The following is a 539208-nucleotide window of genomic DNA, read 5'->3' on the forward strand; positions in this document are numbered from 1 at the left end:
TGGAACCTTTAGATCCATCACACGACCTCTGATACTTGAACTAATGGAATAAATAATACACTAGTAAGTTGTCATTTTCTATGTGGTCCAGTATTATAGAAGAGTGTGACACTTTTCCAGAGGGTTTCACAGATATTAGGTGACAGCGGAGGAATGGTGAGAGTCAGGATTTTGGGTTTCCATTCCAGGCTGTACAGAACCATATTATCTAGTGGGCACAATCTCTTCTGCCCTATTCTGCCAACCTTGACTTTTTCTTTTCCTTTACTTCCAACCCTGTTGCTGTCTCAGACCTGCCTCTTCCCAACTCCTATCTCCTTCTCCCAGTCCGAGTCTCATTGTCTAACCAGTTCCAATTTCCACTCCTGAGGTTTCTCATCCCCATCCCAGTCTCTAACATAGTCCTAGTCTCACCAACCAGTCCTAGTCTCCACATCACCACTCCACATGTACTTCCCCCCACTCCCTGTCCTTGTCTCTTTGCCCAGCCATTCTCCCACATCACTGGCTCCTACTCTGAAATCTTCTTGCCCAGGCACTTCCAGTTCCCACCTGTTGGCTCCTTGTTCAATCTGTGTCCCTCTCCTTCTAAGCCTCCACTCATCCACATTCTCTGTCTTAGTCTCCCTCCCTGGGCTACTCCTCCAGTCTGTGTCTCTCTCCATGACCTGGCTATTTGTCCCAGTCTCTTAGTATAGACAGTCTGAGTTCTCACTCCACACCGTGGCTCCTCATCCGATTTGTCTTCCCTCCTTTCACCTCACTCCACCCCACTTGTTCCCAATTGCAGTCTCCTTGCCAAGCCAGTTCCAATATCCCCCCAACTCTCTGTCAGGTCTGAGTCTCCTCCCCCACCAACTTGGTCTAGCCTTCTTGTTTCCAGTCTCAGTCTCCTTGTTCAGCCAGTCCAGTCTCCTCCCACCTGCAAACTCCCAGTTCCAGTTTCCCTCTGCCCCTGTCTGGGGCAGATTGGGCTCCTTATCCCAATCTACTCCTCCTGCCTCCACTCAGTTCCACTTCTTGTCCCATCTGCATTCGGTTTAAATGTCTTCCACATTTAAACTGCATGTGCAGGAGAGCATTGAGAGTAGAGGAGAGAGTTATAAGCCTTTAAAAATCACAGGTCACACATGTTCAGCATGGACTGACTCTACAAGGGATTAGGCTGTAATGTTCTAGCAAGTCTCTACTGATCATGTGCAAACTGAAATTTTGTTAAAGGTTTATAAGTTGGCAAAATTTGGATGGATTTACACAGGATTGACAAAAGCACATGAAATGTGGAACGTCCCTGCTTCAAAGCATTAGATGCACTAAAGGTTCTCAAAAAAAAGGACATTTACAAAGTTTTTAACATGTGCTAAACAAAGTATGTTTCCACAGCCTCGTTCCCAGAAATTTCGAGTCAATTTATAAATAAATAAAATAAAATAAAATAATCAGACTGAGTAGACGCATGACGTAGAACAGTGGTTCTCAAACTTTTTTTTTTCACGGACCACTTGAAAATTGCTGAGGGTCTCAAGGGACCACTTAATGACCTTTCCAAATGACCACAGTTTGAGAACTTCTGGCATAGAAAATTTCAGCCCAAATGGTTAAAGTTTGGCAACGTTTTAAGCAACTGAAAAGAGGTAAGCAAGCTTAATAATAGGCACACTACCAGCCCTGCCCATAATATAAAGCAGAATCCTACGAAATACTGAGTAACTATAACTCCTGTTTATTTCAGTGGGAGTTACGGCTGCTTATCGTCTCTTAAGATTGGACCCATCGTTTTGCAGAAAAGTAATAGACCATCCCTTGTAATTTTTGCTTTCTTATGAATGGTATTCCTTTTGTTTAAACATAAACTGTCTAATAAAAATTTGGCTCAAACCTAGCAGTGTTTTCTGCAGAACAATTGAGAAGAATCATAGTCATAGAAAAGAAATGAGGTAATGGTAGGAGGTTGAGTTCACATCATTTTACTTCTAGTATCTTTGCTAGCAGTATGTATTTTAGTGTAATAATTTCTTCTGGATCACCTACCTTTAAAGAGCTGTTTTTAAACAAACTACACTCCAAGATGTTATATGGTTGTTCAAGAAACAGGTGACAGTTATGCAGTGATGTAATGTGGTGCTATTGGAGAGCTTCTTCTTGAAAAAAGCAAATAGAGTCCAAGTCAAAGGGTTCTGCTGATATGAAAAATGTACTGCACAACAGCAGAGCTGAAGGACTAGTTCACCAGACTCAACCTATGTCTCAGAGCCAGGATAAACTTCCTGTTTTCTACAATGCTAAGGACAGAATAAGTGGCAAATTCTGTCTACTGCATCTTTCCTATGCATAGTTTTGGCTGTATAAATGCATGCTGAGCATTTGTTTCATCTGGAATTTATTGTCCCAAGTTTATTCAGGAGGGGTGAAAGTCTGACTCTACTGAAGTCAATGACAACACTTTTATTGACTTAAACGGGGCCAGAATTTCACCCTAGATATTTGCACTTACAATTTCTAAGCCTCGTCCTTTGCTGTTTTGTATCTTGTGTCATCAATTGCACTTGTGCAAAATGATTATACAGTGCTACCCTTTGCATTCACTTTGCACTGGTGTAAATGACTACACAAGATGCAAGGCAAGGGGGAATCAGACCCTGTATTCTTTTGGCTATTTGTATTCATGTTCACACCTGCATATATTTCCTCTACTCCCAAACACTCAATCATTTCTTTGTTTTCTTGGGAAAGGTGAGGTATTTTATTTTAGTAATAAATATATTTATACCCGAGGTTCCCCTCTCAACCCAAGAATTACATGGCATTTACGTGGTACACAGGGATTGTGTGAGCTCTGCACAGAGGTGGAATTTCACCCTAAGGAATACAAATCAAAGTGATGTCACTTTTAAGTTTTGATATAGTTGCATAAGCCAATGTCAAGTAGGTTAGGTTGAAAAATATTGTAATCTGTTGGAGAATTTTAAAATCTTGGCAGCAGACATGGAAAAAAGTAACAAACACAAAACAATAGTTGATATTTATGTCAGGACCCATCAGTGATTTTTTTCTGCTCTTGTCCACAAAAGGAGTCCAATTTGGCCATCCATAGATGTCTTTTGATGATTGTCCAAACAGAAGTTAAAGGGACCCTATCAACTTAAAAATCACACCTGTATTGAATTATTTTTACTTACAGTAATTACAAGTAATACTTAAATTTACTGTCACACAGATTACAGGAAAAATATGTTTCTCTATTATTTCAGTTTGTATACTTTGTGTATTTTGACTACACTTTAGGTACCTCAGTGTCACTGTCTCCCTTATATAATTAGTCTGTTTCATCTATTGTTTGACTAAGTTTTTTTTATAGAGCAACAGAGAAAAAAGAAGGATGTTTTAAAATTTGGAATATGATTGTAAACCACACAAATTGGCAGAGGGACTTAAGTATTATACCTGAAAGTACTTGGAATGCATTTGTTTTTAATGACCAGATTTCAAGTTGATGGTGTCCCTTTAAGCTTCCTAAAGTACTTTTTAAAGGACAGGTGTGTCTTAGCAAATGTTCCCAGAATAAAAAAGTTGTCTAAGGCTATGCAGGAAAGATTTCTGCCTCATAATGAGAGCTTCATTGTCCTCGCTAACTCATTGCTTTCTAAAAAGGTTTTTGGGGATACCTTGTGTTTGAAATAATATGGATTGTGCTATAGAGGAATTGGAGAAAGAGGTTTCAGTACTTCAGACAGGAAAAGGACAAAACTGATCCTGTATTGAAAATGTTCTCCGTAATGTATCTAGGTTAAGATTACAAATGAAGTGCTAGATATACGTTGATGGGGTGAATAAGTGTCAGACATCATGAATATTCTCAATATTCAGCCATCTTAATTCAACTAAATAACGTTTTGATACTTTTTGGATGACAGAATATTTTTTCATCTGCCTGGCCTGCTGAGCGTGACAGCCCTGAGCTAAAAGAGATGCATTGCTAGCCCTGGTGCAGGCCAGGCATTCCCTCTCCTGCTGACCATGGAGGGAGATGGGAAGAAAAGAATAAATCTTTTCACTTAAACTGTCATCACTTTGCTTCATGGGATTGATGCTGCCCAGTGATCTGGTACCCTGACCCTGTCCTCATTAAAAGAGAAAGGGGTGTTCCTTTTACAGGTCTTGCAACCCTCCTCCAATGCCTAAGACCACAAGGTTGCCCTCTCCCTCTTCACCATCCCTCCCTGTCAAAGAGAATGTATTCAGTGAAAAGAAAAGAAAGAAAAGAAAAGAAAAGAAAAGAAAAGTGTGGTGTTAACTACCAGGTTAGAATAACAATAAAGACTTTTTAACTCAGGGTAGCAGTTTAAATTAAATCTCAGTCTTCCCTGTAGACTTTAACTCAAGTTGCTAATCAAAGTTAAAGCTGAGTTGCTGAGTCATCAGTGATATTGTAACCTGAGTCAGTTAATCCAAGTTAAGAACCTATCCCCCACCTTTTTTTTTTTTTGATAATGAAAACATTCTCAAAGACAGCTAAAGATATTTGGAGGAATGAAATGTTTACTATAGCTCTCAGGAGTAAGATTTGTCCAGTGGGAAGGCACAAGTCTTCTGCTAACTTTAAACATGTGACATTTTGTAAACAGTTTGAGAAGAACCATGGCTTCCTTGACAAGAGGATGTTAAATAAAGAGGTGAAGAGCACTCAGCTTAGACTAAGTCTGTTCATGCTTCTGGAAATAACTACAGGTAGTTCACTCTGAGCATGCTTGAGGTTTAATACAGTGACTTCCGAGCTACTATTACATCATCTTATCTTCATATGTAACATTCCTGCTGAATATAATTCAGATCACCTTTTTTATATATTCAGAAATCTTTTCATGTAGAAGGCAAGGTCAAAGAAATAAGACAAATTTTCTCAGCTGCAGCTGTCTCATAGCCATGTGTAAGCACCACCTCATATAAGCATTGAAGCAAAGCAAGCACCATGTATTTCAGAGTTGTTATTTTAGAATTTAATTGTGTTCAGTTTGGGGATGGGGAGTGTACTTCAGAGCATCAGTGAGCATAGGAACTCACATGTGCCATTGCAACATTAAAAACATACATTTACAATGAACAGACCAACATGCCGTAGTAATCAAGTTCCATTATTGACAGTTTGTCAAGCTCTGCAATTATTTTAACACTTAGTCCCTTATAATGTCTCCAGAAGAACTTCTGATCACAAGTAATCTAAGAACATAGCACTTTTTGATAATCTGGTACTTATTTAGGTGCCTAAATGGGAGCTGAGCTGTTTTGAACATCTAGTGCCACTTCTGTGTGCTGACCACTTCAAAATCTAACACCACAATTGTAACTCAGATCAATTTAATTTTGATCAGTAATACACATAGTAGTAACTTTATTTCTGCAGCATCCTTAAGGGTGGAGAGGTGACCTACCCTATGTTTTTGGGGAAAGGATGTGTGTACTATTAGAACTGCCATGTCAGTGTCAGGTAGTGGGAGCAGCATTGTTCAGATACAAGTGATATTAATATTCTGGGATTCAAATATTATCCAAAATTAAAACTCCTTTCTCTCTGAATATCATCCCAATCTCAAAAATGAGGGACTATTCATCTACTACTATAATGCATAGTAAAACAATAATAATCATAGTAATTAATAAATCAGTGTAAAAGTGCTTTGCTTTGTTTTGATAAGCTGATAATGTACAATAGCTGTTTAATACAATCTGTTCAACATGACTTCCTAGATCACTTGCCAGTGTCTTTAAGCTTTCATAAAATATACTACTATTTTCTTCCTTACCTCGGTTGGTTTTTTCAAATACATATATTCTTTCCATAATAAATATCTTATTTTTCATCCTTGCTTGAGGAAGAGAGTTGGTTGCTCTCCAAGCCTACTTCACTGGACAGTAAATTACATTGAATATGCACTTATCCTTCATATAGTGAACATTGGTATTGCAGGTACTATACAATTTTTGAGGAGATTTTCAAGGTTTTTCTTTACCACTGTATGATTTCCTCAAGTCCTCATTGACAGGTAAATTCTCCCTCACCCTCTTCTGTAGCCTCATAGGTTTTGTTATGTACTCTTATGGACCTCATGACCATAGTATCTCACAATCATTGATGGGGTTTTATGAGGGAGGGGAGTATTATGCCCATTTTACTGACTGGGAACCGAAATACAGGCAAATTAAGCACTGTGTGTGGCTGAAATCAAATCAAGTCTCCTGCATCCTAACCTGGTGCCTTATCCACTAAACCATCCTTCTTCCCTCTCCGGAAAGAGAGGCTGTTTTGTGGATTCCAGTCAAATAATCTGCATACCCCTTTATTCCTCAGTACACAGGAGGTTTGAGTGACAAAGAGATCAAACAGGTAGAATGAGAGGTCTGGATATGGAGGATTTGTGACTATAGAGATCCCCCATCTATTCTTCTTCACAAAGGAGGAACACCTGAGCCACAAGGGCTACATCATCCTGAGGCTGCCAAGGAGATATTCTTACTCCTTAGTCCCCCACATAGATCACAAGTGCACAGCCTGGGAAATGTGGAGATCGCATAGTGGTTCAGAAATGTCATCAGATCCACACACAACACTGCTCATTGGAGCTGCATGAGAACATTTTTTTGGTCTGTGGGGACATTTTCTATTAAGCCCGTAAGGACTACTACTTAACTCCTGAAAATACAGTTGAACTCACTCTTAGTTAATTCAGATATAATGAAACACTTACATTGCTTCACTCCATCTTAATATATACAATTGACTGTTTATTGGCTCTCTTAGTTATAATGAACATCCACTTATAGCAAAATTTTCAGAAAAAGAAACGATATCATTATAAGAAGCTCCACTTTGGGGTGTGTATGAAATGTGGGCTATGTCAAAATGGTATGATATATACTGTTCCTATTTATAGCTTGAAGATGCAATATATTTTTATTCCTGTAGTTTTAATTCGTTTTTATATGATTTTACCACTGTCCTTTAATTTCTAACGCTTTAGGCCCCAATCCTGCAAACACGTACAGACATGCTTAATCTTAAGAATGTAACTAGTCAACTTAACTTCCTTTCAGAGTACAACATGAGTAAAGTTAAGCATGTTCATTGATTATTGCAAGATCGTGGCCTTAGTTGTAAGAGTGTGATTATATATTTTGTGTATGTATGAAGTGTATATAAACACACATGATTGTCAAATCAGTGAGGCAATATTAGGCAAATCAGAATTGCAATCGAAGTAACTTGTTTTATGATCTATACACGATCCAACTTTTAACATGAAACAAAATTAATTGTTTGATTTAGCACAGAGAACATTGATTATAATATTTCTCCTTACTCAGATCTTCTCTTATATTCCTTAAAAACAGCAAAGTTAGATTGTCAAGTGTAGGCTGATGATCCAATTGATTGCTTCAGGTGATGTGGAGTAGATGGCAGAGATACCATCAGGTGTGATTGTTTGGGACATTTAATAATTACTCAGATAATAGACATTGATATAACAGGCCAAATTCAGACTAGGCATAAGTGGAATCAGCTCAGTTGAAACAAATGACTTTTGCCCAATGACTCTCACAGCTGTTCTTAAATATTCAGAATAAATTACACCAGCTAATGTGTGCATGAAATGAGGCTGTAGGTAGAAACTAAGCTGTGCTCATTCATGTTCACTTTGAGATGTTCAAAATGTGATCATATTAGAACTCTGGTTGTTGGCCAGTATTAAATATACTGGGTTTCTGAATGGCCTCTAGGCAGGGCAGAAAATTAATGGAAGCTCCTACACTATTTAAGATAGAATGTTTGCATAAGTTTTTGGTACAGTTACACCTTTGATGTTTCATTTATCTCCTCTGATCTTCACTAGTGTTTAAGGAACAAATCAAAGGAAAAGAAAATTATTGGGCCATATTCTGCCCTTGCTTACACCAGTATAAATGTGGAGAGACACTTACTGATTCAAATGAGATTACATCAGATTGACACTGATGTAATGGAGAACAGAAATATATATGGTACCTGAAAATTAGATGAATATCCCAAAGCTTTTTTCCAGAAGAATTAAATCAAAATTTAATATAAGATTCAGATTAATTGATATGAACAGAGGTTACATTTATGTGCATGTGAACTGTATGCATGTTACAAGTAACTGCTTCTAGGCTTTCTTTGTGGAAAACTTAATCTCAGTTTAGAGGAGGCTGTTTCAGTGGGTGTCTCAGTTAGAGATGAGGAATGAACAATTTAGTTAGTGATGAGCTATTAGAGGCAATGCTGGTCTAAATCTGAATTTCTCGTGTTTTCAAAGTGAGGTTTCAGATCAAGTGTTGATAAAGTATTTCATGGGTTATCTAGCACTTCCTGCTATTAACCAAGCCAGAAATATTGAAGGAACAGGATTTATTGGAATATTTAGGCACCTCTGCTTCATATCCTGGTCAGAACCCAGAAATGCAAGGCCCAAGAAAATATAAAATAGAAGGAAAGTTAACTCAATTTACATGAACCTCAAGAAAGCTTTATTTGAATTTTGTCCAAATGTTGTGTTTTTTGTGGAGGTGGTATTTTGGTGATAGTGTGACATGTTGGGAGGTTAAACTAATCAACCCATCCTCATCAAAGATCAGGACAGTTCTTGTTCCACTTTTGAAATCCACACTATCTTCCTTATCACCGGATGCAATCTCAAAGGTGACAGTTTGGGTTACCTTTCATTTTTAGGAGAGACCCCAGTATCCAGTAAGTCCTTGCACATAGTTTCTCTATCTTAGTTAGGGATGTTTGATCTCAATTTTGCACTGAAAGCACACCTCTGCACTGTGGTCATTAGCCTTGTTGCTGTGTGAGCACAATGGGCCAGATTCTTCTTTCACATCTGTTTTACCTGGTCTATGACAGTGTAAGTGAGCAGTGAATCAGGCCCCAGAGCTGCAGTTGTGCCTGGTTCATCTGCAGAATGCAACGGCTTCCCCGCTTTGTCTTGTACAGCTAAACAAGGGTCAGATACAACCCGGTTCATATTCGGTCAGACATGTTCAAACAGTCCACAGCTTAGATGTGCAGAAGGCTATAGAAAATTAAATGATATATGTGTATTTATTCACACACAACTAGAGCAGGTCAGAAAATTTCCATCACAAAACTTTCCTGACAGAAAATGCAGTTTCTGAAAAATCCAAATTTTCCATGATAAAATTTTGATTTTGCCTCCCCGCCCCCAAATTGATTTTCCATCAAGATAATCCAAACAAGTATTTCATTTTGGAGCACTTTGACCCAACAGAATATTTCATTTTGTTGAAATGACCCAAAATATTCAGTTTTAAATCAGTTCAATAAAATATTAAATTGCATTTCACTATCAGCATATTGCCACATGGAAGTTGTAGTTTGGGCCCCTGTTCTCTCCATTGGGCTTAGCCCCCCTGAAGAACTATATCTCCCATAATGTAATGCGGATTTCTCTCTGACCAAGCTGCATGGTGCATCATGGGAGTCACATGGCTCTGGGTGCATCATGAGAGATACAATTGAATCAGGGAGCCTAGCCCTTAAAGGAGAATGGGGATCCAACCACAACTCTCATGAGTCATCATGCCCCTATAGGAATATGCATTTTAAAATCTTGAATGGACTCGAAACAAAGTGAGGAACTCGTTTTCTGAGTTCCTGAGCATCTCCAACTCCCAGTTTTGTTTGAAGTGGTCTGAAGGCTGTTTTGACTATGACATATGTCAGAGACGGAAACAGTTTTTTATGGCAGCCAAGTGGAGTGCAGGGAATCCTGGCCTCACCCTCTTCATTCCAGTGATACCCACAGTTTCACCTAGGATCAGGGCCTAAGTCTTCAATTCTGGTGTATTTTATAAAAGAATTGGTAAAATCTATTGAGTGCACAGAAACACAATAACCCATTGTGCAAAATACATGGTTATGTCTGACTAATAGTGTTATTTTGTTTAATGTATTCATTTATTTATATTTAAATAACATCTAGGAGCCTTAGCCATGGACCAGGACCACATTGTGCGAGATACAGTAGAAACAGAGAACAAAGAGACAGTCTTTATCCCAAAGAACTTACAATCTAGATAATATAACATATATTATAGATAACATAAGTGTTACATTTCTTTGAATTTCAGTAGTTTTATAGAGACTTCAGATGTGTTTCCGGTTTATCTCAAGTGTTTCTTGCAAAGCATGAACTTGCCTAGGTCTATGGAATTAAAGAAATTCCTGGGTCTAAACAATTTAAAGTTGAGACTCAATCTAGGTAAACTGTACTAGAATGTTTGTTCAGCCCCTGTGGGTAAAGGAAAAATTATAACTGGCTTTTTACTAAGTAATATTCAGTATATGTTGCTCTTGTAGATTCTCAAGATTAAGAAACACTTTTAAAAAAAATGTTCTTATAAGAGTCACTACTGACATTCAGAGTTCTAAATCCACAAAAGTGTTATCTCCTGATGCTGAGTGAGTTCCTAATTCCAAAGATTTTTATTTATTTATTTATTTACTTACTTATTTTTAAATCCAGTTATTGGATTTTTTTAGTCTTATTCAGTAATAATTATAGGTGGTCAGATCTTTTTAACTGAAAAACATTTTGGATAAAAAACTGAAAGGTTTTTTCATGTGTTTGAACCATCTCTATTACAGATATATTGCTGTTATATGAAGACTTTTAATTAATACAAGGAATTCAAAGCATATTTGCAAACAGAATAAATAAGTTCCTTAAATAAGATTCTCTAGGAGGAAGGGCACTTCATAAGAATAAAAACTACTCTAAAGAATTGGTGTTTTCTGATATTTAGTCTATTTAGTTTAAGGCATATGCAGACAGTGCTTCAGAGAAAGTATTCCTTAAAGGTGAAATAGACTCCCAAAGAGGGGGCCAGCACAAGTCCTATGAAAATTAAATCTAATTTTCAGGGCTTTCGTGGATCTTAACTGAGGCACAGACTTTGTGCTGGCCCTCTGCAGAGAGATGAATTTTACCCTGAATCGGTATTATGACATATGCATGTCAGTTTGAAATTCATATTTTATATTGTGCATTTGATATTTTTTAAACAATAGATGAGTGGATTGTCTGTCATTTGTACTACTGTTTGTATGGCATTTCTTTAGCCTTAATTCAGTTCTTGCAAGAACGGTGGAAGCAATTAATGAAGCATGGTACTTTTAGTACCCTTAACTGTTTGCAAAGCAATCTCACATATCTACCATTTTCTGTGTAATTTTAACATGGACTTGGAGCTGAAAAAAAATAAAGTAATAAGTGATAAAAAAAATGATGAGCACTGGCACCAGTTATGCATTGAACCAGAAAACAGATTTTATGCTTGAGTTCAGATCTACGTTGGGAGTCCATATGCTGATGAACTTCAGGCTGAACCAAATCCAACCTCAAGCAAACAACCCAACAGCATTTCTAGGTTTCCATCTGCTAGTTCCCGTATATGTTTTGTGGTGCAATTGTCAGATTCAGTAGTAAGACAGAGAATGTAAGGTGGTGTGTGCATCCATTCTTTGTTTTTTAATGGATGTATTTCATAAGCAAAACTGTTTCACTCCAGGGGTTTTGTTGTTGTGTGTGGGGTTTAGTTTTGTTTTGGGGTTTTTTTGGATGAGGATCAGAGAGAAACATTGTAACTAGCCCACTCTTATCCCCAAACTTCATTCTTTCTGTTCCCTGATTTTTGTTGTATTCTTGAAAAGCACCTCAAGGGTTGATAAGAATTTATGTGTAGTGTTAAGTGATAGTTTTCATTTCACTCTGATTCTGAGCCTCTACAGTTCCACTTCTTGTGCATCCCTCAGCCTTTATTGGTGAGAAAGTGATTCATTTTTCCAAAAAGTGGCACCCCTGCTATGCTGCCCCAGACTCACACACATCCACACACCCACCTTTAGATGTCCTGCTGATACTTCTCCCCATGCACATATTCCTAGAGTTTTATTGGGGCCACTGGTTAAAGCAACTTCTGCCTCCTTTAATTTACACAGTTGTTGGGTATTGGGAGTTTAAAATTGTTTCTAGATATCATGGTGTTTAGTGCTATAGAGGTACCATAGACAGATAGATGGAAAATTACCACCTAGTTTGTGCAATGTGGTGGAATCTGTGTAGATTCCATGTCTTTTCACATAACAGTTGGATTTCTTTGAGGCAGGAGCAAACAACACTTGAGAGTATATAGCCAGATAAAACATAATGCACAATCTTGTGACTTAAAAGATTTAGAATAAAGAAGAGAAAACACTATCATTAGGGAGGACAATTAGGCCCCAGCAAATTAGTAGGCACCCTCTTTGTATGCTGTTGGTTAGTGCTTCCACTTGCTTTTCCTGCAGATTATATAGAATGAAAGGGAACTTCTTGAATAGAAAGACCGGCAGAAAGGGACTGCACAGGAATATGATCAGTTGTGAGTTCTCAGGTTAGGTAACGAAAATTGCTGCAGCAAATTCAATTGGGTAGGAACCAGGATTAGAACAGTGATTATGTGTGCGTCATGAAACTTTGGTTATAAGTAAGGCTATGATTTAGTCACAGGTATTTTTAGTAAAAGTCATGGACAGGTCACGGGCAGTATATTTACCCCTGACTAAAACTTGGGGGACTCAGGGGATGGCCTGGGGTGCACGGCCCAGGGTGGGGGTGCTGCGGGTGCTTGGGGGGAGGGTTGGTGGGGCTGACGCAGGCTCTCTACCCGGCTCCTGAGCTCCACATGCTGCCTCCGCTCTGCCCCAGCCCCATTTCCACAGCTCCTATTGGCTGGGAACCACGGCGAATGGGAGCTGTGGGGGTGGTGCATGCCAGCAGAGGCAGCATGTGGAGCTAGGAGCTGAGAGGGGGGAGCCTCCCCCTCCAGGTAAGCACCGCCCCACACCCCAATCCCCAGCCCTGAGCCACCCCCCAACACCCAAACTCCTGCTGCTGAAGGGCGGGGGGCCGGAGACTGCCTCAGCAGCAGCCAGTGCACCTGGCCCGGAGGCTGCCCGAGCTGTTCAGGCGGCCCGATGGCTAGGCACACCAGCCACTGCACAAGTCACAGAGGTCATGGAAAATCAAGGAATCCATGACTTCCGCGACCTATATGGCAAACACATAGCCTTAGTTATAAGCAGTCTTACATCAGGTATCCTACAAGCCCCTCTTTGCTACTCTAGGGTTTTGTTTACAAAACAATTAGTATATTATCTCATATTGACTGTTTTGACAAAGCATCAGCCCTTTACAATGAGTGTATTTCCTTTCAGCTTCTTTCATTCAACTTCTTCAGATATGGGGCCTTAACCTGTTTTTCTAAATGCACCAGTGAATGTTAAGAATAACTCCAAATTCATTGATTTGACTGGAGTTATTCCTAATTTGCACAAGTGCAAATGAATAGAATTAAGCCAGATGTGAAGTGCCAGTGGATTCTTGCATTTATCTCAGAAGTCTAACAATACTGTTCACATTACTTTGAATGACGTGGATCAAAATCATACCCTGTTGCATTTGAACTCACAGACAATATGTTATTGATTTTAGATATAAGCCAGTGTTTTCTTCAAGTCTTTCACATTTCATTTGCTGGTAAATCTCAACTAATACATGCCATCTACTCATCCCAGGTTTTTCCATTACAGGGTTTTTCACCTTCTGACAGTGTTAGTAGATCACTGGTGTTACCCATTTCTGCCTTTGATATTGGTGAAAAAGAAAGGTAGAGCTTGCCTCTGGAATTTTTATATTGTGCATACACTTCATGCTAAAACAAAACAGTCCGACTGTTATATTGTCTGCTTTAACATCTTGGCTTAGACATCTTGCAACCCTTTGAAAATGTGCCCCTAACTATTATGTGAAAGCAATTTCACTTCCTATAAAACCCATCCATCATGCTTGCGTGTTGTGTGGTCTTTGTATTTATGTATTTAAGCTATTTGTAAGTAACTTTCCACTGGCATTTATTATTGTAGGGATTTTTATAAGATATTTTCAATAAGGCTGGCATTTTGTTTAAACCGTATGAGAGAAGAAACATGATGTTTAGTGCAGAGCAGATCAATTTTCTTTGTGTGTTACAAGTGTATGAAGGGTGTGCAAAATCAATGTCTCTGACCAAACTAGCAAAAAGGATTTTTATGAATGAAAAATGACTTTCTCCAGCAAAGAAAATCGTTGAAGCATTTTGGCCATAACAATAATGTTCAAAAATTCACAAGCAGAGATGGATTTGAAAGAGTGTCTTGCACATTTCAATTTTCTATATACATTGAAAGTCTCTGTATAGGAAGTAGGTATTATTATTCTGAAGAAGTCAACCAGTAATATAATATCTCTTTACCAATTTTTTGTTTTGTTTTGTTTTTTTGGTTCTTTCCCCCTAACATGGGATATCTAGGCCAAAGGTTTTTTTTTCTGTGAAAACTCAGATGCAGGAAGTGTCACATTCTCAGCAAATTCTTTAAGGAAGAAAATATTTTGTTATGCATGAGTCACTATCACAATTGTCTGTTTCCAGAGAGTATATTTTGCACATACGGAGCACAATGGAGACTTTACCTTGAGATCAAGCATGTTTCCTTCTTACTTTCTAAATTTAGCTCTGCAGTACTTAGAAACAACTGTATTAGAGACAGTTAGAGGTATCATCAGTGACTAGTTTGTTTTCCAAATTGCATTCATTTTAAACTCAAAAGACCCTTTCTATTGTCTGCTGCACTTAGTAATACTCTACCAAATGTCACGTCATTCACAACAGAAAGCTAAAGTGTATGAAATCTGCATTAATTTAGGAACCCAACTACTAGTTTTCTTCAATGTTAACTGGCTTTAATGTTACAATTGCTCGGTATCGCACTGAGTCATACGCATACAGAGTTTCAGTCTCTCTCTCCAATTATTTTCACTAGTTACAATTATCCTTGTTAATTGAATTTCTTTTTAAACTGAATTTCCAAAGGTTATTTGAATAATTGCATCCTCCAACATGGAGACCAAGAAGTAATACTTAAATTTGTATCATGGGCTAAATCTTTGTCCCATCAAATCAGTGGGAGTTTTGCCATTGGAAAAAAGATTTGTCCATATGAGACTGCCCAAACCTGATCCCTTCCCTAGAGTGACATCATAGACTCTACCTGCCCTAGCTGGGACTCGTGTGAACGATGTCCTAATATAGGGGACAAATTTCTTATCTGGCTCAAAGATAGTCTCTCTGAATGAGCTCCATTATAAGCTTCCATCTGGCCAAGCTCATACTAGACTGAAGATTTCATCCCTTGAGGCTTTATGAGAAAGTCCTCCTCTTGACAGTCAAGGGGAACTCCTCTCATAACAGCAGTGGCATGATGAGACAACCTGTACTCTCCGTCTTCACCAGCCTCACTTTGTTGCTGCAGGGCATAGGTTGCCCTCTCAAGCTTCATGCCCTGACAGAAGTGGAGCGAGCAGTGAGCTAAAGCCTTTACACCTCAACCCCCACCACATAAATGAGCTATGGGAGAGACAGCCTTTCAATAACCCTGCCTCTGCTACCAGACAGATAACTTTCTGGCTATCTGAGATTTATCCTTCTTTCCTCCCTTGGAGTTCAGTACATGGTCTACTCCAACAGTATGCCTAAATGACAGGTTTCAGAGTAGCAGCCGTGTTAGTCTGTATTCGCAAAAAGAAAAGGAGTACTTGTGGCACCTTAGAGACTAACAAATTTATTAGAGCATAAGCTTTCGTGAGCTACAGCTCACTTCATCGGATGCATTTGGTGGCTAAGTAATTCCTATTTGCTGCACAGCCCCAGTTGAGGGGAAAGGATAGGACCAGTGTAAAAAATAGTGGTGAGCAGGAGATCAGGAGTTCATTCACCACAGGTCTTCACTCCGTCAGTAACTCCCAAACAAAAATCCAAGTATTGGGGTGTTTTAATTATCATCATCATCATTGCTTTGTTTCCACTTGTGCAGCCAGCGTCTATAGTCTTCTCGGCAGCAAGATATTTTAGATGGATAGAACCCGTAAGCTGTAAGTCATCATTGGTGGGGAACAATCATGCATTACTGTTATTTGTGAGTGTTACATGAATGAAGACAAATCAGCATAAACTGTGAAAAATAGAAAAGTATCTTGTTTTTCAACTGAGCTGAAAACAGACAACATCCTAGAAATACAAATAAGGCTCAAAAACGGGATTTATATGTGAAAAAATGTGGTAAACCTTTTCATTTTTACCAAAGTAATAAGCCTTCAAAAGATAACTCTAAAACCTTTAATCCCATTTTTATTGTGCATCAGGTGCCAGTGTTGCAAAGTGAAGCTTTTTTCCTCCCACTTGTATCTGATGCACATAACACTTGAAATGGAAAAAATTAAAGCATTCTAATGATCTGTAATAATACAGTACAACAGCTTCTGCATTTAGCTAGTGCTGAATTCTAACTGTCATGCTAAAAATTAGCTGCCAAATACATTTCTTTCTAGGATTAGATCTGAAATCATTATATTTTCATAGGCTCATAAACATTAGAGATGGATAAAACATGTTGGATCTTAGTCCATCTCCCTGCTAATAAAGGATTATTCTTTATAGTATCTTTTCTAGTATTATGTCCTGTTAATCTTCAAAGTTTCAAGAACTTTTAGCACTTTGCCAGCTTCCTCCACATCCCACATGTTCATAGATCTCACTGTCAAGACTTTTCCCCAGATATTTAGTTTAAATTTTTCATTTCCTCCTATGCCCTCCTCTACTGCTATAAGTAATCCTCCCCTTTTGGGGGGATAGACTGTGAACTAAAATTTCTGAAGGATATAAACATGTAGGGTCACACTGTGAAACTCTTATTCACATCAGTGAGCAGTTATGAGTAGTGCTTACAGTTCCAAAGGAATTATTCATCTTAGTAATATAAGTAAGAGCTTTACAACCTGATTCTACATGTTTATACCTTTCAAATATTTTAGAAGTATTTATTTCCTCCTTAACTGTTCCTTAGCTAAACTCTACACATTTAGCTCCTTCACTCTCACCTCTTCAGTCAAGGCCTCCTGCTTCCCAATCTTTTCTGTTCCTGTTCTCTGATCGCCACTGTTTATTAGTGTCTTTCTGGGATGGGTGTGTTTGGAACAGATCTCTTCATGGGCAATGGTTCCATTGTATACTTTGAGCCCTCATCTCCAACCTTTTTTTATATGAATAAATAGCAGTATCAAAGTGCATATCATGCTGGGTGTCATGATAATATGGGTTTATAAAATAAAGTAAATGCATTTTTAGACAAGAAATACTAACCACAAGATGTGAGTTCACAGGATTGAAAGTTCTGTTTACCCATGCTTCAGTAGATGCCCAAATAACATAAGGAACGCAGCTCCCTGCCCTGATTTAGGTGTTTGTGATGTCACTCTGTTGCAGAATCAGTTCCAAAATTCTGAGGACTGGAATCTATATCCTGGCTGGTGAAAAGTTTTCAGTTCACCTGTTAACAAAGAAAGATTGATTAAAATTTAAAGGATGAGCACCAAAGATGAAGAACTCTCATAGAAATAATTTATTTTCTTTGTGTTTAAACATTGGAAGCAGTTAAATGAATGGCCAGGTTAATATGGGTGGTTAATATTTAAAATGAAAATGCCCCTGGAGTACAGCCACACCACCAAGATAATTTATGTAGTGGGATTATATTTATAATTGCATTTTCAAATTTCATTCAATTTTTCCTCCTTTGAAATGCAGTTTGAAATTGCAGACATAGGGTCAAATTCAGCCCTGATGTGCCTCTATTGTAGTCAATATAAACTTGGTCTTGTAAGAGATGGATCTGTCCCATTATCTTTAACTGTTTCCCTGCAGTAGTTATGCATATATATCTTCCCATTTAAGTGAGTAAGGATTTTGTGTGGCACCGAATGCAACATGTGGTTCCTTGTGAGTGAGTTATATCTACCTGAATTGGAGTGTTCTGGGAACACTTTACGTATTTACTCATGGGTGCAGCTATCTCAGTAGTATAAATAACTTAAAACTTTGTAAGATACTTCTATCGGGGTTCACAAAGGGGCTCAGGCATTGTGAAAATGTGCATTGCAAAGCCTAACTTTTAGCTCCTTGATAGTCATGGAATCGACAAACTCTGAGTTAGGCGCCTAACTCCTGAATTGGGAGAGATTGCTGCCTGAAAATGGGATCCACAGAAGCCAACATGCTAGGGGAGGAGCCACCTATATTAGCCAATGTGAGGTATTGATGAGAGGAGTGTGCACTAATCCCCACCCCTCTCCTGGATTTAGGTGCTTAAATCTGGGTTGCAAGGAGGTGCCTATCTCTGCTTGTGATCTGCTCTGCCTGTCTCCTGGAGGGTGGGACATGTTAGGTGCCCAAGACGTTTCTTGTGAGAATGGCTCAGGCATCTGCCTAACTCCATGCAAAACAGCGGTGGGGTGAGGAGGACTCCCTTATAACCTTTACTTCAGTGGTTAGAGTTGTTATCAGGGATGTGGGAGACCAGTTCAATTCCCCTCTTTGCCTGATGAGGAGAAGGGATTTGAACAGGGGTTTCCCATGCCTCAGGAGAGTGTTTTAATCACTGGACCATAGGATATTCTGATGCAGCAATTCCCTCAATACCTCCTGTTGAGGCAATTCCATTTTATAATAAATAATTAAATATTAATTGGACCAGAGACAGTGAGACTGACTCTGTAGTCCAGTACTCTAACCGGTGGGCTGAAGGTTATAAGGTAACGCTCTTTTGCCTCTTCTCCCTCCCTCCCCGCAAGCAAGCCTAACAGATCAGGCTCCACAGGTGAGATTGGCAGGAAAATGCCTATCTTCACTTTGAGGATTGCAGTTGGGGGTTAGGCATGAGATAGATGCCCAGATGCTTGCTGGTGGCAGAATTGTGCATGCTCAGAGGCAGAAAATTAGGCACCTGGGGAACAGCGAGCTCAGGTGCTTACAGGGTTTTGTGGATCGCAACAGCAACTAAATCTGGAGTTTAGGTACCTAAGCCCCTTTGTGGATCTTGGCCTTCATGCATTTGCAGCCAGAGTGTGTCATTGAGACAGAGACCTAAGTAGGGGGCAGTGTGGAGCTGCACAGCCCTCTTGTATAAAAGAGTTCACCCATGGTACTGCTCCTTATGAGGATGTAGTAAGTGCTGCCTTCCTCTGCCAGCTCACCTGACCAACTCAGAGATGGAACAAGACCTTTTTAGGACTGCTTGTGCTCAGGAGGCTGTTGGCAGGAAGCAGACTTCCAGCTCGGAAAAATATTGGGACTGCAAGGGTACCGAGCCCCTGCATGCACATCACAGAGGACAAGTCATGCCATTTCCTAAGGGTCTGATCCAAAATCCATTGAATCCCCCTTGGGTTGGGGCAGATGGAAGGATTGCTCCTGTCAGAATCCATATTAGGGTTCAGGTTAACTCGGGTAAGCTTATTAGCACATGTGTAGGTTCTTTTAGTGTTTTTAATATTTTTCCTTTCTAATGCTTTTTACTTTAAGAATGAAGTGGACTTGCATAGAAAGTGCTGGGTGGTAACTTATTACACCTGTTAACCATCTCTGAGGAGAAAGCAAGCAAGTGTGCTTGGGCAACCTGTCTGTGCTGGGAGTAACACACTGAAGGCAGGGACCTGAGCTGGAAATACCCCAGTCAAAAGGGAGACAAATGCAGATCTCTACCCAGAGAGGCAAAGGCAGGGGAGCTGGAAGCCTGAGGATGGGGGCCCTTGGTGGACCACTGTGGGGAAATACAGGTGCTGTTTCCTTGAATTGTGACAATGCACAATTACATTTTTGAATATCTGCACAAAGTGCATGCAAGTGTTTTCTAACTCACAGTAATTATTATCTGATGTTGTTTTCCTTTCCAAAAATAAGGCACCCTGTTTATTACAAAAGATGAATAAATTTTCATGTGGAATTTCTGTGCAAAGCTGAGCCTCATATGCAACTCTGGTAGAAATGTAAATTACATGCTAAGCAAAATTTAACCAGTATTTATAGCATGCAAGTAAACACTTACTCAAAAGCAATAGCCACATTAGCCTAAGGAATATAATTTCATTGCTATCACTGGAGAAGGAAATTACGGGTAAGAAAAGAGAAAACGTAACATCTGTTATAAACTCTTTCTTGTGTCTGGCTAGGAGATCCTGTCAGCAAGCTTGCAGTATTAAATGAGATTTTAGAAGCTCTAGGGATTCTGTTAGAGAGGCCTTAGGGATGTGAATCACAGCAGTGGAGATACTGGGATGAGTGAAAGATAAGTTGGCAAAGAACCAAGAAGCATCTTCAAGCAAATGGAGCTAACCAACTCTTCTCCTTATTTCTCTTAAAGAGAATTATGTCATGGATTCTTAGAGTATGGCACTCAGGGAGGAGAACAGTCTTTCTTTAACAGGAGTGAAAAGCTTTTAGCTTTTGCATATGAGAACACCACTGCTCCACACATCAGGAAAGTCAATATCTATAAAATAAAACACAGTGGAAAATGTCAGTACACCTATCATCAAGTAACCTTTGATTTTACACGAAACAGTGAGTTACAGAGAAGATCAGGACATGCAGGCTTTGGCTAATAAATACAGTTTATGAAAATAAAGTCATTTTCCTCATGGAGCTAGAAGCACATATTTGATGTAATGTAGTACTTCCACAGTGTTGCCAAAACAATCTCCAGATCTAGATTTGTAATAACCCTGCACAGGCACATAAGGGTGAGAAGGAAGCGGATGCAAACATCTTCTGCCTCTGCCTCCTACCTTGTGTCCCTAGGCAGGGCCAGTCACAGTTTTAGTCCTTATGCTCTGCGAGTGTAGGTCTACTTGAGGTTAGCACTGACAGTAGCACACATCCGCTCAGATGCAGCAAGAAGGGGAGAGGATGGGATTGGTCAAACTCCCCTCATCAGCAGCCAATACAGATGTGCTGGAGTCAGGGCTGCCTCTACCGGTTTTGCTGCCCCAAGCAGTGAAATAACCTGTCGCCGTCGCAGAAACTCTGCCGCCCCTTTCTGATTGCCACCCCAAGCACTTGCTTGGAACGCTGGTGCCTGGAACCGGCCCTGGCTGGAGTAGATTGGAAAGCACCAAAGGATGATTATGTAAGGGTTTAGTAGCAGTTGATCTGACCTGCATTCCCCCAGAGCTGCTGGAGGCATTGTGTCTTTCTGGATACCCCCCTCTCAAGATGGCTAGAGAACTATCCTTTAGACTGCATCTTACCCTTTGAGAGAGCACATTTAACAGATTTTTTTTCTAATTAAAAAACTTGGTGGTAAAAACTCATTGATACTTATTGAAATTTAAACACTTAGGATTGGATGACTATATGTAGCAATTCTCTGGGGTATGTTATTCACTTGGATCACTCTTCCTATTTCTTTTTCCGGTGATTTGCTATGTAGAAAATTTGAGTCTATATAAAAATGAAACTGATGAGAACAAACAATAGAAGGTAACAATAGCAGCCATAAAGAAGTGGTAACCATTCTGCTATAGTCAACAACGGCATGGGGGAGGAAGTATTTTTTAACCCCTAATTGACATTGCCAACCTTGACAAATCTGTTCCTAAATACAACTCTAAGCAAAAAGTAAAGATGCAGTCTAATGGAGTACAGGCAGTCTTGTTCTTGCCAAAAATTCTAACAGAAGCACATTCCCTATTAAAACAAAAACTATTACAGTGGGAGCATTACTGACCACTGTAGAAATATAAAATCATACAATCATAGGACTGAAAGGAACCTCAAGAGTGAACCTAGTCCAGCCCCTGCACTTATGGTAGGATTAAATATTATCTAGATGATCCCTGGCTGGTGTTTGTCTAGCCTGTTCTTAAAAATCTCCAATGATGGAGATTCCACAACCCCCCTCGGCAATTTATTCCAGTGCTTAACCACCCTGACCAATAGGAATTTTTTCCTAATGTCCAACCTAGACCACCCTTGCTGAAATTTAAGCCCATTGTTTCTTGTCCTATCCTCAGAGGTTTATGAGAAAAATATTTCTCCCTCCTTCTTGTAACATGTAACAACCTTTTATGTACTTGAAAACTTTTCACATATCCCCACTCAGTTTTCTCTTCTCCAGACTAAACAAACCCATTTTTTCCATAATTTTCCCTCATAAGTCATGTTTTCTAGACCTTTGATAATTTTTGTTGCTCTTCTCTGGACTTTCTCCAATTTCTCCTCATCTTTCCTGAAATGTGGCATCCAGAACTGGACACAGTATTCCAGCTGAGGCCTAACCAGCATGGAGTAGAGTGAAATAATTACTTCTCATTTCTTGCTTACAACACTCCTGCTAATATATCCCAGAATTATGTTTACTATTTTTTATGACAGTGGTACACTGTTGACTCATATTTAGTTTGTGATTCAGTATAACTGCCAGATCCCTTTCTGCAATATGCCTTCCTAGGCAGTCTTTTCCTATTTTGTATGTGTGCAACTGATTGTTCCTTCCTCAGTTGAATTTCATCCTATTTACTTCAGAACATTTCTCCAGTTTGTCCAGATCATTTTGAATTTTAATCCTATCCTCCAAAGCACTCACAACCCCTCCCAGCTTGGTATCATCTGCAAACTTTATAACTGTACTCTCTATGCCATTATTTAAATCATTGATGAAGATATTGAACAGAACTGAACCCAGAATTGATCCTTGCGGGACTCCATTCGATATGCCCTTCCAGATTGACTCTGAACCACTGATATCTACTCTCTGGGAATGGTTTTCCAACCAGTTATGTACCCATCTTGTAGCTCCATCTATATTGCATTTGCCTAGGTTGTTTATGAGAAGGTCAAAAGAAAAGGAGTACTTGTGGCACCTTAGAGACTAACAAATTTATTAGAGCATAAGCTTTCGTGAGCTACAGCTCACTTCATCGGATGCATTTGGAGAAGGTCAGTATCAAAAGCCTTACTAAAGTCAAGATACACCACGTCTACTGCTTCCCCTTATCCATAAGACTTGTTACCCTATCAAAGAAAGCTATTAGATTGGTTTGACACTATTTGTTCTTGACAAATCCATGCTGACTCTTACTTATCACCTTATTTTCTTCTAGATGTTTGCAAATTGATTGCTTAGTTATTAACTCCATTATCTTTCCGGTTACTGAAGTTAAGCTGACTGGTCTGTAATTTCACAGGTTATTCTTATTTCTCTTTTTAGAGATTGGCACTATATTTGCCCTCTTCCAGTCCTCTGGAATCTCTCCTGTCTTCCATTACTTTTTGAAGATAATTGCTAATGGCTCAGATATTTCCTCAGTCAACTCCTTGAGTATTCTAGGAGACCTTGGTGACTTGAATACTTCTAACTTGTCAAAGTATTTTTTCATCAGGCCTTGGTGACTTGAATACTTCTAACTTGTCAAAGTATTTTTTTAACTTGTTCTTTTCCTATTTTACCTCTGATCCTACCTCATTTTTACTGGCATTAACTATGTTACATGTCCAATCTCTACTAATCTTTTTGGGAAAAACCAGAACAAAAACATAATTTAGCACTTCTGCCATTTCCACATTTTCTACTATTGTTTCACCACCTCACCTCCCATGAGTAATGGGCCTTCCCTGTCCTTGGTCTTCCTCTTGTTTTTAAGGTTTTTGTTGAATGTTTTCTTGTTACCCTTTATGTCTCTAGCTTGTTTGATCTTTTTTTGTGCCTTGGCCTTCCTAATTTTGTCCCTACATACTTGTGTTATTTGTTTATATTCATCCATTGAAATTTGACCTAGTTTTCACTTTTTGTAGGACTCTTCTTTGAGTTTCAGATCGTTGAAGATCTCCTGGTTAAGCCAGGGTGGTCTCTTTTCGTACTTCCGGTCTTTCTTATGCAGTGGGATAGTTTGCTCTTGTGTCCCTAATAGACAAGGAGTACTTGTGGCACCTTAGAGACTAACAAATTTATTAGAGCATAAGCTTTCGTGAGCTACAGCTCACTTCTCTTTAAAAACTTCCAACTCTCTTGAACTGCTTTCCCACTTAATGGGAAAATGAGTCTATCTACCAACTCCCTGAGTTTGTTAAAGTCTGCCTTCTGGAAATCCATTGTCTTTATTGTGCTGTTTTCCCTTTCTACCATTCCTTAGAATCATGAACTCTACCTAAACTTCCTTCCACTTTCAAATTCTCGTCTAGTTCCTCCATATTTGTCAAAATCAAATCTAGAACAGCCTACCCTTAGTAGTTTTCTCCACCTTCTGAATTAAAAAATGGTCCCCAATACATTCCAAGAACTTGTTGGATAATCTGTGCCCTGCTGTTTTATTTTCCCAACAGATGTCTGGGTAATTGAAATCTCCCATCACCACCAAGTGATTTTGTTAGTTGTTTAAAAAAAGCCTCATCCACCTCTTCTTCCTGGTTAGGGGGTCTTTCGTAGACCCCTAGCATGACATCACCCTTGTTTTTTACCCCTTTTATCCTTACCCAGAGACTTTCAACAAGTCTGTCTCCTATTTCCATCTGAACCTCAGTCCAACTGTACATATTTTTAATATATAATGCAACACCTCCTCCCTTTTTTTCCTCTGTCTGTCCTTCCTGAACTAGCTGTACCCTCCTATACAAATATTCCAGTCATGCATATTTTCCCACTAAGTCTCTCTGATGCCATCTATGTCATAGTTGTGTTTATTTACTAGCATTTCAGGTTCTTCCTGCTTATTCCCCATATTCTCACATTAGAATACAAACATCTAAGATACTGATTTGATTTTCCCCATGTACTATAGAATGCTTAATGACTTCTGTTTTCACCCCCTGTTTTCACTTGCTTATAACTTTTTTGAAACTTTCACCTATTGGGCTGATACTTGGTCGGTCTGGTTTTTGTTTGTTTTCTTTTTAATTCTTTTTTTAAAGGAAAATGGCAATGGAATAAACAGCAAACACATTTTCCCCATTATTAAAACAAACCCATGTATCCTGTTTTGCATAGCTTTACTGCCAAAATATCTTGAAATGAAATTTGGCAGAGAAATAGCCCTCGCTGAGGAGTGGTGTCTCCATATTGGGGGGGGGGGGTGCCTGCCTGCCTGCCTTCCTTCATATTGTGTGTGTGTGTGTTCGTGTTCTGGAATAAACTGGTTTGGACTTGACCAAGTTACAAGGCTTTAAAGTCATATATTAATAATATGCCATAATTTATTTCATTAACTTAATAAACAGAGCACCTAGAGGGAGGTGCTGTGGCTCACCTGCAGTTCCTGGAGCACTCTGGCCAATATTGTGAAGCTTCGGTACCTAAAGTTAACTATGAAATCCATAATAAGGCACCCGAATAAAGGGTTGAGATCCCACAACTCACCAACTTGAAACTGAGAAAGTCAACTTAAAAGAAATAGAAATCTCATAAAGCATTCCTCTGCGTGTGTGTACTATAGCTGTCATCCTGTAGTCTTTCATTCTGTATTTGCTCGGATAAAATTCTAAGTGATTTCAATTGGACTTTTATTTGAATTAGGACTCAGTACAAACTGCAGGAATAGCCCAAAGGGCATCATATTCTATTGTCTCCTTTCTCCCCCCTCAACCTCCAACTAAACTGCTCTTTGTCAGTTTGAAGCCCACAAACAAGATAGTGTAACTGCTGGCTGTTGTGCAGGTGCATAGCAGGAGGAGGGAAAGTGTACAGAGGCTATGTCCACCAGATTAGGTCTTAGTGGCATTTAAGTGCTGAATAAGCCTTGTGCTACTTTCTGCAAAGGGAGAAATTTCACCCATAGGTTGTAAACTTGTGTGCATTTCCCTTTCAGGGCTTCATGGGGTCCACTTGCTGTGACTTTTCAGCAGCCAAATGGGAAAAAGCTTTTACCAGAACACGGCTTCAGTTGGATCAAATTGGCTGGCTAGGCAGGAGTTTACAGTTGTTTTGCAATTTTGAGTTAATAGAATTATGTCAGTCTGGGGAGAAGATTCCTCCCACACTACAAAGCAGAGTCCCAGCATAAATAAGTTGGCATGATTGCCAAGGATGGTTGAGCAGAGATTTCAAAAATCTGAAGTAATTGACCACAGTAAGAAATGTACTGTTTAAATACAGAAATAGCACAATATCATGGTTTTCACCTGCTTGATTCCCTTGTACTCACAGCCTTCATCACAAAGGGATGATTTGGGATAGTTGTGATGGATTTTCCAGATTTTTAAATATTTTCAATTCAGACAAATGCATTGCAGAGAGAACTCTATCAGGAATTGCAAGTATGACAGTTAATTTTAGATTTTGCAAAGCTCTGCTGTACACAAATAATATTGAAAGACGTTGGGATTTACAGAGCTAAAACATTTTGTATTGAATGATTAAAATTTTAATATAACATTCAGGGGAAATTGAGACCCAATGCAAAGAGGTGGAATCCACTGATTTCAATGGACCTACTCCAGATTTACACCACGGTGTGAGAGAGCAGAAGTTGGCCAAATGTGTTCATTAGTTCTAATTGAAAATTATTTGTCAAATACATTAAGTAAATTTTGCCATTATTTGCCAGATAAATTACTTGACTAATTGTATTTTGCAGTATTCAATCAGTGCTTTACCTGGCTCAGTATGATTTGTGTAACAGTTTATTCAGGGCTAGCTAATGGCTAGTCATTCTGTGGTCACACAGTGGGGGACAGGGAGTTAGTTAGCAGCCTCCCCCGAAACTGGTGTAGTCCACATAAGAGTGAGTCACATTTGGAGCCCTAGATTGCTTCTTAGGTGCCTCACAGTTGGGGACATACCATCCTAAAAGGGATCAACAAGGGTTGAGGAGTAGTTGGAGTCGTGGCTTCACACCATCCATGTGCTGGCCAACAGAGCCACATGTAGAGGAGTAGCCGGCACCCTGTTAAAGGGTTATGACAGTTTGCCCTCAATCTAGTGCACTGGGGAACTCTGGGAGGCGTTCAAAACTCCAGTACTCTCTGTGGCATGGTATGACTCTGTTGCATCCCTAATAAAGGGCTATACCACATGGTCACAGTCTAGCCCTCAATAGAAAATGGCAACATTTTCAAATAATTTGTTCGGCAAATACTTTATTCCAGTATTCAGCTGTCTCTGGTGTTTATCTTATTCTTTCTCCAATTCATTAAACTGTATAATCTGCAGAATCAGAGGATTGTTTTCAATGGACTAGTTGTGCAGTTAGGTACTACTCAGTTTGAATAGCGATGATAGAATTTGGCTCTCTGTGAATGATATACACAATAATTTTATCATTAATTTAACAGTTTTAGAGTGTGTGGTGCAGTGGTTCTGTTGTTTGTGAAAACTCCAAAGAATACCAGCTAATATAAATATATGACATTTTGACATCTGCAGTCATAAGAGACTGTTGCAATATATTTTTTTAAAACAAAGTTGTTGTTTTTAAAATATATACGCTGTGATGGATGTCAACAGTGAACCTGAAAAATCAGCATGAATTATTTCACTGGGACCATAAAAGCACCTGTATATAAACAATAATTCAATCAAAAAAAACTTTTGTTTAGTTTAAAAGTTTTGCAACATTAAACTCATGTTAGTTTACTTTTCAGTCTCCATGACTCTTGACTATGTTTGTGGTATATGTGAGAAACATACTTTTCTAAATACAATATATAGAGTCCAATTCAGGAAGACAACGGGATTTAAGCATGTACTTAAAATTTAACCACTTTCCTGAATTGGGGCTGTAATGGGTCAGAGGCCTGGAGGTAGCCAGTCCTGTCCAGTTAGCTCTGTCCACCATACCTGAGATGAGGTGTGGGGTTTAATTAGTAGCACCAATTAAGTGTAGAGCGCTAATCCCCCTACAAAGGGTAGAAGGGGATGATCAGGGAGAGAGACAACCAGAGTAAAGCTGGAATGAGAGACTTCAACAGAGGCCTGCTAATGCAAGGAGTGGCTGCTGGAAGCAGGCTTCAGGTATCAAGTTTGGAAGGGATCTCGGGAGGTCATCTAGTCCAACCTCCTGCTCAAAGCAGGACCAATCCCCAATATTTGCCCCAGATCCCTAAATGGCCACCTCAAGGGTCACAACCCTGGGTTTAGCAGGCCAATGCTCAAACCACTGAGCTATCCTTCCCCAAAGGTAGAGAAGACCTGGGAATGTAGACTTGCTGAAGATTTGAGAACTTTATTTGGGAATTATATTATTTTAATAAATCCAGCCCCAACAATGGGGGATGGCAGAACCAGAGAAGAGCTGTTTCACAGGCTGTGGCTACACTAGAGGGCTTCCAGCAGTGCAGCTGCATGAATGTGCCACTGTAAGCTCTGAAGTGAAGCTGCTCTAAGTCGACAGGAGAGAGGTCTCCCATCAGCTTAATTACTCCAGCCTCCGTGAGCGGCAGTAGCTATGTTGGAGGGAGAAGCTCTCCTGTTGGCATAGCACTGTCCACTCCGGCACTTAAATCAGCATAAATTATGTTGCCCAGGAGGGTGGCTAATTCACACCCGAGTGACATAATTTATGTCAATTTAAGCTGTAGTCTGACCATAGCCATAGTTTAAAGGGCCCAGAAGAGGGAAACTTATGTAGCATGACTGCAGAGTGACCTCAGTTCATGAGGGGGCACTTAGGAGGCAGCCAGCCAGCCCATTGATAGGGGGCCATAATTTTTATTGCAACAACAACAAAAAGAGTTGGTAGACTTGATAACACTGACCAACTGGTAGCAATAGATGTAAAACTATAGATAAAGTAATATGTGTCAAAGTCTTGTAGCAGGACTCTCACATGTGATCTCATACTTTAGAGACTGTAGAAGTTCCATGTGTATGACTAAACTTGTGGAAAGTAAAAGAAGAAAAAAAAAGAAAAGAAAAGTTCCTTGCTAATACTTAGTGAAAATTATGTTCTAATGGAGAGACCATGCAAAGCACTCCAGGTGGGGTGGGCATGGGCTGAACAAAGGTGGGGAGAATGGTGCCTGTAGTATCTCCATGCTGCACAGTGTGGCTCTGAATATGGCCAAGTGAAAGGACAAGTGTGGGCAGGCCAAGGAAGAGGCCCCTGCTTTTGCACCTACACACATCCACTGGTCCCAAACTCCTGCATAGGTGGGAGATGGATGGTAATGAGGCTGCAGATGTTATAGGGCAAATTCTATTTCAGCCCCAGGTCCAGAATAAAGACTGTGGAGGAGTTATGCTGCAGGACCCTGAGGATGATGGAATGCCATTTCTCACAATGCCCCACAAAGTTCTCTGCACACAACCTGTTCGTAGAGTAGTCATCCGTCTATTCCATGATTGCTGAACTCAGCTCAGGACTTAAACATGCCCCATGTAGTGACACAGTGCCACACAGGCTGCATTCTTCTGTGAACTCAAGAGCCAGGGAGCACTATTGTCTGAGTATGACCAGCAGTTTCAAAAAAAATAAAAGAACACCCATGGGTTTAGTACATTTACACCTGTCTCTTTATCATGAGGGATGTTACACCTGTTTTTTTTTATTTTGCAGGAAAGTGTTAATTGTACCCTAGCTCTTAGATAACTAGCATTATTAGAAAACTCCAGTCAGGTAACAGGGAGAAGCGTATCTCAGAAACCTACCCTGGAACAACACGTTTGTTACCCTTGGGCTTTTTGCTACTTAGTGCTGACATTCTCTGCACATAATCCTGAGTCACCAACCCTTGGCCATAACTAGGGACTCTTAGAAAAAATTGTTTCAGCTAAAGTTTGACCACCTGGCATCATACCACCAGCTGCAATTTCTGAATTTCTTTTTGGCTGAACAGCAGCTCTTGAACTTTGCCCTGCAGTTTCAGTGAAGGGAGAAAAAAAGCCAGTGGATATCATTGATTATATCTAGCTAACGCCGAGCTGTCCTGTTTCAGAAGCTGAGTTTTAGAGATGAGAAGTTGCCCAGTGATACTTATCAAATAGGGTCCCAATCCAGCAAAGTACCTAAAGTCAGATATTTAAAGATATTTAAGCACCTGGTGGGATTGTCAAAAGCATGTAGCGGCCTAACACCCAGTGAAATAAATGAATTTTAGGCACCTAAATACCTTTTTAAAATCTAGCACATAAGCAAATACTTAACTTGAAGCACCTGTGTAGCCATACTGAAGTCATTACTCAGTTATTTGAAGTTAAGCACACGCACACTTAAATGCTTTGGTGGATAAGGGCTTGTAGCATTTGTGTTGTCTGCATTTTTGTTTTGTTTTTCTGTAGATTTAAAATGGATTTAGTGTATTAATGAAATGCGAAAATTCAGTAGCAACTAATGTCTACTGTGTCTCACACTTCATTGCTTCTGTAGGCTGAGCTTATTGCATGTACCCGAGGCTCCCTTCTTTCCTCCATAACTGGCCACACTCCCATGCCCCTCTATTGCAGGGAATCTCTGCAACTGCCTACCTCCTCCCTCATACCAGAAGCTTTGTGTCCTCCCCATCCCCTCTTACCTCCATACAAGGATCCCTCATTGCCCCCAGTGCCAGGGGCTTTTATACTTGTGAAATAACTTCAGCAGTACCTTAGAATATTAATCTGGCCGTATAGCATTGGCTTTTTTGGTTTGCATTTTGTAGATGTGTAGCCATTTTGGAATTAGACACTGTTCCAAGAGGAGGGGTGACCAGGTTTGTAGGTTAAGGACCAATTAGTTAAGTATTGAATGGAAGATACAGGTTTCTTGACCTGGAGAAAAGAAGAGCCAGAGGCTACAATAAAATTTTATTTGGATAGTTGTCAATATTATTTTTAATTTTGGTAATTTGATGGTTTGTTTTGATCTGAAATTTTTGTATTTCCCATATCAAACCAAGAGACGGGAAGTATTTTGTACATTGGCATGGGTGGGGTGTCAATTGCCAAACTGGAAAAAAAGCAGCTAGGTTTACAAATGATGTGTGTTGAAAGTAAACACTGGGCCTGAACTTGCACGCATTAGAGTAAATGGCAGCATTTCCAGTGACTTCAGTCAGAGCAAGATAGGATTTTGCATCATTTCACAGCACTTGCTCCCTTAATAAGTATGGCATATTGTATTTCTAGTCCATAGAATATCTCACAGAAGAGCTTTTACATTCTTCAAGTAAAAACCAAACTCTGTGTTAGGGAGAAGAGAGGGCTCAAGGACAAATTTATTCACCCAATTCACATAATGCAGAGATTACTCCTACTAAGGAATAACTGTACCATTTAATATTCCTTTCCTAGCTACTCTGTTCTCATAAGGTCACTGGAACTGAATCTGTTGCTTTCTGCTGACACTTTATATTGGGGAAGACGTTTCCTCTGTTTCATTAATTATGCTTTTTTTCCTCCTTGTCTGAAGCAATTTACCTCCACCTTGTCACTGAAAGACACCACCTCCTGTGTGTGTACATGCATAGTAAAGAACAGGCATTTATAAGACTCATCAAAACACTCATCTTGAGCTTTAATATTCTACAGCTGCAGAGTTAGAGTGTTTCCCTTAGAGCTCAAGGCACAGATAGCATGATAATGTAGATGGGTTTATTTGAATGCTTAAATATTGCAGTTAATGTACATTCACTCAGAATACAGATGATGGGTACTACTGATTGTATTGGTATATTTTGAGGAAGAGATGTTCCAGAGAATAAAAACAGGAATGAAGATAAGCAAGCAAGCTGATTAGGAAAGCACAGACTATTAGAAATGCAAGCCCAAATCAGAATGACAGTCTCTGCTGGGTTTGAGCACCCTTTCTGCTCCTGAAAGCCAGGCAAATGTTGATACATAGCAGAGTGATTATGGTTCAGAAGAGCTATCCATAGGTAATTTTAGCTCTGAAAGTATCCTCAACTCCCTTACCTCGCTCCTTCCCTTTTATGAATCTTGGCCAAAATATTCAAATTTGGATGCTTAAAGTCAGACTCCTAAATCCATATTTAGGCATTTAATTAAAGTGGCCTGATTTTCAGAAGTGCTGATTACCCACAATTCACAAGGACTTCAGCACCTCTGAAAATCAAGTCTCCTCTGGTGGTAAAGGATAGAATTTTCAAGAGTACAGTAGAAAGCTGAGTGTTCAACTCCCATTGAAAGTTGATCCTAAAATTCTCCCCTAAATATGGATTTAAAACCCTATCTTTTGCACTTTTAAGGATTTTACCATTTGAGAGTAAAATCATCTCAGTTTTCATGCTAAAGCAATGATGCATTATAAAAAGCATCCAAGAAACTTCTTGTGCATTTTATTGAATATAAATTATGATACAATCAAGTCCTTAGTATTCAGTACCATGGATACAATATGAATAATGAAATAAAGCTTAGGTGACATTAGGGCTTGTCTATATGGAAAGTTTGTGTGTAGCAAGCTGCAATGTAAATATACAATGCTTTAGTCTGCTGTGCATTAACTGACCATATGCGTCCTGTTCTAGAAGTTTCATAGTGCAACTATTGATGTTTTGGTGTGCGGTAATAGGGTCCACAGGACCATTTAGACTCAGACTTTAAGACCAGAAGGGATCATCGTAATCATCTAGTCTGACCTCCTGCACATCGCAGGCCACAGAACCTCACTCCCTCCTCTAATAGATCCATAACCTCTGGCTGAGTTACTGAAGTCCGCAAATTATCATTTAAAGACTTAAAGTTACTAAGAATCCACCATTTACTCTAGTTCAAACCTGCAAGTGACTCATGCCCCATAGGAAGTGAAACCCCCCCAGGGGCTCTGCCAATCTGACTCAGTGGAAAATTCCTTACAAATATGGTGATCAGTTAGACCTGAGCATGTCACAAAACGCTCCAGCCAGACACCAGGGAGATAATTCACTGTAGTAACTCAGAGTTTTCCCCATCTAGTGTCCCATCTCCAGCCATTAGTGATATGTGCTATTAGCAGTTGCAGATGGGCCACATACCACTGTAAGTAATCTCATCATACCATCCTCTCCATAAACTTATCAAGCTCAGACTTCAAACCAGTTAGGGGTTGTTTTTTTTTGCCCTTAGTGCTTCCCTTAGGAGGTTGTTCCAGAACTTCACTCCTTTGATGGTTAGAAACCTTCATCTAATTTACAGCCTAAACTTGTTGATGGCCAGTTGATATCCATGTGTTCTTGTGCCAACATTGGCCCTGAACTTAAATAACTCCTCTCGCTCCCTTCTGTTTATCCCCCTGATATATTTATAGAAAGCAATCATGTCTCTCCTCAGCCTTCATTTGGTTAGGCTAAACAAGCCAAGCTCCTTACATTCTCTATTCCTCTGATCATCCTAGTAGCTATCCTCTGCATCTGTTCCAGTTTGAATTCATCTTTCTTAAACATGGGACACCAGAATTGCATACAGTATTCCAGATGAGGTCTCACTAGTTCCTTATATAATGGTAATAACACTTCTCTATCTCTGCTGAAAATACCTCACCTGATGTATCCTAGGGTAGCATTGGCTTTTTCCCTGGACACATCACATTAGTGGCTCACTGTCATCCTGTGATTGACCACTACACCCAGGTCTTTCTCCTCTCAGTCCCTTCCAACTGATATGTCCCCAGTTTTTAACAAAAATTCTTCTTGTTAGTCCCTAAGTGCATGACCTTCCTCCTTGCACCATTACATTTCATCCCATTTTTATTACTCCAGTTTTCATGATCATCCAAATCTTCTTGTATGATATTCTGGTCCTCCTCCGTATTAATAATATCTCCCACCTTTGTGTCATACACAAATTTTATTAGCACACTCCCATTTTTTTTGTCCCAAGGTCATTAATGAATGTTAAATAAGATTAGTCCCAAGACTTATCCCTGAGAAACTCCACTAGTAACTTCCCTCCAGCTTGACAGTTCACCTTTTAGTTGTAGTCTCCCCTTTAACCAGTTCCTTACCCACCTTTAAGTTCTCATATTAATCCCCAGCTTCTCCAGTTTAACTAAATAATTTCCCATATATCAAATGCCTTATTGATTAGATCTACTGCATTTCCTTTCTCTAAAAAATTAGAGATCTCAAAGAAAGAGATCAGTTTAACCTGCCTCGATTTACCTTTTTTAAAATAGTGTTGTATTTTATCCAAATTACCATTTACTTCTATGTCTTTAACTATGGTCTCTTTCAAAATTTGTTTCAATACAAATGAGGTCAAACCAACAGGCCTATAGTTTCCTAGATCACTTTTTCCCCCTTTCTTAAAGATAGGTACTATATTAGCAATTCTCCACTCATACAGTACGACCCCAGAGTTTATAGTTTCATTAAAAATCTTTGCTATTGGACTTGCAATTCATGTGCCAGTTTTTTTAATATTCTTGGATGGAGATTATCTGGGCCCCCTGATTTGGTTCTATTAAGATGTTTGAGTTTGACTTCTACCTTGGGTGTCGTAATTTCTACTTCCATATACTTTTTCATTAGTCACATGGTCACTACCCATAATTTCCTCATTACTCTGATTAAAAATGGAGGCAAAGTAATTGTTTATGTGTGAGGTTGTGACAGGTTCCCCACGGGGTGCTACCTGGGGTATCACTGAGCCCTCTTACTCTCCAGTCTGGGCTCCCTCTCAGCACTGTGATGCTTTGACATGCTGTGGACCGCTCCTGGTCCTACACTTCCACCAGCATTTGCACAGGCAGGGACACGCCAATCAGCAGTTACATACAGACTTTGGCCAGCCACTGCATGAACAACAATAGAGAAGCTACAGCCAAGATAACTCCCAGCTCCTCAGGCACACACACCGCTCACTGGAATATAAACCCAAAATTATACTGTCTTGCACTGCACAGGGATCTGTGCAATGTAAACTCATAAAAAGTTCGTCCCTCCCTCAATATGTAGAAGAATATGGAAAAAAAGTTGTGTTAATCAAGCTGAGATTTTTTCCAGACACTACACTTAAAGGCACAATGATTTAGATAAAGCATAAAACAAGTTTATTAACTACAAAAGATAGATTTTAAGGGATAGCAAACAGATCAAAGCAGATTACATAGTAAATAAACAAAACTGCAAACTAAGCCTAAAATACTAGAAAGATTGGATATGAATTAGCAATATCATATCCTGGCTGATGATACAAACAGTACACCAGGTTTCCATATACAGGCTGGAAATCCTTTTTGCCTGGCCCAGCACTAACCCAAGTTCAGTCTTCGTTCCTCAGGTGTTTCCACATGTTCTCTTGTACAGGGAGTGAGGCCACTACATGATGTCATACCTCACCTTATATAGCTTTAACATTTAGCAGGAACCCTTTGTTCCAAAAATAGTTCCCAGCCAGTTTTTTGGAAAAATACAGGTGTTCGAATGGGGCTCATGTCATATGATCTGGTCACATGCCCTTGCTGAGTCATAGCAGCCATTACTTACAGGCTGTCTCGAGTATTCTCAGGAAGGCTCATCAGGTGGCAGATAAGCTTTTCCTAAGACCTTTTGTTTTTCCTAATGGTCCATTACCCTGAATGGGCCCTTCAGAAACAGCTGTCTAGACTGGAAGCCTTTTGCCCAGTGGATTTTATCGAGGTGTAACCACATTTGAAATACAGATACATAGTTAATATTCATAACTACAAAAATGGTACATGCACACAAATAAGATAAACATATTTAGCAATCATGCTTTTTCCATAGACACCTGACAAGACATATTTTCAACAAAATGGATCATAATTATGTCATAATAATATCATAATCATGCAATTATGAAGAATAGGCATGGCCCTTGTGACACTGGATGCCATAGAGTATCTTTAATCTCCACCCCATCATCAGTGTTTACTGGTCCCACTTTTTCTTTCCTTGTTTTCTTATTATTTATCTGGCTAAAATACCTTTTACCAGTCATTTTCATTTCTTTTTCAACTTTTTGACTGTTCTCACTTTTTTCCTATGATTTTTTGACCTCCAAGAGGTAGCTTTCCTTGCTGTTTCATCCCATCTTCCATTCCTTGTAAGCTTTCCGTTTTCTCTTAATAACCTGTTTGAGATGCCTGTTCATCTAGTTTTATCAGCAGCCCTTCCCTACAATTGTTCCCCCTTGCTTGGGATTTAGGCGTCAGATAGTTTGAGACTTTGACTTTCAGAAATTCCAAGCCTCCTCCACATTCAGATCCTTTAGTTCTTCAATCCAGTCCACTTCCCTAACTATTTCCCTTATTTTTTAAAAAAAGTTTGCCTTTTTGAAATCAAGGACCCAAATTACAGACTTTTCTTTATCTTTCCACTTATTTTAAGCTGAAATAGCTCATGATCACTCAAAACAACTTGTCCTCTACAACCAGTTCTTCAATGAGGTCTTCACTACTTACCAACACTATATCAAAATGGCATCACCTTTTGTTGGTGTGGTGTCTATTTGATAAAGAAATTTGTCAGCTATCACATCCAGGAATATCTGGTCCCTACCATTATTAGTAGCACTTGTCTTCCAGTCTGTATCTGGGAAATTAAAATCTCCCATATGCACGCAATCCCAATATTATTTATTTCATTAAAAATATTAAATAGGTCTCTATCCATATCCAGATTGGATTCTGGGGGTCTGTAGCATACCCCAAGCACTATCCAGTGGAACCTCTGTTATCATTCTTCCCCAAAAGTGATTGACACGAACAGATTCCATTTTATCCATTCCCTCACTTCCAGTTTCTTTAGTCTACCTATCATTAATATACAATGCTACTCCACAACCTTTATCTTTATTTCTGTTATTCCTGAACAGAACAATATCTGTACTCCAATCATAACTACTATTCCATCATGTTTCTGTTATCCCTGAAATATTTGGTTTTACTTCCTGCACCAGTAATTCTAGTTCCACCATTTTGTTACCAGGCTCCTTGAATTGGTGTACAGACATCTTAGTTTTTTCTGCTTGGCTTTGCCCAGATTCCTTGTCCTATTAACTACACTCATTCTACTGCCAGTATCACCTACCTGACAGTGTCATTGGTATTGGCAGTGTCTTTCTTCTTCATGTCCATTCTTCTACCCTTTGTTGTTCATTTCTCCATTGCTATATCCTCTCTTACAAGACTTTCCTCCCACTCAGTATTGGAATCAGGCATGGAGTTTACATGAACATCTCCCAGCTGTCTGTCCCGAATTCCTAGTTTTAAAGCTCTTTTAATCAGTTATGTCAACCTCCATCCCAGAAGTCTTATTTCCCTCCCTATTCACGTGAAGTCCATCCAATGAGAACAGGCCTCTGTCCATGAATGCCTTTAGGTGGTCAAACGTCCCAAAGCCTATAGCACATTGCCTGATGCATCTTTCTGATCATCATAATCTTGTCTCACTTTTCTTCTCCTCCTCTATAACAGGTAAAATCCCACTGAAGATCACCTGAGCCTCCATTTCTTTAAGCATCTTCCCCAGCCTGGCATAATCCCCTTGATGCATTCCAGTGAGAATCTAGCAGTGTCATTTGTACCTGTATAAAGGACAATCAGATATCTCTGGTTATCTCCATTGACTCTTCCCTCTTACTATAGGGCTAGCCTCTCTTCTCTTCTTCATTGTGTTCACACCTTCTGTTACTGCCAGCTACACCCCTTCATTGTCCAACTCGGCAAACCTGATACTGAGCTATATTTCTCCTTCACTAACTGGTCTTTTCCTCTGCCTAGTTCTTGTAATCACATGTGGCAACTGGCCACTTTCCTCATCTAGCAGTCTACCCTCATAGTTCTCCAATCCAGCTTGCATCTGCAAGAGTTTTCCCTTCAGCCTTCTCTCTCCTTCCCTCCATCATCCATTCAAATCACCTTTCAAACTTAGCCAAAGTTGCTGCCTCTTCAAACCTTCAATCTTCTTTTCCTATCAGATCTGTCAGGTGACACTTCATACAAACAAAGCATCTTTCAGGTATCCATTTCACTATAATGTACATCCTGCAGCTACATCAAGTCATAGAACCAAAGGATGAGAAGGAACCTCGAGAGGTCTTCTAGTCCAGTACCCTGCACTCCAGGCAGGACTAAGTATTAACTAGACCATCCCGACAGGTGTTTGTCTAACCTGCTCTTAAAAACCTCCAATGACGGAGATTTCACAGCCTCTCTAGGCAATTTATTACACTGTTTAACCACCTTGATAGTTAAGAAGTGTTTTCTTAATGTGCAACTTAAAAACCACCCTTGCTTCAATTTAAGTCCACTGCTTCTTGTCCTATCCTCAGAGGTTAATGAGAATAATATTTCTCCCTCCTCCTTGTACCAAGCTTTTATATACTGTTACATTTTAAAACAGTTACATCCCCCCTCAGTCTTCTCTAAACAATCTCAATTTTTTTTCAATCCTTCCTTTTAGGTTGTGTTTTCTAGACCTCTGTATTGTCTCCAATTTGTGAACATCTTTCCTGAAATGTGGTACCTAGAACTGGACCCAGTACTCCAGTTGAGGCCTTATCAGTACAGAGTAAAGTGGAAGAATTGCTTCTTGTGTCTTGCTTACAACACTCCTGCTAATATACCCCAGAATGATGTTTGCTTTTTTTGCAACAGTGTGACGCTGTTGATTCATATTTAGCTTGTGATCCAGTATGACCTCCAGATCCCTTTTCTCAGTACTCCTTCTTAGACAGTCGTTTCCCCATTTTGTATGTGTGCAGCTGATTGTTCCTTTCTAAGTGGAGTACTTTGCATTTATCCTTACTGAATTTCATTCTATTTACTTCAGGCTATTTCTCCAGTTTGTCCAGATCATTTTGAATTTTAATCCTATCCTCCAAAGCACTTGCAACCCCTCCCAGCTTGGTATCATCCACAAATTTTATAACTGTACTCTCAGTGCCATTATCTAAATCACTGAACAGAACCAGACTAGGACCGATCCCCGTGGGACCCCACTTGCTATGTGTTTCCAGCTTGACTGTGAACCACTGATAACTACTTTCAGGGAATGAGTTTCCATCCAGTTATGCACCCACCTTATATTAGCTTGATCTAGGTTGTATTTGCCTAATCTTCATTGTCTCATCCATTCCTTGGGTTACTTCCACTGCTGCCTCTGCAGTTGTCATAGCCTTCCCTCTTAAGCTTCTGCCCAGAAAAACACCCACACCTACAGAAAGAGCAACACAGGCTGCCTCTCCCAAACTTCCCTTTACATATTCCACTATAAACTCCCCTATTTTCTGCTCTGTTTTCTGGCTCCTGTGCCCCTGGCCTGCCACTTGGCTGCCTTTATGGGCCCTCTAATCAGAGAAGCCCCATCCTCTAATCAGGGAAGGGCATGGCAGGCTAGTGGCCTGTATATTTATACTCCATCTTGTTGTGCACTTGTGTAACTTGTCATGTAGACATGCCCTAAATCAGAGGTTCTCAAACTGGGAGTCATGACCCCGCAGGGGGTCACAAGGTTATTATAGGGGGATCGAGAGCTGTCCATCCCAAGCCCCACTTCACCTCCAGCCTTTATAATAGTGTTAAATATATAAAAAAGTGTTTTTAATTTATAAGGGGGTTGCACTTAGAGGCTTGCTGTGTGAAAGAGATCACCAGTACAAAAGTTTGAGAACCACTGCCCTAAATCAACAAGTAATTGATGGAATGGACAGTTCTGATGTTTGTCCCACCGTGTTATATTTCTTGCACCTGTTCTCATGCAGTGTACAGCAATTCACAGTTTGTAGTGAATTAATATGGGTGTTAAGGGGATTTAGTTGCATGTTATTTTGGTATAACAAATGTGCAGTACCCAGAGCATTACTGTTCAGTGTCTCTTTCTTTCAGTTCACAATTACTAATGTTTCTTTAGATACTGAAACCCACAGTGCTCACTTTCTGTACTTCCTGGTATACTGATGTTCACCCGCTAAACGTTATATCTACAGTGTCCTTGTCCTCTGACCATTGTGCCATTGTTCTGTAGCTTTTTAACTCTCCACTGTATCCTCATAACATTTGATGGGAATGCAGAACGACAAGGTAGACACTAGTTTTTAGTTGTTGTTTGTTTGTTTTTTAAAAGTTAGAGTTACATTTATTGTTACAAATCCAAATGGTTATTATTCTGATCTGGGGGAAAGAGGATTACCAGCTGGTACCAGTAGAAAACTTCCTGGTATGAATGAATTTACCCCATTATACGTCAATACCATTGAGATCACTTTGAGTAGGATGCAACCATAGTCTAATTCATGTTAAAAATGGAGACTAGGGAGCATTGGCTTTCAATGGGAATTGGACAACTAATTCTATTTTGTGTCTTTGAAAGTCTTCCCAATATTTCTAAAAAGATAATAGCAATACCATCAACCACTAGTCTCAAAGCTATAAATGCGCTGAATTGTGTAAATTAAAATCTCACTCTTAAAGAATTGTTTTCTTCCCAAAGCAATTTCACTTGTTATTTTAATTGACCAGAGGTATGGTATTTGCATTATGTATCTTTCGCTTATATAATCTTTTTTCTGCCCCAGCGATGGGGGATTCATCAGAAGGAAAAGCTTTCGTGTATAAATAAAGACTTTCTGTTGACTCAGAAACCAAGCCAGTTGCTTAATTGTTCTTTCTTTGACATCCCAGCAGTTTTCTCAGCTTGTCTGTGACTAAAAGGTGAGCAACTTTGAGTTTGTAATGCAGTATAAAAGGAAACAAACTACACACCAGTTAAAATATTTTTTTAAAATTGAAGTTGTTATTCTTTAAGTGTGGGGAAGGATTGAGGATGTGCATTAGGGAGAGAAATGGAAAAGTCCATCACTCTTTATCCTATCTCCAGCTCACTCAGAAGGGCTGAGAGACTCCTGTGAGAGAGAGAGACAAAAAGAAAAGCAATTGGCTAGTAATTTGGGTGCCTCACTTTTGGGTGACCAACTCTGAGATACCTTAAAGGGACCTGAATTTTAGGAAAGATTAAATAGTAGTAATTGATTTGTGAAAACCTAGGAAATCTTGTCCATATCCCCTCCCGCTGGCCTGTTGGGTAGAGTTTACCACACACTCAGGACCGAGACACTTGTGCATTAATTCAAACCATCATGTGAAACAAAAGCATTGCCTTGAGTTCATACTTACTATACAAGCAATGAATGACAGATTTACGTTTACCTTCTCCTGAATTTCTCCTACAAGTCTCCAACTATCCCCCTACACTTTTAGCATACTTATATATCATTGCCTGGCATTTTTGCAAAAGGGTTTTGTTGTCTTGGTTCCTTTGTGTCTAGGCTTATTATCTTATCAGTTAATTCCAAGGTGGCAATAGTATTATTGGTTATATTTGCAATAATTTGCAGCTGTTACCCATTTTTACACTGGCTCGGTTTTAACTATAGTTTCTTATAATACTTGGGGCCATTTTACCAGATATCTTTTTTGGGAGTTGGTTTCTTGATAATGCCACGTATGATCATTATAATCAAAATACAAGGGTGGAGGGTGTACAAATCAGGGTTAACATCTTCCTGAGGGCATGGGGGGTGGGGGTGGGGAGTGTGAGGCAACAGTGCCTTTACCTCTCCTTAATCATTTCCTTAAATTCTGTGCACTCCCAGCATATTATTCTACATTCTGTCTTCCCGCAGCTGCATATTCTGCCTACGTGTGCTTTTAGTTGCTCTAACGCTGTGGCTGGCACTTGGTTGTGGGCTACAGCCCTCTTTTAATTTTTTCTTCTAACTTTTTGCCTGTGTTTTTAAGTGCCTGAAGGTTTTCTTAACCACCTTTAACTTGCCCTGACACACAAGACTGTTAAATATAATTATTCCATACAACATCCCTTTTTATGGGAGTTTTTATACTTCTTGTTATTTATAGCATTACTCTCAAAGGTTTTTTGAGCCATGTTCTTCCTTGACTAAGACCTGTATATCCAAACATCCCCCATGGGAGACTACAGATTGCTTAATATACACCTTTGAGCTTTGTGACCATCTCTTTAAGAGCAGTTACAGTTAAAACCAAACCCTCCATGCAGACACCCTTTGTACTTGAGTTTCTTATTATACATTACTAATGACTCAGAATCCCTCTGGATTCTTCCCCATAGGTTACTTTCTCTTATGATTGCTGCGGAGTCAAGGAAACCACTGCCCTAGGCTGATATGTCTCCATAGTGACCTTCAGTTTACACAACTTTTGCTGTCCATGCTATTTTCATATCATCATGACTCTTTTCCAGTTGGTTTATTTTCATTGCACTCTGACCACCTTACTCAATGTAGGCACTTTCCTGTTTTTCCCAATACAAGGTCTTTTTGGCAGTACATTATTGTACTAATTAATTTCCTCTTCTGTCCTTCAACACAGTACATTCCATCAACAAAACATCACCTTTGTCCCACACAGCAGCTATAACCATTATTAAACAAGTCCACATAAGGACAAATCTGTAAGGCAACACTCATGTCAAGCAAAGAGTAGGCTGAAGCCAGCTAGTTCACCATGATTATTACCCTGGCGTGTCCAAACTCATGCACTACACATAACTCATGCTTATGATATTCCCAACAGGCCCCATGTACACTACAGTATCTGTCATGTCTAAAAACTGTGTAAAAATATGGTAGTATCCCAAACATGTTACCACATAGTTTGGTCTTCCCTGCATGGCACGTGGACAGAAGCAAACCATGTTGTAATAATTGTATTAAGGAACTGTGTTCACACTCTGCAATGATCTGGGCTAAAGAGTGGGTCTTTTATATGTTTATAACTCAGTTTAATCTCAGACACAGCACAATGGCTGGATTGAACCATATGGCTGGGTGGCTCCCAGCTTTAAGCATGGTAATTAAACACAATAGATATAGTTAGGACCTTCATTGACAGAGCAAGGGTTTCTGACCCCTACCCTATATTACCACTGTACTAGCTGCTGAGCAGTCAATATAGATTTTATTCCATTGTGTACCACAGGCTTTGTAACTGTCATGAATGATAGAGGAACGTCAATTTTTTCTGGTATATTAATCTCTGACTACTGCACAGTTTTATGAAAGGAAATATTCTCTTAAGGAGCCAACTTGTTCATACAGGCCCAACATTATAGACCTGACATGTAAAGAGTCCATCTATGTTGTCTGTTGCATATCAGGCAACCTATACCGTGCCAGCTATACTGTGCCAAACTCCAGAGCAAGCTTCATCAAGGAAACAAAACAATGAACCTTGTGTGGACAGTGCTGAGCAACTCACTTGATTAAGAATAAATCAGAAATACTTGCCTTATTATATACCAGTCCCTCTGAATTGCATCTCAGAGTGTGAGACCAAGAAAGGACCAATGGTGAAATTCACCAGTGATGCAGAGGGCTAGTGAAACATTCTCTGCACCACTTAAAACATGGACAGAGACTCTGCTGGTGGAAGAGTCGCACACACTCCCTATGAACATAAAAAGGATCCCTATACTGGCCTCTTGTAGGCTGACTGTAAAAAGCCTCAGTGAGCATGGGCTGGGGATTGGAAGCAGATCCAGATTCATATGGATCCAGTAGCCCCAGCACCCAGTATATGGAGGGGTTGCAGCCACTATTCCAAGGCCGGAACAGCAGCTGGATGGGGCTTCATAGAAGCCCTATCTCTTGGTCTAAGGTCAGAGATGTATTTCATGTGTTCATTGCCATTACATTCCTCCTGTGTATAGCCTGCATCCTCAAGCTCCACCTCAAGCAGATGGAGTGAATTTTGTCTTGAGTTAATAAGTTCAATAAGCTACTAAACACTCTCTCTCCCTTCCCCACCTCCTCCCATTGTCCACACAGGAACTGACAATCACCTCCAGACCTGCCCTTAAAAAAAAAGGGCATCTGTTAGTTGACAGATCAGATCAGCGGAAATGTCAGGGTGTCAGATATGTGTAGCAATCCATGTGCCACTACTGAACTATGTGCAATTCTCAGCACATGGCAATTGACTCATTTAGGGCAGGCTTGGAAACAGATGTTTTGGAGAGAGAGTTCAGTGAATAATGTTTTCTTTTCTTGCAGCTCTCATTTTTTGCTATATTCCTCCTCATTTTTTGCCCTTTGTCCTCAGATAATGATGCTGAATGAATCTGAGAAAGGAATATGGAGGTCACCCTGTGATCATTGTGTTTGTGTGCTAATATTTGGTTAATTAGTGAATTTTGTTCAGGGTCTTATTTCATTAGCAGTAAGTGATGCAGCAGGCAGAGTTGTAGGCAAAGGAAATGTGTAACATACAGAGGCTCTATTGTTTGGTCAAGCCACCTAGTCTCAACTTGCATTCCTGAGCCCTAGCTCCTTCCACAATCTAGGTTCCTCTGGAAACCTGACTTTTTCCTCCATTCCAGTCGAAGTACTGATCACCTGGAGCCAGTTACACAGGTCTTAATACAGAGTCCTGAAGTACTTTCATTTTTTTTCAAATACGATTGGGCTGGGTTTCATGAAAGCTGTCAGTAGTGTCTCTTATCTATGCGCTCCTTATTCAGCTCCTTCCTTAAGATCCACTTTGATTGTCAGACATACAAGGAATGAGACTTTAATTTATTTTATTTATAGTATACACAAAAATAATTCTGCTCATTTTGTGCACTAGTCTGTGCTGTGTAAACACATGATACAATTAATGTTGACCTATTCTTCTCTGTGTCTTGTCAAACTAAAGCATATGTTCTTTGAAAAAGGGACAAATGTGAGGTGCCTAGCATATTTTAGGAACTGCAGAATATTATAATATTCATAACCTCACCTCTGTACAGCCACATATGTATGTACAGACACACAGACATTTGCAATATTTGGCTCAAAATTATGATGGGTACATGGAAATTATGAAGGACATTTGTGTGAGCATTACATAAACTAATAAATGTATTATAGAAGGCCTGATGCCAAAATTAGACTTCATAAACATGATATTAAATATAGAATCTTTACTAACTATATTCAGTTCTCTGTTTATTATTTGGTAAAGGGGCATATGCTTATTAGCAGATTGATAGTTCTGAAATTTAATCTTGGTAAAATAGTTCTTTTGGTGACTAAACCTTCTGTAGTATAATTTCACTTGTTTAACATACTTAGATATGTTAGGGCAGTGGCACTCAAACTTTCCTGAATACTACACCCTTTTCAGGAGTCTGATTTGGCTTGCATACCCCAAGTTTCACCTCACTTAAAAACTACTTGCATAGTAAAATACTCAAAAATCAGACATAAAAACTACAGAGGAAACACAGCACATTCTTACTGAAAAATTGCTTACTCTCTCATTTTTACCATATAATTATAAAATAAATCAATTGGATTATAAATATTGTACTTACATTTCAGTGTATAGTATATAGAGCAGTATAAACAAGACAAAGTATGAAATTTTAGTTTATACTGACTTCACTAGTGCTTTTTATGTAGCCTGTTGTAAAACTAGACAAATATCTAAATGAGTTAATGTACCCCCCTGGAAGACTTCCGGGTACCTTAAGGTATGTGTACCCCTGGTTGAGAACCACAATGTTAGGGGAAGGAAAGCTCTGTTAGTACGTCAGCTTCTTCCCCTTTTTTTGAATAGGTGTAGTATCTCTTGAACATTCTCAAATGACTCTTTTTCTATCCTAATTTTGAATTCACAGTGATTTAACCCTACTAATTCAATCTATTTCCCCTCTTAGCTACCCCTGTTAGTAATGACCTTGCTTTCTGTAGCTGGCGTGGGGGGGGGGGGCGGGAAATGGGAGAAGATAAGAGCTACTACTACTTTCAGTTAATGGAACTGATCTTTTAACTCAAGTGGTATTGCTGCTGCTGCTGCTTTTAGATCCAGGAGTCCTTGTTTTAATCCCAGTAGGAATAGATACCTCACATTTTCTTCCTCCTTTCAATGCTGACTGTTCACATACTTGTAAACAGTTACCAGATAACCTTAGTTGTCTTTTTACCAAGCTATACCTCTCTCTTTGTTTTAACCTCTTGCAGGTCATTCCTTTCAAATTTATCATATTTGTTTCCTTTATCTGGAGTCTCTCCAAATTGTGGTTTTCCCTATAGAGACAGACAGACACACAAACGAAACACCATTCCCCCTTTCACCCACCATGCTAGCAACAGGGAGGGGGTGTACCATATATGCCTCTGCATTAGTTCTACACCACTGCAGGATCATTCCATGGCCAATAAGACAAGTTTTACAATCAAAGTGCACTGACAGTACAGCAGAAGGGTCCTTCCTGCACACAGTGACTAGACATTCAATATCTTAAGAGGATCGCAGCAAGAACACTGAATCGAAGTTCCTCTGGAAGTTTGCTTCCTAACTCACCTTTTAAAGCTCCTTCCATTTTATTTTAATTTGTGTGTTGTTTCTCATAGATTTTAATGGGTTTGCAAAATGAAGGGTTTTCAGGCTTGAAAGAGCTAATACAGATAATCATTAATCCAATTTATTCTCTTGTTTTAGATGCAAAACTCCATTAATTAGATAGCAACCTTTATGCTTAAATATTGCTAATGTAATTATATCTCCATGCATCTTATTTTTATGTCATATCGAGTTAAAACCCTATGAAAGACTCAGCAACAAGGAAAACTGTACAATACCATCAGAATGTTTGGTGATGAGTCGAGTATAAATGTCTAGATAGATGGATGGCTGCTGAGGAATTATTTTTTTTTATTAAACAGAATGATTTTGACATTCTGCAAATGTGTGTTTGGATTACACACACACAATGCATCCTCAGAACAGGTCAATCTTGTGTACTGAATGAACCCGGGTTTCTAAGGAAATGAGTGTGTATATGTAATTCTTTCATATATAATCAAATAGGATTAAATTTTACTGATTTTATAATACTGTATTATAAACTTTCAGTTCACAGGGTACATTTCAAGAAGATAGGTAAAAGACAGACTTGGGTAAACAAATATGTAGCTACCATGATATAATCCTCATAGGAAAGAAGCCCTCGCATAAGGTTTACCAACAGACATTATGTTGAAAAATTTAAAATAAATTCAGAACTCAGTCATTAGCATCCCCCAACAGGGTTGTTCTGACAGGGTTGTTTCCACAAGGAGATATTTTCATTTGTGCTGCTCTGCAGTTAAGAAGAAAAGACCTAAAGACATATAGTATAGATAGTATTATTTGGGATTTTTTTAAAGAACAATTGCTTATTATTTAACAAATGCCCAGTCCCATTGATTTGTGAGTTACTTCAGGATTTCCTCTCAGTCTGTGCACAAGGAGTAGGGATTTGGATCGGATCATTTTGATCAAGTTCCAGAATTTACAGCACTTTCTGTCCACCTGCCAGCTGATATTTAGAGAAAACACTTCCAGGCAAAACCAGTCCTCAGCACTTGGCCAGATTTTTTGTGATTCAGCCCTTACTCTGATTCTAATACTTTTTTTTTAACTGAAGATTTTTATTTTTATATTTGTATTATACATATTTATCCTCAGGGGTACTCTTCAGGAATAGATATCACTTAGTAAGCCCACATCACCCCACACAAGCTTTATGAGAGACGACTAACACTTTCGTTGCAGATTCCATCCTTTTGCTGCTGCATGCTTCCTGTGCCATCTAGTGGATATTGTATTGCAGCTTTTTAAAAAAGATTTGTATTAGGTTATATTATTCACTGGTTGCCCTGTTTTTAGAGCTGGCTGAAAAAAATTTCAACTGAATAGTTTTCTGTTGGAAAATCCAGATTTATCATAATCAAAACATTTTGCAGGAATGTGTCAATTTCAACTATATTTTCAATGGAAAAAAGCTAAAAAATAACGTTGACTCTCGTTTCATTTTGATAATGTTGAAATGTTTCATTTCAAATTAATTTCAAGGTTAATTTCATTTAGTTTATACTTGTATATGATAATTTTATTATATTCATATGCGTGGTATTTTATATATGTAACATTTTATATTTTATTACAGTGCTTCAACATTATCAAAATTAAATGATTCAGCATCACTGAAACAAAACAGTCTGATGTTTCTAAATACAAATTTCAGAATTTCTGTTCTAAAAAAATGAATTTCTTACTTTTCATTCTGATTTGGAAATTCCATTTTCTGACCAGCTCTAGATATTTTCACTTCAATATATTACAGACACAAATTATTAGGTCACATGATTCATATGAATTGCATTTTATCTCCAATGTGAGCCTCTCTTTTGAAATAGTTTCTTTAAATATCCAGTGGCAGAATTAGAAGTGGCGCAACTGGATGGTCTTGCAGTTGAGGGTCAGTGTAATATTTGTGCAGCATCTTGAACCTAATCTGATCCATGACTAGGGCTCCCACTAGCTATCGCAATACAAATAATAATAATAAAGAAAACAAAATCAACACTTTAACACAGATGGATTTTGTGGAGTGAAAGAAAAAAAAAAGACAGCCATATGCTCTCAGGTTTTCCTGTGAAACACATTATTATATGACAGTTTTGTTTCTTCAACTCACTCTAGAGTTTCAGATTAAAAAGGGAAAAAACACACCCATAATGGTCAAATCCTACTGCTTTCCTCTTCCCCCTCCTCCTTCCCCCATTATTCCATTCAGGTCAATGGTATTACTCAAATAAGTACAGTTGGCAGGATTTGTCTGTAATTCTCTCAGTGTAATTTGTCTCAATGTGTGAGCGGTTTCCATGGTGAGAGTCAGTTTCGGGGCAGAAATGTAGGAAAAACTCTGAAGAGTAAATTGTATGAGAAGCTGCTATATAGTTCTCTGCTTTCACAAGAATACACACCTTGCTCTCAAAAACTATCTATCTAACTAACTATGGATTAGATTAGGTAATATTGAATGTGATCTTGATTTAGGAAAGCCTAAATTTTTGTTAACAATTGTGACAAAGGAGGAAACTTCCTCTGATCAGGATTTTGATGCCTTCACTCAGTTGCTGTGCTGTGGCTAAGAGTGACATGCAGTATTCAATATAGCATTACACTGCTATTCATGATATTCAACAAAAAGAAAAGGAGTATTTGTGGCACCTTAGAGACTAACAAATTTATTTAAGCATAAGCTTTTGTGAGCTACAGCTCACTTCATCTGATGTATTCAGTGGAATTCCACTGATGCATTTGATGAAGTGAGCTGTAGCTCACGAAAGCTTATGCTCAAATAAATTTGTTAGTCTCTAAGGTGCCACAAGTACTCCTTTTCTTTTTTGCGAATACAGACTAACACGGCTGTTACTCTGAAACCTGTCATGGTATTCAAGTCATTCCCTGGTTTACTTCAGGGCCACTAGAGTGGTAAAGCCACGCTGAGAGATCACTCAACTCATTTCTGAAAGTTCTCACTGGGGTTATTTTCAATCATTTCAGGATTGTATTTTTCTGAAGCTCTAAAAAATTATGAGGTGAATGAGTCACTGAGCATCTGGAATAAAAAAAATGTACACTATACTTCTATACAGGAAGTATGAATATCTTTTAAATCCATATGCTTAAATGGATTGTGGTTTATGACTTGGATGTATTATTTATACCAAATATTTCAGAAAGATATGCAGCAGAATTATACAACTCATATAACTGATTAAGTCTTACATGGTAGTGCCAAAACATTAGGGCAAACATATAATTTGTCTGCCTACATTTCATCCGGTAAATTGTAGGTGGCCAGTTTTTGAATAGGCCCTAAAGGGAAATATAACACATTGTTATCATTTGTAGAGCAATGTAGATGAACAAATGTTGCCATTAAAAATCAGAATTGGTCAACAGTTAACACAATGCTATATGAGGTTCTGTAGCATGGTCATTTTTATCAGATATTGACTTTGTAATGATGCTCACCATACATGGTGCTTCACCATAGTGTAACAATAATTCATGAAAAGCATCCATATTTCAAAGAATGTACAAATCCAAAATCATGTACAAGCACAAGCAAGTGGTAGACATTGCAGCTATATTTTGATTTGAGTGCATGCAGGCCTCATGGTGCAACTGAGGTTTCAAGGAGGAGATATATGATGTTTGGCAAAAATGGACTGGAAGGCTGTTCTAAGCAGAAAGGGTGGTAAGGAAGAAGGCACCATATATTTTAAATCAAAAGTATTTAAATGCAATCATTCCTTTGCTCCCTGCTATAGAAGACTTAATAAATAATAATAATAATAATACTTAGCACTTCGCATTCATGGATCTAAGTGTTTTGAAAGCATTAATGAAGCATCACAATATCCCTGTGAAGTAGGCAAGATTAAGAGTCCCATTTTTAGAAATGGAAAACCTGAAAAAACTGAGGTCAAAAAGTTCGAAAGTGACCAATGATGTCAGTAGGAGCTGACGGTGTTCAACGTATCTCAAATTGGGTACCTCAATTTAGGTATCTGACACAATCATTGTCCACTTTTGAAGAGTTAGCAAAAGGAATTTGCCCCAAAACACACAGTAGTCTGTGGTTGTGTTGGAAATATGTAATAGAAATTGACCAACATACTTGGTTATGGAAACAATTTCCCTGACTCTTAGTCCCTTGTGCCCAGATTCTGCAAAGATGTATGCACGTGCTCAAGGTCATGTATTATGTGTAGTATGATTAGTTCTATTGAAATAACTGGGACTACTCTCAGTGCATAAAGTTAAGCATGTGCATAAATCTTTGCTGGATTGAGGCCTTCATGTGTGTGAACTAGACCATGGTTCCTGATATCACTCTGAAGTAGTGTAAGAAATGTGTTTTACTTCCCTGCTTTAGTTGCAAGTGATGTCAATATTTGCAGGAGAAATGCAAAAACCTAGGGGCTGGATTGCAGTTCGTGGAAGTTTCTCCCTTTTACTGTCTCATTCAAATATATTTTATTTGTAATTTTAAAATCTACGGTTAGATTTTTAAACTCATTCTGTTAATGATTTGGGATTGTGAACATTTTACAAATATATCTTTTTAAAAATTTTAAAGCATTTCACTTCACAGTTTAACTGTGATGCAAAGTTTACCCGCTCATGTAGAGAAGTATATTAAACATTTTAAAGCCTTTCATTTGTTTGTATTAGAAAACATTTTTATAGTTCACTCTGAAAAGTTTTGTATTATTTAAACTAAGAAAATATTGCCAAATAAAGCAGAAAAATAAGCTAACCAATTATCTTAACTGTACAAACAGATTACATTTTGGATTCTCAAGGCTGCATTTACAAGTCTTGCCCTGTGTTTGGGCCTATGTCCAATCAAGCATGCACAATGGACTCTAATTTCAAAAGAAATGTATCTTACAGCCTTTTAAAGAAAGCAGAAAAAAGCTTCTAGGGAAAAATAAAGGCTATGCCTTTGTAAAGGAGTGGGTGTAGAGGAAAAGAGAGTCTATGGGGAAAGAGAGAAACATCATATAATGGGAAAGAAATAAAGAAGTGATTAAAATATAATTATTAAATGGATAAAAGAGCCAGTGAAATCCGAAAGTCTCCCTCCCTGCCCCACACAGAAAAACACACATCCTGCTTAAACCTCTTTTTACCCCACCCAACCCCCAAAGAATACATGTACGAGGCAAAAGCAGATACAACAGCGCTTATCCTACCATGCTGCCATGGTTTTCATCAGACGGCCATTTCCTTCTCCTTCTGAGAATCAGCAATATACAATGAATAGGGAAGCTGATCATATAATTATCTTAGGCCAGTGATTCTCAATCTTTCCAGATTACTGTACCCCTTTCAGGAGTCTCATTTGCCTTGAGTACCCCAAGTTTCACCTCACTAAAAAAATTACTTGCTACAAAATCAGACATAAAATACACAACTGTCACAGCACACTATTACTGAAAAATTGCTTACTTTCTCATTTTTACCATATAATTATAAAATAAATCAATTAGAATATAAATATTGTACTTACATTTCAGTGTATAGTATATAAAGTAGTATACACAAGTCATTGTCCGTATGAAATTTTAATTTGTACTGACTTAGCTTGTGCTTTTTATGTAGCCTGTTTAAAACTAGGCAAATTGCTAGATGAGGTGATGTACCTTCTGGAAGACCGCTGTGTACTCGCAGGGGTACATGCACCCCGGTTGAGAACCACTGCCTTAAGCCACTGAAAATTCAAGCCCTAAAACCCATATTATAACTATCTAGTAAACTGAGTGGTCCTGTCTACAATTGCACTCTTCTCCCCTAACAGTGTGGTTCAATGAGAATGTGAAGTCATAATCCCTCCACAACAGTATATGATTGAAGCACAATGGCAAGGAGGTGTGAGGCAGCTTGCACTGCCAATGCCTGCCCTGCACCTGTTCCTCGATGATGCTGGGAAGAGCATTTCATTCTGCGGTACTCTGTCCAGCACATTCCACAAGCTCTATATTCACTTAAAAACCCTAACCACTGAAAAGAATGTAGTAGTAACATTAGTGAAGTCACTATGTATGGTTGGGCCACAAATGCACTTTCTTTCCTTCACTGTAGCATGTAAGATGATCAGAGTAATATATTTTACAAATTTTAGACAATCTATTTTCAAACTTTAATTCTGATAATGATTACGATCATCTCATATTTTGTTTTGTTGAGCTGCAGTTCTTCTGTCGCGAGACATCTCCACTGGCTGAATTTGGGCTATAGTTTTACCATAAGTTCCTGGGGACCTACCACATTTGGATATTCATCTCCCCTCACTGAAACTACATTGCTGTACTGGAGAAGAGTATTTGTCTGCTTCACATTTAAAAGTGCTATCCTCTATTTGAGACTTTAAACCATGATCCATCCTGCTTCTCTGCTGGTCACATGGAAGTTAAAGTTCCCATGTTACTTCTTGAAACAACAGAAGTAATTCATGTATTCTGGCCAACATCTCCCTCTCTCTACCCCCAACCTTCCATGAAACCAATCTGAATGTTTAAGACTGAACATGAGCTCTTCATTAATGCACAACAGCAACTCCATTTTCCTGGACAGTCACTGCAACTGACTCTATATTGTAAAGTACTTGCAGATACTTTGTAATATGGAAGATGCTACAGAATGTAATTTTTATACGGCTGTCTGTAAGTATAGAAATAGGAGATGAGGTGAAAATCTCATCACAGATACCATACTTGCAATACGTACAGTAACAAGATGAATGATTGTTAACTGGTTTACCTTAAGATGATACTTCATAGGCATATTGAGATGCACAAGATTTGTTCATTCTCTCTCATTCTATAGCTTGTTATGAATTTCCACAGCAATTGACACTTCAGTTATTTGCTGTTTGTGCAAATGCAACTGTTTGAAAATGCAACCAAATGTCACATATTTTTCTTATTAGTCCTTTGGGAAGGTCATACTATTTTTAACTTCTGTCTATGCTCTAAGAGTTCCATTTCCTTCAATGGTTGTTTTCTCTCTCCTTCCAGTCCTTTGGAGGGGGATGGGGAGCGAGATTAATTTGACTTTTGTGTTCAAAAAGATTTTCTAATAATATAATCAAAATTTTGGACTCATGCTTCCAGCTTCCAACCAACAACCTGCACTAAGTGTTAGATGTCACCTTTGTACAATGCCCCTCTCTCCTGCTTTCTGTCCTCTAATGTCTATAAAGGAAGCTCTGCTCTCCCTTATACTGATCATATCAGACATGCAGTTGGCAAGTGTATTCATTTAAAATCTCTCTTGTGCTGTTCTTGGTTAACCTCATTCCATGGGAGAACTATGGACAAGACATGTCTCGCGCCTAAATTTAACATTGTAGCAAGTATGTTTCCACTGATCCAACAATGTGTTTTATGTGAAGGGTTTTTTTCATGGTGGCTAATGCACCCTGACATGTAAATACACAGTTGTAATACTGTCATATCAAGTTTCAGAGTAGCAGGCATGTTAGTCTGTATTTGCAAAAAAGAAAAGGAGTACTTGTGGCACCTTAGAGACTTTGTTAGTCTCTAAGGTGCCACAAGTACTCCTTTTCTTTTTTGTCGTATCAAGATGGCTCATACACACGTTTGTTTCACCCAAACTTATAAAATGATGTAGCTGAACCTGAGGCCAGCCACATCACCTCCTCTGTGACTTTCTTCAAAGTTCTAAATATGTTATTGTAAATGAGTTTTTCATAAACCTCCATTCAGTAGGTTTCAGGTACATCAGGTCTCCTTTTACATACATTAGTGTAAATCAGGACCTTCTTCAGTCAAGGCAATGGAACTTTTTTGGTGTGAAAGTGGTATAAATGAGAAGAGAATAAAACTACCAGAATTCTCCCCCCCCCCTTCTGCATCTCTGCAAAGTTGTTCCTGGGGAAAAAAATCAAATATATAGTGGGTGGGATAAGTCCAGTTGATACAGGACTGATTGCTTGACTTCTGCATGTGTTACAGCATGAGAGTCTAACATTGTGGCAGCAGAAGTTACATAAAAGAATGAGACAAAAAACAATTGAACTACATCTGCCCCATAATCAGAAGTAATAAATCTAAAGAAGTCAGTGAAAGATGTAAACAGTGTGGTAGTCTTGTCTTGCAGCTTCTCCTGGGATTGTTTCAGAAATGTCTGTTGATTTGCTTGATAGATCCAGTTTAGTTGGTGACAAATGTGTCTGTTTCTCACTGAGGATGAAGAAAAGTCCTCCCAGAACCACTTTACAGATAAAAGATACACTCCAAAGCTGAACACAATACATGTACTTCCTTTCACGCTACAGAAACCTTTTCAGACACTAGTCTTGAGAGAAGAAAAGGAGTACTTGTGGCACCTAAAGACTAACAAATTTATTTGAGCATAAGCTTTCATGAGCTACAGCTCACTTCATCGGATGCACTCAGTGGAAAATACAGTGGGGAGATTTATATACACACACAGAGAACATGAAACAATGGGTTTTATCATACACACTGTAAGGAGAGTGATCACTTAACATGAGCTATTACCAGCAGGAAGTGGGGGGAGGGAAGAAAACCTTTTGTGGTGATAATCAAGGTGGGCCATTTCCAGCAGTTAACAAGAATGTCTGAGGAACAGTGGAGGGTGGGAGGGGGAGACAAATAACATGGGGAAATAGATTTACTTTGTGTAATGACCCATCCACTCCCAGACTCTATTCAAGCATAAGTTAATTGTATCCAGTTTGCAAATTAATTCCAATTCAGCAGTCTCTCATTGGAGTCTGTTTTTGAAGCTTTTTTGTTGAAGGATAGGTCTGTGATCTTAGGTCTGTGATCAAGTTTTTTTTGTTGAAGAATAGATACTCTCAGAGAGATTGAAGTGTTCTCTGACTGGTTTTTGAATGTTATAATTCTTGACGTCTGATTTGTGTCCATTTATTCTTTTATGTAGAGACTGTCCAGTTTAACCAATGTACATGGCAGAGGGGCATTGCTGGCACATGATGGCATATATCACATTGGTAGATGCGCAGGTGAACGAGCCTCTGATAGTGTGGCTGATGTGATTAGGCCCTATGATGGTATCCCCTGAATAGATATGTGGACAGAGTTGGCAACGGGCTTTGTTGCAAGGATAGGTTCCTGGGTTAGTGGTTCTGTTGTGTGGTGTGTGGTTGCTGGTGAGTATTTGCTTCAGGTTGGGGGGCTGTCTGTAAGCAAGGACTGGCCTGTCTCCCAAGATCTGTGAGAGTGATGGGTCGTCCTTCAAGATAGGTTGTAGATCCTTGATGATGCATTGGAGAGGTTTTAGTTGGGGCTGAAGGTGATGGCTAGTGGCGTTCTGTTATTTTCTTTGTTGGGCCTGTCCTGTAGTAGGTGACTTCTGGGTACTCTTCTGGCTCTGTCAATCTGTTTCTTCACTTCAGCAGGTGGGTCTTGTAGTTGTAAGAATGCATGATAGAGATCTTGTAGGTGTTTGTCTCTGTCTGAGGGGTTGGAGCAAATGTGGTTGTATCATAGAGCTTGGCTGTAGACAATGGATCGTGTGGTGTGATCTGGGTGAAAGCTGGAGGCATGTAGGTAGGAATAGCGGTCAGTAGGTTTCCGATATAGGGTGGTGTTTATGTGACCATCGCTTATTAGCACCGTAGTGTTCAGGAAGTGGATCTCTTGTGTGAGGCTGAGGTTGATGGTGGGATGGAAATTGTTGAAATCCTGGTGGAATTCCTCAAGGGCTTCTTTTCCATGAGTCCAGATGATGAAGATGTCATCAATGTAGCGCAAGTAGAGCAGGGGCGTTAGGGGACGAGAGCTGAGGAAGCTTTAGAGAGGCAAGGTGAGTGAGTCCAATAAAAAAATATTACCTCACCCACTTTGTCTCTCTAATATCCCGGAACTGGCATAGCTACGACTAACTACGTTCAGTAGGAGTTGTCAGTGTTAAGGATCTGTAAGCATCTGTTGCATGGTTTCTGAAGTGCTTTAGAATAAAAGACACTAGATGACTATAAACTAGCATTGCTTATTATGCAATTAGCAGTTGTGCATTCCTACTGCCATACTTTGATTGAGAGAGAAAAATTCCCCACCAATTACAATTATTTTCTTTCTAGCCTGCTTGGCAAGACCCTGGTTCATTACTCACAGAGCTTGCAGGCATTTTGCCTGAGCCATTCTTTCTCATTCATCATTTCACCTCATGCCTGTAACTCCTTTAGTATAGGCAGGCAGGCATCATGTATGTCATAGCATACAATTTTAGGTCCCAATCTGCAAGGTGTTAAGCATCCTCTGCTCCTACTGAAGCCAATAAGTGATCAGGGCACTCTCCATCAAATGGGATGTGCTCAGCATCCTGCCAGATCAGACTTTAATGAGAAACTTGATGAAAAACAAATTAACACATTAATCATCATTAATATTACAGTACTGCCCAGAGACCATTGTGCTAGGCAATGTACAGACACATAATAGACACACCCTGCCCTGAAGCGCTTACTATCTAAGTAGAAGAATATAGACAACGGGTGGATAAAACAAACATTGGTGAGGGAAGTACCAGAACACAATGAGACAGAAGATCTTATTATAGCACCTGCTAAGTACAGGTAGTACTTAATGCATCTTGTACAGTGTGCTATACGAGACACCATAATATTTGTACTTACAGTAGGAATAACTGTACCTGGCAACTGTGGTGAGCATTTACTTTCAATAGCACCCACTATCACTACTGGCTGGACAAGAGTGTATTTCAGAAGTTACATTTAGAATATGAGTTATAGGTCAAGGATAAAGTCAAGTTTAACATCCGATATGTCCTCTACGATGACTGTGTGCTGTCTTAGTATTTGGATTGAATGATTCTAATGACACTTTGTTCCTGTTTTATTTATTGGATGCAAATGTATAGATCGGATAAGCTGTTCGAATTCTAATTTCACCAAAGATTTATTTTTATTTCTCATAAAAGTGCTGAAAGTTATTATGCTGCTTGTTTTATGGGCACTATTGAAATTGCTGGTAAGCTCTGACTAAACAGCCAGAACTAGGCATTGTGATATCCACAAAAGCACACAAAAATAGATATATAGATAGCCATACATAGACCAATATTTGTCATAAGTCCAAAAAGAGGGACTGCTTTTTTAAATAGCCTTGTGTTAGCCTGGAATCATTTTTCCTAAAATCATTGTCTTTTATGACATGACATGACATGACATGTCATGTTTTCCAGTATTACTACTAACATATTGTGAAATAATATAACAGAAAATGAAAAAAATGAAAATTTTGATCTTTCAATTTTTTTCTGAAATAAAATTTTCGCCGTGAATTTTTTTTCTGAATTTCTCTTTCATGGGTTTTATGTTTCTTTTAAGTTACAACCATGTAGTTTTATAGATCTTTAAAAGAATGCTAACATTTCCCCCCAAAAAATTAATAGACCTACACAAAAATGTTCAATTTTTCCACAGTAAATTAATAGAAATAGCAAAGAAAGCATTCTGGTTTAGCCCCAAAGAGGAAAATCCCTTTCTCTAGATAAGTGGTTCCCAAACTTGTTCCGCTGCTTGTGCAGGGAAAGCCCCTGGCGGGCTGAGCCGGTTTGTTTACCTGCCATGTCTGCAGGTTCGGCCAATCGCGGCTCCCAGTGGCCGCAGTTCGCTGCTGGAAGTGGCAGCCAGTACGTCCCTTGGCCCGCGCCACTTCCAGCAGCTCCCATTGGCCTGGAGCAGTGAACTGTGGCCACTGGGAGCTGCAATCAGCCATACCTGCGGAGAAACCAGCCCGGCCCACCAGGGGCTTTCCCTGCACAAGTGGCGGAATGAGTTTGGGAACCACTGCTCTAGATATTGTTTCCAAAAAATGACCTAAATTTAAGACCAAACCATTGCTTCAGTCCTTAAGTGTGATCTGCTAGTGTGGATTCTGTACCAATCTGTAGCCTCATTTACATCACTGTGGATCAGCATTTGTGGATATTGTTCATGATTAGAGTCCTGTAGAAATATGCCAAAAATTTAATTTCCCATATTTCCTCCTGAATTGCTGTATTCACCACCTAGATGCTCTAATGATGAGTGGACTAGAAATATATTGGATTAGATGAGATTCAGACATGGTATCAAAACTGTTATCCTCTTCTTTTTATTAAATAAATTAGAGTGGTTAACCTAATATTTTCACTTACTTTGGCTCCCAAACTGTGTTTTCATTATTACCTATGGTGTGTAGTGTAAAGTGAGCTACAGGTCAGTTCATTTACACTAGGTCAAAGTAATGAGATTACTTTAAATGACATATTCCCCACATGCTTTGCTAACACAACACAAAACAGTTTTCTTTTCGGGTTTCTTTTAACACCATACTGTTTTGATACCTGCTTAAGTCTATCATATTAATCCATAATTATCAATTCTAATTGATACTAATTAGAATACTAATACTGGCCTACAGTAAAAGACCTCTTCTTTGATGAGGTATTTTGTTTCAGAGTTACTATTAGAGAAAGGTTACTTTGTGATAAAATTGATTTATAACAATTTATCTAGTAAAATCCCAGGTTAGGAGTCCAAGGAACTTGATAAAATGTTGAGAATGCAGACTGACGTTTTGAGAGAGATGTTGAGTTTATCTCAGTTCCTACAATACTTGGGAAGAGGATAAAGGTCTAATTATCATGAATCAGTCTCCCCTTCCTCCCCATTTTCATAAAATATTTAATGATCCCTTTGAAAATCAAGCATACTTGCTGAACCCACTAGACCTACATAATCCTCAGTCCAACTGTGCAAATGAGCTTTTTTGCAAATTGAGTACCTGCACATGTAAAAGGGCACTTACAGTATTTTCACAACTGGCAAAGTTGCATATGAAAATGCAGGTGTGTGTAATTGATTGTGCCTTTTTTTGAGAGAGAGAGAGAGAGAATTTGGCCCTGTGTATCTATAGTTTATAGATAATGAAAAGTAAATTTTATTATTTCTGTCACTAGCATCTGGATGCCCTTGCTGTTGCATGGATCTAATTTATAAAGTCATGTGTGTGAAAAAGCCAAAAATGGCTGAGAACTAAAAATTGAACGATAACAAATCAGAAATCCCAGAGATTATTGAAACTTGTGATATGTTAAACAAAAGGAGCTGTCAACCAGGGGACAGGGAGCAGAGGGTGGTTGGATGGGGCAGACGTTCTGGAGGGGGGCAGTCAGGGGACGGGAACAGAGGGGGTTGGATAGGCATGGGAGCCCCAGGGGGCCTGACGGGGCGGGGTGTGGATAGGATTCGGGGCAGTCAGGGGACAGGAAGCGGTGGTGGGGTTTGATGGGGGTGGGGTCCGGGGGGCAGTGGGGGTGGGGCATCCCGGAGGGGGCGGTCAGGGGACAAGGAGCAAAGGGGGTTGGATGGGTTGGCGGTTCTGAGGGGGGCAGTCAGGGGGCAGGAAGTGGGAGGGGCAGATAGGGGGCGGGAGCCAAGCTGTTTGGGGAGGCACAGCCTTCCCTACCCATCCCGCCATATAGTTTTGCAACCCCGATGTGGCACTCGGGCCACAAAGTTTGCCCACCCCTGCTCTACAGACATACTAGGCTTCAGAGTAAGAATCCTAGAATCTTATTTTATAGGTAGTAGAACCAACAGAGATTGGGACTCCATTGTACATGGCACAAACAGAGATATACATCCATATTGACAGAAATGGGCTCAAGTTGCAAGATTCCAGTGTGGATCTGAATTTTGAATATCCCAAAGAAATGATGATGAGGGGTCCAGGGTTTTGGCTTAATCCATTATAAAAATAGACCTCTGGATTCTCTTGTGGATTCAGACTCACGTACAGGAGGGCTCACCTGGCTTTTAGTTTGGCATCTTGTGAATAATTAACAATAACTTATTTTTAAGGAAAGCCCATAAAAATATTAAAAAGAATCCAGATTAATGCCTGGTGCAATATGAGTGACACCACAAATGTATTTGGCCTATTAAAAAAAACTTTTGATTTACTGTCTCCCTTCTTATTTCTTTCCCTCTGCAGACTATGTCAAAAAGTCACAATGATCCTGCACAATAACACTACAGTCTCCCCCTTGTTTTCAAATGTGAGCTTCTTCTGGAATAGAGATTCCCAGGGAACAGGGCTTCTTGAGGATGCAACATCAGTCATTGGCAGTTATGACTTCCCTCAGACAACTGAGAGTTTTCCCTTCGCTACTGTGGAAACAGCCAATAGGTCAGTAGATGGCATGAACAAAGATCCTCTGGGTGGACACACACTCTGGCAAGTAGTTCTCATTGCCTTCCTCACGGGCATCCTCGCACTGGTGACCATCATAGGAAACATCCTGGTGATTGTGGCATTTAAAGTTAACAAACAACTTAAAACAGTCAACAACTACTTCCTGCTGAGTCTTGCATGTGCAGATTTGATCATCGGTGTTATTTCAATGAACCTTTTCACCACATATATCATCATGGACCGCTGGGCTTTGGGAAGTTTGGCCTGTGATATGTGGCTCTCCATCGACTATGTAGCCAGCAACGCCTCTGTCATGAATCTCCTTGTCATAAGTTTTGACAGGTATTTTTCCATCACCAGGCCCCTTACATACAGAGCTAAACGAACAACCAAAAGGGCCGGAATGATGATAGGCTTAGCTTGGGTCATCTCGTTCATTCTTTGGGCCCCTGCCATCTTGTTTTGGCAGTATTTTGTTGGGAAAAGAACTGTGCCTCCTGATGAATGTTATATCCAGTTTCTAAGTGAACCTGTCATCACTTTCGGCACTGCCATAGCTGCCTTTTATTTGCCAGTCACCATTATGACTATTTTATACTGGAGGATCTACAAGGAGACGGAGAAACGCACCAAAGAGTTAGCAGGGCTACAGGCCTCGGGCAGCAAAGCTGAGGCAGCTCGCTTCATTTGCCAAACTGGCAGCTCCAGAAGCTGCAGCAGCTATGAGCTGCAACAGCAGAGTGTGAAGCGCTCCGCCAGAAGGCAATACGGCCGATGCCACTTCTGGCTTACAACAAAGAGCTGGAAACCCAGCCGGGATCAGGGGGACCAGGAGCACAGCAGCAGCGATAGCTGGAACAACAACGATGCCGCTGCTTCTCTCGAAAACTCTGCCTCCTCTGATGAAGAAGACATTGCCACGGAGACGAGGGCCATTTATTCCATTGTGCTGAAGCTTCCTGGTCACAGCACCATCCTCAACTCCACTAAACTACCCTCAGCTGACGACTTGAATGGGTCAGGGGACGACTTGCAGAAATCCGACATGGGGTCAAAGGAGAGGAACCCTAAAAGGTTGCACTCTCAGAAAAGTGTGGAGGACGGAGGGAACTTTCACAAGAGCTTTTCTAAGCTTCCAGTTCAGCCAGGGTCAGCAGTCGAAGCAGCCAAGGTTTCTGATGGCATTCCGTCAATGACTAAGACATCCGCAGCCCTGCCTTTATCCTTCAAGGAAGCAACCCTGGCCAAAAAGTTTGCCTTGAAGACCAGAAGTCAGATCACCAAGAGAAAACGAATGTCGCTTATCAAAGAAAAGAAAGCAGCACAGACGCTCAGTGCTATTTTGTTTGCCTTCATCATCACCTGGACACCATACAACATCATGGTGCTGGTGAACACCTTTTGTGATAGCTGTATCCCCAAAACATTTTGGAACCTGGGGTACTGGCTTTGTTACATCAATAGCACAGTGAACCCTATGTGCTACGCATTGTGTAACAAAACATTCAGAACCACTTTCAAGATGTTACTGCTGTGCCAGTGTGACAAACGGAAGCGACGCAAACAGCAGTATCAGCAGAGGCAGTCAGTCATTTTTCATAAGCGGATCCCCCAGGAGACTTCATAGAATAGTATTTTTAACAAAAAAAAAAACAAACTATCAAAGGGCATGTGGGAGGGGGAGTGGTTCCAGGGTGCTGATACAAACCTTTCATCATCAAGATGTGAGAGCAGCTGCCAGGCTTATATATCCTTTTAATAAATCCAGTTTAATATTAAAATCAAATCTGCATTAAGCAAAAACAAACAGACTTCAAGGTTTTTTATTAAGGAAATGAAAGACTTTAATAAAGTTTTCCTACAAAATTACAAGAAGCTGTAGAGCAATTATGAACCCGTTACTGATCAGCCCAGTTTTTTTGGTTGTAATCACCTCTGGGATCTCAGGTAAGCACATCTAGCTAGTCCAGTTCCAGCTGTTTCCAAGGAATCAACAGGTTTCAATTCAACTCACATGTGGATACAGCAAGCTAGTTAAACATTGTTATGAAATTATTTAAAACACTGTATAGGTTGCAAAACTGTTTCTTGTTGTCCCAGTAAACCTTCTTGTCTCCTCTTTTGGTGTGATTCTCCTTGTAGCCCTGATTCTTGAACCTTACAGAGTATCTATTTGTGCAGCTCATGTTATGTGTGTGTGTGTGTGTGTGTGTGAATGCACAAGTTACACTCACACTCCACCATTTATATATATAAATATGCCAGGAAAGAAGTGATCTATCAATCTAAATTCTTACATGGGTCCCTATCATTGTGGTATGTGAGTGAAATATATGATTTGACAAATTAGTCTGTAAATGTAAATTTATTTTGTTATTTTCAAATTGAAATTATAGTGTATATTTGAAAACATAAAATGCACACCATTTAGAAAGAGATAAATAAGTGCTACTTGTGATCCAAATGCTGTCCACAGATTATTGCTATGGGACATATGCCAACCTAATACAGAGATGCAGCCAGATAAAATTTAATACAGAGATGCAGCCAGATAAAATTCTGTATGTATGCAGTACCGTATTTCAGTCCAAGTGATAATGCCTCCTCAGAAGCATTGGCTACTGAGCTCAAAGTTGAGCATAGAATTCTGGAATCTGTAGTCTCTGCAAGCTGCATGTCTGTAGTAAAAGTTGAAAAAGTCTGCATTTTATGGAAAAGGAATTTTTACAGACTGCCACTGTGGCCTTCAGTTGCAAAAGTCTTGTGTAGAAGAAATCCTTGATTGTTTTGAACCTGAAGGACACTTATTCGAAAACATTTCTTTTTCACAATCTGTTTGAAAAGTATAGTAGATATCACCAACTTGCAAGCTGGCACTTTCTGATAAAGAAAACAAAAAAGGGGCTTTAATATTTATAATTTAGACATGGCCAGTATTTCCTGGTATTTATGATATGGTCTACACCAAACATAGTGTGCTTTATAAAAGTCAGAGATCCCCTGAGGAAAGTACTGTACTTTTAAGTATTGTTCTAAATCTTATTTAGTTATGTGTTAAAAGATAATTTCATATTAGCCTTTGAACTGACCAAAACAATTTTTTCCTGATACTCATATTTTGCTGAAAATAATAATAAAGCAAAAAACAAAACAAACAAACAAAAACCCCCAACAAACTTCCTTTATAAAGAGGCATCAGTGTTGTGAACACAGAACTGGTATAAAAGCTGCTTTTGTATTCTGTGTGAGATGGTGTTTACAGATGATTTTGACAGCAGTGGAAGTATATTAAATGGTGTCTGTGTATCTGAACTATTTAATTTTGTGTTATGTTTATATGAAGAAATATTTATACAGACTTCACCAAATGTTTTATTTAATGTTGATAAATATTGCTCTTCAGTCTTCAACTGTAGTGTCCTTTTAAAGTGATTCATAAAGGTCCGCTTGAGCAATGAATACAGTATACCTAGCTTTCATGTCACTAAAGCAAATATTCATACTCATAACATTCATAATTTTTATTGTTTTTCTGGTATGAGTTATATTAAATGTCTATCTAAAACAAAGTTTGTAGCCTATGCTCTAGGTCTAGTGATGAGAAAAAAAAGTAGGCCTTGAGCTGTAGATCAGTCACATTTCAAGGTGGAGAAACCCATAATTTACTGATCAGTTTTGTTTGCCACATCCAACCAAAGATTTACAGGGAGCCACCAAACTGTTTCCTAAGCTGCATAGAAAATTACAGAGCTTTATTTTACAGAACTGTGTAGTAACAAAGTGCATATCTGCAGTACATTTCATTACTCAAGTTGACCTTCTAACCAATGTTTGAACAGCTATAGATATATATAGATATATTGCCTTCTTATTATATTCTGATAATTAGAGTAGTGCAGTGCCCTCTAATTCACAAAGTATGAGAGCAAGTAAGGAAGCCAGAGTTCAGTAAGAGACTCTATTATATAATGCTATTGATTTTACTATGGAAAATTATTTTTCTACCGAAGTTAAGCTTCTTCTGAAAAGGAACTGTCACTATTGTTTACATGATAGGAAGAGTTAAAACTCTTGGATTGTTTTCGGAGAAAAAAAATAAACAATTTGATGTGTGAACAGGCTTGAAAATGTTATTTTACAGACATAATACATTATGGATTTATACACATACTAGAAAAGATTAATTTAGTTATATATTTACTTAAAGGAATATGCACTATAAAATATTCAAAATTTGGCTGTGTTGCAAATACAATTCTAAACAAAGAGAAATCAGATTAATATTTCATGTGTGTATGTGTGTTTGCATGATATATATATATATATTTACACATATATATATAGATGTATGTCCATTTGTATATATGCAAACAGATTTTATATACATGCACAAAGAAATATATATGTGTAAGAAAGGTGCAATACAAATGGACACAATCTGCCACGGCATTTCTTTGCACAAATAAAAAGGAAGTAAGGGCTCACATCTGATGGAGGAAAGTGGAGTCACAAACATTATAAAACTGTCAGTAGGAGTGCAGTCGTGTAAAACTTTCTTACATCAACAGGTGGCCTCATAAATCCAGTCCTGCTCCTGTTAATTTCAAAGGTCCAGGATTGGACCCCATTAGAGTAGATTAATGAAGTTTAAGACTACTGGGGCATCAAGAGTAAATTTTGCAGGGTGGGACCCAAAGGCTATCAAAATGGCAGACACTGTAAACCCCTGTCTGAGACACCAGCACATACAGCATCATGTGGCTTTTATATGTGCTAGAGTTGCATGATTCTGACATATTAGATTATGACTCTAAGCTCAGAGGCTGTGAAAAATAAATGAATATCTGACTGAATGGGCTAGTGGCAAGTATAACTGCAGCAAACAATTACATTTTTAATGGCATGATGTACCTTCTTGTCGCAGCTATAGGGCAAAATGTAATTGGAGCTCTACTCATCTCTGGCCTAAATCTAAAGGAATACCTTAATGGTCTGATTCTCAAAGGTGCTGAGCATCTGAAGTGTCCTTTGACTTCAGTGGGATTTGTGGGATCTGAGTATTCTGAAGAATCAGATCTTATCAGGGAACCAGCCATGTTGTGGAAAACTAGCATAGCCACGCAGATGTGCTGAAGAAGTTGCTTCCCTTCATCTATTAGCTTGCTAAAATCGTCAACTTTATTTTTTCTTTATAAGTAACTATTTTCCTGCTCTACTGTAAGAAGGGCCTGTGAATACATTTGAGCCATTCTCAACCTCGTGCCTATAATAATTGAACATATGAATCCAAGCACCCTTGGCTCTCCTGTACATATTGCAAACATCAAAACAAAAAAGAAATCTATTTGTATCTTTCCCCTGGTTGGTAAGGTCAGTAAGTTTAAATAGGCACACACAATCACACCACATACACTTATGGAGGGCATAGCTGTGCGATATAATGCTGAGTAATGTGATAAATTGCATTTAACATGCACCCTTGGCACCTTACCATACATGGACAAATAATCTCATGAAGAGAGATTGAAAAGACCAGAAGTCAGGGACTGCTTTCCTTAGAGAGGAGACAATAAGAGGAGACATGATAGAAACATACAAAATAATTTAACAGTATAAATCTGGTAAATCAGACACTTCTGTTCTCTGTATCTCAGAACAAGGGACACTCAATAAAAGTGAAAGGAGACAAATGCAAAATTAATAACAGGAAATACATTTTCAGGAAACACATAATTAGACTGTGGAACGCATTGCCACAGGACACCGTTGAGGCTGAAAGCTTAGCAAGATTTATATTAACATTTACGTCTTCCCCATGTGACACATTCCACTTGCTTCTAGCCCTGGAAGGTCCTAAGATTTTCAACTTGGAAGTTATGGCTGTGTGTGTGTGTGCGCGCGCGCGTGTGTGTGTGTGTGTAGAAGAGCTATTGTAGTAATTTGTGGAGGTGTTTCAAATTTTGTGTTTTTTTTTTTTAAATGGTGAATATTTGAAGTTGCTCAGTGGCTGGAATTGTTAGAATTCGTCTTGGTAGAGATGGATTAGAATAGAGTACAGCAGGTGGACCTGTGATTACAGGATCGGACTCCTGAGTCATCTCGGGACCCAGGTGTAAATCTGTGGTAGATATCATCTTTGAATCAAGGAATCACCGGTGACAGATGCCACAGTTAAAGATGAAAGATATATGCTCTTTATTACATGGCTATCACCACCAGCATGTATACACACATCTATACAGTGCATTAATATATGTGCTGTGGCTTTATATATAAAATTATACTGAAAAGTCAGCCAAAAAAGGAAGATTATTTTGATACCTCATGAACTGTAACCTGACAGCAGAACTATGTTTACTTTTATTCTTTCACTTAGCTTGATAGAGAAGTTTCCTAGTCTTTCTGCAGAACACAGCTCTCAAAGTGGATTCTCTTTTTCTCTGAAAATGGGGTTTCCTGTGTGTGATATAGGCCCTTTGGGCTTTTCAGAAATCTAAAGATGGAAACCATTTCCCAGATTTCACCCATTCAGGTCTTGCACCTGTTTTACAATAGGTTTAACTTCATTGACTCTACCAGAGGTAATCCAGATTTCCACCAATGTGAGATCAGAATCCAGCCATGTATGTCTATGAGCAGATTCTGTCTGGGATGAGATAGGCGAAATAGGATTTGACTACATATGGGCTGGGCACCCGTTACAGCCCTGATCCTACAAGCTGCTCTTTATAACCAAATTCCTGCACGCATATCGTCTCCTGACAGCTTTAATAGGACTCAGCCATGAGTGCAAGGGTCCATCCATGTGAACCAGCTTGCAGATTCAGGGTCTATTGGGGAGCTGTACATCATTGCAATATTATTTGTTTTGGATAACCAGTGTAGAGGTCATCTCAGCTTTACTGGGTTTATCCATAGTCTCAACATAAGAAAAAAAGTGTGTGTGTGGGGGGGGGAATCTCCTGATCTTCACACTCTGCTGTATGAAATTGCACTGTAATTTCCTGGCCTCATGGACAGAGTTATGCACACTTTGAAAACCTTGCTTGCTTGCCTGTTTGAAGAAACATAGGGTATGAGTTCAGATCATTCATTTTTTTCTTTAACACAATAAAACCTAGTTTAACAGGGATGTATGATTCAGGCTTCAGAGAAAGCTTATGAAAGTGGTGATAAAAACTATCAGCTCATTTGCAGTAAGGAGGCCTAACATGCTTCTAAATGGGTGAAGCTATACAGTTTATTTAACTTGGCAGAAATCTTGGAAAATAAACAAATGGTAAAAGTTTTTATAGAAGCTCAAATCCTTCTCATGCATAAGGGTGAATAAATACATGTAAAGCAGCGCCTAAATAAGTTCACTATATGATTGGCTTTGTAAGCCAAGCTCCTCCATCATTAGCTATGCCACACATGTAAGAGGTGGATGTCCGGGTCAAGCCTTTTTGATCTGGTCCTTGTTTTCAGCACAGCACTTAATGACTGTACAATAATTCATAAGATTTTTTTCCCCAGGAATTTCAAATTAAGTTTTTGCTATTTGTTCCCTCCACTAAACAGTATTGCCTGGTGTGGGTGAAATGAAGCTATGTCTGTAAATCTGTGGTAAACATTAGTCACTTGGCTATGTTTAACAAAAAAAAAATACCCCAACACAACACTGCTAAACACAGAGATTTCAATTCAGTTTGCAAATTATTCAAAATGGCACATCTAACATTTATTTTACATGTGGATAAAATATCCTAAGGATCTTCGTGCTATCTCAGTGTAATGGAAATAAAATCCAAGGGCCACATCCTGACTCCTGGTCTGGCTGCAAACATGTAGATCCAGCCATCTGAGATATTGCTCTGCATGCGGGAATAATTGGGTGGTGTTGAGCCATTGTGGTAATTCCTCACACAACCTCTAAATCTTCAGCATAGGGATGTCTCAGAGAAAGGGGGTGTGGCTGGTGCCACACTGGTGCAAAATGAGACAGCCATACGGCTGTTTTTCTTTGTGCAGAGATCAGCCAGGGCTGTGGAGTGTAGGGTGCCCTAAATCCTTTGTGTTTTTCCTCCTCCAATCTCATCCACTCTGCATTGGTTGGACACATCCCAGAATAGATGTCTATGCAATAATACCTAATGCTTTCTGCACTGCACTTTCTTAATTTATTACTGTATCTTTTCATTATGATTCCATCCACTCCCCAAACACACACCACACACACTCTCACACATACACACTCACATTCGGATTTACACACTATATTTCAAAGTGCAAGTTTCCCAGGTTACAACATCCCAAGACTTAGTGTGCCAAAATTAAATCAGGACATGACTGGAAATCCACACATTTGTTTACATTAATAGCATTACAATAGAAAGTTATGCCCTCCAATTTTTAAAATACATTAAAAAACTCCACTCTGCTGATAAATTTTTTACTGGACCTCTAAGCTACCATATAAAAGATCATGAAGTTCTGCTTGTTGCTTTGCAACTACAGTTAAATCCTGCAGTTTCACATCAATGATGCTGGTGCAGCCAGACAGAAAAATAAAAGAACGGGTGGTCATTTTAGCTTTTACTGCACTGGACTCCATTCTGAAGTCCTCACTCAGGCAGAGTGCTCATTGAATAGAACTGACGTTTTGCCCAAATGTAGGATTTCAGGATCAGGCCCAGTTTTTGCAAACTGTACAAGGACAAACTAATGTATAAGGACAAACTTTAGGGGGGAAGTTATTTTATTTCAGCATTTCAGAGGAAAGAGTAAAAAATGCAAATTGATATGTAGTTGTAAATGGCTTTGTCTCTTAAATTTTTTCTATGTGTCACCCTCGTCTTGAAGGAAACTGACATAGAAGTGCTAGGAATAGTGCATCAGAAATGTAGCCCTCTTGAGCAGGTAATATAATCATTTATCATCATGTCTGATAAATAACCCTAAGTGGGGCTAAAGCTTCCAGTCTTGAAGACAATGGGATTTTGGATAGTCCAAAATCACTTCTGATTCCCTATAGATGGTATAAACAACTGCCACTTACTGTAGAATTTGTTAGCCTAACCTGCTCTGAAAATGCTGTGCCTGTGTGCAGCATAGTCCCTCTGTCGTTCTGCCTGTATGTGCAAGTATAGAGCCACTAATGTCAATGAGGTTCCTTTTACACACACGATCAAAGCAGTACAGCTACATAGGGTATTTGCCCACAGGTACTGTCAACATCTCATAAGGTTGGTGCACACATATGTTGGACACCACCTTGAAAACTGAAATTGTATCATTAGAAAAGCACATTGAATACTCCATAGAACTTTCAATTTTTACATGTTGCTATCACACCATTTGCAAGAGAATTGAGATTATTAGATAACTAGTCTTTTTTGTGCACCATTTACGCAATATGTGAGTTGATCTTTACAGTATCATAGAGAAGTTAAATTGAAAGTTAGATTTGCCTATTCACACCTGTTCTCCGAAACTATGTTTTACCATAGATATTGGGACAGACCACAGAAAACATCAAACATAGGAAGAAATAAAATATCTATGCAAAATTTAAAGATTTAAAAAGCAAAAATGTATTTTTTTTGTATTGGATAGTTTGTTTGTTTTAAACCCAAATATACCACCAATTAAATTTAATAAAAATCAAGCCGATTTTTAACTCAGAAAATGTTACTGTTCTAGAAAGCTTTGGGGCTATAGTCAATAAAAGTTATTATAAGTCGTTAAGGGAAGAATGTCACAAAAAGTGTCCTAGACTTTAGAAATGTTTACTTTGCATGTTTTATTCTTAACTGAATTTCACCTACTCAGATGTTGGCTGTAGCCCAACTGCCTCTCTTTATTGGCCAGTCATAAAGCTAGGAGGCAAAATAGGTTTTCCCTCCCCCCCCCCCAACACTTACCTGAACCTAAAATTGCCAACTTTTGTCTAAATCTGAATTAGAAACATTCTTCCATTGCTTTTGAAGTGCTATGACAGTTGTATGCATTTTGGAATTCAGGAGGCACTTTGGTCTCAGGACTGTGGTTGTGACATGGAATCTTAAACCCTTTTGCTCCCAGATAGATATGCGGGATATTCTGTTAATAGCAATGGAGCTAGAATGGTGACATTACAGGAATTTGATGACATATTCAATGTCCCTTGAAATGTTTTTAAATTCTTAAAATCTGAGACCCTTCCCTATTATACCTATGACTGGTGGATCAAAGGAGGCTCTACAGACAATAATCTAAACCTACATTTGTCTGTGTAAATAAAACTTATTGTAAGATTTGAATATTTAAAATAAGTTTACATCCTTCAGATACTTTCTCTATGGCATGTCTGAGAAAGATTTTGAATTAAATGGACACAGAATGATAAGGGTTAGTGCCTGTGAGAGTCTCTCAAGTAGAATCCACAACCAAGTTTTAAAACTCAGTCTAAGACATTAGAGATATAAGAAATTAATTTAAATCTGCAGAATTAAGTCCACTATTGAATAAGAGGAGATGCTTCCATAAGCAAGAATGTCCTTTTAAAAATGGCATGAAGTATTTTAATACCTTAAGCACATGCTTACCTTTGGGCATGTGCATAGTTCCCTTGCCTTCCGTAGAACTACACATGTGCTCACAGTCAAACACATATTTAAACAGTTTGCTGAATCATGATCAGAGTGATTAGCACCATTCAGAATCAAGCCCAAAGGCTAGATCCAATTCCCATTGAAGTCAGCAGGAGAGGGATCAGGCCATATGTTGTTTTTGTCTGGAGTAATTAAGCATCCTGATAGCTTCATTTCATAAATGTGGGTCTGTATTTTAACTGCTCGATGAATCCACTTGTTTGGAGATTTCTTTATCCAGCAGCTGTGGGTCTGAAATAAACGGCACTAGTGGCAGATGAAAAATAATTCAGGAGGCTATGAAACTGATACAGCCCTGTATCTATTGCCTATTAGCAGTAGTATTTGCCTATTAACAAGCACCTTCCCTGCTCGTACATAAAGTGTGTTGTGTATGTACACATACGTAGGTGTACACACACAACATTTTAAATATTCGACCTGTTTGGTTTTGCTATGATGCTTAACTCTGCCGAAGAATTGATCTTGCAGTTAAATAAAGCACTGCCTTACTGTATGTCTAAGGTAAATGTTATAAGAAAAAAAAATCCAGTTCACATTGAACACATTTTAAAAACAATAACACATATCAGTGGAAGACTAGAGATTATCAAAGATTATTTACTGTTATGTGCCTCAGTGGTAATGTTTCAGAGGAACTATGCTTCTTCTAACTAGTAAAAACAGCAACATGGAAAGGTTGACTATACAGGACCTGGATATTTTCTGAGATACCATTATACAAAAGGTTCCCCTTGAAGTCAGTGATAGTTCACTAATCTGTGGAGAGAGGTTGGGTGCTGAATTAATTGTAAAATGATGATGTAGCCTCCAAAGATCAAGTGCATTGCCAGCAATCCACAATTGTCCAGGGTTTTAAATACCTCTGCTAGCATGAATTGTCATTGAATGTGCCCCAAACTGAGGATCGGTCCCCCTGACGTGTGCTGTAAAGACTTGGCTTGCTCCTAATTATCACAGAAGAACATTGCTTTCACAAGAGATTTTTCTCCTGCCAAGTTATTTTAACTTATTACTATTTTTTTAACCCCACACTGAAATCTGATTAGGTGGCACCTTCCCTGGTGGAACTTTTCTAGAGGAAACATTGTAATCTACAAACTGCATTTACCCTGAATAGCCTGATAACACAGCGTAATAAAATATGATAATTTCATTTCTTTAGTCGCTGCTCACAGCACTGCTTGCTTGTTAAGATAAAAAATGAATGATTTGATATTAAACTCATATCTGATTGTACTATACATTGTGTGCCATGCAGTTGGTGATGTAAGGTTAACATAACTGCTAGGTGTTGTTTCAGCATTTGAAATATATTTCCGCTTTCTCCTTTCCTCTCTAAAGCTGAGAGCAAACATAGAATACAGACTGAGCAATTAGGAAATATGAAACTGTTTTGTATCAAGCAATTTTAGATTAGAGGCTGCAAGAGGTGAAAACAATCTTGAAAAGTCCATTAGAGTTAAGAGTCAAAGATTAAAATCTTCACCATGTAGATCCCTCTTTCATACATTTTTGGGGGAATCTCTTTCTCCTCCCCTCCCCTTCTAGTATCAGTATGTAAAAGTAGCTCTGTACTGGTGTCCATTTGCATGCTACAACACAACTTTATCTGCTAGAAGTTCACTTCATGAAACTCTCGTTTCCCCAATGAATTCCACAGGTTGTACAGCTACTCTACCCTGGTTGAGAATGCCAGCCAGTTCTGAAGCTGAATCTAAACTCCCACTAACTGCAATAGACCTCTGGAGTGCAAATTTTTACCACTGACCCACTGAGCGAATGCTGCCAGAAATTTCCTTCACCACAGCTTGCAATTGAGTATATGGCAGTCAATTGTTCAGTCAGTGTTTTCCAGATTGCAATCATTAATCTGAAATCCTGTTTATTTTAAGTATTGCCCTCTCCCCCTTGCTTCTCCCCCAGTCTACATACAGCAGAGCCGTACACCTGTCAGCAGAGCAGTCTGGTGAGAATAAAGCTAAAAATAAACACCCTGAGTTGTATATCATATTACAATCATTATCATCCTCACTCACTCCAGAGGACAATGTATACATATTGCAAAACCTACATTGAAAATCATACTCAGTTGAATTATAAATTCTCACATCGTCCATTATTCCCATTAAAGTTGGAAAATAATGGATATAAGAGACTGCTCAACCCTGTTCCCTTGACAAATTGCCACTCACTTAGCTGAAGCATGTATGCCTGTATATGTCAAAGGAGATATTTTTGGGTGCCTCTCTACTATTCTGAGAGAGGCTAAAGTTAATTCACACAGAAATATTATTGTCCTTTTTTTTTTCCCCACAGCCAACTTCCAATGACAAGTTTAATGCTGTCACTTCTGACTATACTAGAGTCTTCCTGTATTTTGGACTATTGATTCATCTTCCCTCACATGTGCCAATTTGTTCAAATGTCTTCCTTTCTCTCTGTTTCCTCCACAATGGCTGGTAAATCTATAAGCTTCAGCCCTTTACCACAGCATATTGAGATTTAGACAGGATTTGCTGTGTACAGTCTCTCTTCGAGTCAAATTGGATCCTTAACTTGTTGAGCTACCACACAGCTCTGTACTGTGCTCTTTAATTTTAATAAAATTTAATAAAAGTAAGCACGTGACTAAAATACTGAGGCATTAAAAATTGCCCATTCATATTATTTCCCGTCATTTAAAAGCAGTTTTAGCAAATATTTTTTTCTATTAGGAGCAAATGCTTCAAATGGATGGTCATGACTAGCTATGTAGCTTATAATGAGATCTAATACAAAACAGATACTCTTCAAATATTTATTAATAATGTTATCTAATTCATCTTGGCTGAATAGACTTAAATTAACTGTTAATACACACTCAAAACTCTCATTAACATCAATAGGTGTTCAGGCAGGACCAGCTGAATTAGTCTATCCTTAGAGGAAGGGTAAATAATACTTGGATTTTGTATTTCCAGTTAAAAAAAAAATGAGTCAAGTTCCCTCAAGTGTTAACCATCAAAACCTGTTCTGTGCCCTCAGGGAATCTCCTTTCATTACTCCACTGCAGTAAAACAACATACAGCAGCACAAATTTCACTCATACAGTATATGGATGTATAAGACTAAACAGTGAAAACACATATTGTAAATGATGTGATGGAGTGAAATTGTATATATATATTTCAAGTCTTCAGAATAGTTGAAGTTTTAACTTATTTCAAGTTTTTAAGTTGAAATCAATTCATATTTGGAAATTTTGTACAAGCTTGTAAAGTTAAATACTATGTCACCTGTAATTTATTTTGTTGCCATATATTGACACATGCTCATTTATATATGAAGTGTATTGTTTATCAATTGCTTCTAAGGCAGCAATAAAAACATGAAAATTGTTCTCATTTTCTGTCACAGATGTGTCACCTAATATCATTGGGCCAGGATGTTGCTGACAGTGGGAAGAAATCTTTGTTATTTTCTGTTTTGTTTCTTTTTAAGAAACAAAGTGAATTGGTGTTTTTAAAGTCATGTTCTCTTAGTCAAATCAGTGTCCCAGTCTTGCTTCCATTATAGATCCTGGGACCTACGCCAACAATTCCAAAGGAAGCATAATTGTACCCAAGCTCGCTTATACATCACCCTGTTTTCCTGACTCTTAAAAAAAAAATCTCGGTGAATTTGGGGCTAGAGAGTAACTTTGCCAACTGTCCCTGAGCGGAGGGGTGGGGGGGAGGGGGGACACTTAGCTGCATGGCCCCTAGAGAAGTGCAAATGACTCCTTTTTTCAGGGTTCATCCAAGACAAATTTTAAAAAAACAGTGAACCAAAAATTGACAAAAAAAATTGTTTCAAATGGAACAAAATGTTTCATTTTTGATCATTTTAACCTGCTAAATTTTTGTTGTAGAACTGATGTACATTTCAAAATGATGAATTGTTTTGACTCAAAAATCAAAGCATTTCATTTTCAAAAATAGCAGAAAAAAGCTTTTTTTTTTTTGCGGGGGAGTATGTGGGGGTGGGATTTTGGAAGGGTTTCTTAGCTGACCAAATAATTGGAACAATTTGTAAATGTTTTGGTTGACCTGCATCTGCATTTTTTTGTGAAAATTTTTTTCACACCCAATCATTTGGCCAAGCCCTCCCAGAAGCAGCCAGAGAATGAAGTGACACTCTTACACCACTTCTACACTTGGAGCTGGGGAGTGAGAGTCCCAGCTTGTCTATGGCAATCCAGGCTAGTTCTGTTGAGGCTCATGTGCTGAAAAAAGGTAATCTAGCTGGAATAGGCTCAGACTAGCCACCCAAATACATACCCAGGAGGTTGGGCATGTATATACTTGGAGTAGCTAGCCCAAGCCACTGCACATTGTACACTGCTGTATCAGTGGAGCTAGTGCAAGTACGTGTACGCAAGCTGTGAATCTCTTAATTCGCAGCTCTAAGTGCTGACATTGCCATAGATACTATGGGGATGTCTACACTACCCGCCCGACTGGCGAGCAGCGATCGATCCAGCGGGGGTCGATTTATCGCGTCTAGTCTAGACATGATAAAATCGACCCCCGAGCGCTCTCCCATCGACTCCTGTACTTCAGCACCGCAAGAGGCGCAGGCAGAGTCGACTGGGGAGCCGGAGCCGTCAACTCACCGTAGTGAAGAGACCACGGTGAGTAGGTCTAGGTACGTCGACGTCAGCTATGTTATTCGTGTAGCTGAAGTTGCGTAACTTAGATCAATTCCCCCCCCCCCACAGTGTAGACCAGGGCTCAGTTCCTCCCCTCCCTCCCACTTACTTTGGGGCAGGAGTAACTTATTTCAACCCTTTTTGGCGAGCAGCTTACTATCCCTCCCCTGTTTTACACAGCAACTCTTACTGGTGATCAGGGGTGCAGCTGGGACCCTTCCCACTCCCCACCTACTTGCTTGCAGTGGGGAAACTCAGGTGGGTGGTTCCTGCTGTCCCCTCCAAGCAGTGGGAGTCATAGTCAGAGCAGGGCCAATTCATGGAGTAAATGCTGAGTAAGGGTGTCATGATCTAGTCCTAAATAGAGCTGGACACATTTTTTTCAGTGAATAGTAAATTTACCAATAATGCAGTTTTGAGGCAACATTCCTAAATTTGGGTCAAATGCAGCCAATAGCTTTGACTAAATAAAAATAAGGATTTTTTTTATGTCAAAATGGTTTCTTTGGACATTTTTTAAATGAACCATTTTGACATTTTGTTTAGAAACAAGTTCTTTTTCTAAAGGTCATTTTGTTCAACCCAAATGAAATGTCGATTTTAGTTTCAGCAGGAAAAAAAAATGATACAATCAGTTTGGGTTTGAAAGCAAACATTTTTTTTCATTGTGGCCACCAAACCAAATTAAAAAAAAATCAATTGTTTGCTCAGCTTTAGTACTAAATATTTATTAAGCTATTTAAAGATAATAGGCCAAATCCTGCTATCCTTACTTCCTCATTGACTTCAGTTGGAAGATTGGTGTAAGCAGCATTTGGTGCTATATACGTATACTACATGTGCAAAAATTATGTTAAAAGACCATTATTAAGGTTGCAAGATCAAACAGGAGTGGAAAAAACAGTATGTGATCAAATAATTAAAGTCTGTCCCCTAATGCCTATGCACAAGATGGGTGAGGGACGGTTGCACTGGCAACAGTAATTCTGGTATTTCCTAACATTTGAGTGCATGACTTTGAAACCTTAATAGTGTTATTTTAATGTAGGGTGAGGAGAATATGTGTAATTTTCTAGGTTTATTAAACAAAACACTGAAATTCCACCATGTGGCATCATGTTGAGACCCACATGGTTCATCAGCAGTGTTAAAACCTCTAGATCCACTGCACAGAGCTATGCCACTTGAGCTGATGGAGTGACTGATAGTAATAGGTTGTCAAACCCTATATGGGACATCACTAGACAGGGAATGAGATACTTTGCCAAGGAATAGTCACTCTGGAGTTGTGGATTCTGTTCCAGGCTCTGGAGGGAAGTGAGATCTAATGGACACAGTCTCTTCTTTCTGTTTCCCCCAATCTTGATCCCTTCCAGTTCTTTCCCTCCAGCCTGTCCCCATCCTAATCTCTTCCCCACTCCTGGCTCCCAGTCTCCACTTTTCAGACTTCTGAGCTCAGTCCCATTCTCCTTGCCCTGCCAATCTGTGTCTCCCCTTCAGTACTCCCCATCCCAGTCCCAGTCTTCCCAGGACTCTGAGTTCCAGTCTTCCCTTCCGCTCTCAGTCCATTTCCAGTTGGACTCCAGTTGACACTCCTTGTCCATCAGTCCACCTTGCTCAGCCAGTCCCAGTTCCCTCCTCCCAGCCTCTCACCTGTTTCTTTTTTCTCTCCACCATCATCACCAGTGCCCAGCCTGTCCCTAATATACATCCAACTCCCAATCTCAGTTTCCCATCCCCACTCTTTCTCTCTCTGCCAGTTGCTAGTCCCAGTCTCCTACCCACATCCACGATACATTGTCCCAATCTACTCTCCTTCCTCTCCCTCCCCACAAAAGAGGTCCTGCGGTTGTGCTACCTTTATCTGAATCAAGCAATTTCTTCCTTCATGCAATCTGGGTGTGATTAAGGGAGTTACTGAGAGCAAAGGCCAGAACAGATGGTTCTTAAATTCCTATGCCCAGACCTAATAACTGACCTAATCCAAAGTGGTGAGGACCTGAATTGTAGGAAAAATCCTGCTCAACCCTGGGCTGGAGCATGCTCAGTGAGGACAGAATCTCTGAGATTTTATCTGTGAAACTCTAGCAAGTCTCTTCTGAGCAGGTGTGATCTGTGAGTTTTCAAAGGTTTATAACATGACCATATTTTTGGTGGATCTGCACAGGGCTGGCAAAAGGCACATCTCTAACACAAAAGCCACTCCCGTCCCTACGAAGTTTAAAGTACACTTCCAAACCATGACAATTCTTGAGCTTCTTGAAGAAGAGGCCACCAGAATTTTTTTTAAAACATGGGCAATTGAAAATAGGCTCTTATAATGGGAAATCTCAGGCAACTTTTAATGATGGGTGGTTCTACCAGCCCTGCTATAATCAAACATCAAAGCACAGCCTCAAATGCCTCTCTATGTAAAAATAATGCCATTTGTTCAATAGCAGGTTGCAGGCAAACATTAATTTCATGAGGTGGTTTGCTGCTTGAGCCAGTCTGCAGTTTGAGTTAAAGCTGAAGGTTTGTTCTATACGTAGGCATTTCAATACGCTGAAACCAAAGGCGATTCTATCTAATCCCTAACTATGGGCCAGACTGTGCTATTCTTACTAATGCCTTACTCCACAAGGTATCCTTTTGCAGTCTATATACCAGGTTGTGGACTAAAGTATTACGTAATTTGAGTAAGGGTACCACAATAGGCATGCTACATTCATCATTGTGGTACCTAAGTGCAGAGCCCATCTGAATTATATGCAACTCAAAGGCGTGGCTCTAGTGCTCTTTTCTGTCATTTTTATATTGTGGTGCTTTGAGCATGAAACCAGAAAAGTAATTTAGCGATTGACTCAGTGTGTTTAAAAGCCTTCAACTACAACCACTAGGCACTTGTATTCTCTTTGCTATTTTTACAGTAGCATTAAATATTACACCAAAAGGTCTGTTGATGACTGCAATGAAAGGAGAGGTGTGGGTGTGGCATGGGTGTGTGTAGAGAGAGAGACTAGCGCCTCTGGGTGAATGTGGGTTGGTATTTAGCACTTGAGTTTGCAATGGAAAATGTATCAGCCATGTGTGACATTTCTAGCTCTTGCTGCAGGTGCTTTGCTAGGGATGGGAGGATGGGGAGGTATTTGGTTACTGAATTTCATTCCTCATGTTGGAGCAGCTCTGCCACAATTGTGGAGCTGCTTTTGTGAGGCACTGAGCACCCTCAACTCCTATTGAATTTCATAGGATCTCTAGGTGTATAGCCCTCACAGCATCCTCACTGGCTTTGCAAACTTTGCAGCTCAGGCCCATATCTAGAAGGAACTGAAAGTGCTGCAGAAAATAAAGCATTCCGGGGCAATTCCTTGAACATCATAATCTCCAATCATCCTTAAAGGTGAAGTGGTGTCAGATACTTCAGTGAGACTGTCAGACAAATTTAGTAAACAGCCCAGTAAACTATAGCATGTATAACCAAAATTACAGCTACCTTTTTAGCAGCTGTGTGTTTGTACAGATGCAAAACACAGCTGTGTAACACAGGCATAAACTGTGCAACCTTAAACATCTTCTTTCAGCTAGCAGGCTTTGTATCATCCAGACCAAGGGCACCTTTCCCCATACAAGGACCCCCATTTTTGCACAACCAGTACGAGTCTGGCCCAATGTCCAGAGCCTTCCCACTCATTTGTAGCATTTTAATCTACGTGGTGCCACCATTTAAATTCTAACTCATTTCAGCTTCACTGTACAGATGTTGCCATGTGTTGTTCTTGCAGCATTTATTGGCTGCAGTTAGCTGACATAAAACAGACTGTAGTTTGCTTGGATTGCTGCTGATTTTAGTTAGGCTTTTGAATGATTTCAGCACTTACTATACATATCTTCATTGAAGAGGGTTTGTTTTGTTTTTCTTCAATATCCTCTCTGTAGTACTATAAAGCAAGTACTTGCACCACATTTGGCAGAAAGAAGCAGAAAAATCCATTCCTTTCAATACAATGGGGCAATAGATTATACAGGCTGCTGCTGGCTTTTCAGACAAACCTGCCCAACATCATGTACTTTTGTCTCTCATCTGCTCAGCTTTATGTTGTAAGCTAGAATCCAAGTAGGAAATGCCTGAAGTTTCTAACAATAACCAGCCAAATCCAGTTTATATATTGTTACTCAAGCAAAACTCCTACTCGTTTCAATGTGTGTTTTGCCTTAGCAAGGCCTTCAAGGTTTGTCCTGTCATATCATAATCTGGTAGGTGGTTTTAGGCCTATGAAATGGATATCTTAACTGATAGGCACATCTTTAGGAGACTTAAATAGAAGACATTTATCTATGTGAAGAAAAGGATGTTATTTTTCCAAAATGCCCATAGGGGATGTCAATCAGGAGCAGCATTATAGTTCCTGGTATGACACCAGCAAACAGGTCCCGCTTAGTTTCAACTGTTTTTTAGTGTTGCAAGGGATTATCCTCTCAATGGTATCCAATTTGAACAAAAATTACCTTAAAGCATGGTCTGGCTGTACCATGTCACACAAATCAGAAGAGATTTTACAGAGAAGGAAAGCCAGTTTTAATCTTTGGATTATTTCAACACCAGACTACGGGAACACTCACTAAAGCCCTTTGGGGTTTATTAATGAATGATATCTACTTATAGTAGGTGACAGGTTTTCGAAAAGAAAGGAGAAATCTGGGCCAAATCTGGACCCACCCTCTGTGACAAGGAAAGGCTCAAAACAGAGTGGAAATGTCATGTATTCATTGTAGCCAAGCCACACAGCCTGCCAGGTTCTTTTGCATCCACATGCACCTCCTTGCACGCAGGGAACAAAACTCTGACCACAGCAACTCTCTGTGCAAGAATCCACAAGAAAAAGGGATGGGATGGGATGGGATGGGATGGGATGGATCATGTGTGTGACTATGGGTCCTTGAAATGTACAACTCCACTGGCCACAAATGACTGTATGGAAAGAACAGTGACCAAGGGCAACTATGTCTGCCCATAACCTGCAGTAGTGGCTGTGCAGTGAATATTCACCAGGGAACACAGACTGAGATGGAGGATCCTACTTCTAAGGGTCCCCTCATAAGCACATCTATGGCTCTGCCCACTGCCAGTTTACTCAGGCTGTGAGCTGCTTACCAGGCTTTCTCGCTACCAGTAAAAAGATCAATATTTTTGTGGCACTATTCAAACCAAAAAGTGTTGATGTGTTGCATTTTCCAGGCACTTCTGATATTTTCCAATATTGTATTTTAAGAACGTGAACGAGATTCCTAAAAGTAATGCAAGAAAGATAGTTGCTATTCCCCCAAATGAATGTTCAACATGGCTCATCCTCCTGATGCAGTTAAGGCTGCATTCTGGTCCACTCTGAAACTCTTATTGACTTCAGTGGCTCCTAGGGCTATATCCTGCCTCGTCTGCTGTGGTTCCAGGAGATGCTCTGGCACTGGGTAGTTGCCTTACGCTCGCTAGGAGGCAGGTTTTTTTGTAAGGTGTGCCACCTTCACGTGATACGAAGAACTTAGCAGAAGCACCCTGTGTGCTATTGGGCAGCTTGGGAGCACAGTACGATGTGAAGGAAAACGCCTTTGGGGCACAAATAGGTATAAAATCAAGAGAGTACTAGAGAAATCGAATATGGTTCCATAGAAATTGCTCTAAAATTCAACAATAGTCACATCGACAGTCATTGATCCAATAAAAGCTATTACTTCACCCATCTTGTCTCTCTAATTTCAACATCACTCCAAACAGTATTGACTCTGACAGTTTCAAAAGAAAAAAAGCAGGTGTGTGTGTATATATATAGATATATATATATATAGATATATATAGATATATGTAGAAAGAGCTGCAGTTTGCTGTATACAAGATGTTATTTCTTTATGAGTACTGAAAAACTTTCCTAAAACATTGGCACAGGCCACTTTTAATCATATAAAATGGCTGACTGATTGTCCTCAAGATAAAAATGTTATTCTAGAGAGCTGTAAATGTAACCACCGAACCTTCTGAGTACAGATACACATCATTGTTACACTGGCAATGTTTGTGCTCTCTCCAGAAGAATGATCTTACTTCATTAATTGATGTTCTCATTTTTACAGCAAGGAGATTGCAAAAAAAAAAAAAATGCAGGTAATACCTCACCCAGTTTGTGGGTACTCACCCATTCTTCCCTATGATACCTTAAATCTGGATTAAGTATCAGTTTCACTGAGGAGATAAAGTTCATTTGAATTGGTAAGAATGGGTTCTCTAATGAGTCACTTTCTAACTTCATAGGTGGATCACACACATTTGCAGGAAAGGAAAACATTTAGGTTAAACATGTGCTATACATCATCCCAGCTCTATAGTCCATGGCCTTAATGTTTGTAGGCCCAGATTTTTAAAGCTATTTAGTAAGGCTGTCAAATGATTAAAAAAATATTTTCAATTAATCGCAAGATTAAAGAAAATTGTCATGATTAATTGACAATTTAATCACAGTTAAACAATAATAGAATACCAATTTAAATGTAGTATAAATATTTTGGGTGTTTTTCTACATTTTCAAATATATTGATTTCAATTCCAACACAGAATAGAAAGTGTACAGTGCTCACTTTATATTATTTTTTATTACTGTAGTAAGGGGGCATGGCCTCCCTTTGAGACTAATAGAGAGGAGCTGCTCTCCACTCCCTGGTGGGCAGAGCCAGGTATGCCACACCCACCCCACCAGAAGCAGAGGGGTGGGACATGAAGTTTAAAAGGTGGGCCCTGCAGCTCAGTTGTCTGAGAGCCAGAGAAGGAAGTAGACGTCTTCTAAGCCCTGCACGCAAGTTGGAGCTATGCTCCGCCGAGGTCCGAGAGGAGATGCCAGGACTGCTTATGGCCCAGTACCTGGAGGAGATACTGGGACTGCTGCTGGCCATGTACATCGGGGAGATGGAGGAATCCAAGGATTCAGAGATTCACTCCAAAGGGGTAGTAGGAAGTGGACCAAGAATACCAGACAATAGTTTGGGTGTGTCGGCAGAATTCAGGTCAGCATGTTTCAATGGGATCCCCGCTGACACAATGGTGGAACCATCTGCCACTGTTAGGGCCTGGGCTGGGACCCGGTGGAGTGGGGTGGGCCTGAGTCCCCGATCCCCCTGTGGCTAACCCACTCGCACAACGTCATATGAATGCCTGCTCTCACTTTCAGGTGACATTATAAATAAGAAGAGGGCAGCAGTATCTTCCATAAATGTAAACAAACTTGTTTGTCTTAGTGATTGGCTGAACAAGAAGTAGGACTGAATGGACTTGTATAACGTGAATTGAATGAGGCATCTTATGTAAGTGCCCTACTACACTGACATAATAACGCCATTTCCATGAAAGGCAGCCACATAGCGCTTACGTTCATGTCATTAGGGTGACACAGTATCCATGTAGACTCTGTGTTACTTATATCAGGGGTTGTCTGTCATTCTTGTCAATTTCACAGCTCCATGCTGTAGCCAAGAAATGACAAGAAAGTCCTCCCCACTCCCAGCCAGGCTGCTGCCCGGGCTCCCTGCTTCCCACTCAGAGCCAAGCTGTGTGAGCAAACAAATAAGTTGTCCTTGGACACCTGTCTTTCAAATTCCTGTTTTATTTTCTTTTTCCATAGTAGCAAGCCACAGAAAGCTAAAAAGCAGGAGGCGGGATCTCACAGTGATCACAGCAATGCCTAATTCTGAACCATTTACTAGCTTGTCTGCTGCTTTTTCATTTTTCTGTACCAAAATGGAGTACCTTTCTTGCACAAGTTGTGAGAAGTTTGTTTTTACCAGCCTGCCTTGCAAATACTCCCAAGTGTTCTAAGTTACTTAGGATAAAATATTCAAAACCATCTAAGTGCATTAGGAAGCTAAGTTCCATTTTTAAAAGTGACTTAAGGCACTTAGGAGTCTAGATCCCATAGACTTGCAATAGGATTTAGGCTCCAAAGTCACTTAGGCATATTTGAAAATTTTACCCTTAGTGCCTAACCCAAATTCCAGTGAAGTCTCAGATTTTCCATTGACTTCATTGGAAATTGGAGTAGGCCCCTAGGGGGGAAAAACACAGATAGGAGCATCTTCAATTTGGGAAAGTTTGGTGTAAATCTAGAGTAACACCACTGGAGTTACTCCACATTTACACAGGTGTAACTGAAAGCAGAATCTGCTCTCTGGCATATATAATGATCTTGGCATTTTTGACTGTGAGTAGACAATTTCATGTTCATTGTCTTTCAAATTATTATAGACAGATGCCTTAATTACCCTCTTAGGGATAAAAATGTATTGGGTTACTTACAGTCATTGTTTTGTTAGGATTAATGTTCTTATATTTAGCTTCAGCAGCAAAATCATTTTAATGGAGCTGCCAGGAATTTAAATATGCTCCTAAAATCTGTACTAAACCAATATAAAAGTAGTGTCTTTGGTCTTTTAAATTCATAATTTAACATTGAGTATTCAGTGCCCACAAACATAGCATTTGTATGGATCCCATAATCTTACAGTGACTTAGCCAAATCCCAAAATTTGAGATATCACCTCACAGATCAGTTGACTGTAGACTGCCCACCCTAAATAATACCTCTCTTACATAGAGATCTTTCATGTGTACCTCTCCAAGCATTTCACAAAGGGGGTGAGTTGCATCATCCCTATTTTACAAAAGTGGAATCTGAGGAACAAAGGAGTGAAATAGCTCGCCCAACATCATACAACAAGAAAGTAGATGAACCCATGTCTCCTGTGTCCCAGCCCAGTGCCCTAGCCACTGGAAAATGCTGCTCCTCCTAAAGGTCTATTTAACAGGCCTGCTGTGAAGGTGGAAGCAGGAAATAAAAGGCAGATCCTGCCCCTCAGTGAGGACAACAACAAATTTGTAGGGGAAGGGCTTCTCCCAAGAATATGGGTATGATCTAAAAGCAGCAGAGGTTCCCTGCTGCAGGAGCTAGGGAAGGAACCCAGAAGTGGAGCATCTGAAGGTACCTGGGACACTACTATGGAAACTGCCTAAGAGGAGGCAGGAAGTCATAGTGAGTGGGCCTAGAGAAAAGTGAAGCAGGATGGGTTTGTGTTTTGGATTGGCAGATGTTTCATAGCCGAGGGTCCTAGGAACTCAGCTGTAATAGAGGGAAGACAGCGACTTCCTTATAGCACCATGCAGAGGTAGCATTGTGATTCTCCTGCAACTGAGGGGCAAAAGACTGTTGCAAATCCCTGATAAAGGTTGGTAAGGGAAAAGTTGTGCAGGCCCTGGCAAGAGGTCTGGGGTCCAAGGAGAACGAAAAACTATTTTTGGAAAACCTTTTGGGATTTGTGCTTTTATTTAGCTTCGATGGGCACGGCTTTTCGTTTGTCTTGTAGGGCTGAAGGGACAAACCATCCAATTTGCTAGTGGAAGAGCATCTTCAATTTGGCAACTGAGGTAAAGAGGTTCTTAGAGGGCGAACAAGGTAAGCCTGACCTTCAAACTAATGAGATCATGGAAATGAGGATTTTTTCCATTAAGGCTAAGAGTTTTCTCCCTCTTTCTGAAAACGTATTTCTATGTATTTCTTTTGAGATTGATGACTGTGGCACGGCGCTGCTAGAGAGGCCTTAATCAGCTCTTGCCACTCCAGGCCCAATCAGGGGGATTGAACTGGGGCTGGGTAGATAGTCTGATGCTTGCCTGGTAACTGATCACACCAGCCAGCCTCATTAGCAGGAGCTATAAGGCTGGGAGGAAGTGAGAGCAAAGGCAGGAGCAGAGACCAGGAGGCCCAGGCCCCGGCCCCAAGTCTAGGTCTTAAGTCTGGGTCTACGTCTACACTGGCAAGTTACTGTGCAGTAAAGCAGCTGTCTGCAGGGTAACTCCCGAGGTGTACACACTGCTTAGCCACTTAGTGCACAGAAACTCTTCAGTTGCAGCATTGCAAAATAACCACCTCGACGCGAGTCGTAAACCTTTCAGCGCAGAGGGTCCAATGCTGTATTGGCAGTGTAAACACATTACAGCGCAGAAAGTAATCAGTTGGCCTCCGGAGCTGTCCCATAATCCCTCAAGTGGCCGCTCTGCTCACTGTTTTGAACTCGGCTGCCCTGGAGACATGCGCCCTTCCCCTTTCAAAGCTCTGTTTCTGATAGCCCTTGTGTGATCTGCTCCGGGACACAAAGCAAACCATTAATGTGAAATGCTCATGCTGTTGAACACATAGGCAGGTGTGTGTGTGTGTCAGAGAGAGAGAGAGAGAGAGAGAGATTGATGTACAGAAAGCTGGGGAGGGAGGCGGGGGCTGATGTTGGGGTTCCTCCCTCCCCCTGCCTCAGGACTGGTTGCTTCCTGATGCTGACTGAACTTACAAGACAGCATGCTGACACACTCTCTGTCCCCCAAAACACACTGTGTCGCCTCCCCCTCCATACACACACACACTGCCTGTCACACACTCTGCCCCACTTCCCCCCACACACTTCAGGTGAAAAGCAGCTGGCAATGTAGTAGGATGCCCATGGAACAATGGGATTGGGAAACCTGCGTCGTGTGACGCTGTGCCTGCCCGTGAGGTGTTGCAAACCCTTCCCAAAGCACCCTGTGGCCAGTTGCACAGTGGAATAGCTACCACAATGCACTGCTGTCTTTGCCATTGCAAGAGCTGCTAATATGGATGCACTCCACCATCACAAGGAGCACAGTGTGGACATGCATCGGTGGTTTAATTCCAGTGCTTTAATAAAATTGGTATAACTTGTTGCGCAGAAACTTTCCAGTGTAGACATACCCTCAGATTCAGAGGAAGGTGGGATTCTCCTAGACTGTTGCTTACCAGGCCTGTGGTAGGCCAAGCTGTTGTAAAAAGCCTGTATATAGTTGGAAACTGGTGGTGGGGACTTGTGCTCTTTATTTGTGATCGGGTATTGCACCAGCCTGCAGTGTCTCTGAGAAGAGGGTGTAAAGGACTGAACCGGAGGGACACAGTGTGTGCCCCATTACAGTGCCATTCACTCATCACACAATCTTTGAATTAATGCATCGTATTAAATAAATAGGAGATTCTTGAAGTGTTAACATTTCCCCCATGCACTGCAACAGTGCTAGAGTTAGGGTAATATTTTCCACTCATTTGAGAGCTTCCATTTTTGAGAGCCCAAACTGAAATGTGTAGGACTCTGATTTTCAGATGTACTGAGCCCCAACATCCCCCCCTTATTTGGAATTTGTGGTGCTCAGCAGGACCATGAGTTTCACACTTTGGGCTCTCTGTGGTGGGGTATAGAAACCCCACACCAGGCAGGAAGGGGTTAACAAGTTGCTCTGGACTGGGGTGGCCCTGCCCCACCACACCTGCAAGTCATGACAAGAATGGATGAGGAGAGCAGAGTGCTGAGCTTCCCAGCTTCTAGAGAGAGGCCTTGAAGAGAGCAGAGTCTGCTCCCCTGTCTAAAAGCAGGAAGCCCTCTGAGGCAAAGGGGGCTCTACCATATTCTTCTGTGAGTGAATCCGTGATGTTGAGCCAGACTGCAGCTTGCCCTAGGCTGCTCTGAACAAAGAGAAGCCAGTGGCCTGGCTGGAATTGACTGTATATATTCTTTTTTATTCACTCCTATTTTCCCACTGTTTGTATTTTCTCCCATCACATCCAGAAGGACTTCGAAGTGGACAGAATCTCAGCCCATCAGCTGAGTGCTGCTGAATACCCCCACTTGAGAGACTGGACCTGGAGTGAGTATACAACCCCATCAATACCCCAAGGGGGTTCTGTTGAAAGACCAGAACAATGACAATCCCACAGTTTTTGAAAATTGAAAACTTTTGAATTTGTTGGTCTCTATTTTGGAATGCAAGTGCTTTTGCACTGACTGTTATGAGGAGTTAAATGCAAGAAGCCTTTTTCAAAATGGATTGAAAAACACAAATAAAAAATGGAAGAGTTACAATTAAAATAAATTAAAATAAAGAATTTAATGAACATTCCTTCTGGAAAAAAAATAATGCCTTTTCCTTGCTATTTGCACGCACAAAGTCTCTCAGACAAGGTTTTCACTTGCAGTCCTCTGCTAACAACAAATGCCATTGTAAGGTGGGGAAAAAAGAACTTGTTCTATATTGAATGTTGACTCAGTAGTTTTGCTGGATCAGATTACTCCTGCTTTTAGGACACAAGAAGAAGGAGAGCGAATCAGAAAGAACAGAAACTTTTTTATGCAGCTTGTTTCATTCTCTGGGTGCTGCTGGCCTAACACACCAACAGGTTTAGCAGTCTCTGCTTCTCTAGCTGTGGACAACATCTGGATGGCTTGCTTTGGGTGTCTTCCATACAGTGCTAGGCTTAGAATATTTTCATGGGGGCTCCCACGCAAATTTTCCCCATTAGCCTTTAATAAATACAATATACCAGTGGGGGGGATATTCTTCTGAAAGGGATGTTCGAGGGATCAGGGAATCTGGTATTTTTTTCCTATTAATTTAAAAACAAAATGAAAAACTTCCTCATAACTATACCCTAGGAAGCAATCAACAAAAGCATGCTATGTGCCACTTGCTGGAAATGGATTCATTTAAAAAAAGATGGAGTATGCTGTTAGTATAGAACAGTGTTCATTCAACCTGTGTGATTTGAAATGGGGTGGGGGGCGGTTGTTGGGTAGGACCGCATGGGAAATAGGGTGTTATCCTTTTCTAAGACTTTTTTTTAAAAAAGATATCTGCCACTGGGTGCAATATGGCCTGTTCCAAAGGAAAAATATATGATCTGCTGAAGCATTTATAAGTGCTATGTAGTAGGGTTAATTTAACAGTATCAAAAGGACATTCCAAGTGAGATGTAGAGAAATCATCTCAACACTCCTTTCAGTTTAGTAGCAGAATTTTAACATGGGTCTCCTGGGAGCATCCTCCAGTGTATCACTGATTCACATCAGGACAGGGCTGTTCATATTATGTCAGTCTGTTACACTGATTACAGCAAAGGGACAATAGAGATGACTCATTCTGAGTCAGCCAGATTTGGAACTGATTAGACAGAAGGGACAGAAGAGAATAGAAGAGAAAATCATACATGGTGAAATGACAGCAGGAGTCTCAAACCTACTTCGAGAAGCTATTTAGGACTTGGCGATCTGGAGCATGCAACTGGTATCACCCTGGGTCCCTGATTTGGTCTCTATGTAACCTGGATGTTTCTGGAGTTCAAAGTAGAAAAACACAAAGGCCAAAGGAGCATACCTCACAAATTCAAAGCCAAGCCATGTCTAAATTACCTGTGGAGCTTGCTCCCCAAAATAAACATCTAAGGGGGCTGTGTCTAGCACAGCATGTCTCATCAAGGTCATCAACTGAGTAGGACACCTATTGTACATTACAGAAATATGTTTTGTAGTTGGGTCCATCAGTCCCCATAGCACACCAATGAAATAGATCCCTTGCCCAACCAGATCAAAGGTCAATCCTGACCCCAAACTGAAAGAGGTCAGATAGTCACAAAGGTGTATCTCATTCACCCCCAATTTCTAGCCCCTGTCTGATAACAAGATCCAGACTATGACCAGCTATATGAGCAGAGGCAGAAACCACCTGGGCTATCCTATTGTTCTCATGACAGCCAGGAGACCTCAATGTCACCCACAACTGTTGTTATGTTTGTGGACATTGAATTCACCCAGAACAATAGCCTTCCAATGTTAACAGTCCATGTGGAAGAGTTAAAGGAACAATCTTAAAAGAGTTTGCTCCAGAGCATAGAAACTTGTCATTTGTATTTGAAAAGTTATGTTCTTAGTGTGTGCAAGAAAACAACTTCCTCCTGTGCTGGATGATGCAAAGGACATTGATATCATCTTGTTCCTATCTGCATATTTATGTCTGTTAAAGACTACACACCAATATCCAGAAGGCATTGTCCACCTCATTACACATGCATTAACAGAACAGGTTTTAATATGATGGCAAAATTACATGCTGTCTTTAATAAATGGCATGTGCCTAGGGAAAAGTCATATCGATGTGGGAAATCCATTACAGATGCTTAAGAGTTGCTCTGTAAGCAGCCTGGTGGCAATGATTAAAACTCCACTAACCAGTGTGAGCAGGTAAGGGTGTTTGTAACAAAAAGGGATGAAATCTGTTTTGGAGAGAAGACTTTTGCACCATTTTCCAACCACAAGGGTGAGCTGTGTTTATGTGTGAGGACCTGGCCAGAGAAGCTATTTTTTTTTCAGTCTGAAGGGGTTATTTTTAAAGGGAAAATCAATATATGTGTTTGTTTAATGAACAAGCCATGCACTTTAATTCATTGATCTTTACAGAAAGAATTGGCCAGGCATTAATAATAATAATAAAAAATATGTCTTTGCAATACACTGTAATGCACAGTGGCAGAGCATACTAGGTAGAAGAACACTTAGTAAATTGAACATTCTGCACCCATTTACTCTCCTGCTCCCTTGTGAAGTCATTTGGGTTTCAGCAATGTAACTGAGAACAGAATTTGGCCCTATGGGCTCAGTTAAGACTCCTGGAGCTAGTCACATTAAGGGGAGGAGGAAGTGCACCAATCAAGTGACACAGGCTAAAGTCACTTCACCACAAAGAGGGCAAGCAAAGTCACAATGCCACCAGGTGTGGTGGGTTGTGCACATTCTCAGGGCCTTCTGCTACACTGTTAGACAAATTTCAACTTCTACCTTAAGAAAGGTTGTAGTTGTTACTGCTCACTTTATAGTGCAATGCCTTCTACCTGTCAAGAGGTGCCCCATGTGTTCAGCCTTTGTGGCCATTATAGTGACTTCCCTTGTGCTTTGCTAGCATTGGTTCTGCTGCAGTATTATGTCAACCTCCTGTGTAGTAGCTCTAGGAATGGCTGAGAAAGGGGCTCCTTTCACCTTTCTCTTCCAGTGGGACTCTCAGTGGAATCCCTCTCTAGTTTATCCCTCTCTCTTGCAACTCTCACTGTTGTGTTATATGGTCCACAGCTAAACTGGATTTTTCACTGCTGATAATTAATGGGAAAATTCAACTACATCTTTGATTTTTAAAAAGGGTGTGACCACTTCATGGTGATATAAATGAGGAAGTGGTCTGTCTTGGGTAAAAGAGAGGACTTGAGAGTCTAGATTCCTCAATCCAATTATTGGCTCTTCCTCTTACATTGTATGACCTTAAGCAACATCACAAACTACAGCTCATTCTCCCAGAGCTGTATTGGCTCTGTGATGCTAAGTGTTAACAAGTAAAAATCAATAAACATTTATTTTTGACACTGAAGTCATCAGATCTGAGTCTCTACATACAGGGAGCAGAGCTCTGGGTAAAATGTGCCTTTTTTATATGGCACTTTATAAAATCTGAGAAAAGGCCATACAAAGTATGCCAACATACACTAATGTGTGTCTTGCTTCCCTTCTTAAATCTATATGCTCTCAGAAGTCTTAACAAATCAAAATGTAATCCTCTCAGCACATAGTAGCCAAATTGTATCTGACACATACAAAATCTTCAAAGGAAAGAGATGCCCTGGAGAATTTAGTTAGGGAGACGAATTTAAGAATTGGAGCTGGATTGAAAAATGGAAAAACCATTTTGAAAAAAATATTAAAGTTGTTTCTGTTTCACAGAAATCCATGTTATATCCATAATAAACTTTCCATAATATTATTTTTGTCCACCAAAATCTCAGTTTTCAGTAGGAAAATGTGGCTTTTGAATAATCAAATGTTTCCAAAAAATTTCAAAAATTATCTTGATCACAATTTGTATTGACATTTTGGTTAAAATACAGTGGTAAAAATGGAAAATGTCAATAATTTTTCAGTAATGCTTGCCAGTGCTGCCTGAGACAGCACCAGCCTGTATTACTGCTGCTGGCATTTTGGGAGGCATAAGAGCTACCTTGTCATAGGCGCTGAGGATTTCACATAGTTTGGGGGGCACTTTCTTTTGGTTTTCTTTTCCCCCCCCGCCCCCCCCCACTCTGCACTGCAGATAACGATTCGAATGAGTGAGGGACTTTCTCTCCATCTTTCTGCATTCAACACTGTAATATCATTTGTAATGAAGAAATTATTTACCAGTATGGCACACTATTCATATTCATTTGTACACAAAAACACTCTGCCGGGTAAACATATCTAACAAAACCTAAGCAGCAAGAAACTGGAAAATTAAGGCCACCAACTGTTTTGTACATTAGCACAAGGACAGTTTATGTTAAATATGCAAATTTTAAATTTTATATTATTTAAACAAATAAATATAAATATTCACAACTTTACATCTACCTAACAGCAGAGACCAATGCCTCCTAAGAAATGCAGCAAGCAGCTCCCTGTTCAGAACAACATTCAGAGCCTGCATTGCTATTTGAAGGGTGACTTTTTGACCTCTGCAGGCACACCCAACAACCTTAGCTAACAATAGCAGCTGGTCCACCTGGTACATACCCTCTATCCTCAGACACATCTCACCATACTGTCGCTGTACATCATAGAGTATACACATAGCCTTAACTTTGTCTAAGTCAGAATACCAGCCTTCCCACACCTCCTCCTCCAAATTCCAACACCTTCCACCATCAGAAATAAACCAGACCTTTACCCACCCACAAACATCCTTCTGCCCAGCTGTGTGAATCTGCACATAACCCTACACATACTCTGGTTTGGGGAAGGAGTTTTGATGCAGACTGAAGTGTGGTGATAATATAACAGCAATTGAAGTACTGTTTGCTCAAAGCATTGAAAACTCATGTATTAGAACCCCCAGAATTATGAGACTGACATAAAAATCAATTGTGATCACTACATTAAAGAGGCCAACCAACAATTCCCTGTCACCACTACTATCAAGAACTCAAAGAAGACCCAATAGCACAATTTACCCAAATCCTTCCTCAAACATCACCAAGACAAACTCTATAAACTCATTCTCCATGAACGCAACCCAGGATATATATATATGCTTCCCAAGATACACTAACAAGGGAACCCAGGCAGACCCATTATATCTGGCCACGGTAATCCAGCTGAAGGAATATCTGGCCTCATAGAAACCATCTGCAAAGCACTGACCACACAAAGGGCCAGCTTCCTCCAGAACACAACTGACTTCCTCCACAAACTCCACAACATTAACAACCTCCTTCAGAAACCATCCTTGCCACCATGATTGTCACCTCCCAATACGCCAACATCCCTCACAATGAAGGTATAGATGCCTCCCTCAAATATTTACAAGTCAATGGACAACCTTCAGATAGCCACCCCAAACCCATCACCAAACTCATCCATTTCAGCCTTACCCATAATAATTTTACATTCAACAACAAACACTTTGTCCAAACCATGGGAACAGCCCTGGGTACTAGGATGGCTCCCTAATATACCAACCTCTTGAAGAAAAATGTATGGAGAAATGTACCATGAAACCGATGATATGCCTAAGATGATATATCCATCCTCTGGGCAGATGTCTTAAACTCCCTCATAGATTTCCACAACAACGTCAACAACCACCATCCATCCATTATACGCTCTCTGGAACACTCCCACACTAGCATCAACTTCCTGGACACCATAATATGCTTCAATAATGGAACTCTACAGACAACTATACACAAAAAACCTTGGTTCACCACACCTACTTTCATAGATCCAATAAATACCCCCAAGAAATCGGTTATCTACAACCAGGCACTGAGTTACAACAGAATATCCTCTGAGGAGAAAGTCCGGGATCAGGACAGGCTCTAGGCACCAGCAAAGGAAGCACATGCTTGGAGCAGCACAATGCCAATGCCACCCCCGCCCTTTTTTTTTTTGCTTGGTCAGTTGTGCTCTCGGATCTTGGGGTGGCAAATTTTTTGCTTGGGGTGGCAAAAATCCTAGAGCCGGCCCTGTCCGGGATATACACCTTAATGCACTCAAAACCACCTTCACCAAACAAGAACACTCCACCAGAGAAATATATCACATCATAGAATGGGTCACCCAAATACCCCAAGAGAACCTGTTTCAATACAGAAATAAATCTTCCTCTGACTGCACACCCCTACTTGTCAACTACTATCCCACAACTGGAATCCATATGGGGTATCATCAAACAGTTACAACCCATACTCGCTGGGGACTCCGTCCTGAAAGAAATATTTCCTGAACCCCCTCTTCTGTCCTTCAAAAAACCCCCAAAACCTCTTCAATCTAATCATCAGAAGCAACCTCCCCACAGACCAGGATACACCTAGTCAAAATGGTACCAGACCCTGCCAGAACAACAGACACAAAACCTGCAAACATATCTCCACTCCTACAATGATCAACACCCCCACACAACACTTTCAAGATCCATGGGTCCTACATTTGCTTATCACAACATCTGGAGTTCCTCATCCAGTGCACTAAATGCCCAATAAAAACTATGTGGGTGAAAGCCAATAATCAATATGCTCTCAAATGAATTCACACAGAAAAATGATAAAAAGACAAAACTACCCTACAACCTGTGAGTGAAGACTTTTCACAAAGCAATCACTCTATATCTAACCTATCAGTTTTTGTCCTCAAAGGAAACTTGCACAAACCTTCAAAAGACAAGCCTGGGAGCTTAAATTCATAACTTTACTAAATAATACAAATCGCAATCTCTATGAAGATGCTGGATTTATGGCTTATTACAACAATCTGTAATCCATTAACCCTCCTTTTTTGTCCTTTGACTACAGGGATGTTAACAGGCCACTTCACCTTGATCTGTCCCTTAATATGTGCTAACTACTTAGGCAAAACTATCTCTTCAATCCTGTATTTCACTGTGACACTCTGTGCAGTTTTCAGAGTAGCAGCCCTGTTAGTCTGTATTCGCAAAAAGAAAAGGAGTACTCGTGGCACCTTAGAGACTAACAAATTTATTAGAGCATAAGCTTTCGTGAGCTACAGCTCACTTCATCGGATGCATTTGGTGGAAAATACAGAGGGGAGATTGATATAAACACACAGAGAACATGAAACAATGGGCTTATCATACACACTGTAAGGAGAGTGATCACTTAAGATAAGCCATCACCAGCAGCGGGGGGGGAAAGGAGGAAAACCTTTCATGGTGACAAGCAAGGTAGGCTATTTCCAGCAGTTAACAAGAATATCTGAGGAACAGTGGGGGGTGGGGTAGGGGGGAGACATACCATGGGGAAATAGTTTAACCTATCCTTGCAACAAAGCCCGTTGCCAACTCTGTCCACATATCTATTCAGGGGACACCATCGTAGGGCCTAATCACATCAGCCACACTATCAGAGGCTTGTTCACCTGCGCATCTACCAATGTGATATATGCCATCATGTGCCAGCAATGCCCCTCTGCCATGTACATTGGTCAAACTGGATAGTCTCTACGTAAAAGAATGAATGGACACAAATCAGACGTCAAGAATTATAACATTCAAAAACCAGTTGGAGAACACTTCAATCTCTCTGGTCACTCGATTACAGACCTAACAGTGGCTATCCTTCAACAAAAAAGCTTCAAAAACAGACTCCAAGGAGAGACTGCTGCATTGGAATTAATTTGCAAACTTGATACAATTAATTTAGGCTTGAATAGAGACTGGGAATGGATGAATCATTACACAAAGTAAAACTATTTCCCCATGTTATTTCTCCCCCCCACCCCACCCCCCACTGTTCCGCCCCCCCCCCCTGCTGGTGATGGCTTATCTTAAGTGATCACTCTCCTTACAGTGTGTATGATAAGCCCATTGTTTCATGTTCTCTGTGTGTGTATATCAATCTCCCATCTGTATTTTCCACCAAATGCATCCGATGAAGTGAGCTGTAGCTCACGAAAGCTTATGCTCTAATAAATTTGTTAGTCTCTAACGTGCCACAAGTACTCCTTTTCGTTCTGTGAAGTTTGAAAGTTTGTTTCTCTCACCAATAGAAGTTGGTTCAATAAAAGATATTACCTCACCCACCTTGTCTCTCTAATATCCGGGGACCAACACAGCTATGATAGCTCTGCATATAAAAATCACAACCTTGTTAAAATAATATGTTTTGGGTCTTACTATCTGCACTGATTTTTGAGCCTTTAGGGCTTGTGGTTTCAAGCTTCCCTCTGCAACCAGAAGGGTTAAAATGTATTATTTTTTTAAACACATGAAAGGTGAGATTCCCATATAACTACATGATAGTGGGGACTTAAAGAAAAACAATAAATATCACAAGACTTGTGATAATATGGTGAGAGTTGCCAACCCTGCAAAGGTAAACACACAAAAACAGAGGTGAAGAAAAACACTATTGCTACTTACATATTTACATTAAAACTGGACATGCTACTCCAGTCCAGCTAACCACTTCACAGAGTGATTAATCTTGTCCCATTTATTTCTCTGACACACACGCTTAAAGTTAGGTATGTGCTTAGGTTCTTTGTTGAACTGGGGCTTTTATGCATGTTACTTATCACACTTTGTTTCTTACTTGAGACATTCATTATGCCATTGTTGTGTTCGAAGGACATTCACAGATATTGTTGAAATATAGCTCAGTTTTATGTCTTTAATTTAATTTTCTCTGACCATCATTTTTAAAAATTCACCACTTGAAAATATTGATCACTTTATACCCTGCTTAAATAGCATATGTTCCAGGTACCACATTAATTAATTTAAACACCATTCAGAAATATCTGGGCTGTTTAAATCTAAAGCAAAATTGGCTATAATTTTAAAATATAGGGTAACAGATCAGTAAGAGAGAGACTATGAACTTTACCTCTGCAGTAAGAACTAGTGAAGAATGTTGTTGAGTATTAGGTTAGAGATACGCTGGATCCCAATTCAATATGATCATGTTTCTGCAGTGCTATGTAGTAGGTACTAGATGGCAGTATATGATCATTTTTTAGAGACTTTTACAGTGTAAACTATACATGTGTGCTCCCATATTATGTGAACTTATTCACATGCCTTCACCTGGCATAAATACTGTCTTCTCAGGGTAATGACAGAGGTATTCATTGTTAAGAGTTAGAAATATGCTGAAATGGTGATATTTGGAGTTTGAATCAGGTTTAGACCAATAAGGATAGTGGTTGAAAATACTAGTCTATTTCAACTTATTTCTAGAAAAACAAAAAGGTAAATCCTCCTTTACACTGAGCTTCCTTTAAAACTACACTCATATAGAGAAAAAAAAAAGTTTCAGGTACATGGTTTTGAAATGTATTTGTTGTTAAATGATGTTTTAAAGAAAAATCTCTCTCCCTTTGTAAAACAGTTCTGATTCAGATAACTGAAAATTACATTTGTCATACAGAAAAAAATTGTTTAATGTTAGTTAAGATCACTGTCTTGTACATGAATAATATTTTCTTCAAATACTGATAATCTATGCAATAAACAATTATGGTCAGCAACCAAACTTCTTTTTTCTCTGTCTTACCAATATATAACTGATTTCTTACCTATTGCCATTCTGCCACAACATATTGTTCACACTCAAGACTTCATGAACTACCATTCATCCTTAACTCACACATACATACAAGAAGGACACAAATGTTAAAAGTATATGTCCTTCTTTTAAGATATGCATTCACTTTTTTCTAAAGAAAAAAGAACAATGTTTGACATGTTTCCAGCATATACAAACTACTACATAGCCTTAACGCCAGCATACATAAAAGGAGAATTATGTTAAAAGTTGTTCCTTTTTTCCTAAGAAATACAAAAAGTAAATCATATCTTAAAAGAAGTTATATGTTGCTATATCTCTATTTTCCCTGGTCATTGGGTTAGAGGTAAGGTTGAATGGATAGTTTATAGAAGGAGCTATATGTTAAAATGACAGGTTTCAGAGTAGCAGCCGTGTTAGTCTGTATTCGCAAAAAGAAAAGGAGTACTTGTGGCACCTTAGAGACTAACAAATTTAAAAAAAAAAAACCCGCAGTTTCTTTGAGAGTGTGTGGCACAAGCTGTCAGCATAGTCTGTGTGGTATGTAGATTGTAATGGATTTTTTATCTTTTTACCTTTAAATTTGTTAGTCTCTAAGGTGCCACAAGTACTCCTTTTCTTTATACTAAGCTTGTATTGAGTTTTTGAATAATTTGCTCAATATCATCTTAACAGTGTCAGGCAGCCCTTTTACAATTAGGGGTCACTAGCCAAAGAGTGGGAAAGTCATATGACTGAGGGTTGGGGTCAGGTGACCAGCCAAGACTGTATAAAGAAAGCCTGGGGCTCAATAAGATGCAGTCTTGTGGGATATTCAGGGTGAGGAAAGGCTAGAAAGATCTATAGGAAGCAAGTAGCTGAATCAGATGTGATCAGGGTGCAGTGAGTAGGGCTTAAAAGCTAAGCTAGGAAGGTCTGGGCCAAGCTACTTATAGTGGCTCAAGAGAGAGGCCAGACACAGAGTCCAGGAAGGGGCTGTGGAAACAGTCACAGGCTGAGATATGAGGTGGTCCAGGGAGGTACAGTAGTACCAACCAGTGTGATTTTTTAAAAAAATCTGTCTTGTGGTATTTAATATTTGACTGAAAACCCAGCTCCTAGAGATAGTTATGTGATCTTTAAAACAAACAAACAACCCACCCAGAACTCATATCTTTTATGGCTGTCGGGAGAAAAACTTGAAAATGTGACCCAAGTGCACCATAAGGGCTCAAAGAACAGAAAGCACGTAAATAAAAAGACCCAATCTTTATTTTTTAAAAAATCACAGACTGTTGGGTCTAACACATGTTTTTTTAACGTGTATGGCTGGTAATATTAGAGAGGAAGCAAGGGGTCTGAGTGAGTGGATTTTCTCTGCTTGCTACATAGTCATTGGACTTGAACCCAGTGCTTGGATTCACCTACAGTGCTGCCTGGAGGAAGTGGTGTAGAAATTCCCTTACAACTTAGCCATACAGGAGAAGGGCAAGCTGATACCCCTGTGAGAAGGGACTGCTGTGCCCTAGAAATGTGAGGACTAGTGAGCCACAGGAAAGGGTGAATCTCGTTTAGCCTTAGGAAAGCAAGTATGAGGTAATGGTGTGAAGAACTGTTTGTTGGGATTGTCCTGGGAATTCTGGAAAGGGTAGACTCTCGTGATTTTAGCTGGAGCGTTGAATCACTTCAGGGATGTGTCAGTACAGGGAGAAGGAAGACCAGCAGGGGTGACAATGAACTGATCATCAAAATTGAGGCAGATGCACAACTGGGAGCAAGGAGAGGTAAGACAATCTATCAAACTGTTCTCTCCAATAGCCCTGTAACCCAAAAAAAAAAAACCCAAACCCCTTTTGTTTTTGTTTTTTTTTTTTGGACCATGGAATACAACTTAAATATACTGCAATACAACTCTATAGGATGGCTTTAAAACCCCATAGAGATGATATTGTTTTCTATCAAATGCTACAGAAATCACTCATACAGTATAGAAATGTACTAACTTACTATAAAAGCTTAGTTTCATTCTTTTATATTTATTTTGATGGAATAAATGGGCCCAAAAATGTTAACATGACCCTGTCACTGTAAAACATGAAGTTTTAAACTGTTTGGGTTTTGGAGTACATAGACCTTGGCATGTTTAATACCATAGAGAACATTATTAAAAATCCTCTTAACCTTCTAATGATACAGAAAAAGAAGGAAAAATAGTTAAAGCATTTGATATGTAAAATATTGTCCATCCTTTCCCCTTGATTTGTAGAGCATTTTAGAAGGAAAAACCCCTGTCTTACAGTCTTTTAGCTAGTATTAAAGATGGTAACAATTGTTCTTTTGGAGGGAAGGGAAAACAATAGTTAGCTGAGATGGGCTGAAGCTGTTGTTGTTAAAGTCCAATCCCATTTCCTACAAGACAAACAAAAGGGAAGAGAAAAGAACTGCAAAGATAGTTTCTGTCTTTGGTGTTAACTTTCACTTGCAGTCTCACTGCTCGAAAAACACAAAAACAGAATGCAATCTTATCAGCCACTCCAAGACTGCCAAAACTTGTACCACCATTGGATATTTTAGGGCATTGCTTTTAGCAGCCTCTTTCTGGTCAGAGGTTTATGGAAATATTGCAAAATATACAGTCTTGGCTGGCTAAGCCAGACTTCTTAAACAGCAGGCAAAAGGAGAGGGATAGGAAAGAAAAGAAATAAAGTGGGGAGGGAAAGGACACAAGGGGAGGGGAAGAGGTGAAATGGTGGCAGGAACCAAAGTCTCATATATCATGTTGTTTTGGGGATTCAGCCAAAGCTGGTGGAAGTGGCAATGTTATCTTTCTGGCCCAGTCTGGTCAGGTCAGTTCTCAGGATCAGGATGGTGCAGGCTCAACGGTGTCATGGTAGATTCCTGCCTCGCTGGAGATGGTGAGGATGGCAGCTATACTGAGGAAGCTCACTCCTTCCTGTTCTCATGTCTTTCAGTCAGCCAGCATCTGCTAATGCCCCCACCCCATCAAGCATGTATTTTAATTTTGAGGACCCAGATCAGGAGTGATTGGTGGAATAGCTCATCTCTTTATTATTTTGTCCCCCAATTAGCCCTAATTTCTGACCCTCCAATTTTGATCCATTGATTTCCTGTCCTGAACTTCTTGTTTATTGGATATTATCTCAATATAGTCTTTGAGTCATATGAGTTAAGTCTTTTTGTTTGAATGAATTCAGTCTTTGTTTTTCACTTGTATAGGTTTTTAAGAACAATTTTATGTAACTACTGAGTAGGACTTCTCCTTTCCCCATCAACACTTGTCTTTATGGGTCACAGGACCATTTCATAAACTTCTATCCACTCTCCTTCCAAAGTTAGGGTCACAACTAGTGTAGGCCTAGTAGGCCCCAGGTATCACTACAGTTCCCCTTAAATTCTGTAGGAGTTTCTCATAAGGGCTCAAAGATATCAAAATGAAAATCAGACATGCAGATCTTTAAATCAATTGATACTGACAGAAAACCACAAGTTTTTGACACTTATCGAAAATATATGCAGATTGTTTTGCAAAGATCCATGTACAGAGGAGGACCCCTGGAAGTGGCTCTCACCTAACCTCCACAGAATACAAGCTGGCCACCACTATGAGCCACTTCCACAAAACCAGCCTAATATCTTGCTTTCAGATATGTTCTCCCACTCCCGGTCCATCGCTGTTGATTCGCTAGATTTTAGCCAGGTAAGAGGCTGAGTAAGGCCAGTTGCTGTGACTCCACCTTTCTTTCCTGGATCAGTCAATCAGGCTTCAGCTTCTTCCTCCTTCCTCCACGAAGGGGTCAGAGGAAGCAGTGGAAGGACTACTGAGCAGCCACTGAAAGTGCCACATTGCAGCAGCAGCCTGAGCAGCTGCTGAGGAGGAGAAGAATAACAACCAGGGGAGGAATATGAGACTTGGAGTGAAGAGGATGACTGGGGTCAGTGGAAGAGCTTGCAGATTTCAGGGATCAGGACCTGAATGACTTATAAGAGTGGAGCAGGCTGACGGGGCTGGGGGGGGATTGTGGAGGGTGCAAATTTCAAGCACACTATATGCAAATTTCAGACAATGTATTTTTTCATCTCATGCTCTTTGCTTCACTGGTGTCATCAAGGCTGTGTCTGTGTATGCAATATCCCATAATGGCTTGCAAATGCACATGCACCTAACTTTCTTTCCAATTCAGTGCACCACGTGGTGCACTGAATCAGGGAGTGATGGCCCACTCTAAACCCAACACTAGCAGCAAGGGGAACCAGCACAGAGAGCAGTGTAGGAGGAGGTCAGGAGGCAAGTGCTGAACCGGGGGATCTTCAGAGCACTGGTTTTAAGACAGACTGAAGAAAGGGGAGACCAGCTCAAAAAAAAAAGTTGTCAAATGCTGAATAAACTCGGATTTATTTAATTTTCTAAAATACATGTACCAGTGCCAATTCAGTGCTCTGGGCACCTTTCCCATAAACTAAAAATTACAACACATAGACTAAGGACCACCTACAAACTTATCCTCTTCAGCCAAAGCCTTGTGTGATCCTAAGCATCTTGATGTCAATTGCTGCTTTAACAGAGACAGCCCTCTATATTTTACCCTGTGCAAAGACTTAATGTAACTGGTGACTTTTGTTACTTATTTCCTCAAAATGTTAAACTTCAGGAACTGGGGACATGTTGACACCCCAACAAGATTAACTCAGGATAAAGACATTGAGCATGAAAAGGGGACAACCCTGAAATTCAGGACAATTGGGAACCCTATTAATATGATAGCTACATTCTAAATATATTACATACTGCAAATACTGTGGTGAAATCAAGCACTGTGGTGCAAGAAATGTGGTTTGTTTCTGTTTTGTTTGTTTAAAATGGTGTCTGTTTGCATGCACAGTCCAAAAAGAGTGATTTGCGGGTTGGTAACCATTTCCCTTTCACAGGCTAACTTAATATCGCAAAACACCACAGTAAATTGTGCATTACTGGAAAAAATATCCAGATTTTTGTATAAAGGCCAAGCTTTACTAAAATGTAGCTGCCTTTCTACAGCACCCATAATCAAAGTATTGAAGTGCTCATTATTGTAGCATTGGTTGCAAAATAATGTAGAAACACTTCAGCGGGCATATTTTGGTTTTTGTTTGTTTGTTATACTATGGGTTGGAAGGGAGGGAAGACAAAGGAGAAATGGAGCAACAAACCATGTAGGGCCAGACTGTGATATCCTTAATCACATGAGTGAGCACCGAGAAGTCAGTGAAGTTACTCATGGGAGTAATTGCTCACCAGTGTTTAGGAACGGGCTTATAAATGGGCTTCTACAATTTTATTATTATTGTGCTTTACCAATATATACAAATAAAATATGTTGGGAATCACTTTTCTTGCTGAGGTGCATCTAGGGTTACTATTCATCCTGAACACAAAACGAAAGTAAACACTTGTCATGTTCAAAAGCACCACAAATTTTCATAGCTTTTCAAAGTTAATTAAAATTATATTTACATCTGAAAGAGCAGTTGGTCACAGAGAGCAATGCCCTATAGTCCCAAACTCAGTGCCCCTTTATTTCCCATACAGTCCCTTTTTCAGCCCCCCACCTCTGAGTTAATATGTCCATTATACCTTGTCAGCATAAACTGTAAAGCTAGGAGCAGTTATAAGCTCGTAAATGTTGGTACTGATGGCAAAGAACAAGAGTTAATCCATTTTAAAATCCTGCTGCCATTTTGTGTTAAGTAAACACGTCACTGAGGTACCATTCCAGCATTAGCTGATGGTCGGGGGAGCATGCAGGAATAAAATGGGTGGGAAAAATAACAAGCGATGGTGAGGCAGTTATCATAAGGCTGGGTACACTAAATACTATGTTGCAATACTGGTCTGCACATCAAAAGTTCTGACAAAGATATAAGCCAAAGTGAGAAAAACAAGTGTGTGTGTCAGGGATTACCAGTGAGACTAGGTGTAGAGAGAGATCCAGAAGGTTTGAATAAGAGTGAGAAAGCGGGTATGAGGGAAAGCAGAACGCAGGAGAGAAGAGTGAGGTGAGAAGCTCAGGGAGAGAAGAGAGCTTTGTAAGTGAGAAAAAGACAAGAGACTCTGTGAGATAGGAGAGATGCTGAGAGACCAGAGAAAAAGATGATGTGAGAGACTTAATTACTGAGAGCTGTTGTCAATGACCTGTGGAAGACTGGCCATCGGAAGTGGGACGCTGCTGATCAGCATCACTTCAAATTGAATGTAATCACGATTTGGGGTGCTCTAAGCCTATTGTGACAGATATTGTTGTGGTGTTTGTCTTGATATATTGCTTGTGGCAATCACTTATTGGGTAGAAGTGCCGTGTCCACTGGGCATTCCTGAGATCTCCCTCACATAGTGAAACCCTTATCAAAAATATATGCAGATTGTTTTGCAAAGATCCATGTACAGAGGAGGACCCCTGGAAGTGGCTCTCACCTAACCTCCACAAGCTGGCCACCACTATGAGCCACTTCCACAAAACCAGCCTAATATCTTGCTTTCAGATATGTTCGCCCACTCCCGGTCCATCCCTGTTGATTCTCGAGGTTCACTCCCCTCCTCTTCATTCATGCATTCACTCTACTTCAGTATATGGGCTACTGGGGTTTGAACTAAAGTGAGACACTGACTGCATATTCCTCCTGGATGCCAGGAAAAGTCACCGTTATGGATGAGCCAAATGTTTCCTATTGCTCTCAGAGCTGATCTAAAAATGGAATTTCTGTTTGACACAATTTGGGATGAAAAGTTGAAATAGGAAAACTTCTTGCAGGATAGAAAAGTTCCAAAAAATAAATTTGGGAATGTCAAAACATTTAATTTGGACATTTGTAAGTGAAATGGATCATTTCCAAATAGAAATGTTTGTGTGGGATCAACTCTAATTTCTGCTTCTGCCTGAGCTGCTCTGGTGCCTCATAGGAATTGTAGTTTGAGATCCCTTTTGAATGTGTTAGCCCTGATAAATCCTGCTCCCTGGAAGGATTACATCTGTCCAGTGAGCCCTACTATCTGTAGATCTATCACTGGAATTTGAGGGATATGCTGAAAAAATTATTCTGTCCAAGACCAAACTTATATTTGCCTGATTGATGTCAGATTCAATGCAAAGAGAAGCTCCATCTTGGTGGCCTAAAGACTCCTCATACTGAAGAAAGAATTAGATCAAGTGAACGGTCTGCTGAACTGTATCTATACTATACATGTATGAGGCTGCTTTGCTATCACGAACAGGCTTTTTATTTTGACTGGAGATAAGTGGTGACTGCAGGAGAAGACTGGCATTGGCATCTTCACATTTGTCAACCTCCAGAACATTTGCATGGATTAGGGATACTGATGTGGTGAGAGCTCAGAGTGTCTCTGCTCTGCCATAATCTGATGCAGAAAAGTTTTCTGGCCATCCTCTCCAGCACCCAGTGGACTTTAGATGTACCATAGATTGAGGCACATCATAGTGGTATTAGCAAAGCACAGCAAGCAAGGAAATCCCTCTTTTCTGCATCCTGTTCTGCTATGTTCTTCTCTACAAGTATTGCTTCAACCTCTTCCGCCATCTCCTATGACATTGTCCATCACTTCTTTTGTTTCCTTGTGTTCTGCTTACCTGGCCATTTCCTCATTTGACACTTCCTCCTCTTCTGACAACTGCACATCTGCTGCCTCTTTCAACTCTACTCTGCTACTTCCTTCTCAAATCAGTTCTTTTCGTTTTGCCACCTCTTTGCCCATCATCTTTACCTGTGCTACTTCCATCTCACTTTTTCTCCTCCATTATTTCCACCCCATTTTCTGCCATATCCTCTTCCTTCACCATCATATCCATTTCCTATTGCCTTGTAACTCAACAGATGTGTGTGTTCAGTCACATCTACTTATTTTAAGGCAGAATTCATTCCTGTACAGAAAACTAGTGCAAACCCATTGTGTATCATACAAGTTCCACTTAAACCCTGTTTCTGAGGTTGTAAGTAGTGCATAGGCCTTGTGCTGAGTTCTGCAGAGGAGTGACTTTCACTCTTCAGTGATGTAAATACATGTTACTGTTCCTTGTTTTTTCTCTCTCTGATTAGACCTCCAAAACCAATATAGCACAGGGAAAGAAAGCTGTGTTCTTGTCCTTGTTGTGCATCATCAACAGAATGCTGATATTCAGATCAGTTATGCCTATGTCAAGCCACTGAATAGAATAGGGTTTTACAAGTGTCACTGAGGACCAAATTAGCCCTACGGAAGTCTGATTACTGTTGATGATACACAAAAAGAGAAGAATCCAGTTTGACTTTCAGTCATCAAGTTGGGGCTGCAGGGATGGTGGTGTTTTTTTGTTTTTTTTTTAAAGCAGACAAAACTATTTTTTTATAATCTGAGCATTTTTGATACAGAAATTGCTGGGAGATGGTAAACATGGAATCCCATTTTCAGAGTCACTCTGAATTGCAATATTTAAAGGAAATATAGGCAAGAACAAAACCTTTGCTCTGATATTGGGGAGATATTGGGGAGTTACCTCTGGTTTGCTTGACACTATAGTGTAATAAAGATAGAGTTACAGATAGAGTGAAAGAAAATCTTCCTTTTCCTTTTTGTAAAGCAGTATTATCCAAATGCTTCTTGGCAGTTGGTGGTAAAAGCATAGCCTGCAATATTTCTCCAATTAATTTCAGGCAGGGAGCCAAGCAGTGGTGCCATTCAATTCACCGAGCCCATAGGAGTGTTGAGGTTTTTGATTTTTCCTTTTGACTACTGCAAGGATGAAAGAAGACAGGATTACACAAAGTCTTAACTTCAACATCTAAAATATTCAATCACAGGCCCTAAGTGAATGGCAGATGGAAAGGACTCTACATCAGTTATTGTGAAGATAAGTCTTTTGTCAGTTCTGTAAGTACTGAGACTCTAATGGAAATAAGACACAATCTTGAGAAATGTATTCTGTTGTATTTATATGTGTATATTTACATCAGATTTGTCCTTATTCTTTTGCATCAGAGCTATATAATAATTATAAACAATATAACAAGTTATGGTGCTATTTATCCCAGTCTTCTGTAACAAGGTGTGCATGTTCTGTGAACCATACCCTGTATACAGTACTTCAGGCAAATATTTTGACTATGAAGTTTAGGAATGCTTTGACTGGAAAGAAAATGTAGCTTGACTATTTTTGTGCCTTTTGCTTTACTCCTAAATATGAATTATCATCTAGAATATGTATACATTGCTGAAGTGAGGATCGGAGTCTTTATGGGCTGAAACTTGTTAGTTCTATGTATGGAGGGAGGATAAGATTTTTTTCAGAAAGAGCTTAGTTATTGGTAGTTCAAAGTACAAGCAAAGGAGCACTTTTGAATACTAATTGAATTGAGAAAGTTAAATGAAATGTATGGACAGGGATTGATGAGTAGATATATAAACCATCCATTGAAACACTGTGCATATGTCAATAGGAAACTTCCATGTTATATTTTCTATTTGTAAGGTGACAGATTAACGGGGCAGGGCGGGGGGGAGGAAGGAAGGAGGGGGAGGAGAGGAAGAGAAGATGTAGGTCAAACTACCTGCTGCTTTTGTTTTAGGCAAGGTGTGGTTTGGAAAACAAGTTGAAAAGTAAAAAATATATATATAAACAAGATATAAATAAATTGTATTGCAATTGTTCTTAGAGCTTCCATTTTGTATCTTCTATAAAGGATAACTAAGACTAGAAATAAAAAAAAGGGGGGGAAAATCAAGCAGTTTTACTCGTGTCTTACAGCCCTTTTCCTGGCCCAAATCCCATTCAAGTTACTATCCCATTCAGTTGAGTGAGGCTTATAGGCTGATAGCTCTAAAGAGACCACAGTTTAGTTCAAAAATATATATACCACTAGTTTAACAGCAACTGCTAGTTATAAACATTGGGGAATTGTTTGGGGGACTAATTAGCTCAGGGGATTGATAATGAAGAATAGCACTCCGGGGCAATACTTCTGTTGGGACACCAAAGGCATTGCTCCAGTCAAAGGAGCTGCAACACTGCATCAAAGAAAATAAACAAATCTGCACCCTAGGTCTGTACAGAATTCACAGCTGTTGATTTAACAACATGGCTCTTTCATATGAAGGCTCCATGTAAGGGAAGCTGCCCCTTTGGATGATTCCATTTAGTGTGTGTTTAGATAAAACAGTCCTATACAACACTGATAGAAGTCTTTAGAAATACAAGAGTCTGCCATCCTGCAAACCCTTATTCATCTGAGTAAGGATGTTCAGGTTTGGGTAGACCTATAATCTGTTTTCCAGGAGGGAGCCTCCATTTTACATAAACTCAATGTTGTTCAGTGGAATTCACCTGCCTTGCAGGTGAAATTGTAAGGCTTCCAGAAGACGGATAGATGGTGTTCAGCTGAGGGCCCCAAAACAGCAGTAGGACTTCCAGGAAAAAGCACAAATCATTGAAGGACTTTGTGGCCTAATGGGTAGAACACTGGAGTGGGACTCAAGAGACCTAGGTTCATTATTTTACTGGTTCTGCCACTCGATAGCTGGGTAGCCTTGGGCCAATCACTGTTCCTCCCTGTGTCTCAGTTTCCACATCTGTAAAATGGGGTAATGATACTAACCGCCATTGTAAAGTGCTTACTGGTCTATTGATGAAAAGCACCACATAACAGGTAGATCTTGTTCTTGCTGGGCCAAACAGCTGTAGCAGAAGACTGAGATTTCAGGAATATATAAAGTCTTGATTAGAAACACAGCTAGTTATACACTTCTCTCCCCCCCCCCAACTCCTCCCAAAAATCCATATTTATTAAGGCAGAAATTGCACACGTTTGACCTAATTTTTAATTGATTTATAAAACAGAATGTGTTTTACTGTTTCTTAATGACTATAATATTGTTTGAAAACAACTCTCACAATTCTGCACCTTATAAACAAGATATAAATAATCAACACTAACATCTTAATTACTAAATAAAGCCAATGAAGATAGCACAAATATATTTAAGTATTTTGTTTCTCTCAGAGGCAATGTTGTCTAATTTATCGAGCTTTGGACTAGGAGTCAGGACTCTTGGGTTCTGTTCTTAGCTCTTGAAATAATCTACTGCGTGTCCTTTGGCACGTCACTTGGCATGACTGTCATTGGCCAGTAAGAGTGTAAAGGGTACAGGTAATGAGTGTGCAAAGCAGCAAAGGGTACATGGAATTCTATTGATCTTGTGCCTTGTGATGGGGTGTACCAAGTTCACACTAGGCCTGAAGAGGTTAATAAGAGCCTGTGGGCACAATCAGCCGTATGGCCGCTACAGCTGCAGAAAGTGTCAGTCCTGGAGGGAAGAGCTACAAGGGTGAACCTAGTCAGTTAGGGCCTGACCAGTAAGGAGAGGAGATCTCTGATGCTCCATCAGTGAGAGGAATCGGGTTGGAGTCAGGGAGCTGAGGGAGACTGCTGGTAGACAGAGCTTCCCAGAAGGAAGGTAGCCCTGCAACAGGGAACCCAACACAGCTGGGAAGGTGTGGCAAAAAGTTAATCCACCCAAGCCTCTGTAGTGCTGGTGGAGAGGTCTCCAGGAAGCAGGACAGCCCTGCCATGGTAGTGGGGAAAAACCTCTCCTGCAGCAGAACCAGCTGGGTGGCAGGAAGTGGCAAGAAGCCTCCATGAAGGACAGTGCTAAGTGAGCTGGTGGAAGAGGCTTAGAGAGAGTGGGGCTGATACACTGGGAGCCCAGGAAGAGGCTGAGATAAAGGTAGGGTTGCCAACTTTCTACTCTATAAAACCTAACACCCTTACCCGCCCCTTCTCCAAGGCCCCACCCCCCACTCACTCAATCCCCCCCATCTTCTGTGGCTCCCTCTCTCCACCCCCACTTGCATGCTCATTTTCACCAGGCTGGCTCAGGGGTTTGGGGTACGGGAGGGGGTGAAGCTTCGTGGTGGGGCCAGAAATGAAGAGTTCAGGGTGCAGGAGGGGGCTCCAGGCGGGTGCAGGGGGTTGGAGTACAGGTGGAGAGGGAGGGCTCCAACTGGTGGTGTGGGCTCTGGTGTGGGGCCAGGGATGAGGGATTTTGGGTGCAGGAGGGTACTCCATGCTGTGCTCCATGAGGGGTTCAGAGTGCGGAAGGGGGCTCTGGCTGGAGCGGGGTGTGGGTGGGTGGGGTGGGGTGAGGTCTCCAGCTGGGGGGGTGCAGGCTCTGGGGTGGATCTGGGGATGAGGAGTTTGGGGTGCAGGAGGTGGCTCTGGGTTGGGGGGGGCTTAGGGCTGGGAAAGGGATTTGGGGCACGGGCTTACCTCAGGTGGCTCCCGGTCAGCGGTGCAGCAGGGCTAAGGCAGGTTCCAGCAGGTCCGGCTCCTAGGCAGGGCAGCCAGCAAGCTCCGTGTGCTGCTATCGCCCACAGGCACCCCCCCCAGCTCTCATTGGCCGTGGTTCCTGGCCAATGGGAGTGCAGAGCCATTGCTTGGGGGCGGGGACCACACATGGAGCTCTATGGCCCCCCTGCCTAGGAGCCAGACTTGCTGGCTGCTTCCCGGCACAGCGCGGAGCCAGGACAGGTAGGGACTAGCCTGCCTTAGACCCACAGCACCGCCAACCAGACTTAACAACCCAGTCAGCAGTGCTGACCGGAACCGCCGGGCAACCTTAGGCAAAGACACTGACAAGGAATATGAGCTACCAAAACACCGTGATCTCATGGAGGAAGGACCAGTGAGTCCATACTCACACTGATGGTCCAATGTGAAGTTTAAGAGCTACGGGTTGTTGGGCTATAGGTTTACGCTGGAGAGGATGGGAGTATATGTGACCATGATGAAGAGTCAAGTCACCAGAAGAAGCAGGCCACTGCGGGGCCACAACAGCAGTTTGCAGTAGATGCTCCTGCGATGCCTTAGCCAGCCAACGGGGTGGGGAAGATTAGCCAGCTGGTGAATCACATGATTACATGCCCCTGCACAGGAGCTAGCTGCTAGCCGGCCAGAGTGGGAGGTGGAGGCACTTTTCCAGGCTAGCACTCCAGAAGCACAAGCCCCTCCCCAGGGGTAGGGTTAAGGTGGGTGGTGCACCCCCCCCCCCCCGGCCAGCACAGATGAGCAGAAACAGTGGAAAAGTTACTGCACCCATTCAACAAGTGGCAGAACTGCCTTTTTTACAGGGTTGTGCCCTTCTTACAGGGTCCTAGGAAGAGTTCCTATAATTTATCCAGAATTCCTCCAGGAGATGAGCATTGCTCTTCCCTTTCCAACGTGCGCCATAATTTAGAACCCCAATCTGGCCTTTAAACTGTGCCTCAGTTTACCTACCTGTAGAAGGGGATAATTCTAGCTATTTCATAGGGATGTCATAAGTTTAATTCTTTTAATAATGGCTATAGGTTGCTCTGAGATCCTCAGCTGACAAATACTAGAAATGCAAAACGTAATATTTATATAATCAGTGCAGTTTGCCAAAGGACTTGCAACTGGAAGGATGAAGTTGCATACTAAACAGTACTCCAGCTCCATAATCTGGTTTAGAGCTGTGATCGAAAGGTAAAGAAGAATAATGGTAAAATAAATAAAGAAAATTCTATTGAGATGTTTCATTTCATTCCCCAAGTGTTCCTGTGCCAGATAGATGACTCATCCAATAAAATCAAATATCTTCCAAAAACATGGAAGATGGGCCATCTCTTTAATATTGTATATTTTATCATTTCCAGACAGTGATAGCGGAGCCTGAGATTTTCTTGTTCCTACTATTCTTCAGGGTCACCAGGCATTTCTTGGACTCCAAGAAAGCTAGCACCCCAGCTACACCTTTTTGGAATGAGCTCCCTCCAAGTGTTGTGTCCATCAGAGAGCAGATGTCCATTTTTATTGTCCCTGAGAACAGTCTCCAGTGGCTAACCCAATAATAACCTAATTCTACAAGTATCTTTAAAGAAGGCAGTATTTATAAATGAAAGGTAAGTGGTATAAAATAATATCTAGTTTAAGTAACAGCCTCACTGGATAGACTATAATTATCTGTAGATACTGCAGCCTGTAAGACCCTTTGGTCTAGTTCCTGTAAATGTATCTACTTGGGCATACCTCTTCTTTTATTTGCAAGATCTAGCTCTAGGAATCTGTGAGCCAAATGCAGAGGTGATGTGTATGTTAACCCCCAGGAAACTATCTTAGATCATTTTACATGCTGTTTGTCTCCCTTTTAGCTACTTGCACCCACTTTTTACTGATTAAAGGAGTCTAAGTTTGTGTAACCTACATGTTGGGGGTTTCTCTCTTGCACAGGGCCCTCACTGAATACTGCAATCTATGAGGACCACCACTTATAAACATGCTGTGCTATTTTCAGTTTTGCTCATGTAGCCTTTGAGACTTTCTGACACTGTTTACATGCAACGTAAATATTAGAAGCCTTTTGCATGCAACTTGGTTGTAATAAGGTCCGTTTACAAATTAATGCCCTGCCCCAAGGGGTTGGACTCAGTCCTGGCTTGACTATAAGGTGGATAGAAAGCTGGCTAGATTGTCGGGCTCTACGGGTAGTGATCAAAAGCTCCATGTCTAGTTGGCAGCCAGCATCAAGAGGGTAGGGATAGGATACAGAGGGACCTAGACAAATTAGAGGATTGGGCCAAAAGAAATCTGATGAGGTTCAACAAGGAAAAGTGTGGAGTCCTGCACTTAGGACTGAAGAATCCCATGCACCGCTACAGACTAGGGACCGAATGGCTAGGCAGCAGTTCTTCAGAGAAAGACCTAGGGGTTACAGTGGACGAGAAGCTGGATATGAGTCAATAGTGTGCCCTTGTTGCCAAGGCCAATGGCATTTTGGGATGTATAAATAGGGGCATTGCCAGCAGATCGAGGGACGTGATCATTCCCCTCTATTCGACATTGGTGAGGCCTCATCTGGAGTACTGTGTCCAGTTTTGGGCCCCATACTATAAGAAGGATGTGAAAAAGATGGAAAATGTCCAGCAGAGGGCAAAAAAATGATTAGGTGACTGGAACATGACTTGTGAGGAGAGGCTGAGGGAACTGGGATTGTTTAGTCTGTGGAAGAGAAGATGACTGGGGATTTGATAGCTGCTTTCAACTACCTGAAAGGGGGTTCCAAAGAGGATGGATCTAGACTGTTCTCAGTGGTAGCAGATGACAGAACGAGCAGTAATGGTCTCAAGTTGCAGTGGGAGAGGTTTAAGTTGGATATTAGGAAAAACTTTTTCACTAGGAGGGTGGTGAAGCACTGGAATGAGTTACCTAGGGAGGTGGTGGAATCTCCTTCCTTAGAAGTTTTTAAGGTCAGGCTTGACAAAGCCCTGGTTGGGATGATTTAGTTGGGGATTGGTCCTGCTTTGAGCAGGGGGTTGGACTAGATGACCTCCTGAGGTCCCTTCCAACCCTGATATTCTATGATTCTATGACTGCCTGTCAGGGCACGGCTCTCTCTGAAGGGATGGAGGAGCAGCTGGAACATCTGACAAGTCCAAATCTGAAACTGCTTCCCTTCCAATGGTGGGGCTGTTGGTACCAGGGCACTCCTGCCGATGGTCGGTGATGAGATACACTGAAACCTAGATACCTAAAACACTAAAATAATATCATCCTCCAGCAAAGTAACATCCCTCACGAGGGCCAGGCTGGAGAGGATGAGATACTGTGGATAATGGAGAAAAATATCCTCCAGTGTTTTATATGTCTCCAGACATCCCAGTATCTGGTGCTTCCAATGGTCAGAAGTGATGGTTCTGCAATCCTTGGACAAGTGAGCTGGTACCAACAACAGCTGGTACCAAGTCCAGAACCACACTCCTAGGCCAACATTTTTCATTTGCGGATCACTAAAAAATTGCAAATGGAGGTGTGGACCCTAGCAAGGGACATAAAAGGGAATAAGAAGTGGTTCTTTAAATACATTAGGAGAAAGAAGGAACATGTAGGCCCTCTACTTAGTGGGAAAGAGAGTTAATAACTGATGAGATCAAAAAGGCTGAGGTGCTTAATGCCTATTTTGCTTCAGTCTTCACCAGATACTCAACACAATTAACACTGACACCCAAGCTGAAGTAGTGCAAGCCAACATGGTGGACCAAATTAATCCTTAGTGAATGTCATTTGCTTTGATATTAGAGAGACAAGGTGGGTGAGATAATATCTTTTATTGGACCAACAACTATTGGTGAGAGAGACAAGCTTTCAAGTTACACAGAGCTCTTCCTCAGGTCACCTGTGTAGTTTGAAAGCTTGTCTCTTTCACCAACAGACATTGGTCCAATAAAAGATATTAGCTTCCCTACCTTGTGTCCCTAATACCCTGGGACAAACACTACAACAACACCACATTTGCTTTGATAGTTATACCAAGGAAGAATTTATCCCTGTTACTGTTTAGGCTTAAATTATTACTGTGAGTACTGGTTAGCTGGTTGCCAATTTTATGACACCTTAATGGAATTGCTTTTGTATCCCTATGTCCTCTGGTCCTATTGTGAGACTTGTCATTGCATTTTGAGACATCATGCCTAGGTATCATGGTGATTGCATTCTACCACATCATGCACACAACACTAAAGTTTTATAAAATCAATGGAATAATTCATCTTAAATTATGTTTAAAAAATTAAAGTTAATCAACTTCTGTATCTTGTTGTAATGCGGCAGGAAGAGAGAAACATATCTTTAATAAAATAGTTTCAGACGGGTGGCTTCCTTGAGGTGGATGCCAGTTTTGCCCACAAAATTTGTGCTCACATCTCATGTCTTAAAAATGATCAATAAATACTAATCTGAGTAGTTGCTTTTCTAACGTTCTGATTGTGCATGCCAATCAGCTAGGCAGACATACAACTATTCCAATTTGCAGCCATAGTTCACATTGCTAATGAAGGAATCTGTTAGTATCGTAAGAGGCCAATATGACTCCATTAGGAGCTCTTTAATGACCTGAAAATCAAAAAGGAGAATCCTTACAAAAATGGAAATATGGACAAAAGGAGGACAAGAGAACAGCACAAGTATATAGAGACAAAATCAGACAGGCGAAGGCACAAAATGAGTTACACCTAGCAAGGGACATAAAAGGGAATAAGAGGAGGTTCTTTAAATACGTTAGGAGAAAGAGAAAGAAGGAACATGTAGGCCCTCTACTTAGTGGGAAAGAGAGTTAATAACTGATGAGATCAAAAAGGCTGAGGTGCTTAATGCCTATTTTGCTTCAGTCTTCACCAGATACTCAACAGAATTAACATTGACACCCAGAATGTAGTAGTGCAAGCCAACATAGGGAAAGAACAGGTTAAAGAATATTTAGATAAGTTAGATGTATTCAAGTCAGCGGGGCCTGATGAAATTCATCCTAGGGTACCGAAGGAACTAGCTGAAGCAATCTCAGAGCCATTAACAATTATCTTTGAGCACTCTTGGAGGGCAGGAACTCCACTAGTAACCTCCTTCCAGCCTGACAGTTCACCTTTCAGTATGACCCATTGTAGTCTCCCCTTTAACCAGTTCCTTATCCACCTTTCAGTTTTCATATTGATCCCCATCTTTTCTAGTTTAGCTAATAATTCCCCATGTGGAACCGTATCAAATGCCATACTGAAATCGAGGTAAATTAGATCCACTGCATTTCTTTTATCTAAAATATCTGTTACTTTCTCAAAAAAGGAGATCAGGTCGGTTTGGCACGATCTACCTTTTGTAAAACCATGTTGTATTTTGTCCCAGTTACCATTGACCTCAATGTCCTTAACTACTTTCTCCTTCAAAATTGTTTCCAAGACCTTGCATACTACAGATGTCAAACTAACAGGCCAGTAGTTACCCAGATGACTTTTTTTCCCCTTTCTTAAAAATAGAAATTATGTTAGCAATTCTCCAGTCATACGGTACAACCCCTGAGTTTACAGATTCATTAAAAAAATTTTGTTAATGGGCTTGCAATTTCAAGTGCCAGTTCCTTTAATATTCTTGGATGAAGATTATCTGGGCCTCTCTATTTAGTCCCATTCAGCTGTTCAAGTTTGGCTTCTACCTCGGATGTGGTAATATCTACCTCCATATCCTCCTTCCCATTTGTCGTCCTACCATTATCCCTAAACTTGTCATTAGCCTCATTAAAGACTGAGGCAAAGTATTTGTTTAGATATTGGGCCATGCCTAGATTATCCTTAACCTCCACTCCATCCTCAGTGTTTAGCGGTCCCACTTCTTTCTTTGTTTTGTTTTTTTTTATTTATATGACTATAGAACCTTACTATTGGTTTTAATTCCCTTTGCAGGGTCCAACTCTACATGGCTTTTGGCCCGTCTCACTTTATCCCTACATTTTCTGACCTCAATAAGGTAGCTTTTCTTGCTAATCCCTCATCTTCCACTCCTTGTAGGCTTTCTACTTTTGCTTAATTACCTCTCTGAGGTGCTTGCTCATCCAGCTTGGTCTATAGCTCCTGTCTATGAATTTTTTTCCCTTTCTTGGGATGCAGGCTTCTGATAGTTTCTGCAACTTTGACTTGAAGTAATTCCAGGCCTCCTCTGTCTTTAGATCCACAAGTTCTTCAGTCCAATCCACTTCCTGAACTAATTTCCTTAATTTATTAAAATTAGCTCTTTTGAAATAAAAAAACCCTAGTCAGATCTATTTTTGTTTATCCTTCCTTTAGTTTGAACTGAATTAGCTCATGATCGCTTGAACCAAGGTTGTCCCCTACAACCATTTCTTCTGTGAGCTCCTCACTACTCACCAAAACCAAATCTAAAGTGGCATCCCCGCTTGTTGGTTCAGCAACTACTTGGTGAAGGAATCCATCAGCTATCGCATCCAGGAAAATCTGAGCCCTATTATTACTAGCACTTGTCCTCCAGTCTATATCCGGGAAGTTAAGGTCTCCCATGATCACACAATTCCCATTTGTATTTACTTCATTAAAAACATTAAAGAGTTTTCTATCCATATCCAGATCGGATCCCGGTGGTCTATAGCACACCCCAAGTACTATCCCAGAGGAGGCTCTAGTAGCTTTCTTCCCCAATATGATTTTTGCCCAGACAGACTCTGTCTTATCCATTCCATCACTTCTTATTTCTTTACAGTCTACCTCATCATTGATATACAATGCTACTCCACCACCTTTGCCTTTGTTTCCATCTTTCCTAAATAGCACGTACCCTTCAATACCTGTAGTCCAGTCATGACTACTATTCCACCATGTTTCTGTTATCCCTATAATATCTGGTTTCACTTCCTGCACCAGTAGCTCTAGTTCCTCCATTTTGTTACCTAGGCTCCTCACATTAGTGTACAAACATCTTAATTTTTACTGTTTTGCCTTGCTCACATTCTTTACCCAATTAGGCACAGACATTCTACCACCAGTATCACCTATTAGACTGGTATGTACACTACCCTTCCTCCTTATGTCCATTCTCCTACCCACGGCTGTATCCTTTCTTACTTCATTTTCTTCCCTCTCAATGTTAATATCTGGTGTGGAGATTACCTGGACATCTCCCAACCATCTCCCCCAGATTCCTAGTTTAAAGCTCTTGATCAGTTGTGCCATCCTCCATCCTAGAATTCTATTTCCCTCCTTACCCAGGTGAAGTCCATCCTGAGAGAACAGTCCTCTGTCCATGAATGCTTCCCAGTGGCCATACATCCCAAAGCCCTCCTTATTGCATCAGTGCCTGAGCCATCTGTTGAGCATCATAATCTTGTCACACCTTTGTTGCCCTTCTCTAGGAAGAGGGAGAATCCCACTGAAGGTCACCTGAGCCTTGATTTCCTGAAGCATCTTCCCCAGTCTGGCATAGTCTCCCTTGATATGTTCCGTGAGAATCTAGCCGTATCATTTGTTTCCACATGAAGGACAATCAGTGGATTCTTTCCTGCTCCCATTAGGATCCTCTTCAGCCTCAGGTCCACATCTTGTATCTTAGCACCCGGCAGACTTCTTTTCTCTGGATCAGCTCTTGTTACAGGCCTGTCTTTTCTTCTCAGTAAGGAGTCTCCCATCACATAGACCTGCCTTTTCCTGGTGATGGTGCGATTCTCCAGTCTATCCCCTGTTCCCTCTGGCTGCAAGTCCTCTTGATTCCTGTTGTCCCTTGCAATCCTCTGCAACCCATCCCGTATCCTCCTGGGGCTCATATTTGGTGTTATCTCCATTGACTCTTGCTCTCTTTCTATAGGACTTGCTGCTCTCTTCTTCCTTACCCTCTCACCTTTAGCAACTGCCTGCTGTGCCCCTTCTCCATTTTCCAACTCCGCAAACCTGTTCCTGAGCTCTGTTTCTCCTTTACTAGCCTGTCTTTTCCTCTGCCTGGTTCTCTTAGTCACATGCTTCCACTGTCCACCTTCCTCACCCAGCAGTATACCCTCGGAATTCTTTGGTCCTGCTTCCATCTGCAAGCCTGAGCTTTTCTCTTCAGCCTCCTCATATCTTTGCTCCATCATCCGCTCGAACTCCCTTATAAACTCAACCAGAGTTTCCATCTGCATCTCCAGTCCTCGGATCTTTTCTTCCACCAGCTCTATCAGGCAGCACTTCATGCAGACTAAACTCTTTTCAGGTACCCCTTCTAGGATCACGTACATGCCGGAGCTTCTACATCCAGTCATCTTCATTGTGTCTTGCACTGCTTGGGTCACTCCCACAGCTGCCTCTGTATCTGCCATCGCCTTCCCACCTAAATCCTGTTAGTCTGGGAAACACAAACGAAAACAAAACACCACCATCCACAGCAAAACCACCCCCAATGAGCACCAAAACACTGCCAGAACACCACACACTCCCTTCACTAGCCTGTCTGTTCCTCTACCTGGCTCTCTTAGTCTTCCCCCCAAAACTCTCCTTGCAAGCTCCCCTGTTTACAGCTCTGTTTGCTGGCTCCTGTGCTGCTGCAGCTGTCTGTGGACCACAACTGAATATAAGTAATCAGTGTGATGCAGCTGAAAAAAAGCTAATATGGTTTTGGAGTGTATTATGTTGGAGTGTTGAATATAAGACACAGGAGGCAATTGACCTGCTCTATGCAGCACTGGTGAGGGCCCAGATGGAGTATTGTGTCCAGTTCTGGGCACCACAATTTCAGAAAGGATGTGGACAAATTGGAAAGAGTCCAGAGGAGAGCAACAAAGAGATTGAAAAACCTGACCTATGAGGGATGATTAAACATGCCCAGTTTTTTCCAATCTTGAGAAAAGAAAACTGAGGGGCAACCTGACAAGTCTTCCAATATGTTAAGGACTGTTAGAGAGAGGAAGGTGATCAATTGTTCTCCACGTCCACTGAAAGTAGGACAAGAAATAATGGGCTTAATCTGCAGCAAGGGAGGTTTAGGTTAGATATTAGGAAAAAACTTTCCAAGTATAAAGGTAGTTGAGCTCTGGAATAGGCTTCCAAGGGATGTTGTGGAGTCCCCATCACTGGAAGCTTTTAAAAAACAAGTTGGACAAACTCTTGTCAGGGATAGTCTAGGTTTACTTGGTCCTGCCACAGCACATGGGGCTGCACTTGATGTCTTCTCAAGGTCCCTTTCATCCCTACATTTCTAGGATTCTATTATACCCACCCAGGAGCAGGTCTCTACTCAGTAAATGATCAGTGGAAACTCGATTTGGCATCACCATTTCCAGAGATCACTTGAGGACTTCTCATAGCTAAAGTGGAGTAGGGAGTTCTACAGAGTGAATATGGCTTGTCAGTTGCTTCAGCTTACTCATTTCTAATTATTTTTATTATTTGTATTACTACAGAGCATAACAACCCTCTTTGTTGACCAGGAGACCACTGTGCTAGGCGCTGTTCAAACACAAAGCTCCCAAAGGATTTACAGTTTGACTACTGTGAGTTTTCTGCAATGAATGCAATATAATTTCAGTGTAAGAAAGGGGGAGCTTTCTGAAATCAATTCATGTTTAGGGGGAATAGAGACAACATATTCTTTGAACCAAAGGGTAAGAGAATAGCCTTAAAAAAACAACAACTTGTCTAGCTCTACCTCATAGTTGCTTCTGACCTCCTTTACAGGTTCCCTTTCATCCAAATGACTCCTTGATAACCTATCAGGCCATTTTGCACTTCAATCCTCCTAATATCAGACGATCTCTCCACTTCTGCCAAATGAGGCAGCCCAGCCTACTCCAGACCTACTGAGCCTTGATTGGCGTTAGGTCCCAATGACTGCATCAAATTAATCGAATATCTAGCTTCTCTCCCACTCAGAACCTTAGCTGGTGTGTTTGGTTCCTCCCTGTTGGGACAAGGATTAGACCCACTGCTCTGCTGTGGCCTCTGGTGCCTTCAGACATTTCATAACATGTTTGTTCTGTCCAATCCATCATGGTAATGTTAACCGACTCCCATGTTTTGAAGCAAAAGGAAACAGCTTATCTGCTTCACTTTGAGCCCTGCTGGTTTGCCTCTTTAAAATGTGACATGAAGGAGGAGAAATGTTCTGGCCTGTAGTGCTGGTTTAAGGTAGTGGTGCTATGGGCTTGTGCACAGAGCACAGACTCCTGGAGTTATGTCATTACATAAGAATCTCCATGTGTGTTTGTTAAAAAAAAGTCAGTTTCTGGTCCTTGTGGTTGTGAAGAAAAGATTGAAAATGTAACCTGAGTGCTGTGCTGGCTGCCTGAGTCCACAGCCAGCCAAAAGCAAAACTTTGAGAGGTATGAATTTCCCCATTCATCTCTCCAGGGTTTTAACGCCAAGCCCAATTCCTTTGGGAGATGCTACTAATATCACCCCAGCAGAAGTCTCTCTGGGTATTTATATACTTCAAGTTTGCTGCACATTGTTGCATGTGGGGTTGCCCCAATCTCAGCCATCCACACACAACCCTTAAACATGTGCTTATGTAGATGTTGAACCTGTGCTTCTTTGGGCCTATGTGCTGTGATATTTTGATCTGTGTGGGTGTTGCACTTTAAGCAGTGCTCCTACCCACCCAGAAGAGCGCAGCAGGCCTGGCTCACCCTCCCAAATAGGCACCCCCAGCTGCTAGTGTACATAGTCTGGGTACCCCTGCTACAGCCACTGCCTCTCCAATGAGGTAGAGGGGACCCCTGCTTTGTGCCACTGCTCCTGCAAGTGTGGGCCTAGTGTCACCACCACTTGAAAGAGGGGAGCACAGCACAGTGGGATGGGCAACATGAGGCCTAGAATTGTGGTGTGTCTAGGACCCTGTATTGCTTTAATCCAGCCTTCCTGGAGCACGTATCCCAGAATGTAAAGCAGGGTTTGTATAACAGCCAATTGTCTGAGCTTTCTCCTTCCTTTCAGTCTCTCAAAGCTAAAGCTAAAGTTATCCAGTTACCGCAGAAAATTACTGCAACACTGGACTGCATGGGGTAAAACAGCCAAGTGGTTGAAAATTTTACAACTTGGTGTACATGTTATGCATCTGCCTACATAGAAGGAACAGGAGATTCTGTCTGATGATTGGATCCAGATGTGTCTTACCTTGAATAGACCAAGGACATAGCCAAAGGTCACCTGAGAATAAGAGATCCTTTGAAATTTCAGGAGTGTGGAACAAACTTTACTTTGGTGTCACTGACGGCAGAACTGATGTCCCACTTAACTTTCCAAATCCTCATTTCCACTAAAATCAAAGAGCCAAACTCTGCCCTGATTTACAATCCTATCCTACCTTACTGAAGTCAATGAAGTTGCAAGGACATGTAAATCAGAATTTAGCTCAGTCAGGGTTGCTCTTTAATATGGAACAGTGTTTTCCCAAGACAACTATGGATAGTTATATTATGCCACTATTCATCAGAAATAACATTTATAACATACTTAAGAACTTTTAGAATATTTTAATAAATATTTTAAACATTGAATTTTCTCAAGGAACCTATGTAGGTTTTTTTAAAGTTATCCATTAATGGAAGACAATAGCACAAGCTCTTTACAGTGTATTTTGTTAGTCTCATAATGTCAGGGGCTGTTACCATCTAAATCAAGTTATTCCATGTTCACGTGATTGAAAATGGTGCCTAAAGCAAACAACCCAGACATCCATCGTTTTGAAAAAAATAGTCTGTGTGTGGAAATGTCACTATTGTTCAAATGCAGGTGCAGCACAATCCACCTTGGGTGGGAGGAAAAACTTGGCAAAAATTAATATAAGAATTTTCTGTTAAATGGTTTTTGGTAGTTGCATTACCAGTTTAAAAAGGTATTGTTTTGGGGATGGTCTGCTGGCTTGTTGGAAGAGATAATATGCTACTAAATGGAAAGCATGGATACAAGGTTAACCAACTCACATTTCGCTGGCAGTAGCTGAGATCCTCACACGATGGTCCTGTGAGCTGCATTGAAAGAAAGGGTTGCACTGGGGGTTTTGTGTCCAGCCATCCCCAGGCAGCAGTTTTCAATGGACTTACATTCTTCTGGAGGCTTTCCATTATCTTGGTAGAAGGAATGCCATTCAGCAACCAACTGTGCATGAAGGGGCAGGGAAGTCATAACAGAACGGAGAGTGAAAGGGGTAAATTAAACCATACATGCTCTTGAATGAGCCCTGTTTTATATGACCCAGAGAGGCAGAATACCACTTGGGCTATTCCCTTGATAGCATCAAAAGGAGATTCCACATGCAAAAGTATAGGAACAGCAAAAGCAGCAGTACACACAAAAGGATCCCTTGCATTTTCAAACTTGTTAAAGTGTAACTAAATGGTGGAGACTCTCTCAATAAATAGAGTAGACCCCAATTAAAGAAACAAAGCAGCTATTTCAAAATACATGTATATTTACATGCAAGGAGTATTTTTACAGTCATCTTGCTCTAAAGGCTCCCTGAAATGTTCTACTGTGCTAAATTAAAATCCAAGATATGTAGAAGACTTAATGAATGATTTGGAATGGTAATGGTATTAACCCAAACATTATAAAAAATGGTCTAGTCTAGGAAAGACTTAGACTGGAAGAAATCAGATAGTCCAAAAACCCCACAATTTTCCACACATACAAAAATCTATCTTAATAAAAAACTTGATGGTTTTGCACTTATTATTCCGAAAAAAACTTAGATCCTTTCTACCCTTTAAAAAAGAAAAACATGTCTACTCAAAGCTGTGTCCAAACCATAATATAATCAAGGTTTATTCTTGTCTGTATGGACGGATGCAACTAGTTAGAGAACTATGGGTTAGGTTAGAGACCAACAACTTCCTCCCAGGGGATAACTCTGTAGGCCCCTTCTCTTCACAGAGAGAAACTGGCACCTGGAGTAGTAGTGGGGCAAGGGAAGGATGATTTAAAACCCTGTGATATCAGCAGAGCTCTTAATTTAATTGCAAAATCTGAGCATGGGAGAGGAGAGACAGCTGAGTAGGCATTGAAATGAACTTGGAAAGGAGACAGACATTGTAAATAAAACCCAAAACCTGATTATAAGCTACTACAGGAAAGGTTAGCAACCACATTAAGCAAAAATTTTCTGAGATTGACAGGGTGAAAGCTAGACATGTCAGGCAGTGGAATAAAGTGGAAGAGATAGAGGATAGTTAAATCTGAGCAATGAAAATTTTGATAATACATTTATATGCTTGTTTATTACTGTTTGTCTAAACTATAAACTCTTCAAAAATGTCTAATATATATTTGTACAGTGCCTGATATAATGGGCACTAATCTTGATAGGGTATGTTTATGCTACAGCTCAGGTAGAGAGATTCACACTAGCAGGGCTTGAGTTAGCATGCTAAAAATAGCTCTGTGGACAGTGCTGTACTGGTAGAGACTTGAGGTAGGCACTTGAGCTCAAGCCTAGGGGATTGGGTGGACTTGAGCTCAGGTGGCTAGCCCGAGTCTTCACTAGAGTAGCCACATCCACACAACTATGTTGAGCACACTAGCTTGACCCCTGATAGCATGGGTCTGCCTACCCAGGCTGAGAGGCTCATTCTCAGATGCAGGGTAGATATCATACCCACTGGGGCCTAAGGGGCTATGGGTAAAATGTTCTAAAGCTCTTGAGTAATTTAGTCCCATTTGGTTTCTTTGGGACTTAACTCCCTTAGGAATCTAGGTACTCTGAAAATGTTACCCTAGCACAACAGTAATATTCACTATAATTGCTCTTCAAAAATACTAATTTTGATATTTATCATTTTTAATGTCCACAGCATAGCTCTTTATTGCCTTGTACCTTGTGTAATCATTTATGCAAACATTTGTGTGAAGTAGATATAAAACATTACCATGAGTGGAGAATTCTGATCTGATGGGGATTTACACATATTTTGCATAGTTATTATTCAAGATATAAATCAGTGGCAAATTGGGTCCCCTCTTTCTACATATGTCTTCTAGCCTATGTGGAAACTTTTTGAACCTATACACTTACTGTTGATTTAGTTCAACATGCACAAGCCAAAAATAAATAAATAAAATAAAAAAGGTGTTCTTTGCCTCCAGGACACAGACAAGATGAGACTCACAGGGAGATTCAGAGAAGGATATAAGCTTGCTGGTTTTGCTTTGTTTCCTTTTGCTCCGCACTCACAACCTCCCTCCTTCTTCTATAAAGTTGGGGTGGAAAAAAGTGTTAGCTGTATCTTATGTTTTACAAGTGTTTTTTTCATGATTACAGCTGTCACTGTAGTGCAGCATTAATGGAAAAGCTTTTTGTACTTTCAAAGTTGAAACTCATGCAGGAACAAAAAGAGAACCACATCTTGAAGTGTAATTTATAAATCTCTAAATGGTTTGCCACAAAATTTCATAAAGGACAAATTATCCTTTCCCTCAATCAGTCATACATCCCTAGAACAATAACTATTTAGGCCAAATAACTGTAATAAATATGGAAGGTCTACTTTTGCCTTTACAGCATGTTATCTTTGGAACAACCTATTTAATATCAGGACAATCCTATCCATTATCTGTTTGGTGGAAATTTTTTTTAATAAAAAGGTTCTAATTTTTGTACCAGAAAAAATAACTTAGTGTTATGAGCCATAATAAAACTAAATTGATTTAGCATTTGCTTTATTCAGCTTTGCTTTATTGTTCTATTTGCATTTCTGTGTACATCTCTGGTTGAGCCTGCACTTATTGAAGTCCCATTGACTTCAGTGGGAGAAGAATTGGGCCCCATGTCTTCTTCTCATTCAGTTTAAAGTAGCTGCCATCTATAGATTGAGCTGCAAGCGTGTCAAGATATTATTAAATAAATGAAAAATATAGAAAAGTTCCAAGCAAGTTGCAGTGTGAATTGAAATATGCCAGAGTACTAAACTGCAACACATTCAATAATATAAACAATCCTACCATGGATGTGAAGCATAGGAAGTATGAATAATTATTTTAATATAAGGTAGTGCGTAATCCATGAGAATTCAAAAATCTGAGTCACGGGATGGCAGAAGGATATTAAAATCTCCTAGGGCCAATCCTGCAAGGTGATGACTGCCCTCCACTACACTAATGGGAATAGCATTCAGCACATTGCAGGACTGAGCCTATAGTACCTAGAGCCGTGCTGATTTGCATATCCGATAAGATAATTTTAGGTTCAATCAAAATAACTTTTTACGAAGACACTAGGCTTTGTGGTGATCCCTTCTTCTAAAGCTTGCTTTGGAAAATATACATACTGCCAGAAGGGCTGTCAAAAGAAGCAGAGAATTTTCTTCCGATCAAGTACATTAGTTCCATTTTGAACAATTGACCAAATTCTGCACTCCGATACCCCACTTTAAAACTGGAGTAACTCCATCAACCACAAAGGAGTTCCTGGGGGTTTATATCAGTATAACAGAGAGCATAATCTGACTTATCTTCTGTCTACCTCTTTAAACCCTCTTTTTATTCTGTTGAATTGGAACTTTTCAAAAATAGCTTTTACACCTCACCCTCTTATTTAAGAACAAGTGGGCAGAAGGTTTGCTAGGACTATTTTTTTAATCCTGATTTTTATTGTCTTTCTATATTTAGCTAAATTGTTTTGAAAATATGCTCAAAACATACTTATAACTGCATCTTCCAGGGTTTATTTCCCTTTTTTGCAAGTAGCTGATATTGACCAGACTGAGAGACAGGATACTGGACTAAATGGACAACTGCTGTGATCTGGTAAGGCAATTTCTATGTGCCTATATTTCATTTATCTAAGTATATATTGACAAAAGAAAGTTATTCATTCTCCATTTCTGCCTAGTGAAACCTAGGAACAAATGGTTGGTTGGATGTAAGCTACTGCAACAGAAATGCATAAATAGTAAAAGGATATATAGTCAGTCATATAAAAATATTTGTGCAGACAGGATGTATGTCTAAAGTAAAATCCTATGCATTAATTAGTCCAGCTGCCAGCAACAACTTTGTATACCAAGGGCTTTGATGTGCCAATTGCAGTTGTGCATTCATTCTCTTCTGTCCAAATTGAGATCACTAGTAGAATGGGAGCATTTTATAGCTACTTGGAGCTGTGCAAATGACTGCATTAGGTGTAAGGGCAGTGCAGAGTCAGTCCCGTTGTTTGTGAAGGACCCCAAAGAACTTTGGGATGCTAGGAGGTACACACATGTAAACTACAATTGCTTTCTTTTGGGAATAGACATAGTTAACAGCAGGAGCACAAACAACAGAAGAGTCTTAGCTTCTATGTTAATCCATAAGAACATGACATAAGAACGGCCATACTGGGTCAAACCAAAGGTCCTTCTAGCCCAGTATCCTGTCTTCTGACAGTGGCTAATGCCAGGTGCCCCAGAGGGAATGAACAGAACAGGTAATCATCAAGTGATCCATCCTGTCGCCCATTCCCAGCTTCTGGCAAACAGAGGCAAGGGACACCATGTCTGTCCATCCTGGCTAATAGCCATTGATGGACCTATCCTCCATGAATTTATCTAGTTCTTTTTTGAATCATCATGTGGAAGTGGAGCAGTGCAACTGATTAGCAAGGAGAACAGCCTGTGGGCCGTCCCTGTAAGGCACAGTTACCAGGGCAGCCACCTCAGTCATCTGCATGTGTCAGCCATCTTGACACCAGGATACACAACATAAGGGCACCTGTTCCCAGGGCTCTCTGGGAAGGGGGAGTTGGTGTACCAGGGTGGTGGAGTCCGATGGGATGTAGAAGAGGGGCACTCCGTTCTTAGTGCTCTCAGGGATGGTGAAGTGCTCTGGAACGGTGTCAAAAGACTGCAGGTGAACCAACATCTGATCTGCCTGGTTGAAGATCTGCTGCTCCTCAAATCATTGTCCTATAGGAGCTGTACTAGCAAAGGCTAGAGTGGGTATCAGGGACAAGGAACTACTGCAGAAGATTGAGGCTTCCACACAGATAACCTATACTTCCTTGGATCTCCCAAGATCTATGGATCTCTTAGCTGGGGGGGGGGGAACCACATGACCTGTTTCTTCTATTGAGGGAAGTGAGAATTCTGTTCCCCGACAGAAGATTGTGTTAGAAACTGTGTCAGGGGAACCAAAACCAGGCTTCTTCTTATCCATCTCAAACTCTTTCTGCCTCTGCATTTCTTCATTACTGTGGGAAACAGTACCATCATCCCCAGCACTTAGGTTCACAACCTCAGAGTCTCCTTTTCCCCTTCCCCTCACCCCACATCCAGACTATGTTTTGTCACTCTCCTCTACAATGTTTCAAGACTAACCTGTTTTTTCTCTCCTCGCAGTCACGACACATGTCTATGCTCTGCACACTTGGTCTACTGCAGCCCCCTTTGTGGTCTCAGTGATGCCCACAATGTTCCCATTCAGTCTGTCTGAAATACTGCTCGAAAGATCTTTGTCCATCGCTCACCTCTTTAAATCCATCCACTCTCTCCTGTTTGCCTACATAGCCTTTTCAACGGTCAAACTTTTCATCCTCACATTTTAAATCACAGCCAAACATCTGCCCCATCCTACATGTTGGACATTTTTTTAAATCACATCCCCTTTTACCTTGCCTCTGCTTCCATCCTCCACACAGTTTGTAATTTGTTACCTCTTGTATTTTGCCTTAAACTTTGGTGCTCCAGACATGAAATTACCTTCTAATTCTAGTGGGCCACGCTTCCTTTCTCATCCAAATCCCTCATTAAGGCTCACCTCTTCTGTGAGACCAACAAACACTAACCCTTGTTAGCCAAATGCCTTCTACACTCCACCATGATATAAAAAAAATTAGTGAGTAGAGAAGGAAGAAGTTAACAAAAAACAAAAAAACCCTGCACAATGAAATTGTGGCAACAAGTGATCATGCACATAATTAATCCACTTAGATTGTAAACTCTCTGGGACAGGGACTGTCTTTGTTCTGTGGTTGAATGTCCCAGTCCATGAAATATAACATATGAAGGCAAGCAACTGAACATTTGACAAAATCCTCAAGTGCTTATCTAAATGCTAGAAGTCTAAATACTGCTGGAAATGGCCCACCTTGATTATCACTACAAAAGGTTCTCCCCCACCACCCCACTCTCCTGCTGGTAATAGCTCACTTTATCTGATCACTCTCCTTACAGTGTGTATGATAACACCCATTGTTTCATGTTCTCTGTGTATATAAAATCTCCCCACTGTATTTTCCACTGCATGCAACCGATGAAGCGAGCTGTAGCTCACAAAAGCTTATGCTCAAATAAATTTGTTAGTCTCTAAGGTGCCACAAGTACTCTTTTTTTTATATATAATAGGCATCACTGAAACTTGGTGGGATGAAGAAAATCAATAGGACACAGTAATATGAGGGTACAAAATATATAGGAATGACAAAATAGGTCACACCAGTGGGTGAGTGACAGTATATGTGAAAGAAAGCACAGAGTGAAATAAAGTAAAAATCTTAAATGAATAAAATGTACCATAGAATCTCTATGGATAGAAATTCAATGCTTGAACAATAAGAGTATGGCAATAGGAATACATTACTGACCACCTAACCAAGATAGTGATAATGATTGTGAAATACTGAGGGAAATTAGAGAAACTACAAAGGAATAAAATGCAATAATAATGGGGGATTACTGACTAGGTATACTTCACCTCAGTAGAGGATGCAGACATAAAATTTCTAGATACCAGAAATGACTGCTTCTGGGAGCAGCTTGTCCTGGAACCCATAAGGGGAAAGACAATTTTTGATTTAGTCCTAAGTGGAGCGCAGGATCTAGATCAAGAGGAAAATATAGTTGAACCACTTGGTAACTGTGACCATAATGTAATTAAATTTAACATCTAGTAAGGGGGGAAAATGTCAGAGAAACCCACCACAGTAGCATTTAACCTCCAAAAGGGGAAAAACACAAAAAGCAGGAAACTAGTTAAATAGAAATTAAAAGGAACAGTCACAAAGCTGAAATGCCTGCAACCTGCATGGAGACTATTTAAAAACACCATAATAGAAGCTCAAACTGAATGCATACCCCTCCCCAAAATGCCACATGGCTTAACAGCGGAGTAAAAGAGGTGGTTAGAGGTAAAAAAGGCATTCTTTAAAAATTAGAAGTCAAGTCCTAGTGAGAAAAATAGAAACTCTGGCAAGTCAAAAGTACAAGTATAATAAGGCAGGCCAAGAATGAATCTGAAGAACTAGCTAAAAATACAAAAACTAATAGCAAACATGTTTTGAAGTACATTAGAAGCAGTCAGTGGGGCCACTAGACAATAGAGGTGCTAAAGGAGAACTGAAGGAAGACAAGGTCATTGCAGAGAAGCTAAGTGAATTCTTGACATTGGTCTTCACTGCAGATGATATGGGGGAAAGTCCATACCTGAGCCACTCTTTTTAGTGACATATTTGAAGAACTGTCCCAGACTGAGGGGTCAGTAGGAGAGGTTTTGGAACAAACTGATAAATTAAACAGTAATAAGTCACCAGGACCAGATGGTATTCACCTAAGAGTTCTCAAGCAACTGAAATACAAAATTGCAGAACTACTAACTCTGATATGTAACCTATCACTTAAATCAGCCTCTGTACCAGATGACCGGCAGGCAGCTAATGTAATGCCATTTTTTAAAAAAGGCTCCAGAGGTGATCCTCTGATAATAGGATCTGGTATAGGCTGATAAACCTAACTTCAATACCAAATTGGTTGAAACTATAGTAAAGAACAAATTATCAGATATATAGATAAACACAATATGTTGGGGAAGAGACAACACAAACTTTGTAAGAGAAATCATGCCTCACCAATCTATTAGAATTCTTTGAGGGTGTCAACAAGCATGTGCTGATTCAGTTGATACAGTGTACTTGGGCTTTCAGAAGGCCTTTGACAAGGCCCCTCTGCAAAGGCTCTTAAACGAAGTAAGGCCTTTTCATGGATCAATAACTGGGTAACTGATAAACAAAGGGATGAATAAATGGTCAGTTTTTTCAATGGAGAAAGATAAATAGCAGGGGTCTCAAGGATCTATAGTGGGACCAGTGCTGTTCAACATATTCATAAATGATCTGGAAAAAGGGGTGAAGTGAGCTGCCAAAATTTGCAGACAATACAAAATTACTCAAGATAGTAAGTCCAAAGCTTACTGTGAAGAGTTAAAAGGAATCTTACGAATCTGGATGACTGGACAAAAAAAATGGCTAATGAAATTCAGTGTTGATAAGGGCAAAGAAATACATATTGGAAAAAATAATCCCTATCATACATAGAAAATGATGGGGTACACATTAGCTGTTACCACTCAAGAAAGATATTGGAGTCATTGTGGAAAGTTCTCTGAAAAGAACTTTCAATGTGCAGTAGCAGTCAAAAAAGCTAACTATGTTAAGAACTGTTAGGATAGATAAGGAATGGATAGAATGGATAGATAAGACAGAAAATATCATAATGCCGCTATATACATTCATGGTATGCCTACACCATGCATACAGAGTGCAGTTGTTGTCACCCCCTCCGAAAAAAAATATATTAGAATTGGAAAGGGTGCAGAGAAGGGCAATGAAAATGATTAGGGGTAGGGAACAGCTTCCCTATGAGGAGAGCTTAAAAAGATGGACTGTTCATCTTAGCAAAGAGGTGACTAACGGGGTAGAGACCTATTAAAATGATGAATGGTATGGAGAAAGTGAAAAGGGAAGTGTTATTTACCCCTTCACATAACACAAGAACTAGGGGTCACCCAATGACATGAATAAATAAATTTAAAAACAAACACAATCAACCTGTGGGACCTGTTGTGAAGGCCAAATGTATAACGGGGTTCAAAAAAGAATTAGATAAGTTCATGTCTATCATCTAAGATGGTCAGGGACACAACCCCATACCGTAGGTGTCCCTACAGCTCCAACTCCCAGAAGCTGGGACTAGACAACAGGGGATGGGTCACTTGAAATTGCCCTGTTCCATTCATCCGTACTGGCCATTGTCAGAGATTGGGGTAGATGGACCATTGGTCTGACCCAGTATGGCCATATTTATAATTGGTATTCCTAGGTTCTATAGCAATGTAAATAATAACAACATCATATTGTCCAGAGTTACAATAGGAACTTTTGTACAATAGGAAAGATAGTTTTAAAATAATTTTAGAAGGGATATAAACCCTCATGCTTCAGGGCATAAACCTCTGATTAGGAAGACACTTTCCCTGTGGGCAGGGAATCCAGGAATTGGTCCAATGGCCCATCTTGTCCAGTAAGTGTCATTGTTAGGGATGGGATACTGAACTAGATGGGCCATTGTGCCAATTCCTGTATTTCTAAGTAAGCATGTAATGTTATTATTAGAGTCCTTATAGTCATTTTCCTGTTTCCTTCTATCCTACTGTGTTTTTTCTTCTCACTGATTATATCATGTCAAAAATCTGAATGTACGCTCCTTAATGCAGGGACCACATCTTTAGTTTGTTTTGTATAATGCCAGCTAGTCATTAACTGCTGTATAAATTATCAATAATAGTGCATTAATATTAGGCTGAATTTCATCCGCATACAAGATACTTGTCTGCCACAGATCATATGCATCTTATTCACTTGCATAAGCCCTTCTAATTTCAATGAAAAGTAAGTGAAGTATATAAATGAGTGACGCTGATCAACCTACGCTTTTAAAAAGTGATTTATTGTCCCAATGATGACTAACTTTTTGCAAGCTCTTAGTCTGATGGAGTTGGCAAGGGTGGGTGTTAGAGCAAAATAAAAGCATTTTTTAAAAGTCTGCTTGCCAACTGTTGCATAAATCAATACCTTGCCATGACTTCAGGGATCCACAACTAATTTCCTAAAGTGCTCTAAACTGTGACTTCTTGAAAATAAGTGTTTTAAGACACAATTAAGACCTTGAGACATGATGCAAGCACTGTGTGAATTATGCTAACAGTTCAAAGATCTACTTTCTCAAACAGTGGTGGCATTGTAGTTATAGTTATTTTCTTTTTTCCCCTCTGAAATTCACTCTAGTTTTTCCTATACATTTTTTCAATGGCGGTTTTGTCTGAAAAACTTTGGATAAAAATTGCTAATTCTTTCTGTATTGTTCTTTGCTAGCTTTCCATTCCTAGAAGCTAATTCAGGGTCTCAACAAGGGCAGCAAAATGCTGAATAAACTTGAAGGGTGCAATGTGAGAATAAGAGAGATCAGAAAGGCAGAATTTGGAGTACTTAAGGCAAGAATAACCAGACTAAGATTTTGGAGAAGGTATGAGTATTTAGATATTTCCAATATGTGGGAGAGAGAAATGAAAAGGACACCCAGGTTGCAAACCTTGATGATAACAGGTGCAGTAGAACTACCAGCAGTGATAGATGAAGAAAGACTGGGGGAAAGAAGAATATTTTGGTATTTACAATGTTGATTGTATTAGTGAATGACTATGCAGCAAGAGACATAAAGGAGTCAGCCACAAATGCTAGCCTGGGCAGCATGGGGAAGATCAAAGGTTGGCAGATACATTTGGAAGTCCTAAGTTCAGAGAGCAATTGAAGCTCTGAGGCCATGTCTACACTACAATATTTGGTTGACACAAGTTATGTCAGCATACAGCCACTGAAGTTAGTATATTGCTTGTGTGCATGCATGCTTAACTGCTTGCGTCGATGCTTCACATACTCACCAGGAGTGGTTTTGTTGATGCAAAGTGTGGTGTACTTGGATAGGTGTGCTACAGTCAGTCTAGTGTCTGGCAGAATGACTTTTGGGAAATTTTTAATCACTGTTGCGTGGAATGAAACATTGTGGGACAGCTGGAAGATTAAGATTGATATAGGTCACGTAGTGCCTACACTAGCACTGCGTCAACCTTAGTAGGTTGCCCATGGCTCAATGCCATTTTAGGAGTTGGTTTTACTAAGTCACCATAAGGGTTGCTTAAGACTACTGGAGACAAATTTCAGCATAGACAGGTGCACAAATAGGTTGAGGAAAGATAACCTATGTTGATCTAACTTTGTAGTGTAGATCAGGCCTGAGTGACCTACTTTGGGTCACCCAGCATTTGAGTATAAAGGCAGAAAAGGAGAGGACCAAGGATAGAGATAACAGGGATAAAGAGGGGGAGTGGGAGAGAGGAGCAAGTCTGAGAGGAAATTTAAGTAGTGGTTGGAGAAGTAGGAAGGGCTATAAAAAGCTGAGGAGAGTGAATTGAAGAGGAGACTGAGTGATAGATTACATCAAAAGGAAACAGACAGATCAAGAAGAAAAGGAGTACTTGTGGCACCTTAGAGACTAACAAATTTATTAGAGCATAAGCTTTCGTGAGCTACAGCTCACTTCATCGGATGCATTTGGTGGAAAAAGCAGAGGAGAGATTTATATACACACACACAGAGAACATGAAACAATGGGTTTATCATACACACTGTAAGGAGAGTGATCACTTAAGATGAGCCATCACCAGCAGCAGGGGGGGGAAAGGAGGAAAACCTTTCATGGTGACAAGCAGGTAGGCTAATTCCAGCAGTTAACAAGAATATCAGAGGAACAGTGGGGGGTGGGGTGGGAGGGAGAAATACCATGGGGAAATAGTTTTACTTTGTGTAATGACTCATCCATTCCCAGTCTCTATTCAAGCCTAAGTTAATTGTATCCAGTTTGCAAATTAATTCCAATTCAGCAGTCTCTCGTTGGAGTCTGTTTTTGAAGCTTTTTTGTTGAAGTATAGCCACTCTTAGGTCTGTGATCGAGTGACCAGAGAGATTGAAGTGTTCTCCAACTGGTTTTTGAATGTTATAATTCTTGACGTCTGATTTGTGTCCATTCATTCTTTTACGTAGAGACTGTCCAGTTTGGCCAATGTACATGGCAGAGGGGCATTGCTGGCACATGATGGCATATATCACATTGGTAGATGCACAGGTGAACGAGCCTCTGATGGTGTGGCTGATGTGATTAGGCCCTATGATGGTATCCCCTGAATAGATATGTGGACAGAGTTGGCAACGGGCTTTGTTGCAAGGATAGGTTCCTGGGTTAGTGGTTCTGTTGTGTGGTGTGTGGTTGCTGGTGAGTATTTGCTTCAGATTGGGGGGCTGTCTGTAAGCAAGGACTGGTCTGTCTCCCAAGATCTGAGAGAGCGATGGCTCGTCCTTCAGGATAGGTTGTAGATCCTTGATGATGCGTTGGAGGGGTTTTAGTTGGGGGCTGAAGGTGATGGCTAGTGGCGTTCTGTTGTTTTCTTTGTTGGGCCTGTCCTGTAGTAGGTGACTTCTGGGTACTCTTCTGGCTCTGTCAATCTGTTTCTTCACTTCAGCAGGTGGGTACTGTAGTTGTAGGAATGCATGATAGAGATCTTGTAGGTGTTTGTCTCTGTCTGAGGGGTTGGAGCAAATGCGGTTATATCGTAGCGCTTGGCTGTAGACAATGGATCGAGTGGTATGATCTGGATGAAAGCTAGAGGCATGTAGGTAGGAATAGCGGTCAGTAGGTTTCCGATATAGGGTGGTGTTTATGTGACCATCGCTTATTAGCACCGTAGTGTCCAGGAAGTGGATCTCTTGTGTGGACTGGTCCAGGCTGAGGTTGATGGTGGGATGGAAATTGTTGAAATCATGGTGGAATTCCTCAAGAGCTTCTTTTCCATGGGTCCAGATGATGAAGATGTCATCAATGTAGCGCAAGTAGAGTAGGGGCATTAGGGAACGAGAGCTGAGGAAGCGTTGTTCTAAGTCAGCCATAAAAATGTTGGCATACTGTGGGGCCATGCGGGTACCCATCGCAGTGCCGCTGATTTGAAGGTATACATTGTCACCAAATGTGAAATAGTTATGGGTCAGGACAAAGTCACAAAGTTCTGCCACCAGGTTAGCCGTGACAGTATCGGGGATACTGTTCCTGACGGCTTGTAGTCCATCTTTGTGTGGAATGTTGGTGTAGAGGGCTTCTACATCCATAGTGGCTAGGATGGTGTTTTTAGGAAGATCACCAATGGACTGTAGTTTCCTCAGGAAATCGGTGGTGTCTCGAAGATAGCTGGGAGTGCTGGTAACGAAGGGCCTGAGGAGGGAGTCTACATAGCCAGACAATCCTGCTGTCAGGGTGCCAATGCCTGAGATGATGGGGCGTCCAGGATTTCCAGGTTTATGGATCTTGGGTAGCAGATAGAATACCCCAGGTCCTGGCTCCAGGGGTGTGTCTGTGCGGATTTGTTCTTGTGCTTTTTCAGGGAGTTTCTTGAGCAAATGCTGTAGTTTCTTTTGGTAACTCTCAGTGGGATCAGAGGGTAATGGCTTGTAGAAAGTGGTGTTGGAGAGCTGCCTAGTAGCCTCTTGTTCATACTCTGACCTATTCATGATGACGACAGCACCTCCTTTGTCAGCCTTTTTGATTATGATGTCAGAGTTGTTTCTGAGGCTGTGGATGGCACTGTGTTCTGCATGGCTGAGGTTATGGGGTAAGCGATGCTGCTTTTCCACAATTTCAGCTCGTGCACGTCGGCGGAAGCAGTCTATGTAGAAATCCAGGCTGCTGTTTCGACCTTCAGGAGGAGTCCACCTAGAATCCTTCTTTTTGTAGTGTTGGCAGGAAGGTCTCTGTGGGTTAATATGTTGGTCAGAGGTGTGTTGGAAATATTCCTTGAGTCTGAGACGTCGAAAATAGGATTCTAGGTCACCACAGAACTGTATCATGTTCGTGGGGGTGGAGGGGCAAAAGGAGAGGCCCCGAGATAGGACAGATTCTTCCGCTGGGCTAAGAGTATAGTTGGATAGATTAACAATATTGCTGGGTGGGTTACGGGAACCATTGTTGTGGCCCCTTGTGGCATATAGTAGTTTAGATAGCTTAGTGTCCTTTTTCTTTTGTAGAGAATCAAAGTGTGTTTTGTAAATGGCTTGTCTAGTTTTTGTAAAGTCCAGCCACGAGGAAGTTTGTGTGGAAGGTTGGTTCTTTATGAGAGTATCCAGTTTTGAGAGCTCATTCTTAATCTTTCCCTGTTTGCTGTAGAGGATGTTGATCAGGTGGTTCCGCAGTTTCCTTGAGAGTGTGTGGCACAAGCTGTCAGCATAGTCTGTGTGGTATGTAGATTGTAATGGATTTTTTACCTTCAGTCCTTTCGGTATGATGTCCATCTGTTTGCATTTGGAGAGGAAGATGATGTCTGTCTGTATCTGTGCGAGTTTTTTCATGAAGTTGACAGATTTCCACTCTATACGGCTAAATTCAGTGCCTTGCATAATCACAGGTTTCAGAGTAGCAGCCGTGTTAGTCTGTATTCGCAAAAAGAAAAGGAGTACTTGTGGCACCTTAGAGACTAACAAATTTATTAGAGCATAAGCTTTCGTGAGCTACAGCTCACTTCATCGGATGCATTTGGTGGAAAAAGCAGAGGAGAGATTTATATACACACACACAGAGAACATGAAACAATGGGTTTATCATACACACTGTAAGGAGAGTGATCACTTAAGATGAGCCATCACCAGCAGCAGGGGGGGAAGGAGGAAAACCTTTCATGGTGACAAGCAGGTAGGCTAATTCCAGCAGTTAACAAGAATATCAGAGGAACAGTGGGGGGTGGGGTGGTAGGGAGAAATACCATGGGGAAATAGTTTTACTTTGTGTAATGACTCATCCATTCCCAGTCTCTATTCAAGCCTAAGTTAATTGTATCCAGTTTGCAAATTAATTCCAATTCAGCAGTCTCTCGTTGGAGTCTGTTTTTGAAGCTTTTAGTTGAAGTATAGCCACTCTTAGGTCTGTGATCGAGTGACCAGAGAGATTGAAGTGTTCTCCAACTGGTTTTTGAATGTTATAATTCTTGACGTCTGATTTGTGTCCATTCATTCTTTTACGTAGAGACTGTCCAGTTTGGCCAATGTACATGGCAGAGGGGCATTGCTGGCACATGATGGCATATATCACATTGGTAGATGCACAGGTGAACGAGCCTCTGATGGTGTGGCTGATGTGATTAGGCCCTATGATGGTATCCCCTGAATAGATATGTGGACAGAGTTGGCAACGGGCTTTGTTGCAAGGATAGGTTCCTGGGTTAGTGGTTCTGTTGTGTGGTGTGTGGTTGCTGGTGAGTATTTGCTTCAGATTGGGGGGCTGTCTGTAAGCAAGGACTGGTCTGTCTCCCAAGATCTGAGAGAGCGATGGCTCGTCCTTCAGGATAGGTTGTAGATCCTTGATGATGCGTTGGAGGGGTTTTAGTTGGGGGCTGAAGGTGATGGCTAGTGGCGTTCTGTTGTTTTCTTTGTTGGGCCTGTCCTGTAGTAGGTGACTTCTGGGTACTCTTCTGGCTCTGTCAATCTGTTTCTTCACTTCAGCAGGTGGGTACTGTAGTTGTAGGAATGCATGATAGAGATCTTGTAGGTGTTTGTCTCTGTCTGAGGGGTTGGAGCAAATGCGGTTATATCGTAGCGCTTGGCTGTAGACAATGGATCGAGTGGTATGATCTGGATGAAAGCTAGAGGCATGTAGGTAGGAATAGCGGTCAGTAGGTTTCCGATATAGGGTGGTGTTTATGTGACCATCGCTTATTAGCACCGTAGTGTCCAGGAAGTGGATCTCTTGTGTGGACTGGTCCAGGCTGAGGTTGATGGTGGGATGGAAATTGTTGAAATCATGGTGGAATTCCTCAAGAGCTTCTTTTCCATGGGTCCAGATGATGAAGATGTCATCAATGTAGCGCAAGTAGAGTAGGGGCATTAGGGAACGAGAGCTGAGGAAGCGTTGTTCTAAGTCAGCCATAAAAATGTTGGCATACTGTGGGGCCATGCGGGTACCCATCGCAGTGCCGCTGATTTGAAGGTATACATTGTCACCAAATGTGAAATAGTTATGGGTCAGACTCCCAGCTATCTTCGAGACACCACCGATTTCCTGAGGAAACTACAGTCCATTGGTGATCTTCCTAAAAACACCATCCTAGCCACTATGGATGTAGAAGCCCTCTACACCAACATTCCACACAAAGATGGACTACAAGCCGTCAGGAACAGTATCCCCGATACTGTCACGGCTAACCTGGTGGCAGAACTTTGTGACTTTGTCCTGACCCATAACTATTTCACATTTGGTGACAATGTATACCTTCAAATCAGCGGCACTGCGATGGGTACCCGCATGGCCCCACAGTATGCCAACATTTTTATGGCTGACTTAGAACAACGCTTCCTCAGCTCTCGTTCCCTAATGCCCCTACTCTACTTGCGCTACATTGATGACATCTTCATCATCTGGACCCATGGAAAAGAAGCTCTTGAGGAATTCCACCATGATTTCAACAATTTCCATCCCACCATCAACCTCAGCCTGGACCAGTCCACACAAGAGATCCACTTCCTGGACACTACGGTGCTAATAAGCGATGGTCACATAAACACCACCCTATATCGGAAACCTACTGACCGCTATTCCTACCTACATGCCTCTAGCTTTCATCCAGATCATACCACTCGATCCATTGTCTACAGCCAAGCGCTACGATATAACCGCATTTGCTCCAACCCCTCAGACAGAGACAAACACCTACAAGATCTCTATCATGCATTCCTACAACTACAGTACCCACCTGCTGAAGTGAAGAAACAGATTGACAGAGCCAGAAGAGTACCCAGAAGTCACCTACTACAGGACAGGCCCAACAAAGAAAACAACAGAACGCCACTAGCCATCACCTTCAGCCCCCAACTAAAACCCCTCCAACGCATCATCAAGGATCTACAACCTATCCTGAAGGACGAGCCATCGCTCTCTCAGATCTTGGGAGACAGACCAGTCCTTGCTTACAGACAGCCCCCCAATCTGAAGCAAATACTCACCAGCAACCACACACCACACAACAGAACCACTAACCCAGGAACCTATCCTTGCAACAAAGCCCGTTGCCAACTCTGTCCACATATCTATTCAGGGGATACCATCATAGGGCCTAATCACATCAGCCACACCATCAGAGGCTCGTTCACCTGTGCATCTACCAATGTGATATATGCCATCATGTGCCAGCAATGCCCCTCTGCCATGTACATTGGCCAAACTGGACAGTCTCTACGTAAAAGAATGAATGGACACAAATCAGACGTCAAGAATTATAACATTCAAAAACCAGTTGGAGAACACTTCAATCTCTCTGGTCACTCGATCACAGACCTAAGAGTGGCTATACTTCAACAAAAAAAGCTTCAAAAACAGACTCCAACGAGAGACTGCTGAATTGGAATTAATTTGCAAACTGGATACAATTAACTTAGGCTTGAATAGAGACTGGGAATGGATGAGTCATTACACAAAGTAAAACTATTTCCCCATGGTATTTCTCCCTCCCACCCCACCCCCCACTGTTCCTCTGATATTCTTGTTAACTGCTGGAATTAGCCTACCTGCTTGTCACCATGAAAGGTTTTCCTCCTTCCCCCCCTGCTGCTGGTGATGGCTCATCTTAAGTGATCACTCTCCTTACAGTGTGTATGATAAACCCATTGTTTCATGTTCTCTGTGTGTGTGTATATAAATCTCTCCTCTGCTTTTTCCACCAAATGCATCCGATGAAGTGAGCTGTAGCTCACGAAAGCTTATGCTCTAATAAATTTGTTAGTCTCTAAGGTGCCACAAGTACTCCTTTTCTTTTTGCGAATACAGACTAACACGGCTGCTACTCTGAAACCTGTGATTATGCAAGGCACTGAATTTAGCCGTATAGAGTGGAAATCTGTCAACTTCATGAAAAAACTCGCACAGATACAGACAGACATCATCTTCCTCTCCAAATGCAAACAGATGGACATCATACCGAAAGGACTGAAGGTAAAAAATCCATTACAATCTACATACCACACAGACTATGCTGACAGCTTGTGCCACACACTCTCAAGGAAACTGCGGAACCACCTGATCAACATCCTCTACAGCAAACAGGGAAAGATTAAGAATGAGCTCTCAAAACTGGATACTCTCATAAAGAACCAACCTTCCACACAAACTTCCTCGTGGCTGGACTTTACAAAAACTAGACAAGCCATTTACAAAACACACTTTGATTCTCTACAAAAGAAAAAGGACACTAAGCTATCTAAACTACTATATGCCACAAGGGGCCACAACAATGGTTCCCGTAACCCACCCAGCAATATTGTTAATCTATCCAACTATACTCTTAGCCCAGCGGAAGAATCTGTCCTATCTCGGGGCCTCTCCTTTTGCCCCTCCACCCCCACGAACATGATACAGTTCTGTGGTGACCTAGAATCCTATTTTCGACGTCTCAGACTCAAGGAATATTTCCAACACACCTCTGACCAACATATTAACCCACAGAGACCTTCCTGCCAACACTACAAAAAGAAGGATTCTAGGTGGACTCCTCCTGAAGGTCGAAACAGCAGCCTGGATTTCTACATAGACTGCTTCCGCCGACGTGCACGAGCTGAAATTGTGGAAAAGCAGCATCGCTTACCCCATAACCTCAGCCATGCAGAACACAGTGCCATCCACAGCCTCAGAAACAACTCTGACATCATAATCAAAAAGGCTGACAAAGGAGGTGCTGTCGTCATCATGAATAGGTCAGAGTATGAACAAGAGGCTACTAGGCAGCTCTCCAACACCACTTTCTACAAGCCATTACCCTCTGATCCCACTGAGAGTTACCAAAAGAAACTACAGCATTTGCTCAAGAAACTCCCTGAAAAAGCACAAGAACAAATCCGCACAGACACACCCCTGGAGCCAGGACCTGGGGTATTCTATCTGCTACCCAAGATCCATAAACCTGGAAATCCTGGACGCCCCATCATCTCAGGCATTGGCACCCTGACAGCAGGATTGTCTGGCTATGTAGACTCCCTCCTCAGGCCCTTCGTTACCAGCACTCCCAGCTATCTTCGAGACACCACCGATTTCCTGAGGAAACTACAGTCCATTGGTGATCTTCCTAAAAACACCATCCTAGCCACTATGGATGTAGAAGCCCTCTACACCAACATTCCACACAAAGATGGACTACAAGCCGTCAGGAACAGTATCCCCGATACTGTCACGGCTAACCTGGTGGCAGAACTTTGTGACTTTGTCCTGACCCATAACTATTTCACATTTGGTGACAATGTATACCTTCAAATCAGCGGCACTGCGATGGGTACCCGCATGGCCCCACAGTATGCCAACATTTTTATGGCTGACTTAGAACAACGCTTCCTCAGCTCTCGTTCCCTAATGCCCCTACTCTACTTGCGCTACATTGATGACATCTTCATCATCTGGACCCATGGAAAAGAAGCTCTTGAGGAATTCCACCATGATTTCAACAATTTCCATCCCACCATCAACCTCAGCCTGGACCAGTCCACACAAGAGATCCACTTCCTGGACACTACGGTGCTAATAAGCGATGGTCACATAAACACCACCCTATATCGGAAACCTACTGACCGCTATTCCTACCTACATGCCTCTAGCTTTCATCCAGATCATACCACTCGATCCATTGTCTACAGCCAAGCGCTACGATATAACCGCATTTGCTCCAACCCCTCAGACAGAGACAAACACCTACAAGATCTCTATCATGCATTCCTACAACTACAGTACCCACCTGCTGAAGTGAAGAAACAGATTGACAGAGCCAGAAGAGTACCCAGAAGTCACCTACTACAGGACAGGCCCAACAAAGAAAACAACAGAACGCCACTAGCCATCACCTTCAGCCCCCAACTAAAACCCCTCCAACGCATCATCAAGGATCTACAACCTATCCTGAAGGACGAGCCATCGCTCTCTCAGATCTTGGGAGACAGACCAGTCCTTGCTTACAGACAGCCCCCCAATCTGAAGCAAATACTCACCAGCAACCACACACCACACAACAGAACCACTAACCCAGGAACCTATCCTTGCAACAAAGCCCGTTGCCAACTCTGTCCACATATCTATTCAGGGGATACCATCATAGGGCCTAATCACATCAGCCACACCATCAGAGGCTCGTTCACCTGTGCATCTACCAATGTGATATATGCCATCATGTGCCAGCAATGCCCCTCTGCCATGTACATTGGCCAAACTGGACAGTCTCTACGTAAAAGAATGAATGGACACAAATCAGACGTCAAGAATTATAACATTCAAAAACCAGTTGGAGAACACTTCAATCTCTCTGGTCACTCGATCACAGACCTAAGAGTGGCTATACTTCAACAAAAAAGCTTCAAAAACAGACTCCAACGAGAGACTGCTGAATTGGAATTAATTTGCAAACTGGATACAATTAACTTAGGCTTGAATAGAGACTGGGAATGGATGAGTCATTACACAAAGTAAAACTATTTCCCCATGGTATTTCTCCCTCCCACCCCACCCCCCACTGTTCCTCTGATATTCTTGTTAACTGCTGGAATTAGCCTACCTGCTTGTCACCATGAAAGGTTTTCCTCCTTCCCCCCCCTGCTGCTGGTGATGGCTCATCTTAAGTGATCACTCTCCTTACAGTGTGTATGATAAACCCATTGTTTCATGTTCTCTGTGTGTGTGTATATAAATCTCTCCTCTGCTTTTTCCACCAAATGCATCCGATGAAGTGAGCTGTAGCTCACGAAAGCTTATGCTCTAATAAATTTGTTAGTCTCTAAGGTGCCACAAGTACTCCTTTTCTTTTTGCGAATACAGACTAACACGGCTGCTACTCTGAGACAGATCAAGGAAGACAAAGAGTGTTGAGATTCTGGTACTTGGCCAGAAAAAGGCCATTAATGACCACAGTGACAATGTTCTGAGAGTGCAGGTGATCCAGGAAAAAGAGAAGAAGTTAGGCAGTGAGAATGAACAACTTACTGAAGGAGCTTGGATATACTAAGAAGATGGAACAGTAGTTGGAGATGCAGCAGGAGTTGAAGTAGAATTATTTTACAACAGACGAAAAAGTAGGATGGTTGATAGTAAAGGAAAAATAAATGAATTAGGTGGAGAGGTTGAAAATGAGACGGGGAAGGAATAACAGCAGCTGCAAGAGAAATCAGGAGTTAAGCAATAGGACACATTAATGGCTACCTGCCCAAATTCCAGCTTGTAATTACATTCTGCCTAGTTTTACAGTTCCCGTTTTGCAGTTCCATTTGGAAAAGATTCTTCACCGTCTGACTTAAACCTTTGTAGTATCTGGTTATATGTTATAATCCAGGTTGCTTCTTCTGTACAGATTGTACATCAGTCTAAGTTTGAAAAGCACTTTCGGATCATTTGAGCTGTAAAACTATTATCCTCCTTCTTTTATATCCTGGACATTACTACTGGGGTCTGGATTATTCCACTATACAACTATTCTACCGTCTCATTCAAAATTAAATTGATTGTTATGTTTTTCATTCATGTGCATTTATTTTATTGCAATAAACAGCATACAGTCTTATTTTGCAAAGACAATTGTTTGGTAGACAGACAAGTTTTATTTTGTATAATGGTAGCATTGAGGTGCCCCAATCATGATGAGGGCCCTATTATGTGAGGCATTGTACAAACTCACATGAAGACACAGACCCTACCCCAAAAAGTTTGCAATCTAAGAAGCTTTATTCATATTTAATTTAATTACATAGAAAAGAGGAATAAAACTATCCGATATTTTTCTTGTTTAGAATGTACTATGAGACAGCTGTGAGAAAAATGTGTCTGGCCAACCAACACTTTGAAACATTGCAAGGTAAATGGAAATAAATCCCACTGAAGCAGTACAGTCATTTAAGCATTATGACTGAGAAAGTAGTTTCTCTCACATGTTTGCATCGCTTGGTGTGCAAAATGCATACTTTTGATTCTAGGCTCCCTTCAATTAGCACCCTATGCTCTACTGCAATAATATTTGTACAAAATGTGACTTGAAGTATCATTTGAAAACTAATAACATCATTGTGAAATACATGGGATCATGCTATATGTGGAATTGTGGATGCTCACCGATATGCTTTCAAGTCTGTGACTAAAAGGGTTTTAAAGCAGGCATGTCAGGAGGAATTGATAAACAGGATTTCTCCAGACCAAAGAAAGAGGACAACACTTCACAGCAGGTGTGGCCAAATTCAATGGGTGATTTGTTTGTATCAGAGGTTGCAAAAGAAAGAAATCATGTGCAATGTAAAAATCACTAGAAGGGGTGAAGACCACATGGAATTTATACCAGACAGCATAGCAGCCACACCCAGCAGGGAAAAGGAATTTCAGCTGGGGATACATTTCAGGAAAACATATTTAAAGGGTTTATAAAGAGACTATAAAGAGAGGAGCAGCAAAGCCTTAAATTACCATTCAGAGAAAACCAGAGCCTTGGACTCTGTGGGGATCCTGGCTAAGAGCTAGTCAGCTATTTCTGGAAATGGAAAATTGTGAAGAAACAACCTAGAACAAAGACTGCAGCTCATTAAGTTATGTCTTAACCATTAGAAAGCATATTTTTACTTTTGTTTATAACTATCTTTATTCCTTCTACTTGGTATCAGATAACCTATGTCTGTTAATAAACTTGTTTTATTTTTACTATAAACCAACTCAATGCTGTGTTGGAAGGGAATGGTGTGTTTACCCCAGTTAATAAGCTGTAATGTACTGACTCTTTAAAAGAGCAGCAAAGTTAATATCTTCTGTAAATACACACTAGTGGGGGCTGGGCACTCCAGAGAAACATCTCTGAGGAGCTCAGGGACTGGAGTTCATTGCTTGTTCTCTCGTAAACAAGTTTTGGGCTGGGAAAGCATTGAGGAGTTTGGTGGTGAGAAAGATGGACTGGCGTGGCAGGGAACTAACACACAGTCTAATCTTCAATAAAGCTCACTCTTGCTGAGGCAAAGAAGTAACAAAGTGGCTCACACTTCTGGGTACCCCCAGCAGAATGTTACAATACAAGGTAACAAATTCATCCAAATTCCTTCCTGGTGTAATGCTACAGAAGTTTACATACTTATACCTGGGAGGAATTTGGCCCACTATTCTAGTGGGGTTTTTGCATAATTTTCCCCTTACTAGCTGTCATATGGCTATAACTAGGGTTAGAAGTCCACAGTTGTTATTGACACCCATATGGAGAATCAAAGTATTTTCAGTCCTGGGTTCCACTTGACAATAGGAAAGGATCACATTAAGAGTGAACAACTAATGCTGAATGAGGAATTTTATTAGAATAAGTAATAGGTGTATTCTTTACATAACTCTGGCTATCCTTCTGCTTCACTGGAGTTTCTGTTTATACTCTTTTCCTTCCCACCTGTATTAAAAAATACAGTGTAATCCTCACACTGGTTATCAAGGCCACAGTCCTGAAAAAAATTCATGTGCCTGCTTATTTTTACATATTTGAGTAGTCCAATTGACTTCAGTGTATTTGCCCTAGGCAGTATTACTACTATAGATGAATGCATTACAATCTTTTTGCTCTAGAGACAGACTGAAGCAGTGTAACACTAGAATAGATATAAACTTTCCTGATTCGTCTTAGCAGAGTGGATGTTTTTGTTATGTTCATAGTGTATACACAGAAAAGTTAGATTAAAACAAGTAGTCTAGTGGGAAGGTTGCAATTTAGCGCAACTTTATTTCTTAGAAACCAGAACCCTAACATGCAAGAACCAAAAACAGAGAGAGAAATAAGGCTCCTCCCTAAAGCACCGAGGCACAACTCAACCCCCCATACTCCAGGCTGGTTCTTTGCAGATTGCCTGTTGAGGATGCAGATTGCAAGATTCCCTCAGAGTCCCTTATCCTGCAAGCAGGACCAGTAAACCCCTTAGGATTTTAAGGACTAGTTTACGTAATTTTAAACACAGTTTTCAGTACACCACAACTTTAAATCCCAAATCTGATCATACAACTAGCGTTTAATAGTGCTTATGCCCTAGGTTCTGTCCATCTAGGAAGACCTTGTAGATGAGTAGACTACTGATAGAATTAATATTTAAACACTATAATAATTGAACACGTTTGAGAGACATTGTCAAGAAACTTTAAGCTAAAAAACTAGCCTGCCTTCAAAACAGTCCACTTTTTGTAGGTCTGTAACGGTGACTTACAAAGGACAAAATGGGCTTATGCCCTAGGTTCTGTCCATCTGCGAAGATCTTGTAGATGAGTACGCAACTGATAGAATTATGACTTAGAAATATAAAAGAAATGCAGCTGTAACATGCTTAACTGAAAGGGAAAGAACTTCCCCTCCTTGGAGATTTTTTGGACTGGTAAACATTTGCAAGTTCCCACCTGCCATATTTTGACCAGCTGTATAATTGGCTGACTTTTTCAAAATTTGACTTAAAGATGGGGAAAATACTTCACCAAAAAAAATTAAGAAATGCTTTTTCTGTTTTTCTGCCAAATCCTGTAACATCTATTGAACTCAAATACTTTAAAATCCTATTTAAAAATCCCATGTAAATAAAACTTTTGAAAAAAAAACAGGTTAATTCAAACTTTTAGGCCTTAATTTAAAAAAAAAAAAAAAAGCACAATCCCAATCCCACATCCCCATGCAGGAACTTTGAAAGATAAAGTAAATAAAAAATATAGTTGGCTGCATCATGAAATTAGTGGGGGGTGGCACAGGGGGAATTGCTAATTCACCCAAACTGCTGCAGACATGGTAAAATGGACTTCATCCTGCCAAAGCACAGAGGATTTTTGGAAGGAATAAAATGCAGGCTGTGGCAGGAGGATCCCATTCCTTAACACAAGGGAAATCAGAAGGCTGAATTGCACCACTGCTGCTTCACCCTGTATGCTGGTTCCTGGCTACCGGGCAAGCATAAACCTGGAGCCAGATGCTGCTCCTGTAGCCTGACCCCAGCACTCCCTGTACTTGCATTTTGGTAGTTATCCTGGAGTTCACCACCCTGGTATGCAGGCTTCTCTGCAGTAATTCAGCCAGTGCCTTCTCCTGCATGCAGTGACTGTGGAGGGGTCTGAGGTGCTCCTCTTCTGATGGGTAAATTTTACCATAATACATTAGTAGGGATATGTAAAATGTGGGAAAATAAACTTCTCTCCAAAACCCGAGCGTTTGCATTTTATCTTCTAATTACAGCTGTAAATAAACATCAGTGTTTAAAATCCAGGTGTCTCATAGTCCATAAATGACTCAGTAGCAAGCACTTTCAACTTTGAGTGAGAAGATCTTGAGGTCAAGTACTTCACAAAGACTTTGGCTCACGGCCTGTGAGGACACTGCAGTATATTATTAGGCAAGTACTGCATTGCTAGAGCCACTGAGATGTTAATTTGAAATTTCAGCATCTTATAGCCGGCGATTACAGAGGCAGACACCATGGCACGTTTTGAACAGTGAAAGAGTTTATCTAAGAGTTTTGGTTACCCTTCCAAGGTGAAAATTTCCCCTTTCAAGAAAACCAGTTCTGATGTCCATGGTTTCATGCAAGCTATGCTGAGCTCATAATAGGGACGGTGCTTGTTTACACAGTCACTGCTTACTGGAGTCTAACTCAGAGGTTTTCAAACCATGGGGCATGCCATCCACCCCAGGGTGCATGGCAGAATATTCAGGGGAGGGGAGGATGGTGATGCCAGGCAGCTCCAGCCAGTCCCCACAGGGCTCAGGGTGGGAGCACCGCCTCTACCCCCTGACTCACCTCAGCAGGCCACTCAGCCTGTAGGGCTGTGTCAATATCCCCTGTAGCCATGTGGATTTCTGCTCCCAGCAGCCAGTGCTGGCTCTGCCTCCAGAGACTGTCACATGTGCCTTCCCCCAGCCCGAAGACCTGAGGGGGCAGTGGGAGAGTGGCAGGTATTGGCCCTGCCCTCGAGGTGCAGCTTGGCTGCACAGTAGAAGCAGCTCACTGCTGAGGAAGCCTTGGTTGTGCCATTGGTAAGTATTTGTGTATTTGAAACTTACAGGTGTAGGTAATTTAATTAATTAAGGTTGTATTAAAGTCTGTGTTAGGTTTACGAGTAGGCTATCAAGCATACTTTTCTGTGTATTTACATTTGTCTGGGTGCAACCAAAAATTTTAACTCGCCTCAGAAAGTTAGAAAACCACTGATCTAGCTCTTTGTATGATAACACATTTAGGAACAGCTAGACCAGTGTTTCTCAACCTGTGGGGCATGACCCATCAGAGGAGAAGAAAATTCAGCCAAATCCCCCAGGTAGTAGTAACCGAGGAGGATATGGCAAGCTCAACTTTTCCCTTTTGTGTGACTTCCACTGCCCTGACCCACTTTCTCCTCCCCTCACCCCTTAAACCCAATCAGTGTGGAGTTCTCACACTCTCCTCCTCCTTCCACCCATCAGTGCCCTTACCTCTGGTAGGGAAGTGGTGCTGCTAGTGCAGCTGTGGAGCCACAAAAGCAGCCCTATCTCAAAGCACGAAAAACCCCAGACACTGTTCTAGTAGCATAAAGGAGCCTTCAGTGGGGCAAAAAGAAAAGGAGTACTTGTGGCACCTGAGAGACTAACAAATTTATTAGAGCATAAGCTTTCGTGAGCTACAGCTCACTTCATCGTAGTTCCCTGATAATATTGTCTCTGGAGAGCGTTTCCCCCTACCAATTTAGAACTGACATAGGGGCTCAATACTGGTCCTGTTCCCAGTTGCTGGGACAGTCAGGGATGGAGTACCCTGCCCTACAATGAATGTGTCCAGACATGACAGAAGTGCATTGCAATACAGCTATTCTCTGCTACTTAGGACCCACTGGGGGCATGGAAAGTAGAAAGGGAGTTAGAGCAGCCCTGAGCATGCTCTAAATTATGCCCGGGGGCCGGGGCTCCAGATTACTGTCACCTTTGCTCCCATCTTCTTCCTTCTGAGGCTCTCTGAAGCACAGTAATGGAGTAACTGACACTTTGACCCATTGTATGCTGTCATAAAAGAAAGGTGTGTTTAAAAATATTTGTAAATTCAATTGTCTTTATGGATGGGAACTACCTGGTTTTCTGTAACTCCAGAGTGTACCTGAGTTTTGTACAGTATGGAGTTATACAGATGTTCAATTCCCCCTTGACTCCAACAGGTGCCAGGGCTAGAGGGTCTCAGTTACTCCCCCTAAGACATATTGGGCAGAAACAGCAAAGGAGAAGCAGAACCCGTAATGAATTGATTTTTATTATGTCCGTTTTGTTCAGTATACAAATTCCTCAATGTCTTCTGGAGGATGGATTAGGTGACATTTTCCTAGAGGCAGTTAATGGCTATTATGATCATTCTCTATTTATATTCTGTCAAGGCAATTGTACGCTCCTCAGTTGTGGCATCTAATTGCCTTTACATTATAAAAATAAGTATAAGCTTCTTTCCACGACTCACCCGATTAACTGTATATTTTATTGGGAGGCTAAGTCAAAGATCCCCACTGCACTCTCTACCCTACAGCTCCAGGAAAGGAGTCGATCCTTTAAAATAGAGACTGAGTCTTATTCCTTCCAAATCAGAACCCATCCTGCCTGAAGACAAGGAGCAGCTGACTAAGGATTGAGGCCCCCAGCCAGCCAGAACCTGAGCAACCGTGAGCTCCTTGTCTGCTGCTCCTCAGCAGGCTCTTGTATGTAAAGGACGAAGCCCATTGACACCACCCCACTCATTCTAATGACATAGATCTTTGTGTGGAGGGAGGGTCCTGCCTGCCACCCTTCTGCCTTCCCAGCAGAGCACCTTGTGTGTAGGGTCTTCACCCCTGTGATCTCCTTTCTACCCTAACAGAGTCCTCAGCTGTGGTGGAGGTGGTAAGAATCTCTATGGAGAGCATCCCCTGCTAGTGTGTCAGGAGGAGTCCTTTCCTAGAGGGCCCACTGCTTCAGGGAATAAGGACCCTCAACCAGCCAACTGGCAGTGGTGGCCAGGCCCTGCCACAACCACATTTCTAAGTGTCAGTGGTATAGTACTTTCTTCACAGATATCTGAAAAGAGGGATCAGCCAGGGTCCCCCTACACAGCTGCTAAAAGAAGAGTAGGGGACACCTCACTTGCCCACAGCTGGAGTGGGCAAGTCTCTCTTGGCATGAACTGGCTATTTTCAGTTCCTGGAGTAGATGCCCATCTGCTACTCAGTCTCCTAGCAGTGTGAGATGATGTTGCTACCTATTGTACATAATATATATCCATGCTGAGGGTACTATTGGGACTATTAGTTGCTCTGGCCCTGAGGGTTCAATAACTAAACCAACCAGGAAGTGTAGTTTCCTCTTACATTCTATTTTTGTGCAGGTTGTATTGTTAGGTGCTAAGGATATCACCATAGTATTAACCACACTGTCACTGCTGGTTAGCTATCTCCTTCCACCTGTTTGTTCTAGAGATTCTTGTGGTTTCCCTGCATTGGGCATTTTACTAGTAAAGGCCCCAGTCCTGCCATGAGTAACTCCTGGGTACAGAGGTCTGCCTGTCTAGAGTTCATTGAAGAATTAGGGCCTAAAGCACTGATTGCTTAAAAATCCACATTTAAATTAAAAATTTTCAGTATGTATTTTTACTGTGAAATGATGCCTTATTGTCGCTACTTTATATGGTCTTAACCAGTGCTGCTAAAGTAAATCATCATAAAACAACCTCAGCTCCCTACCCAGTTCATTAGAGATCACCACAAAGCTCTATAACCCTGCACTGACTATAATCTCCCCTAGCTGTAGCTCTCTCTTCCTCCAGTTCATGTCTCTGCCAGCTGTGAGCCATCATGTGGTTAGAAGGCAGTCAGCATGTTCAAAGTGAAGTATGGTGGGGATCTTGCTGCTTTTGTTTTCCTCCCTAGTGATTTCCCCACCTCTGGGTAAAGAGCTGCTCTGCTTTAGCTTTGTTCAGGAAACTCAAGATCTGCCTCAGGTGAGTGAAATCAAAGCTGCCTGTGGCTCTTCCTGTTCCCAGTTGGGAGCTGAGTAAGCAGCAGGGCTGTGCTGAGTGGTAGCTGAGAGGACAATTCAGTGCAAGTTGGAGTAACAGCAGTGATGCTGCTGTTGCTAATAATAATAATGATTTACTTTTCCAAAATAAATATATCTTGATTCAAGATGTATCTGAGAGTGCAGAGAAAATGCATCTAGAGTTGTAAGTTTTAAACGTCCATTTTTTATTCTGTTCTGTGCACTGTTGCAAGCTTCTCTTGAGCTTTTTAGTAGGGGTGAACAGATCAGAAGGTTATTGTTGCTGTATCAGGATATCTGTTATCTACACCCATGCTATATTATATCAGTATATATCACTAGTATGGCTGATTACAAATGTTCAGTGAGGCAGGCAGCATTGGGGACTGACCTTGGGCTTTTGTTGAAATGTTTTTGACCTTTTTTGGCACTTGTAAATTGCCACATTTTTAAGAATAGTTCTAATTTGATTTCAGTCTTCCTGTAAGGCTAAAGATGCTTTTTGACTTCCTGAGAGAGTTTTTTTTTTCTCTCTGTTATAGAGTACATGTGTGTCTTTTCTTTCTCTCTCTATTTTAATAGAGTTTACACCCTGATCCTAGAAATTTATTTTGGGCCATGCTGCCTTTTAGCTATTATTGATTTTAGTTTTATGTTTTTGCTCAGTTTTATGTTGTGCCTGATAAATGAAAAACGTGATTGAAATTTGTTTTGTAAAGTATTTTATACTTTACATTGTGTCAACAAATGTATGCAAATCTTACCAAATATTCAGTGAGAGCATTTCACCCAATCACTTTCATGGTAACTTATCCTAAAATGCCATTTTTACACCTTGCTGTGTCTTGAAGGAAATAAACAGAGCTAGTAGTTTGGTGCACATACCATAGTGAACTTGACTATCCACGTGTACTGATGAATGCAGAGCAGTGAATAAAGCTCTGATCCTGCAAAAACTTATACATATGCTTAACTCTACTTATGTAGGTAGTCTCACTTTGCCTAAGGTCCCTGTCCCGCAAAGAGAATTATGCTGGTGCATACCTGAACCTCTGGGCAACCCCACTGAAATCAGCATGGTTCTGCATGGGTGCAGGGATTTTCCTGCACAATTCTTGTGGCTGGATTAGGGCTAAAGTATGGATAACTGAGGACACTTTCAATGTAACTAACACATGGGGATATTGCCCTGTTTTAAATAGGCAGGCACTTTGGAGAATTGGCTAATGATTCTGTACTAAATTGACAGACAATCTTTATAGTTGTAAATTCTTAACTAAAAATATAAAAGTTATAGATTTTTTTTAATCAGTACGTTACTAGTATTTCCAAAAAACTTCAGGTCCCAAGACCAACTTTAATTTTTGGCAAGTTGCTCTCGTGAGGGAGCAAAATCAAACAAAACTGCCTGAAATTACATTTCTGGTGGTGAAACTCCACTAGCTGTGATCTGAATTAAACTTAACTTTCCTGTTGTGGATATGAATTAGGATGCTGTCATATAATAATGCAAACTGACCCCACCCATCCTGTTCATTGCCCCAGTCCTGCAATCAGATCTGAGTGAGCATAAATGGAACTGATTGTAGGATCAGCATTTATGTCAGATACAGGGAGAACTCAAGCACATTTTGCAAGAGTATGTAGGCCGGCTAGCTAACTAGCTATTTATTTATTTATTTGATTTTGAAGAGGGTGAGAGGGACATTGGTCCATGTATTCATATGAGCATAAAAGGTTTATCTGGCTTGTATCTGGGTCAGATTATAGCTCTAGGTGGTATGCATCATGGCATACTAATAAAAGGGCAATGTGACCACATTTAATGAATTAGCATTTGATCTCTTGACACCTGGATCCATTAAGCAGCCATTTTCATGCGTAAATAGCCAGAATGCTAGTGGTGGTGGTTTTTCAAATACAAGATACATAGAATATTTGAACAAATAGAAAAGAGCTCTTTGATGTCCTATAGTATACAGTAACCCCTACTATAGACCCTAGTCTAGAAGCTGATCTGCAGAGTTGGATCCTTGTGCATGTGGGTAGCTCCTGTGAAGTCTGGAGTGAGCATTGATTGGAAATTTGGGAAGCTGGGTCACAGCAGCTGAAATAACATCTTTCTCTACCTTATCCTTCACCACTCACCCCCCACAATTTACACCACATATCAAACCTTAATGCTGACCCAAAACAATTACAAAAAAATGTACACCAAGATCCAAACAACGACTGTACTAACAAGCTATCAAAGTCTATTTCTTATTAAAGGAATTAATTTCCAGTGCACTAGTCTGGTATAGCACTGCAGTATCTTAAGTGTTCACTATATTAAAAAAAAATATATCTTAGTTGTTGCAACTTGGCAGTTTTAAAGGTATTTTGCAAAATCTACTTTTGATTGAAATAGCCTACGCCTCCAGGCAACTAACACAATTTAAAACACCACACAAATCAACCATCTCCATTTTATTCAGAATAATATTCTTCTAGTCCACTTACATGTGACCCTATCAGAACATTTGAATTCTTAATTTAAGGACTTAATTCTGAAGTTTACAATACGCAGGCAGATTGCTGCACCCACACAGAGGCCTGCTGAAATCACTGAGGCTCTGTACGGGTGCTATGGTTCAGCCTCATATTACAAATTGCAGGATCAGGGCCTTAAGGTAACTTGGAATTATGTTCCTGTTTAAATCTTTACTACATAAAGTTCATTAAATCTATAATTCAGCAATATATTTCCATTAAGTATGTAAATTGAGGGTGTGACAAATTGGGAAAACATGTATTATTTCTTACTAATATTATGTATGAACCTGTTTCCCTGTTGAATGTAAATAGTCAAATCAAAGGAAGCTGTAAAAAGTGAGGTGGTTAAGGAACCCAGAAAGAGTACTGCAGTGATGCAAATAAGGAAGCCTCAGGTACCCTGCTTCAAAGCCCTTAAAACAACAATGGCTGGGCCATCAATTGGGGGAAGAAACTACTGGGCTGGGCACAATCCAGACTAAGATGTTTTTTCTTTCATAAGGCTAAACTTGAGATCATGAGACCCTAATGGGTTAAAAGGTGGCCCTGGCAGAACTGGAAGGGAGAAAGTGTGAGCAGGCTGTGAGGCTGACCCAGGAAGAGGTTGATTGAGAGTCAGGATCTGCAGCAAGCCATCTGTGACTTGATATCCAGAGAGAGGAGGTAACATTGAGGTTATGTCATGTCTGACAGGTGCGTGAGGGGAATACCAAGCATAGGTTGGACAATATGTTTTATAGGTTTCTTTGCTAATTTAAAATCAACTTTTCTAATCTCTGTGTGCTGATTTGAGCAAAATAAATAATACGTTGTTTTGGTGAAAACTGCTCCTGTTCAGTGTGTCTGCATGCTATTACTGACCACAGGCTCCTGCTGGGGGAACTCTGGCAGGGTCCACGCCCAGTTGGACCTGCTAGGTAACATGGCCAACTGTTTCACCTCTAGGCATCCAGAGAGGTGTAACCTAGAGACCCCATTGCAGAGTGGTTGGATTGTGGGATCCCACCACAGGGTGAAGGGTGGGGGGGGACGCACGCACAGGCCTACCTGTTGTAAGGGGTGCACTTGAGGGACTTGAAAAGGGTTCCAAAGAGGGCAGCCTACCCAGGAGCCATGACTGGGAATACTTAAGGTTGGGTGGGTTGGGTCAGTTGAATAAAATGAATGTGTGTGATAGAGGATTATATGGCAGTGGAGAACTGACTGTTTCCCTAATATGTCATTTCCAGACATATTAATTTTTTTCTAAGATTTTTTTTTTTTATAAATGTGTCTTAACTCTGTTTGTGAACATTTCTGGTATGCATTTTATTACATAAGGCAGAGTATATTAAGGTACATATTTAACTCAAAACAACATGAGTAGACAATATGGCACATACAGTATGTATTGTGACAGAACTGATGATGTTGGAGCCTGAAATTTTAAATTTCCTGACTTGTGATTTTTAACAATGTGACCTTAGGACCATGTATTGGGAACTGCTAAAATGGAATCCCGTGCTAATATGGAGTCATACTGAGACATGAAGAAGAATGTTTAGCAAATAGAGAAGGACAAAATTAGTAAGGAAAAAGTTCTGTTCAAACAAACCTGACTGTTTAGTTGATTGATGCACAATGAACTAATGTAAGTGCAGTTCTGAGAGTGTTTTTTGTGCTTGCATGTATTTGAGCATATGTATGTGTATATACCTAAATAGTTTGTCAGTCATGCTAATACTATATTTTCAAAAATGATTTTATGAACCAAGTGTCATTTTTTAGTCCTACAAGAGTCTGGCAGACTTCAGTGGGTCAGCTTGCAGTATTAATGTTAATCACGTGTATAAGTGTTTGCAGGATCAGGCTTATGAATGCTTGTTATAATTACTAGGAGTCGCATTCTGTCACTTTTAGTCATGCTGAGTAGTCCTGTTCCATGCCGAGTCATTTTAATTGGGAGGGTCAAACAGGGTGACCCCCTTTCTCTGGTTTTATTTAATATTGCTATAGATCCCCTTTTAACTAGGCTAGAATTAGAAGGAAGTAGATTTTATGTTCAGGGTAGTACGTCACGTTGTTGGCATTTGCCGACGACGTGGCAATTTTTAAGTAATTCATATCAAGGGATGGCTAAAAATTTGGATATTTAGAGTGTTTTTGTAGTAATCTTTGTATCGATGTGAAGAAGACTAAAGGTTTCCACATTTTATCGAAATATAAAACTTATGTAGTGAATCCAAAAGAAAATTGGAACATAGGGACTGAGAAAATTGAGTATGTTCAACCGGGAGAATTTGAGAAATATTTAGGTGCAAAAATAGATCCCTGGATAGGTATTAGAGGGTTGTCACTCAGGGAGAAATTGAATGAATGGAGTGAGAGTTTGATTAGGGCCCCCTTAAAACCGGCTCAGAAATTATTGATTTTACAAACTTTCATTTTACCAAAGCTATTTTATAATCTACTTTTAATAGAACCTCTTTTTATCTTTTAAATGATTTGGATGTTTTAGTTAGAAAAATAGCCAAACAAAATTTACATTTACCGCAATGTACCACTGATGGATTATTTTATTCAAGAGGAAGGGACGGAGGTCTTGCGCTCACAAAATTTAGTATACAAATTTCGAAATATGCTAGTTCAAAAATGGAGGAGACATATTGTCTCCAAAAATAGTTGGATAGATCTCTCATAGTTATATGCTGGAGAAAATTTAATCGATAAGATATTGATATTTAGTGCAGCAACACCCCCATCCTAGAAAATGGAGAGAAGAATTTTTAAGATGATGTGAGTTGCGATCCAGGGAATAGGAATTAAGTATTTTAAAAATGAATTAGTAATTCATTTATGAAAAATTCTAGTAAGATTAAGTCTTCTTCATTTATTGCAGCACTTCAACTTAAAGCAAATATATACCCTACAAGGGAAACGTTAGTGTGAGGAAGAGGGAAATAAATGCCTTTTGTAGATGGTGCGGCAAGGTGCGAGAAACGATGCCCCGCATTTCCGGACAATGTTATAAAACCAAGGATGCTAGAATTAAAAGACACAATAGGGTAGTTTTGGCTGTTATAGATAAGGTTGTTAAATTAGGATGGAAAGCTTTAGTAGAACCCCACTTAAGAAATATTAGGGGAGAGTTGAGAAAAACAGATATTATATTTACAAAAGGTGATGCGGTGGTGGTGGATGTTACAGTGCGGTGGGAGAATAATGCCAAGAGTTTGGAGCAAGCCCACAGAGAGAAAGTGACTCATTACCTCGAATTCGAGGTAGAGATCAAGAACTTAATGGAGGTTAAAATATCCACTTCTTTGGCCTTATGTTTGGGGTGCTTACAAGTGGAGTGATGGAAATATTAGGTATTGAGAGAGAGAAATTTTAAAGAGAACATTTGTAGACTCGTTTTATATCCCACAGTCGACATGATGGCTATGTGACATATAAAGATCCTGGAGCTTCCATTCTGTATATTTTATCAAAACTAAATTTTAGCTAATTTGTTTCCATATTTTAACTTTGGATTATTGGTTTGCAATACCTATATATCCATTGCTATTTACTATCTATCCCTTCATATATAATGGTTTTAAAAATTATTAATAAATAATTAATGGATAATATCCTATTTTAAATTATTATTTTTTATTTTTACTGGATTGGATGCAGACTGGCCAGGAAAGGGCCAGGTAGTCATGCCTATACATAAGTAGCCAAAATCAGTGGCAGAATTGAGCCCTATATTAGGATAGAAACTCTTAAACTATGCTTTAAGTTTCTGTAAGGTTTATTGAGTAGATGAAGGAGAACTGGTTCACATAATTTAATTGAACTTTTCAAAAAAGCCTTTTGGAAAAAAATCCCCTCACAAGAGGCTTTTAAGGAATGTATGTAATAATAGCGTGGGCAGTAAAGTACTACCATAGATTAGAAATTGCCTAAGAGGCAGAAAACAAACAGTGGGAATAAAGGGTCAATGAACTGAGGAAAAAGTGCCATAAGACGTTCTGTACTAATGATTGGGAAAAGGGGGTGGACAATACAATGGGAAAATTTGGCATAAGATACTGTTATGTATGTTAGTTAAGATTATATAAATCAGTGGTACATGCTTACCTGGAATATCATTATTGGTTTTGATCACCTTAATTCCAAAAGAGTATGGTAGAAATAGAGGCGGTTCAGATATGAGCAATGAAAATATTAGGGACATGGAAAGACTTCCACATGAAAAAACAGGACAGAGTTGGGCTGTTTAGTTTAGAGAAGGTAAATTGTGAACTCCTATTTATCCATTCTCATAATACAAGAACAAAGACATCCATTGAAACTGAAAGGCAACTAGTTTGAAACTGATCAAAGGAAATTCCTTTTTATACAACATAATTATCTTGTAGAACTCATTGATACAAGGTACATCACTGAGGCCAAAAGCTTAGTATGATTTATAGAATCATAGAAGATTAAGATTGGAAGAGACCTCAGGAGGTCATCTAGTCCAATCCCCTGCTCAAAGCAGGACCAACTCCAACCAAATCATCCCAACCAGGACTTTGTCAAGCCGGGCCTTAAAAACTTCAAAGGATGGAGATTCCACCACCTCCCTAGGCAACCCATTCCAGTGCTTCACCACCCTCTTAGTGAAACAGTTTTTCCTAATAGCCAACCTAGACCTCCCCCACTGCAACTTGAGACCATTGCTTCTTGTTCTGTCATCTGCCACCCCGAGTACAGCCTAGCTCCATCCTTTTTGGAACCCCCCCTTTGGGTAGTTGAAGGCTGCTATCAAATCCTCCCTCACTCTTCTCTTCTGCAGACTTAATAAGCCCAGTTCCCTCAGCCTCTCCTCATAAGTCATGTGCCCCAGCCCCCTGATCATTTTCGTTGCCCTCCCCTGGACTCTCTCCAATTTGTCTACATCCTTTCTGAAGTGGGGGGCTCAAAATTGGATGCAATACACCAGATGATTAGATATTTGTGTGGCTGAGAACATCTACCTTCAAGACATAAACCAATTACTAACTGATAGGTGTTAGGAAGAAGCTTCCCCTATGAGCAGCTAATTACATAATTGCCCACTATAGGGTTTTTTGTACTTTCATCTGAAGCATCAATTACTGCTGCTGTCAGAAACAGGATGCTGGATTAGAGAGTCCACTGAGCCAATCCAGCCTGGCAATTTCTGTGTTCTTATACCCCTTTGTTTCCATTTTAGTTAAACTACTTCATGGAATTTTAATCCCATGATTACAAAGGACCCCCTTCCCCCAAAAAAACCCCACAAACAAAACAAGCAAAATTGCACTATATTTGTTTTGAAAGTAGGATTTTTTTAAAAAATGAAATGCATGTATTCGTGCATGTGAACCAGAAATAGAAAAATAAAATATCTGTTTTATATAAAATATTGTTTGTAGTTTCAAATAGCTAACCAGCAGCAGTGTTTAAGCCAATTGTTATAAAATATATATATATATATATATATATATATATACACAGGGGAACACTTTACCTGTATCCTTTACTTCAGAGTTGCATTTGGCTGGTGCTGTTTGATTTAATTAGTTTCATATCAAATGTTTTTATAAGAGGAAACAATGGTATTGTGTTTTTAATATTGATGAGCTTACTGTCCTGAGAATAATTATATATGTACCTTCTCAGAATACAAACTGTTTGTTTTATATGGTAATTATATGAATACAATATCCCACTCAAAATTCAATGTACATCTTTGAAAGTGTGTTCAACGGATCAGTTTGCAAACACACCATTTTTTATTTTTAGAGAGGTTTGTTTTTCGTTTTTTTAAAGGAGAACCTATTTTACTCTGTCTTTATGGTACATATGAGCTAAATGTGTAAACTACACATGGTATTGTGTAGTCTATTGAAGTAACATGTTTAAGAACTTTATAAATTATTAAACGAGCATATTTGTATTTTTGGGGCTTATTAGTTTTTCTCTAGGTAATGACAGAGTAATTATGGTACCTCTCATTTAATTTTCTTCTTTTTTCCAGGAATTTTGAACTTTGAAGTCCTGAAATTGTAGCTATTTGATAACAAACTGAGCTGTGATCTCCCCTGAGCTTACAATGCAAGCAATTCAAACAGTGGAAAAAGAAGTAACTCTTATAAAGGAAACACTTTTCACAGAATCTTTTATAAAGAAAGAGGAACGTAGCAGATCCACAGTGAAAAAGCAACTGTGTCAGAAGCAGCCATTGGAAGGAGCTGTCTGCAGCTTTCAGTGCTGTACTGAGCATGTCCCAGTAGAGCACAGTGCAAGCAGCATATTATGCAAAAAGGCAGCTCTAGCAGATGGGGGAGAGGCACAGCAAGCGTTTGCGTCGCTTGCATCACCGCCGTCTGAAAACAAACCTGGATTGCTAGAGAGGAGCTCGCTGACGGGCCAAGTGAATGAAATCCAGCAGCATGGCTTGATTTCTGAAGGGGTTGGATTGCTAAAAATCATGGGGAACCAAGATGGGAAGCTAAAGAAAAATACAGGTGATGTATGTGAAGGAGGAGAGGATGTTTCTGGGCCCAAGGATACAGAAGGCACAAAGAAGGGAGCAGGAAGCAAAAAAGGACTGGGGAAGCATGGTAAAGGAAGTGAATCTGGCAAAAAGAAGGGTAAGTCAGACTCTAAGGCATCAGTGTTTTCAAATCTGAGGATCAGAAAAAATCTGTCCAAGGCTAAAGATGGGACCAGTAGTTCAAGGGAGGATGTTTTAGAAAGCCAGGCCTTGCATACAGAGGAGCTGGACAGTGCTCGTTCAATTATTAACAAAACTCCGGATATAAGCATTTCCGCAGATGAAGCGGGTCTCTCGGACACAGATGTTGAGCATTTTGAAATTACTAATGAAACTCGCCCAGCTGCTGCAGAGGCACAGGATGGACAAAGGACCAGCTCTGGCTCCGATACGGATATATACAGTTTCCATTCAGCCACAGAACAAGAGGATTTGCTTTCTGATATCCAGCAAGCTATTAGACAGCAGCAGCAGCAGGGAGCAATTAACATCGGAACTGAGGAGCAGGTCACCAAAACAATGGATCCACACATGGCTAATTCTCAAGCAGCCCCCTTAGATCTTGAACGATTTCTTTCAGTGACTAGCAGTGACAAAGAGAGTAGCCCAGAAACTGAGCTGGCTGTCTCAGCAATAGCTGAAATTACAGAAAACATTCCCCTCAGTGAAATTGAAAGTGAACTGAAAGATACAGCAAATGTAACAGCGTATCCTGGTAACCATTTATTTGAAACACAAGAACACAAGCTATGGACTGCTGAACAGGAACATCTTGAGGCTGAAGTGAATGCTGTAGCTAGTGAACTCAAGGATTATCCACATTTAAATGTAGCAGTGTCAGAAAATGGGTCTCACATAGACAGTTCTGCGTTCCAGTTTCTGTTCCCAGCAGCAGATTCGGAGACTAAAATTAGTGAAGTACAAGCTGTTGATTTCCCAGGTTCTGGAAGAGATGATGATTTTTCAGAGGCAGGCCATGATCATGCTGCTGAGACTCAGGAAGGCAAATGCAGTTTATCAGCCAGCCAAGAGGCACTGGAGAGTGGTTTTTCTACTGAAATGAAAAATGGCACTTTGTCAGCTGGGGAGATAGTGGGAAGTCCTCAGCTCAGTTCCCGATGCTTTAAGCCATACCTAATTAACCCATGTTACATCAAAACTACAACTAGGCAGCTGAGTTCTCCCAGTCAGTCACCTTCTCTTTCCCCATCCCAGAGCCCCCTTTTTAAGAGACGACGCGAGTCCTTCCACAGAAAAGAGAAGGAATCAATCAAGAAGCAAAGGTCCGTCAGTTTGGCTGGTTATTTCAGTCGATCAGCAGACTGGACAGAAGAGTTATCTGATCACAAAGGTGAAATATCTAAAAAGATTGGCTCTGCAGACTTATTGGAGTACAGGAGGTCCAGGGAGAGATTGCAAGAAGAAAGAGAGCCTTTGACTCGCTCAAGAAAGTCCTCAGGGGTCCAGGCTTCTACTGATAACTTTCCCAATGTCTTTACAGGTGAGCAACTTTTATTAAATTTAGTAAAGTGACTTTCTGGGTGAAAATCTTACAAGTATACATTTCAGACCTCCAAAATAGCATGTGCTAAGTTCAGATTCAAACCTTGTCTGTGCAAATTAAGGCTTCAACCTTGCAAACACATATGCTCTTTATGCATGTGAGTGATGCTGCTGGGGTCAATGGGACTACATGCAGTCATAACATTAAGCACATGCATAAGTGTTTGCAGGGTTGGGGGCTTAATTTGCTGGATCAGCATTTAATGCATTACAATTTCCCCACAGGTAAGGGTATTAAATATATTGAGAATTTGTAGTTGAAAACTGTTCTAAAATGTTCTGTCACAGGTAAGTTAGCTCTCTGAATGTGTAGAACATTCAGAAAAGAAACTTTTGTGTGTGTATGTGTCTATTGTATTGCAGTGGTGCCTACCCAGTTGTGATTGGAACTCAGTTGTGCTGGGCACTGCACAGATATGGAGTAAACTGTGGGAGATGAACATCGAGTCTCACAATATAGATTGATTGGTCAGCATCTACTTATTCCAAGATTTAAACCCCTTCAAAATAGTGGATCTGTTGGACCTACTTGATGTTAGACACATTTACATATCTAACAGTAGCACTATTATTTCCTCTTACAAGAAGAGGCATGTGGTACAAAATGGAATCAGGAGTTCAAGCACAGAGGGGCCACACTGCAGAAAATAGGCTTTAAAAGCTTGTGATGGAAAACTTGGTGATTATGGCCTGTTTGCAATGCAGGCTACATTGTGTAACTCATTCAGGTGTAACGTATTTAGGAAAGCATTCACTGATCTTGCCTGTTAGGTATCTTATAGCATTATGTCAGAAAGCTTAGAAATACCTATTTTAAAATAGCATGCAGTTTGATTGTAATGTTCTGTATTTACTGCCCCTTATTTTCATCTTTTGTTTTTGGAGATTGTGTGTGGTTTTTTGGTCTTTGTTTAAGTTGAGCCTTCAACAAATAGAGCAGGCCTGTTTCACATCTCTGTCACATATGTTCCCTAATTTTCAATACATCTCTGATGTTTTGGAAAACTATGTTAATTATAAGATACTGCAGTGTATAAAGTTTACACAAATATTCCTAGGTTCAATTGGCTTAATCTTACACACAAGCTAACACCAGGCTAGATTTGGAAGGAGATGGTCATACTGAATACATAATTTTGACTTGCCCATCTTTCAATGCTGTTTGAAAAAATGCTGTGAGTACTATTTTTAGCACCTTTATAAAGTGGTGGGTCTAATTTTGCTTTCTTAAAGAAACATTGTCATGATTTAAAAAATCATATATAAGGCAATCATTTTTTCTATCCACAATTCTGTTTCTTTAATAAAAAGGTAACTAAAATATCTCCTTGTTTATAGCCAAGATTTTAACCTTATTTTTAATCATGTATTACCATTTGTGCTCCTCCTTTACCCTTCCTACTTCACTCAGTTTGCACAGTGCAATGTGACAGTTGAACTTTTTGTTTCTAGTCCTTTTCACTAGCTGTTCTTGTAGAACAGCACAGTACTCCTGGATTTGTGTTGTTCAGATTGAAATATTACATATTAGTCATGATTTTTGTAATTCAATGAGTACATTTGTACTTTTTTTTTTTTTTAAAGGAGTAGACTTGAGCAAAAATCCTCCATCTGAACTTTGGAATCAGAACCCAAACCTTGATCTGAATTCCACGTCCCATATGCATTAGATTGAATCTGTGCCCATTTTCAAATCCCCCCCATCTTCACCACAAACTTTGGATCTAATTTTAAATCTCCCCACATCAGAATTTTGCATTTGGCGCCATCTCTATTTTATACTGGAGTTTCTAAATCCTTTTCTAACAAATAATACATAAATATTTGCTGAAACCAGTGTCTTAATAAAGCTTTATCATTTTAAAAAAATCCCACAAACTTGTTCACTCATTTTCTCTCTCTTTCCCCTTTATAGCTGTGCTTTTAGAATAGATTTTAGTTATGATAAAAACTCAAGTATTCTGGTTTATTTTAAGGTCCTCTTTTCCATGGATAGCTTCTCATTTCTTACAGTTTTTTTTTCTCATCCTGTAAGAACTTCTTGGTTTTTATTCCCTATATCTCCAACAATTTAAAGAGTGTAATTGTGAAAGGAGTCATGTCCAATGCAGCAGTAGCTTTGTCATAGAAATTACTGTGACCCTCATTTGCATGCATATGCCAGCTGTCTATGCAAGCAGAGGGTGATTATGCCTTTCATGTTGTGCAGGATGGTTACGTTTAAAATAAAAGAACTAGAACTATAATTTATGCATAAAAAGAACAGGCTATTGTCCTTTTTATTGCCTGCAAATTGACAGAACAGTGTAAATAATAACAACTGGTGGGAAAGAAAATGGGAAATAAAGGTAACATTAACTTTCCCAGAAACTGTCCCTATTGTCTCATATAGTATCAGAAAAGCTTCTCTTGCTTTGTTCTAAAACATATTCCCACTGAGCATTCTTTACAGCAACATTTATAGAAATAAAATATGGTATCTTCCTGACTCCTGAACAGTGTGCTTTTTTTGAAAAAAATGTATTATTTATTTCCAGCAAGTTTATGTGCAGTTGAAGGATTGGGATTACTAAATAGATTTTAAGCAAGCAATCTTTATGGTTTCTTAGATTTCAAAGAGACATAAAGTATCTTGTCTAGAGCACTACATCTTGCTATGCAGCAGTTGCAGTCAGTACATAATATGTGCATTCTATATAGAATCAAGTCAAGTGTTCCACATCACTTCTGTTACTGATTTTAATGACAGCAGGTTGTGAGCACATGACTGGCCTAGTTTACAGTATATTGTATTTAGGCTGTGTGCCCTGTGATTTTTATAATGATCCACGTGTTCTGTTTTAAGGCTGTTCTAACACATGACATAAATAGTACTGAGCAGTTGAAATTGTAATGCTAATATATTTCATATTCTGTTGCGGTATTTTTTTCTTCTAATTTTTGATAGAATTGATTTAAGGAAATTTTCTTAGTATAGTTTAAAAATAAATAGCTAGTGGTCAGGTGTCAAGCTGTTTTAAGAAAACATATGCAATACAGGTTGCCAAGAAAGCAAGTTTGCTTATTTTTATCATTTAAATCCTGATAAACCATAATACCAGGAGTTTGATGCACTGACTAAGCATGCTGTGGGGACAAGTTTATAGTTCATTCTGAAATTAAGACAGTGGATCCATTTTTTAAATAGAAAGCAGTTTGAAATTGCAGCAACAGTAATTACAAGAGTTTAGATTTCAACATGATGTGCATTGGGAGCATTATTTTTCACTTGTGGTCCCAACGGGACTAGAGCAGGACATGAATGGAAAGAATCAGATCCTGTAGTTTCTGCGTATGTTTTTGAATTGTTGTCCTGACATTAATAGAGATTTTTGTGGTAGAAAAGTGGAATTGCTGCTCCCCAACATTAGAATAATGGACATAAAGCTGCTAATTTTGATGAAGGCCTTTTTTATTAACTGAATGTATCATAGTATTAACCATAGCAACTTTGATAGGATTTTTAGTAGAAAGCTTTACCAGCTCTTTTCCTATCTTTACGGATTCACTCAGTCATTTCAAATGGTAACTAATTAATTTTGTTTAACCCCCCCACCAAAAAAAACCCCAAACAAACAAAACCCAGCTTTTGGCCTGGCTGCAAGGTACTTGTTAAATTGTTTGGATCCGTTTGAATTAGACACATGCATTTTTAAATGTTTGGTCTCTCTCTCTCTCTCAGAATAATTAACAATAATTAAAAACCCCTGAAGGCAATCACTTTTGTAGGCTTAAAGTCTGATTCACTTTTACACTAATGCTCCTTTACAGCACTCTGGCAGTAAATGTAATGTCACTTATGCACACTTTAAGGCCTCTCTACACTGCCAGACACAGGTAAAGGGACCTTAGTGTAAATGAAAAGGAGTACTTGTCTCTAAGGTGCCACAAGTACTCCTTTTCTTTTTGCGAATACAGACTAACACGGCTGCTACTCTGAAAATAGTGTAAATGAGAATTTGGAGCAGAGTCTCTTGATTCTTTGAAATGTTTATAAAGTTTAGTTGCTCCAGAAGGCTACTGAGTGCGCTCACTGAATTTTGTTGTAGTTTTGCTAGGTATTTTCTATTTCGTATAACATCCTTGATGTGGACTTAAAAATATCATCCATCAGGAAAAAATGTGTTTATAACACTAATGATATTTTGGGCTCTAAAAGCTATTGGAAAATTGTAAATGGTGTTTGTCAGCAGTAACATAAAATGTGTCTTTTATCAAGAAAAATAAATGCAAAACCAACAACGATAGCTAAACTATCATGTGGGTTTGAAAATGGACAGTGATGAAGCTCATGAAATAAATACTAATGCAGCACGAATGTGTTGCCCTAACATTTTTGTTTCAAAACTGCCCGTTTGGGGGATTCTGAGATGTAAAGTTACCTAACTTCAGTAAGGTAATGCTACCCAAATAGTTCTAGGTTTCCTGATCACTATTTGTCTGAATCTTCATTAGGACTGTAAGATTGAAATGACTCTGCAACTATATTTCTCACATGACTCTCTTTTGAGGAGCTTTTGCTCCTGGGCAAGCTAGAAATTAATTGTTCTGGTGGAGTAGTGAGCTGTTCGTTGGGAGGATTTAAAAAAAAGCGGTGGTGGGGAAATGAGATCAGAGTTACAATAGGGTGTGTTAAAACTAGACCATTCTACTTGGATCTATGTATGTATGAGACAACACCATCAACACCTTGGTGTCTAGTAACTGGCTAGAACTAGTCATTAAAGAAGATCACATGCTTGACTGCTTTAGCTCTTGTTTAAAGAGAGAAACTGAATATTCAAATGTGAATAATTACATGAAATGACATTAACTGGATCTACCTTACTTTTTAATGAAATATGGATACAAAAATTGACTATTTTATTTAGGGATATATTTTTTCTATAGGTTTCAGAGTAGCAGCCGTGTTAGTCTGTATTCGCAAAAAGAAAAGGAGTACCCGTGGCACCTTAGAGACTAACAAATTTATTAGAGCATAAGCTTTCGTGAGCTACAGCTCACTTCATCGGATGTCCGATGAAGTGAGCTGTAGCTCACGAAAGCTTATGCTCTAATAAATTTGTTAATTTTCCTAGGGCTTTTTTGTGGGTAGGGTAAAGCCTACTTTCTGAAGTAAAGCACTCATGCATACACAAACATTCCTTTGTTTTATCAATATTGGTGTGTATCTGGCATTGGAAAGGGCTTCTGAGAATATTTCACACTGCTTGTGTGTTGTGGGCCAGATTCTGATCTTAACTGCAATGGTGTAAACTTGCCTAAAATATTAAATTGTACAGTGCAGCTCCGCTCACAGTTTGGCTCTGTGTTCTGCACCAGCCCCCACCACGCTAACTTGAGCTCTGCCACCTCAAAAATAGGGCTGGTGCTGATGAGGGCAATAAATGTGCATAGGTATTTCTCAGCGTGATTACCCAGGTGATTTTGCGTGATTTTGTTTTTAGCTGGCAAATTTGGGAATCTAAATCCCTGGCATTTGGGTGGATTTTTTTTAATTATTATGAGAAACTTATCCAAGATAACTCCTTACAGTTTTTGGCTTTTACTTCATTAACAAATACTTAGGTCACAGGTCCCGTTGAAACAGCTAGCAAGTCTGCAGCCACAAGGGATGTTGGCAGGGGGAGTGTGAATGCGTGTGGATGAGATGTGCTTGCCATTGGGTCTAATTATGATTAAACCTGTGTGCATCAGGGCAATGCTGAGAGTTTTAAGGGTGTTGAGAAACCAATTGTATTAATGGTTCACTGTAACTGAGAGAACTTTGGAGCACTACTTGGGGGCATACCTTCCCCCCCACCCTACTTGCCCTCATTTAAAAAAAAAATGTTCACAGGGCCCCGGAAACAAAAGATTTGACAAACTGTCTCATTTACCATTGGAGTGACATGAGACTGTTACAGCATCAGGCACCTATTCAAAATTAAGTAAGGGCAGATACTCCTGGACTGGAGTTGAAATAATTGCTTAGCCCTCTTTTTGGAATGTATTGTGTGAGGTTTCGGCCTTAGGTCTTTGTACACCTGTTTTCAGCTCCAACACACCCCTTTTTTGTTTTGCTACACACAGTGCATCATGTAGGGAATGAATCATCCTACATAATACTGCACGGCATGTGGGGTATCCATTATTCGACTGAGATAGAAGTAGTGAGCAAGTGGACTGCACTTAGGGATAATTAAGGATTTGCTTTGCATGTTCCAGTGTGAAAAGATTGGGCCCTCAGAGGGAACTGAAATGACTATTTCCCTTTTTTGTGTGTGCAAACTTTAAAAAAAATGAAATCCCAAATAATTAAACCAAACATTGTTGCCTTTAAGGTGTGCACGCGCACACAGATCCTAAACACCGCACACACAGCGAAACACTGAGAGCACAAAAATTTGCACAGAAGCATAACAATTTGCACAGAAGAATTTTTTGCGCACACGGCCTGTCAAAAATTAGAGGGAATACTGCAGAACATGTAGGCTTACAAAAATACTCTACTGATTTAACTAAGCACGCATTTTTCTGCCAAGACCTGAGTTCACGCTGTTGTATTTCTGAATCCGTCCTGCAACTCGCAATGACTTTGAGCTGAAGTGCCGTCAAGGTTCCTTCCCCACTCTGAACTCTAGGGTACGGAGGTGGGGACCTGCATGGAAGACCCCCTAAGCTTATTCTTACCAGCTTAGGTTAAAAACTTCTTCAAGATACAAACTTTGCCTTGTCCTTGAACCCTATGCTGCCATCACCACACGTGTTAAACAAAGAACAGGAAAAGAGCCCACTTGGAGATATCTTCCCCCCCCAAGTCCTACACCCCCTTTTCTGGGGAAGGCTTGATAAAAATCCTCACCAATTTGCATAGGTGAACACAGACCCCAAACCCTTGAATCTTAAGAACAATGAAAAAGCAATCAGGTTCTTAAAAGAATAATTTTAATTGAAGAAAAAGTAAAAGAATCACCTCTGTAAAATCAGGATGGTAAATACCTTACAGGGTAATCAGATTCAAAACATAGAGAATCCCTCTAGGCAAAACCTTAAATTACAAAAAAACACAAAAACAGGAATATACATTCCATTCAGCACAGCTTATTTACCAGCCATTTAAACAAACGAAAATCTAATGCATTTCTAGCTAGATTGCTTGCTAACTTTTTACAGGAGTTCTGAAGAGCATCCCTGATCTGTTCCCAGCAAAAGCCTCACACAGACAGACAGACAGTCTTTGTTTCCCCTCCCCCACTCCCCTCCATCTTTGAAAGTTACTTGTCTCCTCATTGGTCATTTTGGTCAGGTGCCAGTGAGGTTATTTTAGCTTCTTAACCCTTTACAGGTGAAAAGGTTTTGCCTCTGGCCAGGAGGGATTTTATAGTTCTGTATACAGAAAGGTGGTTACCCTTCCCTTTATATTTATGACGAGCCTTTGCTCAGATTGATGTATTTTTATCTTCTTAGTTCTGTAGTAGTCCCATAAGGTCCCAGGTAGTTTTGGGCCCCAGTTGTGCTAGGTCTTGTACAATAATTCAAGGAGATACAATCCCTTCTCAAAAAAAAAAACATTTTATTTTTATTACCCTAGCCTGTCAAGTGCTAGTTTTAACAGGAGTTGGACTTAATGATTTTATCCTGATCCTTTAGTGAACCAATCATTAAATTAAAGAAAAATGTTGCCATACTGAAATTTTTTAGTCACACAGTGAAAATCAATGTTATATCTACAAAAGTCATATGGCTATATATGTGATAAGTTGTAATAGATTTTTCTCAACTAACGAACTGTTCCATCTTAATAGCCCATGTTTTTGTAAGCACAGCATTTAGCAACTCTCTCAATCTCTTCCCCTTCCATTTATATTGAGAGTTATTGTTCTGAAAGAGCCATGAATAAATCTTTAAAGTCAGTTTGTCATTTGTGATGAATATCCTCCATTTTGGGGTAGAAGCAAAGCACAGAAATTAACAAGAAAATATTTGCAAGCCAGCTATTGAGATGTATATCCCAGTGTAATGAGGCTGTGCAATTTGAACTAGTCTTCTTGCAGCTCAGAACCTTCTTCAAGCAAATTGTTCTCTTTCCACCCTGAACAATTTCTATGCTGTTGCGTGATCCCAGAAGATGCAGCTTTTGCTGTCATAAAGCACTCCATAGCTTAGCAGTGAAAATAAGGAGGCTTCAATTCCCAGGTTTGAAGTAATTTTCCTGAACTGCCAGCTCTCTGCATCTGGTCTGGACGAAGTATATCATTCTGTAGGAATTAATTATAGGAGGAAGCTTTGATTCTGTGGCATATTTGATGCTGAGGTCTGGATATGTTAACTGCCTCTGAGCTTGTCCCCAAAAGAAGCATAATGGATAGAATGCATTTCTGGGGGAAGAGTTAGGTGAAAGTGCAGTAGAGAGAGAGAGTTAACACATCCTCTCCTAAACTTGCACTCATAAGAAAAGATATCTATGCAAAAGATAACTCAGTGCCACAGTAAAATGGATATATTCCTATATGCTAGTTACCATCCAGGAAAATTGTATTTCTCACTAATTCACATTAAAAATACGGAATCAACTCATTAATAGTCTTCTCTGGCATACAACTAGCATATTCATAACAGATAATTTGCTAGTCTTACGTCATTCTGCAAAAAGTTAAAAAAAAAGAAAATAATATGCCTACAGATAATTGAAGAAAATACTTTGGTTATGTCAGTGTATAAACTTTAAGGCTCCAATTCAGCAAGTTAGGCAAGTGGTTTTTAAGTAATATAGGAGCTCACTAATTTGTGATACAGTTATTGGAGTGGAAGAAGTCAGGGATTTGTATGAATAAATGGTAAAATAAAGGGTGGACAAAGCAACACAGCTGAAAGTTGTGAAAATCATGTTTCCTTCCCGAATGCAACAGTAACTTTGGTAACTGAAAGCCTGTTGCTATTTGCTAGAAGGACCATATTCTCCATTCACTCTTTATATAAATACCTATTGGCTATGTTAAGAAATATGTAGTTGATCCGGGGTAATTCGGGCCCCAGTGATATAGCCCACAGACAATAACTAAAAATTTATTTTGGCACACTTTACAGTGCGAGGTTGAAAACGCTGGCTAGCCCAGGTATATAAGCAATTAGGAAGTAGAGGGCATAGTAGGTGCATTAATAAAATATTAATATTTTAAAGTTTTTTTTATTGAAATTGAAAAGAATAGATTGCATCAGAAATATTGTGTATAAAGGCTACTAGCAAAATCCAGTACTATGCCCTGTAAAAGACTGGCTTAGTGTGTGTGTGAACAAGATGGCATCATTTGAAACTGGGGTATCTAAAGTGAATAATGATTTTTTTCAAGTGTATGGGTGTTGCAGCAGGGCAACTTGGGCAAGTTTTCAAACAATAATAAATATGGCTGACTATGTAAACGTAAAATTGTACATAGAAAGGAGGCATTGGACATTCTTGAAGGGCAAGAAGTGCAAATCATGCAACTGCACAATTTGCATATTTATGTATTGTTACGTTGGCATATTTTTCTTTTTCAATTGAAAAGTCATTTTAATTTTCTCCTTCTGTTTCCTCATCACAGTGTCTGTTTCTCTTCTAGTGATGGGCACGTGTAAAGGTCAATAAAAATAAAGACTTTTACTAGATGTTTTAGGTGCCTTGGAATCCAAGGCATTTTAGGTGCATTGGAAACTCGAATATAAATATAGCCTGGGAGAAACTCGAACACTGAGGTGAAGGGTGGGGAGAGGGGAATGTGCTGTCTTAGCCAAACCTTGGAGAATGCCAGGTTAACTCCATTAACAATATCTCAGACCCTGCAGGGGAAGCCCTGAGGCTCCTGCTTGGTTTGTGGGGAGACTCTCTCCCACTCCTGGAGGGTCTATTTCAAACCCACCAACCCCTCCCCGAGAACTGCAGTCCTAAAGGCTACATCCAGCCCCTTCTCTGCCACTGCTGCTGGTCCTGTCCCTATTCCTTCAGTCCTGCTCCTCCTGTGAAAGTGTAACACACTCACTTCTCTGGTCAGACTGGAAGTTGGGATGAGATGCTCTGAGTCTACCTATGTACTTTTAATCTCTGGTCTCTGGTAGGCCTCACCAGCCACAGACTGGAACCACTCAGCAGTGACCATGTGCACTAGGAATGTTTGTGGGTACAGCATCCACCCCACATCCTGTTTTAGTCCCTTGTTTCACCAGGTGATTCAGACTCCTGGGCTTCCAATTGGGGGAGAGCTGGGAATCAGGAGCAAAGGAAAACTCAACAGGCTTCCTCCATATCATCCCCTTGCTTTTCAACGTAGAAAGGAAGGGGTTTTTTCTTTCCTCAGTTTTTCTTTCTTGGATTCCAACATCACAGATATCACTGAATGGAGAATAAAGCTTCAATGGAGCATAAAACAACCAACTACTTGAGGTGGGGACAAAATTTCCCCCATTGGTTCCATAATTGTCCATTATCGGGATTCTTGCCCCTTTCTCAGAAGCATCATATATTGGTCACTGTCAGAGACACATCACTAGAGTAGATGGTTTCATACATTACGACCATTTCTATTTTCCTATGATGTTATTGTACCTTCATAAGTGAAATAGCCCAGAAACTTAGGAATCCACTATGTGAATATCATTTTGTATGATCTGTTTTGTTTGATTCGAGGTTATGTTTTCTTATTGTACTAATCATTATAGATATTAGAAATACCTAAGAAAGAACAAATTATTTCCCACTCCCCAGTAAGTTTTTTGAAAAGAAATTTCAGAGCCAGGAATCACGGAGCAGTTTAAAGGGAAGGAAGATGCCAGTGTTTGAAATACTTGTTTTACTCTGTGTATGAAGTGGGGACTCAGTGACTCCTTTTCAGCTATACTGAATGTTATGGATCTGAGGCCACAGCTCATTGCTTTACAGATATTTCTTTGTCTGTGCATCCATCAAGGAAAGTTACATGTGAATGAAAATGATTCACTGATGTTTTAGGTGACGAGAAGAAAAGCAGTATTTTTGCCTCTACCAGAGAGGAAAATAGAGGTAATGAGAGTTGTGAAAAGTGGTTTAACAATACAATTGAAACCTCAGGAAGCCATGATTATAAAAATGTTTTGAAATTAAATTGGAGATACTCCAAGTAAATAGCAGATCTAATGAAAGTTGTGTTAGGGTCCTGTAGCACTTCCCTAGAATGAAACCATATATAACTGGTGGATTTGTGACTGTACAAAAACCTCAGGTTGGGGCTGCTGGTATAAACAAGAATCAGTGACTTGAAAATGTATTTTCCAGTAGAGATGGACCCAGACCTCCTTTTGGGGGAGGTGTAAAATGGCAAATGAAATGTGCAACCGTTTGAAATGGAGCAGTTTTACTATATTGGATTATAAAGACCAGTATTACAGTTTTACAGTTTGCACCGACAAAGGAAACCCTCAGTAACACCTTCCTAAGAGGCATCAGAATAACTTTATGAGACTAGACAGACACAACCGTGGGTTGCTGACATGTTGTGAGAACTTGGCAAGGAATGCAGGTTTCCCACCAGAAATTACCACAGAAATAATAGTAACCCATTGAGCAGAATAAAATAGCTTGCTGAGAGCAATGGAGGACCTGGACAATCCAACATAGGAGTTGCCAGAGATGTGAGTTGTGAGTTGCCTAGACTTTTAAAACCAGAGAAAATATTTTTTCTTGCATAAAAGTACTTATTAATGATCAGATGGATAAAATGGGAACTGATCCTGGGACTCTCTTCTCTAATTTTGGAGTGGCTGTGGTACAGAATCTTTTATAACATACCCTTGGAGTCTGCACTAGAATAATACAGGAACAGTACTGGTGACGAATCAAGGTCCCAGGGAAAATAATGTAACCTGGTTTGTGCTGTAAAAGAGAGATCTAGCATACTGTCATTATGCTATGCCATGTTACAACATGTACAACTGAATTAGTTCCTTGTTAATAAATCATCCAAGGTCTTGATGAGCCGATGGGGACCAGTAGAGATAGGGATTTATAAATAAGACCTAGAACCTGAGTTTTATGATAAGTAGTTGCAGGTGCTGTGCCCAAATATTGTATAGCCATGTCATGGATAGTATTGGTTGAAAAACAGTGTCTCTGGTTATTTAACCCATTCTGTGGAGGTTTTTTTGGGGGGGGGGTATACAGCAGCATGCATTGTATTCATTTTGAAACCATATGCATTTGCAGAGACTGGCTTCACCTCTGTCATAAATATAAAGCGAAGGGTAACCACCTTTCTGTATACAGTGCTATAAAATCCCTCCTGGCCAGAGGCAAAACGCTTTCACCTGTAAAGGGTTAAGAAGCTAAGGTAACTTCGCTGGCACCTGACCCAAAATGACCAATGAGGGGACAAGATACTTTCAAAGCTGGGCGGGGTGGGGGGAGAACAAATGGTTCTCTCTATCTGTGTGATGCTTTTGCCGGGAACAGATTAGGAATGCATTCTTATAACTCCTGTAAAATTAGTAAGTAATCTAGCTAGAAATGCATTAGATTTCTTTTGTTTAATGACTGGTAAAATAAGCTGTCTTTTTGTAACTTAAGGTTTTGTCTAGAGGGATTCTCTGTTTTGAATCTAATTACCCTGTAAGGTATTTACCATCCTGATTTTACAGAGGTGATTCTTTTACTTTTTCTTCAATTAAAATTCTTCTTTTAAGATCCTGGTTGCTTTTTCATTGTTCTTAAGATCCAAGGGTTTGGCTCTGTGTTCACCTGTACCAATTGGTAAGGATTCTTATCAAGCCTTCCCCAGGAAAGGGGGTGTAGAGCTTGGGGGGAATATTTTGGGGGAAGACATCTCCAAGTGGGCTCTTTCCCTGTTTTTTGTTTAAAATGCTCTGTGGTGGTGGCAGCATACTGCTCAAGGACAAGGAAAAGTTTGTACCTTGAGGAAATTTTTAACCTAAGCTAGTAAGAATAAGCTTAGGGGGTCTTTCATGCGGGTCCCCACATCTGTACCATAGAGCTGAGAATGGGGAAGGAACCTTGACAATCTCCATCGGGTTGGGAATCATGTTAGCAGTATCCATCTTAAACGCAGTTTACAACTACTGTTAAAAGATGGTTTGGTCTTCTACTGTGTTTAGAAAACCCATGCTGAAGCACTTTTGAGTCCTGTTGAAAACTAGCTCTGCTAACGTGGTTCTTGGGCCTGAGCAGATGAACTCCAGGTTGGATGTGGGTTGATATCAGTCATGGAATCCATTATTTCACTCGACAACCATTAGGCTGCTGGTGTAAAGAGACAGCTGCCTATCATGACCAATATTGTCTCACTGTTAGCTTGTACTCTCCTGTCTCTATAGCCAGCTGTTGTCTTATAATTAGAGTGGAAACACTTTGAGGCAGGGACTGCCTTTTTGTTTTGTATTGGTAAATGCCTATCACAATGGGCTCCTGGTTCATGACTGGGGCTCTTAGGTGCTACAGGAATATATTACTACTATTAATGTAGGTAATTGGGTAGCAAAAAATTACTAGACAAATTCCTCTTAAGTTTACCTGTAAGTGGAGGTCAAAGCTTGAGTGTCAAAAATACTTTACCTTAATACCAAACAGACTGTTCTTGTGTAATATGCTTCTGTCACTTAAAAAAAAAAAAAGGGAAGGGTAACCACCTTTCTGTATACAGGGCTATAAAATCCCTCTGGCCAGAGGCAACATCCTGTTACCTGCAGAGGGTTAAGAAGCTCAGCTAACCTGGCTGGCACCTGAACCAAAGGACCAATAAGGGAACAATATACTTTCAAATCTTGGGCGGGGGGGAGGCTTTTGTTTACCTCGTGGTTCTCTCTTGGGACTGAGAGGGGCCAGACAGAATTCCATCTTTTCCAACCCATCCTAATCCAAGTCTCCAATATTGCAACCAGTATAGGTAAGCCAGGCAAGGCGGATTAGTTTCTTTTACTTTATGTGAATTTTACTTGTGTTATGAGGGAGGTTTATTCCTATTTTCTCTAACTGTAAGGTTTTGCCCAGAGGGGAATCATAGATACTAAGGTCAGAAGGGACTATTCTGATCATCTAGTCTGACCATCTGTGTTTTGAATCTGAATACCCTGTGAAGTATTTTCCCTCCTGATTTTACAGAGGTGATTCTTTTACCTTTTCTTTAATTAAAATTCTTCTTTTAAGATCCTGATTGATTTTTTTCATTGTTCTTAAGATCCAAGGGTTTGGGTCCATGTTCAACTGTACAAATTGGTGAGGATTATTATCAAGCCTTCCCCAGGCAAGGGGATGTAGGGTTTATTTTGCGGAAAGACGTCTCCAAGTGGGCTCTTTCCCTCTTCTTTGTTTAAAACGCTTGGTGGTGGCAGCATACTGTTCAAGGCCAAGGCAAAGTTTGTACCTAGAGGAAGTTTTTAACCTAAGTTGGTAAGAATAAGCTTCGGGGGTCTTTCATGCGGGTCCACACATCAGTACCCTAGATTTTAGAGTGGGGAAGGAACCCTGACAGCTTCTCTCTATTTTAGTGTGCAGTGGACTAAATATTGTATGGTTTAAGTGCAGTGAACTGTTATCTTAATTATATGCTTACTATAAGATCAGTTGAAAAACCTAGAATATGTTGAAATGGCTAAATGTTGGGGTAACTCTAAAGAATGGGTGTGGGGTTTTTTCTGTGTTGTAGATTTCAGCTCCTTTTTGGTTCTGTTTGATTACTCATTAAAGTGCCTACCTAATTTGTCTGTAGTAACCGTATTACAGTGGTATTAAAAAGTATTTGGGTTTGGACTGAAGAGCTGTTACAACATATTTTATTTTGAGCAGACCAAGGAGCTGCTGGCACCTGAAAAGAGATGAATATATCTAGATTCCAATTAGAACTACTCTCCTCTTTTATATATGCTTCAGATTTTCCATGGGTGAGTAGGAAAGATTCAGATTGTCAGTTGCATAGCAGATTCTGAATAAACACCCAATAGGGCACCAGGAGAAAGGGAATAGCAGAGGGAAGCCTGGAAGATTGCCGTAAATTCTTTGTCTGGGTCAATGGTGTTGTCAAGTTATGTTAGAAGGTGTTGACTGATGGAGTTGGGTACAAGAGTGGGAGATGATAGTTCAGTAGCCCTATCCAATTGTTTTATGGGACTGGCTATGGAAGTGATTGATCCAAATAAGAGTAGATAGTGTAACTAAAGATACTAGTGAACACAGAAACATTTTGATTGCATTTAATAAATGGCTATTGAACCCGTGGTCATGAACTGGTATTGAATTACTTTCTGGACTGGTATTGAAGATCATTAGAAAAATGGTAATTTTTATCTGTTTTTGTTCAAAGTTTTGTTTTATAAGGATCTTGACTTCCCATGCTTGGCTCCTACGTGGGCTAAATATATATTTAAGAGTTTCAAACTCAAGTCTTATTACTCAGCCTCAAATGGAAGGGTTTGAGCCAAAGAGCCTGGAGACAGGTTGGAGATGAGATTAGAACATCCACCTACCCCCATCTTTACCTGTTTGTAGAGTAGAGCCAACCTATTTGGAATGTTATGGTAAGACCTGGGTAAAACAGAGGGGAGAATTGCCTTTTCCATTTGAAGCTGAGCATTTCCTTTTGGGTAGGCAAAGGATGCAGATGTTGGCTCTTGTAGCCTGCAGTACAAAAACTGAGAGAGCTTTTGTAACTGGATGACCAGGATCTAGCAGGTAGCACATTAGAGTGAGGAAACACTATCTCTAGGGGGTTCAGATCCCTCTGAATTTTGGCTTTTGATACAATTCACCGTGCATTTGGTGGTGAGAAGAGGATTAGTCATCCATTTGTTATGTAACAAGATTGTGTGTACAAACTTCTTCACATTATGGGGGCAGGGCATATGCAAAATGTTGTTTAGCGTTAAGAATGAATTTTCACTGACCGATACGATCTCTTAATCTCTTTATACAAAAATAACTTTGAGACGAGCAAGACCTGAACCAATACACTCTAAGTCAGCAGAGGATTATTAGAAACTCTCTAGTGGGAAAGTGCAATAAATCAGTCTCTAATCTTTGAATAATGTGTATAATCTCTCAATTCAGTCCACAAGCAAACCGGAAACTAAAATGCATGCTTATAACCATGGGCGGCAGGTATCGTAGGCAGGGTTAGGCTGTGCCTCACCAAACAACCGAGTGTGGCCCCGCCCACACTCTGTCCCCAGACTAGGCCCCCTCCTGCAGTTCCCCTCCCTCTGCCCTGGCTGGCCCATGCTGCCTGGGGCTGGTCAGCCTGCCTCCTGCAGATACTTGGGGCGGCTGGTGCTGCGGCTGCCGCCCTGTGTGCCAGGGGCGGGAGCACTGGGGCCATGCCACCTGGCGCAGAAGCTGGGGGATGCAGTGGCAATGTTGGGCCTCGGGCACAAGGGGAGGGGCTAAGGGCCAGCCTCCCTCAACGGCTGGGTCACTGGCCTCCCGTGCTCACAAGTATGTGCATTTGTGCAGGAATGGACACATACACGTGAGTATCTCATAGCCATTTTACACTTTGAAACCCCCCCCCCAGCTCCCATAAAAAGTGAATGGAGTTGGGCACCTAACTCCCCATTTGTGCCTTTGAAAATTGCTGCCTGAAATCTGTAATACTAACAGATATTGTATTTGGGCTGACTAGTACAGATTAATTACAAAACTAGCAGGTTTCTTATCTTCTTGCTTTGCCCCCAAAGTGTTAACTAAACATTAAGGCCCTCATCTTGCAAACAGATAAGCAAGTGAGTATTACGTGCCTGTAAATTTAGGATTTACGTTAATCCTAATGGGACTGTTCACACACCCAAAATTAAGTACGTGTCAGAGGTGTAAGAGTGTGCAATTAAGTACTAAAAAAAAACCTGTCAAAACGATTAAAAGAATTAATAGTGATTGATCGCAAGATTAAAAAAAAATTGATCCCGATTAAGCACACTGTCAAACAATAATAGCATATCAATTTAAATTTATTATAAATATTTTTGGATGTTTTTCTAAATTTTCAAATATATTTATTTCAATTACAAGGCAGAATGCAAAGTGTAGAGTGGTCACTTTATATTATTATTTTTATTACAAATATTTGCAAGTAAAAAATAGAAACAAAAGATAGTGCAAGTCAAAGCATGAAGGGGCATACGAATGTTTTTAGCATATCTGGCACCTAAATACCTTGCAAAACTGGCTACAACAGTGCCATGCGAACTCCTGTTCTCACAGCCAATGGGAGCTGTGGAGCTGGCACTCGGGATGGGGCGGGGGCAGCGCACATACCCACATGCTGCACCTCAGCCTAGGAGTAGCCGGGATAGGTTGCTGCTTGTGGGGAGCTGCCCGAGGTGAGCACCTTCCGGATTTGGCACCCTCCTGCACCCCAACCCGCTGCCCCATGCCACCTCCTAACACCCACACCTCGCACCCCCTCCTGCACCCCGCCACCTTGCCGGCCCCACGCCGATCAGACTATAAACTGGAATTTCAATGAAGATCAGCAATGCCGATTTATAGAGTTTTCTGGTTGGTGATGTGCCAGATAAAACTGTTTTTACTGTATTTGAAAATGTAGAAAAAACATACAAAATATATATAATTTAAATTTGGTATTGTATTATTGTTTAACAGTGTGATTAAAAGTGTGGTTAATCATGGTTTATTTTTTAATTGAGTTAATTTGTTTTGAGTTAACTGCAATCAATTTACAGCCCTACTAAAAAATCAAGAAAAAAGTGAAAGGTGATTGTGCACTATTAATTTTGTCCCCCAGAATTTCAATGGACTACTACATTTGATATGTGTTAATTATTATGCATGCATCTAATTCTGAGCAAAAATTATCTGATGAGATATTTGATCAATAGCATTTGATCATATTAGATTTCTGTAATTGAATATTCAATTAATGACACAAAAACATCCTGTGTTCCTTTTATTACTTTACCCACATGTGTAAAATTACTGTGCTTATAAGTTTATGCAGTATTTGTGTTTTGTGAATAGAAACACTCCTTCTTCCGTTTCTTGATGGGGAACCTGCTGTAGTATCTTCAGAGTGCCACATAATTCAAGTATTTTGCCAGGGAATTTAGGTCAAGCATGCACAGACCCTTGACTGAAATGAATATAAAAAGGGGGCAGAGTGTAAACTGTGTGTGTGCGTGTGTGTGTGTGTGAAATAAAGTTACAGATCTATGAAATAACTTTGTTTCAAGGTGTTTGGTGAATTGATTTAATCCTACTGACTTTTTCAAATATTTTGACAGACATCTTGTAATATCTTGTAAAATGTCATGCAGGCTTCTTGCAGTCTTACTCCATAGTGTATTATTGCTTATAATTGTCCTAGGACAGATGTAGTGTTGACTTCTATAAGATTACTCATGAGAATAAGTTACTCAATGGCATGATTAACAATTGCACAATCAAGTGCTATACTTTCTGATGCACTGTAGCTTTCTCCAAAGGAATTTGTAAAACAGTGGTTATTGACAGAAGTAGGAATTGGAGGGGAAAAAAGTGATTTAAAAACCCCACTCTGCTTTGTTCATAAATTCTTTGAGAAAGAGTATTTCTTTTGTACAGCACCTAACGCAATAGGGCTCCAATCTCCAGGCATTACTGTAATGCAAATAATAAATTACAAAATAAAAAAACAAACTTAGCTATGCTGATATGTCCATGTTCTTTGACTATGGTAAAATTGGACCATTTATTCCTCTATAATGATCATCCTTGAAAAATAAAATGTCAGGGTATGGAGTCAAGAAAATCCTTAAGGCTGGCTTTACTATTTTTGCACTGATTTTTCCTTCCCTCCCCACCTTCATTTATAATTCTTCAATAACAGCAATTGTGGTTTAGGGCATTCTGCTAGTGGGAATAGATTATCATTCCTGGATGCCCTGGATTGGAACCCATTAAGTACCACAGTAATAGTTTATAAATTGGAGTTCAAATAAATTCTAATGCAGAACCCAATGAACCAACTAAATTAGGAAATGAAAAAAGGATAAACTGATGGCAGACTTGATATAAACTGCAAGCCCTAAAAATAATGGCATAAAAGAATTCACCTAGAATTTATCTTTTTTAGGAGGTCTCACTATATACGGAGCTGGTTCACAGCCAGGGCCGGATTAACTCTCCTGTGGGCCCGAGGTTATTAGATTTTGTGGGACCCCTGTATACAAGTCTGTCTTCTAATTTAAAACAAAATGATCACAATTATGGCATCTAGGCTATTAACACTGTCAAGGTTCCTTCCCTACTCTGAATTCTAGGGTACAGAGGTGGGAACCTGCATGGAAGACCCCCTAAGCTTATTCTTATGAATTTAGGTTAAAAACTTCCTCAAGGTACAAACTTTGCCTTGTCCTTGAACCCTATGCTGCCACCACCAAACGTGTTAAACAAAGAACAGGGAAAGAGCCCACTTGGAGACATCTTCCCCCCCCCCCCCCCAGCCCTACACCCTTTCCTGGGGAAGGCTTGATAAAAATCCTCACCAATTTGCATAGGTGAACAGAGACCCAAACCCTTGGACCTTAAGAACAATGAAAAAGCAACCAGGATCTTAAAAGAAGAATTTTAATTGATGAAAAAGTAAAAGAATCACCTCTGTAAAATCAGGATGGTAAATACCTTACAGGGTAATCAGATTCAAAACATAGAGAATCCCTCTAGGCAAACCTTAAATTACAAAAAGACACAAAAACAGAAATATACATTCAATTCAGCACAGCTTATTTACCAGCCATTTAAACAAAAGAAAATCTAACGCATTTCTAGCTAGATTGCTTGCTAATTTTTTACAGGAGTTCTGAAGAGCATTCCTTATCTGTTCCTGGCAAAAGGATCACACAGACAGACAGACCCTTTGTTCCCCCTGACCTTCAGCTTTGAAAGTATCTTGTCTCCTCATTGGTCATTTTGGTCAGCTGCCAGTGAGGTTTTCTTAGCTTCTTAACCCTTTACAGGTGAAAGGGTTTTGACTCTGGGCAGGAGGGATTTTATATCTCTGTATACAGAGATGTGGTTACCCTCGCCTTTATATTTATGACACGCCCCCCAAATCACAGATAGGGTGAAACACTGTCTGTGATTTCTTCCTGGAGGACTAGGAGAAAACAGAGTTAATAAGACACATGCACCTCTAAATATACTACCAAGTGTATAAAGACTAACAATATTTTCCACATCTCAAGGACAATTTTAACCAGTTGATTCTGGGAAACTTTCACGAGAGAGTGCATCAGTCACTTTTTTAGAAGCGTTTGAGATGTGTTGGATGTCGAACTCAAAATCTTGGAGAGCTAAACTTCACAAATACGTTTTTTGTTATTTCCCATGGTGGTATGAAGCCACGGTAACGCAGCATGGTCGGTTTTTTCCATCAGCAGGTGGAAACGCCATCCCCAAACATATGGGCATAGCTTTTCCAGAGCGTAGACACTGGTGTAACATTCTTTTTCACTGACTGACCAGTTGCTTTCCCTCTCAGACAGCTTCTTGCTGAGAAACACTACAGGATGGAATTTTTGATCCGGTCCTTCCTGCATTAAAACTGCTCCAACACCATGCTTGGACGCATCTGTGGTTACTAGGAAGGGTTTGTCAAAGTCTGGGGCCCTTAGCACAGGGTCAGACATGAGTGTCACTTTAAGCTGGTTAAAGGCCTTCTGACGCTCTTTGGTCCACTGAACAGCATTGGGCTGTTTCTCTTTGGTTAGGTCTGTCAGTGGGGCGGTCATTTGTCTGTATTGTAGTACAAATTGCCTGTAATATCCGGCCAACCCTAAGAAGGATTGGACCTGTTTCTTTGACTTTGGGACAGGCTACTTTTGGATAGCATCCACTTTGGCCTGTAGGGGGTTGATAGTTCCTTGACCCACTTGGTGTCCAAGGTAAGTCACTCTATTTAGGCCTATTTGACACTTCTTAGCCTTAACAGTTAGTCCTGCCTCCCTTATGCGCTCGAAGACTTTTTGTAGATGTTCCAGATGTTCTGCCCAGGAATCCGAAAATATGGCCACATCATCAAGATAGGCGACTGCATATTCTCCTAATCCCACTAGGAGACCATCTACAAGTCTTTGGAAGGTGGCGGGTACATTCCGCAGCCTGAAAGGGAGTACATTAAATTCATACAGCCCGACGTGTGGTGAAGGCTGACCTTTCCTTGGCGGATTCATCTAGCAGTACCTGCTGGTACCCTTTGGTTAAGTCCAAGGTAGAGATGAACTGGGCCTATCCCAGTTTCTCCAATAGTTCATCTGTGTGTGGCATTTGGATAGTTGTCTGGGAGAGCTACAGCATTTAGCTTACGGTAATCCATGCAAAAACGTATCTCCCCATCTGGTTTGGGAACTAGAACCACTGGAGATGCCCATGCACTGCCAGAGGGGTGGATTACCCCCTATCTGTAGCAGTTCTATTTTTAACTTGAGGAAACACCCAGTAAGGTTGGAATTTAGTTGGGTGAGCATTACCTGTGTCCATGGAGTGGTGTGCCCGTTCAGTCAGTTCTGGGGTGGCTGAGAACGTTGGCACGTAGCTAGTGCACAGCTCCTTGATCTGCTGTCACTGCATAAGCCCAAGGGTCATGGAGAGGTTCACCTCTTCCACGCTACCAGCACTTTTCCCTTTATAGTAGACACCTTCAGGCCACTCAGCGTCATCTCCTCCCTGGGCTGTAATCTGACAAACCTTTAATTCCCCAAAAACATCATCCTGTAAAGCCCCTGTGTTAATCCAGCCCTGTTCACAGCGATAGTTTTAAACCCTGATTCTGAAGCATGTAGTAAGCTGGTTTCCAGCACACGATGTAGCATTCCATTTCAGTAGGGCTCTGTGCAGACACAGCAGCCCACAAACACACTATATGTTGTAGGATTGAGGCCATAGTACATAAAATGGGTGTCTTTTGCATATTGTTCAGGAGAACCAAGCTGAAGCAGCGTGTGTGTGTGGGCGGGGGGGGGGGAATTTTTGTGGCTACCACTTTCCATTTAAGGCAGCTATTGTCTAAATGACCATAGTGTCATTTTTATTTTATTGACTATGCTATAGGCAAGGAAGACTTAATTAGCTTTCAGTGAATGCAGGGGGCAGGGTTTAAGCCAAAACTTTTTTGCTAAAAAATGCAGGTTCAGGTTGATCAAAGCATTTCACTTATTTGTGTCAATTTACCAAATTGGTCTTTGGTTTAAAAAAAAATCTGAAAAATTGAAACGTTTCAGTACTTTTAAAAATGTATTTCAATTTTTTTTATTTGAAAACTTTTTGAAACTTCAGTCTTACTAAAAATATTAAGTTCAAACAAAACCATGTTTTGTTCAACCCAGAATAAACACTTTTTTTAGCTTCTCACAACTGCCCATGAACCAGAAAAATCCATTATTCACTCAGCTTTAATAGTGAATGATTTTTTTACCCTCTTTATAGCTTCTTCAGAGTTGTTATGGGTATTTTGAAAATATCCTTCATCATCATTATCCTCCTTCTCCTTCCCCACCCCTTCATTGGCATGCAGCACTGGAATGCGTGTGAAATCTTTCCAATATCCAGTAATTCACTCTGACATTTCTCCTCTCTTTTTCTTTCAACTTCAGCTGCTAAGGCAGCAGGATTTAAATGCACTGTAGCTTCGGTCTCATTTGATTGATTAATATGCTTGCATAATATTTGTGATGAGGGGGAGCATGAAGAGGGGCTGGAATGGTGGGGGAGAGACTAATCTTCCTGTTCCCTTATGAAAAAGACACACACATGAATTAAACTAATGTGGCTCTATGGAAAGTTAAAAGTATAACCTTTTGCTTGAAAAGTTTTAGCATCTTCATGCTTTGGAGCAAGGACTTGAAGGGAGTTGCCCTAGTAATCAAGGATGTACCTCTCGCTGACCACTTGAAAATATGCCCAAATTTGTCTAAATTTGCATGTTCTCAGTAGAGACTTGTTAACTTGGCAGCTAAATTCTCTGAAGCTTCTCATTACCCTAAGTATGCTCCACCCATCCTTGCTCCTAACTACTGGCTGGACTGCACATGCCCCATCCCCAGAGAGTGACTGAACATGTTCCAGTCCAAGGTTGCATGACCAGATTAGAGCTTTCCAGACGCTGTTTCCCCCTATCTGCCAGGGGCTACTGCAACACCAGAACTGAAAGCACAAGACTCTTCTGTTGGCATCGAGGCAGTGAGCAGGAGGAGGAGGAGGAACTCAAGTGGCACGTGCTGAGGACTGAGGAATATGGAAGGAGATATGCAGGAGCAAGAACCAGGAGAATGAGATAGGGAGAAAAGGTAGAGTACAGGAACTGAGGATGGGGCGAATATAGGACAGGGACAAGCATTGGGTGGGAGGCAGATGGGCAAGAGCTGCAGTATTGCAACAGGGTAGGGGATAGGGTGGGCACTGGGGAAGTGGGAATAGAAGAAAAGGAAAGGGAGTGGCTTGAGGGATGGGGACAGGCAGAAAGATCTGTAACCACGAAGGCACACTATGATACCGGAACCTCACAAGTCCTTTGCTGTCTAACTAATTAGGTGGGTCCTGAAAGGAAAAAATAGTTTTGATCATGTAATTAAAGACTATATTCCTGCACAGAAAACCTGAATGCTGGCATGTCCTGATTATTGAATGCTTGACTTTGCAACCTTAATCAGCTTTTTAACATGTGTAGGTTTTTTTGGGGTACATACAGATATATCTTCGCTATACTATAATACGGTTATTTCCTATTCCATACGGGCTTCTATAAGAAAATGTTTGTTTCCTCAGTCCGAGCTAAACATGGTGGGCTCTTGGTTTCAAAACTTATAGAATGATTGCTGTGTGGACATTTCTAGCCTTACTAACATGAGTAAAAATAGACTGGGAACAAAGTTGGAGCAATTATAGTTAAAGAAGATGCTGTATAAATAAGCCATTGTATCACTTGGTGTGATCCAGTGAACCGCTACAGGCTTCAGGAATCGCAATATACTGAAATAACTCCTCACTCTGTTGCTATAAAAAGTCTGTTCAATGTACTGAAGGCTGCTATAGTTGCAGTGGAAATTAGCACTGAAGTTGGATCAGAGGCTCAAGGCTATCTTTGGAATTTGATCTGCTTAAGTTAGATATTCTAAAGGCCTGATTTCCCCTCCCTGCTCCCTCCCCCGCCCCACCCTGCTCGGAAACACTGAGCACAACTTGTACCTATTGACTGCTCAGTCCCTCTTGCAAATACAATTCCAAGTGTTTAGGAGAAATTTAGTTACAAATACATCCAATAATATCATTTACAGCCACATTCACCATTGTTACAAACTATTTTATAACCGGTTTCAGAGTAGCAGCCGTGTTAGTCTGTATTCACAAAAAAGAAAAAGAGTACTTGTGGCACCTTAGAGACTAACAAATTTATTTGAGCATAAGCTATCCGATGAAGTGAGCTGTAGCTCATGAAAGCTTATGCTCAAATAAATTTGTTATTCTCTAAGGTGCCACAAGTACTCCTTTTCTATTTTATAACCATAACTGGAAACAGTGAAGCAAAATTTCTGGAAGGGATTGGTATTCTATAGCATGCTTTGGGCTAAAATAGTTGCTCTTCCTCCCCTTAGTCCCCCTGCCCCCTTTACAATGGTGCCAGCTCTCATTTTATTGCAAATCTCATGAATTTTGAATGCTTGGAGTTGGCAATACTCAACTAACCAGACTGGACAGGGAAATTGAGCCAGACTATATGATCCTTGTGGCAGGGACTACCTATTTGTGGCATGAGTGGTGGTGACTGGTGAGCATGTTGCCGGGTTTTAATCTATTAATAAAAGTAGACCCCTTACAGTAAAACTCTTGCCAACCATAATTCTGGCAGTGCTGTTTTTCACAACCCTTTTGGAACACTATTGTTGCTCAAATCTCACTAGGGTGGTACAGAAGGAAGAGAAATAGGAGAGTGGAAGAAGATAAAGGTGACAGGGAGCAACAGATGATGGAGTGGAGAGCAGCATGATATTTAGCAGGCTAAAGCAAAGACCTGAGCTGAATGACAGTAGCAACAGCTTGCACACTGAGAGACGGCAGCAGTATCAGATTCTTGTTTCTTGAGCCAAAAATAAATTGTCTTTTTATAAAGTGGAGTACTAAAAACCTTTTTTTTCCCTATTATTGCTGATTTGGGGATTTATAAGACCTGTCTTAGATTTTCTAAAATATACCTCTCTTGCTTGAGTTACTTCTTTTTGCTGGAGGTTTTTGGCAAGACCTGAAGACCTGAATGGTGATGAAACCTGTAGCTGTAACCTGAACTGTCATTGAGTTAGTATCCCTTCTCATCTCAATTTAGTATTTGGGAGAAAGGGAGTATATTGGATTATAGCCTCAAGTGATGATATGAGAACCAGAAGATCTTCAACAACCTGAAACTCAAAAAAAAAAGTCATACAAAAAGTGGAAACTTGGTTAAATTACAAAGGACAAATATATTTTTCAAAAACTAAACAAATAGAAGCATGCAGAGGCAAATTTAGAATGAATTATTTAGGGACATGATGGGTAACAAGAAAACATCTTACATATACATTAGAAGGAAGAGGAAGATGAAGGACAGGGTAGGCCCATTACTGCATTTTCTCTTATTGTCTTTCTGTCCTCAGTGAGTAATAGCTGGAGTGTTAAATGCCTTTTTAGTTTGTTTTCACCAAAAAGGTTAACAATGATCCGAGAACTAGCATAGTGAACATCAATGTAAATGAGGTAGCATCAAAAGGCAAAATAAGGAAAGAACAGGTTAGGATTAATTAGACAAGTTACATGTCTTCAAGTTGGCAGGGCCTGGTGAAATACACCCTAGAATATTTAAGGAAATAGCAGAAGAGATGTCTGAGCCATTATTGATTATCTTTGAGATTCCAGAGGACTCGAAAAGGGTAGAGACAGTACCTATCTATAAAAGGTGGAATAAGGACAACCCAGGGAATTGTAGATCAGTCAGTTTAACTTATCCCAGAAAGATAATACCGCAAATAATTGAGATCAATTTGTAAGCACCTAGAAGATATGTTGATAAGCAACAATCAACATGGATTTGAACAGAACAAATCATGAACAAATCATGTCAAACTAACCTAATATCCATCTCTTACAGGGTAACAAGCCTGGTGGATAGGGGGAAGCAGCAGACATGATATATCTTGACTTTAGCAAGGCTTTTGATACTGTCTCACATGACCTCATAAACTAGGAAAATTAGCCTAGATGAACTTTTGTAAGGTGGGTGCATAATTGGTTGGAAAAGTGAACTCAGAATAGTTACAATGGTTCACAGTCAAGCTGGAAGGACATATTGAATGGAGTCGTATAGGAATCTGTCCTGTGTCTGGTTCTATTCAGTATCTCCATAAATAATTTGGCTAATGACATAGATAGTACACTCATAAAGTTTGCAAATGGTACCAAGCTGGGAGGGGTTGCAAGTGCATTGGAGGACAGGGTTAGAATTCAAAATGATCTTGACAAACTGGAGAAATGGTCTGAAATTCAATAAGGACTAAGAAGAAATAATCAATTGCACAAATACAAAATGGGAAATGACTGTCTAGAAAGGGGTGCTGCAGAAATGGATCTGGAGTTTATAGTGGATCACAAAGTAAATATGACTCAACAACGTACTACTATTGCCTGTGTGCGGCCCCCCCCCCAAGGAACTTAGTCCTGTCTCAGTGCAGGGAACTGGGCTAGAAGACCTATCCAGGTCCCTTCCAATCATACATTTTTATGACTCAGGTCTTCCAAAGAGCTGCTTGTAGTTCTCCAGAAAGAAAAGTGAAGGGAATAGCTGAAGTTTTAAAAGTAACAAATAAGCAATTTTTTTTCCTTGAGGGGCGGGAATAGGAAGAGATATGAGGCCATTCAGATTTCACCCTGAGTATTTAAGAAATGAGTGCATTTTTATGTTACAAAGTCTGTTTTTAATTTCTTCTTAAATGTATGGTTCTGTGGTGTGTGTTTTTTGCTTTTCTTAATATCAGTGTGAATCAAAGAGTTCAAAGAGCTGAAAAACAATAAAGGACACCATTGGGTTCTGAATAGCGTCAGTATCCCCAAACCACTACTGATGGCTGTCAGTGGAAATGGAAAGCTTCAGTTCTAGTGACAGCATCTGTTTATACTTGAAAGTAGCTGGAAATGAGGCTGAAGCTGCCCTGAATAAGGGTAAACAGGTCTTTCTTTCCCCTCCCCCAACCTTCTGTTCTACCCAAAGACTGTTATGTTGCCTTTTTTGGGTCTGGCTTTGAGGGGAATCAGTGTGGCTAACCTTTTCTGACCATTCACGTGGGTAATAATCTTAGCCCCTCAGATTGTTCCTTCTGAACTCGCTATTTCATATACAGAAAATTTAAATAGCTTAACACTTCATTTTAAATATGACACAGTAAGTGTGTTAAAATGTTTAACCCATTTAGTGTTAATAGAGAGAATTGTTCACAGCAGTTCAGCATGAAGCAGAAAATTGAGCTCATTTAAGCTTGCATTCAGTAAAACATGTATAATCTAAACTGACAGAACGTATTTTTACTTCAAATTTTCATGTGTGTGTTTGTGCAGTAATTTCAAGGGACACATGCAGTATTAGAACACAGATTTGTTTAAACATAATTCCTTCTTCGCGGTGGTAATCCTTATTAGCATCTTGAGTCAAGACAACAATAGATGCAATGCAAAGGGGGGGGGGTGGTTTAGTACTACTTAAGTTTGCTGAAGAGCTGAGTTGAAGGGTTTTTTTCCCCCCTAATAACATTTTTGTTTCGTTGACAGATGTTAACCTAAAACTATTCTGCTCTTTTGATAACTGGTGTTGAAAAACATGTCTTTGTTACCTAATGTGCGCAAATAATCATCATAAATTGGAGAGAAAACATCCGATACAGATAGAGAGCATGATGAGAAATGTACAATGTTGTTTTTGAATCCAGAAACCCATTTAATGAATCAAAACGTTTAAAAATATGTATATTGTCTGAAGCCTATAATATGGTTTAATGTTTAAATGAGATTTTTTTTAAAGTAGTGAGTAATTTACCAATGAATACTATATTTTTTTTAAATTGAATAAATGGGAATGAAATCTTTGGCTAAGTGTGCTGTTTCATTGAACAAATATTTAAAGTTAAAGTCCTTTGCTAAGACTGCCAACAAGGGTGCTGTTTCAAAGACCAGAGAATCATGAGGCAGGGGTGTCACACTTACTTACTTTCTTATCACTAGAGGGAGTTCCTCTGTTTGGTTTAAGCCATAGTTGCCCAAATCTTCCAAAACTACTAGTGATTTTTGGGTTTCCAAGTTCACACTTTAAAGAGGCCTGACTTTCAGAATCAGGCCCCTCAAAAATCACCGGTTGCTTTTAGCAGTTTGGCCCACTATGGGGAAGCATGCATTGCTGTTGGCTATTCTTTCACAAACTCAATTAAAATCATCTTAGAAATCTCTTTTCTCACACTTACTGTGCATTAATGTGAAAACTGATCATTTGCTGCTTATCGTGCCATTTAATTGTACTGTGTGGTCTTTTTTTCATTTTACAAGTGTCCAGAAAATAGCAGGATTTGGTGGTGGCTGATTTTTCTTCTTATAAGAATGTTTATCTGCTTTAAAGGAACACTATTTTTTTTTTTGTTGTTACAGCATAATTGGAAGCAGTGGTTGCTGCTCTGAAGAGAGAGGCAAAGACCTATCAAAAACTTGGCTGTCATAACTCCTTTGTTGTGGGCTCATGGATTTGCTTTGTTTTAAGGCAGTTTCTGTTGTATACTAATCACACTGTACAAAAGGGAAAGATTTATTTCAAACCAATATTCTAGGTGTACTAAACCCAAAGAATATATTGCCTATTTAGAAGGCCAGTTACCTATATTTATTAAATATAAACAGAGGTGTTGTCAGTACAAGCTACATTTTTACATAAACACTAAAACGGAAGGTGTTAAAGGGGTGCTAAGCAAGATACATTATCACCATTATACAGATGGTGAAAAGAGTGGACAGAGAAATTGGACAACTTGTTTGAGGTCAGAAAGCAAGTCAGTTGTATAGCACATAACAGAACTGAAGTTTCTTGCCAGCCAAGTAGCTGGATCCATTAGACCCTATAGTATTGTAGTGAAAGATAGGGACTCAAAGAGCGTATTAATTGACACAGTGAAAAGAAATGGCCTTCAAATCTATCAAATCTTTTAGATTTGAAAAGTGAGCATCAAATCTTAAATTTATTTTTGTTTTTTTCTTTCATGACATTAAACCACCTGATGTTCGTGTACAATCCTAGAATCAGATATTACCCTAACTGTAAAATCTCAGTGAAATTGGAAAGCCTCAATATTTCAATATGTCGGATGCCTGCATTTTGTTCAGAAAACTGGATACCTTTTGCGAAACAGCCTGTGAAAATTTCATTTAATTTAAAATAATTTTTCACATAGAAATGTTTGAAATTTCTTGCATTCTAATGAGAACCACATTTCATGAAAAGCAAATGCCCCATAATTCCAATTATTTGTTTTAGTAAACCTCTGGAAAATGCTTTGATGGCTTTGGCAGGTGTTGGCTTGTGATGATTGTTACCATTTTGGCCACAAATTGTATATGCAGCTAGTCCGTGCTAACACATTCTACTAATTTTATTGCTCCTGTGTTTCCTCTTCTCCTGCACTTGTTCCATCCATTTATTATGTCTTGTAAACAGGAACAACCTTAACTTTGGCATTTCCTGATTCATCTGTTTTTAAATGCTTAACCAGGCAACTTTTGATAGTCTTTTTAGTATATATTTCTGCATTACATGTGACTGTGTAACTAATCTGTTGGTTTTGTTGTTTTCTTTGATTCTCCATTTGGCTAGACTTGTACAGTACTAGGTTCTTGGGACCTGACAGTATTGTCATCTGTAAAGCACTTTGCAAGAACAACCTGCACAAGTTCAGGACCTTTCATATTTTATTGGTGAAGAGAATATTTGGGGCACAAAATCCAGGGTTTAGTCTTATAGGAGGCAACTTCCGTTGAACCTGTGCCTCTGTGTACAGAGGTCTGTGTTAAGATGATTCTCTTCTGGCCTGGAGCACTCTGCAACCTTTGGAGCTCCATAAATATCACTCTCAAATGGCCAGCAATTATGATTTCTTCAAATGACCTGGGAAACTCTCCTGAGAAGTACAGCACCAACTCTAGTATTCTCTTCTGTGTAGTTCAAGAGCTAGGAGTTGGGAAACTTTGGTTCTATTCTTGACTTTGTGACAGCTTGCTATGTGACCTTGAACAAGTTACTTAACCCTGTTTTACCTCATGTTCCCCATATGGAAAATGGTGTAATATATACTAGACTTTTGAGGGCCTGTGATGACAAATAACTGAATAAGTGTAAAGTATAATTTAATTATGTTTCTCATAGCAGGAGACTGATTCTAGACTGGGAATTCAAGACTCTTGTTTGTATAGTACAACTGCTAGGCCACTAGAGCCAACTTGATGTATATTTACTCTTTGAAGCCCTATGAACAATAAGTAGTATTGAAACTTTAATTTGTATAATTCTTAAACTAGTGCATAGAGATTTATTTTTACTTGAAGGTTGATCTGCTGACTTCTCCAAACTTGATGTTTTTGGTGTCTATACTTGTCAAGCTCTTTATTTCAGGAGTGAGGTAAAATATTCTACATTTTTTTTATTCTACAAAGATTATTACAAATTATCATTGGTCTATTATATAATCTTTGCAGGACGAACTCTCCTTGAAAAACTGTTCAGCCAGCAGAAGAATGCCCCACAGGAAGAAGCAGAAAAGCTATGTTCTAGGATAATTGCGATGGGGCTCCTACTTCCTTTCAGCGATTGTTTCAGAGAACCATGTAATCAGAGTGTGCATCAGAGCACGCCCACGTTTGATGTAAGTTGCAGAATTTATATTGTAGATACTTCTTATGAACAATCTTAATTATCAGTGGTTATCAATCACTATCAAACCTATCAATCTAGGAAAATTCTCCTCTTGGAGAACTCTGCGCGCCCGCCCTCTCCCCACCCCCCGTGATCAAGTGACTAAAATTGTCCTATTAAATGTGGGCAACTAAATTTAGTGTTTGGGCTCATACATGTTCGAGACTGGATATACAAAATATACTGGAAACAATTATTTTCCTTTCCCATAACATGTTCTCCTTCAAAATTTGAGAGCATAATGGTAGTGTTTGCCATGTTGCTGTACTATAGCTGTTATTTTCACCAATTTACACCAACCCTCTTCTCTTTTTTTGTAGGAAGGTATACATAGCTTTCTGCATTTCAACCATGAGATCATACCTGGTCTCCTGCAAGTCCGGTGGTAGCTTCACTGGAAAACCAACAGTATACCATTCTGTCAGTGCCAGATTGTCATTTTGGGGGCCCGATGTACAATGGCAATTGTGGGGATATCTTCCCTGCTTCTGGGGAGAGGGATTGGGTCCTACCCTCAGACTTAGAGGCCCTAGAGTGTGTGTGCTGCAGAACAAACCCACGCTGGCCTCGCCCTGTAAAGGAACCTGCACCGCAGAGCTAGCCCAGCTCCTTGCTCTGATGTTGCCACAGTGTGCAGACAGGACTCTTACTGGCTGTCATAAATAAAAAGGGAAGGGTAACCACCTTTCTGTATACAGTGCTATAAAATCCCTCCTGGCCAGAGGCAAAATGCTCTTACCTCTAAAGGGTTAAGAAGCTTGAGTAACCTGGCTGGCACCTGACCAAAATGGCCAATAAGGGGACAAGATACTTTGAAATCTGGGGTGGGTGGGAGGGAGAGAAAAGTTTTCTCTGTCTGTGTGATGCCTCTGCCAGGGACAGATCAAGAAAGCAAGCAATCCAACACCTACACAGTTAGTAAGTAATCCAGCTAGAAAATGCGTTAGATTTTCTTTTGGTTTTGGCTTGTGAAATTTGCTGCTCTGGAGGGAATGTGTATCCCTGTTTTTGTGTCCTTTTGTAACTTCAGGTTTTGCCTAGAGGGATTCTCTGTTTTGAATCTGACTGCCTGTGAGATTATCTTCCATTCTAATCTTATGGAGTGGTTCTTTTATCCTTTTTTTGTTCTTCTAATGAAGTTCTGTTTTTTGAGACTCTGATTGGGGTTTTAGTGTCCTAAGAACCCAAGGCTGGTCTGTGCTCATCTTGTTTATTCTCAAGCCTCACCAGGAAAGGGGGTGTAAGGCTTGGGGGGATATTTTGGGGAAAGTCATCTGCAAGTGGTCTTTTCCCTGATTCTTTGTTAAATCGCTTGGTGGTGGTAGCATACTGAATCCCAGATATGGGGAATTTTGTGTCTCGGGAAAGTTTTAACCTAAGCTGGTAGAAATAAATTTAGGGGGTCTTTCATGCAGGTCCCCACATCTGTAACCCAGAGTTCAGAGTGGGGAAGGAACCCTGACACTGGCTCTAAGTTCTTGTGTATGTTTCTGCCTCCCTTCCCCCAGCACTCCAAGATGGGGGCCCTGTGCAAGTGTACTAAGTGCATAGTTTGATAATCTGGGCCTGCATGTTACCATGAAACTCCACAGAACTCCGGTGCAATGTCTACCCTAAGGGTTTTTTGTTTTGTTTTGTTTTGTTTTTTTACAGTGGGAGTCATAGAATTGACCTTGAGAGTTCATCTGCACTCGTGGCAGGACTGAGTATTATCTAGGCCATCTACGAGAGGGTTTTTCTAACCTGCTCTTAAAAATCTCCAATGACTGAGATTCCACAATCTCCCTAGGCAGTTTATTCCATGTTTAACTACCCTGTTAGGAAGCTTTTCCCTAATTCTTAAGAAGATAAGAATGGCCTTACTGGATCAGACCAAAAGTCCATCTAGCCCAGTTTCCTGTCTTTCGACAGTGGCCAATGCCAAGTGCCCCAGAGGGAATGAACAGAACACGTAATCAAGTGATTCATCTCCTGTCGCCCAGTCCCAGAACCTAAACTGCCCTTGCTGCAATTTAAGCTCATTGCTTCTTGTCCTATCCTCGTAGGTTAAAAAGAACCATTTTTCCCTCCTCCTTGTAACAACTTTTTATGTACTTGAAAACTATTATCATGTCCCCTCTCCATCTTCTTTTCTTTAGACTAAACACGCCCATTTTTTTTCAATCTTCCCTCATAGGTCATGTTTTCTAGACTTCTAATCATTTTTGTTTCTCTTCTCTGGACTTTCTCCAGTTTGTCCACATCTTTCGTGAAATGTGGCACCCATAACTGGATACAACAGTCCAGTTGAGGCCTAATCAGCATGGAGTAAAGCAGAAGAATGACTACTTTTGTCTTGCTTATGATATACCTGCTAATACATCCCATAATGATGTTTGCTCCCCCCCCCCCAACAGTGTTACACTGTTGACTCGTATTTAGCTTTTGATTGACTATGACCCCCAGATCCCTTTCTGCAGTCCTCTTTCCTTGGCAGTCTTTCCCATTTTGTCTATGTGCAACTGATTGTTCCTTCGTAAGTGGAGTATTTTGCATTTGTCCTTATTGCATTTCATTCTGTTTATGTCAGACCATTTCTCCAGTTTGTCCAGATCATTTTGAATTTTAATCCTATCCTCCAAAGCACTTGCAACCCCTCCCAGCTTGGTATCGTCCACATATTTATAAGTGTACCCTTTATGCCATTATTTAAACCGTTAATGAAGATTTAGAACAGAACTGGATCCAGAATTGATCCCTGCAGGAGCTCACTTGACATGCCCTTCCAGTTTGACAGTGAACCACTGATAACTAGTCTCTGGGAATGGTTTTCTAACCAGTTCTGCACCCTCCTTATAGGCAGTAGCATAGCGGGGGGAGCGGCCGCTCCCCCTCTGAGCACAATTTTTTAATTTTTACTCACCTGGCGGTGCTCCGGGTCTTCAGGGCGGGGGCCTTCACGCGCTCCGGCTCCTTGGTGATGAGTACCGCCCGGTGTGTACAAGCGGGTGGCACCTTTTTTTATGTCCGCTGCCCCTATTCGCTCCATCTAGCTACGCCACTGCTTATACGAGTTCCATCTAGGTAGTATTTCCCTAATTTGTTTATAACAAGGTCATGTAAGACAGTATCAAAAGCCTTACTAAAGTCAAGATATACTACATCTACTGTTTTTCCACTTATCCGCAGGCTTGTTACCATTTCAACGAAAGCTGTTAGGTTGGTTTGACATGATTTCTTCCTGACAAATCCATGCTGACTGTTACTTACCAATTTATTATCTTCCAGGTGTCTGCAAATTGATTGCTTAATTATTTGCTCCATTATCTTTCTGGATACTATTCCCCTTTTTATAGATTGATACTATATCTGCCCTTTTCAAATTCTCTGGAATTTCACCCTGTTTTCCATGATTTTTTGAAGATAATCACTAATGACTCATATATGTCCTCAGTCAGCTCCTTGAGTGTACTAGGATATATTTCATCAGGCCCTGGTGACTTGAAAACATCTTACTTGTCTAAGTAATTTTTAACTTGTTTTTTCCCTATTTAAGCCTCTGATCCTACTTCATTTTCACTGGTATTCATTGTTAGATGTCCAGTTTCTATTACACTTTTTTGGTGAAACTGGAACAAAAAGTCATTTAGCACTTCTGCCATTTCCACATTTTCTGTTTGTTTTTTCCCCTCAGTGAGTAATGGGCCTGCCCCGTCCTTGGTCTTCCTCTTGCTTCTAATATATTTGTAGAATTTTTTCTTGTTACCCTTTTGTCTCTAGCTAGTTTAATCTCATTTTGTGCCTTGGCCTTTCTAATTTTGTCCCTATATATTTGAGTTATTTATTTTATATTCATCCTTTATAATTTGACCTAGTTTCCATTTTTTGACTCTTATCTGAAACTCAAAAAAAAAAAAAATCTGAACAAAGCATAATGGTGGGTGAGTTAGGTTTAGGAGTGGAGCACTGCCTGCTGCCGGAAGTAACCAGCAGTCAGTGACAGAACCGTACCATCCTCCCCCGGGGGCGTGACAGCAGTCCTCTCTACCGCATAGTGTCCTCAACCTTGGACATCTCCATAGGAATACTCTCAATGAATTACTCACGTATATGAATGCTCCTCAGCCTGGCCACCTCCTCTTGTAGTTCTCCCACCTCCTCCCGAAGAGATTCCACCAGCAGGCACCTTTCACACTGGATGGTCCTCGCAGTCTGGCTTTCTGTGAGTGGAAAATGCAGGCCACAGTCTCTGCAAATCCACACCAGGATCTGGGTAGAGGCATCCATGGTTAAGTTCTTTGTCTGGATGCAGGTGGAGGAGACAAGAACAGCATAGGCTGCATTGCCAGTGCCATTCTTCCATAGCAATTATATTATGAAATATAATGCTAGTGTAGGCCAGCTGCTGGTATTTTAACTATTGTGTCATTTATGTCCATGTTCTGTCTGCAGTTAGCTGGCTCTAGTGCTATCACTTGTGGAGCTGCACTATTATTACCAATGGTATAAAATATTGAGGTTGGATCGGTGGGGGCGGGGGGGAAGTCTAGTGTAGACTGAGATGCAGTTGCCCTTTCCTTGTCCAGAATAAAAAACTCAGGGACTAGTAGGTCATTTTAGTTATTACATAGATTTTTTTTATTGTGTAACACTATCTTATTCTTCATATGATCTTGGTGACGTGGCCTTTTTATGTTTACTTTGATCAAGATAGTTAATAAATTTCTCTGCACTTTACATGTTCAAAGTGCTGTATGCGTATTAGCTAATTCTCACAATACCTTTGTGGGATAGTATCTCCATTTTCTACTTGAGGAAACTGAGGCATAGAGAAGCTATGTGATGTACCCAAGGTGACCCAGTGAGTTAGTGGTATAACTGAGATGCAACTCCAGGCTTCCTGACTTTCAGAGTATAATGCTTTTCTAAACAGAAGCTAATATTGTAATTTAACCATTGGTAAAATACAAAACTGAAATGACCGTAGTTGGAATACGTCTGTCTAGACCTTCTTTTTTTTTTTTTTCATCCTAGTCATCTATCCCAGATAATTCAGTTTGTGTGGAGCATAACTCCTGGATTCATCTGAGAATACTTGACAGTCTCTATGAAGAAGTTTTCTTACCTGATTTTGGGACTGAATTAAAGATGTTGTTAAATGGGCACTTAAAACTATTTCAGGCAATTGTAAAACACTGTGGAGGTTATAAAATTGAAAGTCAGGAAGCCTGGTTATTGCCTAAGGTTACTAAAGAGCTTAGGAGAAAAATGACCCATAGTGTTTTAGTGTCACTGTTTCAGGATTAACTGTGCCCTTGACTCTCCCTGTGGCCTTCCTTGAGGGCATCTATTTAAGGTTTCAGGCTCCCGGCCATCACTTCTCTGGTAGAAACCTGTTTCACTTCACTCTGTACAGGGGTTTAGGCTTGCAGTTCCTCTGCACCTCTCTGTGACTTCCCCAGCAGATCTGGGGGGTCCAGTGCTTGAGGTTAAATCATTCACCGGGGCTACAACAGTGTACACCAATCTTCATTTAAAAAAAACTAGGGCTGTCAAGCAATTAAAATCATTAATCATGATTGTGTGATTTAAAAAAAATGAATCGCATGATTAATCTCACTGTTAAACAATACCTATTTAAATATTTTTGAATGTTTTCTACATTTTCATATATATTCAATTACAACACAGAATACAAAGTGTACAGTGCTCACTTTATATTTATTTTTGATTACAAGTGTTTGCAATGTAAAAAGACAAAAGAAAATTGAACCTATAAATCTAGAATTATGTACAAAAATACTGCATTCAAAAATAAAACAATGTAAAATTTTAGACCTTGCAAGTCCACTCAGTCCTATTCTTGTTCAGTCAATCCCTCATACAAACAAGTTTGTTTACATTTGCAGGAGATAATGCTGCCCGCTTCTTGTTTACAATGTCTCCTGAAAGTGAGAACAAGTGTTCTCGTGGCATGTCGCAAGGTATTTATGTACCGGGTGCGCATGCATTGCAGGGGCCATTCATCCATGTTGATGACGGGTTCTGCTCGAAAACCATCCAAAGCATTGTGGACAGAAGCATGTTCATTTTCATTATGTGAGTCAGATGCTGCCAGCAGAAGGTTGATTTTCTTGTTTCGTGGTTTCGGTTCTGTAGTTTCCGCATCGGAGCGTTGCTCTTTTAAGACTTCTAAAAGCATACTCCACACCTCGTCCCTCTCAGATTTTGGAAGGCACTTCAGATTCTTAAATCTTAGGTTGAGTGCTGTAGCTATTTTTAGAAATCTCACTTTGGTACCTTCTTTGCGATTTGTCAATTCTGCAGTGAAAGTGTTGTTAAAATGAACTACATGTGCTGGGTCATCATCTGATACTGCTGTAACATGAAATATACGGCAGAATGTGGGTAAAACAGAGCAGGGGATGTACATTTTCCCCCAAGGAGTTCAGTCACAAATTTAATTAACGCATTACTTTTTTAATGAAGGTCATCAGCATGGAAACATGTCCTCTGGAATGGTGGCCGAAGCATGAAGGGGCATACAAATGTTTAGCATATCTGGCATGTAAATACCTTGCAATGCTGTCTACAAAAGTGCCATGCCAATGCCTTTTCTCACTTTCTGGTGACATTATAAATAAGAGAGCAGCATTATCTCCTGTAAATGTAAACAAACTTGTTTGTCCTAGCGATTAGCAGAACAAGAATTAGGACTGACTGGATTTGTAGGCTCTGAAGTTTCACATTGTTTTGTTTTTGAGTGCAGTTATGTAACACAAAAAAATCTACATTTGTAAGTTGCACTTTCATGACAGAGATTGCTCTACAGTACTTGTATTAGGTGAATTAAAAAAAACTTTCTTCTGTTTATCATTTTTACAGTGCAAATATTTGTAATCAAAATATACACTTTGATTTCAGTTACAATACATAATACAAGATGTATGAAAATGTAGAAAAACCTCCAAAATATTTAATAAATTTCAATTGGTAGTCTCTTGTTTTAACAGTGTGAGTTAATTGTGATTAATCGACAGCCCTAAAAATACATTTACTCATAAGATAAAAGAGAAAACTTTAAAAAAAATAAAAGTTCCTACATGCTTCTCAGAGGTCACCCTCAACTTCAGCATAGGGCTGTAGTCAGTATTAGTCTTTCCAAACCTTCAGCAAGGTTTGGAGTCCCCCTAGAATCAAAGGTCCTGTCATAGAATCATAGAATCATAGAATATCAGGGTTGGAAGGGACCCCAGAAGGTCATCTAGTCCAACCCCCTGCTCAAAGCAGGACCAAGTCCCAGTTAAATCATCCCAGCCAGGGCTTTGTCAAGCCTGACCTTAAAAACCTCTAAGGAAGGAGATTCTACCACCTCCCTAGGTAACGCATTCCAGTGTTTCACCACCCTCTTAGTGAAAAAGTTTTTCCTAATATCCAATCTAAACCTCCCCCATTGCAACTTGAGACCTGTCTATTTATTGCATTTACAAGAAGACTGTGTGTCAGTTTAAACTCAGCCTTTTTATGGCAAAAGCCCTTTCTTTGTCTGGTGGTTTCTGGAAAACCGAGTCTGAACCAGTATATGTAGACTTCCTTGGGGGGGTGGTACCACTCTGGAGGTGTTTACAACCTGAGTGATTCGCCTTAGTCACTCCCAACAGTGTTTGTTCCTGGAAGAGCTGTGGTAACTCCCTCCCTTGGAGTTGCAACAATCCATGGCCCATAGTGATGTGCTCCGCTCCCCAAAGATATTGCATGTGGTTGTAATATCTGTCACATGTTCAGTTTCAGCATCTGGGCAGCATTTTATATATGATCAGTTTTACTATTTCTGCCATATAGTCAGATAATCAGTTTTTCCCTTTTGTTTGTGGGTTTTGGATATATGAGAGAGATGTGAGAGGGAAACTTTTTTTTTAATAGAAAAATGGAACTGTAAAACTAGAAGGTCTGGTAGGGAGCACCAAGAGCAAATGTTGTAGCTGAAACTACTTTTTTAATTTATTGTTTCTTTAATTGATTAATTGTTGAGTTGACTATGTCCCTTTAACATTTTTTTTTTGTTTAAATGTTTTGGTATTTTTTTAACTCTGTGTGACATATGATCTATATGTTTGGTGCACTGGTGGTTGTTGCGATTCACCTTGAGTGACAAGGAGCAGCAAGAAATTGTACGATATACATTTTTGACAGCTCACCGCTTCAGTCCTTCTTACTTTTAAAATTTGTGTAGTGAACTTCCTCAGATTTCCTGATAACGTTCTTTTCTACATGCATTTAAGAAAAAGGAAGCAGTTAAGTGCCCCACATGAAAATATTATAACTGATCATTGCTTGTTTTATTTTGTTCAAATTGGGCCAAGAAATAAGAAAAATACCATTGCTTATTGTAAGTAAGATGATTATTCTGGAAGTCCTTTACCAATCATGCTGGTTAGAAGACAGAATAGCATAAGAAGTGGGATCTGTGGCCAGCTATGGAGTTTTATGAGCATTTGCTTCAGCCTCATCCATTTAAGATTTTATTGGCCTACCAAGATTGACAGTATTATTTTTTTAAACTAGTCATGAGACAATAAATACTCAGATACCATGTGAATGACTCGGTATAAGAACCTGAGCAGAATAGATCATTCTTCCTGTAGTGTGATAATGGCAAAATGTTTTCCTGTTGCAACTTCAATGATCACTTTTTTTGTTAGAGCTTCTGTGGAAGAAGAGGCTAACTACTATTTGGTCATGCAGGAAAATCTAATAAACAGGTTACTGTCTAGAAGATGTAGTATAAATTGTTTTCTCTCGGGAAGGAAGAGTTCTTCAGAATCCAGACATTTCTAGATGCTTTAATTTCATATATATATTCCATAAAATATCAAGACCAAGTCAAACTCAGGAAGTCCTTGGTCCCTTTTCTCTTCCTCTAAATCTCATCCATAAACACAAATTCAACTACCACCTCTAAGATGATTCACAGTTTACCTCTACTCCAGTCCTGTCTCATGCTATCCGAACTATCTCTCTGACATCTCCTTATTGATGTCTAGCTGTCAGCTCAAAATCAATGTGATTTAAACACAAACTTTCCTAAACTTTCCTCCATCCGTAGAGTGGATTTTTAAAAGCCCTCATCATTGCTTAGTCCATTGATTTCAAGGGGAACAGAATTAGATTAATGTTAAGCATTTTTGAAAAGAGCTGTAGCTCACGAAAGCTTATGCTCAAATAAATTTGTTAGTCTCTAAGGTGCCACAAGTACTCCTTTTCTTTTTGCGAATACAGACTAACACGGCTGCTACTCTGAAACCAAGCATTTTTGAGAATCTCTTCTTTACTGCTTAAAAAAAAGAGTAAAACACTATAGAACTGTAGCACCTGCTCTACCTTTACTTCCAAAGCTAGAGAACCAAGCTAATCCCCATATACTCGCTTCTGTCCATTTCTAAATTAATCAAATGTGCCTCTTAAAACTGTTGCCTCAAGTTCCTCTCATCCAATCCATCCTGGATATTGTCTAGTTTAGCTTCTGCCTTTCCACTATATTGAAATCAAGTGACTTTCTTGCTCAAAAAGCAGTTCTGTACTCCTCCCTAAACTCTCTGTTACTTTTGACACTGGCAATCACCATACATTTTATGATATTGTTGGCTTTTGCGACTCTCCTATACTAATTTTTTTCCTGTCTCTCTGTGCTTTCAGCATGTCTTTTCCTGGGTCGTCATCGTTCTCTCTCCTGTAGGGCTTCTTTGTTCTCTGTGGGAGAGTTTTCATGCATTCACACAGTTTCAGTTCTGTCTTTATACAATTGAATCAGATCTTTCTCCCCTTTGACCTCAGTTCACTTCTGTTTTTGAGTTTTGTTTATATGTTTGTAGTTGCCAGGTTGTGGTATATAATGAGAGCAATTGAAGGAGTCAGTTTACACTATTGTCTAATGATTGTCATCAATGCCCAGAACATGGAATGAACATTTTTTTTAAAACGTAAATGTGTATAATCTGAAAGATATATAAATCTCATCCTCTTCATCTGATATCCCTTTCTTGATGTCTTCCAGTCAACTGTAGCGTAGTATAGCATAGCTAAAGCTGAACTCCTGCTTCCCTCCAGGCCCCACATTTTCCATCACTTCTGATAACGCTGTTATCTCTCGTCTCACTTATACCTTTAACCTTTTTGGTCACCTTCAACTCCTCTGTGTTTTGCTAGTTTGTATCAAAATCTTGCCCCTGCTTCCTCAGTAGCATTTCAAAGGTCTATCATTTTCTTTCTGTCCAAACACCCCAAACTTTCATTCAGGCCTCGTTTCCCATCTTAATGTCTGTAACCTCCCTCCTCTGCATTAGGCAAGCTGTTTTATCCTCCTCCTCCTCCATGCTCCTTAGGTGCCATTGAGAGAACAGGAGTCTCTGATGTCACAGTGGCCCTCGGATATCAGGGGAGGCAGGAAAAGTTCTGCTCTGCTCTTTTAGCCCTGTGGTGGTGCATGCTCAGTTGATGTGTGGGGATGGTACGTACTATCTCGGGTCTGCACATAGATGTGTGGGGTGAACCATGCTTGGTGCAGACAGAATGTTCAGAGAATTTAGCTGCCAGCATCAAACAAGCTTCTACTGGGTATATGATCTGCAGTTTTCAGAGACTTATACCGTGGCCACAGGGATGATGTCACCTGAGTGTCACACGGATGACACTCTTGTCAAATTTCAGCTACAAAGGATAGAGGGTCTTGAGCTTCTCAGTGAAATTGGTGTAAGATGTAACATGGGGAAAACCAACATGTTTAGCTAATCTGATTCTTGGAAAAAAACAGATTATTTTAGTTGATACTTCCTCTCCCCAAGCCCCCGACACTGAAGCAAACATCTGGTATGGAAAATTTCAAGCCCAAAGGTTTTAAATTGGAAAAAGTTATGAGCAACTGAAAACAGATGGCATCAGATAACTTTAACTACGGGTCTCGCTACCAGATCTGCCAAAAATAATAAAAAGGGTAAGTTAATGTATTAAAACACAAGCTGCAAAATGATGCAATAAGTTGAAATTTCCAAAACTACTGGTTCTCCCTTAGAGATTAAGTTAATTGACTCTTAGTGGCCATATATTCTTGTTGGCCATGACATAATTTTGTTGTCTTTAGTTCTCAGCCTGATTTTATATCTTCTTAAAAATTGTATTTGAAAGCAATACAACAATATACAAATTAACATACAATGTATAGCAAAAACTGGTTGGAGAAGTCCATAGAAACAATATTCACTCAGTAACCAATTATTGTGAAACTTTTTAAAAAGGAAATATTTAAAAGAACTCTTTGGTCCAAAGTGTTCTAATTATTTAGATATGCTGATACTTTGTTCTTTTTTTATTGGCATGTAGGATAAGTATTTTGAACACTTTTTTTATAGAGATCTATATGCCAGCCCTTAATTACTAAGGTATATTTTCTTGTACTATAGTAATAAGATTATTCAGCAGTGTTTCTAAGCTTTTTAGCACATTACCCCATTACATTATCCTATTATAGTAGTAAGGTTCAGCTGGCTAAGCAGTTCATCTTTGGCAGGTTGATACCTGTTGAAACCTGTTTAGCAGTAACCTGTTAGCTATGGCTGCATATCCTAATGATTAGTAAAATCTCAACTCCTGTGAGTTCTTCTATATTAATTAGAATGTATCAACTACTTGTTACAAGAGCCATAAAAATAGCAGTCTCAGTGGGGCCATCAGCAGGTTCCAACAGTGTATTTATTAAATTTGTTGTACTTTAAACCTAAGGCGTTTCAGATGCTTATAAAAAGATCTGCCAATTTGCTATCCACACCAGACCACTGTATTTAACTTTATCATGCTATTTGAAGTATTCCCTGTATTTAGAATGGGAAATAGTATAAATGCAATGTGGTGAATTTAACTATTGTGAATTGTAAATATCCAGTCCTTAATGATGCGTGCTTGGCTAATTCATAGAATACGGTATTGAGTTCGGGACTCTTCCCCTTGTCCCCCCCTCCTCCCCAAGAGTTGCTTTTCTCCTTTCTTGGAAGCCACACCAAGCAGTCATCTGTTTCTTTGGACATGGTATTTAAAGATTTGAATTCTTTCTACTTCAAAATTGCTCAGGCTGTTTTTTAATTTTTGCTTTTTAACACTCTTTGTATACGTGTTTTTAGACTGAACTGAGGCTGGAGGGTCTCTGCAGGTAATTGCAGATGATTAAACTGTTTTTTGTTTTAGTTAGGTTAGTTTCTGTTACACAGCAGCACTTTATGGCTCTGCAACTATTTTGGTTTCCAATTAACATCATCATTTAAAATCTTCTTGGTGATAAGCTGTGATCTTATTTCAAGATCTTGCTGCCTCTGCATGGTGAGCTGTCGGCTCTTTTTAATTCTGTGGCATTTTTGAAGTATTAGCTTGGTTCACATCTGTCAGTGCTTTCTTCAAGTTCTGCTGAGACTGTTTTCTAACTATGGCTTCCTTGGTAGGACTTCAGCATATTTTAAAATGGGAAGAAGTACAGTTACTTTTTCTAGGATCTACTTTTCCTACCCCAGGTGGTAGACTGCTAACTTTCTACACTGAGTCTCTATATGTAGACAGATGTGTTTGAGATGTTGGGACAGGAAATGCCCCTTTTCTGTGTTTGATGTCTTGGCGCTCTAGAAGGCTGACTTGAGAGAGAGCTTCCTGAAAACATAGGCATCCAGGCTCACAGAGCAATATATTTGGTTAACCACAATAATAGAAAACTGCATAAGAATAGCATTTCTTCTGTTATCTGCATAGCCATAGCTGGACTGGAGTTTTATTTTTAAAAAAATTCTGTTTGTCTGCTGAGAGGTAGCAGATGTTGGGGATTTACAGGTCAGTCTCCTGTTGAAGAGGAAATCACTGACTGTGTCTCTGGGTGTTTTCTCCATGCAACTTGTTTTATTTATGCTGTATATACCAGTCATTTTCTGAAGAGTCTTAGCCAAAACACCAATGCTCAGTTCTCAGGAAGCAACTCTGCCCCAAGAACTGACTTTCATTTGTACAGAGCTTGCAACAGCTCTCCCAAAAGTAACTGTATAACACAGCTAACATTTCTTCAAGGACTGTATACTGCTCACCTGCTAAGACATAGAAAATGTAAGAATGTGTAACCTCGCCATCTGGTGACTCCTGCTATAACAATATTTGTCACTAGTGAATAATAAAGATAGTTTTAAAACAATATCTGAACCTTAAAGGTTTGGGCTAGGATTTTGCCCTGTAACATATAAAACCAGTTTGTCCTCAATCAGTGTTTACAATATTTTAACCCTGGAACTTCAATTTAAAGCTTTAGTAGCTCCTCTTCCTTCTCAGCTGCCTGGTTATTGATCTCCTAAGTCTTTCCTGTGAAAAGCAACACTATACCTTAACCCTCATAGTCATAAATTGGGACCAGCTACATGATCAAAGGGCGGCAGTATTCCCACTGTGCTCCACCCCTTTTTTTGTATTCACAAACCTGACCTACCTCCACTGGCCTGCAGCCCAATTTTGATTTGTTTTGTTTTTGTTTTGTTTTGTTTATCCTTATACCCTTGATAATTAGAACAGCAGCAATTTCTGTAAAAGGAGTAATTGAAAAGATCAGCAAGATTTTTATCAATAACTGAGCTACTGTATGTGGTCACATTTATCATATAGGAAAGGACTATGTTGGTGGTTTGTTTGTTTGTTTTTTAAAGCTCCATTATTGGCAAAAGGGCTACAGTACAAGAAAAGAAAATGGTTTCCTATAACTTTGCTTTTCTGAAGATATTTTACAGGATTTATATGTTGGATTTTAGTTTCCAACTGCTAGACAGGCAGAATTTCCAAGGCAGTGGTTGGGGTAGGCCAGTCCTCTTCTCCACTCCTTTATAGTGATTGATCATACCTATGGCTGCATTCAATGCAGTGCCTCTCAGTCGAGCACTTTTCCAGGAGCCCAGCATAGATTGGTGATAATCATAGCGTGGTGCAATATCTTCTATCCAGCTGATGGCTGGAGTTGGATGTAGGGCCTTCCTTAGGGTTTTCGAAAGCAGTGGTTTTAAGGCAGGTCACATAATTACCTGGGTGGATGTGTTGATTTGGGGAATCTGTCTGTGCAGTTCGTGAACTGTGAGTGACATTGCAGTTTGGTGAAGACAGAAACTTCATAAACTCCATTTGGACTGTGCAGCACTTTGCCTTCTCTATTGTCTGTTTGCCTCCTTGTGGAATTTCAAAGGTGGGTGGCAAAGAGATAAGAACAGGGGGTTGTTGCATAAATGGTTTGTTAGGGGAGCGGTTGCCTGGCAATGAAGTTACCTGGTAGAACTCTGTAGTCAACTGTTGAGGCTGATCAGAGAGTCACATGACAGAGCACACTGGAAGGTTAAAGAAGACAGGAGCTGTTCTATTTGTTCTCTTTTTCACCAGCTGAAGATGAGACGCTACTGCATGATCCATCTGAGTGGGGGGTGGTTCTTGAACCAGATGGTCCCCCAGGAGAAGTGTGAGCTAAAATGAGGGAGGGAAAGTATGTAGGGTTTATTATTTTTGTATGTATCTCTGTAATTCTTGTAAAAAGAAAAGGAGTACTTGTGGCACCTTAGAGACTAACAAATTTATTAGAGCATAAGCTTTCGTGAGCTACAGCTCACTTCATCGGATGCATTTGGTGGAAAAAACAGAGGAGAGATTTATATACACACACACAGAGAGAGAACATGAAACAATGGGTTTATCATACACACTGTAAGGAGAGTGATCGCTTAAGATAAGCCATCACCCACAGCAGGGGGGGGAAAGGAGGAAAACCTTCCATGGTGACAAGCAGGTAGGCTAATTCCAGCAGTTAACAAGAATATCAGAGGAACAGTGGGGGGTGGGGTGGGGGGAGAAATACCATGGGGAAATAGTTTTACTTTGTGTAATGACTCATCCATTCCCAGTCTCTATTCAAGCCTAAGTTAATTGTATCCAGTTTGCAAATTAATTCCAATTCAGCAGTCTCTCGTTGGAGTCTGTTTTTGAAGCTTTTTTGTTGAAGGATAGCCACTCTTAGGTCTGTGATCGAGTGACCAGAGAGATTGAAGTGTTCTCCGACTGGTTTTTGAATGTTATAATTCTTGACGTCTGATTTGTGCCCATTCATTCTTTTACGTAGAGACTATCCAGTTTGGCCAATGTACATGGCAGAGGGGCATTGCTGGCACATGATGGCATATATCACATTGGTAGATGCGCAGGTGAACGAGCCTCTGATAGTGTGGCTGATGTGATTAGGCCCTATTTCAACAATTTCCATGCCACCATCAACCTCAGCCTGGACCAGTCCAACACAAGAGATCCACTTCCTGGACACTACAGTGCTAATAAGCGATGGTCACATAAACACCACCCTATATCGGAAACCTACTGACCGCTATTCCTACCTACATGCCTCTAGCTTTCATCCAGATCATACCACTCGATCCATTGTCTACAGCCAAGCGCTACGATATAACCGCATTTGCTCCAACCCCTCAGACAAACACCTACAAGATCTCTATCATGCATTCCTACAACTACAATTCCCACCTGCTGAAGTGAAGAAACAGATTGACAGAGCCAGAAGAGTACCCAGAAGTCACCTACTACAGGACAGGCCCAACAAAGAAAATAACAGAACGCCACTAGCCATCACCTTCAACCCCCAACTAAAACCTCTCCAATGCATCATAAAGGATCTACAACCTATCCTGAAGGACGACCCATCACTCTCACAGATCTTGGGAGACAGGCCAGTCCTTGCTTACAGACAGCCCCCCAATCTGAAGCAAATACTCTCCAGCAACCACACAACAGAACCACTAAACCAGGAACCTATCCTTGCAACAAAGCCCGTTGCCAACTCTGTCCACATATCTATTCAGGGGATACCATCATAGGGCCTAATCACATCAGCCACCCTATCAGAATTATAACATTCAAAAACCAGTTGGAGAACACTTCAATCTCTCTGGTCACTCGATCACAGACCTAAGAGTGGCTATCCTTCAACAAAAAAGCTTCAAAAACAGACTCCAACAAGAGACTGCTGAATTGGAATTAATTTGCAAACTGGATACAATTAACTTAGGCTTGAATAGAGACTGGGAATGGATGAGTCATTACACAAAGTAAAACTATTTCCCCATGGTATTTCTCCCCCCCCACCCCACCTCTGATATTCTTGTTAACTGCTGGAATTAGCCTACCTTGCTTGTCACCATGAAAGGTTTTCCTCCTTTCCCCCCCCTGCTGTTGGTGATGGCTTATCTTAAGTGATCACTCTCCTTACAGTGTGTATGATAAACCCATTGTTTCATGTTCTCTGTGTGTGTGTGTGTGTGTGTGTGTGTATATAAATCTCTCCTCCGTTTTTTCCACCAAATGCATCCGATGAAGTGAGCTGTAGCTCACGAAAGCTTATGCTCTAATAAATTTGTTAGTCTCTAAGGTGCCACAAGTACTCCTTTTCTTTTTGCGAATACAGACTAACACGGCTGCTACTTTGAAACCTGTAATTCTTGTGTGATTCATGCAGAGGGCATTAATATGTTAGTGTTGTATGCAATGCCTACTATGTTAGAGGGGAAACCAGAAGGCTCACACCTTTGGGTGGAGTTTTGGGAGAAGGTCTGTTGAAGCTACTGGAGTATCTTGGGAATCACTGCTGCTGGCCTGGGCCAAGTGTGCTGAGGGACTCCATTTCTGTGAAGGGATAGCAGACTGAGAGTTGGTGTCCAGGAAATGTGCCAGAGCGGGCAAGGGAGGAAACAGTGCTAATGCTTGCTGAGACCCAAGAAAGCTTAGTGTCCTGGTTTCAGAGTAGCAGCCGTGTTAGTCTCTAAGGTGCCACAAGTACTTCTTTTCTTTTTAAAATATCCTGGAACTCAGAGGCTGGGATTCCCTTTACAGCAATCTGGTGGTTGGCCAGCAGGGGAGCCTGACCAGATTTGTGGCAGAGGGTGAAGACATTTCTGAGTTACCACAATGCAAAAACATCTGTACAATTTTCTTAGTGATTTCTTTTCTCCCCATGCTCAGGCTTTCCAAAAGCTGACTAACTTTTTTCAGCTTTCTAAAGAAAAGGGAATCCCTTCTGTTCCTGAGTCCAACTTGGAAAACTGAAATGCCATCTCATCCATAAGTATAGTATCATTACTGATATGCTGTTCCTAAATATGTGTCCACTACTGGGACTGAAGGTTGGCACAGATAAGATAGCCATGTTTAATTGCTGCTCTGGTTTTAGCACATGGATAAAAGGAATTCATAGTTTTGTTGGTAACTTATTTTTAGGGAGAAGTTTATTTTCTGATTTACTTGGTGATGCTGATTTCTTCATGTTAAGCACCTATCAAAATAAAGATGGCTCTCTTCAACTGATTAGAGCATTCTAATGTATTCTGGCTCTTATTTCTGGAACTAAAACCTTACCTGCCTCATAACAGTCTATGTGCAAGGAGTCCATAAGATTCATTTCACAAAGAGCATTTGCACCCACCTTCAGCCCCTTTGCTCCTTCTCTGTTCTGGGAACTTTGCACACAATCTTAGTTATTGTGCAATGATCCTTGGGGATTCAGAGGTAGCCTTGGACTCCCTATGTGAATTTTGGGAAAGTTCTATGCCCTAGCCATGACTGAACATACCTATGGCTAAACAGGTTAAACAGGAGGTCAGACTAGATGATCACAGTGGTCCCTTCTGGCCTTGGAATCTCTGGAGGAATTGGGCCTGCTTCCAGTCTTAAAACTGGCAGAAGTCCCTTGCCTTCAGTGGAGTTCGTCCTGATTCACAGTGGTATAGATGTGGTCAAAATTACTGTCATTGTGCTTCCTTCTTGGAGGTCGCGGTGGGGTTTGAAGAACAGTGGCAACTCCCTCCCTCCCTTCTCATCCCACCACACAAAATGCAGTCCTTAATGTTTTGTTTTTCCTCAGTGATATCCAAATGCAGCCACTTGTCATATCTGTTCAGATTTGTCTTTTTTTTTTGTTTGTTTTGTTTTGGTAGGTTCCTAATGCTGACTTAGGCTTTTTGTGACCAGTTCACACAGGCCTGTATAAATTGATTTCAGTTACACATCCACACCATGTACGTCTTTAACCATTCAGACAGTGGCTCCCGGTCCTGGACACTTTGTGTATCAGTGTATTTGATCATCTACAGAAAATGCAATAAGTGACTGGTTACTGTGCAGATTAATGTGTTTCCCTGCAATAATACCTTCAATAGCTACTTATTAATTCATAAGATGAATCCCTATCTGCGTCAGAAAAAGAAACGTACAAAAATCACCAGTATATTCAGTGTTCTGCTTGGAGGTCACTTTTGTTCAGGCAGTTAAGGGAAAACATGAAGATTTTACAGTTGTAACATAATCAGTTATAATGGAGGTGAAGGACTGCTGAAAAAACGGCAGAAATAACTATTGTAAGACTAGAGAGAGATTTACAAATCTGAAAGTACTTGGATAAATTCTGAACAACAGCATCTAGAAATAGTAATAGATACTCAAAAGTCTATTGATTGGACACTGAAAAGATATCTTCAGATTCTGCAGAGAGAGTTTGCCTCACCCCTTATGCAATTCTAAAGAAGCAGTCAAAGTGATGTGGAAGGATATGTCAGAGCAGGGATCCTATTCTTGCCATTAAATGGAGCAAACCAGGCTGTGACAGTGGTTACCTTACAATGTGTCCCACAGAAATGAGGTTGGGGAGTAAATGAAGGCTAACATGCTTTAAAAAGTGGGTTATGGTCGTTCCCCTTTTCCCCCATGGAAGGTTTGTGCATGTAGCTGCTTCTGAGCAGCAAGAAGTGGAGAGTCTGCATAAATTCAAAGTTTCGTCATGGTAAGAGTGCTTATCAGTTGTACTTTTAAAAGACATCTAGTGCAGACTAGACAAGGTAGAGCAGGAATTATCTTTGAATGTAAGTACCCAGAGAGAGAGAAAAAACCCTATGAAAGTTCACAGGTTAGCGTATACTTGCAAGGATGCTATTTGTAATAATGGTAATCATAAGGAATACTCTTTTTTGTTTCCATTATTACTTTTGTAGTATGAAATTTACCCTATTAAGTGCAAAGTCTGTTTGCCCACCTTCTTCTATACTCCTGGGCTGCAATCTTAAGCTTTGTCCACCTAACTTCCCCAGTTAGAGCCAATGCAAGCCTACTGCTGGTTTGTATAGCTGGGAAAAACTTGTCAGAAGGGCTAAGCCTCTGCCCTAACTTTGCTTAAACTATAAGTCTTGTGCTACCTAGAGTAGCAGTGTTTGGCCTGGCTAACTGAGCCAGTTGTTCTCTGTAACAGGATGGCTTGTTTCTTTGGTGGATTATTCCCCCCCCCCCTTTGGGATGTGGTTCTGTTTCCCCTTCTGGGTTTCCTTGTTTTGTGTGGTGAGAGAGAATACCTTATGAATGAAAGGTGTACAGTGCTAAATTCTTCTTTTTCTTTTTCTTGGTCACTGCAGCATTTATTCCCACCTAGAATATTAGGACAAGGACAATAAGCTAACAAACAAAAAAAACAAATGTACACTCCTGTGCAAAAGATAATATTGGTGGTTGCTGGGGAACTAATTATTGAAAGAGACAGATTAGCCAAGCCCTGCTGGATCCACAGGTGCAATAAATTAGCAATTGAGACCCTGAGACACAGGAAGCAGGATCAGGAAATAGAGGAAGCCTAGAACTCACAGATGGCTTGTGTGTCTGTTATGACTTTGGGCTAAGATGCTTATATGTTTATTTAGAAGTTTGGTGTGTGTTTGTTTTCTTTCCCTTTTGGGGGAGGACTAATACATTTATCTTTCTTTCCTTCTCCCTGACTAGTCTGGAGCACCCTTACTCTTTATGTGATCCACTTGTTTTCTGATGCTGTCACAGTGTAATAAGATCCCATCTCTGTGCTTTTGCCCGCTTGTTGGGGTTTTTTTAGGCACATGAATACTGAATGATCCCGTAAACAATATGTAGGAGTTTGATCATTTTTTCTGCCTTCATTTTTTTAAATTGGTGGTTATGATGAACTGTAGAGAAAACCCTAAATGTTATGCTGCATGTTTATCACCCTGGACATATAACTAGATTTATCAGAGCAACTTGGTAGAACAAACCATTAAAAATTTAGTAGTGCAGTACACAACAAAAACATGAGTTCTGTCACAGTGTAATAAGTGAAGACTGGTAAGAAAACATTCACAAATGGTGTACAGCAGTGGCTCTCAACCTTTCCAGACTACTGTACCCCTTTCAGGAATCTGATTTGTCTTGGATACTCCCAAGTTTCACCTCAGTTAAAAAATTACTTGCTTACAAAAACAGACATAAAAATACAGAATTGTCACACCACACTATTACTGAAAAATGTGCTTACTTTCTAATTTTAACATATAATTATAAAATAAAAAAATGGAATATCAATATTGTGCTTGCATTTCAGTGTACAGTGTATATAGGGCAGAATAAACAAGTCATTCTCTCTGAAATTTTAGTTTGTAATGACTTTGGTAGTGCTTTTTCTGTAACCAGTTGTAAAACTAGGTAAATATCTAAATGAGTTGATGTACCCCCCTTGGAAGACTTCTGCCTACCCCCAGGGGTATGCATACCCCTGATTAAGATCCATTGGTAAACAGTGATGACTTTATCCTGTAGATTAAGGTGCGGGTTTCCAGTTTTGTGCTTCAGTATATTGGACTTTTCCAGATCAATTCCTTGGCCAGAACAGTGACATTGTCAGATATACCATTACTATTCAGTGATGATCCATTTAGATACTGATTTCCTCCCCTGCCTCACTGCACAGTCTGAGCAGTTGATAACCACTAATGAGTTTATCCTCTCTGAGAGATAGGTATGTACTACCTATGAGTCTCCCTAGAAAGGAGAATATCTGTTTTCATTCTAAAAACAAAAGTAATTTTTAATCCCTTTTCCTGTAAAGACAGCCTTGGAAATGTCAATGAGGAAACAGGTCACTGGGATTGAAAGGGACACATAGAAGGGTCTCCATTTTTGCTGAAATAAGGCAGGGCAAATTATAGATTCTCCCATTCTCCTCCCCTCAACAAAAATGTGTTTTGGCATGCTCAGTGCATGGAAGAAGGCTAGGACATGTGGTATGGATTTTAACCAGGCTGCAACTTTCTTAGTCAAATTTTATTTAACATTCCTGTTGGGGGACAGCCAAGTGCAGTCATGCACACCAAATTGATCCTTTGCCAATTCTTATAGGATACTACTTCCGGGGGAGCAAATCGTCACACTGGGGTGGGAGGTTCTCTGGGTGCCTCCACTTACCCACTAGCATCCATCCCCGTTTCAGGAGTTGAGGTGAGAGGGGACCTCAGCCCCCAGCCAGCACTGCCATCAAGTGCATTGGTGGGGCAGTCCCTCTGGTGTAGTGCCCCGGCCCCCAGTTCACGCTTCTTTCCAGGGGTTTAGCCACTATGCCCCAGTCTCATAAGAAGATGCCCTCGGGATGCCCATTATGTTATCTTTTTGGATCTGGAGTGTAAATCAATGAGTTTCTGCACGGGGCACTGCCAAAAGTTGCGACAACTAAATGACTCTTATGTAGGTCCAAATTGTGACTTCTGGGAGGGGGAGAATTCTAGCCCTCCAGTTGCCCAATCTCCAACCTCTAGGTTGTGCTGTGAGGAATGCAGAAAAACCCACCCAGGTTTGAGCAAGCTGGTGGCATGGCGAAAAATGCCTTCCCAGCCCCAAAATGGCAACTAGACCAGCTGATAGTGACTGAGATGAGGGTGAGTTGACTTCTGGAAACCAGAAAACAAGAAGTGGCTCTGAGCTCATGGCTCCAAATCTTGGGCCAAATCCCATGAGATATTATGGCTTCAAATCATGGGTCAAATCTCAAGAGACCTCAAGCCTACCAAGAAGTCCTGTGGGGACTGGAAATCTTGTGGGAACCTGCCCGTCCTGTCCTTTTGCCACCAAATACACCCCTTACTATCCTTGAGGTGCTCTTCTGCAAAATGATTAATTTAAATATAAGTAGTATGGCAAAAATTCTTCTTCCTCTCCAAAATCCTGAGGCTGACCCTGCATATAGAGGGGCGATCATGAGTTGATTATGTCCCTGGGAACGGGGAGCAGCAAAAATTTTTTTCTTATGTACACTGAAAAATGCTAACCCCAACTCTGGCTGCTGCTGCCTGTGATGTTACTTATTCTGTGGATAAACAGAAGACGACATTTTCCATGGCTGTCAGTACAGCTTCTTTAACAGCTACTAAATTCACCTTTTATTAAAAAAAATGGAGGTCAAGGTTTCATCATGAGGTGAAGAGTGTAAAAAACAAGTTGCCTATATTGATGTAGGATTGGATAATGAACTATTTATGTTGGAAATGAAAGCTTTGATGTTTCTGAACTTGTTTCAATTGTCTTTTTCATACAATGAACTGCTCAACTTTCTTTTTAATAACCACAGCAAGACCAGCTTTATACTTGGGCTGCAGTTAGCCAACCCACACATTCATCGGATTACATCGAAGGGAGGCTTCCAAGGAGAATTCCATCTGTGTGGCCACCACCCAAGCCTCCCGACGAGGAGAAAAAACTCAAACGTGTGGAAGCAGGTATGGATGGCTTGGAGACACAAACAGGATCCAACACTTCCCATTGATTTCAGAGGGAACTGTTTTGTGTTGTTTTCAGCATTATTGAAAATCTGAGCCCTTATTTAAGTGCCTAAGTAAGGACTTTGGAGCCTAATGTTTGCACCTGTTTCTAAAGATCCTGTATGCAAGATAGAAGTGTTGTTAACTTGCATGAATTTGACTGAAATATTATGTGAAAGTATGTATTGATTTGTTAAAAACTAAGATGTACACTGACTATGCTGTACATACAGCAAACAATAATGCACTTTGCCATGCTTCGTCCTTTGTTCTTCTGCAGTTTACAGCTTCTCATAGCGATGATGTGGAGCAATCTTCCTTTCTGCTGGATATGGACTCCCTTTGAAACCTATCAGTGCTATTTTTTAGATTATTAGAGTGGCATAAGGCACATGCTGTCCCTCATATGTGCTCAGCACAACCCCTGTGTTGGCAAAGGGAACAGGCAAATGGATACAAGAAACAAATGTGGGGGACTTGTTTTAGTTTGGTGCATTTCAGAAGTTGTTGAGTTACTTCAACAGTCTGTTTACTTTTTTGTTATCTTGTCTGAGTGAATTCATTATTCTTTCTAATTGTCCAACAGCATTTGTTTCAATGAATAATGAACAATCTCTAGAAAAAAACTAGATTACCACTGAAAAGAACTTCAATTCTGCTTTTGGTTAGTAGTCTTGATGACAGGCAAATATCAGAGGTTCAGGGAGGCTTAGTTTTGAATTGGCATTCAAGAGCTCTCTACATTTTGAGGCTACATTCATTCCTATGGCCTATATGGCAAGCCACTGACTATTTTCAACTCTTCCTTTTCCCACCACTCCTTCGGCATTTCCTCAGCAAATAAGGAATTTGTCATTTATTTCAGCAGATTTCCTAGCACTGCTGCTAGGCTCTGGGTGTGGTTGATATCAAACTTGCCTCACTCTGGGCCTTCCTAAGAATGGTCTGAGAATTAGGCTATGTCTACACTAGGACTATTTTGCCGATACACGAATATCTGTATACTTTACTGGCAAAGCACTTCTAGTGTGGATTTAACTTATACTGGAAAAACTACATTTTTGCTGACCTAATTTATTCCAGACCCGCTCCGCCCTGAGTAAAATAAGCTACACCAGCAAAAATTCAGTTTTGCCAGTATAACTGTGTCTACACCAGGGGCTTTTGCAAGTACTAGTTTGTTAGTCAAGAATCACACCTCATCACATCCCTGACTGACATAGTTGTGGTACGAGGAGTGTGTAGTGTAGATATGGCCTGAAGTTTTGTGTGTTGTAGTGTTGGAGACTAGAAAATAGTGGTGCCAGGGACTGTTCTAATTATAGGCAAACTAGGCATCTGCCTAAGGTGACAGGGCCAAACCTGAGTGGTGCTGAGACCCCACTGGGTCAGGTTGCAATGCCATTCACTCAAATGTGGCTTAGCGACCCCTCATCTTGACAGAGGTATGGCTGGGCTAAACCTGAGTGAGTGACCTGGCACTTGCACTCCCCCACCCCCTTCTATCATGACCACCAAACCATCAGAAAGCTCACCACGCCTTCCCAGAAAGTCCCCCTCGGGGAGTGCAGCCCCTGGTTGAGCACCTTTGCTCTATGTTATAGGAAGGGGGAGGCACTGAAGATGTGCCGATGGTGGCAAATTGTTTTGAGGGACCACTGGGTGGTGCCGAGGCCTCAGCAAAGGTGTTGCTAGGCCTGGTAGTTGAACTCAGTTCCTGTAAGGGTCAGAACCTTGTGCCTGTTGACACAAATGGAGATTTGGCCGAGTGTGTGTGTGTGTGACTATATCCAAAGCCTCTTTGGAGTTAAAAAGCAAAAGAACTGAAATTACAATATGAACACTGCATTGTCCCTTAATTTACTTCCAAAATGTCCACTGCAGTATAAGCAATCTAGTGATATAGTTTACAAGTAAACAAAACCTGCCTTTCTGACATAGCCAAAACTTTGAAGTCTTGAGTATCAGATTTTTTGCTTTACTAATCCAAATTATGTACATTTTCACAAAAATAAATCAGCATTAATTCTCTTAATTTCAGTTGCTTAAAAAAAGTCCCCTGTTCTACCCCCCCTCCCCATAGCATTCTGTTTGTTGCTCTTTAAATCTTTCTTCATTTAAATTGCTTTAACAAGAACAAATTCACAACTCTGGTGGACACGGTAACTGAGATTATCAGAGAATTATCACAACTAAGTATTATACTGGTTATCCTAGGAAAAAACAGTGCCTTTGGTTAAATCAGAATACTTAGAAGTATAATAATTGTGAAGATCTATTAATTTGGAAAACCAGCAAAACAGAACAAAATGCAGTTTAGTTTAATTTAAGAATACTGCTTGCTTAGATTCTCTATTTTTCCTCTTCCTTTTTGAAAATTGTTTTATTTGCCTAAAAAAGATTAGATTAATTAATTTTGCTTCTGCTATTGCTGCTACCCATAGACTCTCAAACCCTTTTATTTGGAAAGTTTATTCAAACTGTTAGTGTCTTTTAAAAAGAGTTTAAACATTTCTGTCTTAATGGCTTTAATTTGTTTGCCAATCAGAAAAAAAATGAAGGAGTTTGGTTATTGTTGTAATTAATGTCCAATGGAAGTAATTTCTGCACATAAAATGTAACATTTTTTTACATGCCTACTTGTAGAGGACAGTGAAGGTGAGTAATGTTAAGTGAATAATGAAGTCTTAAAAATGAGTCTACCTGAGATTTGTGCCAAAATTGCATATATAAGAGGTGCATGTGACTTCTGAAGCCAGTGAGGGAACACATTCTTAAATGCTGATCTTAAAATCTAAGAGAAGAGGCCTGCAGCTTGCTTTGAAAGTCAAATGACTTGGACTTTCTCAGACCAATGGGAGAAGCTATTGAGAATGTCTGGACTCCAGCAAACCTAAGAACATTAACCTTAGCCCATTAGGGCAGGTCTACACTACAATTAAAAACCCAAGCTGGCCTGTGCCAGCTGACTCAGGCTTGTGGTGGTCAGGCTAAGGGGTAAGTCCTAGAGCCTGGGTTCCAGCCTGAGCCTGAAAATCTACTACACCTCAATTAAACAGCCCCTTAGCCTAAGCCTAAATCAGCTGGCACAGTCCAGCAGCAGCAGTCTAATTGTAATTTAGAGATACTCCTAGATAACAGGGTAGTGCATAGGTTAAGGACCAGCCAGAATCCAAGTGCTGTTGATAACTTGGCAGAAAAATGTTTTGTGGTTGAAAACTCTTATGCTACATACATGGACTGAAACATAGTGTGTGCCACTGGTAAGTGCTGGTACTATGTGTATGTTTAAAAATATGGAAAACAGAGAAATATAAAACATAGAATTAGCACCTCAGCAGGGTTTTATAGCATCACATTATAAAATTTTTAACAAATTTGAAGGAATAGTGGCTAATGCAATGCAAATTATAAATACAACTCTAGATCAATTTAAGGAAAAATGCATAGGAGAGTCAGTAAATGTATGTTTACTCCTTTTGTATTGGGGAAACCCCCAGAAGAAAATATCTATACCTTTATTATAAATGTTTATAATTTTATTTTTTAAAAGTGCATCTATAATTTAATGTAGGATGGTAGGAATATCTGCATCCTCGGAAAATGGTCACAATAGTTTTCAAGAGCAGATGAAAAATGGCATTTCTGATCACCAAAGCCACCCTAGGTCAAGCAGGGAGTCACAAATATCCCTAGCTTGCAAACCTCATTACTGTAGCATGGTTAATAATGGAGCAGACTGAATCCTTGGTACTTCCCTACCTCCAAACAAGTAGTAGCATCATCTCCATCTAATCTGGATATGTACGTAACCAGGCACTGGGGAAATGCACAGATCTAACTGATGAAAGAGATTTAAAGCTGTGTTTTTATAAGCATAACATTGGATCTTCAGCACCTGCTGTCTCATTATCTCCCCTGGCAGCCTCAGGAGGTATGACAGAAGAAAACTTTGTGAAACATCATGAGAATGCAAGAGAGAACCCTAGGGGTAGATGAATAGTTACCAAATACCACCTTCTGGGATCTCTTTTAAGATCAAAGAGTAGAATCTGCTTTGCAAGGGTCTGTAGTTAGGTCAACAAAACCCCCTGGTCACTGTTATCAAAGCCTGCAGATAGCTCTAAAAAATGGCCATGCTTATTTTGTCCATCACTAGAAGGAGATCAGCCAACAGCATAACCTTTTGTTGGAAAAGGTCAGTTTCCATGCTCATTATTTTAGTCTGTACCATATTAAAATCTGAAAGTAGATTCAAAGGCCACAAGGAAATCTGAAAACAAAACAAAAAAAAAACACAAAACCAAAACCAACCAAACACAAAACTAATATGGAAAATTATAGAGGACTATATTATATAAAGAGATTGTCATGAGAGTTTTTTGAGCAAAGGCCTGACAGCTGCTTGTTCTACACATACTGGCACTCCGCCCTCTGGCATTAACAATTTCTACCAAAATGCCTTTCTGCTTGATTTTTTCCACCCCTCCCTCCCCCGGTCATTATAGACGTGTTCAAGTCACAGTTAGCGTCCTAAAGTTCCTCCAGTGCTGCTCTAGTGAGTGGAGCTGGCTAAAAGTCAATTTTGGCATAATATGGCATTTGCTTCCTCCAGTCCCAGACACGGACTGATTTATATGGTGAATCCAGTCACTAATTGGAGTGATGTTATACAAACTCAAATTGTCCAAGTGAGAGACATTTCAACAGTATCTTAGGTTAACCATGTTTTGCACCACAGCAGTTCCATTAGAATTAATGCTATCATGGAGAAGAATGTCATGGCTGTTGAAGGGAAAGAAGCTTCAGATTTTAAGTACTTACCTGGTAGCCTTGAAACATAACCACTACTGGTACTGTAGCTTGTGAATTGTCATGGTGGTGTTTGGGATGATCATGTCTAGGAGCTAGCGTACTGATGGTCATAGCCCACAGGTGGGCTCACTGTACAGTGCTGCTCCTGAGAGATGTCAAAATGATTGGTTTCCTCCATTCTCTATGCACAGATCAAAGAAATAGTTTGGTTGCCTTGCTGGGAGCAAAGTGGAACCTGACAGTCTAAATTGTTGAGTATACTTTGACTATTCATAGCACCATGTCACAATATCTTACAGATATAAATGAGCAAACCCTGACCACACCCCTGCCAAGTTGGCAGATATTATCATATCATGATGGGAAACTGAGGTTGTTGTACGGGGAGGTTGCTTAAGGTCAAACACGAAGTCTGGAAGTGGAGAATGCAAGCCAGAGCTCTTGACTCACAATCCTGTACTTTAACCACAAGACCATTTGTCATCAACAATTAAATAAAAATAGAAAATCTTCATTATTCTCTCCAAAGATTCAGCAAATTGCTTTCAAGTACAGTATGTGCACTGGTTGCTGCACGTATCCATCCTTGCCAGTACAATCTGTAATTTCTTTTATCCAGCATGCAATCAGATACTGCGCTGTATAAACAGAGCTGGAATGTACAGTATGTGTTTCTGACTGAAACAAATGATATTACCAGAATCAAAGTTTTCATTTAACTTTTTTGACTTGACCAACAGTCACTATTTTAACTTTGACTTAAATGTTTTTATTAAAAGGCAGCTCTTGAAAAGCTAATAATGGTAGATCAATGATTATCCTGTCTTTAAAATAAGAAAGAGAATCTAGTTCTTACTAGCATAATACTTTAATGTTTATTTGCCAGGGAAAAGAAACAGAAATGTTCTTAATTTCTCTGATATTTTCTTTCAGTGCCACAGTGATGACTGTTGGTGAGCAGTGGTTCTATTTAAAGCTATATTACATTGGAACAAAATGACTCTTTGCTTTAAAGGCATAGATTAGCAAAGCAGTGCTTGTAATTGTTCCCATTGGGTTTTCTCTTGATTCTTAGTGCAGAAACCATGACAGTGGCTACTTCTAGATGTGAAAACTGATTACTGCTTTAACTTTTCAGTTTGGCAGGTAGCACATGGCATTATACTTCTGAAACATTTTTTTATTGCAAATTCCCTACAGTAGTGTTGGATGGTGAATTAATTCTGGGATGGAAGGACAGATTCTTTGTCCAGAGGGAACTCAATCCAATCCATCCTCCAATGTCAAGGTTTTCAGGGAAAATCCTGGGTGTGGATGTCCCCCTGGTTCTGTGCAGCTCAGGTCAACCACTTTCACAGCACTGTTCTCTCCCCTGTACAAGACCCTGCAGAGCCACTAGGGATGGGGAAAGCTGCAGGCAGGGATGGAGTGAAGGTTCCATTATATTTCTCTCCACTGTCACAAGCCCCATGGGAAAGGGGGGGGGAAATTTAATGTAGTATCAGGTCACATTAACCTTTAACTTTTCCATGCTGCCCCAGGACCCACCTTTTAAAAGGGGGATTCCAAGATGATATTGTATGAAGGAAGCCTGAAAGTGAGAGTGAATGTGTGGGGGAGACTTTCGGGGCCGGGTGTTGAGAGGTGTGGAGTAGAGGTCACCAAAAAACACACGTTTTCTATATGTGTGCGATTTCCCTGGTCTCCTGTGATCACCTAGGATCTATAGAGTTTGAGGAGATTCTGCAGGTGGCTAGTCCAACTTCTTAATGGGAGGTTTATACTCTTAATGGGATATTATGGGAAAAACCAAGTGTGGGGGCTTTCCAGGGAGTTATATTCATCCTAGGCTTCCTGGGGGGTATTCTATGGGAGGGTTTATGCTCTCGGTAAATATTTCTGACAGAGGGAAAAATAAATTGTTGTTGGTGACATTGAAGTTTATTTATAAAACATTTAAGATGATACCCTTTAAGTAATAGTGGGGCTTAGTGAATGCTATACAGCCTGAAAGGAGGAAGACTGTGGTTATGTATAAAAACTATTAAATTAATTAAAAAATAAAAACAATTCTTATTTTTTGAAAAAACCCACCCCACTAAGGTCCCTTTAACTTGTATTCTGAAAGATTAAGCACCATCTGCACTCAAAGTGCAGTGGCAGTCAAAAAAGCTAACGATGTTGGGAATCATTAAGAAAGGGATAGATAATAAGACATAAAATATCATATGCTCTATATAAATCCATGGTATGCCCACATCTTGAATACTGTGTGCAAATATGGTCACCCCATCTTAAAAAAGATGTATTGGAATTGAAAAAGGTAATAAGAAAATTATTAGGGGTATGGAACAGCTTCCGTCTGAGGAGAGATTAATACGGCTGGGACTTTTTAACTTGGAAAAGAGACAACGGGGGGGAGATATGATAGAGGTCTATAAATTCATAATTGGTGTGGGTGAGATTCTGTGGCCTGTGTTGTGCAGAGGGTTGGACTGGATGATCATAAAGGTCCCTTCTGACCTTGGTATCTATGAGAAAGTAAATAAGGAAATGTTGTTTACTCCTTCTCATAACGCATGAACTAGGGGTCACCAAATGAAATTAATAGGCAGCAGTTTTAAAACAAACAAAAGGAAGTATTTCTTCACACAGTGGACAGTCAACTTGTGGAACTCCTTGCCAGAGGATGTTGTGAAGGCCAAGATTATAACGGGGTTCAAAAAAGAACTTGCTAAGTTCATGGAGAAATGTCCATCAGTGGCTATTAGCCAGGATGGGCGGGGATGGTGTTCCTAGCCTCTGTTTGCCAGAAGCTGGGAATGGGTGAAAGGCGATGGATCACTTGATGATTACCTGTTCTTCTGTTCATTCCCTCTGGGGCACCTAGCATTGGCCACTGTTAGAAGATGGGCTAGATGGGCCTTTGGTCTGACCCAGTATGGCCATTCTTATGTTATGTTCATGTTGAATGAAACTTCTTGAAAATGTTCTGAATCTGTATTTCCTTTTCAATCCAGAGTTTGAAGCAACTATCTTGGAAACACAGAAACAATACATAGAGGATGTTCAGCGGGTACAGGTAAGACCTTGGCTGGAGGTGTAACAAGTAGGTGTTACACTTTTGTAATATGTTTTGGAAGCCAATGTGTTAGCACCTTTGCAACTAATTCTCATGTTTCTGTAGCCTGAGTAGGTGGTGCAAATCTTTAGAAATGTGTATATTCTTTCTAAATTTGTTATTTCAAAATATTCATACATAGTCCAGATCGTATATTTACATGAAGAGACTCTTGGCTATCTATTGACTGCAAATGATCCCTTTGACATGTAGTTTCTATGGACCTGTGTTACTGGCCTATGATATGCAGGAGGTCAGACTAGATGATCACAATGGTTCTTGCTGGCCTTAGAATTGATAATCTGTACTTGTGTGGCTTTTCCTCAGATGAACAGTACCCAGTGCACAATAACCATTTAGCAAATACTATTTCCTTGCAGGCTCCTCTGTCAGTGACTCTCCTGAATTCATGTTGTAGTCAGATGGCATGTGCAAAACTCTGTAGTGTGAATGGTTCATCATCATGGCATTATTTATTTGACGCTCTGGCTTTGCCTCTTTTAGAATGTTAATTTAAAACAAAATCCATTAAGTGGCAGTTTATGACCATAATGGAGAAATTCAAGGGTGGTTTTTGATGGAAACCTTGAGAATAGAGGTCAAATACATATGCTGGCTTTATGTCTGGGAGAATGAACCTGAAGATATAAACTGTCCCTCAGGGTTAACATTGACAAAGGCCAACTTCACAGCACAGTAGCTCGTAGACTAAGTTTATAATAATGACTAGCAATTTTGGATGTCAGCTTGAGACATGGTAAAGAGACCTGATAAGGTTAGGTGCCCAGTACTTTCTGAAAATCAGAAGGTATGTATCGAGTTTGGGTACAAAAAACTGAGGCACCCAAAATCACACTAAGTCCAGATTTTCAAAGGTAACTTTTAATGTTCATCCTAACAGAAGACTACACGAAATATAGTGAAGATATTAATTCATTATAAAACAAATATATGGGGTGAAACAAGGAGGGAGGGGGAGAGGAGAAGAGGGGCAAGGGAGTGTGACAGTATGAGAGACTAAAGACCAGAAACTCAATCACTGACTCCACCCTCCAGTTTGGAGATTTTCATTTTTTGTTTGAAGGCTATTGCATAATTTCCCAGGAATATATGAATAAATGTTTAAACTCTTAAATGCATGAGGAATTTTAATGGGAAGCAGCAGACTTTTTGTTCCGCTTCTTTTGTCTCTACTCTGCCAAACTCCCATTATTACTTTTAAATGTATACCTCATCTTCCTCCTATTCCCCATCCTAAATTGGTTCTTAGCATTCACGTTTCTGAAAGTGTCGCCTTTGTTTCAGTTACTACATGGAGAAGCAATGGGTCATAGGTTTAATTTAGCATGTTGCGGCAGTAGTCAAAGTTTTGATTAAATTTTCAATCTACCAAAACTCAATTACTCCTGGGGGAATTCTGCACCATTGTGCAGTCACAGAATTTATGTCTCCCCACAGACTTCTTTGCTTCCCTGCAGAAAAATGACTTTCTGATGGGGAAGCAAGGGGAAGTCACAAGAGTGGTCATGCAACCCTCCCCAACATTATGTTTTGAGTGTCTGAGGCAGCTGGCAAAGAGGTAAATTACAGTGGTGCAGGGGGTGCGGGACTGGGAAAGACCCAGCTCCATACCCTACACTGGGCTCAGCTGCTAGTCATGGCTGGGCTGGAGAGGATGGGACTTCCTCTTTCCCTGCACGGCATCCAGGGCCATGTCAGACCCACCCTCATATTTCTCCCAGAGCTGCAGGAAGCTCTGAAAACTTCCCCTCCCCATCCCCCCACTTCCTGCACCCATCACTCCTCAGCTGCAGGGTGAGAGATCCCTGTACAGGGAGCTGCTGCCCTATCCACCCAACCCTTGTGTATACAGAACCCCTCATACCCAGACTCTTCCACTGATCCTCACCCCCCACATTCAGAATGCCCCTTGAGTCCCACTCCCCCTGCACCACCATGACAAACCACCCACACCCAGATTCCCACCCCACTGAGCACCTTCCCCCAGCATCTGGACCCCTCTGAGTCCCCCACATCAAGACCTCCCTGCTCCTATCCAGACTCCCCCCCCGGAGCCCCAACCAGCTTCACCTGGATTACTGTTGCACCCATAACCCTAAACTATCCCCTGTGCATCCAGATCACACACTGAGCTGTCCGCACCTAGATTGCCCCACACAGAACCCTCTCAGCCCACACCTGGACCCCCCCCAAGCCCTTCCACATTTGATACCTGCCTTGCTGAGCTTGCCTGCACACGCCTAGTGCATCTGGCATGGCGGGGGGCAGGGCGGAGGGTGTTTCTGAGGCAGGCCCGGGACTTATGCTGTGTCAGGGTTGAGTGCAGCCTCACCACTGAGTCTGTGTCTGGGGTGAGGGGAGTTGCACAGTGATCTCCCACCTCTTAGCAGCCAGTGACCTGTGCTCCCCAATGCCATGCTGGAGCCTCCACATTTATTTGGCAAATAAAATTTGCAGAATTTTTAATTTTTTGGCACAAAATGCCCTCAGGAGTATCAAATGTATGGTACAGTGGATGGGATTTTCTAAAGCATTCAGCAATGGCTTAACTCAAATACCCCATTGAAGGCAATGGTATTTTAACCACTGATTTTCAAAGTAAGCAGCGTTAGTCCAGTGTAGCATATATCAGGATCTATAGGAAACATTAGAACACAAGAATTCAAGAAATTTCGTATGGATGGCAGTTGATCAGCATAAGTAAAAGTGGAACCTTCAGTTAACGATTCAGCATTGGTGATGCATTCTGTAATAAATTATAGTGAGGATATGAAATGAGCTACCTTGGGGCGTGTAAAAGGGTGGGCTCGCCCTGCAGCAGCTCCTGCTGGTTGCGTGTCGCTCTATGGTGCTCTGTCTCAATTTTCCCTTCACAAGTTCCCGGGAATAATCCACAGAGGTTTATGTCAATAACTCCTCTTCTTGGGAACTGGTTTATTAACATAATATAAACCCAAAGTACCGTCTCCTCCATCCCAGTTTCCCAAACTTCTCAAAATAGTCTCTTCCTAAACAGCTCCTCCTTCCTGAGATCTGTACGGCGCCAAGCCTTGATGCTAGGCACAGTTATCAGCAGATTCAGTCTCTCCCCTTGAGGTCAGGGGGGTTGCACAGGCCCCTTTCTTGGACCTGTGTTTGTTGAATTCTCAGATCACTCTGTCACAGTTCTGGACAGCTGCATCCTGTGTTCCCTCCCTGTGGTCCAGCAAAGGCACGCATCTAGGCTCCTGGCTCCTCCTAGCGGTCACCTCTCTTGAGCAGAGACACACATCTCTCTCCCTTCTGACCGGGTTTTTTCCAGGCTTCATAATTCCCTGCCAACACTGTGAGTTCCCCAGCCAGTCAGACTGCCTTAGCAGGCCTGCTTTGCTTTATCTCCTGACGCTATTAGCAGCGTAATTGCCCACAGTTAAGTTACCACACTGCCCTTTCTATGCAAACATTTATTCTTAAAGTGAAAACATTAGAGAAAACCTATTAAAACAACCTACATGCATGCTAATAATCTTACCAGAGACCACCCCTAATTCCAAGGGCTCTGGCACGTGAACAGTCCTTCAAACACCATCAAGAATTTTTTCTGTGGTTGCACGTTCATAACTGCCTTGGCTCAGAACAAACACACGCATGAATCTGAGAGTCACTCCTTTATACAGTTTGGCCTCCGATCTTGTCCTCACTTAACAAGTTATCAGCAGACAAAGGTCCCCTCAAGGGCAAAACTTCAAAAGGCTGGATTCTTTGCCCTAGAGGTTGCCTGGGAAATCCACTTAACTTTTATTCCAGAAGTCCATCCTTGGGTGGTACATTGCTTTAGGTAATCCTTTGAAGTCCATAACACTTCCCAGGGATTATATTGATCATGTCTGCCCGCTGGAGATGTTACATACAGTCCCACAATAATACATAAACATTTGCATTTTAATTCAAAACACTCCTAAAATACTGAAACTTAATTCAATAAGGTTAGGCCAGAATACTGATTAAATTATGCTATATGAAGAGTCATGAATAAAAGAGCATGAATCTTTGGGAGGATTGGTGAGGAAGAAAACTGGTTTGGAAAAAGGAATGGGCAAAATTTCAGGTCTGTTTTTTTTTCTTTTTAATAACTATTTGGTTCAACCATCTCTGCTAAAAATGAATTGGTATATTTTGATAAAGGAAGGATATTTATGAAGAATATTGGTATACCAAAAGAAACAACTGAATGATGAAACACTAGGATGTATCTATTTAAATGTTGTTCATTTTCCATAATTAAGATTTGAATTATAGAAGCTATGAATGGAATGAGTTGTAATACAACTACAGTGTGGAATGGTGGTAAAGTATCTTACTTCAAGTCATGCACATTTTAATAGATTATTTTCCTCACATCTTCTGAAAGGCAATTATTGTTCTCTATCCCAGTAAATCATTAGAAAATTATTCCAATTGTAGACTGTATTTGATTTGTACTTACAGCTGAATCTGTTTTTCAAGAAACATTTAACAAAAAAAAAAGTCCAAAATCTGTTGGAAAATTTACTCATTATCCCTTATTTTAGTTATCCTACCACTTGATCCACTTGTCATTAACATGAAGCACAACAAAAAGAATTAAGAAACTTATTACTGTACCAAAGAATTCAGTTTAATGGAGATGTGCTTGTGTTTTGTTACTAATAGAAAAGTAAAGAACCAGTTTACTGCAATTAGACCATTAGGAATTGTTGGAAACAAGAAACAATCATGGTGGATTGTTACATTTACTGTGGAAAATGTGGTATTCTGTAGCTTTTGGAATGTGACTTCAAACATTTCCCCAAGTCTTCTGTTCAGAAATAAATCTAAAAGAAACTGGCTAATTAAATACTGACGGTCAGAAAACTGCTGTAGTATGAATAGAACAACCCCACCCTTCCTAAAATTGAAGACTGGATAGTAAAGACTAATAAATTTGAGGTCTTAGAACCAAAGTGTAAAAATGGATTTCTTTCAGTATGGGTAGTACATTTTTATATTCTTTAAAACATGTCATATAACTGAAAATTCAGGTCCAGTCTGGTCATTCTTTCTTTGTGATTTACCGTACTCCCATATTCCCAGCATTTCAAGACTTGAGTTTTACATGGAAACATGTATGTATCTGAATAATGAAATGTCTCCCCTATATCATCTTTCCTTATATTTTCTCTGCTCATTATTTTATTTAATATTTTTTGTTTAATTTTAGCAAGTGTGGTAATGAAGGTTTTATCTTCTGTATCATTTTGGACTGTTGCTTGAACCCATGTCCCCTCACTGTCTAAATGCTCACTGTTTGCAAAAGGGCCATGGCAATCAGGAATTTAATGTAATGTTTACTGGGTCTGAGACTTTGAAAGCTGACTTACAGCATTTAGCCACACAACTCCCTTTGAAGTTATGTCTGATATGACAGACAGAAGCTATATCTGATATGAACACATAGACTAACTGGTATAATTGCAGCATAAAACTGGCAATTTAAAATAACGTATAATAGCTAGTAGGTGACTTAAGATCTCTAAATGAAGCAGGATGCTCCTCAACTAAAACCATTTAGGAAACTTGTGAAGAATTTGTGAAAGGTAGATATGGAAAAGCCTTTTTAGGTCATCTGGTCCATTTCCCTGCCTGTTCAGGGTTTAGTCCCTATAGTATATTTTCTAACTTTTTAGCTTTAAAAGTTCTCTTAAGACTGGAGTTCACCTATCAAAGTGATATCTCTCTCACAAATGGTAAAGATATTTATATAGTGAAGATAACAAATACAGTACCAATAAAAGAAACCTGCTCTAGTGGATTTTCAGAGCCCTTTGCTCTTTCTGTTTCCATGAAGATCTGTCGACAAGTTCTCCCCAGTCTGGACAAAAAGAGCTATTTTTTATACTACAATCTCTACCCAGTTTTTCTACCATGCTTTGCCATTAGGAGGTATAAGATTTTATATTAATGAGGGAAGAGGAGAGTTTCAGAGCATTCTACTTCAGGAACTCCAACCCCAGGGCTAAATCCAGAAATGGCAATATAGCTTCTGTCCAGGCACCACACTTCTTCCCTCCTGGCCACTTCTTTCCTCTCAGCAGCATTGCTCACCAGTGCATGAAATGTATCTGGTCAAAAAGGGTCACAGACCCGACCAAAAACATGTCTGCAACTTGAGCTAGGTTGCAGACAAGTGTGTGTCTCTGTTTTGCCTGGGAAAAACTTCCGATTGACTGCTTTCTCCATTTCCCTGCCTCCTGGGCTAGAGCAGCCAATTGGCTGTGGGAAGAAGGCAGAGCTCTTTACTTCCTCCCCTCAGGAGCAGACATCATTTTTAGGGAAGCAGGGAGAGGGAGCAAAAATAGTGCAGCAGCTCATAGTTGCTCTGCTTGCTCCCCTCCTGTGAGCAAGGGATCCCTGCCTATCCTTTGCAACCCCTGGCATGGGATGGGGGAGAGGGAACTGCATTGCAGCTCCCCACTCCTCTGGGGCTGGGGAGAGGCAGGAGAAGAGCCCCAGGAGCTGTAGAAAGAGTAGAATGAGTTTTGGGTCGAGAGAACAGATGGGGGACAGAATTGATTGGGGGACTGGAGGGAGCAAATCACAGGGACAGAATTGATGGGGGATGGGCGGACAGGCAGCTCTCATGTGACTTTCATTTCTGTAGAAAAATATAGACCACTCACTTTTTTCCAAACTATTCTGCTACTGATAGCAGGAAGGAAGGTGTCTTATAATTGCAACACCATTGTATTTAAGCCTATTTTTTGCTCTACAATGGGTCAACCCATAACTTAAAGACAGTAGATATTTGATACTTAACCACCCCCTTCCCCCCAACCCCCAAAATCAACATTTAGGTCCTTTATAGTCTAAAAAATGATAACTTAACTCTCTTTCTAAATATTTTGATAATTCTCCATTAGATACAAGTTGAGTGCTTATCTAGAATATCACATAAACGTAATCTTATGGGGCAGGGCATTTTATTTAAAGGTGACCACCCAAATGGAATTAATCATTTTGCTGAACGTGATTTATCCTAAATTAATCCTATTTCAGGAGGTGGGATGACTTTGCATTAAGTATTAAACTGCCTTCACAACTAAATACTTGGCCCTCAAGAACTTTTGAATTTCCTGTGCCCTAGAATTTCTGACTTTGTTATTGACTCATTTGGTCCATCTCTATCCCAACTAACAAATTATCCCTCAACCAAAATTATAGATCCTTTTGGGACATAGTGTACTTTCCCAAGTACTACTAGCTAAACTATAAAATAAGTTTGGCAGTTCTCGGATTCTAAAGACAGATCATGAAATACAAATCTATTGATGCATTTTCCAGCAATATCAATTAAAATATAGCTTTGATGATCTCGCATTATCTGACACATTTTGCCCCAGGCAATAACTTTTTTCTGCTTTAAAAGATTATAAATCTGATTCATGGAGCATCTCCCCAGAATATAGTGCACTGATGCACATTCTTCCTGGCTCAGATGAGGAGTCCTGTTTGTAATACTTTGCACCAACCTTTGGTAGCAACAAGCTACTAAGAAAAAAAGTTAAGAATTGTAGCACTGTAGCAAACAGAAGCTTCAGATCTTGAGACTTAAAAAAACAAACTTCTGACATCTTGAAAGGTTAGCGTGTCATCACTGTATTTGAAGAAGTGATCTACAAAACAGTTGTAAATGGCAAGGGATTTCTTTAGCACTCCTATAAGTTCATATCCAAATAGCTTTTTGACAAGAAACATATGCTTTAGTCTGGCCAAAACAGTCCCTTGAAATTCAGGGAAGGGTGGTCCTTGGATTGAACAGTTTGTTTGAGGATGGGTTATGTCTGCTGAGTAGTGGTTCCCCACTTGTGGGATCAGCTCCTGAGGCTGATGGAAGATCTCTCTGGGGAGAGAAACAGTTCCAGCTGCATGTGACCAGCAACAAAGATCATGAGGAAAATAAACCCAATGGATGCTCCCACAGCTGCCCCTGTATGATTGTCTCTCATAAGACAGGTGATGTGCTGTCGGTGACTGGATAAACAGCTAGAGAGTCCAGCGGAGACTGGAGGAGAGGAGAGGGGGGATGTGTATGTGTGTGTTTGTGCACACACATGCATAGATGGGTTTACCAGACTCTTGTGCTCACTGCAGAAACTCTCCCAATCGGGGAGGATGAAGTGGGGAAGCACTATGTGAATAGTGGCTCTTTTTAAGCCACTTGCTTGGCTTCTAATCATGTTCCTCATTCAGCTGCTCAACCAGGAGACACCAAGAGGTTCCTCCTCCCTTCACTCCTTGCATAGATACCTCTGGTAAGTGGAAACTGGAGTGTGTGTGTGTGGAAACCACCAGCATATCGATTGGGACAGTTTGTCCCCTCAGAAAGCATGGTTACTACTGTGTAGATTGCAGAATATTAACATGGAAGCAAGGTATAAAAGCTATGCTCAGTGTGGTCACCTAGATTTAATCGTCTGGTACTGGACTAAGAATGGAGTGAGACCGGCTGTCTTTTTTGGAAAGAAAATATTCCATTGCTGATCTAACAGTTGCAACAGCCTTACCAATGAGGTCTTTCAGAACAAGCACCTCTTCTGTGTTCTCAACCAATGGAGCTAGATTTGGCATTCAGAGATTGAAAGGATTTTACTTTTCCAAAAATAGTGTTTCTCAGTGGCACTGGAACAGGTTTTGGAGTGGGAATGCTGAACTGCACCCCTCTTAGCCCTGTCTGTGCCCCCACACCACCCCTTGGAGCTGGGGCTGGGAGTAGGACCATGGCTCCGGGAGGGGGGACATGGATAGGGGTAAGGAGGCGGAGGATGTAGTCACAGCTGGGGTGGGTGTGGAGCCACAGGCATGGGGCTGGCAGCCTGTGGCCAGGATGCCAGGCAGAAAACATGGGGGTGCTGGCAACGCACCCTCCACACCCCACTTCCCACAAGTATGGTATTTAGGTATGAACTAAAGAGCCCCCTGGAATCTAAAACAGCAGATCTACAGCTGTGCCACAGGCAGCCCAGTAGCAATTCAAGCTTCTCCACAGCACCATGCCAATGTCCATCAATCCCAACCTGGAAATGATTACCTCCAATTGCTCTGTACTGTGCCGAGTGAGACACTGTAATTTTAGTGTTGTTTTTTAAGCTATTAAAACCCTTTTTGCCTTCCTCATGAACAGAATAAAGCCAAGTTTTGCTGGATAAAATACAGATGTTTACACTCTAACTTTAGATCAAATAGATTATGTCAAAGTTGGCCTACTCAACCCTGAGGCTGAGGGAGCGTGAGTATTTTATACCCAGATGTACAGCTTTCTTTTTAGATTTAATAACAACTACCCTGGTTAGTCGAAAATTGACAGAAAGAAAAGAAGCACTCAATGTGACTCAGTGGATTGCATAGACCCAATAACAGCCGCTACTGAAAGATTCACAGGAATGATTGAAATCCAAAGCCCTCGCTTAGCTAGCAACAACAGCAGTGTCATAGCAAGGCAGGTAGCCTCCTTGCAGATGGCAACTACCTGGATTAATATCTAGTGTGGGCCTTAAGGTGGCTGGATGTTCAGTTTATGTCCATCACTGAAGATCTGTCTGTAAAGATGGATCTAACCTTCCTAAAGTATAATCTCGGGATGTGATGGAACATATCTAATTGGGTCTTTATTTTTAGATACTCTGCAAAAGTCTTGCTCTTATTTTCACAGTAATTTCCAATTTCAGAAGTAACTATACATTTCCTTAATTAGCACTAGTGTCCATTCTTCAGGTTTTAGTCTCATTTTCTGTATAGCTTATAAAATTTGTTGAGAAATTCTTGCAAATATTCATGTTTTACAAGTCTAGAAGGCAAAATGGATCAAGCTTGTCTTTTATACTTTTAAGAGAATAAGTTAAAGATGTCCCTTTAGAATCTTTTACTTCCACAAGCTGATTCCCCAAGAAAATTTACATGGAGGGAGAGGGATTGGAAAACGGCAGTAGATGAGAGATTGCTTCTTCTCCCATGTTGTCAATACCTGAATTTTGCAATTGATCTATTGGTTTCTGCTAATGCCAGGATTTCTAAGGGGCCTTAAATGGAAAAATAAAAGCAAGTAACACAGACAAGTCAGAAATAAGGGGGACAGCATCCTGAAGTGTCCCTTTTCAGCCACTAGATGGCAATTATGTATCTTAACATGAGGAGTGCAGAGAATTTGCAGGTGTTTCCCAGCAGAACTCTTAAGGTACTTCTCAATGTGAATAAATATATATTTCTCTGATTCAGACAATAGCATGTGGGTTAGCACTGTAGCCTTGGAAAACACAGCATCTAGTTTGTGTAACCCGACTAAGACCTAAATGGGAATTGGACCATTTCTCAAAGTTTAAGAATAAACTAAGTCCTAAAAATAAAAACTCTGAAGACTTTAAATCTCTTGAAAGCTCTACCTTGTTGCCCACCCTCGTTCTGCACCACTCCCGGAAGCGGCTGGCACATTCCTGCAGCCCCAAAGGGGCAGCGGAGTTCTTCACATGCTGCCCTGCCCTGAGCAACAACTCCACAGCTCCCATTGATTGGGAGCTGTGGCCAACAGGAGCTGCAGGGGTGGTGCCTGTGGGCAGCAATTCATGGAGACCACCACCTGGGAGTCGCTGCCAGAGGGGTGTGCGGGTTGCTTTCGGGAGCCTCCCGAGGTAAGCACCGCCCCCTCTCCCACACCCCCAACCCCCTGCTCCAGCCCAGAGCCCACACCCAAATTCCCTCCCAAAGGAGGAACCCTCCTTTGCTGAACCCTCACCCTCCAGCACCCAAACTCCCTACCCGAGCCTGCACCCCAACCTCCAGCCCAGAGCTTGCACCCAGCACTCAAATTCCATCCTAGAGCCTTAGGCAGGTGTGGGGTGGGGGGCAGGAATTGGAGCTGCTCTGGGCACCACCACCACCAAATATTATACAAACTTGATGCCCCTGTCTAGCACCATTTACTGGCCAATTAATAGAGATAATTGGAGTACAAATAGTGGATTCAATTTTTCTTTTCTTTTTCCTCCCTTTTTCCATTTGGCCACTATTTATTTTTTTTAAAAAAAGGAGGGGTGGGAAACAAAAAATGAAAAATTATTCAATTTTTTAAAAAAGCATTTTTTGGCCGAACAAATGTTTAAAAAAAAATTGGCAGATCAACTGAATGAGGGCACAGTTGCTTCTTAATAGTTGAATTGTTAGGAGAGACAGGGCAGGATTAGAGAAAAGTGAATTTTCTTACCCACAGTTTTGGGGATTGTTGATTTCTCTATCATGGCTTCTCCCCTCTTGCACAAGGAAGATTTTAGGAAGGTAGAGGGAATGGTAATGCTGCGCTGCTGAGGGAGAGTTAGGAATGCATCATATAATTAGGTCCATGCCAGTAGGATTCAAAATACAATTTTTGTGCGGCTGACATTTCTTTTTATGCTGTGTGGAGAGTTTGTCTCCTAAACAATGAATGAATGCACTCTGCATAGGGTTGGTTGAAAATTTTCTGACGGAAGTTTTTATTTTTTTTTTTTCCAAGCTGAAAATGCCAATTCTACAAAATCAAAAGATACTGTGGGAAAGCATCTAGTTTGAGGAATTTTTGTTTTGAAAAAAATCTCAAAGCATTTTGTTTCAATAATGTTGAAACATTTCATTTTGACTTGATTTTGTTTTGACTTTCTTGTTTTGAAACTACTTTTTTGTTTCAACTTTTTTATATTTTTTATAATATAATATGGAAGTTTAAATGTAATTTGGTCAAGTGTTTGTTGACCAAACACAGTTATCCTTCCCCTCCACACGCTCCCAATGAGCTGCTCATAACATTTTCAGATTCTTGTAGCTTTTTTTTTAATGCAGAGCTAATAAATATGGGGAATTTGAGCAGTGAGTTGGAGTGTGTGCGCACGGTGGACGGGGATGGAGAAGTGCAGGAAGTGTGGATGTGGGGAGGGTGCAGGATGGAGGCTCTGCCCCTTTGCCAGTTTGCCCCATAGGGCATATGTGCTCATTGTGATTACCCCCCAAATGAAATATTTTGGAATATTTTGTGAGAAACGCAACAGTTACTTTTTTGTTCCAATTCAGAACAAAAGCCAAATTTCAAAATCTTGGCATTTCCTGTGGGATGAAAATTCTGAGTTTTGCTCAGCTCTACATAGTCTGTACATTCCTGTCTATTGCAGCATGTATTAATCACTGAAACTATTAACAAGTGAATGCAATATTTTTTGGAGTACGTCTCTAAAACTAATGTTTTTATTGAAGAAAACCAATAAGAGCTTCCCAAAGAGAAACTGTAAACTGTTAAACTGCTGATTTTAAATGTGGACCTTCTCACTTGTTGAAAGACAAGTGGAAATGAAAGGAGCTACTACATGTTCACCACTGCCATTTAAAAAAAGTTTTAGCATAGTGATGTATATGAAGTCCTCTGCATTCAGTTATAGCTATGATTTACCTTTACAAAAGCAATCTATTGGTTTTTTGACTGAATCATAAAACATACGTTTTCTGTTATCGCAATTGCATATACCTAATTTGAGGTCCCAGTAAATTCTAAGGTAAAAACATTCATGTTTTAACGAAAGTTCCATAAAATGCTCTTCAAAGAATGCTTGTTCCCTGAAAGAAAATTCTTCTGAGCACATTTCTCTGGCAGGACAACCTGAACTGATCTCTGAATCTGGCTGCTACTCTCAGCTAGTTTAACAAGATAGCCTAGAGCCAAATTTGGCCTAGAAGTGAGGCGCCTGATTCTTCTCTTGCCTGTATCAGTCTTCCACAGGGGTAACTCACATTACTTTGTTGAAGATTCGAATGATTTTTGCCTAGCCATTTTCTTTAAATTTAGTGAGACACTTATTTTTATAAAGACCAATACAAATTATTCCATTGACTTACTGAGAAAAATCTAATAGGAAATGGTGTTTAATTTATCCATGTCCATCCCCTTGGCATGTTTTCAACCTATACATTGAACTACAGAGTGAGAACCTAAAAGTTGGTTTCATTTGTTTATAGTTAAATTCTAGTCTGTTAGTATTGTCCCAGATTAGAATTGCAAAATGTAAGCAAGGCAAATAGTTTAATAGAAAACACACTTAAATGGTCTTTTTATTTTAATAAATTAAGCTGTTCATTGTAAGATAAGAGAACTTGTATGTAAAGTATTTTCATTTAAATTAGCTTTAGGACGGTATCCTTTTGAATATGCACATTGGTATAAAAGCAACGCCTAAAAAACTGGTAGGCTTTACCTTGCATGTAGCTATATATTGAATAATATAACTAACTTCTACCTTTGATGATTTACCTTTCCCTTTAAAATGGCAAGTAAGGCTCTTTCAGACCCTCACATCAAAAAACTTTTGAGCCCCCATGGAGACCTAAATAAGGCTCATTGTCTTTGAATGACCTCATGCTCAATGATGCAAGACATATGGAGGCCTCTCTTTTCACTTCTAATATTGCCTTCCACCTCATCCTCTTCTTAGAATTGTTAGAGATACCTACCATCAACTCATCTTCAGGTTTGGTGATGGACAAATTTGCAGAGACATTGTAATCAGGGAACCAATTCTGCTCCAGCAACCTTTGTCTACCTGGGGTTTTTCATAATATCAGGCTCGCACTTCAGGGATGTGAGAGAGTACCAAACCCCTCCTATATGGAAAGATAACCACATCACTGTAAATATTTCTTGATGCATACTCCTGATGCATAAGAATTTTCTAGCATGTTATGCCCCAAGTACCTTCCCATCTGACCTTTCCAGGCCACCAAACTCATGGAGTGTCCCTCAGTGACTAAGGCTGTCCTGTCTGAGCCTGCTGACAACAAGCCTGAGACAATGGCCGCTTTTGGGGACCTCCTATGATTCTGTGGTCTCAGCAACATCCCCGAAGACCGGAAATTGCTTATCCTTCTGAACTTTCTATAGAGTCCTTGGCTCTGGTGTCTGAATGTCATAAACTCTGTACAGTTACCCAACGTGAGGGAAAGTCAACTCTTCAAAATCCTCAACAATTTCTTCTGCAACTCAATCTTGGAGCTCCAGGAGGAGAAATTAAAGCGGGGTTGTGGGCTCCCCACATGTAGGCTGCCTTAACCTGCCTAGTTTAGAAGAGGAGGCTCTAGTCGTTAATGGCTAGGAAAATAAATTAATCTGTGGATAGTAAGACCATATATTAAAAGTAATACAAGAAACATGCCTATATTATTCTTAATACATACAAAAGGGAATAACCCTCAACAAACTGAGCTACAAACAAAGTCTCTTTTGCCAGTCTTTGGTTCTATTTTAGGTAGGCCAACATCTTCAGAAGGGGGCTGCTTAAAATAGAACCAAAGACTGGCAAAAGAGACTATCTGTCTGTAGCCCAACTTGTGGAGGATCATCTTTTTTGTCAAGTGTGCCAAAATGTTAGTGTCTATGGCAGCTCAAACTCTGCTATATTTCCAGTCCCAGGACAGAGTGGATATGTACTATCGTTCTTATGATAAAAGCTTAGCCAAAATTTCTGGACTTCCCTAACCTAAAAACTCAATCTAGATACCTACGTACATAGGACAAATTTACATAAAAGAAGCAAAGAAGGAAGATGACTTGCGTAAATCACTGATTGAAGTGGTCACCTCATATCCAGCAGGAAAGAAAACCAACAGGCCATATCTCCTGACCCTTTAAGAAGTCCTTCATCCTCAATCCATCTGCTCCACTAAGAGGCATGACTACTGCACATTCACAGAGTGTTGGCAGAGGTAAGCATGGTATTGTTGCTTCATAAGCTAGAAGATTTAAGCTTTTCTAGCCCTATTGTGCCAGCCCCCTCTTTGCTCACTAGTAGAGCATCTGAGCTGGCAACAATGAGCAATCTAAGGTTCTGTGTTAAAATCTGGTACAGACTATCCTTTCCTTCCCACCACACCTGTCCCATGTATGCACTCCCTTTTCATTGGAGTGGGTGACAAAGCAACTAAGGCAGTTTCAAGGCCAAATACGAACATATAGAAAAGGTGGGCATGCTACTATGTTTCTAAGTCAATTGGTAGATCCCACCTTGTTTTCAAAACTCTTCACCAGCATGTGACTACCCAACTATATCAGATGAGCAGCCTCAAAGACTTAAGTTCCTCTTTATAAAGGATACTTCCTGGAAAAAACAAACCTAAGCAAAAACCCTCATTGGCATTCCTGTTCACTGACATTGCAAAAAACATTCCTTGTGCTATCTTGCAAAAAAGTACTATATCAATGGAAGGTAATAATGCTTGGCTGGTGTGTTGTCTACAGGATGCTTACTGTGGTGGAGAGACAACTGATTCATCTAAGGTGTCTGGGGTTTAAAACAAACTCATTTTAGGTTCTTGATTATAGCAGGGTTAGGAAAAATCCTAAAAGGACATTTCATTCACAATTAGTCAGAAGTTTAGGAATGCTATTGGATTCCTCTCTGATGCTAAACTGTTTTGCTTCATAAGCTAAACATCTTCAGGTAATGCTTTCAGCCATCTCTGATTGGCTAAAAGACTTTGTCCTCTTGGTAAATCATGATATGACCTCAGTTATTCATGCCTTTGTTACCACCTAGCTAGAATATAGCATTATGATACACCTCGGCATGAACCATCTTTTGCTTAGAAAACTCCAACAAATAGAGAGCTCTGCAACTCGTCTCCTCACCAACATGGGTTACCATGAGCCCGCTCCTGTTCTCCACTCTCCACACTGACTTCCCATAGAACATTGAGACACAGTCAAGGTCTCAGTTCTTATCTTCAAAGTGCTCAATGGCCTGGGCCTAAGATTGCCTAATGCTCTGGGATGAAGACTGTGGTCAACAAAATCACTTCTCTGGTAGTAAAGAACAAAGGTAAAGCTCATCTGTGCTAGAGACAGCTTTTTTTTTTTTTTTTTTTTGCGGGGTGAGCCTGAGACTGTGGAATGACCTCCCTCAGGAACTAAGGACCGTCACAGACCTCGCCTCCTTTGGCTACAAAGGTCAGATTTCTTTGACCTTGCTTTCTCTAACAAACACATCTATGTTGCTATATTTACAAACAAAATCCTACCACAACTAAATTCTCCAATATTCACTCTACTCCCCCTTGGTAGAGGATGAGAGAACAAAACAATGACATGCTAAGCTTGTTGCTTAATGTACTACTGGAAGGTGCTCGGATACTAATGTGATAAACCTGAGATAAGAACCTACATAGAATAAGAACCTACATTCATGCAGTGTGGAGCTTATTTTGCTAATTACTGTTTAGAGTATAGCACTTGTCATATGTCATTGAGAATAAATAAATTCAAACTTCTCTCAGTTTGGAAGGCTACCTTTTGGTGCTTGTACATACAGCTTCTATCAGACAGCACCATTATATCTTGTCTCACTAAACTAGGCGGAACAAGGCCAAAAAGGAGTATATTCTGATTGTTCAACATGTTTCAGAGACGGAAGAATGTAGTAGCAATTCCCTGTCCAGCAAACCGCCTTGAAACTCAGGTTTTCATTTGTTACATCTGGGAACTGCTGAGGTCACTCTATTGAGAGCTCCTTGAATTGCATGGCTCTGAATTTCTTCACAAGGTTCATACACAGTGGGCAGAGATACTTTCTGTATCCTGTATAGGTCCTTTCAGTTCCTATAATATATGATACCTGTTTTTATTCCCACCCCCTTTCAGTACAGGTAAATACTATGGAGAGGCCAGAAAAGCACTTGTAGTTCCATCTATCCATAGTTCCACATAGACCTCTAGTTTTTGCTATATTTTCCTGTAGACCTGGGGAAATTAAACACAATGACACAAATAATGGGGAACTGGAGGGAGAGCCCTACAATTACAAGTCTTTGATGAAATGTCTGCTATCAAGAAACTTTTAAAAATACAGGATTCAAAATCAAAAAGCACAAAAGAAAAACTATGTTGCAATTTTATAAGGAATTCATTCTGTCAGCAACATTAGAACCAAAATTATTTTTGAGGAATTCAGTTTTAGGTAATTGATTGATCTAACTACTGAAGTAGCAGAGTAAATCTTCCACTGTTATTAGAACATTTACCTGTGTGCTAGTCTCTGTTTTTCCCAGGAATAACCAAAGCCTGGAGAGTATCTCCCTTCCCAAACCTGTGGAATGCTAATATATTAGGAGAAGAAAGATATTGTCTAGAAATTTGAACAAGAGACTGGGAATCAGGCTTTCAGACAGTGACTTTTCCTGAAGCCAAGGGCAAAGTAGTCAGTTTCTAACTCAGTGTCTCCAGCTGTAAAATATGAATATATATATATGTGTCACAAGGTGAGTGGGAGGATTAATTAGATAATATTTTGTAAAGTGCTCTGAATATGAAAACAATTCAGTAAATGTCCAGTAGTAGTGTATCTCATTTAATAGCATTCAACAACTCCAGCTGCAGCACTGGAGACTTAGCTGCTAAATACCATGTCTCCTTTCTTTATGCTGGGCTGCAGGACTCTCAGAATAGATGTTAAAACTTGTTAACCTTTGACCATTAGGGATCTGAGAAGTTATCAATTTTTCCTAACTGAAAGGACTAAAATGCATTGTAACCTTAAGCTGTGCTGTACTGTCACAGATAAGCAAGACCCGCAAGCCTGTCTTCTGTTTTGCCTGGAAAAATTTATTATTCTGTGGACAGAATGGTTAAAAAGAGTGCCTTCTTCCTGCAAACCTAGTAGAACCAATACAATAAAAAAATAAAATTGGATAAAATCCCAAATGAAAAATATAAGCTTAGTGTCTAATTATTGATCCCACTCAGAGTCAACTTCATCTGGAACACTAAGTAACAAATTGCTGGAGAGTCTCGGATATGGACAAATGCAGCTTGGTGGCTTTTAGTCTCTGACACTAGAAACCTGTTAATTTCCAAAAGTAGAAAGTAATGTGGCTTTATTCTTGAAATATTTCAGATTATCTTTGATTTAAGAATGGTAGTTTTATTTTCAGAGGCTAAAGGTACATTATTTTCTCTCCCTCCAATTCTGTATCTCGGGGAATGTATATTAATGTGCATACATACTTATTTTCTTCTTCCTTATTCTTGAATCATACATACCCCATTTTTCCTGGATAAAGTGAGGCTTAAGCTTCCACCTTTCTTTCTTCCTTTACAGAAAGAAGACTCCCTCAAAGTACCCATGTCCTGAGTAAGAAGTCTAAGCAAGACAGAGGTCCCTCAAACATCTTTTTAAGCCACACAGTTTTTTGCTGTGGAGTTGTCCTTTGGACTTTAATGTGGACCTTTCTCATGATCAGTCTTTTACCTGGGCAAACCTTTCAGGTTCCTGGGAAGTGGCTTTCGTCTGTGTTTACATGTGCAGCAGAAAAATTCCTTCCTTTTCTGTTTCCATGAATGTTTAAAGTTTCATCAACCAATGCTTCTAATCTTTCTTGCCACTGAGGGATATTAAAAGCTTGCTGTGACTTACGCAAATCTTGGTTTAACTTCAGTGTATCTCGTTCATAATTGTTTGCCAAGGGAAGGCAAACCCAAGGCATGAGGGAAGAACTCGAGGCTTTTTGCTGGGGGAAGGAGGGTTAAAGGAGCTTTGGGCTGCCATCTTAATGGGCAAGTCTTTATTTACTTCAAACATACAGAAATGGCCGGTTCTAAAAGCAAAGGTAGTTTGATTTAACTTTTCTATGAATTATTGGACATGGAAATTAATGTAGTTGTACTGAGCAGATCCTGACTGTTTTTTTTAACTTACAGCAAAAGAACTGAAGGGAAGAGGTCAATGATCATAACCAGACAAAATATATTGGCATTTCAAATTTTGGGGCCCCCTTTATGTGCCCCATATTTAAATGATCCCTAAGCATTTGGAATTTTTGGTTAGTATGAATGTTACAAAATTGAAAGGTATGAATGATTCAATGTTTTCTCTCTGGCTGAACTCACAGAATTCCAGTTTCCCCTAATGAGGTTTTTAGATTTGATAAACTAAATTAATCTTTTAAGGACATTCTAGGAGATGTTTCAAAAACCAATCAGTTTGTATATGGAAGGTCATTGCCTTGTTTTTCTTGAAACAATCCTTTCATCTCCTGAAAAATGAGAGAAGCCTGAAAAAATTAACTGAGGCAAGATGTCCTAGCTTGAGACTAATCTTGGAAAACATTTGGGTGTTAAAGTAAATGATTCCAAATACTACATAGTCAAAGCATAAAAATACTGTTTTCCCCAATAAATATAATTGGTACAAGTCTCTTTGGACACACAAATGTTTTCCAAGATTTGTCTCAAGCTAGGACATCTTGCCTCAGTTAATTTTTTCAGGCATCTCTGAGACCCTGATAGACTGAAACATTAAGAACTCAACAAGAAATCCACTCCCTCCTTCCTTACTATGTAACCTCCTATCTCAAAAGTCTGCTAAAACAAACTACAAAATGATAGAATGCAGTTCTGCTTCACCTTCATGTGAAGACCACCTCCACTGAGATACCCATTTTTGTTTGCCTTTGGAGTAATTGCTTAACGCATCACTTAATTGCCCTATGACTTTTTTTTTTTAAATGTGATCTTGAAGCTTTAAAATTCCTGTTTTCTTGCAATAGATTTTCAGCCCCATAGGATGAATTCCACTGTGTAACATTGAGTTCCAGTGCCTTCCTGCAGGTCAAGAGGAATTTTAAGTTTCAGGGACTATATTTTGTTCATGGATATGGTAACGTGTTAAAATGCAGACTAAATGGCCCTGTGTTCTGAATTAATATTAACAGTGGTGATTCTTCACCAACAGATTAATCATTGCCATATTAAATATTCTTAGAGTATTAGCTTCAAGTAAAATGGATCAAATTAATCTCCGGTGTAATTCTATTGATTTAAATAGGTTTATGGCAGGGATGTAATTTCTCCTTTAGATACAAATTGGAAGGCTATATCTTAATAATTTTTTATTATTTAAATATTATAAAAAAGTTAAAAGTGGCAGCCAGTGAATATTAAAATGGCTGAAAGTGGATGGTCATATTTCTCAAGTGAATTCTGAAGAGTTGATGTTTGAATTTTTATAGGAATTTTGTATGTATAAATAGTCCTAGTATGTGTGTATTTTATTTTTATTTTTGAGAAATTGATCTTAATGTACATACACCAGAATAATGGGGATGGATGAAGTTTTGTAATATTCTTTTAATCATACTTACACATTCTAATCCAAAATGTTTGTCCTTTTATATTATAATAAAGTTTTTCAACAAAAATGTCGCTAATAAAATGGATTGAATTTTAATGGGATATATAATAAAAAAGGTACCAGCAGAATATCCTGTAACTGAAGCTGAAGCAATAAGCAAAGCTATCTTTTAGCCTTTCTTTCCAGGTTACTGTTTAAAGCACTATGTAGTTATTGGCTGAGCAGTCTGCTCTCCCTCAGATTCAACCCATCTCTAGACAAATATATGGCGACCCAGTCCCTGCTTTAACTTGTTACCTACACATTAAAATCTGATAGGGAGAACCATTTGCCAGTATTCATAATTTTAGATCCAAATGACTCTTCAGACTTTCTGTGAGACTGAGCATTGTAACTTGATGTAAATTGCTTCGAGTAGAGAGCAATCTGAGTTAGTTGCTTGTTACTATTTCATTTTAGTGAATGGTTTAGGAGAGCTGAGAAATCCCAAGATAAATACATGCCTGAAATGTTGTGTTCGGAAAAAAACATGGTGGAAACTATTTTAGTAAGCTATGAATATATATTACTGGTAGTGAGAACTTTGCTTACAACAAAGAGAGCTGTTTTTTTAAAATATATTCTTGTCATGTATGAGATGACAAGCATAATCTTCAGGACTGAGAGACAAATAAAAGCTATTACTCTGTTAGGTATTGGGCATTCATTTACAGATGCTTCTATGGTACTCCTCACCATCGTGTCTGAGATCAGTAACTCTCAAATGTTCATGGATGAAGCCTGAATTTCACCTGTGAGGCTTACCATTTTACAGAAGGGATACAAAAAGCACAAAAAGGTTGTAACTTGCCCAAGGTCACCAAGGAAATCTGTAGCAGAGAATGGAAAAAATAAACCCCACATCTCCTGAATGTGTGTAAAACAGACTATAAAACACAATCTACCTTACTGACTTCCTGTTGTTGTTCTGTTGTCCCAGTCAAGAGAGGATACCATTAAAAAAAATCCTAAACATTTAATGAAGTACAGCAGTGGAAAAAGAAATATATTCAACTTTAGCATTCCTGTTCCCTTAAATCTCTATCTGGGAACATTTTGTATTAAAATCCTTCAGAATTTCTGATGTATCTATTGCCTGATTAGTTCCTTGAATTATGGTCCTGATAAAGCACCAGTCATTACTATTCACTATCCCTGGGCTACATTATTTCCTTGTGATGCATTTTGATAAAGCACATCTCCATTTAAACAGAACACACTCCATTACTGGTATTTATTTAGGAACATAGGAATTAGCATATTGAATAGTCCATATATTCCAGTAATCTGTTTCCAACAGTACTAGGTGCTTCAGAGGAAACTGCAGAGGAAGCTTCTCCCTAATCCCTTTTTGTTAGTGGTTGTTTTATGCCCTTAAACATAGCAGTTTTGATGCTTTCTGAACTTGGGGAGAAGTAGTAGCTCCTAATTTTGTCTTATTTCTTGTCATTTTTCTTCCCAATTAGTTATGGTTCTACTAGCTCAAATGTGGAGCTTACTGTATTCAACATGCAGGACTTTCTGCCATCATAACTTTGCTATGTACACCAATATGATTGCATTCTTTTAAAAATTGGTTCCCTATTCTTTTCTTTTATCCATTCTTGGGTGAATAAGGCCTGGCTAGTTTAACATGTATTCAAATGTAACATTTGGTCATTCACCCGGTCTATCATGTACAGTAACAGTGTACTAAGGAAATACTTAAAATGTTTTCAGTCATTACTGAAAATTTGTTCAAATTTAAGTATTTGTATAACTCTTCTATTACATCTAAAAAGATCACAAAAAGAAAGTTGCAGTACTTTTAATCCACTGCTCTGTGGTTCTTTGTCCATCTTTGGAAAGCAGTACTATAGACAGGAGAATAACATCACAATATAAAGAACACACATGCTGATGAAGTCATTATAATCACTAATTGTAGTGTGAGAGTCTAAACTAATTTCCATAGTAGGTTGTACCTGGGGATATGGTGTCTCCATTCTTACAGAGTGTAGAAGCAAATTGCTTTCTCTAGCAGTGGATGGTGCTAATCCCTATTTAGCTTCACTGCCCATGTGTGCTGAAAACAGTTATCTCCTCTTTCTGTGTGTTGATTTATCTTTTCTTTTTGAAGGATGATTTTGAGTTGAAATCTGAGGAGCGTGCTAATGTAATTCAGCAACTGGAACAAACCATTGAGGATCTGAGGACCAAAATTGCAGAACTGGAGAAACAATTCCCAGCCCCAAAAGAGGCACAGATTCCTTGCAAAGACCAAGAGAGTGAGAGTGGACGCCCAGTTTGTGGGGAACGTGGTAATGTGGATCTTCAAACAAATGAAGGGAATGTCCTACCCAAAACAGTTTTACAAGTAAAATCAGTACAAACTTCACCAGTAGAAGATTATTTTACACACTCAAAGCCTTCAGCCAATGCACTGCCACAGTCTCCTCCCCACCTGGAAGGGGATAAATTTGAACGGCCATCTCAGCCATTGCCAACTCTTGAACTACATCCCACATATTGTTCTGAAGTATCTTTAATTCTGTCACCAAAACTAATCTCGACGCAGCTGAATGAAAGCCAGTCCACAGAAAGTACATCACAGCCACCTCGTGCAGGACCTGATACGGATCTATCCTCTTCTTTGTTTCAAGAAGCGACTGTATTGCCAGCTCCCCATCAGTCTCGAAGTACTGAGACTGTGACTTGCAGTGATTGTTTCCCTTCTGTATCCTCTGAACCCACTTGTAGCATCCCACCCCCACTGCCTGGCACAGAACTATCTGTTCTTCTGCCTGGAGCAGGAGGCTCTTCCTTCATATCACACTTGCCTGGTGCAGGTGTCCCATCCCCACCACCTTTGCCTGGTTCAGGACTTTTCTTGCCTTTGGCTGGCACAACAATGCCACCCCTGGGCTCCTCGTTGCCTGGCATAATTATGCCACCTCCTCTACCCCCACCTTTGCCTGATGGAGCGATGCCACTGCCTCCCGCTCCCCCATTTCTTCCATGTGCAGGAATCCCACCTCCGGCCCCTCCTCTGCCTGGGGTGGGAATACCTCTGGCCCCTCCTCTGCCTGGGGTGGGAATACCTCCCCCGGCCCCTCCTTTGCCTAGTGCAAGTATCCCGTGCCCACCTCCTTTGCCTGGTATGGGAATGCCTCCCCCTCCCTCACCCCCTCCTTTGCCTAGTGCAAGTATCCCGTGCCCACCTCCTTTGCCTGGTATGGGAATGCCTCCCCCTCCCTCACCCCCTCCTTTGCCTAGTGCAAGTATCCCGTGCCCACCTCCTTTGCCTGGTATGGGAATGCCTCCCCCTCCCTCACCCCCTCCTCTGCCTGGTGCAAGTATCCCGTGCCCACCTCCTTTGCCTGGTGTAGGAATGCCGCCCCCTCCCCCACCCCTGCCTGGTGTAGGAATGCTGCCCCCTCCCCCACCCCTGCCTGGTATGGGAATGCCGCCCCCTCCACCACCTTTCCCTGTTGCAGGTGTACCACCCCCTCCCCTGCCTTTACCTGGCATGGGAATGCCACCCCCTGCCCCTCCACCGCCACCACCTGGGGCAGCTGTTTCTCTTCCACCACCAGCCCAGGGAGGCTTCTTGCCAACGTTTGGCCTTCCACAAGTCTGTGGGGTTCTTCCTCCTCCATTACCAGTTGGTTTATTTGTACTGGGGATGAATCAGGATAAAGGGAGCAGGAAACATGCAATAGAACCTTCTCGACCCATGAAGCCTCTTTATTGGACAAGAATTCAGCTTCATAGTAAAAGGTAAAATATGTACAATGTGAAGATGGAGAATTTGTTTTTGTTCCAAGCCTTTTTCAATAAGATGGGGTAAAATTAACTAAATGCTTTAGTGTCTTGTAAATAGTTCTTTACAACATACACATTTTCAGTATAATTGCAATTATAATTTTAACTGCCATTTAAATAAAATGCCCATGCATTTAGCATTTTGTATGTTAAAATTAACCTTAAACTGCTTATTACCCCTGAAAGCTTATATTTCAATACTGTCCTTATGAACTACAGAGAGTATATTAGTAAGAAGTGCTTTCCCCCCGCCCCCATTTTTTTTTATATAGAACAGGTCACTGCAGAGGGGGAAAAATGTATATATTTGCACTGTTTGAGAAATCTTTTAAAGAACCATTTTCTGGATAACTTTGGGCCTGATCCTGTGAGGTTCTGTGGACCCTCAGCTCTCAATATGTGATGCATGTCAGGCATTTTGTGACTTAAATGTAAGTTGCTTGCACCTTTTTCCCTTTCCACCAGCACCAAGGTCCTGTCTCAAACAACTTGCAAATTCAGGTAGTTTATGATCCTCCAAATCATAGAATATCAGGGTTGGAAGGGACCTCAGGAGGTCATCTAGTCCAACTCCCTGCTCAAAGCAGGACCAATCCCCAATTTTTGGCCCAGATCCCTAAATGGCCCCCTCAATGATTGAACTCACAGCCCTGTGTTTAGCAGGCCAATGCTCAAACCACTGTGAATCCATGATATGCGCACACTCACTCCCCATGTCTCCTGCCTTATGACGTAAAAGACCCACTTGCCTGTGACCCTCCTTGCTTGACACTGATCTGGCTGACATCAGATTTGTTGTTAATGTATTTTTCTGTTTTGCAGAATGCCCATTGTTTATGGAAATACTGTTTTCATACTCGTAGGGAAATATTAATTTTGATTTCAGTAATATTCTTCTCTCCCCGCCTAGCATTTTCTTCATCTTCATACTTTTTGTCACTTAATAGAGGGTTTATCTTTTCTCAGTCCAAGCTTATTTCCAGTTCTGGTGGTTTTTTTAATATACTGAGCTAGTGATAACACAAACTGTGTGGCACGTGTGAATATAAAGCAGTTTGAAGCATACTGGGGTGTGGAGGACTTCAGATCCAAAATATAGTCTATTAAACTCCTGCTAATCCTGAAAGTAGCAGTCACTCAAAAATAATATTAACATTATTTTTCTTCATTCCACCATTTGTGACTATATTTAGTTTGACATTGCTCTACATAGGTCTTTTGCTTAACTTTAGAGATTCTAATGCTTCACTTGTGTGGGAAAAAATTGAAGAGCCTTCTATAGATTATCATGAGTTTGAAGAACTGTTTTCCAAAACAGCTGTTAAAGAGAGAAAGAAACCAATTTCAGACACCATCACAAAGTCAAAGGCTAAACAAGTGAGTACTCTTCATTTCGCATGCTTTTGGGTTGGTATCTAGCTATGTATACTGGGCTGCAATAGGAAGCTGTGATGTATAGGGTTTTTTGTTTGTTTGTTCTGCATGCTGTTTACAAATATATAAAAAAGGAGAGTATGGGTAATAATTTTAGAAGCTAGCTACATTTACTAACTTCCTCTGTAGTCAAATGGAGCTCTGTCCCTGTATTAATTGCTTTTAAAATCTTTACATGGTGTCTGGAAGTGGCTAGAACAAACCTAAAATAATAGCCAGAAACAAATCTCATAACTTTTATCTTGTGTCTGGGGGAAAAATAAGAGATGCAAATATGATTAAATTGTACATTATAGTTGTGGTTGTTCCAGAGTACACTTGACAGCTTTGTTTACTTACATACTGGTGAACTACACATACTTATATGAAAGTTAGTGGAACTAACAATTCTGACTTCAAAAACTCAGTGATTTCAAGGTTTAAACTGAGTTATGTTCCTAAAAGCATAGTTCTTCCTTTCCATTAAAATAGTGAGGTTTTTTGGGGAAAAAAATTCTAACAGCACAGGTGAAATTTTAAGTATATGTATCTATCTATATATAGTATCTAAAATTAATGTGTATGTGTGCACAATATATAGTTTGCAATTTGTTCTTATTAAGTATTTTAAAGTAAATATAATGGGTAAAGCTGGTAAGAATTTAGTGACTTAACTGAAAATCAATGCTTGAAAGTTTCTGTTACCATAAAAATAAGCACAGTAACCGAGCTTATAGTATGTGTATTTGTTTATATAGTACATGCACATAAATGCATAATAAAAATGAAAAAGCAAAATGGAAAAAATACATTGATCCAAAAAACTTCTTGAAATCGAAAGAATTGCAGTAAATTGGGAAAAACCCAGACCATTATAAATGTAAAGATTACTAAGCAGGTTAAACCTCGGTACGTAAGATATTGCAGCCTTACATCTACATGAGCATAAAGAGAGTTCTGAATAGTTAGTTGCTCAAAATAAATTACCTTCCAATTAGTCTTTCTTTTGTTGTTACTTGTCTGATAATCAGACTGACACAGGAATGACACACAGGAACATGCTCTTATTCAGAATTTTCAAATGAGCAGTCAAAACACTCATTCAAACTTGTCATTAGCTTGCAGGTCTGGTGGTGGTTTCTCTATGGTTGTTATGGTTCTCATGTGTCCATATACAGGGCAATACAGTATAGGATTTTTCCAAACCCAGACTGCTTTTTATAACAGTCCTCTTCAATATATCGGTGCCATAGATTTGGCAATGTTTAGTGATAATCTTTACAAGACATTATTTGACTAGGTATTGTTCCTTTAGTGCTACATGACATTTAAAATGTTGGTCTGTCATTTGGCCAGCCATTCAAGCATGCAATATCTTATGATTGTGTCAGCATCCAGGGATGAGGAGCAGTAGAACTGACAGTATAATTGGGATTGTTACATTGAGTAGCCTGTGCAAAGTAGTCTTCTCAAGTGACACTGTGCAGCCAGCCTATTTCAGTCTGTAGTTTGCACACAGTTCTAATGAAGGTAGCCTGAACAATTTATAGTATTAGAGCCTATGTTGGTCTTATCCTGTCCTCAAAATAGTTTTGGTTTCTACCCCTTGCCAATTATTCTGAGTTTTTTTTTTCTCCAATAGTCTGTTAGTACTTCATTAGTGCAACTGACTTAGACACTGGTAAGGTACGTGGCCAATTTTTTTTTTCCTGAATGACATGGAGGCTATGCACACACAAAATATCACAAAAGAACAGAAAAATGAAAAAGTGCTGTGGCTGAAATTTTGTTGAAATAAAGCCATTTTTGCTATACTTTTTTAGAAATATTTGCCCCATTTATATGTGATTCATAGTTTTATAGATGGTTTATAAAGGTTTGTTTTCCAAGGTGCTTTATAAACAATTCCCCTCTCATTGCATGTGTATACTGACTGGATGACATGTAGGAATTTTTGGCATCTCGTGATTCATTGTAGGAACCAGACTAGTAATGTTCATAATAGTGGCAAATATTTATGAAAAATTCCCTAACAATGCCACATATATACAATGGAAGTTCTGGTTTTCTTAAATCCTTTAAAGTAACTTTAGAATTCTTATGTTCTGGCATCTTCTTAAAAGTTTGATTACAGTTTCCTACACAGTACGTTACCTTCACAGTAATAAAGTGGCTGTGCTGTCCATCCGTGTGATTTACATTATAAGAAATATAATTTATATAAGTTTATAAGCTTTTAATGTTCTGTGACTGTATTAGTGGTTTTTTTTTCCCCTTTGCATTTGGCTGTTTTGACTTTTACAGCAATTCTTAAACAAAAAAGGGAAGAAAAATGTGTCACTTTGTTCACTGTATGGGGTTTGCCTTGCTTTCCTGTGATCAAATTATTGTATTTGTTGCTCAAAGTGAACACGAGTTTGCACAAGCTGAGCCTTGCAATGATTTTTATCTCCAGCTAGTGAATGAAACAGCAACACATCTCTAAGAATACAGGCTTGTCTAAACAGAACTTTAGTGCATAGTAGCAAGCCAGGGCATGAAGCTACAGCACACTAGCTTGCCACACAGTAATATCTCATGTGTGTGCTCTTGCAGTGCGCTATGAATTCTGTAGTTCATGCTATGGAACTTTTCATGCACTGTAGCAGTGTCCACATGGTACATTGCTGTGTGGCAAGCCAATGCACTGTAGATTCAGACTTTGGCTTGCCATGCACTATTGTCCCATGTGGTCATGTCCACATGCAAGACCGGCTCTAGGCACCAGCAAAGCAAGCACGTGCTTGGAGCAGCACAATTCCAGGGGCAGCATTCTGGCCTTTCTTTTTTTTTTTTTTTTTTTTTTTCTTGCTTGGGCAGTTGTGCTCTTGGAGTGGCAAATTTTTTGCTTGGGGTGGCAAGAAACCTGGAGCTGGCCCTGTCCACATGTGCGACATAAACAGAATAAAGAAATAAAATGGTGTGAAAAGGGAGATTAAATAATTCAATAGAAAGGGTTTTTTTTTGTTTTGTTTTAAATGAAAGAAACAAGGAATAGCTATGGGGTTCGTTTAATCTGCTATGTCCTCTTTGTTCCACAAAGCAGCACACTTTGTTCAGCACAGCACAACTGGCTTCAAACTGCAAGTGGAGAACTTTACTTGTTCAGGACAACTCTCTGCTAGCAGAAGGCTGGCAGAGAGAGGGTAGTCTGCTCCACCCACCCTCTGTCCCCCGTCCTCAGCACAAGAGGTAAGGAAGGAGGCAGACTGGGGCCAGGGAAGAATATGGTGGAGAAAGAGTTGAGTATGCTAATCCTCCCTTTACTGGGGGCAAATATTGGAAGATCAGGGCACTGCGTCTGGATCTGCTCTTCAGTGCATCTGAGTGCAGCTTGTTCATGGAGGAGAATCCATCCCAGTATGTATATTTCTCTACCATGAAATGTTGTTCTTTTATATCCTACATATTGTATATTGCTGCTATTATTTTATCCTTTATTTGAATTTCAAAAATGTAACTATAGACATCCATTCTGTACCCTGGGTGCCTAATCTCATAAGATACAACCTGCTAAATAATACAAAAAGTTTCTGCTAATATAAAACCAGCTCAGTCTTCAGAATAGCTGCAGAAAAGGAGAGATGCCAATCTGTGATGAGTTCCCTTCCCTCAATCCTTTACTTTGGACACTGATTCTTGTCTGCATATGTCCAATATCAATTGTTGTTGTAAAGGAGGGAGAGCTATATATTGTGTGACTAATGCTCACAGACAATCTCGTTACTTAGATTGCAAGATCTTTGAGACCAGGGCAATTTTTGTGCTGTTTGTACAGCACCTAACACAATAGGGTCCTGTCCAGGACTACGGTATACACATTCAATGATATAATTTTAGTAGCCTCTTAGCACTACATTTAAGTGTATTTGTTTTAGTTCAGCTTGAAAAGTAACTATAATCTTTACACACGTTTCTCTGGCATTCCAGACTCTCTCCCCGCATGGAATTGCCTTCATGGATCCTTACACTTTGGAGTCTGAGGTATGGGGTGGGGAGAAAGAGACAGAGTTTGTTGAGAGGAATTCACACTAGGAGAGGAGGCCCTGAACCACTGCTTATGTTCAGCCTGGCATGGAGACAAAGGTTCCTCTTTCCTTGGTTGTTTTTAATTACCCTTGACAATGTGATTAGTCTCTGAGTAGATGTTGGTTTTGTATTAAAACTTTTATCTTTAAAATAATAAGGAATTATTTTTTCCTGTGTTATGTAGGAGATCAGATGAATAATCATAAAGGTTCCTTCTGGTTTTAGAATCTGTGAAACTTCTTATCTGTGCTTTTACATTTTACTGGAAAGGTCTTTCTGCCATAAATGTGTGTGTGTGTGTGTGTGTGTGTGTGTGTGTGTAGGTGGGGGACATCTTTGTGGACAATTGCTACACCCAGTGGTCTCTCTGGCAGTTGGTAGTACACAACCTTTTCAATAGAGGGGTGGTTAGTTAGACCACAGACTGACCTTTTATCCTACTCCAATGCCAAATAAGAACAGTTCTGAGTTTGAACAGGCAGAAGTCAAGGGCATATATCAAAAGCCTTTCTTTTTCATCCAGGGTTAGGCCTTCTGATCGTGAGTGCCTGAGTATAACTTTGTTTATCTTCTGCATAGGGACCTTAGCAAGATGATGTAAGGGAAGAGCATGTGTGATCCTTATGGCTCCTGCTTGGGGTTCACTAGTTCTGGTATTCAAATCTCCTAACTCTGGCTGAGAAATCTCTTCTTTAAGCTAGACATACTGATCTTCTCCAAGAAGGAAGGATTGGTTCATACGGACAAAGTTTCTCTTTATTTAGCCAACAGGCACTTTGATACTATGGCAATCAGCATCATATGGTGGATCCTGGCATTCTAACAACAAAATCCTTGGGTTTGTGGCTTGATGTTCTGTGAATTTCTGCTCAAGTCCATAAGGAAAGCTCATGTTTCCCAGTTTAGCAGACAGGCTGTGGTTCCTCATTCTTGCTGAGTGCCCTCCATCTTAGAACACCACTTGCCATGCTGGCTATTTATTTTTTTTTCACCTGCATTTGCTTATAAAGTGATTATTTAAGGACTTCTTGTAACTGTACCCCTCTAATACAGCTTGGTAGGCTTACAGATCCTTCAATCATGTGATGTTTATATGACATCTGTATTTAAAAATGGCCTTCTTGGTGATTGGTGGCCTCTGTCAGGGGTGTGAGTGAACTCCAAGCTTTTATGGCTTACCCCCCTTCCAATGCCTTTGTAAAGACAAGGTATTTTTGATCTTATCTGAATATCTTGCTGAAAGTCTAATTATTATCTAAATCTCCAGTTCTCCTCTCCAGACCTCATGACTCCACAGGATTATACTCCACAAACTTATTGTAGGTATGTGGCTATTTCCTGGATAGACTGGATAGCTTAGCTTTTTCTGGAAGTCCATCTAGTTTGTGGTATTTTGAGAAATTTTCTCCTTTTGGATGTTCTGTATAGATGCTACTAACATGGCCTGCTCTTGATACTCATAGTTGATAACTGAAGGTTCAGATATCAGTGGCCCCATAAAGCCCATTGCATCAGAGATATGGTACTAGACTCACTGTTTACTCTGTATTCTCATCCAGCCCTCCATCATAACTCCTACTCTATCCACGGGCACTCCCTACACGTGTACATACGTTCCCCAGACCAGCTGCCTCACTTTCCTCACTACAGCTAGCAGCAAGATGAAACCTCTGATGAGATGCCATTATTTTCTAATTAATCATCATATAATTGGAATTAATCTCCAGGAAAGAGGATCTGTGGAGACAATTAAGTAAGCGTGAAAATACTTACAAGTAAATGGAGAACTAGAAATACATTGTCTTTATAGATCCTCACTTGCCTTCCCTGCGTCTTTTTGAAGTCTGTGGCTTATGGTCCTTTATTTACTCAGTTCCTATATGCCTTTCCAAAAAATTCTTTATAATGAGCTTGATGTCAAGTTACATGTACAATTACACATGATGCTCTCACCTGCCCTCCCCCAATACCCCCCCCGCCCATCTTCAGGGGCCAATGTCACCTGATGGTTCTGAGGTCTGCAAAGCACTACCTGGATTGAAGATTTGCAGAAGCAAGATATTTGGGACATAAGACTTCATGTTTCTGCAAGATGCTGCATGTCCAATAGGAGTTCAGTGAGCTCAGCACCTTCAAGATTGAGCCGCTAGATCACTCCACTTAATCATAAATAACTTAATTTTCACTATAGTCCTATAAAGGTGATCTACATTTCAAACAATGACTTTTTCATTTGCTGCTGACTTAACAGAATTTATTTGTTGGGCTCAAAATACAATATTTCAACATCAGAATTATATAAAAGTAAAACAACCACATGTTGGTTATGGATTGTAGAATCTACAATTATATACTCTTTGACAGATATATAAGGTTGCATTATTTTCAAAATTTTTCGGTTTATAGTGAAGTGAGTCAATATTCACCTTCCAGTTTTGTAATGTGTTGTATTCAATTGCTTCATAGTGTTAGGGTCTTAAATATGTGAAGAACCAAGCGGATTCTTGCTGCTTTTAACACTGAAAAAATCAGATGATGGTGATACTGGAACCATGTACATGTAGTAACTCCACATGAAAAGAAGTGAATGCAAAATTATACCTGATGTCTGCCCTATGAAATGCTACTTTGTTTACATTTTATGGGATTTGGCAATGCAAACCTCTGTAAGCAATAAAAATTATGGCTATTAAGTTCTATGTGGCAGACAAATAGTGGTTAAACAGAGACAGACAGTAGTTGTGGTTAAACGTTAGTGGATGTGGCTTTCAATGACTGACAGAATTTGTTTTCCTTCCAATGACAAGAATTTTCTTATATTGTTATCAAATATGCTTCAAGAAGTCCCTGAACATTTTTAAAGGATTCCCAAAGAGCATGTTGTCTGCAACAGAAACTTGCACACAGAAGTTAACAAAATTGAATTTAAGAATGTGTTTCAATTTAGAACTGACTATTTGTGTTGCCATTGTAACATGATACAAAAGTATCCCTTTAAGTGTTACTTCTGTTGTATTTATCAGATTAATGTGTCGCCGCTGCCCCTCCAGCTTCCCCCACCTGAAAATGCCGTTATAGATAGGTGTGATTTATTGAACTTCAGTCTGTGGAAATATCAAACTGATAGCTAAATCTGCTGTTTATTATGCGGGGGGGCAACAGAAGCCTGCATTAGAAGTAGCATTTGCTGAAGATTTAAATGTAAAATGCTCATATTGATAGACAGACAAGGTGGGTGAGATAATAACTTTTATTGGACCAACTTCCATTGGTGAAAGAGACAAGCTTAAAAGCTGCACAGCTCTTCCACAATAACGCTGCAAACAGCTTATCATTTAGGTTTCCTAAAATATTAAACCAATAGAGATTTGAAATGGATAAACTTTAAAAAAAATATTCTATGCGCATATCCTCAGTGAATTTGAATTTGAGTTCATTTTTAAATACTTTTTATTTATACCATAGTAAACATTTGGATAATGAAGTTCATCCCTGCTCAGCCGAAGAAGCCATTATTGTGAGAAGGCATAGCCATAATGCCACGAGAGTTTTATAGGAAGCAACTTTAAACTGTTTCTGACTTGCATGGATTCTCTGATAGATATTGGCATTTGTAAAGATCCTACAATTAGTGTTTCTGTAGTGTTTTTTATGGTCATCTATTATACAAAGCAGATGTGTTTTGTATCCTATTGAGCTGTGGAAAATACCTTTTCATTTTTCCTTCTGGACATTGAAATACATGTTGTTTGTGTGTTTATGCAGTACATTGAATAGCAATGCTAAGTTTAGTGCTCTTATTTGCAGAAAAGTTTTATTTGTGGAAACTGATTTGTTTTTCCTATGAGGATGCTTATACGTGCTTAGTTGTGCATTGATTATATATGCTATATGTAAAACATTGGCTAAATTGGCTAGTTTTGAAGAAAAGCTGTCCAAATAGCTTTCATACAGTGTTGTAGTAGCTGTGGTGATCCCAGGCTATTAGAGAGACAAGATGGGTCAGGCAGTATCTTGTATTGGACCAACATCTGTTGGTGAGAAAGACAAGCTTACACAGAACTCTTCTTCAGGCCCAGGAAACTAATGCTATGTCTACACTAGCACTTTTGTTGGTAAAACTTTTTTTGGTCAGGGATGTGAGTCCACTCCCGTGAGTGACATAAATTATACCAGCATAAGCGCTAGTGTGCACAGCACTGTGTCAGTGGGACATAAATTACACTGCTGCAGTGCTGTAAGTGTAGACGTCCTAATTCAGAGAGTCACTGCTAAATACAAGATGTAACAGATTGTTTAGCATAGTTAACACACATTTCAAGGGATTATTCCAGGTGGAGTGGCCCATTAACACCTCTCCAGTCATAAGGGTGAAAGGAAGCGGTGGGGGATGGAGCGGGAGAGAAAGCAGCTGATGGGGTGGGCAGGTAGTGGGTTAAGATTTTTGTAACAAGCCATAAATCCAGTGTGTCTATTTGTCCATGATTTTTAGCGTCGAGGAAAGTTATGAATTTAAGCTCCCAGGCTCATCTTTTAAACGTGTTGTGCAGGTTTCCTTTGAGGATGTGGACTGATAGATCAGATATAGAGAGATCGCTTTATGAAAAGTGTCCACTCACAGGTGATAGGGTGTTTTTGTCTCGTATAATTTTTTTGTGAGTTCATTTGATAGTGCAGAGATTGTCTGGTTTCATCCACATAGTTTTCATGGGGCACTTAGTGCACAGGATGAGTTACACATATGTCGTGATAGGCATGTGTAGGACCCATGGATCTTGAAAGGTGTGTTGTGAGGGATGTAGATCATTGTAGCAGTGTAGGTATGTCTGCTGGTTTTGCATCTGTTGTTCTGACAGGGTCTGGTGTCGCTTTGAGTTGATGTGCCCTAGTCTGTAAGGAGCTTGCTTCTGGTGATGAGCTTGGAGAGGTTGGGACATTATTTGAAGGCCAGAAGAGGGGGTTCAGGAAAGATTTCAGGATGGGGTCTCCATTGAGTATGGGTTATAGTTGTTTGATTATACCCATATGGGTTCTAGTGTGGATGGTAGGTGACAAGTAGGGATGTGTGGTCAGTTGCGGTTTTATTTTTGTATTGAAGCAGGTTCTCTCGTGGTATTTGGATGGCCCGTTCTATGGACTTTCTCCTCAGAGCATACGCCGTATTGCCTTGCTATAGATAACATATTTCTTGGTGTGTTTGGGATATTCACTGGATCTATGAAGGTAGTTGTGGTGATCTGTGGGTTTCTTATATATAGTTATCAGTAGGGTTTCACTGCTGAAGCTGATTGTGGTGCCCTGGAAGTTGATGCTGGTGTGGGAGAGTTACAGAAAGAGTTTTAAGGACTGGTGGTAGTGGTTGAAATTGTAGTGGAAATCTGTGAGGGAGTTGCCAGTCCAGAGGATGAAAATATCAATATATTTCAGTATATCATGTGGTTTGATGGTTTGGTCCAGAAATTCTTCTTCAAGGTGGCCCATGAAGAGGTTGGAGTATTGGGGAGCCATCCTAGTACCCAGGGCTGTTCCCATGGTTAGGACATTGCTTATTGTTGAATGTAAAATTGTTATGGGTGAGGATGAGATGGATGAGTTCTGTGATGTATTTGGGATGGGTATCTGAGGATTGTCCATTGTCTTGTAAATATATGAGGCAGGGAGCTAAGCCTTCATTGTGAGGGGTGGTAGTATACAGGGAAGTGACATCCACGGTGACAAGGATGGTGTTCTGAGGGAGGTTGTAAATGTTCCGGAGTTTGTAGAGAAAGCTGGGTGAGTGGTTTCAGGATGGTTTCTGAGAGTCTAGATCAGTGATCACCAACCTGTCGATCGCAATCGACTAGTCAATCCTGGAGACTCTCCCAGTCAATCGTGATCTCTGGCTGCAGCAGCACAGTGGGACTGCCTACTGTGGCCCCACGCTGCTCCCGGAAGCAGCCAGCATGTCCCTGCAGTTGTGCGGGGTGAGGAGGGGTCTCTGCATGCTGCTCCTGCCTGCAAGCATCACGCCCGCGGCTCCCATTGCCTGGGAATGTGGAACTGTGGCCAATTGGAGCTGCAGGGGCAATGTCTGCAGAGAGGGGCAGCATGCACAGACACGTGCCCACCTCCCCCCAGGGGCCACCCTTCTGGGAGCGGCATCACTGCGTGGTGCACTACTGGCCGGCTTGTGATGGGAAGGAGGTGCTGATGTGCCTGAGTGGGGCCGGGGCAGGCAGGAAGCCTGCCTTAGCCCCGTTGCACCACCAAAGGGAGATGCCTAAGGTAAGTGCCCCCCCCGGTGGGAAGCAGCACCCCATACCCCCTCCTGAACTCCCAGCTCCCTCCAGTACCCAAAGTCCCTGCCCCAGCCCTGAGTCCCCTCCCAGAGACAGCACCCCATACCCACTCCTCCACCCAAACCCCATTCCACAGCCTTGACCCCCCTCCCAGATCCAGCACCCTGTGCCTCCTCCTGCATCCCAAGGCTCAGCCCCCAGCCCAGAGCCCCCTTCTGCACCCAAACTCCTAGAGTTTGCACCCCTCACCCCCTTTTGCCTCCAACTCCATACCCCAGGCTCAGCCCAGAGCCCGCTCCCACACTGTGAACCCCTCAGCCCCAGCTCAGAGCCTGCAGCCCCTCCCAAACCCCAACCCCCTGCCCTAGCCTGGTGAAAGTGTTTGAGGCTGGGTGGAGAGCAAGTGACGGGGAGTGAGGGGTGGGATGGAGTGAGTGGGGCAGGGCTTCAAGGAAGGGGTGTGGCCTCAGGGAAGAGGCAGGGTAGATCCTGGGTTGCCCTTACATTCAAAAAGTGATCGTGGGCATAAAAAAAGATTGGAGACCACTGGTCTAGATATTCCTTCAGTAAAAGTGCTATGACCAGATATGGTGGGTCTGCTTGGGTTACCTTGTTTGCGTATCTTGGGAAGCATGAAGAAGGTCTTTGGGGTTGGTTTGTGGGGGATGAATTTGTAGAATTTCTCTAGGAGTCTTTGGGCGAAGGATTTGATGATAGCCTTAAATTCCTGAGTAAATTGTGGTGGTCTTTGAGTTCTCTATAGTAGGATGTGTCATAGAGTTGTCTGTTGGCCTCATTAATGTAGTAGGATGAGGGTTCTCAGCTGTTGTAAATCAGAGTAGCTTCACTGAATTTGCCCCCTTAGTCTTCAAAGAAAGCCCCCCATGGGTGGCCGAGCTAGTGTCATTTATTAAGATTTCCTGGCTCTTTACATTATAAAACCCTGTTTTCATTTGCTTTTAGCTTTGCCAGTGGTTCAGGCAGACATTCCCCATGCTAGGTGTCAGCCTCAGGCTGAATAATTTTGGATTAATATTGCCATGTTAAAAAAAATCATAAAACTGTTTCCTTGAGAAACTGTAGTGCCCCTGTGCTTTGGAGCAGAGACTCGAAATTTGGCAGAGTGTCACCTTGCTGTCAAAGATGTCCTATTTGTGTCCTGTCCCTATGAAATTTTCCATATTTTTGGCCAAGTTGGCCACTAAAAATCTGTTTTCACATGCTCAGTATGACTTTGTATTTTTGTAGTTAAATGTTCCAAAGTTTGCATCTGTAGTAAGCATGTTCTATCCCTGGAATATAGATGCTTAACAAAACTTTCCATGAAATTGCTCTTCCTGGCACCGCTTTATCTAAATAATTAAATATTAATTGAACCTGACTCTTTCATGTCCCAGGTGAGGGCCATAACCACTGGGCTGTAGAGAGTGTCTGTCTGTCAGCTCTCTCTCTCTCTCAGTAATGTGGCATCAGACATGAGCACTGAGAGCAGGGAGACTTTCTCTCCTGTGCTCTGATCCGTTCAGCTGGCACCCAAGGAGCATGGTGGAGGAGGAGGAGGAAACAGCCTGAATGAAAAGCGGAGGGGTGAGAAGCCAGATACCTGGGATAGCAAGGGGGGCACTGGGATCAGTGGGCATGGGGGTGGGGGAGAGTGGGACTCGGATGTTGGACAGAGGTGGAACCAGGGAATGGGATGTGGAACCGAGGACAGGCTACAGGTGCAGAAGAGGTCACGCTTAGGGGGATAGGGGGAAAAGAGTCTGTGCCCACTAGAACACACTCCCCTCAGGACCTGGACCAGTAGTAGAGCTTGGCAGGAAAATAGTTATTCCAACCTGCAAATATTTCTAAAAGTTAGGAAAAAAATTTCTTGTTGCGTATTGGATAAAATGAGACCTTTTGAAGCTTTTTGACGCTGCTTAGAATCTCTACGGCTCTAAGTGCTCAAGTCCCACTCCAGATACTCTCCTTCCTACCCCATCACACCCCATATGCAACTGTTTGCAAAGGAGTCCTAAGAGCACAGTCTTTTGTGGTCTTCTCATTGCCTTCATCCGGGAGAATCCTCCCCCACTAGGCACAAGGGCTGTTCAAGAGGATTTATGCTGCTCTGGCCCTTTTATGCCATTTAAAGGGTCAGAGTGGGGGTGAGGTTCTCACTCCTGATTTTTACTGCTGCAATAGCTGAGGAGGACATTAGGAGCTTTAGTGATAGTAATAAGTGTTTTTTTTTTCCGAAAAAATAATAGAGTTTAAACATTTTAGTTCAATGATACTTAGTTGGTCAAATTATAAAATGACTACAATTTCTTCCCCCGCACAACACTCATTTGCCTATCAAGTGGTTTAAAATGTTGTCACCCCAAAACTTGAAGGTTTAGTGCAATGGTATTTGACGGTTTCATACAATCACAGTTAAACGTGACACCTATTATCAATGACATTTATATAAAACTTTCTCATTTTATGTCAAATCATTATTTTTAAATATGATCTCTGATTTAATTTAATTTTGTTTTTCTCACTCCAAGAGCCTATGAAATTAGAAAAGTGATTTTGCTTAGTATAAATAGAACAGAATCAAATGTAGATTTGTAATGAATAAATTGAGTAAAAGGCATAATCTTTATAGACTCTCTTCTGTCACCACATACTTCTACTTGAGAAAAAGCTTTAGGGCCTTTCCTTTACTGTCAGGTGAGACATTTCCTTTTTTTAAATGGCTCTAAGATCTCTCATTTGAGATCATAGCAGTTTCTCCCTTTGGTTTCCACTTTCCTTTGTCAATCTCCCTGAAGTTCAGAGATGATTTTGTAATAAAGTAACTTCAGAATGAGCATGATTTTTAATATATTAAGGCATGAAATGGTGCATTCAGAATGAATGAGCAAATGTATGCCTAATTTGTTTGTACAACTAAGATTGTTTGTATCAGTTAGGTGACCACATATGCAGATGGCCTGATAAGTGAAATGCATGAGAAATTTGAAAATTGTGGGTTTATACCTAATTTTTACGAAGTGTAAGTTTGAAGAAAGACTATATTGTGCCTTATGAAAGTCAATGGGATTATGCTCCTAACTCACTTAGAAACTTTTAAAATCCCCCTATAGTTTCCCAAATAGGGACTGGAGAGCCTAACCTGAGGCACCCCTTTTTTGAAAATCATAGCTGTGGTCTTCAAGAAATAATGAGGGGAAAAAAGCCAGTCGTTGTGGATAACAATGAGCTAAACTGGCAGAGATGATCAGGTCTGGTGGTTTGCGGGGGATCCCTGTATTTTCTTTTAAAACCAGGAAGTTGAAATGTTTCTATGTATTTCTCTCTCTACTTTTAAAATATGAATCCATTATTGTTTCTAATTAGAGGAACATTTTAGTCTATTGTTCTGTCTCCTCTTGAAGAACATGATGCACAGAAAATAAGTAAAAAGAAAAGGAGTACTTGTGGCACCTTAGAGACTAACAAATTTATTAGAGCATAAGCTTTCGTGAGCTACAGCTCACTTCATCGGATGCATTTGGTGGAAAAAACAGAGGAGAGATTTATATACACACACACAGAGAACATGAAACAATGGGTTTATCATACTCACTGTAAGGAGAGTGATCACTTAAGATAAGCCATCACCAACAGCAGGGGGGGGAAGGAGGAAAACCTTCCATGGTGACAAGCAGGTAGGCTAATTCCAGCAGTTAACAAGAATATCAGAGGAACAGTGGGGGGTGGGGTGGGGGGGAGAAATACCATGGGGAAATAGTTTTACTTTGTGTAATGACTCATCCATTCCCAGTCTCTATTCAAGCCTAAGTTAATTGTATCCAGTTTGCAAATTAATTCCAATTCAGCAGTCTCTCCTTGGAGTCTGTTTTTGAAGCTTTTTTGTTGAAGTATAGCCACTCTTAGGTCTGTGATCGAGTGACCAGAGAGATTGAAGTGTTCTCCAACTGGTTTTTGAATGTTATAATTCTTGACGTCTGATTTGTATCCATTCATTCTTTTACGTAGAGACTGTCCAGTTTGGCCAATGTACATGGCAGAGGGGCATTGCTGGCACATGATGGCATATATCACATTGGTAGATGCGCAGGTGAACGAGCCTCTGATAGTGTGGCTGATGTGATTAGGCCCTATGATGGTATCCCCTGAATAGATATGTGGACAGAGTTGGCAACGGGCTTTGTTGCAAGGATAGGTTCCTGGGTTAGTGGTTCTGTTGTGTGGTGTGTGGTTGCTGGTGAGTATTTGCTTCAGATTGGGGGGCTGTCTGTAAGCAAGGACTGGTCTGTCTCCCAAGATCTGAGAGAGCGATGGCTCGTCCTTCAGGATAGGTTGTAGATCCTTGATGATGCGTTGGAGAGGTTTTAGTTGGGGGCTGAAGGTGATGGCTAGTGGCGTTCTGTTGTTTTCTTTGTTGGGCCTGTCCTGTAGTAGGTGACTTCTGGGTACTCTTCTGGCTCTGTCAATCTGTTTCTTCACTTCAGCAGGTGGGTATTGTAGTTGTAGGAATGCATGATAGAGATCTTGTAGGTGTTTGCCTCTGTCTGAGGGGTTGGAGCAAATGCGGTTATATCGTAGCGCTTGGCTGTAGACAATGGATCGAGTGGTATGATCTGGATGAAAGCTAGAGGCATGTAGGTAGGAATAGCGGTCAGTAGGTTTCCGATATAGGGTGGTGTTTATGTGACCATCGCTTATTAGCACCGTAGTGTCCAGGAAGTGGATCTCTTGTGTGGACTGGTCCAGGCTGAGGTTGATGTGGGATGGAAATTGTTGAAATCATGGTGGAATTCCTCAAGAGCTTCTTTTCCATGGGTCCAGATGATGAAGATGTCATCAATGTAGCACAAGTAGAGTAGGGGCATTAGGGGACGAGAGCTGAGGAAGCGTTGTTCTAAGTCAGCCATAAAAATGTTGGCATACTGTGGGGCCATGCGGGTACCCATCGCAGTGCCGCTGATTTGAAGGTATACATTGTCACCAAATGCGAAATAGTTATGGGTCAGGACAAAGTCACAAAGTTCTGCCACCAGGTTAGCCGTGACAGTATCGGGGATACTGTTTCTGACGGCTTGTAGTCCATCTTTGTGTGGAATGTTGGTGTAGAGGGCTTCTACATCCATAGTGGCTAGGATGGTGTTTTTAGGAAGATCACCAATGGACTGTAGTTTCCTCAGGAAATCGGTGGTGTCTCGAAGATAGCTGGGAGTGCTGGTAACGAAGGGCCTGAGGAGGGAGTCTACATAGCCAGACAATCCTGCTGTCAGGGTGCCAACGCCCGAGATGATGGGGCGTCCAGGATTTCCAGGTCTATGGATCCTGGGTAGCAGACAGAATAACCCAGGTCGGGGCTCCAGGGGTGTGTCTGTGCGGATTTGTTCTTGTGCTTTTTCAGGGAGTTTCTTGAGCAAATGCTGTAGTTTCTTTTGGTAACTCTCAGTGGGATCAGAGGGTAATGGCTTGTAGAAAGTGGTGTTGGAGAGCTGCCTAGTAGCCTCTTGTTCATACTCCGACCTATTCATGATGACTACAGCACCTCCTTTGTCAGCCCCCTTGATCACGATGTCAGAGTTGTTTCCGAGGCTGTGGATGGCACCGTGCTCCGCATGGCCGAGGCCATGGGGCAAGCGATGCTGCTCCTCCACAATTCCAGCTCGTGCACGTCGGTGGAAGCAGTCTACTACGGTGCTAATAAGCGATGGTCACATAAACACCACCCTATATCGGAAACCTACTGACCGCTATTCCTACCTACATGCCTCTAGCTTTCATCCAGATCATACCACTCGATCCATTGTCTACAGCCAAGCGCTACGATATAACCGCATTTGCTCCAACCCCTCAGACAGAGACAAACACCTACAAGATCTCTATCATGCATTCCTACAACTACAATACCCACCTGCTGAAGTGAAGAAACAGATTGACAGAGCCAGAAGAGTACCCAGAAGTCACCTACTACAGGACAGGCCCAACAAAGAAAACAACAGAACGCCACTAGCCATCACCTTCAGCCCCCAACTAAAACCTCTCCAACGCATCATCAAGGATCTACAACCTATCCTGAAGGATGAGCCATCGCTCTCTCAGATCTTGGGAGACAGACCAGTCCTTGCTTACAGACAGCCCCCCAATCTGAAGCAAATACTCACCAGCAACCACACACCACACAACAGAACCACTAACCCAGGAACCTATCCTTGCAACAAAGCCCGTTGCCAACTCTGTCCACATATCTATTCAGGGGATACCATCATAGGGCCTAATCACATCAGCCACACTATCAGAGGCTCGTTCACCTGCGCATCTACCAATGTGATATATGCCATCATGTGCCAGCAATCCCCCTCTGCCATGTACATTGGCCAAACTGGACAGTCTCTACGTAAAAGAATGAATGGACACAAATCAGACGTCAAGAATTATAACATTCAAAAACCAGTTGGAGAACACTTCAATCTCTCCGGTCACTCGATTACAGACCTGAGGGTGGCTATCCTTCAACAAAAAAGCTTCAAAAACAGACTCCAAGGAGAGACTGCTGAATTGGAATTAATTTGCAAACTGGATACAATTAACTTAGGCTTGAATAGAGACTGGGAATGGATGAGTCATTACACAAAGTAAAACTATTTCCCCATGGTATTTCTCCCCCCCACCCCACCCCCCACTGTTCCTCTGATATTCTTGTTAACTGCTGGAATTAGCCTACCTGCTTGTCACCATGGAAGGTTTTCCTCCTTCCCCCCCCTGCTGTTGGTGATGGCTTATCTTAAGTGATCACTCTCCTTACAGTGAGTATGATAAACCCATTGTTTCATGTTCTCTGTGTGTGTGTATATAAATCTCTCCTCTGTTTTTTCCACCAAATGCATCCGATGAAGTGAGCTGTAGCTCACGAAAGCTTATGCTCTAATAAATTTGTTAGTCTCTAAGGTGCCACAAGTACTCCTTTTCTTTTTGTGAATACAGACTAACACGGCTGCTACTCTGAAACCTGTGAGAAAATAAGTAAAATAAGCATCTGAATCTAAACAATGTGAGTAATTTTTCATGTAATGTCATAACAGAGAGTCATTAACTAGAGCAGCAATCTGTTATTAGAGGGTTACCTCTATAATAACATGAAGGGTATTTGTTTTAACCAACAACATGTACATCTATACTATTTTAATGGTAAAACTGTGTGAAAGAGTGTGAAAAATTTCTTATACATAGGGTTGAAAGCTTATGACTTATGAGAGCTGAATTGTGAGGAAGGTGGGAAGGAATGAAAGATAAGCTAAAGAGTTAGCACTGACCTCATTTTCAAACAGAAGTTGTAGCATTATGAAGTAGGCACATAAAGCTGGCTAGCAATTTGCATTAAAGGTATTGTGCTAGTTTATACAATGTGACAACAGCCGGTGGATGGCACCTTTATAGAGGTGTATGGTGAGGAGAGTTTTGAAATTTCTAGTTTTTATTGATGTCAAGGAGAATCTTGAATTGGAGAAGGGAGCAGAGCTGATTGGATAGGAGTGCCAGTCAAGAAAGATATATTAATTTGGGGTGGTGGGGGAGAATGGGGTTCAAAGCACACTTATACAGAACCTCGCCGAACCAACCTTCCCCAGCATTGACTTTAATCAGCGTGTCTGACGTTGGCTCCATGTGACATGGATGGCTTTGTTAAACACTTTGCCATGAAGATATGTATTAAACACTTGGGGCAGCGCACACAACTTTTTAAGATTAGTAGAAAATGTTGGGGATCTTGCTGTATTACAGCATTGGCACTCATGTGCTATGGCTCCTTTCCCCCTTACCCTAACACCATCAATACAAACTAGAGATTGGGTCTGAATATTTACCTGGAAACCTGGTGATGGTGACAATAAAATGTCATCCTCAAGTCTGTGGGGAGGGTATAAAAAGTGAAAGAAGGCTTCAATACACTGTTGTAGCCGTTCTTTACAATTGGAATAGACTGGAGTCTATCTAAAAGTATGTCTACACTATAAAATTAGGTCGATTTTATAGAAGTTGATTTTTAGAAATCGATTTTATACAGTCACTTGCATATGTCCCCACTAAGCGCATTAAGTCAGTGGAGTGCATCCTCACTACTGTGGCTAGCATCGACTTATGGAGCGGGTCGGTATAGCACTGTCAGTAGCTATCCCACAGTTCCCACAGTCTCTGCCACCCATTGGAATACTGGGTTAAGCTCCCAATGCCTGATGGGGCAAAAAATTGCCGCGGGTGGATTTGGGCACATGTTGTCAGTCGCCCCTCCCTCCCTGAAAGCAACGACAAACAATTGTTTTGCGCCTTTTTTCCATGTAGACACCATACCACAGCAAGCATGGAGCATGCTCAGCTCAGCTCACCGTCATTGCTGCTGTTGGTGTTCTGGGTGCTGCTGTCAGCAGATGATGCAGTAGGACTGCTCACCATCATCATCTACCATTTCTGCTGCAACTCTGTTCTTCTGCTCTTGTAAATGAGCTCAGCCTCAGTAGCAAATTTCTCCATGTTGTCGTCATCCACTGCTTCCGCTGAATCTCTGCTCTCCTGGTGCCATGAATCCACCTCGCGGGTCCTCTCGTCGTTTTGTATAAATATCTATTCTCGTTGCATCTGTCATCATCCACCACTTCCACTGCAACTCTGCTCTCCTGCAGACGCCATATTACGTCAAGCATGGAGCCCGCTCAGCTCACCGCTGCTTTTGCGAGCATTGTAAACACCTTGCACATTATCCTGCAATATGTGCAGAACCTGCAAAAGCAGGTGAGGAGGCGACGACAGTGTGATCATGATAGTGATGAGGACATGGACACAGACCTCTCTCAAAGCACTGTCCCTGGCAACTTGGAGATCATGGTGGTAATGGGGCAGGTTCCTGCCATATAACGCCGATTCTGGGCCCAGGAAACAAGCACAGATTGGTGGGACCACATAGTGTTGCAGGTCTGGGATGATTCCCAGTGGTTGTGAAACTTTTGCATGTGTAAAGGCACTTTCTTGGAACTGTGTGACTTGCTTTCCCCTGCCCTGAAGTGCACGAATACCAAGATGAGAGCAGCCCTCACAGTTGAGAAGCGAGTGGTGATAGTCCTGTGGAAGTTTGCAACGCCAGACAGCTACTGGTCAGTCGGGAATCAATTTGGAGTGGGTAAATCTACTGTGGGGGCTGCTGTGATCCAAGTAGCCAATGCAATCACTTAACTGCTGCTATCAAGGGTAGTGACTCTGGGAAATGTGCAGGTCATAGTGGATGGCTTTGCTGCAATGGGGTTCCCTAACTGTGGTGGAGCGATAGACAGAACACATATCCCTATCTTGGGACGGATCACCTTGGCAGCCAGTATGTAAATCGCAAGGAGTACTTTTCAATGGTGCTGCAAGCACTGGTGGATCACGAGGGACATTTCACCAACATCAACGTGGGATGGCTGGGAAAGGTGCATGACAATTGCATCTTCAGGAACTCTGGTCTGTTTGAACAGCTGCAGGAAGGAACTTACTTCCCAAACCAGAAAATTACTGTTCGGGATGTTGAAATGCCTTTAGTTATCCTTGGGGACCCAGCCTATCCCTTAATGCCATGGATCATGAAGCCATACACAGACAGCCTAGACAGTAGTCAGGAGCAGTTCAACTATAGGCTGAGCAAGTGCAGAATGGTGGTAGAATGTGCATTTGGATGTTTAAAAGAGCGCTGGCACAATTTACTGACTAGGTTAGACCTCAATGAAACCAGTATTCCCATTTTTATTGCTACTTGCTGTGTGCTCCACAATATCTGTGAGAGTAATGGGGAGACGTTTATGGCAGGGTGGGAGGTTGAGGCAAATCGCCTGGTGGCCGATTAGGCGCAACCAGACACCAGGACAATTAGAAGAGCACAGCTGGGCTTCCTGCGCATCAGAGAAGCTTTGAAAACCAGTTTCATGACTGACCAGGCTACGGTGTGACAATTCTGTTTGTTTGTTCTTGATGAAAACCCACCCCCTTGGTTGACTCTGCTTCCCTGTAAGCCAAGCGACCTCCCCCCTTCGATCACCACTTTCAGAGGCAATAAAGTCATTATTGTTTCAAAATCCTGCATTCTTTCTTAATTCATCACACAAATGGGGGAAAACTCGCAAGGTAGCCCGGGAGGGGTGCATGAGGAGGGAAGCACTGGGTGGGGTGGTGGATGAGAGGAGCATGGAAGGCCACACTACAGTTCAAAACTTATTGAATGTCAGCCTTCTGTTTCTTGGGCAATCCTCTGAGGTGGAGTTGTTGGGTGCCCATAGCCTTCCCCCCGCGTTCTTGGGTGTCTGGGTGAGGAGGATATGGAACTTGGGGAGGAGGGCAGGTGGTTATATAGGGGCTGCAGTGGCGATCTGTGCTCCTGCTGCCTTTCCTGTAACTCCACCAGATGCCTGAGCGTGTCAGTTTGCTCCCCCATTAGCCTCAGCATTGCATCCTGCCTCCTCTCATTATGCTCCTTCCTCCTCTCATCACGTTCATTTAACGCTTTCCTGGACTCTGACATTGTCTGCCTCCACGCATTCTGCTGAGCTCTTTCAGTGAGGGAGGACTGCATGAGTTCTGAGAACATGTCACTGCGAGTGCATTTTTTTCGCCTTCTAATCTGCGCTAGCCTCTGGGACGGAGATGATAGGGGGAGCGTAGAAACATTTGCAGCTGCAGGAGGAAAAAAAGGGAGAGTATTATTTAAAAAGATACATTTTACAGAACAAATGGAAGATTATTTCACACTGAATCAAGTGAATCACATTACATAGCACATGTGCTTTTGGTACAAGGTTGCATTTTGCCTCTTGTATTGAGTGCCTGCCAGTTTGGTGTGAGACATCACATGCTCGACTGGGCAACAGAATTCGGCTTGCAGGCAGCCATGGTAAGGCAAAGGGTTTCGACTTCTTCAACCTTCATAACATGTGGGAATCATTTGAAACAGCAGCGCTCTCCTTTCCCATACCAAGCAAAGCCTGTTGAGTTGGCCATTTAAAAGGAGGGGCTATGGTTTTAGGGTGAATGTGCAGCACAACCCAACCCCCCCACACTCCCATTTCTCTGGGATGATTGCTTCACCCCCCACCCCACTGCATGGGTAGTATCAGGGAAGATCCCTGTCAACCAAACACGAACAGCTTAGCATGAACGGGCCTCCACCACCATGTGGCTAACAGCGGGGATGATTTCTTTTCAGCCAAAGGCAAACAGCCCAGCAGAAACGGGCCCTTCTGAATGTCCCCCTTAAACAAATTTTCCGTATTTCAACCAGGTGGCCATGAATGATATCACTCTCCTGAGGCTAACACAGAGAGATAAAGAACGGATGTTGCTTGAATGCCACCAAAGCACGGGTCCATTCACTGCAGTGCTTTGTTCTGCAATGATTCCAAATTACTTGCTACTGGCTTGGCATGGTAAAGTGTCCATGGAGCATGGAATAAGGCTGCCCTCCCCAGAAACCTTCTGCAAAGGCTGTTAGAGTACCTCCAGGAGAGCTTCATGGAGATGTCCCTGGAGGATTTCTGCTCCATTCCCAGACACATTAAGACTTTTCCAGTAGCTATACTGGCCATGAATGCATCCCAAGTCTTCAGGACAAATTAGTCATTAAACACTCTTGCTTTTAAACCCTGTATTATATTTACAAAGGTACACTCACCAGAGATGCCTTCTCCGGCTTCATGGTCCAGGAGCCCACCTTGGGAGGGTATTGGCTCCAGGGTGATGAACAGTTCCTGGCTGCCCAGGAGAAGGGATTCTTCACTTGATGCTGTGTGCTATTCTCAACCTCCTCCTCCATCTTCCTTATCCCTGTGGCATGAGACTCCCCTTTGCAGGTGTCCACGGACAGTGGTGGGGTAGTGGTAGCCCCCCTCCCCCTAGAATTGCATGCCACTCATAGAAGTGGCATATATGGGGCTCTGACCTGGAGCGACCGTTTGCCTCCTTTGTTTTTTGTTAGGCTTGCCTGAGTGCCTTAATTTTCACGCGGCACTGCAGTGTGTCCCTTTTGTAGCCTCTGTCCATCATGCCCTTGGAGATTTTGACATATATATTGGCATTTCGTCTTTTGGAATGGAGTTCTGCCTGCATGGATTCTTCACACCATACAGCAATCAGATCCAGTACTTCCTGTTCGGTCCCTGCTGGAGCTCTTTTGTGATTCTGGGGCTGCATGGTCACCTATGCTGATCAGCTCGCTATGCTGGCCAAACAGAAAATGAAATTCAAAAGTTCCCAGGGCTTTTCCTGTCCACCTGGCCAGTGCATCTGAGTTGAGTCTTGTCCAGAGCGATCACAATGGAGCACTCTGGGATAGCTCCCGGAGGCCTATACCATCTAATTGCATCCACACTACCCCAAATTCGACCCAGGGAGGTTGATTTTAGCGCTAAACCCCTCGCTGGGGAGGAGTACAGAAATCTATTTTAAGAGCCCTTTAAGTCAACAAAACAGGATTGGTAATGTGGACGAGTGCAGGGTTAAATCGGCCTAACGCTACTAAATTCGACCTAAACTCCTAGTGTAGACCAAAGCTAAGAGAAGTTGGCATCTGAGTCATCACAGATTTCTTCAACTTGTTCCAAAGGCCCCTTCTCCTGACCCAGATTCATTGCCACCAAAAATATATAAATAAATAACCCCAAAACAATAGCTATTGATTACATACAGTTCAGTCAACTCACTTAGCCAATGCATCTTCAGAGTCAACGAGCATGGTCATTGGCTGTTGGTCTTTAGCCAGCTCCAGTGCATCTCATTGAATGCTGGATCTGTTGCACTCTACTGCTTGCTTTCACTCCTTAACAGCAAAGGAATTTTCCTGATTGGCCAGTGTTGGATTTTTTGGCAATAGCAGCCATAACTGGCTTCCTATGCTAAAAACTTTGCAGCAGGATTCCTTCCTGATCAGTATTTTACTCCAGCCTTACTTTTGGGATTGTCTTAACCCCTTTCTATTATAAAGAAGCCACTGGATGTCCTCAGTCCCTTAATTTAATTATAAATCTTGTGTCTTTATGGGAAACATGTACAATTCCATTTGGTATTATTTTTAGGGACCTAAACGCTTCCACCAGAAAATTGTTAGACTGTTCATAATAATGTATGTCTACACTGTAATTAAAAACCTGTGGCTGGCCCATGCCAGCTGGCTTGGGCTCATGGGGCTCTTGCTAAGAAGCTGTTTAAGTGTGGTGTAGATGTTTAGGCCTGGGTTGGAGCCTCATGTCCCAAGTCACAAGCCACTGGTTTAATTGCAGTGTAGACCCTAAAAGGCTTTAGTTCCTTCCCAGTGAAGGGGATCCAGGCTGATTAGTACTTTATTGCTTTGATCTGGTCTTTCAAGTTCTTGTTTGGAAACTTAAGGGTTTTGCATATTCCATACAAATCTTTTAATAGATCCTAGGTTTTGTACGGTTGAGTTGCATGTGTGTGTGATTTATTTTTTGTTTAAGAATTAATTAGTAGTTTTCCTTACCAGCAAGAACCATGGGACACTTTTGGTTAATGTTAACCGTTACATTCTGAACCAGAAAGTGAGAATCCTTGCAAAACTCCTCGGCATTACCTAAAGATTATTCTGGGGAAAGGGAATCTTCATATATTTGTTCCAGGGCTTTTATCATCTAACATCTGTATTGTATTACTATTCACTAAATGTATCTTTGGACAACACAAGCAATAATATTCAATCAGGAATAAATTTGGCATGTAGTTTTGTTTACTAGTCAACAGCAAGGACCATTCAACAGTCAGAAGCTTTGTTTTAGACATTAATGTGCTGATATTATCTGTAGGTTCCTTTTTTCTTTTTTTAATTTATTGAAAGTGGCATTCCAGATTACAAAATAAAAAAGTTGTATATTGTGTCTAAGGTACCTAGATCTTAGATAGATTTGATTAGCAACCTTTTGTTGTATATCCTTTTAATGGCATCACTAGTCTGTAGCCAGTAGGCCTAGACTGCAAAGCTAATTATTTTATTTTAAATTCTGGGAATTGCTTTAGTCACATATGCTAATATTCATGTTTTGTTAATTAATATTGTATTGTCACAGCCACTGTATTGGAGGAAACCTTGAAAGAGAAAAGAAACAGGAAACTTTGGTATTCATGCAATTTTCCATGGATTGAATGAAAATTAAAGTTAAGATGCGTATAAAAATCAAAATGAAATAACCTACTTTTTAAATGTAACTAGCCAAAAAGTGGCAATTACTATGTCACAATCTTCTTTTCAATCACTTTTCTATACACTTTGTTCGCAGGCCCAGAAATGATAGATCTTAATCTTCACTTTGATGTTTCTTTGACTCACTCCTTATAACTCAGAATTCTGGCCCCAGAGGTCCAGTATATTCCTAGTTCACATCTTATACATAGGCAATGTCTTTTCCTATTTGGTTACAGTGAGAAGTTATGCAGAGGTGAAAGTAAGTTAGAGGAATTACTGGTACGCTGGATTCCTGAGCAGGGGGCGTGGCCTCAACCGGAAGAGGCAGGGCCTTAAATCCCTGGGCCCTTTAAATCTTGATTTAAAGAGCCAGGGCTCCAGCTGAAGTAGTGGTGGCTGGGAGCCCGGGGCCCTTTAAATTTCCCCTGAGCTACCAGCTGCAGAGGTGGCTGGGAGCCCTGGGGCTTAGGCAATTTAAAGGGCCCAGGGCTTCAGCTGCTGCTACCGCTACCCCAGGGCTCTGGGCTCTGGCGGAGCTTTAAAGGTCCTGGGGCTCTGCTGTGGTAGCAGCTGCCAGAGCCCTGAGCCCTTTAAATCCCCACCTGAGCCCTGCTGCCCGAGCCCTGGGGTAGCGGTGGTCAGGCTCCATCGGAGATTTAAAAGGCCCCGGGGCTCCAGCCGCCGCTACCACCCCAACCCTTTAAATCCCCTCCGGAGCTCCGCCGCCGCTACCCCAGGGCTTCAGCAGCAGGGCTCAGGCGGGGATTTAAAGGGCCCTGGGAGGGTAGCAGGGGCTGGAGCTCCGGGGCCCTTTAAATCCCCGCCAGAGCCCCGCTGCTGCTACCCCAGGGCTCAGGCCGGGATTTAAAGGGCCCCAGAGGGGTAGCAGCGGCTGGAGCTCCGGGGCCCTTTAAATCCCCACCGCAGCCCTACCGCTGCTACCCCAGGGCTTTAAATTGCCCTCTCGGAAAGCCGGTCCTGGTACTCTGAAGTTATGATAGTTAATAAATAGCAATTGTTCTGTCTTCCATTAGTTCACTCTGCAACAAGTTCCTGAGCTGTGACCTAACTAGTTTACTTTCAATTTCTTTATCCTGTCGTTTTTTTGAGACTGTTTCTTCCTAAAGTGTTTCCACTTACATTTTCATTTGTTCTGTTTCCTGTTTGGAGCAATTATCTTGCCTTCTGCAGACACTGGTTCAAAAGGAACACAAGAAGGACCTCTTTCCTCTGTAGCTGACCACAGCAGGCTTAATCTGTCATAATTATACTCTTGTGGGATGCTCTACTCTTGGGATCCAAAGTGGTGGAAAATATTTCAGTTCCACCCCATCTCCAGAGTTCAATTCATTTCTATTAATATTTTTAAAGTGAAACTTCTAAAGATTTATTAGTTGACATAGGAGGGGACTTCCTGCTCCTGGAAGAAAGAAAATACTTCATGGATTTTCCAGTACTGCACAGTCTGTAGAGACATACAAGTGACAGCAGTATAATAATGCTCTTTGTTTGTGTAATTGCTTACTTCCTTCATGATGCAGCTCAAGATACTGCCAAGATTTCTATTAGAGGCAATATAATGGCTGGAAATATTGAAGACACAACCTGATGACCAAGAGTTGTTTTATTTTGTAGACAGACATAGATGGTCTTAAATATGTTGATAGTTACAATTAATAGCTTCTCTCCACAGCAAGAAAACCCTTAAAGATTGTTTCTCTGGCTAGATTTGTCTTAAGAGGTTCAGGTTTACCTGAGATTTAGAGATTCTAATTTGAAAGAGAGAGTACTTTTGAGCTCCTTCAGTGGAAGATCCAGATTAATCTAATTGTTTTTCTTACTTATAAGACCGAGTGCTATTCTTTAATTCTGATATCTGCATTTGACATCCATGTTCAGTAGCTTTTCAGGTCCATTTGATTTTTTTATGTTTTGAGATTCCTTAATGAGTTTTTTTTTTTTTTTTGTCAAATTCTATTCTGAGTTTAGGGTTATGTTTTGTTTTGTTTAAATTTATGAGCAAAAGTTAACACACACATTGGTTTCTGGTTGCTACTTTTTCAGTTCATCAGTAAGATACAGTATTTTTATTTCACTGGCTAATTAAAAGAAGGGCGGTGTAGAGAAAGCAAGACAAAATGTAAGCTGACACAGTGAAGACTTTAACTTTTATGGGACAATGTAAAAGCTAGGCTGCAAAAGCCTGACTCTGGGAGTTCCTCTAGCTTCCTTATTTTAACCAGAGTATCCGCTAAAATCTAAGTCATGCTCTTGTATTTCCAATTAGCCTCTCTTTATACGTCAAACTAAAAACCTATATTCACTTGCATGAAATCCTGAAGGAATCAGACTTAGTAATGGTCTGATGGAAAACACCTTGTGTACCTTTATACTTGCCTAGATATAAATCGACTTTTTGGTAGATTAATTCAGTCATCATCAGCTGTACTCTTTCAAATGCTGGGTGAAATCTGGTTTCTGGAACTATCTTTTTTCCAAGACAGAATGGATGATTCAGCCATTTGGGCAGCATCCTCCAGCTAATAAAACCTAAATAGTGACTTTAAAAAAAAATTGTGTACATTTTGAATTGTTCAACATTAAATGTGGTTTTGTTCCTTTTCTGTGTATTAACATTATTTACTGCTCAGTAATGTTGACTAGAATAGTTTGATTTTTTTAACCACCTGTCATACATCAATTAGCTGTTCTTGTTTTATAGCTTTGATCTGCCAGTCTGTTTCCCCTCAAAAACTAGGAACATAATTACAACAACAGTTTTTGTCTTAAAACATTTGTGTGACAATGAATTAAGATTATTTATTTTCTATGAATGCTCCAATTTAATTAAAAATATAAACACCATTAACTGTTAAGGAGTCTGTCACTTCTGGAAATTGGACCTTTACTGGCTTTAATTACATTTGGCTTTTCAGGAACACTTGAAACTTAATGGCTTGTAGAGAGAAAAGTCTGTCTGTGTCCCTTATATGGCCTGTGAGGAAGAAGTAGTCTCAGTTTTTTTTTTTTTTTTTTAACTAATTGGCATATACTTCTCAGACTATGTAGCAAATTGCTTTACACAGAAAAGTCTTTTATCTAGGACCACATCATTTGCCTGATAAGGAATCTCTCCTGGAGCTACTCTGTGTGTGTTTTGTAATACTGGAATGAGAAGCAAGAAAGAGGCCACTCTGCTTAAAGCTATCTGGAAGTTAGTCTGTAAATTAATTGTTGCTTTTGTGTTTACAGAGCCAACACATGGTATATACAAATATGTAGGCAGCTAATTTTTTAACTCCAGCTACTCAAACTAGCAATTTTGAGGGTCTGATGTAGCTTTCATAGCATACTTTGAGACCTTTTGTGTTCCCTAAAAGTGATCAAAGAGCATCTCAATATGTACATGGTTATTTTGCTTTCTAAATAACATTCATATTGGCCCTACTACATCAAACGTTCAAATAAATATGACATTCTCACAGTTTTAGCTTTCATTGAAGCTGGAAATCATTGTGTGGTTTTGGAAACCAAACACATTCCAAAACACAGTTGGAAACTTTTTATATGACAGCCTGTTTTATGCAGATAGTAACATCAGTGTGAGGATGAAGATGGAAATGCATATCCAATGGAGGGTGAAATTGTTAGCTTCATTGAAATCAAAGGCAGCTTTTACACTGAATTCAACAGGACCAGGATTTCACCCAGATTATCTGGCTGTCTACGCTTGTCATGGCTTACACAGAAAAAGTACATTTTGCATGGCATGAATAACAGCACATTACTTTTTTTATCCAATTAAACAAGTACAGTACAAGGTACCTTGCATTTCTTGGATTCGTAACGAGCAATACAAAATATTTTGTAAATCCTGGCTGCTGAGTGCAAGTTAATAAATGTTTCTTTTCTTGGCCAGGTTGTCAAGTTATTAAGCAACAAAAGATCTCAGGCAGTTGGAATACTAATGTCCAGTCTTCATTTAGATATGAAAGACATCCAGCACGGTAAGTACAATAAACTTTTATTAAGTAAGGCTTTTCAATAAAAATATTTTTTCTAAAATCCAGAAGGTATTTGATGCCAGTGTGTATCTACCCATTTGATTAGTGTTACATAATTGCCATGCATTATATACAGAGTTGCACAGTTAATGTGGCTGTTCATTCAAAGCCTTGCAATTTACATTCTTTCACTTGGATTCTGTCAGATATATGAAATCTAATGTCTTTGGCTCCAGCCTATATTGTATTGTTGATTCTAACGCAGTTAGCATAACTGGAAATCTAGTCACCTGGGAATGTTGTGACTTCCACGTTATTTATTTGCTGTGTAAAATCGTTCCTACATTTAGTATTAGAATATCACGTATAGACTTCTTAGTTGCTTTATCTTCAAGAATGTTATAAAGAGAAACATTTTGATGAGATTGTAATATTTTTCAAATTTATACTAGGATGGCAGAAAAGAGGAGTTATATTTTTATTCAGAGTTTCCTTTATGCTTCCCAGGGGCTTTGAATAGATTTAAAGCAGACTGATCTGTCCTGTGAAGTGCCAGCCTACCTATTAAATAAACATGGTTGCAAGTATAGTGCAGGCTTAATAAATCATGGAAAAAAAAATTCTAGCTTTCTAGCCTACATCTTTACAGACATGAATTCCATTTGCTGTGCTTAGATTATTTTGTGGAATAATTCATATTTAGAACAAATTTTCCTGTGATCTGTCAGCCAGTGAGTAACTCTTAATCACAATTTAAGTTTTTATTAAATTGTTTTGATGGTTACTAGACTTCCTCAAGCTGAAACGTTTAGGATGGTAGTCATAGAACAAGGCGCCAGTACTGGCGCCAAGAAATACTTGGTATTTCTAAAGCTGGCAGATGTAGTTCAGTTAAGTCATTGAGTGAAATCTGAAAACAATGATATGGTCCTTTCCTTCAGTCAAATATTCAACTTGGTTTGAGTTAATAATGAGAACCTTATGAACAAAGGAGTCCGCCTAACATCTGTGTCTGCGGTAAAGCCAACGCGAGTTCATTGAAAATTTGCTTGCTTAACATGCAATACTAACAGTAACATGGCATGAATGTCTGTAGTTGAAGGGGTCAAACAATATTATGCTTAACCTTTATCCTATTAGAATGTTAAGTATATAGGATCATCTGTCGTACAAGTTGCACACTATTTTTTAAAAAGAAAAGGAGTACTTGTGGCACCTTAGAGACTAACAAATTTATTTGAGCATAAGCTTTCATGAGCTACAGCTCACTTCATCAGATGCTGTAGCTCACGAAAGCTTATGCTCAAATAAATTTGTTAGTCTCTAAGGTCCCACAAGTACTCCTTTTCTTTTAGTGGATACAGACTAACACGGCTGCTACTCTGAAACTGACACTAATTTGTATATTCCCCTTCAATAGCTGTTAGTTTAAAAGAAAAAAATGTTTGCTAAAGCATAGTTCACGATTGTCCTTACTTACATGTTGTCTGAAATATGACTGAAATTGTGAAATAGAAGCAACATTTTTCTATTAGGGAAGCTTTTGGAAAATAATGCAAAGAACCTGTCGCTTTGTGGTTAACGCAGTTTTGGAGGCAGGAAAGGAGCACTGACTGGGCCGAGCAAGGTAGATGATGTGCTACAAAATGATGCAACATCAAGCATGCCTCTCATCAATCCAAATTAGCCTCCTCCCTGTTTCCATTTCAGACTTACACCCAGACATTTTCCCAGGACAGACAGATATCCACCCTCTTCCTTTCCAGACATCCCATGTGCGCTTTCCAGTATGGGCAGATGCACCCTCTCAGACCCGCTCAGTTTGCTGATCCTGGATTAATGTTGGGTAGCCAGGGTGTGGGTACTTAGTGCTAATGCTCCTGGGGAGGAAGATTCTATTACACTTCCCTTCCTCCTCCTTTGACCCAGGACCAGCTGTCTCAACACTGGGCCTACAAGCAGCTTCCCCTGCTGCCAGCCATTGGAGAACATGGAAGCAGAAGCCACCTGTCTGTAAATGTCCTGTATTTTGGCCCGGTTTTCATTCTCCTGAGAACCGCAGGCCAATCTGACATATGACAATGGTAAAGAACAACATCATGCAGTGTTGCTAGCTTTTGCAATGATATTGATAGTCTTGTGATACTTGGTGATTTTCTTAAGGTCCCAACTTCTGAAGTCAAACGATTTGAGAAAATCTGAGTTTCCATTTTTTTTAATAAGGTTACCGCCCACATGATTACATTGAAAATCTTGCAGACGTGAATAGAGTGAACCCTAAAGGTTCAGAAGCCAGAAAGCAAATGATACATTCTGGGTGTTTGTTAGTTATTTAAACCTCACTATTGTTTGGGGCCTGATTTTTGGATATTTGGGGCTGGCAACACAGAAGAGCCAATTTCTTCTAACTCTGAACAAGGAAGTTCATTATAGGCCAGTTGAGTGTCCCAGGCACCTCTGCAGGCTCCAAATTTCTGCTGATCTCACCTGGACCCTAACTGGGAGACTGAATCTCCTGGGGAAACAAGGAGACTGAAACAGGAGGTGAAAATAAAACACTTCTAATCTCTATAGTTACAGTGAGGTTGTACCAGTTACAGCTGATACACCCTATCTGTGACTGAGGGGAAATTCTGGCCCTGTTGAAGTCAATGGCAAAACACCTGTTGGCTTCAGTGGGCCAGAATTTAACCCTAGGAGTAGTGCCGCACTCCCATTTCTTTCTTGTCAGACCTCGCAGCATAGATTTGGTGGGATGAGTGGAGGTTCCCTGTGCAGCTTGGAGATTTTGGACTGTGAGGGAAGGGGGAAGCACGTGCAATGCCATAGAGCAAGCCCTGGATGCAGCCTCTATGATCCCCCACCACTCGGAGAGGGTCAAAGGAGACTGAAACAGCCCTGGAAATAGTCTGCCCCCCTCAACCCCGAAGGAACTAGGATTCTCAGTGCTGCCCCCTACGTGTGGCTCCTGCAGTGTCGGTGACATTGTTAATGGAGTTAACGTGGCATTTACCATGACTTGGCTGAGGCAGCATATTTCCCTCTCCCCACCCCTGATCTCAGTGTCTGGGTTTCTCCCTCCTCCTCCTAGTGACTGCCAACATTTGTGATCTTAGATACCTCCCTCCCAAATAATCAGGTTGTCAGTGAACACTAATTATTAAATCATAGCCCCAGGAGCCTAGCTTCGCTTTCTATTTATGCCTCATTTAACTTGGACTTGAAGGCATGTAAATATCTAGTAGTAATACATTTTTACCATCTTTAGCCTGACTATTACAGTAACAGAGAAACTGATAAAGGAGCAGGAGCAGAGAATTTAAATAACCTTTCAACAAAAAATTGACAAAGTATGTAAATAGGGTATTTGCATAAATTCAAAATTTCTAGATCTTCACCCATAACTGTTATGCTGTTAGAATAAGGAAACTAGTAATATCATTAATACTACACTTATGCTCTACTTTACTCCCCTTTGCAGTCTGTTCTGCTTGACTTTGTGCTACAAATTTAAAGAAACAGTACACAGCCCAATGTACAATACTGGAATTCTTATTTCTGAATTTCCTGGTTAGTCAGAACAAAATAATTGTCCCCACTAACAGTCTGTTTTACTATGCATTTCTTTATCTTGGTTCACTGGGTTATATCATACTCTGTACACAGATATTCCTTGTGTTGAGTGTAAGGCACATCTGTTGAATGCAGAGGAAATGTTAATTACTTGCAAAGGCAACTTGTAAAGATTTTAAGACCACTGTATAATTTAGCAAGAGAGGGAACCTTTCAGTGAGACACTGTATCAGGATTCCTTCTTTTGAAAACAAAACTCAAACGATTTTAGGAATTTAGGTGAAAACTGGGATAAGCATGAGTTCAAATGGCTAATTTGGGATTGCAAGTTACAGGTACATGATTGTAGCTCATTTTTAATAGTTTTAAAATAATTTGAAACTCCAGGAAAACTTTATACTTATCAATTTCATAGCTTTTGGAAATTGCATAATATTGGTAAAATATATTCTTAAAACAAATTTTAATTCTACATGACAGATTATGTTGAAAATTTGAAATAGTAATCATTTATGCTGTTTCTCCAACTATGGTCTCTTTACTGTATGGAGTCTGCTACTGTTTTCTGAGTTTGTGATTAGGTGACATTTCATGCAAGCTTGCAGCAGTACAATGTACACTGAGTTATCTCCTTTGGTCAGGAGAACATAAGTGGCAGCTAATGAAATTGGGCTAGTCTGTTTCTTTCTTTGAATTGGATTCAGTAAGACGCTTGCCCAAATTCTGGTTGCGGTTTAGATATTTTACAGTGTGGAAGGAATCCTTTTAATGAGCAGAACATATTTTTATTGAATCCTAATAGATCTTTCTAGTAGTGCTTTAAAGTTGTTGGATTTTTTTATGGATTTTAATTGCTAACAGATCTTCTAACTGTCTATCATGTGTTGGCTGGAATTTTTAAGAAATGTTATTCTCTTTAATCCCAATGCCATTTTCTATGTATTTAGATGCTGCAGTATAAAAATAAGTTATTTTCTCATGGTTTCTCTGGTTTCATGCGTGTGCTTACTGATGCTCAATCATTACAATCATCTATCAATTACCTGAAATACTTTATCCAGTCATTTTTCTTGTTTTTTAGGGGGAGGGTGGGGTATACCACTAATATCCTCCATTCATTTTAGCCAGTATTTTTTTACCCACTGGAATCATGACTGCATTTGGCTTCAAGATTCAGCCAATGTTTGAGAGAGGCCAGTCAAGCACTTCTCATGAATTTTTCTTTTATATCTCAGATTTTCTTTTTTAGATGCAATACGGTGGTTTCAAGATCCATTTGGGCTTTTTCCAAAAGGTCAGAAATGCAAGCCATGTTTAAACTGGGAGTTTATCACAATTTCAATTAGCAGTTTCAGTGCTGAGTGATAAAGATCCTATTTAAAGGACATCATAGTAGTGGCTATTTGAAAGTAAGATATTAGGGCTGATTGAAAATTTTCCATTGAAACTTTTTTTTTGACAAAATTTAAGTTTTTACCAAATGAAAACCATTTTCTGTATCTGCTTTCCTCAAAAAAGAAAAGAAAAGAAATACAAAAAAATCATTTTATTTTGTTTTATTTTGGCTGAAGACCAAACATTTTTTTTTATTTTTGACAAGATTTATTTTTTGGTTTTCAGGTGAAAATAATAATTAAAGAAGTATTTTAATTGTGTTTTGTGGTGGTTCAAGTTTCGGAACTGGTTCTGTGGTAGTAATTGGGCATTGCCAGGCTATTATTAAAGTGTCATCCATTTCTGAAAAGAGATTCCATTTAATAATGGCACTGTGGGTGTTTCATGTCATGTTCAGTAATTTCACTATCAAGTTTACTCGTTTTAGAGGTAAAACAATGTTTTATCCCCTAACTGCTACCTTTTTAAACTTAACTCTAGAAGTGAGGCTGCATTTTTTCCTTCTCAAATATCATCACAAATAATAAAGGTTTTACAGAAATAATTGATAGCTATGAAAACCCATTGCCTTTAATTTAATTTTTTCACACACATACTTGAAAGGAATGTAGTAAATCAAATCAGCTGCTGATGTACATGTATCTCTCAACCTGCAAAGGCCCAAATGTGAGATGCAATGTGTGATGAAGACAAAAAATACATTCGGCAAACTTAAAAGCTAAGGGATCCATTCCTGTAGTGTAAATAACTAACTGTAACTTCAGTTTCATTAGTCTTTCATTTTTGATACAAATATTTTTCAGTGATAAATGTGAAGGGCTCAAAAGTAGAAAAAATGCGTATTGTTAAAATCAGCAGAAATAATTAAAGTATTCATCTTCACTATGGCCCTGAATACATTCAGGGAGCAGGTCTGTTAAATAAGAAGGTACCATTTTTGTAAAGTCAATTTTGCAGCACATAACCACCTTTTGAGCAAGAATGTGTGTAGAATAGAAGGCATTTTATGGAGCGCCTAGTGGTGGACTTTTCTCCCCATCAAATGGAGACAGCAAAAATGTATAGATAAAGCCAGAAAGGGATTATTATAATCATCTAGTCAGACCTCCCATTTAGCACAGGACATAGAACTCCCTTGAATTAATTCCTGTTAAACTAAAGCCTATCTTTTTAGAAAAATATCCAATATTGAAATATTAAAATATTAAAAATTTCTTTCATATGAAAGAATGATGTGAGAATAGAGACTCCGTCACAACCCTTGGTAAATTGCTCCAATCGTTAATTACCCCCACTGTTGAAAATGTGCACCTCAATATGAATTTGTCCAATTCAGCTTCTAGCCATTAGATCTTGTTATAGAAAAGGCAAGACAAAGATGGAAGCTGTTTCTTTCTTTGTAAGGAACAATTTGTTTCCTCTTGGTTTTTAAGCTTGTATTAATTGATAATCACGAATACAGTAATCATAAATATAACAGGACTGGGGTGTATAAACCCTCTCCCCCCCAAAAAACTATCCAAACCACATGTTGCCCCTTCTCCCTCCAAACGAAAACAACACCTGGGTTGAGGAAGCCTGTAGTTAGAGTAACAACATTTGACAACAAATATCATATTTCACACTAATGAATATTCCAGTTTCTTCCCAGTCAGAAATGTACAATGTGTTTCTTTCCAATGTGGAAATGAATCTCGGTTGACTAAACCTGTTGAGCTTATTTAAGTGTGTTTCTTGTAAATGTTGAGAATAGCAGTCTGGAAAAAATATTATAAAAGGCTCTGTGTTTGTCCATTTTGCTTGTATATCATCTTTTCCATTTCAGTAGTTTCCTGTATTTGTTTCCACCGTTCCTCTTATTGTGACAGGTTCAGGGCTCTTGAATTTTCTAACTGCATATCTAGCTGCGAGCAATATTCTATTAGAGAATGGCTATGAAAATCCTCAAACTCTATCTGGACACCATCCTTTAGGTGTCTTAATGCCTTCTGCTTAATCACACCTACCCTGCTCCTCCCTCCCCACCAAGAGTATTTTTTTCTATTTTGAAACACCACAGTCCCTCATGAAGAGAAGCTCCTTAGCTATATTTGACAGCTAATAGCCCTTTCCTCCCTGACAATGAAAACTTTTAGCATAGCAATACAATTTTGTTGTTGAACAGAGATTTAATCTATACTGTGGTGTTATTTAAACTATTTGAACAAAACATTTATATTCAAAAGATAAAGCAGCAAGAGTGCAAAATATGTACTTGCGCAACTTTGGCTGATTATTTTTCACTATTCTGTAGTTTCCATCCCTCTGAAAGGTCTGCCTCTGCAAAGCTCCTTTCATGTCCTCACTCCTTCACTTCCACTCTGGTCCTGCTACTTTAAAAGTTCTGCTTCCCATCCCGTTCTTTATTTTTGGAATCACACTGGTCCAGTAATAATGCATTCCTCACAGGTCCTGCCTTGTCTCTGCTACTCATATAACTTGCACATGCAAGTTCTGCCTGTTCTCTGGTGTGATCAGTGATCAGAGGGGGTCTGGTGAGTATAAGCTGGAAGTAAGGAGGTTGCAATATTGATATCAACAAGAAGAAATCATAGAATCATAGAATATCAGGGTTGGAAGGGACCCCAGAAGGTCATCTAGTCCAACCCCCTGCTCAAAGCAGGACCAAGTCCCAGTTAAATCATCCCAGCCAGGGCTTTGTCAAGCCTGACCTTAAAAACCTCTAAGGAAGGAGATTCTACCACCTCCCTAGGTAACGCATTCCAGTGTTCTGGTTATGGGGAGATGGAAAGAGCCACTAGTTCATCCAGCCTCAATTAAAACCCAATCCTGTTTCCTGGACAGTTCAGATTATTTTACTAAACATCATATTTGCACCATATCTGCCATAACTTGGTTTCTTAAGTTGTCTAACTCTGGCTTTGTATTTGTGCACTACAGAAAACATTTTGCCCTGTGACTTTGAAAGGTAGATGTTGTGCAGGAAGTGAACTACTTTAATTTAAAAAGTGCTAATGGAGAAGTTAAAAAAAATACTGTTAAGATAAATGTGACTGCTTGCAATGCAAATTAACAAGGGGAAAACTTAATAAATAACTTCTTACTCAACACTAGCTGACGTGGGCTGGAAAATAAATTTTGCTATGGCTATTATTCCTTCTAGTGAGAGACTTAAGAGGCTCAATGTGTTTAGTTTATCCAAAAGAAGGTTAAAAGATGACTTGATCATGGTCTAAAAGTACAGCTATGGGGAAAAGATTTTTTTTTATGTTGGATGGCTCTTTAATCTAGTAGGAAAAAGCACAAGAGTCAAAGCTTAAGCTAGACAAATTCAATCTAGAACATAAGAACAGTCATATTACTGGGTCAGATCCATGTACCCTGTCTTCTGACAGTGGCCAATGCCAGATGCTTCAGAGGGAATGAACAGAACAGGTGATCATTGAATGATCCCGTTGTCCACTCCCAGCTTCTGGCAGTCAGAGGTTAGGGACACCTAGAGCATGGGGTTGCATCCCTGAACATCTTGGCTAATAGCCATTGATGGACCTATCCTCCATGAACTTGTCTAATTCTTTTTCTAATCTCATTATAATTTTGGCCTTCACAACATCCCCTGGAAATGAGTTCCACAGCTTGACTGTGAGTTGTGTGAAGAAGCACTCCTTATGTTAGTTTTAAACCTGCTGCCTATTAATTTAATTTGGTGACCCCTGGTTCTTGTATTATGTAAAGGGGTAAATAGCATTTCCTTGTTCACTTTCTATGTACCATTCATGTATAACCCCTTTGGGGTTTAGAGAGAGCATGACCCCTTTAAATATTTTTCCTGAGGGGGGGAAGTGCTGAATCGTGCTATTGGGGGCAGGGGGGGGGAGAACAACAGGGTGTGTGTGTGTCTGGAGCTCCAGACAGAAGGGCTGCAGCAAGCAAGCCCTCACAGAGTGAAGCAGTCAAGAACCTGCCTGAAGACTAGGAAGAACAGAGCGGCCAATCAGGACAGGAGCCAGAAGGAGCACTGTACCAGAGAGGAATTGCCCGAGAAGGACAGACTGGAGCTGGACCCAGTATCAGTGCAGACCAGAGCTGTGAGTACTGGGGCTCGTGACTTTGCATTGGAAATAATAAGGAGGGAAGCTGTTAGCTAGTTAAGTGGGGAGGCTGTCGCTCTGTATAGCTTTGCAGAGAGCCACAGAAGAGGGCAGCGGAGGGGTTTGTTGGGAGAATTTTACTGGCGCTGAAGATGACCAGGAGCACCCAAGACTCATCAAAGGAGTGGAACTTTGCCCAGGACTCCTGAACTCTGTGTGCAGACACATTGCTCAGTGTCTGCTCTTTCATACTGTGGTACCACTAGGCCTGTGGGACCTTGAGTTGAATGCAACCCTATTTTACTGCTCCCCGTATATTTCCCTCTGTTTTTCTCCTTTCATCCCTGTGTAAATAAATGTTTTCCTTTTCTATATTCATTGTACTTTTCCTGTGTGTGTGTGTGTGTGTGTGTTCACTCTGGGGGGTTTGGAACAGGTGCCCCTGGGGCGCAAGGGACTTTCCCTGCTGCATTCCTGCACATGCCTTCTCTTGGTCAGAGCTGCCTGCAGAGCAGACTCCATCTTGGCCATGAGGCTGCTAAAGTTGCACATGATTTTATAGACCTCTGTTACTGGGGTTGGCAACCTTCATAATGCGCCACATTAGGGTAATCCACGCGATTAGGGCCGCGAGACATTTTGTTTATGTTGACCATGGTTCGTTGTTCCCGGCCAATGGGAGCTGCGGGAAGCAGCAGCCAGCACATCCCTGCAGGATGCCCAGTCGCCAAGTTCTATGAGATCTGTTCAGTTTGCTTTGAACTTAACTATCTTGAGTAATTTTGTATAGTCTGAAAATTTTTCCACCTCACTGTTTACCCCTGTGTCCAGATCATTTAAGAATATGTTGAACAGCACTGTTCCAGTATAGATCCTTGGAGATGCTACTATTTACCTCTCTCCGTTCTGAAAACTGACCATTTATTCCTACCCTTTGTTTCCTATCTTTTAATCAGTTAACAATCCATGACAGGACCTTCCCTCTTACCCTATGACAGCTTACTTTGTTTAAGAGTCTTTGGTGAGGGACCTTGTAAAAGGTTTTCTGTAAGTCCAAGTACACTATATCCATTGGATCATCTCTGTCCACATACTTGTTGACCTCCTCAAAGAATTCCAATAGATTAGCGAGGCATGATTTGCCTTTACAAAAGCCATGTTGACTCTTTCCGCCAATAAATCATGTTCATACATGTGTCAGATAATTCTGTTCTTTTTCTGTAGTTTCAACCAATTTGCCTGTTACTGTGGTTAGGCTTACCAGCTTGTAATTAACAGTATCGCCTCTGGAGCCTTTTTTAAAAATTCATGTCACATTAGCTATCCTTCAGTCATCTGGTACAGAAGCTGATTAAGTGATAGATTACATGCCATACTTAGTTCTGCAATTTCATATTTGAGTCCCTTCAGAACTCTTGGGTGAATAGCATCTGGTTCTGGTGATGTATTACTGTTTAATTGATCAATTAGTTCCAAATCTCCTCTATTGACACCTGATTCTGGGACAGATTCTCAGATTTGTCACCTAAAAAGAATGGCTCAGGTGTGGGAATCTCCCTCACATCCACCGCAGTGAAGAAATAAGTACATTAGCGTAAGGAAGGGTTGGAACAACCTACTTAAGGATGTGGAAAATTCTATATAATTTGAAGTCTCTAAATCAAGAGTGGATATCTTTATAAAAGGTATAGTGTAACTCGGACAAATTATGGGTTGGATGCAGAAATTACTGGGTAAGTTATTTTGGTCTGTGATTTACAGTAAGTCGAACAAGTTGTTTATAAAGGTCCCTTCTGTCCTTAAAAGCTATGAATCTAGTACTGACCACCGCTGGTCATTAGGTGAACCATTGTTCTGAAGTAGTGTGACAATTTCTGTATTCCTTAATAATAGCAGTGAGTTTCACTGTGTTCCATATAGTTACTGTTATAAATGCTTGTCATAAATATAAAGGGAAGGGTAAACACCTTTAAAATCCCTCCTGGCCAGAGGAAAAACCCTTGCACCTGTAAAGGGTTAAGAAGTTAGGATAACCTCGCTGGCACCTGACCAAAATGGCCAATGAGGAGACAAATACTTTCAAAAGCTGGGGGGAGGGAGAAACAAAGCCTCTATCTCTCGATCTGTGTGATGCTTTTGCCAGGGACAGAACAGGAATGGAGTCTTAGAATTTAGTAAGTAATCTAGCTAGATATGCGTTAGATTATGATTTCTTTAAATGGCTGAGAAAAATAAGCTGTACTGAATGGAATAGATATTCCTGTTTTTGTGTCTTTTTGTAACTTAAGGTTTTGCCTAGAGGGATTCTCTATGTTTTGAATCTAATTACCCTGTAAGGTATTTGCCATCCTGATTTTACAGAGGTGATTCTTTTACTTTTTCTTCTATTAAAATTTTTCTTTTAAGAACCTGATTGCTTTTTCATTGTTCTTAAGATCCAAGGGTTTGGGTCTGTGGTCACCTATGCAAATTGGTGAGGATTTTTATCAAACCTTCCCCAGAAAGGGTGTGTGTGTAACATTTGGGAGGATTTTTTGGGGGAAAGACGTTTCCAAACAGACTCTTTCCTAATAATAATACCGGTTAGAAGTTTGATGGTGGCAGCGAAAGGCCAAGGGCAAAAGGTAAAATAGTTTGTTCCTTGGAGAAGTTTTAACCTAAGCTGGTAAAAGTAAGCTTAGGAGGTTTTCATGCAGGTCCCCATGTCTGTACCTTAGGGTTCAGAGTGGGGAATGAACCTTGACATGGTGGCAGAATGGTGTGATTAACTTGAAATCATTTTGAGATCAGTTTGAGACTTTTTTTAACCAGAAGCACAGATTTGAAAAGGAAATAATTTTTTTCCTTTGGGCTGCTGGAAAGCAGGTTTTAAACTGAAAGCAGGTAGAGGGTTTTTTTTGTTTTGTTTTGTTTTTTTCTCTGCTTTGGGGCCAGAGCAGAGACAAAAGGGAATTGTCTTTTGTGAGCTGGAGTTTTCTCTACCTAAAGGCAGGGTAGATAACCTCCTGCATGGAAATTCACAAGTCTTCACAGATCTGAAGTTGTTTTTTACTTAAGAGCAACTAGAGGGGTTTTCTGCCTATTTGCCTGGAGACAAAGGTGTTAAGTTTTTTTGTTTTGTTTTTTTTTAAGGATTTCTCTGTAGGCTGACCATCACTATCAGAGAACATAGGTATCCGGACAGCACAGCAAATTTTACAAGCCAAGTTTTGTGTGTGTGTGTGTGTGTGTGTGTGTGTGTTTTTGTTTTCTTTCTAACTCTCGGGTGTAAAGTTAGTTAAAAAAGAGAGATTAGGATGACAGACTGCATGGTTCAATCAAAGCTGGAATTAGCCAGATTTGAGGCTGAGGGAAAAACAAAAGGAACACGAAAGACAGATAGAACTCATGCGGATGGGAATGGCGGCAAGGGCCAAAGAAATGGAGGAGAAGGAAAAAGAGAGGAAGCATACACTGGAGATGGAGAAGGCAAAGTCTCAGCAGAATATACCAACAAACTCTAGCAATCCTTCTCCCGGTACCACTTCCCATCCCAGAAAGTTCCCCACCTACAAGGCAGGCGATGATACCGAGGCCTTCTTAGAAAACTTTGAAAGGGTCTGCCTTGGATACAGCATCTCTACAAACCAATACATGGTAGAGCTGAGGCCGCAGCTCGGTGGACCCTTATCTGAGGTGGCAGCTGAAATGCCCAAGGAACTCATGAACCAGTATGAACTGTTTAAAACCAAGGTGAGAGTCAGAATGGGGCTAACCCCTGAGCATTCCCGTCGGTGGTTCAGAGCCCTAAGGTGGAAACCAGACGTGTCATTTATCCATGCTTCCTTAGTGGACCCCAATTTAATTGACCCAGAGATCCAAGTGACGATTCAACCATTCAAGTACAACTCTTTCAATTTGCCTACAGCCAAGTTGCTTGTCCAGTACAAGGGCTGATCAGGAACGTGGACTTTTGCAGTTTATGATGATTATCCCAACCCCATGCTGTTGGGGGAAGACTCGGCCAATCATGTGAAGCAAGCCAAGAGGGTGGGAATGGTCACTTGCAGCCAGGCTAAACAAGCCGTCACGCCTAGCCTGTTCTGGAAACTTCTACCAGGACCCGGTCAGAGGTGATGGACCCAGACCCCAGGCCAATGTCTGCAACAGCAGTAGTAGATCCAGTCCCAGAGACCCAGACAGAGCCAGGACCGGAGCTGGTAGAACAACTAGAATCAGGCCCATTGCCAGCACTGAAATCCAGTACTTGCAACCCCAACACCAGAGTGCCCCACCGAACCTGAACCGGCAGCAGCTGATAATCCTACACAAGAGGCTCAGCCAGAGCCTGAACCCCAATATAGTGCACCAGCAGAGAGCGGTTCACAGTCAATGGAAACTGCTCCATCCCCTACATTGCTTCCAGAGGGACCAAACCTAGGTCCACAATCCAATGAGGAACTGATGTCTCCAGCATCAAGGGAACAGTTCCAGACGGAACAGGAAGCAGATGAAAGCCTCCAGAGAGCTTGGACGGCGACACGGAACAACCCACCGCCTCTCAGCTCTTGTAATCGATCCAGGTTTGTTGCAGAAAGAGGACATTTATACAAGGAAACTCTTTCTGGTGGACACCAGGAAGATTGGTATCCTCAGAGACAGTTGGTAGTTCCAACTAAGTACCGGGTCAAGCTCTTGAGCTTAGCCCACAATCATCCTAGTGGCCATGCTGGGGTGAACAGGACCAAAGACCATTTGGGGAGGTCATTCCACTGGGAGGGAATGGGCAAGGATGTTTCTACCTACGTCCGGTCTTGTGAGGTATGCCAAAAAGTGGGAAAACCCCAAGACCAGGTCAAAGCCCCTCTCCAGCCACTCCCCATCATTGAAATTCCATTTCAGTGAGTAGCTGTGGATATTCTGGGTCCTTTTCCAAAAAAGACACCCAGAGGAAAGCAGTACATACTGACTTTCATGGATTTTGCCACCAGATGGCTGGAAGCAGTAGCTCTAAGCAACACCAGGGCTAAAAGTGTATGCCAGGCACTAGCAGACATTTTTGCCAGGGTAGGTTGGCCGTCCGACATCCTCACAGATGCAAGAACTAATTTCCTGGCAGGAACTAAGGAAAGCGTTTGGGAAGCTCATGGGGTAAATCACTTGGTTGCCACGCCTTACCACCATCAAACAAATGGTATGGTGGACAAGTTTAATGGAACTTTGGGGACCATGATACGTAAATTTGTAAATGAGCACTCCCAATCATTGGGACCTATTGTTGCAGCAGTTGCTTTTTGCCTACAGAGCTGTACCACATCCCAGTTTAGGGTTTTCACCATTTGAACTTGTATATGGCCATGAGGTTAAGGGGCCGTTACAGTTGGTGAAGCAGCAATGGGAAGGATTTACACCTTCTCCAGGAACTAACATTCTGGACTTCGTAATCAACCTACAAAACACCCTCCGAACCTCTCTAGCCCTTGCTAAAGAAAACCTACAGGATGCTCAAAAAGAGCAAAAAGCCTGGTATGATAAACATGCCAGACAGCATTCCTTCAAAGTAGGTGGACCAGGTCATGGTCTTAAAGGCTCTCTAGGCCCGTAAAATGGAAGCATCGTGGCAAGGGCCATTCATGGTCCAGGAGCACCTGGGAGCTGTTAATTATCTCATAGCATTCCCCACCTCCAACCGAAAGCCTAAGGTATACCATATTAATTCTCTAAAGCCCTTTTATTCCAGAGAATTAGAGGTTTGTCAGTTTACAGCCAAGGGAAGAGATGATGCTGAGTGGCCTGAAGGTGTCTACTATGAAGACAAAAGTGCTGGTGGCGTGGAAGAGTGAACCTCTCCATGACCCTCGGGCATATGCAGTGAAAGCAGATCCAGGAGCTGTGCACTAGCTATGCACCGACATTCTCAGCCACCCCAGGACTGACTGAATGGGCATATCACTCCATTGACACAGGTAATGCTCACCCAATTAAAGTCCAACCTTACTGGGTGTCTCCTCAAGCTAAAACTGCTATAGAACTGGAGATCCTGGATATGTTACAGATGGGTGTAATCCGCCCCTCTGGCAGTGCATGGGCATCTCCAGTGTTTCTAGTTCCCAAACCAGATGGGGAGATACATTTTTGCGTGGACTACCTACGCTAAATGCTGTAACTCACCCCGATAACTATCCAATGCCACACACAGATGAACTATTAGAGAAACTGGGATGGGCCCAGTTCATCTCTACCTCGGACTTAACCAAGGGGTACTGACAGATACTGCTAGATGAATCTGCCAAAGAAAGGTCAGCCTTCACCACCGATGTCAGGCTGTATGAATTTAATGTAGTCCCTTTCGGACTGCGGAATGCACCCGCCACCTTCCAAAGACTTGTAGATGGTCTCCTAGCAGGATTAGGAGAATATGCAGTTGCCTACCTTGACGATGTGGCCATATTTTCTGATTCCTGGGCAGAACACCTGGAACATATTAAAAAAAAGTCTTCGAGCGCATAAGGGAGGCAGGACTAACTGTTTAGGCTAAGAAGTGTCAAATAGGCCTAAACAGAGTGACTTACCTTGGACGCCAGATGGATCAAGGAATTATCAACCACATACAGGCCAAAGTGGATGCTATCCCAAAGTCAAAGAAACAGGTTCAATCCTTCTTAGGCTTGGCCAGTTATTACAGGCGATTTGTACCGCAATACAACCAAATCGCTGCCCCAATGACAGACGTAACCAAAAAGAAACAGCCCAATGCCATTCAGTGAACTGAAGAGTGTCAGAAGGCCTTTAACCAGCTTAAAGCGACACTCATGTCTGACCCTGTACTAAGGGCCCCAGACTTTGACAAAGCGTTCCTAGTAACCACAGATGCGTCCGAGCATGGAGTGGGAGCAGTTTTAATGCAGAAGTGACCGGATTAAGAATTCCACCCTGTAGTGTTTCTCAGCAAAAAAACTGTCTGAGAGGGAAAGCAACTGGTCAGTCAGTGAAAAAGAACGTTACGCCATTGTTTATGCTCTGGAAAAGTTACGCCCATATGTTTGGGGACAGCGTTTCCACCTGCAAACCAACCATGCTGCACTACGGTGGCTTCATACCACCGGGAATTAAGAAAAAACTTATTCGGTGGAGTTTAGCTCTCCAAGATTTTGATTCGACATCCAACACATCTCAGGAGCTTCTAACAAAGTGGCTGCTGCACTCTCCCTTGAAAGTTTCCCAGAATCAACTGGTTAAAATCGTCCTTGAGATGTGGAAAATATTGTTAGTCTTTATATCCTTGGTAGTATATTTAGAGGTGCATGTGTCTTCTTAACTCTGTTTTTTCCTAGAGCTCCAGGAAGAAATCACAGGCAGTGTTTTACCCTATCTGTGATTTGGTGCGGGGGGGCATGTCATAAATATAAAGGGAAGGGTAAACACCTTTAAAATCCCTCCTGGCCAGAGGAAAAACCCTTGCACCAGTAAAGGCTTAAGAAGCTAGGATATCCTCGCTGGCACCTGACCAAAAGGACCAATGAGGAGACAAGATACTTTCAAAAGCTGGGGGGAGGGAGAAACAAAGCCTCTCTCTCTTGGTCTGTGTGATGATTTTGCCGGGAACAGAACAGGAATGGAGTCTTAGAACTTAATAAGTAATCTAGGTAGATATGCGTTAGATTCTGATTCTTTAAATGGCTGAGAAAAATAAGCTGTGCTGAATGGAATGGATATTCCTGTTTTTGTGTCTTTTTGTAACTTAAGGTTTTGCCTAGAGGGATTCTCTATGTTTTGAATCTAATTACTTTGTAAGGTATTTACCATCCTGATTTTATAGGGGTGATTATTTTTACTTGTATTAAAATTCTTCTTTTAAGAAACTGAATGCTTTTTCATTGTTCTTAAGATCCAAGGGTTTGGGTCTGTGGTCACCTATGCAAATTGGTGAGGATTTTTATCAAACCTTCCCCAGATAGGGGGTGTGTGTAACATTTGGGAGGATTTTGCGGGGGAAAGACGTTTCCAAATGGACTCTTTCCTAATAATAATACCGGTTAGACATTTGGTGGTGGCAGTGAAAGTCCAAGGGCGAAAGATAAAATACTTTTACCAGCTTAGGTTAAAACTAAGCTTCAGAGGTTTTCATGCAGTTCCTCACATCTGTACCCTAGAATTCAGAGTGGGGAAGGAACCTTGACAATGCCATACTCCAGTTTGATAGCATATAAAAATGATAGATGTGTAAAATAAAGAATAATACGCTATTCAAAAAGTATTGTTGCAGAAGGTTCAGGTATTCTCTGTTCATGAAATGAAATCATGGATGATAAGACTGCTTTATTAAATCTATCATGCCTATCTCCAAATAGAAGATACATGGAGAGAAACAGTCCAATATTAATCCTGCTTTAACAAACTTTTTTAAAATTATTAATTATTGAAACTGTAGTGAAGCATTGAATGAATAAATTTTTCTAGAAGAAAAGACCAACTTCTGGAAAATTTAGGTTTTTATTAACTCCTGTTTAATCACAAGGCTTGATTTTATCTTAATATCAATTCCAAGTTGTCATAGAGAATTGATTCTGAAACATGTCAAATCTTTTTTTCCCATACCAAATGCTATGCCCTTCTTGAGCAAGCTCACATATTGAATCAGATCCTTTAATTGCTTCACTCTGCTGTGTGCTAGCTCTTGCTGAGTAACCACATAGTTTTATTGCTGTAACTCTTGTCCTTTTTCCTCAGTCCTTCCCAACTCATCTGCAACCCTCGTTCTTGCATCATGCCTGTTAGTAGATTGCAAACTCATAAGGGCAGGGACCCTGTCATCTTATATTTGTTCAAAGAACTTCTTAGTACTTTTGGGTGCTGTGAAATTATAATTGATGATAGTAATAGAATATATTATAGTTTTTTTCCAGAAGGTGAGCACTAAAGTCAAACCACATTAGAAGGAAAAGTAATGTGCTAAAACTGCCCATATGTATCTGTAATTCCTAGTACATTTATACTATTAGTGTTTGTTTTTAAGTTGTATGGTACATTTAAAGCAGTCCTAGAATCCCTGACTGACCACTTGTACTAGCAATAATGCTGACACCAAGGTCAAGGTTGGAGTTCTAATTGAATGTTAGAAGCTTGCAATGAAGTGGGCAAGGATTTCTGAGCTTTGGATGAAGGACATAAAAGCCTGTCTCAGGGAGATTGTCTAAGTGGTGAGAGAATGCATCTGGCCTATTTAACATCCCTAGTGCTTCCCTGCACCTGGGTTCCTCCAGCCCAGAGTGCAAGTATGGTTCCCTTGAAGTTGAGGAAAGGGAAAATTGTGCAGGAGCAACAATTTTTCCTTAATCATTTTATTGGGACCACATGAGGTTCACTGCTTAGATACTTCATATAAGTTTTTTTATTAGTTCCCCCACCTCATCTTAGGACATACCAGTCTCGATGTCTTTCCCATTTACACTTATTTTTTTAGAAAGCCTGAAAAACCTTTAATATTAAACCACTCAAAATCATTTAATATGTTTGTAATGAATTTGCAATAAATTACATTTTTAAACAATGAGGAAAATTATAAAATTTTCTCATAATGCTGCAATCAGCACACAGACTAATCATTGCCACATTGTATATTTTGGGTGTGTAAAGGATTTTTAAGGACACATCAGAGCATCTAATTTTATAGGGAAGTTTTGTAAGAATTGTGACTTTGGGAGAACATGTTTCTTCATTGCTTCAGCTGAAAGGCTGTACTCTTTCTTAAGTTCAGTAATGGAGAATTTCCAAAGAGAAAAGTGGAGGAAAGTTCTAATCTCCCAAATGGGCATTGATAAACCAGCACCACTGGTCTGATTTGTGCACTTCACAGTCATCACAAGATTACTGGTCAGGAAATAAAAGTATAACAGATTTTTTTTTTTTTTTTTTTTTTTTGCTAATAGCACGGGTAACATGCTGCAGTTAAGAAATGCCTCCTGTTTCCCCATAAGGAACTTTTCCCAATGTTCACACATGTACCAAAGCATTATTGAATCAGACTTGGGCACTCAATACAGTCACAAAAGTGAAAAACAGCTAATTAATATTTCCTCAAATAAGATCTGCCAGTGTCATTAAATCTTCCCTTTTCTGTAAAGTGGACAGATTTGAGGGAATTAAGGTGTTTGCCACTACAGGGTGTGTGTGTGTGTGTGTGTTCTCACAATATACTAATAGGCCACTGTACCTCTCCCATTTAGAGATATTTGCTAGAAAAGGAGCTGTTTGAATGCAACCATTGTAGCTGGGGATTGTGATATCAGTGCACTGAAGCAGACTCTCTCTGTCCCAGCCCACCCAGGATAAATAAAAATGAATGTATTTTTAAAGGGCTTATAAAATCATGACAACAATGTATGCTGTCAAAAGTTGCTGGCTGGTGTTTTTGCCCAGGACATACAAATTGGTTGTTGAGTAAAGAGAAGGATTGTGCAATGGTTAGGATGCTAACCAGGACTGTCGGAGACCCAGGTTCACTTCCCTTCTCACCAAAGACTTCCTGTGTGACCCTGAGCAAGACAATTATTCTCTCTGTGCCTCAACTCTGATCTATCAAAGAGAGGTAATAGCACTTCACTATCTCAAATTAGGCTGACAGCATAAATACATTGACAGACTGTTAGGAGCTCAAAGACTGTGATGATGTGTGCCATGTAAGTATCTAAGGTAGGTATATAAAATATTCATTTAAAAGAGACCTTAATTCAGCATTTAAAAATGGCTCACAAACAGAAGGAAAGTTTAGTCTCAGGTGAGCAGCTGTACTTCAACCACTCATTATTTCAGAGAACAGTACAACTGGATGTTCAGAAGGATACAATGTAAGGAAAGAGTTCAGTTTATAGCCCCCTAAATGTCAGTTTAGGGGGCTATAATGTATGGAACAACCATCTCAGTGTGTGGTGTACTCTTTTTCCATTGGCTGGCTGTAGTTAAAGCTTCCTTATCATGGTGCCATCATGCTCCTGACATTTAGCTTGAAAGGCTGGGTTGGATCCAACAACAAATGATCAGAATCATTTTATGTTAATAGTATCTTTTCCAAAACCTAGGAATGCTTCCTGCACTAATTGGATGATATCAGCAGCATTTCCAAGACATCCTTTGGGAGTCCAGGAGAAGCATTTACAAAACGTCGGAATGTTGGAAATGCTTCCCATCAACTATGTCACTTAATTTTTCAGTTGTTTTGACCTAGTCGTGCTGCACCACAGGGATACACAGTGTACTACGTCATCACCTCAAAGATGGCTAGGGCAAAGTGTTACTAAATCATCAGATTGAAAACCCCCGTATGCTTTGACTGCTAGTTCAAGTTTTCTAGTTCCAGCAGATGGCACTAGTGGACTGTTCTGTCCCTGCTGAAGAGTGTAGGCCGAAGTGTTGGGCTAGATACCACTCCTTTTGGAACACCATCATTGCACTGGGGAAATGATAGTGTGTGAACATCTGGCAGTCCATATCGGAAGTGGTAATGAAGTTGGAAGTGCCTTTTGTTTCTCTGGCCTTTGCAGCACCGGGTGGCCACAAACAATTTCTTGAAGGAGTCGCCTTTTAGCTGGTAGCCACAAATTTCTTGTTTCTCTTGGGACTTGATTATTTCACACTGAATTTCTAATTGTCACTGTGAATTTTAAGTATTAAAATATTGAACTTTCTATGTCTATGGATCTGTTCTACTATTAAAAGTATTGGCATCATCTAGGGATTTTATGTAATTTCATGTAATGCTTAGGTAGTTTGTATTTTTTAAGGTTGAAATATTTGCACAAAAAAATGGCATTTAATGTTAAAATTCAGGGGTAGGAATTTCAGAAACAGCCACCATTGGTGTACCTTTCTTGGCTTTCTTTTAAGTCAATAGTAAACGTCCATTAAAGTTGAGTGCTTTTGAAAATCCTACCCTAGAAGTCCTTAGGTCAGAATCCAGTTAAGATATTGAAATGTATACACATTCTGAACCATATTCAAAAAATCTAGATGAAATATCCTATTCTGTTTGCAATATTAGGTCACCAGTTTTATTGCAGTCAAGGCCCTTATCTACTTGAACCTTGAATCAACAATGCCAACTTTGTGGAAACCCATTTCTTAGCATGTGAGGGAGGGGAGATTAAATCATAAATCCCTGTAATTTCCCACCACACAGCAATTTGAATTAGTAATGCCAAATCTTCTGACATTTATATGACAAGATTTTTGGCGAGGTATTTCCATAATCTTACCACACTTAGAACATGGACCAAATATCACATGATCACTACACCACTTTGCTAGCATCGGTGGCTGCCTGAAGCAGTAACTTCAGAATACTAGGTGAAAAGGTTCATGTGTTGAAATATGATAGTCTGAAATATGATAGTCATGCATGTAAAATACAAGGCTACATCTTAACTTCTTTCTGCTGTGCCAAGTTTTTTGGTAGGAGTTTGTGGAAGAAACTGAAAGAATGAAGGCTCATGTTTAGTAGGATACCATTTGGTTGTGGTGGGGGAGATGGGACTTTACTTAATTTCTTATTATTTAATTTGTTTCTTTAAATAAACTTTTCCAGCTGCCTTTTGTGTTCTTGATCAGCAAGATTTTCAGCTGGACCTGCAGTTTTGTAAAAGTACTTCTAAGCACTTGCGTAATTATTTACATTGGCTTTCAGATTCATGGTGTTAGATATATTTATTAATGAACTGGAAGAGACAGGCAAAAAGGTGGCAAAATTTGAGTATAAAGCAAAATGCTTTAGATCAGTCAAAATTAGGGAGACTGTGAGGATCTTCAAAGTGGAATAAAAAAGGTAGCTGAATAGGCAGATGAAATTCAATATTTAAAGGTTCATATATTTTTAAGGCCGGAAGAGACCATCATGGTAATCCAGCCTGTTGTCCTGAATAACACAGGCCATATAATTTCACCCAGTATTCCCTCCACGAGGCTCTTAGTTGCTGTTTGAACTAGAACATATATTTTAGAAAGATATGTAATCTTGATTTACAGTTTACAGGGAGTTTTGCCATTGACTTCAATGGAGCCAGGATTTCATACAAAGACTTTAGGTGATGAAGAATCCATCACATCCCTTGGTAAATTGTTTTCTTGGTTGATCATCTCTGTTTAAAGCTTGTGCATTTACTTCCAGTTTGAAGATGATTGGCTTCAACTTAAAGCCATGAGCTCTTGTTATGCCTTTCCTAAATTGAATTCCTCTAGGTACATACAGACTCTGATTAAGTCATCTCTTATCCTTCTTTTGGATAATTGAAATAGATTGAGCATCTTAAGTCTCTCATGGTAAGCCAGGTTTTTCATACCTAAAATTATTATTATAGTTGTTTTCTGAACCCTTTCCAATTTTACAACTTTATTCCAGTAATTTATTCTGGAGCCACCTGCCTACTGCTACTATGTAGGCCCCTGTTTTATACATCCCATTAAAGACTGTGCTATCCCTCCTAGCCAGCACCTTGGCCGAAGAGCACATGTTAACTTTACTATCCATCATGACTCCTCAGTCCTTTTCAGAGTCTCTGCTTTTCAGGATGCAGACTAGAAATGCTCCCATTTGATGATTCTCCATTAACCATTGAATTTTGAGATCGATCTATCTATCTATCAGCTAGTTTTTAATTCATTTAATATGTGCTACGTTGACTTTTATAGTGCTATTTTTATTAGAATGTTGCTTTGTCCTAAGTCTTAAGAAGTCTGAGCATATTGTCAACGCACTTACTTTTGTCAATCAAACTTGACAAAGTTTGACTATGAGAACCCAAACCAGAGGAATTTAGCAGATAGGACATGGGATTGAGACTCTGGAGACCTGGGTTCTATTTCTGGCTCTGCCACTGATCTGCTGTGACCTTGGGCAAGTTACTGCACTTTCTCAGTCTCTTTCATCTCCTACCCATTGTTTTTCTTGTCTATTTAGATTGTAAGCTCTTTGGGACACAGGTTGTCTTCTCTATGCATATTGTACAGTATTTGTCAAAGTGGGGACCTGATCTTTTTGGGGTATGCTAGGCACTACTGTAATACAAATAATAATGTGAAATTCAATTAAATGAAAAGGAAACATTTAAAAATAGAAAAGATAATACATATTATGAAGATGGATAATTAGCCTGTATAACTTTCTGCCATGATAAGTCACCGAGACTGAGTTCAACAGAACTGAAATGTAAATAGTAATGAGAGAGAGAGAGAGAGAGAGAGAGAGAGAAGCAAAACCCCAACCCCACAGCAAACCAAAACCTTCATTTGGGGAAAGTTGTAAACACTCTCCAGCTTCAGGGCAGAGAATCACTGACTGGTGGAAGTTAGGAAAAATATCTCCCATATTGGCAGGTTATTCCTACACTTTCCTCTGAGCCATTTGTTTCCAGGAATTGTTTTAGACTGGATACTGGACTAGGCACACAATGGGATTGTGACTGTTACTGAACGGGCTGATGAGCAAGAGTGAGTAGGAGCCAGAGTGGATTTTGACCAAGTGGATAAGTGTGGTTTGAGGACGCTCAGGCCCATACCCAGTCTTGTTCCTTACATAGTCCGAGAGATGGTGTACATGACATGCAGAATCCCAGTGCATAGATTCTCCTCAGCTTTTGCAGATGAATTGTTCTGTATCTCTTTCACGGCTGCTACTCTGAAATCTCTCTAGAATGTTTACATATACAGTCTATCTAAAGAGCACATTCATGGTATTGGCACATTACTAATGAATAATAATGCTATGAGGAACTTATACAGGTCAACCAAAATGAATGCTTTGACCAGGCTAGACCATCTTGTAGTTTGCATTTGTCACAGGTATAAAAAACCTATTTCAGTGGAGTTTTTAAAAATGTAATTGAGACTGTTTTTATCTTTCCATAAGAAAAGGCAGGTCTATTATTCACCACTGGTCCCACTCTTTGGGAAGCAAAGAGAGCCATGAAAACCTGCTTATAAAAATAATCTTATGTTTGCATAAAAATTTCACCTAAAAATCCCTAGCTAAATCTGTCCCTCTTTCACACATGCAGAAACTGGAGAGGGTTACTTGTGTTCTCTCTGCACTAAGACTTAGATACCATTTCGGGGGCGGAGGGGTGATAATAATTCTTTCTTCGTTTATTCAAAATCCTGCCTTCTACCAATCAGTGTTCTGCTTCAGATTCCATCCTCAAAGACCAGCCTCCACAGGTTCATTGAGACTATTGGCTCAGCCACACACTATAATTTTAAATAAGTATAACCTGGTAACATGCCAATATTTTTTGACCCTCCTATATCCCACACCCAAGATTCTGTCACCTGCCAAACTCAAAGAAATCTTATCTAAACAATTAAGATAAGCAATGAAGTGCTCTGTATGGTCAAATCAGCAAACCTTTCAAAAACAGAACTGAAATACAATCTCTCTAGATTAAACAGTCTACAATGGCAATCATGTTTGTATTTAAACATTTTATTCTGAAAGGATTACAGCGTTAGTCTCCTTTTTTTCCCCCTTGCCTAGACAAGAAGGCGACATACTGAGTCAAACAAAATGTATTTGTTCTCGAAGAATTGAACTTACACACATTTTATAAACACATGGTATAGGTGTATGGAGTTAGACTGACTTAATCAGTAACTGCTGTCCTTAAACTTGCATAACCATATTTACTTGAGATGTCTGTAGCAGAGCTGTTTGTTAGCAATATCTTTCTTTTACATCACAATTAAAACCCCATATTAATACAATTCTAATGTTACAAATTAGAACCCAAACCCGGGAAATGAAAAGCTAAGGTCAAAGGCTATAACAATGTTAACCAATCCACACTATAGAAGAATGAATAGTGAAAGCTAAGGATGAAATTCCCCTTCATCATAAAGTCCCTTTTTAAGTTGCTCAAATTTCTCAAATTAATATTTTTTGTTTGAAATTTTCCATGGTTGGTGACTTCCCAGATACATGTGAGCGGTTGGATGTTTCTAAAGCAGTTTTTGAATTTTGAGTGTTTTAAAAACAAACACAAGTATCTCCTAATTTCCTATCGCCTTCAATTTGGGGATTTTATGCACCATTCTCGTTTCTTATTAAGAGTATAGATCCAAATATATCACTGCAACAATAAAGTGATATGCATACAATTCTAAGTGAGGCTGATTCTCACCTCTGTGTATTATTTGTATCAGAAACCCAGTTCACATTACAAATTCGAATAGTAAAAAGAAAGCCCCTTTCCCAAATGGCTTACAGTTTTGTTTAATGACAGTACGTATCAGGTGAGTGCAAAAAGCAAACACATGGGTAGTAATATGAGAATGTTTTCATGTATTTTAACTCTGTGCATGGTGTAACTCCTCATCTGCTTAGCTGTTATCAATAGGCATTGTTCTGCAAGTAGCACAAGTACATGTACCTATGCTGTGAACTCTTTTCTTCCCCTGTTTATTTAGCACTCAGAGTTCCTAAATGTTACACAATTAAGATTTCTTTGGGTTTCACTGTACCTCCCACTGGTGACAGGAAAGCTTTCTCTTCCAACATCCCCTTCTCCATATTTATTTAGGATGGATTGCTTAAAACAATACCTCAGGTTGAAACTTGGGATTTGACCTTCAACGCAAAGATATAAATCTCTTTCATTTGAGCTAAAGGATAAATCCTTTAGGTGAGAGATAATAGTAGGCTGTTTAGTTGCTGGTATCATCTTAGAGGAAGAAATGATCGTATGCAATAGGCCAATGTGTGACACTTGACAGCCCATGCTATGAAACACAGCAATAAGCGACATAGTTTTCAAAACTACTTATTCTTCAGGGAGTGACCAATACAATACCTTACTCTAAGTGCTACTATTTCCACTTTAGTTTAGTATAGCTCTTGGGTTTATCTTGCCAGTGGCTTGATGTTGCATCAAGTCATAGCCTTTTATTTTATTTTATTTTTTAATAGCAGCAAAAGGGGCTGCTGCATTCTGTTTGAGCTCCCTTTTGGATTTGCTTGGCTCTTTGGTTCGCTGAATGATATGGCCAACTGGTTCCCATGCTGGTTGTGTGCTGTTCAAGAAGGCAATCAGGATCCAATCAGTTGTTCCTAGGAAGATGATTTGTCTATCTGTGCTTAATTCTCGAGTTTGCAGTGTGTAGATATCCTTGCAGTTTTTTCTAAAGACATCCATTAACTGAGTACTTCTATTCTGAGTTCCTATTTCCCATCTATGCTGAGGAGACAATTTTACTTCTCTCTTACTTGTAACTCTGGGAGGTCTGTGGAATATTGATCATCATACCCTGTTGGTATTTTGTGGGTTTTTTCCCCCTCTTTGGTTTGTAAATGTTCCACTGCTTCAGTTTTTAGCAGTAAGTTAGGGTATAAATGTTAAAGTATATCTAACAATGCACTTGACTGTGTTAATTTTTTGCAATTTAAGGTTGGCTTGCCATATACTTTTATTATTCTTTGAGTAGATTATTTTTTGACAGCCAACTTAGTATTGCCATTGGAATAACTATTGTAGGGAGAGGAAAGGATGTGCCAAATATTAGCAGATGTAATAGTCTATGAAAGTCAATGATAAAGTCTAAATGAAGTGCTTTGACCTTATTGAAACAAAGCATTTTGATAAAATCATCTTGATATTTCATTTTGCAGGAACTTTAAAACTTTCAATTGTTTGTTACAATTTGGGATGAAAGAGAACTTCACAATGTTAGAATTTCGTGCAAAATCCAAGTTTTGACCAGTTTTTCAAAAATATCTTTCTCTGACAAATTATGCAAGTTAGTTGCTGGTGAATTTAGAGCCATTGTCAAAGAAGACAAAGGTTGGATTGCTATGTCTGCTAATCTGGTTGGTTTGCCCCATCTGCTTTGTGTACCACCTTTGCTTTAGTCATATCTGGTAATTTCTGTATTTCCTAGAAATCTGAAGAATAAACTATAATGATGAGAGAGTCTGTCTAGTTTACAGTGAAGCTATTCAATGCTACTTTCCTCCATACTCTGTCCGGGAAATATGATGGGCTTATTCTAAATTTCCTTTTGGTGTTTTCTTTGTATCTCTCCATGTACACACAGTTTGCTGTCAAGATCATTGATCTCATTGGTTATGTTTCATTACATATTGCATCCCCCAGGGTATTTTTTTTAAAAATTGGCTTCTATTCTAGACTGGCTTCAGTATATGTGGGAGAAGGTGTGTTATCTCAGTGTAGGCATGGCAATTTGATTGCCTTTATATACAGTGTTGTCTGTACTATACACTAAGCTCATTTTGTTTCAGTATTCTGTTGTATTGAAGACTCTTCACAAGTGGTTAGCCATCTTCACAAAATAAGCAGTGTTAATTGTTTTTGCAAGTCTTTGTCCTGCTGTTTGTTCAGACACTTTGTAGTCCTTGCTTTGAAAATGGTACACAGTTGGCTTGCTTGATTTTTTCAATGTATGTATAAATTTGCATTATTTATTTTACTATTACTCTTCTGTAATGCATAAATAGAACCCCTTCCATTATAATAAAGACTGTGCAAACATTCAGAAAGACATGGTCCCTGCTCCAAAGATCTTACACTTGTTACATGGAGTTTTTAATCGGATTGTGACAAATAATAAGAGGGACTGAAGAGTGAGAGGATAATAAGATCATACAGTTTTGCAGTGTACCTGTGTGCATGCTTGGTGGCTCAGAATCGTGTAACAATTTTTTTCAATAATGTCCTATATCTCCAACTGCTTCTCAACCTAGCTGTCATTAGTAAATGTTTCATATAGATCTTATGGTGACAATGGATCTTGAGAACATGTTTGAACAAGAAGGCTTGCAGATTCATTTAGGGAGTATGAGCCATGCATAAAGGGCAGCATGGAAAGAGACACTGAGACATTTGTAGAATCAGAGAAGTTGGCATTCAAAGCTGGCAACATTGGCAGAGTAGTGGTGATGGGTAAGAAAAAGAGACAAGATTGCATAAGCAGAGAGAGACAGAGTTGTGTAAGGCCTTGAGGTTGAGAACAGGAAAGAGGTTGCATGATTCAATAGTCTGGGGACTAACCTAGGACTTGGAAAATGTGGATTCAGTTCCGGCTCTGCCACAGACTTACTGTGTGACCTCAGGCAAGTCACTTAGCCTCTCTCTGCCTCAGATCCTCATGTGTAAAATATTACTTTCCTATCTCACAAGAATGTTGTGAGAATACATACATTAAAGATTGAGAGGTGTTCAGATACTATGGCAATTGTATTCATGTAAGTACCTTACGTAGATAGATGGGATTGAAAACTTTATTTTGATTGATGGAAAACAAATAACTATTGGATGAAAAGGGCAGGGTGTGTGGTTACATCAGAGTGATGCGTCGGGGAGATGTCATTGGCTGTTGTGCTTTGAATGAATTGAAGAGGCATAGAATTGGTTTAACAGAGGATAGTGAAGAGGATTTTGCAATAGTCAAGACAGGAGATGATTTTTGGGGGGCGTGGGGGTGTGTTTCTTTTGTGACTTGTTTTATTATGTTATGTTTTTTATGATTTATTAAAAATACTCTTCATGATTTGATTTTTCCCCTGACCCCACCACAAGCTTTGTTTGCTGGGACAGCGGGAGATCATTGTGCAACTGAGCACATAGTGTCCATGGACTATGGCATCACTGTGAGGGATGCCCAAAGCCCGACACACTAGAACTATGTAGTTCATCTCAGTGAGGCCCTCCCCAGCCACCCAGGAGGAATTGATGTTTTGTCTGTGTTTTCACTACTGAGTTGACCAGCACATATAGAATTTTGGAGGTGCTTTATCTCGCAATTCTAGATGTCGGGTAATGGAAATACATGCTCATCTACAGTGGTTCTTGTTTATATGATTATATGAGTTCATAAGTAGAGAATATTATTGTTGAGGGGACGAGGTTGTTTTTTTAATGATCATCTCACGTTATTCAATTTATAATCTTATTTCCCGAAAAAACATATTTTAGTCTTTATGTTGAAAAATTTGAGTGGAATTTTATAGAGTGATAGGTAGGCAAGTATATATGTGCGTGTAGGTATATTTAATTTTGTCATTTTCTTGGCAGTGACACACTTCTTTATACATGTGCTAGGAGATAATTTCTTTAAATCCTTGTCTGTAGTCCTCTGAGACTGATTTGTTTTGAGCAGCTCCCTGAAATATGCATGCTCTTCTGCATACCTGTTATGTTGAAAGTACACAGATCTGGCACCATTGTGTTTGCCAGGCATTCTCTTATCTCAGGCAAGCATTCAAACAAAAGTGTTCTATTGCTCTCTAAGTAATCCATGGGTGATCTTAACATTGTGGAAGAAGTCAGAACAGGAACTTGTGCCATATTTCTTAGTTCAGAAGCAGACAGTCTCTGAGGCGAGGGCGGGGGTAGTGGACGATAACTATTGAGTCAAAGTGAATGACTAAAGGGTTGTGGTGTTTGTGTATAATATAAATACACTAACTTGTAAAAGCAAAAATCAGATATGCAGTTAAATGTAGGTCTATAATACACCTTGTTTTGGATAGCTGTTATAGCATGTACACACTGGTGTACAAGCTCAAACAATGTGTAGAAATCTCTACACTGCAAAATCTGAACAATTCTTTTGATTTTTAATCCTTGATTCAACAAGATACTTCAGCACATGCACATCTTTAAACATGTGAACAGTCCTATTGAAGCCAGTGGGATTATTTATATGCTTAAAGACACATGTTCTTAAGTACCTTGCTGAAATGTTGCCTTAGAGTGCCTGTTGTAACATTTATTCACAGAATAAAAAATGTAAGTGACATAAGGTATCACAATGTGGAGTATTAAACAGGGACCACTGTTGTATCCCCAAGGAATGTTTGCCATCCTGTTGTCATCAGCTGATTTACAGGTGTATTTAAATGTCAGCTGTTAAATACGTATTTCCTGGTTTTGCTAGTTTTAATTAGACCTTTAATGTATTTGACATTTTAAAAAGTTGAAAAGGGAAAATACTGGCATTTTGAATAGGAATAGACTGCTCAATTTTAGCATTATTTTGTGCAAAATTCTTAATATATTTTCACATCTTTCACTACCTACTAAATTTGGGCTTCTAAAACATTTTAAATGGTGGGTACTTGGCAGGCAGCGTAAGAGGGGCAAGGCAATATATATGTATAAAATATTATATTTGATAAGGAAAAACAGAAAAGAACATTTTTTTTATTGATTTGGAAAGTAGGCACTTTTCCAAATAAGTTCCCATTCTTTTCATCTGCTGAAACTCTGTCCATACATATGCACTGGACCTTGCTCTGTGTAATCAAGATCAATGTTTCTTTATTTATATATTCTTTTATTATACTATAACTAAAATTAAGTTCCAGACCAGTAAGGTGAAAACGTGATGAGTCCCAGACACTAAGTGGTATCACTGAATGCTTTAGAGCAATGAGAAACAAATGAGTTTGAATTATATTGTCTGTAATCTTGAGGTGTATACACAGAATCACTTAGTGACAGTCAAGGACACTGATTTATAGAGGATCAAGCAATCAGATACTGGGATTCCATCACTGATCACCAGCATGATCTCTAGAGTAGTTTTATCCCAGGGTTATTCTGGCTAGCAGACAGATATGTATACAGAAAAAAAAAATCACAAAGAAAACAATCAAATAAAGGACAAAATGGCAAAAGATAAAATATTGCAGTAAAATATTTAACGTTAGAAGAATCCCTGCTGCATAATATTCAGAATACCTGTACAATATATGGAAACCAAAATTTACTTTGCTTTCCAGTGACATGGATTGTAAGCTTGTAAAAATAAAAAATGCAGTTTACCAGGTTTTAAATAGTTCTATGTTAATAATTTTATATTCATATTAATTTGGAATGATTCTTCACTGACCAGCATAAATATGAAATATGCCTAGTACCTATACTTCCACTTCATAGTTTTTTCCAGTGATCCCAGCAAATAGTGCCCCTGTTCATCATCCCCCCCCCAAAAAAAGGTCAGGTTGATTTGAAATTGCTATCTGTGTGCTGTTAAGCCAGATTTTTGATATTGAGAAAGTACAGTATGTATGTGGTGCCAGCATTGGTTGGGAACAGGAAAGGCATATTTTGTATTTGTACTGAACCTGTCGGATTAGTGCATAGAAGATTTGACCCTTGTCAGGTGTCTTGAAGTTAACTGGCTGATTTGTGGATTAATCAATTTAAGTCTGAAACCAATCAGTGACAGGAATGAGAGTGGTGGGGGTGTGTGTGTGTGTGGTACAGACTTACAAATTTTTATAATGCTTTCAGTCGGACCACGAAAGTCTGATGTGAAGCTTATCTCTGATCTTTGGCTTTGGCCATACTCATGGGGTGTGTGTGTGTGTGTGTGTGTGTGTGTGTGTGTGTTGTGGAAGGGGGTGGATTCTTTAACATTTGTCACCTGGCTCTACCAGGTTCCTAGGCCACGGTTTTAGAAACAGCACTATTCAAGGCATTAATAAAGTTAAAACCCTTAAGCTGTATGACCAGTGGGGTCATAAAAGCTATTGCTGGGTATTGTGTTCAGTGTGTCTTTCATTGCTGGATTATCATCTTGACAACTAATTCTTTTTCACTTTTTGTCTTTTTTTTTCACAGCTGTTGTGAACTTGGACAACTCTGTGGTTGACCTAGAGACCCTTCAAGCCCTCTATGAGAATGTAAGTAATAGGAGGAGGTATAGATACATAGTATACTGTAGTTTCATGTGAAGGGAGTTTTGGTTTGCAACAGAAACAGCTCATTGCTAAGCTGCACAAATGTATTCTCTGTTAAGGAAATTTTTACTTTGTTAAATCGAAATGAAAATTAGGATAAACATTTGCCCTTTTTAAAATGGCAATTCACTTCGCAATGTGCATTTATTTTTCAAGTCAACGATTTCATTTATATTCAAATATATAATTTCTTCTTTTTAATAAGCTTGATGCTATATTTGACAAGAATAAACATAAAATAAAACTGCATATGTTTAAAACATATTTATTCCTGTGCTACACCTAAAACTTTTTTGAATACTATATTTCATGGTTTTTCACTTTCACAGGAAATAGTGCTTAGTTACTTTAAAGGAAAGGATCATTGAGAGCTGTAAAATTTAGTATAGTATACTGAGATACATAACCATGAGATACTAACTACTCTGAGAGATTGTATGATAACTATGCAAGGTTAGAGATTTAAGAATAAACCAGGGGGAAGGGGGCAAACGTTTTGGCTCAAGGGCCACATCTGGGTATGGAAATTGTATGGTGGGCCATGAATACTCACAAAATTGGTGGTTGGGGTACGGGAGGGGGTGAGGGCTCCGGCTGGGGGTGCGGGCGCTGGGGTTGGGCCAGAAATGGGGAGTTCAAGGTGCAGGAGGGAGCTCCAGGCTGGGGCATAGGGTTGGGGTGCGGGGGGGGGGTAGGACTCTGGCTGGAGGTGCAAGCTCTGAGGTGGGGCTAGGGATGACGGGTTGTAGGTGCAGAAGGGTGTTCTGGGCTGGAACTGAGAGGGATCAGGCCTGGGGCAGGGGGTTGGGGTGTGGAAGGGGGTCTGGGGTGCAGGATCCGGGTGGTGCTTACCTCAAACAGCGCCTGGAAACAGTGGTATGTACGTTCTCTGCCTCCTACATGGAGGCACTTCCAGGCACCTCTGCGTGCTGCCTGGTCCACAGATGCTGCCCCTGCAGCTCCCTTTGGCCGCAGTTCCTACTAATGGGAGCTGTGGGGGCTGTGCTTGGGATGGGGGCAGTGTGCAGAACCCCTGGCTGCATAGGAGGCAGAGTGGGGGCATGCTGCCGTTTCCAGGAGCCAACGGGAGCTCGAGGGACGGATTAAAACATCTGAAGGGCAGATATGGCCCCAAGCCATAGTTTGCTTACCCCTGGCCTAAAGCATCCTGGTCCCAGCATTATTCTGACTGTGAAGACAGAAAGAGTAAAATCCAGCAGAGCATTTCTGACTTCCACTGCTGCAAAAGAGAGGTGGAGGGCCACTCATCCCTAGAAGATGCTAACATCAGTATTACCAGGGCAAGTCCTCCAAATCCCAGGGTTTTGGGTAATCCCAGGGTAAATCCTAGTTACCCTCAATATATCCTGGATGTCTGAAGGCATAAATCATTAAGTAGGGGAAATATTCTCGGTATTCCTGGCTCCAGTTACTTTGTTTTCCCTTAACTCATGATTTTTAAAACTTGTAGTCCTTTTTTGTCTTTTAAACATATTGATCATGTAGGGCTGGACCATGCCCACCTATGAAGAACCTGCGGGAGGGTCAGGACATTGTTTCAGCTGGTGGAGTTTCCCTGAAACCATCTATCTGGCTGAATGAAGTCACGTTAGGCTTTTAAGAGCAGGTTAGACAAACACCTGTCAGGGATGGTCTCAATAATTAATCCCGCCGCGAGTGCAGGGGACTGGACTGGATGACCTCTCGAGGTCCCTTCCAGTCCTATGATTAAGTAGAGATGGGGTTTCTGCACAGAGTAGACAAGTGCTCCGACTCCCCTTGAGGGAGGTATGGGGGTATCTGCAGAGGCCTTTTCCTGTTTTGCTGCTACTCTTGCTGGTGCTTAATTTGTAATGAGAGGTGCTGGGGCTCAAGCAATGAGGTGCCAGGGCTTATGCAATTTTTTTTACTTTTATAACTGATGTGGTAAACTTATGAACTGCTAACCCTAGAGGTGCCTGCTCAGCCCTGGCAAGTCCCAGCACAGATTAAGCACTGGTTCTTACCCCTTTTATTTCCCCATGACAGCATGATTGCCACAGGAGCTATATTGCCACAAATATGTTCTATCTTAGGTATTTATATGGCCCCTGTTACCATAGTATCTGAGCACCTTACAGTCTTTAATCCATACAACAAACCTGTGAGATAGGGAGATATTATTACAGGGGGCAACTGAGACACAGAGAGACTATATGACTTGCTCAAGGTCACATAGGAAGACTGTGGTAGAATAGGAATTGAAACAAGGTCACCCATGTCCTAAGCTAGTGCCATAACACTGGATTGTCCTTCCTGTCTTCCTCGGCCTTTCTGCCCTAGCCCAACGCAGACTGCCATCTTGCTCCATCCTTATAAAGCAGAAACCACACAAAATAAATGATCGAATTTAGTAATGCAGAAAAACCTACATAGACTTTGAGGCCAGAAGGAACCATCATGACCATATAGTCTGACCTCCTGTAGAGTACAGGCCATAGAACCTAACACTGCTGCAATAGGCCCATAAACTCTGGCTGAATTACTGAAGTCCTCAGCTCTTGATTTAAAGATTTCGAGCTACAGAGAATCCACCATTTAGTCTAATTCAAATTGGCAAGTGCCCCATGCTGCAGAGGAAGGCAAAACAAAAACAGGGTCCCTGCCAACACTATGGGTTTGCAGGGAGAATGGTGCTGAAAACACAGACTTATTCTAGCTTTGTCTCATCTTTGCCCTGCCACACTTGGCTTTCTCACAGAGACAGCATGCAGGGTCTGTTATAGAGGCAGAATGAAGGAGGATAATGTTATTTTGTCACCCCATTAAATAGTTTTGGTTATTTCAGTTTTCTGTTTTCCAAAAATGCTCTTTCTCTTTAGAGAGTGAAAAGATTATAGATAAATTGTCCAGTATCCTGTGATTTCAGAGAAAAAACATCAATTATATGCTGCCAAAATGTTAGCAAAATGTGTGCCGCTCAGTGTTCCAGTTTACTCAGTCATATATAGCATGTTTTTTCAGTGCCAAATATTAGCAAATCCATCATTCTAGTATTCTTCTTTCCCACTCTCACCCACAAAAAATGTATCATTTCCATGATCTTTCCCTCCTTTTTAATCTTCTTATTCTTCCATCCCTGACTCCATTCAACTTTTATGCTTCCAACTCCCCAGCACCTCATTTGAGGTTCTTCTTGTTAGCTTCTCTACCAGGTAGCTGTTTCTTACATATGATGATGATAGGCAAATTGTCCAATAGCTTCTGGCTTTGAGTGGCTGGTAATGGGAAAGGTGGATGTCATACAGGCTCTAGCTGTGGGGTAGTTGTCCTATTGGGTTCTCTGTTGCTGGACTAGGGAGTTCCAAGTTCTCACCTGCTTAGTGGCTCTGCAGGCTCTGAGTAGGCTGGCACTAGCAGTAGAAGAGAGGTGGACACACTCTCAATGTAGCAGAAGCTTGGCCTGCCTCCTTTCCGCTTCATCCTCAGAAATTGCCAGAGTGGTTGAAAAATGGGTGGGTGTGATTTTTTTTTAGTGGTGCTGGGGAGCAGGGGAGGAGACACAGGAGACAGCAAGGTCGGAGGTGGGGGGATAAAACCATGGTATGGCAACAGTCTGAATGAGAAGCAGACAGTTCAGTCTCAGAGAGCTACCCATTTTAAGAAACAGAGCCTGCTATTATTTCTGGTGAGCTCCCACTCCTAACAAAACTAACTCCCACCCACTATGATCACACTACTGTGTATCATTAATGATTCTTTGACATTCATCCCAAAATGTAATTGACTAATTTTACATAAAGTAAGGTTAAAATTATGTGTGTGTGTCTTTAACTGCTTTAGGTCAGGTTATGTTTTCAGAGCTGTCTTTACAAACAAATGGATTTAGAAACATTTTTACTGAAACCTAAGGATTTCTCCATCTGACTAAAGATCAGCCCTGCTAACAAGCGACTCACACCAGTCCCTTAAAACTCATCTGTGAAACACTATATTGGTTACCCTTAATCTTTTCAGGTGGCTTACATAACAGAATAACATTATGGCAGAATGCCTTTGATATTTTCTATACCTGATACAGGGAATACCTAGGGAATAGTGTAACCACTGCGGGAATGTTAAATATTTATTTCAGGCACAACTGGATATTTGAGAGTGACTGCAGTACATTGCTCAAGTTGAGAAATAAGACATGTGGTCTAGTGTACAGGGCATTAGACTGAGACCCAAGAAACCTGGATTTAAATCTGGGCTCCACCAGTGATCTATTCTGTGACCTGGGGCAAGCCACTTCACTTCTCTATGCTTCCCATCTTTTTTTTTTTTTCCTATTTTGTCTATTTAGATTGTAAGCTCTTTGGTGCCTGGACTGTCCCTTACTATACTTTTGCACGACACCTAGTAAAATGGGGTCCTGAGCTGTGTTGGGGACAGTAGGTAGCATTGTAATACAAATAGTAATTTTAGGTGTCTGATGGTACCAGACGAGTTGAGAGTTTGTATCTCCCCTTATTTCTTAGCTACACTCTGTAGCGTATAGAATTTTTTTAAAAAAGAGTAGTTAACTTATGTTCCTCCTTCCCTTACTTTTCGCACACTAAATTAATTCTCAGTGCTGAAGATTGGTGGGTTTTTTGTTTGTTTTTTTTTTTTTGCGCCAGATAGTTAAATATCACTGTGCTAGTCCTCAGCCGTTCTATTTGATCTCTGTGAAACATATGGGAGCATTTGTTTTACAATCTTTCTTCAGAATGTAATTTTTCCTGATTGCATATGTTTGGCATGCTGCTTTCCCTTCTAGATGTGAATGAAGTTTGGGCAGTCTCCAGATCTAAACACACCCTAATTTCAAAAACCACAGTCCGGAGGGCTCAATTCCTGTTTACTGAGGAATTAAAGCCTTCTTAAACCCACATAGTTACTAAATACACCTTTTGTGATGTTTTTTAGATGTAAAAAAATCCCTGTATAGTTTGTTTAGGATTATTAACCAGCATTGCAGTTAGATGGTAATGTCTTTATTAGTGGATCACTGTATAGTATCTACACTTGGTTAAACAGTTGTATAGTTTCTTTTCAAGTGCTTTGAGATCTACTGATGAGCAGCACTGTATATGAGCTAGGTGATATTACAGTAGAACTTCAGAGTTACAAACACCAGAGTTACTAACTGACCATTCAAACATACCTTATTTGGAACAGGAAGTACACAATCAGGCAGCAACAGAAACAAACAAAACAACAATAAAAAAGCAAAAACACTACAGTACTGTGTTAAATGTAAACTACTAAAAAAAAAGGTAAAGCAGCATTTTTCTTCCTCCTAATAACTTTTTAAAGCTGTATTAAGTCAATGTGCAGTTGTAAACTTTTGAAAGAACAACCATAATGTTTGTTCAGAGTTACGAACCTTTCAGTTACGAACAACCTCCATTTCCGTGGTGTTGGTAACGCTGAGGTTCTACTGTATTATTATTATTTACTCTATAGCTATTGGGGAGGAGATTCTATTTCATATTTATTAACATGTTTTCAGCAGAAAGTGTCTATCAAATGATCTCCAATTATCAATGATATTTCCACATGTATCTTAGTTTAAACCTACTATCAAAATAGTTTTGTGTGTCAGGATCCATTTCTTGAAAACATAATTCAAAACAAGATGCATAAATAATAGCTCAAGATAAGTCAACAATTTAATTAAGAAGACAGTTTATCTCTCACACACACACAATCCCCCAATTAGGATAAATCGCGTGTGGCAGAAAGAATCTGAGATCTCAAAGTTTTACTTTTCAAGGTTTGTGTTTTACTTACAATCTTATAGCACTTTAGTATTATTTTCCTGGCACATTAGTTATCAAAACAAGAACTTTGATTTGAGAAGAGGGTGCTGTATATGTCAGATGAAACAGAATCCTTAAATGTTTTTACCTTGCTGCTTTTGTGAAATGAATTGGGGGGGGGGTGTATCTACATAATTGAGAAGCAGCAGTCTTTCCAGAGTTAAGGTTGAAATCAGCTCCCATTATGAATCCCTACTTTATCACCCCTTGTAACGTTGGCTTGAAAATTGTAAGATTTATTATGGAGGCAAGGCAAAAGTGTCTGAAAAACTGATGAAATTTGGTCAAAATAGTTTGAGTGGCAGATGATTAAAATATTATTCTGATCTGAAATTTTGAATGTCACTTTGTCTCCCTCTTACTCAAATGACTTTACACATTTACACATTACTGTGTAAAGTCATTTGAGTAAGAGGGAGACAAAGTGACATTCAGACCACTATTTTTGAATTGTAATTCATTGAATTTACTATTTTTTGTTTTGGATAATTAAGGCTCATTCATTTTGGTGGAAATTATGAATGTGATCCTGCTCCCATTAATGTCAATGGGAGTTTTTGGCATTGACTTCAGTGGGTGGAGAATCCTGTACTCTGTGTCTATGAGCATATTAATTTCTACTGGCTAGGAGAAGCTCAGACAGCACATTTGGGACCTGCTGTCTGACATCTATCAGATATTTTCCATTAGTTTAAAGAAATAAAGGCATGTGATTTTGCAGCTGACAGTTTAGTGTATCCAGGGAGGGGTGTAATGTTTTGTTAAGGACATAAGGGCAGCCTCTCAGCAGTTAAAGTTGCAGTCACTGTGCCATTATCTGAAATCATCATGCTTTCAAATCTTTAGGGTCAAGCCTTATCAACAGCTAGAACATTTCTGGAAAATAATTACTAAGAGATGACTTTTTGAAATTTTTGCAAAGTGCCCAATTTTTTGTCCCTGTATCGATACAATGAAATCACTTTAAACCCCAACACCTAAAAAGTAGGTGTGGTTCCTGGAGACAATGCTTTTGAAGGGCAGATATAATAACCCATTTACGATATTAACTTTATATGAAAACTGGACTGAGTTATGTCAATGAAGCAGATGGAGAAAAAAACATAAAGAATATTTGCATTTTCAACCTCTGAACAAGCCTTATCAAAAATGAAAGGAATTTCAGTTTCTAGTGGAAATTAAACCTCATCCTGTATTCCCCACCAGAATACTGCATTGATTTAAGCTTGAGACACTGGATAAAAGTTACATAGGAAGTTGTGGCCAAGGTTGAACTATAATGCTCATGTCTAAGATGATCCCCAGGATCATCATGCCTCTTACAAATTAGTTCAACCTCTTTACTTAAGTCAACTGTAAAATGATGATAAATAACCTCTGCATTTGTAAAGTGCTTTGCATATAGAGATGAATAAGCAGTGGCTGATATACAATAGTATTAGCTGTATTTTTCAGAAGAGGTAATTAGGGCACAGCACAGAGCAGTTAATTGATGTGGTTGGTAGGCGCTGTTACTTAATGGGATATACATTGGCTGTAGTACCAAAAAGTGTGGGTTCCAAATGTATAAATAATTTAATTTATTTTTAAAAAGCCCACATAAACAAAATTCTTCTGTTCGTTGCTAACGAGGAGGATACTCTACATAGAATCATAGAAGATTAGGGTTGGAAGAGACCTCAGGAGATCATCTAGTCCAATCCCCTGATGTATACATCTATACACATTTTGCTTAAACAATTTTATGCCTCAACATACATTTGTTCAGGTTAATTTTTACTTTTTATTATGTTAGAAAATGGTAAATAACCCATTTCTAAATTACTAGATAATTTTTGACTCATGATTTGTGTCAATTTGCATTTGGATGGAAATTGGAATTCAATTAAAATGCACAAAAATGTTTAAACTTTTTGTATTAATGAAATAAAACTATCTGAAAAGTGCTGGATACATATGGAGGGAGGGAAGGTAAGTTTAAGTACATTTTAAATGCAAAAATTGTTTTAGTAAACAAAGTGTTAATTGTAGTTAGTGACTTGATGGATTGTTTCTGGTCACCATGAGCCAGATTTTCCAAGGTATTTGGGAGCCTCAGGTTGCAAATAGGCACCTAGTGGAATTTCAAAAGTGCCTAAGCAGGTTAGGTTAGTTTTAGAATTGGTAAAGCTCATCCTTTCCCACCTAGTGGTGGTTCATATATTGAAAGAGGAAAACACGTTTTCTTGCTTTTTCAACTCCCAGTTGGTTTCTCAAGTATAAATGAACTAGTCCAAATGAGGAAAACATTCTCTCTGCACCTGCCAGTTAAACTGAAACCAAAAGTAACTAAGGTAAAAGATTTTCTCCACAAAAGAAACAAAGTACTTACAATTGGGAAAAATGGAAATACCCGTATATGTTCCATTGTGAAGACTGAAAAACATATAGATATTTAATGTACAACACTACATATTTGTAAAACTTGAGTTAATCTCAGTAGTTATGTTTTTATCCTGTTTCTGTATATAATACAAAACAAAGCACCCTTTAACTCATCAAAACTTGAGTGCTCATTGATGCAACATATATTTTATTTTAATATTGTAAATGTAGGCCTTAACTTCAAATTTAACTTTAAACTTTATTTTTAAAAGAAATATATATATAATTTGTACAAATATGTGATTTTAATTAAAAATCTGCTTTTTTTTTTGGTATCATCAATTTTTTTAGAAACCCTGCTAGATATTTACAATGGAGCCATGTGGTTTCAAGTTAATGGCTTTGCTAAAATTAATGCCACTTTTTGATACAAAATCACAACGTCTCTTCAGGCACATATTCTATTCACAAATGGTTTCAATCATTTGAAGTTGTCTGGTACTTCCTGCTATTGTTTTGTTGACCTTAGCAGAAAGCATATACCTAAGAGTAACTGTCCCCACCTTGAAGCCTAATGTATGATATTAGCAGAGATGACCCTGAATCAAAACTCTGATCCCCTGTGGCCTGGTCTGCAGTTAAAACTTAGATTGACATAGCTATGGCACTATGGGGTATGAAAAATCCACATCCCTGCAGATCATATTTCTGCCAACCTAACCCTTGGTATAGACACCGCTCGATTGATGGAAGAATGCTTCCATCTTGACCGAGCTACCATCATTTGTGGAGATGGAGTTCCTACAGTGATGGAAAAACCCCTTCCATCGCTGTACTCTGCATTAACACAAATGCACCATAGCTATGCCGGTATAGCACCTGTAGTGTAGACATGACCTAACTTTGGGGAAGTTGAGGTCTGAATCTAAGCTTTGTGGCTCGGGCCCATCTCTGGTCATTCTAGTGATTCCTGCAGAGTAGTGTAAACAGTTTGGGAAGGGAACTGTGATTAATTGTTGTCTTGTGAAGAAGAAACTGCTAGTCTTCTCAATGCCTTCAGTAAGGTTTTTTCAAGCAAATTTCTCTGCATCAGGGCCTCATAACACCTTATAATACATTCTCGTTCCAAAGGCTAAAAATGTCAAGCTGTTAGAGGATCAACATTTCTCCTTAGTTTGTCTGTCCTCAGTTCTCTTTTCTTCTTGCTAAAAGACATGCCTTTTGAGGGTACAAGTCCTTCTTGGTTAAGGTGATCAACTGGAACACCTGCATTTTAAAATACTCCATCATCCTAAAGCAGTATATCATAGCAGAGAGACAGGAGATGACAATGGGTACTCCTATAGCTCCTCAGATGTTTAACCCCCCCCCCCCCCAGCACAAATCTTTCTGGAGCTTCTTTTTTACCAAATTAAATACTATCAAAGGGATTTTGAATGCTAGACTAGAGAAGCAAACTAAACATATCAGTTTTCCACATTAATGTGTTGTTAAAATATAGGATGATAGAATTAATTAAATATTTGTGTACACTTGATGAGTAAAAGCTGCTTATTTTCTGAGTTCTGTTCCTTGGGGACAGACTGATGGGTGTAAACTCACATAGTTTATTAATATGGAAGTGGAAGTAGCGAGGTATGGACGGCAAGACTGAAAGGATTCCGATTCACAACCAACAGAGACTCACTAAGGCCTCTAAAGTGGGATTATTCTGACACTGTGAAACTTCAAGACCCTGAGCAGCCTGAGAAGGATCTTCCTCTCCCCCTTCCCCCCCACACTTGTTACTTCCAAAGCTCACAGGGGAGCACCATCTCCTATATACACATCAGTTCCAAAGTTAGCGGGGGAGGGATAGCTCAGTGGTTTGAGCATTGGCCTGCTAAACCCCGGGTTGTGAGTTCATTTAGGGGGCCATTTAGGGATCTGGGGCAAAAATTGGGGATTGGTACTGCTTTGAGCAGGGGGTTGGACTAGATGATCTCCTGAGGTCCCTTCCAACCCTGATATTCTATGATTCAAGTTGGGGAACAACATGTTTTCAAGACTTCTAACCTGTCCCCTCCTTATTGACTTCCATCAGAGTCAAAAAGCAAGGCTTGTAGTGTTTAAAGTATCCAGCTCTAAACTCTGTGTATGTGTGTGTTTGTATGAGAGAGAGAGAGTGTTAAAGCAACTGGAATTGGCAGTGTCTCAAAAATACGTTCTTGGTCACAAAATGAAAGGTACTTTCAGATAAAATTATAAATTGTCCATAGTTCAGAGAGGATAACTGGCTCATGAGGACCACTTTTTTTTTAACGTAACAAAAAACTCAGAAGTGCAATAAAGAAAATCTCAGGATCTGTGGCCTGTAGGCACATAAGAGGGACTAGCAATGCCATGTGTGGTGATGATACATTATCTTTCCTTCGATCTGCACTACAGAAGTTAATTGTGACCCAATATTCAAAACAATTTAATATTAAAAAGAGGGAAGGAATACAAGCAAGAACAGGGAAAGAACAGGTTGAAGAATATTTACGTAAGTTAGGTGTATTCAGGTTAGCAGGGCCTGATGAAATTCACACTAGGGTGCTCAAGTAACTAGCTGATACAAACTTAGAACTGTTGGCAATTATCATCAAGAACTCATGGAGGATAGGTGAGATTGCAGCAGACTGGAGAAGAGACAACAAAGTACCTGTCTTTAAAAGGCTGACAAAAATGGTGACCAAAGAATTATAGACCAATTAAGCTATCTTCAATATCTGTAAAAGTACAGGAAGAAATTACTGAACAATCAGTTTGTAGGCACCTGGAGGATAATCAGGTTGTGAGGAATAGCCATTATGGAGTTTTCAAGAATATATTATGGCAAACAACCTAATTTTCTTCTTTGACAGGGTTACTGGAACTATTGGATGGTAGGGGAAGCAGTAGATGTGTAATATTACAATTTTAGAAAGGCTTTTCACACAGTGTCATGTGACATTTTCATATGGAAACTAGAGAAATGCAATCTAGATGAAATTACTGTAACATGGGTGCATAACAGGTTGAAAAACTATAGTCAGAATAAAGAAAAGGAGTACCTGTGGCACCTTAGAGACTAACAAATTTATTTGAGCATAAGCTTTCGTGAGCTACAGCTCACTTCATCGGATGCATTTGGTGGAAAACACAGAGGGGAGATTGTTTCATGTTCTCTGTGTGTGTATATCAATGGGTTTCACCCCACACACTGTAAGGAGAGTGATCACTTAAGATAAGCCATCACCAGCAGCGGGGGGGAAAGGAGGAAAACCTTTCATGGTGACAAGCAAGGTAGGCTATTTCCAGCAGTAAACAAGAATATCTGAGGAACAGTGGGGGGTGTGGTGGGGGGGAGAAATAACATGGGGAAATAGTTTTACTTTGTGTAATGACTCATCCATTCCCAGTCTCTATTCAAGCCTAAGTTAATTGTATCCAGTTTGCAAATTAATTCCAATTCAGCAGTCTCTCATTGGAGTCTGTTTTTGAAGCTTTTTTGTTGAAGGATAGCCACTCTTAGGTCTGTGATCGAGTGACCGGAGAGATTGAAGTGTTCTCCAACTGGTTTTTGAATGTTATAATTCTTGACATCTGATTTGTGTCCATTTATTCTTTTACGTAGAGACTGTCCAGTTTGACCAATGTACGTGGCAGAGGGGCATTGCTGGCACATGATGGTATATATCACATTGGTAGATGCGCAGGTGAATGAGCCTCTGATAGGGTGGCTGATGTGATTAGGCCCTATGATGGTGTCCCCTGAATAGATATGTGGACAGAGTTGGCAACGGGCTTTGTTGCAAGAATAGGTTCCTGGGTTAGTGGTTCTGTTGTGTGGTGTGTGGTTGCTGGTGAGTATTTGCTTCAGATTGGGGGGCTGTCTGTAAGCAAGGACTGGCCTGTCTCCCAAGATCTGTGAGAGTGATGGGACGTCCTTCAGGATAGGTTGTAGATCCTTGATGATGCGTTGGAGAGGTTTTAGTTGGGAGCTGAAGGTAATGGCTAGTGGCGTTCTGTTATTTTCTTTGTTGGGCCTGTCCTGTAGTAGGTGACTTCTGGGTACTCTTCTGGCTCTGTCAATCTTCCACCGACGTGCACGAGCTGAAATTGTGGAAAAGCAGCATCAGTTGCCCCATAACCTCAGCCGTGCAGAACACAATGCCATCCACAGCCTCAGAAACAACTCTGACATCATAATCAAAAAGGCTGACAAAGGAGGTGCTGTCGTCATCATGAATAGGTCGGAGTATGAACAAGAGGCTACTAGGCAGCTCTCCAACACCACTTTCTACAAGCCATTATGCTCTGATCCCACTGAGAGTTACCAAAAGAAACTACAGCATTTGCTCATGAAACTCCCTGAAAAGCACAAGAACAACTCCGCACAGACACACCCCTAGAACCGCGACCTGGGGTATTCTATCTGCTACCCAAGCTCCATAAACCTGGAAATCCTGGACGCCCCATCATCTCAGGCATTGGCACCCTGACAGCAGGATTGTCTGGCTGTGTAGACTATGTTACCAGCACTCCCAGCTATCTTCAAGACACCACTGACTTCCTGAGAAAACTACAATCCATTGGTGATCTTCCTAAAAATACCATCCTAGCCACTATGGATGTAGAAGCCCTCTACACCAACATCCCACACAAAGATGGACTACAAGCCGTCAGGAACAGTATCCCTGATAATGTCACGGCTAACCTGGTGGCTGAGCTTTGTGACTTTGTCCTCACCCATAACTATTTCACATTTGGGGACAATGTATACCTTCAAGACAGCGGCACTGCTATGGGTAACCGCATGGCCCCACAATATGCCACCATTTTTATGGCTGACTTAGAACAACGCTTCCTCAGCTCTCGTCCCCTAATGCCCCTACTCTACTTGCGCTACGTTGATGACATCTTCATCATCTGGACCCATGGAAAAGAAGCTCTTGAGGAATTCCACCAGGATTTCAACAATTTCCATCCCACCATCAACCTCAGCCTAGACCAGTCCACACAAGAGATCCACTTCCTGGACACTACGGTGCTAATAAGCGATGGTCACATAAACACCACCCTATATCAGAAACCTACTGACCGCTATTCCTACCTACATGCCTCTAGCTTTCATCCAGATCATACCACTCGATCCATTGTCTACAGCCAAGCTCTATGATATAACTGCATTTGCTCCAACCCCTCAGACAGAGACAAACACCTACAAGATCTCTGTCATGCATTCCTACAACTACAATACCCGCCTGCTGAAGTGAAGAAACAGATTGACAGAGCTAGAAGAGTACCCAGAAGTCACCTACTACAGGACAGGCCCAACAAAGAAAATAACAGAACGCCACTAGCCATCACCTTCAGCCCCCAACTAAAACCTCTCCAACGCATCATCAAGGATCTATAACCTATCCTGAAGGACGACCCATCACTCTCACAGATCTTGGGAGACAGGCCAGTCCTTGCTTACAGACAGCCCCCCAATCTGAAGCAAATACTCACCAGCAACCACACACCACACAACAGAACCACTAACCCAGGAACCTATCCTTGCAACAAAGCCCGTTGCCAACTCTGTCCACATATCTATTCGGGGGATACCATCATAGGGCCTAATCACATCAGCCACACTATCAGAGGCTCATTCACCTGCGCATCTACCAATGTGATATATGCCATCATGTGCCAGCAATGCCCCTCTGCCATGTACAGTGGCCAAACTGGACAGTCTCTACGTAAAAGAATGAATGGACACAAATCAGACGTCAAGAATTATAACATTCAAAAAACAGTTGGAGAACACTTCAATCTCTCTGGTCACTCGATTACAGACCTAAGAGTGGCTATCCTTCAACAAAAAAGCTTCAAAAACAGACTCCAACGAGAGACTGCTGAATTGGAATTAATTTGCAAACTGGATACAATTAACTTAGGCTTGAATAGAGACTGGGAATGGCTGAGTCATTACACAAAGTAAAACTATTTCCCCATGGTATTCCCCTCCACCCCACCCCCCACTGTTCCTCTGATATTCTTGTTAACTGGTGGAATTAGCCTACCTTGCTTGTCACCATGAAAGGTTTTCCTCCTTCCCCCCCCCCTGCTGCTGGTGATGGCTTATCTTAAGTGATCACTCTCCTTACAGTGTGTATGATAAACCCATTGTTTCATGTTCTCTGTGTGTGTATATAAATCTCTCCTCTGTTTTTTCCACCAAATGCATCCGATGAAGTGAGCTGTAGCTCACAAAAGCTTATGCTCTAATAAATTTGTTAGTCTCTAAGGTGCCACAAGTACTCCTTTTCTTTTTGCGAACATTCATAAACCAGTCAGAGAATACTTCAGTCTCTCCGGTCACTCGATTACAGACCTGAGGGTGGCTATCCTTCAACAAAAAAACTTCAAAAACAGACTCCAACGAGAGACTGCTGAAATGGAATTAATTTGCAAACTGGATACAATTAACTTAGGCTTGAATAGAGAATGGGAATGGATGAGTCATTACACAAAGTAAAACTATTTCCCCATGGTATTTCCCCCCCCCCCCACACCCCCCACTGTTCCTCAGATATTCTTGTTTACTGCTGGAAATAGCCTACCTTGCTTGTCACCATGAAAGGTTTTCCTCCTCACCCCCATCCCCCGCTGCTGGTGATGGCTTATCTTAAGTGGTCATTCTCCTTACAGTGTGTGGGGTGAAACCCATTGTTTCATGTTCTCTGTGTGTGTATATCAATCTCCCCTCTGTGTTTTCCACCAAATGCATCCAATGAAGTGAGCTGTAGCTCACGAAAGCTTATGCTCAAATACATTTTTTAGTCTCTAAGGTGCCACAAGTACTCCTTTTCTTTTTGCGAATACAGACTAACACGGCGGCTACTCTGAAACCTATGGTCAGAATAGTTACCAATGATTTGCTGTCAAAGTTAGAGGGCGTATCTAGTCGGATCCCACAGTGATCTGTCCTGGGTCCAGTACTATTCATTATTTTCATTAATGACTAGGACAATGGAGTGGAAAATTATACTTATAAAATCTGCAGCTGGGATGGTTTGCAAGCACTTTGGAGGATTAGATTAGAATTCAAAATGACTTTGACAAATTGGTCTGAAATTCAATAAAGACAAGTGCACAGTACTAATTTAGGAAGAAAAAATCAACAACAAAATAGGGAATATCTGGCTAGGCAGTAGTCCAGTTCTTGCCACCGCACTTTAGGAAAGATGTGGACAAAGTGGGAAGAGCGTCCAGAGGACAGCTACAAAAATTATAAAAGGTGTAGAAAACCTGACCTAGAAGGAAAGGTTAAAAAAACCTGACATCCTTAGCCTTGAAGAAAGAAGACTGAGCTGGGACCTGTTAAGCCTTCAAATATATTAAGGGCTGTTATTAAGAGGACAGTGATCAATTATGCTCCATGTCCACTAATGGTAGGACAAAAAAGTAATGGGCTTAATCTGCAGCAAAGGAGATATAGATAGTTAAGTACTGGAAGGTATTACCAAGGGAGCTTGTAGAATTCCCATCACTACGTTGAATAAACGCTTGTCAGGGATTAGGGATATGTGGGCTTGCTTCAGAGTGGGGCATGGACTAGCTCTGTTCAGCTCTATATTTCTCAGATTCTATGAAAATTAATGCATAGGTGCTAAAGATCAATGCTAATAGCCATAGCTCCTGCAGCCAATTGCTTACATCAATTTATTGGATTTCATTCCATAAAAAAAAGTGTCTCTAGCCCTTATGGCTGTGCAGAAAAACTTGAATATGTGACCTTAGCATAGTTGATGCAGTGTGATATCTGCAGGCATCCTGAAAGAATTAGTCTGAGATGTGAAGTGCTCTATTTGTGTCTATAACTGCAAACCTACTGATCTGGGGTTTCTTGCCAACAGCACTTGAGAAGAGGGTTGTGGGTGCAGCAGAAAGAGAAGAGTGATAGGCCTGGTTTACTCAAGCAGATACACCTTAGCATCTGGGATCTAAGTATTTATTGAGTGGGTCACCTGATACCATTCCTGATGCCTTGAGGGGGAGCGAAACACTCCTGCCTGTCGTGGAGGAGAGAATGGGTTGGGCATTTGCTGCTCCTGTAGTTTTGCAATAATTGAGTAGGGACCTCTGCTGCATTCATTCCAAGTGTAAGAAATAGGGTCATGACACAATGGAAAAGCCCTGTGTGGTTGTGTGTGTGCATCCATGGTGCGCATTGAGCCTAGATTGCCTTAATACAGCTATGGAAACATCTGATGAACCTCGTAAGGATAATATTTTGTCAAAACCTGATTCCCCTGACCTCAATATCATGAGAGAGCCCTTCAACAACAACTCCTTGGGGCAGGGATAGACAATGAGAGTCTAGAAAGCTACATGTGCTCTACCACTCACAAATCAGTCAGGAATCACTTGACTGAAGCCTTAAACAGAATGAACATTTTCAGAGAAACCTCATCTAAGACTCAAATGGATTCTGCTTTCTAAATTAAGGACTTCTAGGTAGGGAAATCCACAGCGCAGAGTATTACACAGTAGTCTACATCCTAGAGACAAAGGCTGTCAAATTAACCTTGACAAACCTCTCCCCCTCTCCCAAAAGTAGTGGGTACACTACACATGTACAATACTGCTGCTGTATTGTTCATAATCAGAAAGGTAGCCAAGAACCAAGCCTGCTGTTGAAAAAGACAATGGATCTCTTTGCTCAGGCAGAGAATATCTTATCCATTGGCATCTTTCATGTTCAAAAGACTACTGGGAGGCTGACTGTTCTGAACAGATCCTGTGCCTATGGGAACAATCCCTGATATTTTGACTGGTTGGGGAGCACTGGGACATGTGGCATTGGACCTCTCCAACATCAAGTGGGATCTGATTTACTATAGAAAATTCTTTCCTGGGTATCTGGCTGGTGAATCTTGCCCATGTGCTCAGGGTTTGGCTGATTGCCATGTTTGGGGTCGGGAGGGAGTTTTCCTCCAGGGCAGATTGGAGAGGCCCTGGAGGTTTTTTTGCCTTCCTCTGTAGCATGGGGCATGGTTGACTGGAGGGAGGCTTCTCTGCTCCTTGAAGTTTTGAACCATGATTTGAGGACTTCAATAGCTCAGACATGGGTGAGGTTTTTCATAGGAGTGGTGGGTGACATTCTGTGGCCTGCGCTGTGCAGGAGGTCGGACTAGATGATCAGAGTGGTCCCTTCTGACCTTAGTATCTATCAAGTGGTCTTCAAAGAAATTTTACCTGGAGGACTAATTTTTGTGGCTGCCAAAATTGGACACTATAAATCATCTATTTAGAGTCACAATGTTCTCCTTCCAAACTTGTTAATGCAGGAGACATTAAGGTACTCAAGTCCTGCTTGTCTTTTGGTTTTGGCCCTTCATGGGAGGGGAGGATGCTAAGAATGGTTGTGTGTCGAGGTGTTGGTTGGTTCCCCTGTTGTCTTCCAGTTCCCATAATATTATATGTTAAGATATGACCACTTTTTCCTCCTAGGGTAAAGATAAGTACTTCGGAGTTAAACTTACTTCTTTCCCCTGTATGTTATACTTTTGTCAGGAGTTACAAACACATATTAAAAATCGTCATGAAACCAAAAAGAAAAATTCCACCCAATAATGTATCACTATAGTTAGGAAAATTAATTGTAGCATTGCAGTGAATATAGAAAGATTTGCGACCTATGAAATATCTCTCCACTTATCAGGAATATTCAAAAAAAGACCACACACCCTAATACAGGGTCATCCAAGGAACTAAAGTTGAGAAGACAAATGATATTTACATGTGATTGCAATGGGTTATTTTTTAAGATACAGTGAGATTCATTATATTCCAGGAAAAAAATACCATAGTTGTTTGTTCATATATTTTTATGTGTGTCTTATATGATACTTGCATTTAAATCAGTTCAATAATTATTTTTCTTTTTCCATTCCTTTTTCAAAATCCTGAATAAAAGTTAAGTTTCAGAGTAGCAGCTGTGTTAGTCTGTATCCGTAAAAAGAAAAGGAGTACTTGTGGCACCTTAGAGACTAACAAATTTATTAGAGCATAAGCATCCGATTAAGTGAGCTGTAGCTCACGAAAGCTTATGCTCTAATAAATTTGTAAGTCTCTAAAGTACCACAAATAAAAGTTAAGTAACACTAAACAATATGAACCCCTTTGATTTAGTTAAAAATACAATATATGTAGCTGTAGATCAAATTGCGTTCATTTGCAACCCAACTGATTTTTGAATGAGAAATACCACTTAAAAGGGAAATACTTTGATCTTGGAGGTTTTATAAACAGCCAAAAGCAAAATAAAAGGGAGAGGAGGGCAGGAAGAAAAAGCATTGTCTCAATACATACGTGAATAAATAAATGTTTTGCAGATTACTAATAGTCAATAATTTTATTTGGAGAATTCAGAGATGTTCTGTTTTGAATCAAACATATTTACACTTAAAATGACTCCATGAATTAAGTAATGTTACCATGAACAGATGCCAAAAAGTAAAGTTAAAAAGAAGTGATGTTACAAGGGCATAATTATTTGTAAAACTTAATTGTCTAGCTTTTGAATAAATACTTTTTAATTTCGTTTGCTTGTTTTTTCCAGAGAGCACAATCAGATGAACTGGAAAAAATAGAAAAGCACGGCAAATCATCCAAAGAGAGGGAGAATGCCAAATCTTTGGACAAACCTGAACAGTAAGGACACTGTCTTCAACAGAACAAGTTTCCTGGGAGATGCGTATGCTGCATTCTTTAGGGAAATTTAATTTGCTCTAGTAACCTAACTGGAAGTGTTAGGAAGAAGCAAATAGAAGTGAAAAACCTTCACTAACTAAACTAAATCATTTTCTTTAATCATTCCTCCAGGTTTCTTTATGAACTCTCACTAATCCCCAACTTTTCAGAACGAGTATTTTGTATCCTGTTCCAATCAACGTTTTCAGAAACCATTTGCTCTATCCATCGCAAACTTGAATTGCTACAGAAACTGTGTGAGGTGGGTTCTGGTCCATATAAAGGTAGAGCTAGATTTTCTGATATTTAATCTTTCTTGTTCAGCTGTACTCATATTTCAAAAGTTTTCTTTTATTTACTTTAAGCACTCATTAAATCTGAGGGATCACAGTCCTGCAGAATGGAACATTTTATGATTGTGCTCCAAGATCAAAGCAAATTTTAAAATTGGCTTTCGCTGCTGAACTATAACATCACGAGTTTTCAGCCAATACACATCAGCCTCTAGAGAAGACTGTAACTTCTGCTTTTGCCAAAGCAAAATCTTCCGTCTTCATAGTTACTGTCTCACTTCTTGCATTTTTCCAAACGAATGCCATTTTAGCTCATTTTAAGTGCATGCTTTGATTCTGAATGTGTCTGTTCAACAGATCTGAAATATTTGATCTAAACGAGCTGCCTCCTTAACAACAGATAAAAGGTCACATACTTAAATTAATACTACGCAAATTTCTTAAACCTTGTATTAAAGAGAAATAATGCCAATTCTGCTGTTCTGATGTGTCTTGAAAAGGTTGGTGTAAAATTAGTACTAAATCAATAGCTTTGTTGAAGTAATGCAGAGTTAGTTTTTCATAGCCTAATGCTTGTAAGAAACATTTAAACATACTTAGGATAAATTTAATCTTTATACAATGGGCATTTTAAAAAATAATTGCTTCTTCCTATTAGAAATGTGTGTTCCCTAAGGCCCCAGTCCTACAAGTTGCCTTGTGCCATATATTTATTGTTTTTGCAAAACTGATTGCAGGATCAGGAACAAAAGTAAATGCACCGCTAGGGAATACCATGGTCTGCTAAGAAAGTACTGATCCTCCTTCTGAATGGTCAATCTGTTGTTATACCTCATACTCTCTTTTTGCATAAATAGGACCCTACCAAATTCATGGCTGTGAAAAACACGTCACTGACCATGAAATCTGGTCTCCCCCATGAAATTTGTATAGTATAGGGTAAAAGTACACACAAGACCAGATTTCACGGGAGAGACCAGTGTTTCTCAAACTGGAGGTCCCCAACAAAAGAGGGCTGGGGGGAAGGGGAGTGCAAGGTAATTGTAAGGGAGTTGCAGTATTTCCACCCTTACTTCGGCACTGCCTTTAGAGCTGAGTGGCTGGAGAGCGGTGGCTGCTGGCCAGGCACCCAGCTCTGAAGGCAGCGCCCCATCAGCAGCAGTGCAGATATAAAAGTGGCAATATCATACCATACCACTCTTACTTCAGCACTCCACTGCCTCAGGAACCCTACAGTTACAACACCATGAAATTTCAGATTTAAATATCTGAAATCATGAAATTTACAGTTTTTAAAATTCTATGACCATTAAATTGACCCAAATGGACCGTGAATTTGGTAGGGCCCTCTGCATAAAGAATGTAGTAACTTGAAACCTACAAATACCATTTTTCCCTCAAATATCCATTTTGAGAATAATCAGGTGTGCTAAAATTAGAGTGAATTTAATTTGCTGAGAATTATCATTATTGCATTAGATTTGAGTGTCCCTGATATGAGTTTGATGTTCTCCAAAATTATAGCTACAGTGTAAAATGCAACATCAAACTGCAATCTAAAGCTTGTAATTAATCTGCTAATTACTGATATCCATACTTACTTAATTTTTTTCTTTGACTTGTTAAGGATTTCAACTGAGATTTTATGTTTTTATATATAAATATCCTGTTTTACAGACATTGAAAAGTGGGTCAGGAGTTATGCAGGTTCTGGGTTTGGTTCTCGCATTTGGAAATTACATGAATGGAGGAAACAGGACACGGGGACAGGCAGATGGGTTTGGATTGGACATTCTTCCAAAGCTGAAAGATGTTAAGAGCAGTGTAAGTATATTGACTGTAGAACAATATTCCATTCATTACTAACAGAGTGCTGCTTTATCGCTCTTTTCTTAATAAATGTTTACCAGACCTCATATAAAGTTAAAGCTAATATCAGACAGAAATATTTATCAGTGGATACCACTTTGATTGCACTTAGAGTGAATTCATTTGTAGAACAATTTGGAAATGAATCTGCCTTCTCTATGGCTATTAAATTGATGAACAAATCAGTGTCTTAAATTTAGAAATTGTCTTACTTCCTGACTTAGTGTATATTTGAATCTCCATATGCTGCATATTTATGGTTTTTATTTTCAGTGAGTGTTTTCTTCAGTATAATTAATTTTACTCTTTAAAATCATGTTTCAGAAGTGGAAACTGTTGTAACAAGAAACAGTTATAGTAAATACTGATTTGGAGTATTTGGGAGAGAGAAATAGTGAAAAATGACTGAGTAGGTGTTATAATTACCATATAAAATACCTAATACTGGGAGCCCTAACATCTAAAATGTGACGCGTTTCCTATACTAACAAATTGGATGACCCAAGATTCATCATATGAATCTGCCAGGCCTGTATATACAATACAGAGAGTCACTGAGTTGTGGAACAGTTTCGTGAAAGAAATGGTAGTGATGGTAGATATCATATTATTAAAGCTGCCTATCATAGCCATTTGGGTGAAAATGGTAAGCAAGGCAAAGGCACTATACACCCACGGTTATGGCACTGACTCCTGGAGTGAGCTGATTATATCAGAAACTCAGCTTTTATTTAGGAAAGCAAAGTAAGTTTCAAGCCTTCCTGGTTGTGAAGAAAAGCTTGCAAATATGACCTGAGTATAAGTGTGATCTGATGTAATGTCTGCAGAGAGACTGAAATATTTTTTCATTTAAGGCCACAACTCATCAAAGTAGTTAAGCATCTTTTTGGCTTTAAGCACTTCCTTAAGTCCATCCCTATTCAGCAAAGGACTTAAGGGTGTGTTTTGCTTTTAACAGCATAATTCAGTAAGGAATATTAGCTTCCTTTCAGAATTCCCTTGCTCTTCTAGAATAAAGGTGATTTAATTGTAGCTTTAAAAAAAAAGTTAATAGACCCTACTATACTTTAAGTATGACATAGCAAAACAATAAAATTTAACTTCATTATTTTGTTTTTTCTACACAGGATAATAGCAGAAGTCTTCTATCATATATTGTCTCATATTATTTGCGTAATTTTGATGAGGTGAGTGAGTTATCTTTGCCAATTTAAATAAAATTACATAAATGCATTATTAAAACTTGTATTACCTTATATTGGTTAAGATTACTTTAATCTGTATGTTATTATTCATAAGTAATACTTTGTGCTAACTGTCCACTATCTGTTTTAATAAGTAAAATTTTAATAAGTGCTAGTTATTTGAAATGTATACCTTTAAAAATAAACGTAAAGTAAATGTTCATTTATATTTTTGTCAGGATGCTGGAAAAGAGCAATGCATCTTTCCTCTTCCAGAGCCACAGGACCTCTTTCAGGCTTCACAAATGAAATTTGAAGACTTTCAAAAAGATCTTCGCAAACTAAAAAAAGATTTGCGAGGTACTGTAACTAGATCAGACCTACAGATAGGTCAATAACATATAGCTCTATTTCACTTTTTGTATAATTTCTGGAAACTTGCTGATCTGTAAAATACATTATGAAAGGTAGATCTTACCTCCTATGTTTCACCTTTGTATCCTTGACTTGATTAACTCTACCGGTTGGTGTTTTTAGAGCGGGTGATCAGCATATGTTATAGCCATGGTTTCAAGATTTTTAAATGAATTGCATGTCAGGAAGATGTTCAGATGCAGTTCTGAGTATTGCTGCAGAGTGAAGATGAAGCAGCATAAACTAGCTGCCCTGGTTTCCCTGGAGACAACCCCTGCCCCCAGTTCAGCCTTGTGAAGTGAATTCATACAGTAGCTTTTGCAGTTTTCAAATGATTATCTGGTGGATATTGTCTGATCTTGATACCCAATAATGAAGGCATATAGACGCTGATTCAGAATGGTTCTTGAAGTTAGTTGCAGATTTAAGTACTTCCATGGATTAGGGTCATAATTCCTCATATGTCATCATGAGAAATTTTCAAAAGCTGTTTTCTTTGCATTGACAAAAGCTGAAATATCTTTACATTAAGAGTGAAATTTGCACCATCCATATGGAGTAATTGGGCCTTGTGCGGGGGAATTAAGCACAGATTATATGGTGATGGAAATTATATTTCCTCCTCAACTACCATGGGGCTGTAGCCTGATCACTCTAGTGCCATTGCTTCAGCCCCTAAACTGGAATAGTGACTGCTCAGTTTGTTTGGGCTACTGAATCCATGTAGCTACATCTTCCATGATCTCTCCTGCACACTTCTCTTAGCAATAGCCAATTTGGGACCAGTGTAGGAGCTCTTCCAGGTCCTATATAGAGGAACCCACTCAAAACCAATCCACAGTCCTTCACAGCCTTACTGCAGGTCTTGAATGGTGCAGAATGCCTTATGCTAGCCCTCCACACCATGGGAGAATGTCAACCTAGGTACAAAAATTAATGTTAATACAACATTAAAATTACAAGTTCAAGCACTCACAAGTCAGGAAATTCCAACAGTTAAAGTTGCTCTCTGTACGTTAAGATCACTACCTTGGACACTTTATGCATTATCTGGAATAAAGTAATGCATTTAAGATTTTCAACAAGGCAAAGTTAACCATGTACGAATGCTGTTTTTAAAATGTAATATAACTTCTAACTAAAAAAAGAGAGAGAAAATGAATCTGGCTTCAATTGTCTTTCTTAGAACTATTTATTTAGCTCATGCTTTATTCAAGCATTGCTGATTTTCCAATAGATCTTATAATTTCCTTAAACTACCAAGTCCTACCTAAATAGCTGAACACTTAGGGTTTGAATCTGCAAGGTGAAGACCGTCTCCTGACACAGTACTTCTCTCCATTTGACATCAGTGATAGCTGACAAAACTCAAGAGGTGTTCAGTACCTTGAAATATCAGATCTTTAAGTAGCTGTGTGCACATGCATTCATGTTTAAGTGCAAGTTTGTAGACTCTTAGTGAAATTCTTACCCCATTGCAGTCAGTGGCAAATCTCCTATTGACCTAAGTAGGGTCAGAATTTCACCTTTAATTTGTTTTTTGTTGTTTATTTTTTAACTGCAAGTCAGAAACTTTCAATCAGTCATAACTTTGATACAACAAAGACTGTTTTCAATTCCAACAAAGGCACCAGTCAATCAGGACTATGTCCATTTCACTTTTAAAAAAATACGGTGTCCATATTCAAAAAGTATGTTAAAATTTTATTACAATGGGCTTTTTTCCTACCCTCCTAAAATTAAAAAAAAAATGGAAGAAAAAATTTACCTTTGGAATAGAGATCAGTCATGGGAAACCTCAGTCCAATAGGTTTGTTTCAGAATGAGATTGTAATAAAGGCTTAAAATGGAAACCTTTGTAACCATAAGTGTAGCAGCTGATTCCAGCAATTGCTATATTTTCCAGTCTAAATATGTAAGTAACACACACAGAGACATGCAGACTTAAAGCCATCTTTGATTTGTTTTAGATGATTTCTGTGAAATGCTAATTCACAGTGATCAGCTTGGATGCTTGCTTGTATCAAAGGGGTAGGTTTTTTGAGTTAGGGTTCAAGGGAAAAAAAACCTCATGATTTCCATATCTTTATACTTTTCGCATTAGGACTGCATAGGCTTTTGTCTATGTTTAAGTTTTTATGAATTATATGCCTTCTGGTTTGCAAATATTAGTGAAGAAAATCTGTTCCAAGAGTTTAATTAGTCTAAAAGTGTCAATCTAAAAGAATTTCAGAGAAGTAAGTTGGATGCCTGCTGCCTTCTTGCTTGGAACAAAGATTTCAGTTACAAAATGGTAAAAAAATGAGGAATTAAAGATATACACAAATTACAGTGTACACCATACATTATTAAACTCACAGGCAGTTTATTTCTGCTGTTCTTGTTTAAAAAGAATATATGGTGGGGAGTAATGTGTTATGTACTAGATATTTTAATAAACAGAAGACTGAAGAACAGCTAGGTATTTTATTAATATACCTACTGAATTTGTCTCCATCAGTTGCCACCAGATTTCTCAGCTCTCCAGGATTCTCAATTTAGCCTTTCTGAGTTCAGTGACATATAGTTTGCTAAGCAACCTGATCTGCTTTTGATCTCTCCTGGCTGTCAACAGCCCTCCTTCATGCAGTCATGCCAAGTAATGACTTCTGTTCTTATGTCATTCCACAAGAGAAATTTTAGCACTTGCCACATGACTTAAATCAACTGACCATGTAAAGAGAGTCAGGCAGCTAAGGTCACAGAAACAATGGAAGAAGATTTTTGATGCAAAGGTTTCTGCATTGTGCATATCTACTATTTAGGATTATCCAACTAATTTTCTAGATGTGAAGGGTATTTTTGTTTCCATTACTACACGGATTTTGAAATCTACCTTTTAGGTGAATCAAAGACTTTCACTGGAAGTAAAAAGGGGCACGGTCTCCATGGATACCTGGCATCTGAGGTGTAGTACTCATCAGAAACCACCAAATTCTAGCCATCAGAGTGATGGAGATTAGAGGAGAGGAAGGGAAGGAAGAGAAAGTAGAAAACTAGATTTGGATTCAGGGTAGGGAAGAGGTAAAACACTATAAAGGTAATAAGAAGTACAGTGTTTCTGAAGCACTTATGGTGAGTTTAAACCATCTGGAAATGGCTCTTGGAATATGTTGTCATGGGAGCTCTACAATAGTAAATTAATTCACAAGCATAAAATTCATCAGTTGTAATGTATTGCACAACTTCCACTAAAGTTCCAGTGAAAATAGAATTAAAAACACAAGTTAGATTTATTTTCTGCCTAACTAGTAAAAATGTAAAAGAACCCAACCAAGTATATTATGAACAGACTGATCTAAAATCCTGAATCTGCCAGAGCTTGTTTGCGTGTTATGATGTGGTAGTACTATTATCATATTCAGTTGACAACCATTGACATTATAAATTAACAAGGTAATTGTGGTGACATAAACAATATGATTTTTAGTGCTACTTTGTATGTATTCTGAAAATCTATGATTCATTGAATAATCCTGCATTTACATGGGGATAGACTAGATTACCCAATCTATCTCTCCCATCTCTGAATTATGTGATTGAAAAATGTTTATAAGAATACTTAGCACTTGTGCAGAATGTCATATTTTCAAAGTACTTTCCAAAAAAGCTTCAGCAACCCTGAGAGGTGTACAAATATTCCTGATTTACCACGTCTACAATTTTCTTCTGCTTTTACATGGAACTATAAACCTCTGCTCTTGTGTCTATGATTTGACACATGGAGAGCCAAATTCACAATTTGCAAAGCAAGCACCATTCATGAGTGATGATGAATTAGGTCAAAAGGGTGGTAATATCATGTACTCACAGGTTAATGTCCAAAAGCACATTACCCTCATCTGTACTTGAATGTCATCCTCATTCCTGCAAATCCCTATTTGTCCCAATTTTCAGCCCATATCCACCTTCAACTATCCTCCCAACCATTTGCGCATGATGCTTGGCATCAGATTAGTACTGATCAAGGGAGCAACCACAGGGATCACTCAAAGATTTGCTACCCCTCTCCTGCACCAGGCTTGAATGCGCTTCTATGCTTGTATTCCCAGTTTTTGGGGAAGGGCAATAGAGTAAGTTACATGAGGAACTCCTCAACTCTGAGAGGGTTGAATTCATTGACTCTGCAATACTCCTCTTGCTATCTGTTCTAAATGTATTTTGTAGCACCATCTCATAATTTTTTAATAAATTCATCAATGTTTCATTGTTTTTAGTCTCAATATTTAAATCTTGTGATCACATAAATTAAATTTTCTACAAATGTTAAGACTTTAAAGATCATTAAATATTTTTTTACAGTTTTCTATCTATATGAGGCAGTGTGATGAGATACAGAGCCAGCCGTGTAATATTAACATGCTCATTTTTCAGAAAAAATGCTTACTGCCTTTTTATTAGTAAATGCCAAATCTGTCAAGATAAATATTAGTTAAAGTACACCAATACATCTATGCTTGAGGAAGTCACTCAATTCCAGTTATTCAGAAGGGTAGAGAGCATGCTAAAAAAATTAAAATATTGCTTTTGCTTACAAATCATAAACTCTGCATCAACACACTCCAGCAGCTTGTGCAGCCATCACTGAATGGGTTAATTACTGAAACTGTGCAGCATGCAGACTCCTAAACCTAAACCAGATGTAAACTAAAGCCAGGCTTTCAGTCAATCTGTGAGTCATGTTTTACTGTCCTTAAAACTCCAAACAAGGAGCTGTCTATGAAAGCCCTTGAAGCCTGAGCAGTTCTTAGTGTAAGTCTTAACAATACCAAAAAAATAAATAAAAGAAAACTGAGAGCTTGTTCTATTTGTGGTAGAGTTTGTCTTTCAGATGATGCTAGTTTCAGTCCCCTTCATTAAATTCTTAGCTGTTCTTAAAGTTGCAGATTGTAGTTGTAAATATTACATGAAAACACTGGAGGTGCTGGGAAAACGGTGCTTAGACCCTACATCTTACCACTTCTATTGTACATCTCAAGAGTGTCACTTAACCAGAAAGTACACACACTCATTACATTTCTTATTCACTGAAACATCTTCTCCATTCCGTGTCTCTTCAGACTGTGTAAGTGGCCCTTGATAAGTGTGGGCTCTTTGATTGTGTTCAATTTTACTGTGCTAACCTCATAGCAAATAAAATCTGCCATGTTAGGATAGATGAACCTGGTCAGGTAAAAGGAGAGTCACCCAAACCTTGAACCAAACATATGCTGCTGTTGAAAAATGTCAGTTAGTCTTTTGTATTAGATGTTTTGTTCATAGAAATACCAGGTGATACAGAGCCATTCTCATGATATTAGACACATCTGGAATCGGGAAGCTTTAGAAATATTACCAAATCTTATCAGATTTTCTGTCCAATTTTCAGACCAGCAAGATATGGATGATAGTCTGAAGTATGGATACCTGAATATTTATGCTTGTCCATCACTGTTTTAAAGTGTTCTCATTTCAGATATACTGTATTATGCAGGGAGGAAAATAATACATACTGTGGTAGACTATTCAAAAATATGTGGATACTAATCAGAGAGCAACATATGTGTGTGAAATATCATCATGCTTCAGGACATAAACACTAATTGTCTAAGTGTTAGAAACTTTCCCCATGACAAAGTTACTGAATTAGTCCAATACGAGGTTTATACATAGTCCTCTGAAGCATATGGTGCTGGTCATTGTTGGAAACAAGATACCAGATTATATGTACCATTGGTCTTATCAGTGTAGCATTTCCTATGTCCATATGCTAATGATAGGTATTTTTTTTATTTAAGATTTTAAACTTCTTAGAAGAAAGTACAAGGGCAGTACAATGCTAATGAGTAGTATAGACTGCAGGGTTCTGAAATCTATTGTCTTACAAAGCTACGTACAATAGAGTTCTTTGCTATTTACTACTTTCTATTCATATTTGGAAAATAGAGATGGAAAGACCAGCTTGACAGCTGAGAAGGTAATTCAGTTTAGAACTCTATTCAGACCTTGGCTTCTTTTGAGATGGCCAACAAGATTGTCAGCTGTGGTGACTGTGTCCACCAATTTGTGATTTTGATGTATACCGCTGTTCACTTTGCCTGTACCGGCAAACCAGACATTTTTGCAGTTTCAGATAAGTCACTGACATTTTTTGCTTTCTCCCTGCAATCCAGTCATTTGCTTTCATGTTTAGGGACTTCCAAAGTTATGCAGGTAATGAGGAAACCCCAGGGTGGCAGTTAATTGGCCCTTTTTAAAAAGGAGTAGAGATGGGACCAATTATTTAAGGAGGTAAATTAGTGCAGTTCAGGATCAGAGGCCTGATAGAAGGGAGAGGATGCTATAGTTTTTGTTTCATATTCAAACTTCTGGATACTTACTTCAACTGAACCTCCTTGAGCTTTACCAACTGGTAGACCCAGTCCCCGGATATTGTTAATGTTTAGGTAGGCTCTTTTATTAAGAGCAATGTCTTTAAACTGGGGCTGTCGAGCGATTAAAAAAATTAATCTAGTTAATCGTGCTATTAATTGCACTGTTAAACAATAATAGAATACCATGTATTTAAATATTTTGGATGTTTTCTTAATTTTCAAATATATTGATTTCAATTACAACACAGAATACAAAGTGTACAGTGCTAACTATATATTTATTTTTTATTAAAAATATTTGCACTGTAAAAAAACAAAAGAAATTATTTTTCAATTCACTTAATACAAGTACTGTAGTACAATCTTTATCATGAAAGTTGAACGTACAAATGTAGAATCATGTACAAAAAATAACTGCATTCAAAAATAAAACAGTCTACAAGTCCACTCAGTCTTACAACAATTAATCTTACAGTCAACAATTGCTCAGACAAACAAGTTTTGTTACAATTTGCAGGAGATAATGCTGCCCGATTCTTGTTTACAATGTCACCTGAAAGAGAGAACAGGCGTTCTTCACATGGCATTGTTGTAGCCGGCATCACAACATATTTATGTGCCAGATGCGCTAAAGATTCATATGAGCCTTCGTGCTTCAACCACCATTTCAGAGGACATGCGTCCATGCTGATGACGGGTTCTGCTTGATAATGATCCAAAGCAGAGTGGACCAAGTTAGATGCCACCAGAAGAAGATTGATTTTCTTTTTTGGTGGTTCGGGTTCTGTAGTTTTTGCATCAGAATGTTGTTCTTTTAAGACTTCTGAAAGCATGCTCTGCACCTCATCCCTCTCAGATTTTGGACAGCACTTCAGATTCTTAAACCTTGGGTCGGGTGCTGTAGCTATTTTTTTTTAAATCTCACATTGGTGCCTCCTTTGTGTTTTATCAAATCTGCTGTGAAAGAGTTCATAAAATGAACATGTGCTGGGTCATCATCTGAGACTGCTATAACATGAAATATATGGCAGAATGCAGGTAAAACAGAACAGGGGACATACAATTCTCTCTCCAAGAAGTACAGTCACAAATTTAATTGGCATATTATTTTTTAACGAGCATCATCAGCATGGAAGCATGTCCTCTGGGATGGTTGCCGGAGCATGAAGGGGCATACAAATGTTTAGCATATCTTGCACGTAAATACCTTGCAATGCTGGCTACAAAAGTGCAATGAAAATGCCTGTTCTCACTTTCAGATGACATTGTAAATAAAAAGCGGGCAGTAGTATCTCCCATAAATGTAAACAAAAATGTTTGTCTTAGCGATTGGCTGAACAAGAAGTAGGACTGAGTGGACTTGTAGGTTCTAAAGTTTTATATTGTTTTGTTTTTGAGTGCAATTATATAACCAAAAAAATCTACATTTGTAAGTTACACTTCCATGATAAAGAGATTGCACTATGGTACTTGTATGGGGTGACTTAAAATATTATTTCTTTAATCATTTTTACAGTGCATATACTTGTAATAAAAATAATATAAAGTGAGCACTGTACACATTGTAGTCTGTTGTAATTGAAATCCATATATTTGAAAATGTAGAAAAAATCCTAAAATATTTAATAAATTTTAATTGGTAGTCTATTGTTTAACAGTGTGATTAATTGCGATTAATTTTTTGGAGTTAATCACATGAGTTAACTGCAATTAATCGACAGCCCAACTTTAAACATTATCAAGTTAAGTGAAATCAAATAGATTTTACAAAGTATGTAATAAACTGGGCCAACATTCTTGTGTCACTTATTCCACACAATTTCACCCACTTTCCCTTGCACTACTAAGAATTTAGTAACGGAACATTGAAGAAAAGCATATACAGGCAGTGTCTCATTCATTCGGTAAGAAATATGGAAAGGCAGGAAAATGCCTGTATCATTTGTGCTCCTATCATCTTTGCTTCCTTTAGTCATGCTGTGGAATAACAACAGCTCAGCAGGACAAAGGTTTTTAGACTCCAGTGAAACATATAGAAGATGATTTATGAGTACTACATCTAACAGTTCTGTTTAGAGAGATTATGATCCTAAAAAGTAGTTTGTTGATTTGGGGGACTGAAGGCTACCAAACCTAAAAGACATGTTACGCCTGTTTTATAGAAAATAATGAATCACTGGTTAATTTTAGACACTGACGCGTTTTAGACTGGAAGGTGATGATACTGCCATTAGTCAGGCAGTAGTATCAGCATACCTCCCACTGTTTCTAAAGGCTGTGATGCATTTGGGACCTTAATTTTCAGCACCTGTATACCTAATTGGACAAAGTAAGATGTGTTTTCTTCCTTTTCTGTATTTTTCCATTGTTTTTGAAGGATCTACATATGGTTGGCAATTTTTGTGAGGAATGGGGTGAATGTTTTTCCAAAATGAGAACTTTTGCCTCAACCATCACCCATTTTATAACTGAATTTGAACCAAGCTCCCTCTTTTGTGGTTCTGATGCTATTACATGAAGGCCCCCAAAATCCAAAACCTGACTCATTATACAGGATTGTTCTGTTCCAGTATCAGTGTGAGTGGAGGCCATTTGTAGTAACATACATTGTAAGGGAAAGTACTAGTGTACCATACTGAATAGTAGTAAGTCTTCAGCTCCCTGTACACCTGTTCCCTTAGTCTCAAGACTACAGATTTAAAAAACAAAAAATACAAAAAGGTTGTGGGTGGACATAGACTTCAGCACAATTCTCTTAATGCTGGGTGCTTCTTTATTTCAGTTCCTTTCTTAGTTTAGCATTTTTTTTCTCTTAGGTTCTATGTCTGACACTAGGAAGGAGTTACTTGGGGGTAGTATAGCAGCGGTCTGATGCAGAATTAGGATATCAGGAACTCCCTTTCCTGCCACTCAATTCTTCCTTGTATTTAGATGCATGCTACACAGAGACCCGATAGGATCAAGCCCTCAGAGTACTTTCATTATCATTTTCTAGTCTGGATCGAAACAGGAGGTAAAAGGATAGTGAAAGTGTTTGTTCCTGAAGTTTATCAACAGTGGGAATTACCCAAATCTTATCAATTCTTGAGACTTGCAGTCCAGTTTTCCCAATCAAACTGCTTGGCTGAATCAAACCAGAACTCTGAATCTTTTTAGGATCACTAACGTCAAACTTTAGTCCTTTCACATAAAACAACAGATTGTAGAAACAGAGGTTTTGTTTTGTTTTTAAGATTCGCATGTCATGGGAAATGTTTCAGGACTCTAAATAGTTCTGTGAAGAAAGAAAGATTAAGCATTTCAGTTTGACAATATTACATCTGTTTTTCTTTTCCAAAGCAAAGAGAATATGAAAGAGAGTGTATCTGCGCATTTCCTTAAAGACTCTGAAGGGGAACTGCTGTAGGCTGTTGGCATGGGTATAGCATTCAATCCCTGGGGTGCACTTATCGGCAAAGGAGCCACACTTATCTTCTCTTAAATTGCCTGAGATACCAGGAGGTCATCCTGATTTGTAGCTGATGACTTAAAAGAATAAAATGTTTGACTATGTCAAAATGTCAAGAATGATGAGTAATCCGTAGCCTGGGAAGAGACACTGAACTCATGTGATGTTACCTAGGCTATTATAGCAATTTGTGGCGGAGTGCAAGATCTTTCAGATGGTCATCCTATATTTCTGGATTGGCTCCCTTTGAAAAATCTCCATTGCCCCATGATACTGTTTGAGTGTTTGGGATCAAACTCCTTTTTAACTAATTGTGTTTTGTAGTTTTCAGTTTACCCACCTAAAAGATCCCTCTTCAGTTTTCTTTTATCTAAATTAGATAAGGTACTCATCTTCACTTCCTGTCCTAAAGTCTTGTGTGGTGTTAGACAGTGTAATTGAACACCTCCCATATTTCCTTCCAGAGGTGGTTACATATATTAGTTTGTGAAGCATTTTGAGAAGCTTTTTGGTGAACAGTCTCCTATTAAATGTATGAGACCATTTCTGAAAAGGCTTCATGTGGAGTGCAATTGTTTTCTTTTCGTGTAGTACAAAGTTTACATTCTTGCCTCAAAGATGCAGCAGAAGTGGGTGTAAAGGAAGAGAATGCTGCATTGGAGCACTTTCACTAAGCCTGGAATTGACCTAGTATAACGCTTATTCACTAAATAAATGAGCAGATTCTCCAAACTCTAGAAAATCATCACATCCAATAATAATTCCATTCTTGTATTGTATTGACTTAGCAAGTGTACGTGTTTCATAAGCCTTCCTACATAAGTGTGCAGATATGTAACGTTTGTTTTCAAATAAGTTGCTACACAAGCAAAGAAGGCCTGTTTAACTTTTTTTAATTGAATAGGGCTACTGATGTTTTACTAAGTCTGTTTGCATTTGTCCTCTATCTTCAATTATACTTTAAAACAAAAAAAGGCATCAGAATATTTACAGCTGTCAATGTCCCACTAACTTTATGCCTTTTGTGTGGCTTGCCATTGAATAATTTGATTTGATTTCCATTTCTCTGTGTACTTTTGATCATTAGCATTTTTTACAGTTGTGGAAAACAATGATAAAAGAAATGCCCACAAAGTGTGTTTTCGGGCTTCATGTTCAATTAATTAAAAAGAAAAATAAGAAAAAACCTTTGGTACATCTTAATTTGTTGCTGGGCATCTGGATTCCATTGTTGTTCAGGGTGTGATTACCACTTACAGCCTTGTTAAATTTGAATTACATTATCTAGCTCTCCAGGGATTTTTCCTAAAGTCATTTTCTTTTGCACTGTGTATGACAGCAGTGTGGTTTAGGCCTCCAGTGATTGTTTCTGACACATGAGCTTTTGGATCTCTAAAACAGATTGTTGTTCTCTAGGGATTTAGAGCGATGACAGTTTAAATATTCATTTTATATTGGATAAGCAGAGTATGGTAATAAATCTCTTTATCACAGAAGTACCTTTTAGAAACAATAGCACAACTGCTCTGTTGTAGATAAGGTAATACAAATAATCCTGTTTAATGTAAAGGTACTATTTAGGGTGAATTGTAATATTTTTGTAACATTATATGTTTGGGGTTTTTTATGCAGATTTGATTTTAGGCAGAGGCAGTACTTTTGCATTAAAAGATGTGGTAGTTTTTGACCACCAAAGAGGATTTTCTCCCCCTTTTATAGAACTTAGAGCTACAAGTGGTCTGAAAGAAGTGTCAAGGCTGGCATTGTCCAAGAGTTGAGTTCTGTTGGTTCATTGCAGTGTTGGTCCCAGGGTACTAGAGAGACATGATGTGGGTGAGGTAAGATCTTCTATTGGCTCAACTTCTATTGGTAAGAGAGACAAGCTTTTGAGCTGCACAGAGCTGAAGAAGAGCTCTGTGGAGCTCGAAACTTGTCTCTCTCTCTCACCAGTAGCAGTTGGTCCAATAAAAGATCTTACATCACCCACCTTGTCTTTCTATTGGTTCATGACATTTTAAAGCTAGAGTAGTTTGTTTGAACCCATTTGTCACAGATGCTAGTGATCATCCTTTCCTGCCCCCCACTAGGAGTGCTGTGAAGGGAATCTAAGCCTCTGTGTTCTGGATCTCCTGGGGTGCATTGAGCTTCTGGGGCTGAACGGAGTCCAGCTACTGTCCCAATCTAAGGGCCCCATGGAACAATCTCGGAGCACAGACTTTCTAACTGGCACCACCCTCCAAGTGTTAGAACCTGTTGTCCAGCCTTCTAGATGCCCCAGGTGCAGCACTGACCCTTCAGATTCCCCAGAACTTCAAATGCCCATCTCCCAGAACTCCACTCTACAGGTGTGATGCTTCTGGTTTACAGTTTAACTCTCCCAGGAGCGTGTGGTACTTGTGAAGCACAAACATTTTGTATAATCTTTCAACTTCATGCTCTCTTGTGCTTTACATTGGATTACATATAAAAAGAGTTCCGATCACAAAAATTACTACAAAATCCTAAATGTGATGTCCCTCACTAGCTTACCCTTCCCCTGGGAGTTTTTGGGGAATCATCTGTGTTCCATGGCAGGGTCCTCCACCCCCTTTTCTACTGTGCCCCTGCAGCAGCCTACCTCATATTAATCAGCTGCAAAATGGCTCTCTCCCCCATGTGAATCCCTTTATAGACTCTTGCTCGGGGTTACCTTTTTTTCTGTCTCTTTGGAAATTTTGCATTACTTTCAAACTCTCCTCCCTGCACACACAAGGTAGAAGTGTCTTCTCCCAACTAGAGCAAACCTATTGTCCCAAGGTGTTTTACTTCAAATATACTGTTGTTGAGTGCTGATCACTTACCGTTGTCTCTGGCCTGGATCCACATACACATAGGCTTTCCATGACACAATAATTTCATGATAAAATTTCATAGATTCATCCACAATTCAGAAGTGGTACAGACAGAATCCTCAGGGTGTCACATTAAAGCTAGCGCATTTTGTTTGAATACATGCATAATGTGACCCCACCATGAGAGCAAGACTACTTTAAGATTTGACTTTGTCCATTCCCAAGTTCTATCAGTCATCATTCTAGTGGCAAACACTCCCTTATACACAAACACATTGCCAAAATGCATCCATTTCATCCTCACCCAAAGCAATTTTACGTTCAACAGCAAACACTTTGTCCAAACCATGGGAACTGCACAGGGTACTAGGATGGCTCCCCAATATGCCTATTTCTTCATGGGCCACCTCGAGGAAGAATTTCTGGGAAAATGTACCACAAAACCAATGATATACCTGAGATACATCTATAATATTTTCATCCTCTGAACGGATGACCTAAATTCCATGATAGATTTCCACAACTTCAGCCACTACCACCTATCCATCATACTCTTTCTAGAACACTCCCACACTAGCATTAGCTTCCTGGACACCACAATCAGCTTCAACAATGGAACCCTGCAGACAGCTATATACAAGAAACCCACAGATCACAACATTTTACCTCCACAGATCTAGCAACCAGCTGAGATGCACCAAGAAATCAGTTATCTACTTCAAAGTGCTGAGCTACCACAGAATATGCCCTGGGGAGAAAGTCTGGGATACACACCTTAACACACTTAAAACTGCCTTCACTAAACAAGGACACTAGTTTAGAGGGCCAGAGAAGTAGATTGCATCATGGAACAGGCCACCCAAATACGCTGAGAGAACCTGCTTCAATTCAGGGAAAAAAACAACCCATCTACCACACACCTCTAGTGACAACTTGATAGGGATCATATTCTGAAAGATACATTTCCGAGCCCCCTCTTCTGCCATATAAACAACCCTTCAACCTCACCAAGCTCATCATCAAAAGCAAGCTGCCCAGAGGACACTCCAAATCAAAGCAATAGCAGACACTGCCCGAACAACAGATGCAAAACTTGTAGACATATCTCCACTGCCATGATGATCAATGCTCCCCACAACACACCTTTCAAGATCCATGTTTCTATGCATGCCAATCATATGTGGTGTACCCCATCCAATGTAACATCTATGTGCGTAAAACCAGACAATCACCAAGTTCTCAAATGAACTCGCACAGAAAAATTATAAAAGACAACAACATCCTCTCACCTGTAGGTGAACACTTTTCACAAAATGGTCACTCCCTGTCTAACTTTTCAGTCCACGTCCCCAAAGGAAACCTGTACAACACCTTCAAAGGGCAAGCCTGGAAGTTTAAATACTAACTTTGCTAAACACTAAAAATCCTGGACGCAGTGGAGACACTGGGTTTTATGCTGCCTCATAACACTGTAACCCATTATCTCTCTTTTTTGTCCTGAGACTGCAGAGGTGTTAATTGAATACTCTCTTGCAATGTGTGTGTTTAATTCCTTATTCCACTTTGTATTTAGCTTTGTAATTCTGATTACCTTTCCCAGACCTGAAGCAGATGTCTGGGTAGCTTGAAAACTTGTGTCTTTCACCTACAGAAGTTGATCTAAGACAACATATTAACTTAAGCACCTTGTCTCTCTCTCTCTCCATTTCTTTGTTGCTCTTTAATCATCTAGAATGGTTGCTGTTGAACAAGGCAAGCCACTCCAAGCAAGTCCTACTATTGTAGTAGCAGCATGCACATTAAGCCTTCAGCTGTGCATTGCTCAGTAATTATAGTTCTGTTTTCCCCAGTTTGCATGGAATTTTACACCTTGAATTTTGCTTTAGTTCAATTTCAAAAAAGCCTAAAATGTTAATGCAAAACTGAACTAAGTTTACTTAGATGTACCTGGTTTGGGGCTGAAAATCCTGTTTTCAAAGAAGATCATATGTGTTTGATATCCCAGACTCACTCCAGGTTCATCAAAGTTGGGAAATATGGCCTGAGTTCTGGATTTGTTGTCTCACTCTGCATTCTTAAATCTATTAGAACTTTTCTGTCTTTTTCATGTAAACAGTTAGATCCTTCTGTCTTCCTAACACTGTATTTCTTCACCTTATTAGAAGTGTCTATGCTAGGTGATACCTTTGCTGTAGGGTGCTTGGTAACTGTAAGGATTTATAGAGATGCCTCCACTTATATAATGACAGATTTCAGAGTAGCAGCCATGTTAGTCTATATCCGCAAAAAGAAAAGGAGTACATGTGGCACCTTAAAGACTAACAAATTAATTTGAGCATAAGCTTTCGTGAGCTACAGCTCACTTCATCGGATGCATGCAGTGGAAAATACAGTAGGGAGACTTTATATACACAGAGAACATGAAACAATGGGTGTTATCATACACACTGTAATGAGAGTGATCAGGTAAGGTGAGCTATTACCAGCAGGAGAGAGAGAGAGAGAAAAAAAAAAACCTTTTGTAGTGATGATCAAGGTGGGCCATTTCCAGCAGTTGACAAGAACATGTGAGGAACAGTATGGGGGAAAATGAACAAGGGGAAATAGTTTTACTTTGTGCAATGACACATCCACTCCCAGTCTTTATTCAAGCCTAATTTAATGGTGTCCAGTTTGCAAATTAATTCCAATTTAATCTCTCATTGAAGTCTGTTTTTAAAATTTTTTTGTTATAATATTGCCACTTTTAGGTCTGTAATCAAATGACCAGAGAGGCTGAAGTGTTCTCCGACTGGTTTTTGAATGTTATAATTCTTGATGTCTGATTTGTGTCCATTTATTCTTTTACGTAGAGACTGTCCGGTTTGGCCAACGTACATGGCAGAGGGGCATTGCAATGTACGTGGCAGAGGGGCATTGCTGGCACATGTAGATGTGCAGGTGAACGAGCTTCTGATAGTGTGGCTGATATGATTAGGCCCTATGATGGTGTCCCCTGAATAGATATGTGGACACAGTTGGCAACAGGCTTTGTTGCAATGATAGGTTCCTGGGTTAGTGTTTTTGTTGCGTGGTGTGTGTTTGTTGGTGAGTATTTACTTCAAAAACAGACTCCAATAAGAGACTGCTGAACTGGAATTAATTTGCAAACTGGACACCATTAAATTAGGCTTGAATAAAGACTGGGAGTGAATGTGTCATTACACAAAGTAAAACTATTTCCCCTTGTTTATTTTCCCCCATACTGTTCCTCACATGTTCTTGTCAACTGCTGGAAAAGGCCCACCTTGATTTTCACTACAAAAGGTGTTTTGTTTTGTTTTTTCCTTCCTCTCCTGCTGGTAATAGCTCACCTTACCTGATCACTCTCATTACAGGGTGTATGGTAACACCCATTGTTTCATGTTCTCTGTATATATAAAATCTGCCTGCTGTATTTTCCACTGCATGCATCGAATGAATTGAGCTGCAGCTCACAAAAACTTATGCTCAAATTAATTTGTTAGTCTCTAATGTGCCACAAGTACTCCTTTTCTTTTTCCACTTATATAGATATTTTGCAGTGCCTGTGCAGTTAAGGTCATATCCCTGGCCCCTACCTGGAAATATTTTTAGACCGAAGCTTCTTTGTCCCTTGTTGACTTCCTGACTTGCATAAGATGTAAGGGAGCAGAGCAAAGGTCCTTTCAAGCCTTTGAGGAGCTAATTACATACTTGTCCCCCAAACCCACGGTAGAACAAGCGTTTTGTGTGCTGCAGCTTGCAGCCACTGAAGGGTAGACTCAGGAAGCTGGAGGAAGGAAAATATATTTTGTAAGTAGGAGGAGACCATACAAGGCTAGAGGTGGGGATGAATTACAGGGGGAGGAAAGGATGTGTAGAAAGAAGTATGACAAGAAAAGAGAAGACCAAGAGCAAAGGAAATTTAAACGAGAGAAAAATGGGACCTTAAAATGGAGTTAGGAAGTGGGGAGCTGAACATAGAAACAGAAAGAGAAGTGCAAGAAATAAGGGTAGGATTTTGATCCAGGGAAATATAATTTAATAAATAAGATACGGAGCTCACCCTGCTGGAGGATGGTATAAAATACAGTATATGTAACAGTATATTTACAAAGAGGTAAATACAACATCCCTTCCTCGTTATCCCTTGCTGTTGAAACAATAAGTGTTCCAAATGTTTCCCCACAAAAGTCTGGTCACTCCCTGGGTAGCAGATCACTGGGAGTCAGAGGGTAGCAGGAAGGATGGCCTCTTACACCTGTAAGCCTATTATTTACTTTGGGCACCAGTTTTTCATTTATCAGAGAAACATTTGATCAGGAACAAAATTGCTCTCCAGGAACATTCTATTGTAGCATTTGCATTTGAAGCAGTATGTTTCTAAAGATCATATGCTAGCAAGTTTTGCTGGCTATAAATTAACATAAGCTAATGTATTTTTATTATAGTATTCATATCTATGCCATGATGTGTCACCCTAAAGTAATCTGTTATTTCAATTTCAGCATGTGAGACAGAAGCGGGGAAAGTTTATCAGGTATCGCTAGAAGAGCACATCCAGCCTTTCAAAGACAGCATGGAGCAATTCATTAATCAAGGTAAATAATGAAATGTCATTTAACCTTTTCAAGACATTTCAAAGGAAAGTTATAGGAACAATGTTTATACATTAGGAGTAAAGAGACAGTTTATTTTGGCATCATAGAAAGATGTGGGTTAGATTAATCAGATGCCACGCAGTTCTAAAAGATTTGTGGTATGACTGCTGTACAGTCAGTGAGTCACCTTCTTGAGTGGCAGCAAAGACAGATGCTATTGGCTCAAAAGTGTGAACTCATCATGAGTTCGCAACTCTAGTAAAATGTTTGTTTCTTGAAAATATTTTAAAGCTGGACTCATCTCCAAAGCAGTGACTGTTGTGCCAAAAGTACGGAGTCTGCAGAGCAGAGGTCTCATTTCAGCTCTTCAGATTACAAAAATTGTGACTAATTTCTTAAGCAAACACAAAAGGCAAATTCAAATGGACATGCTTGTGGAAAATGCTGCAGGGAGGGATAAATTTAAATGTATCTAGGCTGTTCTTGTCTGAACACTAGGAGGGAAGCACCATAACAAGGGATGGGTGGTGCTGTTTCCATGCCCCACCATCAGAATTCTGCAGTAGGTGAGAAGAGCGGCACTGCCAATGAGGGAATGTTTTGAGTCGGAATGTTCTCTGCTGACTTGGCCATGGTGGTTTTCTGGCCAGTACAGTCTACTTATTTGGCTGCTCCTGTCCCCACTCTAGCTTTCTGTAACCATACAACATAATGGAAAACAAAAATATTGCTTTTTTCATGATTGGATAAACAATTGTGTGAGAAGTGAAAGTTTCTTCTGCTTATCCCTTTTAGAGGTCAATAGTGCTGAAGTCTAGAACTGTGTTAACTAATCGTCACAAATGGAAATTATCATTGATGGATTGTATTAGAGTTCAATGCCCATTATTTATTTCCAGTGAGCTAGTCAGGTATTAAATGCACATTTTTGCTCCCTAACTGGATCATCAAAAGTAAATAGCATTTTCAAGGTAGTTTTATGGTGACATTCAGCATGGGTACACCAATTCCTGTGACTTCGCATGTCATTGAACAGACTTATTTAGATTGATGCCCATAGCCAAAACACTATGTGACCAATCAAATACAAATCAACAGATCCTGAAATTACAAAGGTCAGTCCCCAAATCCTTGCCAAACAGGTCCTAAGCTGTGTTCTGAAAGAATTGGTAAGATCTGCTTTGGAATCAGAGGCCTACATTTTATACTTTATGCCACAATGGTAATTGTTTTTTGGCATCTAGCTTAATTATAGGAAAATAAGGTTATGCATGAGGAAGAAGGAACAACAAATTAAAGGTCATTTGTCAATATGAAGTAGAGATTCTTTCCATCAGATGATGTGTTAGGAGCTACAATTTACAGTCTAATAACTGTTTTATGCATTCCTCTTAAAACTAAAACAGTGAATTGAACATGAGGTTTATTTCACTTATACTAGTGAAAATCGGAATAAACTCCAATGATGTTTCTTCATCCCTTTAGGAAAGGACAATGAAAACATTATTGATGGTCATAAAAGTTGCCTGGCTCCCTATTTAAATTTCTCCACAGTTTTTGAGACTGTTTTCCTGCAGCAGTGAATTCCACAGAATGATTATGTGGAGGAGAAGTAATATTCTATTTTGTTTGTTATATGCTTACCAGATATTTTTTTCTCAAAGTTATCCCCCTCCCTGATCTTGTATTCATTTTGAGACAGAGAGAAAAGAAGATACTGATAAATCTGATCCTAGAGGTCTAGTTTCCTATCAGAATGTACAGCTGTTACTCCTTTTTGGCATTAGTTGGAGTTTTGTGTGATCATTGATGGAAGAAGAAACCCCATAACCTCAGAACAGCAGCAAAGTTAAAAATATTATTTGCATGTTCTAATGGAAATTATTACAAGTAGGGGTTATTTAGATGTGTTCTAAATAAAGTAGTCTACATTTCTTTAAACCTCTCAAAGGCTACTTTTCAGAAGTCTCTAATGATATTACTATATGAAAGATAGAGCTTAACATATAGGAGAAAAGAATCCTTTAGTTAAGTTCAAAAAATAAAGTAATTTTAAAATACCTTCCATTATGAAATCCTTTGTTTTTACTTGGTGGGATTGAATTCAGACTTGAAAGAGGCCATGTTTAAAACAGGATTTCTCTTTCCTGTTCAGTGTTTGACAGGCTTTTGATCTAGATATTTTTTCTAAGGGCTTTTGTTGTTTATGTAGGCATAATCGATGAGTCTTTTCAGCTAGACTGCACACACAAGATCATTTAGAAAAACAGAGGGACAACTTTTGGCACCTTTTGGGGGATTTATGTGTTTATATAACGTGTGTTCTGGGCAAAGTAAAATAAAGTTTAAGTTCTTTTATATTTAAAGTTCAGTTTCTCCAAAGCAAAAAAAAAAAAGCTTTAAACTTACATTTAAATTCATAATTTTTCACAGGATTAAATAACTTGGAATGTTTTTGTGATGCTTTTCAGAGCAGGTAACTTTTCTGTATGATGAGATTCACCAGTTCAGAGTAACTTTAGACATTTACAGTATATTCCATTGATGCATATTGCTAGCATTGGCCAGGCAGAAAGTTGAAGTGAGAAACCATCTTCCAGTAGATGTGGAGAGCTGAGCACGTGTGGTTAAACATCTCTCGCAAGGAGCTAGAGAAGAACTTTATAGGAGCAGCTACAGGTTTAGCACAGTTGTATTAGTTTAATTTTTAATTAAAATATTGCAACTGGTCAGGTTGAATTTTATATGTAAAAAGAAAAAAATAGTGAGTAAACTTGTAAAGTAAAAGCAGAAAAGATTGGGGCTCAGAATCCTGTCAGACTTACTTTTTAAATGGATCATTACACCCACCTTGGGAGGAAGAATCAATCCATATGCATGTCAGCTAATATGTTATCAGTGATAACACTGGAAATGATGCACTTGGTTACGGTTTCCTAATACTTTTGTTATAATCACCTTGCAAACTATATGGTTAACTCACCAGCCCATGCACCAAAGAACCCTCTCCAGCTACAGGATTCCAGTTCTTTTTCTGTGCGGCTTTAGTTTTAGTTCTTCAAAATAATATTATTTAATACAAGTTCAACATGTCATGTCCTGTCCCCTTTAATCTGGAGTTTTCTGCAAGAGCCTATCTACTCCCTGCAGGATTATGTTCCACAGACTAACTGATGAGGAGTCAAGATGAGCCTACAGGGCTCCTCTCTCCTTCCTGACCTACTTCCTGCAGAATTACACTCTGCAGGCCATCTGCCTCAGAGTCATAACTGGGTTCTTTCCCCTCCCAAGCATCTCCTGCAGGACATTACTCTTCACAGCTCCATCTTCAGCTAAGCTAATTGGAGGACCACTTGATCTTCAAACTATAGCCCAATCCCTGGCCTCAAAGTGTCGTCTGAGGCAGCTGATTAATCACAGGTGGGGCTAGGTCTAGCTCCACCTAAAGAATCAGCCACCCTGTGAGGCATCTGTTTTAAGTTGCATATTGCTTTGCTAAACTTGAACCATTTGTGCTGAAATTGTCTCTGCCAGAGGCTTCCCCCCCACCCCAAAAAAGGTTTCAGTAAAAGCAAATTAGCAGCTTCCAAGGAGAAGATTAAGGAATAATTAGTATAATGTATACAATAAAAATAGCGTTAGTCATTTTCCAAAAGTTACATTTTTTTGAAGGTTTCTTTGAAGAGCTCTAGCACCTGTATGATTTGGAACAGGAATATGAAATTTGGTTGGCGGATGATCCTGGTATTAGACAGGTACCATTTGCTGTCCCCATTAAAATGTATCCAGATTTAGCCAAATTGTAAGTGTCTGAAAATTGCCATTTGCACATGCTTAGCAAAGACTTTTATGGTATGTTTACACGGCAACATTAACTCAAGTTTTCTATATGTGAGCTACTTCTTTCAAGTTAGCCTAACTTGAGAGAGCGAGCATCTACACTGCAAAACAGTCAAACTGCTGTTTTCATACTGGCATTGCACTCACTCGTTTGACACAAGGGCTTCTGTGGGCATATCTGATGGTTCTTCGCACTGAAGTAAGCTCTATGAATTCTTTCCCAGTGGGAGAGTTTATCTGGGCACATGGGTGGAATTGTGGAAAGACCATGTAGTACTAATGGAGCTACCCTACATCCCCACTGCAGAATGATCATGTTAGTAGCTGATGAGTTGTGCTCGTTCAAGCTTTAGCTTATGCCCCCTAATGGCACAGCCAACTTGAGTTAAGGAGTTTTGTTAGTGGACGGAACTTGAGCTAGGTGGAGCATTCAAGTTGTAATTTGAGTTAACTTTGCAGTCAAGGGAGGCCTTTAGAGGCTTGCTGGTATAGTTGCCGAACATTCCATCTGCACTGAGCGTGCTTCCTGGCCCCACAGACTCCATGAAGGATGTAGCAGCAGCAACTGTCTCTTTATGAAATAGTGTTGCATTGGGATGCAGAAAGAGACCATACATTCTAATCTCAGCTCCCCCATGTACTGGTATGCAAAATTCTGTGCCCATCACTGCATTTATTATTGAGGAAGGCCCCATATTCCTACCTTAGAAGGAAGGCGAGTATCATACCATTGATTTTACAGAGTGGTTACACAAGGTCATTTCAGGTACAACTGTCAAGATCACACTGTCTCTAATGTTGCAGACTCAATCCACAGTCTTATTACCTTGAACGATAAAATAGGCCAAATTTATATAGTTGGCTATCCTATCTATAACCACTTCCTTCCAGTGCCAGGAATAGAAGTCAGGAATCCTGATTCCCCATGTTCCACCTCTATCTAGAAAACAGTTGTGTAAGCCATTAGCAAAATGTGTCACATTTACCTCTCTCCTAGCTGGTGTACTTAGAAGATAATAGCCTGCTACTACTGTCAATTACTCTTACAGGTCAAGCAGTACACATCAGTGCTGTGGATCTAAAGGCTTTGGGTTTAAATCCTGCTGGTGGGCCAGTATGGTTTCACATGATAAAATTTGCTCTCTTGGTTTGGGGATTTATGTATTTTTTTAATCTAGGAAATTGCATACCAAAATTATTTTTAAAGGATGTAAAGTTTGCAAAGTTACCCCTTCAGGTTAGGAAGTGTCAGAATGAAGGTTTTTCATGAAATCTTAACTTTCCCTCCCCTGTGTATATGAACTATGATAAAGTCCTTAATTACATGATCACATGCTGTCTGTTCTGCAAGACCCCTGCTTCTTTCAGTACAAATGATGGATAGTGAATTAGGCAGAGGTTTGTAAGAAAGACAAGAATGTTCCTTTGTGGTTAAGGCAGTGGACTGTATCCCAAGAGATCTGGGCTCTGCTCCTGACTCTGCCACAGACTTACTACATGATGTTGAGAGACCGTCTCATAAGACACATACCCATGCAACTTTAATTCTGATATTTCTTATCTTCTGTGTGCTTGACTTGCAACTTAATGTTCTTTAAATGTATCTTTTTAATGTATAGAGTAATACGATTCTTTGTTATTTTCCAAAATGTTCTAAACTAATCCTTTCAAGAAAACAGGGCATAAAATAATGTTAGGAATATATAGAAATAAAACTGTTTTGTTCTTTAAAAAAATTCCCAGGCCAAAATCTTCATGAAACTAGCAAAGGTGATGTATGAGTATATGGCTATGAATATCTATTAATTTTAAACACCATTCTTTAAACATAAGATTTTAAAAAATGAAAATAAATTATAATGCTGAAAATGTTCTGAAAAGGTGGTAATAGTAATGACATAAGTTTCCAACATTAATCTTATCTCTGCCTTCCTATCGCCCGCCTCAGTCTTTCATGTAACCTTGAATTCTGGGCTATGGATCTCAACTATCCAAAATGCAACTCTGTTCTGGCCTATAAATTGCGATCCTACCTAATAATCAGATACTGAAAAGAAGATTTTCCTCAAGTGGTGAGGACCAGAGGAGACCACAGCATTTCACTTACATTCCCTGCACATGTCACCCACTTAAATTAGTTCCCCATCACTCCATTCTGGGAGGGACACCCCACTCTCCTCCATTCACTGTCCCTGTAGTAGTCAGAGACCTCACATTCTATAGACAAGATCAGCTTTTTTCCTCAGAACCACAATAATCTATAGTCCCTTGCAAAGTCGGCCTGAAATTCTGCTATACTACGCAGAGGACAGAAAGGATATGTAGGTTGTATCAATGTACCATAAAAGACTAATATTATACTTCATATATGCAACAGTGAAGTCTTTAGTTTTTTTCCTGGGTACTTCCCAAAGTGGAGAAGCAAGGCTAAATGGGCAGAGTTAGGGAGCTGTTAGTATAAGCAAAGCTACTGAGCTAGGACTGTTCCCAATATGCTCTTTATTGAAAGAAAAAAAATTAAACCTAAACCCCCCAAACTTTGCATTTTTGAAAATTTCACTGGAGAGGAATGCGAAGAACAGGCAACACAGAATAAGTAGCATAAGAAAACAGAATGCTTAACACTGGGGGAAAATAACGTGAATTTCATCAATTGTTTTACAGTTTTCTATTAGTATTCTGCTGCTTTAAATGATGAAAGTCATCATTTTTTTATATCTCAAACCTTTAGATGTGGCAATGATAACAAATGCATCTGTATTGCATCAACTTGTCTTGTACCTCAGACGTCTACACCTCAGTTGGTTTGCATTACTACATAGTCCTCTTGTTGCACATTCAATTTCATGGGGATTGCTAAGACTGCTTAAATGAATTTGCCTTGTTTCAGAGCCCCCAAGAAAGCCAATGTACTCAGTTCTCTGCAGCCACGAACTCACTCGTGCATCCTTAGTGGCATAAATGTAATCTATCCATACTGTGTAGGTATCTCTGCATGGTGTGGTCAGGTAAAAGAAGGTTTCATGGACATGTGTTTGAAAAAGCCCCATACTCATCAGTGACAATAGAGTTTATACAGGTCATCAAGAGGTGTGCCAATAAACCCTTTTTATGCCACTCTGCACCATCAGCTATTCTGTTTTTCTTGCATATATTAATGGAAAGCAATTTCAGAAATCTTTAAAATTGTGTGTAAAAAAAAAAGTGTGTGTATGTCTATCCATCCATCACCCTTCTACAGAAAAGAGTCAGGTATCTTTAAGATATCAGTCCTTCCATGCAGGTCTTGAAAAGAGGGATTAAAACCAATGTAAACTACTTACAGTACCATCTCTATACCTAAGAATGAATGCTTTGTCTTAGTAAGTGTCTTTTACTATATGCTTGTACAGTAACTAGCAGAACAGACCTCTCACATGGTTGAGACCACTAGTCTTTTTGAAGCTCTCCAAGACTTAGGATGTTAAAACTAGTGGCAGTGAATGGGTTAGTGGGCAGTGTGCAGATGAGATGGTGAAAGCACTTGGGCAATAATAGGTTCAGTATTTATCTTGGAGATCTCCTGAATATTTTGAGGGATCAGTATTCCTACATGTTTCATACAAGAGTATTACTACTGAAAGTCCCAATTTGAGGAAAGGCCTTGGTGGGCAGATTTGTTAATGCCCAAGAGTTCTGATTTACTCCAATTAATTCCATCTCTTGAGAGGAAACCAAATGTAATAATAATCACCTATTACCAATAAAACCTTCATACATTAGTCCATAAGGAAGTACAATCTAATAAAGCAATTATTTGTTTATTATATATAAAAGTACTAATCAAATGATAGATTTTACTTTACCTTTCCTATGAGTTAAGGCATGTGGAAGTACATTGATGATGATGCTTTAATCTTTTAACCCCAATGAAAGAGAGAGAGAAAAGAAAAGGAACTAGCGTATCATTATCAAATAGCGCTCATTAACTTGTTCAGAGCAGCCATATCAGATCTCAGAGAGCAATGCATAAATTCCATATGATTGAATCATTCCAAAAATATCTTCTCTTGCAAGGGAGGAGTTTGCAGACTTTTGAGGTATTTTTCCTCCTCCTGACGTGAACTGAATGATCCTTTTTTCTCACCATTCATATTATCAAATGTTGCTGGGCATTTAATAAAAAACTTCAAGTCCACCTTCCTGGCCAGATGTTTTGCTTGGTTAAAAGCTGCCCTCATTGCAACCACATCATGGACATAATCATAAAAGAGCCGTATTTTAATTGCTGGATTCTGGATTTCTGCAAAATAAGCTCATTAGTGGTAAACTTCAGCAATTTCACAATCAAACCTCTAGGCGTACTTCCTGGAGCTGGCTTAAGGGCAAGGGCCTGGTGTGCGTGATCTATATCAAAACAAAAATCTACTGGCAGATTCAACAATATAGCTACCTGTTTAGGGACAAATTCAGAAGGTTTACCATTCTCTATTCCCTCAGGGACACCCACAATCCTCATGTTATATCGTTGAAAGCGGCTTTCTAGATCAGTTAGCTTGGTCTTAACAGTCTTGATGATGATACAATTCTTCATAATCTGTAATTTGTTCTCTTTGAAAGCATCGTCCACTTCAGAAATTCTGTGTTCTACTTCATCCATCTGTCTGGGTAGAGCTTGTAGTGCACTCTGAATCTCAGTCATTGTGGTCTGGAGGGTGGAAACTGCAGATTTGATTCCAAAAGAGTATCTATGGCCACCTGTTGTAGTACAGCCATCAGCTACATTCCATCAAGCTCAGGCACTATTTTGTTTGTAGAAGTGGGGGAGGCAGATCGCCTCTGTTTTTGTCCGTTCTTTCAGATCCGATCTACAGCTAGAAGATAGTATCTTGGGCATTTCAGTAGGCAGGTGCAATATTTCTTTGGGATGGATGATGGGGTTTAGGGGATGATGTTTGGAGATTCCTATTGGGCCATGGGCCCCAGAGCACCCACGGGGAAAAATTAGCAGGTGCTCCGCACCCACCAGCAGCCAAGCTCCCTCCTCCTCGCCTCCTTCTCCCCCCCCCAAGTGCGCCGTGTCCTCATCCTCCCCCTCCCTCCCAGTGCTTCCCACCCCCCCACCCCCCCCACCACCTAACAGCTGTTTGGTGACATTTTGTGCTTTCTGGGAGGAGCGGGGACCCAGCATGCTCAGAGGAGGAGGCAGAGAAGAGGCAGGGCAGAGATGGGGACTTGGGAAAAGAGGGTGGAATGGGGGAGGGGCTAGGGTGGGAAAAGGCAGGGTGGAAACATTGGGAAAGGGGTGGAATGGGGGTGGGGTGAGGGCAGTGCAGGGGCAAGAAGAGGTGGGGCCAGGGGCGGGGGTGAGCGTCGAGAACTCACTGGGTAGAGGGGTAATCGGAAACCTATGTAGTGGGCTGCTTCATAGCTCAAGCAATCTGCATCTGCTTTGGTCACAGCACCCTCTGTTGTCATTAGGTTAGTGTTTCTATTGTGTTTCAGTGTTGGTAAATGTGCCAAAAAGCTTAAACAGTAGGTTCATGCATTTTATTGATAAACTGAAAACTAAATAAAATATATATCTATGGTCTCAAATATCACTGCATTATTTCAGATATAAGCCAGTGTAATGCCATTCTGAGGTTCAGGCATCTGAAATAAAGACAAATGAATACAAGTTTATGATACTGATGGAAAATTATGCTGGCACAAAACTTCAGTAACACAGTTGTAAATCAGGGCTGCGTATTAGAAACTATATTAATAGTTGTATCCTGAAGTATTTGAAGTCGGAGTGTCACAGTTAGCTCAAGCAATTAACACAAAACAAAATAACTAGATAAAAAAATAGTCACAATTAATCACTGTTTTTAATTGCACTGTTAAACAATAATAGAATACTAATTTAAATTGAATATAAATATTTTGGATGTTTTTGTACATTTCCAAATATATTGATTTCAATTACAACACAGAATACAAAGTGCACAGTGCTCACTTTATATTATTTTGTATTACAAATATTTGCATTGTAAAAAAGATAAACAAAAGAAATAGTATTTTTTCCAATTAATCTCATACAAGTACTGTAGCGCAATCTCTTTATTGCGAAAGTGCAATTTACAAATGTATAATTATTTTTTTTACGTAACTGCACTCAAAAACAAAACAATGTAAAATCTGAGAACCTACAAGTTTATTCAGAGCTGCTACTTGTTCAGCCAATCACAAAGACAAACAAGTTTGTTTATGTTTACAGGAGCTAATGCTGCCTGCTTTTTGTTGACAATGTCACCTGAAAGTGATAACAGGAATTCACATGGCACTGTTGTAGCCAGGGTTGCATAGTATTTACATATCAGATATGCTAAACATTTGTATGCCCCTTCATGCTTCGGCCACCATTCCAGAAGACATGCTTCCATGCTGATGACACTTGTTAAAATGTGTGTTAATTGAATTTGTGACTGAATTCCTTGGGGGAACATTGTAAGTCTCCTGCTCTGTGGTTTTACCTGCATTCTGCCATGTATTTCATGTTATGGCAGTCTTGGATGATGACCCAGCATATGTTGTTCATTTTAAGAACACTTTCATGCAGATTTGACAAAACTCAAAGAAGGTACCAATGTGAGATTTCTAAAGATAGATACAGCACTCGACCCAAGGTTTAAGAATCTGAAGTGCCATCCAAAATCTGAGAGGGACGAGGTGTGGAGCATGCTTTCAGAAGAACAACATTCTGATGCAGAAACTACAGAACCTGAACCACCAAAAAAGAAAATCAACCTTCTGCTGGTGACATCTGACTCAGATGGTGAAAATGAAAGTACCTCTGGCTGCACTGGTTTGGGTCATTATCGAGCAGAACCTGTGATCAGCATGGAAACATGTCCTCTGGAATGGTAGTTGAAGCATGAAGGGACATATGAAGGCTTAGCATATCTGGTACATAAATATCTTGCAATTCTGGCCTACAACAGTGCCGCTCTTTAGGGACCGTTACCTTGTTGTGGTGAAGTGGCTTGCATGTTCCAATGATCCTCAGAACTACGTTGTCAGGAGCTTTATGCTCCTTGTAGGGTCTCCCAAGGCAAACAGGTCCGAGAGGAGTTCTCAGACAAAGCATGATTCAATCCCCAAAGTCCTCACCGGTGGATCAGGCAGAAGATGGTCTTTGGATCTCAACAGCTGTGAAAGCGGATGAAGGCTGCAGCATGTTGGAGATCTCCAGTCATCTCGGACTTTCTCTGCCACTGGGCCCCAGTTTGTCATGATTGTGTAGTTGCTGTAGGCGTATCAGCTTCTCCATGTTGAGACATCACGCTCAGGTTTCTACCATGGGAAATAACATCTTTTCAACCTTCCATCAAGGGATCACCGATGAGGACAACAGTGCCATGTGAATACCTGTTTTCTACATCCAAATATTCCAAAAATACTTAAATAAATGGTATTGTTTAACAGTGCAATTAATCATGACTATTTCAATAATCTCGCAATTGATCACGATTAATTTTTTAAATGTTTGACAGCTCTAATTTGAAGATTCTATGAAGACTGAAGTATTTAAAAGGCTCAATTGGAATTTCATGAATAGAAAATGTCTTTTTTTATACTTTCTGCCAAAACTTTCTATGAATTTAATTGTCAAGAGAAATCCAGACATGGGAATCCCTGTGGGTGCATCCTTCTATTGCAATGCGGTCATACCATGAATATAATGTAGAACATTTATACATTATGCAAATGTATTTGGATCTCAATTCAGCGTAAATACAAGTATTGAAAACTATAGCGGTGTAGTGACTAAGGGCTTGGCTACACTTGAGAGTTACAGCGCATTAAATGAGCCCCAGGCACACTAGCTCACTATCCGTCCACACTGGCAAAGCATGTAGAATGCTCTGATTCCACTGCTGATCCGCTCCTGGTACTCCACCTCAGCGAGTGGAATAATGTTTTGTACACCCCCCTGGAGTGCTGTGGTGCCAGTGTGGGTTCCCTGGTCTGTTAGTGCACTCTGATCGGCCTCCAGAAGTGTCCCACAATGCCTGTGCTAGCCACTCTGGTCATCACTTTGAACTTTACTGCCCTGCCCCCAGGTGGCTAACTGTCAGACCCGCCCTTTAAATTCTCTGGGAATTTTGAAAATCCCCTTCCCGTTTGCTCAGCCAGGCGTGGAGTGCTCTCAGCGAATCTTTCCAGGTGACCATGCCTCACTGGGGCAATCCCCAGTATGATGCAATGGCAAGGTGCTGAACCTCATCAGTGCTTGTGGGGAGGAAGTTGTCCAGTCCAAGCTGCGCTCCAGCCATAGAAATTACGATACCTTCGGGCAGATACCAAGGGACATGATTGAATGGGGCCATGACCAGAACACACTGCAGTGCAGGATTAAAGTGAAGGAGCTGCAGAATGCCTACCGCAAAGCCCACGAAGGAAACAGCCGCCCAAGTGCTGTCCCTGAGACCTGCTGTTTCTACAAAGAGCTGGACACGATACTTGGGGGCGACCCCACCTCCACTCTGAGTACCACAATGGACACTTCAGAGCCCAGTTCAACAAGACAGGAGGAGGAGCAGCAAAGCGGGAGCGAGGGTGCTGAGGTGGAGGAAGACACCCCAGAATCCCAAGATGCATGCAGCCAGGAGCTGTTCTCAAGCCAAGAGGAAGGTAGCCGGTGCTTGGGGAAGGACAAACACCAGGAGGAGGTTCCTGGTAAGTGGCTTTTATTTTGGGAAGGGAGTAATTCAGTGCTGACTCTTGCGGTGAGGAGGGTTAGGGCTGCATGCATGCCTAGATGCGGAATAGGGCGTTGATGTGCTCTCTCACATCACGGTAATCGGCCTCAGTGATCTCTTCAAAGGTCTCATCCAGAACTTGGGCAATGCGCTTGCGAAGGTTTCTTGGGAGAACCACTGTATTCCTTGTCCCAGTAAGGCTAACTTATCCACATCACTGTACCATGTGGGGCAGGGGGGGGACTATTGCTGCACACAGGCAAGCTGCATATGGGCCAGGGCGGAATCCGCATTGCAGTAGAAGATTCTCCCTTGCTTCCCAGGTCATCCTCCACAGCAAGATATCTTCCAGGCCGAACTCCTGTGGAAAATGTGGGGATAGTGTTCTGTATAGGGGCCCCCTGCCACTGTTGGCTCTCCCTGAGGCAAAGAAACCCAGAGAACAGTACAGCCATGAAACAATCAGTCACGCTTGACCCTGTGCTTACTCACTATTTTGGGGCTCCCCTGGATTATTTGCGCTCGCTTTGGGACAGGCAAATTATGCTATTGTGTAGACTGTGCTTGCCCTTAAGTACGGGGGAATCATTGCTGTCTGGTGTGAACAATGCTGCCTCTGTAAATGTTGCATTTTTCCTTTACAGATGCAACCTTGAGATCTCTGGCTGAAAGACTCCAAAGAATCAGAAAGAGGCCATGTAGAAGCGAGGAAGACATGTTGCATGAAGTAATGCAGTATTCAAATAATGAAAATTGAAAAGTGAAGGAATGGCAGGATAATGAAAGGAGGATCTGCCAGCAGAATGAGGAGCACCAGCACAAAAGCATGGTGCTCTGGCAGCAAAGCACATATCAGCTGATAAGCATAATGGAGTGCCAAGCAGACTCGATCCAGGTGCTCGGAGCCATGCGGGCGGAGCACTACCATGCCCGACCCTGCCCTGCAGCCCTTGTCCCAAAACTCTTTCCCTTGTACCCCTATGTCACCTCCAACCCACTTTCCCCAATATTCGGGTTCTTACCACCACCAGCTGCCTCTAACACCTGTAGCTTCACCACCCAGCCCTGAAAACGATGACTCTTACCCACTGCACTCAACCCCCATCACCATGCAGTATAGCCATCCTGAAGTGCAGCACTCATTGCACAGCAGTCCAGACAGGAAGGCTGAGTATAACAACAGGACATACGCAAACCTGTCATTGTACCATTCCCCAGCCCACCCTTTGCCCTTTCTGTTTCCCAAGCAGTTGTGTTTCTTTTCAATAAATGGATTTTTTGGCTTTCTTATTGCATAAAGTAAAAGACACCTTAGCCCAGGAAAGAAACAGGCACTGCAAGTCAGCGCAGCAAACACAGATTCCTACTAACATTGGAACCACTACACTTCACTCCCGTGCAGGGCACCAGACATTACCGGTGGCTTTCAGCCTCAAATTGCTTCCTCAAGGCATCCCTAATCCTTGCAGCCCCACGCTGGGCCCCTCTAATAGCCCTGCTCTCTGGCTGTTCAAATTCAGCCTTCAGGTGTTGAACCTCTGAGTTCCATGCCTGAGTGAATCGTTCACCCTTCCCTTTACAAATATTATGGAGGGTACAGAATGCAGATATAACTGTGAGGATGCTGTCATCGGCCAGGGTCCAGCTTCCCATACAAAGAGTGCCAGCGGCCCTTTAAATGGCCAAAAGCACACTCTACAGTCATTCTGCACCAGCTCAGCCTGTTGTTGAACCGCTCCTTGCTGCTGTCAAGGCTCCCTGTGTGGGGTTTCATGAGCCATGGCATTAAAGGATAAGCGGAGTCTCCCAGGATCACAATGGGTATTTCAACTTCCCCTACAGTGGTGATCTGGTCTGGGAAAAAAGTCCCGGCTTGCAGCTTCCTGAACCGGCCAGTTTTCCGAAAGATGTGTGCGTCATGCTCCTTTCCGGGCCAGCCTGCATTAATGTCAATGAAATGCTCATGGTGATCCACAAGTTCCTGGAGAACTATAGAAAAATACTCCTTCCAATTAACATACTCAGAGGCTAGGTGGGCTGGTCCCAGAATTGGAATATGTGTGCCATCTATCGCCATCCACAATGTCGTGCACATTACCTGGAGTCACGGTTCTTCTGAGCAGGATGCGATTAATAGTCCTGCAAACTTGCATCAACACGATTCCAACGGTCGACTTCCCCACTCCAAACTGGTTAGCGACCGATTGGTAGCTGTCTGGAGTTGCCATCTTCCAGATTGCAATAGCCACCCGCATCTCCACCGTCAGGGCAACTGTCAATCTTGTGGCCTTGCACCGCAGGGTGGGTGTGAGGTCCTGACGCAATCCCATGAAAGTGGCTTTTCTCATCCGAAAGTTCTGCAGCCACTGCTCGTCATCCCAGACTTGCACGACGATGTGATCCCACCACTCAGTGCTTGTTTCCTGAGCCCAAAAGCAGTGTTCCACTGTGGTGAGCATGACCGTGAATGCCACAAGCAAACTCGTGTCTTATGTGTTACTCGCGTCGATATCATCGTCAGAACCCTCACTGTCACTTTGGATTATAAGGAATAACTCAACTGCCAAACGTGACATGCTGGAGAGACTCGTCTGCATCCTCCTCAGCAGTTCAGGCTCCATTCCCACAGACCGAAAGGGAAGACAGAGCGTGCAGTACAAAAAACGTTGAAAAAAGACTCCAAATGTGGACGGAAGCACAGGGATTGCTGGGATTCGAACTGATGCATCACGAGGCATTGGGACAGGACCCAGAATGCCCCGCACCTCCCGCCCCCTTCCCACAATTCACAGCACCAGAATGGGAAGAGGTGTTCTGTGGGATAGCTGCCCATAATGCACCGCTCCCATTGCCACTGCAAGTGCCTCAAACATGGCCACGCCAGTGTGCTTGTTCCTGTCAGTGTGGACAGACTGCTGCACTTTCCCTACTGCGCTCTCCGAAGGTGGGTTTAACTCAAAGCGCTCTACATCTGCATGTGTAGCCATGCCCTTATTGTAAAGGAACTGTATCTGTTTAAAAAAACTTGCTACACACGAAAGTGACTGGAAAGAACATTCATAGCTAATTATAAATAAATAGTAGTTAACACTTTAAATAAAAAAGAAGAAAAAGCAAAAAGATGTAGAGCATTGACAAGTAGATGAAAGGGTTCTTATTGCCTTCCATCTGAGATTACTCAAATGCATTCCTGTATTCAATTACCTGAGAAGATGTGATATTCCCTTAAGTGAGAGCGGGAGAGCAGAAGGGATGGCAGTTTTGTGCCTCTGCTTGCTCACAGACCTTTGGAACTGGTTCAGCAGAAATAGTTTAAGCTGCTGAAAGGTTTTGGATTCAGATGGTGACTACAGACCGTAATCTCTGGGTCAAGATCATAACACGGAACAGCAACAGAAAGTTGTGGTGGAGCGAAAAGTTTAAGATGGATGTGTGAATGCTGTTAGAATAGACCGCATCTTAATACCACAAGGCCTGCTCAGCTCAGAGTATTTTCTGAATTTGAACTAAATAGTAAGTCAGTCTTGTAACTATGCTTATCCCAGTATATTTGCACATACGGTATCTGTGTAAGCCCTAATTTTCTGTAGGTAATTTCTGGGGTTGATGCACATTCAGGATTCAGCAAAGGGTTTAATTATTTTTTCACAAAGCCACTGTCATGTTCTGAAGATTATTGATACTCACTTCCTTTAAATACTTCCTCAGAACCCACTTATTTCTGCTATTTTCATCCATAATCAACCACTGCTTTCTTGCTCCCCGCAATGCCATTCCTCTCTGACTACATTAAGGGATATTAAGCTTACAACAATAGAGCAAACAACAAAATCCAAGAAGTTAAACCAAAAGTGCATGCACAAAATCAGGAGAAGAGGGGAGCAATGGGGAGGGAAAAGGAAAGAGCTCCCTCAAGAGACTTCCCTTTGTCATCTTATCCTGCTATTCTGCCTTGATCTTCTACCCTTAATAATGTCAGATACTTGGATTCTATGATTTTGAGTATTATAGAAATGCCTAAATAAAATAATTATAAATACCATTGCAGGTGCAGCCCTTGGAGTGCTTGCAAATTGCAAATTCTCCTCTTGGGAGGTTAGGCAAAAATTCTGTAGGCTAGAATGGTCCAGCATGAGGACTTTGGTTTGTGTAGGCTGTTGAACAGTGTATCCTCTTTATTTTGTCTTCATTTGTCTTCTCTTCCTACTTTGGTGTGAGAGTATTGGCTGAAGGACCGGCAAGGACCTCATGAGGTCCTAGAGTTCGCTTGGCCCAGAGGAGGGAAGAGGTCAGGAATTCAGGTCTCTGTCCAACCTCTTACACCCTTTCTCCTTTGGCTTGGATTTCTCTCTGCCTGATCTAGGTGGCCAGTTACCCAGGTGGGGGAGATATGTAGCAATGTTTTTTTATCAGTTCCACTGCTTACTCGGTCTTAGTATCAAGGGTGAATAAACTTTATAGATCCTAATAAAACCCACCCTTGCAACAGGAGATGCAGCACTGGTTTGTCCAAGCATAGTAAATTTAGGCCTTTTCACAGTCAGTCCCAACTCATGTCTACAAATTCAACCTCCAAAATAAGGCTACAGTGGTAGAGAAACAGAATAATCTTTGAGGGTTGAAAGAGAATTATGTTCAACTCGTGGTCTATATGGCAGAGTTAACTCTAGGGCTGGTATTGTTAAATATCTTTATAACTGATCTGAAAACTCAGATAAGTGATGAAAGGGCCAGATTTGTAGATAAGAGAATTTGAAGGAGTTGCACACACAGAAAATGGAGCAATGTGGAGAATGCTTAGAAGATGAAGTAGGCTAGCAAAAAAAATACCATTTACTTTCCTACAAATATTTTTAAATGAAGTTTAATATAGAAAAATCAAAGACATCTGGTTGGGGGAGAACAATCTGGGAGAATGTTAGGTGCATGGAAATGAAAAAAAAAAAAAGGATTTGGTAGGGTTTTTTGTTTTGTTTTGTTTTCTGTATTAAATAGCCCCAGTCATGCCAGGACTTGAGCAATGTATGACTGGAGCATGATATACCATCAGTCATAGATTCATAGATACTAAGGTCAGAAGGGACCATTCTGATCATCTAGTTCGACCTCCTGCACAGCGCAGGCCACAGAATCTCACCCACCAACTCCTATGAAAAACCTCACCTATGTCTGAGCTATTGAATTCCTTAAATCATGGTTTAAAGACTTCAAGGAGCAGAGAAGCCTCCCTCAAGTCAACCATGCCCCATGCTACAGAGGAAGGCGAAAAACCTCCAGGGCCTCTCCAATCTGCCCTGGAGGAAAATTCCTTCCCGACCCCAAATATGGCAGTCAGCTAAACCCTGAGCATATGGGCAAGATTCACCAGCCAGATACTACAGAAAATTCTTTCCTGGGTAACTCAGATCCCATCCATCTAATATCCCATCTCAGGGGATTAGTCCTATTTACCCTGAATATTTAAAGATCAATTACTTACCAAAATCCCATTGTCCCATCATACCATCTCCTCCATAAACTTATCAAGTAGAATCTTAAAACCAGATCGATCTTTTGCCCCCAGTGCTTCCCTTGGAAGGCTATTCCAAAACTTCACTCCTCTGATGGTTAGAAACCTTCGTCTAATTTCAAGTCTAAACTTCCTGATGGCCAGTTTATACCCATTTGTTCTTGTGTCCACATTGGTACTGAGCTGAAATAATTCCTCTCCCTCTCCTGTATTTATCCCTCTGATATATTTATAGAGAGCAATCATATCTCCCCTCAACCTTCTTTTAGTTAGGCTAAACAAGCCAAGCTCCTTAAGTCTCCTTTCATAAGACAAGTTTTCCATTCCTCGGATCATCCTAGTAGCCCTTCTCTGTACCTGCTCCAGTTTGAATTCATCCTTTTTAAACATGGAAGACCAGAACTGCACACAGTATTCTAGGTGAGGTCTCACCAGTGCCTTGTATAATGGTACTAAAACCTCCTTATCCCTACTGGAAATGCCTCTCCTGATGCATCCCAAAACCGCGTTAGCTTTTTTCACAGCCATATCACATTGGCAGCTCATAGTCATCCTATGATCAACCAATACTCCAAGGTCCTTCTCCTCTTCTGTTACTTCTAATTGATGCGTCCCCAACTTATAACTAAATTCTTGTTATTAATCCCTAAATGCATAACCTTACACTTCTCACTATTAAATTTCATCCTATTACTATTACTCCAGTTTACAAGGTCATCCAGATCCTCCTGTATAATATCCTGATCCTTCTCCAAATTGGCAATACCTCCCAGCTTTGTATCATCTGCAAACTTTATTAGCACACTCCCACTTTTTGTGCCAAGGTCAGTAATAAAAAGATTAAATAAGATTGGTCCCAAAACCATTCCCTGAGGAACTCCACTGGTGACCTCCCTCCAACCTGACAGTTCTCCTTTCAGTAGGACCCGTTGCAGTCTCCCCTTTAACCAATTCCTTATCCACCTTTTGATGTTCACATTGATCCCCATCTTCTCCAATTTAACTAATAATTCCCCATGTGGCACGGTATTAAACGCCTTACTGAAATCTAGGTAAATTAGATCCACTGCATTTCCTTTATCTAAAAAATCTGTTACTTTTTCAAAAAAGGAGATTAGGTTGGTTTGGCACAATCTACCTTTTGTAAAACCATGTTGTATTTTGTCCCATTTACCATTGACTTCAATGTCCTTAACTAATTTCTCCTTCAAAAATTTTTCCAGGACCTTGCATACTACAGATGTCAAACTAACTGGCCTGTAGTTACCCGGATCACCTTTTTTCCCTTTCTTAAAAATAGGAACTATATTAGCAATTCTCCAATCATTCGGTACTACTCCTGAGTTTACAGATTCATTAAAAATTCTTGCTAATGGGCTTGCAATTTCAGGTGCCAATTCCTTTAATATTCTTGGATGAAGATTATCCGGGCCTCCCGATTTAGTCCCATTAAGCTGTTTCAGTTTCACTTCTACCTTAGATATGGTAATATCTACCTCCATATCCTCATTCCCATTTGTCATGCTACCATTATCCCTAAGATCCTCTTTAGCCTTATTAAAGACTGAGGCAAAGTATTTGTTTAGATATTGGGCCATGCCTAGATTATCTTTAACCTCCACTCCATCCTCAGTGTTAAGCGTCCCCACTTCTTTCTTAGTTTTCTTCTTATTTATATGGCTATAGAACCTTTTACTATTGGTTTTAATTCCCTTTGCAAGGTCCAACTCTACTCGACTTTTAGCCTGTCTCACTTTATCATGTTCTGACCTCAATTAGGTAGCTTTCCTTGCTGATCCCTCCCATCTTCCACTCCCTGTATGTTTTCTGCTTCTTCTTAATCACCTCTCTAAGATGCTTGCTCATCCAGCTTGGTCTACAACTCCTTCCTATGAATTTTTTCCCCTTTCTTGGGATACAGGCTTCCGATAGCTTCTGCAGCTTTGATTTAAAGTAATCCCAGGCCTCCTCTACCTTTAGATCCATAAGTTCTTCAGTCCAATCCACTTCCCTAACTAATTTCCTTAATTTTTGAAAGTCAGCCCTTTTGAAATCAAAAACCCTAGTTGCATATTTATTTTTGTTAATCCTTCCATTTAGTTTTAACTGAATTAGTTCATGATCACTTGAGTCAAGATTGTCCCCTAAACCATTTCTTCTATGAGGTTCTCACTACTCACCAAAATTAAATCTAAAATGGCATCTCCTCTAGTCGGTTCAGCAACTACTTGATAAAGGAATCCATCAGCTATCGCATCTAGGAAAATCTGAGCCCTATTATTACTAGCACCGGTCCTCCAGTCTATATCTGGGAAGTTAAAGTCTCCCATGATCACGCAGTTTCCTTTAGTATTTATTTTATTAAAGACATTAAAAAGGGCTCTATCCATATCTAAATTAGATCCCAGAGGTCTATAGCACACCCCAAGCACCATTGTAGGAGAGGCTTTACTAGTTTTCTTCCCCAATGTAATTTTTGCCCAGATGGACTCTGTCTTATCCATTGCATCGCTTCTTATTTCTTTACATTCTACCTCATCATTGATATACAATGCTACTCCACCACCTTTACCTTTGTTTCTGTCTTTCCTAAACAGCACATACCCTTCCATACCTGTAGTCCAGTCATGACTACCATGTTTCTGTTATCCCTATAATATCTGGTTTCACTTCCTGCACCAGTAGCTCTAGTTCCTCCATTTTGTTACCTAGGCTCCTCGCACTGGTGTACAAACATCTTAATTTTTGCTGTTTGGCCTCGCTCACATTTTGTACCCTATTAGACACAGTCATTCTACAGCCAGTATAACCTATTAGACTAGTATCCACGCCGCCCTCGCTCCTTATGTACATTCTCCTACCCACGGCTGTATCCTTTCTTACTTCGGCTTCTTCCCTCTCAATGCTAAATCTGGCGTGGAGATTTCCTGGACATCTCCCCCTAATTCCTAGTTTAAAGCTCTCTTTATCAGTTGTGCCAGCCTTGATCCTAGAAGTCTATTTCCTTCCCTACTCAGATGAAGTCCATCCCGAGAGAACTGTCCTCTGTCCGTGAATGCCTCCCAGTGGCCATACATCCCAAAGCCCTCCTTATAGCACCACTGCCTAAGCCATCTGTTGACAGTCATAATCTTGTCACACCTTTGTTGCCCTTCTCTAGGAACAGGAAGGATCCCGCTAAAGATCACCTGAGCCTCAATTTCCTTAAGCGTCTTCCCCAGCCTAGCATAGTCTCCCTTAATACTTTTCAGCGAGAATCTAGCCGTATCATTTTTTCCCACATGAAGGATAATTAGGGGATTCTTTCCTGCTCCCTTTAGGATCCTTTTCAACCTCATGTCTACATCCCGTATCTTAGCACCCGGAAGACAGCACACCCTTCTATTCTCTGGATCAGCTCTAGTTACAGGCCTGTCTATTCTTCTCAGTAAAGAGTCCCCGATCACATAGACCTGCCTTTTCCTGGAGACGGTGCTATTCTCCAGTCTCTCCCCTGTTCCCTCTGGCTGAAAGTTCTTTCCATTCCTGTTTTCCCTTATAATCCTCTTCAACCCATCCTGTATCCTGGGGCTCATATTTGGTGTAGTCTCCCTTGACTCTTCCGCTTTTCCTATAGGACTAGCCTCTCTTCTCTTCTTCCTTACCCTTCCACCTTCAACAAGTACCTGCTGAGCCCCTTCTTCATTTTCCAACTCTGCAAACCTATTCCTAAGCTCTATTTCTCCTTCACTAGCCCGTCTTTTCCTCTGCCTGGTTCTTTTAGTCACATGCTTCCACTGACCACTTTCCTCACCCAGTCTCCCCTCAAAATTCCCCAGCCCTGCTTCCATCCGTGAGTCTGAGCTTTTCAGAGGGACTATTCATGAATGCTTCCTTGAATGCTTAAGTCTTTGCATTTTCTATACTCAATTTCATGTTGTATATTTTTAAACTATATTTTCAGGAACATAAATAACATTTCTTTACTAAACATCTTCATTTTCTAGATAACCTGTATATGCTTCTCCTAATCTCTTTTTATTTTCAGTGCTTTGAATTCCCTTATAGGAATATCTGACTTCAATGTGGCTACTCTTGTGTAAAATTATGCATGTATTTAAGTCTTTGCAGGAACTTAAAGTGCAAAGCTGTAGGATAAAGATACATACCATTTTGTGATGCGTACATATTGGTAATTCCAGTAGACTGAGTATTTATGGAATACTGTGTACAATTTTGTACACCTGATTATAAAACATAGAACAGTAAAACGAAGAAAACACAAAGAATAACAGCAAAGACAATAGCTGAAAGGTCAGACAGGAAAAAAGTTTAACAATGCATATATACCGTAGTTGAAAGAAATGAATAGAAAGGGGCTATGATACTTTGTGTACAAATATTTGTGGTGAAATGATATAAGGCCAAAGTAATGTATTAGAATTATGACCAAAAAATAAAGTATTACAGGAAATGTAGGGCTTTACACTAAAGTAGGACAAATGTAGATTAAATATAAGGAACATATCCTGATGATAAGAGTTTAAACAATGGAATACCCTGCCATGAGAAATCATGATGCACCATATATGGAAATATTAAAAAGGAGATTAGATAAAGTCAACGTACAGTATGTATTAGGTTTAGGCACCTCATTTCGCTTGTCCCATGAGAAGTCACTTTTTAGCCCTTGATTCTTTGATACCCAAGCAGTTATGAAAAAAGCCAGAATAGTTCCCAAAGCCTTGCCAATATTACCATTGAATATATTTCTATTTTAAAGTAGATTTGTACTTACAATGCTATGTGAGCTGTTAAGTGCATGCAGACCCCTGTGAAATATTGAGAAGTATGAAAGCAGCTAAATAAAAAATAAGTTCTGTCGCTGATCCATGAGATCAAAATTTAGGGATTATCATTTACTGGGGTGATGCATCCTTTAGGAGGAGTGAGCTGCAACTTTGAGACTGATCATTAGGTTGGCATCAAGGATTAGTTAAACTGTTGGAGGGAAGGGAAGATGATGACTCAACAACACGTGTAATATTTTCATTATAGGGAAGATCACCAGCAAAAACCACCCATAGTACATGAGATCCATCTAATTGTTTGTAGTAAAGATATTTAAGATGTATTGATGAAAAGGACTACCTGAGAGCTAGGTAATAGAAAACATATGAAGGTGTCTGTTTTAATCTTGATGTTAACGTGCTTTCACAGGTGTGTCGCTTACCTTCATGTTACTGCAGAATCATTTTTGTGTTCTTCTTTAACAGTTTAAAGCATTCCACCTCTAGAAACTTAGGAGGGTAGGTAGACTGTGGGCCAGATTCTCAAGTGAGTTATGCCTCCAGCACCTGCTTTAAGTATCATTAGGATGGAAGCTGAGGTTGGGGTTGCATGGGCCAGCCTTGAGGAACAGACTCCCACCCCCACCCCCAGCAACTCGCTGTCTTCCTCCTGTGCCCAGTGGTGGTCTAACACAGGAGAGAATCTGGCTGTGTAGCTCTGACTGTCATGTATGTATATATTTATAACTTTCAACAAAAAATACAGATTATGCCCTTGTGTCATTGAAGGACTTCTCAAAGTTCTGTTCTATGTATAGTAGTCCTTTTTCTAAATGAAATATTAACAAGCACAAATCTCAGTAAAAAAGCTATTTCCTTTTCTTCCCCCCCCCCCCCCCCGCCCCTTCCTCTTTGTGGATGTTCAGGATAACTACTTTTCTTGTCGACATTTTTTTTTAAAGTGCTCCAGCATGAAGATGTTTTCAGTCATGCCTTGTTCAGCCTGAAGCACATTTTTATGGTTAATATTGTTCATGCTTGAGCACTCTCAAACGGTAAATTGCGGAACAATTTCCCCATTTTTATATCGTAAACAATTGACCTGTAAGCTTGTGTAAACCATCTAATGGGCAAAAAAGGGAAAAAACTCTGCAGCCAGTTTGAACAATCTTGTCAGAACCAAGTAATCTTGGAAATAGTGGGGAATGTTGTTTAGTTATGACTTTCAGATACTGTACAGGCATTTAAAAACCACTGACCGGAGCTTGTCAAACATTAGCCAGTCTAAGTTTTGTGCAGTGGATTTTAAGCAGATTAGAGGAGCCCAAGTTAAATGTTTCAGTTATACATTATTTTTATTTTTAGCAGTTCTATATAGGGATACTTTGTGAACCTAAAGTGAGAGATTGGTGCATTTGCTTCATAGGGTGCTTTGCAACCATTTTGTTCAGTCTTCATCCACATTGTTTCACAATGATTGTCACTTTGAGTTACTAGGTTGAAGTTAAAAATACATATATTGTTATAATGAACCTCAGTTTAAGCTGCCAAGTTTCACCTGGTTTCAAATCCAAAGCCATGCAAGACTCTCATGTAAACCTGTAAGTCAGCCCAGGGTTCACTTGAAAGCATTGTGAAGCTACACAAACCTTTAGAAGAATCTGGGCTGAGTTTCAAGGTAGTAATGAAGCCCATGATCAGGCAGGCTTCACATGCTCTTGAATTTCCTTGAGAACATTTTACCCAGCTCGGGTTAAGTTTGCTCTGGTTTGTTTTTTAAACTTTGAAATAGGGCCTGAACTTTCAGATAACTATTGCTAGAAATAATGCATGTTACCACATGTAATCCCATTGATGTCAACTCATGGTAGTATGCACTACACCAATAGCAAGGGTTTCAGGGTCAGCCCCATGATCTTTATGCTAAAAAGCATATAGCTGAGTGGGTTGATACTGGAATGGGAGCCATGAGCATGGATTCACATCCTGGCTCTAACTGGATGTGTGACCATGGGCAAATCACTTTGCATCTCTCTTGCCACAGTCTCCCCCTCTGTAAAATAGTAGTGCTAGCCCAGTAGTGCTAGCCCATCTCTGTAAAGTGTTTTGAGCTAGTGGATGAAAGAATTATCATTAGTGACAGGTTTCAGAGTAGCAGCCGTGTTAGTCTGTATTCGCAAAAAGAAAAGGAGTACTTGTGGCACCTTAGAGACTAACAAATTTATTTGAGCATAAGCTTTCGTGATCTACAGCTCACCTCATCGGATGCCTTTATCATTAATGATTATTCTTACTACCAGATTGAAGTTCACTTTCTGCTCTGATCATTTCTGGCCACTGTTCCAACTGCTAATGGTTTCAGGATGCAGTAGCATCCTTTTTTAAATGTAGAAGTTAGTATTTCAAAAGGTGATATACTTATAATATTGAGAATGCATTATTTGATGAGTATGGTTGGCAGCACTGACATGCTAAAACGGAATGAAAAGTAAGAATATTTCTGGATTTTTTTGCCATATGTTACAACCCTGTATAGAAATTCAACCTTGATGAAGAGAGGACTGAGAGGGGACATAAGTTTTCAAGTACATAAAAAGTTGTTACAAGGAGGAGAGAGAAAAATTGTTGTTCTTAACCTCTGAGCATAGAACAAGAAGCAATGGGCTTAAATTGCAGCAAGGGAGGTTTAGGTTGGACATTAGGAAAAACTCCCTCACTGTCAGGGTGGTTAAGCACTGGAATAAATTGCCTAGGGATGTTGTGGAATCTCCATCATTGGAGATTTTTCAAAGCAGGTTAGACAAACACCTGTCCGTGATGGTCTAGATAATACTTAGTGCTTACATGAGTCCAGGGGACTGGACTAGATTACCTCTCACGGTCCCTTCCAGTCCTATGATTCTATGACAACAGAAAGCCTCCACACCACTTAAGATCCACTTACACCCTCAAAATAGGCCTTGCAAATTACTCTGCAAATCAGCAAACTTTTGCTCTGAGGGACCAAAGAGGGGAATCAGATTCCAGGTTGAAGGACTACCTGTTAAAATAAGTAGTAAGTTTTTTTTCGTTAGCCTATACACAGGAATCAATTTCATCTGAGCTTGCACATCCACGTAGCATGCATTACTGTTGTTCCTCAGACTGGTAAAATCTCTGAATTGAAATGTGTTTTGGTTTTGTGTGCCTCATGTATCAAGACTCCTGCATAAATAAGATAAATTGGAATAAAATGAAAATCAAAAGGAATTTTAAAATGGAAAATAGAGTCTTCACAAATGTATAGCAAATATGGCTCAGCGTTTTGAATTCTCTTTGTTAGCACCATAGCTGGCAAAATGATAGCTGTCTCTGACTGCGGGAATGAGACTCTCATTAAGAATGCACTAATTGTAGAGTTTGTGCATGCACTCATGTTCATTACTGGTTTGGATCCTGGCTTTCTTAGAGATGCCTCTTTCTTAAGGCTGTACTCCAACACTTAGATCAGCTATGGGGCTTTTACTCACAGTCACCAAATGTAAATATTAGGGAGACCTCGTTGGAGGGTATTTTTCAGTATTTCTCCCTGAAATATTCTTTCCCTCTTGGTCCATAAGAGCCCAAGTGTATTGATTTTCAGGGGGCATTCCAAGGTCGTCTTTAAGCCTTTTTCATGAGGTGGTCCCATTTATTTGTGTTAATTGGAGGGGTTTTTTTTCCTTTTAAAATGTGGCTGTGTTCTAATTCATGGTTGATTTAGAATTGATATACATGTCAATAAAACCTGATGTTCATTCTTATAAATTAAAAAATAAATACTTTACAGACATTTTCAATGAAAAACATTTATCGCTAAAGAAATTTGTGGAGTATTCTTCTTGTAGCTAATCCATTTCCTGTCTGTTGCACAGCTAAAATTGACCAAGAAAATGAAGAGAAGTCACTGACAGAAGCACATAAAAGGTAAGATGAACTAACACAATAAAACTTTTTCCTTTGAAAGATGTGTTTTCATTAGAATGTACTGTATTGTAAGCCAACACTAACAGAATTTTCTGGATAGCGAAAGAAATGCATTCAGAAAATACAAGTGATATTTATTTAATGTCAGCTTTGTTTTGAACTTTAGAATAGAAAATCAAAACGACCCAAGCATGCACAGAAGACTATTATAATGGGAAATATACCCATCTTTATGTCTTAAAAAAAAAAAAGACAACATTGGCGTATGAGTGAACTGTTTGAACCACAGTTCTTCACTTATGAAATGTCTGCTGTACTAAGTTTTTTTTTAATATCAAGGATGTGTATAATTAAATGTGATTTGATCTGTAAGAACTCAAATTTTTCTTCAAATGACTTTTGTGATGAAACCACAAATTTCATTAACTATATGAGCAGTGTAAAAGTTTCAAAATTGGGAAAATTCCCCAATTTTGCTGTATTGCACAACTTGTGGTGTGTGCGTGCCCAAGTGTGGGGGGGTACATGTTTTTTAGTGTTTGTTTAAATGATGGAGTAAAAGGTGAGGACAGGAAAGATTACTTTGTCAGTCACAGTAAAGGACCAAAATGAAAAATAAGTAAACAAACCATTTATATTCTGATCAGACTGATAAATGCATTTCTTTACCTGGTTTTATTTGTGGTGTATAATTAATGAATTTTATTTTTACCCAGTACTAGTGAATGCAGTTGGAACTTACTAGATATAAGTGTGTAGATTAAAATGCTTTTTATAGTCTTTGGTAATTAAGTGCAAGGAGTTGTCTCTTTTGGTGTTAAACCATCCTCGCTTTCCATAGAATTGTATTTAATTATTGTCACAGTGCCAAAGTTACACCAGTGAATAGAAAACTGCATAACATAGTCATCTTTGATTTGCTCTTGTCTCTTTAAATTCAACTGGCAGAATATAGGATTGCTAAGTAGTGCAGCATAAATACTTTTGTGATTGGGGCTCATCTGAAGCCTTGGTAAATTATATGTAAGACGTTATTAAAATCATTTAGAGGTTTATAATTGCTAAACTGCAGGCTCAGTATTCTTAAAAGCTGTGACCCAAATCCCATAGTAAAACCCAATCTCTGGGTAAGCAAGGGAAATTTTTGAGCACTCCTACTGTATTTTACTGTAAATTAATTGTTCTGTTGGGGGGGCTGTCAGACTTCAAAGTTCACTTCCAAACCTGGCAAATCCTCAAGGATTCTGTCCAGGGACCCTTGCCTCAGCATTGCCTTTGGTTTCTGATTGGTTCCCCTTCCCTGCTTACTCCCCATTTCCTTGCCAGCCTGGCTTAATTGGAACTTTTCTAATGATGCGTGCCTGTGGCCATGGCTATGGCTACACCTAATGTCTATAGGGACAGTGGGAAGGAGAACAGAATGTCCATCCCCGTGGTCCTTCCTCTGGTCTTGTCCATTCCTGCCCACCAGCCCTCTCTCTCTCCCTCTCTGTCTCTCTGCAGAACCTAGATCCTACGTAGGTTGGTGGGGAAAGGAATTATGCCTTATAAGCACATCATGCATTTGTCTAGCAAGGATGATATGGACTTTTAGCAACCTTTATGTTGTTTTCCAAAAATTATGTTAAGACCCCAAGATTTAATACTAAGAGACAGAACTTACTCTGTCCACTCACTAGCTATGGAAAAATACATTTACATGATAATATTTCTTTAACTTCTAGCCAGAAACACACTCTCCTTTTCGCTAAAGCATAGAATGTTAAAAATGGACATCTCCATAAAAGTACAGAAACTCTAGATAAAAAGCACTTGCACAAAAAATCTAATTTGAATAATGTTTTGGACTCAGTGCACCAATGTGTACTTTAGAAAATACATTTATCCCTTCTTTCCCTTCCCACTACTGAAATTCTTATTCAGCCACTAGAATAAAACTTTTGCTAAGATTTTGAAGGTCGCTTCTTGGTCAATCTCCTTTGAGAAGGATATATTCAATGCTAAAGTTTTCTTTAAATATCTTCTAAATAAAATGCTTGGATGTTGAACTTTTTTTAAAGGACGAGAGTTTAGGAATGCTAAATAAGAGATTAGTTACATTCTGTTAATCATAGGTAGAACAGCAATGTATTGGATGAATAGAGAAGTAAGTACTACAAGCAAAAGTGATGGATTAGATGAAGCAAAATTAATGTGATTAATGTACTTGGATTTTTCTTTTTGAAGTGGTTAACTTTAGCCTACATACAACTTAAACACTTAAAATCTACCTCATGATAGTATTTCTTTAACTTCTAGCAAGAAACAGTCTCCCCTTTTAGCTATAGCATAAAATGTTAAAAATGTACATTACCATAAAAATACAAGATTCAGAGTAGCAGCCGTGTTAGTCTGTATTCTCAAAAAGAAAAGGAGTACTTGTGGCACCTTAGAGACTAACAAATGTATTTGAGCATAAGCTTTCATGAGCTACAGCAATCCGATAAAGTGAGCTGTAGATCACGAAAGCTTATGCTCAAATAAATTTGTTAGTCTCTAAGGTGCCATAAAAATATAGAAACTCTAGGTAAAAAGCACTTGCAAAAAAAATCTAATTAGAATAATGTTTTGGGCTCAGTGCAACAATGTGTATTTTAGAGAAGCTGAGTTGTGCAATAGATGAGCTGAAATGGAAAGTTAATCTTCCACACAAAATAAAGACAAAGAAAATGGAATGTCTGCTCCAGAGACTCCATACAGTGTATAGCTGTTCATTTGTCACAAGTGAGAAAATGTTTAATCAGTTCTGAAATGATGTATTCTCTCTTTATTTATCGTGTTTAGTGACTTTAAGAGTGTCAGTATGTAAAGTGTTTATCCAAGGAATGGATTTCTGGCACATGGATAAAATGAAAAGTGAAATGTTTAGCACACAATAGGCATATGTTCCAAGGTCTCTCTGAGTAAGTATCCTGAGATGAGAAGAAAGCACACAGGTCTGTGTTTATCTAGCTTACGCAGGCAGACAAGGAAGGCTCCAGCCTGGTATTAACACTGAAGTGACATGGAATGTCTTTGCCATACCCCAAACAATTACATCACTCCCTTAACAATATTGATAAAGTGCAATAAAAAGGAACCTGGCACTTTCCAATTAGACCCTCATTTGTAAATACTTGTGAACCTGTCAAATACTTCACAAGTTAAAGTAGGAACCACTTTTTTTTTGGAGGGGGGAGAAGAGAGGGAGAATGTTGGGAAGAGAAGGGCCATGAATTATATTTTACATTGTTTTCATTTTAAATAATCCTTAGGTAATTTAGGTTAAGCACTTCTCATTTTGTCCTTCGGCCCACAGCTGAATGGCTGAAATACTGAACTTCTGCTAGGTATTGATGGATGGATGAAGTGACTTTCTACTAAAATTAGAACACTTGGCCTTGTTTTCACAAAGAATTAAGAACAATTTCCTCTTCTTCCCCCTACCCCTTTTCTTTGTGTTCAGCTACTGAACATTTTTGCTTGCTTGACAAGTTTTTAATCATGACCTTCATTTTCTGGGAGTGGGGAGAGAAGTTTTAGTTCCATTTTTTGGGGGGGAAGGAAACTGCATTTAATGCAATTTACAAGGGATAAGGTTTGATCATACAACTTACGACAGGAAAAAGAGGCCCACAATATCAGACAGTCATTGTCACCAAAATACAGTAGTTATGATAAAGAAGTTCCCTTCCTTCCTTCTCACCCCCTCCTACACATTTCATTGCAGGTTTAGAAGATATTTAAAGAAAACTTTAGCATTGAATATATCCTTCTCAAAGGAGATTGACCAAGAAGCGACCTTCAAAATCTTAGCAAAAGTTTTATTCTAGTGGCTGAATAAGAATTTCAGTAGTGGGAAGGGAAAGAAGGGATAAATGTATTTTCTAAAGTACACATTGGTGCACTGAGTCCAAAACATTATTCAAATTAGATTTTTTGTGCAAGTGCAATTGTTCTGTTGGGGGGGCTGTCAGACTTCAAAGTTCACTTCCAAACCTGGCAAATCCTCAAGGATTCTGTCCAGGGACCCTTGCCTCAGCATTGCCTTTGGTTTCTGATTGGTTCCCCTTCCCTGCTTACTCCCCATTTCCTTGCCAGCCTGGCTTAATTGGAACTTTTCTAATGATGCGTGCCTGTGGCCATGGCTATGGCTACACCTAATGTCTATAGGGACAGTGGGAAGGAGAACAGAATGTCCATCCCCGTGGTCCTTCCTCTGGTCTTGTCCATTCCTGCCCACCAGCCCTCTCTCTCTCCCTCTCTGTCTCTCTGCAGAACCTAGTGTCGTAAGTTGTATGATCAAACCTTATCCCTTGTAAATTGCATTAAATGCAGTTTCCTTCCCCCCCAAAAAATGGAACTAAAACTTCTCTCCCCACTCCCAGAAAATGAAGGTCATGATTAAAAACTTGTCAAGCAAGCAAAAATGTTCAGTAGCTGAACACAAAGAAAAGGGGTAGGGGGAAGAAGAGGAAATTGTTCTTAATTCTTTGTGAAAACAAGGCCAAGTGTTCTAATTTTAGTAGAAAGTCACTTCATCCATCCATCAATACCTAGCAGAAGTTCAGTATTTCAGCCATTCAGCTGTGGGCCGAAGGACAAAATGAGAAGTGCTTAACCTAAATTACCTAAGGATTATTTAAAATGAAAACAATGTAAAATATAATTCATGGCCCTTCTCTTCCCAACATTCTCCCTCTCTTCTCCCCCCTCCAAAAAAAAAGTGGTTCCTACTTTAACTTGTGAAGTATTTGACAGGTTCACAAGTATTTACAAATGAGGGTCTAATTGGAAAGTGCCAGGTTCCTTCAAACTGGACAGTCTCTACGTAAAAGAATGAATGGACACAAATCAGACGTCAAGAATTATAACATTCAAAAACCAGTTGGAGAACACTTCAATCTCTCTGGTCACTCGATCACAGACCTAAGAGTGGCTATACTTCAACAAAAAAGCTTCAAAAACAGACTCCAACGAGAGACTGCTGAATTGGAATTAATTTGCAAACTGGATACAATTAACTTAGGCTTGAATAGAGACTGGGAATGGATGAGTCATTACACAAAGTAAAACTATTTCCCCATGGTATTTCTCCCTCCCACCCCACCCCCCACTGTTCCTCTGATATTCTTGTTAACTGCTGGAATTAGCCTACCTGCTTGTCACCATGAAAGGTTTTCCTCCTTCCCCCCCCTGCTGTTGGTGATGGCTTATCTTAAGTGATCACTCTCCTTACAGTGTGTATGATAAACCCATTGTTTCATGTTCTCTGTGTGTGTGTATATAAATCTCTACTCTGTTTTTTCCACCAAATGCATCCGATGAAGTGAGCTGTAGCTCACGAAAGCTTATGCTCTAATAAATTTGTTAGTCTCTAAGGCGCCACAAGTACTCCTTTTCCCATTGTTTCATGTTCTCTGTGTGTGTGTATATAAATCTCTCCTCTGTTTTTTCCACCAAATGCATCCGATGAAGTGAGCTGTAGCTCACGAAAGCTTATGCTCTAATAAATTTGTTAGTCTCTAAGGTGCCACAAGTACTCCTTTTCTTTTTGAGAATACAGACTAACACGGCTGCTACTCTGAAACCTGTGATTATGCAAGGCACTGAATTTAGCCGTATAGAGTGGAAATCTGTCAACTTCATGAAAAAACTCGCACAGATACAGACAGACATCATCTTCCTCTCCAAATGCAAACAGATGGACATCATACCGAAAGGACTGAAGGTAAAAAATCCATTACAATCTACATACCACACAGACTATGCTGACAGCTTGTGCCACACACTCTCAAGGAAACTGCGGAACCACCTGATCAACATCCTCTACAGCAAACAGGGAAAGATTAAGAATGAGCTCTCAAAACTGGATACTCTCATAAAGAACCAACCTTCCACACAAACTTCCTCGTGGCTGGACTTTACAAAAACTAGACAAGCCATTTACAAAACACACTTTGATTCTCTACAAAAGAAAAAGGACACTAAGCTATCTAAACTACTATATGCCACAAGGGGCCACAACAATGGTTCCCGTAACCCACCCAGCAATATTGTTAATCTATCCAACTATACTCTTAGCCCAGCGGAAGAATCTGTCCTATCTCGGGGCCTCTCCTTTTGCCCCTCCACCCCCACGAACATGATACAGTTCTGTGGTGACCTAGAATCCTATTTTCGACGTCTCAGACTCAAGGAATATTTCCAACACACCTCTGACCAACATATTAACCCACAGAGACCTTCCTGCCAACACTACAAAAAGAAGGATTCTAGATGGACTCCTCCTGAAGGTCGAAACAGCAGCCTGGATTTCTACATAGACTGCTTCCGCCGACGTGCACGAGCTGAAATTGTGGAAAAGCAGCATCGCTTACCCCATAACCTCAGCCATGCAGAACACAGTGCCATCCACAGCCTCAGAAACAACTCTGACATCATAATCAAAAAGGCTGACAAAGGAGGTGCTGTCGTCATCATGAATAGGTCAGAGTATGAACAAGAGGCTACTAGGCAGCTCTCCAACACCACTTTCTACAAGCCATTACCCTCTGATCCCAGTGAGAGTTACCAAAAGAAACTACAGCATTTGCTCAAGAAACTCCCTGAAAAAGCACAAGAACAAATCCGCACAGACACACCCCTGGAGCCAGGACCTGGGGTATTCTATCTGCTACCCAAGATCCATAAACCTGGAAATCCTGGACGCCCCATCATCTCAGGCATTGGCACCCTGACAGCAGGATTGTCTGGCTATGTAGACTCCCTCCTCAGGCCCTTCGTTACCAGCACTCCCAGCTATCTTCGAGACACCACCGATTTCCTGAGGAAACTACAGTCCATTGGTGATCTTCCTAAAAACACCATCCTAGCCACTATGGATGTAGAAGCCCTCTACACCAATATTCCACACAAAGATGGACTACAAGCCGTCAGGAACAGTATCCCCGATACTGTCACGGCTAACCTGGTGGCAGAACTTTGTGACTTTGTCCTGACCCATAACTATTTCACATTTGGTGACAATGTATACCTTCAAATCAGCGGCACTGCGATGGGTACCCGCATGGCCCCACAGTATGCCAACATTTTTATGGCTGACTTAGAACAACGCTTCCTCAGCTCTCGTTCCCTAATGCCCCTACTCTACTTGCGCTACATTGATGACATCTTCATCATCTGGACCCATGGAAAAGAAGCTCTTGAGGAATTCCACCATGATTTCAACAATTTCCATCCCACCATCAACCTCAGCCTGGACCAGTCCACACAAGAGATCCACTTCCTGGACACTACGGTGCTAATAAGCGATGGTCACATAAACACCACCCTATATCGGAAACCTACTGACCGCTATTCCTACCTACATGCCTCTAGCTTTCATCCAGATCATACCACTCGATCCATTGTCTACAGCCAAGCGCTACGATATAACCGCATTTGCTCCAACCCCTCAGACAGAGACAAACACCTACAAGATCTCTATCATGCATTCCTACAACTACAGTACCCACCTGCTGAAGTGAAGAAACAGATTGACAGAGCCAGAAGAGTACCCAGAAGTCACCTACTACAGGACAGGCCCAACAAAGAAAACAACAGAACGCCACTAGCCATCACCTTCAGCCCCCAACTAAAACCCCTCCAACGCATCATCAAGGATCTACAACCTATCCTGAAGGACGAGCCATCGCTCTCTCAGATCTTGGGAGATAGACCAGTCCTTGCTTACAGACAGCCCCCCAATCTGAAGCAAATACTCACCAGCAACCACACACCACACAACAGAACCACTAACCCAGGAACCTATCCTTGCAACAAAGCCCGTTGCCAACTCTGTCCACATATCTATTCAGGGGATACCATCATAGGGCCTAATCACATCAGCCACACTATCAGAGGCTCCTTCACCTGCGCATCTACCAATGTGATATATGCCATCATGTGCCAGCAATGCCCCTCTGCCATGTACATTGGCCAAACTGGACAGTCTCTACGTAAAAGAATGAATGGACACAAATCAGACGTCAAGAATTATAACATTCAAAAACCAGTTGGAGAACACTTCAATCTCTCTGGTCACTCGATCACAGACCTAAGAGTGGCTATACTTCAACAAAAAAGCTTCAAAAACAGACTCCAACGAGAGACTGCTGAATTGGAATTAATTTGCAAACTGGATACAATTAACTTAGGCTTGAATAGAGACTGGGAATGGATGAGTCATTACACAAAGTAAAACTATTTCCCCATGGTATTTCTCCCTCCCACCCCACCCCCCACTGTTCCTCTGATATTCTTGTTAACTGCTGGAATTAGCCTACCTGCTTGTCACCATGAAAGGTTTTCCTCCTTCCCCCCCCTGCTGTTGGTGATGGCTTATCTTAAGTGATCACTCTCCTTACAGTGTGTATGATAAACCCATTGTTTCATGTTCTCTGTGTGTGTGTATATAAATCTCTACTCTGTTTTTTCCACCAAATGCATCCGATGAAGTGAGCTGTAGCTCACGAAAGCTTATGCTCTAATAAATTTGTTAGTCTCTAAGGTGCCACAAGTACTCCTTTTCCCATTGTTTCATGTTCTCTGTGTGTGTGTATATAAATCTCTCCTCTGTTTTTTCCACCAAATGCATCCGATGAAGTGAGCTGTAGCTCACGAAAGCTTATGCTCTAATAAATTTGTTAGTCTCTAAGGTGCCACAAGTACTCCTTTTCTTTTTGAGAATACAGACTAACACGGCTGCTACTCTGAAACCATTGCAGGGTAAGAACAGCATCATGTTACTGGCACATGGTCAGAGCTGTGTCTGGCCTTCATATCTTCTCATACGGGTTCTTGTAGAAGCAGAAGCTAAGTAGTAAAGCCAGACCCATCAAAAATGGCAACAGCAATACTGCAACAAGATCAATTTGCTTTCCTGAACTGTGTGCCTGTGAATGAACAGCTGCAGCCTTAGTGCCCATTATTATGCTCTTTTGGTCAATATTTCCTTTGGGCCTAGTTCAAAGTCTGGTTCCCATATTAAGTGCTTATCTCTTTAAAAAAAAAAAAAAAAAAGTGGTACGCTAGTTTCCCAAAATCAATAGCACTAGAGGATTTAGCAGGAATCTTCCTCTTCCATCACCACAGTGCCTGCTTGTAGAGAAACACTTTAGAATCCATGTACAAGTTCGCCTTCAGAGCTTGGAGCGTGTCCACTTACTTGTGCTATCCATTTGGCAAATTATGAAACAACAGATTCTAAGCCCAGTACTGTAGCTACTAGCTGGGCTAATAATGCTTATATGTAGGTGAACCCTAACAGATTCAGACTGGGTATCTGACATCTGTCAAAAACAATTAATTTGCACTGAAAATTACTCAGTTTCAGATGATTTAGGTGGAGCCTCTGAAAATGATGTTGCTTGGAGTAGTGCATGTTTAGAGTCTTCTAGATTATTACAGTGTGTCCCTTCCAAATATTATAAACTATATTTTATGTATGTTTTCACTGTTTTTTTATGTTTTCAGGCAAAATGGTGATAAAATGTGATTACCAGGAGGCATTCACATTTAAGGGCTGCTTTCCTTTGGACTCCTTAGATGGCCGAAGGCTGTAGAAAAGAGTTTTACAAGTGCATTTTGCTATTGATCCCTGGTAAAGGCCAGATAGACCAAAATGTTGGATTATCATCCTAGCTGGATTATGTTGTGATTGATTTAGATTGATATGAGAATTTAGAGTAAGTTCTGCTATGTGAAATTGAAATTTGCTCTGTGATGCAATAACAGTACTTGATGTATAATAAAAGGACAAATGGTTTCTGCACACTAACGTAATTACTGGCAGGGGAATTTAGGATGAGTACAATTGGATATGGAACACCCATCTACTCATTTCAGGATGTTTTTGGTTTGGGGTTTATTTCATTATTTGATACAGGTACTTCTACATTCCAAGGATTGCAAGGTTTTAAAATGCTTCCCAAGTGCTGTCTCTCATGGCAGCTCTTTGTTTTCTGAACTTTTTTTTTTAATGCATTTAGCAATGTTATGTTGCTCTCTTTGCTGTAATAACAGGTGAATTGTGGGAATGTTTATCTCCAGAATTCCCTGAGAAATAATGTAGGCCTGACAGGACACTCCTTGCATGCATAGAACTTCCATCAGCTTCAATGGCATTAGATGTGGTAGGGACCAATACTTCACACCTGCTCTTGTGCTGACAGGTTGATGACACCTAGAGTAATAACAAACCTGATGGTAGAATGGTACTGTTGAAAAGCAATACCTAGAAATGTAGCACCTAAGTCTGGTAAGCCTTTAAAACCTTAAATGTTGCTCCCACCCCGCTCCCCACCACACAATGGTTTGGATTTCCTTCAAAGGGGATCTGCGAAGCTAAAATATAATTGAATGAATGCTTGAAATATGTGTTGAAAGCTCCCACTAGCAAGGCTGAGAGTGGAGAGAGAGTTTGAGCAGAAAAACTAAAAATTAACTGAAAGTTCAGAGAATATGGTTGGACTCTTTCTTTCTCCTCTGGGTCCCTTTCGCTACTGTTTTCCTTGCCACTATACCCTTGTGACCTTCCATTCATTGACAGTTGGTTTCTTCCCTGTTAGATCTCCTTCTCACTTGGTGGCTCATATTACTGGTGTGAGTTACACACAGTAGGAATTTACACATCGTAGTTATATATTAGTTGTAGCAGGAGGAAAATACTCAATGGGAAAAGGGCTGAAAAAGGAAACAGTTAATGTATGAGCTTAGGAACTGCCACACATGAGATCAATGGTTATTCTAGTCCAGTGCCCTGTCTCTGATAAAGGCAAGTGTCAGACCATGTAAATGCCCTATAATGGATAATTAGGGAACAACATTTCCCATAAAGGAAAGTTTTTTCCTAAACCCAGGCAGAATCATGAAAATGTATGTCCATTTATAAAATGTTTCTTATCTAATTTTTGAAAAAAAAATCCATGTACTTTCTGGTTTTTGAATGTTTAAGTATTATGTTGTGGGTTTGGGGTTTTTTCCCTTTTTTTAAATTTTCTGTTATCAGTTTTAAATTTATTGCCTTTTAATTTCATTAGGGAACTTCAAGTGCTAACACAAACATATATCAAATGGGACAAGACTTAGAAGTACCAATTTTATGTCATTGAAGATTGTTGCTTCTTGGAATAGCTAGTTCTAAAGCTCATGAGGAGGGTCTATTCTTAGCTCTACAGTAAATGAGATGCAGGAGTTAGTTCAAGAAGCAATTATAGTGGAGCTACTAAGTAATAGTGACACCAATATAATTAAGGTCAGTATCTTTGGGGTAAGAATCATACTGAAAATTAGCACTGTGGCACTAAGCTTTTAGAAAAGGAGATTTCTAAAAAAAAAAAATCAAGGAGCTAGTCAAAAAACGCTCTAATTGCAGACATTAAAATCCTTAGATCCAGCCCGTTTGCTTTTTTTGACAACTGCTGCATGTTCAGCAAGTTTTTTCACTACAGTGATGCCAAGATAGTTTTCTTGAGAGATTATAGCTGAATTATAATATGATTAATTATATTTTTCTTGCAGCATGCATCATCTTGTGCTTAAGTAACACCATCAAACCCTGGTCATCAGCGGGCAGGATCGAACCGGGGACCTCTGGAGCTTAGTGCATGAGCCTGTACCACATGAACTAAAAGCCAGCTTGCTCTTAGCTAAGGCTGTAGAGCAGACTCATTTTATCTCTCTCTCTAAGTGGTCTCAGCGCCACTAGATGGGACAGAACACCACACCCAGGAGATGTGTGGGTTACACTTACATGCATTAAAAGTTATCTTCTATCATATTGCCCAGTTGGCAAGTGTAGCTACATTCTTCTGTAGTTCCTCACAGTTTAGTCTTGTCTATCCTAGATAATTTTGTCATTCAAATTTTTGTTGGGAAGTGGAGCAGGAAGAGAAGAAAATAGAGTAGGAAGAGTAGATATGTCCCTGCAGACATTGCCCTCTTCCCTTCTGTTGTAAGAATCACCTTATGGGTTAGTTCCTGATCCAGCTCCCAATGTCCTGGGCACATCAGTTAAGTTAGACAGTTGCAAGGAATGTGGTTTAATTAGGCCACCACTTTATTAATTAAACTCATCTGGGACATATCCAGCAAAAACTTGTACTGTGCAGGTCATCATTCCTTCCTTAATTGTTTCCACCTGGTAGAGCCCTGCTATCAGCCCCCCTTTCTTCCATGGCAGGTCCCCAGACCATTGCTGAGCCATCACCATCCTCCCCTGGTAGAACATGAGGGTTAAGAGACTGAGGAAAAAGAGCTATCTCCTCGCTGTACCAAACATTAGGAGCCCCAACCCTGCCACCCAGCTTCTTTAGGGGATGCCAGGCAATAGCTGAAGCTGTGTTTAATGTTGTATGTATATTGCGTCTGATAAGATGCATGTGGAGTTCTCTACTTATATAATTAAATAAATTGATGTCCCTCATCCTGCAGATACATCCAGTATTACAGAGACATTGGGGTTCACCAGCATGGAGCACCTTTCAAGACTGGGCCTATGTCAATAAAATAAATTTCTCAAAGTAAAACAAAAAATATTATGTGGAAGGTCACCTTGCATCTCACACACACAACTCCTTTAAAAATGGTAGCATTATGGTATGTCTACACAGCATAAAAAAACTCCAAACCCAACCCTGCAGCAGCGAGTCTCAGAGCCCAGTCAACTGACTCTGGCATACCGGGCTTGCACTACAGAACTAAAAATAGCAGCGAAGATATTCAGGGCCGGGTTGGAGTCCGGGCTCTGAGACTCAGGTGGGTGGAGGAGTGTCTCAGAAGCTGGATCCAGTCTAAGTGGGGAAGCATACATTGCTATTTTTAGCCCTGTAGTATACTCCCCATGAGCCCAAGTCAGTTGACCATGGTTCTGAGTTTCACTGTCATGAGTTGTTTTGTTTTTGGTTGTGATTTATTTTCAGTGTAGACATGTATTTAAATGCATTAGGTTGAGAAGATAAGGTATGTTAGCAGAACAGCTGGAGGAAAGTTGGAACTTAATATGAGGTAAATACCTCTAGCTTGCTGCAATGAGGCCAACAGATTGTGGGCCAGACTCACTACTATTCTGGGTCAACTGGCACCTTATTGTTCGTGCAAGTTAAACTGGCTAAGGGATTATTAAATATAATTGAAGCTCATATGTTAACATACATCTTCTCCTGACTTTCAAAGATGGATGTACATGAATATACCACAAATGGCCAGTTAAGCACACAGGTTACCATGTTTCCACGTAACTCAACAGGCATGCACAATTGTGATAGTTGTGTGACTGTTAAGTTGCAAACATCAAACCATGGAAAAAGAGGCCAGATAAGTCATTGTTTTGTCACCTGAGGATTCCTCTACATCAAGGTTGTTCAAAACAGCCAAAAGGAGGGCTAGGGTTGTGGTCCAGGGTTTTGACAGCTGTTACAGAATATCAAAAACCATACATTGAGTAAAAAGAAATAATTTAGAATTCTGTTCACAATTTATTTGTATTTAATTACAAAACTTTCACAGCCCTGGACCCAGAGATCCTGCTCTTATTTATAGAGCAGGTACAGCACAGGCGATGACGTTGCAAGATTCCCCAAAGTGCCCTACCAAAATATCTCAATCCTGAGCTAAAGGGGATAATTCTAGGGTTGAAAAGGTAGGTTAGTCTCCACGCTCACTTCACACTTTGGCCTCTCTGAGAGTTCCAACGAGATTGCTGCTTTGTTCCAGTCGTGGCTGTAGATTTTGTATAATGGGCTTTGTCCATGGGAAACTAGACCGAGAAAGCCAACAACCACTGGATGGCTTCAGGCATTAGATTACTGGCCTGGGCTGCATTTGAATTGGCATTCTAGAGACAAAAGGCATAATCCTTTAGCAACATCCTGAGTCAATCAGTCCCCTGCAAATTGTAACTTTTCCAAATAAATGATTATGAAATAGCTTAAACTCTGAATGTTGCATCTTGAATGTAACGATTCTCTGCCACTTACACTGTACGTTCTGTGACAGTTGCTGAATCTGTAAGTGTTGCTGAATCTGCTACACTTATTATAAAATATAAATATTTATGTTGTGCAGTTATATTATTTATTCATTTATACTTTTGATACGATCAGTTGTTATCATTAAGCGTTAAGGATGTTGAGTGTTCATTGTCATATTAAGAATAGAAAAATACCACATAATACTAGTCTGCCACAGTATAATTTGTTGGCCTTCTACTTTTATGATTTATGTTGGGTCGTGGCTGGCATAGGAGTACTCTGTGAAGATATTCCTCCAAAACATTCCCCCCCCATACTAAGTTGTTTGATTTTTTTTTTTCCCTTTATTGGAGCAATAAAACATTTTTGCATTCAGTATACGTTTATGGGATGGAAGGGGTGAGATGAGGAAGATGATTTAGAATGAAAAACATTGCAAACATTTGGAAACTTTTTATGGGGGGCAGGGGAGAAACTTGAGACCTTAGTGTGTTCTTTAAAGCACAAAATTACAAAACCCATAGTTACACAATATAAATCGGCAAAAGCAGGGAAAGATTGATGATTCCTGGCAGTTAATTTAAAGTGGTATGTTAACTTGGCTTTGTTTTTAATACAATAATACTGTTTTCTGCCTAACAAAACAAAATTTGCTTATAAAATTTTGAATGCTTGATTTTCCCCCCCCCATACTTGTTTACAATCAAATTTTCCCACTTTTCATTATGCAAGACAAGGATGGCAATAGGTGGAAATGTGTAAAAACTGTATGAAAATGCACTCGTAACCTTGAAACCACAATAAAAAGGGAACCTGAATGAAATATACCAGCTTGTCCAAGTGACTGTTTGGAATCCTGTTTCTTCCAGTCTTCTATCTCAGAAACTAGGAGGCTGGCTCCTTTTATCCCTTTTTGAAGCAGGACCCAAGAGGGAAGAGGCTTAATTCCACCTGCTAGAGCTGCTGAGAGCCCTCCAAATCATAAGCCCAACCTTGATCAGATAGATGGCGGTTCCATGGTTACATGTTCTCACCACTGTGTTTATGCTAAAAGAGCTGTATATTCTATACAAGAGACAACAGAATATTTGTCATTGCTTTTGCTGCTAAACAAAATGATGCTGAGAGGGGTTAATATGACAATTCATTTGACTAATTTTCCAGAAAGCAGCTACTAATTGCTAGCTATATACTGTACTCTTGTTTTCATGTCTCACCTTAAATCAAGGGCCAAATGTTGCCCTTATTACAGACTTATAAAGCCTCGATACACAAGTTGGGCCTTAATATAATACAACTCATGTCAAATTTAAATAGAGCAATAAGTTGCATGCACTTGTATAGTGTCTTGTTGATTACATCTGTTTGTTCTTCTCCCTCTCCAAACACACCTACACTTCCCCTTACGTGACCTTAGTTATTAGCTGTTTTACCTGTAATCTTAATCACTGGATATCATGTACTTTATGAAGTAGATAAACCTATTATCTGAATCAGGGAATGCTTCTGGAACCCAAAAGCCTCACAACTACTACCAGGAGGGAAAATCCCATGAGGTAATGTCAATTACTTAAACTCAAATTTACTTAAATGAGTAATAACTTTAGTGCATATCTGCAACAGCTGACCATTTAAACTCCAAAACCTGAGGTATCAGGAGCATCCAAAAATAGCTGCAGTTGAAGTCCTTCATTTGTTGTTAAACAATCTAGAATCATCTTCCATGGTCTCCATGTTCAGATTGATCACTGCTGCTATGATGTGCCTTCAGGTGTTTGTTTTGTCTGTTTGGACCCATGACGTAGAGAGAGAGAGAGTGAGTGTGGGCTAACCATCTCTCAGTGAGGTCAGCCAGGAATTATGTCACTGCAAGTGAAATTCAAACCATATCTCTGGACCTACAGTTACCTTTATTTGTTGGCTGCTGGAGCCTGGGTAGCCCATCCTGAGGAGAGACTGCAACTGTTTCTTCACTGCTGAGTAGTATTAACTCTCTTAATTTGAGGATGAGCATTTTTAAGAAATTAATTAGAATCATCTCCATGCACACACATTTTGTTGATATTGATAAACTGGTCAGATGAATGGATAGTTGTCCAGTCGATGACGCATGGCAGATCTGAATTTGAATCATTGTGTGCTGCTGTAGTGTGTTAACTGGGAACAAAAAGATAAAGCAATCAATGGCTTGCCTTCAAAGTATTTCTAATTGATTTGACCCAGTAGGTCGACATGCTGGTGGCGAGAAGGTTTAAAAATGTGATTCAGGTTTTTCTAATAATGCTGATTGTTATGTTTAGTAGTTTTGTAGTCAAATATCTAAAAATGCACAATAGCAGAGGTGTAAAATATGTAGCATGTATTGATCCATTGACCTTTTACCCCCAATTGGGGGTATTGCAGATTATGTATTCCTTAAAACATCCGATCCTAAACCGAACTTCACACCCCTTGATAATCTGTACGTTATTCCCTGATAAACAGAAACGTCTATGCTTAAACTCTGTACTGTTTTCTTTTTATTTTAACATCATCTTAATACAATTTTTAGGTCTAGGATGTTTTTCTGAAATGTGCTTGGAGATGAAACAATTAAGTTTTTAGAGACTAGGTTGGGGAATGGAAGACGGGGGGAGGAGGGAAGCTAACCACCTTCCCTAATCTCATTTCCGTATTTATTTTCTCAGAAACCACCACCTTTGCAGATTTAGCAGATTTAAAGATATTTAAATGTTCTTTGGGACCAGTGTGGGGAATATGAAAACCTATTTAAAATCCTTTTAACAGATATTTGGCCTTTGCCCTGTCTGGATAGGCAGCAGTGTGAACATCAATGCCTTATTTTTAATCAGGCTTGAAAAGTCACGCTGACTGGAACAAAGCCACTGACCTCCTGTACCTCTATTAATCCTTGAAAATAACCCTAACCCTCTCCTCTCCCACCTTCTCTGACACACAGATTTTGTGTTGTTTTGAAACATGACTTAGTAGTCACCTTTCATTTGAGGAACTCGTAGTGCTTTATGAACATTAAGCAAGTTCCACAACACATCTTTGGAGTAGTAAGTATACCCACTTCACAGATAGGGAAGGTGAGGCACAGGGAGCTTATGTGACTTTCACAAGGTCCTGTGTTACTGAAACAAATTTGGAAATGGAACCCAGGAGTCATGACTCCCAGTCCCCTACTCTGACCATCATACACATGCTGCATATATAGCTATAAGCTCTATTGAAATGTGTTTATTAAAGGATCATGTAGCGGGGTGGTCACCTGCTCCGGTCTTAAAGGTCTTAAAATAGTCCAGGAGAGGGCTGTGGCTGGGAGCAAGCAGTTCCCAGGCTGATTGGGGAAAGCGGGCTCAGCTGTTGCCACACCCCAATCAGGACTCAGCTGGCCCTTATAAGAGGGCAGTGGGCCAGGAGCAGACACTCTCTCTCTGCCTTTAGAGGGAGACGGGCCTGGCTGCTGGGGAGTTTGAGAAGATAGCTGGAGTGGACTAGGGCTGGGGAAGGCCAGAGGAGCTGGGAGGCACCAGACTGGAAAAGCCCCAGGCTGCAAGCCTGGCAGACGGCCTAAAAAAGTGTACTGGGGTTGCAGGGGGCAGCCCATGGGTAGGCAGAGGCAGCAGATCCAACCCCCCCCCCTTGCCTGTGATGACTGGCTAATACACTGCAGTCCGCTCAGTGTGTGGGGGCTTAATGGTGACTGGCAGTAGCCAAAGACTGAGGCAAAGTAGGGAGGGGGAGACCCAGATACTGTGAGGGTACTGCCAGGAGACAGCACCCTGGGTAAAAGGGGCACCAGGGTTGGGGAGGGATGCAGGGCCAGTGGCAAATGGGACACCGGCCTGCAGAGGGTGCTCCAGAGGCTGGAAAAGCTAATTCCCTGAGAGACCAGCAGGAGGCGCTGCAGGGGTGAGTGACAGACCATCCGTTGTGTGACTCAGTAATGTGGTCTGAAATGGCAATATCCACTCCTAAACTCATTGGTTTATTTGCAACTTTGTCTAAGTCCCTTTTGGTAATTGAGCCATATGCTCAATGTCCCCTCCAGAGTCAGCTTTGAGGTCTCTCTATTTTAACATATGTAAACTGTAATCTTATGGATTGCAAAGTTTGATATTCACAGAGTATGCTAATGTAAACAAGTTACTTCTTCCCAAATTTCATTCTGGGGATCTAGGGTCACTTCTCCCTCGCTTTGTCTTGATCTTTTGCTTTTCATATCTGAATCCTGCCACCTTCTCCTTCGAGATACAATAAGGAGAATATCAACATACCTCTGACTAAAGAAGTTGAGATGATTACCTTGGATTTGTTTCACCTGTGCTTCCAGGATAGATAAATACCTGGATTCCTGGGGCTTCCTGCTTTTAGGTCCAACTGTGTTGCAGGTCGTGTCTTCTGCATTTGCACTAACAGGTGTTAGAAAAGTGACACATTAACTGACAATCTGCCAAGCTTCTGGTCTTTCACATTTTACAAGCAGCTTAATTTCCCCTTCCCTCAAATCGGTTGCCGTGGGAGGTGATCAATCCAGCTGGGGACTTGCATTCTGCTGTAACTGACTGGAAGAAGGAATGCCATTAGCTAGAGTTAAACATAGATGTATGGCTGAATTGGCTATACTGGTGGTTCCCAGCAAGATTAACAATGATCAGAGGAAAAGCCTGACTAACTCCCTTTGATCCCATGGATTGTTAATGAACGCCTTCATGTCTTCTGTAAATGTTAGTACCATTTATCAAACTCAAACATGTATTTGTTGGATTTTCATTCTGGCCTGACTCCCTGCTTGATGAGATAGTTTCATGTAGAGCGATTAAAGCTTGTTACCTCAAATTTAAACACATTACTTGAGATGACTATTTTTCATTCTCTTGTGACGCTCATCTTCTAGTCAGGTTGATAATTTTTTTTCAGATCAGTCATTTTGCTACTAGGGTTCCCTTGTTTCATGCTATAAATGGGTCTGATATCCTTGTGTCATTTGCCTCTTTGCCTAGGTGTTTGTCAAAACAGAGCCTCTTCTTTCTTTGAGCTACTGATTTTTCTGTGTTTTGCAAAACACAGAATGGTCTTTAAGTAGCTTACTCAGAAATGGCCACTGATTCAAAAGGTACCTGAAGATTCCCAAGCCGTCCTGTAATGCCCGTCACTCTCCATATGCTTTTGATTAGCTGTCTGGCATGTGCACTAACTACTGTCATAGCACTATTGCTGTAACTATAATTAAGGTAATCAGTCAGTTGATTCAAGGGTGAAATCCTAACCAAACTGAAATCAATACCAAAATTTCCTTTGTTTTCAGTGGGGCCAAGATTTCACTCTGTGACTAATATGGTCTCACCATGTATGGTTCATAAAATGTTATTGCATGGGTGGTTGAATAGTAGTAATCTGAACTATCATGTGGGGCACAAAACTGGTTCCCTGTCTGTCTAATCTCTCTCTTTTAGTGTCCATTGCTGTACTGTCATCTTGTCCCATTCTCCTGCACCCCAAATCAGCGGGCTTTGGAAGCATTATACGAATAGTGTAATACAAAAATAAAATAAATATTCTGAATTATGTTCTGAGCCATTTTGTTGTGAAAAAATGTTGTGGACAAACTGGCCAATTTTTCATAGAAACGTGAAAGTTTGAATTCTCATATTTTGATGTAATTGTTCTTTGAAGAATATTTTGAACATGTTGGCATTTTTAATTACAAATAAAATTGGATGAGATTTCAATAAAATTATCTCAAGGAATAGGTGTATAACTTTATCCTTTTGAATTGAAATTCATATTTTTTTCCATGTTGGACCATTTTTTAAAATTTGGAACTAAGAGAGAGAAGCTCTAATTATGGGGGGTTTTACATTTCATTGAAATCACAGCCATTGTGCTAAATCTTGGCACAGTCCTTGGTGTAGTCCTCTGTATCCTTCAAGAGCAATTCTTGCTTGCACTTCAGCTCTACATATGCTACTTTGTCATCTATGCTAGCAATATCTATGTTCAGAAATGTGTGTCAAACACAGTTATGTCAGAATCATGATTGATAACTATTTTCTAGTATGACTGTTGCTTGAAGTTTTACTATTGTCTAGGGTAGAAAAGAATTGTTTTAACACCACCTTTCTACGGACTGCTCCACCTAGATTGTCTATTGTAGTGTTTCATAGTGAAAGACTGTTTGGAACTGCTTTAGATTTCAGCTCTGTTTTAAAATAGTTTCAAATATAATAAAAATGCAATGCAAGGAAAGGCATTGAGGTCTGGCTTTGCTGGGCTCTGAAGAGAGTACATTCATTCTTGGCTTTAAAATGGACAATGCTTTGGTCAAAAACAATGTGTGTGTTATTAAATACCAAACCCCAACCATTGCTGAGGAAATATATTATAACAGAATATGTACAGGAAAACATCAGAGCTAGATAATCCATATATTTCACTCCTATTACCAATGGTAATTGTGTATTATGTCAGGTTTTCAATGCAGAAAAAAATTCTATATCAATAGATAATAAAATACTTGATGCTTTTGTTGTCTTTGGCAGCTTTTTGGAAACTGCAGCCTATTTCTGCATGAAACCAAAAATGGGAGAGAAGGAAGTGTCACCTCATGCTTTCTTCAGTATTTGGCATGAATTCAGTTCTGACTTCAAAGACCTCTGGAAGAAGGAAAACAAACTTATTCTGCAAGAAAAGTAGGTGTCTTCATTTTTACAATGACTGTTAATATTCTTTCTAAAAGAGTATTCGGAGCAATATCTCAGGAAAAAATCAACATGGGCATAAAAATGCATCTAATGTCTTTCAAATAGCTTCTGATACAAACTTTTATTATATTTTTTTATAAATACATCCTAACAATCATGAAGTAATCAGTAAAAATGTCAGTTTGTGCCAAGATTTTTCTGTCTTTGGCCACATGACCATGAATGATGCATTAGAGCATGTAATTGATACATCACTATTAATCCAGCCAATGAAACATTATTCACTTAAGTCCTGAAAGTCATTGAGAGGTTTTTTCATTCATATGTTACAGTGAGTCATAGACCGGGCTCAATATCCAGAGATGATATGCTAAAATATTTGACCTATTATAGCAGGGGGAGACAAAAATCTAGCAAGATTATCCCACAAAGAGAACCAAAACAAATAAAATACCCAAACTCTACTTTTTTGAGCTTTCTTGCACCATGATAGAAAGAAGGCTTGATCACTTAAAAAAAAATTGGCATAACTGCCTGTGCCTTGTGTAACCCTCTAGTATGTGTGTATAACCTGTTATACACAGGTGCCCCTTCGAGCTGATTCACAGATGATGTGGGTCTGTTACAGCTCTCAGCTAGGAAATCTTGGCTCTTTAGCGAAAGCTAGTATGTTGGCTAAGATGGTGGCTGTCATATAAGCGGGAGCTTGTCCAGTCATTCTAACACCTACTCAGAAGTGGATTACACCTTGTGTCAGAGAAGCTATTGTATGCTATATATAGTTGTTGTTTTTGGTAACTCAGTGAGCATAAGAATGTTGCTATGATTTAATAAATGTCAAAATAAAATGAAATTTTACAGATGTAGGCCTGAAACAGCAAATGTTTATAGACATGCATAACTTTACACATACAAGTAGTCACAATGACTTCCATGGGAAATTAATGAAATTACTCAGATTACCAAAACTTGTCATGTAAGCACATAGTTAGGCACTTAAATAAAAAGGGCTTGCTTTTCAGAAGTGCTGAGCATGCCCACTGAAATTAGATTACTGAATGGCTAAAGTCAATGGAAACTGTAGGGACCTAGCACCTAGAAAATTAGGTAGCTAAGTCAAATGATTGATTTTTAAGTATAGGGGAAGATATTTTAGAGTGAATTCCCTTTTCACAATAAAGAAAACAAGGGCTGGATTCTGATTCTATGGCAAGTTTATGGAGCAAATATTAACACGGTGAGGGTACTTACTGGATGGGGGTGCACTTCATTTTACTGCCTGTCTGAAATGATTTCATATACTTAAATCTCTCTTTAATATTTAACTTCAGCCCAAGTTCATTCTGTCTCCAGTTTCCCATGCTATAGTTGCCAAAGGTTTATCTTGTGTTTCCATGTATTTTTCATAAAATTGTTTTTAATTTTTTTTTCTTTTTCAGATTATTAGGTTATTTTCCTTAAAATGGTGAGAACTCTTCTCACAATACATATTGTTTCTTTTTGTGTGTGTTTGTTTTTTTTAAAAAGGGGGGAATACATTTTGACTCTTTAAAAGATCAGCTCATGGAAAATTTTGAAAACACTTTTTTAGATTCTCTGCTAGTCATACAAATGTTTGTTTGCTTTGTTTCTCCACATATTTTGAAGTACAAGAGAAGTTGTAATGAAAACAAGACCATTAACTGTTAACTTGCTTGGGTTTCTTATTACCCGACCTGAAATCATTATCCTCCGTATATGGCATCATACATAGTCGGTGTGGAGGAGATTATGATGATCTGAAAAAAGAGGTCCATGATTTCCCATGGGAAAAATTCATCCAAGGCAGAAAAACATCTAAGAAACAAAGACCCACTTTTATATGTTTCAGAGTAGCAGCCGTGTTAGTCTGTATTCGCAAAAAGAAAAGGAGTACTTGTGGCACCTTAGAGACTAACAAATTTATTAGAGCATAAGCTTTCGTGAGCTACAGCTCACTTCATCGGATGCATTTGGTGGAAAATACAGTGGGGAGATTTATATATACACACACACACACACACACACAGAGAACATGAAACAATGGGTTTTATCATACACACTGTAAGGAGAGTGATCACTTAAGATGAGCCATCACCAGCAGCAGGGGGGGGGAAGGAGGAAAACCTTTCATGGTGACAAACAAGGTAGGCTATTTCCAGCAGTTAACAAGAACATCTGAGGAACAGCGGGGGGTGTGGTGGGGGGAGAAATAATGTGGGGAAATAGTTTTACTTTGTGTAATGACTCATCCATTCCCAGTCTCTATTCAAGCCTAAATTAATTGTATCCAGTTTGCAAATTAATTCCAATTCAGCAGTCTCTCGTTGGAGTCTGTTTTTGAAGTTTTTTTGTTGAAGGATAGCTACCCTCAGGTCTGTAATCGAGTGACCGGAGAGATTGAAGTGTTCTCCGACTGGTTTTTGAATGTTATAATTCTTGACATCTGATTTGTATCCATTCATTCTTTTACGTAGAGACTGTCCAGTTTGACCAATGTACATGGCAGAGGGGCATTGCTGGCACATGATGGCATATATCACATTGGTAGATGCGCAGGTGAACGAGCCTCTGATAGTGTGGCTGATGTGATTAGGCCTTATGATGGTGTCCCCTGAATAGATATGTGGACAGAGTTGGCAATGGGCTTTGTTGCAAGGATAGGTTCCTGGGTTAGTGGTTCTGTTGTGTGGTGTGTGGTTGCTGGTGAGTATTTGCTTCAGGTTGAGGGGCTGTCTGTAAGCAAGGACTGGCCTGTCTCCCAAGATCTGTGAGAGTGATGGGTCGTCCTTCAGGATAGGTTGTAGATCCTTGATGATGCATTGGAGAGGTTTTAGTTGGGGGCTGAAGGTGATGGCTAGTGGCGTTCTGTTATTTTCTTTGTTGCGCCTGTCCTGTAGTAGGTGACTTCTGGGTACTCTTCTGGCTCTGTCAATCTGTTTCTTCACTTCAGCAGGTGGGTATTGTACTTGTAGGAATGCATGATAGAGAGCTTGTAGGTGTTTGTCTCTGTCTGAGGATTTGGAGCAAATGCGGTTATATCATAGAGCTTGGCTGTAGACAATGGATCGTGTGGTATGATCTGGATGAAAGCTAGAGGCATGTATGTAGGAATAGCGGTCAGTAGGTTTCCGATATAGGGTGGTGTTTATGTGACCATCGTGTATTAGCACCGTAGTGTCCAGGAAGTGGATCTCTTGTGTGGACTGGTCCAGGCTGAGGTTGATGGTGAGATGGAAATTGTTGAAATCATGGTGGAATTCCTCGAGGGCTTCTTTTCCATAGGCCCAGATGATGAAGATGTCATCAATGTAGCGCAAGTAGAGTAGGGGCATTAGGGGACGAGAGCTGAGGAAGCGTTGTTCTAAGTCAGACATAAAAATGTTGGCATACTGTGGGGCCATGCGGGTACCCATTGCAGGCTGCTGATTTGAAGGTATACATTGTCACCAAATGTGAAATAGTTATGGGTGAGAACAAAGTCACAAAGGTCAGCCACCAGGTTCCAGGTTCAGCCACAAATCCGCACAGACACACCCCTAGAACCCCGACCTGGGGTATTCTATCTGCTACCCAAGATCCATAAACCTGGAAATCCTGGACACCCCATCATCTCAGGCATTGGCACCCTGACAGCAGGATTGTCTGGCTATGTAGATTCCCTCCTCAGGCCCTACGTTACCAGCTCTCCCAGCTATCTTCGAGACACCACTGACTTCTTGAGGAAACTACAATCCATTGGTGATCTTCCTAAAAACACCATCCTAGCCACTATGGATGTAGAAGCCCTCTACACCAACATCCCACACAAAGATGGACTACAAGCCGTCAGGAACAGTATCCCCGATAATGTCACGGCTAACCTGGTGGCTGAACTTTGTGACTTTGTCCTCACAAATTTACAGCCATTTGCAGTCCTTCATGATAGTTGTAGTTCAGGTGTCTTATGCTCCCATTCTCCTCCATAAAATGGACCCCCAAGCCAGATTACCATGGTCTCATATCTTGGTGAGGGGAGGTGATGCATCATGGCTGTTGCATGGCCATGATGCATCGTGGAAGACTAAATCCATTTGAGGATCCCATCCTATAGAAAAGAATGAGTGACCCAAACAACAACACCTATGATGCATTTAACTGAATCCATCTATTTTTGGCTTTGGCTAAATTTTTGATGAGCAATCAGATTTTCCATGGAAAGCATATACTTTTTGGGAAAACTCTAATTTAGGTGAAAACTCATTTTTTTTCCCCTCAAACAGTGTCAATGGAAATTTTCTAACCAGCCTTAATAAAAATATGTTCTCTAGAGGTATCCTCCAGCCAACTGACAGAATGGTTTTCTTGACCTGTTGTAGTAGCCATTTCCAGCTCTTCTCATTAAGGACAGGAATGTTGTGAATTGAAGGCCTCTTTGTACTGGAAGAGCAAAGTGGAGAATAACCTGGGCAAGACACTCTCAGCCACTCTAGGGCAACACTCCATAGTATTCCCTACTCCCACGAAATTGCAGTAAGAATTAAAAGGTAGGGACATATCTACAGTTGGTGTAAACTGACATCAAGGCTGTTGGATTTGAGGATCTTGCCTTTTGCTTCCACAGAGTGTCCCCAGAACTCTACATCTCTATGGTTCCATGACTTAAATTATTACCAAATGAATACTTTCCTGAGAGTGCATAGTTTAGCTTTTAACTCAATGGGGAAACACTCTAAATCTGAAATACTCTAAGTTGCTTTGTGATGATACATGCCACTCAGATGCCACTGATGTTATTTATACCTAAAAGATTGGTGCCTAGATTACATGCTAGGTATCTCATGCTAATATTTTAATGATGAAATCCTGGCCCCCTTGAAGTCAATGGCAAAAAGTAGGGCCAGAATTTCATGCAGTGTGTTTTGAAATCACAGTGGTTGCTTCTCTCTGTCTATGTTTGGTAAATCAAGTTGTTTATTTTCTGTAGCTAAAATCAAAGAGCAAGGTAGTGTCTTTACACATTTTATATGACAGGTCTGATAAGACATCTCCCCCCCTTTTTTTTTCTTTGTTGCAATATAATTCTGTTGTTGGGGGAATAATTGCTGCAAAAGGAAAGCAGTTTGACAGTGATCATATTTGTAAGAACTGAACCCCGTTCTTTTGTTTGAACCCCAAACAATGTTCTTTGTTTAAGATTACACTGTGTGCAGCATTTCTGGCCTAGTTTTAAGGTCCTTGGTCTTCAGTAGGGAAAACAAGGGGGAGTGATAGCTTCTTATAGTAGAAATTCCTTATCCAATCTCTGTAAATGTGAGTCAAATTGTTAATACAATAACTTACCCAAAGGCCTTTCATAAATGGGTTTTTTTCTAAAGTGCACCCTTCCTTATGTTACAGATGTGCCAAAAATGTGTGTGTTTAAAGAAAGCAGTCAGTAATTCTTTATTTTAAATACTTTCCAGTCTGGATTGCAGCTTGTATATTGGTTTGCCAGGCATTTAGATAAACACAGCAGTGTCTAGTCTTGGTCTTTCTCAGCTACCAGATGAGAAAAACCAAAGAAAAATGGCGCAAGGTTAAGAACAAATTCATTTTTCTGAAGTTTTCAACTGCTTCTACTCAGTTGTGTCAGATGAAATAAAGCAGAAATGGAAAATACCAGTCACAGAGAAAATTCGACAAGACTGCTGAATACAGTAGCAATAAAAAGAAAAATGCACCTGAAATTTACATGTAAAGCATACTTCTTCATTAGTACTATTGGGATTTTCTTAACAGCACTGTGTTTGGTAGCAACACTTTAGTCAAGGGTAAGATGGATATTCCATTCTAAATCATTCTGAGTTGTTTATAATCTCAGAAATGTTCCTTTTAGGCTGAAATTTCTTATGCTTGGTTTCGCCCTAAGGGTGATTTTTTATTTTTATTTTTTTTAAGTCTAAACAAGATCCATTTAGCTTTTTTTTTATTATTATTATTTACACATCTTTTTTTAAAGCGTGTTTTGTACTTTAATATACTTTTGTTCTGTGTTTCATAACTAAAAATGGCTTTGTTTTGATATTTAATCTTGGCAGGTATAACCTTTTTAGAGATGAAAGGGATATCATAAGCTTGCAAACAATTGGCGTCAAATTCAGCGCTCGGTTACGTCTGTGCAACCCCGCCAACGTTCGAATTTGGCTCTTGATTTTGAATTAACAATCTAACAAGCTTTGAATGATCTCACCCTTTTTCTTTCACTATATTTTTTAATGTGCCATTAATAGATCACATGTTGCATTCATATATTATGAGCTCTGAGAATGTGTTTACCTGTATTTGTTACAACCAGACCTCCTGGATCATGTTATGGGACTCTGAAAAGTGGGTGTAATGGAAGCAGGACAGGTCACTTAGGGTAGGAGTAGACCTGTGTTCATGACTATAGCATGTTGTAGGTGAAGGTAGCACATTCACTGCTTGGAATCCAAATGTCTGATCTTGGTCCTGAGCACCCATTTGCTGTTCAGTGTTTGGGATTAAGACTCTCAGACATCTTAATGTTTTAGGCAGTTATTTTATCTAGAGCTGTGCAAATAACATATTTTTCAGTTTGTTAGCAGTTCTCAAAAATTGGAAAAAAAAATCAAGTTGTACATAAAATATTTTTTCAGCAAATTGAAAAGTTTTAAAAAAATCATTTTGGGTCAAACGTTTTGTTAGACACAAAGTGAAACACTTTTTATTAATACTTCAAGCACTTTTTAATCTTTAAAAAAACATTTTGCATAAAAGTAAAGGATTTTTTCTAAAATATTATTTTCAAGTTAAAAAAAATGAAACATTTCCATTTGGAATTAATTTTATTGTATTTGACTGAAGCAATTTGGTGAAATCAACATGAATTTGCAAAATGTTTGTGTCACCACATCTGCATTTTTCACAAAAACGTTTTGATCAAAAAATTTCACCCAGCTCTAATCCTGTCCCCTTTGAGCATGCCAAACTGTAAGTATTTAACTTTTTCCTTTTAAATCAATCTCTTCAATCTTCTAATTTTTTAAAATTTCTTTGAATTCCTTCTGGTTTCTCTAGATTATCCTGGTAATGAGGTGTCCATCATTAAATGCATTTTTTCCAGATTTATTTGTGCTTGAGCCTGATCGGAGAGAAAGGAACACTGGCTGCCTCCTCTACCCAAAGAAGGGAGGCAGAGGGGTTAGGCAGGAACAACTGTGCCACCTGACTATAAACCTGGAACAGTCTGGAGGAGTAGGGCAAGAACCTTCCCAAGAATTGACGATTGACTGGAAGCAGGGAAATCTGTGGAGGCACACTTAGTCTTATCTTCAGGCTGAGGTGGGCAAATTCCTCACTCTCAGAGAAAAATCCCCTGAGAGTGCAGACACACTTGTATGACAGTCAAATACAGAGTAAGTTATACAAAGTTAATTATTGGATTGTCTTCTATTGGTCTGGGTGGCAAGATCTGTCTTTCAAGACTAACAGAGCCAAAGGCTTCTTTTTTTTTAATTTTAATTTTTAATTTTTTAATTATATATACTCTGGCTCATGACAGTAGCAAAGAGAGGTGAAGGCTTTCAGAATTTATTTTGGTTTTGTTTTTTTAAAAAGGCCAACATTTTAAAATGCCAGTATCACTGGTGCAGCATTAGAGCCTAATTAAAACCTGCTAGACTTGTCACTAAACCTGGAGAGGCATTGTTCATAACCCCACCTCCATTTTTTGGGTGGCAGAGTAGGCACAGAAGCTCCTTTCTCTCTACCCCTGCTCAGAGTACTGCTGCGGTCTCTTCAGATAATCACAGCTGCCCCAGATAGCCCCACCCCTTGCAAAATTGTAGGAGTCTATCTGAACGTGGGAAAGAACTCCTGCTTGCACAGAAGAAGAGAAAAGGAGAGGGAGAAAAGGAGGGGATCCCTGTGTGTGTGTGTGTGTGTGTGCGGGGGAACTGATTGTCTACTCACCTTGGTGCATATTTATGAAACAGGGTGTCAGCTAATAGAAATGCACTTTAACTGACTCTTAGCTGTAGGTGGAAGGGGGTCATAAACTAGATCTACATCATTATAGTAAAGTTCTGACATCTTCCACCTCACGCTAAGTATGAGAACTTCATTTCACTGACTCCATCCAACCTTTTAACTCCCATGATAAATCTTTGACATTTTAAAAATAATCTGTAACCCCCCTAAGCTTACTCCTCATTTGACTCTAAAAGTTGCCCATTCCCATAAGAATAGAAGTTAAGCTGGCACTTGGCGTGTCACATTGTATATCTAGATGAAAGGGAGATTCCTGGCCAACATGTCTCCACAGCTCATTGATCTCCCTTTGCAGAAAGACTGGTATGTCTCCTTACAGATTCCCCAGCAGGATGATTTAAAACTTGCTGTTGAGCAATTTAAAGTCTGGCATTCGATATCTATGCATTGCAGAGTAAGGCACATACTGGTAATCTGCCACTATTGCTTGCAAAGAAGGGCATTAAATCTCCTAGCACGAGCTATGTCCTCCCAAAGTAATTTAAGGGATCTTTTGTTAACCCTTATAATAAGAACCAGTAAATTAGACCTAAGAATGAGAGATCTGGGAACATGGAACTATTCACTTAGTAAGGAATGGGAAAGTGGGGGGAGAATCAGAGGGTGAAAAATTTCTCTAGTAAGTCTTCAATCTGTCATTCCTGTGATAATGAAGATTAGTAGCATTGCCTAGCAAGACCACATTTCAAAATGAATGTAAAATTAGCTGATGTAGGATGTAAGGAAATGATGGTCATCTGGCCTGAAGGTAGCCTTGCTTCAGTCTTATTGAAAGTAATAGGAAATGGTGACCACTTTGACTAAGGACAAAATTCATGATTTTGCTGGTATAAATCAGGAGATATGGAAACATTTTGTGTGTATATATGATACTTATCATGAAATCACAAGATTTGGCAATTCTGCTGATTTTTCAGTACCATATGAGTTGCTGTACCTAGGCACACTTTGGTGACTTAAGAATGGGATTTCCTTTAATTTTAAAAGCTGTTGCCCTTTTGAACTTTGGATGTGTGTCTCTGTGCAGATATGTTTCTCTATATATAGTTGGACACCATGTTTATTACACAATTGGCCTTTCTCCTGTTGCATAGCAGAGTAAGACAAAAATCTCTAGACTATCCAAGTGATTGTAGTGGTTACAAGTGATGCTAAGTGAAATTTGGAAGTTCTGTCCCATGGGAGATGTTTCAACATTTGTCATCCTAAATCAGGAGGAAAAAAATGCAATATTAAAATATTTCATGGAGTGAAGTATTCAAAAAATGTAGATTAGGAAATATTGAAATGAAACATTACTACACTTTCAATCAAAATGAACATTTCAATATTCTGCAATCAAAACGTTTGATTTTTGGTTCGAATTAACTTGAAATGCTTCTGTGTTCAACATTAAACTGCATTTCCTATTGTGGTGTTTTGCCTCATGGATGCTCTTATTTGAATATCTGATGCCTCTATTCTTCCCTATGGGCCAGACTTCCTGGTCGGATTACATCTTCCATGGTACACACACAGTCACTTTCATGCCTTGATGTCCCACGCAGCTTGATTGTATGGGAATCCATTCTCCAATGTGAGAGAGGTCATCCTCCGCAGAGCCCAGACAATAGGAGAGAATGGGAGCCCAAATTACAACTTTAATAAGGCTATGCACATGATCCAGAAAAATGTTTCACATCAGTTCAACAAAACTAAATATTCCTATTAGGGTTGAACCTGTCCAGAATGAAATATTTCATTTAGATTTTTCCAGCCAGAAATGTTACAAAAAGTGCATTTTTGTCACAGAATCATTCCAGCAAAAAATTTCTGATCAGCTCTACTACCAAGTTTTGCCGAGTGTCAAGGACTTGTAGTATTGAAATGGATCCACAGGCCTTTCAATACTCAAGATTAAATCTAGAGTAATATTAGAAGCAAGAGGAAGTCCAAGGTTAGGATAGGCCATTACTTAATGGGGCTGAAGAGAAAAATAATAGAAAATATGGAAATGGAAGAGGTGCTTAATGACTTTTGTTTCAGTCATCACTAAAAAGTTTAGCAGCAATTGAACATCTAACATAGTGAATGCCAGTGAAAATGAGAGAGGATCACAATAGGGAAAGAACAAGTTAAAATTACTTAGACAAGTTACAGAGTAGCAGCCATGTTAGTCTGTGTATTCGCAAGAAGAAAAGGAGTACTTGTGGCACCTTAGAGACTAACAAATTTATTAGAGCATAAGCTTTCGTGAGCTACAGCTCACTTCATCGGATGTATTTGGTGGGAAAAACAGAGGGGAGATTGATATACACACACAGAGAACATGAAACAATGGGTTTATCATACACACTGTAAGGAGAGTGATCACTTAAGATAAGCCATCACCAGCAGCAGGAGGGGGAAAGGAGGAAAACCTTTCATGGTAACAAGCAAGGTAGGCTATTTCCAGCAGTTAACAAGAATATCTGAGGAACGGTGGGGGGGAGAAATAACATGGGAAATAGTTTTACTTTGTGTAATGACTCATCCATTCCCAGTCTCTATTGAAGCCTAAATTAATTGTATCCAGTTTGCAAATTAATTCCAATTCAGCAGTCTCTCGTTGGAGTCTGTTTTTGAAGCTTTTTTGTTGAAGGATAGCCACTCTTAGGTCTGTAATCGAGTGACCAGAGAGATTGAAGTGTTCTCCAACTGGATTTTGAATGTTATAATTCTTGACGTCTGATTTGTGTCCATTCATTCTTTTATGTAGAGACTGTCCAGTTTGACCAATGTACATGGCAGAGGGGCATTGCTGGCACATGATGGCATATATCACATTGGTAGATGCACAGGTGAACGAGCCTCTGATAGTGTGGCTGATGTGATTAGACCCTATGATGGTGTCCCCTGAATAGATATGTGGACAGAGTTGGCAACTGGCTTTGTTGAAAGGATAGGTTCCTGGGTTAGTGGTTCTGTTGTGTGGTGTGTGGTTGCTGGTGAGTATTTGCTTCAGATTGGGGGGCTGTCTGTAAGCAAGGACTGGCCTGTCTCCCAAGATCTGTGAGAGTGATGGGTCGTCCTTCAGGATAGGTTGTAGATCTTTGATGATGCGCTGGAGAGGTTTTAGTTGGGGGCTAAACCTCAGACAGAGACAAACACCTACAAGATCTCTATCATGCATTCCTACAACTACAATACTCACCTGCTGAAGTGAGGAAACAGATTGACAGAGCTAGAAGAGTACCCAGAAGTCACCTACTACAGGACAGGCCCAACAAAGAAAATAACAACGCCACTAGCCATCACCTTCAGCCCCCAACTGCATCCGATGAAGTGAGCTGTAGCTCACGAAAGCTTATGCTCTAATAAATTTGTTAGTCTCTAAGGTGCCAAAAGTACTCCTTTTCTTTTAGACAAGTTAGATTTTTTAAAGTCACCAGGGCCTGAGGAAATATCTGAGCCATTAGCGATTATCTTTCAAAAGTCATGGAAGACCAGAGAGATTCCAGAGGATTGGAAGAGGGCAAATATAGAACCCATCTATAAAAAGGGAAATAAGGACAACCTGGGGAATTACACACTAGTCAGCTTAATTAACACATACACAAAATGTGTAAATAATTAAGTAATCAATTTGCATATACCTACAAGATAATAAGGTTATAAGTAACAGTCAGCATGGGTTTTCAAGAACAAATGGTGTCAAGGCAACCTAATAGCTTTCTTTGATAGGGTAGCAAGCATTGTGGAGGGGGGGAAGCAGTAGATGTGGTATATCTTGACTTTAGTAAGGCTTTAATAATGTCTCCTATGACCTTCTTATAAACACTATAGGGAAATACAACCTAGATGGAGGTACTATAAGGTAGGTGTATAACTGGTTGGAAATCTGTTCTTAGAGAGTAATTATCAGTGGTTCACAAGCAAGCTGGAAGGATGTATTAAGTGGGGTCCTGCAGGGATCCGTTTTGGATCACATTCTGTTCAATATCTTCATCAATGGATTAAATAATGGCGCAGAGAGTACTCTCGTAAAATTTGCACATGATACCAAGCTGGGAGAGGTTGCAAGGGCTTTGGAGGATAGGATTAAAATTCAAAATGATTGGACAAACTGGAGAAATGGTCTGAAGTAAATAGGATGAAATTCAATAAGGACAAATGCAAAATACTCCACTTGGGAAGGAACAATTAGTTGCACACACCCAAAATGGGAAATGACTGTCTAGGAAGGAGTACTAGGGGTCATAGTGGATCACAAGCTAAATATGAGTCAACAGTGTAACACTGTTGCAAGAAAAGCAAACATAATTCTGGGCTATATTAGTAATCAAGGCCCGAGAGTAATTATTCTGCTCCAGTCCGTGCTGATGCGGCCTCAACTGGAGTATTGTGTCCAGTTCTGGGCACCACATTTCAGGAAGGATTTTGACAAACTGGAGAAAGTCCAGAAAAGAGCAACAAAATGATTCAAGGTCTAGAAAACATGACCTCTGAGGAAGGATTTGAAAAAAATGGGTTTGTTTAGTCTGGAGAAGAGAAGACTGGGGGGACATAACAGCTTTCAAGTACATAAAAGGTTGTTATAAGAAAGAGGGAGAAAAATTGTTCTCATTAACTCCTGAGGATAGGACAAGAAGCAATGGGCTTAAACTGCAGCAAGGGTGGTTTAGGTTGGACATTAGGAAAAACTTCCTAACCATCAGGGTAAGTAAGCACTGGAATAAATCGTCAAGGGAGGTTGTGGAATCTCTATCATTGGAGAATTTCAAGAGCAGGTTAGACAAACACCTGTCAGAGACGGTCTGTATAATATTTTGTCCTGACATGAGTTCAGGGGACTGGACTAGAAGACCTTTCGAGGTTCCTTCCAGTCCTTTGATTCCATGTTTCTATAATATAGAAGTCAAGGGAGTTATGCCAGTTTTCATCACCCAAAAATATGGACTAATCTCTGAAAGTAAAATAAATAAAAAGTAGATCTACAATACTTGCTCATCTCAATGAAATCTTCATCAACAGAACACACCAGGCACCTTTTTCATTGTATTGTCAAGATGTGCTTATTTGAGAAATGACATCTCAGGGCAGTACAAGTTCTGGGCATCAGTTGTTGACAAAGGAGGAAAATGTCCAGGATTCTGCTACAGGTTAGCTTCTATTTTAAGTGGTTAGATTAAAACATTTTAATCCATTTGTCCTTGATCCTCTGAGCCAAAGTATGATTAATCACAGTGTCTTTCGACCAGCTATTGTCTGCTATGCAGTCCTTAAAGGAGCAGTGCAAGAAGTTGGCTGTGATATGAAGATAGTCCAATGCATAACCTCTTTGTTGGTAGGCAGAGGTTAAGTTTCATCCGTCAATTTGATGGGACTAGGTACATTATAATGTGCTTCTTATCTGTGTAAAAGTCTTCGCAGTCAGTTACTGAATCATGTCTGTTTCATCACTTCAACCCTGATAGCCTTAGTGCAAGAGCTCTAAAATTTTACTTGTGTTTTATAAATTACTTTTATTTTAACAATTCTGATTTCTAGCTGTGATTATCTCATGCAAGAAATATGATGACCTGCTCTAAAAGAATATTTAGTAAAAAATTAAGCACATTTTAAAAACAGGGTGAAATAATCATATTTAGCCCTTCTTTTCATAAACAGTTTCACAAGAAAGATTTTTATAACTCTCTTTCCTTATGTGGTACTCCAGAGATTGGAGAAATATCTGGCACTGAATGGTTTGGCTGATTTTTAAAGAAATTGCTCATGTGTCTTAGTATTATAAACACGTTACTTGCAAGACAGAGAGCAATCCTCACAGAACAGTTTAAATCCTTTGTTTAGCATATGACATCCCTTTTTTCTTTTATTTAACTGATTAAAAAATCCATTTAATTCAAATTATAAAACCTCTTGTTCACTTAGTTTTTTAGTCTGTTTTACCATGTATTGAATTTGTACAGACACAATGGTGTTGAGTTTCATGAAGTACCTTGTTGAAGTGTAATAATGTCTGCTCTTAGCTTGTTGTTGGAAGGTTTGTTGTGACCATTTCTACTACCTAAAGCATGCAACATTCCAACCTTGTCAGTATGTTTAAATTTGTCATGTACTAGTAGACTCTAGTGAAATGTCAGGGTATCTCCACCAAGCCTACTCGGAGCCAGTCGGAAATGAATCTGTCTGCCACAGATACTTATTCAGACAAAATTATTAATGCTTAGTGGCAGGGAAGTGGCTCCCCTTCTCGTTGGATTGAATGATGAGAGAAATTCTCTCAGTCTTGATAAGGCTGTGGTCAGGCTGGCGTTTGGTCTAGAAGGTAGATAAAATGATTCTGCCTTCAGGGCTGCAAGGACGTCTGGTTTCTTTTTCCTGTATCTGTGCCAAAGTGTATCTCCCTTATTCATCTTGCAAGCTGTCTTTAAACTTAATCATGGTGAACTTTTTGTATATGTTTGCCTGACAATAAATGGGGGGAGTGGGAGGTGAAAGTGCTGGAGCAAAACAATTTTATTATGATGGAAACAAGAAACCGCTCCCTTTGTTTAGATTAACCCTCAGTAAACTATCAAAATTTTATTCAAAGGCAGGATTTGAGAGCCTTTCTTTTGCACTGCATAATAACTAGCTAAAAAGTAGGTTTTTCACATGCTCGTGGATGTTTCATGTTTTTTACATTTACTGAGTGTTTTACTATTGCTGTAGCTGCATTGGAGGAAATCCTTTCTGGAATAAAGCATTTGAGCTCAGTGAAGACATACATCCGTCTGGATGGGGTGGATTTGAATTATGGAAATTTTATTTAATATTTATAAAGCATTGTACGGGTCTGATCCTGAGATTGCACACTGCTGTGAATGGTCTCTGTAATTTATGGATTAATGGACTCCAAAGCCAGAAGGGATCATTGTGTTCATCTAGTCTGACTCGCTGTGTAACACAGGGCATAGAATTTCTGCAAAATAATCTCTGTTTGGACGAGAGCATTTGTTTGTAGAAAAACATCCAGTCTCGATTTAAAAATTGCCAGTGATGGAGAATCCATCACAACCTTTGATAAAATGTCCCAATAATTAATTACTCTGTTAAAAAATACATCTTATTTCCAGCCTGAATTTCTCTAGCTTCAGCATCCAAACATTGGATCTTACTATATCTTTCTGTGCTGCATTTTAAAGAGTCCATTGTCAAATATGTGTTCTCCATGTAGGTACTTATGGACTGTAATCAAATCACCCCTTAACCTTCTCTTTGTTAAGATAAATAGATTAAACTCCTAGAATCTGTCTCTACAAGGCAGGGTTTCTAATTCTTTTACCATTCTTGTGGCTCTTCTCTGAACCCTCTCCAATTGATCAACATCCTTTCTGACATGTGAACATCAGAACTGGATACAGATCCCAGCAGTGGTTGCAACAGTGCCAAATACAGAGGTAAAATAACCTCTTTACTCCTACTTGAGATTGCCCTGTTTTATAATCCAAGGATCACATTTGTCCTTTTGGCCACAGCATTGCACTGCGAGCTCATGTTCAGCTGATTATCCATCACCACCTCTAAATCTTTCTCAGAGTCACTGCTTCCGAAGGTAGAGTCCACGATTCTGCAAGTATGGCCTACATTCTCTGTTCATATATGTGTACATTTACTTTTGCCCCTATTAACATGGATAGTGTTTGCTTGTACTTGCCAGCTTACCAAGCAATCCAGATCCCTCTGTATCAGTGACCTGTCCTCTTCATTATTTACCAGTCCCCTAATTTTTGTGTCCTCTGAAAACTTTCAGTGCTGGATTTTGTTTTCTTCCAGATCATTTTTCAATAGTGTAGTGCCAATGATTGATCTCTGTGGGAATCCCACTAGAAACGCACCTGCTCAGTGATTCACATTTACAATTACATTTGGAGAACTCTCCTGTTAGCCAGTTTTTAATCTATGTAATGTGTGCCATATTAATTTTGTAGTATTCTAGTTTTTAATTAAAATGTCATGCAGCACCAAGTCAAATGTTTACAGAAGTCTAACACATCAATACTATTATCAACTTTATCCACCAAACTTGTAATCTCATCAAAAAAGATATCAAGTTAGTTTAACAGGATTTTCCTTAAATCCATGTTGACTGGGATTAATTATATTACCCTCCTTTATCCTGTATCAGCCTCTCCATTATCTTGTCCAGGATCAATATCAGGCTGACAGGCCTATAATTACCTGGGTCATCCCATTTACCCTTTTACAGTACTGGAACAACATTAACTTTAAATTGGACAACCCACAACAGTGAATACTAACCCTGGTAGTAAGTGTTTGTAAGATTAGGTCTTGATTTTTAAAAACACAAGAAATGACAACAGGTGAAGAAGGGAGGGGCAAAGACTATAAAAAAAAATGCAACTGATATTGTTACGTATGAAGCTTGTATATTCTTGTGTTTTAATTGAGGTGACACAGTGGGGGCAGAAAAGGAGTAGCTAGCCATGGAATGGAAGTCAAAGTTTGTTGAAAGGAGTGGATTTTGGGAAGGGCTTTAAAAATGGAAACAAATAGGATTTTCAGGCCTGGATATAGCAAAGCAGTTAAGCACATGCTTGTTATTGGGTTAACTGCACCTCTGATCTCTCCTGGTCTGTTCCCCAGCCTTGTGCTATCACCTGTCTCAGGATGGAATCACATGATCGTTATCCCAGGAGGTCTGACTTGGGGCAGGTCTACACTATTATGTTAAGTTGATCTAACTTGCGTAGCTCAGGGGTGTGAACAGTGACACAAGGTTTGCAGTGTCCACACCGGCGCTGTGTCAGCAGGTGATGCTCTCCCACCAACAATGCTTATGCGTCTCGCTGAGGTAGAGTATTATGCAGATGGGAGAGCGTTCTCCCATCCGCATATTGCATCTTCACCAGACGTGCTACAGTGGCACCGTTGCAGTGGTGCAGCTCTGCTGACATAGCGCTGTACAGTTCTTTACCCAGCAGCAGCAGTGACTCTGGTAATACAGTGACCAAACAGCCCCCTTAAAAGCAAAACATTATTTATTTAGAGCCAAAGCATTTAGGAGAAAACGGATCTTAAAAACAATTAACCAGTCTATACGTTCACCCACCTTTGCCAGAGGTTTGCCATTCCATAGATCAAGGGAAGAACCAGCTTCTTTAGATTTCCTCTGCAGTCTCTCTCTGTCAGCCTGTCCCTCTAGACAGCTCCTGACAATTGACACCTTTCCTGCAAAGGGCTTTTTAGAAGATCTGTGTCACATCAACCTGGATATATGCCATTGTTCTGTAATTGTCCTTCCTTCTGCCCCCACACCACTGGTGTTCATTGGCAGGTTTTCTTATATAGAGAAATGTTGCTTTCCTGCTTGCTTTTCCCACAGTCCCCTATGAAGTTAGATGAATATATTCATACAGGAAATTGTAATAATTAACCATAGTTAAACAGTAACTTTATGTCTTTGACCAGGTCACTTACAGTGTGTAAAAATTATTACATCTGGTAAAACTTATTAGATAGCACCTCTGCATACATTGCAGCGACACTGAAGTCAGTAGCAAGGGAGTGAGGAAAAAGCACAAAAAGTGAGTGAGCAAAAGGAGATTGACACCAAGGTAAGATGAGTGAGCAGTACAAAAGGTGTGAGAGTAAGAGTAAGCAGAAACAAGCTCTGGGATGTAGGTGAAGCAAAATTGTGGTAAGCCTTGAAAGTGACATAAATGAGTCTGAACTTTTATGCAGAATGAAGCAGGGACTCAGTGACGAGAGCTGAGATAGGGTTGATGTGGTCAGAGCAGTAAGTAAAAGTGTATGTTTTAGCAAATTGTATCGTATTTTATTATTGATATAAAAATATTAAGATTATGACTAGTCTTAGACTGCCTATTAAAGAACAGTAAAATGTGTATGAGTAAATGAGCTTGTGACCTTTAATTTTTATGTATTGTACATTCAACCACATCTTCTTCCAGGATTATGACATATAACTGACCTAGTTTTTTCTGATTCACTTGAAACTGTGAATTTGTTCAGTGGTTTTGGATTGTAATAGCTAGAACATTTATTACAAACATGGGGCCCAACCTCACAGTGCTTACTTAGACAAAATGTATTTAGGAATATAGCAGTTGGATCAGATCAGTGGTCCATCAAATCCAGTGACCTGCTTCCCAGTGGACAAAAAGATGCTTCGGGGGAAGGGAAAGTTCCCTCCTAACCCCTTAGTCAGAGGTGAGTTTGGTCCTTGAGACATGATGGTTTATATCTCTTCCAAGATTCTTGTTTGTTGTTACAATTGTAGACATTCCACAGTTCTCCGCCTTCCCCCTCCCACCCCAGCCCCGATCTTTTTATTGATTTGATTGTTCTCTGTAATTTTGTTCATACTTTATAGCTATTTAAATATAATTTCTGTTTTAAATTTTTTGCAAGTATTGCTGATTGGTATGGTGATAGGCACTTTATATATTATAAAAAATCATCATATATTTCATTATATATTAAATCAGTCATACATATATATGACTGATTTTTAGCATATTTTGTAATAGAACAAATGGAAAATATATTAGCCAGGGTTCTTCTCACTTCTATGCCTTATGCTTATCCACTCTTAAAAATTCCTTTCATATGTATAGATGAAAACACAATGGAAATGCTAAATATAATCATTTGCATAATTGTAAATTAGTAATTTAAATTATTGATAAATCCCATGCACATCACGGCATTTATTATAAAACATGGCAGTTGGCAAAGAAAAAGGGATTTAAAATGAGTTCATTCCCTTGTCCACTTTATCATAGAAAAAAAAGTACAAACATACTGACTCCCAAGGAAGGGAGAAAACTGCTGATGACATTTCAAAGTCATGTCCAACTAGTCTAAAGTATTAGTCTCGCTGGTGGCTGTGAAAGGAGCTGCTTGTCTCTAATTTTAAGTGGTAGAAATGTTTAAACCAGTATATTTTTAGAGCTTTTTGAAAGGAGAAATCCGTACATTTTAATTTTAAATTTAAACAAAATCCTGGATTCAGTCATATTTTCAGCCTTCAGAATATATGTTTGAACATTGCGACAATTAATAATAGTTCAGTTGCTTTTGGATTTTAGCACTGCAGAAGCCCAGTGACCACAGCTGTAGGCTGGAGATAAAAGGTAATGCTTTTACCAGCCTATTTATATGTAATACTACAGTTTAACACTTACACAATGCTTCCCATTTTTGTAATAGTCACAAATTAAGCCTCGCACAGCACCCCAGTGATGCAGATAAATGGTATCTTCATTTTACAAATGAAGAAGCTTAGTTTCTGATGCTAGAGATGCATGCATGTGGAATTGTATTGACTTCAGTGAGGCTCCCTGCAAGCACAAGAATCTGCCTGCATGCATCTCATCACAGGAGCAGGAGGCCAAGAGACAGACAGGTTAAGTAGCCCAAAGCCACACAAGGAGTAAGTGGTTTGTCTGCAATTAGAATTCAGTAGTTTCTGGCTCCTAGCTTTGGGCTCTGTCCACTAGACCATGCTATTTTTCACTTACCACATCTATAAATATTCACAAGCTCAAGAGAAATTGTTTTTTTTTTTTTAGCATTAGCCATGCAGCCATCCAAAACCTGGCTCATTGTCTTAGAACATAAGTCATACAACACCCTGTACCTCTTATAATGAAGTCTAGAGTAGAATCAGGTGAAGCTCTCTTAGTGCCTACTACTGGGTTGCACCGTCCTGAAGAATTCAAGACCTAATTTTCCAAACTGGAAGACAAGACCTATTAAGAGTCCAAGTTTAATTGCCAATTGGCTTGTAATACTTCTCTGCAAGAATTATCCTGCAGACACTCAAAGTTGCAGTTGATGATTTCAGTATATATAAGCAGGTCCAGATTAAAGATTTTTGGGACCCTGTACACTGTGGACGTTAGGGGCCCTCTCCTTCCTTAAAATACACAGTTGACATGATATACAAGAAAATCTGCGGCCTTAGGTGAAAAGTCAATGTGCTGCTCTCCTCTTGCCCCCTAGAACAGAGGTTCTACGCTGTGGAAGTACAGCGGACTTTCGGGGAGAAGGCATGATGAGCCTGCTGATGATTCAGTGGCTCTGGTAGAAGTGTGGGGGGAGGCAAGCACCTCTCATTCGGGTTTGGCCCAGACACCCCTCTGTCATGATGTGAGGAGGAGGGGGCAAATTTGAGCAGTGTGGCCAGGTTTTTCAACAGTGACAAGTCCTATTGGCTCTCAAAACAAGCCACTCCTTAAGCCAATATAAACACTGCAGTTCTCTTCAAAAGCTGTAGTAATACAAAACAGCAGCAGTGAACTTACTGATTTCCACCCCACCTATGACTTGTTATGGTATGCAGAGAACGTATGCTGCCCCCAACCCCTCGGCTGAAACACACACACACACACACACACTCTCTCTCTCTCTCTCTCTCTCTCTCTCTGCCAAACTAGACTGAGATCCATATGCCACAGCAGCTGTCACCCAGCCCCTGCCCAAGCATCTTATGCTGATGAAGTATTTACAATATATGAGGTTTTTTGTTCCCACTGTAATGCCAGGAACAGTTAGTTTTCTCTTGGATCTGCCTAGGCATCTCTGACATCTACCAGAAAATATTCAAGTCAGTGACTTTGCATTGACTTGCAGTCCACAACAGAACTGCCATATGTAATCAAAAATAAAACACAATGGCTGATATGTCCCAGAAAGGGTTCACTTAGTTGGGATAGAGCATGGAACTAAACCTCCCCTGATGTTACTGGACAGCACTTTCCGGATCAGAATGAGTTGGTTTAGAAAAATATTGTGGTGTGACAGACACACCATCTGTCCTTTGCATTAGAGGTTGTTGAGAAGTCTTAGTATTTGCAGAATATCAATTATTTCGTATAACCAATGAATTTGTTGATGAGTTGGGAGTACATACTAGGCCACATGGAGCTATGCTGATTTACACCAGCCAAGAATCCGACCCAGTTTTGCTAAAGTGGGATATACCACTTAGCTAGCAGCTATAATTGCATAAAATGATAGATACTGTTATAATATGTATTAATCTTAGTAATAGACACTTTTTAATGCCTCAGATGTGTCTAAAGAGACAAGAGGGGGTGAGGGTAACGTAGACTGCATAGACTATCGGTCCTTCATCAGTTGAGACTGAGCCGATCACAACACATCTTCCAATTTTCTCTCGCTCTGGCTATCCTTCGCTGTGTTTGTCCATATCTCCTTGTTAGGAAATCATCCCACCTCTTTGGAGGCTGACCGCGTGGCCGTTTCTGTTCTCGCAGATACCACTTGCATATAGCTGTGGTCCATCTGTTGTCACTGAGTCAGGCCACATGTCCCGCCCACCACATTTTGCTGAGCCTGCTTTCAACAACGTCATGCACTCCAGACTGCTGCCTAATTATTTCATTGGGGATGTGACTGTGGAGTGAAATGCCCAAAAATGTTCATTCCATCACCCTATGTGTGACAGATCATTGATGTTCTTCAATCTTTGTCAGCGACCATGTTTCGCTGCTATATAACATCGCTGGAAGCACGGTCGAGTTGTTTTGCTGATCTTTCCTTGGAGGATGTCCTTGATGTCACTGAATGCACACCATCCAGCTTTTTTTCTGTGCAACAGTTCACCTTTCTGATCGTGGTGCATGTTGACTTCCTGGCCCAAATAAACATATTTATCAATCTCTTGGATCTGCTGTCCTCCAGATGTTGTGCCAAGAACCCAAATAACTCTTGATCTCATGTATTTCGTTTTCGACCAGTTCATTTTTTAATCCAACTTGACTACTTTTTGCGTTCAGTTCTTTAAGCATGCTCTCAAGTTGGCTGTATTTTTGGCTATCAGCACTATATCATCTGCAAACCTGAGATGTTTCAGAGTAGCAGCCGTGTTAGTCTGTATTCGCAAAAAGAAAAGGAGTACTTGTGGCACCTTAGAGACTAACAAATTTATTAGAGCATAAGCTTTCGTGCGCTACAGCTCACTTCATCGGATGCATTTGGTGGAAAAAACAGAGGAGAGATTTATATACACACACACAGAGAACATGAAACAATGGGTTTATCATACACACTGTAAGGAGAGTGATCACTTAAGATAAGCCATCACCAACAGCAGGGGGGGGAAAGGAGGAAAACCTTTCATGGTGACAAGCAGGTAGGCTAATTCCAGCAGTTAACAAGAATATCAGAGGAACAGTGGGGGGTGGGGTGGGAGGGAGAAATACCATGGGGAAATAGTTTTACTTTGTGTAATGACTCATCCATTCCCAGTCTCTATTCAAGCCTAAGTTAATTGTATCCAGTTTGCAAATTAATTCCAATTCAGCAGTCTCTCGTTGGAGTCTGTTTTTGAAGCTTTTTTGTTGAAGTATAGCCACTCTTAGGTCTGTGATCGAGTGACCAGAGAGATTGAAGTGTTCTCCAACTGGTTTTTGAATGTTATAATTCTTGACGTCTGATTTGTGTCCATTCATTTTTTTACGTAGAGACTGTCCAGTTTGGCCAATGTACATGGCAGAGGGGCATTGCTGGCACATGATGGCATATATCACATTGGTAGATGTGCAGGTGAATGAGCCTCTGATAGTGTGGCTGATGTGATTAGGCCCTATGATGGTATCCCCTGAATAGATATGTGGACACAGTTGGCAACGGGCTTTGTTGCAAGGATAGGTTCCTGGGTTAGTGGTTCTGTTGTGTGGTGTGTGGTTGCTGGTGAGTATTTGCTTCAGATTGGGGGGCTGTCTGTAAGCAAGGACTGGTCTGTCTCCCACGATCTGAGAGAGCGATGGCTCGTCCTTCAAGATAGGTTGTAGATCCTTGATGATGCGTTGGAGAGGTTTTAGTTGGGGGCTGAAGGTGATGGCTAGTGTCGTTCTGTTGTTTTCTTTGTTGGGCCTGTCCTGTAGTAGGTGACTTCTGGGTACTCTTCTGGCTCTGTCAATCTGTTTCTTCACTTCAGCAGGTGGGTATTGTAGTTGTAGGAATGCATGATAGAGATCTTGTAGGTGTTTGTCTCTGTCTGAGGGGTTGGAGCAAATGCGGTTATATCGTAGCGCTTGGCTGTAGACAATGGATCGAGTGGTATGATCTGGATGAAAGCTAGCCATTTGCCATTGATATTAATCCTACCTTTCAAGTCTGCTCATCGAAAAACCAATTCAAAACAGGCTGTGAATAGTTTTGGTGAAACTGTATCTCCTTGCTTCACTCCTTTCTCTATGGGGATTCGGAGGGGAGTGTCGAACAGCGATATGTCCGTGCTGCAGCCAGAGTTCACTTCTTTTAGTAATGTGATATATTTTGTGCTGATGCCCTGTTCTGAAAGAGCTTCAAGAATGGCATTAGTCTCTACGCTGTCGAACGCCTTCTTGTAGTCCATGAAGGCAATGCACAAAGAGAACTTGTATTCCCTTGAACACTCTATTAGTTGGTTTAGAGTGAAGATGTGGTCTATCATGCTGTAATTCCTTTGAAAGCCGGCCTGCTCTCTAGGTTGCTGTTCATCCAGGTTTCACAACTGTTGATTTGTTATTATTTTAGTGAACAACTTATAGATATGTGAAAGCAGGCAGATCAGGTAATAGTTCTTTAGATTTTCTCGATTGTCTTTCTTATATAGCAAGATGGTATTGGACTCTTTCCAACTGGATGGTATTTTATGGATTTCCAGGTAGTGGCTGAACCTTTGGGTGAGAGCTTTCCAAAGTTCTTGACCTCCTGCCTTAAGCACTTCTGCTGTCAGACTGTCCTTGCCTGGAGCCTTTCCCTCTTTCATTTAATGGACTGCGTGACAGACTTCGCTGATGAGAACCGGACATACATGTCCATCGGTTTGTTGAAGTGATGGCATTGGGATATCTATACAGGATGCAAACAGCTGGGTATAAAAATCCCTGCAAATTGCCTCCATCTCTGTTCAGTTACTGATTTTCTGTCCCTGTTCTTCAAGCCGATAATGATGACCTGTACAACTTCAGTTCCCATTTCTTTTTTTTGAGACTTTTATGATCCTCAGCAGCCTTTAGGAGCTTTTTGGTTTGAAATTTCTCAGTCTTCCTTCAACTTCTTTCGTAGCTTGCAGAGAAGGGAGTACTCAAGCCTGTTGCTGCCATTTCTTTTCATTTTCCTCCTCTTCTCCAATAAAGTCTTTGTATTCTCCGAGATTCTTTCACTAGCTCTTCTTGGTCTTTCATGCTCAGTTGATTTCACACACCATTTCAGTCTCTTACTGAAGTTCTCATAATCATCATCGCAGTCTTCCAGGAGGCTCCAATCTTCCCTAGAAATGTTTTTTCTTCAGGATTGTCTCATCAAAAGCTACCGGTTGGTGTCTTCTGTTTGCCATATATAGTGCCTTTTTCTCCACCTTCACAGTGAATGTGAGTCTGGCTCTCAGTAGGCGATGATTGCTACCTATATTGAATGATGGCACTACTGAAATATCCTGAACGATTTGTCGTCTATCGATCAGAAAGTAATCAATTTCACTTTTTTCTTCACGTTTGGTGCGATCCAGGTCCATCTTCTGTTGGCCTTCTTTCGGAACCAGGTATTACCAATGAACATTCTCCTCATCTCTGCCAATATAGCTAGTCATTCTCCTCTTGCATTTCATTCTCCGATACCATACCTTCCTATGAATTTTTCACCCTATCTCCCTCTTCCAACTTGGTGTTAAAATCTCCCATCACAATCGTATATGTGGAACTCTGGGTGAGGGTTTCCTTCCAGTTCCTGATAGAATCCTTCCACATCATCATCTTCGCATGCACTTGTGGGAGCATAGACCTAGATGATTTTGAGGGTACTATTTCAGTTCAATCAGAGGTAAAGCACCTCGATAAATGATGACTTCAAATGGCATGAGACAATTTTCGAAGACCATTCCTTGTTTATGATGAATCAGACTCCTCCAACTGTCCTCGTGCCTTCTCCTTTTCTGAGAATGACCATGCTTCCATCCCTTCAGCTGACCTCCATCTCCTTCTTTCATTGTGTTTTGCAAACACCCAGCACATCACAGGCTGTTTTTGCTTTTTCCTCCATGAGATTGTTTATTGATTCCTCCCTCATCATTGTTTTGCAGTTATAAGTGCACACTGAGAGAGTTGTCTGGTTTCCTTTTGGCAACCTGGCACCTGAGATTCTTTCCAGCCTCTCATTGTTCGAATGCCTCACTGCCTCCGGAGTGGGGATCCAGGAATGTGCAGAGGACTGAGACTTGGTTTTCCATGTTTTTTTAGCCATTGTTTTCAGCCACCAGTTCACTGGGCTGTCAGTGACGCATTTACCTCCTCAACTTAGCTAGCTTACAGCCTCAGAAAGAGGGATTATATGCCCTTCCACAGAGGAAGCTGCCCCCTCGCTGGGCTGATAGTCCAACACCTTCATAGCATGGTTAGACCTGCTGGAGAATACACTCCGCTCCTAACGCTGTTGAACAGCCAGGGTCACCGCTGCGCCACATTGAGGCATAGAGGTAGGATTTGCAGCAGAGTGAGGGGGGTGAGGTAATACCTTTTATTGGAAAAACTGTATAATAAATTATTAGGAGGTGACCACAGAAGAGAGGTGATTTTTCTTCCTTCAAATGTGATCAAATTTTCATAGAAGTTAATTAGAAAGGGCAAGTGGTTCTTTGGAAGTGAACAAATCGAGTCCCATGAACTTGACTGCGTTTTATACCTTCTGTCTAAGCTGCTCTTGTAAAGCTACCACCACATCTTGGCTGCTACCTTTATTGAACCCATTTAAAATACCTTTTACAAAAGCCGCATTACTTGGCTGTTAAGCATTTTTGCAAAAGCTTTGTGTATATTGTGCAGCACCACCTCATCTGCTTCTCATTTAGACTGGAAATACAATTTCAAACTAATGTGTAATCACCTTTTTAAAAAAAAAAGAAAAGAAAATCTCTACAATTAGAAATGTTCCTATATTTGTTAAGTTTAAGATGTTGAGTGCTGTCAGAGCTCTGATTTCACTACTGTCAGAGAATCATGGTCAAAGCTGATTTGTACAAGTATACAGTTTGTGTTTGTGAAAAAGCTAGGGGAATGTTGGTTGAAGTTGGATAAAAGGGACAGTGACTTAACGCCAAATTTTCAAAAGCGCTCAGCAGATACAATTGGGGTCACATTTTCACTGGGTGCCGAGCACTTCTGAAAAACTGACCATTTGCATTTAAGTTACTAAATGGGAGCTGGTCTCTTTTGAAATCTGGCCCTTAATAACATAAAACAATTATTTTAAAAAAAAATCTGCTTCTCACTTTGCTCCTTATAGATATCGCAAAATAGCAGACATGCAAGTGGTTTGGAGAATATCCATTGGGACTAGCCCAAGGATAAACCATTGGTCTCTGTACTCATTCCTTCAGTATCTTTTTCCTGTTTATTTCTCACTGTTGGATGATGATGAAAAGGCAAAGTAAGCTGTCTCCAAAATTCACGCTGTTGGCAACTATACAAAAAGTCAATGTGGGTTTTACCTGACTCTTTTGTTATACTTTTATTTATAAAGTACGTTGCCATCCCTCACTCGAGAGTCCACCCCATTAAAAGTAATCATTTACAAAGTAACCCAATAGAAGCCTCTAAAACATAAAGGTTCAATAACGGAATGCCTGACACAGTATCAATACTTCAAACACCCAATGGCAATCTTAGATTGATCCGCAAATCAAACACATTTTAAATGGTTTCCTGGAGCTCACCAGAACTGGGCTATGGCAGGCTACCGACAGGAGCAGGTCCTAGCGGGTAGTACTCCACTGACAACACCCCAGTGCTGGACCCAGGGAGGTTTATCCTATCATAAATGCTGTCTTTGCTGAGCATCATTTAATCAGGTCCTGACTTGCAGCCCTCCTTGCATGAGGGATCTGTACTGAAGCAAGTAGTCCCATTGCAAAAAACCCTCAGTTTTAGAACCTATTCCTTTCTTTGGTCCAAAAAAGCCCAAATGTGTTGATGTACAGAGCCGGCTGCAAGGGCTACCCAGGCTTTTGGAGAGGAAGGAGCATAATAAGGGCTGCTTTTGGAGGGGGAGAGAGCATTGCTTGAGCTTGATTTATTGTAGGTCAGAGGAGCAGCTATTAGCTTTATTTTGTACTTTTAATATCTGACAAAGGTGCCTGAATAGGCATGGGGTGGTGGTGGGTTTGTACATATTTACTATAAATCAAAATACATAAATACTTGTGTGAGTAAGGATTCCAGACTAGCTTCCAATCCTGCAATCACTTACTACTGTGAACGGTCTCGCTGATGTCCGCTCCTAATAATAAGCACTGGTCCCAGCAGTAAAAGTTCACAGAATCAGGCCCAGAGATTGTAAACTGTTCTGAAACTGAAAACATGTTTTTGTTTGTTTTTTAAATTGAAAACCAAGTTTCCTTAATTATGAATATGAAAGCAAAGACTGGACATTTGTGTTGAATCGTTTCATAAGTTTCTGCCAAAATGAATTAAATCATTGGGTAAATAAAGGACAAACTAGGGAATAGCCACAATCAAGAGTGGCAAAGCTTTTGTTGGCAGTATGCAGACAGTGAAATGCAGACAGAAGTATAAACAATGAATGATGGAAATGCAGTTTCCAATATGTACACTTCCAAAGCACCTCTTTGTGTCAGACAGTATATTTTGTAACCATGATCTATTTATATCCTAATTTTAATGATAAGGTAGAGAATGTGATTCTTCATACACTGATTAGAAGTGATTGCACCTTTCCTGGTAAATTATACAGTTGTCTTGATGGCATTGTAATAGTAAATACTTATTATAAATGGTATTTTGCAGACCACTGCATATTAGTTAAATGTGTGGGGGGGGGGGAGTTGCACATTTGTTGTCTTTAAACCTTAATCTTTGATTCATATATTGTGCTGTCTTGAATACAACTTTAACCCATGAAATATTCTTCAAAATTTCTTTCTTCAGAGTTAAAGAAGCAGAGGAAGTGTGCAGACAGAAAAAGGGGAAATCGCTTTATAATATAAAGCCAAGACATGATTCTGGAATAGTAAGAATGGATTGTATTATTATTATTATGCTGCTGCTGTTAACTTTTTCTTTTTCTTTGTTCTTTTTGCATTTCGTATGTACGCTATCCTGACACATTTAGTTAATATTTATTTTTAAATGTGTCTGAATTTAGCGTTTTTCTGAAAGGTGCCAGATTGACAACCCTGAAGTCCCACAGAAGAGATACAGCTCAGGTAGTGGCAGTGAAAATTTCCCCACAGTGCCCTGCCAATGTGCCTTGTCTCCCTTAATCTGGAAGAGACAGACCTTTGTGGTGAGGCGGTAGTTCAGTCTCCAAACCCATCCAATGCACAGCCCCACTGCTCAGACTTCCAATTGTGATGAGGTCACCTGTCCCCTGGGAGTTGGACCTCTTAGATACCAGTGACTGTAAGTCACTACGTACTTGGGCTGGGTTAGAGACAGAGATCGAGAAAAAGAAGATACTCTACTTTTACTAATCTCTTGAGCTATATACAGCTCCCTATAAACTATGGCCTGGATCCTGAAGATACTGACACACATCTTCAGTTTTAAGCACACAAGTAATTCCTTTTAATTTCAGTGGTCATCTACTCAAATGGCTAAAGTTAAGTGCATGCATAAGCATTTTCAGAACATGGGCCTATTTTACAATGGCTGGATTTTTTTTCCCAGTAGAATTTTCATAATGTCTGTCCATGCTTCTTTTTTGGCCATATTTAAAAATGAATGACTATTTCCTTGGTCATGGTTTTTTTCCTAAAAACATGATTCAGTTTGGTTTGTATTTAATGCTATTTTATGAATCATTGTGATATGTGACACATGTCCTTGAAATGAAACATGTTGTCATTTACCATAATCTCTCTGGCATAATCCAACGCACGAAGAAAAGAATTATTGCTGTTGTTTCTCGTTGTAACTGGCTGTGGTTAGTGACACAGGAAATGTAAATGAAGTAATAGGTTGGCTAGGAATGGTAACTAGATCTTAGTTTATCAACTTTACTTGTAATCACATCAAGATGTAGGTTTTAAAAACTTGTTTGGTTGGATTTTTCCACTTTGTAAGAATAAAATCATGTGGATTAATGGCATTCTTTAAGAACAGTCATGCATTTAAATAATATTTATAATTATTTGTATTGCTATTATGCCTAAAAGGCCTAATTGGGGATCAGAACTCCATAGTGCTAGACACTGTACATATAACAAAAGGATGGACCCTGCCTCAAAATGCTTACAATATAAATAGAGTTACAAATAGTATTAAAAAAAAGATATTTCACAGACATGGTTAGCCATCTTGTACTTTAAATCTGTTTAAAACTGAGTTTGTTGCAGGATTTTATAAGTAAACTATGTATTGGATACACTTGATGATCAGCCTACATATCCCTGTGCTTTACATAGTTGCATAATACATATGTTTATATATGGTAACTTGCTTTCTTATGGTGTTTCTTTTCAGAAAGCAAAGATAAGTATGAAGATCTGAGAGAAGAAAAGCAAAACCCATTGCCACTTGATCAGTAAAACTCAACATGTCTGTTGGGGGCGGGAAAGGAAACTACATCATTCAGATCATTTGTTTTCTTCTTGGCCTTTCAAATTTGCTTTTTGTTCTCTAGAGTTTCTCACTGATAGAATGTTTAGTGTACATTCATGAATGAATGTAACCACTGTAATGGAGTGCCCAGCAATAGACTAGTTATGGACATGAGACAAGTTCCCTATATCCCAAGCCTCGTTCTCCACCCAAACACTGGTATTTGTAAAGTTTATGGTATAATACCAGTAGACCAAACCAGCATGCCTAAGAGGCAGCATCTGCATCAGTTCTGAACATGCTGAAAATTCTATTAAAGTTGAACTTCACAAGAATGCTACTTGATACAGTAACATATTTCCATTCCTACTGGCAACATCTGTCTAACACAAATACTCCATGGCACTGCATTTAGATTAGGGAAAGAAATGTTACTTCTAGTGAATTGTTTGTATCCGTTTCACGTCGACATTTGTAGTTTGTATTTTGAATCGTTAAATGCTGTTTATACAGTATAATCAATGCTTTCTCAACTTGTTTGGTTGCCCTCCATGACTAAATATTTGTGGAACAAGTTGTTTACCGTAACTATCTTTAAAATCAATAAGGCAGCATACTTTTTCTTCATCTTTTGCCAGATAGTGAGTAGTGGGAGGGGGAGTTGGAAAACCTGAACCAAAAACATTTAAGTGAAAAGCAGTAAACACAGAAAATCACAGGAGTACTTCAGAGGATAAAAGAGGAACTTGGTCACTATAGCTTGCTAACATGTAAAGCAGCTGATTTGTATACAGAAAAACTTAAGGGATATTACAGTTATATTGGTGATTATTTGAGTGATACAAGATTCTCAGGACGACCATGTTTCTAGGCAGACTTCCTTTTTGAATTATCTTTTCAATTAATTTAAGACTCCCTTTAACGGGGATATTAAAAGATATATCTAGGGATTGACATTCGAGAATTACAGTAGTCAACTCTCCTGACAAAACAAAGGCTATTGACTAATTCATGTCAATTTCACATTTAACATCAGAGTCATAACATTTTCTCTCTAAGTAGCCCATACCATGGGCTAGGAGGCAATGGAAATCTGTGACTATGTTTTCCTTTTTAATCCACATGATTAATTTCTATTTGAGATCTGGAAATTAACCTAAGGATTTATCAGTTTTGATTTGTTGAGCCAATAAAGACCCTCTGCCCCAGATATAACTACTGAGCCCAACATGAATTGGCCTTGTAACTGTTCTCTTCCAAAGCACTATTTTCTTGGAAACAGCAATGTGTGGAATGAATTGGGTTCACATGCTCACAATCTCTTAGCATCGAAGACACTAGCAGTATAAACTTCTGAGTGGCTTGAGGTTTAACTTGCTGGGGTGGATTATTCCCTGTTTAGCCTAATATATCATAAGACATTCCTGGCTGTCCAGAGGCAAATGTACTGTACCAGGTGTCAAAAGGGCAATGTAAAATACGCAGGAATCCATTGTTCTTCACTTATGCTAAGCACTAGAAAAGATGTTCTTCACTTCTGTGAAAAATAAGTCTCCTGTAGCCTGATAAAACTATATTAAATTCTGTGTTCATGATAATTTCTGGCAAGAATATGATTACCAAGAATTGAGTTCTAAAATCATGTGGTGTTGGGAGTAATATTACTTCTTGCAAAAGGGAAAAAAGATTATTTGCTGTTTATGAGTAACCTATGGAAAGTAACTTTAAAAATAAAGTTTATTTTAATGGCACTGATTCAAACCCATGTTTGTATTTATGTAAACTATAGTCTTTTGCTCTTAACTTTTGCATTTATTTTTATTTAAGTGCAAGGATACAGTCGCATGTTTTGGTTTTGTAGCCTTCCTGTTCCCTTCAGTACCTACAGTATGTATATTATCATACTAAATGAAATAATAGGATATCTAACAGAGATCGCTATGTGCAATACTGTATTTAGTGTTTCTACTTCAAATTTTTTAGAATGTTAATTTATATGAAAATAAAAGGAATAATGAGACAAAGGTGCTTTTTTTTTTTCTTCAGTGATCATTATGCTGTCTCAAGGAGGGCCCTGGCTCAGCAGAACTAGTGTGATTCACTTGTGGAAAAGTGTGCTATCCCTTAGCATGCGGGGAGAAGGTATTGGGCAGCGAATCCACAGCTATATGGATATCTCGTTTACACAGGGCCATGGAGGGATTCTACAGCTCTATTCTATTTCATATAAGATCTACTACTTTCACTGCATTGTATATGAGTCCCTTCCAACAGTGCATTAAGCAAGGTGACCATTATCTCTCGTCTAGTTCATTCTCTCACTCTATGGCTGTGAAGCTGTTCTGTGGCCCAAATAGAAGATTCTTCCTTGTATCTAATTCCCAGTCCTTGGTTCCACATAGGATTTGTCCCTAAAAATATAGGGAAGCTAATAGTCTGGTGAAATGGATATTTGGACAAAGACTTTGTGTACCTACACATATGTGTTGCTGCATATAAAATATGAAGCAGTTAATTAATACATCATCTAGTAATCTAGTGCCGCTACCATGTGCATCTCTCACTATTTCAGGATGTAGTATAGAACCATTTGCACATGTAACATGGATAACCCAAGTCACATCTGAGTGATCAGGTTCTAAAAGCAGAGTTTCAAGAGGTGGCAGCACCTGGTAGCAACACAGAAGGACTTTTGGGATACAGGAGCATGAATGGTTTTCTAACTTTTTCATATCCTGGGACCAATTCTTCCTTTTACACCATGCCTCCTAGTCCAGATTCCATACCTACCTCATTGCAATGATAGTGCTTGGTGAGTTGGAAAAAGTAGAATCAATCATGGATCTAGGTGTTTATAACACACCTCTCATTGTTGGTATTAGGACACCATTAAGGACACTAGAGGTAAATATGGCTTGTAAATGTGGTAGATGTGTCTACTTTGTTTAATTCTCCTCTCTGGTTACAAAAGATTATATCTAGCAATCTACCTTCATTGCCCACCGTTTGAACTAATACTAGTACTCCTGTATCCAGGTCATGATATAGCTTTACAGACCACTTGGAAGTGGAAATACTCTATAGTTTTAGAACCAATAGGTAACACTGGTCATAAACACCTTCCACATCAGCAACCCATCATACAGGTACATTGCATGGTGATAAATAGGGGATAGTTTAGAGAGAGGATCCTTTCAGTCTTCTCAGCCAGGTTTGGTACTGCAGTGCAGCATTTCAGAGAGGGGAAATGGACTTGCCTTTAAAATAAAATATAACAGCACTGAAAGAAGGGCTGATAAAGGTACAAGAGTGGCTGAATATCCCAAGTCCTTAATTTGGAGAGGCAGGAAGCCCTTTTGTCATACTTTCTTTGATGGGATACAGATGGATTTTTGAGGATGCTGAGATGCCTGCAACCAAAATATGGTTGACCTATGAACTACAAGCTTCGGGGGGTTTTGTAGGTATTGACTCTTATGACAAGTTGCCTCATTGAAAATGTGCTGGGCTCCCACAGGCCCATCTGCAGAGCCTCACGTGACCCCCCCCCTCCTTGCCATGTCCAGTCTGCTGCTTGTGCTGCACAGCCCTGCTTATTCCCTGGAACCTGCATAGTGCAGCTCACTGCCCTCTGTGCCAAAATAGGTAACAACGAAATGCCACTCAAGCATCTTTGTCAGAATGACTCCGCTCTAGTGAATTGAGGTGGTGTGCGTTTCTCTTTTTCAGGCTGTATAAATGTTAATGCACTTAAACTGCACATGTTACTAATTCTCTTTTTCAGGTACGGTCTTGTGCATTTGTACATTTATATGGCAACTACTTACCCCTTCAAGCTCCATTAGCATATGCAGAAAAAAAAGAATGGAGGCTTTGGGCCTCCTCCTGTATAAACTTAGCACTGCTGAATGCAGGAAGCAATGTGGCCTCATTATATGTATTTAAATAGAAAATGTTAACATGCAAAACTATTCCGTTTACATTTAGTCTCTGGCAAAGACTGTAAGCACAAGAGGTCAACAGAGAGCTAGAGATGGGGACAATACTTTGAGTAAAGAAATTACCCCACCTCACCCTTTTAATAAAGACTAAGGTTCAGATCCATTTAGTGCATTAACTCCCCTATTGAAATCAATGGAAGATAGGCTCCTAAGTACCTTTGAGGAGCTGGACTATCATGCTTCAGTATCAACACTGCATTTCAGTGTTGAAATGAGGTTTTCTTTATAAGGTAACATAGCATCATGGGCCAAAGTTTTGTTAGCCCGGGATGTGTTCATCTCTACTGTGTCTCTGTATTTGTCACTCCAATTCCCAGCTCCTGGGAAAGACACTCTTGTTCTTAGGCAAGCTGAATGACAGGTGTTGCTGACAGCTATACTTAAACCCTAAATTGTGCTTCATAGTCTTGCATTATCTTCTACTGTCTTCAGTTCCCCTGAAGTTTCTGCATCTTTCAGGGTAGCCAGGATTTTTGTAATTTCTCATTGGCCACCATGCATTGCAACACCTAATGCCTAGATATATTGCCATCCAGTGGAATCATCAACCTTGACTAAAATGTCCCATGTATTGTAGGGGGAGCATTAGGTGCCTAAGAAAAGGATTCTCTAAAGCCAGCGAGCTGAAGAAGCTACCCACCAGTGAAATGAAGAAAAAAGGGGAAAGAGTTAGGCCCCAAAGTCTAAATCCCATTGACCTGGGTCTTGGGGCCTTGACTGACAGGCCACATTGAGGTTCCTCTCTGCTCAGGATTCTTAACCTCCTGGGGTTAGGGGCCTGAACCAGGTCAACCCTTTCTGGTGAGAGAGATTCCCCTGACCACGCACCCCATTATAGCTAATTGCCCAGTAGTTTAGTTAAAGCACTCACCTGGGATGTGGAATACGTGTTTGTTTGCAAATCTCTGTTCTGCCTAAGTTGGAGGAAGGATTGAACCCAGGTCTCCAGCAACCTTGGTGAGTACCCTGATCACCAGGCAGAGGGTATTCATGGCATGCTCTATCTTTCCTGTGGAAGCTGTTCGACTTTGTGTTAAATAATTACATAGTCACTGGGCCAGACAGAGGTTGACTCTGATGATTAGACCATTCATCTGGGAGACCAGCTTCAAGTCCCTGCTCCCAATCAGAGAGCATGAGGTTTTGAACCTGGCTCTTCTGCATCCCATGGCAGTGCCTGAATTTAATAGCTTTTGTATAGTGTGAGAAATCCTGGACTTGGTTGTCTTGGGGGGGGGGGGGAAGGGAATAGGTATGCACAGAGCACACATTAAGCCAATTGCTTCTAACATAAGTGTGAACAACTCTACTGCAGTCAATAGAATGTTTGCACCTAGGGGTTAGCACCAAAAGGGATTTGGGCACCTGCCACATTAGCTAACTAGCTTCTAAAGCCAAAATAGCTAAAATCCTGTTCAGCTGCTGCCTAATCCTGGAGATGCTTTTGGTCTCTAGGCACCCAAGTTTCCACTGGTAAAGGGTTAGGATCTGTGCATATGCACTGATTGCTGAACCCAGCTCATGCCTAAGCCTCAAACTAGGGGGTGCCCTCATGTTAAAAGTTATAAAGGCAAGAAAGGGCATAGGACCCTAGCTCCAGAAAGAAGGGGGGGGGGTAGGGGTGGCATGGCTGTGAACCCTGAGAAGAGCACAGTGCTGGACTTCAGTGCCTAGGCCCAAAGGGGTTTAGGCCTCTAACTCTTATTGAACGGTGCCTAAACACATTTGAGGGGCTCAGCCCTAAGACCCTTGCCTCATCCCTACTGGCTAGCTTATGTAGCACTCCTCCGCCTGCCATGGGGTGGCTTCTTAGATCCCTGTAAGCTCCCCAGGCATTGCATAGGGAGCCTGTGTGGGCCTAGGCCTTAGTAAATTTGGCACATTAGCTGCAAGATCAGCAGACACTTTCAATATTTTGGAGCCCACATGAATTTTCATGGTGAAAGCTGCAGGAGGTACTCTATACTTTTACATTTCAATACATATTGCTCATAAGCCTCCCCAACTGGAGTCTGCTCCTTATCACCCTCCCACACCTGAACCCTCTGCCCCAGGTTGGAATGCCCTCCCACACCCTAACCCTTCCACAGTGTACACCCCCTACCCCAGCGAAAGTGGGTGGGGGAAGAGCAAGTCATGGCAGGAGGGGAGATGGGGGGGGGAACGCAAGGCCTCAGAGAAGGGGCAGGTGTGTTTGGTTTTTGGGAGACTAAAAAGTTGGCAACCCTAATTGCTCATGGTACTACATAACATGAATAAACCCAAGATCCTCACAGTTCATGTGTAAAGCTGTGAGCTCTGGTATCATGATTGGCAGATTTTTTTTTTCCCCCTACAGTGATGTGAAAAATATACAGCTCGGTTTGTTGTAACTGTTTTCAGATTCAGCTGCTCTTTTACCAGCGAAACTGCAGCTGAAAATTCCAGCCTTGCTTCAGAACTAGAATAGCGCATTACCCACTCTTACTTAAGCAAATTGCATCATTCTAAGTTATTGCTTCCATGCCTGATATACAGATGTGGCTCACTGAGAATGAGAATTCCAGTGTGGCTTTTATAAGTGGCTATAAAAGGCTGTGTTCTTTTGCGTTGCAAATTGAAACCTTCAGGCCATATGGTACTTCAATGACTATGTGTCTAGTGATTTAACAGTACTTAGCACTTTCAGAGCGCTTCACAAAACTAAGTATTAACAAACCTACTTTTACAGATGAAGAAACTGAGGCAAAACTATTTTTTTTTAAATGCATACTTACATGGTTGTAATCACTGTAGCGTCTGAGCCCCTTCATACTTTGGTTTTCTTACCACCCCGTGAGGCAGGGAAGTACTACTATCACTCGTTTCTGTGCTTTTAAGGCTCTCAGCACACCCATAAAACAAGAGAAACTGATGAATTTGTGTGTGCACACCCCCCCCTACAGCTGCAGGTAGCCTGAAACAGTAACTAAGGCATGTTTGCAGTAGAGGTTTGTACCTGGAGTTAATGGACTGCCAGTGAGCATGTGAGTAAAGGCTCTTCTAGGCCCTCTGTAATCATCTGTAGTTCAGCCTAGGCTCATTACACTAGTGTTTTGAAACATGAACGCATGTGGGGACATACCCAAGAGGTAGGCAATGACATATTAATCCCAATGAGGGCCCTGTGGAGTCCATAATTCTATGACAACGACTATATGGTATGTTTTCAAGGTGCCACAGAACATGCAGCTGGGTACCCAGTGTTTAATTCTATTTATCTGGAAGGATCTGCCATGCTCTCCCGATACCGTCTAGGGGGAAGATAGAGGGATTATCTTTGCACTTGTCAGGTAGCTGGCGGATGGAAAGGCATAGCTAGCGCTAGATCCGAAGAGGGACTTAGGTTCCTTAACCCCAAATTTAGATCCTCAAAACCCCTGCTCAGCTGCTAAATCCTGACCCCTAGCTCACAGCTAAGCCCCAACAGGATTCTTAAATGAGATTTTACCCCACTCCACCTATCACACCCAAGGAACCCAATACAGTAGGCATGCTCTGAGCACACCTAGCCCAGGGGAGAAAAAGGTATCCCTTTGTAACCTTTACTTACTGGCTAGAGTGCTCACACAGAAGAGACCAAGGTTCAAACCTTGACTCTACCCAGAGCAGAGCAGGGACTTGAACCCAGGCTTATGACCCCCTGCCCCAGGCAATGGTTTTCCCCTCAGTTTCTCCAAGTGAAGCTGTTCTACCTTATAAAAACAACTTGAATAATCACTAGTCCAGAAGGCAGGTGGGGAAAATGACTCTATAGACTGGTGGTTAGGGCACTTAGCATCTGTCTCAGCATTCCCCAATGACTACTTAGGTGTGTCAGAGGCAAGTTCTGCTAACGGAGATTCTTCTTGCACTCAAGTAGCTAAGACCCATCCCTTTTGAAGCAGGATCTGAATCATTAAATTTATTAAATGAAATAAGCAGCCCCCTCAACACTTACAGCTACCTTAGAACAAGGTGCTCTATGATGCATCTTGAAGGCAAAATGTATTTGGCGCACAAAAAAAAAATTCTTGCTTTGGAAGTTAACCTAACCCTTATAAAGTGTAAGTTTCACAAGTCTCTGTTTGGTTTCATTCCAACTGACTATTATAAGACATTTTGCCAAAGGCTGTTAAATTTGGAAGAATTTATTTTGTGGAGGACAAATGGCAAACAGTGGGAGAGCCACACATTCCTGACACCTGCTATGCAACCATCTTCTCTCCAGTCCAACCCAATCACTAGAAATCTTGGCCAGTCTCTTCCTTGCAATATCAGGGCAAGTGCATAAGGCATCCCTTTACTTCCTTAGATAGGCCATCTGCATTGTGGATAGCACCATGTAGGTTGAGGTATGAAACAGGACAGCCTCTGTGGACAGGCAGGCCAGCCATTGGTGGAGCCTTGGCTCCGCCCTCACAAGTCATTGGCCAGCATGGCTGAACCAGCATTTGAGAGTGGGATGTTATTTACCACACGTATAGGGCTAGTGAATTTGTTATTGCCCCTCCTCACTTCCAAGCAAGAAGGTAACTCAAGAGCAGGTTGCATCAGTCTTGTTCCTACATGTTCCCAAGGTAGCACAACTACATAGTCTTTTGTCCGAGTCTTGTGGCAAATTCGAAACTGAGCCCTCGCAGAACCGGAGACTGAGCCAATACACCATCAGTTAAAGTAGTGGTAGAGATACTGAAGTTGGAAGCAAAGCCCACACACCTGGATTCCATATAACCCTAGAGTATCTTTATTTGTTCTATAATTTAACAGTACACCTATAAAATAATTATAGCATTTCTTCATTTTTTTTGTTTTCATTTATAAAACAAGAATTAAATACAGTTTGAACCATTACAAGCTCTACTCAGTTTTTACATACAAACAGCCCCAAGGAGGAGCTTTGTGCTGCAGCATATTCATATTGCAAGTTGGTGAGAAACCCTGCTTGGGTGTAGCTTAATAAGCATTCTTGCATATTTTTTCCTTAAATAATTGTAGAGTTAATATAATTAAGAAGGGCCCAGGGAATTTCTATCTAGTCTTAACCACAAGGGCCTGGCTTTACAATCTCTTCCTTCAAGGACACAATCATAGAACCCTAATGGGTTGCAGGCATTTCAACCTCCCTCTCTGCTGTCAAAAAACTCCCAATAACCTAGATTCAGCAGTGCCCATTTGTATGGCTGACAGTGTAGCAGTACCAGCCTCTAAAGCAGCCCCTAGACTAGGAGTCTCCCTTGGCAGCTCTGACATTGTGTAACAACAAGGCAGAAAATACATGCAATGTAGCTGTAACAATGTAGGGATAACATACCTACCCGATCTCATCCTCCCCGTGCCAATCCCCATAAACCGATTGGTGAGCTCTAGCAGAGATCAGTACCAAAAGCCTCTTAAAGCGGCCTGCCTCACATAATAGTGAACTATGCCATTGAACTCATAGCTGGCAACAGTTTGTAACACTTTTAACCCTTTGGATTGGTCATTCCTGAAGACTTGTCAGAGAAGTGCTCCACAGGCTGATTTCATTAGCCCAGAAGTATTGCAGATGCTAAGCTATAAGACATGCAAAAAGGTCACACATCAGTCTCTTGTATTAGTTTGTGTGCTCTTTGATTAACATACTGTGTTTAAAGAGAAGACATTACAGCCACTGGTCTTAGACATCTGAACTGGAACATACTGAATATACAAACATGCTAAAGTGTGGTGAGTGAGTAACTTACTATGACTTTAAACTAATTGAAATATCCATTGACATCAATTCATTATACCCCTATATCAAAAATGTAATAGGGCAACAGTGCTGCAGTAGTTACAACAGCTTATTCCGGCCCAATTTGTAAAGTATGGGACAGAACCCTTTCTCATTTCTGTAGCTGTGACCACATTCTACAAGCATTTGCTAGCCTACTCTTCCCTCAACGTGACAAAGATCACTTGATTCCCATTCACTGTGTGGAAGATGCCACTCCTGACACCTGAAGAAACTGATACATAAGGCAGCTTTTGTATTCAAAGCAACAATGACTGCTATCTGTCCTTTGTGCTACAATGCTTTAATAACTTAAGTGAAATACTGCTCCTACAACTGTTTTAATAGCTTCCCCGCAAACCCACCCCTCGCAGGAATAAATACACAATAATAACTGGATGGGTTTCGGAACAAACTAAGGCAGAATCTACTGAAAGCCCATTCAAAACCTGTCAGTTTCAAGTCAGGTGACTGACCTAGCAATCGAGTCTATTTACTCAAAACACTTTAATCTAATCTTCGGAATATTCTGCCACAAGAAAAATATACATGGCTAGGTCTAATAATATTTTAAACAACTTTACTATAGCTAGGTTACAAAATAAACATTGCTGTAGAGACTGTGTGTGATATAGTCAAATTGCAACAGCACAAGAATCCATCTTCAGTCTGTTGACGGAAAAGCAGTGGCTGCTAAGAGCTGTGGCTGGCCTAACGTTCCCTCTCCCCGTGTGTATCTCCATCTCAGACAGGGAGTGTCTGTCATCCAACATGAGAGTTCTCTCATCAGGATCAGGCTCACTGCCCCTCACTTTCTTTTAGCACTGTACTGTAGCCCATAGCTGCACCTCACAGCTGCAGGTGGCAGCACCAAGCACTTAAATATGAAGGTGAAAAGCTCCAGACTGAACACTGAATGAGACGGAAAGGTAGAGAGAGACGCATTTTCTTCCCACAGAAAGGACTGGAGTGTAGGGCAGAGAGTTTTTCCCACATAGTGGGAAATGCTGGATTCAGCCATCGCTCACCTAGATGATCATCAATCCCAAATTCGGAGGGGCCTGCTCCACCCTTAAAGTTTCAATTGCAAGATGATTAGATCGGAAATATGCTGAGGTTTTATGGCAAGGTGCCTAACATAGCCCAGGCCAAGCTTTATTTCCAGTAGGCAAATGACAAGTGAGCCTTCCCTGCTAGAGAGATGCATCCTGAAGAAAGAAAAACCAGACAATGAGTCTGCTCAGGGAAGAGGAGAGACAGCAGCAAATCCGATGGGGTGATGCCAAGCAGTAGCCAGATACTTGCTTTCACTGTTTGTCCGAGTTGCTGAGGTTCACAGACATACACCTGCACTGCTTGACTTTCTGGATTTTCTTGAGTCTGAAAGGTGGATCCAGCTCAGGGCACTCAAGCTCCACAGTGAAGGAAGTGACTTTCTGAGGCTTGCAGAAAGCACAGGATTGGAAGGATTCCTCATCCTTTTTCACATGCCGGGGGATGTAGAAGGAGTTGCACTGGCCATAGCAGAAACGGTTGATGATGGTGCGGCTTATGCAGCCCTCCTCGCTGACAGTCTGCCGCAAGGGTTGGGTTTTGCACCAGTCACTTTTAAGGTACTTCCTCTCAGTGACCACCAGGGCCTCCTGGCTGGAGGCCAGTACTTCTTTGTTCAGATGCTGCCTCCTCTCCGAGTTGTTGCTTGTGCTATCTTTGTAGGGAGATGGAATTGCTCCTGCAGGTCGGTTTTTCCTGGTATCTGTTACTTTAACCAAGGCTGCCACCAGAAAAACAGATAAGGCAAGTTTCCAGAGCATCCTGCAAGAATAATACAAGTGACGGTTAGAAGACATAACACTTCAGCACAATTTCCCTTTCTTTTATCAGCACAGATATTTTCCCATCACAGCAGCAGCTAGACAGTGGTTAACCAAGAATTGTAGATATGGCTATTGTACTCTTCATTCACCTTAGGAGAAAGGAAATGTCTTCTATTTGCCATAATCTAAGTCTGTTTCTTCTGCCCCATTGAAGACATCCCTGCCATCATGTCTAAAATTGTCAAGTGTTGGACACAGGACATGGCAATGAAGAAATGAAGGGACCAGTAGATTATCTAGTCTGACCTCCTGCTTAACTCAGTCCACAGAATTTTATCTAGTTACTCCTGTATTGAGCCCAGTATACAGATTTATTTCCATTGTATTCAAGTTTTCAAGTCTACAGAGTCTATTAATGGAGCTGGGATATTAAGATTTAAAATCTGTTTAGTTCCCTAGGAGAATGGTAGTTTTTAGGGCTCAATGGTCACCAAGTATGCCAGCAGGATGGGTTTCTGGCCACTGGGAGACAGAGTCCGGCCAAGACTCGCCTACAGTAAGAATTCACTACTACTTCAAACTTTCTAAGTACCATTTTCTCATTGATAAATTGATAATTTGGCCACCTTATTGGTAAACTGCGCAAACCATCAGTTAACAGAAGCTAGACCTGAACTAACTTCTCCCCAACAGGAACAACTGGGAGACCAGTTGGCTAAGTTTCAGAAGTCAGATAAGGTCTGCGATTTCTGGGATTTTATGTATTTTGCTGTAAGAGTGAACTTATATATTCCTGAGTGCCTCCAAGCGGCCACAAAATTGAAAGGCAACAAATGCATGACTATTACGAGGAAATATACAAGTACAATACATTGTTAATCTGTTGGACTCATTGCTACAAGGTCTTTTAGGTGAATAATTTAGTATTATTAAAAGAGAAGCATACATATATGGATAAAACTTTTTTTTAGAAAAGATGTAAACACTCACTTTACAAAGAATAAGCCAGTCACTAACTGAGACATTAAGAAATTTTCCCAGTGAGCAGATTATTCCACAATTGTCCATTACAGTTTCCTGCATCTGGAACTGGCCACTGTATTTCATGAACCAGTAATTTGATCCAGTCTGGCAAGTCTTACGTTCCTGAAGGTCATCTCTCTGTAGGAGGAAGTTAGGCCACCTGTATAGAATTCCCTTTGACACATTAGGCCTAAACCTTTACAACACCCTCAAAAGTATTTCTGCCTCCCAGAGGAAATAGGAACAAGAAAATGTATGGCAATAGAGACACTAGAGTAGATTACTATTGTGGTAAGTGACAGTTTTCTCTGATTTAGTACTGAAGTGATCCAGTATGGTATAAGGAGATGCTGGGCTTTGGAGTTGGTAGAGACACGTACCCATCTACCCATGCCCCCCTAAATTAGCAAATAAGTAAACTGGCTTGCAAAGGTACTAAGTGTCCATTGATCTCTTTGGTGCTTTAAATAAATGGCCTATTTTCAGCATACTTAACATTCAGCACATTAATAAATACTCAGATGAAGACAGGATAAAACTCCTGGAAAAGATTCTGTTCAGATTCACCACCAAGACCATTGGATATCAACCCTGGTATCCAAGCCAAAATCTAATCAGATAGCTACAGTCCCACATTTAGTTTCAGTTTGATATAGGTATCCGACACTTCTTCAAACTGATCTCACACTATTGTGCACTTGTGGCTGCACTCCAGTAATGGGTGAAATAATCGATCCCCATGTTGTTTATGAATGTGCATTCTCTACATGGCTCACGACACATATACAAAGCCCTCCAAACAATTACAACTTCTTTCTTTTTCTTTCTTTGTATAAGATATGAAAACAGAGCCACTCCACTTACCCTTCCATCCTCACCAAAAAATACCATGGCACTACTATATCTTGAGTGGGGAGATCCATTCTGACATATGTTACAAACTGTGCAGATCAGTGAGCTTCCACTATAAACTAGATCATGGTTAGTATCAAAATATTGAGCCCATACTATTAAGAACCATTTAACAATACAATCAAATAGGGATTTAAAACCCCTTCGAAAAAAAGAAGTAGTGGCATCAAGATCTCAGTGCAAATCTTCAGAGATTTTAAAAGTCTGATTCACCTTCTTCCTCCAGAGAGGGGTGGTGTAGAAGCCCCACCAATTCTCAGAGTCTATGAAGAAAGGCATGAAATTACAGTAGCTTAACAATCACTGAAATAGCATCTACCTAGAGAATGAGGGCCATTTGATGGAAGAAGAAGCTGGGATTTATCCAGTAAATCCACGTTTATAACTAATAAAGCATTATTACTCAAAGCCACTAGTGTCAGGTTATCAGAACCCGAAATCTGCAGTACATGTAACCAAGTATTTTAGTAGTCAGGTAGGCACACACCAGCTATTTCTATCATTTGATCCCTATCAAACCTGGATTTTTAGATGTTCACAAAGAGTGTATTGCTCTGTCCTAAACTAGGAGGTCCAAGTGTTGTGCATCCTTTTAGATCACCACATTTCTAATCACATGGGTGCCTCTTCAGAGCTGTGCTAACCTGCAAAATTGCCCGCTCTTAAACCCAGGCACTGTAAGCAGCACAAACTGAATTAAAGAAAACAAAGGTACATACAACCTGGTGACAGAAACATTCCATGCACTATATATTCCAGGTAACCAACACAACAAAGAAAAGAAACCTCAATGAAAAACACAGAAGCATTTTGGAGAAGCCTACTCTAAAGGTGCAAAAGTAACATGGTGAATGTTAAGTTGATTTTGTTTCTGAATAGGCTGGTTCCACTGAATATAGACAGCTGGCAATAATGGGCCAGAGCCTCAGACCCAGTTCTGTTCCACCCAAGCTTCACAAAGGAGATTTAATCTGGCCACAACTGGCCAGGTAAGAATTCCTCCAGCAAAGGGGAAAAATCTCAATTAGCATAAAGGCAGTGGAGCCCATCTTCACACCATCCTTACCTGCAGTATAAAATAGAGCAGAGGTAAGCTTCCCTAGGACAATTCTCAGAGGGCATAAAGCTGCTTAAGGACCATAGCCAGCTGTTCTAAGTGAAAACAGAAGCCCCTACAATGCTGTAACTTACATAAGAGCTGGAGCTAGGGCACCTTGACAAACAAGGAGCTGTAATTTGTTCCCTGGCCCCACCCATTTCCATGTGTGTCTTGGTGCAGAAAAGAATTGCACCCCATGTCTTTGGTTCAGCTGCATTTCTGTATGTGTTGAATTTGGAACTGTGAGATAGCGGACACTAGATCAACTTTGGGTTCTTAAAAAACGCTGAACAACTCATGGAAACATGTAAATCATGAGATTAAAAAAAAGTGTTTGTAGCTACAATAATCTATGGAGTCATAATATTCCTGTGAAAAATAAGCCCTACCTTTTAACAAGCGATCAGACCTCAAAATCACATGCCCTACAAAAAAGTGAGCTGTGGAAAGACACAAAGTTTTGACTTCTAGTGATTTGCCTTTAAAATAAAAAGAGCCTCCTGACTTTAAACCAGTAAACACAGCTTATAAAGTCAGGCTCCTCCTTTGCTATTCATTGTCATGGCATTTTGCAGCTGTTAAGGAGCAACTATTGCAGGAATAATACAAAGTCAGATGAGATCTAAGGCTATAACGTGGGGGGGGAGGCCCCACCCTGCTGCCAACAGAAGTCATACTTATTGATTAGAGGTTAAACATCACTTAGAAAAATATCATCATCATGAGTTCTCCCCCAAGTTTGGCTGCTACCATCAGCGCCCACAAGAGTCCTCGCGCAAGGACTATCTCCTAAAATCTAGCTCCGTTTGGTAGAAGGCTAGTCATAGAATGTCAGGGTTGGAAGAGACCTCAGGAGGTCATCGTCTAGTCCAATCCTCTGTTCAAAGCAGGACCCCAACCTCTTGAATCTGTGGTGAGGAGGGAGAGAGGAATTTAATAAGCTATATCTACTCCAGTGAGTTAGCAGGAACCAAGGGCTTGTCTACACATGCAGTGCTGCAGCTGTGCCACTGCAGCGTGTCTGATGAAGACGCTGTATGCCGACAGGAGACAGCTCTCCCATCGACATCACAAACCCACCTCCAGGAGAGGCAACAACTAAATCAGTGGGAGCAGCTCTCACACTGACATAGTGCTGTCCACATCAATGTGTAACTTATGTCGCTCAGGGATGTGGGTTGTTTTTTTTAAAAAACAACCCACAACCCGAGTGAAAAAAGTTATCCTGACAAAAGTGCTAGTGCAGGCATGGCCTAAGTAGCCGCGACTTGCAACATTCCAGCACCTTCTAACAGGGTGGGACATCATCAGACCCCTCCCATTCTATTGTTAGGGGGCTACAGCGGCAGCTTGCCAGGAGAACAAGCATTTAAGCTTGTGTATATTTGTAAGATGTGAACAATGCTATTAACAGACACTCAGATTCTGTGAAATTCTAGCCATTGCAGTCAATAACTGTTTTTACCAAGATGTCACCCATTTATGCTCATCTGTCTCTCTGTAGGATTCCTGGTCCCTTGGCACTGGATCTTCCAGACCCTTGTAAAGGTTAGTTGATAATTAAGATTAATTTATTTGTAACTTATTGAAGTGTTCAACTTAGCTCTGTAGTGAGTCAAGTACAATACATGCAGCAGTCTAGGAACTTCCAGCTTACATATTAATTAAAGCTGGTCAGAAATTTTACAATGGAATGTTTTCCTGGCAGAACATACTGATTTGGCAATAGCAACGTGGGAACATATTGATTTCAAAATTTCATTGGAAAGATGTCTAGTTTCCTGTCAGCTCCCCGTGCTTGCTCCTCAGCAGCTCACCTGGTAAGACCCAGCTTCCCAGGCAGTGGTTTTCCAACCTTGCCAGCTCCTCATTTCCTGGAAGATGAGCGGGCAGGCTGCCTGGCTCTCTGTCTACTAGCTGAGTATGCATGTAACTCTTCCACAAACACCTCAGATATTTTTTTCCCCAAAACAGACTATTGAATGAAAAAAAAAAAGTCAAAATCTTCAGCGTATTTTGGGGAACAGAAAGTCCTGTTCCAGTTCAGCTCTAATTATGTTCTGTAATCTTAAGAAGCCATGTTTAAATTGTGATAACGCAGCTAAGAGGACAAATTCAATCCTTGGATGTATAGGAATGGTAATAACAAATAGAAAGAGAGGTTTAATTACCGTGTGTGGGCATAATGAGTATAATGGAATACTGTGGCCAGTTCTGGTGTCTGCACTTCAAAAAGGCTGCTGAAAAACTGGAAAGGGTTCACCAAAGAGGCACAAGAATGATTCACAGTGAAACACTAAAAAAGACTGATTTGTTTAGCTTATCGAAGAGGAGATATGATAAATGTCTATTCTTTAAATACATACCTGAACCCTCTTCAATTTATCAACATTTTTCTTGAATTGTGGACATCAGAACTGGACACAGTATTTCAGCAGCAGTCACCCCAGTACCAAATATAGAGATTAAGAAAAAACCCTTTATTCCTACTTGAGATTCTCCTGTTTATGCATCCCAAAATTATTTTAGATCTTTTGGCCACAGCATCACACCTAGATAATTAGTTGAACATGAGTTCTACCACGATCCCCAAATATTTTTCAGTCACTATAGAGAGTCCCCCATTCTGTAAGCATGGCCTACATTCTTTGTTCCTAGTTTTATATATTTACATTTAGCAATATTAAAATGCACATTGTCTGTTTGTGCCCAGGTTACCAAGCAATCCAGATCACTCCGAATCAGTGACCTGCCCTTTTCATTATTTACCATCCCCTAATTTGTGTGTCATCTGCAAACTTTATCAGTGACAATTTTACATTTTCTTGCAGATCACCGATAAAAATGTTAACTAGCATATGGATAACAAATCATCCCTGCAGGACTCCCACTGGAAACACACCAACTTGTTGATGATTCCACGTTTACAATTACAATTTGAGACCTATCAGTTGACAAGTTTTTAATCCTTTTAATGCATACCATGCCTGTGTTATGCAAGTGGTCTGACTCAATGATCCCTTCTAGCCTTCGTATCTAGTACTCTAAAGGGATATGCACATGGGGCCATAATTAAGATCAGTCATTCAACTTAAATTTTGGGATCTCTATTATGGAGAGGTTTACTTTTCAACCTTTGTTTTGCTTTAGGGCTAGAATGGGGAGAGAAGTTGTATGAAATAGCCATATGTATGTTATTTATATATTCAGAGCTTTAACCTTTCCTCAGTATTTAAGATGAAGCAGTACTTCTGTTAAAGAAGTTAAAGTTAAAGAAAATAAATTTGGAAATAACATGCCAAGTTCTAGCACTCAAAGTAGGTGTGTGAAGCAAAGAATTCCTATTCTTTGCCATGGAGACAAAATGCTACTTTCTTCATTTTTTTTAAATTAGTTCCATGTGATTTTGGAGATTAGATGAACTAAAGATGCCCAGTCAGGGACCTTTGTATGAAGAAAGGATCCAATGTTACCTTCTCACTTTAAGTTCTCCTTTGGAGACTTCTGTACTGCTGTTATTTCATAGTAGCAGCATGAAGTCATCTGAGCACTGTACTGTATCCATCTTGTTGCAATGGCACTGGCCTTTACGCTAGAAGACTGTTTCCACCATTTCATAGAATATCAGGGTTGGAAAGGACCTCAGGAGGTCTTCTAGTCCAACCCCCTGCTCAAAACAGGACCAATCCCCAACTAAATCAGCCCAGCCAGTGCTTTGTCAAGCCTAACCTTAAAAACTTCTAAGGAAGGACATTCCACCATCTCCCTAGGTAACGCATTCCAGTGTTTCCACCACCCTCCTAATGAAAAAGGTTTTCCTAATATCCAACCTAAACCTCCCTACTGCAACTTGAGACCATTACTCCTTGTTCTGTCATCTACCACCACTGAGAACAGTCTAGATCCATCCTCTTTGGAACCCCCTTTCAGGTAGCTGAAAGCAGCTATCAAATCCCCCCTCATTCTTCTCTTCCGCAGACTAAACAATTCCAGTTCCCTCAGCCTCTCCTCACAAGTCATGTGTTCTAGTCCCCCAATCATTTTTGTTGCCCTCTGCTGGATGCTTTCCAATTTTTCCTCATCCTTCTTGTAGTGTGGGGCCCAAAACTGGACCCACTACTCCAGATGAGGCCTCACCAATGTTGAATGGAGGGGAACAATCACGTCCCTCTATCTGCTGGCAATGCCCCTACTTACACATCCCAAAATGCCATTGACCTTCTTGGCAACAAGGACACTCTGTTGACTCATATCCAGCTTCTCGTCCACTGTAACCCCAAGGTCCTTTTCTACAGAACTGCTGCCTAACCATTCGGTCCCTAGTCTGTAGCAGTGCATGGGATTCTTCCGTCCTAAGTGCAGCACTCTGCACTTGTCCTTGTTGAACCTCATCAGATTTCTTTTGGCCCAATCCTCTAATTTGTCTAGGGCCCTCTGTATCCTATCCCTACCCTCCAGCGTATCTATCTCTCCTCCCAGTTTAGTGTCATCTGCAAACTTGCCGAGGGTACAATCCACACCATCCTCCAGATCATTTATGAAGATATTGAACAAAACCAGCCTGAGGACCGATCCTTGGGGCACTCCACTTGATACCGGCTGCCAACTAGACATGGAGCCATTGATCACTGCCCGTTGAGCCCGACAATCTAGCCAACTTTCTATCCACCTCATAGTCCATTTATCCAGCCCATACTTCTTTAACTTGCTCGCAAGAATACTGTGGGAGACTGTGCAAAAGCTTTGCTAAAAGTCAAGGATCAACACATCCACTGCTTTCCCCTCATCCATAGAGCCAGTTATCTCGTCATAGAAGGCAACTAGATTAGTCAGGCATGACTTGCCCTTATTGAATCCATGCTGACTGTTCCTGATCACTTTCCTCTCCTCTAAGTGCTTCAGAATTGACTCCTTGAGGACCTGCTCCATGATTTAATGAATTCAACCACTAAAATGCCCAATCCTAGGCCCCTTGCAACTGCAGAACATACAAGAAGGGTAAACATAAAACCCAATACTTTAAATGTATTCAAAACTCTGAATAAGTGACCTATCTTCATTATTTACCACTCCCACTGTTTTGAGACATCTGCTAATTTGCATGCACGCACGCACTCACTCTACATATAAACAAGTGCAGTATTGGCCAAATTGCCCCCCCCCCCCCCAACTGAAAAACAGGTTCTGTCTAGAGCTGGTCAGGTATTTTTCAGCAGGATTTTTTACATCAGAAAATACTGATTTATCAAAACAAATTCTTTGCAGGAAAGGGTTGGTTGCAACTATTTTGAAAATTTTCAAGTAAAAGAAGTTTTGAAGTTGTCAAAAGAAAGCATTTCAACATCTCAAAATGAAAAACTTTGGTTTTCCAATTCTAAACAACTTTGTTTCAAAATTTAAGGTATGACACTTGGTCCTTTTTCCAAAACAGTTTTTCACATCTGTCCTCCTCACTGTTTAGAACTATCATTTATTGATAGTTGCTTTCCATTCAGGTCTGTCCTCAGTTGTATCTTCTAAGTTATCAATATTTATGCTGCATGAGTTGAGATTCTGCTTAAGGGTGTCTTTGATAAGTTTATTTTACTTTGAAGCATTTGCACTTTTTGAGTTTCAGCTCACCAGAGGGGGCTTTTTTTCCAGGGGTCTATCACCACCCATTTTGATAACATGACCAAAACAACTATCATAACTAAACCACCACCTGAGTGTTTGCAATGCTCTAGGAATCCCCTACTGTAAATATATGGGATTGTTGCACATGACGTAACCTCAACATTTTATTCAAAGCAAAATGACAAGTTACCTTTTTTAGTGTGGGCAAAGTTAGGAGTCAAACTTAAAATTGCAAGGCTTTTACTCTAGCCATGCATTACCTCCCTCTTGCAGTTTCTTGGTACAGCACAATCTTGAAATCTATAGTGATTGAGCTTCTGGCATAACAAGAGCTAGAAAATCCATACCTTTTATCTTATGGGTGTTTAGCAGCCACAGCACCTCAGAATGAGAACCTATATAAATCCATATTAAAGGTTTATAATTAACGGTGTATTAAAGACTATATGTGATGTAGATTCTTATATTGACATCCATTTTTGAAGTATCTGGTACCTCTTAGGAGTGAGACAGACAGTTTTCTCTTTTTCCTACTACGAGGCAGAGTTATTTAAAGTATATAAAACCTTTGATGCTGTTGCAGTATCATTGTGCAAGGATACCACAGCAGAAATAAGCTTGGGTAGTATGGCTAGCAAGTGTGATTGTATCTTGCCATTTAGATGAACTTTTGGATCCTATTTGCATCCTGCAAAAGCTTGTGAGTGACTGACTATAAATATTCTATATAGTAGTCCTAACATATCAATGTACATACTCCAAGAAGGTATATTACTTACCAACTTTTCCTTGCTATATACAATAAAGACTCTGGAGTTGGAATTTAATAGTTGTCTTCCTTCTTTACATGAGTGAAAAACCCAAATTTTGTTTGAGAGAGTTACCTTGTATGGCTTCTAAAGAAGTCCGAGTGACTTAGTCTATCCGTATATTAATATCTTTAAAGTAATTTTTTCTACTGTCATGTTTTTCAATTATACAAAAACAGATGTAGATCAAAAAGAAAAGGAGTACTTGTGGCACCTTAGAGACTAACATTTATTTGAGCATAAGCTTTCATGAGCTACAGCTCACTTCAAGTAGCTCACGAAAGCTTATGCTCAAATAAATGTGTTAGTCTCTAAGGTGCCACAAGTACTCCTTTTCTTTTTGCGAATACAGACTAACACAGCTGCTACTCTGAAAGATGTAGATCACAACATTTGGTGCTTGAGCCATGTCATTAACAGAGTATGCACTGCTATATAATGTCCAAATATAGATTAAAATGTAATTATATACCTAACATGAGTACAAATATTACTTCTATCCAAGACTATTTCAAATACCAGAAAATGCATACTCTAGTTTTACAACGGACCTGGTGAAAGGACTTGAAGCTTCCAAAAAGTTTGAAACTGTGGTTTATTCATTTTTACTACCAAGATCGGTCAGTAACAAAGTGATGACTTTCTAGTGAGATGTTTTAAAAGTGCCTGTAGTACAGCACATCCCACATACTGGAAATTAACTTCATTTTCCCCCAGTTCACACTGATGGCAACAATCGGCTGTCCCACACCTAGAACATTGTGGCTTTGATTAATGCTCTGTTCCGTGATTCGCCCTCTTATTTTCTTAAGAATGTAAATATTTGTTCTTTCTGTATTTTAATAGTTTATAAACTTGGCCCCTTATTGAGTTGAAATTCAATCACAGGGGGATCAGTTGCCATGCATAAACTGGGATTATGTGTTTTATGACATTAGCTTGGCATGGCAGCCGTTCCTGGCCCCCAGACCTCTGCCTAGTATTGAATTATGGTTATGTCTCTAACTGAAGCCCAGTATTATTCTATTTCTCATCTTTTGTGGGAAGGAAGACCGGAGCTATCCTTTTGACTACATACCAAACCACAGGAGCCTGGATGAGGTACTTTAAATGTGCAGTGTAGGAAGACCTGTCATTACAGTCTTTCTGCTAATTAGTTTAATTTCCTTTGTCTAGACTAACCTAATGCAACAAGTTTATTTAATTTAAAGGAGCATCATTAGCCTTCCTTTTCCTGCCAAATGAGGAGAAAAAAAAAAAGTCACTCGCCTGGAATCTGGGGGAGACTCAGCTAAATCATTTGTCCTTGAATAAGCCACTTGATCAAGACTTCTGTGCTCTAGCAGGACCAGAGCCAACAGTAATGTCAGAAAATATAATCAAAATCAGATAGCACTGGTATTTGCAAGGTAGTTCAGGGAAAGTTACTGAGCAGTTTACTCTCTACCATCAATACTACAGGCAGAATTCTTTGTAGTAATCACTTGTAAACAGCTATGCAAGTGCCATCTTCAGAATGCCACACAAGCATTAAACTTGAGATTGTTGTGAGCTTTAGTTGTTTTATCAGCCTCACTTTACAGAATATGTGATTTGCCATTTGCCTAGTAAATCTTGTGACAGAGTCAGGACTAGAAATCAAGCAACCCTATGTCCCAATACCATGCTCAATTCCATAGAACATACTGCCTGGAAGGAGACCCCTCCCCTTAGTTGCCTTATTTCAGGAATCTTTATGCTGCATCTCAACCCTCACTGAGAAGAGTTTGGAAACTGAGTTGTCCATCAGGGACAGTCCTTTGGAACTCTCCCTTGGCTAGGTAACAGACAATTGGGTAAAGAATCCATCAACATATTCAAAGGTCTGTTTCCTGGGCCCACTGCCATATGGCAAGCAGACAGAGGCAGATTTAACTCCAGAGAGGAAAAAGTGTATTCTCTGCAGGGGGCAGAAAGTTAGCCCATGTTCAGTTACAACCCCACTGTAAGATGGTAAATTCTGCATCTCCTTGTCTGTCCAGTGCATGCATCCTGCTGGCTGTGCTTAAGAAATAGAATCAGAAATAGAAAGATGATAGATCTGATCATTCTTGAGAAGCCTTATGCTACAGTATGTGAGAATAAAGATACCAAGACTCCATTTCATGCCAGCACTTGGTTTGGTCTAAATGTATTGAGTCATCCAACTGAACTGGCCAAGCCAGCTCTCAATAATCTGATTACACAGCTAGCTAGTTAACATGTTTCATTCATGACAGGTAAATACTAGATTGAATGCTTGTGCACAAGAGGAGGGAGAGAGAGAGAGAGAGAGAGAGAGAGCGAGCGCAAGGCTCACTGGAGAGCGTAAGGGGCATTCTATCCAACAAACTGAACCCTTCATTTTCTTCTACAACAAAAAAGAGTCAGACAACATCTGGGGCTTTGCAGACTATGAAGCTGTACTGGTCCTGCCACTCTATGATGATCTGAGATGAAAGTTCTTAAGCTGCAAAGGAGAGAGAAAAAAAGCTCAAGAGTTTTGGAAAGTTACTTTTCAGAGCTCAGTTGATACAATTATAAAAAATGTGCCACCCTATAAGCTAATACTGTTTCAGAATGCAAACAGATGGGACCAAAAATGGCTCAGCACCACTAGTTTGGGGCAGGTGCTGGGATAGGAAGAAGGAAACAGTCACAATCATTTGTAGTACATAAAAGAGGTTATCTACAATTGAAAGGGGGAAAAATAGGAATTAATTTCTAGGTAACTGGTTTAAATTAAATTTTTATTCACTTGTGAGCAGTGACACAACAAGAGGGCTCACAAAGGCCTACAGTTAGTGACCTTGCTTCAGTTTCTAGTGGATAAACAGTCACATCACCACAACTGGTACTGCATATTGAATAAATATGGAGAATAAATTACCATCTCACCAATGAAGATAACCTCAGGAAAAACTATCCTTTACACTGGTTAGTTTGAGAAGTTGCTACCTGTGGTATATTGGTTCTGTGGATAAGAGGGACTGGACTGGGGTCCCCAAGAGTGTCAATCCAGCACCCTTCACAAGCAAAGAAGCCCTGATTTTCAGAAGTGTGAGGCACCTATGCCTCCAAAAGAAATGAATGCACAGCTGAAAGTCAGGCCTTAAATGTGCATCAAGGGACCAGGAAAAAAAACAAAAAAACAAAAAACCGTTGGCTCCAGAGTCAGAGCTTCTAAGTGTAAAAGAGGACTCCCCTTGCTTCTCTCTCTCTCCAATCTGTTTCTCAAATTCTCCCATTAATTTGATTCGGAAGACTGAGGAAGCTTTTAACCCTGTTGGGGAGTCAGGTCCACAATTCCCTGCTCCACTTTAATGGCACACCTCAATGACCATTTGAATGCAGGTGTGTCCTTCCAATGTGGCTAACTGAAAATAGCCTCCTTTGGAGTCCATCCAGGTTCATTGGTGATCTCAAAAGTTCTGAGGTGCTCCCTCTCCGCAAATCCATGTATGGATCAAGTTCAGAAGCCAGGTTTGGATGAGCTGTCTTGGGGTAGCCAGCCCAGCCCTTTGCTCACTTTATAAATGAAAACTACCACAAGTAGCCTCCCTGAATACTACTGTTCATAGGAGTTATCACTACACCCAGTTTTAAATGTTCAAAGGGGATTGAGCTCCAGATCTATACCACTGTCTACAGCTGCAATGCTGCACCTAGAGATCCAGTTGACACTTCTAGGTAGTTAGACCACAACTGTGCTGTTACCATTTGCATTCAGGTCCTAATGTTTACACTTGAACACAGGAAAGGACAAGTCCTTCAGAAAGGACCTTGAATGAGAGCCTGTATACAACTTGGTGATATTATCTTCTGAGAGTCCTGCAGAATCATAAACTGGCAAGCTTTTTCATCCCCCACCTTCCCATTCTGAAGATGGGGAAAAACACCCTTATTCATTTGCCACTAGCTCTAGCAAGAGTGAGATTGTCCTCTTCCCCACTTCCCTGTTCTGATCCTCAGCTCTTGCTCTTGGCACTTACCTTCTAGAGGAATAAATCCATTTCTGTGGTGAAGTTACGGCTGGTTATTTGTGCACATAAAGTGTCTGATTGTCCGTAGGACACACAAGCTAAGTCTAGGGTCTTATAACACAGGTGGGCAAGGTCAGTCCAGAGAGGCCATGTGGGAAGATTCTTGCCCCCCAAACACACACGTCTTTATTTAGACACTCCTTTCTGCACTTAAGGAGCTGGGGCGATACTGAAGAGGAAAAAAAAAAAAAAGGAATAGAGGGAAGCTTCCCTGATTTAAATATATATATAAACTCACCCCAGACACTCGCTGGAGCTGTAGACACCAAAAAGAAAACTGCATTTATTAGAAGATGAGCTAGAGATATGATTCCCCTAGCCCACACCTTAAATTAAAGAGATCCCACTTCATGGGGTAAAATAGATTTGCTCATTAAAAACAATACTGAGGGAGGGAATAGTTTCTTTCATTTTTTCCTCAGATCAAATCCTTAATATGCGATAACAAATATCCAGTGCATACAAGGATTTAGTAAGCTTCATTTGTGTGCATTGTACATATATTTATAGGTAAAGACTCTTGGCCTTTAAAAAAAACAAGAAAAAACAAACAAACCACAGTTTGTTTTACACAGCTAGGCAATAATGAGTTAACAGAATGCTCCACTCATCATAGACTACAATACGAAAGGCAAGTGGACTAGAGACAGGGTTAGGAAAGTCCTGAATCAACAAATTGATTTCTAAATTAATAGAGCTGGTCAGAATATTTTTAAAAATATGTTCTTTTTTGCTACGTGTGTGACTGCACTTGGTATTCTCAGAGGGTGAATGCTCACAGTGCACAGAAAGGAAGGATGATCCAGTGGTTAGGACAATAATTTGGAACTGGAGAGAGCTGTGTTCAAGTCAGTCACACACTTCCAGTGCGACTTTGGGTCTGGTATGTAGGTGCTGCTCTGCTCAGTGCTGGAACACCTCACCGATTTAGGAGACTAAGTCCCATTGCCTTACAATGAGGCTTAGGCTTTTGGGTTCCTAAACCCCTTTTGAAAATTAACCCCCTTTTGAAACTTAAACTTAGGTGTTGCAACGTTGAGCGGAGCATAGCCTACATACCTTTAGAAATCTAGGCTCAAGCTTCTCAGTGCCACAGTTCCCTATTGATAAAATAAAGATAATAGCACTTCCCTACCTCACGGAGGTGTTGTGATGACATATACATTAAAGGTTGTGAGGTCCTCAGATATTACAATAATGGGAACTCTATACATTCATAAAATAGAGAGATCACCATGACAATTGGATCCTTCTTGGCAACCCAAGCACAGCAGCCAAAAACTGAATGGGTAAATGACTCAGCCATCCCCTTATCCTTTGGAAATGGTCCTCCTGGGGCGGGTTTGAGGGAACTGTACATTGGTGGAGCAGTCTGGGTGAGTTCACAATGCTGCTATCTATACTGAACCTGTTCTTTGGATAAACTGTCCACTGGCCTCCCAAATTGTCAAGCCAGCACTACTCATGAACGCCACATTAAAACGCGCAGGGCCTAAGCCTGGTCCAATCAAAGTCAATTTTGTCATTGAGTTTAGTGGGACAAGAATTTGACCCACAGAGAGCTAATAAGGAGGGAAACTCTGAATTGATGATAAACTGAAATTTAAAGAAATACTTGTTTTTGTTCCCCAAAAAGAAAATATTCCTCAAATCAAGTACCACCATTGTTTTGGGGTACACTGAGAGGGGCTGTTCACTGTAAAGCTTGCAAGTGAGTATGCCAGCATATATGCAGCTCTTATATTATCCCATCTTGTTCTTAAAATTTCCCATGTTTGAATTATGTTAAAAGCACTGTTCATGGTATCTTTTTCTTGGCTATTGAGAGATTGATAGGAATATACTGTACCTCTGAAATACCATGACTTTTCTAGGGGGACTGATAGCTTAAATCATTGATTTGATCCTTTGATACAATTCTACTTCACACTAGATCTCAAGACTAGTATACGAAGTTTGTGGTTGAAAGAATGGAAGTTTATGATTGTGATGGAGTCAGTGCTTTTATTTTATAATATCCCACCCTGGGCCTTTTAATTATTTAATTTACACACACTCACACTCTCTATATAAAATATAGCATAGCTAGCTAGATTCAGGTTCACAGATTAGGTACAACGTGTACAGATTTTCAAAAAAATATTTTACGTCTTTTAAAAAAAAAAAAGTCATTCTTTCCTTCCTATTTGTTCAAACATCTCTCTCATATTTTTCTCATTGAAGACCGCATTTAAAAAACACAGAAACTCAGTCACTTCTGAGTAACTGTTTCACTTATTTGTTAATGTGAAGTAGGAAATTAACCAAAATGAATTCATTCATCAATCCTTGCTCTGTGGTTAAGTTTTTTACATGGCAAGCTTTAGCACTATTCTCATGCTACTTCATGCTGTAGGGACTGTGCCAATGGCTACAGCTAGCATACCACAAAACTGCAGTGAATAGTATGTGTGATCTAGCGCAGGCCTCATCTAATTCTTTAGTTTAGACACTTGGTTAACATAATACAAGTTGGCTATATGGATATTTTCTAAACCACTGTTGAAGGGCACATGCTATTTTACATAGCACTGCTATTATTGTATAAATTATGTAAATGTGACGCTAACATTTAAATTAATAAGTACATTGAAAGATTAAATAATTTATATAGGTTCTTTGAAACTGTTACCTCACACACAACTGATTAAGTTAGACAAGTCACTTGTGCACTTATGCACTATAAATCACTCATTCACATATTGTAGACAACTTGATATCTAACATTTACTGTCAAACAATCTCAGTGAAAACAATAAAAGATAGAAGAACCCTTGTCTCTCACACCTGAGCAACTCAGCATGGAATAACTTGATGCTGCTGGATGGATTTCTGTTTTTCACCCATTCCAAGTTATGACCTCAAAGAATGAGAGGTTAGACTTCACTCTTCTTTCACTGTCAAATCACGTCAATTGCAAATGGTCAGTTATAACTCTACATGCTGCAAGATGTCTCTCATGCATGTCAATGTCATCACCAAGCTCCCAAATTTCATGGCAGATCAGATTAACGTGAATAAAAAAAGAGTCTGCTTCAAAAAGACAGTATTGACTGAATCACGTCATTGCTTTTTACAACATATAAAGGAAAGATATGCAGCCTTCAGTTCTAAATGCCAAGATAATCTCTGTTATAGTTGTATATTCTATCAAAAACATAATAATTAAGGTTGCATATTATCTTACATTGTACAACTGGAGAAACAGTGCATCACCGTGTAATAAGATGTCAACTGCCAGATACTCAGGAGAGCTCAGCTTCCATTTAGACAGCAATGTAAGGACCAGATTTTTAGAAGTCCTGAGCACCCAGTAGTTCCCACTTACGGCTAGAATTTCAGAAGAACTCAGCACCAAATATGCTGAGATCTGTTGAAAACCTGGCCCTAAATTGTAATGCATTTACAAAAGAGGGAAGAGTTAAGATGAATAGATTTTTAAATCCAGAAGGATCAGGATGATCATCTGACCTTCACAATCATAACCTATACAATCTTAATTTCATTTTCCAACTGTTGAGTTTCTCACTTTGCAACTTTCTGGGTTTCTGTATGGAACTTCCTAGAGTTTTTTTCCCCTTGAAATTTCTTTGCTAATTTTCTTTCATCATGTGCAATTATTTGCTAGATAGCATTAGAATGTTCTGCACTGTTCAATATGTTCAAGTATCAATACAGAACCTAGACTTCTTCCAGGTACTCCCTCAATTAGGTTGCCCCACAGTACAGCTTTAAGGTTGTGATGGGCCTGACTTAGATAGTCTGGGGTCGATCCATAGAATACATGTTTATGCAGATCTAGATCTGCATATCCCATGCAGCTGGTGAATTGCAAAGACAAGCACCAATCTTACATACATTTCCGTGAAGCACATAGATCTTTTTGGTGTGTTCCCCCCCAGAAAGGTAGTGTGGCGAAATATGAGGTGGCCTGGGAACAAAGTATTTTTTTCATTCTCTTCTTTCTAGATAATGACAAAACCAGCTTTGTTCAACTTTTTAAAAGAAAAACCCTTTATGTACTGAGAACAATTCTAATAGAACGTACCTATAAGACTCAAAGTTATAAGTAGTTGAAAATGTTCCCCTTTGAATGGAAATACTTGTGCAAATTTCCTATGTTTGATAGTGTGCTGAGCCAGAAAAAAAAAATCTGTTCACCTATCCTGGTTATTGGATTTTCCCCTCATGCAGTAGGTCAAGATATGCAAGTACGTGATTTGCTATTCCTAATAGAGAGGAAGTGTTATAACACTACTCCAACAGTAGACTTGTGGAAGTGTAACAATCTACATAGCCACCACGGTCACCGATGGTCTAACCTGGGACCTTCAACACCAAAAGCACAAGCCCCAACCACCTGATCTAAAAGGTGTAACTCCTGTAGCCTTCAGTAAGCAGCAGGCTCTTCTACTAATGGAGACTAGCCAATAGAGGGTGATATGATTACACACGCCCTCATCATTAAACAACCTGACTGAGTGGCTGAACTCAAGGAGAGGTAGGACCAAAGTCCCATGTAGGGTAGCATCATGTAATGAATTATGGTTGCATATACATACAAACACCATGGTCACCAGAAAAGACTGATGTTTGTGTCTTTTGCCACAGTTCCCCACTCCTACCACTTGACCTAAAGGAACACCACTTTAGTAATTAGGGCCCTGATTAGACACATGCTTAACTGCTTTGCTGAATTGGGGGCCTAAAAGCTTGTTATGGGTACCACACACTAGAAGGAGACATAACACACCCAGCAGGCATACAACAAGTCACCAGGCAACATGCACTCTCAGCTAACAGCTAGAAAATGCATCAGGGTTGGATGAGTTGCAATTCTAATTCAATGCAGTTTAATTGGGGAAAGTTATCTATCAACTCCGATTTGATACTATTTGGCAATTGCCCCAAGTAACAATTGCTCTTCTTGGAGGAGAAGGTTACTTTGTTGTTAGCAGTAATGTGTTTTTCTCTTTTATTCCTCTGAAAATTAAAAAAAAAATTACTGTTATTATAGATGGATTTCTATAGAGATTGTTATCCTAGTATCTAGCCTGGCAAATCCTCCCTCTTGCTCACCAGTCACAAGCATGCAAGGACTTTAAAAAAAAAAAAAAAAAAAACTACCGCCATTATTAAAAACTTGGTTCAGATGGTTCTGAACCAACACCTAGTACCCAAACTCCTTCGACTTAGGAAAGAGTCAGATCTTTAACAATGTAGGCCTATCTCACACCAATGTGAATCAGGAGAAACTCCACTAAAGCCAATGGGTCCGATTCTTATCTCACTTGTACCAGATTTACACATCCATCATTTATAGTGATGTAACTGAGACCAGGAATGGGCCTACATCAGTATTACACCAATGCAAGGTCAGAATCTTGCTCATCCTATAATTGTGACATATTCAAATGTATGTTTTGTGGAGCAGTCCGTCTAAATATGAAATGCAAAAGAAGAAACCAACCCTTTTAATATATGAAATACATAAAGGGGCAGATTTCAGGCTAGTAAAATTGGTGGAGCTTCACTGACTTCAGTTGGTGCAAATCAGCATCAGTGAGGCCCTTCTGTCCCCCAGTATCCACATTGTATGTATATTTTCTGCTCAATTCTCTACCTTCCTCCTTTCTTACCCCTTGCAGTAAAGTTTATTACTTCTTGTCAGTTCCCATAGTGAGAGCTCATTATGCTTTCTGTAGTGACTCAATATGCTTGCTGGGGAGTCCCTGAAACACATCTCAAAGCCAGCTCTTTGATTAACACATTGCAGCCTGGTAATTCTGAGCTCACAAGAGTTATGATGTCTAAACTAAGAGGGGCTGTCAGGAAACAAAATCTCAATTCCTGTTAGGCTACCTTTGTGTTGATTTCTTTCACTGAAGGCATAATGCTCCCCATTTGTTTAATATTTCTCTGTGGGAAAGACACCAGGAGACAGGATTCTGGAGAATGCCTTGGGATTTCTAAGGTTTTTGTAGGAAACGATCTGTAACGGACATTTTGTTGATAGTTACTTGCTGGAGAGGGCTGGAAGGATCAGGGGAAGGAAGAATACCATTTATAAGGAATAGGAAATTTTACTCGTTTTCTAAAATCTCTATGTAGTAGTAGAGACTTACAAAGTCATTTTCTACGTAGTGCTGAGTAGGAGAATGACTTGGGAGTGATGGTGGATACAGTTCTAAAGGGACCTTTCAGGATTGATCTCAAGAAGAAGGAAAAGTATATGCTGCATAAATAGTTAATGTAGATAGAAGAAATTATTCTAGTGATATTGTACAGAGAATCTAATGAGGCTACCCACTGTGTTGTTCTGATCAAATGAGCCTCACTCTGTTTTAAGAGAGTATAGAAATAGAAACATATCAGTCCAGAGCATGCCAATTGCTAAATGGAACAGGTGGAACAGAATGGCTGTGTCAGCTGGTATGGAAGTTAAAAATCAAATGTCAGCTAAAAAAAAAGTATGAGTAAGGAAGAAATTTTGGTGGGATCCTTATATATCAAGAAGAGCGAACAGGACATCAGTAAAGCTGATCGACTACTTTGGAGCATCTTACATGTGATTTTTTTGAGGTTGAATTTGTAAAATATTCCCCTGATATTGTAAATCATCAGGCCCGAGTCTGTTACTCCTTTCCTGTTCTTGAGAAAAAGAGATAAGAATAATGGTGGTGTGGAAAGCAAGATGGCTTTAAGCTTCCTTTATATGCTCTGTTTTCTAGGACCATGCAGAAGCCCCTTCTCTGGAAGTTAGGGCAGCTCCAGGTCTCCAATGAGCCAATGGAAGTAGAGAATAGTCTTAGTATAGTTCGTGTGATCCAGTTACGATCTGTCACACTCCCAATCCATCTCTTCTTTCAGAAGTTGGGTGTAGGACCAGTATAGAACAACTATATCAACTCCATGCCAGCCAATGAGGTCTCCAATGAAGAGGGTATTCTACGAGACCTGCTTCCACCCACTATAGGGCTATTTACAGTGCCAGAGATGCATACCAGGTCCTTAGTATAACGGAGAATCAGACCCATGGTCAACAGCACTCCAAAACCAAGGCTACTATATTTAAAGTTCTGGAACCAATAAACGAATGTGTTTTGATCTTAAAATGTCAGCAAAAACAGATTGTCAGCAGAAAGAAAACACAAATCACCACCAACATACATTGGATGGTAGATGGAGCTTTACACCACAAATATTAGCAATGCTGCAGTTCTTGGGCTGGAAAGTGCAACGTTTATCAGGACCAAGGAAATACATTTTTTAGATTAAGTTAAATTTTAGGGTTTGTCATCCTAGATGGCGCTGCCTTAATTATGACATAAGCTACCAAGGGCTAAAGCAGGAATTAAATAAAAGCTGCAGTATAAAATAGTATTTTAAAAAAAAAGTGGGTTATAAGTGTAACCTAAACAGCCAACTATAGATTAGATGTAAAGAAGCCAAAAACAAAAAACATGCTGCTACTTAATATACACTTCTAAATCAAAGTCACTAATGACTCTGCCACATATTGCAATAGTGTATATTGTATACAGGCCTGATCCAAACCCCAGATCTAGCTCAAAATGATTATTTGCGCCAAGTTTAGAAGCAGACAGTCAAAAAATTGCATAAACAAAAAATGGTCATGTTGTCCTCATGCTGGCAAACATTCAAATCCCTCTCTACCTGTAACAGCTGTGGGCAGATTAGCAAGTCTCTGATATGTGGCACAGTAATAGCTCATCTTAACTGATCACTCTCCTTACAGTTTTCAGAGTAGCAGCCGTGTTAGTCTGTATTCGCAAAAAGAAAAGCAGTACTTGTGGCACCTTAGAGACTAACAAATTTATTAGAGCATAAGCTTTCGTGAGCTACAGTTCACTTCATCGGATGCAGTGTGTATGATAGAACATGAAACAATAGGTTTTATGTGTGTGTGTAAAAAAAATCTCCCCACTATATTTTCCACTGAATACATTCGATGAAGTGAGCTGTAGCTCACAAAAGCTTATGCTCAAATAAATTTGTTATTCTCTAAGGTGCCACAAGTCCTTCTTTTCAGTTTACTAACAGTGTAATCACAATGCTAATCATTTTCTCTTGCAATAACACAGCATTATTTTTTGTGAAAATGTATCTGATTAAAGAGCAAAAGTAATTAAACTCTTTGTCCCCCAGAAATAAGAAAAGCACTGAGAATCTCATTTGGAATTATACTTCAATTTGAAAAACCAAAGGGCTGAACTGATGTTATGTTTTGGACTCTCTCCTAATTTGGCTCAGCGCTAAATCCCTGACAGTAACAGTCTATTGAATAAAACAAATCTCTTATTAATAAAAGTCTTTGAGCCAGATCTGCAGCTGGTGTAAGTCACTGTAGCTCCATACTCTGCTGATTTACACCATGTGAAGAGCTAGTCTTATCAATAGCCTAATTACATGGAGTGCAATTTTGATGCGTTTTTGCGTGCTATGCACCATTCTGATCTACACAATTACAACTTCTAATACCACTGAAAAATGCTCTTTCGTGACATTTTGAGAGAAGATATAAGCAACAGCTAAACCCAAGGGAAGCATGTTTTTTGTTTGTATAATTTAAGTGATAATTTTAAATAAAAAAAGGGAACTAAATCTGCTGAATAAGTGTCCAGGTTCTAAATATAATAATTATTTATTATTGTTGATACACCACTGTCATTACAAAAACATTAGACAGGGAAGGATTCTGAGGGACACAAATAAAAGTAATGTTTCAGATGGCAGGCATGATCCTGAAGTCATAAATATACTAGGTGTGTTTCAGTGGTTGTAGACTAAGCAGCAGCTGTGCAGCCCATGCACAAATAAGCATTGCTAACTACTATCTACAGAACCACTTGGTGTGTATGTTACTTTCATTAGCATTGAGCGGATGAAGCACAGAGTTCTGCAAATATTCCCTTGGATATTTAAATGAATTCACTTCAGCCATGTCCTTGCCTCTTCTGTGTCTGTTTTCTGCAAACATTCAAGCATTTTAAGATTTCAGAGACTATTCATGTCGGTAAGCAAGCATTAAAGTTTTGTATGAAAGTACTTAAGGGCTAGATCCTCAGCACAAAATAAAGGAACTATCACACAGTGACTAGCTTTACAAGTGTGCCCTTTAAGCAGGCACTGCTCACGGATCAGCCATATTGCAGACATGTAGTGCAATCACTGAATCCTCACCCCATTGAAGTAAAAGGGAGAACTCCCTTGACTTCAGTGGGACCAGGAATTCACTCTTAGGGTACATCTGCATAGCTCCCTTGAAGTCAATGAATCTAGGTCATCCATTTATACCATACACACTTGAATATCTCACACACATTAAAGTAGGGAAGACAAAAAATACCATTTGAAATAAGTGACCAGTCCGTTATTAGTAACCAACAGAATCTGAATAGCCAAATGTTCACAGAGAATGTATAAAGAAAAGGGGTACTTGTGGCACCTTAGAGACTAACAGATTTATTAGAGCATAAGCTTTCGTGAGCTACAGCTCACTTCATTGGAGAATGTATGGTGATCAAAACAGAGCAAAAAAAGTGAATAATTTTAAACAAGAATAAACTGGAAGAAAACATGATCTGCTCACTGACATTCTAGAAGAAAAAACAGGCTACATTTTCTTAACCTTGTTACAAATTATTCAATTCTATTTCTTCCCTAGTCATTTTGGTTATTGTAAACTAGATTTAATTTTGGATTAGGCAAAAACAGAGATATAATTTCAGAAAACTGGTGGCAATGGACATAACATTTCAGCAAGAGAGACAGCCCCAGATCCTCAAAGGAATTTAGGTGCCCAACTCCCACTGATTTCACTGGGAGTTTGGCCCAGATCTGAAAGGTTTTTAGGCACCTTACATGCTAGATTCATATACATACCAATTTTAAGATACCATATAAAGCAAGCCTTCAGTCCAACTTTATTTAACTATATTTGCGGTGAAAGTGAGCTGATACGGGCCGATACGGTGTGCTAGTAAGAAGCCAGCACCAGCCCATACCCAGCTGACGTTAAAGCACTGCCACAGCGGCATTTTAACATCACTGCCACTTTTGCCCTGATGGGGGGTGTGGGAGGGCAAAAAGGGGCAGCAACGTTAAAGCGCTGCTATGGCAAAGGACCCTCCTTAAAGTGCTGCCATGGCAGCGCTTTAACGTTGCTGCCTCCCTCGCACCCCACCGGTAGGGCCGCCGACTGGGGAGGTTGGGGGGCCCAAAAGGGGCAACTGCCCTGGGGCCAACAATTTAAAAGGGCCTGGGGTTCCTGGCTGCCGTCACTGCTACTGCAGCAGTGGCCGGTGCCCCAGGACTTTTTAAAATTGCTGCCGGAGCCCTGGGTGCCGCAGGCCAGGCAGCACGGATGGGCTGGCTGACTGGGGGAGGCTGATCCACAGTCCCCCCCTTCTGTGGGTCCAGAGCCGGGCCCGGACGAGTAAAAATTTAATATTACTTTCACCCCGACTACATTCCTCATATCTGTGTCTTAGTCTTGGCCATCTATGCACTTCTGGAGAGGTTTCGTAACTAACTGAAAAACTCATCTAAAAGGAATTAAACAAGAAGCGGATTGGTCAGGGCTGGTCTACACCGAAAAGCTATAATCGGCATAGCTATGATTTTTCACATCCCTGACAGACACAGAAAAGTCAGCCTAGCCCCCAGCATACCCAGTATGAGGTTAATGGAACAATCCTTCCATGAACCTTGCTACCACCTCTTGGCAAGGTGGATTACCTATGCCAATGGGAGACCCCCCCCACCTCCTGTCACTATAGTAATACACTGGTGCAGCAGCTGTAGCTGTGCCTCTGTAGTGTTTTAAGTGTATACAGCCTTAATCTACTGAACATGGGCAGAATGGCTCCTATAAACGATCGCAAGTGATGCGATGAAGCCTTGGATAGTACTAGTACCTTTGCATATGTTATTGTCTTGCTTGGTGGCCCAGGTATATTGATTTGCAGTTACGTGGGTGATTTGGGTATAGTTCATGCTTCTATGATATCACTTCAGGCAGAATCTGTGCATACAAGGACTAGCTATTACCAACCTATAATCAATTGGCTCAGTGTGTTTTTCCATATGCTAAATTAATTAGACCTACTCAGGACTTGAATGGGTGACCTCTACAGACAAAAGGGAGCATGAGTAATATGCATGTGTTTTTGTACACAACCACATCTGTTATTTTGTCTCCTATGTGGTGGGGGTTTTTTTATTTTTTTTTTTAAAAGGATGAACTGCACAAAGGTTGGTTAATGTAATGTTACAGATGAGGTTTTAACCACTCGAGAATGAAGAAATTCAGTTACACCCACCTCTTTGTGGAACGCAACAGTTATTTTCTGATGATGTGGTGGAGGTGTGGGACCAAGGGATCCTAGTGAGGGACTGCAGACTACTGCTCAGTGAGTTATAACATAGGGGTGGCAATGGTCTAATCGCACAAACCTAAACTCCCTTGCCCTGCCCCTTCCCCAAGGCCATGCCCCACCTCACTACATTCCCCCTCCCTCCCTCCCTCACTCTCCCCCAACCTCACTTACTTTCACTTGGCTTTGGCACGAGGTGCTGGCTTTGGGCTAGGGGGTGGGGCCAAGGGATTCGGAGTGTGGGAGGGGGCTCCAGGCTGAGCCTGGGGCATGGGTTTGGAAAAGGTCTGGGGTGCGGGCTCTGAGAGGGAGTTTTGGTGCCGGAGGGGGCTCAGGGCTGGGGCAGAAGGTTGCGGTGCAGGAGGGAGGTTCTGGGTGCAGGCTCCAGTTGGGCGGTGCTTACCTCAGGCTGCTCCTGGAAGCCACCACCACCACGTCCCTGCAGCTCCTAGACTCAGGAAGCTCTGTGCCCTGTTCCTGCCTGCAGGCACCTCCTCCACACCTCCCATTGGCCATAGTTCCCAGCCAATGGGAGCCTTAGAATTGGCACTCTGGGCGGAGGCAGCGTGTGGAGACCTCCTGGCCACCCCTGTGCTTAGGAACCAGACATGCCAGCCGCTTCTGGGAGCCACGTGGATCCAGGGCAAGTAGGGAGCCTGCCTTAGCCCCGCTGTGCCACCAATCTATTAGCAGCCTATTAAAATCTCCTGGATTACTTGCAATAGCCACAGGGAGATCAAGGCTGGAGATTCCGGGAGACTCCTGGTCAATCTGTTGGCAACCACCTATAACACCATCTAATCAATGGAAGATGAGGGTGTTCTGCATCTTACAGAAATGACCATCTGGTTTCTCCCTGTTCTTTACAGTGAAGGGAGATTGGAATGATCAGGGTAAACGCTATTGGAAGTCTCACTCCGTCATCTCACACGCAGATCTTACAGCTTCCTGTTATGCCTTAAACACAAACACAAACACAAACACAATCTCTCTCTCTCTCTCTCTCTCTCTCTCTCTCGGCCAGATCCTCAGCAGTTTCCAATGGGGGCAATATGGATTTACACCAGCTGAGGATTTGGTGTAGGGTTTTTAATTTGTTGATGGGAGAACCTCAAAGATTTAGCTTCAGTTTGGCTAATAGACAACATGCTTGGGTGCTTATTTTAAGCTTATCCAAACTTTTCTGAACACATGTAGTAATTATAGACATCACAAAACTGACGTCCTGTTTTGTACAACTCTTCAGAGGCAATGCGATTCTTCAGCAAATTGGCTGTACCAGGCAAATCTTTTAAGCAAAGCAGAGTTGACCCTAATCTCTCTTGATGCAATAGAAGTACAGTATAAATGAAGAATTCAGTGACTGCACTGAAGGTTTGTAATACAGCTAATCTAGGAGTTAAATGGCACATTCACAGCTAGTCACTATACTGTTTCTTATTTTGTGCCGAAACAAAATTAATTGATTTACTTTGATTTGCGAAGAGCACTAAATTAGCTGGGAGATCTCACCAGCTTCTGGAAAGGCTCATCAGCTCTGAACTACAATTAAGACTTTCTGACTGCCAGTGCCAGCCACCATCACCCTCCGAGGTTGAAGGTGGGAGAATATCTATCTAGCTGTACTTTGGATCCAATTATATCTTCATTACAGCTCAAAGGATTTTATCACCTTTAGTTCCAGGATGTAACTGAAACTATCTAAACTATGCCATATAGTGATCTTTATAAATTGCACCTTTCCCTTGCAGCTGAAATGTCTCAATAAGTATATCCTGGGACACAGAGCAATTAAGAAGCATTTTGCTTACTTTTAATCAGCCCTTACTCCCTTTCTCTTCTACTTCTAGTGTTATCCTCCCACAGCCTAAGCAAGGAACAAAGACCAAAAACAAGAGAACAAACAAAAGACTAGTGCAAGAAGCTTTAATTGATGTTAATTACATGATTCGGTATTTCTAAATGCCAGTATTTTACAGTAATAAAAGCAAGACAACCCCCCACAGATGCATCTGGACCAGATGCAAATTCTATATTTAAACACAATTGAAAGTCACTTTCCCTTCCCATATTTATGTCAATGTTCTTCTGTAGCAAATGTTGCAAAATCTGCTCTAAAAGTTAAAACACTGCAAAAGTTCCTCATCCACATCATCTTTCCAGCAAAGGCTGCCAGTTAAGTATGGATCTCACCCTAACAATGACAATATGTCTACCAAATTCCTAATCTTTGGGGCCTCGGCCTGTTTCTACTAAAGCCAATGAGAGTTTTGCCATTCATTTCTGTGAGAGCAGGATTGCACCTTTGGTGCAATGTATTATTTTTTTCAGAGCAGCAGTTGTGTTAGTCTGTATCCGCAAAAAGAAAAGGAATTAAAATTGATTTTTAAAAAGGTAGGAAAATTAAAAATAAATACTTGAATACTTCAATAATACTTGAAGTGAGCTGTAGCTCACGAAAGCTTATGCTCAAATAAATTTCTGTTAGTCTCCAAGATGCCACAAGTCCTCCTTTTCTTTTTGTATTATTTTTAATTTTCCTACCTTTTAAAAATCAATTTTAATTCCTGATAGGGATGATTAACTCTAATTTTCTCAAAATTCCAACATATTTTAGTGGTCTCATTTCAAAGGAGCACATCATCATCAAGTAAAGCCTATATTTTGTTTTTAATTAACTGATATGAATTGGCCTATGTGTGTGGTACTGAATGACAATTGCCTACACTAAGCCTGAGGGTTTAGTATGCGATATTAGATTGTGTCGCAGGTGTGTTTCTAGGGGACTAGCGTCTATAGTACCTCAAAAAGAACTCATCATCGCTATGATAGGAATCATTAGCAGTCTCAGCAGACAAGCTAGGAATTGAATGGGAATGGTTAACTTTTCTTGACCTGCTGCTCACAAACCGGGTAGAATTAGTGGGGGAAGCAAAAGTGGATGGGAATCTGGGAGGCAGTGACCATGAGTTGGTTGAGTTCAGGATCCTGACGCAGGGAAGAAAGGTAAGCAGCAGGATACGGACCCTGGACTTCAGGAAAGCAGACTTTGACTCCCTCAGGGAACAGATGGCCAGGATCCCCTGGGGGACTAACATGAAAGGGAAGGGAGTCCAGGAGAGCTGGCTGTATTTCAAGGAATCCCTGTTGAGGTTACAGGGACAAACCATCCCGATGAGTCGAAAGAATAGTAAATATGGCAGGCGACCAGCTTGGCTTAATGGTGAAATCCTAGCGGATCTTAAACATAAAAAGAAGCTTACAAGAAGTGGAAGGTTGGACATATGACCAGGGAAGAGTATAAAAATATTGCTCGGGCATGTAGGAAAGATATCAGGAGGGCCAAATCGCACCTGGAGCTGCAGCTAGCAAGAGATGTCAAGAGTAACAAGAAGGGTTTCTTCAGGTATGTTGGCAACAAGAAGAAAGCCAAGGAAAGTGTGGGCCCCTTACTGAATGAGGGAGGCAAGCTAGTGACAGAGGATGTGGAAAAAGCTAATGTACTCAATGCTTTTTTTGCCTCTGTTTTCACTAACAAGGTCAGCTCCCAGACTGCTGTGCTGGGCATCACAAAATGGGGAAGAGATGGCCAGCCCTCTGTAGAGATAGAGGTGGTTAGGGACTATTTAGAAAAGCTGGACGTGCACAAGTCCATGGGGCCGGACGAATTGCATCCGAGAGTGCTGAGGGAATTGGCGGCTGTGATTGCAGAGCCCTTGGCCATTATCTTTGAAAACTCGTGGCGAACGGGGGGAAGTCCCGGATGACTGGAAAAAGGCTAATGTAGTGCCCATCTTTAAAAAAGGGAAGAAGGAGGATCCTGGGAACTACAGGCCGGTCAGCCTCACCTCAGTCCCTGGAAAAATCATGGAGCAGGTCCTCAAAGAATCAATCCTGAAGCACTTAGAGGAGAGGAAAGTGATCAGGAACAGTCAGCATGGATTCACCAAGGGAAGGTCATGCCTGACTAATCTAATCGCCTTTTATGATGAGATTACTGGTTCTGTGGATGAAGGGAAAGCAGTGGATGTATTGTTTCTTGACTTTAGCAAAGCTTTTGACACGGTCTCCCACAGCATTCTTGTCAGCAAGTTAAGGAAGTATGGGCTGGATGAATGCACTATAAGGTGGGTAGAAAGCTGGCTAGATTGTCGGGCTCAACGGGTAGTGATCAATGGCTCCATGTCTAGTTGGCAGCCGGTGTCAAGTGGAGTGCCCCAGGGGTCGGTCCTGGGGCCCGTTTTGTTCAATATCTTCATAAATGATCTGGAGGATGGTGTGGATTGCACTCTCAGCAAATTTGCGGATGATACTAAACTGGGAGGAGTGGTAGATACGCTGGAGGGGAGGGATAGGATACAGAAGGACCTAGACAAATTGGAAGATTGGGCCAAAAGAAATCTAATGAGGTTCAATAAGGATAAGTGCAGGGTCCTGCACTTAGGATGGAAGAATCCAATGCACCGCTACAGACTAGGGACCGAATGGCTCGGCAGCAGTTCTGCGGAAAAGGACCTAGGGGTGACAGTGGACGAGAAGCTGGATATGAGTCAGCAGTGTGCCCTTGTTGCCAAGAAGGCCAATGGCATTTTGGGATGTATAAGTAGGGGCATAGCGAGCAGATCGAGGGACGTGATCGTTCCCCTCTATTCGACACTGGTGAGGCCTCATCTGGAGTACTGTGTCCAGTTTTGGGCCCCACACTACAAGAAGGATGTGGATAAATTGGAAAGAGTACAGCGAAGGGCAACAAAAATGATTAGGGGTCTAGAGCACATGACTTATGAGGAGAGGCTGAGGGAGCTGGGATTGTTTAGTCTGCAGAAGAGAAGAATGAGGGGGATTTGATAGCTGCTTTCAACTACCTGAAAGGGGGTTTCAAAGAGGATGGCTCTAGACTGTTCTCAATGGTAGCAGATGACAGAACGAGGAGTAATGGTCTCAAGTTGCAATGGGGGAGGTTTAGATTGGATATTAGGAAAAACTTTTTCACTAAGAGGGTGGTGAAACACTGGAATGTGTTACCTAGGGAGGTGGTAGAATCTCCTTCCTTAGAGGTTTTTAAGGTCAGGCTTGACAAAGCCCTGGCTAGGATGATTTAACTGGGACTTGGTCCTGCTTTGAGCAGGGGGTTGGACTAGATGACCTTCTGGGGTCCCTTCCAACCCTGATATTCTATGATTCTATGATTCTAACTACTTTCTCACACCTCAGGGATACAGCTTCTCTCACCTGAAGAGGTGGTATGAAGTAGAAGCTCGCAAGGCTCCTTCCCATGCTGTAGCTGTCCTGGCATTACTGAAGTTTCATTAACAATGATACAGCTACTATATCAGGAGAGACACCTGCCTTCATCATCACCGACAGCCAACAGCAAGGGAGCCATCAGCAAAGCAGGACTTAGCAATGCGTGGGGACAGTTTATGTCACTAGGTAGCCAATGTTACTTTTTTTTATTGGTGTGGTGTTCCCGCTCTTATGACTGGTCGTTGATAATTACCTAGATTTTAGAGACTGCCCTGCACAAGGGGAAAGATGGGCATGGTGAATGGACAAATAGGAAGTGACACACATTTCTGCTCACCAGATGAGGACTGAACAAGATACAGATCTCAGCAAGCCTTAAGGTCAGGTTTTGCTCTGAAAAGGGACTTTAAAACTATCAGCATGAGGTGCCATATTCATTTGCTCTCAATGTCAAGCCTGCTCAATTTACAGTGACTTTTCTGTTGCTGACCCTGCGAATCTATCCTGAGATTGGAAAGCCAAGCTAGATTTCTTCTGGTTCACATGTCACCAAAAGCAGAGATTTTATAGTTGGAACTAGTTTAAAGTTCTCCTGGGGATACATCTGACATCATAGAATTCTGCTCACTCACTCTTAGCTGCACTGCAAAGCACAACTCTGCCACAACTATAGACATTTTTAGTCAAGTGAGCAAATGCCAACTATAATTCTAAATACACATGGGGAGAAGAACATGCTATTTTCACAGTTAGGTTTTCAGCGTATAACTGCACTTTAAGGAAAGCACTTAAGCACATGCTGAACTATGATGAACTTGATTCAATAGGGTTTAAACACGGGCTTAAAGTTCGACATGTGCTTAAGTGCTTTGTTGAATACGGATACTTTCCTGAACTGGAATCTAGATGGCAGAATCTCATTTAGTCTTTTTTTTTTTTTAGAAGCATACTTCAGAACTAAATACATAAGGACTGAGTCTGCTTTAAACCCATGCAAATAAAGAGTAAATCAATTGAAACTAATGTGAAACTAGTGCAAGGAGAAGTGAGAACAGAATCAGACTCTCAGTATAGTTTGCAAAAATGCAGGTTGTAAGTTTTTTCCTCTTAATAAAAATCATTATACGTGCACATGTCTGCTTATCTTCCTCTGGTCTCTTCAGTTCCTTGATCAGTAACAGGATTAACCTACCACATTTCTTAGCTGTGGTTTGATTTCTATATTTGGGAGGGTAAGGGACCCAATACTATTTACCACTTGTTAGTGGAACTTAAAATCAGAAATAAGTTTATATGCATTATTTAAATCGCCCTTAATTTTTTTGTTTTAACTTAGTCATTTGCCATGTTTACTAGCTACCACTTAAAAAAAGAAAAAATCTTGAACAAAACAGAACCGAGCACTTTTATGTAACTAAACCATGTATTCCTAGTTTTAGAGATACATAAAACATGCAATGCACATCTCAAACAAATCCATCGCTAAAGCCTGTCCCCTTTGCCCATCTGCCTAAGCACATTCCAGTCACATTTAACCTTCCCTGTTCCCTCTGTTGCTCACACAGGCAATGCTGTACATGGCACAGAGGCTTGGGAGCTCAGATTTTATGTTCACTGCACAATATTACCAGTGCTGCTTAGAATGTCTGTGTTTCTGGGACAAGTTGCTTATTTTCTAGGCTACTACAATTGTAATGGCTCCAAGCTGAAGCTCTGCTGTGAGAGTTGGGAGCTGCTCTCTGCCCTCACCGTACAGATCCCACATGGAGAAAATTACCTGAACCCACAGAGCTCCTAGAATTGCAGTTTGTACCCCACCTTCTCCCAGACCTACTTCAGTGTCTCCTAGAGGGCTACATTTATTACTTGGCCAGCATTTGACCAGCCTGGCTGGGTAGTTTTGTTTGTTTGTTTGTTTGTTTTTAAAAGAGAGAGAGAGATTTGCCAGAAAAATAATTTAATTTGTGGGTTTTTTTTTTCATGGGTCTAAAGATTTGCATTATTGTCCCAATGCTCTGGGAGAGCTAATGTTAAAAATTTCTGTGTTCAGTTAAAGATGCTACAGTGTTCCCATTTCCACAGTTTAAAGCAACAGATCAAAATTGCTGAAAATATTGCAGCTGGCTGCCGACCAACATGCAAGAGCACTGTGTGGGAGAAGGTTTGAACGACATGAAAGTGAGAAGAGGTGCAATTCATCTTATCGGTGTGTGTTCTCTCTCTGGATTCTAAAAGTGGCTATTGGGGAGTGGGGGTGTTATGGAGTTGCCCCCTGGTTCTGGTTGCCACAATCTTGCCTTGTGGAGGGGGATACCTTTTTTTTTTTTTTTAACTTGCATTTCAAAGTTGGTAACCCTATAGGGGGCTGGGGTGGTGAGCAGCAACACCAGGCACTCTGTTTGTCCAGGTCGGTTTCCCTATCTGGGGTGTGCTGTGAGACATAAGGAACTTCTCTCCTGCCCTCCCCTTATACAGCCCACACAGGGAAACTGACCTAGATGCACAGAGCGCCTGGCATCACTGCTCAGCCCCTAACCCAATGTTCCTCCATGGGGAGGAAGCAGGGCCAAATAGAAGGGAAAAATCATGTTAATCCCCCACCACCACCAAGTTTGGGGAGGTAACACTCTGCCCATGATACCACTCCCCACCAGCAGCCTCTGCTAGTACATAAGTAATGGGTTCACTTACTCATCACAAAAAAGCAACCCTTGTTTGACCTGAAATTACTCCATGAGCTAATAAAAGTCCCTTTCAGGAGCAGAGATACAGATAAATAAGATACATTTTCCCCAGGGATGATGAAAATACCTAATGGGATGGATCTCCAACAGTTACGTGGTTTCTCCACAATTGAAATTTTCTACAGGAACATTTTTCAATTCTCTTTTGGTAAAAATCTTTACAAAATATTTCATTTTGGGAACCCCAGCAAACAGCTTCCTGGGATCCGTAAATCAGGTACCCCATGCCCCCATCTTCTTTGTGGGCTGGGCTCCCCAGATGGGCTACATCTCCGAGGATACAGTACAGCCTCTCCTCTGGCTGAACCATTGTGACTCACCATGGGAGTTCCATCATCAATGTGCATCATGGGAGACAAGGCCCAGCCCAGCAACCAAGCCTATACTCGAGGGGGATGAGATACACAAACTGCAACTCCCATAATGCATTGTGGCAGCTCGGGTAGATGCAGTTCAATGTTGAACTGACCCAAAATGAAATACTTCAGTTTGGGAATGTCACGGCAGGGAGGAGGCACGTCCAGACTACTGTGTGCTCTGCCAATTCTCTGCTTCCCAGAACTTGTACACAGCCAAACAAGCAGTATCAGAGTAGCTCTAACTTACAACTAGAGCTAGGCTGACCTGGCTTCTCCTGAATATGGGGTAAGCAAAGATGATGTAAACCACTTTTGTCTGCTCTGTCCAAAGTTCAGCACAGGAAGTGAGCAATTGAGAATCAGGGCCTCTATTTTTTATTTATAAAGGGATATTTAAAGAAAAACAACAACAACAACAGATTGAAACAGTCATTTCCTACTAGTTCAAAAATACTATGAAAATGAATCGGAGTACTTGTAGCACCTTAGAGACTAACAAATTTATTAGAGCATAAGCTTTCGTGAGCTACAGCTCACTTCATCGGATGCATTTGGTGGAAAAATGCACCAAATGCATCCGATGAAGTGAGCTGTAGCTCACGAAAGCTTATGCTCTAATAAATGTGTTAGTCTCTAAGGTGCCACAAGTACTCCTTTTCTTTTTGCGAATACAGACTAACACGGCTGCTACTCTGAAACCTATGAAAATGAATATAAGTGTAATGGTCCAAAAGATATTTCAACTACATACTTAAAAGCTTTCTAAACACAGAGCTATAATATAGACATGTCAGAAATATGTTCATTTCACTCTTTGATGTCCTTTCTTCTACAAAAGAACTTGTGTTATTTCTTGTACCTCAAGAGGCCAAAAAAATTAAAAAATTTAGACTGGCACACACGTGGGTATAATATGGAAATTTGTATGATCTTGTAGTGCAACTCTGTTCTTACACCATACTGTAAATACACAATATCCTGTCTACCGTACGTACAGTATGTATGGGTAAAATTCAAAGAAACATTGTATGGCTTTTTCTGAAATACAGACTGTAAAGAGAAAACATTTCAAATACAAATCTTCTTAAATAAACCATGGCAAAATGCACAAATAAAATATACGGACATTCTATTTTGGGGACGTCTAGTGACAAAGCACATTGTCCGAGCTCTCATGATAATCTCTCAATACTGGGCTAAATTCAGCCTCTTGTAAGAATTTTGTTCATGTCTCTGAGATAGAATGCAAGTCCAGAGCTATTGTGTTAACTAGTTGTGAGTGTGATGAAACAAGCAGCTGGACTCAAGCTCTGCTGCAAAAGGCCAGTGGGGTACTGAAAGACTTCTCACACATGTGTTTTATGTATAATAAGGGAGCTAAATTAGGGATGTGTCCCAAAGAATTGTGGTTGGGATTTTCCAAGCAGGCTGTGGATGTATTTTCCATCACAATTAGCAGGAGGTATGAGATACTGTGTTACTTACGTTGGGCGTTGGCTGTCTTGTCAATTTCACGGCTCCATGCTGGAGCCAGGAAATTGAGAAGAAAGCTGGGCAGCTAAAGTCCGGCTACACCCGCTTCCCCACTCCCAGCCGGGCTGCTGCCCAGAGGCTCCCCACTCAGGGAAGCCTGGAAACTGCCCGCCTCCCACCTGCTCTCAGCTAGGAACCAGGAGGTGAGAATCCTGGAAACTGCCCGCCACCCCTAACCACCTCGAGAGCCGGGGAGGATAAGGTAGCTGGACTCCCAGCAGTGAGCGGGGCAGAGCTGACAGCCTGGGCTCTCATTTCCCCACACTGCCCCTCTTTAGTTGATGGAAGTGCTCCTATGAGAGCATGCACCACCAACAGAAGGAGGGTAGTGTGGACATCAGCCACCACAGTAATTACTGTGGTGGCTGTAAGTCGACCTAACATAGGTTGACTTAGGGCTGTAGTGTAGATGTGCCCTAAAAATCACTGAGATGGCTACGTCCCATTTTCAAATGTGACTTAAGCACTTAGGAACCTAAGTCTCACTGAAAGACACTTTTGAAAATGGGACTGTCATTCGAAGCTTTCCAGCACCAGGTGGAGAAACACAAATACTTTTAAAAATCTGGCCTAACCGACTTGCCCACGGTCACACAAGAAGCCTCTAGCAGACCAGGTAGCTGAATCCGAGGCTAGCCCCCTGACCATTCAGTCACCGTTCCTTCTCAGCTCACTAGCCCACCTCAAAAATCTGTGCAGGACAGCAAGGTGGGAGAAAGGGGGGTGGGGGGAGAAGGAAGGGGAAGGAGAGAAAGGGGAAGAAGGCTCCTTATGCACTGCCCAGTCTCATGCATCTCCTCAGACTTAAAATTGAGCCTTTACACGTTGCTCAGAGGATGTGCTAGCATCAAAATGCATCTGTCTGGAATATCCAGGATTCTGTTTCCTCACAAAAGCAATAAAGGCTCCTTTGGTTAAATTATCCACATATGGAGCCTTTATTAGAAGTTGGGCACACACACACACACACACACACACACACACACACACACAAGGCAGGCAGGGCTAATAGACACATTTTAAGTAAACGAAGCCAGCCAATAGGGAAGGTGACCCAGACTGAGAGGCGATGTTGCAGAGATTCTTTGCTGGTGATATTTCGCGACTTGATTCTCTAATACAACGTAAAAAGAAAACGAGTACTTGTGGCACCTTAGAGACTAAAATTTGAGCATAAGCTTTCGTGAGCTACAGCTCACGAATGCATCCGATTAAGTGAGCTGTAGCTCACGAAAGCTTATGCTCTAATTTTTGCGAAAACAGACTAACAAGGCTGCTACTCTGAAACCTGTCACCTAATACAACGTGGTTCTAATCCTATAAAGAAAAACAACAGGAATGTGACAGGGAAAGTAGCCAAAGATCCAAGCCATTAGCAGGTATCAGAGAGTACCCCTGTAACAGGAGCTAGTGAAAGCTACATATGTACAACCAGCCTCTTTGCAGCTATTATCCAACAGAAATAGTTGCAGTCTGAAAAGCAGATTCAAAAAAAAAAAAAAAAAATCTACCTAACATTCCTTTTATTTCAGCTGTCCATCCCTAACTGTGACTCAGTATCAGTGAAATAGTTGCACATCATGAGTGGATTTAAACAGAGTCTATGTCTCAACACAGCACGAGGACAAAGGTTACAAAATAGTGACAACGCTAAATCATCCCTAAGGGATAAAGTTACTTATTCACTATTGATTCATCTGCCAAGAACTAAAACACACAATTAATACTTCCAAAGCTTACTCCATTTGAAATCTATCATCAGCTAAAACTGATGTTTTAGTTAGTTTAGGTTAGTTAGTTTTCTTTTCTCACGCTAACCAAGCAGGCCTTCTCAGTAATGGATCCCACTTCATTTTCTCATCAAAATGTATATTAATAAGAAGTGGTGAGCTAATGGCAGGTGGTGGGTATGCCTCCTCTCCCTCCCGGGGGAAGTGGCATATCTTTAGATGTGGTTTGATCTATATATCCACTTAGAGCTAAACATCTTGAAATAAAGGAGTGAGTGACAGCTAACAGGTATTAACTAGGAAATGTATTCAGCTAGGATAATGACCTCTCTCTGAATCAAGAGCTCAGTGACTGAGTGAGTGGAGTAGTTTTATTCTATTTAAAATGATAAAGGGACAATTTCAGGTTAAAATCATATTGGTATATAAATGGATCTCTTACTAATAACCCCTTAGAATGTTAAATCTGTAAAAATCAAGTTTGTTTTTCACTTCATATTTGTTTACTTTTTGAAATTCTATTTATTTTCATTTGCCTAAAAACGCAAGGCTTAGTTAGATTTATTTTCAACTAATTTTCTGGTTCTCAGGCACTGATTGGATATTACAGTGTTTGGGTTTCACATACTGCAAGAGAATGTCATTAGCTTTAAAAAAAAGCCATCTGAATTTAAAAAAAATTGAAACTGTTCTGCTGATCTGGATTTTTGTAAATGAGAGTTTTACACAACCTACATTTTTGGACAAGTGTGTGTCCCTTGAATTTTCCTAACCTCCTCTTAAATACACATTCTCTGAGATTTCCAGAAAGAACACACACTTCAGACTAGTCATGCGATCCATAGAATGCTTTTTCTGCTCCATGCAAATAAAGATGAAAGTGCATTTATCTTACTATAAATAAGGTGACTCTCAAAGAATGAAGTTCAGAAGTGATAATTTCAGCTCTTTAGACCACCTCTACTTAGGATGCCTTTCACCGGGTATAACTTCATGTCTCAAAATATCTATGCTGGTCTCAAGCAAATGTGGGGTTAGATTCCAATCTCACACCAGTATAAGTCTGCAATAAAGCCACATTAAATCTGGAAAAATTCCATCAGTTTAAGCAGAACAATTCCTATTAAAATCTGAGATTTTACATAGTTGCTATGGGATGAATATGCTTTAGATTTCAAAAGTTATCTGTTTGTACACAATATGATCTGTTGGGAGCTTCCTTTTTTTCCCCTCCTATTTTGTGGAATAGTGAAGTATACATATCCTGCAATTAAGTATCTTAAAGATGAAACACTATACAGTAGTTCGTTAAAAACAATTACTTTTATTCCCAGTTTATGTACTAAATGTTATATCACCACCAAAAAACACAGAGAACTTGATATTAGTACTACTTACCTTAGCACAAAAAAACAAACAAAAAAAACCCAAACATCTTATAGGTGACTAATGAGGACAAACTACAATGGAAAACTTGGACTACGTCTGATCAGAAACAACTTAATAATGGCGAAGAGCAGATCAGTACATAGTGGGTGGAATTTTCTACTTGTTTAGGTCCATCAAAAGCCACATACATAACTTATACATAACAATTAAGTCTTCAACATAATGCATAAAATGGGTTGTCATAAATATAAAGGATAGGGTAAACATATTTAAAATCCCTCCTGGCCAGAGGAAAAACCCTTTCACCTGTAAAGGGTTAAGAAGCTAGGATAACCTCACTGGCACCTGACCAAAATGACCAATGAGGAGACAAGATACTTTCAGAGCTGGGGAGGGGGGAACAAAGGTTCTTTCTGTCTGTGTGATGCTTTTGTCAGGAACAGAACAGGAATGGAGTCTTAGAACTTAGTAAGTAATCTAGCTAGATATGCGTTAGATTCTGTTTTGTTTAAATGGCTGATAAAAAAGTTGTGCTGAATGGAATGTATATTCTTATTTTTGTGTCTTTTTGTAACTTAAGGTTTTGCCTAGAGGGATTCTCTATGTTTTGAATCTGATTACCCTGTAAGGTGTTCACCATCCTGATTTTACAGAGGTGATTCTTTTACTTTTTCTTCAATTAAAATTCTTCTTTTAAGAACCTGATTGCTTTTTCATTGGTCTTAAGATCCAAGGGTTTGGGTCTGTGGTCACCTATGCAAATCGCTGAGGATTTTTATCAAGTCTTCCCCAAGAAAGGGGGTTTAGGATTTGGGGAGGATTTTTGGGGGGAAAGACGTTTCCAAGCGGGCTTTTTCCTGGTTATATATCTGTTAGACGCTTGGTGGTGGCAGCAATAAAGTCCAAGGGCAAAAGGTAAAATAGTTTGTACCTTGGGGAAGTTTTAACCTAAGCTGGTAAAAATAAGCTTAGGGGGTTTTCATGCGGGTCCCCACATTTGTACCATAGAGTTCAGAGTGGGGAAGGAACCGTGACATGGGTTTTAAGGGATGCATAGTCATTATTCTGGCCCTCTGCACAGGGATGAAATTTATCCAGTATTTGGAGCAACCTGACAAATTTGCATGGATATCCATACCGCTAAACTTTTTAGTAAATCAAAACATTATTTTTACATCTACCTACCAGGTTCTGGCTTCTTATTTGTATGTTCTATGTACCCCATTGTAGCGATCAATTAACAAGTAGATGATAATATGCAATGTCTTTTTTTTTAAATGACATATTAAATGTTACAGTGGACCAGAATGTTTGTTCTTTGGAGGGTAACTCATTAAGTTATATTTTACAAAAATCACAGAGAGTTAACCAGTTTTGTTGTTCAGAAAATCTGGTCAAGCTAATCTTTGATTTGTCCCTTCTCAAAGCACTCTAACCTAATAGCTTCCATGCCTCTGAACCTACGTTGCTGTTCTCCATACTAACTCTGCTCATCAATAATGTGGTTTTCAGAGATATCATAGTAGTAGGTTGCACTTCGAGAGTGTCTTCTGTGTGCAAGTCTCAGAGTGCTTTGCAAACATTAATACATTTAGCCTCGCAAAGTCTCTAAAAGATAGTTTTGCCATCTGTAAAATGGGGATTGTATCCTAACCACGAAAAAGATAAACGACTTTCCCAAGGTCACACAAGAAGTCTCTAGTAGAGAAAGGAATAAAGTCCAAACTTCTATGTTTCAGCCCTTTGCCTTAACCACAAACAATCTTTCTGAGGTTCAGATTCCACACTGCTATAGGGAAATATGCTTGCACATCTTGATGCAGGACTGGAGCCTTAGATACCAAGAAAAATATCATCATTGCTCATTATTAAAGTGTTTAACACTTGGTATAAATCTTTGCTCTAGCTGTCTCTTAGCTATTAACAACTTTGCTGCTGACTGATATAGCTGGTACATCAGACAAGCAGCGCTAACTCCAGTGCTACCCATGTACCTCACTATGCAACATTAGCATGGAACACAATTGCATAGAAACAGTAGATGGCCCGTAAAAGCCAAATAGCTTAGTAAAACCTGAAGGTTTATATCACAGAGGTAACTGAAAGTGGATATGAGGATAGCTACTATTAACAACCACATGCATTGTAATCTCAGCCTCATATGCCAAGTGCTAGCAATTCACATCTAGTTTTTTGGTCTACCTTTTTTTAACATTACTTGTTATTCTGGGTCCCTCAAATTTTGGTGCCCATCTTGAAACACTTAATGGGTGGGTGCTCAGCTCTACCTGTAAAAATGGATTTCTTTAAAGTGTTTCCCTGTGCGTACCTGAAAATTGAAGAAACTAAAATCATTTGTCACTTTTGTGTAGGCTTTTCTGCCAATAGCAGCATGGGAAACTCTGGGGTTAATACACTGAGATTTTGAAGATGCCTGAATTCCGTTTTTAAAAGAAGATTGGACAACATCTCAAGTACCTTATGCCTTATCCATTCAGCAACAGTAACAGCTTTTGTCAACCATGTCCGACGGCTAAACATGTAGTTATGAGTAAATAAAGCCAGAGGCTCCAATTTTGTTCAGATGGAAGAGCAGAACTGGCAACTTGCCGGAGCCTTGGGTTGCAATTTGCACATAATGAAGCAGATTGCAGCCATTCCTAGATTTAATCTGAAAATGCAGCCATATGGAAAAGTTCAAATATGCAGCACTCCATCATAACCAAAGAAACCTGTGGCTGCCTATATTTGTAATCTGCAGGTGGAGCTGCACAGGCCAAATTTTCTAAAGTGCTCAGGCCCCCTCATCTCCTGTTTATGTTCCCACATTAGATATACAGATTTTCAAATGTGCATAGCACCCAGCAGTCCCCATTCAGAACATCAGATGCCGAGCAGTAGAAAATATGGTCCTTTAAGTCTCAGAAAACAACATTCCGTCTTCATTTGAGCAATCTCACAAAAAACAAAAAAGAAAATCATCAAAGCGAGGCCTCCAATCTCCATGAGCAGCCTCTCTGATGGCCCAGAGTTCTACAAAGCTACCAGTGTGATACCATTGATTTTGGCAACCTTGTGACAAGAAAACCTAGATCAGAGTCAGAGTGAATCAATAGCCCAAACCTCACCTTTACTGGGGAAGGTCATCTCTGGTCAAAGGTTCTGCACATCGCCAGAGTCTATTTCAGGTGAGTATGGAACTCAGTCTAGATCAGGTTATTCTTTTCCTTATTACAAGTGACTTATTGAGACAGAGGAAGGTCTCTTCAGGCCTGGTTCTCCAAGGAAGATCCTTGATTTACATGCAATTTGCTGCATGTGGAATTTTCAGAATAGAGCTTACCCCCCACCCCCCCCACGTTACTGTCTGCTATACGTTGACATTCAAGAGACTATGGCACTTTCCATAAGAGTAGGGATTTGTCCATCACCAAAAAGATCTCCCCTCTCCTGACTTCTCCCACCATTATGTAGTGCATACACTGTGAACCAGTAGTCTGCCTGGCTGCTGCTTTGCTAGATACTCACCTTACCATGGACAGAAGCAGCACATCAGGGCAGAGATTCCTATGTGTATTAATGCCTTCATCCTACAGTCATTCTACTGTCCTTACAATAGTGCTTACCACTTGGGAAGGCCCATTGACAACTTGGGTACTTAGCAATAAACTTGGTAGTAAGTGTTTACTGAATTTGTGAAGTAAATGGCCATTGGGGGGGCTAGCGGGGAGATAAAAAGCCCTACATAAACAAAGTTATTATTACTGCTAAAATCATCTTATTTCTGCATTCCCATCACCACTGATTTGTATGTAGGAAGTTATGTCGGACATTTCTGAGGAATTGTCACATTTTACTGATTCTCAAAGTTATGCCCATTTATACATGCAAACATTTGATGACTTAACACTGTGCATTTGAGAATAGAAAAGAAGTCCCATGGCCTTATCTTTCTTTTAGAATTCAGTCTCTATTTCACATATTGGCCATTGCACAAATAAACAATCATTAATAACTACAAGGCTGGACAGCCATTGCTTCCCAACAGAACGGCCTGCCAATACTCTGTGGATCTGGAGATATATTGCTGTTCCTGCTTCCTCCAGGAAATCTTTTCCAAGGACCTACACCCTAGTCTAGCTTACTCAGATTCTGAAAATTGTTGTTTATGACTGTGGCTACAATCCTTGACCCAAGGAGCACTGCCAGGAATTAAACCACAGTCTATAGAGAGCAACAAGATCCATAAGCTAGAGTTTTCTAGCATTATTAGTCTACTATATGAGAGTGCTAATTCTAAGACAAACGAGAGAGCTATGCCAGGATAATACTTCAGATGCTGCAAATCACGTTTATATTGTTAAACCTTTTAAAGTCTGGCATACTTTTAAATGGATAGCATACCTGTTAGTAGGATAAAGTCCAAACTGCTAAATAAATAAAATGATGAATTTCCTAATACAGCTGGGCAGAGTGTCCCTGCAAGTATAATGTACATATATCAATTTCCTACTGAGCTAGCCCTGACTTTCAAATTTCCTTTAATCCTCTTATAGTAAACACAGTGCAGCTCTCTGGCAAACAACTGTAACATTCTGCCTGTAATATCATATTTGTCTGAAACAAAACCGTGAGCACAGAATGTGGCTTGACTTGGAATGGCACAATAAACTGTTCTCCACAGAAACTTAATTTTTAGACAATATTACATTTTAAACAAACAACAAAAAACACAAACCAAGACACTTTTTACAAAGGGCAGAGTGATTATTTTTGATAAGTATTCCAGATTGTGTTAATATGTACCCTATTTTTAAAGGCAACTACAGAAACACTGAAATTGTCAACATTTTCTAGCTAGAAGCGCTATACCTGAATTAAAGGATAATAATTGGCACCTTGTCAAAATTTCATATCCAAGCATATATAGGAGCCTGTGGCAAAGCTTTTTGCTCAGTGTTGCCCTATAAAGAAGAAACATGGGGAGAAGAGGATATTTTTAACTTAAGGAAGCCAAGAGGGATTTATTTATTTTATTTATTTAAAATCTCTCATAGTTTAGAATGAATTTCTGGTAGACAAAGGTGGAATTTAACTTAGAATTTTAAACAAAGACCTAAATTCATACATGGTATCATTTCATTTAAGACAGAAAGGTGAATTTGGCCTATAGTGTCCATGATCTGAAGCTATTCTTCTGCCTTTGACTTTTCAATCTCTGATGAAGTGTTGCATTTCTCAACTGTCTTAAGTGATATGGCAAGGAGAGGGAGTCATTGCAGAAAAGAGAAGATTTAGACAAAAAAAAAAAAAAAAAAAAACACACAACACTGCACATTTCCAGCATTTTCACTGGTCTCCCTGCTATTTTTGACTAAAATGAGTTTTCTTTCATAAATCTACGTATGTGACATCTAAATTCTTTGGTTACAGATAGGCTTGTGATGTCATAAATTCTGCTTGTGATGTCAAATTCTGCATTATGACTTCACTGCGGGATCAATTTAGAGTGACAGATGGAAACGTCTGGGAAAGAGTACATTTCTCCTTCTGTGTCTACATATGTTATTTATAAAGTGCCTTTAGCTTTGTCTCAAATTTGTAAGAGAGTCATTATTTGAAGAATAAATGGTCCAAACTTGCTTCACTGAAGTCTATGCCAAAATTTCCATGGTCATCAGTAGTGAACCATTAGGCCCAACGTGTCAATTCTCTCCCCGGTGTAAGCCCCACTAACTGCAATAGGCTTTCACCAGGGATACATTTAGTCCAAATCTGAATGATAATTTCCCAATAAAAAACCATGTGGCTGATAAATGGATCTATCCAATAATGCATTATATTTTCATTTGACACACCTCCTTGTTCCTAGGACCAGCATTCCGACCTGGTGCCCAGCTGTTGGTGCCCAGTGCATTAATAGGTCAGAAACTGGCACAAAGGAGGTGGGTCATGTAAGAAGTGCATCCCTGGACTGAAGGCATAGGTCAGCATAAAGTTGGGTTGGTATATATTTTGTATACGAGTTTTTGCCTCCTCTGACAACCCCTCTCTGACCTGCTTACCAAAATCTTAACATTGTTAGTTTCCAGATATCATCCACATGGAGATTGGCCAGTGTCCTGATGTTTATGGGCAGCAGATTCTGCTTCATTTCAATCCAACTGGTTTTGGCTTCACTGGAAGCAAGATCTGGCCTTACCAGGGAAAACTGTTTCTTGTCAGGATTACTTCTATAGTACACTGACAACACTTCTGTTTATCTTTCATTAGCGCTAAAGCAAAATATCAGACATTGCTTTACTACCCTTAAGTGCTATTATTATAGCAAGGTAGCATAGTGGATAACTTGGGGTTGTAATCCATGATAGACCTCCATACAAACAAAGAAAAGCAGCTAGTTTTCAATGGATTATAAGATTAAGTTCCCTTCAGAATCACAGTTCTAGCACTGGGTTGAATAATATTTTTCATGTCAACAATGTTTGTACAAGACAAAGTCAACTAAGCATTTTGCATGAGCTCTCGGGTGTTCTCTGTGTTCTTTTTCACCTCACTGTTTAAATAAATTATAAGAGAAGAGAGCTTTAATGTTGCACTGCTGATAAATCCATATCATGAACGTTATATTTGTGCTGTGGTGATCACACACTAGAGAAAGCAGTTTTCAAAAAAAAAAAAAAAAATGAAATTTTGGGGGTAAATACTGTCTTTTCTTAGGGTATTTCAATTATCCTCATTTCTGTCTTTACAACTGCTTTCTTAGTATGCTATAATCAGAGATAATGATCTTTAGTAGGGTTACTGTACTTGGAATATCAGAATTTTAATTTCCTCTGGTTTTTCTTATAACTGGATGAATTTCTTCAAATAAATGTCTCCTAAATATTGATATTTAAATAATCTGAAATGGCAGAAGTTTATTATTTCGTTCCTTTGAAGATGACGACATGCATATTAAAATTAATATGACAACGGTGATGCAGTATCCAGGGAAAGGAGACTTTGTTAAATCTTCCAGTACCTTAGCAATAGCTTCCCATTTGTCCCTGTCTCACTCTTATAAAGACCAATGTTTAAAAAAAAAAAAAAAAAAAAAAAAAAAAAAGGGGTGGCGTGGGGTGGGGTAGGGGAGTCAGACCAGGGAAGAACAAACCATAAGCTTTCTATGGAAATAGCTTGTGGAATAGTCTTGCAAGGGCAGCTGAGGTAACTACACCATTTATGATATTTAAATGTAGATTGTGTTATGTTTTCATATACAAGTAGCAAAGCAGACTAACACTTCAAGAAATAGTTCCTATAAGAGAACACAGTGGGTCTCTCTCCTCTGAAGCAGGCTGCAGCAATTTTGAGAAGAATGGGAATGGAGTAGATGATCTCTAGTCATAGAGCTGTTCCATCTTGAACGTCTATGATTTTGCAATTATAATTGAATTATAATTCCTAGGAATAGTCAATACAGTCATTCTGGCATTCTTAGGGCAACTATGTGGCTCAGCACTGACATCTCTGCTATATCCCAGGTGTAAGTTGTACATGTAAAGCTGAGGGTATATGCACAGTATGTACAATAGATATTTTGAAGAAAAGACTATACCCACTATTTCACAGCACGACAGCTGTCCTCTGCTGCTGGATTAAAATGTTTTGGTCCCCTAATAATAGGGCTGGTCAATTTTTGGTGGAAATATCCAGTTTTCATTTTTAAAAGAGACCTCAAATATCTCAAAACCAAAATGTTTTAGGTTTATGGCTGAAAACTGAAAATTTTCAAATCTGAAATGCCACGTTAGTGCCTTCTGGGAGTTGTTGTTCAGAGGACCTCATCACCCCAACTCTCCACTAGGGTCCATACTCTGTAACCAGACAACATCTCCCATGATGTGCTACAGTCATGGAACCCCCACAATGCACTGCAACAGTTCATAAAGAAGGGAGGCCATGCTGCATCATGGGCGACATAGTCCAGACAGGGATCTTGGACTATAGGATAGAATGGGGGCACGAGGCAACCAAAGTAAACTTCCAGTAGGCACCATGGCACATTTCTGAATAGAAATTTTCAGTGTTCTGTCAAATCTCCCTGCTCTCTTCAACAGCAGGATCCTACATGAAGGGTAGGACAGGAATATAATTAAAAAGCAGTGAACCTTCTACCACTGGCTATGGACTAAGGATGACAAGCAAACCAACAATCACTTAATCAGTCCTCCACTCATGATCCCAAATTCTATTTTTACACTCCCAAGACAAACACAGGACATCACTGTTCAAATAAATTCTTATTATATTGCTCATCATCTAGCAGATTTACCTGCTGCCAGACAATGCATCTAAAATTCTTAGACCAGAGTAATTCATATCAAATTCTACCCTTTTAGGAGTGGGGAAGAGATGTGTGTGCAGAAGTGGGACAGGGAATGTGAAGAAGGCAACTGCGACAGCTGCAGGCTCCCGTTCTGCTAACCTGGCAAAAACTCTTCCAAAAGAGGCAGCTCGGTGGGCAGTGGAGCAAGACCCAGGAGATAGCCAGGCTCTCTGGGAAGGGAGCCATGCTCTCTGGGAAGGGAGCCCAGAGTCTGCAGCAAGTTGTCTAGGGCTCCATGCTAGTCTGACCTTCATTGATTCCCCTAGATGTGCAACTGTAATAAGGAAGCAAATGGCACTGTGATGTATAATCCTGTTGTGCTGTTTTGGAGGAGAATAGGGGGGTCTGATCCATGAAGGCGTGCAGCTCGCCGAATTCAGCCATAGATCCACAGGATTTGATTTTGAGTTTCCTGCAGATTCCTTAACTATATAGCACCAGGGGAATCCACCAGGTGTTTGTAAATAATTTTCTCCTGCTGTGGCTTTGTTTACCCCAAATGGAGTTTATCTGGGTCTAGTGGGATTACACCTTCATAAATACTATCCTTGGAATCTAGATTTAGCTTTGGCCACCATTAGTCAGTATTGCCCTGGATGCTCAGTGGACATCTCAGATATATTTTTTTCATTCAAATCTTTTCCATCTGATGCAGCGGAAGCAAAATAGTTTAAATCCCTTCTAACATAATAAACATTGCAAATTAAGTAGATCTTAAAGAGGGATGGAAGAGTGAGTCAGGTACCTGAAGTGACTGAATGTATAAGTCTAGAATACAGGGGACTACATCCTGCATTGCAGGTTAATGGATTTTCACTTTGTGCATCTTTTCTATCTTCATTGTGATCAGATTTGTCTCCTCCACATAATACTTCACACTTCCATAGGAAGATATCAAAGTGCTTAACAGATAAATCCTCTTCCCTGTGCAAAGCGCAAGTGACTGAGCATTGTGTAAGAGGTTACTGTGGCAATCTATGAGGGTTGGGGGGGGGATTAGAATTTACCCCATTTCTCCCCCAAACACAACATGCCAGCAGATCTACAAAGTCATGGATACATTGTCCGTGTCTTTACACTAAAGCCCCTCTCTATTCTAACATGTACAGAACACTCATAACATATTGGCTTTGGACACTCTGAGAGCATTCAGTGTCCTCAGTCACCGTCTCTTCATATGCTGCGAAAACACACTGGTGCTGCTGCATTCAGGATCTTCCATGGAAGTATAAGAGGAGTATTATTCCTATGGGGAAACTGATGCATGGAGAGGTTAAGCCCCTTTCTCAAGGTCTGTGGCACAAACTGGAATAGAACCCAGATGTCCTGAATCCCAGCCTGGTATGCTGACCACTAAACCTTCCTTCTGTTAAATTAAGAAATGAATAGTGCAAGCTAAGTTGTTGTTTTTTTGCTACCAAAAAATTGTTATTTTCCACCTCTCTCTAATTTTAATGTTTTTAAAGGAAGGAGTTCTAAGAAATGTACTTCAAGATTAACAATAAAAATATATCAATAGCAGACAGCTTTAGCAAATATTTTGGACAATACTTACTTCCTGGCTTTAGACATTAGGAAGAAAATACATCCCCTACAGAAACACAGTACCTATATCGTATATACATTGGTGGGAAGTAAATGAGCCTGAAGTGATGTTCACTTCATAGTGGCTTTGAATGCAGTAGCCTTGAAGTGGTTTGATATGCAGATTGCTAATTAGGGCTCAGTGAGTGAATTCTGCTTGTTCTTGCACCTGTTGCTTGTTATTCAACAGGATTGTTTAGAATCCTAATCTAAGTTTTCGTTATAGAAACTCCTCTTTCCACCGTTATTTGTACAGTTAAACTTTTAAAGTCCAACTGTGTTCAACAGGACTTCAGCTTTTTTTTTTTTTTTTTTTTTTTTTTTTTGCTTTTTTGGGGGTGGGGGAAGGGGGGCTCTTGAACACAGAAGGTTTAACTTGTTATGAGCTGTTAATTTTGTCCTCTAAAATCCACCAGAAATAAAAGTTATATAATCATTTTTACAAACCTGTACTAAAAATAGGAGTAGCTCAGCCAAATGCCATTGCAATTTTTTTCTAAGACCTGAGACTCCAATTTTGTCAGACGTATGGAAATGCAAATATTTCTGTTGCTTTATCAGACAATCAAGCAGGATCTCACTGTGAGACAGACATGGGTTTGTATTAGTATAATCCTCATTCGCATGCGGCGGGGGGGTGGGATACTGCATATGTATTTCTAACTCATGACTATAAAAAAATAATACTATTTGTACTTGGAGCTGATCCCTCATGGGGTTTCATAATCACAAACCATAATTAACCCAAAGCAAAGAAAGAAAGGTACAAAGGGGCACAGGTTCCAGCTAGGGATTTTTTTCCATGATACTTAAACCCAAAGGATTTTTTTTAAGCCATGCAGTTAACTTATCTTAGAATGCTGTTCAAAATAAAACCTAGATCTAGAGACACCTGATAGCTTGCTCATATTAATTTAGTTACATGCCTCATGGGAACTTGCCACATTTAAAGGACATATGAGCACAATATATGATATTCAGAAAATATTAAGCTATTACTTTAAAATAACACTGCTGCTTGCTTTGCACTGCAGATCATTTCAAATTGAATGTGCTAAAGCTGGGCCGTTAAGTTTTCACAAGGATATAACTATTGCACACACAGAATCACTTTAAAATGGGGAAAAGCTACAATGTGGTTTTTTCCACCAATTATTGCAATTCTTCTTGAACTATGCAAATTTAATACAGGAACAAATATTGTTTCCTCCAAATCTGCAAGATGAATTGAGAGATGAGGTGTATTTTTTCCTCCTTTCTAAACAGGAGTAGAAAATGACAGAACTTTAAGGGGAAAAAATTAATTCCTGCAAAATAAATAACAATGCCTTATACATGTGCAGTAACTAACATCAAGTTCTTCTGCTTCAGATAAGCTATGATGATCTCCATACCTGCAACCAGCTGAGGGATTTTCTTCAGTTCCCTGTGTCCTGGAGGTTATTATATATCCAATGGACTGATTAAGTGTGGTCTCCTGCTGCTGCTGCTGCTGCTGCTTTCAGTTCTGACTCAACCAGGCTGCTGCAGATGCCCATAAGAGCTCAATTTAAAAGAGCTGCGAATGAGGAGAGCATGCCTGGCTTTGCAGGGTCTCAGGCTAGCTTTGGTGCAGATATGAAAGGAACACTGGAGCCTCAGCACTGACTCTTCTCAGGCACTGCGTGGGGATATCATCAAAGACTAAGCTTTCCATTGGCTCTGATCGCCAAACAAATCACACCAGCCACCCCCTGCCTCCACCCGCCCCCCTCTCCACTCAGCGCTTGTTTCTCATCTAACCCGCAAACATTGCAGCTACAGATACTCCAGTCGCTTGCTGTGTTTCTGCTTTCCTCCTTCCAGGCTGTGGATTTACAACCTTGTGGTCAGCTCTACCATTTTTTTTTTAAAAAAAAAAATCAGACTTCCAAATCAAGCCCTCCTGTTGTTGTAGGGAAATCTTCCCTGTACTAACCCACCGAAAAATAGCCCCTTTAGATCTTCTTCCTTTTATTGAAGGACCTGCAATGTTAAGAATACATGAAGGTTGTGATTGTGTGCAATGCTTGACATTCAAACATATTAGTTTTTTTTTACTTTTTTTTTTAAAAAATCCCTTACTAGTAAAATTAAAAGCTTGCAGAGCCTAATTACCTGGGGAATAAAAAGGTGAAATCTTCAGCTGAGGCAGAACAATGTCCTCATTACCTGTGCTTTCCTTGTAGAAGTTGGGCTATTATTCCAATATTTGTTTACTGAAGGAAAGGAAGCCATTTATAATCTGCATCAAATCATGCCATTTACACAGAAAAAGAAACCATGATGCCAAAGCGCTTCTTCCCTGGGTCTGAAATTTATTTCATCAGAGCAACTGAAATGACTCCTGCTTCCTGCTGGAATGTTGGGGCTGCTCTTTTTCTTTCATAGGATGGGTCAAGGTGGCTTGTGGGGTAGGATTCTTTTGCAACCAGGGTTTGTGCACAGTTTTGGGTTCAATTCGGAGTCCTTTCTTCTGAGAAAACTGACAGTCCTGTGCCTTTAGTATGACCCTCTCTTTAAACAAGAGTAAAGTCGATGCAGATGAATAGGTTGTTTTGGGTTCTCTTGTTGCAGGAAGATGTAACATTTTCTGTTAACATGTTGGCACAGTTGCGTATGAAAATTAGGGAGAACAGAATGTATCCGTGATAACAGATGCATCCTTAATTTAGGCTGACACATACTTGACTGGGGCTGTTGAATTAAGTAAGATGCATTGGTTGTCATTAAAAGTCACCATTTACCCAAATTTAGCACACCATGGCATCTGAAATACAGGGAAATAGAATTCCTGGCATACACCTGTATGCTAACGGTGGGAAAATGCTGAGTCTGAAATGGTGCCCCCTGTAGCACTTATTTCAGCGGTTACTCTTTAGTGATCAGACTGTTGGATAGTCTTCCTCATTCACTGTTCAGTAGGTATATCATTTGTCTCTTTTGGGTGTACTAAATTTTTTAATGAACTTTGGTTTTTTTCTGGCAAAAGTCAGAAAAATAAATATAGGAAACAGAAGTACTGAGAAAATTTTAAAATAGAGATATTAAGAAAAAAACTACACTGGGATTTCATTCACCACTGGCTACTCCGGTTTTATGTCAGTATCGCTGAACTCAATGGAGTTGCTCCACTGTAAAACAGGAATAATTCAGAAATTCATCAGGTCCTTTATTATTAATTATTTTATTTATTGCCTATCTTTCGCTCGATGGATGAAATTAAGTTATGAGCCTAGAGCCAAAGATGCATTTCCAGCAGCTTGGCTGACAGCACCTGGAACAGTTACATCAGCAGCACATCTGGCCAGTGGCCACTGCTCATCTCTATGCCCCAGTTCACACTTACATTTCCTTGTTACTTCAAGAACAGCTGTATTTCTTCCTTCATGTGACTGTTTCAAATTACAATATCTTCCTTTCTCTTCTTTATTTCCCAAGTTACACAACAGTGAGTGTTCTGAACTGTCCCATTTTAAATGCAACAACTTCTCTTTCAGATCCTCCTGTGCTTGCCTCTGTGGACCAACTCTCCCCAAACTACCTTTAAACTGAGCAAAGCTTACCGTATCATTCTCATGCATGAATGATACCATTTCCACTTTTTTCCACCTTAATGGATTGTTGGTACTTTGTTTTTGGTTTTGGTTTTCCCCCAGAAAATGATGAGCACTAGTTGAAGCAAAAATTTTCAGCCTGGCAGGCTGCTCTTATAAGATCCATTGTACCACCCTCTCCCTCAGTTCCCATTCATCTTGCTTATTGACGCTACATAGATTTTTTTCCTTATGTCTTGCCTGGCAGTGAGAAAATGCTCTGAGTCTCCTACAGCAATCTTAGTTTAGTAAATTTCTTTTGCTCTCTGATCTGACTTAAGCACTCCTTATGGTAAAATAACCTCTGACTCAACATGACTCTGTGTACCTAGTGCTGCTCTATCCCATTGTCCATTCAACTGATGTGCTGTTGAATTCCTTTGCACTTTGACTGGGTTCCCCTCAGCCCAAGTTCATTTTAATAGCTTTTAACCTGTCTGTTTTATTTGTGTTTGCTTAAGTGCTTATTTAATCTTTTCTTTTATAGCTATAATGACCTTCCACAGGTTTTTGTAATCCTTGAAGGTATGTAGGGAATTTAAAGATTTTAAAATAGTTTGACTTGATAAATAATTTTTGTTTTTTTTCATTATCTGGCTTGTTTCTTTTTAAAGCAGAAATGCTGTCTGTTCTATTTGCTCAGTTAGTAACGTTTATGTTACTTACATATTCATGTTTATTCATTCAGCATATCTAGTCATAAGGCTAATTGAGTATTTTGTGCTGACAGGAGTTTTATTCCTTTGCAAAGCAATTATTGAGAAGTGCCAGGTGCCTCAGGTTTTAGATGATGAGGATAAAAGATACAATATTTATTCCTTTGGCCTGGTCTACACAGTTTTTGCAACAGTATAACTATGTTGTTTAGGGATGTGATTTTATACCTATATATAGGGTCCTACCAAATTCATGGTCCATTTTGGTCAATTTCATGGTCGAAGGATTTTAAAAAATCATAAATTTCTTGATTTCAGCTATTTAAATCTGAAATTTCACGATGTTGTAACTGTAGGGATCCTGACCCAAAAAGGAGTTTTGAGGGGGGTTGCAAGGTTATTGAACGGGGGGGTTGCAGTACTGCTATGCTTATTTCTGTGGTGCTGCTAGTGGCAGCGCTGCCTTCAGAGCTGGGCAGCTGGAGAGCGGTGGCTGCTGGCCAGGAGCCCTGCTCTGAAGGCAGAGCCTCAGCCAGAAGCAGCACTCAAGTAAGGTTGGCATGGTATGGTATTGCCACCTTTACTTCTGCGCTGCTGCCTGCAGAGCTGGGCTCTCAGTCAGCAGCCATCACTCTCTGGCTGCCCAGCTCTGAAGGCAGCAGCGCAGAAATAAGGGTGGCATAATGTGGTATTGCCTCCCTTACTTCTACACTGCTGCTGGTGGGGCCAACAGCTGCTGCTCTCCAGCTGCTAAGCTCAGAAGGCACCACAGAAGTAAGGGTGGCAATACGACAACTCCTAAAATAAGCTTGCGGCTCCTCTGCAGCTCCCTTTTTAGTCAGAACTCCCAATTTGAGAAATACTGGTCTCTCCTATGAAATCTGTGTAGAATAGGGTAAAAGCACACAAAAGGCCAGATTTCAAGGGGGGAGACCAGATTTCACAGTCCATGGTGAGATTTTCATTGCCATGAATTTGGTAGGGCCCTACCTATATAGTTATGCCAGTATACTCTCAAATTGATAGTAATATAGGCCCCAATTCAGCAATCACATGCCTATCTTTAAGCACATAAGCAGTGTTATAATTAAATTTTACCCTATGCTGGCTTAATATCAGTGGTGCTTGAATTATCCTTATATAGGATATTATCCAAATTCTCCCCTGGTATAAATTGGCATAGCTCCACTGACATCAATGGGTCTAAACATACGCTTAAAATTAAAGTTAGACACATACTTAGGTACCTAGCTGAATCAGGGCTAACTCTTAATCTCATATTGTTGATGTATCTCCCTTGAATTTCTGATGGAGCTGGGTCAGTTGCCACCAGCAAGAAATTTGGCTTATAGCCCATGTACTGATAATTCAACTACCAGTGAAATACAGCCATCTCTGGGGTAGTATGTAGCAACTGTTTAACAGCAGACAGCAACATTGCATAATAGTTTGGGACAGACATGCAGAAGAACACTATGTCCAGATGAAATTGCAGAATGAATTTAGAGAAAATTAAGCATGCTATGGGGCCCGCATCACCATGTGTTCAAATTAGAAACAGAACTCAAAACTGTGGGATTTGCATTCCACTCGTTTCAGCACTTTTCTGTTGATATCAACAAGAGCCCTGAACCAAGGTGGCATCTGTTAGTAGCTGAAACAGGGCATGCCCCTTGTCATGTGACAATGGAAAAGAATTGCAGAAAGAAAAACTTTCTTCTAACACTGAGCAAGGAACTTTATTCTAATAAAGAAAACAGTGTTATCCCTACAACTACACACTTTTTCTCACTGGATTGTGGGAGTTTCTGAGAGTGAGGCTGTGTTTGGTATGTGCTGTGTGCACTAGCTGTGTTTCTGATAGTCTGTGTTTGTTTTTGGTGTTACTTGGTGTTTCTTTATTTTAGGGAGGTTGCTCATTCCCCACCCACTTTTCCTTGAAGGGCATGAGGGAGAGGTTTTCTCCATGGGTTCCACTTCAGATGGGTTTAGTGATATGTCCTACAAACATTGGGGGTGTTTGCCTGCTGTCTCCTGCACCACAGAGGATGTGTTGCTGAGTGTAGGTAAGGTTATTGACTGTGCTAATATAAAATCTGTCTCTCAAATGAGTAAATCTGTAGTAATTTTACTGACTCAGGAGCAGTTTGTGAATCATTTGATTCAGGAGAGGCTCTGGGTCCAGGAGTCTTGTTGAAGTTTTCCCTTTGTTTGCTCCTGCTACTAAAGTAGTTTTTTCCCCCAGTTCTCTCTCTCCCCCCCCCAACACACTTCTTTCACAATGAGACATTAGTGTCTGATTTCTCCTGTTATGGGAAGGTAGTTTCTGTTGTTAGGATGATTCTGTTAGGCTTCAAGAACCCAAATGTGAGGCATGTATTGTGGCTGGTGAGTCTTCAAGCCCCAGATCCTGCATTGTGTAGTGAGGGTGCTGGGTCCCTCTATTTTGGGAAAATAGATATGCCAGGTGCTCTCATGGAATCTCTCTCCTTCGTGGATGATGAGAATGTTACAGTGGTGGCTCAATGTTCTTCTGAGCTGGTGGAGTCTGAGGGAGATAAAGAGAATGGCAATGATCTCTCTGGTTTCAGAGTAGCAGCCGTGTTAGTCTGTAACCGTAAAAAGAAAAGAAGTACTTGTGGCACCTTAGAGACTAACAAATTTATTAGACCATAAGCTTTCGTGAGCCACAGCTCACTTCATCGGATGAATACAGTGGAAATACATATCTATTCAGGGGACACCATCATAGGACCTAATCACATCAGCCACACTATCAGAGGCTCGTTCACCTGCACATCTACCAATGTGATATTTGCTATCATGTGCCAGCAATGCCCCTCTGCCATGTACATTGGCCAAACTGGACAGTCTCTACGTAACAGAATAAATGGACACAAATCAGACGTCAAGAATTATAACTTTCAAAAACCAGTCGGAGAACACTTCAGTCTTTTTGGTCACTCGATTACAGACCTAAAAGTGGCAATTCTTCAACAAAAAAACTTCAAAAACAAACTCCAAGGAGAGACTGCTGAATTGGAATTAATTTGCAAACTGGATACAATTAATTTAGGCTTGAATAAAGACTGGAAGTGGATGGGTCATTACACAAAGTAAAACTATTTCCCCTTGTTTATTTCCCCTCCTACTGTTCTAGTCAACTTGTCAACTGCTGGAAATGGCCCACCTTGATCAGCACTACAACCCCCCCCACTCTCCTACTGGTAATAGCTCACCTTTCCTGATTACTCTTGTTACAGTCTGTATGGTAACACCCATCGTTTCATGTTCTCTGTGTATATAAAATCTCCCCACTATATTTTCCACTGTATGCATCTGATGAAGTGAGCTATAGCTCACGAAAGCTTATGGTCTAATAAATTTGTTAGTCTCTAAGGTGCCACAAGTACTTCTTTTCTTTTTAATGATCTCTCTGACTCCTGATGTTCCAGCCAGTCAGCTTGATGGGAAGGGTGGGTACGGGGTGAAGGAGATTAGTGACTTTTTGGATAGCATTAAAGGCAAGCTGAGTTGAGATTGAGGCATATTTCCCCAATTTAAAGCAATTTGTACACTCTGCTGCTCTTGTCTTGAGGTATACCTCAGTTGATTGTAGGAAACATTTCTATCTCAAAGAGTTGTTGAGGAAGTGTGCTGGGATTGTTCAAGATATATCAACCTTGCTTTGTTCAAACTACCTGCACTTTCTATGGTTTCTCTGCTGTGTGGTGCTGACCTTCTAGTCTCTATGGTGCTGCTCAACTTTGGCTCTCTAAACATTAATGGATGCCATGAGGGTAAGAAAAGGGCACAACTCTTTGAATTTTTCAGACAAACACAGGTTGATGTTGTCCTTATACAAGAGACACAGTCAGACCTTGATAATCAGGGGAACTGACTGAAGGAATGGGGCAGGGAATCTTTCTTGAGTCATGGCTCTAGTGTCACTGCTGGGGTAACTGTTCTCTTTTTCCAGGATGCAGGGACACAGATCCTCTCTGTGAAGGAGATTGTGCGGGACCGCTCCTCCAGGTGGAAACATGTATTGGCACTACCATATTCAATCTTTGTACTGTGTATGTCCATAATCTGGGGTGAGATTGTGTCTCTTTTCTGAAGACATTTTCCTATGCTATGCTTGGCTATGATCCTGATACTATTATTACCCTATCAGGGGATTGCAGTTGCACTGTATATTATGTTTTAGACAGGAACCACGAGGAGACACACCCTCAGTCAGCCAGGAAACTGTAGTAGATGTTTGTGCTAGTAGATATTTGGAGGTTTTCTCACTCCACTTCCGGGCAGTACTCTTGACTGAGGGCTACTCCCAACCAGATCTCAGGGGCTAGACTGGATCACTTTTATACCATGAAGGCTAAGGTGAATATGTTTGTTTGGTCTTCTATGTCTCCACTCACTTGTCTGGTCATTATGATGTATCTGTCAGTGCGTTTCTCTGTCTTCCTGCCCATGCTTCCCACTGGCACGTTAATACCAAATGGTTACAGGACTTGAATGTCACCCTGATGTCTGCTGGGTTTGGGGAGCGCTGGCAGCAGCACAAGCCCCTGTTTGAGTCCCTGAGACACTAGAGAGATGTCAGAAAGGTCCATATCCAACTGTTCTGCCACCAGTATACCCAGGCTGCCACGCAATCCTTGTATCAGGCTATGAGTGCCCTGGAATGAGACCAATTGGGCCTTCCTGGCAGCCTGGATGTGGGAAACCCAATGCAGATTCACCAAACCTCAACTGAGAAGTGCCAGCTCCTGTAATGCTTCTTGGAAGAGAATGTGCAAGGCCCATTTTACATAGCTGCATGAAATTAACACTCCCACAAGGTTCTTTTTCGGGTTGGAGAAAAAAGTCTACAGACAGACAGCAGCTTTTTTGCCTATGGCTGCCAGAGAAGAACATAAGAATGGCCATAGTGGGTCAAACCAATGGTCCATCTAGCTCAGTATCCTGTCCTCTGACAGTGGCCAAAGCCAGGTGCTTCAGAGGGAATGAACAGAACAGGTAATCATCAAGTGATCCATCCCCTGTCACCCATTCCCAGCTTCTGGCAAACAGAGGCTAGGGACACTTCAGAGCATGGTTTTGCATCCCCGTCCATCATGGTTAATAACCATTGGTGGATCTATCCTCCATGAATTTATCTAGCTCTTTTTTGAACCCTGTTATGATCTTGGCCTTCACAACATCCTCTGGCAAAGAGTTCCACAGGTTGACTGCGTATTGTGTGACGAAATACTTGCTTTTGTTTGTTTTAAACCTGCTGGTTTTTAATTTCATTTGGTGACCCCTAGTTCTTGTGTTATGAGAAGGAGTAAATAACACTTCCTTATTCACTTTCTCCACACCAGTCTCCACATATGATTTTATAGACAGCTATCATATCCTCCCTTAGTCTTCTCTTTTCCAAGCTGAAAAGTCCTAGTCTTATTAATCGCGTCTCACATAGAAGCTGTTCCATAACTCTAATAATTTTTCTTGCCCTTTTCTGAACCTTTTTCAATTCCAATATATCATGTTTGAAATGGGGCAAGCAGTATTCAAGATGTGGGCATACCATGGATTTATATAGAGGCAATATGATATTTTCTGTCTTATTTTCTATCCCTTTCCTAATGATTTCCAACAGCCTGTTCACTTTTTTGACTGCCACTGCATACTGAGCGGACGTTTTCAGAGAACTATCCACAATGACTCCAAGATCTCTTTCTTGAGTGGTAACAGCTAATTTAGACCCCATCATTTTATATGGATAGTTGGGATTATGTTTTTCAATGTGCATTATTTTGCATTTATCAACATGTATGCATGGTCATCTGATGGCTGATCCTGCTGAGATCTGGAAAACAGCAGTTTCTTTTTTACAGTACTCTGTATTCTCCTGAAGCCTGTGACATGCTGGTAGTGGAGGCACTGCACTGGGGGTTATACCATCAGAGTGGTGAGGAACAGTGGTGCTTGGATGCCCTGTTGTCTCTGCAGAAGCTCTTTGTTGCAGTCCAGCAGTTCTTTACAGGCAAGGCCCAGGTTTCAGGGGGTTACCATCTGATACTCCTGGGGGAATTCTGCGCCACTGCACATGCACATAATTAATGAGCCATGAATATTTTTAATTTTTTGTGCAGAAATAGCTTCTGCTTAAAAGTTGCTGCCTTTTGCCCAGCATAGGGCACTGGGGCAATAGAATGCAGCAGCTACTCCCAGCTAGGGAAGAGAAAGAGCCTGCCTCCTTCACAGTGTCAGATCAGGAGAGAGGGGCTATTGGGGGTCAGACAGAGGCTCATAAGGGCTGGTCGGGGAGGACAGACTGGGAAGGGGTTGAATGGGAGTGGAGGCACAGGGCCACTGGAGGGAAGGAGGTGCAGGTCCACATGGGCAGAGGGGTGGCTAAGAGGGGGCACAGAGACACGTTAATATGCCTCATAAGGAATTTATTTGGCAAAAACATTTTCTGAATCTCTTTTGTTGTCTGTATTGTTACAGACATACTTGCTGATAGGTATTTTGAAATAAATGACCAAAAATAATTGAAACTGGTGTCTGATATTTTGTTATTTTGACAAAATATGCATAGAATTTTTAGTTGCAGAATTTTAATATTTTTGGTGCAGAATTCCCCCAGGAGTAAGAATCTGAATTTGACAAGCCATTTTGGCATCTTATCAGTCCTGACTTTTTGCTAATGGTGCTGGAGTGTTCTCAGGAGAAAGAGCTGCCCCTCAGTTGCAGTTGCTGTGATCACCCTGCTGCACACAAAAGGGGATATCTATGACGTATAGAGCCGGATACCTATTTCCCTTCTCTGCTCTGATTCTAAGGTTTTACCTAGGGTCTTAGCCAAAAGGCTGAAGGACTGTCTGGACTCTGCAATACACCCTGATCAAACATATTGTATTCTCACCCACTGCATTTTTTTTAATTCCTGATGTTTTCATGGTTAACAAACTTTGCAATCTATATGTGGAGCATGTTTCAATAGACCAGGAGAAATCTTTTGATAGCATTAACCATAGTCATGTTTTTAAAATGATAGAAGCTTTTGGGATTAGGCCAGTGTACTCTTCATATATTTTTTTATCATACAATAAAAAATATTTTTAATGTCCTAAAATTAATGGGGATGTTAGCTGCTGCTTCCCATTTCACAGGGGCATTCATCAGAGGTGTCTTCTGCCTGGATGGTGTATGCTCTTAGGTTGGAGCCATTCTTGCACCTCCTTAGAAGCCATCTGACTGGCCTTTCTGTGCCAGAGGGGATGGATGCTTTCCCACAGCTGTCGGCCTATGCTGATATCTCAGTTTTTAGCACATCTGATAGTGAGGTGCAGGAACTTTGCACTTGTTTAACTGCCTCCATAAGCTGAGCTAAGAGCAATTTGATCTTATTGAGATCTTGGCAGTGTAGTGGTCCCCCTTTGTTGCCCCAACAATTTAATGGGGCACCACTGGGATTAAGGTGTTGGAGGGTCTCTTTCGGATCTGAATAATATATGTTAAGGAACTGGAAGGGGGCCGAGGAAAAGATGCAAGGCTGCTGTAGAAATGGCACTGGCTCCTTCCTGGACTCTCTTTTTGGGAATGGGTTTTGATTGCCAACAACTTGATTGCCAATTGTGGCCTCAATGTTGTGGCAGCAGCTAGTATTTCTGAACCCTCCTCCAGGCCTTATGGACTAGATTCAGACACATATTAACCAGGTGGGTTTTTTTGTTTTGTTTTTTAAATAGTTACCTCTGGTTGCACCTTGCTTTTGCTATTCCTGCCATTAGATGAAGAGGGCCAAGGCTCACTGATTTATTCAGCAAGGTGGCCCCCTTTCACCACCGGTCTGTTTGGCGGTTGCTATATTCTGACTCCCTGCTGGCTAGGACGTCCCTGGCTTTCTCTCTCCTTCCTAGTCCTGGAGGGATGAGCGTTGACTCCCACCTATTTTTGTTGGCACCTAGTCAATTACCAAGTCTAGATTTGCTTCCAGTCTACAACAGTACATCTAATGCCTGGCAACTTCTGCAAAGTGCGTGACTGGATCAGGCATTTTCCAGTTTATGGCTCTGGGAAGATCTTTATTTGCAGAGAGTTTTTGCAGGGATTGTTCTTCCGGGACAGAATGATGTTTCCCTCACTAGCTGACTCCCCTTTCATGCAGGAGCTCCTTGTACAACCAGGCAAATTGTTGTCCTCGAAGGGTTTGGTGAATGTTACTTTTTCAACTATGACCAAGAAGTAGCTCTATGACATGTGTGTCAAGGTGCAGCATTATGCCACCCTCTTTTATCTCCCTAGTACAGCCTGGATGATTCCCTCTTTCTTCGGGTGACTCTGTGTCCCCAGCTTGGAGGATGTTGAACAAATCTCCTCTTCTGAAGTGCTCCAGTGACTTGCAGAGGAAGGTCCTGCAGAGCTTCATAGCATTATTTTTTTGCAGCAGCAGCTTTTCAGTGATTTTGACTGGTTTTCTCCAAACCCCTGTTTGTTCTCAGCATGAGATACAATGCTGCTTGTATTGGCCTGCTTTCCTGCCTGGCTAAGTTTTTGCTGGGTCAGGCAAACCTAGTCATTATGATCTCTCACCAGAACAGAATGGCCAGTGTAAAGTGGTCTGATATGCTAGAGCTGTTGTTCACACTGATTATGGCTCAGCTGCAGCCTGATTATCCTTTCTATAAATTGCCTTGTAACCTGGACACTTTTTGATTGCTGTGATATGTTAATAATATTTTGAGTGAACTTGGTGGTGGTCATGCTTTAGTGATCCGTGTTTAATGTTCACTTCCGATGTGTTTTGCTTTATTTGATTCATGTCTTTTCCTGCATATATTGTAATTTTATGTGAATAAAGGCATTTTTCAGGTCTCTTGTTCTCTCTGTTTCTGTTTAGAATCCTCCCCAGCCCCTCCCATACCTGACTTCAGATTTAAAGAAAAAGTACACAAGCCCTCACAGCCTTTCTTCTATCATCCAATTGGAAGGAAAAAGAAGAACCTCTTGGCCTCAAAGGGAGGAGAGAGAAACATACACATTGTTAGCACTTCCTTGTCCACTATCCTCACCTTCTTTATTCCCAGTTGCAGGAGAGAAACAATCCTGGCAACCTCCACATTTGGACCTGGCTCCAGCCAGACACACTCATCAACCACCATGGATGTTCTCTTACCACTAAGATTTTTCAGGTGATGACCAACTCCTGTCCTCTATGTATTTTCTTGCAGCAGCAGACTGCTCCTCCTCTATCTTCTGTCTTTGGAAGCTAGCAAGAAGTCCCACTGGCCCTATCCTCTAGATAAAAACCAGAGCAGGGTTTCCACACAGCCTAGGAAAAACCAAGACAAGTAGGATTGTCATTCAGCCTGAGTGAGGCTTCCATTTAGCTTAGTGCACTATAGCACATATTGCCACATAAATGTTGAAGACACAATGCACCAGGGCAAGGAGGAATATTTCCCTTCCCACCTCTGCCAGATGGTAGTGGCAGGTGGACAGGCCATCTGCTCCCTAAAGTGGGCCCTCTTGCTAAAGATAAAATAATGGAGGAGGAAGCAACCTTTTTCCTCAAAAGGCAGTGTGGGAGAGGACGGTGGATCATCAAGGACTCCACCCCCTCCCCCCTTACAAGACATGGTAAGAAAGGCGGAAACTGAGGCTTGGGGAGAGTCAAGAGGTATGTGGATGCGGGATACCCACACCTTCACTTGTAAGGATGGAATCAGGGTGGGGTCAGCGAAGTTCACTGCCCTTTTCTGGCAGGTGTCAGGATGGCAGGAAGGTAAGGTACCTAGGGTGAACTTCTCAACCTGTTTTACGAGGTCCGTTAAAATATGAACTCCTTTTAGAAAACCCTTCACTTTTGAAAAAATAGTTTAAGAGGCTCACAGCACCTAGAACTCTTACTATGGCTGAACAAACCTAGAATAGTAATGATCCAAACTGGAATGTATGTTGGCCAGGACACTAGGTTAATAACCCTTCTCTTGTGAAAAAGTGCCATAGGAATTTTAATGACAAATGGCCAGGGGTTCTCTTTTATGTTTTACTCAAAAAATGGTACTGCCAATAAGTACAGTGCCCCTTCACATCACACAGGATAAGGATTCAATACTTCTCTAAATGGTGCAATGTCACAAGCTAACGTCTCTGCCTGCCTTATCAAGCTGTTCCTTGGAGGCCTCCCATCCAGGGCCTAACTCTACTTCGATTTGAGAACTGTAAGAGTTCCCTACCTCCCCCAAGCTGTTGTGAAATCTGGATTTTGGCTTGGGCCTATCTCCAGTGAAGATTACAAGAAGAAAGAGACTTCATATAAGGTGAGTAGGGCCTGTAATTCTACTCCTTCCCCATATTTGAAATGAGGGGTATTTAGCTATAGAGACAGAAGACAGACACCAAAGAGCAGAACTACATTTGGGAACAAAGTTTATCCTCCTTCTCTATCACAAGGACCTGGAGGGACATCTGGGATTCCAAAGAACCTTGCTAAATAGGACCAGATAACCTCACAATATGGGAGCAAAACCAGCTTTGTTATGTGTGATTTGCTGGCTATATAATGACTAATAAAGGCAACATGTGTGGACACAGGAACTGGGCCAATGTAGCTCTTTCTGGGAATTGTGAGTAACTATCCAGGTCCCTGATTATTTTCCTCATGCAAGTGTTTTGAGCGAGATTCTTACAGTGTCCAGTGTGTGGATTTGCTTCCTCTCTCCAAACAGCACTAGCTCAAGCAAATGAAAAAGAAGAAAAAGTAAAATTGAAGCTTTAATAAGCTTGGACTTTTTTCCATTTCCTCCTAACTTCCTGCTTGTTTTCTGCCTCAGCCCCTGAGTTTTACAACTCTGGATGTTATTATGTTGAGCTGGCTTAGCTGGTGCTTTGAGACTATAACAACCTAAGAATGGTCATGCTGGGTCAGACCAACGGTCTATATAGCCCAGGATCCAGTCTTCTGACAGTGGCCAATGCCAGGTGCTTCAGAGGGAATGAACAGAACAGGGCAATTTTAAGTGATATATCCCACCATCCAGTCCCAGCTTCTGGCGGTTGGAGGTTTAGGGACACCCGGAGCATGGGGTTGCATCCCTGATCATCTTGGCTAATAGCAATTAATGTGCCTATCCTCCCCTGAACTTCTCGAATTCTCTTTTGAACCCAGTTATACTTTTGGCCTTCACAAAATCCCCTGGCAATGAGTTCCATGAGTTGACTGTGCATTGTGCGAGGTACTTCCTTTTGTTTGTTTAAAACCTGCTGTCTATTAATTTCATCAGGTGACCCTAGTTCTTGTGTTATGTGTAGAATTAGATAACACAAGTTAATTTTCTCCACACCATTTATGATTTTATTGACCTCTCTCAGATCCCGCCTTTGTCATCTGTTTTCTATTTTGAACAGTCCCAGGATTTGTAATCTGTCCTTGTACGGAAGCTGTTCCATCCCCCTAATCATTTGTATTGCCCTTCTCTGTACTTTTTCCAATTTTAATATAGCTTTTTTGAGATGGGGCAACCTGAACTGCACACAGTATTCAAAGTGTGGGTATTCCGTGGATTTATATAGTGCCATTATGATATTTTAGGTTTTATTATCTCTTCTGTTCCTAACATTGTTAGTTTTTTTGAGTGCTGCCATATACTGGGCAGATGTTTTCAAAGAACTATCCACAATGATTCCAAGATCTCTTTCTTGATTGGTAACAGCTAATTTAGACCCCTTCATTTTGTATAGTTAGTAATTTATCCAATGTGCATTACTTTGCACTTATCAACATTGAATTTCATCTGCCATTTTGTCATCCAGTTTTGTGAGAGTCCTTTGTAATCCTTCACAGTCAGCTTTAATTTAAATATTTTGAGTAATTTTGTATCTGCAAATTTTGCCACCTCACTGTTCACCCCGTTTTCTAAATTATTTATGCATATGTTGAATAGCACAAGTGCCAGTACAGATCGGGGGGGGGGGAACCCTGTTATTTACTTTTCACCACTGTGAAAACTGACCATTTATTTCTATCTTTTAACCAGTTACTGATCCATCAGAGGAACTTTCCTCTTATCCCATTCCTGGCTTCCTGTTTCTGGTGATTCAAATCATCGTGGTTTAAACACCAGATTTTTGAAAGCCTTCCCAGGAAGACCTAAAAGGGAAGGTGTGCTGTTACACTCCTGCCCATCCCAAAGGAAGAGAGACTTAAGGAGATAATGCATACAGGGACTGGCCACTGAAAAACCACCCAAACCAGGACCTGCTGCCACAGCTTGAAGACATCCCCAGTTTTTCCATAGGGCATGAAGAAATGATACAAGACTACAGTCTACCTGCTACATCCCTGAACCACCTCCTAAAATACCTCCTCATAAAAGACCCTGTCTATGAATCTAGGCTTTTATCCTGCACCTTCCCTTACTGCCATTGGGAACCACTACAGTTTTGTGTGACTGGAAGCACATTTCTTTGACTCATATGCTTATCAGCCACTGCAGAGAGAGCCACTGGGACATTGAAAAAGGTTGCATTATGTGGAAAGGGGAAGGGAGACAATGAGGGAGGATACTCAAAACAAACAAACAAAAAAACCATAAAAAGTATAGTGGTTGTCCTAACTGCATGGTAATTTAAAGTGACAAGAGTCCTGTATGAGATTTGTGAAATATGGCATACGGGTAGTAGCAATTTAATATGCACAGCAAACAAAAGAAAGGGAAATGTATTAATGTCACAAATGGTGCAATTCAACCGGCTCGTTTAATTAAAGCTGGCATTACCCCATTTTGATCATGGAATTGAACGTTTTGGGAAATATTTTCTGACAGCATTGGCTTCATGTGGACAATGCCCTTTCTCTACATTTCAAATGTGCTTATGGCCATAAAAGACAAGTAAGGCTGCTAATAGAGACAACACAGGAGAGATTAGGCCCCTTCTGAACCTAGGTGCTCAGTGATATGGCACAGAAGCTTGTATATTACAACACTCATCACACCAGGCACATAATCCATTTTAACTGATTGTCCTCTTTTTCTTGTGTGATGAGACAGGATGAACAGAAATCCCCCATCTACTGTCCCCATACCATTTGTTATTTTGTGTACTCCTGTCATATTCACTCTCAAAGTTCCTAGCACTTTATTCATTTATTTGGGTGTATGTGATTTTTACTAGTATGGTTATGAGCTGGGTTGAACCTTATTATGGGTTGTGTTAAAGCTACATTGGAAGTGAGGTGTGAACGCACACTTCACTCAAGATACCTGTAAGAGAAAGTTAAGGGGCCACTCCTAAAACAAAGCATCCGCCCCAAAATGAACAACATGTGGGCGGAGGGCTCCACTGGGTATTCCTCTGACCAGGTGGGTGGGTGTACCTGGGTGTGGGGGGAAAAAAAATCAAGCTGGGAAAGAGGTGGAGAAGAAACTAATAAAAGACTCAGAAGAGAGCAAGAAGGCCGAGTAGCAGCCTATAAACATAGAATGGCCCTAGGAAAGCCTAGAGAGAGGTTCCAGGTCAGGGATTCTGGCTGAAAGCAGCTTTGGAGTATAAGTTAAGAAACTTCTCCTTTTGTATTTGGTTCCTCCGGCACCTGGAGACTTAGAACTTTATGCATTTCTTGTAAATAACCAAGGGTAAATCAAGGAAAATACCAGCCTCCATCAATTTCTACTTCCAAATAGAACATACCCAGGGCCCCAAACATTGGCTAGCCATTCATGTCAAGGGGAGATCCTGTTTCCAAGGAGAGAAATTATGAGCTGGTATTCCTGCTGACCCAAGATGGCGTAAATGATGGCCATACTTGCAGAAATCAAAGGGAGATCTAAAACAGGAGCTGGATACTTCAGAAAAGGAATTTAAACAAGACTTCAAACAAGATCTAAAACAAAAGCTGGAAGTTTCCCAGAAAAGGCTCAGAGATGACTTGCAGACTGTGATGAGAGCCTTGTTGGAGCAGCAACTACAAAGGGCCCAGATAGATTGGGGAAACCCAGCTGCAACATTCAGATGCTGGAATGGTAAAATGGGTTGATCAAGTGACCAGCAATCTGATTGCCATAGACCAGAAATTTTTCATCAAAATAGGGGAGACTAAATAGACTTTGGCCAATCTGGACCTTGCTAACTGACATGAGGTGCAGAAAGGATTTAGGAAACTAAAAATTCATCTACAGAAGGAAACCAAAGGGTCCCAGACCATAGTGGAAGGCAGCTACCTGGATGCAGAATTGGGCCAATCAGAAGACTTGGGTAGGACTGGACATTTACAACCATTTTCTACCCTATTTATAACCCCCAGAGGCCCAGAAAGGAGAGGTCAGGCAGTCCCACCTCAAATAATGCAAAAGCCTTGAGGGAAAATGTCCCTTGGAGGCTTATTTGGCTCAGCTCAACATTATAGCTCAAATGAATGGCTGGGAAGAGGAACAGAACCCTTAGCAGCCAGATTCGATGGCTCAGCTCGGACACTGCTGCAGAAGTTACCCTCAGAAAAGTGACTGAGTTATCCAAACCTTGTACACACTCTCATTCTGCAGTTTGGAGCTAGCCCTCAATCTGAGCTGGCCAGGGCATAGCTCAGGCCTAGAAAGAGATGGAAAGAATAAGCTCCATGTGAACTGTCAAAGGACCTGTGGAGATTTGTGTTCCTTGTGTACCCAGTTACCACTAAGGCCTTCCAGGATAAACTGGCAATGGACCAATAGATGCTCAGTTGGACTTGGACTTGCAGATCAAGGTCAGCGAAAGGAGACCAAAGACACTCCAAGAGGCTGTGCAATTTGCCACAGAGCACGACTCTCTTCTTGCCACAGTTCAGTAGAATAGGAAGCTGCTGCTAGTAAAGATGATGGAAGCGGATTGCCATGAGTCTTATAAGTAGAACTTTGTGTCTAATATGTATGATGAAAGAAGAGATTCTAATCTGGTTCATGATAAATTTGGGAAACAGGAACACAAAGTTGAAGTTTTGAGATACAAAGATCAGCCCCAGAGTTTGTTTAAATCTCACCAGTTGAACAAAAACAACAGGAGTAACCTTTGTTGCAAAATTTGAGTGTGTGGATTGAGTCCTGCTCCTCCATATACTCCAAGTGTAAGCAGCGGTATACATCCAGTTATCCTGTTTCCAAAAAAGGACTAGATAAATTCATGGAGGATAGGTCCATCAATGGCTATTAGGCAGGGGGTGGTGTCCCTAGCCTCTGTTTGCCAGAAGCTGGGAATGGGCAACAGCTGATGGATCACTTGATGATTACATGTTCTGTTCATTCGCTGTGGGGCACTTGACTTTGGCCACTGTTGGAAGACAGGATACTGGGTTGGATGGACCTTTAGTCTGAGCCAGTATATCTGTTATATGTGCAATGTTGCGAGATTATTCATGGGCTACATAGCCATGGGTATGAATTTTTTTTCCCCACTCTTCACACTTTCTATACTCTTTCATGTTACACAAAACTACTAGATAACTCAATTCTGGAGCTTGGCCATCATCTAATTGAGCTATGAGAAATGTACTAGGGATTTTGGACTTTAATACTATTAAATTATATTTTACTCTCTCCTTTACTTTCTTCAGTGTAAGGAAACTAGTGGTATTTCTAGCACATAACAGATACGGTGCTTGTCAAATTTGGAGTTATGGAGATTCTTTTATAAAAGAAAAAGGATCCTATATGTTTTTATTCAGCATATTTCCTGGGTGGGGTGTATATACAAAAACCTCAAATGTGCCTCTTGGTTAAGACAATCATATTTCCCCCCTCTTTTTAAGGGTAAGTCTGCACTACACTGTTATATCGATGCAGCTTCACCATTATAGCACATCTGGTGAAGATGTGCTATGCCAACAGGAGAGTGCTCTCTAGTCAGCATAAGTTACTCCACCTTGGTGATATGTGTAAGCTATGTTGGCAGGAGAGGGGCTCCTGATGGACATAGCACCAGCGTGGTCAGCACGAAACTTGCATTACATGTGGGCAGGGGCTTTTTCACACCCCTGAGCAATGTAGATTAGTTTACCTTGAGTCTGGGATTCAGGCTTTTTTCCAAAAAGAAAAAAAATATCTTAGGATCAAGCTGATGGCAAACTTTCTTGTATTCTCTCACCTAATCAGGATTCTGTAATCTCACTCCAGTTGGACTTCTCCTCTCAAGGGAAGGGCAGTGTTGCCAAGACTCCTCAGATGGGAGAAGTCCTTAGCTAATGAAGGGGGGGGGGGAAAGTGTCAGACACTAGAGGCCAGGTCCATCTTCCTTCTGAGCAAACATTGCATTTCCAAGGACCTTGGTTAGCCATAGTTTGGGGGACTGGTTAGCCACCATTATTGGGGACTGGACCAAACAACTTGGAATGAAACCAGCATGTCTCCATCCATTCACAGAGACTAACTAGTTGGGATGGGATATTCACCAAAGGCCTAACTATTTGACTGAGGTTCTTATCGAGCTGCTGGAATTACTGCTGAAGAAGTAGGACATCAATGAAAAGGGTGCATAGAGGAAGGTATTTTTAATAGCTAATAAGGAAAAGTTACATTTATTATAGCACATAAAAATATGCTGATGCATTAAGTGCAGCATATAAATCCATTATGATATCAATCCATGAAATATACTATATTTTTATTCATGTTAAATTATGTATACACAGTGAAGGGAGCATATCTATTGAGTTGAGGTATAACAAAACAATCAAAACTGTCAGATGGATTTATTAATTTTACAGTGCCTAGAATTTAGCTAGGTACTTTACAGCACAAGTAGAAAGTCATGGTCCCTGGTGCAGGGACCTATTATCCAGGTACTTATATGGCTTTCAAAGTATTTGACCACCTCCAAAAAGTTAAAATGATGATGCTGTCTCTTTTTCTGCCACAGTAAATTGGAGATTGGATAATCTACCTCTGCGCTTGATGCAGTGCATATGGGGTAATAGGAAGGGGTAAATGAAGACTTATAGGGTTACAGCCATAAAACAATGCTAAGGTGTTCTGGAGGCAGGAAGGCAGAAACCCCAGAACTATTTTTTCTTCTGTGTACACCTCTGGGTTCATCAATGTCTCTTCTTCAGGACCCTCTCCTTCAACACTCTTTCCCTGCAGAGCAGGAATGGATAGAAGAGTACCATCATCTGCTGCTGCTACATGGGGATAAGGTATCCTTTGTGCTATTGCCATGGATTTGCTATTATCCTCTTGCCTCCAGGGCTTTTGGGAACCAGCCCGCCATGTTCATGCCTATAACTTGTATGCAAGCTTTGAGTTCTTCTGCATGTGCTGATCAGAGGCAGGATGGATCACTGGTTGCTGTAACTCCATATGTTTAACACTCAGCTGCCTTGTCCTTTGTGATCAGAGACTGCATCAGCAAGTGAACAGAAGAGCTACACAGTGCAGCTGCAAGCAGGCCAATATTTGGAGAGGTGGGGTATCCAGTCTGAATGAGGTAGAGGACATTACCAGGAAAAGGAAAAGTTGAATACAAGCCCCTCATCTTCCCAGTGAGTGTGCCCATCTCTGCATATGGCCCTGGGAAGGGAAATAGCATGGATTTGGAGTGGTCCAGGGTGGGGAGGAAAGCCAGCTTGCGTCACTTTTCAGGAAGATTAGAGTGATGGAAGGTGTTTGGGTCTGTCGTGGGGGACTGAGCAGGATGCTGAGCAGCTAGGAAGAGGCAGCAATGAAGAGGCAGAGATGTACACATTAAGGACTATGATGGCGGGGGAGGGGGCAGGGGAAATGTCTGAAATGTGCAATTTCAGTTCCTCGGTACCCTTGACTGGGGATATTCATGGTCGGTGCTGTAAAATATTTGTAAGCCTTACAAATGAATTACTTTTAGCCATATCCATGTACCTTTTGTATTCACTTCCAGTAAGTGTTCAAGCAATTAAGTTTTACTCAAACATCTATGGGCACCACATTTTAATTTGAATGTGCAAGCATTTGCACCAGATGTGCTTGCTCATTCATCCAGTCAGGGAGCAAGAACAATACCATATGGCTCATCAACTAAACACAGTTAAAATATCAAATATAGAAATCTGAATACTCACCATGAATTCTTCACATAGAATGAAAAGGCGACTGAATAATTCTAAATACTACAAGGAGCTTCCAATCTGCTAATGGATATTCTGTAAGAAACAAATAAGTCCTTAAGTACGTTATTTGCTGTGAAACGTTTGCTCGGCTTCAATTAGAACAAAGCTGCTTCTTCAGCTGTATGAGCTGGACAAAGTATTCCAGTAACAGTCTCATTGACCGAGTTTCATTGCCATGAACTGAGGGCTCAGTAACTGGGAAGGCTGCACTGTACTGACATTTCACCTTTGGAGACTTAAGTGCAATTTTAGAGGGGTAGCTGTGTTAGTCTGTATCCACAAAAACAATGAGGAGTCCAGTAGCATCTTAAAGGCTAACAAGCCAATTTGGGCACAAGTCCAAATAAATCAGTTAGTCTTTAAGGTACCACTGGACTCTGTTGTTTAGGTGCAATTTTGTGATTAGTCAACAACGGAAATGATTTTGTGTTACAGAAGTGACAATCAGTGCCTTATTTGGCATAATTCTCATTCTCTACTCAGGATGAGGATAGCTGCCTAGCAGGTTTTAGCTGCAAGGCCACAAATGTGAGATGCATTGACAGCTGTGTCTGGCCTGTGCTATCAGCCCTTCTCCTTCCAGACACAAACATGTTCTGAACAAATGTTTTGTTTACATGTATTGCAGTGGCACACTTTCCTCTGACCTGACCTCAGACATAGAATCCCAGTAGGCAGTTTGCTGGCTCTCTCTGCTTTGCTTGGTGGTTTCAGATGTACTGCAAAGCAAAGAAAGTTTTTCTTGGGCCCCCCATGAAAGACATGATACTCCAAAGCTGCAGAATTACAGAGAGTCCTGAGATAGGGAGACACAAACTGAATGAATACACCAGGCACTGTTATTATAGCTAAAGGACATCGAGAGCATAAGCAAGACCCTAACTGCTATTTCCCCAATGAATCAAAGAGTTATCACCTGAAGTACTTGGATAACCACCTTCTAAATAATGCAGGCCAGAGTGGGGGATGGGAGTATGGAAGTCAAGCTTGAAATTAAATATTTATTTAAATGTGTGCACTTGCTTGATGCACCCTTTACATAATTTAGATTGCTGTTCCTGAATGCTCTGGGGTAAGAAAGTTTTCCTGTAATGCTGACACTTGCCCATTAACTCTCCCATAGCACCACTTCAGAGTATGATGCCCAATTTTATGATTTCAGCTGGATCAAGACTTGTTAGTGTGATACATGGGAGACCTCCCAAGAAAAATTCAGGTGGGAGCTCACAGTGATGTTCCCTTTGATATGAATCTGAGGTAATATCCCAGCATGAAACTAGGGAGAAATGGAGGTGTTCTTTAGAGAAGAAATGGAAGTCAACATGTGATCACTTGTGGTCATTAAAAAACTTGTAACATTGTTAGGAGTATGACTGTGAGCACTCACGTACTGGACAAATGCCTATTCACAGAATTATCATTTGCCTCTCCCCCCCCCGCAGATTTAGTATGAGAAATAATTGATTCCTGGCCTACAACATTGCTGTATGGTGAAGATTTGTTTCATTTCACTAGTGGGTGAAGCGATTCTTATCTAAATAGTCTGTAAAGTCTGTTAAAATACTTCTAAACAGAGCAGTTTGAATGAATTATTAATTATATCATACTTAACTGTAAGCCCTGCAATACATAGCACAACAGGTAGTGTTTAGCATTCAGCAGCAGAGGCTTTGCAGCAGGGAGTGTCCTAAATAGAGTTGGTTGAAATATTTCATACAATAGTTTCTGCTGAAAAATAAGGTTGTCAAAAAACATCAATTCCAATGAAAAAAAGTTATTTTGGCATTCCCTTCAGGAAAATCAAGGAGGAGTATGGGTTGTTTTCTTCATTCATATTGACATTTTGAAATGACAACTTGTTTCATTTCAATACAAGTCATCCAAAAATTCAAAACAATGCAAAATCAGCTTAAAGTGACATTTTGGCCGTAGGTTTCAAAAATCCAAAACTAAATGGCTTTTTATGTTGCAATACCAGTTCCAAGAAAACATTTTCATCTTGTTCTGATTTAAAATGTATTTTTTTAATATATTGATGCCAAAATGAAAGCCATTGGAAATCAAAATGAAACAAAAAATGTCTTCATTTCAAAATTCACGTTTTTCTTTTGAATTAGTTCAAAGTTTTTTTTTTCCACAGAAAATTCTTCCAGCCCAAAAAACTTGTGAACAAAGATCTTTTATTCAAAATTGCTCATGGGAAACATTTTTCTGACCAGCTCTAGTCCTAAATCATTTCACCTTCATGGACACTTAGAGCAATTTTAATTGGCCGCAGATAGAATACTATGAATTCCACCTCAACTAGAAGGAAATTAGTGATTATGTAGATCCTTAAGGATTAGAAACAAATTTGAACACTGGTTTAAGATATGCAGATGACAGTTTTTAGAAGCAAGGTCACAGTGAGACTGAGCTGTTCTTACTTCCCTGCTAATTTGCAAAAAAAAAGCCTCTAAGGATTCCCTTGACCTACAGCAGTGAGATTGAGAAACAGATTGGTAAGGAAATCAGAGAAATAGATCAAGAATAGTAGTTAGTCTTGCCTATGATTTGATGCTTGCTCTATGTGCAATTAAAAATATTTAGAAGACAGTACAACTATAAAAGGTTTTATATTTTAATAAATTAAAATTTTATTGTATTTTTCAAAACATTCATGGAGTGGTCTTGTCAAACACATTCACCCTTTGCCTAAATCCGCTCCCATTTAAGTCAATGATTACTCCCAGTGAAGTCAATGGGAGGTACGAGTTAAGCTAATGTTGAGAATCTCACCCATTGCAAACAAACAATTAACTGTTAATTGTACATAGAATAGGTATCCAAAAATGAAGACAATGTGAAAACATGTAACAATACTATACAGGATGACATTTTACAAGTACCCACAGCCAAATGCTAGAAACACGTTCAGACATGCTCAGTTTTGAGCATAATTGATCTATTTAATCAAAACATTATCTTAGAAAGTGAATGAGTTTTCCTCACCATTGAGTTATCAGATAGACAGTTTTGGCACTACTCCATCTAGCGGTTAAATGCAGAAACTCCTCCTCTCACAAGTTATAATCATAAGCTACTGCAAAGAGTACGTGTTTGTACTTGGCATTGTTTGGGCAGGTTTGTAGTTAGTGCAATGAAAAAAGTCAGTGAGTTGGCTTTGATTTATTTCATCACTGACACAGTATGTTACCCTTAGTAAGGAAGCATCCTACAGGGAGTGTTGTAAGGGAGGCTGAATGAGAATGAGGTTAATTTAGATGGAAGTTAAGGGATATTAGATAAATCTAAGGGAAAGTGTTGTATCAGAAAGCTTAGAGGTTTCACTAAAGTTTTCCAGGGCAATATAGTTGTAGGGAAGGGTAGGCAGAAGTCAATGTAAACACCTCCTAACATCCTCAGTCAAAATATCGACCATATCTTATTTTCTGAATCCAGTGCATTCAGAGGTGTATAAAATTGATTTCATGGGGGATTTATGCAACCTCTGTGACCCCAGCCCTCACTTTCTTTGCATTTGCAATCCTTAAGTGTCACTTTAGAATTCCAATTTAGGTGGAAATCATGTGAAATTCAAATCTACATCTGCATCCAGATCTGGGCTCAGGAGCCAGGGTTCACTCCTGTACAAATGGGAGTCTTACCTCTGACTTCTCTGGGTGCATGATTGGGCCGTGAAGTCAAACTCTAAAATGGATTACAACCAGAAATCTAAACACCCTGAAATTAAGGAAAGTTTAAATTCCACTGGGATTTGAGAAACTTAAGGTTTGAAAGGGGCTTTTATTATTATACTGTAGTTGTGCCTAGAAACCCTAACCAGTGATCATTGTGCTATATTTTGAATAACTGGTCACTAAGATGGTCCTTTAAGACTGTTGGATGAAAGGAACTATAGAAGTGCATATATTATAATCCTAATGGGACATCCTATGACCCCAGCCCTAACTAGGATAACAATAAAACTTCAACTAGAAACAAAATAATATTTACAAAACATTAATTTCCTTGTTTCCATTCAAACCATACAGCTATGAGTGATCTGGTTTAGAAGAAAGAACCTTGTTTTTCTACACTGTGCTTTGTGTACTATTTGGGTTAAATTAAGACAAATAATCCAGACAGTGTTTTGCTTTGATAGCAGTAATTATTGGCATCAAGAAAATATTGCCCTATTGTTTTTAATGGGAAGAATTCAACATAAATGTTTTTTTGATCAAGTTAAGGAGGTGATGTCATATACTGAGGGCTAGATATTCAAAATAAACTACAAGCAAGTAGTTTTGGCTGACTAGCATGTGTATCAGATGCACATCTGTGCATGTCGGCAAGAAAATTCTTTATTGTCACAGGACTTAAGAGTCACAGACTGGTTGATGATTTGTGCATCTTGCAAACAGTTGCACAAGCAACTAGACATTTCCTGAATGCTTCCCCTCCAAAAATAATTCTTCTAAGATTGGTAACAGATAGTTTTGATCACTAAACCACTCATTGATGTTAAAAGAGAGTTTTGCTATTTTACTTCAGTGATCCAAACAAGATTTTTGTCAAATGTTCTTCTAAAAGTTCTTCCTCAAAGATGCCCAAAATGAGGAAGTTATAGGGGTCATTGTCACAAGCAAACTAGGGAAAAGTGGTTTAAATAAAATTGCAATAAAATGGGTGCACAACTGGTTGAAAGACCATACTCAAAGAGGATTTATCAATAGTTCACTGTCAAACTGGGAGGATGTATCAAGTGGGATCCTGCAGTGGTCAGTAGTGGACACGGTACTATTCAATATTTTCATTAGTGACTTGGATAATGGAGTGGAGAATATGCTTATAAAAATTGCAGAGGACATCAACATGGGAAGGATTGCAAGCACTTTGGATGACTGAATTAGAGTTCAAAGAACCTCAATAATCTAGACAATTGATCTGAAATCAACAAGAAGAAATTCGTTAAAGACAAGTGCAAAGTGCTAGCCTTAGGAAGGACAAATCAAATGACCAACTACAAATTGGGGAATAACTGGCTAGCAGTAGACTTCTGAAAAGGACCTTGGGGTTGTAGTGGATCACAAATTGATTATGGATCAACAATGTGATTCAGCTGTGTATTAACAGAAATGTTGTATGTAAGCCAGGGTAGGTAATTGTCCTGCTACACTCAGCACTGGTAATGCCTCAGCTGGAGTACTGTGTCCAGTTCCGGGTGCTATGGTTTAGGAAAGATGTGGCTAAACTCAAGAACCTACAGGAGATCAGCAAAAGTGATAAAAGTGTTTGAAAACCTGACCTATGAGGAAAGGTTAAAAAACCTGGTCATGTTTAGTCTTGAGAAAGAAAGACTGAGCAGGGAAACTAGTAGTCTTTAAATATGTTATGGGATGTTATAAATTGTTCTCCATTTATAAAACACCTCCACTGAAGGTTTGACAAGAAGTAATGGGCTTAAACTACAGCAAGGGAAATTTTGATTAGATATTAGAAGAAAAAAAACCCCACCCTTTTAAACCATAAGGACAACTGAGTTCTGGAATAAGCTTCCAAGGGAGGTTGTGGAATCCCTTATCATGGGAGGTTTTTAAGAACAGGTTGGACAAACACCTCTCAGGGATGGTCTAGGTTTACTTTATCCTACCTCAGCACAGGGGGCTGGACTTAATGATCTCCTGAGGCCCGTTCCAGCTTGACATTTCTATGATCTCAGCAGCTAATATGAATCATTACAGGCTTTTTTCAGTACATGATTATTCTGATTATCTGAACCACTATGGTCATAAATTTCCTCTTATCCACCAGTGCTTGTCAATTACTCAGAATGTTTGTTTAGTTGTCAGACATTATTCAGCATCCCTATTAATATTTGGAAAAATTAATTGTTTTTGAATTGGTAGTGTTATTTGTGCCTAGCTGTGTGTCAGACTGCAGAGAAGCACGACGTTGCAAAAGCAAATATTTGTATACATTTTCATTTGCATATATAGATTTGTAGATCCCCCACATCCTGCCCATTTTTGAGAAGTTCTTAATTAGTCACATAATGCCATTGCATAGACTCTTGAACAGTCGAACTACTTATCACATCTACATTTTTGACTGAGAGCCTGAAAATATCCTTGAGACCCATTACCATTTTAGGCAAGCAATCATTTTGCCTAACATTTTCAAAAGTGACTTGTGATTTTTAAGTGCTCAGCTTGAAAGATCACCTGGGTTCAGCAGGTAGGAGGGGCCTGGGTTCCAGAGGGTGGGTATTAGCACTTTTTGAAAAACAGGCCCCTTTGTTGTCAAATTGGGCACAGTGACCAGGGCTACTCTACTCACTGTTGGATGACACAGTCTCCTGACAGTTCTGGGAATTAGCTCAGTCAGGCAGATGCCCTTTTCTGTGGGAACACACCATCAGTTTCTCCTCTGCAGCCCCTCTCTCGCTCCAGCATCCTCTTCATGACTCACCCCTCAGGCCAGGTCCCTATTGTGGTTTCCCCTTCCATGGGTGAGTGCATCAAGGTTCCTCATTTTCAGTAGTCTCAGGCAGTCTTCTGCTTCACGGCCTCACAGTGTCACTCCTACAGTGGCTGGTAGGGGAACCCAGGCCCACTCTCTACTCCAGGTTCTGACTCAGGAAGCCTCCAATACAGCAGCTAATGTCCATTTCCTGTACCTTGCTGCCTTTCCCTGAGCTGCTTTCATATCCCCTGGCCTTCCCCACACTCCTGGGTTTGTTAGTCTCTTCACTCCCTCCTCCCAGGGACTAACTTTTGGCAACTTATCTCAGCAGCCCCTTAAACACATCTCCTAGAGGGTGACTGCAGATTCCTTCCAGTTTCCTGTCTTTTTAGAATCCCCATCTTTTCCTCACAGGTGAGAGTCTCTCTCCAACCTAAAGCTCACCTGTTTGCAGCCTAATTAGCTGATTGGGCTCATCTGGCCCAATTCAGCTCTTGCTGGGCCAGTGCGGGGAGCACATCAGATCACAGGCACCCAAAACTGAAAGCATCCAAAATTCCTTTAAAAATCTTGGCCATTTTGATTACCTAACCCTGTGTAATTCTAATAAAAGGAAGAACATGTTTCCATCATTTCAGAACCCCCCTGAGTATATGTTATACTGCATATGACCTGGTGCTACTGTTATCTTTAAAACATTTACTAAAATTTCTTAAAACATGCCAAAAAGGCTGCCTTTTATGGAAAAGGTATTCTTATACAATACATTTAAAATAAAATGCAAATACCTAAGTCTGTTTCACTAATTCATAAACTCTGGGGCATTTGTAATAGTTTTTCTTTATGGAAAATACTTATAGGATTTAATAAAAATGACAACCTTTCTATTGCTTTTGAACAAGCCTATAGAATTAAATAGAGAATTACATCGTGGCTATAGAATTCACTAGGATGGTTAAAAAAAAACCTATGCAATATAAATAGCTAGTAAATTCTATAGCTTTTCAGAATAATAAACAACCCTATTGATTAAATCTGTCTTAAGTTCTACAAGACTTTTCCATAGGAATCATCATTATGAAACTTATAAGATCCAGAGTCTTCATTACAAAGCATGACGATCTTTCTAATAATATTTCACTAGTGTAGCTTATGTGTACTCAATATAAAATAAAGTAGTTCAGTGAAGAAATACAGTTTGTCTCCTCCAACTTGCAAAATGGAGATTCCCCCCAAATGGGATTACACCAGTTTAAAACTAGTCTGTGTAAGACTTGGCCCATCACTTTACTGCAGATCTACTCTGGTGTAAATTTGAGCAGATTTGGACCCTACATGTGGACATGGAAACCTTTCTTTCTAATTAGTTCTGCGGTTATGTCACTGCTAGGGATTGCAACCAAGGTAGTGCATTTCTCATGGTACTAATTCTAGAGCTGTGTCACCATTGTCACAATCAAAATGAAACTGGAAAAATATTGGACTGTCCCTATATAGCTCTGTTCCTAATTTTACCTGAACTGTTTAGAGATTTCACAACTGAAACTGCTTTCTCCATCTGTGAAGCATTTGCCTCTTCGAAAGATGCACAAAGCCAAACCTGAACAACATTTGAAGTAAATAAACACATTCTCCAGAAGATCCATTCGTTCCTGTTCTGCTACCCTCAGCTCTTATACTGTGGATTGCTGTAATGGGATAAGCAGCAGTACCCCTGCTAGCCAGTTGCTCCGATGGAAGGCAATTGTAGTAAGCCTCAGTGCTTCTGCAGCATCAATAAACTTTGTTTAAATAAAGTTTACAAGGTGTAAGCCACACATCATTTTACTCCCAGGTGGGAAAATGGCAGGGCTCTCCTGAACGGCTATTCTTTGCTAAATTTCTTGGCTTCAAAATCACAGTGTATATAGAATGACTTTGATATGCTTTTAAACAAAAAGGAGAATGGGAATAATCGATAGGCAGAGAGACTTAGTAAAGCAAGGGAGATAGTAAAAGACATAGTAGGTGGTATCCCCACCCTCACTCCATCCCCATTGCAGTGGGTGGAAGGCTGGAGGGGTGTAAAGGGGCTCTAAAAGATCTGTCCAGCTGAAGGAAGTTTCCCCTGGTGCACGATCTGCACCTGGCTGCTTTCTGAGGACCCTGTAGAAGAGTGGACTTACCACTGGTATGTCTCCTTATGGTTGGGCAAGATATTTCAGCTCTATCCTTTCTAGCACCCCCTCATGACAGGTTCTCTAGCCCTTTGGTGGTCTGCGTCCTTTTGTGATCCAGCTCTCCAGCCAAGTTGCTTTAAAGTCTCTTCCCTTCTGGGGTGACAGAATGTTTAACAAAAAAAGTATGAATAATAATTCCAAGATATTGTGTTAAGTCTCTGACCCCTAACTGTGGGCCTAGATATCCTTACAGGCTCTAAATAATCCTTATCCCCTTATGTCATGGGGAGTCATGGCACCTCCCCCAGTAGCTGATAAGGAAACCCTGGCCCTCCCATTACACTGAGTTCCAGCCCAAGAGTCCTATCACCATCATCTAAGGTCTACTCCATCCATCAGACTTCTTGCTGCTGTCTCCCTGGATTTCTTCCTCTCAAAGCCTTTCCTCGGGCCTTCTCCCCAGCTGCTCCCTGGGCTCTTGGTAATGATCAGTCCCCTCCTGGGCTTCTCCCTGGAGGCCCACTTTCTGCCCTTACCTACATTTCTGATCTACTGCAACCTTCACATAAGAACTCCTGCTAATGAGCTCCCTGAGAGATGCAGCATAGAAACTCACCAAATATTTTTAAAAGCTGGAATACAGAATTATGGGTAATGTAATGTCAAATAGTCAAAGGAATTCTCCCCTACATTTTACTCTGCAATTATTAAGGTAAGTCAGAAAAAAATGAATAAAGTATTCTGGAAGTTTGTAACGCAATGAGGGCCAGGTACTCAGTTTTGTAAATCAGAGTAGTTCCATTGATTTCAATGGAGTTGTGCCATTTTACACCAGTTTTAAATCTATTTGGCCATATATTTCTCACCATGAAGAAGCTATGAAGTGTTTTCCCACCTGATTCTTTAGTTACAGATAACATTACTATTCCTGTTGCTGGTTGTGACTAATGCATTGATTTTGGCCTGGGTACATCTGCCTATGATAAGCAGTTTGCAGGGTTGGGATTAATTTGTCATTTTGAGAGTGCATAGCCCAAAGCAAAGGGGCATCAATCAGTATGAAGATTGGTTTAGGGATCAATAGAAAATGTTGCTATTCAATAGCATTACCAAATAAAATCATCAATATTTTAAACGGAATATTTTTTTAAATGATTGTTAAACCAGTTCTACAGTAGATGGAAAGCTATTCCACATTCTTGGGCACTTGCCAAAATGGACTGGTGTCACAGATGCTGTCAGTTTACAGCAAGAGGGGCTGATTCAGCCTCTAAGCCCACAGAGTGAACAGCCACAAAACTCCCATGATTTGGGTTACTACAAATATTAGGGCTACGATCAGCTTGCATTTTAAGAAAGGGGGAAAGTAACCTTTCTCCTGGTGAAGGAGCAATGATGAGCAAGCTTGTGATTAAAATTGAAAGCTTGGCACCTAAAGATCACAGATAATTCATGATCCCCTCTACAGCATCTCAGAACTGTGAAAAGTGTGGGCTGTAAAAACTACACGAAAGGCCCTCAATTTAGGAAAGAACCCTAGACTGTAGCTGTGGTGGGCCAAGCCCCGCTGCCATTGATGACACTATGGCTGCTCAATTCCCTCCCAGTGGGCTACCAGTTCTACTCTAAAAGGTTTAAATCTAATTTCCTTCTGATACTCGCTTACAGATACCACTAATGTCAACAGTAATTCAACTCTTCTATCGAGAGTATAGATCCTTTTTTCAAATCCATTTCCCAATTTATTCAGGGGAAGGAGTGAAGTTTAATGTACAAAACTTCAGATGCCTGGCCACAAAGGGTAGAGCTTAGAGACGGTGCATTTGAGTCTAGTTACAGCAAGGTGCTTTGCTATGGATGAATTAGCAAACCCCCGCTATATCACTAGGCAATGGTCAAAGCTGTCAGACTTCTCATAATGTGTTACACAATTGGCCTTCGGCACATACAGCCTGGAGCACATCAGCTTACTTGTCCCAAGAGAGTCCTGCGGAGTTTATTACTTTGATGAAGTGGTATTTAAAATTGCATTACCCTCACAGATGTTGCCCCTGTAGAGTATTTAATAGGACGTGAAGCACTAGCAGTCTGGGCCAAAACCTTATGCCATCTTTTTAATGGGTCACATCAGGCCATACCATATGTCACTAAATCAATAGGGGATGACCTTACATAGCACTTTTTCTGCCATTTGGTGGTTAGTGCTTTTGCGAAATAATGCATTTTTAATGAACAGACAGAAATGAAATAGAGACAGATGGGGGGAGACAAAGAGAATGTGGAAACAGAATGAATCTAGGGGACTGCTTTGATCAACCAGACTAGTATCCGTTCAAAAATAAATTTGCCAATAGCCAGGATAAAATGGCCTAATGCTGCCATCTGCTGTACTCACTAACTTTGACAAGTGCTTCAGCCCATAGTCTCTGCAACTGAGTCAGCAAAAAGCAGCTAATGGTAAAACAGCTGGACAAATATATAAAGCTTATCTCCAAAGGGAAAAAACTCCTCACAAAATATATTTATTCTTAGTACTCCTCCAGTAGTTTTGAGCTTTGTACATGGAACATATCCTACTTCCTGTGATCAGCAAAAAGAAGTTCCACGTCTGAGATTTTAATCACTTTTATTTCCTGATGATCAAGAACATCTTTGGAAATTATTACTGCAAAATCAAATAGGACTTGAGGATCAAAGTATTATAATATCCCTTGATCTTTCTCATGGAACTTCAGACTATTGGTGTAGATGATTACCGTACAAGGGCCCAATCCAAACCCACTGAAATCAATGGAGATATTTACATTGACTCCAGTGGGAATTGGAGCAGGCTCTAACCAAGATTATATTTTTAATCTGTAGTTAACTTTATTACTTCCCTGCAAGGGCAGAACGAGACTTCCAGGTAAGACATTATATACATTTTTAACACGATAGATCAACTCCCTGTCTTTATTAGAGGGAACTCATATCATTCACCTCTACTCTTGTAAGTACAGAATTGGATAATGGACCAGATGAACATTTGAATTAAAGAATGCTTCCTGGGACAGAGCTCCTCATCTCCACAACAGAACCCTTTGCCCTTTTTTTCTTTGTTGTTGAAGCCTGAGCATTGTTACCCAAACAAAGTCCATTAGTCATTCAGTCAGGCTGACCCTTCACCTAGGGCACATATGGCACAATTCTATGCCCTTTTATGAGTGCAATCATGATAGCAAGCCATTATAACATTTTTTCATCAAAATATGAACAAATTCCAGCCAAACCAACAAAACTCAGTGGAGGAAATTATTGGTAAACAACATTATAATTCATGTAAATGAGGCTGAGAGAACAGATTGCTCCATGCCTCTAAATCCTCTAGCCCTAAGGCTTACTCAGACACTTTATTGAAATAAACTTCTTGGATAGCATTGGTGAAAGGCAAAGATATTGGGAGCAGCTGAACAGGTCTGCTCACATGCCAGTGCTGCACTTCAGCAAAAGCACCAATGACAAAATGTAATGTGCACTGGAAATAATCTTCACTGAAAATAAGGATAAGGAAGAATATGTTTAAACATAATGCACTTCAGGGCAGAGCCTCAGTTTGGTTGAGCTGCGGACTGGATGGAGGAGGAGCAGTGGTGTTTGGCCCCTTCTGCTACCCTCCAATCCTGGATCAAATCTGGTGTGTAGAGTAGACTGGCACAGCCTCAAAGGTGTGTTAAATTATACCACTTGCAAGTGACCCCAGGGTCTATTCTGGCAAGTGAGGATCACCAGGGCATAGTGACATCACAGCCATACCTATTTTTCTTGTCCATGGCCACTGCACTTCTATGACAGTTGTGTGCCAATCCCTATTTAGGAGGCCAACAACACTGGTTTTAGTGCTGCCCCAGTGGTGCAAAGCAGGAAGAGCATTAGAATATATGACCTTTAAAAACTAATAGCACCATTTGTATTAAATTGAGATCCATTTGATCCCCCCGGCCCACAATCAGACATTCTTGCCAATTTTCTGAGCACTGCCACTGAAGCGTCTCAAAAACATTCTGCGAAAAAAAATTGCTTTGTTCACTTGACTCTCCACAATCTCTCTCTCATTCTCTCCCTGTTCACAAAATGATAATCTTATCTTCCCTCCATTAAACGTGCACCCCCTTCATGGCATTACTCATGTGACAGCCATGCCTCAAGATACTTAACATGGGGCTGATAAATTTTCTTGTAGTTATGCTTACAGAAATAATGCTCGGGCATTTGTTCAGCATCTTTAATCCTTGGTCTCCAGTGTTTTATTATATTCAGTTATTCCCCACAGCTTTTCACCTTGCAAAACTGTTTCTCTCACTGTGTCTGTGATGTAATCTCTTGAGGTCTTTTTGGGGGCAAATCCCATCATTTATAACATAGTTCTTATTGATTACCATGTTGTATCATATGGCATGATCTGATTTATTGTTTGCCACCAATTCATTATTAAAGCTGCTCAGATACTGGTCAGATACAGTTAATCATTAATTTATCAAGAACTCTCAGTGGTTAGCTGACCTGGTGACCCCCATTCTTATTCTTACATGTTTTGATGTAAATCTTCTGATAGAAATTTTTTTTTCTGATTATCCAAAGTTCTGGAAGACAATTTTCTTCAAGATGCCTCCTCCACTTACCTTCCCCAGGTCTATCTACAGTTGTTTTTTTTTAAAGAACAAAAATTGTCATCACTGAGTAAAGCCATTTTGTACTGCTCATATGTCATCCTCCGAATGCCTGAAGTCAGACTAAATTCACATAAGCATCCACCAATTCAGATGGTTATCCACTTCTGATATACTGTATTTGATTTTTTAAAGCAGGGATTCTGAAAATTCTGCTCTGAACATTTCAGAACCTCCAAAAGGTTTGATTTTTCCTTTAAACCGTGCAAGTCTGAAGAGTACTTACTTTTAACTGTTTGTTGATCACAGTTTTCTGATAATCATACTCTCTAGTGGCTGCCATACAAAGCTCTACTGTTACTGATGGCTATTGGAATTTGACTTGAGCTCAAGATATTTGAGCATTGAATTCTTAGAGGAAAAAGTTCTGTTCTTCATGTGTGGCTTAATTCATTCTTTATGTATGTTTAGCCCCAAATCATTACAAAGGCTCCTGATTTCTAGAATATTCAAGATGTCTATATATGGTGAAGATGAACTTGGGGTTTCCAAGATGCAAGAAAACAAGATAACTGCAGATAAAGCATGTTTGGCCCTGGGAGGAAGGAGAGCCGACTGTTGTTTTCCTGCGACTTCCTTAGCCCCAAAGGAAAGAGACATCTTGATGAGCTTTGTGTGCTAAACCAAACCACATACAGAAATCCAGGAAGCTCTTGAATATGGAACCTGGCACCACTTAAGAGAATAAAATCCCGGTGCAGCAAAAGATAAAGTGTAAAAAAACCTGAATTGATGACATACAGTCATTTAATATTTGTATTCTTTTATGTGTAAACTATCAGAAAACAGTGCTGTCACTTTAATAAAAATAAGTTGGGGTTCTAAGCTCTCAAAGCACTTTGCACACATTAATGAATTAAGCCTCACAACCTCTCCTGAGGCAGAGCAGCATTATTATCCCAATTTTATCTTGGGAAAAACTGAACAGCAGAATAACTAAGTGACTTGCTCAAGGTTACACAACAAATTCTTGGCAGAGAAAACAAAACAACCAACCAACCAATCAACCATAGTTTCCTAACCCAGAGTCCTTTGGACATGCTTTCCTAATGTCTTAAAAATCCAGTCATAAAACTCTGGAGTTCCATCACAAGACAGTTTGTGGCTTTAACTTTGGATTAACTTCTCAGGTTTGAATCCTCAGAAGTGTCTGTAAATCTGAAAATCATTCCTTGCCACTGGAATCACATATGTGAGCATTGCTTTGGAATATACCTTTCCAATGGAAATAAAGCTTCTAAATCTTTACAATGATGGCAGGGACTTGTTTCTTCTGAGGAGTACCTCCAAAATATCTGGTTGGAATGCACATTGGCTGCTGGACCCTGAAAATTCCCACACTTTGCCCCAATGTACCATTACTCCTTTTAAGAGAAGGCAATGTAGATAAGAGCCTTATTTTACATCAGAATAACTATGTGCATTACTGGGCCAGGATTGGAAACTCTTGAAGAGGATTCCGAAAGTTACAGAAAGTGATGTTGTTGACTCGAAAATTGGCATTCTTCTCACTCAATTACTGGAGATCTGGAGCCAGCTGCTGAGACATCCTGTCAGATGAAATGTAAATATAAGAAGTGAAATCCTGGCTTCATGGAAGTCTATGAAAGTTTTGCCATTGACTTAAGTGGATTTTATCAAAGTTAGGTCATTAAAAGATCCCATGGAATTTTTTGGTAAGAGTAAAGGAGTTTAGATTACTGTCCTGGATAAATTCTAGCCGTGATGATTATATCCTTTCTACCTAAATTTTCCTGCAGTGTCAAATGGATAGCAAATTATTATTCACTCCATATCCTAAAAGGTTGTGTAGGGTTACTGTGCACTCTTTAAAAATGCTGCATTATACCCAAGAACTGAATATCTCTGTTGCTCTAAAAAAAGAAAAGGAGTCCTTGTGGCACTTTCGAGACTAACAAATTTATTTGAGCTTACGCTTTTGTGGGCTACAGTTCACTTCATTGGATGCATGCTGTGGAAAATACAGTGGGGAGATTTATATACACAGAGAACATGAAACAATGGGTGTTACCGTACACACTGTAACAAGAGTGATCAGGTAAGGTGAGCTATTACCAGCAGGAGAGTGGGGGGGGGGCAGGAACCTTTTGCAGTGCTAATCAAGGTGGGCCATTTCCAGCAGTTGACAAGAACATATGAGGAACAGTGTGTGTGTGTGTGGGGGGGAAATAAACATAGGGAAATAGTTTTACTTTGTGTAATGACACATCCACTCCCAGTCTTTATTCAAGCCTAAGTTAATTGTATCCAGTTTGCAAATTACTTCCAATTCAGCAGTCTGTTGTTGGAGTCTGTTTTTTAAATTTTTTTGTTGAAGAATTGCCTTTTTTAGGTCTGTAATCGAGTGACCAAAGAGATTGAAGTGTTCTCCGACTGGTTTTTGAATGTTATAATTCTTGACATCTGATTTGTGTCCATTTATTTTTTTATGTAGAGACCCCCTGTCCAGTTTGGCCAATGTACATGGCAGAGGGGCATTGCTGGCACATGATGGCATATATCACATTGGTAGATGTGCAGGTGAACGAGCCTCTGATAGTGTGGCTGATGTGATTAGGCCCTATGATGGTGTTCCCCTGGTTAGATATGTGGACACAGTTGGCAGTGGGCTTTGTTGCAAGGATAGGTTCCTGGATTAGTGGTTTTATTGTGTGGTTTCCAGCCTACTGACCACTATGCCTAACGACATGCCTTCAGCTTTCATCCAGACCACACCACATGATCCATTGTCTACAGCCAAGCTCAACGATACAACCGCGTTTGCTCCAACCCCTCAGACAGAGACAAACACTTACAAAATCTCTATTAAGCATTCTTACAACTACAATACCCACCTGCTGAAGTGAAGAAACAGATTGACAGAGCCAGAAGAGTATCCAGAAGTCACCTACTACAGGACAGGCCCAACAAAGAAAATAACAGAATAGCCATCACCTTCAGTCCCCAAGTAAAACCTCTCCAATGTATCATCAAGGATCTACAACCTATCCTGAAGGATGACCCATCACTCTTACAGATCTTGGGAGACAGGCCAGTCCTTACTTATAGACAGCCCCCCCAACCTGAAGCAAATACCAGCAACCACACACCAAAAACATTAACACTAACTCTTCCTCACACATTCTTGTCAACTGCTGGAAATGGCCCACCTTGATTAGCACTACAAAAGGTTCCCCCCCACCCCTGCACTCTCCTGCTAGTAATAGCTCACCTTACCTGATCACTCTTGATACAGTCTGTATGGTAACACCCATTGTTTCATGTTCTCTGTGTATATAAATCTCCCCACTGTATTTTCCACTGCATGCATCCGACGAAGTGAGCTGTAGCTCATGAAAGCTTATGCTCAAATAAATTTGTTAGTCTCTAAGGTGCCACAAATACTCTGAAATCTGTTGCTCTAGTAGGGCTGAGAAGCATAAATAATAATATTCTGCATTTCTATAGTGCTTTGCTTCTGAGGTTTACAATTGAATTGATCTATACCACCTATTAAATGCAGTAAGTATTATGTGTATAGCTAGGTAAACTAAGGCACAAGAGTTAAGTAATCTGAGCAAAGCAACTCAGTAACAGAGCTCAAAATAGACCCCCGAGCAAACTATCTTCCAGATACCCTGCTTTAGTCACTAAGCCAAATTCTCTGTCATTCGTTGCTGAAATTCAGTTATATTCTCTCCCAACTGCATGTCCTTTCAATCCTATCTTTCTCTCTTTATTGCCCGGGGATCTTTGTATATAGCTGATAAATCTCTAGTAGATTTTCCCCATCATTTATTACTGGAATATAAATCCCCACACAAATCAGGTTGGAAAAGTTCCTTTGCTCTCCTCTCCTCCTGCTCTCTGCAAGACTAATACCCTACAAATAAGCACGGCCCTCTATTTTACATGATTCATGCCACAGAATTTGCTGCAGAATCCAACCCACTCTGCATAACTGTGGTGCAGTTAAGCTTTGATTAAAAAAATATGTTACCAGTCCTTCTGATGGTAAAGAAAACCTTCCAAAACAGGACTGAATATAAACCAAGGCAGGCTGACTCAGGCTCTTTTTGTGACTGCAGAGACAACCTGAGATAATAGATGAGTTGTGTGAACTACTCCTATAATAATGTTAGGGCCCCTGATTTTAGGCTTCAACTGATAAATACTGATCAATCATGCCCCCAATATATACAAAAAGTTAAAACACATTTCCAAAATAAAAATTGGTGTGTATTTAATAAACACTAGAAAAACATTGGAAATAATTACTCGGTTTTTGTTGACTTCAAACATTTTCCAGAGCAGTTTGTTGATATAGGCAATGTCCCTGCTCCCTCGCTTATATCTAAGGACTTGTTTATATGGAGCAGTAATGTGGACTACAGGGGTGTGTCATAAATATAAAAGGAAGGGTAAATACCTTTAAAATCCCTCCTGGCCAAAGGAAAAACCCTTTCACCTGTAAAGGGTTAAGAAGCTAGGATAACCTCGCTGGCACCTGACCAAAATGAGCAATGAGGAGACAAGATACTTTCAAAGCTGGAGGGCAGGAGAAACAAAGGTTCTCTCTATCTGTGTGATGGTTTCATCAGGAACAGAAAAGGAATGGAGTCTTAGAACTTAGTAAGTAATTTAGCTAGATATGCGTTAGATTCTGTTTTGTTTAAGGTTTCAGAGTAGCAGCTGTGTTAGTCTGTATTTGCAAAAAGAAAAGAGTACTTGTGGTACCTTAGAGACTAACAAATTTATTTGAGCATAAGCTTTCGTCAGCTACAGCTCACTTCTTCGGATGAGCTGTAGCTCACGAAAGCTTATGCTCAAATAAATTTGTTAGTCTCTAAGGTGCCACAAGTACTCTTTTTCTGTTTTGTTTAAATGGCTGATAAAATAAGTTGTGCTGAATGGAATGTATATTCCATTTTTGGGTCTTTTTGTAACTTAAGATTTTGCCTAGAGGGATTCTTTATGTTTTGAATCTGATTACCCTGTAAGGTGTTCACAATCCTGATTTTACAGAGGTGATTCTTTTACTTTTTCTTCAATTAAAATTCTTCTTTTAAGAACCTGATTGCTTTTTCATTGGTCTTAAGATCCAAGATTTTGTATTTTTACCTATGCAAATTGGTGAGAATTTTTATCAAGCCTTCCCCAGGAAAGGGGGTGTAGGGTTTGGGGAGGATTTTGGGGGGAAAAATGTTTCCAAGTGGGCTCTTTCCCTGTTATATATTTGTTAGACACTTGGTGGTGGCAGCAATAAAGTCCAAGGGCAAAAGGTAAAATAGCTTGTATCTTGGGGAAGTTTTAACCTAAGCTGGTAAAAATAAGCTTAGGGGGTTTTCATGCAGGTCCCTACAGCTGCACCCTAGAGTTCAGAGTGGGGAAGAAACCTTGACATGGTGGCAAGACGGTGGGATTAACTTGAAATAATTTTGAGATCAATTTGAGATTTTTTGAACCAGAAGCACAGAAATTTTTTTAAAGGAAATATTTTTTTCCTTTGGGCTGTTGGGAAGCAGATTTTAAGCTGAAAGCAATTAGAGGGTTTTTTTTGTCTCTGCTTGGGGGCCAGAGCAGAGACAAAAGGGAATTGTCTTTTGTGAGCTGGAGTTTTCTCTACTTAAAAGTAGGGTAGTTAACCTCCTGCAGGGAAATTCACAAGTCTTCACAGACCTGAAGAGGTTTTTTTTACCTAAGAGCAACTAGCGAGGTTTTCTGTCTATTTGCCTGGAGACAAAACTGTTAGGGTTTTTTTTTTTAAGGATTTTTCTGTAGGCTGACAATCACTATCAGAGAACATAGGTATCCAGTTACAGCACAGAAACATTTTACAAGCCAAGTTTTTTGTTTGTTTTATTTCTAACTCTCGGGTGTAAAGTTAGTTAAAAACAGAGAGGCAAACATGACAGAAACCAAGGTACAACACAAATTGGAGTTAACCAGACTGTAGGCAGTGAAAGAGGCAGAAAAAGCCCTAGAGGCTGCCCAAAGGAGAGCTATGGAGGCAAAGGAAAAAGAAATGGAGGAAAAGGAAAAAGAGAGGAAGCATGAACTGGAGATGGAGAAGGTAAGGGCTGAGCGGAATCTACTGGATAACTCTAACAATCCTTCCCCAACAATCCACAAATGGGAGCGACTATGTACACAGTATAATGAATCCAGTGACATTGCTGAATATTTTCTCACCTTTGAGAGACTGTGCACTCTCCATAAAATTCCTGAAGATCACAAGATGACCACATTGGTCACAAAATTGACTGGAAGAGCTCTGGACATATTCAATAAGATGCCTATTGATGAGGCTTCTGACTATAATAAGTTCAAAGATTTGGTTTAAAGCAATTTCAAATTACATCTGAATCGTACAGAATAAAATTTCCAACCCTTAAGAGAGGGCCTGGACTAACTAATGTGGCTTATCTAAACCAGATGAAGGATCTGTTAGATAAATGGGTCCAAGGAAGGGGTGTCACTAGCTTTAACGGACTGTGTGATTTGATAGCTTAGGAGCAATTCCTGAATATGTCCAAAGAGGAAATAAAACAGTGTTTAGGGGATAAGGAAATGGACTCAGCAGAAAGTCTTGCTTCTTATGCTGATCGATACGAGCAGTCCCAGACCTCCAGAGAGGCAGGGAAAGCCAGAACAAAATGGGTGGAGGGAAGAGAAAGGAACAACCCTGGTCGCAGTTGGAGCAGATACCAGAAGGGACACCCTCAGACCACACCCTACTACTGGGGGCAGCCCAAGGCCCCAACTACACACCAAGGAATACTCCAGACACCTTATCATCCTGCCACACCATTTTCCAGCAACCTACCTCAGCCCGTCAGTGATCCGTCAGCTGGACGATGTTTTAAATTTAACGAGCTGGGGCATGTGAAGGCCAACTGCCCCAAGAACCCCAACAGATTACAGTTCATTGCACTGGAATCACACCAGAGGTCCTCAGGCCCAGATACCTCCCAGATACCCTTGGAGTGGAGGGAAACTGTGAGTGTGGGCGGGAAGAAAGTCACTGCGTGGAGGGTCACCAGAGCACAAGTGTCGGCTATCCATGCTTCCTTAGTGGACCCCAATTTAATCGACCCAGAGATCCAAGTGACAATTCAATCCTTCAAGTCCAATTCTTTCAATTTGCCTACAGCCAAGTTGACTGTCCAGTACAGGGGCTGGTCAGGAACGTGGACTTTTGCAGTCTGTGATGATTATCCCATCCCCATGCTGTTGGTGGAAGCTAGCCAAGAGGGTGGGAATGGTCACCCGCAGCCAGGCTAAAGAAGCCATCATGCCTAGCTCTGTTCCGGAAACTTCTACTAGGACCTGGTCAGAGGTGATGGACCTAGACCCCAGGCCAGTGTCTGCAACAGCAGTAGAGGATCCAGTCCCAGAGAGTCAGTCCCAGAACTGGAACCAGCGGAACAACCAGCACCAGACCCATTGCCAGCACTGAATCCAGTACTTGCAACCCCAACACCAGAGGGCCCCACCAAACCTGAACCGGCAGCAGCCCATAACCCTACACCAGAGGCTCAGCCGGAGCCTGAACCCCAATATAGTGCACCAGCGGAGAGCGGTTCACAGTCAATGGAAACAGCCCCATCACCTACATCGCTTCCAGAGGGACCAAGCCTAGGTCCACAATCCAATGAGGAACTGATGTCTCTAGCATCAAGGGAACAGTTCCAGACCGAACAGGAAGCAGATGAAAGCCTCCAGAGAGCTTGGACAGTGGCACTGAGCAACCACCGCCTCTTAGCTCTTCTAATTGATCCAGGTTTGTTGTAGAAAGAGGACTTTTATAAAAGGAAACTCTTTCTGGTGGACACAAGGAAGACTGGTATCCTCAGAGACAGTTGGTAGTTCCAACTAAGTACTGGGTCAAGCTCTTGAGCTTAGCCCATGATCATCCTAGTGGCCATACTGGGGTGAACAGGACCAAAGACCATTTGGGGAGGTCATTCCACTAGGAGGGAATGGGCAAGGATGTTTCTACCTATGTCCGGTCTTGTGAGGTAAGCCAAAAAGTGGGAAAACCCCAAGACCAGGTCAAAGCCCCTCTCCAGCCACTCCCCATCATTGAAGTTCAATTTCAGTGAGTAGCTGTGGATATTCTGGGTACTTTCCCTAAAAAGATACCCAGAGGGAAGCAGTACATACTGACTTTCATGGATTTTGCCACCCGATGGCCGGAAGCAGTAGCTCTAAGCAACACCAGGGCTAAAAGTGTGTGCCAGGCACTAGCAGACATTTTTGCCAGGGTAGGTTGGCCCTCCGACATCCTCACAGAAGCAGGAACTAATTTCCTGGAAGGAACTATGGAAAGCTTCTGGGAAGCTCATGGGGTAAATCACTTGGTTGCCACTCCTTATCACCATCAAACAAATGGCACGGTGGAGAAGTTTAATGGAACTTTTGGGGCCATGATACTTAAATTCATAAATAAGCATTTCAATGATTGGGACCTAGTGTTGCAGCAGTCGCTCTTTGCCTACAGAGCTGTACCACATCCCAGTTTAGTATTTTCACCATTTGAACTTGTATAACTGCGAGGTTAAGGGGCCATTACAGTTGGTGAAGCAGCAATGGGAGGAGTTTACACCTTCTCCAGGAACTAACATTCTGCACTTTGTAACCAACCTACAAAACACCCTCCGAACCTCTTTAGCCCTTGCTAAAGAAAACCTACAGGATGTTCAAAAAGAGCAAAAAGCCTGGTATGATAAACATGCCAAGGAGTGTTCCTTCAGAGTAGGTGGACCAGGTCATGGTCTTCAAGGCACTCCAGGCCCAGAAAATGGAAGAGTCGTGGGATGGGCCATTCACTGTCCAGGAGCGCCTGGGAGCTGTTAATTATCTCATAGCATTGCCCACCTCCAACCTAAAGCCTAAGGTATACCATATTAATTCTCTAAAGTCCTTTTATTCCAGAGAATTAAAGGTCTGTCAGTTTAAAGCCCAGGGAGGAGATGATGCTGAGTGGCCTGAAGGTGTCTACTACGAAGGGAAAAGTGCTGGTAGCATGGAAGAGGTGAACCTCTCCATGACCCTTGGGTGCATGCAGTGACAGCAGATCAAGGAGCTGTGCACTAGCTATGCACCGACATTCTCAGCCATCCCAGGACTGACTGAATGGGCATACCACTCCATTGACACAGGTAATGCTCTCCCAATTAAAGTCCAACCTTACCGGGCGTCTCCTCAAGCTAAAACTGCTATAGAACGGGAGATCCAGGATATTTTACAAATGGGTGTAATCCACCCCTCTGGCAGTGCATGGGCATCTCCAGTGGTTCTAGTTCCCAAACCAGATGGGGAGATACAGTAGTCCATGCAAAAACGTAAGCTAAATGCTGTAAAACGCCCAGACAACTATCCAATGCCACGCACAGAAGAACTATTAGAGAAATTGGGATGGGCCCAGTTCATCTCTACCTTGGACTTTGGACTTAACCAAGGGGTACTGGCAGGTAACACTAGATGAATCCGCCAAAGAAAAGTTAGCCTTCACCACACGTCGGGCTCTATTAATTTAATGTACTCCTTTTCGGGCTGCGGAATACACCCGCCATCTTCCAAAGACTTGTAGATGGTCTCCTTGCGGGATTAGGAGAATATGCAGTTGCCTACCTTGATGATGTGGCCATATTTTTGGATTCCTGGGCAGAACCCCTGGAACATCTACAAAAAGTCTGAGTGCATAAGGGTGGCAGGACTAACTGCTAAGGCTAAGAAGTGTCAAATAAGCCTAAACAGAGTGACTTACCTTGGACACCAGGTGGGTCAAGGAACTATCAACCCCCTACAGGCCAAAGTGGATGCTATCCAAAAGTGGCCTGTCCCAAAGTCAAAGAAACAGGTTCAATCTTCTTAGGTTTGGCCGGATATTTCAGGTGATTTGTACTGCAATACAGCCAAATCGCCATCCCACTGACAGACCAAACCAAAAAGAAACAGCCCAATGCCGTTCAGTGGACTGAAGAGTGTCAGAAGCCCTTTAACCAGCTTAAAGCGACACTCATGTCTGACCCTGTGCTAAGGGCCCCGGACTTTGACAAACCGTTCCTAGTAACCACAGATGCGTCCTAGCGTGGTGTTGGAGCAGTTTTAATGCAGGAAGGACCGGATCAAGAATTCCACCCTGTAGTGTTTCTAAGCAAGAAGCTGACTGAGAGGGAAAGCAACTGGTCAATCACTGAAAAAGAATGTTATGCCATTGTCTACGCTCTGGAAAAGCTACGCCAATACGTTTGGGGATGGCGTTTCCACCTGCAAACCAACCATGCTGCGCTACAGTGGCTTCATATCATCACAGGAAATAACAAAAAACTTATTCGGTGGAGTTTAGCTCTCCAAGATTTTGATTTCAACATCCAACACATCTCAGGAGCTTCTAACAAAGTGGCTGCTGCACTCTCCCATGAAAGTTTCCCAGAATCAACTGATTAATATCATCCTTGAGATGTGGAAAATATTTTTAGTCTTTATATACTTGGTAGTATATTTAGAGGTGTCTTATTAACTCTGTTTTCTCCTAGAGCTCCAGGAAGAAATCACAGGCAGCGTTTTGCCCTATCTGTGATTTGGGGGGGGGTGTCATAAATATAAAGGGAAGGGTAAACATCTTTAAAATCCTTCCTGGCCAGAGGCAAAATCCTTTCACCTGTAAAGGGTTAAGAAGCTAGGATAACCTCGCTGGCACCTGACCAAAATGACCAATGAGGAGACAAGATACTTTCAAAAGTCAGAGGGGTGGGGAGAAACTGGTCTGTGTGTTGTTTTTTGCCAGGAACAGAAAAGGAATGGACTAAGAACTTAGTAAGTAATCTAGTTAGATATGCGTTAGATTCTGTTTTGTTTAAATGTCTGATAAAATAAGCTGTGCTGAATGGAATGTATATTCCTGTTTTTGTGTCTTTTTGTAACTTGAGGTTTTGCCTAGAGGGATTCTCGATGTTTTGAATCCGATTACCCTGTAAGGTGTTTACCATCCTGATGTTACAGAGGTGATTCTTTTACTTTTTCTTCAATTAAAATTCTTCTTCAAAGAACCTGATTGCTTTTTCATTGGTCTTAATATCCAAGGGTTTGGGTCTGTGTTCACCTATGCAAATTGCTGAGGATTTTTATCAAGCCTTTCCCAGGAAAGGGGGTTTAGGGTTTGGGGAGGATTTTTTGGGGGGAAAGACATTTCCAAGCAGGCTCTTTCCCTGTTATATATTTGTTAGACGCTTGGTTGTGGCAGCAACAAAGTCCAAGGGCAAAAGGTAGAATAGTTTGTACCTTCGAGAAGTTTTAACCTAAGTTGATAAAAAATAAGCTTAGGGGGTTTTCATGCAGGTCCCCACATCTGTACCCTAGAGTTCAGAGTGGGGAAGGAACCTTGACAGGGTGTGATTTCTAAAGAGTGTTAACATGTTGTACATTAATTAGTCAATGTAGATCCTGCTGTTGCACACTAGAGGTTCTCTAGTGTGTGTTAACATAGTGCTGTTTCAAATAGCACTATGTGTATAAAAAAGAGAAAGCCCTGAAAACCCCTGATTTTTTTGGACATCTACAAAGAACTCAAAAATTGCTAAAAACTATCCCCTAAAAATGAAATTACTAAATCCCCAAAACAGAAGCGCTAAATATATTACAAGTAAAGCTCCAAATCAACTACAACTGACAGTAATACTACTGTAGTCTTTTGGGTTATTCCTGTATAGTACTTCAGCATTTATCTAGAGAATACTTTAGTATTGATACCACACATAGTGTGTTTGTGTATGCGCGCGCACACACACAAGTATATACACAAGTATTTGCTGAAGAATCAAAACACACACTGCACAACTGTGGTGCAGATCTAAGCTTTCATTAAAAATCTTTCTCTCTCTCTCTCACACTCACACACACTTCTTAGACAGTTTATAAAATTTCATATTGAGAAGCATTGCACCATGCTTTCTCTAAACTGTGTGTAGTACATTTTGACATGAAGACAGTGCTGTCACAGCAGGACTGTTACTAATGTCAGTTGTCAGTGCCAGGACAATGTGGTGCATACAATACAGTAGTTACAGAGTGAAGATTTAAGCTTGTGGACAGGATGAAATCTCCTTTCCAGATGGTGCAGAAAGGAGCCCCTGGAGAAATAATCTGGTGCCTTTGGAAGCTTGCTGCCTGTGTTACAAAGAAAGGAAAAACCAACTTGCTTTCTTTCATTAAATGAAATTTTCATTCAAATATTGTGACTACTGCAGTAAAGGTTGAACTAACCAGATCTCATGAATCCAGATGAAAACAAATTAGACCCAGACTCTTCCCATTTATTTGCCTGCTCCATACTTGGCTGGAGTATTGTATGCAATTAAGACTAAAATTATGTATCTATTATTTACCAGTTTAGTCATCCCAGGACAAGGTTTTCCCATGATATTTTCAATGCAGTAAACCAGCAGAGAGAATAAAGAGAGCAAAGGAGAAAAATAAGCAGAGAAGGCCAGATTCAACCCTCCTAGAAATCAATGGGAACTTTTTCATTGATTTTAATAGGATTTGGATTGAGATCTGAAAAAAGTGGAAGAGATAGATGGGATGAAAATGAACAAGGGGTGTAGAAAAAATAAATGGACTAGGAGGTAAAGAAAAACATGTAGAGAAGAGAGAGAGCGATTTAAATGGCACAGAGAAAGAGTGAAAAGAATCATAAGCAATGAGAGAAGGGAGAAAGAGATACAAAATGCAGACAAAGAAAGATAAATATGCAAATCTAAGGACTAGAATTAATGAGAGACTGAAGGATGAATGAGAGACTAAAGGATGAATGAAATTCACTAATTAAATACAGAATCGAAAATGAAGAAAAGATTTTAATGGAACCTAAATCTGAAAAAGAGAGAAAAGGTCTGGAGAAGCAGAAAGAGACTCAGCTAAAAGAAAAACTCCAGAAAGGAGAATAACAGAAAATAATCTCTGAGAAGAGGGAGATTCTTCTGGGGAGAGAATAGTAGGATATCGTAAGAACCAGAAGAAAACTATTAGAATATTTTTAATTTAGGAATATTAATATTAGAGGTGAGCCTGGCCTCTAAAGTGTGCGTCCAAATGCAAATTTTTCTGAGGTTCTTTGGTGTTTGAGTTGGTGTTTTGTTTCAGCATTTGTAAGAGATTGGATCTGAAATTTTCAGCTGTTCCTAACTTCACAAAAGCATGGGAATCTAAGGTTTTTGTTTGGACACATCTCTAAATAATATTATCAGGAAGAGAGCTGTATTTATTTTTAAATTAATGACAGTTTTGTAACTATCAGGAACTTTGTGTAGAGAAGGGCCCTGAAAACAATCTTTGGGGTTCCCCCTTTGAGAGTACATTTTAACATGCATATATATTCCCAAACAAACACACAAAAAACAATGTTAAGATGTAGTTAAGGTTGAAAGTACTTATTAAACTTAGGAGTAAGAAACATTGAGGAGATGGTGTAACTGTCCCCCCCCCCCCAAACAAATATTACAAATCCAGAGCTAAGCTTAACTCTAAAAGACATCCTGGACTGGACTTTTGTATTTAACATAAACATATTTTTGCTCTGGAATAAAGGCTGCAAGAATTCAGTCTTCTATTGTTTACACAACCAGTACATCTAGGTAGTTAAAAGATCTTTGTCACAGCCAGAAAGTAACATCAAACCAGAATATTCTCCTTGACTTGACATTTCCCTTGATCCATAATTCTTCCTGGGCATAAAGCTAGGGCAGTTCCTATTGTTATTTGGAGAAGGCAGTTCCTCAAGGCTTGATAAATGCAGAATCTTCTTGGCTCTTGAGACCTTCCAGTTTGTCACCCAGTAGCCTTGTTTACTTTGTCATTTCTGCCCACTGATTATCTGTCCCTTTTGAATTAGCTTCCAGCATAGTGATTGGTGCTTTTCTTTTGTAATTTATTGTAATTGACCCTCACTTTCCTCCAGTGGTCCTGATCTGGGAAATTTGTTAGTATTGGTACCTGTGGCCCCTATATCACAAACCCTAGAGCCAAGTGCTGTAAATGCTTTAACTATTGGAGGCATGTGGGCATCTTAACAAATTGTTGGGTTAACCCAAGAAATGACATTCATATACAGGGCTTGCAAAATACAAAGGACCTTTATTGTCAGTCAGCCAGAGATAAGGTAAAAGACACAAGTTACTTAGGAGGTAGGGCACTTTAGTTAAAGGGGTTATGCTAAAATACATTCAACAGTGAGCAATATAAAAGCATAACACATTTAACAATTCTACTAATAGCTGACTGGTCATAGTAAACCTCTTTTGTTTGGGCCAGATCTAATCCCCATGACCCACATGCTCTTGTGGAATGACCATGCCCTTCATTTGAGACTACTCCTCCTTCACTTTAGGATTTTAAATTCTCTAAGGCTGTGCCTCCCCCGAGTTCTCTCTTCAATACTTGACTTTTCCAGGCCTCTCTGAGCTGAGTCGCCCTGCAGTTTTGTCTGTCCTGTAGAGTGGAACTCCCAAACTAGAACCTACTGCAATCCTTAGGCTCAGACTTCCCTCTGCAGAGCTCCTCTTTTTTGAGTGAAAGGCCTGAAATAGGCCTGTATATGGACCTGCTCATTTCCCAGGTTGAATTCCAGAAACCTCCTTCTTACTTCTGACTTCTCATGGTCACATAAGATAGCTGTCATATCAAGTTCCAACCGCAAAGTTATCTGATTGGGTGAGGGGGAATGACTCAGCTGTCCATCAAAGTGTCCTCTCATCAGTCCCAAAGCTGTTGTAGTTCATTTACCAATGAGTTAGTAGCTTAGTGGTAATTTTGGGTACAATTTCTAGGCCATTTATAAAAATGACAAGGAGTCCTTGTGGCACCTTAATGACTAACAAATTTATTCGGGCATCAGCTTTCGTGCGCTAGAACCCATTTCATCCGATGCATGGAGTGGAAAATACAGGAGCACGTATAAATACATGAAAAGATGGGAGTTGCCTTACCAAGTGTAAGGTCAGTCTAACAAAACAAAAACAAATCAATTATCAGTAGGGTACCAAAGGAGGAAAAATAATGTTTGTAGTGGTAATTAGTGTGGCCCATTTCAAACAGTTGACAAGAAGGTGTGAGTAACAGTAGGGGGAAATTAGTATGGGGGAAAATTAGGTTTAGGTTTTGTAATGACCCAAACACTCCCAGTCTTTATTCAGGTCTATTGTGATGGTGTCCAGTTTGCAAATTAATTCCAGTTCTGCAGTTACACAGTGGAGTTTGTTTCTGAAGTTTTTTTGTTGAAGAATTGCCACTTTTAGGTCTGCTATTGAGTGACCAGAGATTGAAGTGTTCTCCTACTGGTTTTTGAATGTTACAATTCCTGATGTTAGATTTGTGTCCACTTGTTCTTTTGCGTAGAGACTGTTCAGTTTGTTAGTCTCTAAGGTGCCACAAGGACTCCTCATTGTTTTTGCTGATACAGACTAACCCGGCTACCACTCTGAAACCAAGGCCATTTATGTAGTTCATCCTCAAGAGGTTCTGACTTTTCTGATGCCCTTCCTTTCTTGAGCTTCAGCTTCTCTGCATGTTATTAGCATTTGTTGAAAATTTGGGCTATAACAGCCAAAAGACAAATGAGGTATTCCAATTCCAAGAAGAAAGTAATGGGGGAGTGAGGAGAGAAGAGGACAAGGTAAGATAATGAATTTTCCAGAGAAATACAGCTGCAAACATGGCTTAATGGATAGGGCACTGAATAGGGCTCTGGGGCCTGATTTCTATTCCCAGCTCTGCCACTGATCTACTGGGTCACCATGGGCAAGGGTCTTCACCTCTTTATGCTTCTGTTTCCTCTCCCAACCTTTATCAGCTATGTCTATTTAGATCATAAGCTCATCAGTGCAGGGACTGTCTTATATTGTGTGTTTATAGAGTGCCTAGTACAATGGGGCCCTGATCTTGGTTGTAGCCTCCAATACAATTAAATACTGAAATAAATAATAATAATTATTATTAATAATAATAATTAATACCTTAGCCTGCAATTATCCCACCATAAAACAAGTTTATAATTAGAAATTAATAGATTTGAAATCAGAAGGGACCATTATGATCACCTAGTTCAACCTACTGCATTACACAAGCCAGAGAATTTCACCCAGTAATGTCTGCATCAGCCCACAACTTCTGTTTGATCTATAGCCTGTCTTTTAGAAAGGCATCTAATCCTGATTTAAGGACTTCAAGCAATGGAGAATCCACCACGTCTCTAGGTAAATTCCAGTGATTAATTACTGCAGATTAATACCATTTGGCGTTCCTTCAGTATTAGACAGTAAAATTGTGTGTTATTTACAAAGTCGGACATACAACTAAGCTTCTATTAACAGTGTAGCGTTAAGCAGTATGGAGACAGAAATAGCAGGGAGAATGAAACGAAAGGAGCACGGATAAAGTGAATTAAATAGATAAATGCTCTGAGCAGGCATTTTAATTTTTATTCTATCATATGAATAGCTTTTTTGGAGAAGATTTGCTTAAAAACAGTATTGCATTCTGCTAAGGCAGAATATTGTGTTAAGATCAACATCTAGCCACAGCAGAGGACAAAATGTCCTGACAAATACCCTGACTTTAAAAACCCAAACACACACCACTCTTGGGAACTCAGACTAGCTGAGAGTACTGGTCCCTTCAAGGCTTAAAATCTATGAATCTCTGAAAGCTTCATGAATCACATTAGGTGTATCATCTATCTGCAGATGATAGGTGAGAAGCAAGATGGCAGCAGCCATTTCCCCTGCTCTCGAGTCTGACAGGAATGCAGTGTCCCTCTCAACACACACTTTTTGTGTAAAATGAGTCTGTTAAATTTGGGGAATATCTTAAAGTGGTGGTTCTCAACCAGGGTTACGTGTACCCTGGGGGGTATGCAAAGGTCTTCCAGGGGGTACATCAAGTCATCTGGATATTTGCCTAGTTTTATAACATGTTACACAAAAATCATTAGCAAAGCCAGTACAAACTAAAATATCATACAATGACTTGTTTGTACTGCTCTCTATGTATACACACACTGAGATGTAAGTACAATATTTATATTCCAATCACTTTGATAATTATATGGTATAAATGAGAATAAGCAATTTTTCATAATAGTATGCTGTGACTCTTCTGTGTTATGTCTGATTTTGTAAGCAAGTAGTTTTTAAGTGAGGTGAAACTTGGGAGTACACAAGACAAATCAGACTCCTGAAAGGGCTATGGTAGTCTGGAAAGGTTGAGAGCCACCATCCTAAAAAATAATCTTATTAAACCTCCCACAAATCCCCAGGTCAGCCATGTGCAAAGTGGAATGATCATAGTGGACAGCAGTCAGATATGTTGGTGAGGGAAAGAAGGAAGATGCTGAAAAATTGTTTCACAGCCCACCTATAAATGTTAGGGCCTGCTTGATTCAGCTATATGGGCTCCTCAGATCTCAACCAGGAACACTGTAGAAGATGTGCTGTGCTTTTTGGCAAAAGGCTTAAAGATCTTATTGGTCTTTAAGCAATAACCTTCCCCTCCAATTGCTATAACTTTATCTAGTCACATGCTGAAACTTTTATGCATGCATGTGCACTGGTGCATGAGCCAAATAAGTTGCTGTAGCAGGCTGTTTCTTATCTTTGTTTTAGTGTTACTTCCCAGCTGGTAAAAGAACCTTTAGAACTGGGAACACTGGCCTGCATTTCAAAGTCATATAAATCCTTGCTACCAAAAGAGAAATAATATTCAGTAACAATCTCCCAAATATTTATACCCCAAAAAAGCACAAGGTCCCAGATCCTCAAAGGTATGTTTCACTCCTAACATCCATTAAAATTGATGGGACATAGGTGCTTAAAGACTGTTAAAGATCTTGGCCTAGTTCCTTTAGGAAGTGGCTTGCAAAAGCCTAAGCTGTTCAGCTACTTTCAATAGATGAGTCTCTCACTGCTGCATCAGCTGTCTGCTTCTGACGGTAAAGCCTTTGGATCTGATGTGATCAGAATTAACCTTCAGCATCAGAAAGAGACAGGACTCAAACAGTAAATATTTCTATACAAAACTGTATTTAAAAAATAAAGTTGCTTGCCAACCTGCCTCCTGTCAGTGCTAAGTTTTAACTACTTTGAAAAATGGATTTCCACCAGTGCTACGTCAATTCCACACACAGCAGGTGGACTCACAGCACATCTGTTCAAAGGATCTGCTGTTAGAAGCAGAACCACTGCAGTGTAAAATGCCAGTATACTAAAAAGAGCTACAGACTTACTTTAGGATCCTACTGGGTAGGAATGTGTCTCCTCTGTGATGGATGACAAGATTCCACAGTTAAACAACACTTAGCAATGTGAATCCTGCATCCTACTGCTTCTGCTTGGCACTTCATATTTGCTGTACCCTATGGTTATGCACTTTACCTTCCGCAAAAATTGGCTTGATAGCAATTAACAACAACATTTTCTCTCTCTCTATCTTGCTCTGAAGAATGTTTCTACATCTCAAAAGAGAAAGACACGGTGATCCAATAC

At 40.3% G+C, this 539208-nt stretch overlaps 3 protein-coding genes and 3 long non-coding RNA genes across 28 annotated transcripts in view; 3 read left to right on the plus strand and 3 right to left on the minus strand.

Annotated features, from left to right (window-relative positions):
- Positions 1-74471, plus strand: part of CHRM3 (cholinergic receptor muscarinic 3) — a 501021-nt gene extending 426550 nt beyond the window's left edge. For all 3 annotated transcript variants that reach the window (XM_038398023.2, XM_043511419.1, XM_043511420.1), the window contains one exon: positions 60254-74471. In XM_038398023.2, coding sequence (XP_038253951.1) covers positions 60254-62081 — 1828 coding nt within the window. In that variant the 3' untranslated portion in view covers positions 62082-74471. The remainder of the gene's footprint in view (positions 1-60253) is intronic.
- Positions 74472-84653: 10182 nt separating this feature from the next.
- LOC122459111 lies at positions 84654-87740 on the plus strand. Its single transcript, XR_006279578.1, has 3 exons — positions 84654-84753; positions 85136-85224; positions 87395-87740. It is a non-coding gene; the product is annotated as an uncharacterized LOC122459111 (long non-coding RNA).
- A 1422-nt stretch (positions 87741-89162) lies between these two features.
- LOC122459427 lies at positions 89163-118083 on the minus strand. Its single transcript, XR_006280129.1, has 6 exons — positions 117662-118083; positions 116800-116803; positions 106955-106969; positions 104951-104958; positions 95742-95743; positions 89163-89172 (listed from the first exon to the last, which is right to left on the minus strand). It is a non-coding gene; the product is annotated as an uncharacterized LOC122459427 (long non-coding RNA).
- Positions 118084-148974: 30891 nt separating this feature from the next.
- On the plus strand, positions 148975-426117 carry FMN2 (formin 2). Of its 5 annotated transcripts, XM_043511421.1 has the most exons (22): positions 148975-149035; positions 150275-150345; positions 153421-153611; positions 158929-160948; positions 191783-191949; positions 214471-214618; positions 217307-217318; positions 222496-222557; positions 244959-246598; positions 247876-248020; positions 276519-276606; positions 308267-308328; positions 327193-327284; positions 327456-327585; positions 329294-329440; positions 330613-330672; positions 330909-331029; positions 348263-348355; positions 375093-375144; positions 395723-395872; positions 423877-423958; positions 425413-426117. In XM_043511421.1, exons 4-22 carry the CDS (start codon positions 159004-159006, stop codon positions 425437-425439), a joined length of 5223 nt encoding a protein of 1740 aa, XP_043367356.1. In that variant the 5' UTR covers positions 148975-149035; positions 150275-150345; positions 153421-153611; positions 158929-159003; the 3' UTR covers positions 425440-426117. The 5 variants fall into 5 exon arrangements, with proteins under 5 accessions (XP_043367356.1, XP_043367358.1, XP_043367357.1 ...); XM_043511422.1 differs by lacking the exons at positions 148975-149035; positions 217307-217318 and having other exon boundaries at positions 150218-150345; XM_038397360.2 differs by lacking the exons at positions 148975-149035; positions 150275-150345; positions 217307-217318 and adding an exon at positions 150378-150567.
- An 8095-nt stretch (positions 426118-434212) lies between these two features.
- Positions 434213-486643, minus strand: GREM2 (gremlin 2, DAN family BMP antagonist). Of its 15 annotated transcripts, XM_043511426.1 has the most exons (7): positions 486370-486642; positions 479893-479984; positions 479425-479499; positions 478149-478358; positions 477239-477349; positions 439203-439258; positions 434213-437061 (listed from the first exon to the last, which is right to left on the minus strand). In XM_043511426.1, exon 7 carries the CDS (start codon positions 437055-437057, stop codon positions 436551-436553), a length of 507 nt encoding a protein of 168 aa, XP_043367361.1. In that variant the 5' UTR covers positions 437058-437061; positions 439203-439258; positions 477239-477349; positions 478149-478358; positions 479425-479499; positions 479893-479984; positions 486370-486642; the 3' UTR covers positions 434213-436550. The 15 variants fall into 15 exon arrangements, with proteins under 15 accessions (XP_043367361.1, XP_043367369.1, XP_043367363.1 ...); XM_043511434.1 differs by lacking the exon at positions 439203-439258 and having other exon boundaries at positions 434213-437058; positions 486370-486643; XM_043511428.1 differs by lacking the exon at positions 479425-479499.
- A 19155-nt stretch (positions 486644-505798) lies between these two features.
- Positions 505799-514165, minus strand: LOC119853561. Of its 3 annotated transcripts, none has more exons than XR_005292128.2 (4): positions 513808-514165; positions 508010-508153; positions 507310-507390; positions 505799-506782 (listed from the first exon to the last, which is right to left on the minus strand). It is a non-coding gene; the product is annotated as an uncharacterized LOC119853561 (long non-coding RNA). The 3 variants fall into 3 exon arrangements; XR_006279575.1 differs by having other exon boundaries at positions 505799-506690; positions 513676-514165; XR_005292127.2 differs by having other exon boundaries at positions 513676-514165.
- Positions 514166-539208: the final 25043 nt, after the last annotated feature.

Source organism: Dermochelys coriacea, chromosome 3, assembly GCF_009764565.3.
Source record: "Dermochelys coriacea isolate rDerCor1 chromosome 3, rDerCor1.pri.v4, whole genome shotgun sequence".
NCBI lineage: Eukaryota > Metazoa > Chordata > Testudines > Dermochelyidae > Dermochelys > Dermochelys coriacea.

Bases quoted from the DNA above. Each gene is read 5' to 3' on its own strand.
- FMN2 (XM_043511421.1), top strand. From the start codon at position 159,004: ATGCAAGCAATTCAAACAGTGGAAAAAGAAGTAACTCTTATAAAGGAA. The intron at 331,030-348,262 runs GTACTGTAACTA...TTTCAATTTCAG, and splicing joins ACTAAAAAAAGATTTGCGAG to CATGTGAGACAGAAGCGGGG. The intron at 348,356-375,092 runs GTAAATAATGAA...TCTGTTGCACAG, and splicing joins GGAGCAATTCATTAATCAAG to CTAAAATTGACCAAGAAAAT.
- GREM2 (XM_038393618.2), bottom strand. From the start codon at position 486,367: ATGGAGATCATCATAGCTTATCTGAAGCAGAAGAACTTGAT. The intron at 437,059-486,326 runs GTTAGTTACTGC...TTATTCTTGCAG, and splicing joins CTGAAGCAGAAGAACTTGAT to GATGCTCTGGAAACTTGCCT.